The sequence below is a fragment of the Heptranchias perlo genome, chromosome 11, assembly GCF_035084215.1.
Source record: "Heptranchias perlo isolate sHepPer1 chromosome 11, sHepPer1.hap1, whole genome shotgun sequence".
In the NCBI taxonomy this organism is placed as follows: domain Eukaryota; kingdom Metazoa; phylum Chordata; class Chondrichthyes; order Hexanchiformes; family Hexanchidae; genus Heptranchias; species Heptranchias perlo.
In genome coordinates, this window is record NC_090335.1 from 48,600,722 (window position 1) to 49,177,437 (window position 576,716).

The following is a 576,716-nucleotide window of genomic DNA, read 5'->3' on the forward strand; positions in this document are numbered from 1 at the left end:
TGTAGTGCTGAAGACTTGTGCTCCAGAACTAGCCGCGCCTCTAGCCAAGCTTTTCCAGTACAGCTACAACACTGGCATCTACCCGACAAAGTGGAAAATTGCCCAGGTATGTCCTGTCCACAAAAAGCAGGACAAATCCAATCCAGCCAATTATTGCCCCATCAGCCTATTATCAATCATCAGCAAAATGATGGAAGGTGTTGTCGACAGTGCTATCAAGTGGCAAACTCACCAATAACCTGCTCACCAATGCTCAGTTTGGGTTACGCCAGGACCACTCAGCTGCAGATCTCATTACAGCCTTGGTCCAAACATGGACAAAAGAGCTGAATTCCAGAGGTGAGGTGAGAGTAACTGCCCTTGACATCAAGGCAGCATTTGACTGAGTGTGGCACCAAGGAGCCCTAGTAAAATTGAAGTCAATGGAATCAGGGGGAAAACTCTGCAGTGGCTGGAGTCATACCTAGCACAAAGGAAGATGGTAGTGGTTGTTGGAGGCCAATCATCTCAGCCCCAGGACATCACTGCAGGAGTTCCTCAGGGCAGTGTCCGAGGCCCAACCATCTTCAGCTGCTTCATCAATGAACTTCTCTCCATCATAAGGTCAGAAGTGGAGATATTCGCTGATGATTGCACGGTGTTCAGTTCCATTCGCAACCTCTCAGATAATGAAGCTGTCCGTGCCCGCATGCAGCAAGACCTGGACAACATCCAGGCTTGGGCTGATAAGTGGCAAGTAACAGTGGTGCCAGACAAGTGCCAGGCAATGACCATCTCCAACAAGACAGAGTCTAACCACCTCTCCTTGACATTCAACGGCATTACCATTGCTGAATCCCCCACCATCAACATCCTGGGGGTCACCATTGACCAGAAACTTAACTGGACCAGCCACATAAATACAGTGGCTACAAGAGCAGGTCAGAGGCTGGGTATTCTGTGGCGAGTGACTCACCTCCTGACTCCCCAAAGCCTTTCCACCATCTACAAGGCACAAATCAGGAGTGTGATGGAATACTCTCCACTTGCCTGAACGAGGGCAGCTCCAACACTCAAGAAGCTCGACACCATCCAGAATAAAGCAGCCGGCTTGATTGGCACCCCATCCACCACCTTAAACATTCACTCCCTCCACCGCCGGCGCACCGTGGCTGCAGTGTGCACCATCCACAGGATGCAATGCAGCAACTCACCAAGGCTTCTTCGACAGCACCCCCCAAACCCATGACCTCTACCACCTAGAGGGACAAGGGCAGCAGGCACATGGGAACACCACCATCTGCATGTTCCCCTCCAAGTCTCACACCATCCTGACTTGGAAATATATCGCTGTTCCTTCATCGTCGCTGGGTCAAAATCCTGGAACTCCCTACCTAACAGCACTGTGGGAGAATCTTCACCACACGGACTGCAGCAGTTCAAGAACACTGCTCACCACCACCTTCTCAAGTGCAATTAGGAATGGGCTATAAATGCTGGCATTGCCAGCAACGCGCACATCCCATGAATGAATAAAAAAAACAATGGAGCAAATGGGCTTCAGTAGCTAGAATACACCAAGCATCCAACAAACCTTATATAGATTACATCGAATGTACAGCACAGAAACAGGCCATTTGGCCCAACATGTCCATGCTGGTGTTTATGCTCCACATAATCCTCCTCCCACCTTTCTTCATCTAACCCCATCAACATATCCTTCTATTCCTTTCTACCTCACGTATTTATCTAGCTTCCCCTTAAATACATCTATACTAGTCACCTTAGTCAATCCTTGTGACAGCGAGTTGCACATTCTAACCACTCTCTGAATTCCCTATTGGATTTATTAGTGACTATCTTATATTTATGGCCCTTGGTTCTGGTCTCCCCCGCAAGTGGAAACATCTTCTCTACATCTACCCTATCAAACACTTTCATAATCTTAAAAGACCTATTAGGTCACCTCTCTGTCTTCTCTTTTCTAGAGAAGCCTGTTGAGCCACTCCTGATAAGTATGTAGGGGGCAAAATTGGGCCATGTAGCGTCTGTTATGTAGGTGCTATGCGGACACCTAAGCCCTGAAAATGGCATCCGAGATGCACACGCACACCTCCGGTGTGACATGCGCAGGACCCGTCTTGGTAAAGGGGTTTGCGCACGCGCACTTAATGACGCTGGCAGCATGTAGAGTAGGGAGATTATGACGCAAATCAGTGTGCAATACTGTTTTGAAGCAGCTGACAAAATTTTGGAACTCCAGCCAACGTCTTAACCTCGCACAGCTGAACAGGACTTAAAGGGTGTGAAGGACCTCCCCCACCAGCACTATTTAAAGGGATCATGAAGTACTTACAGGTTAGTTGCTGGATTCTTTATTCTGACTGCTGATGCAATTGTACGTGTTTTTGGAAGTTTCCTATACTTGAAGAAAGTGGCAATATTCTATAGAGAGTGGTCTGGCTGGTCTTGCAGTACTGTTAGTGGCTTTCAAGTAGTGTGCTGGAAAAAGTTATTTCCAGACATGGGTGGCCTGCTAGGTCTTCCTCTGGGAATTGAATATGACTGGGAGCATACAGAGAGGCCACGCAGAGCAGGACAAGTTGCTAGAAGAGGGAGGAGTTGGAGGAAGTGGATCAGGGCACTCAGCAGGAGGCCATATCCAAGGAGGGTCTTCAGGGACCAATTCTCTTACCTCAACTTCAGCGACGACCAGTGCATCAGAAGTCTGCGGTTCACGAAAGAGGTCAAAACTGAAATTTATCAACTGCTGCAGCCACAACTGCAGCCGCAGAGCAGGGCAAGGACAGCATTGCTTGTGGCTGTAAAGGTAACCATGGCGCTTAATTTTTATAGCTCTGGCTCCTTTTAGGCTGCTGCTGGAGATATAAGCAACATCTCACAGTTTGCAGTGCACTGCTGTATAAGCGAGGTCATTAGGGCTCTGTACACACTCTGAAACAGGTTCATCTCATTCCCTCTTGCCAGAGACAAGCAGCAGGAGTGAGCACGAGGGTTTGCTCGCTTTGCGGCCTTCCCCATGGTGCAGGGTACCATAGACTGCACGCATACTGTCATGCACGCTTCACATCTGAACTCGGCCATATTCATGAACAGAAAGGGATTCCACTCCCTCAATGTGCAACGACCACACACAGCGCATCATGCAGGTGAATGCCCGCTATCCTGGCAGCAGTCATGATTCCTTCATCCTGCGGCAGTCCTCTGTGCCACCTATATTTCAACCAGCATGGCAAGTCAAAGGCTAGCTACTGGGGGATAATGGTTATCCCCTCATAAAACGGCTCATGACTCCGATCAGGAACGCACACACACATGCACAGCAGGCCTACAACAAGAGCCATGCTGCCACACGGAACATCATAGAGCACACATAGCCAAGCAATGCTTCCGCTGCCTGGACTGCTCTGGAGGAGCCTTGTTGTACTCAGCTGAGCGGGTGTCAAGATTTGTCATTGTATGCATAAGGCTGCACAACCTCACCATTATGAGGGAACAGCCCCTGCCACTGCTTATCAGGCAAGAACCTGAGCAACGAGCAGAGGAAGGGGAGGAGGAGATGGAAGAGGAAGTGTAGGAGGAGGAGAGCGAAGTGCAGCAGGAAGTGGAGGTAGAGGCAGGAGGGCTACAAGGTAGACAGGCTCTGTCCACCAGGGCTCTGCTCGATCAGATTATTAATGAGCAACACCAGTAACCTCAACGACACCTCCCCATTCGCCAACAGTCCCACACTCCTTACCTTTCCTCTCTCATCAAATCGTCCTCCTTATGATTACACATTGCTTCCTCCCTCAGCTCATCGCAGAAATAAAAAACACCACCAAATGCCACCAATTTATAAATTAACACATGAAATTATGCAAACAAAATGATACTATTCACCCTTCTGCATTCCCTTAGTGCCTGTCGTTCGTGTGCCTTTACCTTTCCTAGTGCTCCTACGAGGTGCATCCCCAGTGGCTGGAGCATGGGTGGTCGAAGGCTACTGACCTTCAATTGAGGAGAGTGCAGATGGCCATGGAGGACAACCTCGGCCAACTCTAGGCCAGTAGGACCCGGCTTCAAACTGCACCATCCCGGCCTGGGCTGCAGCAGTCTAGCCTGGCTGACTGACAGGCAACAGCAAGGGCACTGGCAGAGTGGCAGGGATGGGAGCAGGAATGCTGTCATCCTGAGAGAGGACAGCAGGTTCGTCTTCCATGGCGTCACTGCCACTCTCCCGGGGCAGCTCCTCAGCAATCCTGGTGATCTGCTAGAGAACAGATTGCTGGACTGCTGTGACACCCCGGAAGCCCCTTTCAACAGTGGAACCCAGAACCACGATAGCAGCAGTCTGAGCTTCCAAGGCAGCAGTCAGACCCTGGATGGCTGATGTTTGTGCTGCAATGGAAGCTGTGAAATCGCTGCATCATGATGGGTTCCACAAGTGTGCTGATGGAGGAGACCACCTGTTCCATGCGGGAAAGTATGGGCTCCCAGCTCTGCGCAAAGCCCTGTGCCAAGTTGGAGCTGGACTCCTCCATGCCCCTCAACAGTGTGCGCAGGCTTTCTGGCAGAATTTCCAGTGCACTAAGCATTCGCCCATCAGCCTTCTTCTGTAACCTGGCCCATCAAAGTCATCATCTGACTCTTTGGCAGCAGAACTAGTGTGCGTCCTCACCCTCTGGCGAGCTGGCACCTGCAGTATCCGTTCCCCCCGCCCCAGCTCCTGCGCACTTGTGCCCGGTGTCTCACCATGGGCAAATCCCTCCTCTATCCTAGCCTCTAAACTACGTGCAGTGTCAGTCTCTGAGCTGGTGGCTGCGAGTGTAAGATCGAGTGATGGTGTGTCTTCATCATCACTGTTGTCTTCCTCTGTCTCTTGACTGGGCAGGTTCCAGTTCGTGGGTGCCTGAAATGACAAAGGGACGTGGGTTGAGTTGTGGTGCGGGAAGAGGAGAAAGTAAGATATGCTTGCTGACACCATCTGCAGCACGCGAGTCAGATCAGATTGTGGGATGAGGGAGAAGTGGGAAGCGCGAAGGAGGATTAGGTTTGCAGACACCCTCATCATCGAACCCCCCAGCATCGCCAGTGGCCAGGGCCTCAGCGATGGACTGCCCAACGATCACCAGCACTGTCTCCTCCATGGGGGTTAGGACGTGTAGGAAAACCTGTCCTCCTCCAGGTCTTTCTTGCTGCCCCCTGTTGTGCGCCACCTTCTCCTGCAAGAAAGAGGGAAATGTATCAGTGAGTGTCCTGCAAGATGTTTGGTTAGATGTGGCTGTCATGATTGACTCGCTGCCAGAGTGTGTGAGTGCATGGCTTGCAACAGTGGTAATGTGTGAGCGTGAGATGAAGCACCTGATTTGAAGAGTTGAGTACAGATTGAAAGAGATTGTTGGTAGGTGGGTGATGGGGGTGGGGTGTAGTACATGAAGCAGTGGATGAGGCTGTAAGGAATTCCTTATTTTGTGTAATTCTTGGATTCTGGATGAAAAGTCAAGCAAAGAAAGTCACCCTCACTCACAGCAGTTTCGTTAATCAAAAGTCATTATTTAATGATGTTATCATTCATACAAGCATTGATGAAGCAAAATCAAACCATACAAATGACCTTCCTTTATAAATTCCCACGATACACTTAATAATTTGCAACGTTATTATGTAATGACTTAATACACACATCAGGCAAATCATTAATACATGTACAACCTTTAAAACAAGGGCCTGAAGGTTGATCAGCTCGTCAGAAGTCCAGGTCCCCTTCTTCTTGCATGATGTTCAACTGCAGTGTGCATTCCTTATGATTGCCGAGTAGTGAAGTGAAGAGAAGAGAGCCCTGTTCTTCTCTCAAAGTCTTTTTATATTGTTTTTTTACCATCAGGATGTAGGATTGGGGAGGGTCATTCTCTTTGTCCAATCGCTCCCTGTTGCTATGCCTCAATCATTATCATACTTCAATGATTGACAGTTTAGGCTTTGATCATGTGACTGGAGACTCTTTGATGTAGAAAAGACCATGTGCTCGAATGATGGGTTGTAAAAGGCTCCTTTACTATCCCTGTTTATGGCCTTTCATGTAAAGATAGCTCCTTTCATTTCTATGCACAGACATTCTTAATGTCCTTGTGTCTCCAATTTTGATTGCTTCAAATCTATTCCTTATACCATTTGACCATATGCTGGGTACAATACTATTTGGTGTTTTACAAATCCCAGTTCTTTTGAACAGATTACCAGATAGGAATGAGAGGCCCCTGCTTTAACACTTATCATTGTCTTCCTGATCTGAAGCCTTTGATGTACGTCCTTGTTGCCTTTTCTTACATTACCCCTGCTGTGTTGAAAAGCTTGTGCTTCCAAACACCTATATGTTTTGAAAACCTGACAATGCTTTAAGCTCAGTATTTTCCATCTAGTTTATTTATTTAATATTCTAGATATCTATTCTCAGTACAATGTCTTCGATCCCAAAACTCATACTTTTCCAATGCCATCAGCGTCAGTGAGGGAAAACAGGATTTGCAAGAACACACATTACTGTGTTTGCAGGTTTTCAAATGTCTTTGTTTAAAAAGGGGTAGAGTTAACCCTTTCCTTCAAATATCTTTTGGAGAAGGGGTTTTGAGCCCCACATTCCATCCTCAAATAGGTCTGTTGAATCTTTTGACTGATCCACTACATACCCTGAGCATTTTCCTTGGTTATTAGGTTTTTAATCACTGATTCCCATTTAGGACGGATTTGCAAAAAGAATATTTCTTTTCCATGTTTTCTGATTAAATATTGCATTACACATAAGCAAATTAACATAATAAACACTAGTATACATTGCATACATATCAAAATCATACGAATCATTCTAACCCATGGGTGTTATCCCACATTATACAATGTTTCCCACAGGAATGTGGGATAACACCCATGGGTGTTCAATAAGCACATTGGCTTGTTTAATTTCAACCAGATGGTGAAGTGAGATCACATTGTGTGGTCGTATTGGCGCGAGAGTATTCCTCAACCAGAGTAATTTCCGTGAGGGTGAGAAAGAAAGGAGAATAATTGATAGGATAGATGGTAGCGCCGTGCCTGAATGTAACGTCACTGGTGGTTATACAATACTGACCTCGGGTTTGATAGGCCATATGGGTACCACCCACCTATTGATAACTTTCACCAGGCATTCAGGGTCCTCATTCATGCCTTGTAAAATACCCTTCAGTTGGTTCCGCATCGATCTATTATGTTCCCACATAGATTCAATATCTAATCTATTCGATGCTGAAGTACCTGCAGTAGCCCCGATACCTATCCACTCAGCTACACACCTTTTGTATTTTATGGCCTGGTTTGTGAGGTTGTGGGGGCCATGCTTATCTAAAGACAAACAATATTAAACACAAGACAAACAATATTAAACACAAGACAAACAATATTAAACACAAGACAAACAATATTAAACACAAGACAAACAGATAATGTTATCAATATAGCACGTGCTTAAATTACATCATCTTTCATTTGTCTTTCTCCAGGCGCCTTTCAAAAAAAACTATAACATTGAATTTCACTAAAGGAAAAGTTTGTTTTCATATTTAAACAAAAATTTTGTAACATTTCTTTGTCTTGAAAAAGAAAGAGGAGCCACAGCCAATGGCTTCAAACATTCACACAAGCTTTTAAGAGGGCCAGTGCAGCCACACAGGCGTTTAAAAGAGACAGGAAAAGCCACACAAGCTTTTTAAAGACACAGTGCACTGAAAACAAAAGAACACATTCTGTAGCTTATAAAACACTAGTGAGGGGACAGGATCTTCCTCTTTCTCCTTCTCCTTCTCTATTTCATCAGACTAATTTAACCTTGATACAGTTTCTCATGTCTGCCAAACTGGGATAGAGCCTGGCTAGTTCCTCCCCTCCCCCAATTCCTGCCTCATTGTGGGGGTGTTCCACAGTCTCTGGCAAAATGTCCCATGTTACCACAGTTGTTACATTTATCAGCATAGATGTTTATTCTGGGTCCCTCTTTTTCCCATGCTGGAGCTTGTATGGTGCATACTCACAGGGCTTTTCCCAATTCAGCTATGCTACATTTACAATGGGAATGAGATATTTCTGGCCCTCTACAGTTTTTTGTTGGCGCTCATCTGTACTCGCATGGCTGCCATTAGGTCATCCCTCTCTAACACTTCCAGTACACTTTGTTCCAATACCTCACAGCTTTGACTTCTTTCTTTCAAGGCCTCTGCACAGATAACATTATTTGCCCGAGCCAATGTAAGACGCTCTAACAATTGCCCTTCTCCTCCTGTTTCTTCTTGGAAACATCTTTCAACCTCTTACAATCTTTCTGTAGGTTAGCTACTTCTGCTTCTAACCCTTGCTTTTCCTTCTCATCACTTTTGGTTTTTTTGCTGATGGTTTGTAGCCATATTTCAGTCTGTTTTGTTATTTCCTTGGTAACTCCATTGCTATGCATTTTTGAATTGCCACTTCCATTGTTAGATTTTACCTGTCTCTACCCATTTCTGATTCTCAAACATTGTCCTTTAACATTCCCATTATACCTTCCACCCATCCCTGCCCAGAAAACTATGTTTCTGTCTAAACGTTAGCTCCAGTATTGTTTTAACTCGTTCTGTTATACCTTCCACCCGTACGGTAGCTCCAGTATAAGCCTTTCTGCTAGGACACAATATTTTCACTTTCTTTGTCTGACTATATCAGACTGACTATCCCATCTGGGGTGCGAGTAATTGTAGGAAATTCCTTATTTTGTGTGATTCTTGGACACTGAACGAATAGTCAAGCAAAGAAAGTCACCCTCACTCACGATAGTTTTGTTAATCAAAAGTAATTATTTAATGATGTTATCATTCATATGAGCATTCATGAAGCAAAATCAAACCATACATATGACTTTCCTTTATAAATTCCCACTATACACTTAATAATTTGCAACATTATTATGTAATGACTTAACAATTCATACACACATCAGGCAAATCATTAATCATATACAACCTTTAAACCAAGGATTTTGCTCATCGGGCCTGAAGGTTGATCAGCTCTTCAGAACTCGATGTCCTCTTCTTCTTGCGTGATGTTCAACTGCAGTGTGTGTGTTCCTTGTGACTGCCGGGTGGTGAAGAGAAGAGAGTCCTGTTCTTTGCTCAAAGTCTTCTTTTTATATTGTTTTTTACCAATAGGATGTAGGATTGGGGAGGGTCATTCTTTTTGTCCAATCACTCACTGTTGCTTCAATGATTGACAGTTTAGGCTTTGATCATGTGACTGGAGACCCTTTGATGTAGAAAAGACCATCTGCTCGAATGATGGGTTGTAAAAGGGTTGCTTTGCTATCTCTGTTTATGGCCTTTCATGTAGAGATAGCCCCTTTCATTTCTATGCACAGACATTCTTAATATCCTTACGTCTCCAATTTTGAATGCTTCGGTGGCTTCAAATCTATTCCTTATACCATTTGACCATATGCTGGTTATAATACTATTTGATGTTTTACAAATCCCAGTTCTTTTGAACAGATTACCAGCTAGGAATGAGAGGCCTATGTTTTTTTTCATACCTATCATTGTCTTCCTAATTCAAAGCCTTTGATGTATGTCCTTGTTGCCTTTTCTTACATTACTCCCTACTGTGGTGAAAAGCTTGTGTTTCAAAAACCCTATGTGTTTTGAAAACCTAACAATGCTTTCAGCTCAGTATTGTCCATCTAGCTTATTTATTTAATAATCTAGATATCTACGTTCAATCCCGAATCTCATACTTCTCCAATGCCATCAGTGTCAGTGAGGGAAAACAGGATTTGCGAGAACACAGCTTACCACATTACTGTGTTTGCAGGTTAACAAATATCTTTGTTTAAAAGGGGTACAGTTAACCCTTTCCTTCAAATATCTTTTGTCAAAGGGGTTTTGAACCCCACAAGGCTAGTGGTGCAGCTGGTAGGATACACCACTTTCCAGTTGAACTCACTCACCTTGACCACTCAAATCATTGAACTTCTTCCTGCACTGCATCCAAGTTCCTGGTGCTATGCTCCTGGCATTGACCTCGTCCGCGACTTCCTCCCACTGCCACTTGAGCATATGTCTGAAGGGCCTCTTGCCCCCCTGTGGATATAGAATGCCCCTCCTTCTGTCCACCTTTTCTACCAAGGCCTCTAGTGCATCATCCAAGAACTTTGGTGCACGCTCTCTCACCGGGGCAGCCATCCTTCACTATATTGCAGCACAGATTCACTTCACAATTGACTTCCACCACTTCCTGCAGCCACAGTGCAACTCCCCTTTAAGAGGTGCAGGCTGCCTTTAAGTAGTGCCAGCCACTTCCTATATCGGGGCTCCCTGCTGAGGCAATGAATGTTACGTGCTGCCTGTATCACAACGTACGGGCATGGGTTAATTGCGCACCATAATCCCAGCGCCCGGTTTTGGGGGTTATTCAGTACAACCCCATCCTCTCAGTTCCGGTATCATCCATGTGAATCTTTTTTGCACCGTCTCCAATGACTCTGTATCTATTTTATAATATGGAGACCAGAACTGTTCACAGTACTCGAAGTGTGGTCCAATCAAGGTTCTATACAAGTTTAACATACTTCCCTGCTTTTCAATTCAATCCCTCTAGAAATGAACCCCAGTGATTTGTTTGCTTTTTCTATGACCTTAATAACCTGCATCGCTAATTTTAGTGATTTGTGTATCTGTACCCCCAGATTCCTCTGCTCCTCTACCCCATTTAGATTCTTAGATTCTAAGGAGTATGTGGTCCCCTTATTCATCCTACCAAAATGCACCACCTCACACTTATCTATATTAAAATTCATTAACCAATTACATGCCCATTCTGCAAGTTTATTAATGTCTTCCTGTATTTTGTCACAGTCCTCCTCAGTATTAACTATACCTCCCAATTTGGTGTCGTCTGCAAATTTTGAAATTGTACTTCCGATTCTCGAGTCCAAATCCTTTATGTACCTGGAGAACAACAGTGGTCCCAGCAATGATCCTTGTGGAACACCACTTCCCACCTTTTGCCGGTCTGAGTCACTACCTTTAACCCCTACTTTCTGTTTTCTGTTTTGTGGCCAGCTTGCTATCCGTTCTGCAACTTGGCCCCTGACTCCACATGCTCTGACCTTAGTCATGAGTCTACTATGTGGTACCTTATCGAAGGCCTTTTGAAAATCCAAATATATTACATCTACTACATTACCCTTGTCTACCCTTTCTGTTACTTCTTCAAAGAACTCAATAAGGTTGGTCAAGCATGACCTTCCCTTTTGAAATCTGTGCTTGATATTCTTTATTATATTTTCAGTTTTGAGATTTTTTCTATTACATCTTTGAGTAAGGATTCCATTATCTTTTCTATCACTGACGTTAAGCTAATTGGTCTATAGTTCCTTGGACTTGTTCTATCTCCCTTTTTAAATATAGGAATTACACTAGCTGTCTGCCAGTCATCTGGCACTATTCCCTTATCTAATGAATTTTTATATATATGTAATAGTGCCTCTGCTATCTCTTCCCTAACTCTTTTAAAATGCATGGATGTAATCCATCCGGACCAGAGGTTTTATCCTCTCTAAGTTTGATTAGTTTATTAATTATCTCCCCCCTTTCTATCTTAAATGTTTTTATATCTTTTTTTATCTCTTCTTCTAATGTCCTGCCCACCATGTTAGTCTCCCTGGTAAATACTGAGGCAAAGTAATTATTTAATATTTCTACCATTTCTGCTGTCACTACCTGTGAGTTGATCATGTGTATCCCTTAATGGTCCTGATTGTCCTTTTGTTATTACTTTGGTTTTTGTCTTACTTATGTCCTCCTCAATGTTTATCTTAAACCTTATTATGTTGTGATCATTTTTGCCTAGATGTTCCCCTACACTTGCTTCTCTTATATGTTCTGGTTCATTTCCCATTACTAGATCCAGCAATGCTTTCTCTCTTGTTGGGCTTTTTACATACTGGGTAACAAAGGAGTCCTGCACACATTGTAAAAACTCTATTCCCTGTACCACTTTATCCACCTCTTCTTGTCAGTTTATTTGGAGTAGTTAAAATCTCCCATGATTATTATTCTATGTCCTTTACTCATTTCACACATTTGCTTACATATTTCTTCCTCCACCTCCTTTCCACTATTCGGTGGTCTGTAGTATACCCCTATTAGTGTGATCGATCCCTTTTCTTTTATTTCAATCCATATGGATTCTATTTCTATCTTTCTGTTAGTTATGTCCCTTTTTTCTACTGCCATTATGTTATCTCTAATTAGTACAGTTACTCCACCCCCTTCTTCCTTCCCTCTCCATTCTGATTATGTTATAAACTGCAATATTTAATTGCCAGTCCTGTTCTTTATGTTCCTCGCTATGGATTATTGCCTCCAGTTCCCCTGTTTTATTTTGGATGCTGTGTACATTGCTGTACAGGCAGTTTAATTCATCTTTAATAGTTGTTCCTTTTACTTTATTTTTAACAGTCCTTTTATACTTCTGCTTTATAACTCTATTTGTTCCTTGACCGTTTACGTTATCTTTATTCCTTACCCTAGTCTGACCTTTATGCCCATCTCCTGTTTCTTTTATCTTTAGGCTTTTGTTATTGCTACCAAATCTCTCCCCTCATCTTGCTTGTTTAAAACCTTATCCACTGCCCTATTTATCCTTTCCACTAGGACGCTGGTTCCATTCTGGCTCAGGTGGAGTCCGTCTCAGTGGTACGCTACTTACTGTCCCAATAATGGTGCCAGTGCCCCATGAAATGGAACCCCTCCTTTCCACACCACTCTTTCAGCCACGCAATCATCTTTATGATCTGCCTATCCCTATGCCAATTAGCACATGGCTCAGGTAATAATCTTGAGATTACCATCTAAGAAGTCCTGCTTTTTAACTTGGTTCCTAGCTTCTGCTATTCCCTTAGCAGGTCCTCCTCCTTGTTTTTCCTTATGTCATTGATGCCAACATGGACCACGACAACTGGATCCTCCCCCTCCCTTTCCAAGTTCCTCTCCAGTTGCTCCGAGATGTCCTTTACCCTTGCACCAGGTAGGCAACACACTGTCCTGCACTCTCGGTCTCGACTGCAGAGAAAGCTATCTATCCCTCTGATTATAGAATCCTCTATGACTACAACCATTCTATTGTGATGCTTCCCCCGCCTTGGACTGCCTCATGCTCCATGTTACCATGGTTAGCGTTCTGGGCATCCTCCCTGCAGCCTTCATCCTTATCCTCACAGGTATCAAGTACCTGTTTTAAATAATGGTTTTATTTCCCTGGAATATGTCCAGTGTGAACTTAAGAATAACCAACAGCTCCTATAGCGTGAGTCAGACTACTGACCTGCATCTGTTGCCAAAACTGTACAACAAATATATTATAAGTCACATGCTTAAAAAAGTAAAATATGATTCCAATTATGGTATATGTCACAGTATATTTACTTGCAACAAAATATGTTTTCAATATGAAACAATATGCTTTCTAGAAGACAAATTCAGAACTCATCACACAAAAAGACTTTGATCACATCAAGTTCTTACTTAAGCCCAATAGAAAATAACAATTATCTAATAACGCCAAGCCATTTCACATTCCATCCTTTCCCACCATGTTACATCAGTGCCCTTTATCCCTGAAATGAGCAAACAAGGCTCAGTTTGAATGATCAGCTTAAACCCAACTGAACAGAATTAACTCACTGAAACTGGTACTAAGGGGTCAATTTTCGGATGGCCAAGCGGGTGCGGTCGTGGCTTGAGAGCTCCGAAAATTGGGGATTGCCGGAACGGGTCCAGAGCCCGGCTCCAACCCGCCCATTTCCGAGTTCCCCAATGACCCGAATTGGTGCGCGCGCAGCCCCCGCATACGGGACTCCCACCGGCAATCAAAGCCGGCGGGATCCCACTTAAGATCATTATCTGGGTACTTGAGGTCGTTTACAGACCTCATTAGTTGGAGATTTTAGGAGGATTCGGATTTTGGACTACCCAGAGTGTGTTTCCCATGTTGGGGGAAACACTCCCTGTTTAAACAGACGTGTTGCGGCGAGCAGCCAATGGCAGCTGCAAAGGTCCATTTAACAGGTGCGGGGTAAACTCTCATTCATTGCAGCAGGGCACTCTGTCACCTCAGACAAAGTTTTGCCTGCCACACCATTGTCTCCACACTCCAAATTATTAAATCATACCCTAAACTCTGCTGTCCAAACATATTTACCTACTTTGTGGACCCCCTCACACTCACACCGTTAGGAATGGGGGGGGTCCATTGCTGCATTCATCACTCCATTGGAGGATGAGCAACATCACCAGCCTTGCCAGGCATGCCGTCCACCTCCGCCACGTGGAGCTCCACAACACAGTGCTGCGCAACAGGCACCTGCACAGAGTAGTCGTGCAACTACACATACACCCACTGTAGGGTGACCCAATGGGTGGCATCAAGGGTGTTCATGGAGAACCTCATGAAAGGGCCTTATTGCACAAGCCAGTCAAGAATGGCCAAGACGTGGCAGTAGAGGTGACAATATAATATCTAATGTGAGTTGATCAGAAATCAAATATAAGTAAAAACCATGACAAACCCTCAAACACCCTTGTGCATCCCCTTCAAGCTCACGACATGTTTGCCTTACACTTCCTACTACACATATGTGATGCATGCCCTGTGGCTGCAGCACAGGTAGTGGCAGGTTGGGAGAGGCTGACCGTGAAAGAGATGCATGAGAGCGTGAGTATGAGACAGAGCCATGCGATTGTATGAGGGTTGGGTTGAGTGGTTGTGGTGGGATGAGTACTGGGGAGGTGAGGAGGTGCAGGTAAGATGAGGATGAGGGTTCAGTGGGTGTGAGGAGTGATGTGATAGAGTGGTGTTGGCATTGCAGAAGGAGATGTGGGGTGGGGGCGGTGATGTGGCAGACAGAGTGTACGGGAATGAGTAAGAGTACTCACTTCGGCTTACCTGGTTAGGTCATTGAAGCGCCTCCTGCACTGTATGCAGGTGCGTGATAAGTTGGTGGTGCTGGTGACCTCCTCTGCCACCTCGAGCCAGGCCTTCATGGTGGCAGAGGCAGGCCACTTCCTCCCGTCCGCCAGGTGGAAGATCTCCCTCCTCCTCCTCCTCACCCCATCCAGTAAGACCTGGAGTGAGGCATCATTAAACCTGGGAGCAGCCTTCCCCCTGGGCTGCTCCATGCTGTAATTTTTCCTATTTCTTGCAGCATCAGTCAGTGGAGGACTGCCCCTTTAAATAGGGCTCCTCCAGCTGACAGCCTATGATGCGGGTGCACAGTCCGCCCACTGCGCAGCTTTCCAGCAAAACCCGGAAGCCAAGGTAAGTGGCTTCAATTTACTTACGATCGCGTGGGGAACCCACCGATTTTACTGGGCGGGTTACCCACGCACCCAGTCGACCCCCCGCTGGCAACCCGCCTCCCTCCTAATATTGGGCCCTAAATCTTAGAAATATTGGTGTATTAAAAAAGAATTCAACAGTTTGCTCACTCAATGGCCTGCTGGTAAAAGCACTATGCAATATAGACCAGGAAGTCTCAGGTTTAGCTCTTGGTTTCTACTGAATTAGTTGATCTCATTTAGGCTCACAGTTGGAGTGCTAAAATTGGCTTTAACATCCTTGGGCTAGGGAGGAGACCTTAGGCCACCAGCTAACGTTTCCCACAGAGATTTCCTGATCAGCCACCCATTGCATGCAAGACCCTTTTGGTGATACAGAAATTATGATTTTAACTCTACTTAGCCAGCAGAAACCAAGCAGGCCAGCAATTAAAATCAGCTGGGTGATTTACCCACTGACGTCCTGCATGGATCCCTCGTCTTCAATTTTAACCTGCTCTTCTAAGCAGGCGACATGGACACCCGCTTGAAGCCGGCTGCGTCCTTCCTTAATTATGCAGATCTGGGTAGGATGATGTCATCAGGCCCTGACTACAATTTTAATTCTGGACTGAGCAAGGAAGATTTTATTTAAAGTTTGGAAAACTCCACTACACCTTTCACTGCTCTTGTGACATATTCAAAATTCCTGGCAAAAAGGAAAATAGTGAGAATTTATGCTCATGTGCCACTCACATCTTTCAACCCTCATACATATAACATAAGAGAAAAAGGACCAGAAAAGACCACCTGGTCCATCAATACTGCCATATCCAGACATGGTACTGCCACATATAACATTGGCCCACCCCTTGTACTGGGGCGTCAACTTTTCACCATATATAAGAATGACTTCTTCGACAGCACCTCCCAAACCCGTGACCCCGACCACCTAGAAGGACAAGGGCAGCAGGCACATGGGAACAACACCACCTGCACGTTCCCCTCCAAGTCACACACCATCTCCACTTGGAAATATATCGTCGTTCCTTCATCGTCGCTGGGTCAAAATCCTGGACCTCCCTACCTAACAGCATTGTGGGAGAACCTTCACCACACGGACTGCAGCGGCTCAAGAAGGCGGCTCACCATCACCTTCTCAAGGGCAATTAGGGATGGGCAATAAAAGCTGGCCTTGCCAGCGATGCCCACATCCCATGAACGAATTTTTAAAAAAGGAATAGAGAGTTGTATATCCAAGTTTGCAAATGACGCTAAATTAGGAGGCACAGTAAGTTGTGTGTGGGAACAGGAAGTTAAAAAAGGACATAGGTAGACTAAGTGAGTGGGCAAAACTATGGCACATTGAGCTCAATGTAAAGAAGTGCGAGGTGATCCACTTTGGATCTGAGAATGACAAATCACAATATTTTCTTAGTGGTAAGAGATTAGGAGCTGTGAAGGAGCAAATGGATTTAGGTACTTGTACATGAATTACTAAAAGCTAGTGCACAGTTATAAAAAAAAATCAAAAAGGCTAATGGAATATTGGCCTTTATCTCAAGAGGGCTGGCATACAAAGGGGAGGAAGTTATGCTTCAGTTGTATAGAGTCTTGGTCAGGCCCAATCTGGAGTACTGCATTCAATTTAGGTCACCAAACCTCAGGAAAGTTATATTGGCCTTGGAAGGGGTACAGTGCAGATTCACCAGAATGATACAGGGGCTTAAAGGTTTAAATTATGAGGACAGGTTTCATAAACTTGGCTTGTATTCCCTTGAGTTTAGAAGGTTGAGGGGTGAGCTAATCGAGGTATTTAAAATGATTAAGGGATTTGATAGGGTAGATACAGAGGGCTCGATTTTAGGGTCGGGTTACCTGCGGGTTTCCAGCGGGGGGGCCCCGAAAATCCCGATCTCTGATCACGTGACCGGATTCGGACGAAATCCCGGCCACTTCCGGGTACCTCGCTGACGTGCGGGGCTGCGCGCGAAAGCCCCGCTGGTGGGAATCCCGCAGGCAGTTAAAGCCAGCGGGGTTCCACTTGAGAGTACTTAACTTGCTCGTTGTGGTCAGTTAATGAGCTGAAGCAGCTGTCAAAAGAGGAAGTGTGGGATTTTAGGTTCAACGCAGTCAGTTGCCCACACTGGGGGAAACAGAACCCTTCAAACCAGGCGTGTTGCAGCCAGCAGCCTGTGGCAGGTGCCAAGGTGCGCTCCACGGGGGAGAGCCCTCACCCACGCAGGAGGCCACCGCGTCACATAGGGCAACCCCTGCCCTCCACCAACCCCCGCCAAGCCAGAGGACAGACCGACACGAAACCGCAGCCCCAGTCCGAGGACCCACCCACCTACCCTGCACAACCCCTCACACCAACACCTGCCAGATGGGTGGTGCGTTGACATCGTCGGAGGACGAACAGGATGCCCAACCTCAGCAGCCTCGCAGTCCACGCCATCGGCCTCGGAGAGGTGGGGCCCCCCAACACGGTGCTGCGGCACACCCACCTGCACAGCAGGAGGGAGGGCAACCGCAGAGAGAGATGCGTCGCAGGAGGCACTACCCTCCGCACAGGGTGTACAGAGCGAGGCTCAGCTTCATGGACCTCTCCGAGGAGCAGTGCATACGGAGGCTCAGAGTCAATCGCCAGGTAGTCGCCGACATCTGCAGCCTCCTTAACGACGAGCTGCTCCCTGATGGACCAAGCAGCATCTTCTTACCTGTCGCCGTCAAAGTCACCACTGCCCTCAACTTCTTCACATCCGGTTCCTTCCAGGGTGCCACCGGGGACATCACCGGGGTCTGTCAGTCCTCTGCACACAAGTGCATAAGGCAGGTCACCGATGGGTTGTTCCGCAGGGCCTCCCACTACATCAACTTCGCCATGGACGAGCGCAGCCAGATGGAGAGGGCGGTTGGATTCCATGCCATGGCCGGCTTCCCACGGGTGCAGGGTGTAATCGACTGCACCCACATCGCAATACGGGCACCTCCGCATGAGCCAGGGCTGTTCATCAACAGGAAGGGGTATCACTCCATGAACGCCCAGCTCATCTGTGACCACCGCCAGAGATTCCTACACGTGTGCGCCAGATACCCCGGCAGCTGCCACGATGCCTTCGTCCTCAGGGAGTCCGCCGTCCCGCCCATCCTGCAGGCACCCAACGCCGGCAACGGCTGGCTCCTCGGCGACAAGGGGTATCCCCTCCACACGTGGCTCATGACACCTCTGAGGAACCCCATCACCGAGCCGGAGCGTCGGTACAATGACAGCCACACTGCTACCAGGTCTACAATTGAGCAGACCATAGGGCTTCTCAAGATGCGCTTCAGGTGCGTTGATCGTTCTGGGGGAGCGCTCCAATACACACCATTCAGAGTGGGACGAATCATAGTTGTCTGCTGTGCCCTGCACAACATGGCCCAACAGAGAGGGGTGCCGCTGGAGGAGGCCCCATCCACACCCGCCACCCACATTGAGGAAGGCGAGGGCGAGGAGGAGGAGGAGGAGGAGGAGGAGGAGGCGGCGGAGGAGGAGGACACGCCAGAGGATGTTGGACGACCCATGCGCCGAGCCGCGACTCACCGGGATGGTCGCCGGGCCAGGGACGCACTCATACGTCAACGGTTCTCCTAGAGTCACACACTGCGAGGCGCTCGCATCTCCTCACCTGCACAGGCGAGCGGCCATACCAGCCCCCTCCACTGAAGAGTGCTGCCAGTAATCCTGCACCCACAGCAGTGTGCCCAATGGGTGGCAGCAGGTGTTCGCCGTCATGATGGCCTCCACGGAACGCAACTATTGCACAAGCCGCGGAAGAATGGACGAGAGGTGGCAGGAGTGGTGAGAATAGACTATTTAATATCTGGAATGTGACATCATATAAGAAACAAAGTACAAAATAATAAACACCCTGGTGTATTCCCTTTGTGATTATAAGGCCTTTGCAATTCTTTTCCGGGCACCCCTACGTGGTGCTACCCCTGTGGCTCCAGCAGAGGTAGTGGCAGGTTGCTCGTCTTCTTGCCTTGACCGGGTAGATGCTTTTGGCGGACGGCCCCTGGGTTTCGGTGCCCGTGAGGGCACCTCCACAGACTGCTCCTCCTGCACCGGGGCAGGGGCAGACTCGGCCACCTGGAGAGGAGGCACCATTGCGGGTACTGGTTGAGAGGTGGGCGACGGGTGGGACGTGGGGACGCCTTGAGAGGCGTCCCCGCTTCCATGTCCCCGGTCACCATCATCCCTCTCTTGGCCTCGGCCCACATCACCCCTTCCACCCTGCTGGACGGCAGTTTGGATGGCATGTGTGAGGCCTTGCAAGGCCACCCCTAGTGTATCCCTCAGCCTGTTGGTGGCATCGGAATGTTGCTCACCCTGAATCCGTACAGACGTTGTGAGGGCCTGCAAGGACTCGAAGTGGAGCTGTGCATGACGCTCGAGGGAGGCCAGCCTGTCCTCCACCGCAGACAGTCCCGCACCTACCCGCGACACTGTGTCGCCGGTACCCTCCTGTGCCTGCGCCACCAATGCCCACATGCAGGAGGTGGACTCCTCCATCGCCTGCGCTATTGTGGACAATGCGCGCGGCACCTCTGCCAGCACCTCAGCAATTAGCTGGTGGCCCTCGACGACTCTCCTTTTCTCTGGTGGCCCCCTGGGTTCAGCATCTGGGTCCGGCTGAGCAGAGCCTGGAGATGAGTGCTCCCTCCGTCGCGGACCCTCCGCGGCTGCCCCTGCCACCAGGGTCTGCTCATGCTCACTCGTGCGCAGTGACTCACCAAGTGCTACCCCAACTAGTTGGCGAGGGGGACCCACCGAGGTGCGTGTCTCTGCGCTGGTGGATGGTTGGCTCTGATGTGACGATGCACCCTCAGAGACCGCCATGTCCTCTGAGGAATCGCCCTCCACGCTCGCTTGACCCGAAGACGGACCTGCAAGAGAACAGAGGGCACTTTGAGGCATGTGGACCAACTTGACAGTGCGCCTGATGGCAGGTGATGATACGGTCACTCGCGATCATGGGTGTTGAGTGTCAGCTTTCCCTTACCGGCCGTTTCGGCAGCGACACACTCGCCATCGGCCACCGACAGGCAATGTCGCGTGCGGGCGAGGTCGAGCGCCTCCACCTCTGCGTCGGTGAGCTCCACCACTTGCGGCGGCCCACCTCCGGTGCGTGCCCTTTCCCTATTGTTCTTGCTTCTCTTCTCCTGTGAAGGCAAAACACAGATGTGTGAGTGGGTGCGTATTGCATCGTGAGACGCATCGAGCATCGGTGTGGTTGGGTTGAGCGTGGCGCGGAACGGATGGGAGGAAGCGTGGGCCACGTGCCCATCCCATTGCATGGGGATTGGGGTGTGTGGTAGTGTTCGGGTGGGGTCAGGGACGGTGGGTACTTGCGTGCACGGCGAGGATGGTGAATGAGTGGCTGTGAGGATTGCTGATGGAGCGCAGTGGTGGCTGTGCAGGAGGGGGTTGTGATCTGCTTGGCGTGATGGTGGGGACGGGATGTGGGAGGGTGCGTTGGTGTACTCACCTTGCCAGACCTAGTCAGGTCATTGAAGCGCTTGCGGCACTGCTCCCAAGTCCTTGGGGTGTTGCCCCTGCTGCTCACCTCCGCCGCCACCTCTGCCCATGCCTTCCTGGTTGCGGCGGCAGGGAACTTGCGCCCATCTTCTGGGAAGAGTGTTTCCCTCCTCCTCCTCACGCCCTCCAGCATCAGCTGCAGTGCCAGATCTGAAAAACGGGGCGCAGCCTTTCCCCTTTGTTGAGCCATTCTCCCAGACCTCTTGCTTGCAGCAGGAGGGGCTTTGGGAGACTGCCCCTTTAACTGGAGCTCCTACATCGCGTCGACGGTACTGCGCATGCGCAGCCGGCCGGCACGCAGCTGGGGAGCGCAGAACCCGGAAGCAGGGCTTAATGGGTCCAATTATCCCGCGATCGCGTGGGGGACGCACACAATTAGCCGTCCGCGTTTTCCACGCTCCCAGAGGACCACCCGCTGGGAACCCGCAGGCCTGCTAAATTCGAGCCCAGAGAAACAATTTCCTCTGGTGAGGAAATCCAGAAGAAGAGAATATTAACTCCAAATAGGCTGTGGATGCTGGGTCAATTGAAATTTTTAAGACTGAGATCGATAGATTTTTGTTAGGTAAGATGTGAATCAAAGAATGGTAGATGGAGTTGAGGTACAGATCAGTCATGATCTAATTGAATGGCAGAACAGGCTTAAGGGGATGAATGGCCTACTCCTATTCCTATGTTCCCCTCCCTTTCCCAGTCATGGAATTTTCTGGGAAAAGCAAAAAAAACCAGAAAAAAATCTGTTGCCAATTTAGGTAAAACTCTGGGAAATTCCTCTCTAACCCGTCCCCCCCCGCACAATGCCAATCAAGGACACTGCAGTAACTCACAAGTCCCATTATTCACAGCTACCCTGCAACTTACCCTTTATAGCTTGCAATGTCCTCCTTTCTCAGGAACTTGTCCAGCCTCTTTTTAAAGGACTGCAGTGAATCCATACTCACCACATGATTCGATAATCTATTCCAGAGGGCAATAGGTCTCTATGAAAAGAAATACTTCCTAGCATCTATTGCAACTCTTTACTTACATATTTTATACTCATGCCCTCTAATTCTCCCATTCCAATCCACCTCAAATAACATATTTAACTTGACAAAATCTAATCCCTTCATCATTTTACAAACCTCAATCATATTTCCTCTTTCCTCCTACATTTCTATAATCAGAATAGGCCCAGATCCTGAAGCCTATCCTAATTATTAGGAGCCATAATGCTAAGTATCATTTTGATCGCCTTGTGTGGGGACCAAAACTGAGCAAAATACTCTAACATGCAGCCATACCAAGGCCTTGTTGGGCTTGAGTGCCGTATTCTTAGTTTTATATTAAACCATCCTAGCAATACAACCTAAAGTCTTACTTTCCCAATGGCCTCGTTCTGCTGTCTGTGGACCTTTAGTGATTTATCATCTCTGATGCTCAGGTCCCTCTCCTGCTGCATAAACCTTACACACTATCATCTTGTAGAATATTTTCAAGGAGGGAACTGTAAAAGCTGGAAGTACACCCTGGGCAAGATTTTCCACTGGAGTTCTTCCATTTTCCCATTGTAAGTCCAGCAATCCGAGGCAGGAAATTGTTTCACTATTCCCACTGTCCCCCACCACTTTCATCTCCTAAAATAGCTGCCCAATTTTGTTGCACTGCTACATTTCACAAAGTTCTTGTGGGGGGGGGGGGGGTGGTCACTGATGGTATCCATGTGGCCATCTGACAGCACATTGTGTAACAAAATATGCATCATATGGCTATGGTGTGCTAACAGAATTTTCTCCCTGAAGCACCATTAAGATTGCAGAGTGACAACAGTTCCAAATGTAACTTGCATCTGTATCTGTGCCATGCCGTACAGTCATGCATGCTATGAATTCAAAGGACTGTAAAGTTGCATGACAACTTTGGAGAGGTGAGCAGTAAAAGAGTAACAGGTTCTGAGAAAACACTTTGTGGCAAGTATACTTGCTGTGGGATCTATTGGGTAGCATTACCTTGGCACCTTGCCTCAGATCTGACATCTTCTGCCACATTTTCAGCCAAGTTCTCTAGAGAGAGCAATTACTCTATCAGCTATTTCCTACCAGGTACTTCAGATGATTTTTATTTGAGGAGGTGCCAACAAACGCATCCCTTACTGTATGATTCAGTACCTCAACAGCGTCATTCCCAAATATGTCGGTCCATTTTCAGGATCTGTACATTGGTAAGAAATAGTGTAAATCTTTAAACCTCTTCCCTTCAGCCCGTACAAAATCGGAGTTTCATTCAGAGAATTAATTGATTTGAATTTCAATTTTTTTTTCATTTCTTTAATCAATATATTTACTTATAGGTCCTGAGGGAAACTATTAAGACTTTTTCTGCAGCTTGATCACCACTGCCTCTGCCTTTTAAGGAAATAACACCATTTTATACATTTGAGAGCTAAACAGAGTCTGCTTTTAAAAGCAAAATGCAAAAAAGTATTGCAAAGTAATTGAAAGGTGATGAACATTTAACATTATTACAATGCAAAACACTTTGTTCACTGTGTTCGCAACCTTTTGATTTGTCAGTCTTTAATGCAGGTAAAACTATGCATTCCTTTTCCTTGTTCACACATTCTTAATGCAGCTATTTATGGTTTGCTATTTTGTTTGTTTTTCATGGCTATGGTTTTATCTGTCATTGTATGAGAGAAAATGCATTGTATACTTCATTGTTCCAGTTCTTTAAATCGCTGCAGCATTACTCCAAAATTGCACCTTTGGGCACGTAAGCTCCCAGGGGCAACCTGTCTGTGCTAGTGGGATCTCAACATACATAACTAATTAGGGACCTAATTGGGAAATTTGGTGGCAACGACAGAGTGCAATACGCAAGAGGATGTCCCACTGCGCACCATTCCTGCCTGATTTGTACCTATTCCAGAATTTCTAAGCTGTCTTTAAAGAATGTACCACGGATGTGCTTCTGCGCACAGAGTTCCCTCTCACAGCTGTGATGTAGAATTAAATGGTTGAAGCATGGGTATTGCAGAATAGAAAAAAAAACAGCCACACTTATACTAGCCAAGCAAACTTTGAACACCCAAGATCAAAGCAGTCATTTGACATTAGATGTGTTTCTTTGATGAATACCCTGTTTCTTTCTCAAAGGGTAGGCAATTAGAATATTAATTATTTCTATCACTCAGGTGGATGAAATAGAAACAGAAACCCCTTCACTGTCTGGACTGCTGTTTACTAATCCAAACCTGAAAACAAAATCTATTAAATCTATTGGAATTTTCGTCTGGTACAGCACTCCTTAATGGTTTTGACACTCACAGACAGTTATGCCTACTTCCAAAATAACTTGCATGCATTATCATTTCAACAACCTGAGATTTGGCGAAATAAACTTGATCCAGTTAGGAGCTGATTACAAGCATTCTCTTAACAAAGATGGGCTGTGTCTCCTTGAAACTAATAGCTATCTCCAGAGAATATTTGTGTATTTGTCCCACTTCCCCCACATAAAGACAAAACAAATATTTTCCAAAAGCAGATAATTCATCATATGTTACCCTACATAAAATGTCATGCCAGAAATATAATATATAGAAATGTTATAACATGAAGCAGTATTGAGTTGTGCTTCCATTACAGCACCCTCTGTTCCTGTGCCAGTGCTTTCAGCCACCCTGCACCCTAGAATCCTCTTCCTGAACTTCTTTGGTTCATTACCACTCTTCAAACGCCTCTGAAAGCTTGCCTTTTTGCTCATTCCTTTGGCCATTTCCCCTAACTTCTCTCCTACTTCTTGCTCGGTGTCCATCATTCCTCCTGTAAAGTTTTTGTAATATTCCTATTGCTTTTCTTGTTATCAAGCTGTAAATTTCTCTTTCAAAATTGAGACTGTTATCCAAGCTGCATGAACAAACATATCCCATATGACTGAAGTGCAATTCATGTGAGGTTGAAACCTCACATACTGTCCTTATTATACATATGGTCTTTACTATACCATTTTGCTTTGGCAGTAATCATGTTTCCACCAGGACAACATGCAATCTGCTTTTTCAGAAAATACAAATCGCAAATTAAATATAAACTCAACCCACACTGAGATCATTATTGGTTGGATGAGACCTGCTCTGGTCTGGCCAAATTTGGGTGGATTCAGTACTGTGTTCATCCTTAATTAACATTTTGCTATTTGATTTTGTATAATAGAAGAATCAAATAGTGAATACTGAGTGTAAGAGTCCAAAGAGCAAAACCAAACATTTCCATCATCCAATCAACCTGTAGCCAATGAACAGAATTGAGAAATTCTTGCTTTCAGAAACTGTTATTAGTCTACAAGGACTTAGCCTCACTATAAAATATGAGACGTTCCTGTCTCTGAGTAAATCCCAGTGTAGAGATGGGGCCAGTTATGATACTTTAGCACCCTATTTGTGCCTGAATTCATCCAAATCCAGTGAGATTGTTTCATCTCAGTCAATATTTACTACACTAGGTGGCAGTCTGTTCCATAAGTTGAAAACTTTTATTCTTTAAACTAAGTTTAATTTATTGCTTCTTCAAGTTATAGCCACATCTTCTGGTTTCTTAGCCTGGTTTTCCATAAACTGCATCTGTAATTGAAAAAAAAAGGAAGATTTGCATTTATATAGTGCCTGTCACAATCTCAGGACATCCCAAAACACTTAATGATTGCCAAACAACTAAAAATTAACTTAAAAAAATGTGGAGTCTCATTACTCCTTATTCTAATAGTTTTTGGTCATTAAAAACAATTTTTTTTAAAATTAACATTTTTTTTCTTTTTCCTTCTGCCTCTTTTATTTAATTCAATTATTTTTTACCCTCTTATTTTCACTGTCTATAACAGTTTTTACAATGATTTTAATGTTTTACCTTTCACTTCCTGATTTTCATTTTTGACAAGTGAACGCAACTTGTCAAAAATGCTGCAATCTGGTTGGTCGAGGGGGGAGCTCGATCCTCTTGCTTCTCCCAGGGTCCTTACTTCTCCTGAACTGACGCTGGGCTCTTCTCCGCTTCCAATTAGAGGAAGTACCTGAAGTAAAGACTGTGGTAAGTTAGTGGGTTAGTATAAATCTATGGAGTGGCAAGCACTGTTGGTTCACTGTTCCAAGCAATTTCTGCCCCGATATTTAAGGGATATGATTGGAGTTTTTAAAATAATGAAGGGGGCTTAATAACAGCTATCTGGTGTTATCCTTGACCCAGCATGGCTGAGCACTTTCACCTCTGAGTCAGTGGTAGCACTATCGCCTCTGAGTCAGAAGATTGAGGGTTCAAGTCCCACTCCAGAGACTTGAGCACATAACCTAGGCTGACTGAGGGGATGCTGCACTGTTAGATGTGCCGTCTTTCAGATGTGACGTTAAACTTGCCGTCTCCGGTGGATGTAGAAGATCCCATGGTACTATTTCACAAAGACTGTTAAAACTTAGTTTGGATCTGCCATATTTTAGCGTATCTGTTTTATGGCGATATTAGTTACTTTCCGGCTGGGCAGATGAGCAAGTTGACCCTGGTTCAATGATTTCCCTGATTGTAAAGGGCAATATACCTTTAATTCGAAGCCGTCATATCGCCAGGGAACCAGTAGGAGCAAGTTCCAGATTTCACTGTTTCACTGCACATATGCGAACGCCAAAACTTGCTCCTCCATTTCACCACTAACAATGGTGAGCACTGTTGATCTCACCGTTATTTTGCAAGCAATTTCTGTCCCATCATTTTTCCAATAAGAATAGCTTACTTTGACTCTTTCATAGATCAGTAATCATCTTCCTTGCCCAACTTAGAATCCTTTCTATTATATCTTATATCTTCCCATACGTACAGCTGGGCATAGTATGTAACTTGTGATCTCAACTCTTTATAGACTGTCAGTATCAGTTCTATAGACTTATAAAATTGATCTAATTACACATCTCACCATTGTGTTTCTGCTGTAACTGCTCCCAACACTATAACAACTCTTTCAATCTGATTTTTATGCCCAAATAGCAAGTCTCTATAGATTTCAGTTTTATCCCTTTCCTTCGAACATTCTGGGACCTAACAGTCTTGTGTTCACTAACCTTAGTGAAAATGTAGACATGAGTAAAGAGTGGTGGAATGTAAGAATGGTCCAACAGATGATTATTCTGAGCCTGGCATTGTTCTGAACATTCCTAAAAAAGCTAACAAAAAGAGAGAAGGAAAGGACAACTTGACGAGGTATGGCCTAGTTAAAAGTCATTAATGATGAACTCATGTGAGATTACATACCACAAAGTATTTTACTCTAGGTCAGATCTGGTGTTACTCAGCTTAGCAAAGAGGAAGATTTCAAAGTATTGTCACAACAGTGAGAAAAGTGAAAAGCAATAGAGTTTCCAGCCTCAGAGCATGATTCTGAGCAGCTATTTGCAGGAATGCGATAGTGGAACAGTTGGAGAAGAAAGATGTAACAAAATGAATTACTTTTGACTAGTTTTGGTTTGGTTTGGTAGCTGTTCCATAAGCAGTTTAAAAACACTGCAGTTCAGATTCCTGAGCCAAGTCTATTTCAATATAATGTTGTAAGTTTCAGCAATTACAAACTGTAGAAAGGAATGATTCTGACTTAAGTAATGCTGTGTGATTGGACCAGTCTGTATATGACTGACAATTTTAAAAGGAACTAAGTGGTGGGATATTCAAAATCCAGGAAGCTCCAATAACTCTTGTAGGATAAAGAAGACCAATTCTGTCTAAATCAGGCGGCTGGGGCTCAGTTTGTAACCCTCAGAGAAGGAACCAGTCAGTATGCAGCTCCCAAAAGAGAGAGAAAAAATTCCAAGGAACAAGTTAGTTCGGCTTTTGCAATGGTAAGAAATTCAAGGAAAAGAAACACCGTATTATTTAAAAGATCTGATGTGATTCTCTACCACTTCTACATTACAACAGTTAATACCCTTCAAAAATTACTTCATTGGCTGTAAAGCACTTTGGGACATCCTGAGTTTGTGAAAGGTGCTATATAAATGCAAGTCTTTCTTTTTTACTTCTGAAGACTGGAATAAAATCTTATGGAAGCACAGGATAAGCCCAGTAGCTAAAAGCAATTATCGGAGAAGGTTTACGGTTCATTTCACATGCATGATATTGAAAGTTGACTTAGATCTTAATGTAAGGATAGACATTTTCGAAGGTGAAGGGAGTTGGAACCTACCCATTAGCGACCTAAAATACCAGAGCTGAATAATCTAGATTAAGAAGGTTAGAAAAGACCCAAAAACATAACAGAGAAAATCAGTTTGAGATACACAACTCTGATTATTATTTGATCATGCAGCATGTGTAGGACAAGTCATGGCTTTCTTCAAAATCACAGAGCATGATAACCCACTTAGATTGCTTTCCTCGATTTTCTTAAGACTTCTGATTTAGTGCCCTATGCAGCCCTCATGAAGGAGCAGGAAACTCTGGGAGAATACAGCCAAATTTTGCATTTTACCCAGGATGTGTATGCCTGCCGCAAGGTCCATGTAAGGGTAGATGAACCTATCTCTCTCGAAAGAGGAATGAAGCAGTTATTCACTGATCACCCATCCTGTTCAATGTTTTCATCAACAATATGTTGAATGGCATCATGAGGAATGGATTTATATTTCTAAAAGTATTGTGGCCTTCATTTTCATTGATGATATGGGGATAGATTTTAACTTTCACCGCCAAGTGGAAAATTGGCAGTAGGTGATCAGCTGCTCATTATACACCCAGCCCGATTTTTCTTTCCAATGACTTCAGTGGAGGATGTATAACAGCACCCAATCTGCTACTGCCAGTTTTCCACCCAGTGGTGAAAGTTAAAATCTACCCCACGGTGTTCTTGTTGGTGACTCACCTGGGGATCTAGTGCATTCTAAGTACCATCCTGAAGAATAGGCTAACCAATGGGATGTGGTGGTTGATGCCCCAAAAAGTGGTGCTATGCTTTGCATGGCCCAATAGGGGCCTCAAAGGTATTGACTAGAATTCTAATTATTAAATCAAACCAGTACCTGTGGTTCTGTTGGATGTTCACATCTCTAAACTGCTGTGGGTAGGTCGTGCCCCAATGCTGAAGGCAGATGTCCGTTGTATAACAGTTGAGGAAACTCTGAGACTTGTGACAACAGCTGCTGGAAGGAATTACCTGGAGGTCAGATATGAGAACACACACTCATATATACCCAGGGCTTGGTGCCTACTGTGATTGTAGAGAGGCAATTAGCCCCTGCTGGTGGAACCATCATTCCATGGGGTACGGTGTGTGCCCATGCTGTGTCCAGGAGGATGGTGACAATGCTTCCACACATTTTATGGTATGTTGCGCTGCTCACCAGTTCACTTGTGAGGATCTCCTGGTACTTGCTCTCCACCTAGTGAGATTTGAAACAACTAATATCCATTGTCCTGGGGGAAGAGGGAGAGGAAGTGAGAATCTCTTTGGGGTTGATTACACATCTACAGATGGAAGTTTGGAACGTAATGAACCTTCTGTGGCAGATTTGATATCTAAGCCAGACAGGTCCACAATATTCCAATTTGATGATTGACCCGGTGATCCGGCTAACTAATGTTATCTAGAGTAGTAGACCAATCACAGGGGTTGGCATTCTTCCCACTCGGCTACAGGTAACCCTGCAAACCTGACAGGTAGAGTGATCCTAGCTGTACAACCAATGCCCTCTACTAGTGAGCTGCATGGATTTAGCTAGTTAAATTTCAGTAATACCCCTGTGTTTACTTATAGGTCCTTAATACTTGGCTCTATCCACCTGTGCCGAAGCAAGTGGTCTGTGTCATATAGGGAAAGAGTGGGTAGATTTTCTGATCGGGCCTTTGATCAGGCATTAATTAAGCGGTGCATTACGAGCACCCACTCAAACGTTAATGTGCTGATCTTGCCTAATCTTGCTGCATCTACATTTGGGGGATTAGGCCTGGCATCGGGGGTGACTGGGGGAAGGGGAAAATTAAAGGGAGCTGCTTGCAAGGACTGGTGGGTACATTTAAAGGAGTGAGAAAGGGTAGTGGTTGCATATGAAGATAAAAATGTTGCTAACCTTTACAAAGGCTGCTAAGACTTTCCATCCATACTTTCCATCCTTTGTAAAGGCTGTTTGGGCAAAACCTAGTGGCTCATACAAGAAATGTGGAGGAAGGGAACCAAGTCTGTGGACAAGTGATGGAAGGCTGCAACATTCCAACCCCTTGTTTGAGGGCTGGCAAAGTGCAGGTGGCACAGAATGAAGTGGTAATCATAGAGAGGTTCGTTCCCTCCTCATAAGATACAGGAAGACTTGAGACCATAGCTGACTGTGACTGCCCCTGGAAGTGCCAGTTCTATGGTGCCTGTTAGCTGTGAGTGTTCTCACAGCAAATGATAGAGCTCTGCGTCTGACTGTCTGCTGACTTGGAACCTTTGCAGCCAGATCCATATGCTTATCACCAAATAGCTGTGCCTCTGCCTATAAATATGAATGGAAGGCTACTGGCAGGTATGTAGTCTGCTAACTTGTCTTGCATCCCTCCATTGTTTCTTATCTTCTTCCTCCAAAAAAACATAATAGCGGGAGATTCCCATTAGGAAACCCATTGTCCTAATATGTGGATATTACAGAAAAATTATAATACCAGAACACTTGGCACAAAGTCTCCTAACTAACTAACTGGAAACAGAAAAGAAGCAAACAGAAAGAACATCAGTAACAGTCCAAAAATACTCCTATAAATCTGATTATCGCGTTCTTTAAATCTACTTCTGTAATTAGCTCACCGTAACAGCCGGATACCCAACCAGTCAATCAAACCTAGCTCTGCCACTGGCTCTACCTACATTCATCGTTATTTTCTTAAGTTCGCTTAATTACATTCCATTTGGTCCTATCGCCTTATGAACGATGAAGTAGTCCACTATGTGACAATTAATGCTATTTTGTTGGTAATAAGACATCCAATGAATTGTCTGTTGCAATAATTATTTTAAACAGTTTAACAAATAAGATAATAGGCATTAGATGCCTATAAATTAGTGTATTATAACAGCACTGATATAATTTTATGCAAAATCGGCAACCAAAGTCACAAAATAAAGAAGTCATATTGCACAAAGGTTGGGATTTGAGTGAACAGTAGAAGAAGTGCTGCCTCGGAGGAAGTGAGTGCATGGTTAACCGTGATCCCTTGCAACAAGCACATGTGTGAAGACTTTTATTTTTCAATTTTCTCCAGCTACTCTCCTCCTCTGAAAGCAGCGACTCTTGCTGAGGTATGGTTCCACAAGCCCCAGCAATCCTCTGAACCTCATCCAAATGGCCATTCCTCAAATGTGAAGCTATACAGCAAGTTATTTGATTGTGTGAGACATCTGAGCCAAAATCAAGCCTGTCCCCACCCAAAATCCACACACACATTTTCTTCCCAGTGGATTCATGGGATATCAATCAGGAGTGAGGCCACTGGCTGCACAGGCGGACAGACCCTGTAAAATACCAACAATCCATGTTAAACGTGGATGATTATGGTGTATGTTCAGCGCAACCTGGAACCTTCTTCGTCTGTATGGGCCAGTACCCTACCACACAGTGCACTGAATCAATGGCAAACATTTTAATGACTTGAAAAAAAATCACTTTGAGAACTTTTAACCAAAAGGCTCATCGAGAACTGCCCCATCTTATAGAATTCCTTTTCTACTGCAATAATGAAAGCCATTATATAGATACACATTTGCATGATACAGTCAATGCAGCAAGTCTCCTTGGAGAACTGTACAAAGGAAAATTGGAGTACTGTGCACAGTTCTGGTCTCCATATTACCGAAAGGATATAGAGGCAGTGAAGATTGTGCAAAAAAGATTAACAAGGATGATACCAGAACTGAGAGGATATACTTATCAGGAAAGGCTGAACAGGCGGGAGCTCTTTTCTCTAGAAAAGAGAAGGCTGCGGGGTGACCTGATAGAGGTCTTTAAAATAATTAAAGGGCTTGATAGGGTAGACGTAGAGAAAATGTTTCCAGTTGTGGGAGAGTCCAAAACTAGTGGTCTTAAATACAAAATAGTCGCTAATAAATCCAATAGGGAATTCAGGAGAAATTTCTTTACTCCAAGAGTGGTAAGAATGAGGAAAGCACTACCACAAGGAGTAGTTGAGGCAAATAGCATAGATGCATTTAAGGGGAAGCTAGATAAGTACATGAGGGAGGAAGGAATAGAAGGCTATGCTGATAGGGTTAGATGAAGTCGGGATGGAGGAGGCTCGTGTGGAGCATAAATGCTAGCATAGGCCAGTTGGGCTGAATGTCCTGTTTCTGTGCTACAGTTTTGAATTAACTTGATGTAATTCGATATAAAATTGTTGTTGAAATCTAACTGCTTTTGCTCTCCTTTTGAAAAGGTGCAAATTAATATGCATTCTTTATCAGTGCTTCAGGAACTTTCTGTATGCAATTGTACATGGTTGACTGACAGATTCGCACATAGTCACCACTAAGAGCCTAGATAGAGCCAATGACAACGAAGGTGATGAAAAGAGCGACCTCCACAGCTACAGGTAAAGCAATGATAATTAAAAGGGGTGATTGTAAATGTGGCTGCAGCTAATGACATGGCTGTGTGAGGACTGCTACTCAAACGGAACATGACTGGACAACCTAAATTCAGAAGAACATGAATTCATAAGAACATAAGTACATTGGCAGTGCAATTGGTGTTGGGCAGTCATGCAAAAAGGGCATTAGTGAATCACCAGCCTGCTTTACACCCCGCTCAATTTTCTCTTCCAATCGAGCGTGGTGTAAATCTGGCTGCCTATTCGCTATTGCCCGTTTAGCAGTACTGCCCAAGACCAATTTCACCCCAATAACCTGAGAACATAAATTCCGACTGGAGAACCCAAGAATGTAAAGTATGGAACAAAATAAGGCCATTGGGCCCATTAAGCCCACTTCATCTACATGTCATATACAGTCTAGCCCAGGGATATCAAACGTACAGCCCACGGGCCGGATTGGGCCAGTGGATCAGTTTTATGTGATCCTCAGTGTGCTGTGTTGCATGGGTCATCTGTGCATGTGATGATCCTGACATTACGGTTACGAACTGGAACATGGCAGCTCAGGCGAGACAAGCAAATGTGGAGCTAAGCATCTCTTATCGCTTCACACTGCAGGTGAGTAAGGGATAGGGCCGGGGCCAAGGCTCACGGGCTAGTGGGTGGGTGCTCAGGGGTCAGCTCCTGTCTGTTGCTTGTGGCTGTGCGCAGCGAGCCACACATTCTGATTTTACATTGTGAGCTCCAACAGTCTGGGAAAGGAGGGGAGCGGTGACTCCCATGATTTCTCTCTCAGTGCAATAAACTCCACAAACAGCCCCTGCCCTATTGCCCCCATCTCACCTGCTGGCTCGTCGCTCTGGATCTCGCAGAGTTTGCAGCCGGAGCCCGAGCCAGTGTTGAGGCCTAAAATGGTAAAGAAATAAAGCCTAATGGGAGGGAGCAATAACCACTCTCCCCACCCCTAAAGAGGAGTATCAGAGGTCCTTCTACCATTGCTCCTGGGATTATTACCACCTTTCTACTGGAGATCCTTGGAAGCAGCAGAAACAGCAGCAAAAGGCAGAGAAATGGGGCAGCTTGCGAGGCCACGGTTTGGGGTGGGATAGTGAAGGAAATTCCAAACCATTGTTTTCCCTGCAGCATTTGTAAAAATACTGCTTTTCTGTTAAATCCAAATAATTTTCCATTTGCCAGTATGTTCCTTGGACATAATTCCTCATTGTTGTAAGGCAGCAGCTGCCAAAACAAAGATTCCACCAATAGGCAGTACAGCCGTACAAACTAATTAGGATGCGGTGTTTGTGCAAGTGCCATTAAATTAACTTTAGTTGGGCTTTAATTGCACTTGTGTATATTGGTAGTACTTTAGGCGCAAAATGAAACTCAAAATATTTTGGTCTCTTTAACGATAAGAGTAATTGTTGATTTGCTGTTTCTGCATTAGTGAATAACGGGGCAGAATTTCGTCAGGGCCTGGCGCTGCATCCGAACCAAGAGGCCCGAGTCCGGCCTGAAATTGGACCTTGGGCCTCATTAGCACTGACGCCCCTCCACAGGCAGCTCTTGCATTGTGGCCTCAAGATAAATCTCGGTGGGAGGGTTGGAGCAAGGCTATGGTGGGTGGGGGGGGTGCGGGCGGGGGCTGGTCACGCTGAATGTGGAGTCAGGGAGCACTCCTGCTCCTTCTGGCTCCACAGGAAGGCTTTTTAAAACCTACCTTCAGTTAGCGGCTGCTGAAGAATCCTGAACTCCTAGCACTCAAACTATTGAATTTGCAGGCTCTAGTTTTCTATTATTATTACCTATTTATTTATGCTTTTGGAACCATTTTGAGAAACTGGGAACCTTTGCAATCTATTCTACCCTGTCCTACATTAGAAATCAATTTCCATAAGTTACCATCTTTCTAAAGGCTATGGGAAAAAGACAATGTTTTAGTTATTATTTTTACTAACTATATTACGGTAGTAAGCAAATAAATGATCTCACCTAGTAAAAATTAGTATGTTTCAGATTAATCTATGATCTTAATTGAAGATTCCTATTTCTAAAATCTTCTCACCACTTCCTTCTGTACTCTGGAGCTGTAAACTTCTATGCTAGGTCTGATTCAGTACTTTGATTGAACATTTTTCCTGGTTTTCTCAAATGGTCTGTTTTCCCAATTTCCTTTAGGTGCCTTGTCAACACAGAATGTGTTTGCTGAAGAAAGAAAGAGATAAATAGATAGAGACAGAGAGAGATGTGTCTTGTCGGGCTTGATTTTCAAAGGTGGGTGGGACGGCAGCGGTGGGGTCAATGGGCTCGCGGGTAACCCGACCAATTACATCTTACCATTTTCCACGGGATCACATGTTAATTGGTGGCCCTGAACGTGACTTCTGGGTTTACTGCGGGCGGACTGCGCACCTGCATCACAGGCTGTCAGCTGGAGCGGCTCTATTTAAAGGGCCATTGCTCCAAAGGCTTTTGCTGCAGCAAACACCAAAAAAGGCACAATGGAGCAGCACAGGGGCAAGGCTGCTCCAAGATTTAATGATGCCTCACTGCAGCAGCTACTGGCCGGGATGAGGAGGAGGAGGAGGGAAGTATTTTACGGACGGAAGGAAGTAACACTGCCTCTGCCACTAAGAAGGCCTGGTTCGAGCTGGTAGAGGAGGTCACCAGCAGCGGCAAAATCTCCCCACCTGGGTCAAGTGCAGGAAGCGCTTCAGTGACCTAACTAGGTCAGCAAAAGTGAGTACACTTATTGATTCTCCTACATTCCGTGTTCCACATCACCGCCCCCCACCCCAACTCATTTTGCACTGCCAAGACTACTCCATCACATCACTCCTCACAACCACTTAAGGTTCATCCTCAACTTACTTGCACTTCCTCAGCACTTCCTTACCTTCCCATTAGTCACCCCATCACTACCACTCACCCCAGTCCTCATCCAATGTGATGTCTCTGTCTCATACTCACTCTCTGATGCATCTCTTTCGTGGTCAGCCTCACCCAAAGCAATGCATTCGTCGGCTGAACACTTCACCATTACTCACTTACACGTCTGTACTTTCTCCCCTTCTAGGAGAGAGCGCAAAATGCACACGAGAGGGCGAGGACTGGAGGGGGCCACAATAAATAGTGGTCCTCACAGACGGAGGAGGAGGCCCTGCAGATCAGCCACACCCTCGAGTCCCTGTCCATCGGGGACCCCGAGACTGGCACCCCACAAACGTCTGGTGAAACAGCTTTAACATTCATCACACACAACATGAATTGATGTTAACAATGACTGGCATGTTCAACACCTCAGTATGCTCATTGCAACATGACATATCTGTGATGATGCTTAATATTGCCTTCTGTTCTTTTACAAGCCCTTCAACGATCGCAGTAACGGCAGAGAGCGATTCCTCAGAGGAGCTCCCGGCCTTTGAGGGCCCACCATCACATCATAGTGAGCCATCCACCAGCGCAGATACTCACACCTCAGTGGGTCCTAGTCCTCAGTTAATTGGGTTGGCACCTGGTGAGTCATCGCACACAAGTGAGCGCGAGCAGACACTGGTGGCAGGGGCAGCTGTGGAGACTCCGCGTCGGTGGGCGCACTCCTCTCCAGACTCTGCTCAGCTGGACGCAGATGCTGAACCCTGGGGGCCATCCTATAAAAGGAGAATGAATGAGGGACAGCAGCACATTTGTGAGGTACTGGAACAGGTGCCAGGTGCACTCTCCTCAATAGTGCATTAGTGGAATGGCGGCACAGGTAAGTACTGGAATATCTGCGATGGAGAGAAGGCTAGCCTCCGTTGAGCTTCAAGCACGGCTCACAAATGAGTCCATTCAGGCCCTGACAACAGCCGTTCGGACTCAGGGTGAACAACATTCTTCCGCCTTAAACAGGTAGACAGATACACGAGCACTGACCTTACAAGACATCACACATGTCCTCCAAACTGTTCTCCAGCAGGGTGGTAGGAGTGATGTGGGCCTTTTTCCAGGAGAGGGATGATGGTGAAAGGGGACATGGAAGTGGGGACGCCACTCAAAGCGCTCCCACATCTCACCCGTTGCCCATCTCTCAACCAGCTACCGCAACGCTGCCTCTTCTCCAGGAGGCCAAGTCTGCCCCTGCACAGGTGCAGGTGGAGCAGGCTTTGGAGGGGTACTCACAAGCTCCAAAACCCAGAGGTCGTGGGCCAAAAGCATCTAAACAGTCCGGGCATGAACATGAGCAATCTGCCACTACCTCTGCTGCAGCCACAGAGGATGCTCCACGTAGAAGCGGTAGGAAGAGAAAGGCGAAGGATTTGTGATCACGAAGGGTCTGCACAAGGGTGTCTGACAGACTGTCATGTTTTTCGTTTATGTTTGGTTTTTTGTTATATTCACATTAAATGTTATCATTCTGACCACTACTGCCACGTTTTGCACATTCTTGACTGGCTTTTGTGATAGGGCCCTTTCATGGGCTTCACCATGATCGGCGACACTTGATGCCACCCATTGGGTCACTTTACAGTGGGTAAATGTATAGTTGCAGGACTGTTTTGTGCGGTGTTGGCACTGGTCTTTCCAGGTGGTCTAAGGACTGGACTCTTCACACTGTCTGATGTTAGGAAAACCGTTCACATATCAGTGACTCCCTGGCCTCACGAGCAGCCAGGTGAGCCACTGCTCTGGGCATGGGTTCATCCTCCTCCTCATTGTGGGTGGCAGATGTGGATCGGGCCTCCTCAAGCGGCACCCCTCTCTTGTGCCATGTTGTGCAGGACACAACACACTACTATAAAGCTTTGTCTGGTGCATATTGAAGCGCTCCCCCAGAACGATCAAGGAACCTAAATCATATCTTGAGCAGCCCTATAGCATGCTCAATTGTAGACCTGGTGGCGATGTGGCTGTCGTCGTATCGACGCTGTTGCTCGGTGATGCAGTTCCTCAGAGATGTCATGAACCACATGTGCAGGGGATATCCCTTATCCCCGAGGAGCCAGCTCTTAAAGGTGTTCGGTACATGGAAGAGCCCAGGGATGTTAGATTCCCTTGGAATGAAGGAATCGTGGCAGCTGCCAGGGAATCTGGCACACACGTGAAGGAATCTTTTGCAGTGGTCACAAATGAACTGAGTATTGATGGAGTGATACCCCTTTCTGTTGATGAACAGTCCTGGCTTGTGTGGAGGTGCTCGTATTGCTATATGGGTGCAATCAATTGCACCGTGCACTCATGGGAAGCCAGCCACAGCGTGGAATCCCACTGCCCTCTCTGTCTGGCTGAGGTCGTCCATGGGAAGTTGACATATTGCGAGGCCCTGCGAAACAAGGCATAAGTGACCTGTCTGATGCAGACAACTGAGAGACCTCGGCGATGACCCAGGTGGCAACCTGGAATGATCAGGAGGCGAAGAAGTTGAGGGCAGTGGTGACTTTGATAGTGACGGGTAATGAGATGCCGCTCGGCCCAGCCGGGAGCAACTCGGCACGAAGGAGGCTGCAGATGTCTGCGACCACCTGGCGACTCATTCTCATCCTCCATATGCACTGCTCCTCAGAGAGGTCCAGGAAGCTGAGCCTTGGCCTATTGACCCTTTGGCGAGTGTAGTGCCTCTTGCGACGTCTCTCTCTGTTGTTGCCCTCTGTACTCTTGTGTAGGTGCCTGTGGCGCAGCACTGTGCTGTGGAGCTCCAAGTGGCGGACGTGCACGCCGTGCCTGTCGAGGCTGGTGATTTTGCTCATCCTCGGATATAGTGGTGAATGCAGCCATGGCGCCCCCACATGCTGATGGTGTCAGTTTGAGGGGGTCCGAAAAGTTGGTAAATATGTGTGAACAGAAGAATTCTGAGTGGAAACTAAGAAGTTTCAGTGTAAACACAAAGATCTCCCAGCCAAAAGTTTTTCTGAAAGAACTGAGTGCCCTACTGCAATAGCTCACCTTTTATCCCAATCTGTCAAACCAGCATTTCAATGTCCAACTGGCTGCTGACTGAAACACATCTCCTAAAACATGGAGTGTTTCCCACAGCACGGGAAACATGCTGAGGCTGAATGAAAATCGGTCCCCTGCTTCAATCAGCATGAAGTTAACTAGTTCAAATATTTAAAGTATCTGAATAACTGTGTTAACTACCATCCCACCGGCTTTAATTGCTGGTGGGACTTCCGCATTCGTGAGACGCGCGCACACAGACATGTCTGTGGGGAGCCTGGAAGTCGGCGGGTTGGAGCCGGCTTCCTCGCCGGTTGGAATTTCCCCGATTTTCAGAGCCCCCAACGCACCCACACTTCAGCACTTCTGATCCAGAGCCATGGGGCTTTACTGCTGTAGATAGTGAGTACTTTCTACGACATTTGATAAAATTTGTAGTAGACTGCAGAGCTCGTGTTGTGGACAAGCAAAAGATATTACAAGAGTTAAGATATGCTTTATAATATGTAGGGCTACGGGGATAGGGCGGGGGAATGGGACTAGCTGGATTGCTCGTGCGTAGAGCTGGCGCGGACTCGATGGGCTGAATGGCCTCGTTCCGTGCTGTAACCTTTCTATGATTCTATGATTCTATATGTACAGGAGATAAGATTACCAGTACTTACACGATAGATCAAATTTCATTGGACTGCTAGCGGGTTTCATGAAGTTCATTCCTGTGCATTTCTATAATACTCTTTTCCTGGTAGTGTTGACCAGATTTAAATATGTAAAACATCTGTGTATATTTTTCACAATAGTTGCTGGAGAGTAGTCAGTGAAAACTATTCCAATAGGCTCCTGAATATCGTAGTTTGCTTTCAAAATTGACTTAAACTTGTGTGAGGAGGAACAAGTGTTAGTAAATACTATCAAATGATAAACCAGTGAGTCAGTGCATGGATCCTAAACAGATGGCCAAACTGAGCTACAAATGCTTGTCTTTCAAATTTATTTGTCTTAACTGGGTCTGAACATTACAAAAAAATAGTAATTAGTCTGTTCCTGTATATCACACTTTTTCATTTATTTTCTATTTCCTGGTAATTTTTCTGTTTATACAAAAGTGCATGTACACAAAGAAAAAATAAGGGAATGATAAAACTGCCACATGTTCATTGTTTCTTTCTCTCACTCATTGAGGCCCCATTGCCCAAACTCTGAAGTAAACAGTTCACATGCATTGCAACAACTTGGCTGCCAAGAGTCTGAAATTCTCTGAGAAAATAAAGTCAATGGAAAGTAAAATCGGATGGGGTACATAACGGGGGGCCGATCTGATACCGATACCACCCAGCAAAGTTGAAAGTTCCGCCCATGGAGTTGTGTACAGCCCTAATGTCGTCATACATTAAAGAAAGCCTGTAGATTGGCCATTGTCAGGAATTTGATCCATATATCCATTTTAGGCCTGGGATCCCATGAAATATAAAATGCTCATTAAGGGGAGTGGTGCAGAAGTAAGGAGAAAGGGAGAATGTAGAAGATCCATTGAAATCTGTCTCTTCCACTACTCCTGGGAAGGCAACACTCAGCCCTGGTTCTGGCTCCTGATCGTCGTTACCCAGTGATTGCTGCTGGGAAGTGTATGTGTGCTGATGTCACTACAAACAGGATTGGCTCAGCTGTTGATCCCTTTATTTCCAAACCACCCCGTGACAGTCAATATTTCGGCTCATATACAAAAAAATGGCCACTTGGACTTCCTGTAACCATGGAACTTTACTCCAGCACCTGTCTGCACCTTCATGGTAACAGGGGAGAAAATTGGCCTCAGCACCCCTGGGTTACTGAGCGGGAACTTGGCCATGGTTCCTATCTACAACTCTTGAACTATATCCATAATTCATGCTGTACAATTAATATTTTCATTCACTTTTTAAACTGAGAGTCTATAATGCTTTTGCACCAATTTAAAGTAATGAACCAGTGCAGAACCAGTATTTCCTTCAAAGTGTACCAATTCAAAGCCCTCCTTTTTGTGCAATTTTCATTACATCTTCAACAAACAGATGTATCCCTGGTGTGAGAAGTAAAGCATGTAATAGATTGGAATTTCCAGTCAGTGGTAGTGTTACCAGCCAAGTTTTCAATGGTTATCTCACTTCTAGTAATGACTTACTTTTTATGTGGGCAAAACATATTAATTACAGGGAGATATTTGCTCTCACTGTGCTTTTATTAAATAGGTGAGTATTTTCATGGTACTCTTCTCATGTTGTTTCTTGAATTCACTTACAGAAAGCACCTCTGAGAGATCACTGCTGTGCCATAGCAGGTAGGCCTAGGAGCACCTTCATGCAAAGCAAGTGTCTCTCCATACCACTAGTATTAGTGACATGAGAAGGTGGATCTGACTCTCTCTAACAACTGTTTTGTCACTGGACCAGGTTGGTCTTTTCCTCTTTAAGCCAGTGGTGTTCACCATTTCAGGCATTAACACTCAATATAGGTACTAAAAAATGTAATATTTAAATATTAAATATTAAAAGTAGATTCAATAATATCTTTCAAAAGGAAATTGGATGAACACTTGAAGTGGAAAAATTTGCAGGGCTATGGGGAAAGGGCAGGGGAGTGGGACTAATTGGATGGCTCTTTCAAAGAGCCGGCACGGGCTTGATGGGCCAAGTGGCCTCCTTCTGTGCTGCATCATTCTATGATTCTATGAATAGGACAAGTGATGAAATTGTTGTCCCCTGTAAACATAAAAATTGTTGCATATGCACACTGCCGACTGCCTGATGTGGCAGATATCTTCCAGGGGGGTTTGGAAGGAAGCAATCGCTTGAAAGCTTTGTGCTCTGGTAACCATCCCTGTGTGCTGATCATTGGACAACAGACAGCACTCTGTGGCAGTCCACCTTGTGAAGCAGAAGCAATGAAGATACTGTCTACGTGCAGGTCCTGGGGTAATGATTGGTGTGACCACAATGCCTCAGAAGTCGCTTTTTCTGCAGAAAGGAGGCACCTGCTGGACAAGATGCACAACTTTCATGAGTTGGCAGGATTCCCTCGAGTGCCAAGTGTCACGTATGCTATCCATGTGGGCATTTGTAGGCTCCTCACGAATTCCTCTTCCTCATCTCAATTATGCAGCATGTTTGGACCCTGTATAAGGAATACCCATCCTCACCTCTTTGTCAGGTCAAAGCTGGCAGTACACAAGAGTAATGAAGAAAAGTACTGGCATGGGAAGACCACTGAAATGCAAAAATGGAGGCCTTCTCAGTCAAAACTAACTAATGCATGATGCAAAAGGCAGCAAAGGGAAGATGAAACCATGAAAAGAAAATTTACCTTCTACTTGTATCCAAGCTGGCAGCCTAGGGGTTAACAAGGATAATGGAAAAAGTCCTCTAAACTCTCCCCACTGAAACTGTGCAAGGTGCCGGTGACCTTGAGATAGGAATTACCTCCAGACTCCATTACGTTTATCATCACTTTTTGTATGTTTAACAATGATACTGTAGAACTAAATATGACACTTTCCCAAATGTAATGAATGCACAATGGACGGACTTACATTACCTAATATAAACTGTTACTTATTATTGAACAATGTACATTTATGTTTGTCTGTGCAGATAGAAGGACTCTGAAGGTGAGGTGATATTCTCCTAAATTCATTGACCCTGAAATTGCGCAGGGGTTTCATTGATCTCCCGCTTTAACTCTGGTGAAAGACCAGGGGAACCCCCACAAAACTGACAGAAACCAGGTTGCACCAGTTCTCCGCCATTTACGGGAGTTCAAGGCTGCCTTGTAATGAACAGAACTTCCCCCCCGCCCCCCCCCCCCCCCCCGCTTTCAAGGCAAATGGTGGCCGGGAGCAGGACCAAGTAGGGACACACTGAGCCAGGAGCTCCCGCTCCTGATGCTCATTCAGGACCTGCCATTTCTGTGGCAACTGGTACAACTGAGTGAGTGGAGGCATACCAGCTTCCAAAAGGGCGTATGTGGGCCCACCAGTGGGGTCTAAGCCAAGAAAATAGCCTGGAACCCAATGAATTCAAAATTTTTCTCTAACAATTCACCCAGATGATTGCTGAGGCAATCCTCTGTCCCAAGGGCATACCAACACCTTGGTTCCTGTGGACATGCAGTAGAACAGCACTGCAGCAAACTTCCTCCCCACAACAGAGGCAGGCGCCCATCAGTACCATAAAAAGCAAAGGCACTGCCAGCAAAATGCAACTGACCCTGATCCCAGGATACAGGCCAGAGGTAGTTACATATCCATGGGGCAAACAAATTTCTTTTTTTATTATTTGTTCATGGGATGTGGGCGTCGCTGGCGAGGCCAGCATTTATTGCCGATCCCTAATTGCCCTTGAGAAGATGGTGGTGAGCTGCCTTCTTGAACCACTGCGGTCCATGTGGTGAAGGTTCTCCCACAGTGCTGTTAGGAAGGGAGTTCCAGGATTTTGACCCAGCGATGATGAAGGAACGGCGATATATTTTCAAGTCGGGATGGTGTGTGACTTGGAGGGGAAGGTGCAGGTGGTGTTGTTCCCATGTGCCTGCTGCCCTTGTCCTTCTAGGTGGTAGAGATCGCAGGTTTGGGAGGTGCTGTCGAAGAAGCCTTGGCGAGTTGCTGCAGTGCATCCTGTGGATAGTACACACTGCAGCCACAGTGCGCCGGTGGTGAAGGGGGTGAATGTTTAGAGTGGTGGATGGGGTGCCAATCAAGCTGGCTGCTTTGTCCTGGATGGTGTCGAGCTTCTTGAGTGTTGTTGGAGCTGCACTCATCCAGGCAAGTGGAGAGTATTCTATCACACTCCTGACTTGTACATGGTGGAAAGTCTTTGGGGAGTCAGGAGGTGAGTCACTCGCCACAGAATACCCAGCCTCTGACCTGCTCTTGTCGCCACAGTATTTATATGGCTGGTCCAGTTAAGTTTCTGGTCAATGGTGACTCCCAGGATGTTGATGGTGGGGGATTTGACGATGGTAATGCCATGGAATGTCAAGGGGAGGTGGTTAGACTCTCTCTTGTTGGAGATGGTCATTGCCTGGCACTTGTCTGGCGTGAATGTTACTTGCCACTTCTCAGCCCAAGCCTGGATGTTGTCCAGGTCTTGCTGCATGCGGGCTCGGACTGCTTCATTATCTGAGGGGTTGCGAATGGAACTGAACACTGTGCAATCATCTGCAAACATCCCCATTTCTGACCTTATGATGGAGGGAAGGTCATTGATGAAGCAGCTGAAGATGGTTGGGCCTAGGACACTGCCCTGAGGAACTCCTGCAGCAATGTCCTGGGGCTGAGATGATTGGCCTCCAACAACCACTACCATCTTCCTTTGTGCTAGGTATGATTCCAGCCACTGGAGAGTTTTCCCCCTGATTCCCATTGACTTCAATTTTACTAGGACTCCTTGGTGCCACACTCGGTCAAATGCTGCCTTGATGTCAAGGGCAGTCACTCTCACCTCACCTCTGGAATTCAGCTCTTTTGTCCATGTTTGGACCAAGGCTGTAATGAGGTCTGTAGCCGAGTGATCCTGGCGGAACCCAAACTGAGCATCGGTGAGCAGGTTATTGGTGAGTAAGTGCCACTTGATAGCACTGTCAACGACACCTTCCATCACTTTGCTGATGATTGAGAGTCGGCTGATGGGGCTGTAATTGGCCGGATTGGATTTGTCCTGCTTTTTGTGGACAGGACATACCTGGGCAATTTTCCACATTGTCGGGTAGATGCCAGTGTTGTAGCTGTACTGGAACCGTTTGGCTGGAGGTGCGGCTAGTTCTGGAGCACAAGTCTTCAGCACTACAGCCGGGATGTTGTCGGGGCCCATAGCCTTTGCTGTATCCAGTGCACTCAGCCGTTTTTTGATATCACATGGAGTGAATCGAATTGGCTGAAGACTGGCTTCTGTGATGATGGGGATATCGGGAGGAGGCCGCGATGGATCATCCACTCTGCACTTCTGGCTGAAGATGGTTGCAAACGCTTCAGCCTTGTCTTTTGCACTTATTCTGCCCAAAGCCTGCAGCAAAAGGCTTCCCCTGGAATTTCTGTATATGAACTGGCTTATTATGCACTCACAGTTGGCATTAACAGACAAAGGGCTAGAAATTCGGCTGTGTCCTACACTGCCTTCTGAAGTTCCAATATGGCATTCGGAATGCGCACGCACGCTTCTAGCGTGATGTGCGCCGGATGCCATCTTATTAAAGGCGTTCGCGCAGTCGCAGATAACAAACGCCGGCATCATGTAAAGTAGGGAGAATACGTGTTGGATCAGTGTGCAACACTGATTTAACGGGAAAGGTACCATTTTGGCACTCAATGCTCCAGCCAACGCATTGGCTTAACCATGACCAGCTGAACATGTCTTAAGTGGCCTGAGGACTCCTCCACCAACGCTCTTCAAAAGGACCATGCAGGATTTACAGGTTAGTTGATGGATTATTGCTTTTGGCTGCTGATGCATTTGTACCTGTTTTGGTGGTCTCCTATACTTGAATACTAGGATGAGGGAACGTAGTCTAATATTTAGAGCCAGGACTTGCAACAGTGAAGTTAGGAAACGCTTCTACATGTAAAGGGTGGTAGGAGTTTGGAACACTATTCTGCAAATGACAGTTGATGCTACCTTAATTGCTACTTTTAAATCTGAGAGTGATAGATTCTGTGAACCAAGGGTATTTAGGGATATGGGGCTAAGGTGGGTATATAGAGTTAGGTCACAGATCAACCGTGATCTCACTGAATGGCGGAACAGGCTTGAGGGGCTAAATGCCACTGCCACTTGCTGCCTCCTGATATGCGCCACTTTCTCCTTCAAGAAAGCGGGAAGTGAGTGAGTGTACTGCAGGATGTCTGGGTGGTGTGCGTGTCATGGTTGAATAGCTGCCAGTTTGTGTGACCCATGAGTTGTGGGTGTGCAGCTTGCAACAGTGGTATTGTGTAAGGGTGAGAGGTAGCATCTGATTGGAAGAGTTGAGTGCTGATTGGAGGAGTTGTTGGTATGTGGGTGATGGGGGGTGTAGTGTGTGGATCAGTGGATGCGGCTAGTGGTGCAGTTGGTAGGAGACGCCACTTGATGGTTGACCTCACTCACCTTGACCACTCGTGTCAAAACATTGAACTTCTTCCTGCACTGCATCCATGTTTGTGGTGCTATGCACCTGGCATTGAGTTCGTCCCCTACTGCTTCCCACTGCCTCTTGAGTCTGGAGGGCCTCCTGCCCCTCTCCAGATATAGGATGTCCCTCCTTCTGTCCACCTCTTGCACCAAGGTCTCTAGTACATCAGCAGAGAATCTTGGTGCACATTCTCTCGCAGGCCTGGTACAAACTCAGATCGGCATATTGATGAGGTCTGGCGTACAGAGTGGAGGATGTGGGATTTATAGTGTGGCACCTTTATTCAGTATTTTAACCTAACTCAATAGTTTGTAAACATAGGGATGGGACCTGCATCTGAGTTTTACGTGTGCGATGTCTGATCTCTATTCAGACACCGTTCCTTATTTTTTGCAAATAAGAGGTGCAGGCTGCCTTTAAGAGGTGCAGCCTGCCTTTAAGAGGTGCGAGCAAATCATGCAATATTTGCCTCCCCCACCCCGCTGGTGAGAAGTGAGAACCTGGTGAGAGCAGCTCAGGTAGGCCTGATTGCTGCATTTCTATCAAGTCAGTGACCAGGCAGCAGAAATGTCTCGTGCTGCCTGCATCGGAACCACCAGGCGCGGGTTAATTGTGCACCGCGATTCCCATGCCCAGATTCGGGGGTTAACCAATATAACCCCCATATGTTTCACCAAACACAGCCTGGCATTTGCCCCTATTTTGGCTGCCATCAAGATTTCTGAAAAATGAGAGGCTAGGTCACAAAGGAACAGGACTCAAGAGAGGACTACACCCTAAAAGTTTCTGTTGCCATATGAATGGACAATTGTTCACATCTACTATTTTAATGGAGATGGTATGTCATTTACTTTAAAAATAGTGGACAGAGGGACATTATACAAATATGTACCTGAGGGTAAGGGTCTGTAGGGCCAGGACATCATACATGAAACTAACAGAACAGCAGTCAATACCTAAGGAAGGCAATTATTGCAGTGTGTCAAATGGTAGCAGCTTATTTTAAGGTCTCTATGACTAGAGCTGCCCTGTTTGCAACTGTGAAGGTTTTGCTTCTGGACTATTCTAGTTATCCTATAGTGATTTAGTTACTGTTAGCCAAAGAGATAAGTCAACCTATATTCAAAAGGTGAGCAATGCACTGTTCAGAAGATGCACAATAGTATACACAGCTACAGCTCTATGCTATTGCTGGCTTCCCTAAGGTTTTGGGTATCACTGAACGTGTGCACATGGGGATAAGGGCACCTACATTCAATTCCATGGTCACTATCAACTGCAAATGTTTCCATTCAATCAATGTGCAGGTCATATGTGCTACACATTGATGGGTTTTGTATGTAAATTCATGATACGCAGGATCAACAGACAACTTCATTCTCACAATTACCTTTGACTGCAGCATTTGAATGTGACAATTGGCTACAGGGCTGGTTGTTAGTTTATTTATGTCTTGCCTTAAAACTTCTTTTGAGAGATGGATGACCACAGAGGTTGTTCTCCATTAGATATAAATAGTCTAGTGGGTGATGTGCTGATCGCCGTTTCCATTCCCAATAGGCATGAATGTCTGAGGACAGTTATTTGACAGTGTGGCAAGTGTTGTCTCCTGCTTTTTGCCTGCATCCTAAGCTTTGGTACTCATTTTATATCCCTCGGAAGGATGAAGCACTGATTTGAGCCAATGACCTTTTACCCCTGAATTTATCACTCAACTGGCTGAACTATCTTATGCTTCAACTTCCTTTAAATAAAATTGAAACTCTTGTTAAAGCAGGTTGAGGGTTCTTATCTGTTTTTTTTTCTCTCCATATTTGTCAGATTTCAGAAACCTTCAATTAGTTCCAAGCCAAGGTTACAACAGTTAAAGTTATTCAGCAGCCAGCTCTGATCTCCTGCTGCCAGTCAGTCAGCTGTACAGTTCCCACCTGAGTTATTCTGTGACAGATGAGTGTTGTGGATAACAACTCAGCTCTCTCCAATACCCCTCAAGCAACATATACAGAAAGGCTAAATAGAACTTCAGCCAGTACTTTTGAGCATCTGTTACTGTTTCTGAAAAATACAACCTTAAGCACATCAGTTACTCATATAGCTCATTGGCCTGAATTTACTTTTGGCAGTAAACTTATCGCTTATGTTTTTAGTGATTTTTCCGTGCCGCTAATGGCTACCATATGGTAAAACCATTTCCTCCCTGGCACTAATACTAACAAATTCTCATTGAAGGAGAAGACTAAGGTAATTAGGAGTTGTCAACAGCAGTACTGACTTTTATCTTGTCATTTTCCAGTTTTTAAGTGCTCGTGAAGATAAGGCCAATTGAAAGTTGGCTTTTAGCTCTGCAGTGTCAATTTTATTTTGAAATATGTCTCTGACAGGGCGGGGTCTGTGTCCTTAGTGGAACAACGCTCCTGCCATATGTTCATAGGTCTTTGAGGAAAGGGAGCTACAAGAGTGATACTTTACTTAATTTCAATCTGTCCCCACTTTGTCCTCAGGTGGACTTTCCATTGCTCCCATACCAGTTTCTGTGGCTGTGAAAGCACTGCTAGAACATTAAGAGTTAACATATGCATAGTATGGGTTACCACCAGAATTCAAAAATGTTCAAAATTGCAACTTAGAAAATATCACCTGAGGTCATACTAATTGAACCCAAATCTGGTTCATTTTCCAGGTCGCCAAGGAAAACAGACAAAAACAAAGAACATAAGAACATAAGAAATAGGAGCAGGAGTAGGCCAGTCAGCCCCTCGAGCCTGCTCCGCCATTCAATAAGATCATGGCTGATCTGATCCTAATCTCAAATCTAAATTCATGTCCAATTTCCTGCCCGCTCCCTGTAACCCCTAATTCCCTTTACTTCTAGGAAACTGTCTATTTCTGTTTTAAATTTATCTAATGATGTAGCTTCCACAGCTTCCTGGGGCAGCAAATTCCACAGACCTACTACCCTCTGAGTGAAGAAGTTTCTCCTCATCTCAGTTTTGAAAGAGCAGCCCCTTATTCTAAGATTATGCCCCCTAGTTCTAGTTTCACCCATCCTTGGGAACATCCTTACCGCATCCACCCGATCAAGCCCCTTCACAATCTTATATGTTTCAATAAGATCGCCTCTCATTCTTCTGAACTCCAATGAGTAGAGTCCCAATCTACTCAACCTCTCCTCATATGTCCGCCCCCTCATTCCCGGGACTAACCGAGTGAACCTTCTTTGTACTGCCTCGAGAGCAAGTATGTCTTTTCTTAAGTATGGAGAACAAAACTGTATGCAGTATTCCAGGTGCGGTCTCACCAATACCTTATATAACTGCAGCAATACCTCCCTGTTTTTATATTCTATTATATAAAGTTTTGTTTTAAATTTTAAAGGGACGTAGTCCAGGGAAGAATCGCATAAAAAATTATATTGGTCAGCCTGAGCCTGATACTTGGCACTTTCTAATGTTCTAAATGACAGATTAGATGTGAGATGAGCAAGCTGAGCTTCAGGTCAACCAGTACACCTAGGTTCCATACCTCTGCACTCAGTCTGAGGTGGCAGCTGGAGGAATGTTGGTGTTCACGGGAGTCAAATTGTATGAGTTTTATTTTTGCCAACAATAAGGTGGAGGAAATTATGGTGCATCCGGCTCTTATGTCAGATAGCCAGTTTGAGGAAGTAGTAATAGCTTTGGGGAGGTTAATAGAGGAGGTGGAAAAGTAGAGCTGAGTGCATCAGCCCACATTGGTAACCGATCCCTTGCTTCTGGATATTTACCGAAGGGCAGCATGTAAATGATGGAGGAGAGGACCAACGATGGAGCCATGTGGTACCACATAGGGTTACTATGTGGGCAAGGAAGAGAAGCCATTTCAGGTGATGTAGTGTCAACAATGCAAAATGTAAAACCAGCAGAGAGCAGTGCCACAGGGATGGACTGGTGGGTCAAGTGGAGCAAGTTTCAGCGGGGGACCATTTAGAGAACAGTGATCATAGTATCATAAGGTTTAGCTTAGTTATGGAAAAGGACAAGGAGCAATCCAGAGTAAAAAATACTTAATTGGAGGAGGGCCAATTTCAGTGGGTTGAGAACTGGGTAAATTGGAATCAAAGACTGGCCGGCAAAACTATAATCGAACAATGAGCGGCCTTTAAAGAGGAGATGGTTTGGATACAGTCTAGGTACATTCCACGACGGGGAAAGGTAGGGCAACCAAAGTCAGAGCTCCCTGGATGACCAAAGTGATAGAGAGTAAGATGAGGCAGAAAAAGGGGGCGTATGTCAGATGTCAGGTTGATAATACAAGTGAGAACCAGGCTGAATATAGAAAGTACTGAGGAGAAGTGCAAAAGGAAATAAGAGGGGCAAAGAGAAAGTATGAGAATAGACAGGTGGCTAACATAAAAGGGAATCCAAAAGTCTTCCATAGTCATATAAATAGTAAACGGGTAGAATGGGGAGGGATGCAGCTGATTAGGGACCAAAAAGGAGATCTACGCAGGAGGCAGAGGGCATTGCTGAGGTACTAAATGATTACTTTGCATCTGTCTTTAACATGGAAGAAGATGTTGCCAAAGTCACAGTAAAAAGGAGGTAACTGAGATACTGGATGGGCTATTAAGAGGAGGATCTAGAAAGGCTGGCAGTACTTAACGTAGATAAGTCACGCCATCCGGATGGGATACATCCTAGGTTGCTGAGGGATGTAAGGGTGGAAATTGCAGAAGTGCTGGCTATAATCTTCCAATCCTCCTTAGATACGGGAATGGTGCCAGAGGACTGGAGAATTGCAAAATGTTACACCCTTGTTCAAAAAAGAGTGTAAGGATAAACCCGGCAACTACAGGCCAGTCAGTTTAACCTCGGTGGTGAGGAAGCTTTCAGAAACGATAATCTGGGACAAAATTAAAAGTCATTTGGACAAGTGTGGATTCATAAAGGAAAGCCAGCAAGGATTTGTTAAAGGCAAATCATGTTTAACTAACTTGTTTGAGCTTTTTGTTATGAGGTAGCAGAGAGGGTTGATGAAGGCAATGCGGTTGATGTTGTGTATATGGACTTTCAAAAGGCGTTTGTAAAGTGCCATATTAAAGGCTTGTCAGCAAAATTGAAGATCACGGAATAAATGGGGCAGTGGCAGCATGGATATGAAATTGGCTACGTGACAGGAAACAGAGAATAGTGCTGAAGGGTTGTTTTTCGGACTGGAGGAAGGTATACAGTGGTGTTCCCCAGGGGTCGATACTAGGACCACAGCTTTTTTTGATATTATTAATGACTTGGACTTGGGTGTACAAGGCACAATTTCAAAATTTGCAGATAGTAAACAGTGACGAGGATAGTAATAGACTTCAAGAGAAGATAGAAAGGCTGGTGGAATGGGCAGACACATTGCAGATGAAATTTAAGTGTGAAGTGATACATTTTGGCAGGAAGAATGAGGAGAAGCAATATAAACTAAATGGTACAATTCTAAAGGGATGCAGAAACAGAGAAACCTGGCGGTATATGTGCACAAATCTTTGAATGTGGCAGGATAGGTTGAGGAAGCGGTTTAAAAAAGCATATGGGATCCTGGGCTTTATAAATAGAGGCATAGAGTACAAAAACAAGGAAGTTATGATGAACATTTATAAAACACTGGTTCAGCCACAACTGGAGTATTGTGTCCAACTCTGGGCACTGCACTTTATGTGAAGGCCATGGAGAGGTTGCAGAAGAGATTTACTAAAATGGTTCCAGGGATAAGGGACTTCAGTTACATGGATAAACTGGAGAAGCTGGGGTTGTTCTCCTTACAGCAGAGAAGGTTGAGAGGAGATTTGATAGAGGTGTTCAAAATCATGAAGGGTTTAGATAAAGTAAATAAAGGGAAACTGTTCCCATTGATGGAAGGGTCGAGAACCAGACGGCACAGATTTATGCTGGTTGGCAAAAGAACCAAAGGTAACATGAGGAAAAACTTTTTTACACAGCGATTAATTATGATCTGGAATGCGCTGCCTGAAAGGGTGGTGGAAGTAGATTCAATCATGGTTTTCAAAAAGTAATTGGATAAATACTTGAAGTGAAAAAATTTGCGGGGCTACGGAGAAAGAGCAGGGGAATGGGACTAACTGGATTGCTCTCACAAAGAGATGGTACGGGCTCAATGGGCCGAATGGCCTCCTTCTGTGCTGTAATCATTCAATGATTCTATGACTATGGAGAGATTTTTTAAAAATTTGTTCAAAGGATGTGGGCATCGTTGGCGAGGCCAGCATTTATTGCCCATCCCTAATTGCCCTTGAGAAGGTGGTGGTGAGCCGCCTTCTTGAACCGCTTCAGTCCGTTTGGTGAAGGTTCTCCCACAGTGCTGTTAGGTAGGGAGTTCCAGGATTTTGACCCAGCGACGATGAAGGAACGGCGATATATTTCCAAGTCGGGATGGTGTGTGACTTGGAGGGGAACGTGCAGGTGATGTTGTTCCCATGTACCTGCTGCCCTTGTCCTTCTAGGTGGTAGAGATCGCAGGTTTGGGAGGTGCTGTCGAAGAAGCCTTGGCAGTGCATCCTGTGGATGGTACACACTGCAGCCACAGTGCGCCGGTGTTGAAGGGAGTGAATGTTTAGGGTGGTGGATGGGGTGCCAATCAAGCGGGCTGCTTTGTCCTGGATGGTGTCGAGCTTCTTGAGTGTTGTTGGAGCTGCACTCATCCGGGCAAGTGGAGAGTATTCCATCACAATCTTGACTTGTGCCTTGTAGTTGGTGGAAAGGCTTTGGGGAGTCAGGAGGTGAGTCACTCGCCACAGAATACCCAGCCTCTGACCTGCTCTTGTAGCCACAGTATTTATGTGGCTGGTCCAGTTAAATTTCTGGTCAAAGGTGACTCCCAGGATGTTGATGGTGGGGGATTTGACGATGGTAATGCCGTGGAATGTCTAGGGGAGGTGGTTAGACTTTCTCTTTTTGGAGATGGCCATTGCCTGGCACTTGTCTGGCGTGAATGTTACTTGCCACTTATCATCCCAAGCCTGGATGTTGTCCAGGTCTTGCTGCATGTGGGCACGGACTGCTTCATTATCTGAGGGGTTGCGAATGGAACTGAACACCGTGCAATCATCAGCGAACGTCTCCATTTCTGACCTTATGATGAAGGGAAGGTCATTGATGAAGCAGCTGAAGATGGTTGGGCCTAGGACACTGCCCTGAGGAACTCCTGCAGCAATGTCCTGGGGCTGAGATGATTGGCCTCCAACACCCACTACCATCTTCCTTTGTGCTAGGTATGACTCCAGCCACTGGAGAGTTTTCCCCCTGATTCCCGTTGACTTCAATTTTACTCGGGCTCCTTGGTGCCACACTCAGTCAAATGCTGCCTTGATGTCAAGGGCAGTCACTCTCACCTCACCTCTGGAATTCAGCTCTTTTGTCCATGTTTGGACCAAGGCTGTAATGAGGCGTGGAGCCGAGTGGTCCTGGCAGAACCCAAACTGAGTATCGGTGAGCAGGTTATCGGTGAGTAAGTGCCGCTTGATAGCACTGTCGGTGACTCCTTCATGTTTGAGGAGGATTGATTGTTCGGTCATTTTGAAGGCAGCAGCTAGGCCAAAGAGGATGAGAACGAGTAGTGAGCAGTGGTTGCAGTCACATAGGGTCTCACTGGTGACTTTGACCAGCACGGTTTTAGTGCAATGGGGAGAGAAGGAAGCCTGATTGGAGGGCTTCAAACAGGAAGTGGTGGCAACAATGTGTTCCATGACCTTAGTTTGGAGATGAAGATGGTGGAGGGGTTGAGAGTAGGTTTCTTGAGGAGAGGGACATATTGACCAAATGGATGATGGCGGCAGGATAATGATGAAGGCGATCATAGGACTAAGAAAAGGAAATTGGGAATCAAGACTGTGGATGGGAAAGTGTTGAGGGAGCACCTGGTGGGCTTTATGGATCAGATAAATTAACTAATGTCAGATGGACAGATCAGAATGAAACTATGGAATAAGGAGTGGTAGGTATTGGATAGGAATTTGAGAGTGGAGAGGGCTGAGAGAAAGAGGGGCAGAGGTAATAGACCAGAGACCCATAATTATGGACAGAAATAAATCTATGAGCTTCTCATATTGGGTGCCTGACATGAGGATGGATGGTATTGTGGGAGGTCGTTGGAGGAAACGGTTTGGTGTGGAGAAGAGGAGTTTGTAGTTATTCCTTAGGAAAAGATTTAGCTATGGAAAGGGAGCCAACACTACAGTTTAAGATGGTTCAACCATATTTAGCAATGGATAGCCAAGCTGGATGCTCACTTAGTACATTTGCGCTTGCAGGCTATGGATTTCAAGTCGCTGAGGTGCCTGCACTACCAGGGCAAGCAGTGAGAATAGGATACTGTTTGTTTGGAATCTGGTGAAGAGAAGGGCTTCAAAGGAAGAGACTTAGGCAATTATAGTGGAGATCATTGTTATCCTGGGTGGTGTGGCAGAGTTGGGGGAGATTGGAGTGTCTGAGTGTATGTGTGAAAGAGTTACGAGGTAGGTCTTTCCAGGAGTGAAAAGTGATAGTGGGGATTTTTGGGGACTGGCAGGGTATGCGTAGGAGAAAGAAAATGATGAAGTGATGGGAGGGAGCTCTGTAATAGAGACCTCAGAAGTCTCAAGACTCACATGTGATGGCAAGGTCAACAGGTGGCGATGTGTAGGTGGGGGAATTAATGTGCATGGTTGGAATTAGGGAGGTGAGACGGGCAAGGAAATCAACCATGGTGGAGATGGCATGTTCAGTTGGCAGTTGAAATCACCAAGGAAACGGAGTCTTTCAGTGCAGAGACTGAGTGAAGAAAGGAGGGAGGAGAATTTAGTGAAGAAGATAGAAGAAGAAGAAAATATTAAAGGAGAGGTGAGATAAGTCGAAAAATATGAGGTGCATCAATGTGGATGCGGGAGGAATAGGGTGGGAGACACTGATGTGATTGAGATGAGTGCTATGCCGCCAAGGCATCTTCTATTAAATGTGTCCTGGTCATATGTAGCCAAATTACTGCAATACTTAAGTCATTGTATAGTCATTAGAATGGAAACATTTCTAAACAATTTCAATTCACTACAAAGAGTGGGAAAACAAACACTGTCACACTCCCAAAGATTCTTTTTGTATTATGTGCTCTGTCTGGTGAGTGATGTTAATGAGTTAGGTTTCTATCCAAAACAAACAAATCAAGGACCTGCTAGCAATTTAGTGCCTTATAGAGGGGAACCATTTGGCCCTGGGATACCAACTCTTATACAAATTTATTTCATGACATTATAAATAATTTTAACTACTCTGATAAAATGTCAATAAACATTGATAACAAACTTTGCTCAGTCTGTTCAACTGTACATATTGTTCTAATTTCTAAAAGTGTCAACACTTTATTTTAACTTTTGCCATTTACTTTTTTTTAAAATTCCATACATCTGTGCCAAATAATGTTTACCACTGGAGCACTGAGGACAATCTCCACCTGAGAGCCACCTATATGCCTGAGCTGAACATGTTATAGATGCAGTGTACATGGGGGGTTTTATGTAACTTCTAATGTTTGTGTTACAGTAGCTGTCTGGTTGGATCTCTCATTTGAAATCACTAAAGCTAATTTAAAAGTTGCAACTTTTAAAACTATTTTTTTGTCTGAATAAATTGGTTTCACCAATGTAATATTATTTTTGTCTGAAATAATTGTGTTGTCCAAAAAAGGAAAGTTTTGAATTCCAATTCCAATTTACTTTGTTTTTGAACTGTTAATGATGAATGTTTGCCAAAATGAATTTGACATGATGCCATTTTACTTGTTAGCTGCTCTTGGTTAAACTTGTCAATCACAAAGCATTTAGAGTTCATGACGGGGATTGGGGACATTGATTTTAAGAGGGCAATTTAATGATCTCTGTGGCAGACTAAGGGAAAAGTCTAAATTTCAGGGTATCGCCACAATTTTTCAAGGGTTGCAACCACACTATGTAATCTTCAGAGAAATAAGCAGAATAGAACTTGCACCAACCTTGGATTTAGTTTCTTTTCCTTCTCATTCCTCTCCTGAAAGCACAGACTTACATTGTGCTATGGTTCCATAGGCATCCAAGGATGAAGAAACTCTTAGCTTGAGAGACCCATCTCCCCAGCCACGCTCCCTCTGATGTGGTGACCTCGTTTGGGGCGGTCGGTGGTTCCACCCCAAACAAGGCCCTGTGGAAAATGGCCGGGGAGGCTGGGACACTGCATGTCTGGATCCCGGCCTAAGTTATGCTCTTTCCACCCCACATGTGCCGGACTTATGGCAAGAGGGCATCAGAAGGGCCATAGGTTTTTAGCCCCACGGTCAAGATAGTGACTGTGCAGGTTAACTTAATACTTTCTTTCTTATGTTATATCTGGCAACTTTTATAAAGTGGATTGAGAATTCTGAGGATTCAGGGTTCTGTATAGAAACCAATATCCACAAAATATCCTTGTATTAGGGTTACTAAAGACCTCAACTTTCCAACTGAGACTTCAGTTAAGTCATTATTCAAGCTGGTGAGCCTTCTTATTTGTTCTAATAGAGTCCTTTATAAAATAGAGTAAGCCCAATATAATTGCATTGCCTTAAATTATACTCCTTATGACTGGAGTAGCTTGCCATTCATGGCCAGACATAGATATTCAGAACCTGTGTAGCAATTAACCTTCAGGAACAAGAATATTAATCCGTTACTCAATAACACTGAAAAAGAACTATAAAGATGAAGTAAATAAAAAGATACTGCAGAAGCTGGAAATCTGAAACAAAAACAGAAAGCGCCATAAAAACTCAGCAGGTCAGACAGCATCTATGGAGAGAACAAAAGTTGACGTTTCGGTTTAGACCCTCCCAGAACTGGAAGATATTACAAATGACCAGCAGATGGAGTTCTACCTTTGGGGAAAAATTGAGGCATTTAAAATGAACTTTCTTCTAAACTGGAATCTTAGCCTCATTATGATTACTAATACTTTCAAAAAAAATTAAATGGAAAGGGGGATAGTTGAGACCTTCGCTGTGTGTATGTGTGGGTGTGTGTTTTGTGGGGGGGGGGGGGGGTGGGGGGGTTGTGTTTGTGTGGGGTGGATGGAGCAAATGAACTGATACATGAGACACATTGGCCCTAATGTTCCACGGGCTGTGATTGCGGTGATGGTGTTGTAATCATATCCACTGGTGCCCTCCAACTCTGACCCGCCAGAGTTTGCATGGTCGGTGGAAGGGCATCCCTCAGTTGCATGGGGCAGGCGGGTGCAAGCACCACATTGAGTGAATCTTTACCCCATTAGCCTACCTGGAAACTTGGATGGTCGCCCGCCTGCGGAAATTACCGAGGCGATTCTCTTCCCCAACAATGCTGCTACGGCTCCAATCTATGCTGAGCATGGGGCCAATCCCGTAATTTAAAAAAAACTTTCCTGTTTTGGATTTGAGGCCTCTTGGCAGGCTTGGGCCCCACTAATCAGGCCCACATGCACCCATGTGCATCCTGGTGCACCTCATTTCACTGGGCGTACTGGCTGCCACAACGACACCAGGTCACATCCATATCCAGGACCAGGAACTTCCAGCTTATGGAATCCCCACCCCTATCACCATCATCAGCCTGTCATTTACCTTATAAGGGCAGACAGAAGTTCCATCCCTTACAAGTCAATATAGAAACTTACAGAATCAGTAAAGACCTGAGATAACCAGATCTCCGCCGTTTCCTTGGGGCTTCTGCCAAAGTTATGATGGAAAACTGGTAGAACCCTCATGGAGCCTCAGGGCCCTGGAAATGGGCATCAGGTTTCCAGATCCCAGAAACAGTACTGGTTTCATCCCATCGCACTCCCTTTTCAATGACTATACATGCTCAGGATAAAGAAATCCATGGATTATGGTGCATAGTAATGGATCTAGCATTCCTATTGAATTCCATTTACATCAAAAACATATTTTTAAAATCAGATGGAAGACCTTTGCAAATTGGGGAGTTGAGATAAACCAATCAATGTTCATAAATGAAGAGGGTACACCTGCCCCTGGTTAATATTAGAATCTATTTCTGCATTATTCTTCCAATCTACTTAACCTACTATGGTTGTTCTTAGGTTGTGTTGGATATATGGGAACAAAAAGGGCATTAACAGGTATATTGTGGAGTGTCCACATATTAATATTTTTGAAGAGTTGCAATAACTTTATGAGAAAAAGTCATAAGGATATAAATCCCCGTGAACCCAATGCTTTTCGTGCTAGGGACCTAGTCCTGCCACTGGGTCAGGAATGCAAAATAAGAATTATTTGATGGGTTTTCCGTTGTTACAGAAGGGCCTTACAAGGTTATATACAAAGGCTGGAGTCCTACCAATTTCAGACTTTGTGAAATAAATTTTCAAGACAGGAAGGAACAGAAATAAAAATGAGAAAGGACATAATCTAACAAATCCCTCAAAAATAGTGGGTTTGGATACAATGGGGATGAAATTGGTCAATGGAAAAGCAAAGCGAGCGGGATGTAAAACGGGCGACCAATTCGCTATTGTCCGTTTTGCGCTGCCGCCGAAGACCAGTTTCACCCCCAATATTTGGTTCTGGGTTACATAAGAGCGTTTTATAATAAAAGTGGATAAGGAATGTAACACAAAAACATTTGCAAATTGCCTCCAGATGTTGGAAGGGAAATTCAACTGAAATTTAGAACATAAGCTAATATTTGTCTGTAATAGGCAGGAGTACATTGTCCTTCTGATGTATTGTAAAAGCTGAATATATCATTTCTATTTTTCAATAAAATTTTCTTTTAAGATAACGGATGGACTTTTCCAGTGAGCAGAGATTGGGGCCCGGAACAGTTAGGAAGCTGGCCAACAGAAAGTCGGGTTCCCTCATGGCCGGCATTCGGTGTGGGGAAGTGGGTTGCAGCAGGGTCTCGTGGGAGGGAAGAATGGGAGTCCGGGTTAGGGGAGGCCTAAACTAACCTTGGGGGCCCAAAGGAACACTCCTGCTCCTCCTACATTCACAGAGCAAAGTAAAAAAACTTACGTTTCAGGGCCTCTTATCATCCCAATCTTCTTTTGACCAGCTTCAGTCTGGCAGAAAACTCGCTCAGGCCCAAGTTAAAATTGCAGTCGGGGCCCAGTGATGTAATTGGACCTCGATCTGCATTTTAAAGAAGGACTCTGCCAGTTTCAGGAGGGTTCCTTTGCCGCCTGCTCAGAAGAGCAGGTTAAAATCAGGATTGGCACAAAGGCTGGAAATCCGGGGTTAAGTCACCCAGGAAAATTTCAGTGCCCAGCTGCCCAGTTTCTGCTGGGTGGGTTGAGTTAAAATCACCCACACAGTCTTTTCCAGCTTCAACTCACTTGTAACGCAGTTGCAAATAACCCTAGGGAAGGAAACCTGCCATCCTTACCCGGTCTGGCCTATATGTGACTCCAGATCACAGCAATGTGGTTGATTCTTAATTGCCCTCTGAAATGGCCCAGCAAGCCACTCAGTTGTAAAATCTCACCAAAAAAAGTCACAATAAGAATAAAACTGGATGGACCACCCGGCATCGGACCACGAGGCACCGGACACGACAAAGGCAAACCAAGCCCAGTCGACCCTGCAAAGTCCTCCTCACTAACATCTGGGGACTTGTGCCAAAATTGGGAGAGCTGTCCCACAGACTAGTCAAGCAACAGCCTGACATAGCCATACTCACAGAATCATACCTTTCTGCCAATGACCCAGTCTCTTCCATCACCATCCCTGGGTATGTCCTGCCCCATCGGCAGGACAGACCGACCAGAGGTGGCGGTACAGTGATATACAGTCAGGAGGGAGTGGCACTGGGAATCGTCAACATTGACTCTGGACCCCATGAAATCTCATGGCATCAGGTCAAACATGGGCAAGGAAACCTCCTGCTGATTACCACCTATCGCCCTCCCTCAGCTGATGAAACAGTCCTCCTCCATGTTGAACACCATTTGGAGGAAGCACTGAGGGTAGCAAGGGCACAGAATTTGCTCTGGACGGGAGAATTCAATGTCCATCACCAAGAGTGGCTCGGTAGCACCACTACTGACCGAGCTGACCGAGTCCTGAAGGACATAGCTGCCAGACTGGGCCTGTAGCAGGTGGTGAGCGAACCAACACGAGGGAAAATCTGACTTGACCTCGTCCTCACCAATCTACTTGTTGCAAATGCATCTGTCCACGACAGTATTGGTAGGAGTGACCACCGCACAGTCCTTGTGGAGACAAAGTCTCGTCTTCACACTGAGGATGCCATCCAATGTGTTGTGTGGCACTACCACCGTGATAAATGGAATAGATTCAGAACAGATCTAGCAGCTCAAAACTGGGCATCCATGAGGCGCTGTGGGCCATCAGCAGCAACAGAATTGTATTCCAGCACAATCTGTAACCTCATGGCCCGGCATATTCCTCACTCTACAATTACCAACAAGCCAGGGGATCAACCCTGGTTCAATGAGGAGTGTAGAAGAGCATGCCAGGAACAGCAACAGGCGTACCTATAAATGAGGTGCCAACCTGGTGAAGCTACAACTCAGGACTATATGCATTCTAAACAGCGGAAGCAACATGCGATAGACAGAGCTAAGCAATCCCACAACCAACGGATCAGATCAAAGCTCTGCAGTCCTGCCACATCCAGTCGTGAATGGTGGTGGACAATTAAACAACTAACAGGAGGAGGAGACTTTGTAAACATCCCCATCCTCAATGATGGCGGAGTCCAGCACGTAAGTGCAAAAGACAAGGCTGATGCGTTTGCAACCATCTTCAGCCAGAAATGGCGAGTGGATGATCCATCTCGGCCTCCTCCTGAAATCCCCACCATCACAGAAGCCGGTCTTCAGCCAATTCGATTCGCTCCACGTGATATCAAGAAATGGCTGAGTGCACTGGATACAGCAAAGGCAATGGCCTCGACAACATCCCAGCTGTCGTGCTGAAGACTTGCGCTCCAGAACTAGCCGCGCCTCTAGCCAAACTGTTCCAGTACAGCTACAGCACTGGCATCTACCCGACAATGTGGAAAATTGCCCAGGTATGTCCTGTCCACAAAAAGCAGGACAAATCCAATCCGGCCAATTACCGCCCCATCAGCCGACTCTCAATCATCAGCGAAGTGATGGAAGGTGTCGTCGACAGTGCTATCAAGCGGCACTTACTCACCAATAACCTGCTCACCGATGCTCAGTTTGGGTTCCGCCAGGACCACTCGGCTCCACACCTCATTACAGCCTTGGTCCAAACATGGACAAAAGAGCTGAATTCCAGAGGTGAGGTGAGAGTGACTGCCCTTGACATCAAGGCAGCATTTGACCGAGTGTGGCACAAAGGAGCCCTAGTAAAATTGAAGTCAATGGGAATCAGGGGGAAAGCTCTCCAGTGGCTGGAGTCATAACTAGCAAAAAGTAAGATGGTAGTGGTTGTTGGAGGCCAATCATCTCAGCCCCAGGACATTGCTGCAGGAGTTCCTCAGGGCAGTGTCCTTGGCCCAACCATCTTCAGCTGCTTCATCAATGAACTTCTCTCCATCATAAGGTCAGAAATGGGGATGTTCGCTGATGATTGCACAGTGTTCAGTTCCATTCGCAACCCCTCAGATAATGAAGCAATCCAAGCCCTCATGCAGCAAGACCTGGACAACATCCAGGCTTGTGCTGATATGTGGCAAGTAACATTCACGCCAGACAAGTGCCAGGCAATGACCATCTCCAACAAGAGAAAGTCTAACCGCCTCCCTTTGAGATTCAACGGCTTTACCATCACCGAATCCCCCACCATCAACATCCTGGGGGTCACCATTGACCAGAAACTTCACTGGACCAGCCATATAAATACAGTGGCTACAAGAGTAGGTCAGAGGCTGGGTATTCTGTGGCGAGTGACTCACCTCCTGACTCCCCAAAGCCTTTCCACCATCTACAAGGCACAAGTCAGGAGTGTGATGGAATACTCTCCACTTGCCTGGATGAGTGCAGCTCCAACAACATTCAAGAAGCTCGACACCATCCAGGACAAAGCAGCCCGCTTGATTGGCACCCCACCCACCACCCTAAACATTCACTCCCTTCACCACCGGCGCACAGTGGCTGCAGTGTGTTCCATCCACAGGATGCACTGCAGCAACTCGCCAAGGCTTCTTCGATAGCACCTCCCAAACCCGCGACCTCTACTGCCTAGAAGGACAAGGGCAGCAGGCAAATGGGAACAACACCACCTGCACCTTCCCCTCCAAGTCACACACCATCCCGACTTGGAAATATATCGCCGTTCCTTCATCGTCGCTGGGTCAAAATCCTGGAACCCTCTTCCTAACAGCACTGTGGGAGAACCTTCACCACACGGACTGCAGCGGTTCAAGAAGGTGGCTCACCATCACCTTCTCAAGGGCAATTAGGGATGGGCAATAAATGCTGGCCTGGCCAGCGACGCCCACATCCCATGAACGAATAAAAAAAAAGAATTTACATCGATGCGGACTCTCTACACTCAAAACTATAGAGTGGTCATGTTTAGGAAGTAACCCCCCCAGCAGGGTTATGCACGTAACAGGCAAGGAACAGGCAGTCAGTTCTCATGTGGACACCAAATGCCTCTGCACAAGTAACAGTAGGGATGTTAGAAAGCATGCAGCACCTGGCAGTTGAAACATCAGTGGATATGGCTGATCACAAAGCAGGCCTCTCTAGGCCCACAGTATGTGGAGGTTTTGTACCATTGAAAACCCAACAGCCTTGCTTGGATATCTTGCAACCAGTCAACACACCCATTTGTTACAATAACGAACCACCTAGGAGTAGTAGGCTAGGTGTACCATGCCCAAGGGGAAAGCACCAAAATGGCTTTAGGAATATTTCTAGCACTTACATAATTCAATGCACAAACCTTAAGAATGCAGTGATGAATAAGTTAATATTATCATTTATTCTGGGACTTTATGAGGTAGAAAGTCCTTTGCGTCCCACTACATTTTAAAGTGCCAATTCAGATGTCGGACATCCCGTGAAAGAAATGCACACAAAAGGTGGCTGCCATCATATTGGTAAAGGCGGACATTCGGCATTCCTGGCAGTCACCTGAAATGAACGCTGGTCTCTTTAAAGTATATTAATCGGGGTCCTGCGCTTGAATTAGGAAGCGGGTTTTCTGGAACAGGATGTCGTACCTCAACATGTTGGAGGAGCAATGTATGAGGAGGCTCCACCTCAGCAGGCAGGCAGACATTGACCTGTATTGCATGTTGCAGCAGGAATTGGAGCCAAACACCGGAGCACAGGTGATGGTAACGGTGGCTCTCAACTTCTATGCCACAGGCTTATTCCAGGCTACAACAGGTAACATTAGCAACATCAGTCAGTTTGTTGTACAAATCGCCATCAAGCAAGTAACCGATGCCCTCTTTGCAAGAAGACAGCAATACATTGCCTTCCCACTGCAGGCTACTGTTTAGGTGGCGAGATCTCTTGAATTTGCCTGCATCGCTGGATTTCCCCAGGTGCAAGGTCTCATTGACTGCACACACGTTGCCCTGCGTTCTCTTCATCATGAACCAGCCATATTTCATAACAGGAAGGGGTTCCACTCCTTGAATGCTCAACTGGTGTGTGACCGGAGGCAGTGAATAATGCAGGTCTGTGTCCGGTATCCTGGTAGTAGTCATGACTCCTTCATACTGCAGTAATCCTTAATCTCCCCTGTCTTCGACCTAGACCAGTAGGTGTCACACTGGCACCTTGGAGACAGGGGGTATCCCCTCTGCACTTGGCTCATGACACTTGTCAGGAGCCCGGGCACAGACATGGCGCATCAATACAATGAGAGCCACACAAGAACACAAGCCCCCCCCACCCAAGAGTTTTCATTGAGCAAACCATAGGCATCTTCAAACAAGGGTTCTGGTGCCTGAACTGATCCAGTGGAGTCCTGCAGTATAACCCCGAGCGAGTCTCCAGGTTTGCCGTGGTTTGCTGCATGCTGCACAACTATGTCATTTGGAGGCGCTAAGCCTTGCAGCCACCATGGCAGGAAAAAGTGTAGGAAGAAGATGAAGAAGGGAATGAGGAAAAAGATGATGATGAGGAAGAATAAGGCTGAGCAGTGCTGCTAGCTGCCAGAGCTGGGAGGCAACAAATTATTGAGGAGAGATTCTCCTAAGCAAACCCTCCCCAGCACATCAACAGTCCCACCATTTGACCCACTCCTTCCACATTCTGAATGCCCTCCAACACCACTACCTCATTGATTTTCCTCCTATATAACTACGAATACGAAGACCAACAGTAAAGTCAAGCAAATAAAACTGTTCACTTCACATTGTGCACATTGTGCATTTTACAACTTTTCCCTCCTTTTCATATTGAAACTAAATCACCCTAGTGCAATCCATTTGTACCTGACCTCTGTGCTCATTGACTTGGTCTAGTGCTCTTAGGGCCCTTGAAGCATCTGCTTCTCCTGCCATCTCCTGAGTTGCCTTCAGATTGCCTGCAACCAAAGTGCACCTCCCCTTTAAGAGGTGCAGCTGCCTTTAAATAGCTACAGGAACGCCATAAATTGAAGGCCTTGATTAGGTGAGCTGCCAATCATCAACGGGACTAATGCTGGCAGCCTGCCAATTTAATTATAATGAGGGCCCCCGACCGAATTACCAGGCTTGTCCCGCCCACTTGATTAGGCTCTGCTGCCGATGTCACGTTGATTCTCGGCCCGAAAATGGGCCTTCATAAATTTCTGCCACTACGTTTCCAATTTTGAGGAGAAGTTGAAATGTCAATGCAGTTTCCTTGCAAAGTATCAGGATTAGTAGCCTGTTCAAAATGAGTCATATTTATTCTTGGTGACGTTAAAGTAATCCCCAAACCCCCACATTTACCTTAGTCAAGTACACTGCAACTAACACACATGTTTTCAAGTCATTGCAAAGGACATTTTGCAAAGGAAACCTAGCAGAGTAAAAGTCATGCAAGTATTACTAAATTTCCTCAACCATCTAACTGTTAAATCATTAAAGGTTCACTAAATCTGTTTCCTTTAGTTGCTGATAATTATATATGTTTTTTCAGTACACAGTCAAAACAAAATTTAAGTCATAATTGAAAATTTGTCTATGTAGGTACTGGTGGAAATATTTCATGCACTGCCTGCTTACAAATGATTCTCTATAGTCTGCTAGTCTTTCTTAAATTGGCAGTGTGTTTTCTTGAGTGAGCTGCATTTCCACACTGAATAAGTGACTTCCTACAACCGAGTAGCGCACATACACATTTGACTGATCCAGTGTGACATAGCGGCAGAGTGAAAGGTTAGCCCATTGACATTTAGGAATGATTTTATTGCAGAAGTACTACTGACATTGACTCTGACCTCATTTTTTTTCAATTATAAGGCTACTGGACCATAGCCTGACTGATTCATGTTACATTTTAGACTACATTCTGGAGTGCACACCTTACAGCACATCAAGTGCATGATTTTCCTCAGGGTACACAAAAATAGATGGGGTAAGGTCAGCTAGGTTGATACAAGCACTGTTACTGCTCAAAAATCATACATTAGTATCCCATGCAAAAGTGCAAATGGTAATGTTAAAATGTCCATCAAGCAGACTCCACATGCTACAGCAGCCACTTTTCCCCAACTACTGTTGGTAGTGTAGTAGTTAGTCTGGCTTCCTGCATGAAGTGTACAGTTAATTTATACAGGATCGAAATGCATTCCAACCCCATTATCACACAGTGCTGAAAAAATATTTTAGAGAGTTGAAAAAACATTTTATAATCTTCTACTATGTACAGCTAGTGCTTTGCTCAGCAAGGATAGAAATGCAGGCAGTGAAAATATATATAGGTTTCCCAGAACTGAACTTACCTGCTAACCAAATGAAAATAAACAAGTTGAGAGAAGAGGATGATTTCAGAATTTAAAACTATGAAGTGCACACAAAATAGGTTCAGATTGAGAAGGCCTTTGGCTCATTTGATTTTACCTTTTCAGAATGTCAATGCGACCATATTCCTATTACAGAATTTAGCTATTACTTAAATGAGTCCAGTGTTCTTGTCTCAACCATCCTTCCTGGCAGCCCATTCCAACTGTTGATCACTCTCTGTGCAAAGAAGTGCTTCTTGATGTCTGTCCTAAATTTGCCCTTTACAACCTTGAACCCGTGCCTTCCTGTCCGACTGCCCTGTTGCATCCAAAAGGACTAGTCAAACGTTGCTTTCTCCATGAGGTCCTGTTCGAGATGTTGCCTTATGAGGCTAAAGAGCCCCGTTTATCTAGTTATTTCTCATAGCCGGGACCGTTGCTTTGTAGTGAAGTTTTGCTTTTATTACATGGGTTTGCAGGATTTTCACTGGTGTTTTAGGAGAAAACAGAAATTCAGTGACCATGCTCAGCCCTCCCAACAGCAGGGATCAATGCATTGTGTTTTTCTCCACCACTTCTAGGGCCTGAATATCCTTTTCAGAACTGGTTGAAGATTGTAAGGATAAGGATGGCATACATGTATACAATATGACTGTGACAATGTAGTTTTGCTCAACATCCGCAACTCAAAATCAGATATTTCACGTTGTGGCTGTTTTTCGGGTCAAAACTATCCATGGCTGCAGCACAAATAACATTTGCAGCTACCAGGAAAAATGGGCCATAAACACCTTATCGCTGACTTGCACTCATTTCCTACATCATTGCCAAAAAGAATCAAAAAAGCTTAGCAACCTTATTATGAATCAAGAGCAAATGTTGGCAACAGACCGGCTTCTTCAATATTTATGTCCAACATTAAGACAAAGACAATATTATAGCTACATACACATATATCACTGTCCTCATGTTGAATAAAGACTATTCAGTCAGCAGGAGGGAATTTGGGGAGACAAAGAGAAGCTGTTTTTAGTTTCCCATGCTGTATTTTATTGTCTTTTTTTATCTAGAATAAAACCAGAGTGATACTACATTACCAGGTAGTAACACATTCTAGGGATCCTGATTTTATAAACCCCAAAACCAAAATTTAATAAAATAAGTAACTGAGGAGCTTTATCAGGACCCCAAGAGTTTATTACAGCATTAACGCTGTTTCAGTCATGTTTTGCTTTATATGTGTTGCAGTTCACATTCTTGCATCATATCTAGAACTGTTCTGCATACCATATAAGCACATTACCATTACTAACTGAACCACGTAACAGGAAGAAAGGATTTTACTGTGGTCTATGCATTATGAAACTACTCACACCAGTTATTTATATGCTGTATAAGAATCATTTCTTTAAACTGACATATATAGGTGTCATTTTAAAAAGATTTTAATTTCTATTCACTATATAATATTCATTTGTCTCATTTAAAGGGAATTTACTGTGTTGCAGCATTTTTTTTAGTTTTAACATAAATGGTGTGTCATAATTAAATGAAACAAGTCGATATCAGATTTAGTTAGATAAAGCTGCTGAAGTCTCCTGGGGCTGTTCAGGGAGTGTTTGGTGACTAATATGTTTTCCTTCAGGGTTGTAGTGCTTGCTGCTCTGCTGACGATATGTGAAAATCAGTGTGTCTGTTGGTTTTATTGGAAAATTCAACCTCAATGTTAATAACTCTCACTAAAGCTTTACTTGCACAATTGTAAATTCACATTTCTCATGCGTTTGTAACAAATTTCAAAGTGTAAACAGTTGCTTATTTACTTCCGTTCTATTTGAGGCTAAAACTCTCTCCTCTCTGAAAGAAAGAAAGACTTGCATTTATATTATGCTTTTCATGACCTCAGGACATCCCAAAGCATTTTACAGCCAATGAAGTACTTCTGAAGTGTAGTCACTGTTGTAATGTAGGAAACACGGCAGTCAATTTTGCGCACAGCAAGGACCCACAAACAGCAATTTGATAATGACCAGATAATCTGTTTTTTTTTGGTGATGTTGGTTGAGAGATAAATATTGGCCAGGCCACCGGAGAGAACTCACCTGCTCTTCTTCGAAATAGTGCCGTGGGATCTTTTACGTCCACGTGAGAGGGCAGACGGGGCCTTGGTTTAACGTCTCACCTGAAAGACGGCACCTCCAACAATGCAGCACTCCCTCAGTACTGCACTGGAGTATCAGCCTAGATTTTGTGCTCAAGTCTCTGGAATGGGACTTGAAACATATTTGAGGCGTACTGCAATGTACTAGATTAATATAAACGGATCACATTCTTCAGAAGAAAGTTAATATTCAATATATATGTTGGGCTTGTAATTTACCGTGGAGGTAGCTGCAAGTACTAGGAGATGATACTCACTCCAAGTCCTTCTAATAATTTCAATCCAAACTGAATTCAGGATCAATCTCACTTCCTTCTGAACTCCAAAGGCCACTGTAGGTTTGGTAAATTCCATACTGTAATTTTCTGAATCAGCCCGTTTCCAGTAAATGTTTCTCTGTGGTAGCATTTCTGATGTGACTAATTCAGAAACGTAACAATGCAAATGTTCACTGCATAGCTCATTAGTCCTGTGGCCATATCCCACAGGTAAAATCCTCCCACTTACCCGTTGCTTATGCCAGCCTTAAAACAGCATGTCATATATGGTTTATGTTCCACAAAACAAAAAAGGTCCCTTGGTTGTGCATATATACTCATTGCTGTTCCTAATGTTAATCTGAAGTCAATGTTAAAAGAAAAGATCGTGAAAAGAATGTGGCAAATTAGATTGCAACATGCCTGCCCTACAATTTTGAAGATGTAAAAGCAGTTATCGTCACCTGTTTTTGTCTGGTTTGAACTTGACAAACAAGTCTTAATTTTTTTTGTGGCACATGGCTAACTGGGGTAGATTTCCACTGAGCAGACTTCAGACAGGCGGCCGGCCAGTAGGGCATTCCAGCCAGTCACCCAATAGTCCCAGCGGGGCGTGCCAGCTGGTCGCCCGATAGTCCTGGTGGGTCATGCCAGATGATTGCTCAATAGTCCCGATAGTCCCAGCGGGGCGTGCCAGCTGGTCGCCCGATAGTCCCGGTGGATCATACCAGCTGATTGCCCGATAGTCCTGGTGGGTCATGCCAGCTGGTCGCCCGATAGTCCTGGTGGGTCATGCCAGCTGGTCGCCCGATAGTCCTGGCGGGTCATGCCAGCTGGTCGCCCGATAGTCCTGGTGGGTCATGCCAGCTGGTCGCCCATTAGTCCTGGTGGGTCATGCCAGCTGATCGCCCGATAGTCCTGGTGGGTCATGCCAGCTGGTCGCCCGATAGTCCTGGTGGGTCATGCCAGCTGGTCGTCCGATAGTCCTGGCGGGTCATGCCAGCTGGTCGCCCGTTAGTCCTGGTGGGTCATGCCAGCTGGTCGCCCGATAGTCCTGGTGGGTCATGCCAGCTGATCGCCCGATAGTCCTGGTGGGTCATACCAGCTGATCACCCGATAGTCCTGGTGGGTCATGCCAGCTGGTTGCCCGATAGTCCTGGCAGGTCATGCCAGCTGGTTGCCCGATAGTCCTGGCGGGGTGTGCACCATTCATTTTGAGGTCCGGGTCTTATTAGCATTTGGCTGGCAGGCTGCAAAGGGGATAAAAGCACCCCAGGGCAACCCAATGGTTCTGGACCACTGCAATATCAGGCCTCTGGGTCGGAAGAAGGTAAGTTGTTGGGGGGGGGGGGGCGGGGGGTAGTGGGGGTGGGGGGTGCAATCTCAGAATGGGGGAGACCCAGAGTGGCAGCAGCCCAGGCTGGTTTTGTGGAGCCTAGCGGAACACTTATGTTCCTCCCGGCCTCACAAAAATAAACACAAACTTACCTCTCGACTCCTCTTCAGTTGGACGCTCTGCCCAGTGCTCTCTTAAAATGGCAAGCGCAGTCCTATGTACCTCAAAAGACCCCAATTAGCATTTTAAATCGACCTACCACTTGACTCAGGTGGGCACTCTGGCTGCCCATCAGTAGGCCTGGGAAAAGATTGCAGCCATCAGAGCGACAGCAGGAACAGGGCAGTAAGTCATTCCCCACCATTTTCGAAGCGCTACTGCCCCATTTCTACCAGGCGGGAGGCCTCAAAATCTATCTCTCTGTGACAGGATTGTACAGTTTTGTTGCTGATCTGTGTACATTAGTTGATGGTATGTACATAAGAGTTATCAGAGAGTGGTATGCAGCAAAGACCAGGGCACCAAATAAAATGTGGCCCTTTTTGTTGCATGAACAATGAAATAGGCGTATAAGATGGAAGCCCTCTGGCTGCTGTTTAACCTAAGTGAATTGGACCTCGGCTAATGACCTGAACTGCAAATAAACGTGGGTTCAGATCAGGTCAGGCAGAGCACACTTCAGGTACACTCCACCTGACTGGCATCCAGGAGCGGGAGCAGAGGACAAGGAAAGGAAGATCAACCCTATTCAGTTTGTAACACTCACACGTAGGAGATGAAGCTGAGAAATGCAGAAGTCAAATGGTAACCAAGTTCATGAAATTCTCATACTGAGCAATTTGCTTGTAGCTGAAGCAGGCAACAAATAGCAAGAATCCTCCCGTGATGTGATCTCCCAAAGGAGTGCTGAAATGCTGAAAAAGAGCAATAAACAGCAGAAAAAAAAATACATTCATTATCGTGCACAAAGTTCAAGTTGGCAAGTCAAAAAACAACAGTTAATTGGGAGTCTCTAAAATGTAATGACTTACCTTTAATTGGTGGAGCTCTGAAGTTGAGTAGTACCATGGAATGACCAAAGGGAACCAATTATTGATAGGAACATGGAAAATCTGTACAGGGAAGATGGAATGCTGAAGGAAATGACTAAGTTACTGTGCCAGGTCCTCTGGAAACCAATATATACAATAACAATTCACAAAGGCATCTCAGTCAGGGCTTGGACAGTAAGTGAAACTAGCAAGTTGATGCCAATTCCCTTTAAAATGCAATATTCCAAACAGGCTGTACTGCTCCCTGATGTTCTCGATGAGGTTATACACCACCACCTGTTCTTCTACTTACAGGACAGGATGTCATTTAATTGCTGAAAAAGGATGTGCACTGGCTGTGCTTGTAGGGAGCACAAATATGTCATTCTCTTCAAGGACACTACAGGGGACCATAATGGAAATAGAGGAGAGCAGAGCTGGAGAATGAACCCAAGCTCATGGTTAGTACCATACTGTTCATATTTCCAAAGCATTGTTTTACATGAGGCATATGCACAACCTATGTAACTCCAAAGAGGCCAGACAATGATTGTGCTACTGTACTCTGATTCATTGAGACTATGCACTGAAAACGTTCTTTCTTTCAGAAATGAAAGCATCCAATATCCCCCAAAAAGGCCACAGAGCACAACAATTTGCCGTACTTACACTGGTGGACTGGTCCCCCAGGAATTTCAAGGCCTGTCATTTTCTAAGCCAATAGAAGTAACTACACACAGCTGACTGTGGCGTATGAATCTTCTCCTGCCATTTATATAAGTTAAAATGGGGGCAAAACGGAGTAAAAATTGCTAATTTAAATAATGATAAAGTGCAAATGTAGGCCAGTGATAGGAATAACAACACAATGTTTTGCTACTTGGCAAAAATGTAAACTGCATTGTGTGTGCATTGAGTGCAATACATAAAGGAATATTTTGCCGTTTTTTTATTTGTTCATGGGATGTGGGTGTCGCTGGCGAGGCTGGCATTTATTGCCCATTCCTAATTGCCCTTGAGAAGGTGGTGGTGAGCCGTCATCTTGAACCGCTGCAATCCGTGTGGTGAAGGTTCTCCCACAGTGCTGTTAGGAAGGGGGTTCCAGGATTTTGACCCAGCGATGATGAAGGAACAGCGATATAATTCCAAGTCGGGATGGTGTGTGACTTGGAGGGGAACGTGCAGGTGGTGTTGTTCCCATGTGCCTGCTGCTCTTGTCCTTCAAGGTGGTAGAGGTCGCGGGCTTGGGAGATGCTGTCGAAGAAGCCTTGGCGAGTTGCTGCAGTGCATCCTGTGGATGGTACACACTGCAGCCACAGTGCGCCGGTGGTGAAGGGAGCGAATGTTTAGGGAGGTGGATGGGGTGCCAATCAAGCGGCCTGCTTTGTCCTTGATGGTGTCGAGCTTCTTGAGTGTTGTTGGAGCTGCACTCATCCAGGCAAGTGGAGAGTATTCCATCACACTCCTGACTTGTGCCTTGTAGATGGTGGAAAGGCTTTGGGGAGTCAGGAGGTGAGTCACTTGCCGCAGAATACCCCGCCTCTGACCTGCTCTTGTAGACACAGTATTTATATGGCTGGTCCAGTCAATGTTTCTGGTCAATGGTGACCCCCAGGATGTTGATGGTGGGGGATTCGGTGATGATAATGCCGTTGAATGTCAAGGGGAGGTGGTTAGACTCTCTCTTGTTAGAGATGGTCATTGCCTGGCACTTGTCTGGCGCGAATGTTACTTGCCTCTTATGAGCCCAAGCCTGGATGTTGTCCAGGTCTTGCTGCATGAGGGCTCGGACTGCTTCATTATCTGAGGGGTTGCGAATTGAACTGAACACTGTGCAATCATCAGCGAATATCCCCATTTCTGACCTTATGATGGAGGGAAGATCATTGATGAAGCAGCTGAAGATGGTTGGGCCTAGGACATTGCCCTGAGGAACTCCTGCAGCAATGTCCTGGGGCTGAGATGATTGGCCTCCAACAACCACTACCATCTTCCTTTGTGCGAGTTATGACTCCAGCCACTGGAGAGTTTTCCCCCGATTGCGATTGATTTCAATTTTACTAGAGCTCCTTGGTACCACACTCGGTCAAATGCTGCCTTGATGTCAAGGGCAGTCACTCTCACCTCACCTCTGGAATTCAGCTCTTTTGTCCATGATTGGACCAAGGCTGTAATGAGGTCTGGAGCCGAGCGGTCCTGGCAGAACCCAAACTGAGCATCGGTGAGCAGGTTATTGGTGAGTAAGTGCCGCTTGATAGCACTGTTGACAACACCTTCCATCACTTTGCTGATGATTGAGAGTAGAGTGATGGGGTGGTAATTGGCTGGATTGGATTTGTCCTGCTTTTTGTGGACAGGACATACCTGGGCAATTTTCCATATTGTCGGGTGGATGCCAGTGTTGTAGCTGTACTGGAACAACTTGGCTAGAGGCGCAGCTCGTTCTGGACCACAAGTCTTCAGTAGTACAGCCTGGATGTTATCGGGGCCCATAGCCTTTGCTGTATCGAGTGCACTCAGCCGTTCCTTGATATCACGTGGAGTGAATCGAATTGGCTGAAGACTGGCTGCTGTGATGGTGGAGATATCGGGAGGAGGCCGGAATGGATCATCGACTCGGCACTTCTCGCTGAAGATGGTTGCAAACGCTTCAGCCTTGTCTTTTGCACTCACGTGCTGGACTTCGCCATCATTGAGGATGGGCATGTTTACAGAGCCTCCTCCTCCCATTAGTTGTTTAATTGTTCACCACCATTCACGACTGGATGTGGCAGGACTGCAGAGCTTTGATCTGATCCGTTGGTTGTGGAATCGCTTATCTCTGGCTACAGCATGTTGCTTCTGCTGTTTAGCATGCATGTAGTCCTGAGTTGTAGCTTCACCAGGATGGCACCTCATTTTTAGGTACGCCTGGTGCTGCTCCTGGCATGCTCTTCTACACTCCTCATTGAATCAGGGTTGATCCCCTGGCTTGTTGGTAATGGTAGAGTGAGGAATATGCCGGGCCATGAGGTAACAGATTGTGCTGGAATACAATTCTGCTGCTGCTGATGGCCCACAGCGCCTCATGGATGCCCAGTTTTGAGCTGTTAGATCTGTTCTGAATCTATCCCATTTAGCACGGTGGTAGTGCCAGACAACACGTTGGATGGTGTCCTCAGTGCGAAGACGGGACTTCATCTCCAAGAGGACTGTGCTGTGGTCACTCCTACCAATACTGTCATGGACAGATGCATTTGTGACAGGTAGATTGGTGAGGACGAGGTCAAGTAAGTTTTTCCCTTGTGTTGGTTCGCTCATCACCTGTCGCAGGCCCAGTCTAGCAGCTATGTCCTTCAGGACTCGGCCAGCTCGGTCAGTAGTGGTGCTACCGAGCCACTCTTGGTGATGGACATTGAAGTCCCCCACCCAGAGTACATTCTGTGCCCTTGCTACCCTCAGTGCTTCCTCCAAGTGGTGTTCAACATGAAGGAGGACTGATTCATCAGCTGAGGGAGGGCGGTAGGTGGTAATCAGCAGAAGGTTTCCTTGCCCTGATGCCATGAGATTTCATGGGGTCCAGAGTCAATGTTGAGGATTCCCAGTGCCACTCCCTCCTGACTGTATATCACTGTACTGCCACCTCTGGTCGGTCAGTCCTGCCGGTGGGACAGGACATACCCAGGGATGGTGATGGAAGAGTCTGGGAGGTATGATTCTGTGAGTACGGCTATGTCAGGCTTTTGCTTGACTAGTCTGTGGGACAGCTCTCCCAATTTTGGCACAAGTCCTCAGATGTTAGTGAGGAGGACTTTGCAGCGTCTACTGGGCTTGGTTTGCCGTTGTCGTGTCAGGTGCCTAGTGGTCCGTTCGGTTTTATTCTTATTATGACTTTTTTTAGTGAGATTTTACAACTGAGTGGCTTTCTAGGCCATTTCAGAGGGCAATTAAGAATCAACCACATTGCTGTGGGTCTGAAGTTACATATAGGCCAGACCGGGTAAGGACGGCGGGTTTCCTTCCACTAAAGGACATTAGTGAACCAGATGGGTTTTTACGACAATCCGGTAGTTTCATAGCCACCATTACTGATGCTAATATTTTAATTCCAGATTTTATTTAATTAATTGAATTTAAATTCCCCAGCTGCCGTGGTAGGATTTGAACTCATGACTCTGGATTATTAGTCCAGGCCTCTGGATTAGTGGTCCAGTGACATAACCACTATGCTTCTGTACCCACCTGTTGCAGATTGAACTTGAAGACAGCATTGAAGCCTTTTGTGACAAAATCTCAGAGGTAAAGGCACTACCATTGAGCCAAGGCTGACAGCAATGCTGCATGTTTTCTCTCTGTCAGTGATGTCAATGGTCACCTCCTCCTTTGATGTCAGAGCTCATCTTGTTCTTGAAGTCTCCCTTTAGTTGTACGCCACCATCTCCTGCAAGCAGAGTGGCAGTGGGTAACTGTGTGCCATTTTGAAGGGTTTTGAAGATGTGTGAAGCAACTTAACATAGTGTACATACTGAGAGGAAGAAGCAGCAAGTGTGGCCAAGAGGAGGAAGTAGTTGTGACGACATGTTGAGTGTGTGAGTCCAAGCAGAACGAGGTGTGTTAAAGTGTCCCAGTGTAAATGCAGAAGCTTGGGAAGTGGAGAAGAGAAGTATTTATAGTGCTGGTGTTATAGGAGCATGTTGCAGTGCTATGTAGAAAGAGAGTAATACCTTGGCAGTCCTGGTGAGGTCATTAAATTTCTCCTTGGAATAATGCTGCTGGCATTGATCTGCTCAACCACCTCTCTCCATTGCAGCTGTCTAATTTGACAGGGCATCCATGGGAGGGAAAAAGAACCTCAACCCTGTTCATAGCTGGCTCCATGAGCACCTCCATGGCTGCATCAGCAAACCGGACAGCCCTGGATGGCATCATGCTGCCTGCTGCTTTGCTACCTTGCTCTCCAATGACTGGGCCCGATAATAACACAGAGGCAGGTTCTGAGCGGGGTGGTGGGGAGGCTATAGTGGGTGCGAAACCCGGAAAATATTTAGATGTGTAGGAATGTCCGATTTCAACATGGATACTTCATTATCATTTTACTTCCGGGTTCCGCGTCTCCGATGCGATCTCAACTCGACTATTTAACAGGCCAATGCAAAGATGGAATTTGGAGGAGTTACATAGATGTTACATAGAATTTACAGCACAGAAACAAGGCCATTTGGCTCAACTGGTCTATGCTGGTGTTTACGCTCACATGAGCTTCCACCCTCCCGACTTCATCTCACCCCATCAGCATATCTTCCTATTCCTTTCCCCCTCATGTACTTATCTAGCTTCCCCCTAAATGCATCTATGCTATTCACCTCAACCACTCCTTGTGATAGCAAGTTCCAAATTCTAACCACTCTCTGGGTAACAATGTTTCTCCTGAATTCCCTAATGGATTTATTAGAGACGATCTTATATTTATGGCCCCTAGTTTTGGACTCCTCCAGAATTGGGAACATCTTCTCTATATCTACCCTATCGAACCCCTTCATAATTTTAAAGACCTCTATCAGGTCACCCTCAGTCTTCTCTTTTCTCGAGAAAAGAGCCCTAGCCTGTTTAATCGTTACTGATAGTTATAACCTCTCAGTTCTGGTATCATCCTTGTAAATCTTTGTTTCACCTTCTCCAGTGCCTCTACATCCTTTTTATAATATGGAGTTGGGAGCTTTTGTACAGGGACAGAAAAATTGGAACATGGAACCAGGACGGTCAAAGGCTGTGCGCCACTTCAGTGACACATCACTTGATGTACTGCTGGGTGTACTGCTAAGGGGCAGGAAGGAGGTAATATTCCCAAGCAATGGAAGAGGAAACCTGCTGCTGTCATTCAAGAAGGCATGGAAAGAGGTGGCTGAGGAGGTCAGCAGCAGGAGCATTGTGCTCTGTACCTGGATCCAATGCAGGAAGCAGTTTAATGACCTAACCAGATCAGGAAAGGTGAGCACAATTACAGATGCACCTACATCCTGTAATGCACCCCCCACACCCAACTCTGTCCTGTCAAGCATACTCCATGACATCACTCTTCACATTCACTTAAGTTTCAAGAGCAACCATCGTTCACTTTCTATGCACTTCCTCACATCTCTATTTATCTAACCACCACTGCCACTCACCCCAATCCTTGTGCATTGTAATACTACCTCAGTCTGATCACCCGATTGTAAACACATGTCCTCAACTGCATGCCAGTGGCACTTGTGATGCATCTGCCTGATAATCACCCTCACCGAGTACACTGCATCCATTGGGTGAATTTGAAAGGTCTGTCGTTCCCCCTTGCAGGAGAAGAGAGCACAAATTACAAGGGAGAGGGAGAGGACCAGAGGTGGCCTGCCACAGATTGTGCAGCTCTGATTGTGCAGAGGAAGGGGCCATGGAGATCAGTGGCACATCTGCGTTCCTGATCATTGGAGGTGGAGAGACAGGTACTTCACTGCTGCCAGGTGACAGAATTAAATATCTCTGACCCACATCTCATACAAGACTAAGTCAAGTTGACTTGATTTCAGCCCCGAGTGAAATATGATCTCCTTAATAATGCTAAATAGCAACTTTTTTACATTCCCATTACTAATTCATATCCGTCTCCTCTCCTCCAGGGCCATCACACGAAAAACAGCAGTCCGTGGCCCTTCCACTCAACGATTCCTCAGAGGAGCTGATTTCTTCTGAGCGAGCACCGTTACAGGACACATGCTTACCAGGCACCAGCGCAGATACGAGTACTTCAGTGGGTTCTCACTTGGTGAGTCACGGTTCACAAGTGAACACGAGCAGAGAGTGGTGGCAGGAACAACTATGGAGAGTCCGCATCAGAGGACGCACTCCTCCCCAAGTTCTGCTCAGCTGGACACAGACGCTGAACCCTGGGGACCATCAATAAAAAGGATAATCATAGAGGGTCAGCAGCAAATTTGAAAGGTACTGGCAGACGTGCCATGCACATTGTCCACAATAGCAGAGAGGATGGAGGAGTCCAGCTCAAGCATTTGTGGATTGATGTCTCAGGCCATTGCGAAGATGTCTTCCATGGATAGAGTGGCCTCCTTCGTGGAACTTCAATCGCGGCACTCCAATCAGTCCCTGCAGGCTTTGGCCATGGCCGTGCAGATTATGGATGCCAACATGTCTACCGCCTTAAACAGGATGACTGCTACCTTATCCGTGGCCATACAATGCGTCACTGATCTGCACCAAGCTGCTCTCCAGCAGAGTGATGGGAGTGATGCGCCCCTGGCCCAGGAGAGAGATGATGGCGAAAGGGGACATGGAAGTGGGAACTCCACTCAAAGCGCTCCCACATCTCACCCGTTGCCCAACCTTCAACCAGTACCTGACATGCTGCCTCCTTTCCCAATTGTCGAGTCTGCCCCTGCACAGGTGCAGGTGGAGCAGTCTTTGGCAGGGCCCTCATGGGCTCCAACACCCAGAGGTCGTCAGCCAACATCATCTCAAAAGTCAGAGCGGGGATCACAGCGGCCTGCCTCTACCTCAGCTGATGCCAGAGGGGTTGCACCACGTAGAAACGATAGGGAAAGGAAGAGAGAAACATTGTAATTCACCAAGGGTATGCACATGGGTGTTTATGAAAATTTTATGTTATTAAGTTTCATTTATTAATTAACTCAAATAAAATTTATTAATTTGCACCACATTCCCATGTTGACCATTTTTATGTGCCGAGTGGCGACTCGCCTTTTCAGTTGATTGGTGATGAGTGTGAAGACATGAATTTACGGGGACCAATTGGTGCATGTGCAATGGGTGGATGGTAGCTTACAGGACTGCTTTGTGTCAGTGGAGGTGGGGGAGGGAGCAGGGAATGTGGTATTTGCTTTGGTCCAGTGTGAGTGACTAACTGAGCCTTAAAGCTATTAGGGCTTCCCTGGCATCCTAAGCAGCAATGTGAGCAGCTGGTCTGGCGTTGGGGGCTCCATTTTCATCTTCCTGCCCTTCCTCCTCCTCCTCCTCGTCCTCCTCCCCTTCTCCATTGGAATCCTCATCAGATTAAGACTGATGAGCAGTTTGTTCCTCCTCCACCTCTAGTCCTCGCTACAACACTGGCATCTAGCCAACAATGTGGAAAATTGCCCAGGTATAATCCTGTCCACAAAAATCAGGACAAATCCAACCCAGCCAATTACCATCCTATCAGCCTACTCTCAATCATCAGCTAAGTAATGGAAGGAGTCTTCAACAATGCTATCAAGCAGCATTACTCACCAATTGTGAGTAATTACAGTAAACGATAGTATTTGGCTGCATGTCCTGTGGAATACTCTCATCATGGAGCATATTACTTTCTCCTTAAAAATGAAGCTGTTTGAAAGAACTGGTGATCATCAGGATGAATCAGGCAAACTTCAGACGCCAATGAGGTGCCCCACGTAGCTCGCCTGTCAGGGCCTTACGAATTTCAGCCTGCATCAAGGCCAAGCGATAAATCCAGGAAGGGAGGAAGGCAATTGGGAGTGAGGCAAGGGTGGAATCGTAGCCGCCATAGTTGTTTTGTACAGTCAAGAAGAATACTCCTGCTTCTTTTGCCTCCACAAAATACCACAAAAAAATCAAGTTTTTGGGCCTATTTGAATGGTCCCTTTAAGGGCCACTGGTTAGGCCGCTCAAGGCCGGAAATGCCAGTCAAAGCATATGTGCACAAGCTCCGACTAGGGCAGACAAATTTAGGAATCCAGGTTTGAAATGAGCGCAGGAAGCTCAGTTCAACATTGAAATGCCTAAAAAAAAAGGTGCCAACCAATTTAGCAGGGGCCCGAACCCATGCAGATTGGGGATGGGCCTTTGCTTTGCTAAAATGGCTATTGTTGCGCTTGTTTTAGACCCCTGTGTGTGGAAGTTAGAACAAGGGTTCCTGAGGAGTCTGTTAATATTTCCAGGAGATTCCTGACACAGAAAAATTGAAAACCACTGTTCTAGAAGATAGCTGTGCTGTCCATTGTCCTATGACTGCATTGTAGCCACCATAAGTGTGAATCTTACAAAAAAATGTTGTACTAAAGTATAATCGTTCCTGTGTTTTTATCGTGTTTCAGTGTTTGCTGAATTCTATGCAAAATTATGTAAACTATGTATTATATACATATATTTATGCTTTAACAGGGTACGGATTTAGTAAGTGTATATTTCACTGCAGTATTGGCAGTTAAAAATGCATGAAAAATTTCCTATTATTATTTGTATTGAAGGCTGCAAAGATTATTTAACACCTTAAGGGTTAAGCATCCAGTTCTTGGTGCAAGATATTTGCATAAGTCTAAATGCATTGTTGAAACTGATACTGCTTTTGTTTAAATTGGGATGCCGGACAGCCCTGAGCACCAGCCCACAGGACAGCTGTTACTTTCAACCTTTACTTATCAGCTACTTAAGGCCTTGAGTTTCTATATTCAGCACCTTCTAAAGACATTTCACAGCTAATTTGATTGTATTTGTTTTTCCATATGTATGTTTGTATCGAACTGTATATATGCATCTGCAGTGACGCTGCTTGCATCATTTACGATTAATTAGTGAAATATTGTCACAGATATTCTAACACTCCAATTTAGCTGACAAAATGTTATTATAGCCCAGAAATTACTGTTGGCAATATTAATGGACCAGTGCTTAAAACATAGATATGGCATTCCTTTGTCTGCTAATTTAGCAGAAGAGTTAACCCATTTAAAATATAGATTAATACCTGTATTAAAATAGCAGACAAAAGGAATATCATACATAGTTGTTGAGTATTTGTTCACTAACACCGCTAACAGTAATTTCTATCGCTTATCCATAAATCAGACAAAAATGCTGCCACCTCACTGCATCAAATCGTAGGTTTAGCACTAAAAGATTACCCAATCTAAGACACTGAAGGAGCTCGGCCAGGCCTGTAATTAATGGTAACGAACTGAAGTCTAAACTCAGAATCACAGCTTCAAACCCCAGCCTTGGCTAAAATTCAGATACTTAGCCAATTCCCGACTGAGCCATGAGGCAAAACATTGTGATCAATTGTATTTGGGTGGGATAAAAGAATTAACACGTTTCAGTCAATTACATCTTGTCCATAGTACATCTGTAATATGAAGGGTTATACCAGGAATGTTAACTTTATTGATGCTAACCGACCTGCTGAGTATTTTTAGCCTTCTCAATTTTAGATTCAGATTTTTTAAATTTGCTGTATGTTCTTTTTATAACTGAAATATGGTCTGAACTGTCTGCTGTTTGGATGAACAACATAAAATTTAACACTGCTATGTGTGTAATATGGGTACCACCCAGACAGCATATACATTCTAGGTCCACTGTACAATAGATGGCATCATTTGAACAAAAGACAAGTATCATTTATACCTGCCAGTCTTTGAACATGAACCCTGAGGTTTGTGTCCGCAATTTCCTATACCTGCCTTTAAGTTAAGCTTGCTGGAACTTTCAACTTCACCGGGGGCATAAAACGGGGGATATCGGATTAGCTACCAGTGATACGCCCTGCTCGATTTTCCTTTCCAATAGAAAGGGCGGCTGCTCCGATATTACCCATAGTCGAAAGTTAAAATTACCCCGACTGTTTGATATTAGCGTCCGAAGGCTTAATGCATTTGTAGGAAATTTCTTTGTCTGCTGCTTTAACAGAAGCATTACCCATTTAAATTGAATAGCAAACAAAAGAATTTTCCAGTGAACATTTGGACATGAATATCATACATCATAATTTCAAGGTCACAATGTGATTGCTTATCTTGGCTATGTCGTGAAAGATAGGAACTGAGCAGGGCATTTCGCCACAGGCAACGAGCAGATTAGGAGACAATGACCTCCTCCCTTGACAGCACTTCTTCACCTCTTACTGACCATATCATGAATACCATTAGTGGTCTAAGTCTAGGTCATTAGTTGATTCAGTGGGAGAATTGTGTGTGGTATTGGGAACAAAAAATCAAAGGCCTTAAAAATGGAGGAGACAATAAAATAGATTCAGTTTAATACTGCATTTATATTACACTATTTTGGGCCTCGATATTGACAGAGAAAGGCCTGACTGTGACTATGGCACTATAATATAAATGTGGCTCCAGCAGTACAAAGAGCCATTTGAAGAGATAATTTCTCCCTGTGCAACTGGAGGCAAAGTGCCACCACTGGAATACATAAATAGCTGGTGGAAGTCATAGGGGTGATTCTGAGATCTGGCACTTCCAACGTGGAGTGACACTCACAGGGAGCACATCTCGGGACATCACTGGCACACAGCCCATGATTTTCTATCCATTAAAATGAATGACATAAAATAGTGGGTAGTGTGACCATCATTCACTGAGTTGCCCTCTCTGCAAGTACTGTTTCCCCACTGAGAACGCCGGAGCACAGAATCATCTCTCATATGCTGCCATTTTGTTCTGGCAAAAATCTTCTCAAAATCCATTTTTTCAACCAAGCTCTCCTAACTCTCACACCATGAGTTGGCATCTGTCCCTTTATTCCTTTTACTTACTTCTTTTTCTTCTTCCTCCCCCGCCCCATGTAAAGCTCCTTGGGATGCTTTATATGGCACTATATAAATGCAAGTTGTTGCTAATGCTGTTGAAGATTTCTAATAAGAACATGAGAAGTAGGAACAGGAGTAGGCCATACGACCCCTCGAGCCTGCTCTGCCATTCAATAAGATCATTGCTGATCTTCGACCTCAACTCCACTTTCCCGCCAGATCCCCATATCCCTTGATTCCTCCTGGAGTCCAAAAATCTATCGATCTGAGTCTTGAATATACTCAACGACTGAGCATCCACAGCCCCCTGGGGTAGAGAATTCCATAGATTCACAACCCTCTAAGTGAAGAAATTTTTCCTCATCTCGGTCCTAAATGGCCGACCCCTTATCTACGACCCCGAGTTCTAAATTCTCCAGCCAGGGGAATCAGCCTCTCAGCAACTACCCTATCAAGCCCTTTCGATGAGATCACCTCCTAAACTCCAGAGAATATAGGCCATTCTACTCAATCTCTCCTCATAGGACAAACCTACCATCCCAAGAATCAATCTAGTGAACCTCCTCTAAGGCAAGTATATCCTTCCTTAGGTAAGGAGACCAAAACTGTACAGAGTACTCTGGGTTTGGTCTCACCAGAGCCCTATATAATGGCAGCAAGACCTCCTTACTCTTATACTCCAACCCCCTTGCAATAAAGGCTAACATACCATTTGCCTTCCTAATTGCTTGCTGTACCCGCTGTAATAGTGCAGGGTTCAGCATGCCTGAGAAAATACTACCTATATCAAGAACCTACCTTCTGGCATTAAAAGGATTAGTTCTTGGGACTCCCCTATGCCTACATTTTATGACAAATCTTGTCTGAACTCATAAAATTTGGCATGGAGTCCCATTTTTTTCATTTAATATTTATACTGCGTGCCCACATGGTACCCTTGTGCAGCCTTAGTAATGTGCCCATAAGTGCCCGCTGGAAAATCGGGCATACTGTGAATTGGGCACTACTTTGCATGCCCAGTTTTATGAACAACTTCTACTGCATGCAAGACCCAACCAGCGGCAATGAACCTTTGCCAAGTCAGGGCCTGACATTTAAACTGCTACATGTAAATGACAGCGTCCCAGGCAGCAACACAATCGGCAGAGAGTTGCCTAGGCAAGTGTATGAAAACTATGGAATTTCATGCAGATTGTTTTTTGGACCGATACAGAATATCGAGGGGCAGCTGCAACAGCTCTTTTGTTCCTGACATAAACTCAAGCTCTTATAGTGCTGGTCCAGCCATAATCGTGTACATCATTGACTACTATGTTGTGGTGGGGATAGGCTCTGGCGTGCAATGGGCCATAGTCTTCCAAGTGCTGATCTGGTTCTGGAATATACTGAATCCAAGAGGAACAGATGGGGATTCTCTGAGCTTTGCCAAACAGCAGTAATCTATCACTGGCTGGTGATAAGCAGGACCACTGGAAAACTGTGGCAAAATTCATAGAGATTTTCCCTCATTTCTTGCAGAGAAATTCTGGTCTATTGTGACTAGGTAATGGTATTGTCTGATCCTAAATCTGATTGTTACACTGATTTATTGAAGATGAAATTGTTTTAAAATTGTTTATTAATCTCTCCCTCCCTTACCGTTCACAAATCCACTCTTATTTCACCCCTTCCCCAGGTTCACACTGATACTCTTATCCATCTCCCCTCCTCTCACCCTTTAGTTCAGGGAGTCAGTCTTGGCCGATTTGCTCCCCATCAGTACTTCCAGCTCCTACTTCATGTTGTTATTGCTGCACGGTCTAAGCAGGAAGCCATAATCTAGCAAAACTGTCACATGACAAGGAATTCCTATCTGTAACATGTGACAATGTTCAATCATCCAGTGAAGGCATAGTAATAGCATCAGGTAGGAACTGGGAGTCACAGTGGAGGATCAATTTGGGGTGAGCACAATTTTTGTGGATTCCACAAGGGAAGCTTGGCTATGATTATCTACTGGTTATAAGCTTTGTATAATACTGGAATTGCCAATAGCAACAAGTAATCAATCCATCACTAGCTCGTTATATGCAGCGACATTGAAAAACTGTGATAGAAGTTGCAGGGATTTTCCCTCATGGAGAAATTGTGGAGAAAACTTTTTTGAGGACTCCAACTCTTCCACCTGTTCTTCTAGTCACGATGTAGAGAGTGTTGAAGATGGGCAACAGTAATTTTAAGTAACAGAAATTTAAGTTACACGAAAAGATGAAGGAAGATGGTTTAGGTTCTTTGGAAAGGGGGAGACTTCGAGATGGTCTAATTGAAGTTTTCAAGGTTATGAAGGCAGTTGGCAAAACTGATCCAGGCAAATTGTGCTCTATGGTAAAAGATTCAAATACTGTGGCACAAATTAAAAGTTAGCATTTCACGAATAAAAAGGGAGTCAGATGGAATATTTTTGATGAGTGGGTATAGGGTTGTGGTATTACCAGAGGAGGCCACTTAAGAGGACATATTAATTAGGTTCAAGAAACAATTGTTTCTGGAGAGAGAAGATATTGATGGGATATGGTGGGAAGACAGGTAGATGGGATTAATCTATGGAAAAGGGATGAGCTTGTTCAGACCTAAAAATTGCCCCTGTTCCTAAGAATGTTTTATCTTCTTAACTTCCCCATTTTTTTGTCCTACATAGTTTGAATGTGATTACCAAGCTAAGGAGTTAAATGGCTGCAACCAAAAATATCTCAGTCTCCTTATAGCGTAAACAAGTAACATCATGCTCAATCTTTCTTGATAGAATTATTGACCTGGCCTTGTCAGAGTTCTGTAGATTTACTGATGTGCATTCTGTAATCCTGTATATATTCAAGTATGAATCCATTTTGAGAATAAACAGCAATACTATGAGATAGGGAGATAGATTTATCAACACCAGGAAGCCAAATGTGAGGAATCTTTACAAATTGACACATGCGTCAAGATTAATTTAAGAAAAGAAATTGATTGCAGGTGGTGGAAAGAAAAAAAATATTTTCTTCTCAGCCTCTGTCAGCTACACTCACCATGTATATATATATATATATATATATAAATTCAAACTAACGTCTATTTAGCATGAAAGTACAGAAAAGTATGCCAGAAAGGCTGTTTGTCAATTTCATTACAGTATTTGGGGTCTGAAGTAATTAGGTTTAATCATAAACAGAACTGACTTTGCTCTCAAGGTTTACACATGAATACGTGCTACCATTAACTATAGTAATAGTTTGTACTTAATATGGTGAAAGATGATAAATTTTTATTATTAAGGTACCACAGTGAAGGGCCAAGTCTCATAGTACAGAATACCACCAAAATTGAAAAAAGAGAAAACAAGTTAAATCAAGATGTACTGATTAGATGACACCATGCTTGGGTTTTAAAAGCCTGGAAACTGTAGGAGAAAGCTTGGATTAAGGGAATAAGAAGCTCCACAGATTTGAAGCCCTGTGAAAGAATGGGGGTAATCACCTGCCCATTATAGAAAGCACCTGATTTTCATCTCATTGATTTTAACAGGACAAAAATTGTGTGGGTTCTACAATGGGCAGGTGCTCCGGTCCGCTGGATTACTACCCAGGCAGTTAAGGTGACAATTTACTCCAATGAGTTAAAGTAAGAGACAGTGGGGTCTATTTTGACCTATGGGTGGCCAACTAGTGATTTTGAGGCCCTGGTCTCATTTACATTGCAGGGCGTAAAACAGGCACCCTGACGCAGCTCGCCAGATTCGGTAATGGAAAACAGGCCAGAGCTGCTGCCAAGAAGGTAAGTCACTGATGAGGGTCCCAGGGAAATTATGTTTGTGGGCCTCGGTGATGCACTCCTGCTCCTTTGAGGCCCACAAAAATAATTCAAGATTTATTTTTGAGTTGCTGGACCTCATCTCTTCCATCGCCCGTGGAACTGTGCAGGTTCCAACTGGTTCCTACCTAAAATGGTAATCGGGCACCTATTTACATCCGAGGACCCATATTTCCAAATTAAAAGGGGTCTATCACCTGAAACAGGTGGGTGCTTTGGACACCCAGAGGTAGACCCTTTTAAAATGGTCCTGGCTGCATCACTGGTGTTAACGAGGCAATAAGGCTACCGACCCCATTTTGAGACCAATATACATATGAACAGAGGATAAATTTGTCAACAGATTTTCTTCACCATTTTCTCCCAATTGAAGACAGTGGGACCAAAATTCCTCAGCTGTTCTGGAGAATTCCTGTTGTAACTTTGCTGGGAGTCTGCAGGAAGGATCACACACTCAACCAGGACCTGGATGTACTAGTCCTGATGGTGTGGTGAAGTTTCTAGGATGGCCTGGGCTCCTGCAAAGTCGCTTTTACCAATATGACAGTGCTCATAACGCAGGCGCACATCGGATGCCAGAAATTACGCCGCAAAAGCGATCCTTTTTACCTCCATTTTCTGCAGGAATCTTTATCATTCCTCGTCTAACTGTGTATTTTTTATATGTCTTTTGTATCAAACATTTTTGCTATGAAATTTGTTGCTAGTGATAGATAAAACATTTGTTATACTCCAAATCACAAAAGGCTGTGATGGAGTTTACTGCCTTTGGAGTTCATTGATTCATCATGTTCCTCATTCCGTCCTTGCCTTGGTTTAATCCTGCAAAGTCTGCATTCTGTACTGCTGTGGAGCATGGCTGGAAGCTAAGTATAGCATTGCTGTGGTAAAGAAAATGCAACTTCAGTTGATTTAAAATTGACCGTCCTGGCACCAGCTCTAGCTTTTCTGTCACTCTGTGCCACATTCACTGAAGCCAGATCCTTTATGCAAATCTTTCATCTTTAAAACTGAAACATTAGGTTGGCCACATGAGGTCACTTTTTTTATACTAAGTGGCATAACAACAGAATCCAACTGGAAACAATAATGTCTCACAAATTGGACCCAGATACTTTGTGGGAGTTGGAGAAATTGTACTGGGATACCAATTAACCTCGGGATCCCATGTGTCTGTACAGTTTACACGTGTCAGACAAACTACTCATCAGTGATTGTGTAATGAAGCCTGAGCAAAAACACAAGGAAGAGTATTTAAAGTATAGAATATAAGCCCATTCACTGAAGAACACATCTGATTCTTTTTTCTCACACTAAATCCTTATTAAGAGAATATTAAGTGCATTTTAGCTGCACTGTGACCCAATAGACGAAGATTTTTCCACCTTAAAGTTTATGTTTCAAAGGTGTAGTTTCTTTCGTCCAGTAAGTTTGCTTTGGTCCCCAAAGTTTACTGTGCTACTCTGTGCTCTTCTTCTTTGTGTATATGTATTGGTGAAATAACAAGAGTACAGCTAGTGGCAACTGTAACAAGGTCAGATGACTCAAAACATTTGGCCCCTTTGGTTGTTGGGAGCACAGAATCTGAAACAGTACTGAGGCACCAAAAGGAAGTCTGAAATTTGCCTACTGCATGCTCCAGCAATTTTAGTTCAGTTAATGGTGATTAAATCTGTACTCAAATCTGCAGGCAAGGGACAAAGCGCTGAGCAACAATAGTGGCAGAGAGTACATAAGCAGGAGAAACTGTGTGTCAAGCTCTGTTGCTGCTACTTGGTGTGGACTTTTTGGATTAATACAGAATAGTACGGTGCAACTGCTGTAACTTTCTGTTCCAAGCAGGTTATTCTTTTTAAAAGAAAATGCACAAAGTTTGAATCAAAGTGAGGGTGACAATTCATGTTAAGAACAAGTTGTTTGTTGGGAAATTTGACCCTTGGGGCCCGATATTAGGAGGGAGGGGGGGTCGACTGGGCGCATGGGTAATGCGCCCAGTGAAATCGGTGGGTTCCCCACGCGATCGTAAGTAAATTGAAGCCACGTACCTTGGCTTCTGGGTTTCGCGCTGGAAACCTGCGCAGCGGGCGGACTGTGCACCCACATCATAGGCTGTCAGCTGGAGGAGCCCTATTTAAAGGGGCAGTCCTCCACTGACTGATGCTGCAGAAAAGAGGCAAAATTACAGCATGGAGCAGCCCAGGGGGAAGGCTGCTCCCAGGTTTAATGATGCCTCACTCCAGGTCTTACTGGATGGGGTGAGGAGGAGGAGGAGGAGGAGGAGGAGGGAGATCTTCCACCTGGCGGATGGGAGGAAGTGGCCTGCCTCTGCCACCAAGAAGGCCTGGCTCGAGGTGGCAGAGGAGGTCACCTGCACCACCAACATATCGCCCACCTGCATACAGTGCAGGAGGCGCTTCAATGACATAAGTAGGTCAGCCGAAGTGAGTACTCTTACTCATTCCCCTACACTCCGTCTGCCACATCACCGCCCCCGCCCCACATCTCCTTCTGCACAGCCAACACTACTCTATCACATCACTCCTCACACCCACTGAACCCTTATCCTCATCTTACCTGCACTTCCTCACCTCCCCAGTACTCATCTCACCACTACCACTCAAACCAATCCTCATACAATCTCATGGCTCTGTCTCATACTCACCCTCTTATGCATCTCTTTAACGATCAGCTTCACCCAACCTGCCACTACCTGTGCTGCAGCCACAGGGCATGCATCACATATGTGCAGTAGGAAGCGTAAGGCAAACGTGTCGTGAGCATGAAGGGGATGCACAAGGGTGTTTGAGGGTTTGTCATGGTTTTTACTTATATTTGATTTCTGATCAACTCACATTACATATTATATCATCACCACTACTGCCACGTCTTGGCCATTCTTGACTGGCTTGTGCAATAATGCCCTTTCATGAGGTTCTCCATGAACACCCTTGATGCCACTCATTGGGTCACCCTACAGTGGGTGTATGTGTAGTTGCACGACTACTTTGTGCAGGTGCCTGTTACGCAGCACTGTGTTGTGTAGCTCCACGTGGCGGAGGTGGACAGCGTGTCTGGCGAGGCTGGTGATGTTGCTTGTCCTCCAATGAAGTGATGAACACAGCTATGGAACCCCCCCCCCCCCCACCTCCATCCTGATGGTGTGAGTGTGAGGGGGTCCACAAAGTAGGTAAATGTGTTTGGACAGCAGAGTTTAGGGTATGATTTAATAATTTTGAGTGTGGAGACAACGGTGTGGCAGGCAAAACTTTTTCTGAGGTGACAGAGTGCCCTGCTGCAACGAATGAGGTATTCCCCCCAACTGTCAAGGAATCCTCTGCATCTCCCATTGGCTGCTGACTGAAACACATCTGCAACAACAGGGAGTGTTTCCCACAGCATGGGAAACACACTGAGGAGAGTCCAAAATCATATCCCTGCTAAAATCTCTTCCTAATGAGGTCTGTCAACAACCTCAAGTACCTCTCTAACTATCTAAACTGTCATCCCGCCGGCTTTAATTGCCGGTGGGAGTCCTGCATGTGGGGGCTGCGCGCACACTGATTTGCGTCATTGGGGAACCCGGGTTGGAGCCGGGCTCCGGACCCGCTCCGGGATTCCCCAATTTTAGGAACCCCCCCGCCATGAACTCACCTGCTCGGCCATCATAAAATTGACCCTTGGTGTCACCTTGGCTCAATAGGGAGCACTCTTGTCTCTGAATGAGAAGGTTGTAGGTTTAAGCTCCACTCCAGGAGTTGAGCAGATGGGAGTGAATTTCCGTAGGGCTTCTCGCACTTGTCTGCTGTAACTTAGGCCAAAGTAGGAGAATCTCAGCAGAAATGCACTCCTTTAATCTAGGCTGATAGTGTATAACCTGAAACCTTAAGCAACTAGCAAACCCAAGGAACCTTATACCCTGTTCAGAGAAATTAAATGTTTATACAGACTAGCAGAATTGATCTGTACCTAAATCCTATTTAACTGCTTGTAGAACCAGCCTTACCATGATGTAGGTCATTGTACCATGCATGGGCTTTCAAAATATGAGGCTTCTATCTGGATGACTCAGTTGTGCTCTATTTTCCCCTCTAAGGACCTCAACTGCAAGATATTTTTCAACAATGCTACAAATCCTCACTTGCTCAGTAGTAGCACTCTTGCATCTAAACCAGAAAGTTTTGGGGTCAAACCTCATTCCAGGACTTAAGACATAATATAGACTGACACTTTAGTGCAGTACTGAGTGAGTGCTGCATTATCAGAGGTGCCTTCTTTCTGATGTAATGTTAAACTAATCTGCCTGTTCAAGTGGATGTAAGGAGAACAGGAAAGTATTCTGCCTCATTCCTCGTTCATCCAGCACTAGCAAAACCAGATAACTGGGCATTTATCTCATTTGCTGTTCGTGAGACCTTGATGTGTGCAAATTGGCTGCTGTGCTTACCGACAAAACAAGGGTGACTGCAATTCCAATGTGAGATGTCCTGGGAACATGAAATGAGACACATAAATGCAAGTTCTTTCTAGAGTTCACAAAAGAAATTATTGTGTTCTGTAAACAGCATGGTGAAGAATTCAGAGACATGCATGGAGGCACAGACAGACTCCTGCCATTAGAAGCACAGGACACTGGAATATAGCATCGGACTTAAATTGAATGATAAGTCATCTCAGATTGTGTTTTAATTATTCAGTCCACCTTGTCCAGTTTTATCAGGAAATAAAACATATTAAAAGATTTTAAACTAATAATGCTGCATAATGGACTTAGCCTAGAGATTCCTCCTTACAACCACAACTTTGCTAAACATTGTTTTTGAGAAATAACAATTAGAGTCACCATTTTGGATTGATATTTAAATTACATCAGCAAAGCAAGTTTTGATGATCTCCTGAATAGGGAATTTAATCTGGTTACGTTCGTTTTACAAGTTATTTAGTGGCTGTTTAATGTGTAAAAGTGTAACTGTCAGTATCGGTGTGTATCATTGTACGTAGTTAGAATCTGCAAGCTTTGCTCATGCAGGCAAGACGCAGGGTCAAAAAATTCCTGGGCCGAAGGTTGGGGAGGGGGCACAGCAGCAGCATTGGGGTGGGCAGGTCAGAATTTGAGGTGGGACCCAGTTCCACTCCCCCCTCCCCCTTTCATCAAAGTCATCGCATTCTGCCAGATGTGGGATGGTGACACCAGATGCTTCCACCCGTCTTCATACAGATGTTATCAGAAGAGGCAGGACTGGTGGGATGACGTCAGCTGTCCAAAATCTTGCCAGTTTCACCTTCGGTGGTTCTAAAAGAGGTGGCTGCAGTGATAGTGATCGTCTGTGATTGGTCGTGATCGTCCAAAATTCCCTAGATTCTAGAACAGTCCTAATGGATTGAAAGATAGCAAATGTAACCCAGTTAGTCAAGAAAGGAGGAAGAGAGAAAACAGGGAACTACAGCCCAGTTAGCCTGACATCAGTCGTCAGGAAAATACGGAAATCTATTATTAAGAAAGTGGTAACAGGGAACTTAGAAAATCATAATATGATTAGGCAGAGTCAACATGATTTTATGAAAGGGAAATCGTGTTTGACAAATTTATTAGAGTTTTTTTGAGGATGTAGCTAGCAGGGTAGATAAAGGGGAATGAGTAGATGTGATATATTTGGATTTTCAAAAGGCATTCAATAAGGTGCCACATGAAAGGTTGTTATGCAAGATAAGGGCTCATGGGTTGGGGGTAATATATTAGCATTGGTTAACAGACAGAAAACAGAGTAGGGATAAACAGGTCATTTTCATGGTGACAGGCTGTAATTAGTGGGGTGCCGCAAGGATCAGTGCTTGGTCCTCAGTTATTTACAATCTATATTAATGACTTAGATGAAGGGACCGAGTGTAATGTATCCAAGTTTGCTGACGATACGAAGCTAGGTGGGAAAGTAAGCTGTGAGGATACAAAGAGTCTGCAAAGGGATATAGACAGGTTAAGCGAGTGGGCAAGAAACATAGAAAATAGGAGCAGGAGTAGGCCATTCGGCCCTTCGAGCCTGCTCCGCCATTCAATATGATCATGGCTGATCCTCTATCTCAATACCATATTCCCGCTCTCTCCCCATGCCCCTAGATGCCTTTTGTGTCTAGGAATCTATCTAGCTCCTTCTTAAATATATTCAGTGACTTGATCTCCACAGCCTTCTGTGGTTGGGAATTCCATAGGTTCACCACCCTCTGAGTGAAGAAATTTCTCGTCATCTCAATCCTAAATGTCCTACCCCGTATCCTGAGACTGTGACCCCTCGTTCTGGACCCCCCCAGCCAGAGGAAACATCCTCCCTGCATCCTGTCTGTCTAGCCCTGTCAGAATTTTATATGTTTCAATGAGATTCCTTCTCATTCTTCTTAACGCGAGTGAATAAAGGCTGAGTCGACCCAATCTCTCCTCACATTTCCCCACATTATACTCCATCTGCCACCTCATGGGGAAATGTGAGGTTATTCACTTTGGTAGGGAGAATAGAAAAACAGAATATTTTTTAAATGGTGAGCAACTATTAAATGTTGGTGTTCAGAAAGATCTGGGTGTCCTCATACAAGAAACACAAAAAGTTAGCATATAGGTACAGCAAGCAATTAGGAAGACAAATGCCATGTTGGCCTTTATTGCAAGGGGTTTGGAGTACAAGAGTAAGGAAGTCTTACTACAATTGTACAGGGCTTTGGTGAGACCAACCTGGAGAATTGTGTGCAATTTTGGTCTCCTTAGAGGCGGTGCAACGAAGGCTCATTAGATTAATTCCTGGGATGAGAGGGTTGTCCTATGAGGAGAGATTGAGTAGAATGGGCCTATACTCTCTGGAGTTTAGAAGAATAAGAGGTGATCTCATTGAAACATATAAGATTCTATGGGGGCTTGACAGGGTAGATGCTGAGAGGTTGCATCCCCTGGCTGGTAAGTGTAAAACTAGGGGGCATAGTCTCAGGATAAGGGGTTGGCCATTTAAGACTGAGATGTGGAGGAATTTTTTCACTCGGGGGGGGTTGTGAATCTTTGGAATTCTCTACCCCGGAGGGCTGTGGATGCTCAGTCATTGAGTATATTCAAGGCTGAGATAGATAGATTTTTGGACTCTAGGGGAATCAAGGGATATGGGGATCGGGTGGGAAAGTAGAGTTGAGGACAAAGATCAGTCATGATCTTATTGAATGACGGAGCAGGCTGGAGGGACCGTATGGCCTACTCCTGCTCCTATTTATTATGTTCAGTGCCTCAGCTGTGCAATCAACAGCCATTAGGAAAGCAGCAACTTTGAATGACTGTGTTTTAAAAAATATTTCCTAGCATCTTCAGTTGGAATTGCAGCAAGGTACTGCTTGGAAGTGTCTACCCCTCCCTCAGAATTTGGAATGGGGTCAGGGTCTAGCAGACTAGCAGCCAGACATCCCAGCCCGTTGTACTTTGCATTTTGTCAAGATCAGGGGCAAAAAAAAAATCTTGTTTGTACCACGTATCCAGGCTGGAGTCTTTTAACTATTTATTTTGCTAAGAGTTTTTGATGCAACTCACTAGGGGCAGAGGTACCAGGACTACTGCTCCATGGGCACTGCACGGGCTTGTACCACAGTGAACCGACCTTAAGCTATAATAAACTATCGGGTTCCTGGCACACAGCATACGGCTCTGGAAATATGCAGAGGTCATTGGTGGAATATCCAGCACCAGAAGCTTTTAAAGGGCGATTGGCGCCAAATTTACAAACGAGATAAAGCAGTACTATTTTAAGATGTCCCTTTAGAGGTGCTTCCTTGACACAAAATGCACTTTCATGCAATTTGTGTCATCACATCACACCGTTTAGAAAGCACAGAGAAAAGATTTGTCAAATGCATAAGGTGACTGTGCCCCTTTAAGGAACTATGTTTCTAGCAACAAGGAGTAAAGGATTTTATAATTAACCAGAGGCCAATAGGCTAACTGTTTAATTCGAAGTTAATAATAAAGGTTTACTGATTATCAAGTGATAGTAACCTTGAAAACATTTATGGAAATCTACTCAAGTGCACACTAGGCAATTGAAGGTGATCAAAAGCATTCACTTCTCCCCATGAAAGCTGATTAATGTGAGCCATTTATTTCGGTTGCTGAAGTGAGCCCTTTCGTAGATTGGATATTTATCACTCAGAGCAAACTGCTCCCCTGGATTCTCTGCTGTGCTTGGTGTGATTAATAATTTGGTCGTAAAGCGTTGGTTGAGGGATAAATGTTGGCCAGGACACTGGGAGAACTCCCCTGCTCTTTTCAAACTAGTGCCATGGGATCTATTACACCCACCTGAGAGGGAAGACGGGGCCTCGGTTTAACATCTCATCCAAAAGGCAACACCTCTAATGGTGCAGCACTCCCTCAGTACTGCACTGAAGCATCAGCCTAGACTATGTGCTCATGTTTTTGGAATGAAGCTTGAACCCACAAACTTCTGACTCAGAGGCTAGTGTACTACCACTGAACCAAGTGACACCTAATATCCATGAACATTTCATTCATCCAAATAGAGGCAGACAAATTTGTAATGAAATGGACATGACACAATACACCATATGACATATTTCCCATTATTTGTGGCACCAGGGACACTGGTTGCAGCAGTGGAGGGTTTAGATTTTAAACAGCCATCTTGCACTACACTAAAAGTTTTCTTCTTCTGCCCAGGCCACCGGCACAGCTATGGTGCTGTAGGTGCCGTAAACATTAAGCATTCCCCCCCCCCACCTCCACCACCGGCTGCGGCAAGAAACCTGATAGTAGCTGAAACATCACCGAGAACCCAGCAGAATTATGATAATAACCCCGATCCATGGAAACCAGCCGGGGTCAGGTGTGCAGGCATGGGGCGGGCAGAAGTCTGGTCCTTTCAAAGTTGTGCCACTAGAGGGACCAAGCAAAAAAAGCTGCCCGGAGATTACATTTTTTTTACACAATTTTTGGTGCAATGACAATTTTCTAAATCCACTTTACCGAATGTCTTATATCAAAAGCTAGAGCCGGCACTGAATAAGAGAGATGGATGGACAGATAATCTGAAGTTTCTCTTGATTGCCTTTGTGATTAGAAAGACATTTTGCACAATTCTCTCACAGGGGATAAATTGGGTGTGGTAGAGTCTGCGATAGGATAGATTTTACAGAGTTTGTGGAAGGAGCAGACTAATTAGGCCAAATAGTCCTTCCTTGTTTATGGGCGAAGTTAGGGGTGTGCAACCTGTGCAATTGCACAGGGGCCCGAGCCAGCCAGGGGCCCTGAGTGGAACCAGTGAAAGGACACCTACGCTCCATGGGACACACTGACATGCAATATTGCACCGAGCATAATCAGTAGGGTTATTTCATTTGTCTTCTGGTTCTTTGTCATTTTATATTAAATAGGCAGCCCGCCTTTCTTTTGTTTAAAAAAAACATTTGCCTCGGATAAAGGAAACGGAATCACAAGCACTCGTTCCCAGTGGCAGAAGTTAGCAGGAGTCTGTCCCCAGCGGGAGCCCCAGTCTTTCAGTCCTGGTCAAATATTAGGCACTGATTCTGGAAACAGATGTTCACTAGGGCTGCTATACAATGTTGCTAGTGAGTGTAGGGGTCTGACTCTGGGGTCCTATAAAATGAAAGGGCAAAGAGGGAGTGGAATTAAGTCAGTAAAAGAAATCAGAATAGAGAGAGAGAGAGAGAAAATGAAAAGGAGTACAATCTCCTCGCACCTTGAGGTCAGGGTGCAATCCTCTGTCACCCTGGGATCAGGGTACAGTTCCCTCTCCCCTTGGGTAAAGGGGGTGTGGTCCTGAGAGAATGAGAGACAGACGGTGAGAGTAAGTGCAAGAGAATGAGTGACCTTGAGAGTGAGTGAGAGCGAATGAGGAAATGAGTGAGTGTGAGAATAAGTGAGAGTGAATGAGAGTGTGAGTAAGTGAATATTAAGATAAATTGTATCTCAGAAAATTCCCACCTTTCACGTTACTGAGTGAGTGTGTAAGAGAGTGAGTATGAGATTGAGTGAGTGAGGAAAATTTTGATTGAGTGAGAAATTGAGTGAAAGACTGAGTGAGGGAGTGAGAGATTGAGAGTGTGAGAGAGTAAGACTGAATGAGGGAATATGTGTATGTGAGCGTAAAAGGATATGTGAGAGAATGAGCTACTGAGTGAGAGTGAGTGAATGTAAGAATGGAATATAAGAGTGACTATGAGTGAGAGAGTTTGAATGAATGAATGAGTGAGAGTGTGAGTGAGTGTGCTCCAGAACTAGCCATGTCTCAAGCCAAGCTGTTCCAGTACAGCTACAACACTGGCATCGACCCAACTAAGTGGAAAATTGCCCTGGTAAGTCTTGTCCACAAAAAGCAGGACAAATCCAATCCAGCCAATTACCACCCCATCAGTCTACTTTCAATCATCAGCAAAATGATGGAAGGTGTCATCAACAGTGCTATCAAGCAGCACTTACTCACCAATAACCTACTCACTAATGCTTAGTTTGGGTTCCGCCAGGACCACTCGGCTCCAGACCTCATTACATCCTTGGTCCAAACATGGACAAAAGAGCTGAGGTGAAGTGAGAATGACTGCCCTCAAGGGCAATTAGGGATGGGCAATAAATGCTGGCCTTGCCAGCAACGCCCACATCCCATGAACGAATAAAAAAAAGATATCAAGGCAGCATTTGACCGAGTGTGACATCAAGGACCCCAAGTCAAATTGAAATCAATGGGAATCAGGGGGAAAACGCTCCAGTGACTGGAGTAATACCGAGCAGAAAGGAAGGTGATAATGGTTGTTGGAGGCCCGTCATCTCAACCCCAGGACATCGCTGCAGGAGTTCCTCAGGGCAGTGTCCTCGGCCCAACCATCTTCAGCTGCTTCATCAATGACTTTCCCTCCATCATAAGATCAGAAGTGGGGATGTTTGCTGATGATTGCACAGTGTTCAGTTCCATTCGCAAACCCTCAGATAATGAAGCATTTTGTGCCCCCATGCAGCAAGACCTGGACAACATCCAGGCTTAGGCTGATAAGTGGCAAGTAACATTTGCTCCACACAAGTGCCAGGCAATGACCATCTCCAACAAGAGAGAGTCTAACCACCTCCCCTTGACAGTCAACGGCATTACCATCACCGAATCCCCCAAAATCAACATCCTGGGGGTTACCATTGACCAGAAACTTAACTGGACCAGCCACATAAATAAAGAGCAGCATCAGAGGCTGGGTATTCTGCGGCGAGTGACTCATCCCCTGACTCCCCAAAGCCTTTCCACCATCTACAAGACACAAATCAGGAGTGTGATGGAATACTTTCCATTTGCCTGGATGAGTGCAGCTCCAACAACACTTAAGAAGCTTGACACCATCCAGGACAAAGCAGCCCGCTTGGCACCCCATCTTTGACCTTAAGCATTCACTCTCTCCACCACTGGTGCACAGTGGCTGCAGTGTGTACCATCTACAAAACACACTGCAGCAACTCGCCAAGGCTTCTTCGATAGCATCTCCCAAACCCACGACCTCTACCACCTAGAAGACAAGGGCAGCAGGTACATGGGAACACCACCACCTGCACGTTCCCCTCCAAGTCACACACAATCATGACTTGGAAATATATTGTCGTTCCTTCATCGACGCTGGGTCAAAATCCTGGAACTCCCTACCTAACAGCACTGTGGGAGAACCTTCATCACATGGACTGCAGCGTTTCAAGAAGGCAGCTCACCACCACCTTCTCAAGGGCAATTAGGGATGGGCAATAAATGTTGGCCTTTACAGCGAAGCCCACATCCCATGAATGAATAAAAAAGAAGAATCAGTGAAAGAGTGAGGGAGAGTCAGTGAGTGAACGCTAGAGAGTGTGTGTCAGTGAGTGAGTGATAATAAGAGTTGTGATTCAGGGGACAAGCACTTGCAGTGGACTCCGACCTCAGTGCTTGCCTTCTCACCTACCCCACTCATTCTCCCGCAGTCATGGCTAAGGTGGGAGGAGGAGCAGATGAAATTCAGTTCCTACAAATTGTAAGTATCACTCATCTACTCCGTTAGTATATAAAACTTCACTGCAGCTAAAGCACGAAAAGTTGGTTTGAGTTGTCATATGGTTCATATATTGAAATAAAATCAATGTTGCAAGACCTTTCATAGTCATTTGATGTCATTTACTGTTGTGTTATCTATTGTTTATCATTAAGTAAACTATTGTTATATTACCTATTGCAAACATGGCTTTCCATGATCATACATGTGCGGATTTGACACCAGATTAAGTAGGTAGTATTTAGCATCATTGTCTAAATAAATGTAGGGGCCCCAAACCGAGCCATTGAACCTCAAGGTAAATGCCACCCCTGTCCTTATTTTGTGTTTTCTTACATTCTTAAGTGGTATGGGACTGAACCATAAAGAAGAGGAAGTTCACAGATTAGATCCCCGGTCCATGCTGAGTTAGCTCACAGATTGGGGGAAAAAAAATTGAAACTTGAACAAGGTGGAAGACTTTTTAAAAATGTTCCTCTTCAGCCCAGGCCTCTAGCCCTGCTATGCTCCGGCAAACCATAACCATTTCACATCCACTTCCCCCCCATCCAAGGCAGGCAACCTGACAGTGGCCGATACATTGCAGAGAGCTCGCCAAAATGGCAATGACTCAGAGCCGAGGAGATCAGCTAGGGTCAGCAGTGCAGGTTTGTAAAATAAAATGTAGCTCAGAAAATTCCAACCTTCACGTCCTCTAATGAAGCTGCTGACTCCTTGCTGGAGTACAGTTCCACAGGCATATTTGCCATTCAGTATGTCGCACAAGTGGCTACTATTCACGTGTAGACCTTGACAGTGAATGTTAACAGATTAATTTAAAATGGGGTATCACAACTCAGCCCAATGCGGTCTTCATCAGACTTCCACAAACGTGTACTTCATTGGGCATCAATCAAGAACAGGAACCCTGCCCCATGTTCCTCTCCCAACTCAGAGTGCTGAGACCAGCTGGTGTGAGTTCAATTGTAGACTTAGTGGAGGCCCCCATATACAAAAGGTAAAAGGTACTTAACCCCATTGTTTATCTTTCTATAAATGTCCATATAATCCCTGTGGGAGGGGGAAGATAAATTTTAATATCTCTGAACCTTTGGGTCTTCCTGGGCCTCTCCCTTCCCCCTCGGAGTGATATGGCACTACTACAATTTTCCAGACTGCTGCCAGGGTGGGTGCCACTGATGCACCCATAAAGGCACGGGCCGCCTGTCCTGATGATGATAATAACACCATCTGTGCAATATGAGCTGTGGTCATTATCACTGGCCATGGGCGGATGGGAATTCCAGTCCAATGAGTGGGAGAGTGGGATGTACACACTTTAAAGCCTATGCAGTTTTCTTTTAGAAATTCATCTTAATATAAATATTGCGAATCACTTATTATTTTCCTTATACAAGGAGTTGGCTTAGTATAATGACTATTTTAAAATATATAATTACTGTTATATTTTCTTGCTGTTGTAATAAATATGTTTTTGCATTTAAACAAGGTCTGTTGTTAACATTACTCTGTCACTTTTGAAGATGTGGAGGATCCTGTGGAGACATTGGGAAACCACATTCTTTATCCTGGGCAAGCTATCAAAACTTACCTAGCAATCATGGCCAGTGAAGATATTCTCAAAGCTGTGGGGAACTAAGCCTCACCTATGAGAATAATCAAAAATAAGTAAGCCAAGAAACCTAGAATAATAAAAGGGCAGAAAAGACTCAAAAAACTAATAGCTACTTCCTGAATAACAGCCACTCACTTGCAGAATTAATTTCTGTCATCTGATACCACTTGAACTTTAACTGAGTGCAAATTCTTTCTGTTCATGGTGGCCATGGGGTAAATATGAAGATCCCTAATGTCTACATGAGAACCATGTGAGCCCTTTGCGCTCAAGGGAACCCTTCCATTTAGTGATAGCTCTCTGTTCTGTCCAGTTGATGCCCCCCTTCCACAGGAAAATTGATGAAAACTTTGCACTTTGAAAACACAAAGAGGCTGCCACTTGCTTGATACATGTATGCACTGCAGACTGCCTGCTGTGGAGGGAATCTCCTGGGGTGGCTTGGAAGGATCTAATAGCATGAAAGTTTTATGCTGTGGTAACCTTCACTTGTACAGCAGGAGTTGCCACTGATCCAGATGTTCTTTGCAGGTCATTGTACAGCAGAGAGCATAACTCTATGGCAAGTCTCCTCTGACATGAAGGGATCTATTAATGCAGGTCCTGGGGTAATAAAGTGTGTGGCCAAGATACCTCAGGGGTGATTGCACCTGCATTTGTTGACCTCTCATAAACTCCTCATCTTCATCTCAATTTTGCAATGAATTTGGAATTCCTGAAGAAATACCCATCATCAATTCTTTCTGTGGTGTGATTTAAATCCCAGGAGCAAAGAAGAATAATGAAGAAAAATAGTGACAGTGAAAAAAAATGCAAAAATAGAGGACTACCTAGCAAAACCAACCAAAGCTTGGAGAAAAATGAAGCAAGAGATAATTAAAAATGCATCCTCCAGCTGACCTTAAGAGGCCTACTTGAGCAGGTCATGTGTGGAGAAAACCCTTAACATGGGTGCAGCTCAAGCTGTGAGCAGGGCCTCACGCGAAGACATGAAATTCAGCAAGAGATCCTTTTTAGTAGGATTTAAATATTAAAGTGCATTCACACATGCTAGTAGAATGACTTCATTATTTACTGTTTTGCAAGTTTTTAAAATTGGCATTCATGATTGAAATCTAAACATTTTAAATTATTACAAAAAAAATAGTTTGTTTACTCTATCTTTTAGATGGATGACAAAATTACAAAACCCAAACTCCAGTATTTCAGTATCAGCTACTAAGAAAAATGTTTTGTCACACCCTTCTTCTCACCTCTTTCTAACTGACAGAACTGCATCAGATAACAACCCACGGAAACTAAAATGCATCATTGTAGCCATATCAAGCACAGCAGTGACCGAAATCGATGCTCACAAAGACTGTTCAAATCATATCCAGAACACACAGCATCACTTGACGTTAGCCAGGGGAATAGGGATTTCCCCACTCAGTGTAACAAATGGAAATTTATGATCAGTATGATATTTCAACTCATAGTCATAGCTCCATGTAATGTTCTACAACTCTCTAGGGGAAATTATGGCTTCTTCAAGTTTCCATTCTACACAGTCATAGAAGAAAAGTGTGTTCTTCAGTCATTGTGGATCTCCCACTCTCCTACATAGAGAGTGGGTTTGACATTTCCAAATACAGGTCTGAGACCTGGACAGGGAATGCAGTGGGAGGGGAAGATTAAAGGGGCGTAATAGCTTTTTTGGAGCAACTTCTGGCAGGTTTCTGGCACAGGCATCAACAATCAGTTGGCTATGAAGAAGAGATCACCATGGAAACCTTGTATTGTAACAGGAGCCCTATCATCTGCAGTGTAAGCTCTTTCAGTGTAGCCTTCATGAACTCATTAATGTAATTTTTCATTAATTCAAATCATTGGTAACACTAGATGTAATTATTGGCATAACACTGCACACCTGGACACATACACAGTATAGCGTTCTGCAAAACTTTGCCCACAGCAGCTCCACAATGGGGCCGAAGTAAAAAAATCTATTTTCTTCAGTCTTTGGCTCCAAAAGGAGCGATTCTGCCTCCAGGCAGGATAATCGACCCCTCTCAGGATCGATTACCTTAGTCTATTAAAGTTTAGGGACCTTCAGAAGGCCTCAAAGGTACTTACACTAGTTCTCAGCTGGCATGAGTTCTGTTGAGGCCTTTCAAGAGTGTAAAAGGTGGAATTTTCCAGAGAAGACATGAACACCGGCCAGCATGTCCCAAGGTAGGCCTCATTGCCCTATTTTCCAGCCATTTCCGTCGCAATCCCTTCAAGTGGAATTGCAAAGCAAAATCCCCCCGCCCCCTGCTGGAATGCATTGTGTTAATTGACTCCCGGCATTGTTTAGCCAGCATTATGAAAATTAGTTGACTCTGGGATTTCATATGGGGCTAGCCTTCTAGGGTTTTAATGGACAAAAGTCCTACCCTGCCTTGCTTATGTCAGTGCATCAGGGCCCCAGGAATTTTGAGGCCATGCTTTACCCACTCTCTCTGGTGACTGGCATAAGGAGATCTAATTAAAAAGATGGTGGAAACAAGTCCAGCAACAAAAAAAGTGTAAGCCAGCCCTTTTTCTCGTATGAAGAAGAACCCCTCCATCCCTCCCAGGCCAGACAGTCCAATACTTTTAAATCATCACCACTCCAATTTAAAACCATTGTAAAGCACATCCAAGGGTTCCTAGCCAACAGAACTTGCAGTCATTGATATTGTGCTTGCACGTTTTTGCTCACTGAGAATATCATTCAGAAGCAGGCCTCAGCAATTCACAGCCTGTTTCTGACACCAAAGCCAATTTATAATGAGTATCTTAGCAACATGATTTAGTTCTTTGTGACTTCAAAAGTTGCACAGTGGAACAACATCACATCAGATATTTAAAAATACTTTCAGCCCCAAAAAATACTTGTCTTTTGTGTCCAATTTGTAAGGAATTAACTGCTCTAAAAACCATCATTCATTACTGACAACACAGAATATAAACAAGCATGATAGACAGTAGAGGGCATCCTTCTCCCCATTCCCTCTACTCTGATATCTGCCCTTTGATGTGAAAAATACTAGACCATTTATCAAAAATCAACTCAGAAATTGACAACAGTATTAAACTTGATAAACTCTGCAATGAACATTGAATTGACAATTTCACTACTTTTTTTTCCACTGTTTTGTTTCACTGTACTGATTCCCAATCACAATGTGATCCCCCTCCCCCTCAGCTATACAATGCAATCTGCTTTTTGCTGCGTCTCACACTTTTATTGCGAGCCACATCATTCTTTCAGCAAATAACACTACAGTTCCAGAAACCTGTCATTGTCGACATCCATTTCAGACATGAATGGCTCGAGAATGTTCTTTCTGATACTGCTTTTTTTTATTTTTTAAAAATTTGTATAGAGTGCTATAGTGGGCCTTAAAGGGAACTGGTAATTTTTTGGGAGGATAATTCTGGTGCAATGCAACATATGAAATTGACAGGCCAGCTGGTCTATGAAGCCTGCCCAATATCATGATGGCCGGAGTGTCATGACTAAACCCTTCCTCCCTTCCTCCATCCCACCTCCCTCTTCCCCCTGCAACCCCCCCCACACCCCCCTGCAGCCATATAATTTCCTGGGAGAGGCAAAACAACAGAGAAGAAAAAGCCCAGGGCCAATAAGGGAAAAAATAACCTGGAAAATTCCTCTCAGACACCCTCAGGTGATCAAAACCAGTCTAGGAGATCACATGGACCAAGTGTTACCTATAAAGGCACTTACCTTCTATATGACACAATCTCTGCTCCAGTCAGGAACTGGTCCAGCTCCCTCCTGAAGGCATGGAGAGAGTCAGCACCCATCACACCAGCCAGCAATGTATACCAGAGGCTCACTATTCTCTGGTAATAGAAGAACTGACTAAAATTCTGTCCATTCCTATTTTCACCTAGTTGAAATTCATGTGCCCTGGTCCTCCCCAATCTGTTAAGTTGAATAATCTATCAATAAGGACACTATCCAGCCCTTTCATTATTTTATAGACCTCTATCAAGTCACCTTTACCTATACACTGCTTTAAAGTAAATAGACAAGGTCCTTGAGCCTATTTGAGTAGCTGAGGTTATGGGCCAGCTTCTCCTTTGGATGGAGAAAATAGAATGCTACAGACAAGGACACTTGCTCCATATGACCACATACATGCCATGATGATGAGAGATGGAGGTGATTTTTCTCTTTAAATGAAATTCCCTTGAACACTAGCAGTTGACATAGTGGTTGTTAGTTCAGATGGTGCTTGAGTGTTTTGAGAAGTTTCCCTTTGCATTAATGAGTGTCCCTGACACTCAGGTGCTGAGAGAGAAAGAGTGTGATAGGTAAGAGGCTGAGTGATGACAGTATGAGACAGTGAAGGATATGAATTGGCAAGAGTGTCTTGATTTATCTTCGCTACACTTGTGAGGTCATTGAACTTCTTCCAGCATTGTGTGGCAGATCTTGGTGTGGTGGAGGTAGCACTCACTGCTTTTTCCACCTCCCTCCAGGTAGCCCGCACCAACCTCAATTGGGGCTTCCTCAATGCCCAATAATCTTGCACTGTGGCCATCACTTCTGCCTAAAGGACTTCCATGGATGCTTCCCAAAATCTAAGCACTCTTCCAGCCGTTGATACCCACTAGGCTGCTCCTTCACACATTCTTGCAGAGAAAGGATGCTTCCATTTAACTGGTCAGTTGTGATGCCCCCTCAAGATTAAATAGCCTGATAACACTCCCTATTAAGGCTCACACACAAAAAACAGTCAATCAAATGCATCACCAGACGTCTACTGACACCTATGAACCGCACCCCAGCGTGCGTTAGTGCCTGCAGGAACAGAAGGGAGAAAATTGGAAACAGAAAAAAATACTGCCCCCAACTGCACTCCTGACATTTGGAAATTACTGTTATTGTATCTAAGATTTAAATTTGTAATATTTAGAAAAGTGAGGAAATTTAGCTGTAACTACACTTCAGGAACACGTTCGATATTGTATTTATCCAAAAGGGTTGAACATGACAAATAATGTATGAGTGACAAAGTATCCAAGCTATTTTCTGTTACAAACACGGGTGGATCTAGAAATGATTAACGATAAGTAAGATAAAGTTGTAAAATATTAAAACTGTAAGCGGACATACGGAGGATGTAGGAGGTACGATATGGATTGATGTCACAGAGTACACAGCACTGTTGGAATGCACTCACTAAATAATTTTAGCAGTACATGACTTGTGTTGCTTTTATCCATTGTGTAGATGTCACAGCTGCGACCATACAGAACACTTATTACATAATAAAGGCTGTAAAATACAAATTTTGCTCCTGGTCATGCAGGATCTTACACGTAAAAGGAAGTTTGGCCAGACATTTCTCTCTCAAAGGCAAGAAATTCCTGTTATAGAGCAAAGTAGGCAGACTATAAAAATGTAGGTCTGCTGAAACTTTACAATATGTATGCCTCTAACTGATTCAGTTTTGCTCCATTTACAATATGGGGCAGATTTCACACTATTGTTGACAACAGAGAAATAACTGCTAAGTCCTTATCTCAGCCCCTCCACCGCTGCAATCCTTGCACATGCCTTTGTTATCTCCAGGCCTGACACCTCTAAGCTCTCACTTGTCTGAAACTTTGCGGCATGTATACTGTCCCGCACTAAATCCACTTATTTATGACCCCAATCCTTGCTACATTAGCTCCCCATCCCCAATGCTGTTTACAGTGTTTCTTTGGGGGTTCTGCCGATATTCCGCCAAAGTTACGGCAGGAGATCAGGAGAACCCCTACAGAAATTCAGGGCCTTTGTTACCCTAGTGATGTTTCTGGCTGAGTAACATCAAAATGGTTGCTGGAAATGTGACTCTCTACAGTTTGTACAATAAATACTAATTTAGTTTCAGAACTGTAACTCCATGTGTGCAAAGGATAAACATCAAACATGCACCTGGAATTTCTGCAGGGGTTCTTCCGATCTTCTGCTGTATCTTCAGTGGAATGCACACCCCCAGAGAAATGGCGTAAATAGCTAAAAGTGGCCATTTACGATGTTTCTCTTGAGGTTTCGCCAATCTTCTGCCGAAGTGACAGTGGGAGATTGGAAGAACCATGTGTAAGTTCTCCCCATTGTGTCAACAGACGTCAGGGCACCTACTGAATACAGCATTTACCCAATGTGTAGACTTGATCAAAGGATGCACACATGACTGTGTTGGCACCTCTATGGCACCATTTATTCTCTGTCTTTGTGAAACTCTCTGAAAAGGCTTTTAAGATATTAATCCTGGTGAGACACATTTACAGGACCCTATGACTATTCTCAGCTCTTGGCATACTCCATAACAGTTTGAGGCATTCTAAGCTAATAGCGATATTGTGCTGCCACTGTGCCCTTCCTGTCGGATGTAACAGTGCCTTAAAAGAACTTCTCACACTTAAGTCTGGTGGAAGGATCACAAACTAGCCCAGGCCCAGATACACGGGGTCCCAACATAAAGTTGGAGTTTCCAAAGGCCTTGATTGGGGACAGAGCCTTCACCCACCCCAAACAAGCCCATTGACACAAAGGGGATGGGGCTGGGGCAGAGGTTCCCTATGTTGGGACTTCCTGCTTCCCGGTCTCTCAGAGGCCTAAGGGTTCTTTGGCAGCCAGTACACCAAGAAAAAAAGAGGCGTACTAGCCTCTTTAATGGTGGAATGAAAGGGCCTCACCTGGGTGTCTACACTCTGTGACTGAGGCCTAGATCTTTGAAGGGGAACAACATTTTTAAAAATTATTTTACAGTAGCCCCCTTTTCCAGTTGAAATTTTCAGGGGTGGGGGTTCCCAACACCCCACCCAGCTTAGGCACAAGCCTATGGGAACAAGTAAGTGCCTTAGATGTGCTCCTCGCGGCACAAGCCCCCGCCGCCTGTATACAGATGAAGTAACCTCCCACTGACCCCATATACGCCAGCTGGGTCAATGCTGAGGTCACTGGCAGGCGTGATCCCAGTGTAATTGTTAGGATGATGGCTCCATCAATTTCAGTTGATTTTACTATATGAACATCCTGTAACTTAAATTCTTCTCCTGTGATGTCAGTTTATCATCTAATTTAATGTAACCTAATCTACTGAACAATAAAGTGCAACAAGAGCATCGCAGAACATTCAAGTCACATAAAACAAATTCATTAATGATTGCCACCCACACTCACAAGAAGCAGTTGTGTTGAAAGTGATAGTTGGTCTATCGGAGATTTATTGCAAATGGCTATTGCTCTTTGAGTGAAATTGGTGAGGGAAGAAATTATTTTGCTTCATTTTTGTCTGTACTTAATGTCTGATTCTGAAATGAATATATAAAGCTGGCTTTAGCTTTCATGTTTTCATAGAGGGAAGTACTTACACTTTAAAGTATCCTTTGTAACTTCTATATTATTAGTTTCCAAACATCTGGCAAGGGTTCCCTCAGTGATTGGCTAACCTGAATCCACTGAGGAAACTAAGTCTTGTGAAAGAAGTAATGGAAATTCAATGTCACACGATGGGGTCAGCACTCAAAGTGTCCATCATGAGTATCTACTGATTACTCCCCCATGCTGACTGTGAGTTGCCTTCATATTTCAACCACTATCTGCAGTTTCACTACATCCTCAAATGTCAGAATTTAGGATGAACTAGATTACAGAGACTAACAGCTATTTTCAACTAGGTTGGTTATTTTTTTGCTTTCAGTCTTTACATTTGATCAACTGCATGAAAGAAAGAAAGTTCCTTCTAATTACATGAATTTAAATTGAATCCAGAATGACTCTTGGGTATTGTTCCACGTGAAAAATAATTTATTCTTAAGGGTCATTACAATACAGTCATTATTTTAAACCAAAGGAGTTGTATATCAATTGTAATAATTACATCGGGTTACATCGAGTTTACAGCACAGAAATAGGCCAATCGGCCCAACTGGTCTATGCCGGCATTTATGCTCCACACGAGACTCCTCCGTCCCTACTTCATCTAACCCTACCAGCATACCCTTCTATTCCTTTCTCCCTCGTGTGCTTATCTAGCTTCCCTTTGAATGCATCTATGCTATTTGCCTCAATTATTCCTTGTGATAGCATGTTCCACATTCTTACCACTCTTTGAATAAAGAAGTTTCTCCTGAATTCCCTATTGGATTTATTAGTGACTATTTTATATTTATAACTTCTAGTTTTGGACTCTCCCACAAATGGAAACATATTCTCTACATCTAACCTATCAAACACTTTCATTATTTTAAAGGCCTCTATCAGGTCACCCCTCAGTCTTCTCTTTTCTAGAGAAAAGAGCCGCAGCTTGTTCAGCCTTTCTTGATAAAGATATCCTCTCAGTTCTAGTATCATCCTTATGAATCTTTTTTGCACCTTCTCCAATGTCTCCATATCCTTTTTATAATATGGAGATCAGAACTGTGCACAGTACTCCAAGTGTGATCTAACCAAAGTTCTATACAAGTTTAACATAATTTCTCTGCTTTTCAATTCTATCCCTCTAGAAATGAACCCAAGTGCTTGGTTTGCCTTTTTTATGGCCTTATTAACCTGCGTCACTACTTTTAGTGATTTGTGTATCTGTACACTGAGATCCCTTTGCTCCTCTACCGTATTTAAACTCTTATTATCCAAGCAGTGTGCGGTCTCCTTATTCTTCCTACCAAAATGCACCACTTCACGCTTATCTATATTGAAATTCATTTGCCAATTAGATGCCCATTCTGCAAGTTTATTAATGTCCTCCTGACTCCACATGCTGTGATCTTAGTCATGAGTCTACAGTGCGGTACCTTATCAAAGGCCTTTTGAAAGTCAAAATATATTACATCTACTGCATTACCCTTGTCTCTTTCTATTGCCTTCCACCTTTGTATTAACTACCTCCCCCCCCCCCCCAAAATTTGGTGTCATCCGCAAATTTTGAAATTGTACTTCCGGTTCCCGAATCCAAATCGTTAATGTAAATTGTGAACAACAGTGGTCCTAGCACCCATCCATGTGAAACACCACTTCTCACCTTTTGCCCGTCAGAGTAGCTACCCTTAACTCCTACTCTCTGTTTTCCATTTCATAGCCAGCTTGCTATCCATTTTGCTACCTGTCCCCCTGACTCCGCATGCTGTGATCTTAGTCATGAGTCTACAGTGCGGTACCTTATCGAAGGCCTTTTGAAAATCAAAATATATTACATCTACTGCATTACCCTTGTTCTACTCTTTCTGTTAATTCTTCAAAGAGTTCAATAAAGTTGGTCAAGTCATGACTTTCCTTTCTGGAATCGATGCTGACTGCTCTTTATTATATTTTTGTTTTCTAGATGTTTTTCTATTATATCTTTGAGTAAAGATTCCATTATCTTTCCAATATCTTTCCCATGACTATCTCCCTTTTTAAATATAGGAATCACATTAGCTGTTCCCTTTTCTAGTGATTTTTTATATATATGTAATAGTGCCTCTGCTATCTCTTCCCTAACTCTTTTAATATGCATGGATGCAATCCATCCGGACCAGGGGATTTATCCTCTCTAAATTTGATTAGTTTATCAATTATCTCCCCCCTTTCTATCTTAAATGTCTTTATAATGTCTGTATTAAGTAACCTTTTGCTGTCATGTCCATGTGGTTTGGTATCATGGTTTGACCAGGTGGTTTTTATGACCCCTCATGTAGGCATAATTATTAAATGGTGTTAGTATTTTCTCCGCAATCTAGTTTCAGCGTTGGTCCAGGCTTGCTCCCTGATCTGACCTTCGTCTTTATTGTTTTTCTGGCCTTGTTTTTCATCTGATTTTATCTAATTTTATATCCTTCCTTCTAAATTGATCTTGATTTTTAGCTGTACCTTGTTTCCAATGTTATCTCAATTGTTCTGACTTTTCATAAGATCACATGATACTTATTGATGAGAAGGCCATTCGTCCCATTTTAATACTTCCATCCAGAACAATCCTACACTCCCACTATTACTGTATCTAATTGTTTCTGAAATGATTCCAGGATTTTATCTCCACCACGCTGCCTGGAAGTCCATTTGAAGTGTTGATCACTCTGCGTAATGAAGATATCAATCCTAAAGTTACCTTTCACTAGTTTGGACCTGTGTCCCTTTGCCCTATTCCTACTGTTCATTTTGAAATAGTATTCTGAATTAACCTTTACCATACAATTTACTATCTTTTATATTTCTATAAGGTCATCATAAAGATGCCTTCATTCCAGGCTGAAAAGCCCATTTGTCTCCAGTCTTTCTTCATAACTCAGATCCCTGACACTAAGGATCAGACACTGCCTCTACACTGCCTCTGGCACTCAAATGTCTCCCTTGTTTCTCAATGACCAGAACTGGGCACAATACTCAAGATGCAATCCGTCCAGAGCACTGTACAGTTTGATTGTGACTTCTTCTCACTTGAATTCTACTGTTTTGGCGATGTAGTTCAACATTCCATTGACTTTATTGATTGCTGCTCTGCAGTGTCTGCATCTGAAGATTCTGCCATCAATGGTGGGATGAGGGGATGGAGATGCTAGAATCAGAAGAACAGAGTACATAGAGGATACAGGGCTGGTGGTGAAGATTGCAGAAATAGGGTGAGACAAAGCCATGGAGGGACTTATAAGAAAGAAAAAATGAACTTGGATTTATATAGCGCCATTCCCATCCTTGGGATATCCAAAACTGCATTAGAACCAATTAATTACTTTTGAAATATAGTCAGTGTTGTTTTGTAGGTAAATGCAGCAACCAAATTGAGCATCGCAAGGTCTCACAAACAGCAGTATGATGAATAAATGACCAGTTAATCTGTTTTTGGTGGGGTGGATTGATGGATAAATCTTCCTTGTTCTTCTTCAAAAAGTACCATGTGATCTTTTACCCCAACTGAGCAGAATCACCGTTTAATGTCTCATCCAGCAGACAGCACCACTTCCTCAGTACTGCAAGTGTCAGGCTAGATTACATGTTCAAATCCTGGAGTAGGGCTTGAACCCACAACCTTCTGATGCCGAGACAGGAGCACTACACGCTGACGTAGATAAGGGTTAGGGTTTTAAATTTATTTGCAAGGTTGAGATGATTGGGCAAACAGTACTCGTTTCTGGTTGGTACTTTTTACCTACTCTCAATTGGTTCCCATTTAGTATTTGATATTAAATAGAAACAAAAATTGAAAGTAGTTAAAAACATTTGATTGGTAACTTATTGAATGAGTGATTGTTTGAGCCAATCATGATTTTTTTTCCCCAACGCATGGTATGTTGCTTTGGACTTGTAGCACCTAAGAGGCTCCACTTGCAGGTGTGGCATGGTAGTTTGGGACTAGATGCAATTCAATTATGACAAAAAACAGAGGCATTAAACATCTTCTATGAAGGATTATTCAACTAAATGAGCTGAATATAAAGTGTTTAACACATGCAATGTGTATAAGTTAACTTGGTATATACTTCAATTACAGGTTATGTTATTAGAATGTATGAAATTTATATTACTCTTACAATCTACATGCTTTTAAAGTTCAAACTTGGCATCACCTAATGATTATTTCTTGATTTATCTCATTTTCTCTCTGACTCATTGGTAGTACTCTTGCCTCTAAGTCAGAAGGTTGTGGGTTCAAGTTCCGCTCTAGAGACTTAGGCACATAATCTAGACTAACACTTCAGTGTAGTTCTAAGGGAGTGCTGCACTGTTGGATGAGACATTAAATCGAGGTCCTGTCTGCCCTCTCAGATGGATGTAAAAGATTCCATGGCACTATTCAAAGAAGAGCAGAGGAGTTAGCCTCATGTCCTGCTCAACATTTATCCCTCAACCAACATCACTAAAACAGATTATCTGGTCATTTATTTCATTGCTGTTTGTGGGAGTTTGCTGTTAGCAAATTGGCTAACATGTTCCCTACATTACAACAGTAACTAGACTTTAAAAGTACTTCATTGGCTGTAAAGTGCTTTGAGACGTCCTGATGTCATGAATGGTGCTATATAAATGCAAGTTCATTTGACTCTTTTCAACTTTGATGGTGTCCTGCACTATGAAACTTAGCCCTTCATCTTCATTTCTCAGTGAGAAAAAGCTTGTAAAATTTTCTTCACTGTGATTGTGGTACAATTTGGTACAAAACAAATGCCCTGTATCAATTATATATATATACACGGAAGCCATTTTATAGACTCCCCAGGTGGCGACCGATTGAATGTTAGTAGTTTTTCTTAACATAGAATTGATTACATATATGCACTGCACATATTCACAAAAAGAACTCTCCTCTGACTGCATGCTGAACTGTAGCTGAACTAATATATTTCCGTAATTTCATAATGCAAGTCTGATGTGAAACTGACTGCAAACCTCTACTAAATAACACAATCATTCTGAGAGTGTTTCCTGTAGCTGAACTGGAACTCATTTTCTTTTTAAAAGGCACAGTTAAGATATTCGGTCGGTACACAGACAGATTCAACATTACACGACTGGAGGAAATTCCATTTATCCCTGTGGTGCATTCCAGTGCTCTGGATAGCTAAATAAGGAAAGATTAGTGCTCCAGTTTTCACCTTAGAGCGCAGTAATTTAATTGCATTGAAAATTCATTTTTAATATTGCAAAAAAGAATTGTTGATAACCAAATTTAGCTACAGCAAAGTCTCACTATATTTTTAAACCTAGTATTCCCAAATTTCTGGGAGCCAGACAACAAGGTGTATCATCTCAGATTCAAAATCCCAGGAATCAGTAATGTTGTTTATCATTGGTTAGGACATAGCACATATGGATTTCTCTTCTGTTAAGATTTACCCATCAATGAAGAGGAAGCAGTCATGCACTCTTGATGCCATCTTGTGTAACTGGCCCATGACAGAAGAAATGATCAAAAAGCAGGTATATTGTTATTGCACTGTCTGGAGGAAATTTACAAAGTGAACTTCATTTGTTCAATTGATATTAACAATAAAAAAAAGTTACTGCTTATGATTAACAGCTAAAGTTGACCAATAAACCAAAATAGTTACATACTTAATGAAATGAGATATTGAAATTTATATTAATAGGCTGGGTTATTCTTTATAAAATGGTTCCAGAAAAAATGCAAGGATGTTCAAAAAATGAAGCAATCAAAATAAAAAATGTTAAAGATAATGGACTGTATGGGATAAACTAACTACTAATATAATTATCCAGCTAGTTTATTACTAATATATGGGAGAATGCAGTGATACATGTACCCAGATAAAGTGTTTATAAAAATAAGATTACTTTTGATGTGCCATGCCTATGATATTTGATGTGTAATGCCTCAGATATTTTACCCCCAATTCATACCCAGCCTATTACTACATTCTTTCCTCCTTACTCTATCATAGGCTTGAATCCCCTTTGAATAAGCCCATGGCAACCTTCTGTGCCTCTCAGCATTCTCTAATGGACCCATCCTGGTATCTGTCATTGCCTCCTTAAGAGTAGCAACTCCAACTGCCTCATCCTCCACTCTCACTGACTTTCCTACCTAACACCACTTTTAGGTGCAAACTTCATCAACCTCCTTCCCATCCCACTCACTGTCACTGGCCTCTGCTGGCAGATAAATAATCACCACTCCTCTCCGCTTTTCCCTCCAGAATGTTTGCTCACTCATGAACAAGCCCTTGCCATCCACAACCTTAATGTAGATGATCATATTAACATCCTAGCTTTGATTGAAACTTGGCTCATAGGTGGTGATGCTTTTCCCCTTACTGAAGCATCGGAACATAGGAACAGGAGTAGGCCAATCAGCTTCTCGAGCCTGTTATCATAGTATCATAGTATGGTACAACACAGAAGGAGGTCATTTGGCCTATTGTGCCTGTGTCGGCTCTTTGAAAGAGCTATCCAATTAGTCCCACTCTCCTGCTCCTTTCCCATAGCCCTGTAATCTTTTTCCCTTCAAGTATTTATCCAATTCCCTTTTGAAAGTTACTATTGAATCCACTTCCACCACCCTTTCAGGCAGTGCATTCCAGATCATAACAACTTGCTGTGTAAAAAAAATTTCCTCATGTCGCCTCTGGTTCTTTTGCCAATCACCTTAAATCTGTGTCCTCTGGTTATCAACCATTCTGCAACTGGAAACAGTTTCTCCTTATTTACTCTATCAAAATCCTTCATGATTTTGAACATCTCTATCAAATCTCCTCTTAATCTCCTCTGCTCTAAGGAGAACAACCCCAGCTTCTCTAGTCTTTCCACATAACTGAAGTCCCCGATCCCTGCTACCATTCTAGTAAATCTCTTCTGCACCCTCTCTAAAGCCTTGACATCCTTCCTAAAGTGTGGTGTCCAGAATTGAACACAATACTCCAGCTGTGACCCAACCAGTGTTTTATAAAGGATCAGCATAACTTCCTTGCTTTTATACTCTGTGCCTCTATTAATAAAGCCCAGGATCCCATATGCTTTTTTAAAAGCCTTCTCAACTTGTCCTGCCACCTTCAAAGATTCTGCCATTCAATTTGATCGTGGCTGATCTGTATCTTAACTCCATCTACCCGCCTTGGTTCTATAACCCTTAATACCTTGCCGAACAAAAATCTATCAATCTGAGTTCTGAAATTTTCAATTGACCATGCCTCTCCACCTGGCAATACTTGCCAAAATCTGCCTCGCCCAAACCGTTGGCATGGACCTTATCACCAAGTCACATCTTGACCTGTCTCCTACTCATAAGGCAACTTATCCTACTTCAACAACTTCAGCCTCTTCCACTCCTCTTGCCTCGCTTTTAAAAATCTCATCATTAGGAAAACCAGGTCTACATGCGGCCTAGCAGGCAATGCTTAAAGGGGTCGCTGCAGGCCGCAACCAACAAAGTAAGTGTTTAAAATAAAACTTACCTAAATGTGGAGCCAGGAGTGCAGCCTGATCTTCGAGTCCTCTTCTCTGGTGAGCTTTCTATGGATGGTTATTCGGTGTCTGCAGCTCACTGGCTCGATGATATTGAGGCCAAAGGCTCAATATTAGATAAGCCTTGGGCCTTTCCATTCGGGCGCAGTGATCACTCCCTGCACCCCCTGCATGCCCCTTTTTGGGCGCACTTGAATTTCTAGGCCGAGATCCAGTTCAGATCACAAATAAGTTTCAATGTTACACTCTCAGGTTCAACTATCATGTTAGCAGACACAGAGCAACCAGACCGGCTAAGGGAGTGACTGACACCATTGAACCCAAGTAGATATCTGCAGCAGACCCAAATTTGTAACACTCCCTAAACCCCACTTCCTACAGCATCCACCCCAGAAAAATTCTCCCCCCAGTCACTAATAACCACACTTTCAAACTCCCAACTGCCTAGTGTTTGATCCTCAATTCACCATGGTATTGCTGCAGCTCCTCCTCAAACACGTTCTTAAAATCCTCTCCCCTGCCCATTCCGTCTTCACCTCCAACAAGTGCAAAGAGCTCATATATTTCTTCTTCACCAACACAGCAACCATCCGTTCAGCTGCTTCTATTGCTTCCCCTTCCCTTTCTCCATGCCCACAAAGCTAACCACACCTCCCCCTGTGCTCCCACTGGAACTCTAGCTCGGTGCCTATCTTTAATTTCCTGGCTGGCATCCCAGCCTGCTTACTCCTAAATTCTAAATTGTTCAAAACTCTGATGCTTGTATCCTATCCCACATCAAGTCCAACTTGTCTATTACCCATCCTCACTGACCTATATTGACTCCCAGGCCCCAAATTTTCAAATTTAAAATTTGTGTCCTTGTCTTTAAACATGGTTTCACCCCTCCCTAGCTCTGTATGCTCTTCCAGCCCAATCTAGCCAGAACTCTCCATTCCTTTGACTCTGGTCTCTTGTTATTGTGGCACTTTTTGGCAGGCAAATGAAATTAGTGCCTGACACATTAGTCCTCATTATTGAATTGCTGGCACCACTGATAATTTCTAATTGTTATTTTAAACTTCTTACTCTGCCACAGCTTTGGCATTCTGCTCATTCACATGCATGGAGAGGCATGCTTTCTAGGGAAAATCATGGACCCCGTAGCAACAATTAATCTAGAAACCCAGGGGCTGGGGGAGGAAGGAGAATGAGTGAGAAAAGTTGCATCACAAGGCTGTCTTCAATCGGTAAAGATGAATGAAGCACTGCTACAAAAGACCACAGGCATGTTGATAATTCTGGTTCTACCACGCCCTTTATCATACCATTGCTCTGCTTCTGTCTGTGGTTGACACATGGCTGTTATGTGCCATTGGTGGTGACTAGTACCATTCTTCCACTCTTCATTCTCCTTCAACAAGGATGCCATAGATTAACTTAAAATAATGAAATTACGGGAGCTTTCTGGAAGGAGGCATTGACCTACATGATCCTATTCTGGTGGTCACATATCATGCCCATATTGAAATAAACTCCCTTTTGCTCATCATTGGTCCAAATCATACATACATAGCGTCAACCTTGGCTCAGTGGTAGGACTCTCATCTCTGAGTCAGAAGGTTGTGGGTTCAAGTCCCACACAATCTAGGCTGACACTTTAATGCAGTACCAAGAGAGCAATGCACTGTTGGAAGTGCCGTCTTTCAGGTGAGATGTTAAACCGGGGCCCCATTGGTCCTCAGGTGGATGTAAAACATCCCATAGCACTATTCAAAGAAGAGCAGGGGAGTTCTCTCCAGTGACCTGGCCAATATTTATCCCTCAACTAACTTCATTAAAACAGATTATCTGATCATTGTCTCATTGCCGTCTGTGCGACCTTGCGGTGTCCAAATTGGCTGCCATGTTTCCCCACATTACAACAGAGTCTACATTTCAAAAGTACTTCATTGGCTGTAAAGTGCATTGGGACGTCCTAGCATCATGGAAGGTGCTATAACAATGCAAATTCTTTCTTATACATACATAGAACTTACAACACAGAAACAGACTGTTCAGCCCAACCAGTCCATTTACCCTCTACATAAGCAAATAATCCTAATCATGTTTACTTGCCCTGTTCCCTAGTTCCTTTATCACCTTTTCTTTCATCCATCTAGCCAATCTAATCTTATTGACGCAGTTTCAGCCACAACCACGAACCCTGGAGGTGAATTCCACAGCATCATAACTCTAAAGAAGGTTCTCTTGTTCTCTGATCTAAATCTCTTACATTAAATCTTAAGAGCATAAGAACATACGAAATAGGAGCAGGAGTAGGCCATACATCCCCTCGAGCCTGCTCCGTCATTCAATAAGATCTTCTTACCTCAACTCTACTTTCCTGCCCTATCCCCATATGTCTTGATTCCCTTAGTGTCCAAAAATCTAGTGATCTCAGACTTGAATATACTCAACGACTGAGCATCCACAGCCCTCTGGGATAGAGAATTCCAAACTTCACAACCCTCTGAGTGAAAAAATTTTTCCTCATCTTGATCTTAAATGGTCGACCCCTTGTCTTGAGACTATGACCCCTAGTTCTAAACTCTCCAGCAATGGGAAACAGCCTCTCAGCATCTACTCTGTCAAGCCCTCTAAGAATTTTATACATTTCAATGAGATCGCCTCTCATTCTTCTAAACTCCAGAGAATATAAGCCCATTCTACTCAATCTCTCTTCTTAGGACAACCCTCTCATCCCAGGAATCAATCTAGTGAACCTTCGTTGCACCCACCTCTAAGGCAAGTATATGCTTCCTTAGGCAAGGAGACCAAAACTGTACACAATACTCCAGGTGTAGTCTCACCAGAGCCCTATATAATTGAGCAAGGCCTCCTTACTCTTATACTCCAACCCCCTTGCAATAAAGGATAACATACCATTTGCCTTCCTAATTGCTCGCTGTACCTGTATGTTAACTTTCTGTGAATCATGTACAAGGACACCCAAAATCCTCTGACTAGCAACATTTCTTAGTCTCTCAACTTTTAAAAAATATTCTGCTTTTCTATCCTTCCTACCAAAGTAGATAATTTCACGTTTCCACACATTATACTCCATCTGCCACTTTCTCGCCCACTCACTTAACCTGTCTATATCCCTTTACAGTCTCTTTGCGTCCTCCTCCACAGCTTACTTTCCCACTTAGCTTTGTATCATCAGCAAAGTTGGATACATTACACTCGGTCCCCTCATCTAAGCCATTGATATATATTGTAAAGGCACTGATCCTCATGGCATCCCACTAGTTACAACCTGCCAATCTGAAAATGACCTATTTATTCCTACTCTCTGTTTTCTGTCCGTTAATTAATCCATGCTAATATATTACCCCGAGTCCGATGAGCGAGTCGAATGCCTTTTGAAAATCCAAATATACTACATCCACTGGTTTCCCTTTATCTACCCTGCTAGTTACACCCTCAAAAAACTTGAATAGATTTGTCAAACACTATTTCCCTTTCATCAAACCGTGTTGACTCTGCCTAATCATATTATGATTTTCTAAGTGGCCTGTTACTTAATAATAGATTCTAGCATTTTCCCTACTGCTGATGTCAGGCTAACTGGCCTATAGTTCCATGTTTTCTCTCTCCCTTCTTTCTTGAATAGCGAGGTTACATTTGCTACCTTCCAATCCATGGGATCGTTCTGGAATCTAGGGAATTTTGTACCTACAGCCCCTCATTCTAGGCCCCTCAACTACTGGTGATAGTCTGCTTCTAACTACCCTATCCTATTCTTTCATAATTTAAAAAACTTACATATGAACATACGAACATATGAATTAAGAACAGGAGTAGGCCATTCGGCCCCTCGACCTTGCTCTGCCATTTGATAAGATCATGGCTAATCTGATAGCGACCTCAACCCTACTATAACCTTTGACTCCCTTGTGAATCAGGAATCTGTCTAACTCAGCTTTAAAAATATTCAATGACCCTGCCTCCACTGCCCTCTGGGGAAGTGAGTTCCACAGACTCACAACCCTCTGAGAGAAATAATTTCTCCTCATCTCCGTCTTAAATGGGAGACTCCTTATTTTTAAACTGTGGCCCCTAGTTCTAGTCTCTCCCACAAGGGGAAACATCCTCTCAGCATCTACCCCTTCAAGTCCCCTCAGGATCTTATATGTTTCAATAAGATCACCTCTCATTCTTCTAAACTCCAGTGCATACAGGCTCAACTTGTCCAACCTGTTCTCATCCCAGGAATCAGTCAAGTGAACCTTCTCTGAACTGCCTCCAAAGCAATTATGTCCTTTCTTAAATATCGAGACCAAAACTGCACACTGTATTCTAGATGTGCTCTCACCAATGCCCTGTACAACTGTAGCAAAACATCTCTACTTTTATATTCCATTCCCCTTGCAATAGATGACAACATTTTATTAGCCTTCCTAATCACTTGCTGTACCTGTATACTAACCTTTTGTGATTCATGCACTAGGACACCCAGATCTATCTGTACCTCAGAGTTCTGCAATTTCTCTCCATTTAAATAATATACTGCTTTTCTATTCCTCCTGCCAAAGTGGACAAGTTCACATATTCCCACATTATACTCCATCTGCCAAATTTTTGCCCATCCACTTAACCTATCTATATCTCCTTGCAGGATCCTTATGTCCTCTTCACAACTTACTTTCCTACCCACCTTTGTGTCATCAGCAAATTTAGCAACCATACATTCGGTCCCTTCATCCAAGTCATTGATATAGATTGTAAATAGTTGCGGTCCAAGCTCTGATCCCTGTGGCACTCCACTCGTTACATCTTGCCAACCTGAAATTGACTAATTTTTGCCTACTCTCTGTTTCCTGTTAGCCAACCAATCCTTTATCCATGCTAATATGTTACGCCCTACACCATGAGCTCTTACTTTGTGTAGTAGCCTTTGATGTGGCACCTTGTCAAAAGCCTTCTGGAAATCCAAGTACACCACATCCACAGGATCCCCTTTATCTACGTTGCTTGTTACTTCCTCAAAGAACTCTAATAAATTAATCAAACACGATTCCCCTTTCACAAAGCCATGTTGACTCTGCCTGATTGCATTGAGATTTTCTAAGTGCCCTGGTATAACATCCTTAATAATAGATTCTAGCATTTTCCCTATGACAGATGTTAAGCTAACTGGCCTGTAGTTTCCTGCTTTCTGGCTCCCTCCTTTCTTGAATAGAGGAGTTACATTCGCTATTTTCCAATCTGATGGGACTCCTCCAGAATCTAGGGAATTTTGGAAAATTAATACCAATGCATCTACTATCGCTGCAGCCATTCCTTTAAGACCCTAGGATGAAGACCGTCAGGACCTGGGGACTTGTCAGCTTTTAGTTCTAATATTTTTTTCAGAACCCTTTCCCTGGTGATTGTAAATGTTTTAAGTTCCTCCCTCCCTTTCACCTCTTGATTTACAATTATTTCTGGCATGTTATTTGTATCCTCTACAGTAAAGACGGACACAAAATATCTGTTCAATTCATCTGCCATTTCCTTATTCTCCATTATTAATTCCCCAAACTCACTCTCTAGAGGACCAATGCTCACTTTACTTACTCTTTTCCTTTTTAAATACCTGTAGAAACTCTTACTATCTGTTTTTATATTTACTTCTATCATATTGCCCCAAATTGCATATGGGTGCAGTCAATGACCTTCTGGAGTCTAGGAAAGCAAGCACTTTTAAAAATTGTATTGCCCTCACTTGTTGCTGCTGACAGTCAGTGACCAAGGGACGAATCTGTTGGCTGTGCCGAATAATGCATCCATTACCTCCTCAATACACCTGCAAACAACAAACTGCCCGTCACTATTGATACCCTCAGTGCTAATCTAGCAGGAACCCAACCTATGAAAATTGGCCATGGCTTTGACAGCCATTGACAATGACTTTTATTAAATTTCAAAATATACTTTATTTCATAGAATTTAAAGATACACACAGTTCAATGTAAATATCATAATTCCAAACCAGTACATTTCAAACCAAGAACACCACAGATCGTATACAAAGTTATCTCATTATTACAATTCAAACACAGTATTTCTTATGACTCATGATGTACAATACAAGGTAGGCTGGCCTTACACGGTGGCTGCTCCCCATAGAGCCTTTGCGAAGGCCACACCTCGCCTTAGTGCTTCCCGCAGCATGTACACCTGGACCTTGGAGTTTGCCAGTCGGCAACACTCGGTCATGGATAGCTTTCAGCTGGAACATCAGTATGTTTCGGGCAGACCAAAGGGCCTCCTTCACTGAGTTGATGGTCTTCCAGCCGCAGGTGATATCTGTCTCAGTGTGCGTCTCAGGGAGCAGCCCGTAGAGCACAGCGTCCTGTGTTGCCGAGCTGTTAGGGGTGAACTAGGACAGATAGGAACGCATCTCTCTCTATGCCCTCTACGCAAAGGGGTAGCCCATCAGGAGGTGAACGATGGTCTCCTCCTCACCACCCCCCACACCTCGAGGGCAGCTCGCGGTGCTGATGAGGTTCCATGTGCGTTGGACGGACCGCACTGGGAGGGCCTATCTCACCATCATCCAGGCTACATCCTGGTGCCTGTTGGTCAGTTCTGGCGATGAGATGTCCTGCCAAATGGCATCGACCGTCTGGTCGGGGGAGAAACCGATCGAGTCAACCCTCTCCTTTCCTTGCAGGACTCTTAGAATGTTTCGTGTTGACCACTATCTGACGGCCTTGTGGTCGAAGGGGTTCCTCCTCAGGAACTTCTTCATCTGGGACAGATGGGAGGGGCGGTCCAGCTGGACGGGACGTCCTGCACCTGCTCGGCCAGCGTGGCCAGACCCAGCCTTCTCAATGTGCTGGATAGGTAGAAACTCAGCACGTAATGACACTTGGTGTTTGCGTACTGGGGCTCTATACATATCCTGAGGCAACCACACACAAAGATGGCCATCAGGATCAGAGTGGCATTGGGGACGCTCTTCCCCACTTTGTCTGGAGGCTCGTACATGGGGCCCTGCAGTCGCGTTCTACCTTGGACCTCCAGACAAAATGGAAGATAGCTTGGGTGACTGTGACAGCAAAGCTGTGGGGAATGGGCCAGACCCTGGCCACGTAGAACAACACCACGAGTACCTCACACCTTATCACCAGGTTCCTGTCGGTTATGTAGAAGGATTGCCCCACCCACATACCAAGCTTCTGTTTGGCCTTGGCAATCCGCACCTCCCAGTTCTTTGTGCAGGCCAGGGGCCCCCCAAACAAGATCCCCAGCACCCTCAAGTAGTTGGATCTGACGGTGAAGGGGACAAGGGACCGGGTCCCCCACCTGCCAAAAAACATGGCCTTGCTTTTACTTCAGTTCACTCTGGCCCCCGAGGCCAGCTCAAAATGGTCGCAGATGCCCATCAGCATGTGGACCGACTGCTGATCGGAGCAAAAGACGTTGATGTCTTCCATGTACAGGGAATCCTTAACCTGAGAGCCTCTGCTGCCCGATACCTGCATCCTTCCTGATGGACGCGTCAAACGGCTCAATACAACATACGAACAAGACCGCACACAGCTGTCACACATCACGTGGAGCTTCTCATGCGGGAGATGGCACAGCTCTGTCACTGCTTCCCTGCTAAGCATAAGACTCCTTAGACTCATGTCATGGTCAGGTAGCTTTGCATAGTATGGAAAAAAACTTTGGCCTGGTTTTTCCAATATAGCGCTACGCTGGTGGAAGTGAGGTGGGCAGGTACTACCGCCCGCCTGCTGTTTGCGGCACTGGTCCTATCACAATTTGCAAAGTTAGCTTATTTAAATATTTTTGAGGCAGCTCCCACAGCTTTTATGCCCCCAATTGGTATTCACTGTAGGGAGAAGAGGGCAGCAAGAGCTATGCTGCTGGAAGATTTAAAGTCCTCCAGCAAGTTAAAGAGGCAGATTTCTGAAACCAAAAGGAAAGTTATGATGGCAGCCCATTCAGGGCAAAGATCAGCAAATTTCTTTTGAGGGTGAACTGGAGGTGCTTCTGCAAGAAAGAAGAGCTTTTTGGTTCTACAGGAAGACAGCTGTCCTGACTAACATCAGCATCCAGAGGCAGGTGGCTTTTGCTGTTACTGCTACCTCCTCCACCCTACCTATTGTAGTGGAATGTAGGAAAATGTATAATGATTGCACAAGACCAGGTACGAGGACTTATTTGAAGCTCTCTGGAAGCCTCTATGGTACCATGTTACCCTTAACTTCACTAGTAAGCATTAGGGTGCAGCACCCCTTGCTGCTTTTCACATATCCTTGCAACCTTAGCATAGTCTTACGTGATTCTGTGAACATCCCCTTACCAAGTTTGATGGCAGTGCTAAGCCTGTTAATATCCAGGCATCATTGCATATGCTACCACAACTATGCCTTTAACAAGAGTATTAATAGAGAATATGACAGATTTTTATTTAGGAAGTAACGCTGACAAAGATCAACTTTGTTATTTGAGTGAAGGGGGATGGTGAACAGGTCAGGTTAGGTTTGCAGGACTGATGGGTAGTGTTTAGGAGAAGATTTGCCTGAGGAGACTGCTCCTGATTTGTTTGGCCATACGAATGGTGTTTTCCTCTGCAGCCTCTTAGGCTTCATCCAGGTAGGTATAGCAGAGCAGGGAAGTGTGGGAAAGAGGAATGGAGAGAAGACAGTTGCAGTCATGAGAATAGTCAGCACTACAAATCCTTTTCAGCTGTTCAGTGAGTTCTTGAAGCTTTCTTAACAAAAAACTGGATTAAAAGTAATAAAACTAAATAAATTGCCAACACTTAGTTGCATCTGTTCGATACAGTTGAATTCTATGTTGGTTACAAAGAGTATAATGACAAAAATTGTGTGTATGATGTTACTGTCATCATGCCCTCATTTAAATGCTGAAGTCAGAAGTGAGTAGCTACTTCTTGCATCACACGTCAGTAAAGGCAGAAAATGAAATCCAGGCAAAAGTCATCAGGGTCACAGCAGACCACGTCACACCATTTTCTAACATCCCCACTCCACTATACCTGGCTGCCTCTGTTCTAGACAAGATGAAACAGCTGGTCATAGTCTAAATTATCTAGTCCCTTTAGAATCCTAAAAACAATTATATCACCACTGAACCATCTCTTTCCCAGTATGAACATGCCCAATTTACATAATCGCTCCTCGTAATCCAATTTCTCCATCCACTCAATCATTCTGGTTGTTCTCTTCTGTATCCCTTCAAAAGCTACAATATCATTTTTGAACTGTATACAGTATTCCAACTGCAGCTGTACCAATGATTTGTAAATTGGTAGGATTAGCTCACTTATATGCCTCAAGCTCCTCTCCTAAAAACTATGTTGCCCATAATGTTCAAAACCCAGGAATTCCCAGTAACTATTTCAGGATATTAAATCAAGGGTTGTCCTGTTTAAATTGAGAGTCTGTTTGAAAATCTCAAAAAGAAACAATCAATTTGAAACTCCTGAAAGGAAAAAAAGTTAGTTTCAGTTTCAATTTCCAAGTAACAGTTCTGGTTAATTAGGCTCCCACAGTGGCAAGAAATTCTAGAAAAAGAAAATATTTTAAAAAGACAGGTGATCTTATTTTGTTCCGTTAGGTGCAAGGTTGTAAATATATAACGACATTACTAGATCTCCAAGAGGTATTGCTCACGAGTGAGAAGATCCACTGTTTTATAGAATGATGTTTATGCCACATAGGGGTTGGCATCAGGTCCACTGAAGTTGATCTAGACCATATTTCAGTTCCTAGAGTCATTGGCTTACAGAGGTCACGCTCCTGGCCTCCAGTAGAAAGCTCTAGCAGCCTGGGGTGGGGGGTGGTGGAGGGTTACTGCACCAGGCTTCAGGGGTCTGCCGCAACAGGAGGAAGGCAGCAGCCATCAAATTACCCAACAAAAATTTGAATTTAAAATTTCTGGCACTGTTACTGGGACCTTGCACAGTGCCTACTGAGTATAGGTGCATTAGTATAGGTGTCTTGACTATTCTTTCTTCAGGGCTCCCTCTGCCAACTTTTGAATGCTGGACATCAGGGCCCCACTGCTACAACCTTTGCTATTAATTTTTAAGTAACTGTCTATAATTGCTATTCAAATTGCTAGATGACCCTATGACTATTTATGTGTGTTAAATTTAAAGAGTATGCAACTACTTGCATTTATATAGCACCTTTAATGTAGTAAAACATCCCAAGGCACATCACAGGGGGGTTAGCAAACAAAATTTAATATTGAGCCACATAAGGAGATATTAGCTTGGCCAAAGAGGTAGGTTTTAAGGAGCGTCTTACAGGAGGAGAGAGGGGTTTAGGTAAGGGAATTCCAGAGCTTAGGACCAAGACAGCTGATGGCACAGCTGCCAATGGTGGAGCGATTCAAAATCAGGGATGTGCAAGAGGCACAAATTGGAGGTGTGCATAGATTTTGAGGGTTGTCGGGCTGGAGAAAGTCACAGAGATAGGGAGGGCAAGGCCATGGAGGGATTTGAACACAAGGATGAGAATTTTAAAATTGAGGCGTTGCCAGACCAGGAGCCAATGTAGATCAGCGAGCACAGGGGTGATAGGTGAACAGGACTTTGTGCAAGTTAGGATATGGGCAGCAGAGTTTTAGATGAGCTCAAGTATATGGAGGGTGGAAGATGGGGGGCTGGCCAAGAGAGCATTGGAATAGTCGAGTCTAGAAGTAACAAAGGAACAGATGAGGGTTTCAGCAGTAGATGAGCTGAGGCAGGGGCAGAGACGGGCGATGTTACGGAAGTGGAAGTAGGCAGTCTTGGTGATGGAACGGATATGAGGTCGGAAGCTCATCTCAGGGTCAAATAGAACACCAAGGTAGCGAACAGTCTGGTTCAGCCTCAGACTGTAGCCAGGGAGAGGGATGGAGTGGGTGGCTAGGGAACAGAGTTTGTGGCGGGGACTGAAGGCAATGCCTTCAGTCTTCCCAATATTTAGTTTGAGGAAATTTCTGCTTATCCAGTACTGGATGTCAGAAAAGCAGTGAGACAATGGAGCTGTCATCAGTATACATGTGGAACCGGATGTTGTGTTTTCGGATGATGTCACCGAGGGGCAGCGTGTCGATGAGAAATAGGAGGCAGCCAAGGATAGATCCTTGGGGGTCTCTAGAGGCAACGGTGCAGGAACTAGAAAAGAAGCCATTGCGATTCTCTGGCTACGACTAGATAGACAAGAATGGAACCAGGCGAGCGCAGTCCCACCCAGCTGGATGATGGAGGAGAGATGTTGGAGGAGGATGGTGTGGTCAACCACGTCAAAGGCTGCAGACAGAACGAGAAGGATGAGGAGGGATAGTTTACCACGTCCGTGTCACGGTATAGCTGTCAGTTCCATTCAATTGAAAGCTGAGGTTGGCTATTCAAGTGCCTGTCAGGAGGTAGAAAGCAAACTCCTGACTGTTGAACAACGAAAGCAAATAGTTTGATCAAAGTCCACCTTTAAAGGGGTCGTGTTTATTCCATCATTTGTGACTTTGATAAGGGCCGTTTCAGTTCTGTGGTGGGGCGGAAACCTGTTTGAAGGGATTCAAACATTAAGGTGCAGGAAAGATGGGTACAGATTTGGGCAGTGACAACACATTCAAGGACTTGAAGAAAGGAAGGTTGGAGATGGGACAGTAGTTTGCAAGGATGGAGGGGTCAAGGGTGGTTTATTTTTTTGAGGAGGGGGTTGATGACAGCAGATTTGAACAGGAAGGAGATTGTAACTAAGGAGAGGGAACCGTTAACAATATTAGCTAACATGGGGGCCGGGAAGGGAAGTTGGGTGGTCAGAATAGGATCGTGGGAGCACGAGATGGGTCTCATGAGCTCGGAGGCCATGAGGGAAGATTGGAGAGAAACTAGAGAAAGATGCAAAGAATTGAGAAATAATTGTGGTTTACAGTCAATAAATAGTTGTCAGAAGTCATCAGACAACCAGTCATGCACTGTGATGATTTAGCAAGAAAATGGTCAATTCATTCAGTACCTTGGGGTTATCCTAACTGAGAGTTGGAGGTAAATTCAAATTCAATCCGAACTGGGTGAAGAACATTTAGTGAGCCAAACTTGGGCATCATGCACTATTAGACCTAAACTGGGCAGTAAACCTAGACTGCTCCTTAAGGAGGAGTTAAGGTGAAGGGGTTATGGATTCATCGGATTCCTTCGCCTATGTAGCAGGATACCAAACACCAGTGTTCTTACATTATACCAATTTCCACTCAGATTCTTATAGCCTCAGACTGAAATTTAAGGTGAAATTAGGGATAGCTTTGTGCTGCAGGCCTGCACACATAAACTCATTTTATGCATGATCCTTGCTGCCACAGTGTGGACTGTATTCAAACTAAAGTCTGAGGTTTATTGAAAGGACAATGTCTTATCCCACTGTGCCCCCCAACACAAGTTATAGTTGTAACACTAGGCCTATTATGCAATCACAGGAGGATCGCTTCAGTTTTTAACTTTTTAAAAATAAGAGTGCACAACATTAAAATTTTTGCCCTCCTGAACCAACATTTTAGAAAGGGAAAAATCTGGCTTAGAGCTTACTTTTCATATGTGACAGGTCAATCCAATGCGTTCCTTTAAAGGCAAACCTGACACCAGTACCACATTGCTGGAGATGGGTTAATGAATCTTATCAAGTTCAATAACCTTAAATTTACCTCTACATTGACCTATTCACAAAATGCTGCACTCTATAGAGTGAATGAACATTATATTGCATTCAATTAAAAAACTTAAAAGTATCAAGCTGTAAACAAAATCAATGGGAGTCCTTTTTTTAAGCCCACAAGGACTCATTGCTTCAAATCTCCTACCCATCCACGTATTAGACAACACATTAACAATTTGGGAATCGCAAGTACAATTTCAAAATTTGTGGACGACACCAAATTGGGGACGTAGTTAATACAAGGGAGAAATATGGCAAAATGCATGAGGACATTAATAAACTTGCAGAATGGACATATAATTGGCAAATTAATTTAAATATAGACGAGTGTGAGGTAGTGCATTTTGGTAGGAAGAATAAGGAGGCCACATACTGCTTGGATAATAAGAGTCTAAATGGGGTAGAGGAGCAAAGGGATCTCGGGGTACAGACATACAAATCACTAAAAGTAGTGATGCAAATGAATAAGGCCATAACAAAAAAAGGCAAACCAAGCATTAGGGTTCATTTCTAGAAGGATATAATTGAAAAGCAGAGAAGTTATGTTAAACTTGTATAGAACCTTGGTTAGACCACACTTGGAGTATTGTGCACAGATTTGGTCTCCATATTATAAAAAGAATATAGAGGCATTGGAGAAGGTGCAAAAAAGATTCACAAGGATTAACTCAGGATATACTTATCAGGAAAAGCTGAACAGGCTGGGGCTCTTTTCTCAAGAAAAAAAAGACTAAGAGGTCTTTAAGATAATGAAAGTGTTTGATCGGGTAGACGTAGAGAAAACGTTTCCATTTGTGGGGGAGACCAAAACAAGAAGTTTTCAATATAAGATAGTCACTAATAAATCCAATAGGGAATTCAGGAGAAACGTCTTTACCTAAAGAGTGGTAACAATGTGGAACGTGCTACCACAAGGAATAATTGAGGCAAATAGCATAGATACATTTAAGGGGAAGCTAGATAAGCACGAGGGGGAAAGGAAAGGTTATGTTGATAGGGTTAGATGAAGTAGGGAGGGAGGAGGCTCGTGTGGAGCATAAATGCCGACATAGACCAGTTGGGCCAATTGGCCTGTTTGTGCTGTAGTTTTGATGTAACTTATATAGCACCTTTAACATAGTAAAACGTCCCAAGATATTTCACAGGGATGGAATCAGGCAAAAATTGATCAAGTCAAAGAAGTAGACATTAGGATAGGTGACCAAACACTTGGTCAAAGAGGTACATGTTATGCAGTGTCTTGAAGGAGCAGAGACAGGTGGAGAGGCAAAGAGCTCTGGGAAGGGAATTTCAGAGCTTAGGGCCTAGATAACCGAAGGCAAATACTCATATATGGTTAAAAGTTCACAGTATCCTTCACACAAACTCATAATAAGCTGTGGGAACAAAGTAAAATTACTACTGAAGATACATTACTCAGTATGTAATATACAGAATTGTAAGCAGACTTGTGCAGCAATTCAGTTATCTTTTTCTACACATCATCCAGACCTTGTATGATCTGGCACATCCAGTTTGCTCCCTTGCTCCACAAGAACTGCAAACCACAAGACATCAGAAATTTCTCAAATATTTGTAGGACAGAAATAAAAGGACACCAATCAGCAAATGGTTTAAAAAAAACAAACAAATTCTGTTGAGTGGACCTTTCATTGGGTAGTCTTTATTGTCAAATAGGGACCAAAGGTCTACAAGTTCTCTGGTTTGTACAAAGCGTGTACAGCAGCACAACACATTCTGGAAACAATTTTTTTTAATATATAAACACACTGCCAGTAACAGCTCGTAGAGTAAATCTGGAAATAAAAATACATTTTTAATTCTCGCAGGAGTAAAAGTGTTTCAGTCCCGATCATCTTCATACTTTACCGTCCCACCCCAAAAACACAAAAAAAAAATGGGGCGAGATTAGTTGTTTTCCTTTTTCCTCCTGCCCTTAACAGGAAAATAACTGGTTTTATGGTACAAAAACTGAAAAAAAAATGTACACTGACCTATGAAGAGAATGCCAATGTATCATTCACACTCACACCCAGAATCTACACAATCCTGAACTAGACATTACTCAGAGTATCTGGTTTAGCTGCATGTTTTGCAATATTAATATGCAGGAGCAAGCACCCTCAATACTGAGCACACTTGTAGCTCCTGGAAAAGCAAAGGAACCATATAAAAATACCCTCTCTAGACTTCCCTGTTGATTCAGTGGGTAAATCCACCATGTGGGATAGCCACAAACCATACAGACCAGGAATGTCCCAGGTTTGATGGGCTATCTGTGCTGAGTTAGCACCTCATCAGCTGGCCTTAGTTTTTTTCCCCTGGCTGAGAAAGAAGTCAGCATTCCCATTTCAGGTCACTACCTGGTGACTCTCCCAGAAAGTGCATTTTTGGGTGTCTATGTGAGGACAGATCACATTCAGCTATGCTGCCCTATCCCATGGTTGAACAGTTCATCAACACCATCCAGACTATAAACAAACAATCTCACTGAATTGTGCAAGATATCAGAAGGCTGCCACTGCCTGTAGAATCACACTGCAACAGAGGTCAACACTATATATAGTTCCCAGTGCAATAGAAAGGGTCTAATGTACAACTTTTAAAACTTGCAGATTGCTCCATTTTCCTTGCATAAAACAGGTTCTAGACATACTGGGCAGCAGGTTCCCTTTCATGCACACAATTCTAATCAGGATTCACTGCTGAGCTCATCTGATGAATACTTCAGGTGACTGTGCTGCAATATGAAGATATGGTACAATGCACTTCAATTAATTTTACAATTTAACCTAGGGCTCTTAACTGAACTGCCCATGTTAGCTAGCATTTTTAAAAAATATAACCAAGTTTTACTCCTCACACCTTCCCCAGTATTCTTTTTGATGAAATTGTATTCATGTGTTCAACAAGTGCAGATAATAAATTTCATCAAAAATATATGCAAACCCTTTACATTTGCAAAGTTCTATTCTGCTATTTTCAGTTCCATGTATTCCAGAGCTGGTGTTTTGAAATTCAGCATACAATTTTTATTAAAAAGTTATAATTATCAATAACCTTTGTCCCCTGCACTTTAAAGTACAGCAATACTATGTTCACACTGAATCTGGAAAGTGTGCTGGACCAGTACTCATCCTGCACTGACTGCATTCATTAACGCATAAAAATGTAATGAAGTCTCAAAGGACAAGGCCTCACCAATAGTACACTGTGTTTTTTCCATTTTTTAGTAGTGTGGAAACACCGCATAATTGTATAGTTTTTCTGGTGTTACCATTCATTCTAACGTGTTGAGTGGAGACAATTCAGTTATTTGGTGAATTTAATTAATTCTAGTGAATATACTCATTTATGCCCTTTCTGCTTGCCTTCTCTCTCCTGCAGTATTTAAACCAAATGGGATATGAATGAGTCAGCTTACAAATATCAGGCTCAAGATCATTGGCTTCGAAGCCAGTTTGAGGGGCTTCAGGAGATGTTCTTCATTCTGATCCAATGGTTGAGAGGCTAACAATCCACAAGTTACATTCAAAAGCAAACAGAAAGAGAAGAACGCAAATCTGGTCCAGAGCAAAATGTGAACCAAATTTCATCAAGCTATGCCCTATAAGTGTACTTTAATATCTGAAGTCATCCAAATCTATCCCAAAAAAGACCATTTTGCTGCTCAGCAATTCACTAGATTTAGACAATAGCTTGGCATTACTGTAAAAATACGCTTACAAGAGTTTTTCTACACCTAGAACTCAGCAAAATCCACATTTCTTTTATACCTTGAGCCCGGTTTTTGACAGCCAGTATGCCACACACTGACCGACTTAGAATCCCAGAAAGTTCAAATTACATTTCTATCTATTCTTACTCCAGTATACTCTCTGATGGGGATAAAGGACGGAGATTAAGAATTGACACTTTTATAGAACTCATACCTTTTAAACCCAGTTTTACTAGGCTGGAGAAGAGTACAATGATTTCAGTATACTGAAACTTCTATTGGCTAGGAATGCAGTTCAGATTAAAAGGCTGGTGCAAGCAGCCAAAAGACAACTATTTATATTCCATCATTATAGTGCACAAGCAACAAAAGCATTAGCTTAATTTTCTGCATCAAAAGAATTCAACATTGTAGCTTATTCTAGAGGCGGCTGTACTGAATTAATTAACGTGAACTAAATTGGGAGAGAATATAACTAATCTTCAAGATCTCTCAGCTCAATTTTCTGATTTGGATTAGAGTTTGTAAAGAATAAAGGAAACGTGCCAGTTCTGAAATTTTTCCTTCTAAAATGTTTTTGCAACAAAGAACTTTCTTAACGTTTTATTTACCCTCAAACTTTTCACAAGTATTTCGGTCATTTATTCAGGAGGTAGAAATTTTCAGATTACTCATTCCTTAGAATACTGATGGCCTATCTTGGTTACATGTAAATAATGAGTCAACCGAAATATCACCTGTCTATCTATACAATTTGATTTGCAGTTGTGCACTGGAGCTTTGCAGCTTTATACCACAAGCACACCAATTCTCTTTCCTCTTCCCACCCTCCCCACGAGTCACTACAGGAACTACTTACCATCTTGACTGAAATGTGAGCTATAACTACAAATTTCTAGGTTTGTGGTCTAGCATTCAAAAAAAAACAAGTTACTGAGTAATCACTACTCACCATTGTGCATCCCCTACATTTAGTTTTGTAATTGTTACCATTACACCAGTATGTTTTTTCTTTAATGCTGAATTATTTTGTGAATTGCTTATTGGCATTTTTGCTCAAAAATATTAACAAATTAATTCCTAGTACACAGTGCAAGGAAGATAGATATCCCTTTTAGATTCCCTTTATAGAAACTGAAAGTTACATTTCCAAAACACTATGACACAGTGTACTATCAGGACTCTTGCTAGTGTTGAGTCTCCCTTCCCAAATTTGTGTTCCACCCAAGATAGTGCCATTTTTTTTTTTTTGGATCTTCCCTATAGCAAAAATTAATGTGTGCATATTATCCTTGTATTCTCATTGCAGTTTAATACATGCAACATGTACAACAGCCATAGGGTTTGCTCCCCTCTCATCTAATGTGAATGAAAGAAGCCATTAAGGTGAGCTGAGCTGTGTCAATCTGCACACAAGTCAACTGTGAACATAGCATTACTTATTAGTTGCAGGGAAGCCAGGTAGGGTACGATTGTTGGTATGAGGTGGCAGTGTGCGCTATATAGTAGTTGCTAAAGTTTGCATCACTGACATATGGAGCAGGCTGGTAATAGCAAGTGACATTAGTGACATTGGGGATGATGTTCTGCTCTGCCAGCACCCTGAGGGCCAAGAGGCTGATTAGGTTGAGAGTTTGGCGTCTTTCATGTCCCATCAGACAGACAGTGCTCTCATTCACAACATTCCGCAAGATCATCAGGTAATCGTATTTGCTTTTCTCCTCCCCTATGAAGTGGTTCTGGAGGTAGACTTCCAGTTTTCTCTGTTGTTCAGTAATGTCTGGGAAATCAATAAAGAAACGGGAACACATGTACCGCTGTAAGGATTTGATCTCTTCTTCATGGGCTGGCTTGAATTCTCTGACCAGAAGATTGCAGTATTTCAGCAGTCCTCCTCCTCGGATTTCCTCTGGAGTCTTGGTTGCAATTAGTGTATTCCTGAGGTGGCCTAATGCTTCCTCGAAGTCCCCATATACACTTTCCCCAATCACTGTTGGGTGAAAGTGCTCACTCATTGGGTTCTCAGAGTAATCATAATAAAATAGGAGAGAATCCAAGATGATCTGGAAGGAATCGACACTAAACTCAAACTGTCGACGGAGGGAGTCCACAAATTTCAACTCCACATTCTTCCCATTATTGTTGGAGAGGGAGATTAAGCTCCAACGGTCTGTATCTGTGCAAACTTTCACCATTTTTTGCACATAGACCTCTTTGAGTGTAAGTGGCGTGATTTTTTCCTTGTTGACTCCTTCTGGAAGAAACTCCAACAGACAACCTAACACCACATCTTTTACCAACTGGAATTCAGTTTCCCCTGGTAGATCAACCCCAAAAATTAAGTCCAAATCTTTGTAGTTTAAGCCATTATCCTTTACTAGGACATGGCTGGCTGCTGACCCATTAAGACGGATATCCCGTATTAGAATTCCACTTTCAAAGAGCCTGGTCCTTACAGTCTTAACCACATCTTTGAGTCTGACCTCTAACGTTGGAAAATTTCCACGGCCGTGAATAAGGACCACCTCAGTAAGGACTTCATTCAGACTGCTCACTTGATCCCAGCTCAGCACACTAGTGGCTTTACTTTCTGCCATATTGAGTCTTTGGACTTCAATCAGCTGGAAAGAAAAGAAACAAAATATTACACCATACCTACTTATACACATAAAATAGAACCTCTTTTGAAAGATGTCCAGAACAGCAATAAATACACCAAGGATAAAAGTCCCAAATATTCAACTCTTGAGTGAGAAAGGGCCATTTAAATTTCCAGGCAGTTTGATCTGCATCAAGTCTGAAATTACAGGTTAAAAATGGTTGGAAATTTTCATCCTATACTTAAAAGTTCACTTTTGTATTTACTACTGCCCATTTATAACAAACTACCTTTTTGTGTTACATTAAGTACAGACAGATGGAAACTTCAGTATTGTCATATCCCAGCAGTATAATAACCCATTATGACATTCTTTTTTAAAAAAAATCTTTTTCAGTAAATCCATTGTACCAAGATCAAATGAGTAGCAGCTACTTGAGCTTAGAGTTGCCTTAGATTTTGGGTATATATAGCAGGTGCCAACCCAGCTGATTCTCCTTTGTTTACAAAGTAAAGTTAATTTGTTACATAGTGCGGTATGAACACAAGTAACCAATCAGGTCATCCAAGTTCATGTCAGGGTACCTTGACAATAGTTCTTTTAGAGCCAGTGGCCAACTATTCCTCTAGGCTTCAAAAAAAATAAAATGGCATGTGTGAAAACATTAGTTTGTTGAACAGACTCCAAACTACCTCAGCACTGAGGATCTCAAAAAAGGTTTTACAGCAAGACAAAATATTCAGTAACTCGTGGGGTTACGCCGTGAATCAACTAGCAATTAGAAGGGCTGAATTTTCAAAACGATAAAAGACTTGCAACTTTCTCGGCCTCAAGACATCCCAAAGCACTTTACAGCCAATGAATTAGCGGTCACTGTTGTAACACTGTTGATGTTCAAGAAGGCGGCTCACCACCACCTTCTCAAGGGCAATTAGGGATGGGCAATAAATGCCGGCCTCGTCAGCGACGCCCACATCCCATGAACAAATAAAAAAAATTTAGGAAACACAGCAGCCAATTTAAATAAAGCAAGGTCCCACAAACAGCAATGAGATAAATGACCAGAGGTTTTGGTTGAGGGACCAGAGAGAACTCCCCTGCTCTCCTTCGAATTGTGTCATGGATTATTTTATGTTCACCTTTGGTGTAACGTCTCATCTGAAAGACAGCACCTCCAACAGTGCAGCACTCCCACAACGTCATCCTAGATTATGTGCTCAAGTCTCTGGAATGGGGACTGAACCTACAATCTTCTGACTCAGATGCAAGAGTGTCACCACTGAGCCACGACTGATACTTCAATTCCAAGGCTTCCAGTCACATTTCTTCCTCAGCCAATGGGAAAATTGGTCAAATTTTGTAAAGGGGTTAGGAGAAGACGGGAAATGCTGAATCAGTTAGGTTTGCCTGAAAAAGGTTAGCCTAGTTGCCCAGAGAAGGTGCTGTGGGCATTCTTGAACTACTAACAGTTCGCATGGTGAGGGCACTCTTTTAGTGGTTTGATACAACTTACTGGCTTATAAGACTACTTTAAAGGGCAGTTAAGAGTCAACCATGTTGGTGTGGGACTGGAGTTACATATAGGCCAGAGTAAAGACTGCAGGTTTCTGTCCCTAGAGGAAATTAGAGAACCAGTTAGGTTTTTACAGCAACTTCATGGTCACTTTTACTGATAACAGCTTTTTATTTCCAGATATATTTTTAAAACTGAGTTCAAATTCTCAAACTGCCATGGTGGGATTTCAAATCTCATATTCTGGATTATTAGTTCAGGCCTCTGGATCATGAGTCCAGTAACATAACCATTATACTACCATTCCTTTTTTCCTGCTCTCAACAAAAGCAACCCCAAATTAAACTTTAATGCAACTAAATCATGTTTAAAAATAAGTTTTTTTATTGGGTGCACTTTTCAATCCTCCAAATACAGTGCAGGCAACATTTGAGACTCATTTTTGTGGGTCTTGCATATAGTACGCTGTCAAATTAAGCATCTCCTGTTGTGGCCTGATTAATGTACAAAGCCGGTCCTGGATTTTAGCGAGATCACTGACAGAGGTAAGAGTACTTTAACTGAATGTAACTTGGAACTCCTGAATTATGCCAATTCAAGAGGCTAAACCTTTGTAGAAATCCATTTCCTGGACATTATAAACTTATATATTGAATTGAGTGGAGCAGTGCAGTTGGATTAGTTTTGGATTGCTCTAGCAAAGAACCAACACAGACACAATGAGTCAAGTGACCCCCTCGGTGCTGCTAGCACAAAGCTACTGCGCATATTTTGCATTTCTATTTATTGTAGGATCCCAGTGCTTTTTTGAATGAATAAAATATCCACTTTTAAACAAAACTTCACAGAATTTGGGAAGTTTTTTTTAAAAAAAAGAAACTGAACAGCCTGACAGAACTTTAGATGTTAATCTTTGTTACAGCATTCCAAGAATAATCACACTTCTGCCCTCTTCCTGTAGCACTATATCTTTCTCTGCTTCATATATTTATCCAGTGTTCCCTTAAAAGATGCAATGATCCTTGCATCAATGACTTCTGGCAAAATATTCAATGTTCCAACAACTCTTGAGTGTAGTCATTTTTCCTAACCACACACCACGAGGAATTTTAAACTAATGATCCCTCCTCAGGTGACTTCCCAACATCCTGACAAAACCCTACATAATTTTTTTTAAAATTCTAAGTCTCTTCTTCGCTTCCTTGAAGAAGAGTTCCTGTATCACAAGTCTCTCCTTGTAACTTTTAGTTTCCATCCCTGGCATCATCCTATACTGGTGAGCCTACATTGTACGCTCTTTTTACAATGGTATACTCAAAATGGTACAACTGTGGCCTAACCAAATCTTTGTACAAATTTATTTTGTTACTAGTACTCTTATGCCACTATTTACAAAACCCAAAATGCTGTTGCCTTTTTTTTTTAAAAAGTCCATTTACCTTGCAGTCACAATTTCAGGGAATTACGTATTTGAACCCCTGGATTACTCTGTTCATCTATATCATTCAGCATCTTTCCATTGACTGTATACTCCCATTCCTCATTTTCCTCCAAAAATGAATTACCTCACACCTATCCACATTAAATTGCATCTACCACCTCTCAGCCAAATAGTCAGAGTTGCCTTTGTCCTTTTGAAATCTTTTACAGCCTTTTTCCACTGTTTGCCAAACCCACTACTATTGTGAGGTCAGCAAATTGAGATTGTGCTCCTTATGCCCAAGTCATCTATATACACTGCTAGAACAAAAGTGGACCCATTATGGAACTCCAGAAAACACCAATTCCAATCCTTCTCCAATTTGAACACCCGTTAACTCTAACCCTTAGCTTCCTGTCTGTTATCCAATTTCTATTCAGGTAGCTTCATTTCCTCAACCCATACACCTGATTTTTTCTAAAAAGACATTATTGAACACCTTCTGAAAATCCATATACACAATATTCACTACACCACTTTACCTATCCAGTGACAGTCAAAAAAAACTCAGATCTGTCAAACATTACTTGCTTTTAACAATATGTTCTAGCTGACCTTGATTATCCCATGTATTTCTAAATACTTACTAATTTGATCTTGAATTATGGATTTTAAGAATTTGCCAACAGATATTGACTAATGAACCCCTTTCTTGAACAGAGGTTTGATGTTGGCTACCCTCCAGTCCCATGCCACAATTTGCATATCTGAAGGAGGATTAACAAGACACACAAAACTACATTTTACAAAACCCTACTGGATTGATTTAAAATTCTGTAATAACTATATTAATTAAGTAATTAAGTTTTGCAAAACCTTGGATGTGTGCATAATTACACTGGATGTGTGCATAATTACACTGGATGTGTGCATAATTACACTGGATGTGTGCATAATATCCTTCACATGCATATGCATGCTCTAAGATAATACAATTAAAATCAGAAAATGTCAATTTATAGATTTCTTACAATCTAAACAACACTTAAGTTTTTCACATTCTTACACTAGCTTAGACACAAGATTTAATGGCAATGATGAGCAAGTCTTTCTGAAACCATGTTATGATGGGGCACATCCAAGCAAGTCACAAATGGTTTACTTACATTTTCTTGATGATTAATATCAGACAGTTCCTCTCTAAAGGTTACTTCCAATGTTGAAGTCATTAAGAAAGGAATCTAAACTACTTTCAACACCAAAGTGATTTTGGAAGCCTCATAAATCCCATGAATTGTGATCCAATTCAAAAATTCTTGATTGCTAGTTTTATTCAGACTCAAAATTTACCCGAGCTATTTAGCCACACAGCCTACATTACTAAAACCACACATCCTCATATGGCCAGAAAGATGAAGTGCATAGTAACATACATTTGTAATGTGGTTTTATAAAACAGTATTAAAAAAGCACTTTTACAGGGCTCTTGTAACTGAAGTATAAGCACAACATCCTATTATTCATACATTTGAAAAATATTCACACTAAAGTGAAAATATTTCAATCTTTGATTTTTAAAAATTAAAGGATATCTGGTTTCCCTAGAAAATTAAAGTAAAAAACAGTAGCACATTACTGTTAGTGAAACTGCTAGTTATTTTCAGCTACAAATATATTTGAACGCACTGAAGTGTTGAAGTTCAAATATTTTAAAACCAATTAAATTTAAATGTTACTTTCCAGGGAACAAAACGGTGAAGTTCTTCGATTAGCTGAATCATTTTTGGAAAAACGGCGGGGTAATAAGAGCCCCCTTTTTACAACATTTAACGCTAAAGAATGCAAACACAAAGGGATTGAATTTGTAAAACAAACTAATAGCTTCAGTTTATTTAAAAGTTGAATAACTAGATTACCCTATTACGTAATTAGGCTGTAAAGTTAACACTTGTGAAATAACAGCAAGACGAAATAACTGAACACCTTTCCTGCAAAAACAGAACATTTTGGTGCACTGGAAAGTGAGAAACCAATCCATTTTCAGTTTCATCTTACAACACTTTACTTAACTGGAACTACAGAAAATCATTAGCGAAATATACAGCCACCCACATTGCCGCGTACACAAAACAAACTCCACAGTCCAGCGATTGTCCCACGGCAGCCCCGGCTGCAATTTATAGACTTCAGACCGCTTCACAGCGAACCATTACTGTACCTTTCCACCACACAAACACACCTGCAGGACATATCAGCAACAACGAAGACTCGTATTCAACAGGAAGTCGCTCTGCTTTTATTAAGTAGCATTTTGTTGTGTCCTGGAATGAACTCCCTTCACATGCCGGGTTCTTTGTTGGCACTATTTCGTTGCAAAGGATGAAGCTAATCGGGATTAAGCCAAGCAACCCCCCGATTGGCTGCCAGTTTCAGGTGTTGCTGGGAGACGCTTAAATAATAGAGGTGGGTTAGTAACTGAAAGCCTGTGACTTGGGGATATTATTGCACTGTTCTCTAAGGAAAGCGGAGTTTTTTTCAATTGTTATCCAGCTTCAACTCGTTATGGTGACTGCACAACAACAGTGATATTTAAAGAGGCACTATGTTCATCGTGAAACAGTGTTTGATAAATATTTTGTTTACCAATAAACTAGAAAATGCTATAAATTGCATTGAAATGCATCATCAAGTGATTTACAATTATGCCAATGCAACAAAAATATTACGAGGCTCATCTTCCTCATTAATTAAAAGTAGGTTTGCCAAAGTATATATTTTAAAATCATATTTCCCTTTTAAATAAAACATTCATTCTCTTCAATATATTTCTACAAAGTTTTTTCCCATTATATTTATTCTTTTTGTGCTAAACCATATATCATTGCCCCACTTGTAACATTTGCAGCCAGGTTGAGTCCGTATTTCATATTTTTGTTGAATGTTAGAGATTGCAGCCCCTGTTCTCAACATCTGGCTCCACATCAATCCAACGCTCCTGATCTCTGGCCACCTGTTGCGGAGGGGTGCGGGCAAGACAGAGGACCTTCTTGTGGGTCTGTTCCTGGGCTTGGCCAAGGTGGCCATCTACAGATCCAGGATGGATGCGGCCCAATGAGTGGGGGAGGTCACTCTGGCTGCTTGTCTCTCTTCCGCGGTCTTGTCCGCACCTGGGTGACCCTGAAGAGGGAGCATGTGGTGTCCACTGGTACAGTCGAGGTCTTCCGTGACCTGTGGGCACCGGAAGGACTAGAGTTTTTAGTGGACATTGGAAGCAACATTATCGTTTAGTTTTATAAGTTTCCTTTGTTCCTTTTTTTATGGTTAAGTTCTTTTATTAGTTGTGCCCCTTAAAAATAGGGGGCACATTTTTTAAAAAATGGTTTTCAGTTGATGGCACTAGAGCAACCAAGTGATTCCTTATCGGTCTTTAGAAGAAGGTATACTATTGCCTGCCCAAGAGGATGGAGCACCCACCTAATCACCGATAATCCCACTCTAACCAGCTAACACAGACTGAGGTGAGCAGCAACCCCTATTTGGCAAACAGCTCCCCCTTTTGGAGAAATGGTTGATCTCTGCTTGCAGGATCCTATTGATAATCCCAGTTGAGGTCACACCACCATCGTGAGTGTAAATTATTCACCATTCCATGGCACAGACATAGTGTTGCCTTTTAAGTTTGAACAAAAATATTTTAGCATCCTATTTTACCAATAAAATAGTGGAACTATTTCCCATTATCACTCATTATTTTTATGGTGTTATTGCAAAATGAGAATTAATTCCTACATTTTTATGACTACTATTTTTGATAGAACAGACTTTGGGGCCCTTTAATACTACTTTTCCCATGACAAACAAGAAACATGAATTTACCACAAAACATATGGAACTCGGCTGGAAAGTCATTCTTTATATGGGATAACACATGTCCTAACAGGTTACAGACACATATTTTCACGCTTATTCTCGGCTATGCAACTTGGGGGCCTGGCCCAAAGTTTCTCTATATTGTACGAGCATTACATGTGCTTTTTCTAGAAGACAGTAAGAGACAGAGAACCTAATTGTCCTTTTAAATGTCTTACAAATCTTTTTAATGTTTAAGAGAGGAGTTTCCCTGTTCCCATACGTAGCCACCACTTCAATTCTTGTCTCCTCTGCCTGATATCGACCCGATCCGTTGTAGTACTTGGACCGCACAAATTGCGTTCCACAAGATATACCCCTAAATGGATGTAATTCCAGGCCAGTATGAGATCAGAATGTGTAATTCAACAGGGTTTACGTTGCCAAGTGTGTACCAGAGTGTAGTCACTATGGGATTCCCTCTGGTACTAACTTGGCAGTATAAGCAGCATATCAGCGATTCAGTTTATGTATTTTGCACAGTGTCCAAACAGAGATTAAGTACTTTTACCAGTCACATCAATTTCCATTGATCTAGCAGGCACATTCCGCTACTCATTATAAAGGAAAGGACTTGCATTTATATAACGTCTTTCACGACCTCAGAATGTCACACAGCACTTTACAGCCAATGAAGATTTTTGAAGTGTAGTCACTGTTATAATGTAGGGAAACTCGGCAGCAAATTTGTGCACAGCAAGGCCCCACAAATAGCAGTGAGATACGTTACCACATAATGCTTTTTTTTCGTGATGTTGGTTGAGAGATAAATGTTGGCCAGGTCACCCAGAGAACTCCACAGCTCTTCTTTGAATAGTGCCATGGAATTTTTTACATCCACCTGAGAGGGCAGATGTGGCCTCGGTTTAACGTCCCATCCAAAAAACAGCACCTCTGACAATGCAGTACTCCCTCAGTACTGCACTAAAGTGTCAGCCTGAATTATGTGCTCAAGTCCTGGGGTGGGGCTTGAACTCACGACCTTTGATTCAGAGGCGAGAGTGCTATCATTAAGCTAAAGCTGATACTTATCAGGTGAGCAAAGGTAGATTATCTCTGAAGTTGAACTATAAATAGGTAATATCTTCAATATAAAAGAAATATTGTTTCAATTAATCAAATGATAAATTAATTAGGATACTGGCTTTATTTATTATTGCAAAAATGGAGTTTCACTTTATCTGAGACCACTGTAATATGAATTGGAGACAGATAGTAATAATTCAGCTTTACACGCTAGATAGTTACAGATTCAAGTCCTAGAGCTGCCTTGTACTGGAGTAATTCTAGACTCAAATGTCATGAGGTTCTGCAGATTTCAGCAGTAACAGCTCCATGTGATAGCCTAAACAGTGAAACATTCTAGTGCAAGAAAGATGCCTCCTTAATTGAATAGGAAAGGAAGAATTTGCATTTATATAGCGCTTCTTACACGCTCAGAATGTTCCAAAGTACTTCACAATCAATTTATTATTTAAAGTGTAGTCACTATCATAAAGGCAAATGCAACAGCGATTATGCACACAGCAATCTCCCACAAACAGCAATGAGATAAATGATCAATAAATCTATTTTTGGTGGATTGGTTGAAGGATAAATGTTGGACTGAACACTAAGAGAAGTCACCTGTCTTTTCTGTGGATAGTGACATGATCTTTTATATTCACCTGCATAGGCAGACAGTGATTGGTTTAACTTCTCATTTGAAAGGCAGCACCTCTGACAATCATGCACTTCCTCAATACTGTAGTGAAGTGTCATCCTAGATTTTGTGCTCAAGTACCTGGCGTGGGGCTTGAACACATGACTTTCTGATTCAGAAGTGGGAGTGCCACCACTGAGGCAAGCTAACACTTAACAAATCATGAAGGGAAGACCAAGTGCTGTACTCATGGCTGAAAAATATGGCATATTACCAAACTGTCCTGTTTTTTTATGGAGGGAGGATATTACAAATTGGATAGCCTGGTGGTGAAGAACAGAATACTAGAGCCTGGTCTTCATTTGCTTTCAAGCCCTTAGTCACAGAAATCAACACAGCCCACACCCTAGATAAGCTCTCATGTAAATGATACAAGAGAGAGTCCCCAATTGATATGCACCACCTGAATACAATTAACACTAATTAATATAAATCACATGGATATAATTAACAGATTCCCTTCTCTCTCTTTAAATAAAAAATAAACTTTATATATACAATATAAACAAAAATTTCAAAAATCAAAAACTTCCATAACCTGTACAACTTACACTATTTAAAACATTACATTGTGAGGTGACCCTTCTCCAGGACCCCTAATAATTCCTTCGTACACGTACCTCTTTTAGTAAAACAATCCGACAGTTGATGGCTTGAATCCACCCATTTTAGAGATTTTCTTTCTCTCCAGCATTTGTTTCAAGCCAGCAAGGTCAGTCCATAATCTTTTCGCACTCACATTTTTTGTAGAGTGTACATTATCCCACAATGAACGATTGTCTACATAACATTCAATGGGTATACTATCTTAGGTACTCCCATTGTACAGGATGTCACTCAAAATATTTGGCAAATAGAATCCCATATCCACTGCGTTGACAAGAGCCAGTGTTTCAGCAGTCAGAGTACTTTTAACGACCCATGCTTGGGCAGTTGACAATTTATAATCTGTTCAATCAGCCAAAATTGTATGCACCATGCTCTCAATCACAGCATGATTCCTTTCACAAAGACCATTGCTAAATGCTGTATTCATGACAATTATATTCATATTCTCACACGTAGCTCTAAACTCTGCATTAGCGAATTCACCTCCATTATCGGTCAAAAACTTTGTTGGTGTCCCAAGTCCAGTCCCTATCCATTTTTCCATAATTTTATCTATAATAATCTTCTTCTCCTTACTATATATTAGTGTAGAAATACTAAATCTCGTAGCCAGGTCAATAAAATGTAAGATGAAAACATTTCTATCTTTGTCCCATACCTTTAGATCTATGGCAACTACTTTGTTAAAGTCGTGTGCTCATGGAACACTTACAATTGGATGTGGGGGCATCCGTCTATACATCTGACAGAATTCACAGTTCTCACTAATCTCTTCCAGTAGCCTTGTATACTCCTCATCAACTACACCTGCATCTTTCAGCAGGATTTTTAAATGTTAACAAGTAGGGTGGGCAAATTGTCTATGTAAATTTAAGACAATTTGTTTTTTCTCTCATCCTTATCGCCTGATGCCATTAATACTTGTCTTACACGCTGATGAGAAACATCAGGTTTTATTAAGGGGATACAATAATCCCCTGTCTGGGTAAACTGCAAATCAATCGATTTCCCAAAAATGATTGCCTCATCATGTTCCATGTCAAGTTTCATTTTTTGCCTTTTTCATTGAAGGTTTACCCAAAAGCATAGGTATCTCACTAGAGACTACATCCCTACTTAGAAAATGGCTTACTCCAGCTGTCTTACATGGAATTACCATTCTCTTGACTGACCTCAAGGTGATGTCATCTCCAAACCTAAAACATGAAGAACTTTTATATTCCTTAACCTTGCGTCAATCCTCACTACTTAGTGAATCAAGATAACATTTTAACCAATCTACCCTGCATACAGTTGAAATACATGCACGATCTAACACCGCACAATTAAAGGAATCCACAACTAATACATTCATCACAGGATTAAAACTCCTTGTGACCAGTATAATCTGTTCATTATCTTCATCCTCTTCCCCAGACCTACTTTCTTCATGCATTATTTCAAAGACCCTGCATCTTCGCTCTGGACAATTCACCTCATAATGATACTTTGAGTCACGTCTAAAGCATCTACAGATTTTTCCTTGGCATTCCTGGAATTCATTTGCCTGTTATTACTGTCCCAATTTTATCTTCTGTTGGTATAACTGGATTTGCTGTACCTGCTTTCATCACCAATCTGTCTGTTTTTAATCTTTCCATCATATTGATACCTGTGACTGGTCACTTGAAAACTTTGAAACCTCGTCTGGCGCCTACGTTTAGTGTCTGGAACATTTTGAAAACTAGTAACCATCGAATCTTCTACTCTTTGTGTCACAGCGGAAGGCCGTATTTGTTCCATGAAGGCTGAAGGAATGACTGTTTCCTCAGGAATGTTTTTAAGGCAGAAGACATTTGGTGCAACAGAGTCTCCTTTTCTGAGACCTCTGCCAGTTAGGACCAGTTGCCTGTCCATATGAGACACCTTCGCACAATCTAGTAATTTAAAAACTAGTACTGATCCAGGGATTCCCAAATTGAACTTTGTCAACCTATTGTACAATTTGTTCAAGTCCATGATATACTCATCCATTGAATGACCGTCTGTTTTCGGAAATCTATCAAATGCGGACCAAGCCTCATAGGCCATCATCTTTCTTGTAGATTTGATCTAGAAATTCTATTAGAAAGGTATAACCTTCATCATTATCCAAAAGATCTGCATTAAAAAACTAGTATCAATAATGGTGGCCATGAAACTACCGGATTGTCGTAAAAACCCATCTGGTTCACTAATGTCCTTGAGGGAAGGAAACCTGACGTCCTTACCCGGTCTGGCCTATATCTGACTCCAGACTCACAGCAATGTGGTTGATTCTTAATTGCCCTCTGAAATGGCCTAGCAAGCCACTCAGTTGTACAATCTCGCTAAAAAAAATCATAATAAGAATAAAACCGGATGGATCACCCGGCATCAGACCACTAGGCACCGGACACGACAAAGGCAAACCAAACACAGTCGACCTGCAAAGTCCTCCTCACTAACATCTGGGGACTTGTGCCAAAATTGGGAGAGCTGTCCCACAGACCAGTCAAGCATCAGCCTGACATAGCCATACTCACAGAATCATACCTTTCAGCCAATGTCCCAGACTCTTCCATCACCATCCCTGGGTATGTCCTGTCCCACCGGCAGGACAGACCAACCAGACGTGGCGGTACAGTGATATACAGTCAGGAGGGAGTGGCCCTGGGAGTCGTCAACATTGACTCTGGACCCCATGAAATCTCATGACATCAGGTCAAACATGGGCAAAGAAACCTCCTGCTGATTACCACCTACCGCCCTCCCTCAGCTGATGAATCAGTCCTCCTCCAAGTTTAGCACCACTTGGAGGAAATACTGAGGGTAGCAAGGGCACAGAATGTACTCTGGGTGGGGGGCTTCAATGTCCATCACCAAGAGTGGCTCGGTAGCACCACTACTGACCAAGCTGGCCGAGTCCTGAAGGACATAGCTGCCAGACTGGGCCTGCGGCAGGTGGTAAGCGAACCAACACGAGGGAAAAACCTGCTTGACCTCGTCTTCACCAATCTACCTGCCGTAGATGCATCTGTCCATGACAGTATTGGTAGGAGTGACCACTGCACAGTCCTTGTGGAGACGAAGTCCTCTCTTCACACTGAGGACACCATCCAACGTGTTGTGTGGCACTATCACCGTGCTAAATGGGATAGATTCAGAACAGATCTAGCAGCTCAAAACTGGGCATCCATGAGGCGCTGTGGGCCATCAGCAGCAGCAGAATTGTATTCCAGAACAATCTGTAACCTCATGGCCCGGCATATTCCTCACTCTACCATTACCAACAAGCCAGGGGATCAACCCTGGTTCAATGAGGAGTGTAGAAGAGCATGCCAGGAGCAGCACCAGGTGTACCTAAAAATGAGGTGTCAACCTGGTGAAACTACAACTCAGGACTACATACATGCTAAACAGCGGAAGCAACATGCTATAGATAGAGCTAAGCGATTCCACAACCAACGGATCAGATCAAAGCTCTGCAGCCCTGTCACATCCAGTCGTGAATGGTGGTGGACAATTAAACAATTAACGGGAGGAGGAGGCTCTATAAACATCTCCATCCTCAATGATGGCGGAGTCCAGCAGGAGAGTGCAAAGGACAAGGCTGAAGCATTTGCAACTATCTTCAGCCAGAAGTGCCAAGTGGATGATCCATCTTGGCCTCCTCCCAATATCCCCACCCTCACAGAAGCCAGCCTTCAGTCAATTCGATTCACTCCATGTGATATCAAGAAATGGCTGAGTGCACTGGATACAGCAAAGGCTATGGACCCCAAAAACATTCCGGCTGTAGCGCTGAAGACTTGTGCTCCAGAACTAGCTGCGCCTCTAGCCAAACTGTTCCAGTACAGCTACAACACCCGACAATGTGGAAAATTGCCCAGGTATGTCCTGTCCACAAAAAGCAGGACAAATCCAATACGGCCAATTACCGCCGCATCAGTCTACTTTCAATCATCAGCAAAGTGATGGAAGGTTTTGTCGACAGTGCTATCAAGCGGCACTTACTCACCAATAACCCACTCACCAATGCTCAGTTGGGTTCCGCCAGGACCACTCGGCTCCCGACCTTATTACAGCCTTGGTCCAAACACGGACAAAAGGGCTGAATTCGAGAGGTGAGGTGAGAGTAACTGCCCTTGACATCAAGGCAGCATTTGACCGAATGTGGCACCATGGAGCCCTAGTAAAATTGAAGTCAATGGGAATCAGGGGGAAAACTCTCCAGTGGCTGGAGTCATACCTAGCACAAAGGAAGATGGTAGTGGTTGTTGGAGGCCAATCATCTCAGCCCCAGGACATTGCTGCAGGAGTTCCTCAGGGCAGTGTCCTCGGCCCAATCATCTTCAGCTGCTTCATCAATGACCTTCCCTCCATCATAAGGTCAGAAATGGGGATGTTCGTTGATGGTTGCACAGTGTTCAGTTCCATTTGCAACCCCTCAGATAATGAAGCAGTCCGTGCCCGCCTGCAACAAGACCTGGACAACATTCAGGCTTGGGCTGATAAGCGGCAAGTAACATTCGCGCCAGACAAGTGCCAGGCAATGACCATCTCCAACTAGAGAGAGTCTAACCACCTCCCCTTGACATTCAACGGCATTAGCATCGCCAAATCCCTCACCATCAACATCCTGGGGGTCACCGTTGACCAAAACCTTAACTGGACGAGCCACATAAATACTGTGGCTACAAAAGCAGGTCAGAGGCTGGGTATCTTGTGACGAGTGACTCACCTCCTGACTCCCCAAAGCCTTTCCACCATCTACAAGGCACAAGTCAGGAGTGTGATGGAATACTCTCCACTTGCCTGGATGAGTGCAGCTCCAATAACACTCAAGAAGCTCGACACCATCTAGGACAAAGCAGCCCACTTGATTGGCACCCCATCCACCACCCTAAACATTCACTCCCATCACTACCGGCGCACTGTGGCTGCAGTGTGTACCATCCACAGGATGCACTGCAGCAACTCGCCAAGGCTTCTTCGACAGCACCTCCCAAACCTGCGACCTCTACCACCTAGAAGGACAAGGGCAGCAGGCACATGGGAACAACACCACCTGCACGATCCCCTCCAAGTCACACACCATCCCGATTTGGAAATATATTGTCGTTCCTTCATCGTTGCTGGGTCAAAATCCTGGAACTCCCTACCTAACAGCACTGTGGGAGAACCTTCACCACATGGACTGCAGCGGTTCAAGAAGGAGGCTCACCACCACCTTCTCAAGGGCAACTAGGGATGGGCAATAAATGCTGGCCTTGCCAGTGACGCCCACATCCCATGACCGAATACAAAAAAATCTCAGAGAATACCTTACTTCTGATTTTACTTCATTCAGGAAGCAACAATGCCAAGGCCATGCCTTGTTTTCTCTTTGGTGGAGTATCTCCACATATCAACCTCTTTCTTCCACTGGTCATATGGTTCAAACTCCAAGAACATTGGAGGGAAATCATACCTCGATAATTTAAACTTGCTTTCTGCCATTTCCCACTATGGCCACTAGATTGTCAAGTTTTTTTGTCCAAAAAAAAGTAGTGTAGTTTCCAACCTCCACCTTTAGGCGACCATTTTCTGCTACCAAATTGGATAGCCAGGTGGTAAAGGATAGAATACTAGAGCCTGATCTTCAGTTGCTTCCAAGCCTTTATTCATAGAGATCAACACAACACCCACCCTAGATAAATTCTGAATAAATGGATAAATAGATAAATGGATATAAGACAGTCCCCATTTGATATGCACCACCTGAATACAATTAACACTAATTGATATAAATCACATGGATACAGTTAACAAGGAGGCCACATAAAATAGAAGCAAATTAAACTACAATAATTTTTTTGGTTGTTTTTCTTCTCCTCTCCTGAAGATGTTGACTCTTTGCCGGAGAGTGATTTCATAGTTGTTAGTCATTCTCCAGTACCTTGCCCAAGTAGGCTTTATTTATCTGTGAGCTTTGACAGTGTCAACAGGCTATTCTATTATGAGGGCATCATAGCCAAGCCCAATCGTGTTCTCAATCAACATTCATGTACACATATTTGCAGCAAGAGCACTTGGATAGTGATCAGGAACAGAAACCCAAGCAAGTTTTTTAATTGTAGCATTCCCTATTCTCGAACCTTGAAAAGAAGATCAGCCATCTTAATAAAGACTAGAAATTGAACCTTTGACCCCTTCTGTATGGCTAAGCTACTCCAGTCATAAACTCGCTGCATCATTAGGAAGAGTATCTCATCAACAATGTTATAAATTATTTTGATTATGCCCTTCAGAAAGATATATATAAAACGCCCCATAACAATACAACAAATTTATTTCCAAGAATGCTGTTCCATATCAATAACATGCTGTTCCATATTTATAATAATAGGATACTCTAATAGTATAGAAAAACATAATTTATACTGGCTAATCTCTGGTAATTACTGGGGAAAATAGATCTTAAACTGACCTGTTTCAATAAACGATTACATTACTGTTTGGAAAAGTGAGAATTGGGGCCAATGAGGCACTGCTTAACTCTCACACATCTTTAAAAGACGGGAACTCCATACCCTGGCCGATTAAAGTTACCCTGGTTATAGCACTCAGGAAGAAAGTTAACAGTAGGAATAAAAATATTTCCACAGCTATGACATCACAGTGACATCATAAACCAGTTTCAACTGATTTCATCAGCTACAAAAACACTGATTGTACTTTTTTCACTTTTCATAAGATGCTTGCAAGTGGTATAGATGGAATATGTCATAGACATTAGTGTAATATAAAATTATCGCCTCTTTTGAGGCTGACCATAATGCACTCATGACTTTGTGATGCGTGAGTCAGTCTCACTTGTGAAGCTACTTAATAAATCACATTGTCCATGAGATTATTTACTTATTCAGTACATTTTTGGATGATGTTAATCTCCAGTAACTATGCTCATTGAGATAAATAAAACAAGTTTGTGCCTCTCTTTCTGAATCTATCTCTTCAATTCTTCCTGTCTCCCTTGCTTAGCCAATCTGTTAGTCTATTCTTTCTGTCTGTCTCTTTCTCTCTATGGCTGTCATATGCTTTATTTCATTATGTTCTCTAACTCTCTCGTATAAATAGAATACGTCAGGAAACACTGACGTCTAAAACATAAATCATTCCTGTCACAGTCACCATAACTCACACATGTACGTAGCACCAATGAGCAATGCAATCAGTGCCACTCTTTGGTTTATTTCAGGTAAACCATTATTATCCAACGGGTCTCCTCTCTAGGGGCTGATTGGTTTCTCTGTATGAAAATTCTATGATTTCTATATTCAACTGAATAAGCTCCCACAGAAATAAATAGAAGGCATGTGTTCATATTTCTTTTAACACAGTTATTATATACATGTTAAGCATTGTAGGTTATAGTTAGCTATATTTAGACAGTAAAATCTGTTTTGACCCACATTTTCAATTCAGGTTTAACCCATTTTAAATTTCATATAGTCACCTCTATCTTTTTTCTATAAGCAGGTATGACATGGCATACACAAAGTACATGGATATGGTACTGTAGTGGTTATGGTAGTACCCTCAGAGGGCATGAATTCAAATCCCATCATAGTATGTGAAATTGAATTCAATATCTAAGGTCATTTGTAGGGTGACACCAGAAAAAATGACCATAAAAGCTGCTGCATTATTATCAAAAATCCAACAGGTTCACTAATGTCCTTCAGGGAATAGCAACCCTAACTGTGACTCTAATCCACACTACGTGGTTGATTCTTAATGCTCAGTGAAGTGGCCTAGCTAAGCTACTCAGTTGTACAAACAATCACTAGCAGAAAACCCAACATCTGCTCAGTGCAATAAATGTGGCCTTACCTTGCCAGCATTGCCCAAATCCTGAGAACAAATGTTTTAAAAGCCATGACAGCACTCATATATATATTCAAAAACTTAGTTTTCCTCTGGCATTATGATTTTTAGGAACACTAGATGTACATAACAGTCATCTTTTATTAAAAAGGTTTTTCTTGGTCTCTCCACGTCAAATATTTTTCTGATTGAAAGCTTAGGTGATTGATCTGCTCACAGGCCATTGCCAACAGTATTCTGAATCCAACTGGCCTATGAAACTAGGATAAAGTCGAGTCAAGGGTGACTCCTCTAATTTTCCATCTGGGAATTGATTGGCCTTACCTCACCACCCTCCACCACCCCCCTCCCCCCCACCCCATAACAACGCAATTAAGATTGCTATTTTATCCCTTTGGAGGATCAAAGGTACAAATCTGTTTCTGCCAACAACAATTCTGACCTCAGGATAACAGAGCTTGTTTTAGCTATGTAAATGCAAGGAGTCGGCACTTGGGCATTGGTCTCCAGGACCTGAACTACAGAAGCACCAAATGTAAAATGCCTATTTATGTCTAAACACACACAGAAAGAATGGCACCGAGTTGAGGGACCCCAGCAGGTGACAGTGCCTTCAGAAGGAGAACGGAGGGGAAAAACTTGGAAGAGAAAAAGACAAGAGAAGAGACAACAAAATGTGAATAATATGATTCAAACTGAATTCCAAATTGGAACAAACTGTCCTTTTCTTGCTTTTGTTTATGAAAGACAATAACACTGATATTTTGAGTGGATGGCCTGAATGTTAACACTTTGTTACGACTAAAGCTGTTTTTATATTGCTCTTAAGCCATTAATTCCAAATATGTAGGTCTGTTATAGCTGGGAGCAACCCCAACTTAAATCTAATGGATTTGTTAAGACTAACAGTCAAGAAGATCCATTTTTACTGGGTTGTCCTCACTGTTACCAATCCATCTGGCTCCAGTAGACATGCTGTTCCAGCTGTAGTGTAATTCCCTTGTAGTGGTGTCATAACGCAGCATTGTGACGTCAGTTTGTAAATATACATAGCGACTGACATAATAACTACAATCATTTGCGTGGCCAGTCACATGCACTACATACTGGGGTCCAGTTTCAACGGTTGTATGGAGACTGGTATACTTAAGTCACTCTTCTGAGACCTCACCAGCAATATAAAAGTAGATTTAGTGTATACACATGGCACTCCAATATAAGTGGTCACAACTGAAGAAAAAAAAAGAAAGGTTTGCATTTATATAGCACCTAAAGCACTTTAAAGCCAAGGAAGTACTTTTGGAGTGTAGTCACTGTTGTAATATGGTGGCCAATTTGCACACAGCAAGGTCCCACAAACAGCAATTAAATAAATGACCAGATCATCTGCTTTAGGTGTCGGTTAATTGATAAATGTTGGCCCGGACACTGAAAGAACTCCCCTGCTCGTCTTCGAATAATGCCTGGAATCTTTTACATCCACATGAGAGGGCAGATGGGGCTTCGGTTTAAATTCTCATCCAAAAGACGGGTGCTTACGTATACATTTGACCGATCACATACCTTTATGTGAGTGTGTGCTTATAACTTGTGGCTGTTCACACCTTTCTTCAATCTGGAATCAATCCTTCAAACTCCACTTTCTACAATCCACAAAAGAGAGCCTAAATGGATTAAGAGCAGAAATTTTAGGTTTGCTGATGACACATAACAGCCTCCGTTAACAATATTGCATTGAAATGAAATCTATAGAAGCTCAATAGGTAAGAAAGAAAGACCTTGTATTTATACGGTGCCTTGTCAAATCCTCAGGACATCCAAGTAATTACTTTTAAAGCACAGTCACTGTCATGTAGGCAAATACGGCAGCCCATTTATGCATAGTAAGGTCCCACAATCCTCAAATAAGATGATTGACCAGTAATTGTTTTTCTGGTGGAGTTGGTTGAGGGAAGAATGTTAACCCGGACACCGTGAGAACTCCCTGCTCTTCTTCAAATATTGCCATGGGATCTTTTACGTCCACCAGTACTTTTTTAATTTCCCATGCCGATCATCCATGTAGCCTATCTAAAGTGAAACTGCAAATTTATTACCAAATTATGTGTAATTTTATTGTGTGGTCAACACCCACCATAAAATGGATTGAGACTGCCCAAACTCGTTTCAATCCATTTTCAGGTGAGCAGTATTCCAGCTCAGTGAAAAACTGTGTGCCAACCCACTCCCACTGTATCACCTCATTGATGCTGATTAGCTACAGAAACAGAAAGGTAAATGCCAAAAGCAGTATTAGATCTACACATGTTTCCAAATATCCAAAGAGCAGTTGACTTTCCAATTAGACACCATAGAAAAGATCATAAGGATTCAAGTTAAGACTATCACTTTAATAAAAATAAACCTGGTGCAGTATTGATGTTCTGTTCTTAGATGTCAATAACACATTTATGCAACTCTGTTTAATAATAACCATATTTACAAATCAGATTAAATCTGTAGACAGTAGATTATTTCTATACCATCCTTTTTCTCCAATTTGATTCCTTGAATTAAGTGCTAGATACCTGAAATTGGATACAAATATCTGAATGTACTGCAAGTTTCTGAGTTCTAGATCAAATAGTAGTCAGATGCATTGTTCCAGTCCCAGGATTGCCACTGATTCCATTCCCTCCCCAGCTACTCTGTCAGGCTAAACCAGATCATTCACAACCTTGGTATCCTGTTTGACCCTGGGCTGAGCTTTAAATCCCACTTCCTATTCATCTCAAAGACCACTTATTTCCACCTCTGTAACATTGTCTACCTCCCCCCCTACCTCAGACCTGATGCTGCTGAAACCCTTATACATCCCTTTGTCACTATAGACCTAACTATTCTAATACTCTCCATACCAGCCTTTCATCTTTCACCCACCATAAATCCAACTTGTTCAAAATCTGCCACATGTCTCACACTAAGTCCCGTTCACCCATTCTATCATCACTGATACAATGGCTTTCTATCCCCCAGCAGATTCAATTTTAAATCCTTGTCCTTATCTGTAAATCCCTCCATGGCCTTGCCTCACCATATTTCTGCAATTTGCTCCAGTCTTATATCCCCTCCCAACACTCCACTTCTCCTCTCTGACCTGTGCATCCCTTCCTCCCTTTGCCCTACCATTTGGCAGAGCCTTCAGCCACCTTGCTGCTACTGGAACTCCCTTTCTAAATCTGTCCACCTTCTGCTCCACCTTTAAAAACATTCTCAAAACTCATTTCTTTGACCAAGCTTTTGGTCACCCCACCTAATCTATCCCTCTTGGCTCAGTATACATTTCCTTATGCTCATTTGTGAAGTGCCTTGGGACATTTTCTTGATGCTAAAGACACTACACTAAGGTTTTCTTGCTTTATTAAAATATAATAGATTTGTGATATTATATTTAGAATATTACATTCAGAATACCTCCAAAACACCATTGTTGTATTTGGAAGAGTAAAGCACTTCAAGACTTAATACGGGGTAAGATGAGGTAATTAGGATTAATGTATATATCAAAATGAAGACTGAAAGGTGATATGATTAAGACTCATAAAACAACAATAGGAATAATTAAAGTAACTAGAAGCTAGTGATTATTTCAGCTGAATAGGAAATATATAATAAAATGTACTTATATAGTTAAGAAGCAAATTGATAAATGAGGGTTTAAAAGTAAGTTCTCATTAAGTTGCTAACTTGTGGAAAGCAGATAAATCACTTTCTCCTAGGCCTCTGAACAATCCTTCTTGTAACCTATCAGCTTCTAGTTCTCTGCTTGTAGGGATTATCTGACCTCTGTTCAGTGCGTCTCGCTAATAGCATGATTACAATTGAGAACTCGCCTTTTGCAGAATCCATGGAGTCATCTTACTACTTTATGATACAGCGTGACTGAATGCCACTGCACACCCTATTTCTCTTCAGATTTTTACGTTGTTCACATTTCTACAAAAGTATGATAATATCTAAGTGTGAAACATGGTTTCACACCATAATATGACAGCATTCCCACCTCAACTCTGATACACTGGTGAATACTTGTTAGCAAAGGGTCTGAAGTGACAATACAACTTATAAGGTCATTTTAGTTTTGATGGTGTTCAGGAATGACTCCAATCATGTATGTGTGTGTGAGGTGGTAGGGTTGCCAACTCTGTTTGGATGTAGTCTGGGAAGTTTCATCACATGACCTCCTGCCTCCAATCATCCCACCACCCCCCCACCATGCTTTTGCCACTGGTCACTTGACAAGTCTGTCCTCATGGCGCTCTGCCTTCCCACACCACTTGGAAAGTGAGCAGACTCTTTGTTACCTAATTGGATGACTGTAAGGAATCAGCCTTTTTTCCAATCTCCAGTATTTTCATAACAAATGTAAGTGTTCAAAGAAAATGAAAATACACACAATTTTTTATAATGTCTCTATGATTTTTCTCCCGGGGTGCCTCCAGCAGTGTCCGGGAGAATAATCTTTAATTCCTGAAGACTCCAGGACAATCCTGGAGTGTTGGCAACCCTAGATATGGGAAAAGAGACAAAGGTCACCCTATAATGTTTTTATAATTTGTAATTATATAAATTATTTAAGTAAAAATCCCAATTACATGAGAATGTATTGATCACAAAGAATATTCTGTAATTATGCAAAACCATTTACATTATTTCTTCTGATGTGGAGATGCCGGTGATGGACTGGGGTTGACAATTGTAAACAATTTTACAACACCAAGTTATAGTCCAGCAATTTTATTTTAAATTCACAAGCTTTCGGAGGCTTCCTCCTTCCTCACCTGAGGAAGGAGGAAAAGTTAATTCAGAAAATCTCTTTACATTAAACTGTAGGAGTAGAACTAGGGGACACAGATTCAAATCAGTAAAATGTAATTTTGGTCTGATATCAGGAAATTATTCTACATACAAAAAGTGATCTATATGTGGACTGCATCACCAGAAAGAGTAATGGACGCAAAAACTCAAACCATTTAAGAAATAATTCATAGAATCATAGAAGTTTACAACATGGAAACAGGCCCTTCAGCCCAACATGTCCATGTGGCCCAGTTTATATCACTAAGCTAGTCCCAATTGCCTGCACTTGGCCCATATCCCTCTATACCCTTCTTACCCATGTAACTGTCCAAATGCTTTTTAAAAGACAAAATTGTACCCGCCTCTACTACTGCCTCTGGCAGCTCGTTCCAGACACTCACCACCCTTTGAGTGAAAAAATTGCCCCTCTGGACCCTTTTGTATCTCTCCCCTCTCACCTTAAATCTATGCCCCCTCGTTATAGACTCCCCTACCTTTGGGAAAAGATTTTGACTATCTACCTTATCTATGCCCCTCATTATTTTATAGACTTCTATAAGATCACCCCGAAACCTCCTACTCTCCAGGGAAAAAAGTCCCAGTCTATCCAACCTCTTCCTATAAGTCAAACCATCAAGTCCCGGTAGCATCCTAGTAAATCTTTTCTGCACTCTTTCTAGTTTAATAATATCCTTTCTATAATAGGGTGACCAGAACTGTACACATTGGAGGATATTAGAATCTCTTTAGATGAATTAAGATGGGCCAAATGACCTTCGTCATCGGTTATTATCTTGCGATCGTGTGAACTCCGAAAGGCATACAGAGCGGCTGCTTCCTCTGTTACAGTCGGCTACCTTCTCAAACAAACATTATATGTCTCGGGACATTTATGTCTTTACTGTTATAAAACAGCTCAGCTATTGTCAACGAGTTTTTTTCCCATGTCAGCTTTTAAATTACTGGTTAATGTAGATCCTCTGCTAGCTGAAGCATTAAGTAAAAAGTAAAGTTGAGCGCTATCGGTTGTCCACTGTTGCTGCTACATAATGAGAAAGTATTTCATATTTTATGTACTACTTTCTGTCCCCACCAGGCTGCGCTCAGCCTCTTAATTTTAAGAGATTGTTGTAGTCGTCCAAGTCCATCTGCTGTTACAAAATGTTCTTGTCTTGCTAATCAGATTTGTAAAGGATCTTGCTTTTTAAATGTTTTTTTTTACATTTAATACTGTACACACACATCCCACCAAAGTACACGCAGTCTTCGTTTGTTTCAAAGAATTACCAAGACTACAGTAGCGTTTTGATGTGATTGGAGATTTCAATTTTCCTGGTTTTCAATGTTTGACGTAAATGTACGTGGATTTCACGTATTCTTCGCATGAAAGTAGTTTTAAGGACCACGTGTGGAATGCAAACGATAATCAGTGAGTGACAGTTCCACGAACACATACATCATTCACAATGAGTTCTATATCAGGTCAAACAAGTTGCTATCCCCCTTTCGTGCTCTCCCTTCCGTATTGAGTTTTTGATTAATATTCAACTGTATACTCTTTGAAGAAAAATCTTTCGGTCCTTAAAAAGTCAACTAAGTGCCTCGTGCACACACAAGCCCAAGTTCCTTTATCAGCTTCTTACAAGAACCAACTCCAGGTTCCTTTGAAAGATTATTGTTACATTCCTATATCACCCACATCGGGCACTATTTAAAATTAGGACTCGTTTTGTTCGCAGTCCAAGATACTGCAACAGGAACAGACCCCAGACGTGTTCTTTATTTTTACTTTGTTGTTAACATTTTGTAGAACGATGTGTTCTTTTAAATAAATCTGTCACCAAATACCAAATCGCACATCATAAATCTTTAAAAGCGTTCAAGTGCTAATGAGCTGCATTCGCTCTTATGCCGATAATGTATGCATCCATACAATTAAAACACACAATAATTGTATGTATAATAATTACATTTTATAATCTATCATATAATTATATTATCTTATATAATTTGCGCAGAGCTTTTTTCAAGAGCATGCTAAACAAGTCTCAAAATACTATTTCAAACTATTTCGCACAGAAGCAAAGTTTTAGAACTTGTTATTCACTTTACACATTTCGGCTTAATAAACATATCTTGCAGGGGGGGGAAAAAAACTTTTCAGTTGGATTACAGTCCTTACCAGGCTCAGCGGATACTGGAGCGATAATCTTTACCATTCACAAAATATATTAGAATTGTACAGAAAGTGAAGTAGCAGGGGCTGCACAGTTCTACCTTATCTGCTCCTCATCCTCCGAGTGTCATGATCTGCACTTATAAGATAATTGTGTTTATCTATAGTTTAGGAGCAATTTCTATTAATTCTGTCAAGTTGAATTAGGTACTTTAAAACGATACACGGTGCTACATATGCTTTCCAAAGTGAATAAAGAATATAGCTCGCAGTTCTAATGGAATTTGCTAATTAACGTTACCTTATTTAAGCATACCCATTATATATAGCTGCCGTCTCTATATGTATAAATTAGGTGTTGGTATCTTTATCTGCCAGTGTATAAAAATAGTATTTGTTGATTCAGCGTATTAATGGTTGCCTGCAGTGAAATGTGACAGCTCACACACGGAGACACAACTAGCTTTGCGGTGTTACTCACCCCTGCAAATAGTGCAATGGAATTGCTGACCGGACTTTTTGGTTTTCAGAACGTCACAGACAAAGCTTCGTAAGTGAAATAAAACATGGTGTTTGTTTTAGAATAAAAAATGTCCTGGATTCCCAGTCCCACGTGAAGTCCTTGTTGAGTAACTGTGGGGATCTTTCTCAGTCTATGCGTTTCTCGTCCACCTATAAATGTGAGCTGTCTCTCCGAATCAGTCTGTATAAATGGGATCTCAGCTTCCAATCCTCTCTGTGATCCGTACGTAAACTTATCTCCATGGAGACAGTTTCGTCAGACCTGTGGGCTGAAAGCCAACTTGACCGTTCGAGGCTGGCAATAACACCCCCTCTGCTGGTAGTACAAGCAGACAGCAGCAGTTCCGCCAGCAGAGCAGCTCAGGGAGAGCCAGCACGAAATGTCACTCCAACAACATTGATTCGGTCCAGTCACTCGTTTAATATTCCCTCTAACGCCCTAGGCTTTCTCAAGCGCCCATCCCACCTCACTCCAGCACCAGTATTCCATCTGAATTATCATATCCAGTTGAAGTTACTTCAAACAGGCTTTTGGAAACTTCATGTTGAGTCTTAGTGGAACTGTAGGGGGAGGGGGGAGGGAGTGTAAATAAGAGACTATATCTATCAATCTTTTATTTTCCAAAATTGGTTTCCTCACTCTGCCCCTTTCTATTTTGGAGCCGATGTTTTCCTCCTTTTCCCATTGTCATATTGTAAAAGTTGCCCCGTTCGAGTTTATTTGTTCTGTCGCATTTTCTTCAGTTGGCTGTCATTTCCTTCCATTCTTCCCTCTTTAAACTCTGCACTTCTTTCAGTGTCAGTAAATCAACTTTGAAAGATTTGACCCGTTTGCAGAGTTTTGGGGACGGTGGGAGTTGTTAGAAATTGACGTATTTTCCCGAAAAGAAATGAATGTTTTGAAAGTGGGCTATCGCCGATGAAGATTAAAAACTGACTAAATGAAAAATATTTTCACAGAAACAACCTTGTACCAGAGATTGTGTAACACAAATAGGGTACAACACTCTCAAACACTGTGTAACACAGGGAAATTGAATTAATTAAATCTGGTGGTTTGTGGGCTGGCACCAGATAAAATAACCATGAAAGCTGCCGGATTGTCATAAAAACCCAACTGGTTCACTAATGTCCTTCAGGGAAAGGAACACGCTGCCCTTACCCGGTCTCGCTTACATGCAACTCCAGTCCCAGACTCCAGGCCAGAGGCTGGGTATTCTGCAGCGAGTGACTCACCTCCTGACTCCCCAAAGTCTTTCCACCATCTACAAGGCACAAGTCAGGAGTGTGATGGAATACTCTCCACTTGCCTGGATGAGTGCAGCTCCAACAACACTCAAGAAGCTCGACACCATCCAGGTCAAAGCAGCCCGCTTGATTGGCACCCCATCCACCACCCTAAACATTCACTCCCTTCACCACCGGTGCACTGTGGCTGCAGTGTGTACCATCCACAGGATGCACTGCAGCAACTCGCCAAGGCTTCTTCGACAGCACCTCCCAATCCCTCAACCTCTACCACCTAGAAGGACAAGAGCAGCAGGCACATGGGAACAACACCACCTGCACGTTCCCCTCCAAGTCACACACCATCCTGACTTGGAAATATATCGCCATTCCTTCATCGTCGCTGGGTCAAAATCCTGGAACTCCCTTCCTATCAGCACTGTGGGAGATCCTTCACCACACGGACTGCAGCGGTTCAAGAAGGCAGCTCACCACCACCTTCTCAAGGGCAATTAGGGATGGGCAATAAATGCTGGCCTCACCAGCGACACCCACATCCCATGAACGAATAAAAAAAAGTCCCACACTACAATGTTGACTTTTATTGCCCTCAGGGCAACTAGGGATGGGCAATAAATGCGGCCATGCCGGCACCACCCACATCCTGAGAACAAATATTAAAAAAAATAATCATCGCTACTCAAAAATACTAGTACTACTCCCCGATGCAAACAGTATCATTCAGATCACAGCCCTCTTTGCAAAATAATATGTTCTGCAAAACCAGGAACTGTGCATATTACACTAGATAATATTGCATCTGTTATAGAATGAAATTTCCCAGTGTCCAAGCTGACAGCTGCACATTTTCAGACAATGCCTTTTTAAATAGTTACTTCTATACTTGGCTAAGTTATTTCCAATTCATTATCTTGCTATAATATATAACAAACAATTCCTCAATATTCAGCTCAATATGTAAAACAAAGTCTATTTCTTGAAGAAATAGCCTCTATACCAATCGTACATTAGGGCACATTTACACTGCAATGTATGAAGCCATTTCTACTTTGTATTGACTCTAGCCATGTAACTCCAGAGTTGGGGCCCAACCTGACTCCACAGCGAAGCAGAGCAAGTCTGCTTGGGACACATGGGTAGTCTCATACTTCTTTGCAGTGTTGCCACCAGATAGAGTGCAATGGTGGTACAATATGTGGTTTGGAAAGTTCTCAAATCCTAGGCACTGTAAAACAAACTAACCTTCATTTAAAAAGTTGAGTGGGGATTCTGCCCTCCCTGTTTCTAAATAGTAACATTTCTAAGCTTATGGGAGACAGCTCTGCTAATGTGTATCTCCAAGCATATGCAGAGCTTTCTCTAAACAGGACAATTAAGAGTCCCTGGTCAGTAGAAGTCAAGCAATGTAAACAGGGCTCTGCCTAGCAGGAACTAGTCTCAGACTATGTCTACAGTATAAATGCATATGCAAATTGGACTAATATAAATACAGGGAATTGCACTAGCTTCCCATGTCTTAATCTGAAGCAGCACCTTTTACTACACTGCAGACAGATCTGGCAACTTGCAAATCCTCTTATAAATTCTTGGCCTGGAGCTTCCTCCTTAGGCACAACCTGAAAATTAGACCTGAATTTACTTGATTCCAATCTCTCATCACCATCTTGGCTTCAATTAAAACCCAAGGGTTTTACTAACCTCCTCCATTCTTCTGATAAGGATACTCACTGGGTGATCAAATGATTTCAAAGAGCTGGCACAGGCATGAAGGGCCTAATGGCGTCTTTCTGTGCTGTATGATTCTATGTCTGTTGGTTGCAAAAAATGATTCTATGCAATCATGGAATACAGACATATGTAGTACGAATGCGAGTTTATTAAAATGCTTGTAGAAAACTTTTATAAACCGATCAAACCCACGCTTGTTCAATGTCCAGTGATCACCCAGTGAGTACCCTCATCAGGAGAAGAGTGCTGGAGAAGGGCGGAGGTTAGCAAAACCTTTGGGATTAATTAGGCGCCAAGATGACTCATGCTGACGAGAGATTGGAATCAAGTAAATTGTTAAATTTAAATGGGTATTTTGACATTGCATCATCCAATTGAAAGACTAGATAGATTAATACTATCTGAAATAAAACTGAATTAGTGAGTAATAGATCATAGATTTATAGAGGAAAATTTTAGGAACAGGAAAAGGCCATTTAGCTGAGCAAGCCCACCACTGATGGATGTCAACACCAGCTTCTTGTTTTAGCACATCCCTTAATCCCATATTTCTCCAGAACCATCCAGCTGTCTCTTGAATCCATTTATATTTTTGCTTCAAATAGGTTTTCCCTGACAATTTATCCCATGTGTTTACTCTGGAAAAGTTCTACCTGAATTCCTCCTTTCCTCCCAATTCTCTTAAAATGATGCCTATTTTTAAAATTCTTTTTCAGTGGATAAATGTGTCAAGATCAACTTCATCAATCCCCTTCATAATTTTGAATACTTGCTTTAAGTCACTTCAGTCTTTTTCAAAAAGATAAATAGGACAACTTCCTTAGGTTTTCCTCATAACATTCAAGACCTGTACCAAGAACTAAATGCAGTCTAAAAACTTGAGTCCACCCAGACTGAAGAGACTTTTCATTCATCTTTCCATTGTTCTTTTAGAGCAGTAGATTGAAGGTTTAAGTGCAAATCTGGCCTGATTACAGACAGATCAGCAATGAAAAGGGTGGTAGGTAGGAGGATACGCATGTTCTTTCAAAAATGAGAGGCAGGGAAAAAGAAACAAAAAAACAGAGCAAGTTACACAGATGCGACTCACATCTTCTCCAAGACAGTTACACAGCACCAGTTCAGAGACCTGAATGCAGGTTGTCTGAATTCTATTTTGGTCAGAAAATAGCATGCAGGTTTTATACTGGTCCATAGGGCCTGTTGTTGGCCAGATATATAGGGCTTGTGTAAAAAAACAATCTGAATTCCTATTGATTTATCCAACATCCACAATGGATTCAGGTTAGCATTTTAGCTCTATGAAAAATCTGGATTCAGTTATCTAAATGCATTTTTAAAAATCTTTTATAAACATATAAAAAGTAAATGATAAAGGAATGGTGGTGCTGATTAGGGACAAAAAAGGAAATCTTCGTGTGGAGGCAGAGGGCATGACTGAGGTACTGAATGAATACTTTGCATCTGTCTTCACAAAAAAAGATGAAGTTAATGTCGCAGTAGAGAAGGGAGTAGAAATATTGGATAGGATCAAAATAGATAGAAGGGAGGTGCTAAATAGGTTGGCATCACTCAAAGTTAACAAATCACCTGGTCCAGATGGGATGCATCCTAGGTTGCTGAGGGAAGCAAGGGTGGAGATAGTAGAAGCTCTGACCACAATCTTTCAATCCTCCTTGGATATGGGAGTGGTGTCAGAGGACTGGAGGATTGCAAATGTTACACCCCTGTTCAAAAAAAAGGCGAGGGGTAAACCTGGTAACTACAGGCCAGTCAGACTAACGTCAGTGGTGGGAAAACTACAAGAGACCATTGCCAAGGACAAAATTAATTCTCACTTGGAGAAGCATGGTTTAATAAGGGACAGCCAGCACGGATTTGTTAAAGGCAAATCGTGTCTGATTAATCTGGTTAAGTTTTTTTGATGAATTAATGGAGAGGGTTGAAGGCAGTGCAGTAATTGTACATATGGATTTTCAAAAGACATTTGATAAAGTACAACTTAACAGGCTTATTCGGAAAATAGAAACACATCGGATTAAAGGGACAGTGGTAACTTGAGTACATAATTGGCTAAGGGATAGGATACAGAGTAGTGGTGAGCGGGTGTTTTTCTGACCGAACACAGAAATATGCAGTGGGATCCCCCAGAGGTTGGTATCTTGGACCATTGTTTTTCTTGTTATATATAAATGACCTGGACTTGGGTATAGGGAGTATACCCAAGTTTGTGGATGATACAAAACTTGGCAATGTAGTAAATACTGAGGAGGATAGAAGCAGACTTCAGGAGGACATAGACAGACTGGTGAAATGGGCAGACAGATGGCAGATGCAATTTAATGTGGATAAGTATGATGCACTTTGGGAAGAAAAACATGGAGGCACAGTATTATCTAAATGGTACTATTTCGAGGAGGGGGGAGGGGGGGGGAGGGTGCAAGAGCAGAGGGACCTCGGAGTACAGTGTCACAAATCTTTGATGGTGGCAGGGCAAGTTAATAAGGCAGTTCAGAAAGCACATGGGATATGTGGCTTTGTAAAGAGGCATTAAATACAAAAACAAAGAAGTTATGCAAAACCTTTACGAATCACTGGTTAGGCCTCAGCTGGAGTATTGTGTACAATTTTGTGCACCACACTTTAGCAAGGATGTCAAGGCCTTGGAGAGGGTACAGAGGAGGTTTATCAGGATGACACCAGGGATGAGGGATTTCAGTTATGTAGAGAGATTGGAGAAGCTGGGTTTGTTCTTCTTAGAGCAGAGAAGGTTAAAGGGAGACCTAATTATTCAAAATTATTAGGGGCTTTGATAGACCAAGTAGGGAGAAACTTTCCTCTGACAAGTGGGTCGGTCACCAGAGGTCATAGATTTAAAATAGTTGGCAAAAGAACGAGGGGAAATTAGGAGAATTTTTTTCACGGAGGGTGGGTTTTGATGAGGTAACAGAGAGGTTGATGAGGGAAATGTGGTTGATGTTGTGTGTATGGATTTTCAAAAGACGTTTGATAAAGTGCCACATAATAGGCTGGTCAGCAAAATTGATGCTCGTGGAATAAAAGGGGCAGTGGCAGCATGGATATGAAATTGGCTAAGTGCCAAGAAACAGAGTAGTGGTGAATAGTTGTTTCTCAGACTGGAGGAAGGTATACAGTGGAGTTCTCCAGGGGGCGGTATTAGGGCCACAGCTTTTTTTGATATATATTAATGACTTGGACTTGGGTGTACAGGGCACAATTTCAAAATTTGCAGATGACACAAAACTTGGAAGGGTAGTAAACAGTGAGGATAGTAATAGACTTCAAGGGGGCACAGGCAGGCTGGTGGAATGGGCAGACACATGGCAGACGAAATTTAACGCAGAGAAGTGCGAAGTGATACATTTTGACAGGAAGAACGAGATGGCGCAATATAAACTAAATGGTACAATTCTAAATGGGGTGGAGGAACAGAGACACCTGGGGGTAAAAGTGCACAAATCTTTGAAGATGGCAGGTCAGGTTTAGAAAGTGGTTCCAGGGATGAGGGACTTCAGTTATGTGGAAAGACTGGAGAAACTGGGGTTATTCTCCTTAGAGCAGAGAAGGTTGAGAGGAGATTTGATAGAAGTGTTCTAAATCATGAAGGGTTTAGATAAAGTAGATAGAGAAACTGTCCTCATTGGCAGAAGGGTCAAGAACCAGAGGACACAGATTTAAGGTGATTGGCAAAAGAACCAAAGGCGACATGAGGAGTAGTAATGAGCTGGAATGCGCTGCCTGCAGAGTGGTGGAGGCAGATTCAATCGTGGCTTTCAAAAAGGAATTGGATAATACTTGAAAGGAAAAGATTTGCAGGGCTACAGGGAAAGAGCGGGGGAATGGGACTAACTGGATTGCTCTTACAAAGAGCAAGGGCACGAGCTCGATTGGCTGAATGGCCTCCTTCTGTGCTGAAACTATTCTATGATTCTATGGTTGTTAAGATCTGGAACACTACGTGAAAGGGTGGTGGAAGCAGATTCCATAGGAACTTTCAAAAGGCAATGAACTTGAGAGGACTAATTTGTAAGGTTATGGAGAGGGTGCAGAGGAGATTCACCAGGATGCTACCAGGGCTGGAGCGCTTCAGCTATGAAGAGAGACTGGGAAGATTGGGTTTGTTTTCCTTGGAGCAGAGGAGGCTGAGGGGGGACATGATTGAGGTGTACAAAATTATGAGGGGCACAGATAGGATGGATACTAAGGAGCTTTTTCCCTTCGTTGAGGGTTCTATAACAAGGGGACATAGATTCAAGGTAAAAGGCGGGAGGTTTAGAGGGGATTTGAGAAAGAACTTTTTCACCCAGAGGGTGGTTGGAGTCTGGAACTCACTGCCTGAAAGGGTTGTGGAGGCAGGAACCCTCACAACATTCAAGAAGCATTTGGATGAGCACTTGAAATGCCATAGCATACAAGGCTACGGACCAAATGCTGGAATATGGGATTAGAGTAGACAGGGCTGATGGCCGGCGCGGACACGATGGGCCGAAGGGCCTCTATCCGTGCTGTATAACTCTATGACTATGAAAAGACTGGGTTGTGGGACTGAATTGGACAACACTTTCAAAGAGCAGGCACAGACATGATGGGCCGAATGGCCTCCTTCTGTGCTGTAAGAGTCTATGATTCTCAGGGTATTCAAACCCAATTTAGAGTAGCAACTGTGTAACCAAAAAGTTAAGCAATTGAGCGCACGTCTATACTAAAACCATGAAATAAAAAGTACTCAAGGGTTTTACTTGATTGGTAACTTTTTATTAACACAAAATAAAATTTCCCTGCCACAAATAGGGCAGTGCTTACACACAGATTTCAGAATAAACACATTGGTACTCACCAAATAAAAACTGTGCGCAAATAAAGTGAAATCAGTTTTAACACAAATGATAACAGAACCAACATATTGTGTGTATGAAGAAACGTGGGTAACCATGAGCTGGATTAGTGTGAGGATTAGCTACAAGTATGACATTTAAGTAAAAGATACAAGGGAGAATGTTGTGTGGTTTAAGAGGAATCACTCAGTACTGCAATTGACCTTTGCCTATATAAAATAAATGACCTGGCAGTAAAATTGTTAGCTGCATAATTCACATCATCGTGATTGCAGATTCAAAGTTGTTTGGCACAAAGAACTGACTGGGTGTAAGCAGTTGGATCAGCTCTTTTCTATATTGTTGTACATGACAGTGCCTACCCCCCACCCAAAAAAAAAGTTGGAGATGGAACCAAGATTTTTCCAAGTATAGTAGGAGGGAAAAGTGGAAACAGCACTGGTTTTGCTAAGAGTACTAAGAAAGAGAATACTTTTGCATTGTAAAGCAATAATCAAAATCAAAAGGGTCAAATTAAGTCAAGATCAGTGAAGGGAGGATTCAGATAAGAAACACAACAGATGAGTTTCAAATTCAAGCAGCACTTATTCTGCATAATTGGTATGGTAGTGAACATTCTTACAATTTTGCTGCTGCATTTCAGTTATGTTTTAAGATACTTGCAACTATATTTAACTTGTGACAGAAGACTGCAGTTTAAACTCACAATTCTCTGCCTTTTACACAAGATACATGTTACACTGCTGATGGCATGCCACTCAATCATTCACATAGCAATTAAAGTCTCAGTGAGTGAAGGGACACCAGTAATGTCAGTTTATGCCTTGAGCGATTGTAAAATTTGATATTTTTCCCCATGACCCCATTCCTAGTGGAGTTTATTTTCTTTCCCACTGTGCCCCCCCAAACACTTCTGCTATTCCATAGCAGCATTTTTTGATGTTGGAAGCTCTTAGGAACCCTGATTTCCAATTGGTTGAAATTATCGTAAAGTTTTGGTTCACATCATTTACTCTACTCGAGTATTACCCTCAGATATATTTCAACAGTGATGCATCCATGATTGATAGATGAGTGAAAAATAAGAACCAACATATTGTGAATATGAGCAAATGTAGCCAATGAACTATTAGTGTGAGGATTGGTGACAGACAAAGAACTAAAAGAGATGCAAGTGAGAATTGTGTTTATACACATTCATTTTGAGTTCAATATAGCTTTTTATTTTTAAGGTTGTGCATTGAGAGACTGGTAAATAAGCATAAAGAATTTGGACTTTCTCCACTGTTAGTGACTCACTCCTAATACAAGAAAAGTATGCACCTGAAAGCTTTTACTAGGGAAAGACCTGGTTCCTTTTAAAATTGGGGAAAAAAACAAATGCTTTTTGGAACCTCTAAGTCTCCTGAATTGCTAGGATTTAATTTTTGAAAAACACTTTACAGGAATCTCGCTCACAAAAGAAATCCACATACATCATTTGTACCTCACAAGCAGATGCAAGCTTTTAGCCAAATGCCACGATCCTTAGTATAGTTGTAGGGATGCTGGCGTCACAGCTCCGACAAATACAGATTCAAAAACTAAATGCTCTCCAACATCAAAGTCAACACATGATCCATTTCATTAGCTCTTGGCCAGAGAGACAAGGAAGCCCACTCAATGGAAAAGCTAACACTGGCTGACATGCAAAACCAGTATATATTCTATTGGCATGGTCTTTGAAATCTCAGCAACATTTATATTTCACTTGCTCTTAGGTGAAAGCAATCAGTCGTAAGCTCAAACAGTAAATACATAATTCATCACCAACCCAGGAGAACTAGCCACAATTATCTAAAAAGGGAGCAGGACCCTCAATTCCATTAAAACTGCTCAGCCCCACAATTGCCTATTTGAAGTTTTAAGCAAGTTCATAAAATTTACATGCTAAAAGTAAGAATGTAATGGAAATTATATTACAATAAATGTCAAAGTTAAAATATTCAACATATAAAACAAATCAGGTATAGTAAAATGCTCTTAATTGATTGTGGTGTAATGTCTGTATATATACACATTTGCAGCTGTAGTGTAAACAAAGAAAATTTTACAACATGCAGAGGATAAATTGAGCTGTCCTGAAGACAAAAATTCTTTACAAAGTGTTTTTTGTGCTCAACACAATAAGATATTTGAGTTTTGGAACACTTCTACCAAACCTTGCAAATGAAAATATGGCCCAGTCACAAACAATGTGCCTTAACCCCAATTTCATATAAGCCTCCTATTGTACCGTGACATTTGCACAAGAGCCATCTTTATTCTGAGTGAAGTAGGCAATTTAGTACCAATTCAAATGCCTAATTCATTTTTGTGGAGTATGTTCCTGCTAGTTAGTACCCTTAATATGTGACAGAGCGGGGAACTTTCATCCTACTAGCCAGGGCTCGATGCAAACCTGTCATAGAGCATCTATCAAGACACATGAAAATTACATTAAGGACTGGAATAATTGTCTAGCACGGTGGTATATTTTGATTACATATTAGGGGCATTCAACTTACTAAAGAAAAAATATTTGAAGACAGTCTAAATTTCCCCTTTCTAAGCCAAGTATGTTCTGTACCAAAGGTTTAAACGGTGGCATTATATGAACAAAAAATAATTTGCATTGTGTTTAAATGGAGACAGTAGTCCCTACTGTTCAATTGCTGCAACTGCAATTCAACCATCTTTAAAATCTAAGATTTCAAAGCCAGTCACTATTAAATGGAACCAATAAGTAGTAATTGTCTTGAAAGACTTTCAGCAAAGGCAGTCCAATAAAAACAATAATTACATGAGAGCTAACGATAATTTTGCTGCAAAGTAAAATCATTCAATACAATCTCAGTTAGGAATACAACCTGGGAAACATGATCCACAATAAGATGTAAAATCCCAGTGGCATTCACCCATGAAATAAAGACCATTGAACAACTGATTAATTATTTTGAGCAGGAATGACTGCATCAATATGAGGCTTTCCTACTAGTGAAGCAACTTTTATAACAGCATCAACAATGTGATTGCCTAAAGCTAATCCTCAAGTTGAGGATCTTTTGATTGAAGCCTTGTGTTGCGTTTAACCAATGCATTAATAAGTTTCTCACAGCTGAATGGAGTTTTAAGTGCCTTTGGAGTAAGCTTTTCAACAAAGGCAAAATAATTGCAATACTCCTGTGTGTCTAACTGTTTACCTGCAGCGTAAACAGGAATGCCCAGTGGGGAAGAGTGGCATAAAGAGGTTTGCATTACTGGATTGAAGTTGGAGTTCCAGACAACTGCTGACATCAATTTTGCAGCAAGTTCACTTCAACTTCAATTGCTTAGGTAGTAACTGAGCATACAAAAGTATTTACTGGTTACAGATCAGCCACTTCAATTTTGCCTGAGTATACCTTCATGCAGTCTGAAGTTGTCTAGTTTTTACAAAATCCCACAAATGACTTAACAGCAAACATATCAAGTATTGACATGTAATGGGTCATTACTAAAATCTAATTTTAAAAAAAGTTTTACATCCTGTCAAAATTATATTACACAACTTGTACTGAACAGATAAATGTTCAGTATCAAAGCTGAATCCCTTTATTATTTTTCAGTTTATGACATCAGGCACTGCAATAATTTTTGTAACTTAATATAAAGTGTAGATTCAGGATGTTACCTTTTGAACATAGTTAACCCTCTCCCATACCACTTCCAGGAATTTTCAATGAGAGTTGACGGTCAGGTTTTAGCCACTGGATTAATGATCAAGAACCCATTAATGAACAGAATTTAAAACACATGATCTTCAAAATCATTTTTAAATGAAAATAGGAATGCAGCAATGTTGAAAAACCTTTACATTCCAAAGATAAAGGTTTCTGTCCCCTTCACAAATGAAGGTATGGTCCTCTTTTGCTGCATTTTGTGACAGATACAATAATTTGATTGCTACTTTAAATCAACACTAAAAAAAAAAGAGGAAAAAAAGCCTCCTGAATATAAACATTTATTCATTCAGAACATCCAGTTTATGATATGCAGCTGGATATAGAAACCAACGGCATGCTGATTCTTCAGAGGTCAGGAGAGGAGGGGCATGAATACTGGTAAGGTCCATTAACCTGTGAACAAAATGTAGGGAGATGGTCATTGCAACTTCCTCCAATTTAGATTTTTTCTTCTTCCATCCCAATTCTTTCTTTAGAAAGACAGGACAGTGCTCAAAAGCTTTTTCCCCACAGTGTACCATCACAAGACACGTATATTGCTAGAATATTCCTACTTCTACTCTAATAATGAACCTGACTGCATGTAGTTCCTATTTATTCAGAAGGGTTATTGCTAAAGTCCCAGTCACACCATTTGATGAACCAATCATACAAGCTTTCCACAGTAATTGCCAGAGTTTTGTAGTAACGAGAGTTCCTGTTTCAAATTTTAAAAAGAGTACAAAAAGGCAGCATAGGACAATAAAATTACAGTAAGATAGGCTCTCTTCATTTGCAAAGATTTTTCTTTCCATTTTAATAGAGTGTCTAGGATTTTCACATCACCCAGAAAAGCCTCAAAGCATTTTTTCATCGAAAGTACACTTTATTTTAGACCAATATCTAAGCCAATAGCACCCATGCTGTTAATAATATTGTTTAATCATCAGTTCATATTCTGCACAAACAGCTCATTTTTGAGTCCACCATTCAGGCAAACTGCCAGATCAGGCAGTGGCTGCTCATCAACACACCAGCTCTAGGGATAGGTTTACTCAAAATAACTCAGTGAAACCTAGGTTTTCTAGGAACATCAAGCTATTAGGCTCAGATCAGGGTTTGGTAGCATTGTGGTTATGTTACTGGACTAATAATCGAGAGAACAGGAGTTCAAATTCTACCACGGCAGTTGAGAATTCGAATTCAGTTTAAAAGATCATAAAAATAAAAAGATATCAGTAAAAAGTGACCATGAAACTGTCGGATTGGCTTAAAAACCCAACCTTAATGATGTTTAGGGAAGGAAATGCACCGTCTTTACTAGTTTAGCCTGTATGTGATTCCAGTTCCACACCAATGTGGTTGACTCTTAACTGCCCTCTGATGTAGCTTAGCAAGCCATTCACTTGTATCAAACAGTTATTTCAGGGCAACTAGGGTTGTGCAATAAATGCCAACCTTGCCAACGACACCCACAACCCGAGAATGAATTAAAAAAAATAATCTTGACATCTATTAGATTCTACTTCTAGATAGGAGAAAGCCAGTCCATATTTGGAAAATTGCAAAGGTTGCCTAATGCTTAATTTCTTCCCTGGAAAACTGAGCAAAGATATGGAGTTTCCATGGAAAATATTGGACAGAATCGCAGACAGTTTCGTGGTCACTTTTTACTGACACCTTTTTATTTCTATGATTTTTAAACTGAATTCAAACTCTCAACTGCCGTGGTAGAATTTGAACTCCTGTTCTCTCGATTATTAGTCCAGTAACATAACCACAACGCTACCAAAATTGGTTAAAAACACAGAAAATACTGTTTGTTATCCCTTGTAATAAAATGGAATTGGACTAATCCAGTGACCATAAATGAGTGATCCTAATTCAAATGGTCAGAATGTAATCCCCAAAATAGTGGTAAAAGTCCCAAAATGCCATGGAATAAAAAAACTGAATGGCGTATTCGGTCACTGCAAACCAGCTGCCCTGATTACGTGCATTCAAAGCTAAATTCGGGCAATGGTTTAATTCTATTCTACAATTTTTAAAATTAGTTCTATTTAAAACTGGTAATTCAGAAGCAGCAATAGTGATGTTGATTATGATTTGTTTCATTGCGAGCTTATAGGTTAATACTGAATAGCAAATCTTGCTCAAACCTTATTAGTCTGGCCTGGAGTCATCAGCAGCAGCAGCTGCTTTGGAAGTTTTAGTAGTGGAGCAACAGGAGTCCCGCCAGAGAGATTTCAAGTTTGAGTCCCTGCCTCGACTGAAATTCAACTCGCCTGCTCTCCGATAAACTCAAGAAAGATATCATGGAAGCTGCCAGATTATTTATTCTCTTGGGAGGTGGGGTTATAACAGTCACAGTGCTGGACAGATGAGGGAACTAAAGTAGAGACAGCTATTAACTCAGGATGTTTTCTTTTTAATTGGTAATGCAAATTCAGCTCCCTCACACTGAAGTTCAGAAACGTCACCACACTAGTTTCTCAGATGCTCTCCCTTGATCACTTGCAGGTTTACTCCACTATAGAATGATGAGACACGAGTGCTTACGTACAGATCTCCATATGTCAAGCTTCTGGTACAGAGGTGCTAGGTGCAGACCAGGGAGGGAAATGAAGGAAGTGAAAAGGCCAAGGACACCTGCAGGTTGGCTCACAGAAGGACTGTCACAAATTCGGTAGCAGGGAAACTGCATTTCCTCTTGACTCAAGGAACTGTGAATCACTGCAAATGTAGATATGGTGCATCACCCCAATCAGGTTTTATTCTTATTGGAAATAAAACCTTTTATTCCCCACCAACTTTGACCAGTTCTTCTGACATGTCCTGTATAGCACAAAGAAGTCTCCTAGCTAAATTATCAAACTGCAGATCACAAGTGGAAACAAAAGTAAATGCTGAAGGGTCTGGAATTAGACAATTGATTTTCAAACCATGACAAAGAACTGAAAATCCACAAAGAAACAATTTTAATAATTGGCATTTTAGACTAAAATGCAATACTACTTTTTCCTAGAAAATTTTTTAAACAAAGTAATAGGACAGAGTAATCTGCTGATTTACCCTAGCATCGTACTCCAGTACAAAGGGCGGAATGTCAATCTGCTCCGGGGAAATGAGAGCAAACAACTGAGGGAGGGTCTCAACATGGTGAACTTTGTCCTTTAACCCCGAGACAGAAAAGGTTGTGAACATCCAGGTCATCACCTAGGTAAGCAGGAACAGAATAGAAAATGAGCTATGAGTTTGAAATCTGAAACTAAGTTTCTCCAAAATGTGTTTTTTTAAAAAAAAGATAGTTTAGTCAGATTAGCAGTTAGAATGAAAATAGATTGTAGTAGTATCATTTGGATGTTCATTTTATTCTACAATGTTCTACTGGAGCCTTAAAACATTTGAAAGTGGTACACAGTGCAGGCAATTAAGCAGTGGAAACAAGGTAAATGAGCAACAATTTTTCATTGAAAGATATTTCTCTATTAATTGTCTTGGCACAATTTTCTTCTAGGGGTTGTCAACTGCATTTGCTCACCGACAGCCTTTCCCATTTTGACATGTTTTTTATGCAGAGATTGACCTCATTTTAGCTGCCACATAAATTTCCAGTGTTTAGGCTTTCAAGAGGCTAAAAAGCTGGCTTCTGCAACTGTTTCAGCCATATTGAATTTTTGAAAGTTTCTATGGGAGCCAGGAACAAGAAAACAAGTTAAGCATTTTTTTTAAAAAAAGGAAAATGTATAACAAAGAAAGATCAGATTAAATTTTTAAAAAGTTAAAAATATAACTAGAACAGAGAGAATTGGGGAGGGAGGAAGAAGACAGGATAAGCAGGATTTAGCTATTTAAATTTAATTAGCAATTTAAAAATCCCAACTAAAATGGGACTTCCAGTAGCTTTATCAGTGTTTTGGTGTGTGGGCTGTAAACCTACAAAATCTGACAGCAATCAAAGGGTTAAGGTTCCATGTGTATAGATTATATTTGGATAAATTACACCCCTGTAGTTGAAAGAAATTACATTTTGATATACACTCCTTTCAGAACATGCAAATGACTTCTTTGGAATGGCATATTCATGGATGGCACAGTCTCATTCTTCTTCTGTAGCAACAGATTATTCACTTGTGCAGATAACTCACCAAGATGCAATGTAGTTTTTTGGAATGACAAATGGAAAAATTAGACAAACATTTGGGATAGTTTTTTTTTAAAAAGTCTTCCTTACTGGTCATTAGGGCTCCTAAATTTACCAACTTCTCATTTAGTTAGCTAAGTTTATTGATTTATTGGTAATTACCTATTTGGGAACTACACCAAATTAAAACTATTTAGCAGAAATATGTAAACCGAGGTAGAGAACATTCTGGTGATTAAATGTTCTTACTACAATTTGTAGATACTACAAGCTTAATTTGGTCCAACTGCAGAAGAGCTCAAAAATATGAATGTTCTGATCCCATGGTGCTAACATGTTTGAAATGTTTAAGAGTTAACAATGACTAAATAAGAATATAGCTTGAGATGATTGTCAACAGTGTGTATTTTAAAATTGATGTCTTGCTGAACAAATGCAGGTAAATAATATTATGCTACTGCTCATTTTGTAACTTCAGTTTTCCTAATTTTGAATTCCACCATAGGTGTCCTCTAATTTGTCACATCTCCAGTATGGCATCACTGGCAAATCCATTATACAAAAACCCATACCTTAGACCGAAATGTTGGATGCACAAAGTAAAATGCCTTCATGTTTTTCTTGTACCTGCAGGAAATAAAGGGAAATATTTTACATCAAGAAGCTTCCACCACCATCACTCGCTACATCTTTGCTCCATCTGCCTTATTTAGCATAGTATGAAACAGTCTATGATCTGGACTTCTCCATTAAAACCATCAATTTCACTCTGTACCAATAGCAGTAGTCACAGTTTTAGCATGCAGGACAACCTGGCCAGTTTCTTCTACAAGACAGGTCATCTGGTGCACTGGTCAAGAACTAATTAAACTCATCACGAATATGGCATTACAAAAGTCAGTCACCATTCTACCATGCGTCCCTCTCTCTCTCTATTGCACAAATCATAAACCAAAGTTAATGATGCATTTACAGATAGCTGGCTACATTTTATAAAAAATACTTAGGTGAATTTTTAGGAAAACATTGCTTAAAACGTTGAAGTCCACTCAAGAGAAATTGCTTTGGTGCTGTTTTGATTTCCTTAACCAGATGATTCAATGCTAGCAAAACTAGTTCTAATCGTTTAACTTATGTAGTTATCTATTTATTGACTCTCCATTGCAAAATCAGCAGAGAGCAAGAGGCCAGAGACAGAAGATCGTAACAAGGTTCGTTTTAACGTTCTGTGTTTGCACAGTAAGGTTTATTTGTTAATTGCCAGTGGTCTGTTACTGTGCAGTTGGTCAAGTGAGAAAAAGGAGAACAAATCAGGAAGTTTGGTATTGCCTGTGAAGGGAAATATTGAATGCAAAAAGACGACTATGAAAAAATACCAAGTTAGTGAGAAAAAAGAAAGGCAAGGGTGTTGCTATATCTATTGACTGGGCTGGAAGACTGGTGTTAACCACTGCACTGGGTACCCGTATAACAGGAAGACTGTCAGCACTGAATTTGAATCAAGATTATATTCGGGGGTAGCGGGGAGAAAGTGGGGCAAAAGTGGGGCAGATTCCCTAGCATGGGAGAAAATATTGCAGCATAATGGAAGAGATTCATTTTTCATTTCAATTCTAAAAATCCAGATGATTCTTTTAAATTGACTTTAATGTACAGCAAGGGATACATTTGATAGTACGATTGTTTGCAAATTTTAGTGTGGAAATTTCATGGATTGAATCTGATCCCGCAACTACCTGGATGTGTAGTCACTGCCCTTATTACTGGGCTACTGCTATAGACGCTAGGATACATTGTATTCCATTTTGAACTATTTTCTGTAAACTAAAAAAAATCTTCATTGCTAAATCACATTTGTTTATCATTTTCCTATAATGACTCCTTGCCTAAAAAGTAACAGATGTTAAAAGGAGAGCGCATAATTCTGTCAATAAAAATACATGAACAGTCACATCTTGAAAGTCAAAAATTACACAAATTGATCAACTATTTAATGAGAATTACTAAAGTTTCTGCATCTCCAATCAATAAAAACACCTACTATAAAAATGAATTACATTTAATTCAGCTGAAATATTAATGTCACATACAGCTTTAGCTTTATCCCAGACGTTTAATCTACTTCCCATCAACCTCCCTTTCCTCTGCTAAGTCCTTGAACGTGTTGTCACTGTCCAAATCCGTGCTCATCTATCCCGCAACTCCACATTTGAATCTCTCCAATCAGGTTTCCAGCACTGCCACAGCACTGAAAAGGCACTAATCAGAGTCATAAATTACATCCTGTGACTGTGACCGTGGTGCACTATAGCTCATCGATATCTCTGCAGCCTTTGACATGCTTGATCACACCATCCTCCTCTAATAACTCTCTTGTCTAGCTCAGTGGGACTGCCCTCACTTGGTTCCACTCTTACCTATTCGATCATAGCCAGAGTATCTCCAGCAATGGCTTCTCTTCCTGCCCCCACAACGTTACCTTCGGAGTCCCCAAGTATCTATTCCAGACCCCTCCTCTTCTTCCCTTGGGAGATCATCTGCAGACACGGAGTATGCTAATAACACCTGGCTCTACCTCTCCACCACCTCTCTCGACCCCTCCACTCGAATGTGTTGTCAGACTGTTTGTCCAACTTCTAGTCTTGGAAGAGCCACATTTTCCTCCAGCTGAACATTGGGAAGACAGAGGTCATCATCTTCAGCAGGTCACAAACTTTGTACCCGCATCACTGATTCCATCGCCCTCTTCAGCCACTGTCTCAGGCTCCGACTGTTTGTAATCTCAGTGTCATATCAAAATCCAGAGCTGAGCTTCCAACCCCATATCTTCCCTATCATAAAGATTACCTACATCCACCTCCATAACATCACTTCCCTCGCCCCATCTCAGCCCATTTGCTGCTGAAACCCTTATTGATATCTTCGTCACATCCAGACTTGATTATTCCAATGCTCTCCTGGCCAGACTCCCATCCTCTGTAAACTTCAACGCATCCAAAACTCTGCTGCCAGTATCCTATCCTGCATCAAGTTGTGCTCACCCATCACCCCTGTGCTCGCTGATCTACATTGGTTCCTACAATGCCTCAAATTTAACCTCACGTTAAAATCCCTTCATGGCCTTGCTCCTCCCCATCTCTAACCTCTTTCAGCCTTTCATTCCCCCCACAGAACTGTTCCTGTGTCTCTGGCCTCTTGTGCACCCCTCCCACTTTTCCCCACCATTGGTGGCCGTGCTTTCAGCTGTCTAGATCCTACGCTCTGGAATCCCTCCCAAAACCCTTCTCCACCTCTCTCATTTGTTTGAAGACCCTCCTTAAAACTCGCCTCCTCCTTCCTTCCAAAAAAGTAAGTATTTTGCACGTTACTGTGCTATGAGCACTTTTATACCGAATAAACAACTTCAAAGAAAGCTGTTCAACATCTTTTCACTTCATGTGTTATTAGAAATCAGAGAAATGGGATTAGAGTGTTCCAATTGAAAAAGCTAGCACTGGCATGATGGGACGAGTGTCTTCCTTCTGTGCAGTAACTTTGATTATATGAACTAGGTAAACATGCAAAATGGGCATGAACTTACTTCACATCAACTACGTCATACAACTTCTTGAGGAATTCTGAGTCAGGATGATTGTGGTCACTGGTCAAAGTATGAAAGTACACCATGACAAACTCTCTTGCAGCAATGTGGTCCATGATATGGATAAAATACAGGAGCGCCTAAAAACATCAAAAACAAATAATTACAACCTACAGTTTATTGTTGAACCCCATTTATTTTCATTGATCTTGGATTTTCAAAAGCTACACACAGCTTTATCTTTTTGTCTCTTTAAAGCAGCTGATTTGAAAACAAGTTTAAGTGGTGATGGATGAAAGGAAAGGGGAGAGAAAAGAGATAAGAAGAGGAAAGTGAATCACTGAAGCTGAGTAGCAATGAAGCAAGTACTTGAAGATCAATTTAGCAACATACTGAATAATTGGATGATAAAATGGAGCCGCACTCATGATTTCTCTAGTGAGTTATTAATCTCAGCTGGATCATCAAGAGGCATTGGCGAGTGCGGCAAGGTACTGTCCCAAATGCTATTCATGCATTTCCTAGCACGCAGGTTTTCAAACTAGGTTCTGAGGGGGATCCCTGGGGATGAGCGTGGTCATCCGATTTCTGTCTACCATGAGAACAGTGTCTTCAAATTCTGTATTCTGCACTTTTTCTGTATTTGTTAACATACCAATAGGTTAGTTCTGTTGCAATATACCAAGAAAATAAATCCTCTAATTGCAGCATTTTTGGAAGTGACATTTTCTTTTGAAAATTAGGTCAGTGGCTCCCTAGACATATCCGATGGATTCTACATTTTCTAAATGTAGCACTGCATTAACAAGAGGTTTGGAAGGTCAACTATTTAACCACTCCCCCCTCCAAGCCTGGGTATAGTGTGCAACAAACAAGGCAATTTTTTTCTTTGGAGAAAAGAAATGATTCAAATTCACTGATATGGTGTTGTGAAATAGCTAATGAGATAAGAGAAAGAGATTCCATATTTTGAGATGAGCCTGATGAAATTGTACTTACCCAGGTAGAACAATAAGTAGAATCTGCTGCAAAATAGATTTAAATTACCATGGTGGTAAGCCTGTGTTTATGGATACATATATAAATCTTCCAGTATACCCATTTATGGCTGGAATATTTAAGGAATCATTCTGAAGTTTAAATAAAACTAATGAAACTTTTAAGTTATTGAGCTGTTGAATCAGATGTTTGTAGAGGTATGGAACTAGCTATAGTTTCAGCAACCCCATATCTGTTGAGGAAGAGTGTTTTGCTAAAAATTACCTTTGCAGGAGGAAGGGAAAGAGGTGGCGTCGGAAAGTGTTCAACTATGGTGAAACTTAACATTGTGGTGATAGTGTAGCAAGACAAAGTTTTGTTCCTTTATTTTTAACAATGGTTCAGTAAATCTTACCTTATCCAAGTCTATTATTGTTACAGGAATATTCCTTCCCACTATCACCACCACTGTACGACCACTTTTATCATATCCTGCAACAAATACAAATCACCATTACACTATTTGGAATGCACATTATAAGCTTGTTACAGAGGTTTTTTGCTTTTAAACAAAGCAACAGAACTACACTTAAAAAGGAAATTAAATTGCAAATGCTGAAAATGTGAAACAACAGAAAGTGCTATAAAGCAACAGCAGGTTCATCAGTAACAGAAGAAAAAAAAGGTAGGTTAAAATTTAAGATGCAAAATCTCTCCTCAGTTAACCTGCCTTTTCTCTTTACAGATGACTGGCCTGCTATATATTTCCAGCATTTTTAGAAAAAGCAGAACTATAAGTGACATGAATGCTTTTAGCCCTTCCCAAATATGGATGGAAAATTATTAAAATTCACATTTTAATTTGTTTTAATAAAAGACATGCCATCCTTTTTCACTTACTAGAAAATCTAACATACAGGTTGCAACAGCATAAACTTCACACTCTCAACTATAGCAAATCACAAAAAATTGCATAAAGATGTAAACTACACAGTCAATCATAGTTTATAATGGGCAACTACAGTTTGGTGGCTGGGGGGGCGGAAAAGAGAGATGGAAGTTGGAGTTCTTGCTCTTGGAAACTGTCTAGTGAACCCTGCTGGAAAATGCACTTGGGTTATCAGGTTAGGATAGAATCAGAATTGGGCTGAGTTGCCCTAACCAAACCCCTGACACTCACTGTCCAGGTTCACAAAGGAAGAAGTACCAAAGACTCACAGGACTGGGGAAACCATACCCAGCTTGCATCACTAACTTCAGAAGAGGAGAGAAAGAAAAAGTTGGAGAAATAAAATACAAAAATACACAACCTGATTTTCCAGGAACTGACAAATTAGTCTCAATACATAAGCATGTTTTAGCTGTAGTTGGATTACTGCCATTAAGGTCATAAACAGTGTGAAATCAGCATGTCCACTTTGGAGAGGAAAACGCAGTAACCTTGGCTGCAATAACTACCCACACCACTGAAATAGCAAGGAAACAGGATCCGCAAAATGGTAAAACCCAGAATAACTTCATTTCCCTGTGGCAGAATTCAGTGGTGTATTAAATGGCCTCTGCAAAGATTTATTACGTCCCTCTTCCTCGTTCTTTGATTGCAACAGAGTACTGGGACCAGCGACATTACTGATCTCAGTCATGCCACTGTGGGAAGCAGCAAGAGGCGCTTTTCTACATCAAAAGCAAATCATCAAGCCACCATTCTGGGAAGAGCTGGAAGGAGGAAAAACAGAGCAAGCGCATGAGAGGAGGGGGAAGAGCAGGATACGAGAGCAAGAGCAAATTGAGCCCCTCTACGTTTTTGACTCATTCTCTTGCGTACTTTCTTGTAGTATAAATAACCCCCAAGACACAAAAGCATTGTTTTGAGGAGCATCTCTGACATTGATAGCACAAATTTCTCCATGTTAGTACAAACTATAGAAAATCTGTTGGGAATAACTGGCTTGGCACACAATATGGCTTTTTCTTCTTTAAGTTCTTAAATCACTCACTCACCAGTCTGGTATAACGCTTTTAATGCAGCAACATCGGACAGGTCATCTGCTCTAGCTCTGCACAGCCAACGGTTGTAGCTAAAAGGAAAAAGTAGAATTATTCTGTGAATAATATTTAGCAAACAAGACATATTGGTTACTAAACATGATTTCATAACATGGTTTCTGGGATTCTTAGAAGCTATAGTGAGTGCAGTGCAATCGCAAATAAAATAACTAAGTGTATACGTGGGGCAATTATAACAAATCAATAATGAGAAAACTAGCACTGATAAGAAAAATGGCTGTGGAAAACCTATGAAAATAAAGCCAGTGAGATGGCTCAGACAGATGCTGATTCATGCTCACAATTCCCCACATGAAACGCTAAACCTCAGTTGTGCTGCGTGAAAACTTGCTTTTTCTCCCCAGCAAAAAAGGATCCAAGCAGACAGAAAACAGAATTGAGCATAGGAAACACCAAAAATAACTTGATTGCTAAAAGCATGAATTCTGCATACATGTACATTATCTATGGCACATTTTCTGGCATGAAAATCTGAAAACAGCACAGAAGTGTATTTGGCAATGACTTTCAGAGGCAAGACTGTTTTGTGTGAGTGGTAGAGTTTCTTTTGCAGGGGTACTATGTTGTATATAGGTTTTACTTCATATCAGTCCAAACTAGGAAAAAATATGGAATATTCACTGTGCTTAATAGGCAGTACACAGAAAAGTATTTTTATTTTCATGTAACACACACACACAACTCACTTTCTCTGATGTGATTTTTGAACAGCTGCTTCAGACATTTGCCCTTGAAGAATCAGTCGCCTCTGTTTATCGATATCTCCTTCCATCTTAGCAAATGCATGTGTCCCAATGTACTCTAGCTCAAGGCGCTCCTCATCAGATTCATCTTCATCTACAATAATGATAATTGAAGAGTCATTTCTTAAGCCAGCAGCAGCCTTCAAAACTAACAAGCTTTGTTAGCTAGAGGTTTGTATTTTTGGCACTGCTTTACAAAATCTGATGAGTCACATTACTAGAACCAACATTTAACAGATCAAGTAATTAACTCCCTAAACACTTTTGCTCAAATATCCCAAATTTCCAGAGCAGCATGGTGGAGGAGCAATGATCAACACAGCAGAGTGTTAGGATGCAGATTTAATTGCCCCATGCTGCTGAATTCTCAATCTAAGCTGTACTGTTACAGGAAGGTGGGAGGGAGGAGAGAAGGGACAGAAGAGGAGAGAAAGGAATTAGAAGGAGTGACACTCCCTTGCTCAGTGGGCATCTTCAGATGGCCAAATCAGTATAATTGACAAGGCAGCCTATCAAACTTTAAAAAAGTCCTCCGAAGTTTTGAATGCAGCAAGTCAACTCATTGAAGACAGGCTGCAGAGATTAGGTATTTCTTTCAGGAACCAAGAGAACAGAAGCCAAACTCTCTAGCTTTTGTATCTGAACCACCCCAATTTAGGCCAACATTATCAACCCAGGACCATAAGTTGTTTGAGGAAAGATAGAAAAAGTCACCACCCTCAAAAAAGTCTTACAAACTTCATGTAACTTGTTGCATGATCACATGGGTGCTATGAAGCAAAGGTGTAAAACAGGCACGAGCTTATTTTTAAGCGACACCCAGACATAATCATTGTGACAGAAAGTTTCAAAACTAAATTTAAACTTGTGGTCTAACCCAGACCTCAAATATCTTGGACACAGCACTTAGGTCCTGGAACTAAACTAGCATTTTCAAAACCATCTCTTTTTGAAGGATTTAACAATTGCCAGCATCATAAAAAGTGTTTGGGATGCATGGAAAAGGAGTGGTACAAAATTCATATTATCGAGCATGGACGTGGTTCCCTGCTCCTTCCAATCAGAGTGTACCTGAGGTAGATGCTTATTTGAAATTTTGAATGGATTTCTCAGGCAGATCTGCAGTGGAAAAGAAAACTGCCATCAATAGAATCTGAAACTTTAGCCTATACGAGCTGCTTCCACCACAGATTGCAGCACAGAGGGCCTTCTGGGAAGGTGAGACATTCCTTAAGTAGGTCTTTTCTTACTATTGCAGCTTATTGCTTCACCCATGCCAATGCAGATGGCTTGGAAGGAACCGTAGCCTTATTTCTGAGGGAGGGGGCGTCAGACAAATCAGATGCAAAGCCTTCAATGCCTCGTTTGTCCAACTATGTTTAAAGACTGGGTTCCATACAACATTATATAAGGTATTGGTGAGGCCGCACCTGGAATACTGCATACAGTTTTGGTGTCCATACTTAAGAAAAGACATACTCGCTCTCGAGGCAGTACAAAGAAGGTTCACTCAGTTAATCCCAGGGATGAGGGGGTGGACATATGAGGAGAGGTTGAGTAGATTGGGACTCTACTCATTGGAGTTCAGAAGAATGAGAGGCGATCTTATTGAAACATATAAGATTGTGAAGGGGCTTGATCGGGTGGATGCGGTAAGGATGTTCCCAAGGATGGGTGAAACTAGAACTAGGGGGCATAATCTTAGAATAAGGGGCTGCTCTTTCAAAACTGAGATGAGGAGAAACTTCTTCACTCAGAGGGTAGTAGGTCTGTGGAATTTGCTGCCCCAGGAAGCTGTGGAAGCTACATCATTAAATAAATTTAAAACAGAAAGACAGTTTCCTAGAAGTAAAGGGAATTAGGGGTTACGGGGAGCGGGCAGGAAATTGGACATGAATTTAGATTTGAGGTTAGGATCAGATCAGCCATGATCTTATTGAATGGCGGAGCAGGCTCGAGGGGCCGATTGGCCTACTTCTGCTCCTATTTCTTACGTTCTTAACCCCTATATTGCTGGTTTTTGCAAACTGAGTTTGCCAATCTTGCTTGGACACTTTAGCAACACATGAATTTTAGCTGATTTAATTTCCCTTGAATTGCCGACCAAATCAAAGCAGATAAAAAAGAAATAAAGCCTTCTGCAACTGATGCAACATTTGAAGCCAAGAATCAAACAAGTTCCTTGGAAGGGCAAGGGAGAAAACAAAGCGCATACTTTATTTTTTTTTAAAATCGCATTTCTAGTTAATAATCACAATGCAATAGAGGATGCAAGATTACTTCATCAGGCAGAGCACAGCATGACTAACTTAGGGGGAGAAACCCTGTAGATTAGTGCGTGATATAATAGCTTTTCAGCCAGGCTAAAAGAGAAATTACCTTTTCTAATCATCCAGTTGTATAGACTACCTTACCCAAGCACCCAACCGTAAACAAGGATATCACTGTCTCAAAAATGTTTCTTCAAAAAGTGATTTAAAAATATTTATATAGCAACACTCACAACGTGGAATGCCTGGTTTGTCCAATATTCGGATCTGACGTTCTGCAATGACCGGCTCTCCTTCAGCATTCCCTACATCAGCAGGGAGAATTGGCAGACACCTCCTCTCTTCCTCCAAGGATCTCGGAAAATAAAGAGGCATCAACTTCGTATATATAGCCTGTGGGAAGTGGTATCAACCATTAAAGCTGTAGTTTTTTTCCCCCAAGGAAGAAGTTCAAGCTGTAACAGCTGGAAAAAGATACACAGGAATAGTCCAGAAAAGGCCAATGCCATCAAACTGGTCTTGAGCACCAAGTCCCACAGCCAAGCATCCAAATGCATTTTGAATAATCCTTAAAGTCTTTCTCTACAACCTTGCCTGGTAGAATATTCCAACTTTTTATCTCCTTGAATATTTCTTCCAATATCAGGTTGAAATTCAATTTTGCACTAATTTAAATCCTCTGACCCTACCAGTCTTACTTTTAGATAGCATTGAGCCTTCCAGCACACTAATTACATAACATTAGAACACAAACATGTACATTACTGATCACAACAAACATCTTATAAGCTTGCTTTGGTGGGAGAAAAAGATGATTGTTACTTACAATACCGTATATGAATATGGAATTGCAATGCAGAGTATTGCAGAGTTAATGGAGAAGTTGAACTATAAAAATACAACATTTTGTAGCCTTTATCTAAGTCCAGAGGTAATGTTCCCACTTTCTTCTTCAGTTTGTGAATTTTTGTGCTCAGAGGCAAGGTGTGACAGCATTGAGGAAAGGACACATATGCTGTCTGCGCAAAGCAGTCTATGGTCGGTATAGCATTGATCCATTCGTGAATAAAGCTCAATTTAGTCTGTAACAATAATAAATGTGCCTTGAACAAATACTCCAAGATAAACCCTCCCAATATCTTGATTAGAAAGAAAACAAATCTTACTATGTAGTAGCTGGCCTTATGATTGGGATCACCAAATTCTTGCTATTTGAGACTAGGTGCTAAAACACAGTTTATTCACCTGGGTGTGGGGAGCTAAGGCTCAGTTGAGGAAATGTCATGTTTTAGTGGTCCCGATAGAGTGGCCAGCTACCACATAGTAGGTTTTCTTTTTTAAAAAAAAGTTTGGAATCTTTAACTCATTGGGGTGGAGTTAATTTTAAAAAATGCTTTTTTGTTACAGAATCATTTTAACTCCAAACTCAACAATAGTTGCCTCCTATTGCAGAGATTTGCACTTTTTCATTTCCCTCACCTAAAACAGGTGAAAGTGTTGCTAGTTAAAGACTTAAAAGCGTTTTAATTGTATAACCAAGATGATGACAGCACGCACAATGACACAATTACAAGGTTTTAACATCTTCAGCGAATTAACGTTGCAAAACCCCTTTAGGGTGTAATCCTGCAATATGGCACAGTGCCCATGCTGTAGAAATTGCACAGACGTCTTAACTTGTTTAAAAACAATAAGTGTACTTTAAAGTCTGATTACTTTTTGGCAGGGACCACTATCTCACCTAGTGACTAGGGACTGTCCATAAAGGCCAGCTGAAATTAAACTGCTTCGCTGGCATGAACCACGGCCAAAAAAAAATAGCCATCATAAACTGCAAATGATTGCAGGAGGAAGTGGTGTCAGAGTTGTAGGCCAACACTGCCTCTGCCAGCACCAATATCACCTTGTTTCCTCCATTGCTTTGACAGCAATGGCAAATGTTCATCAGATTGTTTCTGTACAGATTAACCCAAGTAAATGACAGCTTTAAATAAACAGCCCCTCAAACACTGCCAAAATCCCAGAAAGAAGTGATGACTAAGGATATTCTAATTGCTTAAGCTTCACATTTAAGGTTTAAAACTTCAACTAAAATAATGGATTATTTACCTCTTCTAGATCTGTAACTGCAAAAACAACAGTCTCAATAGTGTCTCCATGTTTTTCCAAAAATCGTCTAACTGTTCCTGAGAATTAAAAGACACAGGAGAAAAATTATACAGATTATAAACTTTTATTGGATCCCGACCTTCCTCTGGAGAAAAAAAGTCAGAAGGCATTAATTTTGCCTCTGTCTAAATTTTATAGCTTTTCCATTAGCAGTGTGATCAAAGAACAGTCAGTGTCAGATAGATTTTGCTAGAGTAGACAAATATATAAACACGAGTTCAAACTTAAGATCAACATATTAAAATGATGTTTGATTGTATTTCTAACATGAGTCTTAACCTTTACTTAGAGTGAACTGAAATATCGCCTAATCTTAATGTGAAATATCTTTTTTTTAAGCACTAAATTCCCACTTTGCTGTTATTCATGTTGCTTAAAATGAATTATTGGATATTGGATAATAATACAGGTTCATAGCTCCTTGAAAGTGGAGTCACAGGTGGATAGGGTGGTGAAGAAAGCATTCGGCATGCTTGGTTTCATTGGTCAGAACATTGAATACAGGAGGTGGGATGTCTCCTTGGAATACTGTGTACAGTTCTGGTCACCCTATTATAGAAAGGATATTATTAAACTAGAAAGAGTGCAGAAAAGATTTACTAGGATGCTACCGGGACTTGATGGTTTGACTTATAGGGAGAGGTTAGATAGACTGGGACTTTTTTCCCTGGAGAGTAGGAGGTTAAGGGGTGATCTTATAGAAGTCTATAAAATAATGAGGGGCATAGATAAGGTAGATAGTCAAGATCTTTTCACAAAGGTAGGGGCGTCTATAACGAGGGGACATAGACTTAAGGTGAGAGGGGAGAGATACAAAAGGGTCCAGAGGGGCAATTTTTTCACTCAAAGGGTGTTGAGTGTCTGGAACGAGCTGCCAGAGGCAGTAGTAGAGGCGGGTACAATTTTGTCTTTTAAAAAGCATTTGGACAGTTACATGGGTAAGATGGGTATCGAGGGATATGGGCCAAGTGCAGGCAATTGGGACTAGCTTAGTGGTATAAACTGGGCGACATGGACATGTTGGGCCGAAGGGCCTGTTTCCATGTTGTAACTTCTATGATTCTATAATTTGAGTTTTAATGCAAAAAAATGGCAGTGATCAGGAATAGACTACTTAACAGTTTGAACAGGACACAGGAAAACTGACTAACCACATAAAAGGACAACATTTATCAATGGTTACGACAAACATCTTCATCAATGTTGCAATTTCAACTCTATGTTCAGTTAGCTTCCTCATACTACTTGGTTCAGCAATTCCTTTAAGCTTAATCCTCAAAACCATTACTACTAGTTAAACAAATTTACATTTTAAAAAAAAAGGGTTGGGGAAATGTCAGTTCTTCAATGTGATTGTAAAAGTAATGAAGGGCAGTTCCTTTACCAATGCAACAAATTTCAGAATCCTTTCTACATTTCCTCTAGTAAATTCCATGGTTCTGTGGTTTCTATGAAAAACAGTTGGGAATGGTGAGGGGGAGGGAGAAATTTTACACCATAACCTACTGAGTGGCATTGGAAAATGGGCAACCTGCAAGCATAAAAGTTAATTCATCTTTAAGGAAATCACAAATCAATTAAAGCAGATTTAGATCTAGTATCGTGACCAAAAGTGCTCTAATATTACAGTGGCGGCAATCCTTGCGACTCCTGGTTACCTGAAGTCATTGTGATCCCACTGAAGGTCTATAATTTGAAGGACTACCGCAGTATGCATAGTTGGCACACAGTCCACTTTCGAGAGGTTTGCCAATTTTGATTAAAACTTTCCTGCATTCATCTCCATGGCCATTTTTAATCGAGGTTGTATGACAGAAAATAAGCATTACTTTGAAAATGCAAAAGGATTGAAAGTTTTATCTCAATATCCTGTCTCTCTGCCCCTCCCCAAAGTTATCGGATAGCAACACATACTCAGAGCAATGTTGGTAGCATCCTCCAAAGGGTAGCCTCTTTTTGGCGTATTGATGACACACAATCCCACTGAGGACATTGAATGTTCCCTACAACAGGTCAAAAGAAACAAATCAGGATGGTTCAACACTTTCCCTTCTACCATTTGCAGAATGTGTAGGGTCAGTTTCACTTCTAACTTACACAGACATGGACAGACATCTAAAAAGACTACACACTACAACAAGAACTAAAAACTGCACAATACAATTAGAATTTCTTTTTTTTCTAAAAAAAAGGACAACACTGTTTTGGGACAGTGCACTATACTGCATCATACACCCAGTCTGACTCTTGGAATAATGGTCTCTCCGAATATTTAATCTGGTGCACTGTACCCAGATCAGGAGTGCATTTTTACTGTACATCCTTGTTCTTGCCTAGTTTACTATGACATCAAAGCAATGATTTTGTTTAATAGTCAGTCTTTGCATGTGAAGTATAGTACCTCCACACCCATTATCATTCGCCTGTCCTTTCTGGGATCAGTGAAAAGAAACTCGAGATAAAATGAAAACATTGAAATAGCATGTCAGCCTACTTCACCACTTGTACAGCACATGGAACTCATGGCAGCAGTTAAATTCTGGAATCGTGAGACAATTACTTTGAAATCAGGACCAAAATAATGAAGGCCCAAAGTACTGCTTTAGAAGTCTTACTGGATTTATTTTGGTATCTATTTTAGATAGAAGTTTCCTGCAAAATGGAAAAATCCTTTAGGTCTGGGTAGGTTTCCAAAAAACAAGGATGATAATTCAGCCCATGCTCATTTGCTGCCTATTAATAAAGAGAATTGAAACTAAAATCTTACTTGACAATTATGAGACTAAGTCTCCTTTTTCTCTGATTCTGTAGCTATGAAACAGAGTATCATTCAATGCTTTTTACCTGGCCAATAGAAGTACACTCCTGTAGCAGCTGTATAAGGAGCTCTCAGCGGCTGTTCTGTACTTAGCATTGTATCGCGGTCCGACTGTGTGGATAATAAACCTTGCAGCTAAGTTAAAGCCTTTGGTCATCTTTGCCTCCCCTGTCCGGCAACCTTAAAATAAAAGTTGTTCCATATTTCAGATTACAGAAACACAAGAGCTATTGTCTGTGATGCATAACATGGCCAGAAGGTGTCAGCAAACTGGATGTTTAACAACCTCTCATGCATTAGAGGACATAGGTGCTGACGTGTGTTCTCAGCTATAGATGAAAATTAGTTGCTTGTTTATTTATTTTTAAGACCCCCACCCCCCCAAGCAGGCACAAAAGAATGTCGGTAGGTGAGATGCAGGCAGTGAGATTCACAAAATCACAACAGCACAGAAGGAGACAATCATTCGGCCCATCGAGTCCGTGCCGGCTCTCTGCAAGAGCAAACCAGCTAGTCCCATCCCCCCCTGCCCTATCCCTGTAGCCCTGCAAATGTTTTCCCTTCAAGTACTTACCCAATTCCCTTTTGAAAGCCACGATTGAATCTGCCTCCACCATCCCCTCAGGCAATGCATTCCAGATCACAACCACTTGCTGTGTATAAAAGCTTTTTCTCATGTCGCCTTTGGTTCTTTTGCCAATCACCTTAAATCTATGTTCCCTGGTTCTTGGCCCCTCTGCCAATGGGAACAGTTTCTCTCTATCTACTCTGTCCAGACCCTTCATGATTTTGAATACCTCTATCAAAACTCCTCTCAACCTTCTCTGCTCTAAGGAGAACAACCCCAGCTTATCCAGTCTACCTATGTAACTAAAGTCCTTCATCCCCGGAATCAATCTAGTGAATCTCTTTTGCACTCTCTCCAAGGCGTTCACAGCCTTCCTAAAGTGCGGTGCCCAGAACTGGACACAATACTCCAGTTGTGGCTAAACCAGTGTTTTATAAAGGTTCATCATAACCACCTTGCTTTTGTACTCTATGCCTCTATTTATAAAGCCCAGGGTCCCGGATGCTTTCTGAACTGCTTTTACAACCTGCCCTGCCACCTTCAACGATTTGTGCACATATACCGCCAGACCTCTGTTCCTGCACCCCTTTTAGAATTGTACCCTTTAGTTTATATTGCCTCTCTTCATTCTTCCTACCGAAATGTATCACTTCACACTTTTCTGCACTGAATTTCATCTGCCACGTGTCCGCCCATTCCACCAGCCTGTCTATGTCCTCTTAAAGTCTATCACTATCCTCCTCACTGTTCACTATCCTTCCAAGTTTTGTGTCATCTGCAGATTTTGAAATTGTGCCCTGTACACCCAAGTCCAAGTCATTAATATATATCAAAAAAGCAATGGTCCTAGTACCGACCCCTGGGGAACACCACTGTATACCTTCCTCCAGTCTGAAAAACAACCATTCACCAATACACTCTGTTTCCTATTACTTAGCCAATTTCGTATCCCTGCTGCCATTGCCTCTTTTATTCCATGGGCTTCAACTTTGATGACAAGCCTATTATGAGGCATTTTATCAAACCCCTCTTAGAAGTCCATATACACCACATCAACCGCATTGCCCTCATCGACCCTCTCTGTTACCTCATCAAAAAAACTCTATCAAGTTGGTTAAACATGATTTGCCTTTAACAATTCCGTGCTGGCTTTTCTTTGTTAATCCACACTTGTCCAAGTGACTGTTAATATTGTCCCGAATTATCGTTTCTAAAAGTTTCCCCACTACCGAGGTTAAACTGACTGGCCTGTAGTTGCTGGGTTTATCCTTGCACCCTTTTTTAAACAAGAGTGTATTTGCAATTCTCCAGTCCTCTGGCAGCACCCCCATATTTAAGGATGTTTGGAAGATTATGGCTAGTACCTCCGCAATTTCCACCCTTGCTTCCCTCAGCAACCTAGGATGCATTCCATCTGGACGGGATGACTTATCTACTTTAAGTACAGCTAGCCTCTCTAGTACCTCCTCTATCAATTTTTAACCCATCCATTATCTCAACAATCTGTCACTTACTGTGATTTTGGCAGAATCTTCTTCCTTGCTAAAGACAGATACAAAGTACTCATTTAGAACCTCAGCCATGCCCTCTGCCTCCATGCGTAGATCTCCTTTTTGGTCGCTAATCGGTCCCACCCCTCCTCTTACTACCTGTTTACATGCCTATATAATGGATTCCTTTTTATGTTAGTCAGTCTATTCTCATACTTTCTCTTTGCCCCTCATATTTCCTTTCTTGCCTCCCCTCTGAACTTTCTATATTCGGAATTCAAGAATGTAGTCAGAGATGGCCTTGCAGTGATCATGACCACAGGAGTAGAGGTCCAAGGGATGGTAGGTGTGTTTATATAGGGAGAGAGTTTAGAGAGGACAGGAGAGCAGTAAATTCAGAGGAGAGGGGAAAGGGAAGCAGAGTTGGAGACTGCAATCCCAGAGGATGAGCAGCCACTCAGCAGAGGTTGAGGGAGGAAAGTAGGATGTCTCAGGGAATAAGTAAGAGTGGGGTCTGGGGATGGGGACAGTAGAAAATTAGGATTTTAAAGGAGAGGTGAAAGGGTTGGAGGAGATTGAGGTGCTCGAAGGAGAAGGTACCAGAGGAGTAGGAGGAAAGACCAAGGTGTGACTTGATAAGGACCACATTAATACCAGAGCAGTTTGGGTGGGGCAGGTGGCAGATGGGATACGCAAGTAGGGAGGCTTCAGTTATAGGTAAGGTGTCGCCACCTTGGGGCTAAGCTTCAGTCAAAGCCAGGATGTCAATGTAATCATCCATAATAAAATTGTGGATAACAAGGACCTCATTTTCAAGTGAATGGGCATTCTGGAAGGAAATGCAGAGAGAAGCAGTAATTATTGATCCACCAGAGCATAAGGGTGCAACGGTGAGTGAGAGAGAAAGGAGGTTGGTGAGAGTAGCCCCCAGTGGACATGTTGAGGGTGGGGAAGGTTGGCTAGAGGGGAAGATTGAGTAGCTGCTTATAAGGAAGTAGCGACGTATGCCTCAATAGGCCCATCGAAGGATGTTGAGATCTAGCCATGAGCTTATTCAAGGAGGATTCATTCCTGGGATAACAGAAGAGTAGAAAGGCAATGGAGTAGTGATGGGGTGGAATAGGAATGGTGGAGTGGAGGGAAACATAATACCTGAGAGGGGAGAAATGATAGGCTGCTCCAGTCACCCAGCTATGCCACCTTAGAAAGGCTAAGAGGAAGAAAATGTATGGGGCTCAGTGCTAGAGTAGCAGCCAAAATACACACAAAGGGACTTCAGGTCATGTAGGTTTGGCATAGATTAGGAGAGACATGTCACAGTTGTAAACAGAGAACAGGATGATGATATGAAACAGTCCAAAGTTAACATCTGAGGCGCCGTGACGGGATGAAGTTGACTTGTACATATCATGGTGTCAGAAGTGCTGGTGGAGTTTGTCAGAGGTCTGAGGAGGAGGTGTCGACCATGAATCAGTCAAAGGTGATCCTGGGGTCCAGCATAGGTACTTAGTGGCCTTAGGTGTTAGCCATGCACACCACCAAATCCAATGGATGAGTGGGAATGAAACCGAAGGGCCAAGAGCAGTGAAAACCAGGGAGCTAGGGGAGGGCGAAGGGTAAATTCATAGGACCAGTGCAGGAGAGCACTGGTCTGAGGAACAGCTGTAGGGCATGTAGTGTTTCAAGACTGGAAGCAGAAGGAGCACTGGGGAGTCAGTCCAACCCAATGCAGAGAAGGGTGATGGAGCAGTTCTGAAGGATGAGTTCAGCAGAGCAGAATCAGTAGCACAGGAAGCAAATATTTAGCAGCAAATAAGAGATCATTCAGCAGCATCCAGAGCAGGATGGGAAATCAACAGAAACAGATCAGAACTAGCCCAACATAGTGTGCAAGTCACGGAAGCAGAAACTAAGCCTGCAGGAGTAGGTCAGGATAGAGGAAGTACAGCAGAAAATAGTCTCAGTAGAAAGCAGATCATGTACAAGTGACACAATGACCTTTGACACTACTCATATCATTGCGCCTTGCACTTATAAACAAATGGTTTGCCAAACACTCATTAAGACACTGCTTCCTGAAGAACACAATGGTAAATAACCAGAACATTTAGAGTCCAGAAAACAAACAGCATGAAATTGCTGATGAGGAGTAGTATGAGGTCACCAGCAAGTAAACATGTTCTGTACTAATCTAATGTTTTGTACAGATCTCAAATTCCATTGTATAATACTCATCATTACAATTTAGCTGGATTTTAGACACTTTTTCAATCCAAATAAATCACCTTTTTCAAAAAGTTTTATTCTGCTCAAAATGAATTGGTTTTAATCAGTCAGGAAAGGTACATAAAAGTTTTTACAGCACTTAATCAACTCTACTGAAGCATCAAATCTATCTACGTAGAATTTTTTTTGAGGCTTTAGAAGCTTTTTTTAAAAAAAAACTGTTGGTCAATTTTTACTACTATTCTAGGTCAGCATGTGTGTAGCTGGTCCCGACTGCTGCTCATATCTGACTTTGCTGCTTCATTCCAGGGCCTATCACTGTGCTGCAAGTGCGAATTCCTGGTCAAGTAATAAATCAGAAATTCTTGTCTGCAGCAAATAGTCTGATCACAAAACGAAGCAGGACCAACAAGTAGGAGATGCAGCCAGTGGGGTATCAAGGAAGTTGAATGTGATTTAGTTTTGGGCAGAAGAGGGAGAGACCATTGAGATAAACTTTGGAGAACCAATGATCAAGTTGATCTGCTGAATATAGATAAACCCAATATCAACTTTAACTTTAAAAAAAAGAAAAAATGTAATTGTGAAATTTAAAAAGTGTTAGGTAAAGTTGACCAGACTGCATCATTTTTAATGTAAAACTTCAAATTCCAGGGGAGCATGCCCCCAGCACCTCTAGAAATATGTAAGCATGCAAAATTAATGTTTGAAAGAAATGTATACAATTTTAAATTTGCTGCCTACATCCCTGATTTGAGGACTCAATCATTTTAAGGAGTTGGGAGTAAAGGCAGAAAGTTAAAAGCAAAGAAGTGAAATTTGTTGATTCAGCCTTATCTGATTGTGGCCGTCTTACAATAAATTGATTGAGTGCAAGTCAGAGGATGTCATGCAAGAACATCTCAAGTACCACGCCCAGTTTTGACCATGGAGACAGAAGGGAAACATTCAAACCCTCCAGCTATTGCAGGAAGAGTCATGAAGCTGATCCCTAGTGTCAGAGGACTGAGTTGTGAAAGAAAGATCTGATTTATAAAGAAATTCTGAGAAACTTGGGCTTCCATGTTGAAAGGAAGAAATTGACGTGGGTCATTAATATCACTGTAGGACAAGAGAGATTTTATAGGTTCAACCTGGTGAAAGACAAATTTAGGATTGATGCCAAGAAATTTTTCTGCTGCAAAGAATGATCAACATTTGGAATGGATTCAGCATGAGGTTAGGATACTGAAGGCAAAATCCTGGGAATTATTTAGCTGTTGAATACTACAATGAAGTGGGGGAAAGCTCAAAGGTTTTCCCTGGATGGATTGGCCAAGATGGGTCAAAAGGCTTTCCACATCAATAAATATCTTGTGATTTTGTGGTTGAAAAATTACTCAATTTTGATGAAGAATCTAATAAGGCTTCAAAGTTCACTAATGTACTCTGACTTTAGGCTCATTACGCAATTAGAAAAATAAATTTCTTGATAAGTACGTTTCTAAGCAAAAATGCAATTACATACTAAGCTAGACAAGAAATAAAAGGAACTGTCCTGAAAGGAAGGGATACATTTATTGAGTAACTAAATCCATGTACCCCGGTTCAAGATTAATTCTGGGTCTTATTAATCCCTTTGCAGTTGCATCTTTAGTTTCCTGCTTGATACACTTTGGATTTGCAGAGTTTTTTTTTTAAGGCTCTTACCTTTTAATTTCTGTAATTCATCCCTGAGTTCTGCTCCTGCATGCAAGTGGATACTTTCACTGACAGCATTCTTGTCAGACAGTGTTTCATTACTTGTGTTCACAATGGCTGTGCAGCTTAGCAAGACCACATCCCCCTTCCTAAAAGAAGAACCACCCAATATTAACATTTGGACACTGATCTTATCACAAGTTATGAATATAATGCATTCAAATGCATGCACGTTGTGTATATCAACATACATAATGCGACAAACTTAAATGAGATCACATTACTTAGCATCAGAAATTTAAGAATTTTAGTAGACCATAAGATTGCGAACAACTTTCATTTATATAGCACCTTTAATGTAAAAAATATCTCAAGGCACTAGACAGATGGGCATAAGGAGAACAGCTGCTGAACCAGGAAGGGAGAGATTAAGAAGGGTGACCAAACGCTTGGTTGAAGAGATGGGATTTGAGAAGGCTTTCGAAGGATAACTCTTCTGAAGAGCTGGCACAGGCACGCTCGGCCAATGGCCTCCTCCTGTGCTGTACCTATTATATACGAAAGGTAGAAGGGCTTAGGCACAGAATTCCAGAGTAGGACTCAGGCAACTGAAGGTTCAGCCACCAATATGGTGCAAATGGGATTGGGATAATTTGGAGAGATACAATAACAACTTCCATATAGATAGCACCTTTAACAGAGAAAAACATACCAAGATACTTCACAGGTGTGTAATCAGATTTAAAAGAAGGCACCAAGCCAAAGGAGGAGCTATTAAACCTATTCTCTCTGATCTGTGCACATCTGCAACAGGTTTAAGTAGCAGAGCTCTCTAACAAAGAGAAGGCTAATACCAGGGAGCAGACTATAATTGGGCCAGGGAGGAAGAAATTGGCTTGAGAATCGATTACAATTTACCTCAAATCAGCTCCATTTAAATTAAAATCTGAATACAAAATGCCACAATCTCCCCTCAAAAGACAAGCGATGCTTGAAAGTAAAAGGTCACACCAACTGCGCTCAGCTCAGCAACAGCACACCAGTCTCACTATTGAATAACAAAACTCATTTAGGGCAACCAACAGTATGTGAATTTCTTCCCTAAAAATAATTTTAATTATTTGTACTGGGGGCACCTAGCTAAGGTATTCTAGGAGTCAAGTTTGGATCCAGTCATATTACTGAGTTTGGGTCCGGTAGACGTTAAATGCCTTAAGTCATTAAACCGGGATCACGTACTATGTTCATCTTAGACTGGTACATAAGAACATAAGAGATAGGAGCAGGAGTAGGCCATTCAGACCTTCGAGCCTGCTCTGCCATTCAATAAGATAATGGTTGATCTGATTCTGGCCTCAACTCTACTTTCCTGCCTGTTCCCCATATCCTTTGATTCCCTTGCTGATCAAAAATTTGTCTAACTCAGCCTTGAATATATTCAATGACTCAGCCTTCACCGCTCTTTGGGGCAAAGAATTCCAAAGGTTCACCACTCTCAAGAGAAGAAATTTCTCCTCATCTCCATCTTAAATGGGCGACCCCTTATTCTGAGACTATGCCCCCTAGTTCTAGATTCCCCTATGAGGGGAAACATCCCCTCAGCATCTACCCTGTCATGCCCTCTCAGAATCTTATACATTTCAATAAGATCTCCTTTCATTCTTCTAAACTCCAGTGAGTATTGGCCCAACCTGCTCAATCTTTCCTCATAAGAAAACCTTCCACATCTGGAACAACCTAGTGAACCTTCTCTGAACTGCCTCCAATGTAAGTAGATCCTTCCTTAAATAATGGGACCAAAACTATACGCAGTACTCTAGGCGTGGCCTCACCAGCACCCTGTACAGTTGTAGCAAGACTTCCCTGCTTTTATACTCCACCCCCCTTGAAATAAAGGCCAATACTCCATTTGCCTTCCCAATTACGTGCTGTACCTGTATGTTAACTTTTTGTGTTTCATGTGTGAGGACACCCAAATCCCTCTGTACCGCAGCATTCTGTAATCTTTCTCCATTTATATATTTGCTTTTTGATTGTTCCTACCAAAGTGGATGACTTCACATTTTCCCATATTATACACCATCTACATCTATACACTACATCTACTGGTGCCCCTTTATCCACCCTGCTCGTTACTTCCTCAAAGAACTCCAATAAATTTGTCAAACATGATTTCCCTTTCGTAAAACCATGTTGACTCTCCTCGATTTTAGTTTGAGTCTCTAAATGTCCTGCTACTTCCTTAATAAATTGATTCTAGCATTTTCTCATTGATAGATGTTAGGCTTATTGGCCTATAGTTACCTGCTTTCTGTCTCCCTCCTTTCTTGAATAGAGGGGTTACATTTGCCATTTTCCAATCCGCTGGGACCTTTCCCGAATCTGGTGAATTTTGGAAGATTATAACCAATGCATCCACTATCTCTGTGGATTGTAGACATTGGCAGTTTGAAACTATGCACATAAATCTATAAACTCGCATTTTACAACAGTATTACAAACTTGTTAGTTTACCAACTAATATTCACTTCTGCTCCTCCTTACCCTTGGCATCCCTCTCCAAATTGCAGCATTTGGTTGATGTACCTACCACTTTAGTAGAGAGTGGAACTCGCTTTTTGGAGCATTGCACGCATTAACCCACATCCTGCCACTCTGGTGTGTCACGTTATCAAAAACTCTATTCCAATTCACAGCTCTACACACAGGAAACGGAACACTGCCCTTAACTTGCTGTGTTCATACCGAGCTTGGGATACTACACACATCCATTCTATAGTACCGTGGGATGTTTTTCTACATTAAAGGCACTATATGAATGCAAGATCTTGTTGCAGTGTCCACAGATTATTATAAAAGAGAATTAGAAGCTGCTTAAAAAGAGGATTGAAGTGTTTGAGAAGTGAGCAAAAGAATGGGAGTCAACTAGGTAGCCTTTGTAGAGAAAATCACAGGCTCTAAACTTAATAGGCCGAGTGGCCTGTTTCTGTGCTGTAACTTCCTATAATTCTGTAAGTGATTAACAATCCTACTCACATGGGAATTTAAAACATTTTTTTTTTACTTGCACAAATCATTTCACCCCGCAATCAAAACATTGCTCACTATCTCAAGTAGTATACAGGTATGGATGTAGTTATATTTAGAAATCCACCTGTAATTATCTGTACACCATAATTTCTCACTTTAGTCAAACTCTCTTCAGTAACTTAAACTTTTGGTCACATGCATTGGTTTTACTTTTGCATGTAGGGGCAGATCACTGAACAGCAATTTGTTACACTCAAAGGTATCATCAGTGCAAACCTAACAGAGCAAAGGCAGCAGACATCATCATTGTATTTAAAGATTAATAAATCTGCAGAGATTTATTTGCTGTCACTTGTGGCTGGGTTTATTTAGATAATTTAGTAGGATTACATAGACCTGGGGGATTGAAATGACTGGAGAGTTGGTATAAATCTTTTGCTGATTTTAATCTTACTACAGAGAGTTTAATCAAAAGGAACTTTTATTTAATTGCTTTTATGATGAGCATGCAGACATCATGTTCAGATAAGACTGCAACTGCTAGAAACCTGAAATAAGAAGTGTTGGAAATGCACCGGTCGGTTAGCATCTGTAAAGAAAAAAAGACGTTAAATGAAATGAAAACTGAGATAAGCAAGCATTTTAGTAAGACTAAAAAAAGGAAATAGGGAGGGGAGGAGAAATAACAGATATTCCTGTCACAGAGGGGAAGTTAATAGGTTGAATGATCTGCAAACTGCTTAATATGAACAGTTAAGATGATGAATGACGCAATGGAAAGAAATTTAAATCTGCAAATAGTTGAGGGTGAAGAGAGATCCACGCAAATAAAACGGTAAAGAAATAAGATGAATTATGAAAAAAAATAGAAATAAGAGGTCTAAATTTATAACAGAAAAAGCCAGCAAAATGCAACAGGTCCAGTAATTCTGAAAAGAGAAAAAAGCCAACACAACGCAGACCTTCCCTACTCTTCCTGTATTTGGACAAAGGACCTACACTTGAACGTCAACAGACCCACCTAAATCACCATAATCCCTGTTGGTGATTGAACAGATGGCATCTGTTGCGCATGCACAAGAAAGGTAACTGGAAGTGGGGGTGGTGGAAAGGTGAAGAAGGGAAGGGAAACGTGATTGGTGATAGAATCATTGTAAGTGATGGAAATGGCAATTGTCAATTGTAGAAGCTGGTGAGGTGGAAGCGGAGGATGGGGGAACCCTGTTGTTGAGAAAATGGGGTGCAAACAGGAGCCTAAGACATGATCTAGGGTGACGGGTCCTGTTGATCAGTGTGGAAAAGAAACTCCAGCTGAGGCTCTGGTGTAGAAAGTGGAGTCATCAGAACAAATACAAAGGAGACAAGAGAAACTAGACGGGATAGAGAATCTGTCGAGAGGTATAATCCATGTAGTTGTGGGAGCCAGTGTGTTAGTAATAGGTGTCTGTGGGAAGATAGAGACCAAGATAAAGTCGTCCAGGAAGGAAAGGGAAGAGAAAAATTAAAGTTAGACCAGTAACAACGAGGGATGAGTGGAAATAGGAAATTCTCAAGATCAAATTCTTACTACCTTGCTGGGATTATGTTTGTAGCTAGTTCACACAGAAATTAAGTACATAGTTTAAGTGTAAGTGTAGGAGAGTGGCATACTTGAGTCACTCTACACAATCTGGGCTTTGAGGACCAGGTAAAGTAAAAGCAGCCTCAGATGGTTATAGGGAGATAGGAACAGGAGTAGGCCATTCAGTCCCTCAAGCCTGTTGTCATTCAATTAGATCATGGCTGATATGTATCTCAACTCCATCTACCCACTTTAGTTCTGTAAACTTTATCTAACAAAAATCTATCAATCTGTTTTGAAATTTTCAATTGACCTAGCCTCAACAGCTTTTTGGGGGGAGAGAGTTCCAGATTTCCACTACCCTTTGTGTGAAGAAGTACTTTCTGACATCACCCATGAATGGCCTAGCTCGAATTTGAAGGTTATACCCCCTTTGTTCTGGTCTCTCCCACCACAGGAAATGGTTTCTCTCTATCCACCCTATTAAATCCTTTAGTCATCTTAAACACTTCAATTAGATCACCTCAATCTTCTATAGTCAAGGGAATACAAGTCTAGTCTATGCAATCCTTAATTTAACCCTATTAGCCCCAGTATCATTCTGGTGAATCGGCTCTGCATCCTCTCCAAGGCCAATGTATCAGTCCTGAGGTGCAGTGCACAGAGCTGAATGCAGTACTCCAGATGGGGTCAAACCAGAGCTCTATACAGCTGTAACATAACTTCCACCCATTTGTATTCCAGCCCCCTTGAGATTCTAACATTCCATTAGCCTTTTAAATTATTTTTTGTACCTGTCCACTAGCTTTTTGTGATTTCTGTACTTGGACCCCCAAGTCTCTCTACTCATCCAGTTTCTAGCTTCTCGCCTTTTAGAAAATACTCAGATCTATCTTTCTTAGGTCCAAAGTGGATGACCTCACATTTTCCCCATGTTGAACTCCATCTGCCACAATTTTGCCCACTCACTTAATCTATCAATGTCCCTTTGCAACTTTCTGCTCCCATCTACACTATTTACTGTGCCACCTAACTTAGTGATGTCAGCAAATTTGGATATACAGCTTTCTTTTCTTTCATCCAAGTTATTTATATAGTGAAGAGCTGTGGCCCCAGTACATATCCCTGGGGGACACCGCTAGTCACATCCTGCCAATTTGAGTACATACCTATTATCCCTACTCTCTGTCTCCTACCTCCTAACCAATTCCTTATCCAAGCCAATAGGTTGCCTCCAATTCCACGTGCTCTCATTTTTGTTAACAGTCTCTTATGTGGAACCTTTTTGAATGCCATCTGTAAGTCCATATAAATAACATCCATAGACACTCCTTTATCTACCATGTTAGTTACCTCCTCAAAAAATTCAACTAGGTTCATTAGACATCACTTACCCTTTACAAATCTATGCTGGCTCTCTCTGATCAGCTCATTTTTGTCCAAATACTCAGTCACTCTGTCCCTGTTGTGTATATGGATTTTCAAAAGGCATTTGATAAAGAACCATATAATAGACTTGTTAGCAAAATTAAAGCCCATGGGATTAAATAGACAGCGGCAGCGTGGATACAAAATTGGCTAAGGGATAAAAAGCAGAGAGCATTGGCGAACGGTTGTTTTTCAGACTGGACGGAAGTATACAGTGGTGTTTCCCGGGGTCAGTATTAGGACCACTGGTTTTTTTGTTATATATCAATGACCTGGACTTAGGTATAGAGGGTATAATACCCTCTATACCCAAGTCCAGGTCATTGATATATAACACAAAACTTGGAAATGTAGTTAACAATGTGGAAGATAGTAACAGACTTCAGGAGAACATAGACAGACTGGTGAAATGGGCAGACACATGGCAGATGAAATTTAATGCAGAGAAGTGTGAAGTGATACATTTTAGTAGAAAGAACCGAAGGAGGCAATTTAAACTAAATGATACAATTTTAAAATGAGTGCAGGAACAGAGAGACCTGGGGGTATATACACAAATCTTTGAAGATGGCAGGGCAAGTTAAGAAGGCTGTTAAAAACATATGGGATCCTGGGCTTTATTATTAGAGAGGCATAGAGTACAAAAGCAAGGAAGTTATGCTAAACCTTTATAAAACACTTGTTAGGCCTCAGCTGGAGTACTGTGTTCAATTCTGGGCACCACACTTTAGGAAGGATGTCAAGGCCTTAGAGAGGGTGCGGAAGAGATTTACTAGAATGGTAGCAGGGATGAGGGACTTCAGTTATGTGGCGAGACTGGAGAAGCTGGGGTTGTTCTCCTTAAAACAGAGAAGGTTAAGGGGAGATTTGATAGAAGTGTTCAAAATCACAATCGGTTTTGATATATTAAATAAGGAGAAACTGCTTCTATTGGCAGAAGGGTCGGTAACCAGAGGACAGAGATTTAAGACGATCGGCAAAAGAGCCAGAGGTGACATGAGGAAACATTTTTTTAATGCAGTGAGTTGTAATGATCTGAAATACACTGCTTGAAAGGGTGGTGGAAGCAGATTCAATAGTAACTTTCAATGGGGAATTAAATAAATACTTGAAGGGAAAAAATTTACAGGGCAATGGGGAAAGAGCAGGGGAATGGGATCAATTGGATTACTCTTTCGAAGAACCAGCACAGGCACGATGGGCCAAATGGCCTCCCCCGTGCTGTAACTACTATGATACTATAATAATAACAGATTCTAGTAACTTCCACACAACTGCGTTAGGCCAATAGACCTATACATTCCTAGTTTATCTTACCCTTCTTAAACAGTGGAATGACCGTCATTATTTGTATACTGAACTATCACAGTGAACTACATATATGTATCAGACTTCTTGCATTTTAGCTATTTTTCGCATGGTAGTGTCAGGCTGAACTGCCCACACTATACAGGAGAGTCGTCAGTAATCGAGAACAATGGGCACATCAGATGGAAACTACAAGAAAAAATGCACCTAGACATCTGCTGCATCACTGTGCACTACGTGGATCTTTATACCATCTATGCACGCCGAACAGTGAATTTCAAAAATGGGCCGTGTTTAAGACTTCTAAATATTACAATATAAAAAACAGAATATTTTAAAGACCTGATTTTATACATCTTTTTTACTCCCATTGTCAATTTTATCTCTTCTGCTGGTGGCATTAACTTCTTGCCAAGGTAAAGCTTTATGGACACCAATAGTCTCTCTGCTGCTTCATTAAGTAGTCACTATTCATATGCCAGCCTTGACAATGATTGCCAGCAGTCTATTTGACTACAAGGGTCATCACAAAGGAACTTGATCCTGCCCTCATCCACTGTACTTCCAACAGTCTATTTATCCTTTCATAGACTCGCCCCTTTCTATCTCTAACCTCCAACAGCCCCCGCCCCCCACTGTTGGATACACCTCTACGGTTTTGGATGAGCCAAAGTTGTGGAGGGTGGATGAAGGAAGTCTGGCCATGAGAGCATTAGACTGGTCAAGTCTGGAGGTAACAAAAGACATATGAGGGTTTCAATGGCAGATAGAAGGGCCGAGGCGGACGATGTTACAGGGGTGAAAGTAGGCAGGCTGTGACGGAGAGACTATGGGATGCTCAGCTTGAGGTCGAATGGGACACCAAGGATGCAAACAGTTTTGTTTAGCCCAATACAGTGGCCCAAGAGGGGGTGGAGTTAACGGGAAGGATAGAGAGTTTGTGGCAGGCTGAAAACAATGGCTTCAGTCTTGGCTTCACAGTGGTTTAGCTGGATGTCAGACAAAAAAAGGCACCAGAGGGGTCAAGAAAGGTGGCAGAGAGGTACAGTTCAGTTTCTTCAACATACATGTGGAAGCTGACCCCAAGTCTGCAGTTTCTGTCACCAAAGGGCAGCATGTAGATAAGGAATAAGAGGGGGGTAGATAAGGAAAAGGAGCTGGCCATGGATGGATCCTTGGGGAAATCTGGAGGTATTGGTGCAGGAATGAAATGAGAAGCCATTGCTGTAGATGCTCTGGTAACAATTGGTCAGACAACAAGGAGAGTTCCACTAATCTGGGCAGTGGAGGATGGTGTCGTTGATAGTGTCAAAGGCTACAGAGTGGTCAAGGAGGATGGGGGGAGGGGGGGGAGGGAGGGGGGGTGGAATCATGCATCGTTCTCACAGAGAATGTCATTCATGACCTTGATGGTTAGTGCTGTGGGAAGGGTGGAAATCTGATTTTAAAGATTCAAATGGGGAGTTGCAGGACACGTGAACACCTATTTGGGAGGTAACAACACATTCAAGGATTTTGGTAATGGGAGTATGGAGAAGGGCTGGCAGTTTGCAAGGACAGAGAGTGTCAAGAGTGGATTTTTTGAGGAAAGTGTGATAATAGCTGTTTTGAAAAGGAGAGGGAAATCAATGCTTAAGAGGGAACCATTTAGGTCAGTTCAAATGAGGGTCCAGGAACAATATACTGAAAACCACCAGACTGAAGTTCAAATCCCATCCTCAAGTTAATGAAATTAAACAAGCCGTAACTTCCAATTTTTGACTGTACCACAAGATGGAGAAGTCCAAGGCAGTAAACTGCTATTTGGGAGGGGGGGTTGGGGGGCAGCAGAGAAGTGAGAAAGAGGAAGAGATAGAATAGAAAAATAAGCAGTTAGAATTGCATCATCTCTTATTGCTCCATGATCTGCAACATGAAATACAGCAGGAAAGGTCTGAAGTTCAGTTTCCACTCTCAATTGAAGAAACTTTCAGCAGTTCTGCAGAATCTGGAAAGGAAATCACGGCAGGGTGGCAGTTGGGGGGGGGGGGGGTGTGAAGAAGCAAGAGTTTCAAGTCAAAATAATGGCACCTTCTGTCACACAGAATTGAAATGAACCCCGAGACACTACTATTTCTTTACAGTACTACAAGATACCATAAACACTAATTCAAACAAATATATGCTTTTATAACACATTATAGAAGTATGCTTAATTAAGACAGCAGAGGAGGCGCAACTGTCCAGGGCTTCCAGACTAGGAAGCATGAAAAAGAAAGCTCTCAACCCTCAATGATATCTAGTGGGTGATTTTAAACCCCAAGAGCGGGTGGGTTGGAGACGGGTGGGAATTGAAAATAGTTTATAGGGTTGCGACCGCAACTCGGCTTTATTTCCGGGTTTAACGTTGGCGTGTAAAAGTACAGGTTTCCCACTGGGAATGCAAAGTCCGAAAATTTTGCATTTGCGGCCCAAAAATAAAACTATTTTCAACTCCCATCCGGCCGCAAACCACCTGTGTTCTTGGGGTTTAAAATCACCCCCCTAGTGTCCTGCGCTGGTGCGTTTGTGGCACAAGGTGGCTGAGGCCCCCAGATGTTCACTCCCAACTTTATGTGGACAGATGGATACTCTGCCAACACAAAGGGGAAAGCCCCCGAAAGCTTGTGGGATTAAAAATAAAATTGTTGGACTATAACTAGGTGTTGTAAAATTGTTTACAAAACACAAAGAATGGCCTCTTGCATCAGAGTTACCAGGGTCGATCAAATGTTAGTTCACCTTGAGTTAACACGTTCAGGAGAGGAGAAAATTGAAAGTACATGAAATCAGGTGTTGTAAATAAATATTTTTGCAACAATTTCTTCAAGGCTTCTGTGAAACAACATTAAACGGAATCCGTTAAGTGCCCTGCGATTCCGTTTGGGTTGTATATGTAGAACAGAACCCGCATTACGTACCAGAGAATAACTTTGTTGTTAATATCTTTCCTGCAAGGGAAAGGTGAGGGGATGGAACAGTCTGGAGGCACTTCATTGCTGATTCTACCCGAATCAGTCTCAACCTTATCTGAACTATTAGCCCAACAGGGTAGAGTCTGAATGTCCACAATGAGGGAGCGGGCTCCGAGGGGATCCATCATCGCAAAACCGAGCGACTCAGTCGTCAATTAAAGAACAGCGGAAAAGAACCAAAATCACTAAACACCGAGGAGAAAGCGCTGGAACTCTTCAGCGTGCAGCCGTTTCAGGTTGAAATGGTATTTTCCCTGCAGAATTCCGCGGTTAATTCGCCGATTTCCCTTTCAGGTAGAGTTTTACAGACCCCCGGGTCTAATAAAAGCAGCAAAGAGTCCACTTGAGGTAAGAACACAGGCCCTGCGGGAACCCCATTCACGGGCTGCAGCAGCCGCTCCACTCGCGGCAGGGGGGGGGGGGGGGGGGGAATGAAATCCCCTTCCCCTTCACACAGCGACTGCCCCGGGAGTGGGTCCGGCCTCGGCTGCGGACGGCTCTCTCCCTCTCCCCGCGCTCGGAGTTACAATCGCTCCGTCCCGATGGGGCCAAGACGTCCTCCCCGGGGCCTGGCAGACAGCCTGGGTGCTCCTTCAGGCGGGGGTCGCTGCCGCCGCCGCCGCCGCCGCTCCCAGCTCTGTTCGATCGTCGTCTTTTTAAGTCGTTTAATCCGATTAAACTGACTCCAGATCCCGGAGCCGAAACCAATCCGGATTAACCGGAATCCCGAGCGACTCCGGCTTCAACATCGGGCTCAGCAACCGCAACCGAAACCGGAAGCGACCGCCAGCCCCCGCCGCGTCACTTCCTCTCGGTGCCAGCATTACTTTTCAGACTCGATCAGATGAGTAAACGGCTCCTTGCAGATCGATCGGCCTATGATCGAGGATGAGGAGATGCCGGTGATGGACGGTAACCTGGTGTAAGATTCTTTACATTTATAATTGAGGAGACCGCGGGAGGCTGAGTGAAATCCCGCGATTATATTTATTGGATATTAAAGATGATGGAATATATTAGACTGACCTGCCATTCCTTGTTTTATTTTACTATCTTGGATGCCTCCAAGCCCCTTCCAGCGAAAATGGTTATTTTGGGCATAAAGAAATTTTAATAAAAGAGCAAAGTGTAATTTTCACCTCGATAACATTTGTAAGGTGTTTGTAATTTTGATTTAGCGGCAGGATGAAACTTTTGTGACACAAACGGCATCGTCATTGCATTTTTGCAAAGATGGAATGGAGGATTAACAACTTTATAAAGGTGATGGCCGTCGAATTAATTATTTAAACATTCCATCTGTTTTCTCTGTGCTGTCCTCCTTTCTTGAGGGATTGGGTAAACCTACGAGCACTGGTTTGGACAAACATTACGAAGATAATAATAGCCTTTGAAGAATTCAAAATTTAAAATCTGATGCTGCAGTGGATGCGTAATTTGTTTTGCCTTCATACGTGGAACTAAAGCATACATTGGAAATTCACACACTATCATCCATAAAATAACATTTTAAAACTTATTTAGATGTATGGAACTAAATATATCCGTGACATACATCAAAATAGGTAACATTTCTAAAAACAAAATTTATTCCCAGTGCATCGGCAATCATTGGATATCAATGTTGATATTTATATATGACGAGATTAAAGTATTGATAACTTCGCTGAGTATTGGTCACATGTGTATGAAATATTAGAGTGGAAGGTGCACGATGTGGTTGCGGAGTTTAAACCTGAACCGGAATAAACTGAAAAAAAACCCTTCTGATTGACTCTGTCATCGTGTGATCGAGCCTGTGGGGTGTGTTTCCGCGAAGCATCGGAGCAGGTCGGAATCACTGGAGTGAGGAGCGGCGTGAGGGGAGGGGAGGTGAGTGAGTGAGTGAGGGGAGTGAGTGAGGGGGGAGTGAGGGAGGGGAGGGGGGAGTGAGGGAGGGGAGGGGGGAGTAGGGGAGGGGGGAGTGAGGGAGGGGAGGGGGGAGTGAGTGAGGGGGGAGTGAGGGAGGGGAGGGGGGAGGGAGGGGGGAGGGAGGGGGGAGTGAGGGAGGGGAGGGGAGGGCAGCGTGAGGGGAGGTGAGTGAGGGAGGGGAGGGCAGCGTGAGGGGAGGTGAGTGAGGGAGGGGAGGGCAGCGTGAGGGGAGGTGAGTGAGTGAGGGGAGGGCAGCGTGAGGGGAGGGGAGGTGAGTGAGGGGAGGGCAGCGTGAGGGGAGGGGAGGTGAGTGAGGGGAAGGAGTGAGGGAGGGGAGGGGAGGGCAGCGTGAGGGGAGGTGAGTGAGGGAGGGGAGGGCAGCGTGAGGGGAGGTGAGTGAGTGAGGGGAGGGCAGCGTGAGGGGAGGTGAGTGAGTGAGGGGAGGGGAGGGGGTGAGTTGAGTGAGGGAGGGGGTGAGTTGAGTGAGGGAGGGGGTGAGTTGAGTGAGGGAGGGGGTGAGTTGAGTGAGGGAGGGGGTGAGTTGAGTGAGGGAGGGGGTGAGTTGAGTGAGGGAGGGGGTGAGTTGAGTGAGGGAGGGGGTGGGTGAGTTGAGTGAGTGAGGGGAGTGAGTGAGGGGGGAGTGAGTGAGGGGGGAGTGAGTGAGGGGGGAGTGAGGGAGGGGAGGGGGGAGTGAGGGGGGAGTGAGGGAGGGGAGGGGGGAGTGAGGGAGGGGAGGGGGGAGTGAGGGAGGGGAGGGGAGGGCAGCGTGAGGGGAGGTGAGTGAGGGAGGGGAGGGCAGCGTGAGGGGAGGTGAGTGAGTGAGGGGATGGCAGCGTGAGGGGAGGTGAGTGAGTGAGGGGAGGGCAGCGTGAGGGGAGGGGAGGTGAGTGAGGGGAAGGAGTGAGGGAGGGGAGGGGAGGGCAGCGTGAGGGGAGGTGAGTGAGGGAGGGGAGGGCAGCGTGAGGGGAGGTGAGTGAGTGAGGGGAGGGCAGCGTGAGGGGAGGTGAGTGAGTGAGGGGAGGGGAGGGGGTGAGTGAGGGAGGGGGTGAGTTGAGTGAGGGAGGGGGTGAGTTGAGTGAGGGAGGGGGTGAGTTGAGGGAGGGGGTGGGTGAGTTGAGTGAGGGAGGGGGTGAGTGAGGGAGGGGGTGAGTGAGGGAGGGGGTGAGTGAGGGAGGGGGTGAGTGAGGGAGGGGGTGAGTGAGGGAGGGGGTGAGTGAGGGAGGGGGTGAGTGAGGGAGGGGGTGAGTGAGGGAGGGGGTGAGTGAGGGAGGGGGTGAGTGAGGGAGGGGGTGAGTGAGGGAGGGGAGTGAGGGAGGGAGGGGAGTGAGGGAGGGAGGGGAGTGAGGGAGGGAGGGGAGTGAGGGAGGGAGGGAGGGGAGGGGGTGAGTGAGTGAGGGAGGGAGGGGAGGGGGTGAGTGAGGGAGGGAGGGGAGGGGGTGAGTGAGTGAGGGAGGGAGGGGAGGGGGTGAGTGAGGGAGGGAGGGAGGGGAGGGGGTGAGTGAGGGAGGGAGGGAGGGGAGGGGGTGAGTGAGGGAGGGAGGGGAGGGGGTGAGTGAGTGAGGGAGGGAGGGGAGGGGGTGAGTGAGTGAGGGAGGGAGGGGAGGGGGTGAGTGAGTGAGGGAGGGAGGGGAGGGGGTGAGTGAGTGAGGGAGGGAGGGGAGGGGGTGAGTGAGTGAGGGAGGGAGGGGAGGGGGTGAGTGAGTGAGGGAGGGAGGGGAGGGGGTGAGTGAGTGAGGGAGGGAGGGGAGGGGGTGAGTGAGTGAGGGAGGGAGGGGAGGGGGTGAGTGAGTGAGGGAGGGAGGGGAGGGGGTGAGTGAGTGAGGGAGGGAGGGGAGGGGGTGAGTGAGTGAGGGAGGGAGGGGAGGGGGTGAGTGAGTGAGGGAGGGAGGGAGGGGAGGGGGTGAGTGAGTGAGGGAGGGAGGGGAGGGGGTGAGTGAGTGAGGGAGGGAGGGGAGGGGGTGAGTGAGTGAGGGAGGGAGGGGAGGGGGTGAGTGAGTGAGGGAGGGAGGGGAGGGGGTGAGTGAGTGAGGGAGGGAGGGGAGGGGGTGAGTGAGTGAGGGAGGGAGGGGAGGGGGTGAGTGAGTGAGGGAGGGAGGGGAGGGGGTGAGTGAGGGAGGGAGGGGAGGGAGTAGGGGAGGGAGGGAGGGGAGGGGGTGAGTGAGTGAGGGAGGGAGGGAGGGGAGGGGGTGAGTGAGGGAGGGAGGGGAGGGGGTGAGTGAGTGAGGGAGGGAGGGGAGGGAGTGAGGGAGGGAGGGGAGGGGGGGTGAGTGAGTGAGGGGGGGTGAGTGAGTGAGGGGAGGTGAGTGAGTGAGGGGAGGTGAGTGAGTGAATGCCCGGGATAGGGAGGAAGGAAGGAAGGAGGGGAGCGAACGAGTGCCCGGGTAGGGGCGAGGGGAGCGAACGAGTGCCCGGGTAGGGGCGAGGGGAGCGAACGAGTGCCCGGGTAGTGGCGAGGGGAGCGAACGAGTGCCCGGGTAGGGGCGAGGGGAGCGAACGAGTGCCCGGGTAGGGGCGAGGGGAGCGAATGTGTGCCAGGATAGGGGTGAGAGAGTGACTGCGTGCCAGGTTAGGGGTGAGGGAGTGATTGAGGGTGTGACTGAGTGATTGAGTGCCTGGTGAGGGTGTGACTGAGTGATTGAGTGCCCGGGTTGGGGTGAGGGAGTGATTGAGTGCCCGGTGAGGGTGTGACTGAGTGATTGAGTGCCCGGTGAGGGTGTGACTGAGTGATTGAGTGCCCGGGTTGGGGTGAGGGAGTGATTGAGTGCCCGGTGAGGGTGTGACTGAGTGATTGAGTGCCCGGTGAGGGTGTGACTGAGTGATTGAGTGCCTGGTGAGGGTGTGACTGAGTGATTGAGTGCCTGGGTTGGGGTGAGGGAGTGATTGAGTGCCCGGTGAGGGTGTGACTGAGTGATTGAGTGCCCGGTGAGGGTGTGACTGAGTGATTGAGTGCCCGGTGAGGGTGTGACTGAGTGATTGAGTGCCTGGTGAGGGTGTGACTGAGTGATTGAGTGCCTGGTGAGGGTGTGACTGAGTGCCCAGTTAGGGGTAGGGGTCAGGAAGTGAATGCATGCCTGGGTCCCGGGGTGCTGCGGGATGAGTACTCCATTCCAGGACACCATGTGTCTCACAGTTCGCTCTCCCCCTGCGCTTGGGGGTCAAATGCTGTTGACGGGACAGGCGCCACGGGGGTCTAGGACCTACCTGTTTATAATCATTGAGAGTGAGGCTCTGTGGGGTGAGCAGGTCTCATCTCACTACGTGCGTGGTCTATACAGATTTTAGGAGACTAAAATATCATGCATTGAAATTTGTTCAAATGTATATGTTTTAATATCTAGGAAAGAAAGACTTGCATTTATATAACATAGATTGTACAGCACAGAAACAGGCCATTTGGCCCAACTGGTCTATGCCAGTGTTTATGCTCCAAATGTGCCTGCTCCCACCCTTCTTCATCTCACACTCTCAACAAATCCTTTTATTCCTTTCTCCCTCGTGTCTATTTAGCTTCCCCATAAATGGCTTATGGCGTCTCTCGGAAACTTTTAATGCATTTCACATACAACGAGTTACCGTGAAGTGCAATGACTTGTTATATAGGGAATGGAGTGATCATTTTGTGCAGAGTAATGAGATGAATGACACTTAATCTTTTGTACACTACCATGCAGCTCTTGTCACTATGGTTCAAATAGTGCAGTTGGACATAGTAGGTTACCTTCTGCCCCTGTGCAAATAATGGGACAAATAGCCCTGTAAATTATGGACACACTATTGTGCAATTACACAGAGTACATTACACGATCCATGTACACAGTAGGTTAGGCCCTCCCGTTGGATGATCACTCAAAGTATACCCCCAACTGTGTACATAGTAGATAATCCACTCCCAGGTCAGTAATATCACCACTGATTGAGCTGGTCAAGTTCTGAAGGACATAGGTACCAGACTGGGCTTGTGTCAGTGGTGAGGAAGCCAATACAAGGCAGTAACCTATATGACCTCATTCTCACCAACCTACCTGTGGCAGACACATATCCCTACGATAGAACGCTAGGTCGTAACCACTGCACAGAACTTGTGAAGACAAAGTCTCATCTTCACAGTGATCCTCCATCATGCAATGTTGTAATACCAACATGCTGAGACAAACTAAGGACTGATATAGCCCCCCAAAACTGGGCATTCCCATGAGACGCTGTGGGCCATCACCAACAGCAGAATTGTATACCACCACTGTCTGTAACCTCATGACCCAACATATCCCTCACTCATACCAATGCTATCGTAGACATACGTCTGTGAAATGTATGTTGGTGAGGTTGAGGTCAAGTACGTTACTCCAGAATCTGTAACTTCATCACCCAACTTATCCCTCACTTCTCCATTACCATCTAGCTGGAGGATTAACCCTGGTTCAACAAAGAATATAGAAGAACATTAGAATGAAGCCCCAACCTAGTAAACTACAATCTGCATACTAAACACAAAGAGCAGCAGGCTATAAAGAGAGCTAATTGGTCCCATAAACAATGGATCAAAGCAAAGCTCCTGTAGACCTGCCACATCTAGCATCGGTCTGTAGACCTGCCACATCCAGTTGAGAATGGTGATTTATCCAAGAGCATGTCCATTCTCAACCAGGGTGAAGTCCAGTATGTGATTGCAACAGACATGGTTAAAGTTTTTGCAAGCACCTTTGGCTAGAAGTGCCAAGTGGACGATCTTACTCGGCTTTCTACCGAGACACCCACCATTGTAGATGCTAGTGTCCAGCCAATTTGGTTCAATCCACATGAAATAAAGAAGTAGCTGAGTGCATGAGGACACAGGCTAGACTATGGGCTCTGACAACATAGCAAATGTAGTGCTGAAGATTTCAGCACCAGAATTAGTCGCCCCTTAGCCAAGCTATTCCAGTCCAGCTATGACACTGGCATCTACCTGACAGTTCTGAAGAATCGGTATTTCCTATCCACAAAAAGCAGGACAAATCTAATCCAACCAATTTCTGCCCTCTCATCCCCCTGCCAATCATCATCAAAGTGCTGGAAGACTATGAATAGTGCCATCAAGCATCACCTATTCACCAATAACCTGCTAGCACATGCTCAGTTTGGGTTCCACTGGAACTAGTTGGCTCCAGAACTCATCACAGTCTTGATCCAGACACAGATGCAAGAGTTGAATGCCAGTTGAGAAATGAGAGAAACTGCCCTCAATATGAGGGCAGCATTCAACCGACGAAATATATCACCCGGGAGCCTTGGAAAAACTGAGGCCAATGGAAATCAAGGGAAAAGTCCACCAGTGGCTGGAGTTATATTTGACACACAGGAAAATGGGGAGTGGTTGTTGGAGATCAAACATCACAGGCCCAGGACACTGTCCAAAGTCCCTCAAAGCAGTATACTCGACCCAGTCACCTTCAGCTTTTTCCTCAATGACCTTCCCTGCATCATATAGTTAGAAGTAGGCTTGTTTCCTGATGATTCTACAGTGTTCAGCTCCATTCACAACTCCTCTAATAATGGAGCAGGTGATGCTAACCTATAGAAGGATCTAGACAAAATTCAGGCTTGGGTTAACAAGTGGTAAGTAACCTTTGACTGGAGAACTTCATGGCTAATGGACGAATTGAGAGGGAGAGAGAAAGATGAAAGCCCAATGTTACATTAGTCACCCAATTAAATTTATTTTTCAGCTATAAAGTTATCAAAATTTTTCTTTCCTTGCTGGTAGTTGGAAAAATTGGGATGTTACAAAAGTATTGAGTTTCATTAATGTACTGCTTGTTTCTGTTTGATCAGATCTTTACATTGCTGTGCTGAGCTTAGCCCCTTGCCATGGGCCTGACAAAGCAGTATCTACGTTACACTGCTAGTGCAGTTTTTGGAGTAATTGGAAGCCAAAAGGCAAACATTGCTTTTGTACAGCTGCGAGGAGAAAAAGGTCGGTACGTGGCAGTTGCTGCCTGTGAGCACGTGTTCATTTGGGATATTCGAAAAGGAGAGAAGGTTAGTAATACCCTGTGGGTTTGTTTGTGTTTTTGTGTGTGTTATGTGATCAGAGTGATTACTTGTAGCGCCAAACTACTGTCCACTAAAAGGAAAAGGCTGTTAGTTTGGTCTTTGTCCAAATTCCATTAGCTTGAGTTTGCAAGAAGTTCCTTCAGAGAATGATTGAAGTGATATGTTTTGTTTTAACATCCTGTTGTGTGTTGTATCCACAGATATTGATTCTTCAGGGCATTAAACAAGAAGTAACCTACTTGTGCTCTGCCCCTGATGGCCATCACCTGGCAGTTGGATATGAAGATGGCTCAATACGCATATTCAATATAATGACTGGAGAGAGTAATGTCACCTTTAATGGGCACAAAGCAGCAGTGACAATTCTCAGCTATGATAGTTTTGGAGCACGACTGGTTTCGGGGTCAAAGGTAAGGTATACTCTTTTCAGGTTTTATTTTAGAGGGAAGGAATTGGTGTGCCTATTGAGTTGATAGGTGAACTATGTGAGATTTTGCACTGAGTGACGGTGTTAAACATGGTTGGATATGCTATACACTAGGTTGCAATGCTGTTTCCTCCAGTATCACCCTCGCCCCTCACTCCAAGAGGATGACTTAAAAAGTTTTGCTCCTGTGACAAAATGTGATGGTTCACTCAATTTAAGTTGTTACAATAGACCATCTTCGATAAAAGAGGATGATAATGAGGGGGCAGATTTTCCTCTTATTAAACTTAGGCATAAAGAACTGCCTGACTGCAGTACATAGAGGAAAGTTGGGTGGGCTCCACTGTGCATGTGTTGTCCTCTCCGCCTGATTTTCCTCCATGAGCTGTGCCCAGTCGATTCTTTATCTCCAATCAATGAGGAACAGCTGCTATGTGGCAATTAAATGCACCTTTTTATTTACTTTGTGGGACTTTAGTTTGGTATTTTCTGCAAACCACAGGTAGGTTGATGGGATTTTAAACCTTTGGTCCCCCAACATGTAGTTTCTGTTGTATGAATTGAAGCTGCTTTGGTGTTAATCATATCGTCACTAAAAGTGAATCGATTGAAGGGAAGTCTTTGCATTTCTTATCCCACAGGACACAGAAATCATCATCTGGGATGTTATCAATGAGAGCGGATTATACAGACTGAAAGGACACAAAGATGCTATTACACATGCCGTGTTTCTGAAAGGCAGGAATCTTCTGGTCTCAAGGTAATATAGGAGAGAAAGAGACATTGTTTTTTTTTGAAATTGAGAAACCATTTTGGTGGACGAAGGCCCTGCAGCATACCACCAAGGTTGGAAACAGTGAAAGAGAATAAATCAATAAGTAATGATTGACAAAACCAAGCTTGGGTTTTAAAAACCTGAAGGTTGTAGCAAGAAAGGATGAGAGTGCGGTATGGAATTTCATTGTTTTGAGGCCCAGGGAAAGACTGAGTTCAGAGCCCGTGTGATGAGTCTTAATTTAACAGTGAGGGTGCAAAGAGGAAGAAAGTTCACAAGAACACTAGCCATAGTAATAATGTCAATAAAATAGAGACTGGAGAAGTTGCAATGGAGGAGTGGTGTTCGAAATTTGATGCTACAGTATTTAACATAGGAATTGTTGGACGAGAAAAGATCAAGGTCCATCTAGTTTGCCTGCTACCATCCAGGTAATCGCATGATACAATGATAGTCAACGGAGTTGTTGACTACTCATAGCAGTCAATCTTTCTCAATTAGTTTACAACAGACTCAGAAATGACACGAGGTAAACCTCGTGGAGAGCTTTGGGAACCATGGGCTTCGTTTTAGCACCTGCTATCGGGTGCGTTCCTGGTGGGGGGGCTCCGAAAATCGGGGAATCCCGGAGCGGGTCGGGAGCCCGGCTCCAACCCGCCCACTTCCGGGGTCCCCACAGACGCGCCGACGTACGCGCGCAGCCCCCGCATGTGGGACTCCCGCAGACAATTAAAGCCAGCGGGGTGCTACTTAAGACTATTTATATTGCTATTTCAGGTCATTAACAGACCTGATTAAGGGAATATGTCAGGAGGGGTGGGATTTTAGAGACAACTGGGACTGTTTCCAATACTGGGGAAACAGTCCCAGTTGAAATGGACGTGTTGCAGCCATCAGCCTGTGGCAGCTGCAAAGGTCCATTTGACAGGTTGGGGGGGAGACCCTCACTCATTGCAGGAGGCCACTCTGTCATTTGGGACAAAGTTTGGCCTCCACCACCCTCCTCCTGACAATAAAATTCACCAACTTGCACACTTACCCCGGGGTCCAGAGATATGTACCTACCTTGCGGACCCCCTCAGATGTACATCTTCCAGATGGGGGCCGCCGTAGCTGCAGTCATGACCTCCTCGGAGGGCGAACAGCATCACCAGCCTCACCGGCCACGCCGCCCACCTCTGACACGTGGAGCTCCACAACAGAGTGCTGTGACACATCCACCTGCACAGCAGGAGGGAGGGCAACCGCAGAGAGAGATGCATCACAGAGGGCACTACCCTCGCCACAGGGTCCACACACCGAGGCTCAGCTTCCTGGACCTCTGAGCAGCAGTGCACACGGAGGCTCAGGGTCACTCGACATGTAGTCGTGGACATCTGCAGCCTCCTTCATGCCGAGCTGCTCCCGGTTGGCCCGAGCACCATTTTCTTACCTGTCGCTGTCAAAGTCACCACTGCCCTCAACAACTTCTCCTCTGCATCCTTCCAGGGTGCCACCGGGGACATCGCCGACGTCTCTCAGTCGTCTGCACAAAAGAGCCCTGCAAATACACCTACACCCACTCTGCAGTGACACAATGGGTGTCATCAATTGTGGGTCTTCATTGTGTTCCTCAGGAAAGGGCATTATTGCACAAACCAGACAAGATTCGCAAAGACGTGGCAGTAGTGGTGCCAATATTAAATGTAATGTGAGTTGGTCAGAAATTCAATATAAGTAAAAACCATGACAAACCCTCAAACACCCTTGTGCATCCCCTTCATGCTCACGACACGTTTGCCTTACGCTTCCTACTGCACATATGTGATGCATGCCCTGTGGCTGCAGCACAGGTAGTGGCAGGTTGAGTGAGGCTGACTGTGAAAGAGATGCATGAGGGGGTGAGTATGAGATAGAGCCATGAGATTGTATGAGGATTGGGTTGAGTGGTAGTAGCGGGATGAGTGCTGGCGAGGTGAGTAAGTGCAGGTAAGATGAGGATGAGGTTTGAGTGGGTATGAGGGGTGATGTGACAGAGTTGTGTTGGCAGTGCAGAAGGAGATGCGGGGTGGGGGCGGTGATGTGGCAGATGGAGTGTAGGGGAATGAGTAAGTGTACTCACTTTGGCTGACTTACTTAAGTCATTGCAGCGCCTCCTGCACTGTATGGAGGTGGGCGATATGTTGGTGGTGCAGGTGACCTCCTCGAGCCAGGCCTTCCTGGTGGCAGAGGCAGGCCGCTTCCTCCCGCCCTCCGGGGGGAAGATCTCTGTCCTCCCCCTCCTCCTCACCCCATCTAATGATACCTGGAGTGAGGCATCATTAAACTGGGAGCAGCCTTCCCCCTGGGCTGCTCCATGCTGTAATTTTTGCTATTTTTTGCAGCATCTGTCAGTGGGGGACTGCCCCTTTAAATAGAGCTCCTCCAGCTGACAGAGCTTACTGCGCATGCGCAGTCCGCCCGACGCGCAGATCAGCAGCGGGGAACCCGGAAGACCAGGTAAGTGAGTCCAATTAGGCTGCGATCGCGCGGGGGGGCAGACTGATTTCACCGGGCGCGTTACCCACGTGCCCAATAGCCCCCCCGCCGCAAACCCGCAGCCCTGGTAACATCGAGCCCCATAAGTCCAAAGTCACCTTTTTCCTGCCAAGCATGGTACACTTACCACATGTCGTCTCAAATTACTGTTATTTACTGTAACCCAAAATGTTATTTTCTGAAAGAAATATATCTAATTTGTATTTGAATGAATCAGTAGTAACTGCTTTCACCGTCTCTTCTCAGATTGACCACTCGGTCATTGAAATATTCTTTCTGCAATTTAAGAGCTCTCTATTGTGACAATTTGCTATATTGATTGATGGAAAGGGAAACTCCTCAAATAGATTGTAGTTTTCCTCTTGGTGTCTTTGTGCTTATTAATTTGAAGGTTATTATTGAGTAAAGTGTTACAATTCTTTATGCAGTGATATATAACATGAGAAAGATCTAAGAGATTAAGGCAGTCAAAGCAGATTCTTGTATCTGGATGGAAATAACAACAGCAAGATAGGAGGGTTGAATGGTCTTTTCCATTTTTATTTTACCTGGTTGTGGAATAAAGATTGAAATAAAGGAATGATAAATTGAGGAAATTCTGATGGCATAATGCTAATATAATGTACTGCTGTACTGTGGAACAGTAAGACTCGAATTTGGATTATAACAGTGACCGAATGAATTAGCACCAAGATTTCCAATTAATTATTCTACACCAGTGTAGCTCCATAGTATCTCATAAATGATTTATTTTAATTTTATGTTTATGACCATTAGCTGGATAAGTTCCAATTTTTCTTCAGTATTTCTTTCTGTTTTTCTTTTAGCTCCAAGGACACATTTGTTAAGTGGTGGGACTTAGATACACAGCATTGCTTCAAAACCATGGTCGGCCATCGCAGCGAGGTCAGTCACGTTGTTTTGATCACTTCTGTTTGTTTCTGGCGCCTTGGTATTGCCATGATTATGGGTTTTGCAAGTATGTGGATGTCTCAGCAGATTGTATTGCCTCACTTTGAGTTAATCCAAGTGTGATGGCCTTCAAAATGAGACTGTTTCAATCATGGTCTCATTGATTATTTTAATTCATGCTGGTGTAGCCCCCTTCTGTGTAAAAGTGAAAAATGTAATTTCTTTATTTCTTTGATGCAGTAGGAGTGTTTTAGACCTGTACCTGTCTTGTCTCTTTCCTCAGTTTTTTACACAGTAACAAGTTGGGATCGTGTTGTACAAATTCCAGCATGTTCAGATTATGTTTTTCATTAAATAAACATGGATGTTTGTTTTGTTATTAAACAAATATTGTAAATTATTTCCTTAAATTTGAATGCAGTCTGTACCACATGCAGATTATTTGAACCAGGACTGAATGATTTCATTTTCTGCTGAATAATCTATTAAATATAGTTATTCTGTTGCTTTCTATATTTGCCCTAGGTGTGGGGTTTAGTGTTATTTTCAGATGAAAAGCGAATAATGACTGGATCATCTGACAGCGAACTCAGGGTGTGGGACATCCGTTATCTGGATGAGGTAAAAACTTGATAAAATTCATGAACGAGGACAAAAATATCAATTGTAAATATTTTTCTGTTTGATTGTGATTTTTGTTTCATCTGTGAATTATATCTTGATTTAATTATAGCTTTATTATGCAGACCTGTTACAGAAGAATATCATAACATGTTACACTATATGTTCTGGATGGTTGGGATGACAAGGTAAATTTGTATGAGGACAGACATTCAGCCCATTTCAGTTCAACTTCTAGAAAGGCTCTACACTTTCCCTATTATCACATCCATGAGTCCTTGGCTTTTGCCTACACTGCTCTACCTAGAAGACCATTCCCTGGATTGATCACTCTTTGTATGAAGAAGAACTTTCTGTCATTAGTCCTCAATTCGCCTTTTATTAGTTTGCACCTAAGTCCCCTTGTCCTGCTCTCGGCAATTTGGTCTGAAGTAATATTTACCTTTTCTGTACAGTTTACTATCTATAGGTCACCTCTCCTTCTCCTTTCAAGGCTGAAATATCAAAGTTTCTCCAGTGTCTTCTCATGACTCAAACCTCTGATATTATGGATCAATTTTGCGGCTCTTCTCTGTACTGCCTCCAGTCCTTGAATATCTCTTATACTTCTCAGTGACCAGAAGTATACATAGTACTCAGATGTGGCCTGACCAGAACACTATACAGTTTGGGCATGACCTCCTTTGACTGGACAATTTTTTTTCTTGATTGCTGCCCTGTCTTCAATGGTTTGATGTGTTGAGTCTAATTAGACCTCTAGATCTCTTTTAATTGCAGCTTTAGCTGTTTTGGCACCATCCATGAAGTATGTTGCCCACTTTTTCTCCATATGTGCAGTAATTTACTTTTGTCTGTTAAATTTTATCTGCTAGTGTTTTGCCGACTTACATTTTTTGTCCAGAAGCAACTAGCCCTCCTAGTTTTGTATCATCTTCACATCTGACCATTGAGTTTCTGAATCCACGTCATTATTATAAATTAGGAACGGTAGTAGACCCAATACCAATTCTTGGGGCACCCATTCAGCACTCCTCCCCCCCCCCCGCACCCCTACATAACTGCTGTAACAAATATCCACTGTTTCTCCCCTTTCAATTTCTCATCCATTCCCAAGGTTTACACTGAACAGCCTTGAGCTTAATGAGTAGCCTATCATGTTAAACTCTGTTGAACACTTTTTGGAAGTGTTCAACAAAGTACACTGCATCCCAGGGTTTTTCACAGTGCCTTTGTAATGTCACCTCCTCAAAGGTCAAACAGGTTCCTCAAGTAGGATCTCTCCCTTCTGAATCCATGTTGATTGCTGTTTACTGTTATTATTGTACATGTAATCCTACGGTTTACTCTAGATGATCAATTCCATGTTATTTTACCAAGTATTGAAGTAAGAATAAAGAGTCTATAGTTATCTGCATCTGCTTTGTCGCCCTTTTTGAAAATGAGCACCATGATAGCCCATTTCCAATCTATTGGTACCGCCCTAGTGTTTTATTGAATCCCTCATAATTGTAGTCACTGCCTCACAAATGTCACCCCTTGTCTCTTTTATTACTCTGACATAAATCCATCTATCTACTATTGATTGCAGTGCAACAATTACACTGAAGATTGTTGCCACCACTGCCGAATAATATTGCCAAGAGCCTTAGGAGGCTACATAGAGCTTGATAGATGAGTGGGACTACATTATGTGGTAGTGATATCATTAAAAGGTTCAGATGATGTAAACTGAAGTATTGAAGTGTGTTTTTTGTTGGTTGTCTGAGCACTGAGATTAAATGGAACCCTCGTGGGCTTTAACTTCATCAGCCAAATGATGCAACCTGTGCTATAAATATCTGTTCCTCATGAACTGATGAGAAAATTGTATCAGTTGTTATTTACCATTTGGTAACTGAAACATGAATCTTTTGTGAAGGTAAGAACTTCAATTTCTGTTTTTATTTTGAAATGACAGGGATTTATTGTGGGTACATTATTACAGATTGCATTGTTTCAGTGCAAATATAGTCCCATTTTCACTGGAGTAAGAAAATCAGCAGAGTAGTTGATTTAATGTTCTTATACCAATAAAGAGGTTTAAATTTGCCATCGTCCTTAGAGACACATCGGGTGGTATTTGCATTTCCCTTTCAACAACATTTAAAAAGCTCCTTGGGGAAACATTCAGTGTATTACTTTTTTGATATGCATAAATTCTACTTCCAGCAAAGTCACAGCTGCATCTTGCAGTGACATCTGTGCATAATGGCTCCATTTAGGATGCACTTCAAGGTGTAAGCGAGTTGGTATAATAATGTTTGGCTAGTCTATTTGTTGATGGGACATATCTTTAGCTAGTTGCTATACATAGGCCGTTTCTTTATATCAGTGTTGTTTAAGCAAAGTTTCCACTCAATAACATACATTTCTGTAGCACTTCTCACATACAGAAAGATGTCTCCAAGTGCTTTACAGGATGGTTGAAAATACTGAGCAGGAATACCAAGACTTGAGTAGCAATTCTGACTGCTCTAATTGTTTTCCATTGGTTTAAGGAAGAATAAATAAACAGAATAGTGATGAAAGTTCAAGAAGTACAAACTATATTATTTTATGAATTGCTTAAATTTGTTTTCTTCATCCAAGAAGGGTTTTTATGAGGCTTTTGAAAGCAGGGAGGGTGGTAGAATGACAGAGAGATTTGCAGGAGGGAGTTGCAGAGGGCAGGGCCATAGTGGCTGAAAGAGTAGCCTCCAATGATAGAATGGAGTTAACAGAGAACAAGATATAATGAGGAATATCAGAGGTCTGGAAGGTGCATAAGGGCAACATGAGATCACTGAGGAATAGTGGAGCAAGGCCATGGAAGGACTCGAAAGTGAGGAGAAGAATCTTGAAGTCAGTTCACTCGGGTATGCAATTCAGTGAACTTAAGCAAAGGCAGACCATGCTCTTTCTAGCTTGGTGTTATTGACTGTGCAAAATTTAAAATTCTTTATTGTGTTTCTTCTGAGAGACACAATTGAGACCTAAGTGTGGTAGTTCTGAAGTGGCCAGTTAGATTAATCTTTGACAAGTTACCTGTGTTCAAAAACAGAAAGCAAGCTTTATTTATCGTGAACATATCCTGTGTTGTAATTTTTTTTTCAGGAGAAAGAAGCTGGACAACCAGATGTGAAAAAGATAAAGGGCCCCCTAGGAAACTTTGAAGAAACTGAAGAGGAGTTGAATGAAAATCGAGAGGAGGTGAATCTTACTTCTGTGACTATAGTCTTTTGTTCCTTAGTAATCTTAGATCAGTTTGAACAGAACAGAATCGCTTATATCCTTAAAATACTTTGCTTTGCAACCTTATGCAAATTAGAGTAGAACTTGTCAGGAATAACAAATAACCCACCCTTCATCTGAATTTAGAAGCAACTATGAAACAATACTATGAAGACCATGGAGCTGTATGTGATCCAGATATTGCTTTCTGAATATAAGGTCATGTGGAGCTGGGAGGCTCTTGTGGAGAGAAAAAAGGAAAAATTGTGGAGAAAATTAAAGCTGGTTAAAACAAGTATCAATTTGAAAGTGGCTTGTGAAAGGCCAATTACAGCTGCTTTTGGGGAGCTGTGTCAAGATCAATTTTGACTTTGGGTGGTTAGATGAGATATATTGGCCCCGATATTTACGGGGAGGCTGAGAGGAGGTATAACGGCCGGGAAACCCGGAAGTCCTGCCCAGTTTAATGGCGCAGTGGAGAGATCGAGTCGGGGGTCGGAGAGACCAGGGTGGGGGGGCCCATGTAGAGATCAGTCGGGGATCGGAGATTTCGGAATGTCTGATCGCGGTGGGGGGGGGATTCCAATCATGGGGAGGGAAACAGGTTTACTTGGTGGGCTGCAGGAAAGCACTCCTGGCCCACGAGCAGTGCTAGAAAGGCACTTACCTGTTGGATCCTGCCATTCTCGCCTCCCTTCAGCTGCTGGGTTTCCCGAGCCCTGGAAACCCAGCCTGCAGCCATTAAATTTGAAACAGAGGTAAAATTTGAGGCGCATAGCCTCATTAAAATATTTAAATTAGGGACCCGCCTCCAGAGAGCAGGTTAATCGCCGCCCCCCAACCCACCTCCGTTAAAACCGAAAGTGGCCCTTTTGGGGTTGAGTAGACCATTTTTGAATTTATAACCTCCTGGCATTCCTGGGGCAGTTAAAATTTCCCCCATTATATTAGTGTGGCTCCTGGTTGAATGCTACTATTAATTTTAATCCTTTTTCTATTGTCCTTACAGCGTATACTGACCTGTCGGAAGATTGGTTCTATGTTTAGGGAGGGCAGGGACCGTGTTGTTACCTTAGCAACAGATCTCAGTAACAAAATTATTGCCTGTCATGTAAGTATCATTCTGTTTATTAATGTGTTAATTGAATGCCCAACAAATAGGCTTGCATTTTGTAATATTCAGCCATTTAAAGTAATCTGTCAATTAATTTGGCATATTGTTCGACATTATCTTTTTATTTCTGAGGAGTGTCAGGCCAAACCTACATATAATAAATTCAGTAACCTAAGTGCTCAAATTCATCACAAATGAACAGGTAAAGGGGCATGATGCACTTAAACAGTTCTGAAGTAAGTGCTAGATTAACCGACATCACCATTCATTTCATTGTTGTTTGTACAAATTACTGTGCACAAATTGACTGCAGCCTTTGCCTACAAAAATAATAGTGACTATATTACAAAAAGTAATTAATTGGCTGTGAAGCGCTTTGAGACATCCCGAGGACGTGAAAGGTGCTATATAAATGCAAGTATTTCTTTCTTTCTAGATCAATAGTAAGGATAAAGAAAGATACTGGTTGAGAACCCCTTGCTATCTCCAGAGTTTAGTTATTAAACTGCTCATTGTTCAAATCAGCTCTGTGAAATCAAAAGACGCTCAAACGCCAACTGAAAATAAATGTAAAGTGCATCATGCCCCTTTACCTGTTCATCTTCTCCCAACCCCACCCTTTTCCGTCAACGTCTCACTCCCATTACTACCTCTCCTGCTTCCCGTTTAAACCACCCACTCAACTTCCGTATCGTTCTGCCCCCTCTCTCCAATGTCACATACCTCACCCGTATTCTGCTATCGACCCCACCCATCACTCCCACTCACTCTTCCCAAGGGCAGGTGGCAAAAGCCCGAAGGCCCTCTCACCTTAAACTTGTTTCCCTCCTCTCTCTCTTTCTCACACTCACTCACTCTGCAGAAACTGCTAGATTCTTAAGATAAATATTCCACCAGTACAGCTGATACTGATGCATTGTGGGAAATTAGGTACACTGCACTATTGAATTTTTGCTCACAGGATCACAGCACCAGGCACAAATATCCGCTCAAAGCCCAGGCTTATGGGAGAGATTGAAGCTTTCAAGTAAAAAATTTTAATGAAAGCATTAAAAGACACAATACAATTCAATTAAAAAATGTAATCATGTCCTTGTGTTTTATGTAATTAAAAATTTTTAAAATTTGTTCATACCCATATTTTGGACATTAGAATTCGGCAAATGATTTTTTTTTCAGAAAGCATTTTCAGTGATTTGTGAGGAAAGGGTTGATCAGAGTACCTTGTAGGCACAAGCACGGTATGACACACCTAACATTGAAAGTCTTATGGCAATACCACCTACCAGCATAACAAGTGTTGTGGACACTTTTATAATGGGATTTCCCATTAAGTATGTTGACATAGAAGTGCCTTGTATCTGAATTTAATATATTCTAGATGCATGGTTATTTGATTAGTAGACCTAAATAAAATAGAGTATACACATCCCAATAAATTAATTAGACAATCAGATGTTGTGTATGTACAATAATTGAAGTTTTCTTTGAGTTTAAATATTACCCACAGTTCTTGCACAGTACAAATGTGTTAACATACTACTCCTTATAGAATAATCAACATTTCCACAAAATAACCCTTCAAATTGCAATTACAAAGATTTGAAACATCTTATGAATCATGTTACTAGTCATTTCATAAGATTGCTGTCTTTATAGAGGAGAGAGTAGGCAGAGAATAAACTAGTTAAAATTCAAAATTACAAGATTTTCAGTTTTGAGACGAATGAGAATCTAGTGCTCTAAATCTTAAATGGAGCAAAACTGGCCTCGTAGGGCAAACCAGTCTTGTGACCAACACTTTAATCATGTGTTTTACAATTGCTCACAGGGAACAGATGGTGTTCTTGAGATTTTTAAGATCCTAAGTGAAGAGGAAGTGAATAAAAGGATTGAAAAGAAACAAAAGAAAGCCAAGAAAAAGGCAAAGTGAGTGAAAATGTAATTGAATTGACTCCATGAATAACGTGGCAGTTTGTCATTAAAGGGAGTCTCTTTTGTTGCTATTCCCCCCCCCACTGTAACAGATCTCTTGGTGAGTAAGGACTGTTTCACCATCTAAATACAAATGTCTCACAGGAAAGGTATTTCTTCAAAGTGTAAGAGCTGTTGTTTCATAGTTGGCACTTGCAGCAAACAGAATTGAAGTTATTGCTGTTCAGCTTCATCAACGTCTCGTTCTGATGCTCTCAGTTGTAGTGTTCGGAATAATTGGAATTCAGGCACCATAAACAACATTTAGGTTAGATCTACATGTATGTTGGCAAAGAGCTTGGTCCTACTGCACATTTGGTGCGCCACCTCGCTATCCACAATTGAAGAGTGTGTGATATCCCATATGACCAGCTCCTTGTTTTCAGTTGTACTATCTGGGGTAAGCTTTGTTGGAAAAGTTGAAATATTTTCAATTCTGTGGATAGCACAAATCACCACATTAACTTATTGTGTTAGTAAAGTCAATACTTTACATGTTCAGTTACTGCAACATAGCAAGTAGCGCCTTATGGCTACATAGATTGCAAGTGGAAGTCATGCTCAAATTGCAAGTTGCTCTGGTCAGATCACATCACGAGTACTTTGTCTAGTTTTGTCACAGGATCACAAGGGAAACATTGAAGCCCTTGAGGTGGAGCAGAAGAGAGAAAGCAGACTGAACCCTAGGGGTAAATTTTAACTTCTAGCCCGGAAGGTGGGGGGGTGGGTGTGTGGGATTTCCGGGTGCGAAACGTGGAAGGTAAGTGGGTGGATCGCGACCTTAATGTGGCCCATCAATAGCATTTCCAGTTTGCGCGCCCGGCAGACAGCCTGATTGACAGGCTGGCTGGCTGGCTGTCGACCCAGAGCAGGCGCAGCCAGGGATCATAGACCAGGGAGAAGATCGGGGGGTGGGGGGGAGAAGATCGGGGGGCTGAGAAGAAGATTGGAGTTTGCTGGAGGTCGGGTGAAGAGTCAGAGGTAGGTGGGCTCTACCATGGGCTGGGTGGGGGGGGGTCCACTATCTGGGAAGGGGGCATCATCGGTGGGGGGGGGACGTCGGCCGATCGCAGGGGTCCTGTCAGTCAGGTGAGCTTGCCGGGCCCACAAGCAATACAATAAAGGCACTCACCTCGTGGATCCGGCCCTTCATGCCTGCTTTCACCTAACATGAATGGGAAGTGATGGGAAACCCGAACAGGTATGGTTAAATTCATTTTATTATTCCAATACACAAAATATTAAGTACCTCCAGTATCTCAATGAGGTACATTGCCCTTTTAAGTATTGGCCCATTGACTTTAAGTGGGGGTGGGACTTCCTGGTGTCTGCTCTCCACATGCAGATAAATCTGCCTGAGTTAAACCCAAAAGTAGGCATGTTGGAGAAGGGTTGCCATCCCGCTCTGAAAATGGAGTATTTTTACTCCCCACCTGCCCCAATCCACCCATTCTTGGGGGTTAAAATTTATCCCCAAGTGTCAGAGGACTGAGTTATTATGAAAGGCTTGAAAAATTTGGGCTTGTCAGTCTAGTGAAGAGCTGCTTAGAGGGAACTTCATAGCAGTCTTTAAGATAGTAAAGCATACAGAAAAGGTACATTTGGAATATTACATCAAATTAAACCATGATAACAGGAAAAGAGAGTACAGGTTAAAAACTGGCAATGTTAGCACTTATGTCAGGAAGAGCTTCATCCAAAAGGTAATCGACATATGGAATGGAGTTCAGGGAAATGTAGAGGCAAAAACCCTGTAATCATTTAAGAAACTGTAATTGAGGGATTGTAGCTTCTTTCTGAATGGATGAGCTACGATCAGCCTAGTGGTCTTTCACATCCATATCTGTCTTGTGAGTTAGTGCAATGCATAATGCTGAGCTAGAGCTTTAACTGCACTAGACACTATCTTGTTGGTCTGTTCAATTTATAGATTTATTTGGCTTTGTGGGATGTTGTCGGCAAAATTTTGACTTACAAGAATTAGAAGAGAATTTTTTTCTCAGTGACCTCAATCACATTATTGACATATGAGGCTGGTGTTTGAAAATCTTTTTTAAAAAATGAAGTCCAGCGCTAGATCTTTTCCCTCCCCTCTACCATGGGCGGGGGGGCGGGTCCACTATCGGGGAACCAGTGCCTCGTGGCTAAGTACACTGTGGTGTGGTACTGAATCTAGAGGTTCCAGGCAGGATTCGTGGTTTGTGCTAAGTTAGCTAATTTCAGCCAGATTGCTGGTGAAGTAACTGCAGTTGATCACTGTGGCTCTGGGCTAGAGAGAGGTAAAATTGCCTGGGATGCCTACCCCTGATCACTATCAAACAACATCTCCTGAAAGTGTGCAAGGAAAGTTGACAAATACTGCCAGGTTTGACTGTGTTGGTGCTCATGGTTTGAAAAGCTTTCACTGTTTAGGCACACATTCAAGGCGCTAGAGAGCCACTACTGTCCATGGAAATGCACCACTTTGATTTGCTAATTTTGGGACAGGAAAGCAAGGGGAGAAAGAAAAGCTGATTTCCAGCACTGGAAAATAGAGGAAGCAGCAACACATATAAAACAAAATGGTGGCAGAATCCACATCAAGTGAACTGTAGTGTTTTAACGTGAAGCAGTAAGGAACATTCAGTTCTTGGCAGATTCTCACTTATGTTCTGCTACAACGCTGCACTTGGCAGGCTTCTAAATAGCTCTATATAGTTATTTAATGTTAGCTTTTGTACAACTTATTTGGCTGATTTACATTATAACTTTTGATTACTAAGAGTTTTTCAAGTCTTATTTTTGTTAGTGAGCATTGCTAGGAAAGTGGCATTAAAATTTAAAAATACTTTTGTTAACTATAGTACTTTCTCAGGCACTTCTAAAGCAGAAGAAAGTTATTGTTACTTAACCTAGTAATTGATATCGATATAGACACTGATGCTGGCAGAAAATGTGCAATAGTGGCCAGGACTATGGAGAGTTGACTGTAGTGCATGATTCCAGATGATTTCTGCCTGGCCCTAAATGACTGCTTAAGAGTTGAAGGTATTGTGTACTATTGCGCCTAAGCTGTGCATGAGCCTTGTTCTGCTTGTTTCCTGGGTAATTGCTGATTATGGGGGGAGCCCCCAGATTCAAGTCTGCAATGTGGTAGCTGGTCTAGATTCCTGCCCGCCTGGATCCTGTAAGGAACCTCTGTTTCACTGAGTTTCAATGGAAGATCATTACACTAGGGGTTCCTTTCATTGCTGCTCTTGCACTTGAGTTAGCAGAGAAATGGTGCCAGATGGCACCAAAGATGTACAGTTATGCTACTCGTTGTATCTACGGACCCAGACATATCTACCTGGCAGTGATTGAAGAGCACTGTCTCCAGAAGCTGAGGTTTAGTAGGGAGGCAGTTTCAGAGTTGTGTCATCTGCTTCAGAAACAACTGCAGACACCATGAGGGCGATTTTAATAGATCAGGGTCCGATGACATAATCGAGCCCCATCTGCAGTTTTAACTCTGGCCTGAGCAAGGAAGCTGTCATGGCTTTCCCATGGGGTAAAGAGAGTGGGAAGAGGATCCAAGACCAGAAGAGGCCGCTTAAGGCAAGTTTTCTTTTTCTTTCCTTGTGCTCCTCCTGGCCCCACAAGGAAAGTTTCGGCTTCTCCTGCTCCTGGCCTCTCCCCATTCCCTTCAAGGTTCAGATCATTTCAATAACTCTCACAAATAAACCATTTATCATGTGACAAGCATTTACCACCCCTCAGTTCCTTGTTTTTTTAGTATTGTACAGCCTGGTTTTCTTTTTAAAACGCACATTGCTTTGAAAGTCGTACCACAAAACAGTAATCAGAGTTTAACTACAATCATGTCAGCCAGATGTTTTATCACAACTTCTCAAATACAATAAATTACTTTTGTTAAATAGTTTAAAGAAAAAACTGCTGTGCTATACTGCCATCTATGTGCTTGTAATACATTGGTCAGATATTTTTATGAATTTTTAAAGCTTAATTTAAATTTAATGCACTTTATAATGGGTAGATATCAGAAATAAGTGTTCATAGAAAATATGTTCAGCTATTTTTAGAGTTGTTCATATTAATTTCTAAAAAGTCAACAAGTTAATTTAATATGAATAAATATAGGGGATCAGATAGAAAATTATGTTGGATCAGTTTCTGTTTGTGACTAAGATATTTGGGGGTAGAAAAATGGTTTCTGCACCTGCCAGCCCTCAATATTCCCTATATTAAAGGGAATGGTTGAAAAAAATGTTGGCTGGGGAGTGTAGAAGTTGGATTTCTACTCCTTGATATTCACTGATCAAAAGCTGCCTTAAAATTATAGCTAATTTGCAAACGAAGCATTGATATTACACGCGTTCCTAGTATTTATAGTAATGGTCAAACGGTAACAATCTAAATCTAGCAATGGAGAGCAGTTATAAGATGATTTGCAGATATCTGGGAAAAATAGGGTACTGCATCTATTTCTTCACAAATCAGTCTCAATCTTAATTGCATACTTTATACATGTTACTCCCATCTTTTTGGTATTATTAGTTTTTTCCACCCAAAGGCCCACTAGCTGACCTGTGAACCTGTGTTTGTTTCCTACCCAGTGCTTCCAGGACTGTACCTGGTACTTTCCTCCTTATGATCAGCCTAAAATCAAGGTGTAAATGTTTGGAGAAGTGATAGTGAAGGTGTGAAATTATGTACCACCATTCCATAGTGGAGCACATTGGCTCATAGAACCAGATTGTACTTTATATATCTAAAAACTCAATTTGCTTGTATAATGGGAAATGAGCTAGATGCTAATATTCAGGCAAGTAGAAGTATTAAAGGCAATCTATGGAAGTCATTGTAGTAATGGGAGGACAGAAGGAATTTGAACTCCATTGATCCTGAGTTGAAATTGTGGTTTGGAAAAAAAGGGATCTGAAACCGTATCTGGTCTCTCATTAATAATGACTACAGTAAATTGGAATGCTTTGCACATGGAATTAATTTATTTTATTCCTGTATTTGCTTAAATTGAATATGTTATCATTGTGGATTATTCAACAGGCAAAAGGCTGTGTCAGGGGAATCTGACATCGACTTGGAGCCTGCTGCGGAACGAACTCTAAAGGATGAGGTTCAGACAGTCACAAACATCAAAGCCTCAGGAAAAATCAGGTGAGATTCAGTTGTGTGGCCAACCAAAAAGAAATAATTAACCTGTGGTATAATTACTTCAAAACACTAAACAAAACTCCCTAGTCAGTGGAGAGAAAGCTCCCATTCACAGAGATCGGCTTGAATTTTTCAAAAATTAAGTAAAAATTCAAATAAATGGTTCTTCACATAAAGTTTGAATAGCAACACACTGAAATATTAGAGCAAGATTCCTTTGGCACTCTTTTAAAAACTGTCCTGATCTCTTTGGATAAAATTAAAATGAATGGGAGTTTACCTTCAAAACAAAAGCTTGGAACTCTGAAAATTCACAAGAAGTGTATCACTATTGGACTTTGTTGGATGTGTGTACACTGCATGTGTTGGTGTATCCGTGGGCCTAAAGATAGAATGATGGATTGCACTTCATTTCTGTTGTACAGTGCACCTGCAGGTTTATCCTGCTATTTAGTAATGACTTTACGCATACATAAGAAAGTATATTGTATCTAATTCAAGAGAAATATGTTTGTCCATTTCTCTTAACTTTAACTGTATTACCATTATGTAAAGGGAAGTGCTTAAGTTCCTTTAGCTGTCATTGGAGCAACTCCATTGTACTGAAACTAGAAATAAAATGGAGTTTAGATTTATTGCTTTGCTGAACAGTTCTTGTTGCCTCCAGCTTTAGAGGATGTCTTTAATCTTGAATTTATGCACATCACTCGACTAATGTGAATGAATTCCAGTTTAGTATGTTCAACCTTAGATTTTATAACTTACTGCCACTTTGACTTTTTGATGCTGATTCATTTTTTTGTAGATCATTCAATTTTCTTTTAGTGCCAAACGGGGAGCTAAAGGTTGTGATGCTGCTTCAGAACAACACCGTTGAGGCCTACAGTCTGAACCTGACAGTGAAAACACCAGAGTGCACAAAGATAGCCAGGATAACCATTGCAGGCCACAGGACAGATGCAAGAACACTCGCCTTCAGTTCTGACAACATTGCAGTCCTCTCTGCTTCAGCTGAGACGGTCAAAATATGGAACAGGTTTGAACATATTGTGTATATATCTATATATTAAAAATCTTACATCTGCCTGCACTTCTTGTCTGTGCCATTTGACTTCCCGTTGTCACTTTTTGGTCACATTTTTTGTGTCAACTTTTGCCCATTTTGAATTCTTATGTCCACATTTAATATGGATTTTGCCTATGTAAACTTGTCAGCAAAGAGGATGCTGGTGCAGTCATGGGTGACTGTGCAACAACTTTCTGAGCTGCCTGTGGCAGATTGGCTGTCACCTTGGTTATGTTTGCAGTGATTTTTTTTCTCGGGTATTATTAATCTTGATTTTCAACTTTTAAATTTAAGATTTGTTTTGTTTTTAATTAAAACTATTGATTTAATCTCTTAATAGTTTTAAACTTGCCACTTTCAGCAAGCTTCATGCTGTCCTTCTGCTCCTTACTACGGCCGGCTGTGAACATACGAACAATGACGGACAGGAAAAGATCCACTGGTCCCATCAGCCTGTCCCACTGCGATGCCTTGTGCATCACAATATATATACTCCCCACCCCATCCAAAAGTCATGGTAATCTCCTGGGAGAGGCGAAACACCAGATAAAAACCCAGGCCAATTAGGGGGGAAAAAGCTGGGAGATTCCTCAGGAATGCCTCAGGAGATCAACAGGAATATAAGGGAAAGGATAATTCAGTACTGAATTGAATATCAAATATCTACATAGGTAACCCTAATCATCACTAATGGGTGGGGAAGACACTTTCTGACTTCCTGCAGAGTTTCAGAATCTAGTTGCATAGCATTGTAGTAGTGTAGTTAAAACTTCTTATGTGCAATCAATCAGGATACATAGCACTATTGCTTATAACCAGAGTTGCATGTACGCCACTATCAACTATGTAATGACAAATTTATGACTTAGTAGCAACTTGCTTATATTAGGCATGCAGATACGTGGATTCACTGATATTAGACTTGCAAATAAGTAGATTCAATTCCTGTGGTTTGTTTGTAGTAGTCTAGACCATCTTTTTGAATGACAACATTGGGAAACCAATGAAGAACACTGTCTACGTTATAACACAATACTCAAGTGCATACTTAAAAGAAGTGCACTGTTTGTCGAGCAGACCCTGACACCCGTGTTTTGCTAATCCTCAGGTCCACTCTGCAGTGTATCAGGACTATGGCTTGTGAATACACACTCTGCTCTCTCTTTGTTCCTGGGGATAGACAAATTATCTTGGGAACTAAGGTAAGACAGACCTGCTTCTCTTTGCAAAGTTATAGAGCAGCTGTTGTGACAATGTTTCCAATTCAAAGATAGTTAATTTGAGCTGTCTCGACAAGGTAATTATAGCATTTCACAGCATCTAAAATCTACATAAATCATGTTATGTATTTTTCACTTATTGTGGTAAATTGAAGTAAATTGAAGACAAATGATCTTAGCTATAAGGAATAAGAACTTGAAATACTCAGCAAGTCAGGCAGCATCTGTGGAGAAAGAAACAAAGTTAATGTTTCAGGTCATGACCCTTCATTAGCTATAAGGAAGCCTTTTTAGAAAAAAAAATTCTCCTCTTCTGAAGGCATCAGCTCATACTGGGGTATTGTTCCAAGAGCACCATGATCTAGGTTTATATGGCTCTTTGAGTCACTGAGCAGTGCATTTACCAACTGGGTCATCTACGGAGCTGTTATGAGGAAGCCTTTTATCTGCCCACATGAGAGTGACATTGATATTTGCTACTTAAAACAAGCTTTTCTGTATCTGAGGTACCTAGTGGAAGCAAAAAGAAAATAATACATATAGTGAGTGTAAATCACAGTTCGTGTAATCGCTGATCTTGACAGTTCCAACTTCTGATCTTTTAAATAGGTCATCTTTCATTTTGAAAAAGAATCTGATAATTTTCTGTTAGTTCTTGACTTTGAATACAATTAAAGCAGGGGACACACTCATAATCTCATTTTCTTTGCATTTCAGTCAGATGCAAATGTAAGTAGTAATGTAATGAAAGCCTGCACAAAAACTAGTAGCAGTCACTTAGAAATGTTACATTATTTTGTTGTCATCGGTTGTTCTCTGAGGAAGAGACGATCATATTGAAGTGAAATTCTGTCATTGTCCCTCATGGACCAGTCAAGTTGAAAATGGTAACCAGAATCTGCTGTTCCACTGAACTTCAGATATTTCTGTTTGTGAAGGAAATCTCACTTCAATTGGTTCCAGATTGAATTTTGATTGTACTTCTGTAAATGCTTTCACTGACTGCTCTAGAAGCTCATCATCCCAAAGCACATTGTAATTATTGTTAAACTGGGGAATTCACATGTAGATATGTGAGGACCTGATCAACTTTCTGATTGTAAATAGTTGGTCAGTGAAAGAGAGCGAGAAAATTTAGGTGTTTAACTTAAACAAACTTACGACTCTTTTAAAATAAATGGTCTTCAATCATCAACAGATGTTTCTTTGCGATAAATGCCTTAGTCTATATGGGATACAGCTCTGAATATTAGCGCACAGCTGAATTAGATTATGTGTAAAATGTAGCCACATTTAGTGTCCCTGTTTTTTTCTCTGTAGTCTGGAAAGCTACAGCTCTTTGATTTAGCTTCAGGAAATTTGTTGGAGTCATTTGATGCCCATGACGGAGCAGTGTGGTCCATTTCACTGGCACCAGACCAGGTAATGCATTCTGCAAGATTTTAGCTGTATAGTTTATTTTTAAGTGCAATCTGAAAATTACCCTTGCATTACCCTTACTCAAATGTCCTTGTAATCCATTTAAGATGTAATCACTCACTCAGATAGACAGAATCTAGTAAATGTACCATTAAAAATTAGCCTGTTGAAAAGGAGGCCACTCTTTTGTTAGCAGGTTAAGGAAATGTGTAGAAATGGAGTCTGGTTTCTAAGTGCAGGAGTTATCTAAAACGTCTAAGGCGCTGTTAAGCCAGTATATATTTAACACATCGGTATATGGTATTCTGGGTGGGAAGGGAGCCCTAAAGCTTAGCTGCTACATGAATAAACTAATTACATCTGTGGCAGATAGCTTTGAGGGTCTCATCATCACAGCCGAGTGCCAAAACTGAATGATGTGCCAATGGCAGTAACAGCCTCAATCCAAGGCCAGAGTCAAGTAACATGATGGCCTTAACTGTTCTGCCAGTAGTAGAGAAAACAGTCTCCCCTGCCTCCTGCACTCTCACCTCCAAGTGTGAGGAGCTCATGGACTACTTTGTGACTAAGATTGAGACCATCCGCTCAGCAGCCTCTGCTGCTTCCCTCCCTTCCCCTAGCCCAACAAGCTAAACTTCCCCTAAGGTTCCCCCCTGCCCTAGCCCTGAACTCTCATCTTTTTCTAGTTTCTCTGCTATCTCCCCTCATGCCCTCTGTAAGCTCATCTTGACCATGAGACCCACCTCCTGCTCCCTCAACCCTATTCTCACCAAACTGCTGACCACCCAACTTCCTTTCTGGCCTGCATGTTAGCTGATACTGTTAATGGTTCCCTCTCCTCAGGTACTGTCCCCCTTCCCTTCAAATCTGCTGCTACCATCCCCCTCCTCAAAAAATCCAGCCTTGAACCCCTTGCAACCTACCGTCCCATCTCCAATCTCCCTTTCCTCTGCAAAGTCCTACAACGTGTTGCCGCTTCCCAAATCCGTGCCCTTCTTTCCCGCAACTCCATGTTGAATCCCTCTAATCAGATTTCTGCCCCTGCCACAGTACTGATACGGCCCTTATCAAAGTCACAAATGACATCCTATGTGACTGTGACCATGGTAAACTATCCCCCCTAATCCTTCTCGACCCGTCTGCAGCCGGTTGACTATACCATCCTCCTCCAACACCTCTCCTCCATTGTCCAGCTGGGTGGGGCTGCGCTCACCTGGTTCCATTCTTATCAATCCAGTCATAGCCAGAGAATCTCCTGCAATGGCTTCTCTTTCCACCCGTGCACCGTTACCTCTGGAGTCCCCCAAGGGACTATCCTTGGCCCCCTCCTATTTCTCATCTACATGCTGCTACTCGGTGACATCATCTGAAAACACATCATCAGGTTCCACGCGTATGCTGACGACACCCAGCTCTACCTCACCACCACCTCTCTCAACCCCTCCACTGTCTCTGATTTGTCACACTGCTTGTCTAACATCCAGTACTGGATGAGCAAAAATTTCCTCCAACTAAATATTGGGAAGAGTCCCCGCCACAAACTCTGCTTTCCCTTTGCCACCAAATCCATCCCTCTCCCTGGCTACTGGCTGAGGCTGAACTACACCGTGCGCAACCTTGGTGTCCTATTTGACCCTGAGATGAGCTTCCGACCACATATCCGCTCCATCACCAAGACCGCCTATTTCCACCTCCGTAACATCGCCCATCTCCGCCCTTGCCTAAGCTCATCTGCTGCTGAAGCCCTCATCCATGCCTTTGTTACCTCTAGACTGGACTATTCCAATGCACTCCTGGCCAGCCTCCCATCTTCCACCCTCCATAAACTTGAGCTCATCTAAAACTCTGCGGTTCGTATCCCAATTCACACCAAGTCCCATTCTCCCATCGCCCCTGTGCTCACTGATCTACATTAGCTCCCGTTCCAGGAATGCCTCGATTTTAAAATTCTCATCCCGGTTTTCAAATCCCTTCATGGCCTTGCCCCTCCCTATCTCTGTAACCTCCTCCAGCCTACAACCCTCAGAGATCTCCGCGGCTCTTCCAATTCTTGCCTCTTGCGCATCCCCGATTTTAATAGGCGGCCGTGCCTTCAGCTGCCTAGGCCCTAAGCTTTGGAATTCCCTCCCTCAATCTCTCCGCCTCTCGACCTCTCTCTCTCCTTCTTTAAGGTGCTCCTTAAAACCTACCTCTTTGACCAAGCTTTTGGTCACCGGTCCTAATATCTCTTTATGTAGCTCGGTGTCAAATTTTGTTTGATAATTGCTCCTGTGAAGAACCTTGGGACGTTTTACTATGTTAAAGGCGCTATGTAAATGCAAGTTGTTGTTGTAATTATTCTAAGAATAGAATTGTGGAATTTTATAGTACAGAAGGAGGCTATTTGTCCCATCATGCTCTCTGAAAGAGCTATCCACTTAGTCCCACTCCCTATAACCTTATAACTTTTTCTATTACAACCATGTATCCAACAATACAGCAGCATCGTGGCAGCTGATTTAAAAAAATGTTTCTTAGAAGCGTAAAGAAAATAAATTACGATGAAGTGAGGTATTGTTCCATTTTAAATCCAATAGTCACTCTTAATTCAGGTACAGTGCATTTTGAGGGCAATGTCTGTCTTTACGGTATCTGCAATTGAGATTAGCAGATTTTTGACGGCTCTATGAGATGTAAAGCCAGTTTTCTGCTCCAGACTAATGTCTGCTGCATAACGAACATTGCCGCTGATCAGTAAGCTGGGGGAGACATGGGTGAAGGATTTCCTGTGTCACAGTTTAACTGTAATAGGGTCATTAAATGTAATAGAGGCATTAAGAGTCAACCATGTAGTGTGGGGCTGGAATCACATGTAGGCCAGATCAGGTAAGGATGGCAGGTTCCCTTCCTTGAAGGATATTAGTGAACCAGTTTGGTTTTAACAACAATTCGTTAGCTTTCATGGTCATTTTCTTTCTGATTCCAGCCCACAAAATACCACATTCTTAGTTTATTTTCACAATTTGCCATGGTGAGATTTAACATACAACAGTTGGGTTGCTAGTCGAGTACCACAACCATTAGGCTACTGTTTACAAGTTTGTTGCAAAAATAGTGAGCAGAGGAAATCTAACCCCTATCCCCTCCCAGTAAATAAGAAATGTGCAATGGCACATTGATTTCAGCTCATCACCAGTTATATAAGTGTTGAAAAAAATTATAATTTATTGGAATTTTTTTATCGCATTGAAGTGCAATGCAAACTTTCCAGATGGAAAGTTTGTTAGCTATGGAAATGAAGTGTTCGAACATACTGATACTGGAAAACAGTGGTCTGGATTTTAGTGCAAACTTTTGGGATTAGACATAAATCCAGATTTGAAAGGGAAGTTTCCTAGCAAACTGTGCTGCTTAGTCTCCATAATCAGAATCCTTAATCCCCTTAGTAACAGCTGAATTTGAATCCTGGTGGCAAACGTTTAGCACCGTTACCCTATTGCCAAAGGAAAACATTTCCCCTTTAGAACCTGGATTTAAATCAGACAGAGGGTGAAAGACATTATTCCAGCTGCATTCAATCAGAAAGAGGAAACCTTCATCATCTCTGGGTTAGATTGTGATTGAAATCTCAGAGGTCTCAATGTTATACATTGAATAATCCAATCCCTTCAGAAATATTTTATGAATGTTCCTTCAAGACACCATTTTAAAATTTTATTCGTCATTCTCTTTTTTTTCTAGCGTGGTTTTGTTACTGGAAGTGCTGACAAGATGGTGAAATTTTGGGAATTTGAGTTGGTGAAGGATGAAAATTCTACCCAGACAAGGTGAGCAGTCAGGGAAAAAATAAATTAAGCTTAATTGAGCAGCAATTAAGAGTAAAAGCTGATTGGGCTCCCGCGATAGCTAAGCATGTTTATCCACTGAGTAGCCAAGCTAATTAGTCCCGGAAGATCTCAGATCTGACCATCACTCTGTGCTGAGTTAACTAATCTCAGCGCCCCTGGTTTAAAAAGAGGAGAATCAGTTAGGGTTTCCACTTGTAATCGCTACTGTGGTAATACTGGACTAGACTTCCACAAAGTAGCTTTATTGTTAGTTTATTTATGACCAAAAATGTGTGGCTGATAAAAATGACACATGGAAGTGCACGTGTGGATATTGGGTGAAGACAGGATCGGCTTAACTATGATGCCACTTGCAGTCAGAAACCTGTTGGCTTTTACTCATCCAATTAACAACAAAAACTTGCATTTATATAGTGCCTTTAACGTAGAGAAAACATCCCAAGGTGCTTCACAGAGGCATACGGAAAAATGGGTGCTGAGCCAAAGAAAGAACCATTAGAAGGGGTGACCTAAAGCTTTGTCAAAGAGGTGGGCTTTAAGGAAGGAAAGGGAAGTGGAGAGGGCGAGGGATTTTGGGGAGAAATTCCAGAGCATGACTGAAAGCACAACCTCCAGTGTTGAGGAAAAGGGAGAGGGTTCATCTATAAGAGTTTGGAGTCAGAGGAATGGAGAGTTTAAGGGGGGGAATTACAGAGGTGGAGGAGGTTCCTGGAGAATAGTGGTCTGGACTTTAGTGCAGACTTTTGGGATTAGACATAAATCCAGAATTGATAGAGAAGTTTCCTAGCAAACTGTGCAGCTTATTCCCCATAATCAGAATCCTTAATCCCCTTAGTAACAGCTGGATTTGAATCCTAGTATCAAACGTTTAGCACCGTTACCCCATTGCCAAATGAAAACTTTTCCCCTTTAGAATGTGGATTTAAATCAGACAGAGGGTGAAAGGCATTATTCCAGCTGCATTCAATCAAAAAGAGGACACCTTCATCATCTCTGGGTTAGATTATAATCAAAACCTCAGAGGTGAAAAGACAATGTTGTACATTGAATAATCCAATCCCTTCACAAATATTTTATGAATGTTCCTTCAGAGGATTCAGTGATAGGAAAGGCCTAGGCCATGGAGGAATTTAAACATAAGGATGAGAATTGTAAATTTGAGGCATTGCGAGACTGGAAGTTAATGTACTTCAGAGAGGACAGGGATAATGGATGAGCAGGACTTAGTGTGAAATAGGATACAGGCAGCAGTGTTTTGGATGAGCTGTAGTTTACGGAAGGTGGAGGATGAGAAGCCGGCCAGGAGAGCATTGGAGTAATCAAATCTGGAAACGACAAAGCATGACTGTAGGTTTCAGCAAATGGACTGATAGGAGTGGAGGAAATGGTCTTTGTGATGGAGGGGATATGGCATCAGAAACTCAGCTCAAGGTGAAGCCTAGTGGAGTTTGATGTGGTCTAGCCAGATCTGATGATGGACGGCTTTGCCAATTGTGCGCCGGGTGCATTCAAATTTGCACCCCTTGGACTTGAGAAAGCAACGATGGGGCCTGTAACAGGGGGAACAGCTAGAATGGGAGGCAGTGAAAGTTTTACTGGAGATTAGGGCATCGAAGATGGAGTTGAGGGATTGAAGGAACAAGTCTCCAGTTACAGAGGTATTATGGCAAATGGCTGGCCAAAGCTAGGCAGTTGGAAGTTAAAGAAGGCAATTATAAGTGGCTTGGGATAGAGTTTTTTGCAGGGGCGGATGCCGCAGTAACTGGGGTTGGAAGGGGCCAGGGCGATGTGGGTGGTGAGGAATACAAGTAAGTGGTCAGAGATGGCCCTGTAGGTGATCAAAACCATGGGAGTAGCGAGGCCACAGGGGAGGTTGAGGTTAAGGGGCTTGCTGTGAATATGGGTAGGAGAGTTTTAGGGAGGATAAGACAGCAGTGAATTTGGAGTGGTGAAGTCAAGGAGAGTTCATGTAGAGATTGAAATTACGAAGGATGAGGAATTACTCAGTGCATAGGCTGAGGGGGAGGAAGATATCTTGGGGTGAGGCTTGGGGGAGGTGGGGCGTTGGTGGCCGAAGGCAATGAGGATTTTAAAGGAGAGGCGAGTGGGTTGGAACAAGGTGAGGTGCTCGAAGCAGGAGAAGGTGTCAGAGGAGTAGGAGCAGAAACCAAGGTGTGACTTGATGATAAGGACCACGCTGCCATCGCAGCAATTTGGCAGGGCAGGTGGTGAAACATATAGCTAGGTGGGGAAGCTTTGGTAAATGTCTGTATTGACATCCTGAATTCATCCGTCATCCATAATAAGGTCATGGATGGCAAGAGCCTTTCTTGTGAGTGAGCAGCCATTCTGGACAGAAATGCAGAGAGAAGCGATGATTGTTGATCCTTTGACGGAGTCTGGGAAGGAGTGATGGGTGGGGTAAGTGGGACGGGAAGGAGGTTGGTGAGTTGAGCCCCCAGTCGGCACACTGAGTGGAACACCGGTGTGGAAAGAATGGGGCCAGGAGTTACTGCTCTCAAGGAGGTAATGGCAGATGCCTTGCTGGGCCCATCAGCGAATGCCAAGAGAGGCACAGAGGGTAGTAGTGTGTTCAAGGTTGGAGTGGGGCGGTGGGGACTCAAGCCTGGGACAGTGTCAGGAGATAACAAAAGCTGAAGATTAGTGATGGGTTGTGTTTGGAATTGGAAGGAGCAAAGAACCTGAGAGGGGAGGGATGAAAGGTAGCAGGGCCAAGTGAGGGGAAAGGGAGAAGAGGAAAGCCGAGAGGGGCTGAAAATATAAAACCAAAAAAAGGCAACAGTCCGCCCACATATCTAACTGTTTTTTCAATTATTCCAGGATTTTCAACTCCACTACCCTCCCTTGAAGTTTATTTCATGTGTTGGTCACAGTGTGTGAAAAGCGTCCTGGCACCATTTTCCTTTTGGCAGTTTGAACCTATGCTTTCTTGTTCTGCTGTCATGTGTTCCAAATCTACCTTCTCTATCCCATTTACTATTTCAAATACTTCTTTCTCAATCACCTCCTTTTGAGGCTGAACAGCCCAAGTTTTCTGTGTTTCCTCATATTATAATTCATATAAGGTAGTTACTTCTGGTGTGGCTGATCTTGACCTGTGCTCTGTTTTTCGTTAATTGTAGACTCTCTTTGAATCATATTCGCACTCTGCAGCTGGATGAAGACATCCTGTCTGTGTGCTACAGCCCTAATCAGAGACTGCTAGCAGTATCGCTACTCGATTGTACCATTAAAGTATTCTACACAGACACACTGAAGGTAAAAGCTATAAGGACTCACTAAAACCTTGTAAAATGCATTTGTAAAAGAAGTTCCCCTGGCTAAACAAAGTTTGTAACCTGTTCACCTGCTTCTCTAAACAGGCAAATATTTAAGATCGGGCAGCCATGATGAGGGAAGTATTTATTTTAAAAAGTACTTTCAAAACTTATAAGCAAAGTTTGTTACTCATGTGCATCCCTCCAAAGTAAAATTTGTTCAGTTCAGATCGCAGGGATTGCTGTCACTTAGACTTCACTTCAGCTCAAGGCTACTGTCACATTTCATGATTGTTTGACCATTTGTCCACAAAAGAATTACTTTAAATGTTTTTTAAAGCATATTATACTCTTGCAAATAAATAAAAAAGGGTGTGAGACAGTAAGTAGTTAAGATGCGAATGAACTAGCTTTGACATTGTTTACTTATAGACTGAAAATAAGCAACTGAATAGCCTGTCTCAGCAACACAAAATCACTCACTCCCATTGTATTGGGAAGCCTTTGATCCCTTTCTCTTGCTAAAAACGAGATAAAACACAGAAACAGCATGCTGCACAGACAGTTTTTGAAACAGGAAGGCTACTAAGGCAGTCAGGTTTGCTGAAGAGAAAGTGGTGAGATTTTTACTGATGCAAAGAGGTTAGAAAAGCTGGAGGAGAGAAACCATCTTGTTCAGTCAAATAAGATAGCCCACTGATGTGGGATAGCATGGCCTGTTCTTTATTTTGTATTATTACACAAAAGTAAGTGGGTATAGAAGCCTAGTGTTTATTGTACCAGATTAACAACCCAGAGGTTCAAATCCTGCCATGCCAAGTTGTGAAATTGAATTCAGTAAATCTGGTCATTTGTAAGCTAACATAAGAAAAATAAACATGAAAATTTCTGGATTGCCGTAAAAATCCAACAGCTTTACTAATGTCCTTCAGGAAAGGAAACCTGCCACTCTTACGCAGTATGACCTACAGAGTCACAGTCCAGCCTGGCGCTTGAATAAAGCAACGTGGGACTCCAGAGGAGGTAGTGTCACCCCACTTTGCTTCACAGTCAGTTCGGGCTTTGACACCTGATCCAGAAGTTTAGAGTCAGTGCGAAGCCAAAAACACTTTGCACCGACACTAAATTTGTAGCATAAATGCACCCTGAATCAACTTCTGCGTGAGTGACAAATTTGGAGTTATCTAATGCTTTTAAATCCTCCAAGAAATAGTATTCCATCCTATAGTTTGATCAAAATTATATTGTGAAAATACTAGATGCAGATCAGATCATAAATAGCAGCACAATGTGGGAAGATAAATCAAATGTGTTGATTTTATGGTTTAAGAAAAATGAAAAATTGAATTTATTACGTTGTTTTGGATATGATTCAGAGATGCCGCAGAAACCAGACAGTGTTGAAAAATGTTTATAAATGTTGCTGGTTGCTTGGTGCAGGAAATTTTAAACTTATATAAGTGACGTTTTTTTGATTATTGATCTTTTACATTAGTGGTTAAAAAAAATCGAAGTTTACGCACATAATGTGATCTAAAAATAGTGACCAGTTCCAATATATCTTTTTGTTTTATCTCTGCAGTTTTTCCTGTCTCTTTATGGACACAAGCTACCTGTGCTCTGTATGGATATCTCTTACGTAAGTTTGTTTACCATTGTGCAGCCTGTTCAATATTAGTGTATGTTGCAGGATAAAACAATAGCAAATTACTTCAAAACATTGGGGACAATTTTGGCATATTCTATCTTTTTTCACTTTGGAATATGGTTGCTTTTGACTCTATGAATATGAAGGATTTGGATTTTTAATAAAATCAAACCAAAGTAAATGTGGGCATCATTGAGCTAATGTTACATCTCCATTTATTTATCAAGCCTACTGGAGGTATTGGAGTAAATTCAGTGATTTTATGCTCCTAGCAGAGATTGATCTTGAAGGGAGTGTAGGTCAGGGATAGAGCTACAACACTGTAGCCTAACTATCCGATTTGCATTCTCTTTAAACAGGCTTCCTGCTGTGAACATGAAAAACGCTGAATTGACCCTAGTATTAACGATATACAGAGCTAAAATATAATCAATCTTTATACTTGCATGCTTCCTTTCTTACACAAGTTCTTTTGTTTTAAAACAAGTGTATCTAAAAAGAAAGTCTACCTAGGGATGGGGCTTTCTATACATAGTACACCCACTCCATTATTCACAATGCCAGACTCATGCAGCGAAATTTCCTGTACTGGGAAGAGTACGGTGAACGATGGGGCAGCTCTCCAGAATGCAGGAAATTTGAATCTCCTGCTGTTTGAAGATGGGCTGCTACTGTTTTTGAAAACCGTAAAAAAAAAATTACATTTGGCTTGAAAGCAGGATTGACATCTTGTACCTGGGTCACCTTATCTGTAACTATATATAGTAGTGAGCCTGACATTTATTTTTGGGAGTGATGTAATTGCCCAGTCACTCTGCATTTGTTTTTGTTAGGAGGGATCTTCTTAGTTCAGCACAATGAATTGTGAAAACTGCCAGGCCACCTCTTTATTGAAATGAATATTTCTATTTCTAGATTCTTCTTTCCATGATCTTTTCTGCTACTTTGTTTTTGCATCACTGTTCTTTCTATATTTGTAGGATAGCGCTCTGATAGCAACTGGTTCAGCTGACAGGAATGTGAAAATTTGGGGATTGGAATTCGGTGACTGTCACAAGTCTCTTTTTGCTCATGACGACAGGTATGTTTTAATTTTCCAACAGGCATAGGTGCACTGCTGCAATATCTCCTTCATGAGATCATAGAAGGAGCAGCTAAAGACCTCAAAACCAATTGTACCCTCATCCCAAAGACTGATTTTGGTAAACTATATAATTGTTGCTGCAGATTGTAGTGGGAAATTGTATGTGAAAGTCTCGTCTCAGTTCATTCATGTGATAATCAGAATAAAGATAACAATATCATAATTCATAACTTTAAATTAATTCCCAACACTAGACATGATTGCAGCAATGTCAGGCACAATGGGTGCATTGTACCTGCATTGGTCAGTGTTGTCATTAGAATGGATATTATTTGTATCCCATGTTGTGGACATTGTGAAATGTGGTGCACAGCTTATTTGTAATAGAGAACTTAAGAATTGTTTGATATTACTCTTTTCAGGCTGAGCTTAGATACACATTGGGCATCAGCTGGGGCTGGCCTATGTTAGTCTTGCTATTCTTTTATTTTTATTCGTTCATGGGATGTGGGCGTCACTGGCGAGGCCAGCATTTATTGCCCATCCCTAATTGCCCTTGTGAAGGTGGTGGTGAGCTGCCTTGAACCAATGCAGTCCGTGTGGTGAAGGTTCTCCCATGGTGCTGTTATAAAGGGAGTTCCAGGATTTTGATCCAGCAGCGATGAAGGAACGGTGATATATTTCCAAGTCGGGGTGGTGTGTGACTTGGAGGGGAATGTGCAGGTGGTGTTGTTCCCATGTGCCTGCTGCTCTTGTCCTTCTAGGTGGTAGAGGTCGCGGGATTGGGAGGTGCTGTTGAAGAAGTCTTGGCGAGTTGCTGCAGTGCATCCTGTGGATGGTACACACTGCAGCCACTGTGCGCCAATGGTGAAGGGAGTGAATGTTTAGGGTGGTGGATGGGGTGCCAATCAAGCAGGCTGCTTTGTCCTGGATGGTGTCGAGCTTCTTGAGTGTTGTTGGAGCAGCACTCATCCAGGCAAGTGGAGAGTATTCCATCACACTCCTGACTTGTGCCTTGTAGATGGTAGAAAGGCTTTGTGGAGTCAGGAAGTGAGTCACTCGCCGCAGAATACCCAGCCTCTGACCTGCTCTTGTAGCCACAGTATTTATATGGCTGATCCAGTTAAGTTTCTGGTCAATGGTGACCCCCAGGATGTTGATGGTGGGGGATTTGGCGATGGTAATGCCGTTGAATGTCAAGGGGAGGTGGTTAGACTCTCTCTTGTTGGAGATGGTCATTGCCTGGCACTTATCTGGCACGAATGTTACTTGCCACTTATGAGCCCAAGCCTGGATGTTGTCCAGGTCTTGCTGCATGCGAGCTCAGACTGCTTCATTATTTGAGGGGTTGCAAATGGAACTGAACACTGCAATCATCAGCGAACATCCCCATTTCTGACCTTATGATGGAGGGAAGGTCATTGATGAAGCAGCTGAAGATGGTTGGGCCAAGTACACTGCCCTGAGGAACTCCTGCAGCAATGTCCTGGGGCTGAGATGATTGGCCTCCAATAACCACCACCATCTTCCTTTGTGCAAGGTATGATTCCAGCCACTGGAGAGTTTTCCCCCTGATTCCCATTGACTTCAATTTTACTTGGGCTCCTTGATTCCACACTTGGTCAAATGCTACCTTGATGTCAAGGGCAGTCACTCTCGCCTCACCTCTGGAATTCAGCTCTTTTGTCCATGTTTGGACCAAGGCTGTAATGAGGTCTGGAGCCGAGTGGTCCTGGCGGAACCCAAACTGAGCAGGTTATTGGTGAGTAAGTGCCGCTTGATAGCACTGTCAACGACACCTTCCATCACTTTGCTGATGATTGAGAGTAGGCTGATGGGGCGGTAATTGGCCGGGTTGGATTTGTCCTGCTTTTTGTGGACAGAACATACTTGGGCAATTTTCCACATTGTCGGGTAGATGCCTGTGTTGTAGCTGTACTGGAACAGCTTGGCTAGAGACGCAGCTCGTTCTGGAGCCCAAGTCTTCAGCACTACGGCTGGGATGTTGTCGGGGCCCATAGCCTTTGCTGTATCCAGTGCACTCAGCCGTTTCTTGATATCACGTGGAGTGAATCGAATTGGCTGGAGACTGGCTTCTGTGATGGTGGGGATATCGGGAGGAGGCCGAGATGGATCATCCACTCTGCACTTCTGGCTGAAGATGGTTGCAAATGCTTCAGCCTTGTCTTTTGCACTCACGTGCTGGACTCTGCCATCATTGAGGATGGGGATGTTTACAGAGCCTCCTCCTCCCGTTAGTTGTTTAATTGTTCACCACCATTCACGACTGAATGTGGCAGGACTTCAGAGCTTTTGATCTGATCCGTTGGTTGTGGAATCGCTTAACTCTTTCTATAGCATGTTGCTTCCGCTGTTTAGCATGCATGTAGTACTGAGTTGTAGTTTCACCAGGTTGACACCTCATTTTTAGGTACGCCTGGTGCTGCTCCTGGCATGCTCTTCTACACTCCCCATTGAACTAGGGTTGATCCCCTGGCTTGTTGGTAATTCCTTTTCTGATGTGTGTTGTGGAGAAGTAAGTGGTGTTTGTTGAGGTGAAGAGGATGAAATGTTGGAATTGATATCTGGAAAAAGTGAATTGTAAGGTAAATATTCCAGTGGGATTTGATTGATAAAGCATGTGTAAAAAAGTTTTCAAAATATTTTGTAAAGGAATATCTTTAAAATTTATGAGTGCTGGCAAATGCTTGATATTAAAGGATAACTGAGGAATTGAAAGTGCTGAATACAAGGAAAGAACTGTTAGGAACATTTCAAATCATTACAATTAGTGTAACTGTGAAATTTTAGAGTTCTACTTGAAGTTGTTTGGACATTCAGTATGAACGGACACTTAAACGGTTTCAGTTGCTTGAACTTTTAAATGGTTACAACTTTAAATTTGTGTGTAAAGAACAACTGAAATAGTTACAAGTTCAACGTAGAAAGGAAGGAACAAAGAGTTATAGATGTAGTGGAGGTGATTCTGCAATGGAGTTTAGGGGGAAAAGGTAAAGGCAGAATAATCAGTCTATTGTGAACACATTGAATGATTATGTTACTTGAATTTTAAAATTTCAGTTTGAAGGTGTGTATTGAAATACAGCTGGAACATATTTAATTGTAAATTGATCTACATTTAATATGCAATGAACACATTGAATATACAACTGGGGCACATTTAATATATAATTGGAAAGCATTTAATATCTAGCTGGAATGTACTAAACATATAACCGGAAGCCATTTAATAATTGAATCACATTTAACATGCAAATGATGCACATTCATTTTACAAAAAGAATATACTTATGAAAAACTGGTACACATTTAATAACATGCGTTTAATATACAACTGGAACATGTTTTAATATACCACTTCCTTCAGAATGAAGGAACGTACTTAATATACAACTGGAAATTTCAGCATAGTATTTAATGCTGAAGCTGTTTTCTTCATGCACACTGGGGGATGGAGTGCGATCAGGTGGCAAAAAGGACACTGGGAGGCAGAGCAGGAACAGGTAGTGAGAAGGACACTAGGGCTAGGAGAAGAAGGAATGTGAGAAAAAAATAAAATTAATGCAAAGTAGGTTTAAAAAATGCAGCAAAATATGTGCAAAGCAGGGCAAAAAGAGTATTTTTAAAAAAGGACAGAAAATACCTGATCCAGAGCAGTAAGATGGTTTCCTTTTGCATTTTATGGAATTTATTCTCTGAAATTTGATTTGTCTGTGCCAAGCATGTGGTGGTATCCGTCGTGTAGTCAGCACAGATTAAGCACAGCACTCGCAGAACTCTGCAGTCATATGTTCAATTTTAGTATTACACGTACAAAAAATAAATAAGTATAGGTAAATTCTAGATAAATGCTGAAGAAAAGATAATTTCTTAGCAAAATCGGTGACCCAAATATTGATCATATTTTTTCTGCCTTGTTTCCCTGCAGTGTAATGTATTTGAAATTTGTAGCAAAAACTCACCTCTTCTTTACTGCTGGAAAAGACCGGAAGATTAAACAGTGGGATGCTGACAAGTTTGAGCACATTCAGACATTGGAAGTGAGTATGATTTCAGCTAAAAAACATCAGCCTTTGCAAATGATCAAGAGTGTGGTCTCAAGGTGGGAGTTATTAAGTTGTTTCTCTGCCTGAAGATGGTGGTGGTGCTCTTTGGAAACCCTTTTGTGTATATTGTTTGCTATAATAATTACAAAGAATAACATCACCATTTAAATAACTGTACAGCAAGAAAAGGAATTCTTGCTTTGAATTCACACTCTTGAAACTTGTTAGCAAGTAGCAAAAGGTTTAATAAGTTGGTGCTGCAGAGTAAAAGCTACAAAAGTCTACACATTTTTCTATAATCATTCATTTTCTATCATTGATCAAATTTCTGTTTTCTTGTTAAACTGGTTGCACCCATCAGATATGCAGTATTATTGTTCACTCTTTTGTTCAATGACATTGTGTCCTCGGAGTGTAAGAGATATATGTCACTAATGTAGTGGAAAGGCTGCAACAATGTCATCTGTTGCCACCTTTCAAAATTCTTGTAGTCCTTTAAACAAATATTCTATTTATACAGTAAGTATAACGTAAAATATTTGTAAACATTTTTAAAATTATCTTTTTGCTTTTAATGGGGTGCGGTTGGCACAACAGATCACCATTTCAGAGTGGGACGATACGGGTTTGTCAACAAGGATATTTGCCAATCTTGGCTTTATTGTCATGAACAGGTACTATGTGGAGGCCAGGCACTTCCCACAGGGATGGAGGGAAAATCAGAGGGACAACTACCTTGGGCCTCTTGCACTTCTAGCTGTTTGCAGATCAGCATCAGCACAGGCTTGGGAGATTGAAGAGAGGCAGATGGGAAAAGTTTTAAAATTTCAAAATTTGCAGGTCCAGTAAATGTAACCATTTGAAACATTCCTAAAAGTTCTTTCATCATATCCTGTTTAGCAAGTTCAATTCCTCATTCTTGTCATTGTAAATGTCAACCTTTTAATGGTTTAAACTTTGTTAATGAGCCATGCTTCATGCTTTTGAGAAGGTCTAAAACAGCACCATTATTGTAAATATAGATTGGTGTTTCCACATAACTTAATTTCTGTACTACAGCATACTGCCTGCCTCTTCAGATGTGTATACTGCTGATAATTGTATACAAATTGTGACTGCTTCCAGGTCCATTATAGATTTGTAAAGCCTGCCTGCACAGGTCTGGTTATTATGTGTTTGTTTGTTCTCCACACAGGGACATCATGGGGAGGTCTGGTGTCTGGCCATCAGCCCTAACGGAGATCACATAGTTTCTTCCTCTCATGATAAATCTCTACGGCTGTGGGAGCGAACAAGAGAGCCAATCATCCTGGAGGAAGAGCGAGAAATGGTAATGTGTCTTTAACAGTTGTTGGAGGGAGAAGCAAGCTATTGTAATTTAGTTAAAGTAGGCCTGTGAAGGAACAGAGTAATAGCAAAGCATGTTGGTGCATCATATTCTCAAGCTAGCAAATTCTTAAGGAAGATTGGGTGGTGTAGTGGAGAAACTATTGGCCATTCACCTCTGGAGCCTGGGTTTAAATACAGCCAAGCTGATGGGATGGAAGTATCCTCTGTCTGTTGGCTGTGGACCTGTGCTATTGAGGAACTGGATTGAGACTACTCAAATTCAGTTCACCCACGTTTCAATGCAGTTCCTCCTGGGAATGAGTTCATAGCATAAGTTCTGCCCCTAAGAGAGGGTACAGTGCTTATGGTGCTGGATTAGCAAACTAGAAATTGCAAGTTCAAATCCCACCACTGCAAGTTGTGAAATTGAATTCAATAAATCTGGTAATTTGTGGGCTGGCACCAAGAAACCATGAAAGCTGCCAGATTGTCGTAAAAACCCAACTGGTTCACTAATGTCCTTGAGGAAAGGGAAACTGCCACCCCTACCTGGTCTATGTGGTTGACTCAATGCCGTCAGGTGATGCCTAGTGATAGTACCTGCGGGGAGGACGAGCAGACTGACCACAGCACCGTGGTACAGGAAGCCGTTCAAGTGGGGGGAGTAAAAAGGAAGGTGGTTGTAGTAGGAGACAGTATAGTTAGGGGGATTGACACTGTTCTTTGCAGCCAGGATCATGAGTCCCGAAGGCTATGTTGCCTACCTGGTGCCAGGGTTAAGGACATCTCCTCCGGGCTGGAGAAGAACTTGGAGTGGGAGGGGGAGGATCCAGTTGTCGTGGTCCATGTAGGCACCAACAACATAGGTAGGACTAAGAAAAAGGTTTTGCTGAGAGAGTTTGAGCAGCTAGGGACTAAATTAAAAAGCAGAACCACAAAGGTAATAATCTCTGGATTATTACCTGAGCCACAAGCAAATTGGCATAGGGTCAATAGGATCAGGGAGATGAATGCCTGGCTCAATGATTGGTGTGGGAGAAGTGGGTTTTGATTCGTGGGACACTCGCACCAGTACTGGGGAAAGAGAGAGCTGTTCCATTGGGACGGACTACACCTGAACCATGCCGGGACTGGAGTTCCAGCGAATCAAATAACTAGGGTGGGCGATAGGGCTTTAAACTAAATAAGGTGGGGGGGTGGGGGGTCCCCGGTGGAGAGGGATCTAGAATGCTAAAGAGAAAAGACAAGGAAGCAGTGCAGGAAAGTGATTGGGGTAAGGATAACCAGATTGTGCCAGGAAGGGACAGAGCGTACAAACAAAAGACAACAAATAGGGTCCAGGTGAGAAAAAATGGTAACAAGACAAATAGGGTCATAGTACAAAAAAATGTTGAGGTGTCTAAAAATGTTAAAAAGGCAAATCTAAAGGCACTGTATCTGAATGCAGCATTCGTAATAAGTTAGATGAATTAGCAGCGCAAATAGATGTAAACGGATAGAACATAATAGCAATTACAGAGACATGGCTGCAGGGTGACCAAGGCCGGGAGCTGAATATCCAAGGGTATTCGATATTTAGGAAGGACAGGCAAAAAGGAAAAGGAGGTGGTGTGGCGTTGTTAGTAAAGGATGAAATCAGAGCAATATTGAGAAAGGATATTGGCTCAGAAAATCAAAATGTAGAATCAGTCTGGGTGGAGTTAAGAAGGACCAAGGGGCAGAAAACACTGGTGGGAGTTTTCTATAGGCCTCCAAACAGTAGTGGTAATGTAGGGGATGGGATCAAACTGGATATTAGAGATGCATGTAAGAAGGGTACTACAGTAATCATGGGTAACTTTAATCTGCATATAGACGGGCCAAACCAAATTAGCAATAATACTGTGGAGGATGAATTCCTGGAGTGTGTATGAGATGGTTTTTTAGACCAGTACGTTGAGGAGCCAAGCAGGGAACAGGCTATCCTAGATTGGGTATTGTGCAATGAGAAAGGATTAATTAATAATCTTGTTGTGCGGGGTCCTTTAGGGAAGAGTGACCATAACATGATAGAATTCTTCATTAAGATGGAAAGTGAAGCAGTCCAATCCAAAACTAGGGTCCTAAATCTAAACAAAGGAAACTACGGAGGTATGAGGAGTGAGTTGGCTATGATAGATTGGGAAGCTTCATTAAAAGGCATGACGATAGATAGGCAATGGCTAACATTTAAGGAACGAATGCAAGAATTGCAACAATTAGACATTCCTTTCTGGCGCAAAAACACAAAAGGAAAAGCGGCCCAACCATGGCTAACAAAAGAAATTAAGGATAGTATTAGATCCAAAGAGGAGTCATATAAAGTTGCCAGAAAAAGTAGCAAGCCTGAGGATTGGGAGCAGTTTAGAATTCAGCAAAAAAGGACCAAGCGATTGATTAAGAGGGGAAAAATAGAGTATGAGAGTAAACTTGCAAGGAACATAAAAGTGGACTGTAAAAGCTTTTACAAGTGTGTAAAAAGAAAAAGATTAGTGAAGACAAATGTTTGGTCCCTTACAGTCAGAAACAGGAGAATTTATAATAGGGAACAGGGAAATGGCAGAGCAATTAAACAAATACTTTGGTTCTTTCTTCACGGAAGAGGACACAAATAACTTCCCAGAAATGCTAGGGAATCAAGGGACTAGTAAGAAGGAGGAATTAAAGGAAATTAGTATTTGTAAAAAAATAGTGCTGGAGAAAATAATGGGACTGAAAGCCGATAAATCCCCAGGGCCTAATAATCTGCATCCCAGAGTACTAAAAGAGGTAGCCATGGAAATAGTGGATGCATTAGTTGTCCTCTTCCAAAATTCTGTAGATTATGGAACAGTTCCTGCAGATTGGAGGATGGCAAATGTAACCCCACTATTTAAAAAATGAAGGAGAGAAAACAGGGAACTACAGACCGGTTAGCCTAACATCAGTAGTAGGGAAAATGCTAGAGTTTATTATAAAGGATGTGATAACAGGACATTTAGAAAATATCAACGGGATTAGACAAAGTCAACATGGATTTATGAAGGGGAAATCATGTTTGACAAACCTATTGGAGTTTTTTGAGGATGTAACTGGTAGAATAGATGAGGGAGAAGCAGTAGATGTGGTTTATTTGGATTTTCAGAAGGCCTTTAATAAAGTCCCACATAAGAGGTTAATGTGCAAAATTAAAGCACATGGGATTGGGGGTAATATACTGGCATGGATTGAAAATTGGTTAACAGACAGGAAACAGAGATTAGGAATAAATGGGTCTTTTTCGGGGTGGCAGGCAGTGACTAGTGGGGTACCGCAGGGATCAGTGCTTAGGCCCCAGCTATTCACAATATATATCAATGATTTGGATGAGGGAACCAAATGTAATATTTCCAAGTTTGCTGACGACACAAAACTAGGTGAGATCGTGAGTTGTGAGGAGGATGCAAAGAGGCTTCAAGGCGATTTAGACAAGAGTGAGTGGGCAAATACATGGCAGATGCAGTATAATGTGGATAAATGTGAAGTTATCCACTTCGGAAGGAAAAACAGAAAGGCAGAGTATTATTTAAATGGTGATAGATTGGGGAATGTTGATGTACAAAGGGATCTGGGTGTCCTTGTACACCAGTCACTGAAAGCAAATATGCAGATGCAGCAAGCAGTTAGGAAGGCAAATGGTATGTTGGCCTTCATTGCAAGAGGATTTGAGTACAGGAGCAAGGATGTATTACTGCAGTTATACAGGGCCTTGGTGAGACCACACCTGGAGTATTGTGTGCAGTTTTGTTCTCCTTACCTAAGAAAGGATATACTTGCCATTAGAGGGAGTGCAGGGAAGGTTCACCAGACTGATTCCTGGGATGGCAGGACTGTCATATGAGGAGAGATTGGGTCGACTCGGCCTGTATTCACTCGAGTTTAGAAGAATGAGAGGGGATCTCATTGAAATATGTAAAATTCCGACAGGGCTAAACAAACTGGATGCAGGGAGGATGTTTCCCCTGTCTGGGGGGGTCCAGAACGAGGGGTCACAGTCTCAGGATACGGAGTAGGACATTTAGGACTGCAATGAGGAGAAATTTCTTCAGTCAGAGGGTGGTGAACCTGTGGAATTCTCTACCACAGAAGGCTGTGGAGGCCAAGTCACTGAATATATTTAAGATGGAGCTAGATAGATTTCTGGACACAAAATGCATGGGGAGAGAGCGGGAATATGGTATCGAGATAGAGGATCAGCCGTGATCATATTGAATGGTGGAGCAAGCCTGAAGGGCCGAATGGCCTACTCCTGCTCCTATTCTCTATGTTTCTATGTTTACCTGAGGTAATGGTAGAAAGACCCTGAAGTCTCCTGATGGAGGGAGCGGTCCCCCCCACCATCCCAGCTGAAGGCCTTGTTCATGAAAATTTCTGTACCTTTAAGTGGCTTTTGACCACTTGCCTAGGTCAAGGAGCAGGAAACTGAGCTGGAACGCTAGCAGGATTGGCGTATTGGCAGAAGTCCCACCTAGCCCTGCAGAAGTGGGAAGAGCAAAATCCGGCCCTAAGTGTACTGCGATAACTATTCTAAAATTTGAGGCAGGCCCTTCAAGATTTCCCTGTTAGCTATAGGAAGAATGGAGCTGCTAGTTATGTATTTAAGAACATGTCATTTGGTTTATAATTTTTGCATTGTGCGAATTAACTATTGATAAACTCTTTTCCCACAGCAAAGGGAAGCGGAATTCGAAGAGAGTGTGGCAAAAGGAGATGAACCAGTGGTGAGTGTCTCACTAATGGACCAGCCTTGTAATGTGCCTTTTATAATGTTCCATTGGAAATCACAGCCAGTTACATGGTCAGAATTGAGGACAGTCCCGTGAGCTTCTCTGATCTATAATATATTAAAAATCTTCTCTCTCTGTATCCTGGTTCAGTTATCCCCCACTCAAGTGAAGTTGGGTTACAGAAGATTACGTGCAACACCATGCGAGATTGACCAGTACTTCATAATTCTTTTGAGCAGTTTCTAAAAGTATGTCTTATTATGAAGTATCTGTTCTTTTGATATTCCTTTGGAAGTCTTGCTTACAACCTTGAACATAATGATATTAACACAGGTGGCCTTTGATGGATGTCCATGCTTCTTACTGGATTTGACCCTCGGAAGTGGCTGCCCTACAGTTTACAGAACTTCCTGACAGTTTCAGCTGTTGAATGCCAGTGGGAGATTTTTATATTACTCCCCTGTAACCCTATGTATAATAAGTAGGATTGCAGAATTAGATATAAGGGCGTCTATGAAAATAGTTTCTCTCGCTGGAGGATTCATGCCATTTCAGCATTTTTCCTGTCCGTTATCTATTTACCTGACTGTGACCCCTGGATAGTTATTATAGGGCCTGTCAGTCTACTGTTTATGAAGCAACAATACAACATTTCCTTTCACATTACAGGTTCCTGGAGAGAAAGAAGGGGAAGCAGGCTTAGCTGGGAAGAAGACTATAGAAACTGTTAAAGCTGTAAGTGTATAGAATCCAATAATATATTACAAAATTAACAGAATATTCTTGCACTTTTAAAAATGAGCACTGTGGGCCCCACCGTACTCACTTGTTGAATGTTCTTGGCAGGCTGAGCGTATCATGGAAGCAATTGAACTGTACAGGGAAGAGACCAAGAAACTGGAAGAACACAGAGAAGCTTGTAAACTTGCAGGCAAAGAGGTTGGGCCTTTTCATATTGTGATTACATAGTCACTTATTCATTTGTTCATATTTGTTGTATCGTCATCTCGAACAACCATTTGTCAAAGCAATGTAATGTGAATGCCAACTAGCACAGTGAATAGCAGTACTGGAATATACTTGTTTATCCAATCAATGTTTTCCCTAACAACTTGGCCTAACAGCTGACTTGTGAATATGTAATCAAGTGATTGGATATACAAATCTAAACTATCAAATCAACCAGTCAGAACCAATCTGTGATTGGATAGCTTAAGTCTAACCAGACGTTCCCCCTGTTGCTGGGTAAAGGTGTTATAGGGTTAAGCAGATCTTCCAACTCATCCTTAATTTTGAACAATAATTGGCATTTTTACACTTGTCTCATTACTTTAGTTTTGGGAAATGAAGTGGAACAAATAACTGAAGTGAGAGTAGGAGGACTGTTAGGAAATAGCGACCAGAACATTGTTACGTTCAATGTAAGAATTAGAAAAGGATAATGAAAAGTCAAAGATAAGAATACTGGACTGGAAAAAGGCAACATTCAATGAGATAAAAGGAGAGCTGGCCCACATTAACTGGGCAGAAACGTTAGCAAACAGATCGACAGTGGGAAATATGAGATGGTAGAGTACAAAATAAATATATTTTCTTAACTTTTGTGTGGATCTCTGCAATGTCTTTTCACTCTCTTAACAGTTTGTACATTTTTTGTTCTCTTAGTTTCTTTCCGTCAACTCACTGATGATCTTTTATATCATCTAACAGTTTTCTATCAAGGAGGTCATTCAGCCCATTAACTTCTTCTCTGTGATTGGTCTATCTGTTGTTTCTTCATCTCCCCCCTTTTCTCCCTCTTTTTGTTCCAACCTCACTGAAATACTTGTTTTTCTTACAGTTTTCAGTTCTGATGAAGGGTCCACACCCAAAATGTTTACTTGTTTTTTCCCTCTTTACAGATTTTGATTGACCTCCTGGTTTTACTTCCAGCATTTGCTGCTTTTATTTCAGATTGCCAGCATTTGTGTTTTTTTCCTCGTGATGGGCCGAATGGCCTCTTTCCGTGCTGCAACCTTTCTATGTGAATCATTGGATGTTTTTGTACATCTGGTGGTGTAAAAGTGATAGTGTCTTCATTTTCAAGAAATGGATTATATAGTTACAGGTTTTTCCTAGAGTAGCGTTGGGTGAAACTTGTTATTGGAAAAATAAATATAATTTACATACAAGACAAAATATATGATGACTTGCTCAAATCAGAGATAGGGAATAAAAGAAAACAAAGTACTGCAGATGCTGGAAATCTGAAACAAAAACAGAAACTGCTGGAAACACTCAGCAGGTCAGGCAGTATCTGCAAAGAAGGGAAAAAAGTTAACGTTTCAGGTATAACCCTTCGTCAGAACTTTGTCAGAGACGGGTAATGATCTCTTATTGCATTATGTTACTGAAAAATGTAATATCCGCAGCTCAGCAGCCTTACAGGTCTCACCCTGGCATAAGATCAGCTTGTTAGTGTTGGCTATGTTTGTGGTATGTGGAAGGTTACTTATACGATCTTTATTCTTCCCAGCTGCCACCACCTACTAACCCTATACTGGCCGCATATGGAAACATCTCTGTAAGTAGTTCTAATTCTTCCTGGTTGTTTAGCATTTTTGCTTCAGTTTGTAAAAGCTTTGCTATTTAACAGCCTGTATCATAGATTTGAGTTATTTTGTGGACTTAATGCTCATGTAAGATCACAATATAGTCAATAGAAGGCTTTCTGATTTTGAGACAGACAGCACCTCCGGCAGGGCAGGGTATCTCCTGACCCCAGTCGACTTTCTCTCCCAAAAACCTTTGCATACCGGAGACCTTATAAGCGAGGTTGTAGTATGTGTTGAGTTACCAATCTGGGCTTTTTGGCCCCTGACTTTCTGCCATATCTGGGACGAACAGGGATGGAAATGCGCTCAAGGATGCACTCCACCATGTCCCTGTCTGCTCCTTTTTCAGAAAGCAGGGGTATGCTGCAGTAGGAGGAAGAAGCAGTGCTGCCTGAAGACATTTTCCCCCCCAAATGTTTCCTGATACTGCTGGGGCCTGTGCATGGTTGTGCTCTGAGGCCCCTTGCTAATTATTCTCAGAGGCCCCCACTGTGACCATTGAATGTTGGATGCTGGGGTCTAACAGGCAGCCCCTATGTCCAGCATTCGAACTGGGCAAGTGACAGAAATGACAACCGAGGCTACGTTTCCTGCATTGGCAAGTCGTTTGCATGGCTATGTGTGGGCATGCACATTTTGTACCACTGGGCCCACCCTCTGGAAAAGTGGGGGGGAGATGGGGTCATAGTGGAGCACGCCCTGGAGCCCGTTACCAGCCCATTACCAGCCCGTCCCAGCCCAGATCTGTTGTAATCTGGCGGATGGGGCTGGAAAGCCTAGATTAATAACTCAACACTCCTGGCATCGACTGCGATCTCTGTTAACAGATATGTTGCTTGTGAATGCCTTACAGTTAGCATTTTGTTTTGTTACTTTTTAAAAAATATTTATTATTACATTTATTTTTTATGTCTTTGGAGGAGTATTACATCAAGGTACTGCTACAACTTGTTAAAGTGTACTCCATACATAGCTCCAGTTACCCTATCTGTTAGTAAAGGACACTTCCTTTTATTTGCATATTTGGAAGCAGTGATACTTTACTATAATAATTTGTTTCAAGATTGTCGTAGTTATTAAGGCCTGAAAGGATATTGATAGTTCCAAACTATTTTGTTGTTTATGTTGCCTCTGAGAATGGGAAAAGTAATTTTAAAGCAGATTTAACTATTCATGAAAGGAAAAGGACAATTGAATTACCAAATGCTTGAAGCAGGTAGAATTCAGCTGCTGTTATATTTAATAATTTTATGTGTTGGCTGGTTTTGGTATTTAAGTAATTTATGACTTTTTTTCTCAGCCATCCCGCTATGTCTTGGATGTTATTCGAAAAATCAAATCAAGGTGAGTAACAATTTAATCTAAATATTCACATCAAACTCGTAGCAAATTAAACCTACAAACTTCTGAATCAGATGCCCTCTTGCCAGAAGGTTGTGAGTTCATATCCCACTCCAGAGCCTTGAGCACATAATTTAGGCTGACACTTCAAGGCAGTACTGAGGGAGTGCTGCATTGTGAGAGGTGCTGTCTTTTGGATGAGATATTGCTCTGAAGGCATATTTGCCCTCTTGAGGAACATAAAAGATCCTATGGCACTTTTCGAAGAAGAGCAGGGGAGTTTTCCCAGTGTCCTGGCCAATATTTATCCTTCAACCAACATCACAAAAAACAGATTAACTGGTCATTTGTCTCATTGGCTGTGAAGTGCTTTGTTCATGAAAGGCCCTATATAATTGCAAGTTCATTCTTTAATTTGGCCCAATTACTGTACAGCCATTACTGTCACTGTTTCCATAACCCAAAACTGCAGGATACTTAATGTCCATTGAGTTATTTCTGCTTCTTGTCTCCAAATCCAGTACAGGTGTGGTTGTGTTCCAGTTTGTACCACAAAAGTAGATTTTATAGTTGATCCAGTTCTGTTGTCCTGTGAAAAGTTTGTACTGCATGCAATTGTTGCAATATACTTTCCTTTTTTCGATGGTGATAGGGGACAACAAATTAGCAGGTGTGCTGTCTTTGTTTTCCCTGTTCATGACCAGCCAAATCCAGAGCCCTTCTAGTCCCAAATGCAACAATGGCGGGAGACACCTCGACTCCACTCCCTATAGCCCCAGATGGTTCTGTGTCTCTGTTGGATTAGCAACAGAATTAAACTACTACCATAGAGTGAATTATTATAGACTGTTGCACTTGTAAAGCTGCTATTTGACTGGGAGATTTGTTGGTTTATTTTATTGAACATTTAGAGTTAACCCATATATGATAAATATAGTCCACTTTAGTCTTTTTCTTAATCCCAGAGAATTATTATACATTATTTACTTAATCATTCTGGTATCAATGCAATAAAGTTGTTTGTAAATATTAACCAGTGGTTTGAACTGGTGGAGGCTAGATAGTCATAAAATTAAGGGAAATATAGGAAATGAATTTTGAATTGTGCAGACGTGCAATTTGAAGAGTGTGCATTTTTTGATCATTTGTTTGTCTTGGATCTTTTCTAGTGAGATGGAGGAATCCCTGCTTGTCCTACCATTTTCCTACGCTCCTGACCTGCTCACTCTATTTGATGAGTACATCCAACTTTCTCTAGAGGTTGAACTCATTTGCCGCTGCCTTTTCTTCCTGCTCAGGTAAGTATTCAGACAAAAACATTTTGATCTCCTTTCTTCCTCCCCACCCCTCCGCCCCCACCCCCCACCCCCGCCGCTCCCCCACAAAAAAAATAACCACCTTACTCCTTTAGGTTCTTTTAGGAGGAAAAGGGGGAATGGATTGGCTTAAATAGCATTTCTTGTTGAATTGTCTTTCAGTGAGGAGTCATTGCTGGTGCAAGCAATTTTCTTCTCCCAGAGACAGAGTTTACAAACCGTTCTTTCCAATCCTTAATCTATGGTCTGGCCAACAGATGGAAAAACACATCCAGCATGGGCATACGAGTTCAAATAAAAGGTGGAGAACACTATCCTTTTATTTCTGGAACTAGATTTCAATTTAGCAGAGATGGCTGAGTTGAAAAGATCTCTGTTGTCTATAATGTTTGTAAATGAGATAAATATACATAGTCTCAACCGTAGCTCATAGTGAATGCGAATCCTGCCCATAACTTTTCAGTGATTGACAGTCTTGGTCAGAGAGAGCAGCAAAGATAGGAAATGTACACTGTCGAAAAATTGACACTAGCCAGTAGAGATACTTTTTTGAGGTTGGGTTTAAGGCACCGTTAGGCTAAAGTAACTTTATTCTTCTGCAATTGTGTCGACAGTTCCCCACAGGATATTCATAATCTCAGCCACGCCATCAAGGAGAAGTAGAGAGTGGAGGCTATCTACGTCCCTACCGCGAAGGAGGGAAACAAAATCAGAATGAATCACCCTGGGGCACTCCTATCATTGGCAGGTACCTGGAAGCAGGTTGGCTGTCCTTTTGGTGCAAAATTTTAAAACAGGGTGTAAAAATAAAACTGGACATGAACAGTACACAACTTAATGAACTGGTTGTATCATTCTACTATTTTGTTCACCAGGATTCATTTTGGACAGATCACAAGTAATCAGATGCTCCTTACAGTTATTGACAGTTTGAGGAAAAACACAATAGGAAAGATCAATGAAATGAAGGTATGGTTGCTGTTTTCCCATTGCTAACCAATAGCTAATGAGCATAAACAAAGCATATTCCAAGGTAAATGAGTAGCAACAAACCTGCTGAAAAGAAGCCCCTAAAAAAAGACTAACAAGTTTTACAATGAGCGTACTACTTTCATGCAGGAACAAAATTATAATGGGATGTTTACATATACCTTTTTTATCAGGCTGTCTTTGAGAGCCATGCGAAAAGCACATTATAAAGCAATCATTATTACGGAGGTGTTTTCAATAACATTTTCTATTCATGAGGAATTATAAACAATCTGTACCATGTTGGAGAATGTCATAAGGATGTTACATCGTGCTCCTGGAAGGATTTGTTTCACCTAGTGATTATGCTAAGTTTGAAAGTGTTACAAATAAATAATCTTAATAAATTTTTAACAAAATTGTTTAAATCTTTTAACCAAGTATTTATCAAAAAAAAAGTTGAGAAAAGCGTGGCAATGTTGTGAACAATGTTTTAAAAAATCCTGATTAAGTATTATTGTTACATTTTGGAATGGGAAAGGGGCATCTTAGAATCATAGAATGGTAACTGCACAGAAGGAGGCCAATCGCCCATCGAGCCCATGCCGGCTCTTTGTAAGAGCAGTCCAGTTAGTCCCATTCCTCCGCTTTTTCCCCGTAGCCCTCAATTTTTTTCCCTTCAAGTATTTTTCAAGTATTTATCCAATTCCTTTTTGAAAGCCACGATTGAATCTACTTCCACCACCCTTTCAGGCAGCGCATTCCAGATCAAAACTACTCGCTGCGTAAAAAATTTTTTCCTCACGTCACATTAGGTTCTTTTGCCAATCACCTTAAATTTGGGTCCTCTGGTTCTCAACCCTTCCACCAATTGGAATAGTTTCTCTTCATTTACTCTATCTAAACCCTTCATGATTTTGAACACTTCTATCAAATCTCCTCTCAACCTTCTCTGCTCTAAGGAGAACAACCCCAGCTTCTCCAGTCTATCCACATAACTCAAGGCCCTCATCCCTGGAACCATTCTAGTAAATCCTTTCTGCACCCCCTCCAAGGCCTTCACATCTTTCCAAAAGTGCGGTGCCCAGAATTACATAGAAAAATAGAAAATAGGAGCATGAGTAGGCCATTCAGCCCTTCGAGACTGCTCCGCCATTCAATATGATCATGGCTGATCCTCTACCTCAATACCATACTCCAGCTCTCTCCCCATACCCCTTGATGCCTTTTGTGTCTAGAAATCTATCTAGCTCCTTCTTAAATATATTCAGTGACTTGGCCTCCACATCTTCTGTGGAAGAGAATTCCACAGGTTCACCAGCCTCTGAGTGAAGAAATTTCTCCTCATCTCAGTCCTAAATGTCCTATCCCATATCCTGAGACTGTGACCCCTCGTTCTGGACCCCCCACAGCCAGGAGAAACATCCTCCCTGCATCCAGTCTGTCTAGCCCTGTCAGAATTTTATATGTCTCCATGCGATCCCCTCTCATTCTTCTAAACTCGAGTGAATACAGGCCGAGTCAACCCAATCTCTCCTCATATGACAGTCCTGCCATCCCAGGGATCAGTCTGGTGAACCTTCGCTGCACTGCCTCGATAGCAAGTATATCCTTTCTTAGGTAAGGAGACCAAAACTGCACACAATACTCCAGATGTGATCTCACCAAGGCACCATATAACAGCAGTAAGACATCCTTGCTTCTATACTCAAATCCTCTTGCAATGAAGACCAACATACCATTTGCCTTCCTAACTGCTTGCTGCACCTGCATGTTTGTTTTCAGTGACTGTTGTACAAGGACACTCGGGTCCCTTTGTACATCAACATTTCCCAATCTGTCACCTTTTAAATAATACTCTGCCTTTCTGTTTTTCCTTCCAAAGTGGATAACTTCACATTTATCCACATTATACTGCATTTGCCATATATTGGCCCACTCACTCAACATGTCTAAATCACCTTGAAGCCTCTTTGCATCCTCCTCACAACTCACGATCCCACCTAGTTTTCTGTCGTCAGCAAACTTGGAAATATTACATTTGATTCCCTCATCCAAATCATTGATATATATTGTGAATAGCTGGGGCTCAAGCACTGATCCCTGCGGTACCCCACTAGTCACTGCCTGCCACCCTGAAAAAGACCCATTTATTCCTAATCTCTGTTTCCTGTCTGTTAACCAATTTTCAATCCATGCCAGTATATTACCCCCAATCCCATGTGCTTTAATTTTGCACACTAACCTCTTATTTGCACACTAACCTTTATTAAAGGCCTTCTGAAAATCCAAATAAACCACATCCACTGCTTCTCCCTTATCTATTCTACCAGTTACGTCCTCAAAAAACTCCAGTAGGTTTGTCAAACATGATTTCCCTTTCATAAATCCATGTTGACTTTGTCTAATCCCATTGATATTTTCTAAATGTCCTGTTATCACATCCTTTATAATAGACTCTAGCATTTCCCTACTACTGATGTTAGGCTAACTGGTCTGTAGTTCCCTGTTTTCTCCCTCCTTTTTTAAATAGTGGGGTTACATTTGCCACCCTCCAATCTGCAGGAACTGTTCCATAATCTATAGAATTTTGGAAGATGACAGCTAATGCATCCACTATTTCCATGGCTACCTCTTTTAGTACTTTGGGATGCAGATTATCAGGCCCTGGGGATTTATCGGCTTTCAGCCCCATTAATTTCTCCAGCACTACTTTTTTTACTAATACTAATTTCCTTTAATTGCTCCTTCTCACTAGTCCCTTGATTCCGTAGCATTTCTGGGAAGTTATTTGTGTCCTCTTCCATGAAGACAGAACCAAAGTATTTGTTTAATTGCTCAGCCATTTCCCTGATCCCCATTTTAAATTCTCCCGTTTCTGACTGTAAGGGATCTACATTTGTCTTCACTAACCTTTTTCTTTTTACATACTTGTAGAAGCTTTTACAGTCCACTTTATGTTCCTTGCAAGTTTACTCTCGCACTCTATTTTTCCCCTCTTAATCAATCTCTTGGTACTTTTTTGCTGAATTCTAAACTGCCCCCAATCCTCAGGCTTGCTACTTTTTCTGGCAACTTTATATGACTCCTCTTTGGATCTAATACTATCCTTAATTTCTTTTGTTAGCTATGGTTGGGCTGCATTTCCTTTTGTGTTTTTGCGCCAGAAAGGAATGTATAATAATTGCAATTCATTCATTCGTTCCTTAAATGTTTGCTATTGCCTATCCACCGTCATGCCTTTTCAATGAAGCTTCCCAATCTATCATAGCCAACTCACTCCTCACACCTCTGTAGTTTCCTTTGTTTAGATTTAGGACCCTATTTTCGGATTGGACTACTTCACTTTTTCCATCTTAATGAAGAATTCTATCATGTTATGGTCACTCTTCCCTAAAGGACCCCGCACAACAAGATTATTAATTAATCCCCTTCTCATTGCACAATACCCATTCTAGGATAGCCTGCTCCCTGCTTGGCTCCTCAATGTACTGGCCTAAAAAAACCATCTCGTACACACTCCAGGAATTCATCCTCCACAGTATTATTGCTAATTTAGTTTGGCCAGTCTGTATGCAGATTAAAGTCACCCATGATTACTGTAATATCCTTGTTACATGCATCTCTAATTTCCTGTTTGATCCCATCCCCTACATTACCACTACTGTTTGGAGGCCTATAGAAAACTCCCACCAGTGTTTTCTGCCCCTTGGTGCTTCTTAACTCTACCTAGACTGATTCTACATCTTGATTTTCTGAGCCAATATCCTTTCTCAATATTGCACTGATTTCATCCTTTACTAACAACGCCACCCCACCTCCTTTTCCTTTTTGCCTGTCCTTCCTAAATATTGAATACCCTTGGATATTCAGCTCCCAGCCTTGGTCACCCTGCAGCCATGTCTCTGTAATTGCTATTATATTATATCCGTTTACATCTATTTGTGCTGTTAATTCATCTACCTTATTACGAATGCTTCGTGCATTCAGATACAGTGCCTTTAGATTTGTCTTTTTAACATTTTTAGACATCTTAACATGAATTGGACGTAATACTCCAACTGTGGCGGAAGCAGTATTTTATAAAGGTTCATCATAACCGCCTTGCTTTTATACTCTATGCCTCTATTTATAAAGCCCAGGATCCCGTATGCTTTTTTAACCACTTTCTCAGTCTGTCCTGCCGCCTTCAAAGATTTGTGCACATATACCCCAGGTGTTTCTGTTCCTGCACCCCATTTAGAATTGTACCATTTAGTTAATGTTGCTTCTCCTCATTCTTCCTGCCAGTTTATCACTTTGCACTTCATACTAGCCTAGTGTTTTGTGCACATTTTTATGAATCGTAACTTACTCAATATTGTTATAGTCAAGTTAGAGAGGAAACAAAAAGTTCATGTCAAGACTTTCTGAGGCATTTACTGCCGAAAGAGTTTGCTCAGTAGAGCATATGTTGGCAAAACCTAAGTATTATTTAAAATCGAGTAAGGCAACAAATAAGGAAGAGGAAGCAAAATGCAAAAAATAAATGTATTACAGGCAACAGATCAAGCAGCTGCAGGAAGATATCAGACACTCAGGTTAGACCACCCAGGACTGACCAATGGAGCAAGTTCCAGAAAACAGTGTGAATAATTGGGTCAATAATCAGTAAATTATGTATAGTTTCTAAAAAAAAAAAAATATTTGATTACAAAGCTATAGTTTTCTCTCCCTTTCATGTATGTACGTGCTTAGAAAAAAGTGACTCTACCTTTGTAGAGGGGTATTCTAAAACTAATCATTTACTTATGGCGTAAGGGTAATTAGTACACCTGCAGTTTGTTACATCGCACCATGTGGGTTACAGGTTCAATCACACATGTAATACTGCACTGAGCCTGTCGCATATATCGTGTGTTTAGAGCATACTGTTGGGCTGCAAAGCGTCATGGGCACTGAAAATTCATCACTAGTGCCACTTGTTAAGCAGATTGAAAATGACAGGGATATTTAATGAATATATTTGAAATATCCACTTCACTGTTTTTCGTTTCTATTTCTGTTCTGTGACAGGATGTGATTGGTTTCAATATGGCTGGACTACAGTTTTTACAACGGGAGATAGAAGCTAAAGAAGATGTGACTTTTTTTGCTGATGCAACTGAAAGATTCAAAGAGAAGAAAAGGAAAAGAAAGATGAGAGATAGAGCTGTTCTGATGGTTGTCTAGGCCATCAAATTTCATTTAATGTTGTACCATATAATGTCACAATAGGCCAATGAAAGCTGGCACAGCAAAATTAAGAGACATGCATATCTGATCCAAGCATATCAAGAGAAGGTGTCTTCCCATTCCACGCTATTCATTCAAGTTGATACCACACGTATTATAACTGTGAGCCTTCTTGGCAATTAATTATGCATTTATTTGGATTCTGTTATAGTACAAAACATCTGCTAAGCAGCTCATGTGCAAATTTGCTTTAATAAAATCTTAGTTTTTAAAAATGTGTGGCTTCTGTGAAATACAACAGTCTGTCACAAGTTATCTGTTTTGTATGTTCTACGTGAGGCATTTTTGAGGCAGTTACCAGGAATGACTGCTACTGGAAGAGGTTAGATATGACTCCGATCCCTTTTTGGCTGTATCAGTCCTTGATAAATTAAAGACCATGAGTTCATATCGCACCATGGTAGTTTAAGAATTTGAATTCAGTTTTTTTTTAAATCTGGAAATTAAAAAAAAACTGGCATCAGTAAAAGTGACCATGAAGCTATCAGATTGTCCTAAAAACCCAACTAGTTCATTAATGCCCTTTAGGGAAGAAACCCTGTCTTCCTTACTCGGTCTGGCCTATATGTGATTCCAGTCCCAGACCAACGTGGTTGACTCTTAACTGCCCTCTGAAATGGCCTAGCTAGTTGTAAATGCCCGCCTTGTCAGCAACACCTACACCCTAAGAAGGAATTAAGAGAAAAATACTATTTGCTTATTTAGTTTGGTCAACTTTCCAACAATTTATAACTACATATAAACCACCATTTTGGGTGGAAAGTGGCAACTGACCGGGGATGGCAGTGAAGATCGGGTGGACTGGAGGCAGCCTGCCAACACCATGAGAAGGCTGTCAGCAGCAAGGTAAGTCTGGGAGAAGGGGTGTTGCGAGGGTCTCGAGAATGGAGAGCCGGGGGAGCCTAGGCCAGCAGACGCCCGGACTCTCCTTATGGGGCCCAGAGGAGCACTCCTGCACCTTCTGATCCCACTGTTTTTGAACTTGCCATAGAGGGCTTTGGTGGCTTCTCGACAGCTTTACATGGCTTTGATTTGCATTTATTAACGAGGCTCCCGCCAGAGTCCAACGGGAGCCTCATCTGCCACCAAAACCAGTGACGATAAAATGGGGAGTCATGGAAATAGAGCAGGAAATGGAACCGCTCCATTTTAATTGCTCTCCTGGTTACCTGCCGATCGGGAAGAGAAAAAATTGCACCTCAAGTATCAGCAGGCTGTTTTATCATCATGGGCATCACTCCCAAGCCTCATCCTTTCCTCATGCTCACACTTCCCCGCAGAGGTCACTGGATCGTGATCAAGAACAGGAAAGGGTTGCTGTTTAATAGGCAATAATATATAATGTACCACTGAGGCTATTTATAAATAGCTCAGATTTTGTTTGATTTCAGGAGAAAATAGACCTCTGCTTTGTTAATATAAACAATGAGCATTGTGCTTGTATTTTTAATTGTTCAGTGGATTCCTTGTAAATTTTCTCTTTAACATGTACAGGAACACAGGGTCAATTTAGTGACATCGAAGGGCAGCTCCTGTGTATCATAGCACAAATATCTTCTACTGTACTGCACTTGACTGTAATGGGTCTGACACTAGAGGGTGCTCTTGTTTTAATGATGATGTTGAGGGATACTAGAGGTATCTTTACTCTGCATCTAGCAGTACAATACATAACCTGGGGACTGAATGATGGCCGGAAGAGATACAAGGCTGCAACTAGGATTTAGAAGGTGTGGCCACTTAAAAGTGTGTGGAATTTGAGGACAAAATTGAGCCTTTCTAAAGGCTGAGCATAGTTCTTAAATAGTTGTCAGGATGCCCAAAAGTTGTATGGAGGAGGAAACAGAAAGTAGCAGGCGAAACCCAAGTGTAGGCAAAGCAAACTTGGAAGCAGAAGCCTGAGCATTTGGCAGAGCGGTTTATGTGTCAGCCTTGGCTTAGTAATAGGACTCTCGCCTCTGAGTTAGAAGGTTGTTGATTCAAGTCCCACTCCAAAGACAAACACATAATCTAGGCTGGCAATTAAATGCAGTACTGAGGGAGTGCTGCACTGTCGAAGGTGCCATTTTTCAGATGAGACGTAAAACCAAGGCCCCATTTGCCCCCTCAGGTGGACATAAAAGATCCCATGGAACTATGCAAAGAAGAGCAGGCCAACATTTATCCCTTAACCAACACCTAAAACATTTATTTCATTGCTGTTTGTGGCACCTTGTGCGCAAATTGGCTACATTACAACAGTGACTACACTTCAAAAGTACTTCATGACAGAATGATTCGACTTGACTCCAGTTGGATATGGTGATAGTTTATTAACTTCACATGAGGATCAACACATGCAAGTGTCTAAACAGTAGTTAACAATACAGAACAAGAATTATATTACCAGTTCCGTTCTGGTTAGAAGGTGTGTCCGCTTCTTGCTCCTCTCGCTTCTGCTTTCTTTCTCCTCTACCCTGAGTCTGAGTAGGGGCTGGCGACTTAGAGCCAGACTTAACCCTTAACCCCCCTTCTCACTGCAGCAAATTTAAGCCACTTATAGATGGTTCCCTTATCAGCATTTTTAGGGGCCATCAATTGTTCTTCCTTGATTTTTGAATGTAGTTGCTTAGCGACATGTTCAGACGTACAGGCCCATCCTTTGTTGGCATGTTTGTGGGTTTTAACCACCAGTATTACTGCACTAAGGCTGGTTCCTGTTATTTTGAACCCGTAACCCTGTTAAGTCTAACCCTTTGAATTCCTCATACATTTGTGTGAAAACTATATTTCCTTACAGTCCCCGCCTTGAGGCCGAGAGATTCCAGCTCTCGAGTTCTCACACCAATCCTATTTTCCTCTGAGCAAAGCTGTGGTTTCTAAGGTCAGCTGTCTACAGTTGACTTTTATCTGGGTCTGCTCCACACATATTAGTAGTATGATTAAAATGATTATCATGATCCCCTGGACAAGCACAAAGCCATATGAGAGTAATTTTACCCATGGATTCTGCCTGTCATTATATGCTGTTTCCCATTATTCATGATTCGAAAGGGTAAATGTCCCCTTTTCACCGTCTACATTGCATTGTTTAATTTGAGTCTTTCAATCGTAATCTCCAACAGCCACATGGCCTTATCTAACGTTCTCATCTTGTCAGCATCACATACCTATCTGAACCATTTACTCTTCTGGTCTAAGTGGGCTGTGGACTTCTGACTGTCCCAAGAGCTCTAACTTTTGGGTGCAGAGTGCCCTATCTTTATACTATTTGGCTGTTGAGGTTGCACATATGTATCTGGTCATATCTCCTAGTCGTAAATTATCCCACTCACATGCTGGCTCTGTGTTAAACAACTTCAGATGAACCATACCACGTGGTGTGACTCATCCTTTATCTCCTGACTTACAAACTGCTTTTGTTCACAGACAGACAGCAACTTTGTCTCCCTCAGCACTGCCCTCTTGCTAAATACCTAGATGCTGTATGAGATGGGATACCTGACTACGCTCAGTTTAAAGCATATTCTTAAATCTCCCTCCCTTTGAACCTTTCATCTTACCCTGCGACTTTCTTCTCGGTCTTGTCTAAGATCACCTTGAATTGCATTTTGTTACATAAACACACATAGAAATATACATATTGCTTCTAAGTTTCATTTGGTTAATATTATACATCGTGATATAGACAAAGAAAATCATAAAACACTGTACTGAAAACTACAGTGTACCATATTATCAAGAAATCATGGACTTAAAAGATTCCCAAGCTTTTCTTTTACTAATATCCATCTTGCGGATATTTTTCCTCAGTTGTCCCTATTTCACTGTTAATTCAAAGGAACCTAACCCTGAATTTTGGAAGTCCAAGTTTCTACGTCCCTCTTTATTTTAATTTCAATCCCTCGATAGGTACCAGTGGTTAACTCTATCCTAATTGTTTCATTAATTAGTTGATTTCTCTAGGCACGTGTCAGTGCCTTGCTTAAAAGCTTTTCTCACTCTCCTGAGCCACATTAACCATTTCATGTCGTGCTGTTGTCAAGTAACTAAGCATGTCTGAGACCCGTTCTTCAGTGCATCTTCATCACCCATTTTTGCATACTAGTTGCCTCACACGCAACATATCATAGGCAACAAAATCCTAGAACTTCCTACCTAACGGCACTGTGGGAGACCCTTCACCACACGGACTGCAGCGGTTCAAGAGGGCGGCTCACCACCACCTTCTCAAGGGCGATTAGGGATGGGCAATAAATGCTGGCCTTGCCAACGATGCCATATCCCAAGAACGAATAAAAAAAAACTTTCTGCTGGCCAGTTTCTTTATCCTTGTGGTATTAGCGAAAGTGTTTTCCATGGCATACAAGGGTGCTTGGAGGTCTTTGCTTCTCTCCCCCTGCAGGGTCCCAATGTCTGGGTAGTGCCCATGCTGTCAAATGCAGTTTTCTCATTGTTCAGTAAAGGCAAGGATACAACATCTCCATGAGAAAGCTATCAATTACTATTCTCAAATACACTTTCCTGACTTTCACTAGTTTGTAAATTTATACCAAACTGATATCTTTAGTAAATCATGCCCAGGTGATTTATGTTACTCATGGATGATCTTTCCCTAGCCTCCTTGGTTTGGTTCCTGAAATTAACCCATAATCACCTACAACGATGACCTTAGAAAAATTCCAATTTGGTGGTGTAATTTCCCTGTCTCTATCTTATATCCTCAAGCACTACCTCTCATCCAATATTACACATCCCATTATATTACCATTTCATCTCATTCATGAGCCCTGGAGAAACTTTACCGTCCAGTGCAATATTTACTGTCTGGTCCAATATCTTTAAAAAAATTTTTGTTTATTTTACTTAAATCTTTTTGGACCACTTTTATTCCCAAAATATCTTAAGCCCATTTTATAACTTAAAAATTATTCCAATTCTAGAGAGCAGTATTATTGGACTGACAGGACTTGTCAATGTACAGTTTTATTTCCCCAAAATATTCCCCTCTGACACACTGCACTGGACAGGAATCACTTAGACTGGATTCTTTTTTATCTTAAAATATAATTTGATTATTCCCTGAAACTACAGGTTAATTTTCCCTTCTCGAGTGCTTGAACAGCAATGCATATCAATTTATCTTATCAGTTCCAATGTCAGAACAAATTATGTCCAGGCTTTCTGGTTTTGCAGTAGATGCAGAAGTGCTTGTAATTACTTTTGGCATAATTTTTTCAAAAGTGGAGAAGCAAATGGATCAAGGTTGATGATTGCTTTTCCTTCTCTATGTAATTTTGAATTTTCAAAATTCAAGTCTTAGTCCAAAACGTCACCACGCTGTGACATTTGATATCGGCCGATGTCTGCAGATAAGGTCTTAAATTCTTAACACTATTGGATCATTTGCTGCACCAACATTTTTGCGGTCCTGAAAACCATGGTTTCCTGTGTAAAAGAAAAGAATAACAGGAAATCCATTGTGACTCTTCTTGAGAGCCTAAGGGGTTAATTTGTCAATTCATGATTTCCTTCTGTCACCATGGGGAAATAGCCACTTAAATTAAGAAACTTAAAAATCTTATACACTTAACTAAAGCACTATGACAATAGCATTAAATGATCTATTTTAAAGAATAACCCCTTTAAACTGAAACAAATTTAGAAAAATGTCTCGAGGAACATGGGAGAGATTGACTAGCTTTTCTGTCTATCTCCCAAAGTTTCTCTCTCTCTCTCTCTCTTGGAACTCAGTAAGGGACAATAAAACTGCTTATAAATCAGCAGATTAACATGCTGGAAGCTCAGGGGTGGGGGAGGAGTCAAGCACAATAGCAATTTTTTTTAGCTGCGATGCCATTAAAACAAAAATGCTTTAACGAAGTTCAAATTGATCTTTTTCTAAGAAGTCTTTGTGCTGTTATGTGAAAACTTGCACAAAAATCCTAATACTCTAATCCTAATCCTAAAACTCTGGCTAATACATTTCAGCTTCTCTGATTTCCAATTTTCAAAACATGAGCCATGAAGGCATGACAGATTTATTAATTTTTATCCATCCTTAGTAATTAAAAATCTGTTAAAAACAGCTTAGTAAAACCCAGTAAATTACATCGTCTTTCGTTTTGTTCCTTCTTTAGGCACGTCTTTCCAAAAACTGTAAAAATACTGAATGTAACTGCTTTTACAGCTAAACAAAATCTTTGTTAAATTACACGAAGGAGGAAGTCACATAACAAGCATTAAAAAGGGCTAGCCCGCAACAGTGAAAAGAAAGCACTCACAATGAGGACAAACTTTTTTAAAGAGACAGTACACTGAAAACAAAAGAACACATTCTGTATCTTGTGATCCTCTCCCTTGCTCCTTCTCGATTCCATCATAGAACCCCATTCTGTACCAACTCAAAGTCTCAAGCTCACATTCTGTGTCCTCACCCAAGTCTGGTGTGGTGAAGGTCCCTCCATCTTTCTTTTTGTTCTTCTTTCTTCCTCATTTTTCAACCTACCCTTCCGAATTTCAGCTTCCTGTCTCAAGCTCACTAACTCCTGTGGTTGAAACAACAAGACGCCCACTTTCCAATCCTCTTTAATTTCCTTCTCCCTTACCAATTTCTTCATCTTAGTCTCACCTCACAGAAAGTCTGACAGATTTTAACTAATACAGTACAAGTTCCTATGTTCTCCTCGTCCTCCTGCACAATCTTACCCTCAGTTACTTGACTTTGAATCCATTTTGCCACCTTTTGATACAAGTCCCCTTAAGGACTAGTCAAAAACAACACTAAATCTGTCACACATTATTTCTCAAACTTCTTATCTCAGGCTCTCTCAACTTCAGTTGAGCTAGCCATCTGCTCACCCTGATGCGCAGAGATGTGCAACATAGACCAACAACAGTCTACCTTTCTCCATTTTAATCTTTTTCTTGTCCACTCATTTCTGGACATAATCCTCATCATTCCCTATCATAGACAGTAATTCCGCCACATCTAGATTCCCAAGTTGCTTTATTTATGCCTTCTCTACCTTTGTAGAGCTGGCCATCATGGAACACATTGAATACTGGTAGGTAATGCAGGTCGCCTGCACGCCCGTAAGGTTTCCTTCCCAAACTGACGCACTGATAAAATAGGTCAGCCCTGGGACCTCGTTTAAAGAAAACAAATATCACTATATGTCAAGTCCCACCAAAGTCGCCAGTTTGTCAGAATGCTTTGACTTGACTCCAATTGGATACAATGATACTTTATTAACTTCACACAGGAATCACACATGCAAGTGTCTAATCAGTAGTTAACAGTATAGGACAAGAATTATATTACTGTTCCATTCTGGGTATAAGGTGTGTCCGCTTCTCGCTACTCTCACTTCTACTTTCTTTCTCCTCTACCCTGAGTCTGAGTAGGGGCTGGCTACTTATACACTGAGTTAACCCTTGGCCCCCTTTCTCACTGCAGCAAATTTAAGATACTTATAGATGGTTCCCTTATCAGCACTTTTAAGGGCCCATCAATTGTTCTTCCTTGATTCTAGAATGTAGTTGCTTAGCGACATGCTCAGATATACAGCCCCATCCTTTGTTTCATTGTTTTGCCTCAGAAAGCATGTTTGTGTGTTTTTAACCACGAGCCAGTTTAGCTTTGGTGCCATCTGATATCCTTGGCATCCCTTCTTTGTTCTTCATCCTGCTCCATTAAATCCAGTGAGAAATTTGCACTGAAAGCGTAGCTTGCAGTTGTGTAGTAGGAAAAGAAAATGACCAAGTGCAGTTTTCAGAAGGCCCTTCCCGACAGGCGAATACTTAATTGTCCTTTTCTGTCCATTTGAAATGGGGGAGATTAGCGCGCTGCATTTATGGTTTGAAAATCACATGCTTCCCTATTAATGGCTCTTTTTCATCAGATTTAAGTGTAGAATAACACAGCTGTGACACATATTCCATTCCTCATCAATCCTACACATAATTGCACTGTTCTTCGTAGTGTACCCTAAACTATGTTGGCTGCCCAAGGGGCTGAAAAATAAGGATGTGTCATACATTGGGATCTCAGCTACCTGTCTTTACTATTCACTTGTAAAGATGTCATGCTGTATTGTTTTTACTTAAACTTCGGTTTCTATTCATGAGATGATGTGTCCAATGACACATTGATTAGTGCCAATCAGTTATGACTAACTATGTGAAAATCATATAATAAATCTGTCCACAGAAAATAATTTGGAATGTACCAACTGACACCACTGCTGCAGTGTCCAGTGAAGACATCTGGCAGATTTACACCGTATCCGCACGTCAGACAAGGCAACATATAAGCATCTTGTACAATTAATGTGAGATAATTCAGTTAATTGTTGAGTAAACATTTTTCACAATTTTTTGAGATTATTTCCTCTCTTAGCATATAAGGAGATTAAATTTTAAATTGAATTGAATTTCCTTATCAGTGAAAATGATTTCCCCCCAACACCCTTTGTTTTTCATAGCAAGTTCCTCATGTTTTAATCCAGTTTCTATTATTTTATTTAAAAATTAATATTTCATGATAGTCCATATCTGGATTTTATTTATTTAGAAATAACATTTCAGTTTCTTCTCTCTCCCTAATTATTAGTCCTCAGGGTAGTGCCTTGACTCCAATATGCAAAGAAAGGCATTCTGTCGCTCAAATTTTTTCTGCCGAAATCTGGTGCTACCTCAATAATAAAAATGACCATTGCTGCAACAAAGAGCCCATGGTCTACAGAGGATCCCAGGAGTATCAGTAGTGGCTGAATAATAGACAATGGCCTTGATGGGAATTGTAACTGGCGACCTTTAATTTATTGACAGACCTGGGCAGCGAGATGTGTTTTGGAAGTTCCTCTTAAGTGATTTCTCTCTATAACAGCTGCTGCCAATTGGATGCAGTGAAAAACATTAGCGGGACTGAGATTCAAGGTTACATGTTATCCTGTTTTGTCAATGCCTCTTGTATCTAGTGGGCTTCAATGACAGCATGACTAAGGTAAGGACATGATAGATTGGCATCAAATATGTCTGATGCTGACCTAGAGCTGAGGAGTTGTGAAAAAACCCTTGGGATCCATGGAAATATTATCTTTGGTGGTTGGGATGGGCCTACTTTGAGTGGCTCTGGAACAGTCGGACAATAAAAAGTTAATTTTATTTATTTATATATAATCTATTGAATTCTCCTATAATCCTAAATGTTATAAGATGAGATGTCAGCTCCCTCACATTACTGTGTTTTATGCTTAGGAACTGATGGTCCAGAGTCCTGGAAGCAGACAGTGTGTGTTGAAATCCCCTTTGCGTGACACCATGATGTTTCACTCCAGTGACATCATGAATGGGGAGGGCTCCCTTTTGGCAAAATCAATGCAATATCCCATCATAATCAAAGAATCTATGGGATTTTGGAGAAGTGCTTGCTAATTCTCATTAACAGAGTGCAGTCTTGATAAACAATGTAACATGACAAATGACTCATCAAAATGAATCACTGCATTCATAAAATAACGGTACAATGAAAACACAATGTGGCTACAATCCCTTCTCAGCAACCCCAAGATTGTGCATCTTTAACAGTAGAAGGTTAAATTTAGAGCAACTTCCAGCTGATATATTTTAGCACCTTAACTCATTATCTCTGGAACCAAGACACTACTCAGGAATTTCTGTCCCAAAAAATGTTCTCAAAAATATGGGTCTACCTATTAAACTAAGTTGTTGTTTACCTCCTGAAAATCCTTTTTTTTCACTGATCAATGGGCAGATCACTGGAAATGAGCATCTTTCTCTCCTTCCACTTTAACATCTCTGTGACAGTCTTGTCCTTGTATATATGGAAACAATGCATTGTCTGGCCTCATCTAAAACTCTGCACTTGTTCAGATCAATAGGGCTGATAGTCCTGGCATTTGATAAACTCTGACTAAAACAGCTGAATAAAAGTGCTCATTTTATTACTATTGAGTCCTATACTTTCCTCCTCCCCATTTAAAAAAAAGTCACAGAATTTATTGGTTCACATCAACTTTTTGAGACCTTGTTTTTTGAGGGAATCAATTGACAAAGTCGAGAGACTCGAACCTCCTCTTAAAGCTCACAAAGTATATGTGAATGGTGTTGGAATTCAATACCTCTCTGCTACAAGACTTCATGGCTATCAGTGATGAGACTGAGCCTGGATATTAGGATAAGAACCCTCATGGTTATTGGAATAACTTTTAGATTTTTGTAACCTGATGTTAGTCATTTGAGAGCTTGCTGCTTCAAGATATCCAGCAAACCTTTCAAAGCAACTGTCTCTTCAATAGCTTGAAATAGATTTTACAAATTTGTTAGCTGCAGATTTTCAGTACATGCTGTTATATTTTGGGCTTTTTCCCAATACCTTTATTTATGTAAATAGCTGGATGACAGTGTCTATAAGCAGACTGAATCTCCAGGGATTGAAATCTGTGTCATAAACTAGATCTAACAATCAACTCCACTCATGGCAAATTGCTTACTGGAGTATACATAGGAGGCCAATTACATTCTTCTATCACCTCAAGAAGCAGAAAATACCACACCACAAGTCCACTGTGTGCAGGTTAAAACTACTGAGCAGATTTATTTGCAAATAAAATAATACACAGAAGCAGAAAGACATAAACAAAATACCTAACAGCATAATACCTATAATGAGAACTGGAATAAGCTACAAAAGCTTAATATACACTTTTCAATAACCTGCCTTGCAGTCTTTTGGGATGTAACTGTTCTTTTGAATAAAACAGATGAGCTTTCTTTTACCTTGGTATACAGGCAGAAGTTTTTGTTATACATAGAGTATGTGAGTCACACATGTTCACAGAGCCTAAGTGTTTTCACCAGAACTAAACAGCACTGAAAACTATATGGGAGTGATTTTGATGTGGAGCATATGTCAGAGCGAGGTGGGTAGAGTGATCCCAAAGTTCACTGCAGCTTGCAAGAGGCCTGAACCATTTTCATGATTGGGCCTCATTTAAATGAAAATAGCAAACTGCCAGAGTTAAACAAACATTGGTAGGCAGCTGAGTGATCGGGGAGGGCCAAGAAATCCGACATCCCATCCGTGGAGCCAAGCCAGCAGAAGATCATTAAAGGGGAGGGCCAGGCCAATTGATGGAAGGGCTACGGAAAACAATGCAATGGTTGGGAGGATATTCGTGGAGGCACAGTAAGAGTAATCAGTTTCCTCCTGTTCCCAAAAAATCCTCCACAAAGCATTTGTTCCCCTTTTCCTGAGCCTCTACTGATCCCATTAAGGGATACTGGTTTGGCTGCTTGCCGCTCTGCGTCAGAGGGCAGGTCATGCGCAGTGCAAGCATCACACATTTTAGTTCATAATTGACACTGAGGTCCTATCTATGGCATTGAAGTCCTATCTATTTCATAGGACCCTGGTTGGCATATAGTGATAAGGCTCCTGCCGATTTCGGCTGGGAGCACTGGCCTTCTATTCCGAGGCCCGCTCAAAAATGGCAATAGGTGGGCTTTTTGGGCAGGAAGGTGGCAATACTAACTCAATTGCTAAATTTAAATCTGAGATAGATAGATTTTTGGCAACCAAAGGTATTAAGGGATATGGGCCAAAGGCAGGTATATGGAGTTAGATCACAGATCAGCCATGATCTTATCAAATGGCGGAGCAGGCACGAGGGGCTGAATGGCCTACTCCTGTTCCTATATTCCTATGTGAGTAATTTTTAGCCATTTTAGTCTTGTTACTGCCTCATTTCCATCAAAAGGTGGAGCAATAAAGAGACCAAAATCACCCCTTATATATTTTATACTTGTTTTCTTTTTGAAATTCAAGCAAATTCCTTGAAACTCAGTTTGATTACATTACTCATCTACCCAGTAATGGTGCTTTGCCTTATGACAATGATACCAACCCTAAATCACACTTTGCAATAAATCTCAAATTGCTTGGTAACTATAGTAACTACAGGGTTGTCTGCATTCAGTAGTTAATTTTCAGACATTAGGAGACCCATCCCTTGCTGACATTATTGGCAAACTAGATGAAAACGGCCGTGTTGTATGAAAAGCCAATCCTTAATTCTGGATCAAAACTTACTGAGGTCTGAAGCCGTCAAGTCGTCTCCAAGCAGTCATTACAGTTTTTCAATACAGCACTTAGGTTACATCCTAGTTTAAAATGATACATAAGGAAGACATACACAACATGCAGCACAAAATTCTATTTTTGTCACACATGTATCAACAAATTATTTTTTTGAACATAGTACTTTTAATTCTCTTTGACATTTCATCAACTAATTGGAACAGAGACCTGGGGCTAAGCAATTGTATATGGCAGATACACCAAAGCAGATGATGTCCATTCACCCAATTGTTTCTTCAGGCATTAACTACAATAGTACCGATTGTCTTCTAAAAGTAAACTACACACAATTAAATGTTATTCTTGGATTACAGTAAATATATTTTTAACAACATACTTGCACAAGTATTACAGCTTGGATTGACTGGCCATCATGATGTATAATTGGAATTGTGCTGCAAATGAAGGTAATAAGCTCACAAGTAAGCTCTGCATTAAAACACTACGCTGGTTCAGGTTGATTCTTCCTTTCTCTTGTAAATCTTTTTCCCCCCTTTCCTCTCATGAAGGTGATGATTTCCTTGCTGGTTTATGGTTCCACAGACACCTGTCATCTCACTAAATGAAGTTACTTCACACGTGTTTCTTCTCCTCCACACCCTCTCAAATTCTCTCACTGTCAAAGACTTCTTCCTATGTTCTTCTTAAGACAGAAGTCTACCATTCCCTGAAATTATCCAACTTCCAAGTTCTCCATTCCTCTGACTCTGGCCTTTTTTGCAGCCCCCCTCCCTTTGTCCCACCATTTCCAGCCGTGCCTTCAGCTGCCTAGGCTGCACACTCTGGAATCCCCTCCCTAAAGACCTCTGCCTCTCCACTTCCCTCCTTTGACCCTCCTTAAACCCACCTCTTTGACCAAACTTTTGAACGCCCCAACTAGTGTCTCCATCTTTGGCTCATGTACATTTTTCCTTATGCTTCTGTGAAGTGACTTGGGACATTTTTTCTATGTTAAAGGTGTTATATAAATACAAGTTGTTATTGTTGTACCAGATATATTTATTTTAATAAGCCTGTTACTAAAAGTACTGAGAGGATTGAAAATGCAGCAAAGTATCTTCCAAGCTTCCTCCTCCTTTTCCTTTTCCATCCCCAGGTTTCTTCTTGCCCATATTAACAATCAATGTTAGTGTCAAACTGTCATATTCATTCACAATAAGTCTATGGCTAATTGTTTTGATACGGTGTCAGTGCACCCTGTTCATCAATTGTTGTCTCTATTTTTTTGTGTTAGAAGTGTTCTCAGTCATTAATTTGTACATTTCCAAAACTGATATAGACTATGGTTAATTAGCATTTTCCTTTACAGGATCCAAATTGTGGAATAAAAGTAAATAATTTAAATTTTATGCCGAATCCACACTTTCTAATTACCTGAATGAAATATAGAAATATAATCATAGAGGGTGCTCCAGTAATGGTATATCTGTGCACAGATCTGCATATTCAAATGTGTCTAGATGTGCTTAACTGTATTTTTTTTTCATTCTGTGCACATGGAATTATTGCTATTTTATCTTATTGGTTTCTCCAGTTACTTTAAATACAAATTTGGCTAGATTGTCCTCCCAGTGTCAGGTTAGCGGTGATGCGAGACTACAACCCCTTAACGTGACTCTGCTGATAACCCGCCGAAATTTCCTCCTGGGGCCGTCATTTGATGTGCAGGATGAGTTTGTAAGGTCAGCTATAAGGTCCCAAATGAATTGAGTTTGGCCAGTCCCAGTCCCAGTCCCATTTCTAGCAAGCAGGGAAGTGGCATCTCATTCAGAGGCCACAAGGCTGATTGATGCAGACAGTACCTTTTTGAGTTTAAGTTAAATTTTGGAGGCAGTGTAGGAGGAGCTTTACGCTGCATCTAACACCTAGGGCGCGATATTAGGAGGGAGGCGGGTTGCCAGCGGTGGGGGGGGTCGACTGGGTGCGTGGGTAACCCGCCCAGTAAAATCGGTGGGTTCCCCACGCGATCATAAGTGAATTGAAGCCACTTAACTTGGCTTCCGGGATTCACGCTGGAAAGCTGCGCAGCGGGCGGACTGCGCACCTGCATCATAAGCTGTCAGCTGGAGGAGCCCTATTTAAAGGGGCAGTCCTCCACTAACTGATGCTGCAGAAAGGAGCCAAAATTACAGCATGGAGCAGCCCAGGGGGGAGGCTGCTCCCAGGTTTAATGATGCCTCATTCCAGGTCCTACTGGATGGGGTGAGGAGGAGAGGGAGGACAGAGATCGTCTCTCCGGCAGACGGGAGGAAGTGGCCTGCCTCTGCCACCATGAAGGCCTGGCTCGAGGTGGCAGAGGAGGTCACCTGCACCACCAACATATGGCGCACCTGCATACAGCGCAGGAGGCGCTTCAATAACATAAGTAGGTCAGCCGAAGTAAGCACTCTTACTCATTCCCCTACACTCCATCTGCCACATCACTGCCCCCACCCCACATCTCCTTCTGCACTGCTAACACTACTCTATCACATCACTCCTCACACCCACTCAAAGCTCATCCTCATCTCACCTGTACTTACTCACCTCGCCAGTACTCATCCCACCACTACCACTCAACCCAATCCTCATACAATCTCATAGCTCTGTCTCATACTCACCCTCTGATGCATCTCTTTCACGGTCAGCCTCACCCAAACTGCCATAACCTGTGCTGCAGCCACAGGGCATGCATGAAGGGGATGCACAAGGGTGTTTAAGGGTTTGTCATGGTTTTTACTTATATTTGATTTCTGATCAACTCACATTACATATTATATTGTCACCACTACTGCCACATCTTGGCCATTCTTGACTGGCTTGTGCAATAAGGCCCTTTCATGAGGTTCTCCATGAACACCCTTGATGCCACCCATTGGGTCACCCTACAGTGGGTGTATGTGTAGTTGCACGACTACTTTGTGCAGGTGCCTGTTGCGCAGCACTGTGTTGTGTAGCTCCACGTGGCGGAGGTGGACGGCATGCCTGGTGAGGCTGGTGATGTTGTTCGCCCTCCAATGGAGTGATGAATGCAGCAATAGACCCCCCCCCAATCCTAACGGTGTGAGTGTGAGGGGGCCCACAAAGTAGGTAAATATGTTTGGACAGCAGAGTTTAGGGTATGATTTGATAATTTGGAGTATGGAGACAACGGTGTGGCAGGCCAAACTTTGTCTGAGGTGATAGAGTGCCTTCTGCAATGAATGAGAGTTTACCCCGCACCTGTTAAATGGACCTTTGCAGCTGCCATTGGCTGCTGGCTGCAACACATCTGTTTAAACAGGGAGTGATTCCCCCAGCATGGGAAACACGCTCTGGGTAGTCCAAAATCTGAATCCTCCTAAAATCTCCAACTAATGAGGTCTGTAAACGACCTCAAGTACCCAGATAATGATCTTAAGTGGGATCCCGCCGGCTTTGATTGCCAGTGGGAGTCCCGTATGCGGGGGCTGCGCGCGCACCGATTCGTGTCATTGGGGAACCTGGAAGTGGGCGGGTTGGAGCCGGGCTCCGGACCCGCTCCGGGAATCCCCAATTTTAGGAGCCCCCCAGCCACGAAGGCACCCACTCGACCATCCGAAAATTGACCCCCTGATCTGGAAGAACGTGATGCTCACGCAAAAAATAAAAAATGGAAAAATATTCTCCCACGCTAATATTTCTTGCCTTCGTGGACACAAACATTCACCAAAAGGAAATGGGTAAGTAATTAATGAGCAATAAAGGAAAAAAGGTAGCAAATGCATTGACAGGATATTTTGTCCTGATATACAGGCATCTTAATATATTTGTTTTTAAAGGGAAGCAGAAATTAAACTAAATTGGGCCATTTTTAGGTATCCATGAATAAACTGAAATGGTCCATAGATCAATCACCTCTATCATTTGGGTTTTTGTATGTAGGGAACACGACTAATGGATTGCAAAGAAAATGAAAATTCAAGTTTTATTAATGCAGAATGCACCCAATATCATCAAATTAATTAAATTACCTTATAACAGGTTAACACAAAACTCTTGAAAAGTCAATCCAATAATATCAGGACCTACTTTTATTATTAAACATAACCATAATTATAGGAAACAAAGCTCACTCTACCCGTCAGACAGCTCATCAATATCAGACTTCTTTCTCGCATCCCATTTGGGTTGTTATGGATTCCAATCACTCCCCTTCAAAATGCTTAAATTAATCCAGACAGAAGAATGCTGAGGGGCAACAAGAGCTGCCGAGTGTGGAAGTGAGTAACTCCTGGTGTGATCTAGCTCAATGGAATGTCAGTACAAATTAACGCAGGGCAGTATTCTTTGCTCTATTTCATTAATGGTTTGAATGCTTACAAACAGTAGCCCAAGGCCATGCTTAGAGGGGCTTGTCTGAATGTCAGTGTTGAAAAATTGCTTTTTCCAGTTTGCATATTCAGGATTTATCACAGTGGCCTTGAAATTCGTCTGCAATTCCTCTCTTTGCTATTTTAACTGAGGTATTAGATCATTTATTTAAAATGGGTTAATGCCTCTATACAATAGCAGAGTGAGGAATTTCAGACCAACACGTGAAAATGTTATTCCTTAGTATCCCACAGTGTAACTTCAGGTCCTTTGTCTTTTCAACTCTGCGATCTTGGTTTAAAGTTCACCTGAACACTCTAGGTTGGAAGTGAATTCAGGATCCAAGGTAAAAGCACAGTGATATCTCCCTACATTACGACAGTGACTACACTTCAAAAGTATTTGATTGGGTGTAAAGCGCTTTGGGACGTCCTGAGGTCATGAAAGGCACACTAAAAAAATGCATGATGTGGAGATTTCGCAAAATTGATAGCCAAGTTCCGTACCCATGAGGACGGCCTCAACCGGGATCTTGGGTTCATGTCACGCTACACGTAACCCACCAGCAGGAAAAAAAAGTTATCTGTTTTTAATACAACTGGACATTCTCTCTCTCTCTCTCTGCCTTTCGGGTGTCTGTCTCTATCTGTCGGTGTAATCTGACCCTTGTGTATTCAGTATACTGGGATGTACTGTTTTCCATGGCTAACCTGTCTGAACACCAACAACACCTTTGATTGGTGTGATCGTGTCCCAGCCTAATATAAGATATGCGATTTGAGAACCTTTCACTCACTCACCTGACGAAGGAGATAATCTCCGAAAGCTTGTGATTTTCAAATAAAACTGTTGGACTATAACCTGGTGTTGTAAGATTCCTTAAAAAAATGCAAACACAAATTCAAAGATAGTGGAGCTGAAGTGTACAGTATTTCACAAAGTAATAACGGAAAGGAATCAAGCACTTGTAACCATAACCACATATTCTGCTGGTGGTATTATGGCTAACCCAAATAATCAGCCCTTTTTGTACTCTAATTATAGGATCATAGAAAGTTACAGCACAGAAGGAGGCCAATCGGCCCATAGTGTCCGTGCCAGCTGAGAAAGAACTATCCAGTTTAATCCCATTTTCCAACACTTGGTCTGTAGCCCTGTAGGTTACGGCACTTCAAGTGAACATCCAGGTACTTTTTAAATGAGTTGAGGGTTTCTGCCTCTACCACCCTTTCAGGCAGTGAGTTCCAGACCCCCACCACTCCTTGGGTGAAAAAAATTCTCCTCAGCTTCCGTCTAATCCTTCTACCAATTACTTTAAATCTATGCCCCCTGGTCACTGACCCCTCTGCTAAGGGAAATAGGTCCACCCGATCGACTCTATCTAGTCCCGTCATAATTTTATATACCTCAATTAAATCTCCCCTCAGCCTCCTTTGTTCCAAAGAAAAAGAAAACAACCCCAGCCTATCCAATCTTTTCTCATAGCTAAAATTCTCCAGCACTGGCAACATCCTCGTAAATCTCCTCTGCACCCTCTCTAGTGCAATCACATCTTTCTTGTAATATGGTGACCAGAACTGTACGCAGTACCTAAGCTGTGGCCTAACCAATGTTTTATACAGTTCTAGTATAACCTCCCTGCTCTTATGTTCTTTGCCTCGGCTAATAAAGGGAAATATCCCGTAAACCTTATCTACCTGTCCTGCTGCCTTCAGGGATCTGTGGACATGCACTCCAAGGTCCCTTTGTTCCTCAACACTTCTCAGTATCCTCCCATATATTGTGTACTCCCTTGCCTTGTTTGCCCTCCCCAAATGTATTACCTCACACTTCTCTGGATTGAATTCCATTTGCCACTTTTCTGCCCACCTGACCAGTCCTTTGATATCTTCCTGTAATCTACAGCATTCCTCCTCACTATCAACAACATGGCCAATTTTTGTATCATCTGCAAACTTCTTAATCAAGCCCCCCATATTCAAGTCCAAACCACAAAAAGCAAGGGACCTAGTATTGAGCCTTGCGGGGCCCACTGGAAACAGCCTTCCAGTCACAAAAACACCCGTCAACCATTACCCTTTGCTTCCTGCCGCTGAGCCAATTTTGGATCCAACTAGCCACTTTTCCTTGGATCCCATGAGCTTTTACTTTTTGACCGGTCTGCCATGTGGGACCTTGTCAAAAGTCTTGCTAAAATCCATGTACTCCATATAAAATGCACTACCCTCATCGACCCTCCTTGTTACCTACTCAAAAAATTCAATCAAGTTAGTCAGAAACGACCTTCACTTAACAAATCCATGCTGACTGTCCTTGATTAACCCGTGCCTTTCTAAATAATGATTTATGCTGTCCGTCAGAATCGATTCCAATAATTTGCCCACCACCGAGGTTAGACTGACTGGCCTATAATTACTCGGTCTATCTCTTTCTCTCTTTTTAAACAACAGTACAATGTTAGCAGTCCTCCAATCCTTCGGCATCACACCTGTAGCCAGGGAGGATTGGAAAATGATGGTCAGAACCTCCACTATTTCCTCCCATGCTTCTCTTAGCAGCCTGGGGTACATTTCATCTGGGCCTGGTGATTTATCTACTTTCAAAGATGCTAAACCCCTTAATACTTCTTCTCTCACTATGGTTATCCCATCCAATATTTCACACTCCTCCTCCCCCTCAACTACTACTAGATTTGGCCGTCCCATCCTTTTTCTTTCTGGGAACATGTTTACTCTGATCCCCTTGAATCTCCCTCTTGAATGCCTCCCACTGCTCTGACACTGATTTACTTTCAAGTAGCTGTTTCCAGTCCACTTTTGCTAAATCACTTCTCAGCTTAGTAAAATTGGCCTTTAGAACTTTTAGCCTTGTTCGATCTCTGTTCTTTTCCATAATTATGCTAAATCTAACTGAATTATGATCATTACCACCAAAATGCTCTCCCACTGATACTCCTTCCACCTGCCCAGCTTCATTCTCTAAAACTAAATCCAGGACTGCTCCCCCCCCACCACCTCTTGTTGGGCTTGTTACATACTGGATAAAAAAGTTCTCCTGAATGCAATTTAAGAATTCTGCGCCCTCTATACCTTTTGCACTGATTGTCTCCCAGTTAATATTAGGGTAGTTGAAATCCCCTACTATTACTGCCCTATTGTTTTTGCACTTTTCATAAATTTGCCTACATATTTGCTCTTCTATCTTCCTCTGATTGTTTGGGGGTCTATAGTACACTCCCAGCAGTGTGAATGCCCCTTTTTGTTCTTTAGCTCAACCCATATGGCCTCATTTGATGATCCTTCTAACATATCATCCCTCCTCACAGCCGTAATTGTTTCTTTAACCAATGTTGCCACCTCCTCCTTTTTTATCCCCCTCTCTATCTCGTCTGAAAACCCTGTAACCAAGAATGTTAAGCTGCCATTCCTGCCCCTGTTTAAGCCATGTTTCTGTAATAGTTAAAATATCGTACTTCCACATGTCTATCTGTGCCCTTAGCTCATCTGCCTTATTCACTAGACTCCTTGCATTGAGGTATATACCATTAAGCACTACCAAACTCCTTTGTTGTCTAGTTTCTAACCTTTGTTTCCTCTGCCTTCCAAATTACTAATTTTCTGCGGTCCATTTCCAGCTCTGCTTCTCTCCCTTCTGAATCTACATTCAGGCTCCCAACCCCCTGCTAAGCTAATTTAAACCCTCCCCAACAGCACTAGCAAACCTCCCGCGAGGATATTGGTCCCGGCCCTGTTTAGGTGCAACCCATCTGGCTTGTACAGGTCCCACCTCCCCCAGAACCGGTCCCAATGCTCCAGGAATCTAAAGCCCTCCCTCCTGCACCATCTCTCCATCCACGCATTCATCTTCTCTATCCTTCTATTTCTATACTCGCTGGCGTGTGGCACCGGGAGTAATCCAGAGATTACTACCTTTGAGGTCCCACTTATTAATCTCTTTCCTAACTCCTTAAAATTTGCCTGCAGGACCTCACCCCTCTGATCCTATGGGAAAATTAATGAATTGATTGATGGAAACAAAGAGTGGTTCCTAGTGCTCTGGATGGTCAATTAGGTGATGCCATTCGAACATATGAAATTACGAAATTGATGGGCAGGAAAAGACCAGGTGGTCCATCAAGCCTGCCCCACACAATGATGGCTGGACCATCACGGCTAAACACTTCTTCCCACGCCCCAACCTTCCACCCACCCACGCAGCCATGTAATCTCCTGGGAGAAGCAAAAAAACAGAGAAAAATCCCGGGGCCAATACATTGGAAATTTACTCCAATTTACACTGGAAAATTCCTCTCCGAACTCCCCAGGCGACTGAAACCAGTCCAGGAGATCACATGGACCAAGTGTTATCTATTAAGACATGTACCTTCTATATAATGCAATCTCTGCCCCAGTCAGGTCCAGCTCCCTCTTGAAAGCATGCAGAGAGTCAGCACTCACCACACCAGCTGGCAGTCACCACACCAGAAGCTCATTACTCTCTGGGAAAAGAAGAACCGCCTAACATCCAGTCTATTCCTACTCTTCCATAGTTTAAACTCATGTCCCCTGGTCCTCCCCAATCTGTTAAATTGGAATAGTAGGGATACTATCCAACCCTTTCATTATTTTATGGACCTCTATCAGGTCACCACTAAGTCTACACTGTTCTAAAGTAAATAGACCAAGGTCCTTGACCCAAATGAGCAGCTGAGGTTCTTTAACCTGTACAAGACATTAGTAAGGCCACACTTGGAATACTGTGTACAGTTCTGGTCACCCTATTATAGAAAGGATATTATTAAACTAGAAAGAGTGCAGAAAAGATTTACTAGGATGCTACCGGGACTTGATGGTTTGACTTATAGGGAGAGGTTAGATAGACTGGGACTTTTTTCCCTGGAGAGTAGGAGGTTAAGGGGTGACCTTATAGAAGTCTATAAAATAATGAGGGGCATAGATAAGGTAGATAGTCAAAATCTTTTCCCAAAGGTAGGGGAGTCTATAACGAGGGGACATAGATTTAAGGTGAGAGGGGAGAGATACTAAAGGGTCCAGAGGGTGGTGAGTGTCTGGAACGAGCTGCCAGAGGCAGTAGTAGAGGCGGGTAAAATTTTGTCTTTTAAAAAGCATTTGGACAGTTACATGGGTAAGATGGGTACAGAGGGATATGGGCCAAGTGCAGGCAATTGGGACTAGCTTAGTGGTATAAACTGGGCGACATGGACATGTTGGGCCGAAGGGCCTGTTTCCATGTTGTAAACTTCTATGATTCTATGATTCTAAGCTAGGAATCATTCTTGTAGCTCTCCTCTGGACCTTTGCCAAGGCCGCTATATCACCCGCCATGTGGGAGGTCCAAAACTGGGCACAGTACGCTGGATGCGGTCTGACCAGTGACCTGTATAGTGACAAAATGGTGTCCTTTGATTTATACTGAATGGTTCTATTAATATAACCAAATATCCTATTAGCTTTAGTTACAGTTTCTCTGCATTGGTCATGAACCTTTAGTGATCTGTGCACAATAACACCAAGATTTCTTTTTCTCTCAGCCTCTTTCAGTGTTGTTCCCTGCAAATGATATGTGTATTTTGTGTTGGACCTACCAACATGCATGACACTACATATATCTAAATTAAATGCCATTTGCCATTGTGTGGCCCACATCCCTAGCACATCTAAATCTTTTTGGATTTGATTGCACTCCTCTACCATCTTGCACAGATTTTGGTGTCATCTGCAAACTTACTTACCACACTCCCAACACTGTCCAGGTCATTAATAAAGAGTAGCGGTTCTAGGACCAATCCCTGGGGGACACCATTAGTAACATGTCTCCAAGCTGAACCATATCCATTAACTGCAACTTTCTGGCTGCAGGATTAGAGCCAATTCCTAATACAGCATTTTAAATTTCTACTGGTGCTACAAGAATCTATCTTGTGAAGTAACCTAGTGTGAGGTACCTTATCAAAGGCTTTCTGAAAGTCCAGGTAGACAATGTCTACCGGATTTCTATCATCCACTACCCTAGTGACCTCCTCAACAAAACTCTATCAAATTTGTTAGGCACAACCTATTTTTTTGGAAGCCGTGCTATGAATTTCAAATGGCCCCTTCCCTTTCCCAGTGATTATAAAGAGCATCTCTTACCATCCCTTCAAGCATCTTCCCAATAATGGATGTCAGGCTGACATTCCTGTAGTTCCTTGGCTTTGATTTGTCCCCTTTTTTGAGAATAAGAACAACATGAACTAGCTTCCAGTCTAAGGGAACTATCCTTGACTCTGCTGAACTATTGAAGATACGGGCAAAGGGCTCACAGAGCACCTGTCCCATCTCTTTAATCGCCCTTGGATGGATATTATCCGGACCTGGAGTCCTATCAATTTTGAGCTTTCCTAATCTATCCAAGATGACATTACTGTCTATTTTAATATTAATAATGCTATTCAATACTAAGCATCCCTGCTATCCCCTCTGAGGCATGCTATGACACATCTTGTAGAGAACCAATTCCAGAACAGGGGATGTTCGCCTTCTTTTGGTACTATGAAGTGACCCTCTTGGCTAGAACCAGCAGATTCAGTACCAGTTGGCCATTATAGGAACATAGGAACATAGGAACAGGCACCTCGTGCCTGCTCCGCCATTTGATAAGATCATGGCTGATCTGTGATCTAACTCCATATACCTGCCTTTGGCCCATATCCCTTAATACCTTTGGTTGCCAAAAATCTATCTATCTCAGATTTAAATTTAGCAATTGAGCTTGTATCAATTGCCGTTTGCGGAAGAGAGTTCCAAACTTCTACAACCCTTTGTGTGTAGAAATGTTTTCTAATCTCGCTCCTGAAAGGTCTGGCTCTAATTTTTAGACTGTGCCCCCTACTCCTAAAATCCCCATCCAGCGGAAATAGTTTCTCTCTATCCATCCTATCTGTTCCCCTTAATATCTTATAAGCTTCGATCAGATCACCCCTTAACCTTCGAAACTCCAGAGAATACAACCCCAATTTGAGTAATCTCTCCTCGTAACTTAACCCTTGAAGTCCGGGTATCATTCTAGTAAACCTACACTGCACTCCCTCCAAGGCCAACATGTCCTTCCGAAGGTGCGGTGCCCAGAACTGCTCACAGTACTCCAGGTGCGGTCTAACCAGGGTTTTGTATAGCTGCAGCATAGCTTCTGCCCCCTTGTACTCCAGTCCTCTAGATATAAAGGCCAACATTCCATTTGCCTTCTTGATTATTTTCTGCACCTGTTCATGACACTTCAATGATCTATGTACCTGAACCCCTAAGTCCCTTTGGACATCCACTGTTTTTAACTTTTTACCTTTTAGAAAGTACCCTGTTCTATCCTTTTTTGGTCCAAAGTGGATGACCTCACATTTGTCTACATTGAATTCCATTTGCCACAGTTTTGGCCATTCACCTAATCTATCAATATCGCTTTGTAATTTTATGTTTTCATCTACACTGCTTACAATGCCACCAATCTTTGTGTCATCTGCAAACTTAGACATGAGACTTTCTATGCCTTCATCTAGGTCGTTAATAAATATTGTGAATAATTGAGGCCCCAAGACAGATCTCTGCGGGACTCCACTAGTCACATCCTGCCAATGTGAGTACCTTCCCATTATCCCTACTCTCTGTCGCCTAAATTATATTTAGGATTGGTTCCTCTATCACTTATTCAAAATGATTTTGGCATTGTGCCCATTGCATTTCAAGCATATGACTTTACCAGGAAAGTGTAACATATTTTTCAAAGGCTAAAAATTCCATGTCCCTTTTAAACTGGCAGAAATGTGGTGTGGCTGGACTTCTACCTGCTGCTTTGGCCCGCTGTTGAACTCGCTCCCTCAACCAACAACCACCAAAGTAGATTAACTGGTCATTCAACTCGTTGCTGTTGGCAGGACTTTGCTTTACACAAATTGGCTGCAGCATTTGCCCAGAAAACAATAGTGACTACACTTCAAAAGTAGTTAATTAGTTATAAAATGCTTTGACTCATCCTGAGGATCTCAGAAGTGCTTTATGAATGCAAGTTCTTTCTTTCTTTTTGTTTCTTCTTAATGGAAATGAAAAAAACTGGCTATATTGTCATTATTAATAGTTTTTTATTTGGAACAAATTGGAAAAGTCGCTGGAAATTAAATGGTTTTGATGTTGATTCAACAAGGAGGCTGTGGGCTGAGACAATCCATCAAAGCCAAGATATTCTGGACTGACAGAAGCCATCAGCGTTCTGCTGCATTTTAAGAATGTCAACTGAAAGGTTCAGTGCCAATTTTGTTATAATCATGTGACAATATGATGGTTATGATATGGCCCCTTTCCCTTTGTTGTGACTTACTGATAATTGCACCGTTTAGTATTATGAAGCTATAATTTCAGGGAGCAGACTGTATAGAAGTTAATAAATGCAAACTGCATCTGTGTACTATGTAAAGTCATCCAGTCATTCAAATCAAGAGCAGGCACCAAAATGTTCCTTTAGAATTTTGATTGGAAAAACGCTCTTGGCCACAACGGCACAGGGCTAGAGAGTCCCTGCTGAGAAATTAGCTGCTTCCGTGGCTCATCTACTTTCTATATTGTTAGTGCTTCTCCAGGAGATGAGTGAGTAAGTACACTACATGATGCAGTACTAGGCCACTCAGACCAGAAAATCCTTTGTCTGTGCTGAGATAGTTGATCTCAGCCATGGAGGCAGTGGAGTGCTATAACTGGACTCATCATCCATATAGAAGTGAAAAATTAGTCTGGATTCCCACTATGTGACCCCTATGTACATCAGATGAGGACAGGATTGGAGTGGCTGTGAAGATCCCTGTGGCCAAATATTTGGCGAACATTCAATCATGTTTCATTTGGAGAATAGTCCCTTGGGCTGTTCCAGAGGGCTGTTATTCTCTAAGGCAACATGAGTTACCATTTTCAGAAGAGTATGTGTGAGGAAAAGAAAATTGGGAAAGGGAAAAAATACTTTTTAACTTTTCCACCTGAGTGGATAGCTGCAAACATTGATCCTGCCCACAAGACGGGATTGATGTCAGGCCTCAGTAACAAGAGGACAGTTTCCCTGCTACCATTAACATAATGAAAGAAAAGCGGCTGCAATATTTCAATGACAGCATCTTGCTATCTGGTTGCCAATTTGGCTCCAGAGCAAATCTATAACATGGTTAACTCTACATCAGAAACACAAGCAGTAACCAAATCATTTCAGGCATATATAGACAGAATTGGACAGTGGGCAGACAGATGGTGAGTTAACTTCAGTACTGAAAAGATCAAGTTAATAACTCTGTCAAGAAAGATTAACTACAGTTATCCATCTACCTCTCCCCTTTAAAGGTCCAAACTCTTTCAGGTTACAAACATTCAGTTGCTTGGCTTGGCAATCACATGCTGGACACATAGGTGGCAAAGGTGGCTGTCAAAATTGGGAGAAGAATGGGAATCCTAAGAAAGCCTGGGCCTACTTGTGATCATCAGTAACTTCAATGTTACACATAACTTCAATACATCTACTGATGGAATATTGTACTCCTGATTTGGAGACTGCAGGGAAAACTCTTGCTCCTGGACATTGTTTAAAAAGGGAGCGAAGGATAGACCGAGTAATTACAGGCCAGTCAGCCTAAACTCAGTGGTGGGCAAATTATTGGAATCAATTCATAGAGACAGGATAAACTGTCACTTAGAAAGGCACGGACTAATCAAGGACAGTCAGCATGGATTTGTTAAGGGGAGGTTGGTCTGACTAACTTGATTGAATTTTTCGAGGAGGTAACAAGGAGGATTGATGAGGGTAACGGAATTGATGTAGTCTACATGGATTTTAGCAAGGCTTTTGACGAGGTCCCACATGGCAGATTGGTCAAAAAAGTATAGGTCCATGGGATCCAAGCGAATGTGGCAAATTGGATCCAAAATTGGCTCAGTGGCAGGAAGCAAAGGGTAATGGTCGATGGGTGTTTTTGTGACGGGAAGGCTGTTTCCAGTGGGGTGCTGCAGGGCTTGGTACTAGGTCCTTTGCTTTTTGTGGTATACATTAACGATTTGGACTTAAACGTAGGGGGCTTGATTAAAAAAATTGCGGATGGCACAAAGATAGGCCGTCTGGTTGATAGTGAGGAGGAAAGCTGTAGACTGCAGGAAGATATCAATGGACTGGTCAGATGGGCAGAAAAGTGGCAAATGGAGTTCAATCCAGAGAAGTATAAGGCAATGCATTCGGGGAGAACAAACAAGGCAAGGGAATAGACAATAAATGGGAGGATACTGGGAGGTGTAGAGGAAGTGAGGGACCTTGGAATGCATGTCCACAGATCCCTGAAGGTAGCAGGACAGGTAGATAAGGTGGTTAAGAAGGCAAATGGAATGCTTTCCTTTATTAGCTGAGTTATAGAATATAAAAGCAGGGATGCTATGCTGGAACTGTATAAAATACTAGTGGCCACAGCTTGAGCACTGTGCACAGTTCCGGTCATCACATTACAGGAAGGATGTAATTGCGCTAGAGAGGGTGCAGTGGAGATTTACAAGGATGTTGTCAGGACTGGAGAATCTTAGCTATGATGACGGATTGGATAGGCTGGGGTTGTTTTCCTTGGAACAGAGAAGGCTGAGGAGTGATTTGATTGAGGTGTATCAAAATTATGAGGCCGAGATAGAGTGGCTAGGAAGGACCTATTTCCCTTAGCGGATGGGTCAATAACCAGGGGGCACAGATTTAAAGTGATTGGTAGAAGGATTAGAGTGGAAATGAGGAATAATGTTTTCACCCAGAGGGTGGTGGGGGTCTGGAACTCACTGCCTGAGAGGTGGTAGAGGCAGAAACCCTCAACTCATTAAAAAAATACCTGGATGAGCATCTGAAGAGCCGTGACCTGCAGGACCAAATGCGGGAAAGTGGGATTAGGCTCGTTTCTCAGCTGGCACGGATACGATGGGCCGAATGGTCTACTTCTGTGCTGTAAATTTTCTATGATTCTACGATTCCATGGACTCAGTACAGTCAAAACCTTCCACATGAAGCAGACTTGATAAGCGTGTCTGACTACAACCCAAGTCCGCCATCTACAATATTAGAGAAATACAGCCAGACCATCACTGTGCTACAGTGTTGTGATTGGAGCAGCACCAGAAAAGCTGTTAGCACTTGAGCCAGAGTTCCATGTTCATGTTACATCTCCAGATACCATATCAATCCAAAAGGACAGCACAGAATACTAGTGGCAAAGCTCCATACACCACCTTCATTATTGACCTTAATGGAGGGAACTTCTTGGTGTTATAGGAAACTGGATGATAATTGAGAGTCCCAAAATTTTGACCTTACATGTCTGACTCGCAATACCGTAGGCTTAGGAATTAAGACAAATATAAAACAAATACCATAAATGTAGTTTTGTTCAACAAGGAAAGAAGATGAAATAAAAAGAACAAAAGAAGATGCGCCCAGGTATGTCCTATCCACAAAAAGCAGGACAAATCCAATCCGGCCAATTACTGCCCCATCAGTCTACTCTCAATCATCAGCAAAGTGATGGAAGGTGTCGTCGACAGTGCTATCAAGCGGCACTTACTCACCAATAACCTGCTCACCGATGCTCAGTTTGGGTTCCGCCAGGACCACTCCAGACCTCATTACAGCCTTGGTCCAAACATGGACAAAAGAGCTGAATTCCAGTGGTGAGGTGAGAGTGACTGCCCTTGACATCAAGGCATCATTTGACCGAGTGTGGCACCAAGGAGCTCTAGTAAAATTGAAGTCAATGGGAATCAGGGGGAAAACTCTCCAGTGGCTGGAGTCATACCTAGCACAAAGGAAGATGGTAGTGATTGTTGGAGGCCAATCATCTCAGCCACAGGACATTGTTGCACGAGTTCCCCAGGGCAGTGTCCTGGGCCCAACCATCTTCAGCTGCTTCATCAATGATCTTCCCTCCATCATAAGGTCAGAAATGGGGATGTTTGCTGATGATTGCACAGTGTTCAGTTCCATTCGCAACCCCTCAGATAATGAAGCAGTCCGTGCCCACATGCAGCAAGACCTGGACAACATCCAGGCTTGGGCTGATAAGCGGCAAGTAACATTCCCGCCAGACAAGTGCCAGGCAATGACCACCTCCAACAAGAGAGAGTCTAACCACCTCCCTTTGACATTCAACGGAATTACCATCGCCGAATCCCAAACCATCAACATCCTGGGGGTCACCATTGACCAGAAACTTAACTGGACCAGCCATATAAATACTGTGGCTACAAGAGCAGGTCAGAGGCTGGGTATTCTGCAGCGAGTGACTCACCTCCTGACTCCCCAAAGCCTTTTCACCATCTACAAGGCACAAGTCAGGAGTGTGATGGAATACTCTCCACTTGTCTGGATGAGTGCAGCTCCAACAACACTCAAGAAGCTCAACACCATCTAGGACAAAGCAGCCTGCTTGATTGGCACCCCATCCACCACCCTAAACATTCACTCCCTTCACCACCGGCGCACTGTGGCTGCAGTGTGTACCATCCACAGGATGCACTGCAGCAACTCGCCAAGGCTTCTTCGACAGCACCTCCCAAACCCGCGACCTCTACCACCTAGAAGGACAAGAGCAGCAGGTACATGGGAACAACACCACCTGCACGTTCCCCTCCAAATCACACACCATCCCGACTTGGAAATATATCGCTGTTCCTTCATCATCGCTGGGTCAAAATGATGGAACTCCCTTCCTAACAGCACTGTGGGAGAACCTTCACCGCACGGACTGCAGCGATTCAAGAAGGCGGCTCACCACCACCTTCTCAAGGGCAATTAGGGATGGGCAATAAATGCCGGCATCGCCAGCCATGCCCACATCCCATGAATGAATTTTTTAAAAAGTCAGACGATGCCTCTCACAAGACTTTGTCCTAAAAAATCCTGGAACATAATCGGGATGACCAATAATGGAAATGCGGATAATGGAGGCTCCACTGAGGAACCAGGGTTGCTAATACATGTATGAGACTATGGGAAATCTGCCCATTGACATCCTAATCTGTCTGTGGCCCCAGCAACCACCAAGGTCAAATTTATCAAAGAATGAAAGTACTTGCAATTATATAGTGCCTTTTACTTCCTCAGGATGTCTCAAAGCGCTTCAGAGCTAATGAATTGCTTTTTTGTTGCAGTGTTAAGGTCAAGGCCCTAATCTTTCTGTCAGAGCCTAGATAAATGGTGCGTACTCATTAATGAAAGGTTATTTATTGAAGTGGAGAAAAAGCAACATCAAGTAATTCAGGGTTATCATCTGGGCATGTCTGTGTATATTTTATACACCAGGATGATTCAGATTATAGTACAAAACTTAATGCATTAGCTTTTAATTAGTACCAGTGTTAGTAAGAATCATACTTGAAAAATATACTCAATTTAATTATATTATATATATGCATGAATGATCAATATATAAATTACTACTAGCTATATAGTTCAAATAGTTAATAAATTACAATCAAATACCATATCTAGTAATTCAGTATTCATATAAAGTGATCAGAAATGAAAGAAAGCACACATTTTTTGTCTATGCAGATGGTTAAATCTGCAAATAAGTTGTCTATTAAGTATTTATGCTAAATGAAGAGAAACTAAAACAAAGCTACTATCTTCCTATTTTATGAAAGCCTATTAATGACAAAATGTACTCATTTTTGCTTCTGAATTAGTTATAAGGCACCCATATGGGTACAGTCATGTAGTAGTCATGGTACTGGACTACTGGACTAGCAGCCCAGAGATTATGCATTCAAATCCTATTCTCCCAAACATTCTACACAATCATATTCCACCAAAAAGAATGATGAGATAAATCTACCATGACAGTTCTGAACATACCCCATTATTTAACTGTAAAAGTAAAATTTATCACATAACACATATAAAAAATGATAAACTTGTCTCCCAACCACACCAACCCCTCCCAGAAACTGAATGACTCACCCTGCCAGATCTTTGAACATCCTAGACTTCAGGCACACCCTCCGCCCCCATACTTCACAATCCCAATGTGGCCAGCTGACTCTGATGTCCAAAGGCCTAATGCAATGGTCCCAATGTAAGGTAATTAAAAGGTCCATTTATCATTGAGTACAGATAAATTATAAACAGCTGGTTTGAAAGGTAAAAATGATCTGTTGAAAGAGATGCTAATTCATGGGTGAAATTAATAATTAATATACCTAGTATCTGAAAATGGTCAGCAGTCTTACTTTCCTAAATATGATGCTGTGCATACCTTAATAAAAGTGTCCCATTTTCCAAACTCTAAAGCAGAACCAAGGTTCACTAATGTTTAAAGCAGATGCTTGGTACAGATAACACACTGATGACCAGTTGCTAATCCAGCATCATTGGGGTCAATTTTTGGATGGCCGAGCGGGTGCGTTTGTGGCTCCTAAAATTGGGGATTCCTGGAGCGAGTCGGGAGCCCGACTCCAACCCGCCCACTTCCAGGTTCCCCAATGACGTGAATCAGTACGCGCGCAGCCCCCGCACGCGGGACTCCCACCGGCAATCAAAGCCGGCGGGATCCCACTTAAGATCATTATCTGGGTACTTGAGGTCGTTTACAGACCTCATTAGTTGGAGATTTGAGGAGGATTCAGATTTTGGACTACCCAGAGTGTGTTTCCCATGCTGGGGGAAACACTCCCTGTTTAAACAGATGTGTTGCAGCCAGCAGCTAGTGGCAGCTGCAAAGGTCCATTTAACAGGTGCGGGGTAAACTCTCATTCATTGCAGCAGGGCATTCTATCACCTCAGATAGAGTTTTGCCTGCCACACCGTTGTCTCCACACTCCAAATTATTAAATCATACCCTAAACTCTGCTGTCCAAACACATTTACGTACTTTGTGGACCCCCTCAAACTCCCACCATCAGGATTGGTGGGGGGGGGGGGTTTCCATAGCTGCATTCACCACTCCATTGGAGTATGACCAACATCATCAGCCTCACCAGGTACGCCATCCACCTCCGCCACGTGGAGCTACATGGAGAACCTCATGAAAGGGCATTATTGCATAAGCCAATCAAGAATGGCCAAGACGTGGCAGTAGTGGTGACAATATAATATGTAACGTGAGTCGATCAGAAATCAAATATAAGTAAAAACCATGAAAAACCCTCAAACACCCTTGTGCATCCCCTTCATGCTCACGACATGTTTGCCTTACACTTCCTACTGCACATATGTGATGCACGCCCTGGGGCTGCAGCACAGGTAGTGGCAGGTTGGGTGAGGCTGACTGTGAAAGAGATGCATGAGGGGGTGAGTATGAGATAGAGCCATGAGATTGTATGAGGATTGGGTTGAGTGGTAGTGGTGGGATGAGTACTGGTGAGGTGAGTAAGTGCAGGTAAGATGAGCATGAGCTTTGAGTGGGTGTGAGGAGTGATGTGACAGAGTAGTGTTGGCAGTGCAGAAGGAGATGTGGGTGGGGTGGTGATGTGGCAGACAGAGTGTAGGGGAATGAGTAAGAGTGCTTACTTCGGCTGACCTACTTATGATATTGAAGCACCTCCTGCACTGTATGCAGGTGCGCCATATGTTGGTGGTGCAGGTGACCTCCTCTGCCACCTTGAGCCAGGCCTTCATGGTGCTTTGCTCACCTGCTCCCGACCACAGGCATCACATCATTGACATCGGGTTCAGATGGGATTCAGGCCTAATTTATCTAAATGAGTTAAAACGACTCCAGCCTCATGTTGGCAAGTCGGGACGAGCCAGCCACTTCCTCCCGTCTGCCGGGGAGAAGATCTCAGTCCTCCCTCTCCTCCTCACCCCATCCAGTAGGACCTGGAGTGAGGCATCATTAAACCTGGGAGCAGCCTCACCCCTGGGCTGCCCCATGCTGTAATTTTGGCTCCTTTCTGCAGCATCAGTAAGTGGAGGACTGCCCCTTTAAATAGGGCTCGTCCATCTGACAGCCTATGATGCGGGTATGCAGTTCGCCCGTTGTGCAGCTTTCCAGTGCGAAACCTGGAAGCCAAGGTAAGTGGCTTCAATTTACTTACGATCGTGAGGGAACCCACCGATTTTACTGGGTGGGTTACCCACGTGCCCAGTCGACCCCCCGCTGGCAACCCACCTCCAGCCTAATATCAGGACCATTATGTTCTTTAATCTGTTCACATTTACACACTGTAGCCCCAATTTTAATTGGAGGTGAGCACGTGGCTGGCTCATCCCGACTTGCCAACATGAGGCTGGAGTCGTTTTAACTCATTTAGATGAATTAGGCCTGAATCCCATCTGAGTCCAATGTCAATGATGTGATGGCTGCGGGCGGGAGCAGGTGAGCGAAGCAGGAGGCCATCGCCAGGAACCAATTCCTACCCCAATAAATCTTAACTACCCTCCTGCATTCTCTTTCTGAGTCGGGCAAAAGCCTGCCCTGTTTCAAAAGCTGACTGACTGGCCACTAAATGTCTCTGTGTTTTTATCTCCATGTTCCCAACTTGAGAGGAGGGTCTGCCAACCAATCCCTGTGCCCAGGATCAAGTACTGCCAACACAATGGGTGTGAGGTCTTTATCGATTGCTGAGACAGGCTAATGAATTGCTTATTGTTTATAGTCTTTGCGGAAACAACATCAAAGCTGAGTTCATTGGCATTTTATCCACTTTTCATCTCGGTGCCTTTTTTAATTTGTGTGACTACACTTTGCTTTAAAACACAACCTTTAAATGTAACTTTTAATCCCAAATCTTTTCTACAGAAAAAAAATCAAAAAGTTCCGAAATGTGACGGCACTATTTGAAAAAGAGCCCGGAGTTTTCCCAGTGTCCTAATGAACTGGTCACTCATCTCATTTCATCTGCTGTTTGTGGGATCTTGTATGTGGAATTGGCGGCTGTAGTTGCCTACAAAGCAACGCTGACTACACTTTAAAAGTCACTTAGTGGCTGTAAACACCCTGAGGACACGAAAGGCACTATATAAATGCAAATTCTTTCTTTCTTATATCTGAATCAGCACTGGCATGAGATCTAATCCTGAAATGAGTCTCAGTTTCATAGTATTGACTCTGAACTTACGGTTTGAGGCAATCTTATTTGGTGTTCAAACAGGCTATAGATGCTAAACACATCTATAGTCCTCCTGTTTTTGATCGTATAGGTCAGGAGACTCATAACATTTGTTGGGGGTGGAATGTCGGAAGCAGTTCTAAGGGCAGAAGTGCTGCGTTTAAAGCCAGACTGCTCTTAAAGCAGAACCAGTATGCAAAAATCTGACAATATTATTTCAACAGGAGCCAGTATTAAGAGAGCTTCCAACTTCTCATCGAGTCATGTGAATAGTCTTGTGAGGGAAATTAGGCACAGGAGGGGTGAAATAGTGGGTGTAGGTGGTACGAGACCTGCCAACACATCAGCCAGGACCATGTGAAAGGAGGTGGCACAAGCAGTTAGTGGAAACTCTCCTCCCCCCAGGACTCCTCTCCAGTGCAGGATTAAGTTTAATGATCCACAAGGTCAGCAAAGATAAATGTCTGCTTCCTTTTCCTTTTTCTGAGATGGTTCCCCCAGTTGCCCTACTGTGCTGCTGGTTGTATGCCTTCTTTTTCTTTGGACAGAGAGAAGACAAGGTTACAGACCTAAGAGCGTTATGGAGATTTGCTCCATGTGAGGTCATGCAAGCCATGATGATGCGCGGTGAAGGTGCCTTGTCCCTTTAAAAGAGGTGTCCTTGAAAACTAGTTGTTGCTCGGCGCACTGAGTAGAGAGAGTGGTTTTGAGTAAAGAAAGTGCTTGAATGTTTGTCCTTTGCAGAAGTGAGTTTCTCTGACTCTCAGGTGCTGCCAGAGAAAGGGTATGATAGGTAAAAAGGTGAGTGAAGTTGTATGAGTGGTGGAGGATGTGTATTGGCACCGGAGCGTTCACTTAACTTGGCCACCCTTATGAGGTTGTTGAACCTTTTTCTGCACTGTGTTAGTTCTTAGGCTGGGGTAAACTGTCTCTGCCACCTCCCTCCAGACAGCCTGCACCACTTTCCTAAGGGACTTCCTACTCTCAGTGTCCATCAGACAGTGACCCACACTTCTGCCAGCAGCACTTCCACTGACTTATTGGAAAATCTGAGGGCCCTTCCAGCTGCTTACATCCCCAAGGCTGCTGCTTCTTCTGCCATAATGCTTTGAAGTGATTCTTCCCTTTAATGAGTTGCAGCCTGGAAGGAAATTGCAACGGGTTAGTGGCAGTTCCAATTTGGGGGGTGTTAGGACCCTACCTACAACAGGAGTAGAATTCAGACCACGATGCCATCCTGACATAAACCCATCATTTGCATGGCTGCACCTTATCTAGGACAGGCGCATCTTATACCCTCCCTCACTTCCAATGGAATTCAGGGCAAAACTTAAATGGGGAATAAAACCAGCAGATCTTGTCTAAGTCCCAAACTCTAACCCACCCCCAACAGATCTGTTCGGTTTATACCCTACCAAACGATCAGAATTTTGGGACCAAAGTAGTTAAAAATAATTATGGTTAAAATTCTTTTATTATCCATGTTGTGGGAAAATCACCACTCGGAGTCAGACTTAAAGATTCAACATGCAGTTTATTGGACAAAGTACTTTGGGAGAAGAACTGGACGCTCCGCAGCGTGCGCAACTACCTTCTCAACTTCAAAATGGTTGTCATGCTTTTTTATACCTTTGAAATACAGATTTTCAGCAGCTATTACATCATTAGTCTTTATTAGTTTACACATTAACCAATTAAGTCCGCACAGCAACCGCGGACCTCCAATCACATTAAAACAACTGTTATCACCTTAAGACAGTATGGTCTTTGTCTATTCAGTCTGGTTCTGTAGTTTTTATCAGCTCGTTGTGAAATGTCTTTTGTATTCCCAGACTGTAAGTCAGTTTTCGGAATATACAAACTCAGCACTTTAACTGTCTTTCCCACAGTCACAGAATCCATTTTGTTTAGTAGTGTCCATTTTGTTAGTAGTCAAGTGTTATGTTTAAGCTTTTAATTAAGGTTAGTCTGGTCTGCACAAAGCGCATTTCGGTGTGGTTTTAGGGTAATGACCGCTGCCATGCACACAATAGTCACTTCATCGTTGCCTTTAACCCAACAGCCCAAATTTTACGCTAACAGACCCCCCTGTTGGTCATGATTATGGCTTAATAATCATTGAGACCAATATCGATAAAGTCCATGCAACATTGGTCCGGCACTTAATACACAGCCTTTCGGGTATTTAACTTCCATGATGTTCTGTGCGTATGCCTAAGCCGTAACTCTCAGGTTACACATTACAGATTTTGGGTGCAAAGTGCCCTATCTTTATGCTATTCGGCTGTTGGGGCGGCACATACGCATTTCTGTTGTAAATTATCTCACCCTGTGCTTCTGGGCTGTGTCCAACACTATGTGGACATACAGTGACAGCATGTCTAGTAACACATCCCTTTAATTTTGTTCCAGCCAAATTCCCTTTAAAAAAAATTTTTCAGCATATGGTAACATATTGTGATGGGATATGTGCATTCCGTCCTTCATTACCCCAATATTCTTGTTACACCTCTCGTCCCTGGGTTTCGGGTGCCATCACCAGTATTACTAGTACCAACCCTAGGAGCCCTCCTCCGTCAGGTTTACGCTCCACTTGAGTGGGGTACACCCGCACCATTGCCCTGAATTGGCAAGGGGTGATGTTCTTGTTTGGTAACAGCCGCTTGGAGGTACCACCTCCATCATGCCCACATGTCAGGCTCACCCTCAGTTTGTTGATTCATTATCCATAAGGGTACTTCCCCTGCCTGTATCTGGGCTAGGTTCTCTCGTGTCTGTTCCACAATCCAGTTACCATATGTACTGCAGATGTCATTAGCAGCCGCCTGCTAAGATACGTTATATTCCTCTTTTATTAATTTATTAATGGTTTGGGCATGTGTTTCTAGCACTGTAGCTATCCTGTACAAATGTATGATCAGTATTTGATCCTTAGACAATTCCTTATCTGTATTTTCATTTATTTAAAAAAAAATATCTTTAATGCGAGACCCTAAATCTCTGACCTTTTGATCTAATGTTGCCAAATCAATGTTACTGTCCGATACAATATTTACAGTCAGCTCCAATATCCCAAAATTTATTTATTTTACGTAATTTCTTCTTGAACCGCTTTTCATTTCCCAAAATATCCCACTATATTGTGCCCGAGTCCCTTCTATCATTTCACAATTATCCCAACTTGAGAGCAGTATTGTTGGACTGACACGATTTGTCAATGTAAAATTTTTCTTCCCTCCCGAAAAGAATTCTTGATACACAGCATTCAATAGGAACCATTTAGACTGGACTTCTTTTATTTTAAAATATAATTTGATTATCCCCTTAAATTACAAGTAAATTTTCTCCCTCGAGTGCTTGAATAGCAACCCATATAAATTTTTCTTATCAATTCCAATTTCAGAAACAAATTATGTCCAGGCTTTATGGTTTTGTTATAGTAGAGATGAAGTGCTCATAATTAATTTTGGATGTAACTCCCATATCTTCCCACCTCGAGCACTCTGTCTCAGAAGACAATAAATGGGTTAAAACAAAACAAATCAAAATGTTTTCAAAAGAAGAGAATCAGGTTGATATCACCACGCTGTGACATTTGGTATCTGCTGATGTCTGCAGCTAAAGTCTTAAATCTTTAACATTTTTGGATCGTTTCCTGCACCAAATTTCTCCAGCAAAGGTTGCATCGTAACTTTGTAATTACTCTTGGTAACCAGGGTCACCTGTTTTAAAAGAAACAGAGAAAATCCATTGCGGCTCTTCTTGAGAGCCCAAGGGGTTAATTTGTCAAATCATCATTTATTATTTATTTATCCAAAGGAATAATCCTTTTACCCGAAACAAAATCCAGAAAATAAAACAGGAGAGAGAATTTGCCTAGTCTCTTTCTCTCTCTCTCTCTCTCTGGAGCACGCAGCCTGTCTGAAATAAACACTGTCTCTCCCACATACAGATGTACGTAGGACTGCAGATTGGAATTTCTAACTCCAAGTCCTAATCTCTGTGTTTTCAAGATGTACAAATCTATCTCTTTTACGATGTCCACCTCCATTCCATGTCTCGCTTTGTTTTAACACTTGAGTTAGGAGGTGTTGAGATAATTGTTGAATTTTCTTAGTATTCTCAATGCGAGTTATATAATTTGTCAGGGAAGGTCTCCCCTTGTTGGTCAGATTTATATTGTATCTATTATTCGTGAATAGCCCCCGAACTTGTCGAAGTTCCTTATCATACTGTGGTGGGATAAAACTGATAGGCGTTTAGTACTCTGTGTCAGTACATAGCTCAAGTAATGAACTTCCAATTGTCTAACCTATGCTTTCTTTTGATACGATTTGTTTTACATTCCTTTCTTATCAATTTTTTTTCACTGTAGCATTGTCTGGGTGCCTTTGGCATTTCCGAGTAATTGGGTCAACTTTAATAATATAACCTATACCAATTGTTACCTCATGTTCAACCTGTGTTCTGGTTAGCCTCAGACAGTTCTCAACCGACTGGGTCATTTCTATCTGTTTGAACTGCTTGGCATGACAGTCTGGCTTCTTGGGATGGAAGGGGTTAACATTAACTTCACACAGCTGTGACTGAATTTTTTTTTTCACTTCTATGGATTGCTTTTACACTATATATTTGCGCACTCTTTTTGAGATTTATTTTAATCATAGTGTTTAATCAATCACAATAGCACAAAATGCTTCGAAGATCAGTTTAATTTATAACTAGAGATCATCCTGCAACTGTAACTTGTAATTCTTTAAATCTGCACTTTATCTTTCTCATTTTGTCTTGGTGAATTGGAAACAGATATCGGTGTCCTTGGGAAGGTTAGACTTTTCTAAGCATACGTCAACGTAATTTTCACATAAATTCTATTTTTTAAAATTCATACCGGGAAACAACATCTCCCATCGTACATTTTAGTTTATGACTTAGTCTTCGTAAGTTTTATAATTTGCTCGTCATACACAACTATAGCTTTCCAATTCATTTTTTTTTTACATACTTTTAGTGGGTATGATTAAATAATTGTGACCAACTCTCCGAGCTGTTCCAGCTTTCCAACGTTTCCTTTCACGGTGATACCAGATAGCTTTTTCTTTAATATCTGTCCCGTTATTTTTTTTTAACCTTTTTTTTAACCAGAGCCAATCACAAGATAAAAATTCAAAATGCCAATTTTTAGAAGATCCCATGTCTGGAATTTGACATGCTCACATTTTATAAGAATCAGAATTTAATCGGTCACTTAACCTCAATAACTCCAATTTTAATTCAGCAGTCTCAGAATTAAACACAAGACAAAACACACACCAAAGAAGAAAACACGTAAGACGCAGTAAGAAGGGGGCGTGGCCCACAACACCGAAAAAAAACCACTCACAATCAGGACAGGCTTTTTAAAGAGACAGTACACCCTTTCTTTTCCGGGTCTCTGTCTTTTAAACATTTTAATTGATTTTTTTTTTCTAATTCCCTTATCCTAGTTTCTAATTCCCTAATTTACCCCGCGTTTTTAACTGCACTGTTGGCTTAGTCTGACTCCCACAGTTCAATAATCTCTACTCCAGTTCGCTGATCGAGGCCAACCGATCAGCTCACCAGTAGTGAGATCCTGCCGACTACGCCAATTTGTTGTGGGAAAATCACCACTCGGAGTCAGACTTAAAGATTCAACATGCAGTTTATTGGACAAAGTACTTTGGGAGAAGAACTGGATGCTCCGCAGCGTGCGCAACTACCTTCTCAACTTCAAAATGGTTGTCATGCTTTTTTATACCTTTGAAATACAGATTTTCAGCAGCTATTACATCATTAGTCTTTATTAGTTTACACATTAACCAATTAAGTCCGCACAGCAACCGCAGACCTCCAATCACATTAAAACAACTGTTATCACCTTAAGACAGTATGGTCTTTGTCTATTCAGTCTGGTTCTGTAGTTTTTATCAGCTCGTTGTGAAATGTCTTTTGTATTCCCAGACTGTAAGTCAGTTTTCGGAATATACAAACTCAGCACTTTAACTGTCTTTCCCACAGTCACAGAATCCATTTTGTTTAGTAGTGTCCATTTTGTTAGTAGTCAAGTGTTATGTTTAAGCTTTTAATTAAGGTTAGTCTGGTCTGCACAAAGCGCATTTCGGTGTGGTTTTAGGGTAATGACCGCCGCCATGCACACAATAGTCACTTCATCGTTGCCTTTAACCCAACAGCCCAAATTTTACGCTAACAATCCACATATTTTGTTGAATATTCTTGTTTAAACACAGAGCACTGTTGACATTGTTGGGGGGGGGTGGGTGGGGTGGCAATGGGACTTGCTGTGAGGAACACTGAACGTGGCATTGTGAGAGAGCTGAATTAATTAGCTCCATCTCCACATCTTAAGTTAGCTCCCTCCCACTGTCGACCTCCAACTCAACCCACTCACCTGTATCAGAAATTTGGGAGGTGACAGTGAGCTATTTAAAGTTTATTTTTTAAGTAAAATTAACAGGTTTGTACAATAAATAAATGAGTTTTATAACATATTGCCCTGGCATTGATGGCTTCTGGTAATATAGCTGAGGCATCTTTTAGCGTGACGTGTGCCGGACGCCATCTTGGTAAAGGGTTTAGCGCATGCGCAAATAACAAATGCTGGCATCGTGTAAAGTAGCGGGAATACGCGTTTGATCAGTGTGCAATGCTGATTTAAAGTGATAGACACCATTTTGGGACTTAACGCTCCACTCAACACACTGTCTTAACCACAACCATCTGAACGTGTCTTAGAGTGCCTGGAGGATCCCTCACCAGTGCTATTTAAAGGGACCGTGCAGGATTTACAGGTTAGTTGCTGGATTATTGCTTCTGGCTGCTGATGCATTTGCAACTGTTTTTGGAGGTCTCCTATACCTGAATACTAAGACAAGGGAACATAGCATATCACTTAGAGCCAGGACGTGCAGGAGTGTAGTTAGGAAACACTTCTACACGCAAAGGGTGGGAGACGTTTGGAACCTTCGTCTGCAGACGGCAGTTGATGCTAGCTCACTTGTGAATTTTAAATCTGAGATTGATAGATTTCTGTGAACCAAGGGTATTAAGGGATATGGGGCTAAGGCGGGTACATGGAGTTAGGTCACAGATCAACCATGATCTCAATGAGTGGCAGAACATGCTCGAGGGGCTAAAAGCCACTGCCTCCTATTATGCGCCACCTTCTCCTGCAAGAAAGTGTCTGGGTGATGTGCCTGTCATGGTTGAATAGCTGTCAGTATGTGTGGCCTGTGAGTTGTGGGTGTGCAGCTTGCAACAATGGTAATGTGTAAGGGTTAGAGGAAGCATCTGATTGGAAGAATTAAGGACTGATTTGAAAGAGTTTGTTGGTAGGTGAGTGATGGGGGTGTAGTGCGTGGAGCAGTTGGTAGGCGATGCCACATGACGGTTTATCTCACTCACCTTGACCACTCGTGTCAAAGCTTTGAACTTCTTCCTGCACTGCATCCATGTTCATGGTGCTATGTGCCTGGCATTGACTGCGTCCCCTACTGCCTCCCACTGCATTTTGAGCATAAGTCTGGAGGGCTTCTTGCAACCCCATCCCCACCCCACCTTACCCCCTGCCAGTATAGGATGCCCCTCCTTCTGTCCACCTCTTGCATCAAGGCCTCTCGTGCATCAGCAGAGAACCTTGGTGCACGCACTCTCGCAGGCCTGGTACCAACTCAGATCGGCAGATTGGTGAGGTCTGGCAAGCAGATTGGAGGATGTGGGATTTAGTGGTGCGCAATCTTTATTCAATGTTTTAAAATAACTCAACAGTTTGTAAACATAGGGACGGGACCTGCATCTGTGTTTTACTTGTGCGATGTCTGATCTCCGTTCAGACTCCGTGCAGACAGCAGACTGCTATTTTTAGCAAATTATAGGTACTGGCTCCCTTTAAGAGATTTTGGCAGACTGTCAGACAGACATCTTGCCTTTAAGAGATTGGGGCTCCCCCTGCTGGTGAAAAGCACAAATGTCCTTTAATCCTTGTGTCAATGCTGATTTGCATTGCTGCTTTCAGGTAAGTACTGAGGCCAGAGGAATGTCTCATCCTGCCTGCGAAGGAAGCACTGGGCATGGGTTAATCACGTATCGCGATACTAGTGCGCGGTTTCTGGCCCTATCCAATTTAATCCCTAAAGTATCATAGTAGCAGCACAGGTGGAGGCCATTCAGCCCATCGTGCCTGTGCCAGCTCTTTGAAAGAGCTATCCAATTAGTCCCACTCCCCTGCTCTTTCCCCATAGTCCTGTAAATGTTTTCCCTTCAAGTGTAATCCAATCCCCTTTTGAAAGTTATTATTGAATCTGCTTCCAACACCTTTTCAGGCAGGGTATTCCAGATCATAACTTGCTGCATAAAAAAATGTTTCCTCAAGTTGACTGGCCCTTTTGTCGATCACCTTAAATCTGTGCCCTCTGGTTATCGACCCTTCTGCCATTGGAAAGAGTTTCTCCTTATTTACTCTATCAAAACTGTTCATGATTTTGAACACCGCTATCAAATCTCCCCTTCTGTTCTAAGGAGAACAACCCCAGTTTCCCCATTCTCTCTGCATAACTGAAGTCCCTCATCCTTGGTACCATTCTGGTAAACCTCTGCTGCACCCTCTCTAAGGTCTTGACATCTTTCCTAAAGTATGGTGCCCAGAATTGAACACAATACTCCAGCTGAGGGCTAACCAGTGTTTTATAAAGGTTTAGCATAACTTCCTTGCGGAGCAGGCTCAAGGGGCCGAATGGCTTACTCCTGCTCCTATTTCTTATGTTCTTTTGTACTCTATGACTCAATTAATAAAGCCCAGGATCCCATCTGCTTTTCTGTCACTTTATGTTTTTATTTCATGGATTGAACACAGCGCACGGATTAACAGCCATCGCAAATGTTTGAGAAATAAAGGTTTTCATAGGGAATAGCATTTGAAATGTTATCTAGATCTTAAGATGTTCCAGTGATTTCTGATGCTGTGTTTCAATGCAGAAAGATCTTATTGTTTTTTGTGCAGGAACCAAATTGTGTGGGTGGCTCGGATACAGAGAAGCATCTCTTTTTTTTCAATGAAAATGAATGCAGACAAATTCTTTCTAAAATCAGTAATGGGAACCATCAAATCATCAACATGATAGGAGGCTAACACATGATAGGAGGCTAACAGATGCTTGTCTTTGCAGTTTAATTCCTTTTTAATGGTCAATAAACATTAAAATAACACAGAAACATTGCTAACCCTGATTGCACACAAGTTTAAAATAGGATTTGATTTTAATATTTTTGAACTAAATTGGACGGAAATGCAATTTTAGAAAGTGCATATTGTAATACTGTAATTCCTTTGTGCACAGATTTAGTAAAATGTACAATTACAAGATTGTAAGGAAGTCTTACTACAATTGTACAGGGCTTTGGTGAGACCACACCTAGAGTATTGTGTACAGTTTTGGACACCTTATCTAAGGAAGGATATACTTGCCTTAGAGGCGGTGCAACAAAGGTTCACTAGATTAATTCCTGGGATGAGAGGGTTGTTCTATGAGAAGAGGTTGAGTAGAATGGGCCTATACTCTCTGGAGTTTAGAAGAATGAGAGGTGATCTCATTGAAACATATAAGATTATTAGGGGGCTTGGCAGGGTGGATGCTGAGAGGTTGTTTCCCTTGGCTAGAGAGTCTAAACTAGGGGGCATAGTCTCAGGATAAGGGGTCGGCCATTTAAGATTGAGATGAGGAGGAATTTCTTCACTCAGAGGGTTGTGAATCTTTGGAATTCTCTACCCCAGAGGGCTGTGGATGATGAGTTGTTTAGTATATTCAAGGCTGAGATGGATAGATTTTTGGACTGTAGGGGAATCAAGGGATATGGGGATCGGGCAGAAAAGTGGAGTTGAGGTTGAAGATCAGCCATGATCTGATTGAATGGCAGAACAGACTTGAGGGGCCATATAACCTACTCCTGCTCCTATTTCTTATGTTATTATAAAATGTATGGTTCTGCTGTTGTCATTTACACCTTCTCTGGACCCATCTTTTGTTTCTTTACATGTTCCATTACCACCCTCCTTGCCTTGCACCATCATCCCTTTTGTAATTTAATCACTCCTGCCCTCCACCCTATCACAGACCTTCCCTTTTGTTCTTTTCTCCCCCTCTCCTCCCACCCCTTTCCCTGGCTCTGTTCTTGCTGGTAAACTGTTAAATCTCTCACTTCTTCCACTTCTGTTGAAAGGTCATTAACCCGAATCTTTAACTCTATTTCCCACTCCACAAATGCTGCCTGACCTGCTGAGCGTTTCCAGCATTTTCTGTTTTATTATATAATGCATACTTGGTTGTCAGGCGAAAAGAAACCTTTCATTTGATAAAATTCCACATATTACAGTTGTCAATGTCATGTGTATTTGGTAGCTATAGTTTAAATCTAACAAATGCAGTTTAACATAAATAACAGTATATAATTACATTATGCGGGCCACAGAATGAGAATTTGCTCTGGTGCAAGAACATAGCCAACATCATCACAGTAGTAACTGATGATCAGTTTGTGATATAACCTTAGACCCAGAAATGCGCCACAGCAAGTATGTATGTTTAACATTGTGCATGTGCACACATGAAATTCTGATAAATAGGATTCAATTTAAAAGTTCTGAAACCTGACTAGTTGGTAAAGAAAGCTGGGTCTATTCCTCCAATTCAGCTCAGTTGGTAAATCCACAAAGGCATATAAGCCAGGAGGATCCCATGTTAGATCCACAGTACCTGCTGAATTAGCTCATTGCAGCCAGGCGGTAAGAGGGGTGCTACAACTTGCCTCAGCATTTCTGGACTAGGGAAAGGAAAAACGAATCACATTCTCACTCCCTGGTGACTTCAGCTGGAAGGTGCATGCGTGTGGACAACAGGCAAGGACAGCATTGGGCTAGGCTCCGATGCCATCCATGGTCTAATAAGCTACCTAAACAAATTGGGGGCTAAATTGGGCCGCAGAGCACCCATTGTGTAGGTGCTACGCGGACTCCTAACCACCGAAAGTGGCGTCCGAGATCCGGTGTGACGTGCGCAGGACGCCATATTGGTAAAGGCATTTGCACACACGCACGCGCACTTAACAAATGACGGCAGCATGTAAAGTAGGGAGATTATGCAGTAGATCAGTGTGCAATGCTGATTTATAGGGACAGGTGCGATTTTGGAACTTTATGCTCCAGCCAACGCACAGTCTTAATCTCACACTGCTGAACAGGTCTTAAATGGCATGGAGGACCCCCCGCCCGCCCCACCAGCGGTATTTAAAGGGACCATGCAGGAGTTACAGGTTCATTGCTGATTTATTGCTTCTGGCTGCTGATGAATTTGTACCTGTTTTGGAGGTCTCCTATACTTGAATACTAGGACTAGAGGACATAGCCTAACATTTAGAGCCAGGACTTTCAGTAGTGAAGTTAGGAAACATTTCTACACACAAAGGGTGGTAGAAGTTTGGAACTCTCTTCCGCAAATGGCAGTTGATGCTAGCTCAATTGTTAATTTTAAATCTGAGACTGATAGGTTTTTGTTAACCAAAGGTATTAAGGGATATGGGGCTAAGGCAGGTATATGGAGTTAGGTCACAGATCAGCCATGATTTCATTGAATGGCGGAATAGGCTCGAGGGGCTAAATGGCTTACTCCTGTTCCTATCTTCCTATGTTCCTATAATAAAGTTTCAATACTCTATAGGGAGTGGGCTGGCTAGCTGACAGGCAATAGCAATGGTACTGGTGGAGTGGCAGGGGTGGGACAGGAATGCTGTCATTGGACAACAGGTTCATGTTCCATGGAGCCACTGCCACTTGCTGCCTCCTGTTATGCTCATTTCTGTTCTCTATACAAAGATAGCATTCCCCAAGAGTTTCTAGTCTGTGAACTCTTGGCTGTGTGTACCAGCAGGAGTTTATACAGAATAATTGACTCAACACTTTACTAACCAATACTTTTACCCCCAGTTTGATTCTTGAACACCCCTTCCAAATCCTTTAGTATCTGAGATAAAACCTTAATTATTTTCAATTTTTTTGCCATTATAAAGACAGCATCTAAGAAAAGTCTGCCTGGTACAGATTAGTCACAAGGGAAACGTTCAAGCTCTAGGGGTGGTACAGACAAGAGACGTGAGGATGATTCCAAGTGCCATGGGATTGAATTATTAGGAAAGACCAGAGAAAGTCGGGGTCTGAAAGAGGGCGACTGAGAGGTTTTAAGATGATATTATTATTTCATATCTTCACATCTTTGCCCTCAGAGAATAGTGCAAAGTAGTGGAAGGATTCACAGGTTGATTATCAGTCTGACAGGCTGCGATGTGAACACTCCTTCCATGGCTGTAACCATCGTTATACCAGCCGACAGGGTGGTTAGTCCTGTATGGCAGGAGGGTTTTATGGGCTCCCATGACCCATACAATGAGAGGGCAGGGGCACCCACATTCACCTGTGAGTATCCCTCTGGATATTAACCCAGAATTCAGCCTGAGCTCTGGTCTCCATTCGCCAGGACTGTCTGGAACTGAGCAATGCAGTAATAAATACATCAAGTATTAAACATAACAAATCCAATTTCCTGCATGAATAGGTGAAATTTGAGTTTGATTGTAAAATATTTTCTGGAATGACAGCAGGTCCTCCATTTGAAACAAGATCAGAATTTATGGAATAATCACAACTATTGACTGTTGTATCAAGAATCTCCATATTTTCATTACATCTATTCTGACAAGGTGCTGATTTATGTTTTAGAATGAATTTCTGGTTCATATCAATCTTAGTGTAGTGGCAGGGCCAATGCTCCCAAGTGTGGTTTTTCAGTGTAGGTAAACATTAATTGTGATGGAAAGAGCTGAAGAGGCTAAGTCTGCGCAAAATACAAAGTGAAACAAGCATTTCTTCAGAGGATGTTTTTAAAATAGTGATCTTTTTAACATAACAGACTTTCTGTTTGCAAAACAGATACTACAGACTGTCTTAACATGTTTGTCTGCAAATAATACTGATTCAACTGAAATATGTGACAACATGTGCAGTATTGTAAATTATTTATTAAAGGTGAAAGGGGGCTCAGACGAGAGGCAGATTAATCTTCCTAGCAATTGACTTCTCCTAAAAAAAATAGCAAAAGGGTTACTTCAAATAAAAAAGCTGAAAAAGTAATTAGAAATAAAATGAATAATGAATAATAATCTCTGGCACAGGTGTCCATAAAAGAACTTCTTATTCCATGGTTTGAGTGCAAAATATATATTTTAAAAACTGCAAAGTTTTCAGATACATTTAGGTATTTACCTTTGTCAGCTTCAGTATTGTGACCAGATTTTACTTGAAATCTGCTTTGATGAATATGGAACCCAACCAAATATCCTGACCCTGCAGCAGAGCAAAAGCTTTTCACCTGTCTAGCCAAGTAACTTTAAAAAAACTGCCGGCTAGCATTAGGGAATTCCAAATCAGTACACAAGATCAGAAGATAGATACAGATGAGGAAGGTTTCTTAGCTCACGTTAATTTATCCACCCAGAGAGATCCTCACATCACTCCATTTCAGCATCCAATTGTTTCTTAAAAGTTTCCAGAGGTTTTGCCTCCATTACTCTCTCTAGAAGTCTATTCCACACCTCGATTACTCTTTGTATAAAGAATGAAGAATTACCTAACATCAGTCCTAAATTTATCTTTTACTAGTTTGAATCTATGTCCCCTTGTCTTTCTCTCGCTATTTAATTTAAGATAATCTTCTGGGTTTACCTTTTCCATTCCCTTAACTTATCTTGTAAACCTGCATAAGATCATCTCTCACACACCTCCTTTCCAGACTGAAAAGCCCAAGTCTCTTCGGTCCATCCTCAGAACTCAGACCTACACTAGGGATCAGCCTCATGGCTCTTCACTGTACTGCCTCCAGCGTTTGAATGTCTCCCTTGTATCTCTGTGACCAGAACTGAACACCATACTCGAATTGAGATCTGGCCATAGAGCTGTACCTTTTGATCATGACTTCCTCTGACTTGTATTCAACTGTTGGGGTTAAATACAAGCCAGAGGAACGAGTCATAACTACTGCTATGTAGTTCAAGTTCTATTGGGTTTGTTGATTGTTGCTTTGCATTGGTTGGACGTGTTGAACCAACCCAGACATAATTCCTCTAATGAGTACTTGTTGTTTCCTACCCTTTAGCCAACTTCTTAGCCTCATATCCTTATCTTGTATTGGGGATGGAAAACTGAATACTGACAGTTGAAAAGTACTGAAGATCATAAAATTTCTGCATGCCATTTTTGTTCGAGAGGGAATGAGGTGGTTTCAGTCCCAGCCCTGTGCAGAAAGAACAGGTGACAGAGTCCAAAATTTGCTGACTGAACCTTATCCTGGTCAAATCAGGTCTTATACAAAAAAACAGAATACGTTCGGAAACATACACGAGGTTAATTAGCATTTGTGCAGAAAACATACTCTATTCTTCCCATTAATGCTGACTGACCCACTGTGTGTTTTCAGCATTTTCTAATTTTGTTCAGGTTTCCAGCATTTGCAGTTTTTATCTTATTTTATTTTTACACAGGATTTAAACACATTGGGTAAATTTTAACTTTGAACCAGGAAGGGAGTAGGAGGTGGGGAGGATAAATGTTCAGGTGCGAAACCCATAGGTAAGTGGGCGGGTCGCAATTGCTTAATGAGGCCAATCAATCTCACCTCCGGGTTTTGCGCCCAGCAGCCAGCCTAATCGACAGGCTGGCTGGCTGTCGGGCAGGAAGGCCTTCTACAGCAGGTCGCAGCCGGGGATCGGAGGGAGGGAGGGGTCATTGGCCGGGGAGGAGATTGGTGAGGAGAGGCCTGGGAGGAGTTCGGGGGGTCGGGAAGATGATCGGGAGGCTGGGGAAGAGATCGGGGGCAGCCGGGAAGAAGATTGAGAGGGCTGGGGAGGAGTTCTGGGAACTGGGGAAGAGATGGGGGGTTGGGAAGAAGATCAGGGGACTGGGAAGATCGGGGGACCGGGAAGAAGATCGGGGGACCGGGAAGAAGATCGGGGGGCCGGGGAAGATGATCGGAGGTCGCTGCAGGTCGGGTGAAGAGCCGGAGGTAGGTGGGGCTCCACCATGGGGGTGGGGGGGTGGCCGATTATGGGATTCCTGTCGGCCAGATGAGTTTGTTGGGCCTGAATGAAGCACTCCTTCTCCTCCAGGCCCACAAGCAGTGCAGTAAAGGCACTCACCTCATGGATCCGGCCCTTCCCGCCTGCTTTCACCTGATGTGATTCGGAAGCGATGGGAAACCCGAACAGGTAAGGGTAAATTCATTTTAATTGTCCAATACACAAAATATTAAGTACCTCAAGTATCTCAATGAACTGCATTGCCCTTTTAAGTATCAGCCCGCCGGATTTAAGTGGGGGCGGGACTTCCTGGTGTCTGCTGTCCACATGCGGACAAACCTGCCTGGGTTAAACCCAGAAGTGGGCAAGTTGGAGACGGGAGGCGATCCGACCTCCAAAAACCTGTTATTTTAACCTCCCATCCGCCCCCCAACCCACCCATTCTTGAGGTTTAAAATTTACCCCATTAACACTAACCAGACTTCCATTCACTGATAGCCTCATGTGTTGATGAGACAGTGAATATTTTGTTGAAAAGCAGTTGAGAAAAGAAAATATTCTGATAAAGCGAAAGATGTCAATCACTTATTGTTTAATAATTTTATTTTTACTTACTCTTTAAAATGTGATGACTTTGTTTTAAAAACACAATCATCAAATATGCTATACTGTCACAAAAAAGTCCTTGGATTACATCTTTAAAAATGTTCGAGGTACAATGGCCAGTACTCTTAGGTGGCCCATTTGATTTTATCGTTGCAGATAACTGGTTAGTCTTGATAGTTAATAGGAACCCATCTGAGGGAAGAGATGGCACTAATAGCAAATGTCTGTATGAACAGGTGGTTGAGAGTAGTTTCTATGTTAGTGAAGGAACAATAATTATGTCTGTCATTTAAATTGCTAGGTCGTACAGATATGACATGCAAAGACTGAACAGTGTTCAAAATTTTCATTTCCCCATTAAGTGAATGATGGAGGCTAGATTAAGGTGTGAACTTTTTTCATGAATTTGCAGTGTATGGTTATCTGTGAACCAATTTGATTAGCCCTAGAGTTCACATGGCATCAATACTTTTTCAAACAAGGGTGTTGTAGACTATTTGCCTGAAAAAAGTTTAAGCAGAGCTTGTTGAAAGGAAACAAGGAATAGACGGCACAGTAAGGAAAACTCCACAGTAGTCATTGGTTAAGATTCAAACCACTAAGTGTCATGTGGTGCCACAAGTGGAGATTCCCGAGATGGCGATTCCATTTCCTCCTCCGGTGTATGAACTGTCAGGGTACATGCCCGAATACCACCAAGCGATTCGGGGACGTCAAAGACTTTCTGCCACTCATTCTTTTCCGGGTCGTACTTCTGGACAATTTCTACCATGCAACGATTGTTCCATGAGTAGCCCCCAATGACGTAAATGTTGTTGTTAAAAACTGCTACACCAACATCGCTCTGTCCACGTAGCATTGGAGCAATGTCAGTCCACTGTTCTGAGATGGGGCAGTAGTACTCGCAACACAGTACGTCGTCATAGTCATTTGTCCCTCGGAAATGGTTCCCTCCAATAACATAAAGGCGATCTCCAATCGTGCACATACAATGAAGCCCACGGACGGTAGACATGTCTGTTTTCCGGGACCAGCTGTCACTTTCTGGATCATAGCACTGCAATTCTCTCTGAAATGTATCATGGGTAATTCCACCTAAAAGTATAAACAGAGGTCATAAGTGGTTATAATTGGGAAGGCAAAATGTTAGTGTGATGACATTGGGTATTATGTTTGCAGTCCCAATTTATTTTGTCATTCTTCCTGAAAATCTGATTCTTCCAGGTGACTAACCCATGCTTTTGTCGAACTGTTTGGATTACCATTGTCTTCCCGGCTTGATTATAACAATAGGAATGGTTACCATAGGGTTTATATTATTGCAATTTCAGGTACTTCTATCATGGACGAAGGAACCATCCGCAATACTTTACAAATAGAGGGGTATAAACTGGAAAAATACACCATTTATTCACTGAATGAAAATATCCAATAACCTTATGAGAATCATACAAATAGAATAAACTGAAGATTCCTCATTGTCTCTCTGGTTTACACAACAGCTAAAATGTAGATACAACTAGAATTAAAAGTGTTAAAGTAATGCTTCTAATTATGTGTAAATAGTGATATACACTTAGGGCAGTTAATCATCAGGGACTTTGACTTTATGACATTGGAGAACAATTATATCCTCATAAATAAAGTAATTTTACTGCAATTAAGTTGTTATGCTACCAAACATCACACAGTCCTCTTAGTTTTTATGTACCTGATATATACATGTATCCCCCGTGAACAGTCCCAGCATGTCCATAGTGAGGCTCATTCATTCGAGTGGCATAAGTCCATTCATTGGTTGCTGGATTGTAGCATTCAACTGTGGCTGTTAAAATACCAGAATAATAGAAGATATTTGGTTTAAAATTTGTGTTCATTAAGATCGATGTCTTAACTGCTAAACAAAAAAATATTAGTTTCATTTTATGTAAGAGTAACAGTATTAAGTAGTAATCATTCATAACCAAGCATAAAGCATTGGCAACAATATTCACAGTTACAGTCCCTTAGACTCATTCATAGCTGGGGCCAAGCACATACCAATTTTGCTTTCAGAATTAACTATGCAACCATTTCTGATCTAATTGAACAGACTCCTTCACTGGTTGTCCCTGTAGTTGTAGCTAAGAACTGGATTACTGTTTGCATGCTGGACACACTTGTTTACTGACCTGCTGGTCATTTGGTACCATCATTGCTAGTCTGACCCAAAAGAACATAAGCATGGATTGAGAAAAGGCCATTGAGCCTTCAAGCTTGCCCGCAGACCATGAATAATCTACCATATCATTAACTTCACCCTAAAACATCTGCATAAATACTCCCTGATGCTCTAAGGTAATCAAGCAAAACTCCAGTCTATCTGTCTCCAAATCTCCACCATTCAACCCTGGCCACCTGTCTTCCACAGATAAGAGCAGCATTTCCTGACCCAACAGTACAAGAACCATTGTATTCTGTGAAGTGTTTAATCATCTCAGTCTATATCTACCTCTTTAACCTTAATTCCTATTATTAATCAAATAATTCTCCAGCTTGTTTGCTTGAAAGAGTTAATCAACACACCAATAAATGCTTTGCTGGAAATCTGTTCCTCATATTCACAACTCTGTGGGAAAGAAATCTTCTAATTTCTATTTTTTGAGGGTTGGTTATTTTGAACCTGTGAATGCTAGTTTTGTGTTCACAAACCAAATTAAATAATTTGCTTATATCTGTGTCATCCATGCAACCGTTTATTTCAAAAACATTGATCATCCTTCAAACTTCTTTTCTCTAAATCAAATAAGATGGGCACAGGAGCTTCCTTCTCATAACATGGATGTCTAAATACAGAATCATTTCTGTCACTCTTTGCACCCCTCTGCAATTCACAAATGTCCTTTTGAAAATGAGTATTCAAAATTGTGCACAGTATTCCAAATATGGCCTCAGTGATTTTTGCTAGATTAGAATAATCTTTTTCAACACAATATGATTCTGGAGCAACAGTGGGGACTGTTGCTTTTTGCATGCTACTTGCTCTTGCAGCACTGTGAGCTGCCTTTGCGCTATAGTGTGAAGTCATCTCATTTACATAATATTGTGCCACTCCCTGTGCTCAATGCATGATGCGCTGAAAGCACACTGGGGTCAAGAGGTGGGTTATCCAGTACCGGCAGCTCTTGAAAGGCCGCTGGTTGTCTTGCTACAGCGGGGAAAAATGGCTGCAGCCAGGCCATGAAGCAGAAGGGTAGTCCATTTTTGGAGCTGAGGGACATCTTCCAAAGAAAATCAGCACCAGCGGAGTCTGAATGGAGGTGGCTGAATGAGCAATTGTTGTTTCAAATGTTCCATAAACCTGAGAGCAGGAAGGTTGCCAAGATAAGTGTGCCCACACTTTGCTTAATTTTAAAATGTTGCTTTAAACTGTATGCTGGGAAAAATACAGTGGCACAAACTTTCAAACAGCAATCACTGAGCCAGCACTGGACTCAAAATGGCTTCAAGGTCTGCTTGAATGACACTGCCCAGTTCTGTCATGGCCTCTCCAGTAAATTGTATTCTCTGATATGCAGGTCTAAATGCCTGCACCTGTGTACATGGGTGGTGGTGAATGGGCAGCTCCTTCTTGATTGCCTAAGACATAGAATCATAGAATCATAGAAGTTTACAACATGGAAACAGGCCCTTTGGCCCAACATGTCCATGTCGCCCAGTTTATACCACTAAGCTAGTCCCAATTGCCTGCACTTGGCCCATATCCCTCGATACCCATCTTACCCATGTAACTGTTCAAATGCTTTTTAAAAGACAAAATTGTACCCGCCTCTACTACTGCCTCTGGCAGCTCGTTCCAGACACTCACCACCCTTTGAGTGAAAAAATTGCCCCTCTGGGCCCTTTTGTATCTCTCCCCTCTCACCTTAAATCTATGCCCCCTCGTTATAGACTCCCCTACCTTTGGGAAAAGATTTTGACTATCTACTTTATCTATGCCCCTCATTATATTATAGACTTCTATAAGATCACCCCTAAACCTCCTACTCTCCAGGGAAAAAAGTCTCAGTCTGTCCAACCTCTCCCTATAAGTCAAACCATCAAGTCCCGGTAACATCCTAGTAAATCTTTTCTGCACTCTTTCTAGTTTAATAATATCCTTTCCATAATAGGGTGACCAGAACTGTACACAGTATTCCAAGTGTGGCCTTACTAATGTCTTGTACAACTTCAATAAGACATCCCAACTCCTGTATTCAATGTTCTGACCAATGAAACCAAGCATGCTGAATGCTGTCTTCACCACCCTATCCACCTGTGACTCCACTTTCAAGGAGCTATGAACCTGTACTCCTAGATCTCTTTGTTCTATAACTCTCCCCAACGCCCTACCATTAACGGAGTAGGTCCTGGCCCGATACGATCTACCAAAATGCATCACCTCACATTTATCTAAATTAAACTCCATCTGCCATTCATCGGCCCACTGGCCCAATTTATCAAGATCCCGTTGCAATCCTAGATAACCTTCTTCACTGTCCACAATGCCACCAATCTTGGTGTCATCTGCAAACTTACTAACCATGCCAGTAAGGGTCATCAGGGCACCTTTTTTTTTTATTCGTTCATGGGATGGGGGAGTCACTGGCGAGGCCGGCATTTATTGCCCATCCCTAATTGCCCTTGAGAAGGTGGTAGTGAACCGCCTTCTTGAACCGCTGCAGTCCGTGCGGTGAAGGTTCTCCCATGGTGCTGTTAGGAAGGGAGTTCCAGGATTTTGACCCTGCCTTTCATGCCTCCACCTCCAGAACCTGCAGATAGAGAGGGAAGCCTCATGGGATTCCTATATGTGCTTGATAGACTGTATAAATTGGCAAACACCCACAGATAGAAGGTGTGCAGCTTTAAGAAGGTGTTCATAGATTCAGCAGTGAAAGGAAAAAGAAACAGATCAATTGTTGGATCAAAATGCAGCTATTTGCTCGAACTGCAAAGCAGACTCCCTGTATAAAAATGGACCCGACTTGGCTGTCTTTCATCCGGCACGCATTTCTTATAAGCACTGAGCAGTGCTTTTTAAGCAGAGATCTCATTAATATAATTTTTGGGGGAGGGGGTCCTTACTGAGCTTAGTGCACACCTGGTGTTCAGGCCTTTCAATCGAGCGTAAAATTGGGCGGGGTGTTATACGACATCCGACCCGAACCGGCCCCGTTCCCGCCAGACAGGTTAGGTTAAAATTATCGCCTCAAAGTCAGTGGATAGTCCAGTTGGGACAAAACTAGGCTCTACTATTCTAGTCTATCTACCTGAACCAATTACATACCCTTTTATGGATACTGCAAACAATGCTCCAAGGACCTGTGAATATTTTATCTAGAAAGGTGGGGGGGCAGTGAATAGAAAAAGGAAAGAGCATTGGGAGAAAAAAACATTTAAACACACAAATGATCTTCACATGAGAACAGAGGAAACATTCAGATGATAAATGCATGAATTAATTTATAGAAAATGGGTAACGAGTAGTAGCCTAATTGAGGGTTACAAGTGACATCCTAGAGTGAAGCTCAAGTGGCTTATAATTAAGCCTGAGATCTGTTATAATCACCTCAGGGACTGGTTACTTTCATAATTGATTCAAATTTTATGAGTTGGGGATAGTTTATTCAGTGCTGGTTTCATTTCTATGGCAGCAATGGGTCTTTTTGTGTACAATGAACTCCAATGCACCCAATATTCCGAATGGAGGAGAATGTTAACACTGCAGGAATTATTAACTTTGTTAGGACTATGATAAGACAATTGCCTTGTGTATGTTGAGAATTTGCAGGGATTTGCAAAAACATTTTATTGCCAGTACATAGCCCAAACAGAGAGATCCTGATTTCCCCCTTTCCCCCTTTTTTACTCCTTTTCTCTTTACCCCTCCTAGCCCCCTCTCTCCTGTCGTCATGCCTCCTTTTATTTTCCCCCTCTCGAGTACTCTGCCCCCCCAAATCCCTTCCCCAACCCTTCAGCACTCCTCGGCCTTCCTTCTCTCCTGCCGCTGTCCCAGGCTTGACTCCCTTTTAGATAAGCCTACAGCTTCCCTCTGTGTCTCTCGTGGCATCCTCCAAAGAGCCCACTGAGGCATCCATCGCTGCCTCCTTAAGAGCAGCAACCCCAACTGCCCCGTCCTAATCTCTCACCGATCTTCCCATCCAGCCTGCCCACTGGGAGCTAATCTTCCCAATCTCCTTCCCATTCCATTCACCTCTCCCAGTGCTGACTCTGCCAACAAATCAGCTAGCACCAACCCTCTCCGCATCACCCTCCAGAATGTCTGTTCACCTGTTAACAAAGCCCTTGCCATCCATGACCTTATTATGGATGATTGTATCGACATCATGGCCTTGACGGAAACTTGGCTGACGGGTGATGACTCCTTCCCCCTTAATGACGCCTCCCCACCTGGCTATATCTTCCACCACTTGCCCCGCCCAGACCGCCGCAGTGGCGGTGTGACCCTTATCACTAAATCACATCTTGGTCTGTCCCCCTACTCCTCTGGCATCTTCTCCTCCTTTGAGCATCTCAGCTTGTTCCACCCCTCTCACCTCCCCTTTAAAATCTTCGTTCTCTACTGCCCACCCAAGTACCAAGCCAAGTTTCTCACCGAGATATCTTCACTGCTTTTCTCCCTCAGCCTCTGCAATGAGCAACTTCTCATCCTCGGTGATTTCAACCTCCATCTCAATTCATCATGCCCTCTCTCCTCTGAATTCACTGCCCTCCCATCCTCCCTTAATCTCTCCCACCATATAAACTCCCCTACCCATATTCACCTCCACCCCCTCGATCTTGCCATCTCACATGGCCTCTCTATTCCCTTTGTGTCAATCACAGATAAGGTCAACTCTGATCACTTCCTTGTATCCCTCCCCACCAACATCCCCTTCCCAATCCCCTTTCCTTCTGTGTCCCCCCCTTGGAAAAAACTCTCCCCCAAGTCACTTACAATGGCACTTTCACATTCCCAACTGTCTAGCCTTTGGCCCTCCATTCACCATGACATTTTTGCTGAATCATACCCTCACCTCCACCTTTGATGCCCTTGTCCCCATTAAAACCATTACTCTCTGTCACCCTGGTCGTTACCCCTGGAACGGCCCTCATCTCCACTCTCTTAAGTCCAAGGGACACAGACTTGAACTTTTATGGCAGACAAGTTGTTTAGGCATTCATCGCCAGATTTGATGGGACCACATAAAGCACTATCGGGCCCTGCTCTCCTCTGCCAAAACTGTTCAATATTCCAGGATCATCTCAGAATGCAAAGACAACCCTCGGCTTCTCTTCTCCAATACAAACCGTCTTCTTAAACTTCTCTCCCCTGCATCTTCCATCCTCACCTCGAACAACAATTGCAAGGAGCTCATTGACTTCTTTGTCACTAAGATTGAGACCATCCATTCAGCTGCCTCTGCCACTTTCTTCCCTTCCCCTAGCCCACCAAGCCAAACTCCCTCTAAGGATCCCCCCTGCCCTAGCCCTGAACTCACATTTTTCTCTAGTTTCTCTCCTATCTCCCCTCATGCCCTCTGTGAGATCATCTTGACTATGAGACCCACCTCCTGCCCCCTCGACCCCATTCCCACCAAGCTGCTGACCACCCAACTTCCCTTCCTGGTCCCCATGTTAGCTGATATTGTTAACGGTTCCTTCTCCTCAGGTACTGTCTCCCTCCCCTTCAAATCTGCCGTCGCCAACCCCCTCCTCAAAGAACCTATGCTTGACCCCTCTGTCCTTGCAAACTACCACCCCATCTCCAACCTCCCTTTCCTCTCCAAAGTCCTTGAATGTGTTGTCGCCTCCCAAATCCGTGCCCACCTTTCCAGCAACTCTATGTTTGAATCCCTCCAATCAGGTTTCCGCCCCTGCCACAGTACTGAAATGGCCCTTATCAAAGTCACAAATGACATTCATATCTGACTGTGACTGTGGTTAACTATCTCTCATCATCCTTCTCGACCTATCTGCAGCCTTTGACAAGTTGACCACATCACCCTTCTCCAACATCTCTCCTCCGTCGTTCAGCTGGGTGGGACTGCGCTCACCAGTTTCCATTCCTATCTTTCCAGTTGTAGCCAGAGAATCACCTACAATGGCTTCTCTTCCCACTCCCGCAAAGTTAGCTCTGGAGTCTCCCAAGGATCTATCCTTGCGCCCCTCCTATTTCTCATCTACATGCTGCCCCTCGGCGACATCATCTGAAAACAAGTCAGGTTCCACATGTACGCTGGCGACACCCAGTTCTACCTCACCACCACCTCTCTCGACCCCTCCACTGCCTCTGATTTGTCACACTGCTTGTCCGACATCCAGTACTGGATGAGCAGAAATTTCCTTCAACTAAATATTGGGAAGACCGAAGCCATTGTCTTCTGTCCCCGCCACGGACTCTGTTCATTAGCACTGACTCCATCCCTCTCCCTGGCCACTGTCTGAGGCTGAATCAAATCATTTGCAACCATGGCATCCTATTTGACCATGAGATGAGCTTCTGAGCCCTTATCCGCTCGATTACTGCCTACTTCAACCTCCGTAACATCGCTCGTCTCTACCCCTGTCTCTGCTGCTGAAACCCTTGTCCATGCCTTTGTTACCTCTAGACCTGACTATTCCAATGCCCTCCTGGCCAGCCTCCCACCTTCGACCCTCCATAAACTTGAGCTCATCTAAAACTCTGCTGCCCGTATCCTAACTCGCATCAAGTCCCGTTCTCCCATCACCCCTTTGCTTGCTGACCTACATTGGATCCCAGTCCGTCAATGCCTTAATTTTAAAATTCTCATCCTTGTTTTCAAATCCCTCCATGGCCTCGCCCCTCCCCATTTCTGTAACCTCCTCCAGCCCTACAACACTCCGAGATCTCTGCCCTCCTTCAATTCTGGCCTCTTGCACATCCCTGATTTTAATCACTCCAACATTGGCGGCCTTCAGCTGCCCAGGCCCTAAGCTCTGGAATTCTCTCCCTAAACCTCTCCGCCTCTCTACCTCTCTCTCCTTCTTTAAGAAGCTCCTTATAACCTACCTCTCTGACCAAGCTTTTGGTCACCTGTTCTAATATCTCCTTGTGTGGCTCGGTGTCAAATTTTGTTTGATAACGCTCCTGAGAAGCACCTTGGGATGTTTTACTACATTAAAGGCGCTATATAAATGCATGTTGTTGCTATTGTTAAAAATAAACACAAACGGATATGTGGCAGATATCATCAATACAAGAAATCAGGAAATAACCCTCACTGGAGCGCAATTACCAACATTATGATATGCAACAAAGGTTCACTAGATTGATTCCTGGGATGAGAGGGTTGTCCTCAGGAGAGATTGAGTAGAATGGGCCTCTACTTCCTGGAGTTTAGAAGAATGAGAGGTGATCTCATTGAAACATACAAGATTCTAAAGGGGCTTGACAGGGTAGATGCTGAGAAATTGTTTCCCCTGGCTGTAGAGTCTAGAGATAGGGGGCATAGTCTCAGGATAAGGGGTCGGCCATTTAGGACTGAGATGACGAGGAATTTCTTCACTCAGAGGGTTGTGAATCTTTGGAATTCTCTACCCCAGAGGGCTGTGGATGAGTCATTGAATATATTCAAGGCTGAGATAGATAGATTTTTGGACTCTAGGGGAATCAAGGGATATAGGGATCAGGTGGGAAAGTGGAGTTGAGGTCAAAGATCAGCCATGATCTGATTGAATGACAGAGCAGGCGTGAGGGGCCATTTGGCCTATCCCTTCTTCTATTTCTTATGTTCTTGTGTTCCAATTAGAGACTTCAGCCAACAGAGATGAAGCAACTAATGAACTGAAACTCTACTGCAGAATAGAGTCAAATATGTAAGGATCAGGATAGTGGGTGCTTAAAGCTACCAGTGGCTGAAATCAAAACAGTTAGTTCCAGCTGCTTTCATGGTACACTCCCCGCTGCTTATAGAGGGCGCATTCATCCGAAAGCAATTTGCCCGATATAGGAGGTTGTCCAGGATAAACGAGGACGGTGTAAGTGGTGGGGACTTTAATGAGCAGACTGAGCTGCTCGAAATTCTAGGTAGAAATGCTCAGGCAAGCTAGAGTTTATGAACGATGAGCACCTTTTATTTTTCCACTGAGAATGCATCATAGCCAAAAATACTACATGTACAAGTTTCACATTGCTTTCAGGAAAGACCAAGGTCTATTGGGAATACTTGTAAGACAGTCGGGATTTTCCTAGGTCCCAGCACACCCTGTGCTGGGTGAAGTCTGATATGCTTGATCATTTACATCCCAACCACGTCATAGAGTTATAAACGTCCTCAAACTATATTTAGGTTTGAAAAATAGGTTAACAGCTGAATTCTAACAGTAAGCAATGACTATCTGGCCCCCACATTAAAAATACCATCAAAAATATTACATTCGGTAGAGATTTTTTCCCTTAAGGGATTTTTCTGGGAAAAACACATTTTAGTCTCACACTGCCACACTTATGCCCCTGGATGTAAATTGGCCACCCAACACTATCCTACACTTTGAGATCTTTGTTAAAATAAGAATTTTAAAGAGCCAGCTGAATCGATATTTTTAAGCCTTTACAATTTATGTTTTTCAATATTAATTGACATATATGTAGCCAGATCTGCTGACATTTCATTTAGCAGTATGAACTGGTAAAACCTTCTGGATAAGATGTTATTCTTAAGGTGGACAGAAAATGTAAACTTCTAATGGCTATAACTCTCATTATATTAACCCTACTCATTGAAGCATATAAGACCCTGAGGGGACTAGGAGGGGTAGATGCTGAATGTTTCCCCTTGTGGGAGAGGCTAGAACTAGGGGCCACAGTTTAAAAATAAGGGGTCTCCCATTTAAGACGGAGAAGAGGAGAAATTTTTTCTCTCGGAGGGTGGTGAGTCTGTGGAACTCCCTTCCCCAGAGAGCGGTGGAGGCAGGGTCATTGAATATTTTTAAGGCTGAGTTAGATAGATTCCTGATTAACAAGGGTGTCAAAGGTTATAGTAGATAGATGGGAAAGTAGGGTTGAGGTCGCAATCAGATCAGCCATGATCTTATCAAATGGCAGAGCAGGCTCGAGGGGCCGAATGGCCTATTCCTGCTCTTAATTCGTATGTTTATATGTTCATATTTTTATCCAGGGTACCCAATTAAGTATCATAACACATTTACGTTGATATTTTAAAAGACAGGATAATGGATGAGTTTCCTGGGCTAATGGGCACTGGGGGGTTAACCCCTGAGCATTGTAACTGCTGTTCAACAGGAAAAACATTTTTTTTGTCAGCATCAGATTGAACAGAAATGCTGGAATCACTTGCAATTAGCAGATTCTACTTGAAAGCCCCATTGCACTTGTAACAATGCCCCTCACTTTGTAAAAGGGCAGTGTTTTCTATTTTCTGCGTTTTTAGCAAACAGGTTTTCTCAAAAGTACATAAGGTATTACTGGGATGTATTGCTGAATGCAGTGAACATAAATTAAAAACACTTAGAAGGTGTGTGAACGAAGATGTGACTGCTGCATTGAAAATAAACTGCTCTAATAAAGTGAAGCCATTATGATTGTCCTTTAAAAGAGAATGCAATTGCTTAGTTATCCTCACTGTGAGATGTGGCAATGTTGAGACGAAGAAGAAAGGATAATTTTAACAACATTTTTTTGCAGAGATTAGCGAAGATCAATCTAATCCATGGGAAGGTGATATTGCACAGTTCCAATTTGCAACCTACAATATTAAGATTTGTTAGGAATTGCAGTCCTGAGGTGGGATTTATATTCATAACCTGTTCCAAAAGTCAAAATTCTAGCAACTGAACCGACTGACCAATAAGTGGATGTAGATAGATCGCAATTTACCTAATTCTCCAGCGACATTCCGGCCTCCCACTGCATACAGATTTCCTTTAAGAGCACTTAAATGGAAGAAAGTTCTCTTTTCGTTTAGGGAACCCATCTGTTTCCACTTGTTGTAGCGGGGGTCGTATCTATACGTTGTATCAACAGCAGTTTTTCCTTTTGTATCATAGTTGCTCTGCCCACCAACTACAAAGAGGAAATTTCCAATCACAGCCACACCATGCTGGTAACGCGGCACATCCATGGCAGCCAAGGACTTCCACTTTTGGGCATTCTCATCAAACAAACGCAACTCCTTGCTCACCAGAAGCTGCTGGCGGAGCACACCACCCAGAGTGACCAGGTGTGATGAATTGGAACGTATCCTAGTCCTTTCTGACTGCATGACTGGTTGCATGTAGGGCAACATCTGGTAGTTGCTAGCTTCAAGCAGAAGGTTAACACAAATGGTATCAGTTCGCATGAACTCAACTTTCTGAACATGTTCCAGGAGCTCCTGTGGTGACATCAATGGGAAGCGAATGTTCTTCATCAGTTTTGCGGCAAACTGCATTCGACATTCCTCCTGCTTCAGCCACTGACAGGCAGCTTTAAACAGCTGAAGTTCAGAGCAGTTTTTCAGGCTATCATTGCCAAGCACAAAGGCAAGTTGGTCGTATGAAAACTTAATAAATTCCCCATTGTTTAACATAGTTGAGAAGTTCTTCAATATACAGCCTTTGATATAATCATCTACTTTGGTCAAGTGGTATGCGTTGGCAATACGTCCAATTTCTACACAGTTTTCAAGGGAAACCTGGTAAATGTAGAAAAGTTCAAGGAAGGTTACTTAATAAGGACAAACAACCATCGATAATTCAGGCCTGGCAGAACTCTACATTATCTCAGTGCCATGAGTCATGCAACATCTTATTTCAATGTGAGATCTTATTAGGATGGGGATTTCCTACATCAAAGTACTAAAGAATAGCTGTGGATCCCATGTTTCTACTGACTCAATGAGAGTCTTTATATTATACATATTACGTATTATAAAACCTGATGCCACTACCTCCCTGGCATAAACAACAATTGTGTTTAGGAGTGAGCAATGCTGAAAGAGTGAACAGATGAAAATGATTGCCAATTTTGGCATGGGACCAATTTAGAAAGGATTGACTGAAACTAAGAGGTTTAATAAGGCAGTCTGTCCAATGCCTCCAAAAATTGGAAAAATTTGCCACTTGACATTCTGTATGGGTTTACTTGCCTGATTAAGTGAGGCACAATCCCAGGGATCAAAGGTGCACAGGTACACTTTGTGAGTGTAGCTTTGGTGAATTTGCCTTTGTATTCCAAGACTTTTAGATCTAAGATATTTTGTAAATTTAAGAGCTACAAACAGGTCAACATTGAACTCCCTTGTAGTCTAAATCTCAGCCTCCAATGGTAAAATTCATCGATTCTTGATTGTATCAACACAACTCCTTAGAGTGATCAAGCTCGCTAAGGAAGAGATTGGCAAAAGGAACTATAACCAACATCTATCAACTGAAACTAATTAGGTATCAAATCATGGAAAATAATAGTATGAAGCTAAAGCAAAGCAAAAGCTGAAGGCAAAAAACTGAAGTATATTTCTAATCACTATCCCTACTGCCCCTCATCCTCCATCCTGCAAAAGTAAAACAATTATTTTATTTGTCATCAAAGAAGTAATGAGACAAACCTGAGAAATTAGAAGCTCTTTACAGAACTCAAGGATAGGCATTATCTGGAGGAAGCTGGCTGCTTCTAGTGTGTCCTGGAGGTTGTCCATATTGAGAGACAGCTTTGATGTATAGATGAACTCTATTATATTTTTCAGTCCTATTTTGCTCACTCCATGCAGTTTGATAGACATCAGCTCCTGTTCCTTCATACCACCTAAGACCAATTGAACTCGAGGTTAGATATGCAATGGTTCTAAATTGCTGGAGCATACACTTACTGCATTTGCTAAATTTCCACAAATTCTGTCTGTGAGCACTCATTAGGAATGGGATTGATCAGGTTACTTGAGTCCTTTAAGAGGCAGCAGAGAGATTTGTAATAGCTGAAATAAAACAGAAAATGTTGGAAATACATGGGTTAATGTTTTAGGATTAAGACCTATCCTCATAAATAAAAAAGGAAAATACTTGAACCTCTTTATAAAATAGTTTTAAATAAAGAGGATAGGAGAAAATAACAGGATAAAGGTTATGGCCTTGGAATTCTTCAGGTTGCAATCCCAGTGGTTACTTTGGGGATCGAGCTCCACAGTGCCCTTTAGTGCTGACCCTGCCGGAGTTTTCAGGATCAGCGGGAAGGCACATCATTTACATGGGACAAGAGGGCACAAAACCATTATGGGCACATTTACGGTGCCTACCTTCCCATATTGGCTGGAAACTCCGGTGCCTATCCATGGGGGAGGGATTGTCTGCACCCCGCCATGGAACCCAGCCATGACCTTTGATCTCTGAACAAGGGGGCTGATCTGCAAAAAACATTTTTAATAATAAAATTCTGGTCCCCGGCGCCCATGCCATTTGTTGAACCTGAACCCCACTGGTGGGGCCCACATCTGCCCTTTTCAGGCTGGTATGCCTCCATTCACACAGTGTACTGTTAGGCCATGTCCCACTAGTGCCTGAGAAGTAGAAATCCCAGAGTATAAGAACATATGAACATAAGAAAAAGGAGTAGGCCATACAGCCCCTCGAGCCTGCTCTGCCATTCATAAGATCATGGCTAATCTTCTACCTCAACTCCACTTTCCCGTCCTGTCCCCATATCCCGTGAATCTGTTCGTGTCCAAAAATCTAACGATCTAAGTCTTGAATATACTCAACGACTGAGCATCCACAGCCCTCTGGGGTAGAGAATGCTAAAGATTCACAACCCTCTGAGTGAAGAAATTTCTCTTCATCTCGGTCCTAAATGGCTGACCCCTTATCTTGAGAATATGACCCCAAGTTCTAGACTCTACAGCCAGGGGAAACAGCCTCTCAGCATTTACCCTGTCAAGCCCTCTAAGAATTTAATGAGATCACCTCTCAATCTTCTAAACTCCAGAGAATATAGGCCCATTCTATTCAATCTCTCCTCACAGGACAACCCTCTCATTCCAGGAATCAATGTAGTGAACCTTCGTTGCACCCCCTCTAAGGCAAATATATCCTTCCTTAGATAAGGAGACTAAAACTGTACAGAGTACTCCAGGTGTGGTCTCACCAGAGCCCTATATAATTGCAGCAAGACCTCCTTACTCTTAAACTCCAAACCCCTTGCAATAAAGGCTAACATATCATTTGCCTTCCTAATTCCTTGCTGTACCTGCACGTTAACTTTCTGTGATTCATGTACAAGGACACCCAAATCCCTCTGACTACCAACATTTCTTAGTCTCTCACCTTTTAAAAATAATCTGCTTTTCTATTCTTCCTACGAAAGTGGATAATTTCACATTTCCCCACAATATACTCCATCTGCTTCTCACCCACTCACTTAACCTGTCTATATCCCTTTGCAGCCCCTTTGCATCCTCCTCACAGCTTACATTCCCACCTACTTTTGTATCGTTGGCAAACTTGGATACATTACACTCGGTCCCCTCATCTATGTCATTAATATAGATTGTAAATAGCTGAGGCCCTAGCACTGATCCTTGCGGGACTCCACTAGTTACAATCTGCCAACCCGAAAATGATCCGTTTAGTCCTACTCTCTGTTTTCTTTCCGTTAACCAGTCCTCTATCCATGCTAATATATTACCCCCAACCCCATGAGCACTTATCTTGCGTAACAACCTTTTAAGTGGCACCTTATCGAATGCCTTTTGAAAATCCAAATATTCTACATCCGCTGGTTCCCCTTTATCTACCCTGCTAGTTACATCCTCAAAAAACTTGAATAGATTTGTCAAACACGATTTCCCTTTCATAAAACTGTGTTGACACTGCCTAATCATATTATGATTTTCTAAGCGTCTTGTTACTACATCCTTAATAATAGATTCTAGCATTTTCCCTACTACTGATATCAGGTTAACTGGCCTATAGTATCCTGTTTTCTTTCTCCCTCCTTTCTTGAATAGTCCCTGGCTCTGCCACTTGGTTGTCTCCTTATCTAAGGGGAACAGATAGGCGTTTCTGCAGTCGCAAACGTAACTCCAGGATGGTATGTTGCCTCCTTCGTGATGGGGTCAAGGATGTTGCGGAGCGGCTGCAGGGCATTCTGGAGGGGGAGGGCGAACAGCCAGTAGTCGTGGTCCATATTGGTACCAACGACATAGGTAAAAAAAAGGATGAGGTCCTGCAAGGTGAATTTAAGGAGTTAGGAGATAAATTAAAAAGCAGGACCTCAAAGGTAGTGATCTCAGGATTACTACTAGTGTCACGTGCTAGTGAATATAGGAACAGGAGAATAGACAGGATGAATGCGTGGCTGCAGGGATGGTGTAGGAGGGAGGGATTTAGATTCCTGGGACATTGGGACCGGTTCTGGGGAAGGTAGGACCTGTACAAGCGAGACGGGTTACACCCGAGCAGGACTGGGACCAATGTCCTCGCGGGGGTGTTTGCTAGTGCTGTTGGGGAAGGTTTAAACTAGAATGGCAGGGGGATGGGAACCTGAGCAGGGAGACTGAGGAGGGGGAAACAAGGTTAGAAACAAAAGACAGAAAGGGAAGAAGCAATATTGGAAGGTAGAGAATACAAGGGCAAAAAACAAATAGGGTCATAGTGCAAAATAAAACTAAGATGACTAGCAATCTTAGAAAGACAAGTCTAAAGGCATTGTGTCTTAATGTGCGGAGCATTCGCAATAAGCTAGATGAATTAACAGTGCAGATAGATATTAACGGTTATGATATAGTTACGATTACGGAGACATGGCTGCGGGGTGACCAAGGATGGGAACTGTACATCCAGGGGTATTCAATATTTAGGAAGGACAGACAAAAAGGGAAAGGAGGTGGGGTAGCATTGTTAGTAAAGGAGGAAATCGATGCAATAGTGAGGAAGGATATTGGCTCGGAAAATCACGATGTGGAATCTGTATGGGTGGAGCTAAGAAACACCAAGGGGCAGAAAATATTGGTGGGGTTTGTCTATATGCCCCCAAACAGTAGTGGAGATGTAGGGGAGGGCATTAAACAGGAAATTAGACAGAAGGGTACAACTATAATCATGGGTGACTTTAATTTAAATATAGATTGGTCAAACCAAATTAGCAATAATACCATGGGGGAGGAATTTCTGGAGTGTGTACGTGATTGTTTTCTAGACCAATACGTTGAGGAACCAACTAGAGAACAGGCGATCTTAGATTGGGTATTGTGCAATGAGAAAGGATTAATTAGCAATCTTGTTGTGCTGGGTCCCTTAGGGAAGAGCGACCATAACATGATAGAATTCCTCATTAAGATGGAGAGTGAAGTAGTTGAATCCGAAACTAGGGTCCTGAATCTAAATAAAGGAAATTACGTAAGTGTAAGGTACGAGTTGGCTATGATAGATTGGGGAACTTTACTAAAAGGGATGACGGTGGATAGGCAATGGCTGATATTTAAAGAACATTTGCAGGAATTACAACAATTATGCATTCCTGTCTGGCGCAAAATAAAACAGGAAAGGTGGCTCAACCGTGGCTTACAAAAGAAATTAGGGATAGTATTAGAGCCAAAGAGGAGACATATAAAATTGCCAGAAAAAGCGGCAAGCCTGAGGATTGGGAACAGTTTAGAATATGAGAGTAAACTAGCAGGGAACATAAAAACTGACTGTAAAAGCTTTTATAAATATGTCAAGAGAAAAAGATTACTGAAGACAAATGTAGGTCCCTTACAGTCAGAAATGGAGGAAATTATAATGGGGAACAAAGAAATGGCAGAACAATTAAACACATACTTTGGTTCTGTCTTCACAAAGGAGGACACAAATAACCTCCCAGAAATGTTAGGGAACCAAGGATCTAGTGAGAGGGAGGAATTGCAGGAAACCAGTATTAGTAAAAAAAATAGTGCTAGGGAAATTAATGGGGCTAAAGGCTGACAAATCCCTAGGGCCTGATAATCTACATCCCAGAGTACTAAAGGAAGTGGCCCTGGAAATAATGCATGCATTGGTGATCATCTTCCAAAATTCTATAGACTCTGGAACATATCCTACAGATTGGAGGGTGGCAAATGTAACCCAACTATTTAAAAAAGGAGGGAGAGAAAAAAGAGGGAATTACAGACCAGTTAGCCTAACATCAATAGTGGGGAAAATGCTGGAGTCTATTATAAAAGATGTGATAACAGAACACTTGGAAGGTATTAACAGGATTGGACAAAGTCAGCATGGGTTTATGAAAGGGAAATCATACTTAACAAATCTACTGGAGTTTTTTGAGGATGTAACTAGTAGAATAGATAGGGGAGAACCAGTGGATGTGGTGTTCTTGGATTTTAAGAAGGCTTTTGATAAGTTCCCACACAAGAGGTTAGTGTGCAAAATTAAAGCACATGGGATTGGGGGAAAAAACTGGCATGGATTGAGAATTGATTGACAGACAGGAAACAGAAAGTAGGAATAAACGGGTCTTTTTCCGGGTGGCAGGCAGTGACTAGTGGAGTACCGCAGGGATCAGTGCTTGGGCCCAGCTATTCACAATATATATCAATGATTTGGATGAGGGAACTAAAGTAACATTTCCAAGTTTGCAGACGACACAAAGCTGGGGTGGAACCTGAGCGGTGAGGAGGATGCAAAGAGGCTCCAATGTGATTTAGACAAGTTGGGTGAGTGGGCAAGGACATGGCAGATGCAGTATAACGTAGATAAATGTGAGGTTATCCACTTTGGTTGTAAAAACAGAAAGGCAGATTATTTTCTGAATGGTGATAGATTGGGAAAAGGGGAGGTGCAACGAGACCTGGGTGCCCTTGTACACCAGTCGCTGAAAGCGAGCATTCAGGTGCAGCAAGCAGTTAGAAGGCGAATGGTATGTTGGCCTTCATTGCAAGAGGATTTGAGTACAGGAGCAGGGATGTCTTACTGCAGTTATACAGGGCCGTGGTAAGACCACATCTGGAGTATTGTGTGCAGTTTTGGTCTCCTTATCTGAGGAAGGATGTCCTTGCCATGGAGGGAGTGCAACAAAGGTTTACCAGACTGATTCCTGGAATAGCAGGACTGACGTATGAGGAGAGATTGGGTCGACTAGGCCTATATTCACTAGAGTTTAGAAGAATGAGAGGTGATCTCATCAAAACATATAAAATTCTAACAGGACTAGACAAACTAGATACAGGGAGGATGTTCCCGATGGCTGGGGAGTCCAGAACCAGGGGTCACAGTCTCAGGATACGGGGTACGCCATTTAGAACCGAGATGAGGAGAAATTTCTTTACTCAGAGGGTGGTGAACCTGTGGAATTCTCTACCACAGAAGTCAGTGGAGGCCAAGTCATTAGATGTATTCAAGAAGGAGATAGATATATTTCTTAATGCTAAAGGGATCAAGGAATATGAGGAAAAAGCGGGAACAGGGTACTGAGTTAGACGATCAGCCATGATCATTTTGAATGGCGGAGCAGGCCCGAAGGGTCGAATGGCCTACCCTTGCTCCTATTTTCTATGTTTCTATGTTTCTATAATGTTCTTGAAGTGTGGCATTAGTATTACAAAACCTTTATTTCCCAAAAATACAGTGAAATTTGTATAATCATCAAAAGATTGGATTTTGGACAATGCTGTGACTCCAACCGCTCATGGGATACCAACATAAGGGATAAGTGAAGTTTTTCTACCATCAAAGCCTGAAGCCACAATCTATTGTTTCAAAGGTCAAAGTGCTTGCAACTAAACCAAATTACTGAGTCCCCATCAGAGAAAGGAAAACTCTGAACCCTTCTGACTATGGTATTTTTGAACACAGGCTGAACCTGCTACAACACCTAAAGCCATTCCTATTCCTCCTCTTATTTTTCTCTGCATTCGAAACGTTTTGAATCCGACGATAAAATGCTCAGGATCACGCTGGTAAATTATGTTTTTAATTGGCAAATCGTTACTATCTTGATTAACCAACCATTTCAAAATAGGACTGGAGTTTGCTAGGAAGATCTGTCTGGGTTGAATTTGAATTCATTTTCTGGATTTAAAAGTACAATGGGCCCAAATGTTTACCGATGGATGGGCATATTGGCTCGTGACTCCCACCATTGCAAGGTCAGGGGGATGTCCCCTGTTTTGCTTGGCAATGACAGGCACCTGCGCCACTAGGGGCATATCTAGGAACTTCTCATTGAAGTGACCAGAAAGTCTGTCTGAAGAGTAGTTGGCCAATGAGTTGGATTACTTTCTTATAACTTAGGCGTAGATTTTTTGCGAAGCTTCACTTAATCTCCTGAGATAACGTAGGTGGAAGATCAGCAGAAAGCCTGAAGAAATGGTGTAAATGAAGGTTCTGCTGAAGTTACAGCAGGCAGAACATCAGAGAAAACCTTGTGGACATTCTACGCCACTGTTTGTTGGAAGGTGTGGATCATTTGGTCATTTCATCGTTTATGTTCTTGTTGATCTTGTTTTATGGTAAAATAATGAAATCAGATGTTAGACTACCTAAATAATAATTGGTAAAAACCCTAATTACCTGTGAACATGGCCTTGAAATAGTCACTTGCAGATGCCATCATGGCTCTGTGCACAGGAAACCTTTCATCTCCGTCTTCTGGCACTAAAGTGACATCACAGAGTAAACCATCATTCCGCAGGTTGTTAAATCCCTGAAAAGGGGGTAAAAAAAGAGCACCAAGATTAGAATTTAATGAATGGAAAACTTCACTACAAGAATGAAACAATATCAGAAGTAAACACAAAGGGGCCAAAAATCTGTTTCTAAATATTAGCAAATTAATTAGCCACCAATTTTAACTCTCATCAAGAGTTATAGATTGTGAACATGATCGGATAGTCCTAATGATAGGAGAAACCTTACTGTTACTCTTGGAAAGAAATTTTAAAAACATGCCAAAATATTGATATTATAATACTTTCTCAATATAAGACAGGTGTACAAAGAGAGATGTTACAACGCTTTGGTGGAGAAAAGCTCAATTGCTCACATTAGCCTCGTCAGTAGCAAAGAAAATTTGGTAAGCAAGAGAAAATGAACTTCTCAAACTCTGCTGGGTATCACTTTACCTGAAAATGACTTATTTTACTCACAGGCACAAAGCAACTGCATGTACGACAATAACAAAAAGCTTTTTGAATTTACCTGCAGCACTGTCGAGCTGTGTGTCTCACTGCTGAAGGCTGGAGGGCTCCCAAGAGAAGCAGAAGACTGGCAATTTTTTGACACTCCCATCCTGCTACAGGCCAAAGACACTTTCAGAGGAAAAGTGTCCTCTTCTAGCAGTGAACTGAAAGGCAGGACAATATAGACAGATGTTCAGTTAGATAATAGGAGTTTGCCATTATGCTGTCATAGGCAGCATCTGTTTGTGGAACATTCTCTAGGAGGGAATATTAGGCCTGATGGTTTTTCACTAGAATATGTAATTGTACATGTATCCCTAGATATCATTATTATATCCCATGTCTCCAGTAATCAGGAATATTTATGCAATAGACCACTATCTCTACATCTACAATGCAATACTCCATTTATATCTTTATGCCAACTCTGTTGAATATGATGTCAGTTTGGAGCACTAAAAGTATAAAACTCTCATATTCCAGCAAACTCTTAATTGTACTGAATCAATCTTGGACCTGACTCTGAGAGCCAGACCAATTTCAAGCCCCACCCATCAAACCAAGAATTGTGGTTTTACGCAGAAGGTCTGTGCACTACTTCTCCAACTGCCCCTGCCTTCCTCGTAGTCAAGTTGCTCCATTGCATAATAGCTTTTCCTTTACTTGCATTGGTCTCTGTATGGGCATTGACTGAGGAAATATGATTTAGAGTTTAAAAATGGGGGAGGGGAAACATGTATAAGCGTCATGTGTGTGCATGTGTGTGGAGATTATGCTACGACACTGCAAAATTTAATAAATTAAATAACTCAGAAGTCTTCAAAAAGTAAATAAATCCCACAGCTATCTTTTCTTGACATGCTGCCCTTGTTTTAAATGGCCACACTTGAAGTTATCCACACACCTCATTTGTATATGTCGTTGTTATTGTTTCAATCACATTGATTCTTTAAACCAATTGGCATATGTCTGGGATCTCCATATGACCTTTAGGTCTGTCTGTAAGGAAAGACGCAACACCTCAGTAACTATAAAACACTTCACCAGTTTAACAAGTGACATATTGTCAATCACCTTCATCTGACAAGTGAAATATCGTCAATCACCTTCCTTCAGTAAAAAAATGGAATGACTACAGTGAAAACTAGAGGCAGGCTTCTGTACTCTCATCCAGCAATGTAACATGCTGTCTTCCAGCAAGCTTGCACTTCAATTAGTAAGAAAGCATAGGGGCATAAATTCAACATCGTTGCACCCGATTTACGGCCATAAAATGGGCTCAACGCTGACAAATTTAATAGTGCGACAGCCCGTGCCCAATCTGTGCGTGGATTCGGGGCACTGCTAAATGCATTCGGGTCCTTTTTAGGCAGCCGCTAAAGGAGCACGGGCCTCATTTCAATAGTGAAATGAGGGTCCTGCATCTATTTCAGGACCATTTGTTAAATTCGTGAAGACTAGTTGTAGCTTATGCCGCGCAAGCTCCGACTAGTTTTTGTGATTCTACAGCGGCCTAATCAGTGGTCCTTAAAGACACTTCTGGACGCTGCCTAAGACTCCATGCTCACCCCCTCCCATTTGTCTCCCCATTCCTCCCAGGAGTCATCTGAGGGCCGTAGCTGGTGTGTGAGCAGGGTGATTTTCCGACCCGTGAGCTGCATCTGTTTGCCCAATTGGCGCCTGCATCTCGCCGGTGTTTTGTGAATGAGGCCCAAGGGCCAATATTGGTTGGCCCTCGGGCCTGTGTCTTCTGGTGCACTCATCGATTGTTGTGGCCATTTCGCACCCATATTTGGGCACTAATGAATTTAGGTCCCATAGACTCTAGACTCTGAAAGTTTAACTCTTGGAGAACTGTCGTATGTTTCTTAGAATCATAATAAGGTTACAGCACGGAGGCCGTTTGGCTCATCGAGTCCGTGCTGGCTCTATGCAAGACCAATCCTGCTAGCCCCACTCCCCCGACCTATTTATTATCCCAAATTTGTCTTCTCTACTTTCAGGGCAGATGGACCTGCCAGAGTACAAATCAATAGGGTCTTGTAGCCCTCTGATACTTCTGAGTAGTCATTCTTCATGTGTGAGCCTGAATATGGAATGTCAATAGCTATTCGTTTGAGGGGAGTGTCACAGCCGAGTCTGATCCTGTCCTTACCTAAAGCCCACAGAACATTTTGCAGCACAGAAGATAATGATTATGAGCAGAAACGCTGACTGACTTCCCCCACCCTTCATACAAACACATGCGCACACTCATATACAAACACACGCGCACACATACATACACACACACAGGACACATTGTAATCTCTCCCCCAAACCTGAGATGGGTGCCTCAGTTGTACTGAGATGAATGTGAGTGGTAGTTTGCGTTTTCTTCATGTAACTATTATTGCAGTATTTACTATAGGAATGCAGTGGAGGGTGCGATAGGGTGTACTGAGTATACTGGCTTTTTATTTTTAGTGTTTAAGGTATCAATGAGGATTAAAAATCATGTGTTATACATAGTCTTCATCAACATATCTTCCACACACTAACCCCGAAAATGCTTATGAGGACTTCTGGGGTTGGATCTGGGGTGGGGCAGAGTTCCCTTTGCTTTATGGATACACCCCTAGGGTATGGGGCATTTGTACATTGCTGGCAGAGTCTGTGGCCATTTTAGTACAGCCGAGGCATTTGCCTCAGGTGCGGGTTGGGAGGGATTTCACAGCAGCACAGTGCAGCTCTTGTGTCCAATGTTGCTAAGGACACAGACAATGTAATTATATTGTATGGAATATTTCTCTAATTTGTATGCCATCATAATACACCTGCCCCCAAAATCGACAACATTTCTGACAGGAACAAAAATTCTGCCCAAATAAAATTGGGGTCGATTTTCATTTTCGGCATAGACGGTAAATAGACGGTTGCAGATCGGCCCTCCATTATACATCCTGCCTGCTTTTCAGCTCTATTGAAGTCAATGGTGCGGAAAATCAGGTGGGTGTAGAACGGGCAGCCGATCCGCAACCACCTATTGACCGCCTATGCCGAAAGCGAAAATGACTGCCAACGGCTTTGCACCCCTAGGGCTGTGGAATTTCAGGCCTATGTTTAACCTTCATTCACAATTGCTCCTTATTATCATTGTACACTACGTATAATCCACATTCCTTGTTACCATTACATGCTACACTTTATTCTCATTAAAAAGTATTCAATATTATCATGACATAAAATATCTTCCTCTCATAAACTTAATTATTAACACGAGCTAATCAGAAATCCAGCTTTTAAATGAATAATTTGGAATGGTTTGTGGCCCATACTTTGATTTATGCCCACCTATTGCTCAAACCTGACATCTCATTAGGTACATTCATTCTTGACCATATCAGCCCTCCTTGGAATGCAAGGCTCTTATTTCAATTTTTTCAGATGAAAATTTGCACTGGTCAGTGAGTTCATTTATCCACTTTAAATTTTGATCAAACCCACTTATAGCTTTCATACTAATGAAGGTGCAGAATAATTATGATATGGTGAAAGATAAATGAGAAATATAAATCGCTTACTACCCATATCAAACACAAGTCTGATGTTGTGAATGTGAATGGACGACCATCTGAAGTACATCAGATCCTTACACAATGCAGCAATGTTACAAGCTCAAAGCAATGCGGGAGGCCACCTTCTCGATGCATTTAAGGGGAAGTTGATACATTTAAGGGGAAGCTAGATAAACATATGAAAGAGAAAGGAATAGAAGGAAAGTGCCACATAATAGGCTTCTCAAAAAAATTGAAGCCCGTCGAATAAAGGGAGCAGTGGCAGCATAGATACTAAATTGGCTGTGACAGGAAACAGAAGAGTAGTGGTGAATGGTTGTTTTTCGGACTGGAGGAAGGTACACAGTGGTGTTCCCCAGGGGTCGGTACTAGGACCACTGATTTTGTTGATATGTATTAATGACTTGGACTTGGGTGTACAGGGCACAATTTCAAAAGACACAAAACTTGGAAGTGTAGTAAACAGTGAGAAGGATAGTGATCGACTTCAAGAGGACATAGACAAGCTGGTGGAATGGGCGGACACATGGCAGATGAAATTTAACGCAGAGAAGTGTGAAGTGATCCATTTTGGCAGGAAGAATGAGGAGAGGCAATATAAACTAAATGGTACAATTCTAAAGGTGTTGCAGGGACAGAGAGACCTGGGGGTATATGTGCACAAATTTTTGAAGGTGGCAGGACAGGTTGAGAAAGCAGTTAAACAAGCATATGGGATCCTGAGCTTTACAAATAGAGGCAGAGTACAAAAGCAAGAAAGTTATGTTGAACCTTTATGAAACACTGGTTTGGCCACAACTGGAGTATTGTGTCCAATTCTGGTCACGGCACTTCAGGGAGGATGTGAAGGCCTTAGAGAGAGTGCAGAAAAGATTTACTAGAATGGTTCCAGAGATGAGGGACTTCAGTTATGTGGATAGACTGGAGAAGCTGGGGTTGTTCTCCTTAGAGCAGAGAAGGTTGAGAGGAGATTTGATAGAAGTGTTAAAAATCATGAAGGGTTTAGATAAAATAAATAAAGAGAAACTATTCCCACTGGCAGAAGGGTTGAGAACCAGAGGACACAGATTTAAGGTGATCGGCAAAAGAACCAAGGATACCATGAGGAAAAGCTTTTTTTCACAGTGAGTAGTAATGATCTGGAATGTGCTGCCTGAAAGGGCGGTGGAAGCAGATTCAATCGTAGCTTTCAAAAAGGAATTGGATAAATACTTGAAAAGAAAAAAATTGCAGGGCTACAGGGAAAGAGCAGGGAATGGGACCAACTGGATTGCTCTTACAAAGAGCCGGCACAGGCTCAATGGGCCAAATGGCCTCCTTCTATGCTGTAACCATTCTATGATTCTATGATTCTATGTTAATGGGGTTAGATGAAGAAGGGCGGGAGGAGGCTCGTGTGGAGCATAAACACCGGCATGGACCTGTTGGGCTGAATGGCTTGTTTCTGTGCTAGTCATTCTATGTAATTCTATGTAAGTTCACAAGGCTCTGTGGTAGTTATATGATAATGATGACTTTTCTTATACTATACAATTATATTATCAGCTATTTATTTTGACACATTTATTTTGATGCCATTAGCAGATGAATGTAATCATATATAAGAACATAAGAACATAAGAAATTGGAGCAGGAGTAGGCCGATCGGCCCCTCGAGCCTGCTCCGCCATTCAATAAGATCATGGCTGATCTGATCCCAACCACAAATCTAAAGAACACAAGAAGTCGGAGCAGGACCCGGCCACATAGCCCCTGGGCCCTCTCCGCCACCCACAGGGCATTGACCGATCCGAACTCAGCTTCATGTCCAATTTCCTGCCCGCTCCCCATAACCCCTAATTCCCTTTACTTCTAGGAAACTGTCTATTTCTGTTTTAAATTTATCTAATGATGTAGCTTCCACAGCTTCCTGGGGCAGCAAATTCCACAGACCTACCACCCTCTGAGTGAAGAAGTTTCTCCTCATCTCAGTTTTGAAAGAGCAGCCCCTTATTCTAAGATTATGCCCCCTAGTTCTAGTTTCACCCATCTTTGGGAACATCCTTACTGCATCCACCCGATCAAGACCCTTCACAATCTTATATGTTTCAATAAGATCGCCTCTAATATGACATCCATTGCTTACTATTTTATAGAGGTGTTAACCTGTTTAAAATAATGGCCTAATTGCTGCCTTATATCATACAAACCTATTAAAAAGAAAGAAAGGCTTGCATTATATGGCGTCTTTCACAACCTCAGAATTTCCAAAAGCGCTTTACAGCTAATGAAGTACTTTTTTTGAAGTGTAGTCACTGTCGTAATGTAGGAAACGCAGCAGCCAATTTGCGCACAGCAAGGCCCCACAAACAGCAATGTGATAATAACCAGATAATCTGTTTTTTAGTGATGTTGGTTGAAGGATAAATATTGACCAGGACAATGGGAAGAACTCCCCTGCTCTACTTCGAATAGTACCATGGGATTGTTTACGTCCAGCTGAGACAACAGATGGGGTCCCGCTTTAACGTCTCATCCAAAAGGCGGTACCTCCGATAGTGTAGCACTCCTTCAGTACTGCTCCGAAGTGTCAGCCTGGGTTATGCACTCAAGTTTCTGGAGTGGGACTTGAACCCACAACCTAAGCATTCATCTATTAATATGGCCAATATTAACTTCTAGACTCAAAAGGGGGAATTCTAATTCCTGACAAGAAGCTGGCTGGTCTTGCTGGCAGGAAAAGGGAGAGCCCAAGGCAACATAGACCCAGATTTTCCTTGTGTGGCCCAAAAAAGCACTCCTGCTCCTCTTGGACCAACAAAGGAAAGGTTAACACTCACCTTACCTTACATGACCTCTTCTTCTTTCAGATCAGGTTTTACCGCGTGGGCTGGCCAGTAGTTAAAATGCCATCAAGTTCATATGAACATCATAAACATATGAGACTCCTGCCTGATTCAGGCAGGCATTGCAGCCACCCGAAAAAACAGCAACATTGAAATTGCTGTGGGCCGGGAATGGAGTGGGAAATTGACTTGCTCAATTTTAACTCCAGCTCCACTCAATTTCGGCAGGGCGGGGGAGTTAACACTCCCTCTAAAAAAAAAGTGACTTCCTGCTCCCATCTACACAACTTACTGAGTCTTCTAATTTAGCGTCATCTTCAAACTTGGAGCTGAGTTACGGATCCACCATGATCTCATTGAATGGCGGAACAGGTTCGAGAGGCTGAATGACCTACTCCTGTTCCTATCTTCCTAGGTTCCTATAAACTCCTTCTGCCCAACTGAATATTTTTTGTGCAATAAGACCTGGTTCATGCGAATCTGGGTTTTTACTAGATCAAACATTACCAATAGCCTGCTTAATAAAGGAAATATATTCTTCTACAAGGCTGTGTAATGCTGGTGAGTCCGACTTCTGAATTGTAATTTTTTTTGTTTGTTTTTTGGTACCTATGCCTAATCAAACAGCTTCTCAAGACTGGATCAATATTGAAATGAATCCGAATCTGTGCATTGTAAACTATAATTGCTCCTATCTGATTTAATAAATGTTATTTTTGCTAACATATTGCTGTTAAGGTTGGTGGTCGGGATCCTTGAAGGATTGTGTTTGTGTAGGTAATTCATGCAATTAACATTCTGATGCTAATTATGCCAGTGATTAAGAACTTAATTTCCAAGATGCAGGAATAAACTAAGTAAAAACTGATGTTTTTTTTGTGTGACTATTCAGGTTAAGAATATTACCTCGAGGCCCCCTTGTATACAATAGAAATGAGATAGTAGGCAAGATATTATGGAGCGTTGAGAGAGTACACTGTCAACTTGGAGAGACCTGCCTCTAACAAATGTTATAAAATCTTACTTTTATGTACAATTGAAGAGATTCAGCAAAGTTAGCTTTCTATGTGAGTCATTAATCCGCCATGGTCACCTTTCAGGTTTGTTACATTGACTATCCTTAAAAAGAATGAATTAGTGAATATAGGTAAGATGCTGAGATACAGCATCTTAAGGTTTCTAGGATCCATTTAAAGATCACTATTGGTCAGTCCAGCCTGGCTGAGGAAGTAATGATAAATTGCATTCTTTAATTCTGCTGGCACTGAAATAATGGAATAAATTTTAATTTTCACCACTGGGTGGAAAACTGGCAGGAGCAAATCAACTGCCCATTACATATCCTGCTGAGATTTCATTGGAAAAGAAAGTCAGGCAGATGTATATCGGGCGGCCAATCCTCTACCGCCAGTTTTCCGCCTGGCGGTGAAACTTAAAATCTACCCCAATGTCTGCAGCAAATAGATAACAGACTATGTTTAAAAACTAAACTGCATGTTTCTTATTTTGTAAATTATTTCCCCTTTCTCAGGGTTTAGATCCATCTGCTCCCACCTTCTCATCTTTACTGCTCATGACTTGACCACTGGAGAGATCAGGTTTATTTGTGCTCTGATCTTTTTAATCCACAATATCTGTCTGCTTATGGGAAGCATCTTTTTGCCCAGATGACCTGGCACAAAATTGGGAATCATTTATGAGGAAATTGTGGGAGTGAACTGTGATATCATCCTGTTGCAGTGCACACTGTAATACACAGATAGGCACTTTTATTCAAATAGCTGGTTTAAATAAAGCTTCACATTAGTTGATACCTGCACCTTAGAATGATAAATAGAGCTCTTGATTAGCTGAAGATGTTTGCAAGTACAAAACCAAGGATCCATATCATGTGGCTCTAAATGGCTTTGATCTTTAGAAGCTAATACAAATGGATTTATAAAGAAAAGTGTTCTTTATCGGCACTCATTGAGAAGATACAGCATTGAAAATATAGAATATAATTTCCCTATGAAGCCTTGGAAATCCAGGGATAGTTTAATGGGCGCAGATACCCAGTGAAATGGTTCTCTGTCCTCTTTTTTGTAATCCTTGCACATAGGGAATGGCCATTCCCTGAGGAAAGGATCAAAAAATTCAGCCATTTAAAATTTTGCATAAAGGCGACACTGCGCATTGATACCACAAAATGGTAAAATTTGAGTAAAGCCTTTAATTCTTTTGCATTGTTCATTCTAATCTGAGTCAGAAAGTTGTAGGTTCAAGCTTCACTCCAGAGACTTGAGTGCATAATCTAGGCTGATACTGCAGTGCAGTGAGGGAATGCTGTCAGAGATGCCACATTTCGGATGAGACGTTAAACCGAGGCCCCTTTGCCATGTCACATGAACATAAAAGAACCCATCGCTTTCTTCAAAGAAGAGCAGGAGATTTCTTCCAGTGTCCTGGCTTACATTCATCCCTCAACCAAAACACTAAAACAGATTCTCTGGCCATTAATCTCATTGCTGTGCAACCTTGTGCACAAATTGGCTGCCGTGTTTTCCTACATTACAACAGTCAGTACAGTTCAGAAGTATTTCATTGGCTGCGAAGCACTTTGGGGAGTCCTAAGGTTGTCAAAAGTGTTATATAAGTGCAAGTTCTTCCTTTCTTCTTTTAATCTCAGCTGCACAGCTATGGGAAAGTGCCAGGCAAAGATCCGATGCTTTCTCGCAGAGGGAGAAAACCTCAGAGGAAGAGATGTCATTGGGCTGGATCAGAATGAGTTGGCAGAGGCTCCCCATCCACCTGCCCCCTTGGCCACAGTTGATTCATACCTGGGATTACCAGGGAAAAGGAGGATGTAAAAAACTATTCAAAACAAAGGGCTTTGTGACCTTATAATAATAGAGTCAATAGTTGTGTTGGATTAACTCCAAATAGAAAATGCTTTGTTAGCAATATATTAATCTCTGGAGAGGGGAATTGTGTTGTGCACATGTTAAAGCCCTTTTGCCAATAATTACAATTGAGCCATAATAACAGTACTTTCCACATCTCTGAATTATATTTTAAACCGCTTAATCCAAACAAGCTATTACTTACTGATTTAACCAGCTCAACAAGTGATTGTGAAACTAGAGTCAACTAAAATTGAAGAAAAATTATACCTGTGCCACTATTTCCCTGTTTAGATCACTATTTTAGCAGTCACGTTCTAGCTTTAACTAAATGAACAGAGGCATTACCTCCAGAAATAGAATCCCTTTGATGGATGCACATGTAACCACAAAATATATTATGGGGCGAGAGCTTTCCTTTCCTCTTCTTTAAAAGTGGATTTACAATTTTGTAATGCACAGAGAAAATCAATGCCCTTAAACAGTGAACCAGTCATCTTTACACCATTTTTTGAAAGGGGGATGAAACTTTCTTTTTTTTTTCCAGGTAATTTTGCCCTTTCTTTAGGTCTCAACATCATCCCTGGCTAAGAGAGAGGACAAACAACCAATTTCCAGACCTCCGCCAAAACAGCTTTGAAATCAGCGATTTCAGAACTGTGCAAGAGCAGCTCAGTTAATTGTCCTTCTAATTTTCCCTGCCTCTGCTTCGAAAAGCATCTGGCCTCAACCTGTCACACAACAGCACAGCCGAGATTGCTGACTTGGCGTATAAATGTGCACCTTGCAGCTCCATACAGTGTGTGGCGGGGCTCTGATCTACTTTGGCACCACACCACCCGCTTTCAACCCTACTGGATTCTGTGATTACAGAATGCCAGAATATAACTGATCAGCAGTTTTTGAGTTCAAATTGAGATGACGAGATTAATAACATGCTCGCTAATATATTCTTATAAAATTCTTGTTACAAATTAACCCATTTCAAGCAAATAGGTTAATGCTTTCATTAAATTAGTAGATAAAGACATTTTGTACAAATATATAAGGTGATCGTTATTAATACTGCACAGGACAATGTCAACTCTTTAGAAATATCAGTAACAACCCTCTGGTATGGAATTTCTTGGAGACTTAGAATTGCTTTCTGAAATGTAAAAGAGTGACACAGGGTTAACATTTCAAACCCGCAGTAATTTGGTAGATAATTGAAGTAGCAAAAGCCATGCAACATATTACAAAGAACGTGACAAGCATGGCTTGCAGACTTAATAAAATGTGTAATCTGAGCAAAAATACATTTATTTAAATTGGAGTGAATACACTGGGTGTAGATAGAAAACGATCTATTAATTTCAGTTATCTGATCATCATTTACATGGAATGCAATTACAGGTATTTGCATACAGCAATTTACATTAGAATGTCAGTGCTGTTAATTCCAGTGGGTGAATGTACCTGGTATACAAATTAGGAATTGACTTGTCAGGAGAATTCAAATTAAGATATCAGAACCCAAGGTCTGACAATTGATCTCTACCCAAAATTTTAACCTATCCCTTATCTTCTCAGATGCTGTACATTTCCAGTATTTAGTATTTTTATTGAAGAGATATCAGTATGCTGTCCAGAGAGTAAACTGATGGCTAAAATATTTTAATCACTTAACACATTAAAATCATTATTGCTGTTAATTCCTGTTCAGGTGAACATTTTCGGAACTTTTTTTTAAAAAATCATCACTGTCCTCAAAGAGCATAATTGTATAAACAGTTCTTACATTCACTTAACAACAGCCTCAGCAGATACCTGTCCAACTAATTAAATAAAAAGCTTGGTCTGGTGCCAAACTAGCTGATATGTTTGTGGTGGCAATAATACAATTTATTGTTGCTAAAAATAATGTTCTACCTATGCGATTCCATGTTGCTGATCAAACATGGCCCGATTATATCCTAGCACTGAACTGGTTTATATATCTGGAACTGCCACAGATTCTGCTCACTATTGGCAGAGATCATTTTTTAATGATAGCTTTTTACAAAATGCATAGTGCTAGGGCCACAAAATTACACCTGGATATTGTGAAAGGAGAACATTAGATAATTCAGAATCGATTGGCAGTAATAAGCTAATTTACATATTTTTTCAAAATATTTTTTTAAAAGTTCATTCATGGGATGTGGGCGTCACTGGCAAGTCCAGCATTTATTGCCAATCTGTAATTGCCTTTGAGAAGGTGGTGGTGAGCTGCCTTCTTGATTCCATCACACTCCTGACTTGTGTCTTGTAGATGGTGGAAAGGCTTTGGGGAGTCAGGAGGTGAGTCACTCACCGCAGAATACCCAGCCTCTGACCTGCTCTTGTAGCCACAGTATTTATGTGGCTGGTCCAGTTAAGTTTCTGGTCAATGGTGACCCCCAGGATGTTGATGGTGGGGGATTCGGCGATGGTAATGCCGCTGAATGTCAAGGGGAGGTGGTTAGACGCTCTCTTGTTAGTAGCGTTTTGGGGCCTTGGTTAGTTCACAGGCAAACTGTGCTTTGCTTAACCCTTTGCCCGAAACCCACCCTCCATCACCACCTTCTGGAGTCGATGTGCTGAAGGTTCTCCCACAGTGCTGTTAGGAAGGGAGTTCCAGGATTTTGACCCAGCGACGATGAAGGAACGGCGATATATTTCCAAATCGGAATGGTGTGTGGCCTGGAGGGGAATGTGCAGGTGGTGTTGTTCCCATGTGCCTGCTGCCCTTGTCCTTCTAGGTGGGAGAGGTCGCAGGTTTGGGAAGTACTGTCGAAGAAGCCTTGGCGAGTTGCTGCAGTGCATCCTGTAGATAGTACACACTGCAGCCACGGTTTTACAAATCTATGGGGTCGTTATTAAATGTTCCTGCCTGGAAATGGGCAGCAGGGGTTCGGCCGCCTCTTTTACATTGAGGTCAATCGAGTGAGGCATAAAACGGGGGGGCTGACCCACTGCCAGATGTTTCCCGTGCGGCAGGAATGGTTAAAATCGACCCCGTAAACAGTAGATGAAGTATCACCAGTTAAATAGTCAAATATCCACTTTTAGACTTACTGGAATTTTGTGATAATACATGTTATACCACTGAAGGGTGGAAAATGTAATTTTCTCCTCTCTTCTTTTCAAGTTGCTGGGATATCAATCCATGAGCACCATGGTACCCCTTGCCCAAGTAGCCTAGATAGACTATGAGGGGTATCAGATCTAAGCCCAATTTGTCTTCCCCTCATATCCATACATGTGCAACTAGAGCAGGATTAATTGGATAGCGATCAGGAGTTGAGACCCTCAATGATCTCTTCCAATTTCTAACCCAGGAGCATTGTGGCAAATTGGTACAACTCCACTACCACCGCTAGCTGCGATCAGCGAACCTTGCAGAGGCTAGGTACTGAACCTGCAACCTTCTCAGCCTGTGTAGCTTAGCTCCACTCTAAGTAGTGCATTATTTGCTGAGCCAAATACTTGCGCTTGTCTGGCACATTGAGGGAAGCAGAGGAAGCAAAAGAGGAGAGAGAAAAAAAATAAAGGTCAAGTGATTCCAGGGATTTTCACAAAGTTCCTCGTGTCCGATAACATAGCACCATCGACAGACTCTATTGATCAGGTAATTGTACACAATGGATGGGGGAGCAAGGTAACGAAGATAAAAGGGGGAAACATAATTTGATACTGTCGCTCTATATAAAAAAAGCATACGTACAGAGCAAAGCATGATGCTGGAGGATTGGAGGACTGCTAACCGTTGTTTAAAAAGGGAGAAAAGGATAAACCTAGTAATTACAGGCCAGTCAGTCTAACCTCGGTGGTGGGCAAATTATTGGAATCAATTCTAAGAGACAGTATAAACCGTCATTTAGAAAGACACGGATAAATCAAGGACAGTCAGCATAGATATGTTAAGGGAAGGTCATGTCTGACTAACTTGACTGAATTTTTTGAGGAGGTAAGAAGGAGGGTCGATGAGGGTAGTGTGCTTCATGTAGTCTAGCAAGGCTTTTGACAAGGTCCCACATAGTAGGCTGGTCAAAAAATTAAAAGCCCATGGGGTTCAAGGGAAAGTGGCAAATTGAATCCAAAATTGACTCAGTGGCAGGAAGCGAAGGTAATGGTCGACGGGTGTTTTTGTGACTGGAAAGCTGTTTCCAGTGGGGTTCCGCAGGACTCAGCGCTAGGTCCCTTGCTTTTTGTGGTATATATTAATGATTTAGACTTAAATGTAGGGGGCATGATTAAGAAGTTTGCAGATGATACAAAAATTGGCTGCTTAGTTGATAGTGAGGAGGAAAGCTGTAGACTGCAGGAAGATATCAATGGACTGATCAGGTGGGCAGAAAAGTGGCAAATGGAATTCAATCCGGAGAAGTGTGAGATAATGCATTTGTGGAGGGCAAACAAGGCAAGGGAATACACAATAAATAGGAGGATACTGAAAGGTGTAGAGGAAGTGAGGGACCTTAGAGTGCATGTCCACAGATCTCTGAAGGTAGCAGGACAGGTAGATAAGGTGGCTAAGAAGGCATACAGGATACTTTCCTTTATTAGCTGAGGCATAGAATATAAGAGCAGGGGGGTTACGCTAGAATGGTATAAAACACTAGTTAGGCCACAGCTTGAGTACTGTGTACAATTCTGGTCTCCATATTACAGGAAAGGTGTGATTGCAGTAGAGAGGGTACAGTGAAGATTTACGAGGATGTTGCCAGGACTGGAGAATTTTAACTCTGAGGAAAGATTGGATAGGCTGGGGTTGTTTTCTTTGGAACAGAGGAGGCTGAGGGGTGATTTAATTGAGGTATATAAAATTATGAGGGGCCTAGATTGAATGGACAGGAAGGACTTATTTCCCTTAGCAGAAAAGTCAATAACCAGAGATCATAAATTTAAAGTAATTGGTAGAAGGATTAGAGGGGAGCTAAGGAAAAATTTTTTCACCTAGAGGGTGGTGGGGGTCTGGAACTCACTACCTGAAAGGGTGGTAGAGGCAGAAAGCCGCAACTCATTTAAAAAGTACTTTGATGTACACCTGAAGTGCCGTAACCTACAAGGCTATGGACCAAGTGCTGGAAAGTGGGATTAGGCTGGGTAGCTCTTTTTCGACAGGCACGGACACAATGGGCCGAATGGCCTCCTTCTGTGCCGTAAATTTTCTATGTTTTATGTACCTTACCCAACTTTTAATGGGAATCCTGTAAATGGCTATGTTTGTTAAAAAAAAGATTCTTCCTATATTTCACAGAGTTGGCTAAGTAAAAGCCACTGGATAAATGCAATATGTTTGCTCACCACTATAATGTTGCCATTTAAAGACATCCACTATATTTTTTCCAAAATAGAGAAGTTTGCAGTTGTGAACATACAAAAAGAGAGTCAGTACTCAAAGAGTTAAGGAACCCACTCAAAAATGATATGATTGACTCACATTTAAAAAACAATGAAATCTTAAAAACTACCTTCATAAATACAGTGGCTTAGTTTCATGAACAGGACAATTGCAGCCTCACCATGTCAAAGTAGCAGCATGAAATCTTCTGATCAACATTAATCATAATCCCGTCAGGTTCTTGGAATGGCATCTCTCGTTTGTACCACAATTTAGTAAGAAGTCAGTAAGAGTCTCGTTACCAAATTAATTCCGTACAATTTTTCCTTGCCCAAATATTCTCCATTATATTCTTATTTACATATTTTCTAAGATTGTTCATGCAAATTTCTGATCATTTTCTTGTTAATCCTACAATCGTGTTCTGATTATTGATCACAGAAGCATGCTGGCTGAAGAAAAATAAAATTCCACTTACATGTACGTTGGAGAGAGTGTAGCTGCCCTAGAAGCCTTGAGAACAGAAACCAAGAATCTTCTGTCACTGGGGCTATTGCAGAGTTTCCATTTCAACGGCATGGTGAGTTAGATAAGACAGCAAACACTGCCATGCATTTTTATTTACTACAGGATCTGTTCTCTCACTCCCTCAGATTAGTCCTTCTCCCCTCTAGATAACTTAATTCTGGAGGCATATTCTAAAAATAGCAGGGCATGATCCAGTTAACGCCGTCAGCTTCTAAACCTGGCAGATTGAGGAACTGCTAAAGTCAGAAGCTTTTCTCACTGGCTCCCCCTCTCTTCACTTCCCTATCTAGGTTATTGACAAACTGCATACTGTGGATTCTATCTGAGTGGACATCTGATAGTTGTTTCATCAAAACCACATCAGAGGAAATGGAACATTTCCCAAGTTTCCCCCTTGCAGGCTTCCTCAGGACAGAAAGAGGAGCCTTGAAGAATGCCAGCTGTTGCTAAGCAGTGTACATATGAAATACAGAGAATATTTGATAAACCTATAGGAATTTGGCTGTTAAATAATCATGGGGAATAAAACTTTGAACCATTTCTGTCAACACCCACTGTATTCATTCTCACTAAATGAACACCATTTCATCAGATTGGGCACTTGATACAGAAATATTTGTCACAAGTGAAAACGATTCAAACAAGAAATTAAGAATTACCACTAGTAATCATTAAGATAACAAATATGCTTCCTTAAGTGAAAAAACACACAAAGTACGATTAAGAGGTCAATGTGGGATTTCCTAAATGACAGATATTAAAACACTGAAGGAATCTTTATCGGTGTCGCCAAATTTTTCTTTAGAATTTCCTACATGCTGGAGGAAGCTGTGCGAGAGCACATGTCTGTCAACTGCTGTTGTATTAGTATCCGTCTAAACAAAATAGTTCAGAGTTTCTGTTAAAATTTGGGACAAATCTTTGACCCTCAGTCCTGATGTGCTGCTAACAAATACTTGCGCTCTTGAGTGTAAATTTGTTATTTTATACAGCACAGCATCAAAGATTTATATTCCAGTTGAAAATCTCTGTTGCCTCCAGTAGTTTTTAACCTCTGCTGTCATTGTTGGGGAGCAAAACTTACTATAGGCACAGGAAGTTCTAGGATCATTTGCCCAGAATTTGATAGTATGTTAAAAATTACCATAATTGGGCACCTTGGACACTGGTCCCATTGGGGGGGGGAATTTTAAATCCCAAGAACAAGTGGGTTGGGAGAGGTTAAAATAATTGATTTTTCGTGCGTGACCGCAACTCGGCTCCAACACGTCCACTTCTGGGTTTAATGGAGGAGCATTTGGAGGCGTGTGAGTAACCTACTTAGTTCAGGCGGGCAGATAGTTATCACAGCAATTAACGTTCTTATGAGATGTTAATTAGGTCTTTATATATTGAATTTTACTGACCTTTAAATTTAATGCCCCCAGCGCGGGTTTCCCGGAGCTCGTGATTCTCGCCAGTGATAAGGAGGGGAGAAGGGCCGGATCATGAGATAAGTGCCTTTATTGCACTGCTTGTGGGCCAGGAAGAGCAGGAGTGTTTCCGCCAGGCCCAACAAGCTTACCTGCCGCAATCAGAACCCCACAATCTGTTGACCCACTCCACCCCGATGTCCGAGACCCCCCCTCCGATGCCCGAGACCCCTCGATGTCTGAGACCCCCCCAATGTCCGAGACCATCCCAATATCCGAGGCCTGCTCCAATGTTCGACTTCTCACCTGCCCAACGATCTCCGACTGCTCGCCTGCCCAACGATGGCCGACTGCTCACCTCCCCACCTGTGAAGGGCCTCCCCATCTAACCCCCAAAGATCCCGATCTCTCCCCGACCTCCCCCTTCCAGCCCCCAAAGATCTTGATCCGTCCCTGACCTCCCCCATACAAACCCCAAAAACCCCGGCTACTTTCCCACCCCGACAGGCAGCCAGCCTATCAGTCTGGCTGGCTGCCGGGCACGAAGCTCGGAAGTTAAATTTTTATCCTTCAATTATGTTGCGATTGCAGATTCCAACCCCCCAACTTCGGTTCCAAGTTTCGCGTCGGATAAACATTCCCCCCCGCTCTCTTCCCGGCTCCATGTTAAAATCCAGGCCATTGTTTCTTCCTGGAGATTTCAGCATTCATGAAAAGAAACAATTTAGATGGCATGAGGCAGTGATTAAATCAACAAATCTGTGATACACAAAGAAAAATGACTAGTAACGTAATCATGAGGGAAAGAAGTTGAATTTAATTAGTTGCAAAGGCAGAAGCACCCACGATATACGTGTTAGGTGTCAGCTTGGTTTAATTAGTGGCACTCTCATTTCTGAGTCAGAAGTGTGTGTGTTTAAGCCCCACACAGGGCTTTAAGACAAAATCTAGGTGAACACTTTAGTGCAGTACTGAGGAGATGGTGCATAATGAAAGTTCCATCTTTTGGATGAGATTATGTCTGCCTGTTCTGGTGGTTCCGATGGACATCAAAGATTCCATTGCACTATTTGAAGAAGAGAAGGGTGTTCTTTTGGTCTCTTGGCCAATATTCTTCCTCAACCAACACCATCAAAAATAAATTAGTCAATCATTTCAGTGGTGTGTGTGGGATTTTGCTATGTTTGGCTGTTATGTTTGCCTACACAACTGCACTTCAAAGTGATTCACTGTATGTGAAATGATTTGGGATTTTTCTGATAGACATGATAAGGCACTATTTAAATGCGAGTTCTTTCTTAAATTGGCAATGCCATTCCCTTACCTTCCCTACGCATAAATATTCATACAATGGGGCAGTCAGAATTGGTTTCCATTGAAGATACTGATCTGAAACAAGTTTTTTTATAGCAGTTGACAACGTGGAGATTTTTTAAAAGTGCAAAAGTGGAAAGTCTGAAAAGATATGGTGGAAAGGCATAACTGGTTAATCTGAACGAAAACATAAGGTTCAATTTTGGGTGTGGGCCTTTTCAGAACTGTACCTCTACATGACACCTGGCATTGCACTCCAAAAGTAATTAATTGTTGTGAAGCACTTTCAAACTTTAGAACCTAATAGGATGCCAGAACAAGGGAGCATAATCTTAAAGTTTGAGCTAGACCAGGGGTGATGTCAGAAAGCACTTCTTCATGCAAAGGGTTGTGGACATCTAGAACTCTATCCCCAAAAAGCTGTTGAGGCTAGGTGAATTGAAAATTTCAAAACTGCGATTGATAGATTTTTGTTAGGCAAGAGTGTTAGGAGTTACAGATCCAAGGTGGGTAGATGGAGTTAAGATACTGATCAGCCATGATCTAATTGAATGGTGGAACAGGCTCGAGGGGTTGAATGCCCTGCTCCTGTTCCTATGTTCCATATAAATGCAAGTATTCTAAAACGTTACAGCCAAGACATTAACCTTTCTTTCTCTTTCCGTTCTTGCTGTGCATTTCCAGTATGTTTTGTTTTATTTCAGTTTATATTGTATTTATTTTTTGAATTGCAAATAAAGGGTCAGGAACCTCAGCATAGTAGCTCAACTGTTAAGAGTGCTTTTATCCTAAATAGCCCATGGGTTTCATTCCCAGAGTTGCATGCTACTCAGACATGTCTCCCGTGAAGAAGCCTTTGTCCTAGATGATTCCATCCTCCTGGCCAGGACACCGCTTAACAGCCTACGGCATTGTTGAAGAGATGAGAGGGGGAGGGGAAGAATAGATATGATAATAAGTCAGCAGAGATTCACCTCTAGAACAAGATGTTCGGTAAAAATTCTGCTTTGGCTCATTGGATTAAACAGACACTGACCAATCAATACATTTCCAATACAATTAAGGTTGTATGTGGATTAAGTAGCCATCTGGTGAGGTTCTATTAGTTACAGATTCAAAATGAACAAAAAAATTGCATCGTTGCCAACAAAGGGAAGTTCTGCTAGGATAAACAATTCCTTTAAATCAAACAATCACCATCTGGACTTAATATAACCATCATGGGTGAGGTTAAGGGACAAAATAAACATCTCAAGTATCTCCCCAGAATCCAATTGTCACCTGTGGTGAAGCTTATGGTTTAGTTCTGGAAGCAATCCAATTATGACTTTAACAAATTAGTAATTCAATTTTCAGAATAAGCTATTTATTAAACTTGAACAATTGTCACCATTCATTTCACAAAATTAAAGGCCATATTTGAAGTGTTCCCCTCCTTTATAATAAAATGGAGAAGGAGGAATCAGTAATCCTGCTTTCAAGTTTCAGATTTGTGTTCCGATCAAGACAACCAGAAATGGAAATTTATAGGGCGATTGGTTCATTAAGAAAATGTCCAGCAAACATTTTTTGTTTGTTTACAAAAAAGCGATATGATGAGATAAACTGCTTTTAAGCACTTCATCAGGTCACATGACTCTTTGCCTTCTCTCCCTACTGGAAAAAAAACAGAAGTAAAACAATGAAGACAGTGCCCCTTTAAGATAATTGCAATGTTGTTTGATACAATGAAGATAATTTCAGATAGCTTCAAATGTGCGTGTTTCATATCAAACCTTCCAACTGCGGATCGCTTCAAAAATGTGAAGTCTTATGGCAGGGGAGATTTTTTTTTGTTTGCCATTTGCAGTGGAAGTGTGAACATCACTATAAATATCTGTTTTACAAATTTCCCACAAATAGCGAACAGGGAGATCTTCATCATAAAATTTTTATTGTTAAAAACATGGCACCTTAGAATAAACACTAGGATGAGGGTCTGGTTAATGGACTATTCTAAGCTGTTACCAACATTGACTCACCCCTTACCCTTTCCGCTGTACAAATCATTGCCTTTAATTGTTGACAGTTCTGAATCTGCACTAATTGAGCACCTGCTGGCATGGGTGGCGCACTGTGAGCTCAGCGCACTGCTGCCATCTATCATTTAGTCACTAAGTGTAGTTGTCAGAACGGGTTTGATCATATTTCTTTTCCTCAGGGTCAGTGCCACAGTTCTCCTGGAGACTCACAATAATCACTGCTGATTTATGGGGCTCAATTTTAAAAGGGCAGTGGGATTGCAGCGGGGGGAGGGTCAATGGGCCGCGCGCGGCAAACCCGGATAATAAAAATGTACCTTTCCCCACGCGATCGTGACTTAATTGGTGGCCCTTAATGTGGCTTCCGGGTCTGCTGTCCGAAAGCTGCGCAGTGGGCGGACTGTGCACCCACATGACAGGCTGTTAGCTGGAGCGTCTGTATTTAAAGGGCCATTGCTCCAGTGGATTTTGCTGGAGCAAAGACCAAGAAGACCCAATGGAGCAGCACAGGGGCAAGGCTACTCCAAGATTCAGCGATGCCTCACTTGAGGTGCTACTGGCCGGGCCAGGAGGAGGAGGGAACTATTTTAACCGGCCGACAGGAGGTAGTGCCCTGCCTCTGCCACCCAGAAGGCCTGGCTCGAGATGGCAGAGGAGGTCACCAGCAGCAGCAACATCACCCGCACCTGGGTCCATTTCAATGACCTAACTAGGTCAGCAAAAGTGAGTACACTTACTGATTCTCCTGCATTCCGTGTCGCACATCACCTCCCCTCCCAACTCATTCTGCACTGCCAAGACTACTCCAACACATCACTCCTCACACCCACTCAAGGTTCATCCTCAACTTACCTTCACTTCCTGAGCACTTCCTCACCTCCCCATTTGTGACCCCACCACCACCACTCACCCCAATCCTGATCCAATGTGATGTCTCTGTCTCATACTCACCCTTTGATGCATGTCTTTCACGGTCAGCCTCACCCAATGCAATGTATTCATCGGGCTGACCACTTCACCCTCACTCACTCACACGACTGTACTTTCTCCCCTTCTAGGAGGAGAGTTCAGAATGCACGGGATAGGGCGAGGACTGGAGGGCGGCCACAACAAATAGTGGTCCTCACAGGTGCGGAGGAGGAGGCCCTGGAGATCAGCCACACCCTCGAGTGCCTGTCCGTCGGGGACGCAGTGACCGGCACCCCACAAACGTCTGGTGACACAACTTTAACATTCATCACACACAACATGAATTGATGTTAACAATGACTGGCAATTCGAACACCTCAGTATGCTCATCGCAACATTACACATCTGTGATGATGCTTAATATTGCCTTCTGTTCTCTTACAGGCCCTTCAACGATGGCAGTGAAGACAGAGGGCGATTCCTCAGAGGATCTCCCGGCCTCTGAGGGCGCATCGTCACATCTTAGTGAGCCATCCACCAGCGCAAATGCTCACACTTTGGTGGGTCCTAGTCCTCAGTTAGTTGGGTTGGCACCTGGTGAGTCATCACACACAAGTGAGCGCGAGCAGACACTGGTGGCAGGGGCAGCTGTGGAGAGTCTGCGTCGGTGGGCGCACTCCTCTCCTGGCTCTGCTCAGCTGGACACAGATGCTGAACCCCAGGTGCCATCCTTTAAAAGGAGAGTGATCGAGGGACAGCAGCACATTTGCGAGGTGCTGGAACAGGTGCCACGTGCACTCTCCTCAATAGTGCAGAGGCTGGAGGAGTCCAACTCCTGCATGAGTGGAATGGTGACACCGGTACGTGAGGTAATCTCTGAGATACTGTCACAGGGACGTGAGCAACTGTCTGAGATAGTGTCACACGTAACTGCTGAAATGTCTGAGATAGAGCCGCAGGTAAGTGCGGGAATGTCTGCGATGGAGAGAAGGCTAGCCTCCGTTGAGCTTCAAACACGGCTCACAAATGAATCTATTCAGGCCCTGACAATGGCCATTCAGACTCAGGATGAACAACATTCTGCCGCCTTAAACAGGCTGGCCTTACAAGGCATCACACGTATCCTCCAAACTGTTTCCAGCAGGGTGGTAGGAGTGATGTGGATCTGGCCCAGGAGAGGGCTGATGGCGAAAGGGGACATGGAAGTGGGGACGTCACTCAAAGCGCTCCCATATCTCACTCATTGCCCCCCTATCAACCACTACCCTCAGTGCTGCTCCTCTCCAGGTGGCCGAGTCAGCCCCTGCACAGGTACAGGTGGGGCAGTCTTTGGAGAGGCCGTTACAGACTCCAAACTCAGAGGGCATAGGCCAAAAGCATCTAAGCAGTCAGGGCATGAACATGAACAACCTGCCACTACCTCTGCTACAGCCACAGGGGATGCTCCACGTAGAAGCGGTAGGAAGAGAAAGGCGAAGGTTTAGTGATCACAAAGGGTTTGCACAAGGGTGTCTGACAGACTGTCATGTTTTTCATTTATATTTGTTTTTTGTTAAAGTCACATTAAATGTTATCATTCTCACCACGACTGCCATACCTTCCCATTCTTGATTTGCTTTTGTGATAGCGCCTTTTCATGAGCTTCACCATGAGTGGCGAGATTTGATGCCACCAGTGGGTCACTTTACAGTGGGTGTATGTGTAGTTGCAGGACTGTATTGTGTAGGGGTTGCTGGTGTTGTCGCTGGTCTTTCCAGGTGGTGTGAGGACTGGGCTCTTCTCACTTTCTGATCTTACGAGAACCAGTCTCATATGAGTGACTCCCTGGCCTCACGAGCAGCCATGTGTGCCGCTGCTCTGCCCATGGGTTCGTCCTCCTCCTCCTCCTCCTGCTTCTTCTCAATGTGGATGGCGGATGAGGGGATGGGGCCTCCTCAACCGGTACCCCTCTCAGTTGCACCATGTTGTGCAGGACACAACACACTACTATAATGCGACTCACTCTCGCTGGTGGGTATTGAAGTGCTTCCCCAGAATGATCAAGGCACTGAAATCCCATCTTCAGCAGTCCTAGCGCATGTTCAATTATAGACCTGGTAGCGATGTGGCTGTCGTATTGACGCTGTTGCTCACTGATGGGGTTCCTCAGAGGTGTCATGAGCCATGTGTGCAGAGGGTGTTCCTTGTCCCTGAGGAGCCAGCCCTCAAGGCTGTTCGGTGCATGGAAGAGGGGCGGGATGTTGGATTCCCTCAGAATGAACGAATCGTGGCAGCTGCCAGGGAATCTGGTGCACACGTGAAGAAATCTTTTGCGGTGGTCACAAACGAGCTGAACGTTGATGGAGTGATGAACAGCCCTGGCTCGTGTGGAGATGCTCGGATTGCTATATGGGTGCAATCGATTGCACCCTGTACGTGTGGGAAGCCAGCCATAGAGTGGAATCCCACTCCCCTCTCCGTCTGGCTGAGGTCGCCCATGGGGAAGTTGACATAGTACGAGGCCCTGCGAAACAAGCCCTCGGTGACCTGCCTTATGCACTTGTATGCAGACGACTGAGAGACAACGGCGATGTCACCGGTGGCACCGTGGAATGATCCAGAGGTGAAGAAGTTGAGGGCAGTGGTGACTTTAACAGCGACGGGTAATGAGATGCCGCCAGGCCCAGCCGGGAGTTGCTCGGCATGAAGGAGGTTGCAGATGCCTGCGACCACCTGGCGACTCACTCTCAGCCTCCGTGTGCACTGCTCCTCAGAGAGGTGTCAGTTTGAAGGGGTCCGAAAAGTTGGTAAATATGTGTAAACAGAATAATTCTGAGTGGAAACCAAGAATTTTCAGTCTAAACACAAAGATCTCCCAGCAAAAGGTTTATCTGAGAGAACTGAGTGCCCTGCTGCAATAACTCACCTTTTATCCCCATCTGTCAAACAGGGATTTAAATGTCCAAATGGCTGCCGGCTGAAACATGACTCGTTCCCCATGGCGTGTTTCACACAGCACGGGAAACACGCTGAGGCAGCGTTGATATCACTTGCTTTCATCGCTAATTGGATTTATGTACATTTCAAGTACTTTAAGTACTTGATTTAATGTTTTAAATACCTTCCCGCCGGCTGATAATTAAAGCCGGCGGGACTTCCGGGTTCGGGAATGGCGTGCGCACCCAGGTGACTCTGGGTCGTGCGCGTTCTTCAGCATGTTGGAGCCGAGATTCCTGCCCGCTCCAGACGATCCCGATTTTCTTTGCCCCCTCACCCCCAACGCACCGGGACTTTGGTTTTAAAATTGACTCCATGATCTTGGACTGACATGTTAGAAAGTGTATTGTTGTACACTGCAGTTTCAAAGAGTAGTTAAACACAATCATTTCTGCTTACAAACACCTCCATTCAGCCACACGCCAAGCAAAAGTAAAATGAAGTGTAAAATTGCTGAATTTATATAAACTGGATTTCATACCTTATGGCACCGACCAATAACTATACATCCCATAGAAAGCCTAAACTCCCTGTAGGTCACTTTTCGGTCTTTTAGGTTAGTTACTGGAACAGAGATTAGGATGTAGCATTTCTAGGCAGTCTATAAGAGGCCCCATCAATTTTTGTGAGTGGGCCTCATTTAAGTTTGAGTGGCGAGCTGTCAGTGTTAATCTCACCATTCGGGAGGGCAGGAAATCCGGCAAGCCTTCTGCTTCTTAAAGCCAGCCTGAGCCTCTTAATATGGAAGTGGTTTCCATGGTGGTGTGTGGAAGGCACGCTTCTGAAGTAACAGGCATAATGTTAATGGCCAGGGCACGCCAATTTTCAGATATTGTTGCGGGGGGGGGGGGCTGTTTTCAGGGGGAGGGGGGTGTGGACCCAGTGCGGTGGTTGCCCCAGTTGTTTTTGTGGAGCCTGAAGCAGCACTCCTGCTCTTCCCGGCCCCACAAAAATTAATGGAAACTTACCCCCCGAGCTCCTGTTCATCTGGATCGCCAGCTGAATCAGTTTGGGGCATGCATGGTGCACGCTCCACCTAGTTGTGTCCTAAAATGGCAATCGGGGTCCTAAGTATGCCATAGGACCCTAACTAGCATATCCAAAGGGCCTATCACCTAACTCCAGTAGGCCCTTGGGAATATAGCATCGGCCATGCTGTTGGTGACGGAGCGGTAAGTCATACCCCATCTTTGTCGGGGTGTTACCACCATTTTTCCGCCAGGTGGGAAAGCTCAGAACCTCCCGCTGTGATTGAAAAGGTGAGGAAAAGGCTAAAATTTATAACAAAAATTAACCTGCAGAGAAACCAAGATGGTGGACAAGAGTTCTGAGATTTTTCAGAGAGGGGCTGTGTGAATAATTTCACACTCTGGGTACAAAGCCACCCAGTGGTCAGGTTGTGTAGTTACAGCATGACAAGTTCACATTGGCAAAACCTAGAATAAATGTGGACATAGGAATTTATAATGAGAAAAAGTTGGCAAAAAAGTATGACAAAAATGTGACAACAGGAGGTCAAATGGTGCGGACAGGAAGTGGGTGCAGCTGCAAGATTTTTAATAAGATATAAATACATATAAGTAACGTATCACCCAGTTCTGCTCTTTAAAATAGAACCAAATGACTGTCTTATGTTCAGCTTGTCTTAGCCTATTTAAGGCACTAGATGAAGACTGATCTCCAAAGTTAAACTTTATTTATCTTCTGAGATGTCTCTCCATTATTGAGACCATAAACCTATTTTGAGCTTTTTTTTTCTTTGCCTCCAAATAAGGTTGACTGAACATTAATAACAGTTCACATGTAAACCAAACATTTTTAAAAAATCGGTGGGGTTTTATAAAGTTAGATTAAAAACAATAAATTTTCCAAAACAGTATCATTGTTGGTCACACATTTCCAGTAATACATGGGTACAAAAGGGTAGTGGTTATGTTATTGGACTAGTAAACGTGAGTTCAAATCAAATAGTTTCATAGATCACCAAATAAAGGATATAAAGAGCATTTTATGCACTTACACACCTGAAAAATAAAATAAGGGATGAGTAGGCTGCTAATTTCATCTACATTGCTGAATTTTATTTCTGAAACATGCGGGTCGATTTTAACGGACAGGAAAGAAGTGCACGAGCAGTTAAAATGGAACGACTCCATTTCCCGTTCCGTTCCTCCTGATCTGCAAACACCTCTGGTTTTGATGGTGGATGAAGCTCCCACTGGACTCCGGTGGGAGCCTCATTAATAAATGCAAATCAGGGTCCACGATGTACATGGGATTGCGATGGCATTTTAACCCACTTATTTTAAAATGTGACCCTTTTTGCTGTGTATCTCACTGTAATTATTTCAGGGGTTTTGCAACCAGTCATTGTTTTTTCTGAGAAACTCAGTTTGCAATGGCTTGACCTGGGACTAATCAAACTAAACCACTTTGTGTGTGCCAGTTACTGGAGTGCTGTTTCAATTATGAATATAATAAAGGTGCCAAAAATAAATATAAAATATGCAGAAATGTAAAATGCAAACATGAAAAGTAATAAACATTTATTGTTCACCATATTTGTTTAATAATGTCAGCTACACTGAGACAGTGATAAATGAGCTTCTGTAAAGGTTATCCTATATTCAGATACTGCTGTAAGGCACCTAACGATTCCAATTAACCTAACAAACTTTAGATATTAATGTCTCCACAATAAAATCAAATTAAATGAATTTTCCAGAATTAGCCAGGACCATATAAATTCTATATTTATTAAAGATTGATTTATAGGAGTATGTTGCTTTGAAACATGTGAGTTATTAATAAATAGAACAAAAAACTATATATATAAATAAATAAAACACTGCATATATTTCTTTAACTTGATTGCAGAAGTAAAAATAAGAGGCACATGTGGGATAGGACTTGCCGTGGGGGAAGTTGAAAGAGACCTCAGGGTGCTGGGTGATTCATCACTCACCCGAAGTAATTTTGACTTTGGGCGATAGTGTAAAACGAGTGATATTGATTCAGCCGTCCGTTATACACCTCTACCAATTTTCATTTTCATTGACTTCAAATAGTGTGAGGCGGCAATAAACAAAGCAGACAGGATAGTGGCTATTAGTCATGGATTTAGGACAGGCATCAGGAAGTGGCACTTTACGCAGAGAGTGATCAAATGTTAGAATGGGTTGTCTGGAAGGGTGGTTAAGGCCAGGACACTGAACTTGTTTAAAAAACTGTAAAACTACTACCCACTGGGAGAGCAATTTACTTATAATAAAAGTTTATTTGCGTCCAATACTTGATTCAATGCTAAAGATAGGAGGTGATCCATATCAATGGAAAAGAAAATCGGACGGAGTTTGAAACGAGCTGCCAATTCACTATTGCCTATTTTGCACTACTGCCAAAGATAAATTTCACCCTCACTGTATCCAGAGTTGACAAAAGTGTAGGTAGCAGAGGAGGCAGGTGACATTGTGGAGGTGTAAGAAAGCAGTCTTGTTGACTGATAGGATGTAGGGTTTGAAGCTCAGCTCTGGGTTGATCATGATGCCAAGATTTTGCACGGTCTGGTTCAACCAAACGAGTGGTCAGGGGTGGGTATGGAATCAGTAGCAGGGAAGCAGAGTATATGACGGAGTTCAAAAATGATGACTTAAAAATTGGATTGCGCCTCGATCCCGGTGCAGTGCAAGTTGCATGTGTCTACTGAGGCTGGTGGCAGGACCATGGCAAATTGGTCCACCACTCTCATTGGGAAAGTGAGCTGCATGTGCCATTCGTGGCCCCAGAGAGACCGGAGGTGAGGCAATCGGGAGGGGGTTGAGCGGGTGGTCGACAGCATCGGTTCTCATGGGCCTTATGCAGCAACCCCGAAGGAAACTTGCCAGGTTCACTAAATCTGGAAAGACCCGATAAAATGTGTAAAAATAGTTCTGTAACTTAAGGGTTAAATTGTCTGTGCCAGTGATGTCCTCCTACACAGTTCTATCCGCAATCATTATCATATGCATTTCTGCAGATAAGATCGAGGGGAACAGGCCATGTTCAAACCACCAGCCTACTTCTGTTTCCTGTGTTAACCTGCTGCAGCCATGTTTCTTCGTAATGTTTGTTCTTTTCACTGCCCTCGTTAGAAGGCTCTCAGAATAACGGCTTCAGTCATAAAGCCACTGCTCATTTGCTTCTTTTTTCATGCTCAGTTCTAGGTAATATCCCTTTAGTTACGGAACATTCACATGGGTGTACTCTTCATTATAATACACAAAAAGTTCGACTCCCAAAGAACAAGGCCCTGTAAATTATACTAAGGGATTTTAGACAGATTAAAATCCTCGCTAAAAGAGTGGAAAGAGGAATTTCAGATGGACACATGCGTTCATATTCTAGTATCCCATAGCGCAATTTCAGGGCTCATGTTAATAGGATGACATGAGGCATAAACGCTTCTATCAGCCTAAATACAGGAAATAAGTAACAGTATCTGAAAAGAGTTGCTGACAGACAACATTTCTCGAGCCTTTTCTATTTTTATATCGAATTTCTAACAATTGCATTTTTTCTTTACCTTTCACCAACCTATTGTTTTTCTGAAACATTGGATACATAACAGAGAACAGTGACTTTCAAAAGCAAATTATCCAGAGGCAAATTCTTCTCAACCCATGAAGATTGGGAAGGGTTCACTAATGGCTTAATGTCAGTGTCGGAAACTGGCGTGAAATTGGTGTTGGACCTTGAAACCGCGCCCGTAGACGCTGGCCCGAGACTCGCTGGAAATCGGGCCTCATCTCCATAAATGCGGTGAACTGCGGACGCCAATCTTTAGGCAGCTCGCCGTTCAGGAAATATGGCTGGCTCAGGTGCTGAGCCGGCTTGCAGGCAAGTCCTGAGAGGGGCAAAAGGGATGGGGCGGGGGTGCGAGCCCATGCCGCCAGAGGCTCACGGCCATTTCGTGGAACCAGAAGGAGCACTCCGCAGAAATGTAACTGGAAAAGAAATGTAATTCACCTTTTTGTCGGTGGCCTTCCGAGGTCACTTTAAGGATTATTGGTTAGGCCGCTGTTGACCTGGAAAAAATGAGGGTACCAGTTGATGATAAACTTGGAGTGGGATCCTAAAATGACATTAGGACCATGATTTGCATATGCAAGGTGCCTAATGCCTGTTTCATTCGGGTGCCCTGAACACTCGGAAGTCTTCGGCGGAGATCGGGCCTGAGAAATCACGACCTGAAATTGGTCCCAAAAAATGGGCTCAACGAGGAACAATTTCTCCCTCACTGTGCTAACATTCTCGAGGGTTTTATTTCTGCAGCAAACAATCAGGTGCGATAATCACCGAAATAAAATTCATGCAGAAATAACCAGTTTCATGGTATAACAATATCAGCGCAATTCAATCCTGGATCACTACAAGTCATGGAAACCATTTAAAGTCAGATTCAATCAAGAAATCAAATTGGTTCCATTCCTAATTAGATACAGTGGGAATTCTATGGTCAAGTAATTGGATAATTGCATGGAGGCACAAATAGAAAACAGTTACATAGGAACAGGAATAGGTCATTTAGCCCCTCGAGCCTGATCCTCCATTCAATCAGATCATGGCTGAACTCTACCTCAGCTGCATTTACCTGTCTTTGCTCTATATCTTTTGACACCCTTACCGAACAAAAATCCATCAATCTCAGTCTTGAAAATTTCAATTGACTCTGTTCAACTCTTTTGTACTGTATTTCCTTCAGATTTATTCACCACAACAAAATGATAGAAGACTTATTGTGAGAAGGTTCTGTGGTTTGCAGATACTAAGCGGTGGAAATTGGACCTCGTTGCGCTCATTTTACAGGATGTAAAAGGGGTGCAATGAGGCCCAATTTCGGACCTCAAGGATGCCTGAAAAATGTTTGACCTGAGATTGGGTCGGTCATTTTTCAATTTTAGGCTGTTACCTAAAACATGCATTAGGCCCATTACATATGTAAATTAGGAACCTAATGCCTGTTTTAAGTCCCCTCACAGAAATTGTGCAGGGATGAGCATTGGGCCTGTTCTGCTCAGGATCCTGGCGGAGACCGCCAACAAAAAGTAAATTCTTTTAATGCAAATTTTTACAAAACCTTCCTCTAGAGCCTGAAGGAGCAGGAGTACACCCCTGACTCAACAGTCGTCGCGATTGTTCCTCCCCCGTTGCCCACTCTAACACCCCTCCCAGGATTTACCTTCGGGGTATTGCTGGCGAGGCAAGTGGCTCAACATTCGTGTTATTCAAATGCGTGAGCTGTCTGTGGAGGTGCGACAAGTGCCGGCAGCTCATGCATAAAATGTTAATGAGACCAGAAGCCCAATATTAGGCCGGCCTCGGGCCTGCAGCATTGAGTTTGGGCCTGATTTCTTCATTGGCCATCAATGCACAGTTAAAATGGATAGCTTAATAGTGAATTCACTTTGGTCACTAACTGCATCTGGCAGTTGCATTTGAATCAGCAGTGACCCCTCACCTCAGAAGCATCCGGAAAGGCCACCGCTTTGAGCCCTCCCGCCATTGTATACCGAGGGGCTGGAATCAGGGAAAAACCCGCTCGAGCAGAATGTAAAATGATAAATGAAGGTAACGCAATGTACTGTATCTGTAGCCTGTAATGATTGTAATGAAATGAGGCACCCTAGGGTGCCATGAACTGTGAAATGTATGGTGCGTAACTGTTTTTGATTTTACCAGGACTGTTGAATTGCACTGTATGTACCATTGCAAATTGTATTGTTTGAAGTGTGACTTGAATTGTATTGTATGTACCTGTACAAATTTTATGAAAAAATTTAAAAACCTAAACAGGCAAGAACAAGTCTAACTAAATGCCCTGCCACAGCAAATTATGGCCTAATGCCTCTAACAATTTCCTTTAGTGCCTTTATTTTAAATCTGTTTTTTCTTTAATGGTGAAACTTGCCTTGAAGAACACATGTTTGATGTTTACCAGTGATTTGTATTCATCAGCCTATGTCTCTACTTATCCACGGTTGCAACTTTTCAAACTAAAAGGACAACTTTTTCTGATAAATTGCCCACTCCCAAATGTTCCCCTTTTTACATATTATTTTCAAATCACGTTTAGACGTTTTCAATGAATTTTTACTATTTTTTTTACCAGCTTTTGAATAATTTCAGTATGCAAGCCTTACTGTAGCCTCTCTCTAAATTCATGCAGGTAAGTAGCTTAATAGAGAGATACATCTTTATTCTCGAAAATAATAGGATATACCAGATTTAAGGTTAAAATTCAAATACAAAATTAAGTTATCTTTTTCCAAATATACAAAACTCAAATATAACATTAGCCCTAAACGCTTTTGTATCTTATTAATATAACATCAGAAATGAACAACCAACAACAGAAATCACAACGAATGTTTTTCAAGATTATATTTTAAGAGCCGATTAAAGGGTAAATTTTATCATTTGTGCTCCCTACACAGAAATCCACATGATGGGACTGTGCATCAGGGATGTGGCACAGAGTTCAGAGTGTTGATCTGTGGCCGGTACAATTTTCTGTCCATAAACTAATGCGTGCCGTGAGTCGGGAGCCCTGACCTCTGCATCAGAATTCTGATGTGCGCTCCTGTTGCACAGAGCTCTATCAGAGTGCAAACTTGTAAAATTTATCCTTGTATATTTTGGTGTGTTTGGAAGACAACAACATCTTACATATTCAACATACATTGTTGTTTGTCTGATAATTATACCAACACATGTAATTATATTGAAGTAAGACCTAAATAAAACCCATAATATTCATTACCATATTTATTGCACTAAATATATTTATAGGTATTAACTGTATATGTTTTGAGTAGTTTATATTACATAATGAAAGATTATATATAAAAAATACTAACTGTCCATATTGTAAAAATAAAATCCATGTCAGTGGTGATGGTTTACAGAAAATAAACTGTTTTTTTCATAATAACTGTTTATTGCCTCAACAGCATTTACATGACCAATGCAGCTCTGTGGTTTATTTTTTCTTACTCGGGCTGAACTTGACAGTACACAACCGCAGTGTCCTGTTTATCCCTGAACTGGCCTTCAAACCTCACATTCAGTCCATTAACTTTACTTAATGGAAAATCATGGGTGGCGTGCCTGTGAGTTCCCAAAATGCAATCCCTGGTGGGTGAGGTTTCATGCTGGGCACACACATTCAGAAAATGGGGCCTTTAATTTCCATCTCCAAGCATCTGTATCTACCTCACCCCACCACCACCAAGACCTGCACTGAAGCTTTTTTTTGCTTTCAGTCTTGACTTCTCCAATGATGTCCTTGAAAGTTTTCTGTGTTGCACAAATTCCAACATGTCAAATATCCTGTGCCACTTCCTGCACATTAGAGTTGCCAAGTCTGGTTGGACCGTATTCTGGGAGGTTTCATGACCTCCTGCCTCCAACCGCCACCCCCCCGCCGTCGCTCCACGCTTCCTCTATTGGTCACCCGACATGCTAATCAGTCAAAAATGATGGCTACAATACCCATAGTCCACTGTGGTCCAGAAACCGCTCTATCCATTGCATGGTTTTGCCGAAGTATGCACGCCATTGCGGTCCTATTGTTTGTTGTGAGTCTGGCTGGAACAAAACACGAGAAGAAAATGTTCCTATAATTTTTCTCCTGGATTGCTTGCAGGTAATTAATAGGAACATAGGAATTATCAGACAAAAAAAGACCAAGGCCCATCTAATTCGCCTTCTGCCATCCTGGTAGTTACACAATATAATGATAATGGAGTTATTAACTAATCATGGCACTCAATCTCTATCAATTCGTCTATAACAGACTCAGACATAAGGTGAGGAAAACCGCAAAGGTGGAGAGCTTTGCGAACCATAGGTCCAAAGTCATCTGTTACTTCCAAGCATGCTGCACTTTCCATGTGTCATGTCTCAAATTACTCATATACTGTATTCCAAAATACTATTTTCTGAAAGAAATCTATCTAATGTGCATTTGAATGAATCAATATTATCTGCTTCCTCCATCTCCCTTGGGAGCCTGTTCCACAGATTGACCACTCACTCACTGAAATAATGTTTCCGCAGATTAGTTTTGAATTTACCTTCCTTCAAGTGCAGGCTATGTTTTCTGGTTCTGCTGTTCTGGACAAGGTGAAACAACTTGTCATATTTAATTCTGGGAGACAGCAGTACAATCCGGAGGGTTAGCAAACTGTCATTCCTGTTCTTGCCAAGCTTCAGTGCACTTTCAAATTCCTTTGTGGTCTTGCTCTACCCTGTGTCTACACCTGTTCCTGCTCTGTATCCCAGATCACACTGTCTACTCTTTTGACTCTAATCTAATGTACACACACTGATTCTTGGCCCCACTCCTGGTGGACGAGCCTTCAGCCCACACTCTGAAATTGTCTTATTAAACCTCTCCTCCTTGCTACATCTCTATCTTCAAAAGGCTCTTCAACCTCACCTTCAGTCACCTTCACTGAGTCTCCTCCCATTTCCTGCCTGATATCTGATCTCCACTTAGAGTGTCTTGGGATGTTTCACTATCGCCGGAACGTTAGACCTCAACAGGGGTACAAAACGGGCAAAATTGGATCGGCCGCCTGTTGTACATCCTGCCCGATTTTCCTTTCCATGAAAGTTCCGACCTATGTTAAAGGTGCTCTCTAAGTGGAAGTTGTCAACGTTTCTAAGTCACCCTAACACATATTTTGTTTTTGCACTCATCCCAATTATTTCTTATTTGTGCATAAATATATTGTTGCCCAACACCTCGAGTGTCTTGCTGCTTTATCAAACCCTGGACTAAGTTCATTCTTACCACCTCGTCCTCGGTTCACCCTCACCTAAACAACATTCTAGACTGGTGTTAAGGTGTTACCTCAGTAGGAGCTACCAAAGCCCTGTAATGTGTTGCTGTCTGCCGGTTCCTGTGGCAAGATGGGGGATTTCCTGATAGCATTTTTATCTGACTTTAAATAGACAGAACAAATTTCTTCTACAAATTGGCTTAATCGCAGGTAAACGGGGTTTCCCCCGCACTTCTGACAAAGTAACGTCAACAGAGCGGGAGCAGGTCTGAGAAATTTCCTGGCCCTGGACTCATAACGAATAAGAGCTGAAGATGCAGGTTAATTATTTGGGCCTGGTTGTGAGTGAAATAGTTACCATAAGCTAAAGGAGAGTTTGCAGAGGTCTGTTGTAGGCTGTCAATGTACTGACAAGTATTAATGCACCATTCATTTCAACTTACTGAATTCTTTAATTTTTTGAAATTGTTTTTGCTTGGGTGCCTCTTTCTCTGAAGGGAAGCCACACCTGTCAGTGGTAAATGATGCAGACAGATGTAGGCTGTTGCTTCTGATCGTTGTTAAGCTTCGCGAACTCACAGGTCAGACAGATGCCATAGAAACAGAATGCAGCTAATTTGCAAGCATCTGTGTATTTAGTGCATGTTATTCAATGATTGTGGGTTGGATTTTGTAAGGTTTAAAATTTGGCATCCTGGCATAGCACTGGTGCCTTGAAGCAAATATTTTACAATTCTCTTTACGACTTTATTTCTCTCAACAATTCTCCTAGTGTTAATGTTAGTATAACAGCAATTTCCAGGGAGTAAAAGATTTCTATCTCCAGTTCTGATTGTCTTTAACTGAAAGCTCTGTGATAACCGTGACTCTACATTTGATGTCTAATTTCCTGCATTACTTCTCTCACTTCAAAAGAAAAAATACCAGTTCTCTCAAAGCCTTTATTGCCAATATGAAATGTTACTGATTGCATAAAAAAGAATGAAAAAAGCAGCTAAGAGCTGAATAACAAAACCTCACTATTATTACTTCTTCTGAAAAATCAGATACAAAGAGTTATGATTAAAAACCTCTGAGAACTCTGCGTTCCTTCATAGGAACACAGGAACAGGAGTAGGCTATTTAGCCCCTCGAGCCTGTTCCGCCAATCAATTAGATCATGGCTGATCTATATCTTAACTCCATCTACCCGTCTTGGTTCTGTAACCCTTAATACCCTTGCCTAACAAAAATCTATCAATCTCCAGTTTTTAAATTTTCAATTGACCTCGTCTCAACAGCTTTTTGGGGGAGAGAGTTTCAGATTTTCACTACCCTTTGTGTGAAGAAGTACTTTCTGACATCGCCCCTGAACGGCCTAGCGGTAATTTTAAGGTTATGCCGCCTTGTTCTGGACTCCCCCACCAGAGGAAATAGTTTCTCTCTATCTACCCTATCAAATCCTCTGACCATCTTAGATCGCCCCTTAATACACTGTATTCAAGGGAATACAAGCCTAGTCTTTTCAACCTGTCCTCATAATTTAATCCTTATAGCCCAGTATCATTCTGGTGAATTTGCGCTGCACCCCCTCCAAGGCTGATATATCCTTCCTGCGGTGCGGTGCTCAGAACTGAATGCAGTACTCCAGGTGGCTTCTAACCAGAGCTCTATACTGCTGTAATTTAACTCCCACCCCTTTGTATTCCAGCCCTCGTGAAATAAAGGCAAACATTCCATTAGCCTTTTTAATTATTTTTTGTACCTGTCCACTAGCTTTCAACTCTGGCCTTTTGTGCACCCCCCACTCCCATCGTCCCAACCATAGGGGGCCGTGCCTTCAGCCGTCTAGGCCCGACAGTCTGGAATTTATTCCCTCAACCCGTCCACCTCCCCAACTCTTTCTCCTGCTTTAAGACCCTTCTTAAAACCCACCTCTTTGCCCAAGCTTTTAGTCACCCCTCCTAATATTTCCTTCTTTCACTCAGCATCCATTTTTGCCTGAAAATGCTCCTACGAAGCACCTGGGTACATTTATTTACATTAAAGATGCTATATAAATGCAAGTTGCTGTTGATTGACATCTTTTTCCTATTCCTCTTTCTCTCTATACTTCTATTGATTTTTTTGGGATATCTTGTTAATAGAATGAGTGGTATTGTCGTTACAGGGTAAAGCTTTCTCAGAGGAATCGGTACGCCTGACTGTGTGGAAAACATGAATTGACATATACACAGCAGAAATAACATTGATTGCTGAAGTACCTCGGGCTATAGACTATATCTAGGCTAATGTTCAATCAGCTCATTACTCATGCATCCTCAGTGACTAGACAAATGGCCTAGAAATTCAGTGACACTGCGCCTATTTTACAGATGTAAAATGGGCGGCAAAGCATCAAATATGGCAGGCAGCGTGCGCACACGTACTCCGCGCCAGAGGTGCACCGTCCGCCATATTGGTATAGGCATCAAAAGAGGCGTCCAGTTTTTTTTTATTCGTTCACGGGATGTGGGCGTCGCTGGCGAGGCCAGCATTTATTGCCCATCCCTAATTGCCCTCGAGAAGGTGGTGGTGAGCCACCTTCTTGAACCGCTGCAGTCCGTGTGGTGACGGTTCTCCCACAGTGCTGTTAGGAAGGGAGTTCCAGGATTTTGACCCAGCGACAATGAAGGAACGGCGATATATTTCCAAGTCGGGATGGTGTGTGACTTGGAGGGGAACGTGCAGGTGGTGTTGTTCCCATGTGCCTGCTGCTCTTGTCCTTCTAGGTGGTAGAGGTCGCGGGTTTAGGAGGTGCTGTCGTAGAAGCCTTGGCGAGTTGCTGCAGTGCATCCTGTGGATGGTGCACACTGCAGCCACTGTGCGCCGGTGGTGAAAGGAGTGAATGTTTAGGGTGGTGGATGGGCTGCCAATCAAGCGGGCTGCTTTATCTTGGATGGTGTCGAGCTTCTTGAGTGTTGTTGGAGCTGCACTCATCCAGGCAAGTGGAGAGTATTCCATCACACTCCTGACTTGTGCCTTGTAGATGGTGGAAAGGCTTTGGGGAGTCAGGAGGTGAGTCACTCGCCGCAGAATACCCAGCCTCTGACCTGCTCTCGTAGCCGCAGTATTTATATGGCTGGTCCAGTTAAGTTTCTGGTCAATGGTGACCCCCAGGATGTTGATGGTGGGGGATTTGGCGATGGTAGTGCCGTTGAATGTCAAGGGGAGGTGGTTAGACTCTCTCTTGTTGGAGATGGTCATTGCCTGGCACTTATCTGGCGCGAATGTTACTTGCCACTTATGAGCCCAAGCCTGGATGTTGTCCAGGTCTTGCTGCATGCGGGCTCGGACTGCTTCATTATCTGAGGGGTTGCGAATGGAACTGAACACTGTGCAGTCATCAGCGAACATCCCTATTTCTGACCTTATGATGGAGGGAAGGTCATTGATGAAGTAGCTGAAGATGGTTGGGCCGAAGACACTGCCCTGAGGAACTCCTGCAGCAATGCCCTGGGGCTGAGATGATTGTCCTCCAACAACCACTACCATCTTCCTTTGTGCTAGGTATGACTCCAGCCACTGGAGAGTTTTCCCCCTGATTCCCATTGACTTCAATTTTACTCGGGCTCCTTGGTGCCACACTCGGTCAAATGCTGCCTTGATGTCAAGGGCAGTCACTCTCACCTCACCTCTGGAATTCAGCTCTTTTGTCCATGTTTGAACCAAGGCTGTAATGAGGTCTGGAGCCGAGTGGTCCTGGCGGAACCCAAACTGAGCATCGGTGAGCAGGTTATTGGTGAGTAAGTGCCGCTTGATAGCACTGTCGACGACACCTTCCATCACTTTGCTGATGATTGAGAGTAGACTGATGGGGCGGTAATTGGCCGGATTGGATTTGTCCTGCTTTTTGTGGACAGGACATACCTGGGCAATTTTCCACATTGTCGGGTAGATGCCAGTGTTGTAGCTGTACTGGAACAGCTTGGCTAGAGGCGCAGCTAGTTCTGGAGCACAAGTCTTCAGCACTACAGCTGGGATGTTGTCGGGGCCCATAGCCTTTGCTGTATCCAGTGCACTCAGTTGAAACGGGTGAGCCATTTTATGCCACATTTACCAAACTGGTTTGCCGGCTGCATTCAGGAAAACCAGGTCTACATGCGGCCTAACCAGCTGCAGGCCATCACCAAAATGGTAAGTTTAAAAAAAATACTTACCTGAATGTGGAGCCTGAAGATGCAGGAGTGCTCTTCCCAGCTCCACATTAAAACCACGGACTGCTGCCGGTCACCGCTCACCACCCCCCCCCCCTCCCAATCGCCCCCTCTCCTGGTCGTCCCTTTCTTCTCGCAACACCTCCCGGCAACGCAGCTGCCCCAAATTGAAATGTTCTTCGCTGGCCAGCTGCCCGGGAATGCCCAGCGGGTGTCTGCAGCTCACCAGCCTGATGTAAAGGAGGCCTGAGGCCCAATATCAGACCCGTTCCCTGCGCCCAGTTTGTGCCGACAAACCAATTTCTAGGCCGTGATGCCCGACTGTAGCGAAGGGATTTGAGTTTCCTGTAGGGGATAGTTTTACGCCACTTCTATTTGACATTGGATGGAATGTGGATCTGGTGCTATGTTAAACCAGGCGTAAAAGGTGCCAGAGAATCCCATAGGCCTTCTGTGCACTTCTTGTACCCAGTTGCAATTAGATCAAATATTTAAATGTGAACACTGTCACCCATACTATCTAAACATTTGAAACTGAACTCTTGGGAGACGAGTTCTGTCATGCATGTGAGCAACAAGAGCAGATCTGTCTCCTGGGTAGCAGCATGGAAGTTCTATTCAAGCAGCATATAAAGGGTGCTGCCTGGCAGATATCCAAACTCAGACTGGTTGCTTGCATTCTGTGGTCTTAGCTTAAGCAGGAAGATGGACAGTGCACTGAGCATAACTTGTTCTATCCGCAGTGCTGTGACTAATTTATTTCAATAAAGATCTTGACAGTGAAGTGGCATGTAGTGCAATCTATTTATCAAACATCTTTCCAGACCTCATTCATGTAGGAGATATATTATGATTATCAGCTATTTAAAGATATATAGGCCCTGATTTTAAAGGTGGGGGAGAGCAAGTACTGTGCGCATGAGCCCCGAAACGGGGAGTCCGGGTATGTGGAGGTCCGGCTGATTTTAACTGAAGGGCCACATTTGAATATTTGAAATTGGTGTCCTGCTCGAAACCAGCAGGAATGATGTCAAGCCCAGCAGGCAGGAGCGGGAATTAAGGTGGGAGCCGGTTACCGTAAGGGACCTAAGGGAATGGGCCCTAGCATAATGTAAGTGTTGGGGGGGGGCGTATGGTTCCCAAACAGATGCTGATGTGGGGGAGGGAGAGGGAGGGCCGGGGCAGGAGAGCCCCAAGGGTTTCTTCCTGCTCCTCCTTGCTCCCAAGGATTACAACCGGCCGCTCTAGCATCAGCTGTACTTAGATAAACCATGTCGAGTGCACCTTGGTCCTCACCATTCAGGCATCCTGCAACCCCGTGTGCCCAAAGATTGGTGGGCTCGAATCTTTAGGCTTTTCCTCTGCTGATCACACATTTTTCAAGTGAGAAACAAATGGCCAATAGTTGAAAATCCACCTCCCCCAACCCAATATCTGTCAATCACTTCTCTGCGGAAACTCATTAATTGCCAATAGAGCCCATTTATGCCGCTGGGTTCAATGACCATTCCTGATAAGTTATTCCACAAACCGATTATTCACTCAGAATCAACTGGGGTTATTTTATTTCACCTTGTGTAACATCACTAAAAGGTTATGGGGTAGAAATTGCCATCCATTTCACGGGGTCCTGCACCCAATCTGCGCGAGTGGCATGACCGCCGCCATATTGGTCCCCACTGTTTTTAGGCATCCCTGGCGGCCGCCTGAAAGCAACGATTTAAGTACGCAAAGAAGGGTCCTGAAACAAAAACTAGACAGAGCATGCAGCATGCAAGATCCGACTAGATTTTCTAGTTCTCCAGTGGCCTAGACACTGGTCTTTATAGGGACTGCTGGAGGCTGACAAAGAAATGGAAGGAAAAGTTGTTTTTACCTCCTCTGCTGTGGAGTCGGGAGGAGCAGGAGTGCTCCTTCCAGCTCCACAGCACTACTGTGGGCTGCTGCCGCCCTGCAATCACAGCCACCCCCACCCCGCCACCCCACAGACATTTTCCTCCACTCCCCCTCCCAGGACTTATGCGAGGGCCACTGTGGCAAGGCAGCAAGCCAAAATTTGTTCTCCGATGTCGGGCGAGCTGCCTTTGGAGGCACAAAGGTGGCGGCAGTTCACCTCTATTATTAAAATGAGGCCCAAGGCCCAATTTTGGGTGAGCTTCAGGCCTCTGGCTTCTGGCACACGCCCGCAGCGTGTGACCTATTTTGCGTCCAGAAACGGGCCTAAATGAATTTCCCTTCCGACATTTTTTGGTTGAGAAGCCTGATGTAAGTATTCCATGTATCAGTAGTGAGGCTTTACCAACAACACAATAGATGCAGTATCACTGTAATATCACTGCAAATAGTGTATCTGATCCCCAGATACTAATGTCATCAAATCCATCCAAAACTTTTGATTGTGTTAGTATCAGATTGTGCCTGTACGTGCTCAGTGGAAAATATGTCATAAGGGTTAGTTTCTCGAGCTGAACACTCTCTGGCTGCAGTAAGTGTGAAGAAACAAGAGGATGTGGTTCAGTGTGGTCACTACATTCTGAGCTCCTCACTAATAATCTTTTCCATCTTCACACGTTGCACATCTGCTACCGTAAATTCTACAGCAGCCAACGGCAGTTTAAAAATGCTTTCTATTTACTATTAATTAATTTAAAAAACACATTCTGTTTTTCAAATGAACATTGCACATGGTAATAGACAATAATACTCTGGGGTTTTTTAAGTAGCAGTAGTGCGGGTTCTTTAAAAGCTTGTGGCAATTTTTAGTCATTGTCATCTTGTGGCCTTTCTCATTTTTGTGATATGTGTTTATATTTTAATTAATTTAGCAATTATCCTTCCTTCCTGTCTTCTTTGAATGCTATCACATTACCAGCCTGCAATTTATTGCAATTACATGTTCTCCTCAGAGAGATGTGATGGGTAAACATGTCAGAATCTCCTACTGATATGAGGCTCTATTGACATAAAGGCAGGCTGACTGCATTGGGAAGAAATCATGCATCTTGTGAGCTAAGACAGATTAAGGTCTCCTGTTTCTAACTAGCCAAGCTTGCAACTGATACACAAATAGTTAGTGGCTTAGGACTCTAAAAACACAGGGCAACAATTTATTAACTGGGCTTTTTGTTTTTTTAGGGGCAAGGCTATTTATGCAAGTACAATTCAATCAGCAGTAGGTAGAGTTTACCCAGATCATTGGATAGTTATATAAATGCAATGGGCGAGGTCAAGAAAGAACTTTCATGTCCTAAAGGACTTTAAAGTTAAATAATTACTTTTGAAGTGTAGTCACTGTTGTTTTTTAGGCTAATGCTGCAACCATTTTACATACAGCAAGATCCTACAAACAGCAATGAGATAAATGACCAATTAATCTGATTCAGTGGTGTTGATTGAGGGATTAATGTTGGGCAAGACACCTTTGCTGCTTTTCCTTGAATAGTGCCACCCAAAAGACAGCACCTCCAACAATGCAGTATTCCCTCAGTACTGCAAAGAAGTGTCAGACCAAATCATATGCTTTCCCTCCCAGTGCAAAATCTCCCCCATTCCCGATGCTGTATAATCTTCCTTGCTTATACTGTGGGCTGATTCCAGAGCACAAGGAGTGCTGTGCATGTCTAGCCCTTGATCTAATTTCTGGCCATGTCTAAACTAAGTCTAACCAACCAGCAATGTGGTTGATTCTTAATCGCCCTCTGAAATGGCCTAGCAAGCCCCTCTGTTGCACAATCTCGCTACAGAAAGTCACAATAAGAATAAAACCAGACGGACCCCCTGGCATCGGACCACTAGGCAACGGACAGGACAAAGGCAAACCAAGCCCAGTTGACCCTGCAAAGTCCTCCTCACTAACATCTGGGGACTTGTGCCAAAATTGGGAGAGCTGTCCCACAGACTAGTCAAGCAACAGTCTGACATAGCCATACTCACAGAATCATACCTTTCAGTCAACGTCCCAGACTCTTCCATCACCATCCCTGGGTATGTCCTGTCCCACCAGCAGGACAGACCGACCAGAGGTGGCAGTACAGTGATAAACAGTCCGGAGGGAGTGACCCTGGGAGTCCTCAACATTGACTTCGGGACCCCATGAAATCTCATGGCATCAGGTCAAACACGGGCAAGGAAACCTCCTGCTGATTACCACCTACCGCCCTCCCTCAGCTAATGAATCAGTCCTCCTCCATGTTCAGCACCACTTGGAGGAAGCACTGAGGGTAGCAAGGGCACAGAATGTACTCTGGGTGGGGGACTTCAATGTCCATCACGAAGAGTGGCTCGGTAGCACCATTACTGACCGAACTGGCCGAGTCCTAAAGGACATAACTGCCAGACTGGGCCTGCGGCAGGTGGTGAGCGAACCATCACGAGGGAAAAATCTACTTGACCTCGTCCTCACCAATCTACCTGTCGCAGATGCATCTGTCCATGACAGTATTGGTTGGAGTGACCACCGCACAGTCCTCGTGGAGATGAAGTCCCGTCTTCGCACTGAGGACACCGTCCAACGTGTTGTGTGGCACTACCACCGTGATAAATGGGATAGATTCAGAACTGATATAGCAACTCAAAACTGGGCATGCCATGAGGCGCTGTGGGCCATCAGCAACAGTAGAATTATATTCCAGCACAATCTGTAACCTCATGGCCTAGCATATTCCTCACTCTACCATTACCAACAAGCCAGGGGATCAACCCTGTTTCAATGAGGAGTGTAGAAGAGCATGCCAGGAACAGCACCAGGTGTACCTAAAAATGAGGTGCCAACCTGGTGAAGCTATAATACAGGACTACATGCATGCTAAACAGCGGAAGCAGCATGTTATAGACAGAGCTAAGCAATTCCCCAACCAACGGATCAGATCAAAGCTCTGCAGTCCTGCCACATCCAGTCGTGAATGGTGGTGGACAATAAAACAACTAACGGGAGGAGGAGGCTCTGCAAACATCCCCATCCTCAATGATGGCAGAGTCCAGCATGTGGGTACAAAAGACAAGGCTGAAGCGTTTGCAACCATCTTCAGCCAGAAGTGCCGAGTGGATGATCCATCTCGGCCTCCTCCCGATATCCCCACCATCACAGAAGCCAGTCTTCAGCCAATTCGATTCACTCCAAGTGATATCAAGAAAAGAATGAGTGTACTGGTTACAGCAAAGGCTATGGGCCCAACAACATCCCAGCTGTAGTGCTGAAGACTTGTGCTCCAGAACTAGCTGCGCCTCTAGCCAAGCTGTTCCAGTACAGCTACAACATTGGCATCTACCCGACAATGTGGAAAATTGCCCAGGAATGTCCTGTCCACAAAAAGCAGGACAAATCCAATCCGGCCGATTACCGCCCCATCGGTCTACTCTCAATCATCAGCAAAGTGATGGAAGGTGTCGTTGACAGTGCTATCAAGCGGCACTTACTCACCAATAACCTGCTCACTGATGCTCAGTTTGGGTTCCGCCAGGACCACTCGGCTCCAGACCTCATTACAGCCTTGGTTCAAACATGGACAAAAGAACTGAATTCCAGAAGTGAGGTGAGCATGAGTGCCCTTGACATCAAGGCAGCATTTGACCGAGTGTGGCACCAAGGAGCTCGAGTAAAATTGAAGTCAATGGGAATCAGGGGGAAAACTCTCCAGTGGCTGGAGTCATACCTAGCACAAAGGAAGATGGTAGTGGTTGTTGGAGGCCAATCATCTCAGCCCCAGGACATTGTTGCAGGAGTTCCTCAGGGCAGTGTCCTAGGCCTAACCATCTTCAGCTGCTTATAGGAACATAGGAACAAGAGTAGGCCATTCAGCCCCTCTTGCTTGCTCCGCCATTTGATAAGATCATGGCTGATCTGTGATCTAGCTCCATATACCTGCCTTTGGCCCATATCCCTTAATACCTTTGGTTGCCAAAAAGCTATCCATCTCACATTGAAATTTAGCAATTGAGCTAATATCAATTGCCGATTGCAGAAGAGAGTTCCAAAATTTTACCACCCTTTGTGTGTAGAAATGTTTTCTAATCTCACTTCTGAAAGGTCTGGCTCTAATTTTTAGACTGTGCCCCCTACTCCTAGAATCCCCAACCAGTGGAAATAGTTTCTCCCTATCCACCCTATCTGTTCACCTTAATATCTTATAAACTTCGATCAGATCACCCCTTAACCTTCTAAACTCCAGAGAATACAACCCCACTTTGTGTAATCTTTCCTCATAACTTAATCCTTGAAGTCCGGGTATCATTCTAGTAAACGTACGCTGCACTCCCTCCAAGGACAATATGTCCTTCCAAAGGTGCGGTGCCCACAACTGCTCATGGTACTCCAGGTGCGGTCTGATGCTTCATCAATGACCTTACCTCGATCATAAAGTCAGAAATGGGGATGTTCGCTGATGATTGCACAGTGTTCAGTTCCATTCGCAACCCCTCAGATAATGAAGCAGTCCGTGCCCGCATGCAGCAAGACCTGGACAACATCCAGGCTTGGACTGATAAGTGGCAAGTAACATTTGCGCCAGACAAGTGCCAGGCAATGACTATCTCCAACAAGAGAGAGTCTGACCACCTCCCCTCGACATTCAACGGCATTACCATTGCCGAATCCCCCACCATCAACATCCTGGGGGTTACCATTGACCAGAAACTTAACCGGACTAGGCACATAAATACTGTGGCGACAAGAGCAGGTCAGAGGCTGGGTATTCTGTTGAGAGTGACTCACCTCCTGTTTCCCCAAAGCCTTTCCACCATCTACAAGGCACAAGTCAGGACTTGGAAATATATCGCCGTTCCTTCATCGTCACTGGGTCAAATTCCTGGAACTCCCTTCCTAACAGCACTGTGGGAGAACCTTCACCACACGGACTGCAATGGCTCAAGAAGGCGGCTCACCACCACCTTCTCAAGGGCAATTAGGGATGGACAATAAATGTTGGCCTCGCCAGCGATGCCCACATCCTATGAACGAATAAAAAAAAAGTATGATGGAATACTCTCCACTTGCCTGGATGAATGCAGCTCCAACAACACTGAAGAAGCTCGACACCATCCGGGAAAAAGCAGCCTGCTTGATTGGCACCCCATCCAACACCCGAAACATTCACTCCCTTCATCACTGGCGCACCGTGGCTGCACTGTGTACCATTTGCAGGATGCACTGCAGCAACTTGCCAAGGCCTCTTTGACAGCTAGTCCCAAACCCCCGACCTCTACCACCTAGAAGGACAAGAGCAGCAGGCCTATAGGAACACCACCACCTGCACGTTCCCCTCCAAAGCACACACCATCCCGACTTGGAAATATATCGCTGTTCCTTCATCGTTGCTGGGTCAAAATCCTGGAACTCCCTTCCTAACAGCACTGTGGGAGAACCTTCACCACACGGACTGCAGCGGTTCAAGAAGGTGGCTCACCACCACCTTCTCAAGGGCAATTAAGGATGGGCAATAAATGCTGGCCTTACCAGCGATGCCCACATCCCATGAATTAATAAATATAATGTAGGAACAGAATTGCATGTCAGATCTGTCAGCATTAGAAAATAGGAGTTAACACTTGGGGTTAAAGTCTAATTAACATTCTGAGAGGTCTGCAACAAAGGTGTTACCTGTCTTCAGATGCTGACTGAATTAATGAGTATTTTGCCCTCTCTCTTAATGCTCTGCTATACCTGCTGGGGGAAACACTTCAGCTGACTGGGTGCAGGGACTGCCTTTCCTCTCCTGAACAGACACAGGGTCTTCTAGATTTAAGTTATTTCTGATCCAGTGGTTTTCTGTTTTGTTGGCAACGCACAAGTGTAACAGCTGGGCTAAGATTGGGAGTCCTAGGGATATGGGGCACAAAAATACAGAGATTCCCAGAAGGTTCATTGTCTGTGGTAAAAATTGTCAACAAAATGGTAATTTTTACCCATATAACAGTGACTGTACTTCAAGAAAAGCAATTTATTGGACATGGAACATTTGACTGTGATGACCAGAGAGCAGTGATACGGCACAGATAAATGCATGTTCATTTTTCTAATTCCAGTTGACTAGTCTCTCTTTTACTGCTGCTTTGGCCAATAGCTTTACTACATAATGCACAGCTATCTGTACCCAAAACTCTGTTTTTAAAGGTCCTTTGATCTTCGAAGGAAAATAGAAACACAAAACAATCCCTTGTTAGTGCTGAGATACTGCTCCTAAGCTGAAACAGTACTAAGCTGAAACCTCATTAAATTCCTTCTACAGCTAGTTGAGGAAGATGAAAGTTTGTTGATATAACTTGGGAAAAACCCAATCTTAGAATGCAAAACAGATTTATCGGATGAAAGTACATTTCTCACTTTCTAAGGAATTTGCAACGTACAGTATCAGACAACCATGGGGAGATTTGAAATCGCATTGTTCGTTCCTTTCATTTGTGCATCCTGCTTATGGCTGATAAACAACAAATGAGAAATGTCAAAATCATCAATTTTATGGGGAAAGTGTATTAGGGAACATTAGGGACTTATTGTTTAAAATACATAAAATCGGAACATTCATGAATTGCTGAAAAAGATCAATACCAATGGCTTGATGACATGACTCCCCAAGCTGCCAGGGAATTAAACAAAATGCCCTCTACACACACTGACACATTGGTGCACATACACACACACATATATATATATATATATATATTTTGAGCAAATGCAGAAATATGTTCAGCTTTGTACTGACAGGGATCAGAATAACTCATCACTACACTATTGGGATGCAGACATCACCCGAGTCTAGTCAGCCTGCCAACACCTGCAGGGAAATGGAATGGCTATTCTATCACTAGATCAAAAAGGATCAAGTACCGTCCGTATGAGGGGGGTGAGGGGGCGGTAAAATTGGTTTTCGGTGATAGAGAATCGAAGGCCTGTTTAACACTCTGCCTGATTTTCTTTTCCATTGGCCACTGCTGAAGACCAATTTCACTCCCTTGGTATCTGGTAAAAAAAAATGAAGGCCAAAGAAATCCACCCACATTTGTTACTGTAGTTCCAGCTACAGAGAGCTTCTGTCATGACAACAAGAGACATTGGGCAAAAAGTCCTGTTGTGTATGTGCACAGAAATAGACAGAAGTGAAAAATTGTCTTGTTGATGCACAAATAGATATCTCCTCACTCTGTGAATGTTCTGTGCCATTCTTCAATTTGAATTGAAGTCAAATGTTTCTGCATAATTTCACATCAATTCAAATAACACCCCAGTGCTAGTACCAAGAATTTGAGTTTCATTGAATTTTGGCTTTGAACGTTCAATATTCAAAGGCTTCAAAGCTGACTGTTAAACCAATGTCCAAATGCTAAAACTACAGAACACAACTTAAAATGGGACAGTTGTCAGCTTTGTTGTTGAGCCTAGGTGAAACCTTCTGTAACTTTATGGGTATGTTTCATACTTGCTAAGAACTCCAAAGACTGGATGGAAATACAACAATCACTGGGTAAGACCCAGTTTGAATATTGGGCCGGAACTTGCTCTGACCGCGTGGCAAGGCTGTCCGCACATCCTGCGGACAGAGACTACGAAGAAACTTACCTCGTGGTCTCCGATGTCCACTTGCTCTATTTTAAATTTTTTCTCAGTTCAGCGCTGTGATTTCAGCGCACCTTCCTTCCTATCGATAGAGACTGCGGGAATGGAAACCATGCCCACAGAATCTGTCGCGAAGAGAAGTCACGCCCACAAGCAGGCAAGTACAACTCATTCATTTAAAGTGAACTTGTCTATGTTAATGTAAATAAAAAATTTAACACATCATTATAAAAAGCCAAGCAAATGATTTAATTTAATGAAACTTACAGAAGTTAAAAGTTAAAAAAAATAAAATTTTTAAGTTTAAATTTTTTTTAATGATCAAAAAATATTAAAATAAGAGTAATCTGATAGTCCACATTTTTAAAATTTAATTTTTTTGTTGTTTCACAGTCATTAACAGTCTTTTAAAAAGTAGTGCTGAGCTGGTATTTTCCAGTGTACCTTTTGGTCTGGTAAATATCTTCGTTCCAGCTGGGCAGATGGGTGAGTTTATGAATATTTCATGATTTTATTGATTGTAGCGTGGGTGGCACTTTAATTTGTACCGTCAAACCACTGCCGAAACAATGGGAGCAAGTTTGTGATTTCGGGGTTTAACTGCTCATGTGCAAATTCACAAACTTGCACCATCGATTTGCAGGCGGTTGGAGAGGACGCCATTCTGGAGCAGTGTCCTCAGGTGAGTAATTTCTGGCCCATTATGTTTAAAGGTTGGATTGATGTGCTGCTATCCCAAGATCTTCCCCACTGGACTGTCAGCAATAGGACTGATGCACCATGAAGTGGTTGCATGCCCTCACAATTTGACTAAAGCGATTGGACTGTTGTGTAAGAAATTAGATGTGCCATTGCCACAAATTCAAATATTGCATTCCATCTACAGGTGTATACACTGGTGTGAATTAGAAAGGGGTTCAGTTCACAGCAGATTACATTGAGTTATATCAAGTCTACAGCACAGAAACAGGCCATTTGGCCCAACTGGTCTATGCCGGCGTTTATGCTCCACATGACCCTCCTCCCTTCCAACTTCAACTAACCCTATCAGTATACCCTTCTATTCCTTTCTCCCTCATTCCCTCATGTGCTTATCTAGCTTTCCCTTAAATGCATCTATGCTATTTGCCTCAACTACTCCTTGTGGTAGTGCATTCCTCATTCTTACCACTCTTTGGGTAAAGAAGTTTCTCCTGAATTCCTTATTGGATTTATTAGTGACTATCTTATATTGATGACCTCTAGTTTTGGACTCCCCCATAAGTGGAAACATTTTCTCTACGTCTACCCTATCAACTCTTACGTTATCTTAGGGACCACTACCAGGTCACCCTTCAGCCTTCTCTTTTCCAGAGAAAAGAGTACCAACTGGTTTAGAGTTTCCTGATAAGTATATCTTCTCACTTCTGGTATCATCCTGGTGCATCTTTTTTGCACCTTCTCCAATGCCTCTATATCTTTTTATAATATGGAGACCAGAACTGTGCACAATACTCCAAGTGTGGTCTAACCAAGGTTCGATACAAGTTTAACATAACTTCTCTGTTTTTCAATTCTATCCCTCTAGAAATGAACCCCAGTGCTTGTTCTCCCTTTTTTATGGCCTTATTAATCTGCGTCGCTACTTTTAGTTATTTGTGTATCTGTACCCTCAGATCCCTTTGCTCCTCTACCGTATTTAGACTCTTATTATCCAAGCAATATGTGGCATCTTTATTCTTCCTACCAAAATGCACCACCTCACAATCATCTATATTGAAATTCACTTGCAAATTACACACACATTCTGCAAATGTATAGTGTCTTCTTCCATTTTAACACATTATTCCTTTGTATTAACCACAACCCCCAATTTGGAGTCGTCCTCAAATTTTTGAAATTGTACTTCGGATTCCTGAGTCCAAATCATTGATGTAAATTGTGAACAACAATGGTCCTAGCACCGATCCCTGTGGAATACCACTTCCCACCTTTTGCCAGTCTGAGTACCTACCCTTCACCCCTAATCTCTGTTTTCTGTTTTATAGCCAACTTGCTATCCATTTTGCTACCTGTCCCCTGAGTCCACATGCTGTGACCTTAGACCTGAGTCTACAATGAGGTACTTTATCAAAGGCCTTTTGAAAATCCAAATATATCACATCTATTACATTACCCTTGTCTACTCTTTCTGTTACTTCTTCAAAGAATTCAATAAAGAAGTCAAGCATGACTTTCCCTTCTGAAATCCGTGCTGACTATTTTTTATTATATTTTTGTTTTCTAGATGTTTTTCTGTATGTGGATGGTGTTCCACAGGGAACGGTGCTGAGACCACTGTTGTTCACAATTTATATCAATGATTTGGATTCGGGAATCGGAAGTACAAGGAAGCAGTGCAGGAAAGTGATTGGGGTAAGGATAACCAGATTGTGTCAGGAAGGGACAGAGCGTACAAACAAAAGAGTGCACTAACAAATAGAGTCCGGGTAAGAAAAAATGGTAATAAGACAAATAGGGCCATTGTACAAAAAAATGTTAAGATGTCTAAAAATGTTAAAAAGTCAGCTCTAAAGGCACTGTATGCGAATGCACGAAGCATTCGTGATAAGGTAGACAATTAACAGCGTAAATAGATGTAAATGGATATGATATAATAGCAATTACAGAGACATGGCTGCAGGTGACCAAGGCTGGGAGCTGAATATCCAAGGGTATTTGATATTTAGGAAGGACAGGCAAAAAGGAAAAGAAGGTGGATGGCATTGTTAGTAAAGGATGAAATCAGAGCAATAGCGAGAAAGGATATTGGCTCAGAAAATCAAGATGTAGAATCAGTCTGGGTGGAGTTAAGAAGCACCAAGGGGCAGAAAACACAGGTGGGAGTTGTCTAAAGGCCTCCAAACAGTAGTGGTAATGTAGGGGATGGGATCAAACAGGAAATTAGAGATGCATGTAACAAGGGTACTACAGTAATCATGGGTGACTTTAATCTACATATAGACTGGCCAAATAAAATTAGCAATAATACTGTGGAGGATGAATTCCTGGAGTGAGTATGAGATGGTTTTTTAGACCATTACATTGAGGAGCCAAGCAGGGAGCAGGCTATCCTAGATTGGGTATTGTGCAATGAGAAGGGATTAATTAATAATCTTGTTGTGCGGGGTCCTTTAGGAAAGAGTGACCATAACATGATAGGATTCTTCATTAAGATGGAAAGTGAAGTAGTCCAATCCAAAACTAGGGTCCTAAATCTAAACAAAGGAAACTATGAAGGTATGAGGAGTTGGCTATGATAGATTGGGAAGCTTCATTAAAAGGCATGATGGTGGATAGGCAATGGCTAACGTTTAAGGAACGAATACATGAATTGCAACAGTTATACATTCCTTTCTGGAACAAAAACACAAAAGGAAAAGTGGCCCAACCATGGCTAACAAAAAAAATAAGGACAGTATTAGATCCAAAGAGGAGTCATATAAAGTTGCCAGAAAAAGTAGCAAGCCTGAGGATTGGGAGCAGTTTAGAATTCAGCAAAAAAGTACCAAGAGATTGATTAAGAGGGGAAAAATAGAGTATGAGAGTAAACTTGCAAGGAACATAAAAGTGGACTGTAAAAGCTTCTACAAGTATGTAAAAAGAAAAAGATTAGTGAAGACAAATGTTTGGTCCCTTACAGTCAGAAATGGGAGAATTTATAATGGGGAACAGGGAAATGGCTGAGCAATTAAACAAATACTTTGGTTCTGTCTTCACGGAAGAGGACACAAATAACTTCCCAGAAATGCTAGGGAACCAAGGGTCTAGTGAGAAGGAGGAATTAAAGGAAATTAGTATTAGTAAAAAAAGTAGTGCTGGAGAAATTAATGGGACTGAAAGCCGATAAATCCCCAGGGCCTGATAATCTGCATCCCAGAGTACTAAAAGAGGTAGCCATGGAAATAGTGGATGCATTAGTTGTCATCTTCCAAAATTCTATAGATTATGTAACAGTTCCTGCAGATTGGAGGGGGCAAATGTAACCCCACTATTTAAAAAAGGAGAGAGAGTGAAAACAGAGAACTACAGACTGGTTAGCCTAACATCAGTAGTAGGGAAAATGCTAGAGTCCATTATAAAGGATGTGATAACAGGACATTTAGAAAATATCAATGGGATTAGACAAAGTCAACATGGATTTATGAAAGGGAAATCATGTTTGACAAACCTACTGGAGTTTTTTGAGGATGTAACTGGCAGAATAGATAAGGGAGAACCAGTGGATGTGGTTTATTCTCATTTTCAGAAGGCCTTTGATAAAGTCCCACATAAGTGATTAGTGTCCAAAATTAAAGCACATGGGATTGGGGATAATATACTGGCATGGATTGAAAATTGGTTAACAGAGAGTAGGGATAAATGGGTCTTTTTCAGGGTGGCAGGCAGTGATTAGTGGGGTACCGCGGGGATCAGTGCTTGGGCCCCAGCTGTTCACAATATATATCAATGATTTGGATGAGGGAACCAAATGTAATATTTCCAAGTTTGCTGATGACACAAAACTAGGTGGGATCGTGAGATGTGAGGAGGATGCAAAGAGGCTTCAACGCAATTTAGACAAGTTGAGTGAGTGGGCAAATACATGGCAGATGCAGTATAAGTGGATAAATGTGAAGTTATCCACTTCGGAAGGAAAAACAGAAAGGCAGAGTATTATTTAAATGGTGATAGACTGGGAAATGTTGATGTACAAAGGGACCTGGGTGCCCTTGTACACCAGTCACTGAAAGCAAACATGCAGGTGCAGCAAGTCGTTAGGAAGGCAAATGGTATGTTGGCCTTCATTGCAAGAGGATTTGAGTACAGGAGCAAAGATGTCTTACTGCAGTTATACAGGGCCTTGGTGAGACTACACCCAGAGTATTGTGTGCGGTTTTGATCTCCTTACCTAAGAAAGGATATACTTGCCATAGAGGGAGTGCAGCAAAGGTTTACCAGACTGATTCCTGGGATGGCAGGACTGTCATATGAGGAAAGATTGGGTCGACTCGGCCTGGACTCACTCGAGTTTAGAAGAATGAGAGGGGATCTCATTGAAATATATAAAATTCTGACAGGGCTAGACAGACTGGATGCAGGGAGGATGTTTCCCCTGGCTGGGGAGTCCAGAACGAGGGGTCACAGTCTCAGGATACAGGGTAGGACATTTAGGACTGAGCTGAGGAGAAAGTTCTTCACTCAGAGGGTGATGAACCTGTGGAATTCTCTACCACAGAAGGCTGTGGAGGCCAAGTCACTGAATATATTTAAGAAGGAGCTAGATAGATTTCTAGACACAAAAGGCATCAAGGGGTATGAGGAGAGAGCAGGAATATGGTATTGAGATAAAGGACCAGCCATGATCATATTGAATGGTGGAGCAGGCTCGAAGGGCCAAACGGCCTACTCTTGCTCCTATTTTCTATATTTCTATTACATCTTTGAGTAAGGATTCCATTAACTTTCCTACCATTGATGTTAGGCTAACTGGTCTGTAGTTCCCTGGACTATTTCTATCTCCCTCTTTAAATATAGGAATAACATTAGCTGTCCGTCACTCCTCTGGCACTATTCCTTTTTCAAATGAATTTTTATATATATGTAATAGTGCCTCTGCTATCTCTTCCCTAACTTCTTTTAATATGCGCGGATGCAATCCATCCGGACCAGGGGTCTTATCCTCTCTAAGTTTGATTGGTTTATCAATTATCTCCCCTCTTTCTATCTTAAATGTCTTTATGGCTTTTTTGAATTTCTCTTCTAATGTCATACCCACCTTGTTAGTCTCCCTGGTAAATACTGAGGCAAATTAACTAATCAATAATTCTGCCGTCTCGCTATCATTACCTGTGAGTTTATCTTATGCATCCCTTAGTGGCCCTATCCCTATCCTAGTTTTTCTTTTGTTAATTATGTGTCTGTAGAATGCTTTACTGTTTCTTTTTATATTCCTTGATAATGTAATTTCATTGTTCCTCTTTGCTTTCCTAATTGTTTTTTTGACATCCTTCCTAACCTCTTTGTATTCGCTTTTTGTCATCCTTTCCTTTATTGTCTGTGTACTTAGAGCATGCCTTTTTCTTTAGTTTCAATTTGATCCTTAACTCTATTCATCCATGGTGTTGTATTAATGGTTAGTTTGTTCTTGCTTTTTAGAGGAATATATTTTTCCTGAACTTTAATGATCACCGATTTAAATATTTCCCACTGCTGTTCTATCTCTGTGCCATTGTTTTCTCTAAGCTGCGTGCCTGCGCGGCTGCACAACAGTCTGCTGATTGCCGTGATCTTCCTCATTCCGTCTGCGCTGTCCCAGTGCCTGTGTGTTCCGTTATTGCTCTCAACACATCGTTTCTGACTTTTGCAGATGTTTTAAACCTCGGGACCTAACGCACGGTTTACCTGAAGCCACTGCAATCTCATTGAGCAGCTTTTCTTTTTACTTATTTTTTATTTACACAAAGTCCTCTACCGTTTGGAGGAGTGCGATATTGTTTTATTCAACGCGCAGTCCCGAGGAGTCCCAGTTGGAAGGAAGGGGGGAGGGGAGTGGGGGGTGGTGGTTGGTGTCAGGGGGGGCCGGGTTTAGTGGGGGGATCCGTACAATCTGAATTATATACAGGTTAAAACGGCGGCTGTAAACAGTGATGGCGTCCTGAAAAAAAGACTGAGTTGGAATCAATATGACTCCAGCAAAGGGTCCTCGGCGACCCAGGCCGGACTGGATACTTTTAGGTACAGTGTCTGCTAAGCAATGGGACAGCGGTATAGCCAGGAGGTCCAAGTCTGCACATAATGGAAAAATTCTATGTTTGATTTTTAAAAAAATCAAATAAAACATTAAGAAACAGCTGTTTGAGAGAGGCAGCGCTCTGTATTTCTGCAGGAAGAGCCACGAGCTCATTCGCGCTCCACTCCAGAACGATTGGTTCGGTTACCCAGTTCAAGCTCTGAAATCCCTTTTCCCCAACTCCTTCAGCTGCTGCAAAGCTGCTAATTAAAGGGGCAGTGCTCACAGGGCTGTGTATGTGCGACTCTCTGCAAACAAAAATGCCTCTCTTTAAAAGGCACAACATCCCCTTTTAATACTCCTTTTTGAAGCTGTCAAACAACTTGAGTGATTTCGCTATTTTCATTCAAAAAGCAAGTGTATTTTTAAGGATTCCCGTAATGTTATTTTTAAATAACGATAGGGATGTTACAATGTATTATTATCAGGACCACTGATTTACAGTAAGCCATATACTGTTTTATTACATAGGACTCATAAGAACATAAAAAATATGTTTTGCCTGCTCCGCCATTCAGTAAGATCATGGCTGATCTTCTACCTCTACTCCACTTTCCCGCCCTATCCCCATATCCCTTGATTCCCTTAGTATCCAAAAATCTATCAATCTCAGTCTTGCATATACTCAACTACTGAGCATCCACAGCCGTCTGGGGCAGAGAATTCCAAATATTCACAACCCTCTGGGTGAAGAAATTTCTTCTCACCTTGGTCCTAAATGGCCGACCCCTTATCCTGAGACTATGCCCCCTAGTTCTAGACTCTTCAGCCAGGGGAAGCAGCCTCTCAGCATCTACCCTGTCAAGCCCTCTAAGAATTTTATATGTTTCAATGAGATCGCCTCTCATTCTTCTAAACTCCAGAGAATATAGGTCCATTCTACTCAATCTTTCCTCATAGGACAACCCATTCATCCCAGGAATCAATCTAGTGAAGCTTTATTGCACCCCCTATACACAGTGCTCCAGATGTGGTCTCACCAGAGCCCTATATAATTGCAGCAAGACCTCCTTACTCTTATACTCCCACCCCCTTGCAATAAAGGCTAACATATCATTTGCCTTCCTAATTGCTTGTTGTACCTGCATGTTAACTTTCTGTGATTCATGTACAAGGAAACCTAAATCCCTCTGAATACCAACATTTCTTAGTCTTTCACCTTTTAAAAAATATCGTGCTTTTCTATTCTTCCTACTAAAGTAGATAATTTCACGTTTCAAGCTTCAAGTGCTGATTGTGAGCGTGGCTTCAGCCTTATGAATAATATAAAAATGAAATCACGAAACGGTTTGAAAGAAAATCACCTTGATATGTAAACCTGGACAAAATGTATAAACACTGGAAGAGAGGGAGAGACAGTAGAGAAAAACATTCAAACCAGAGACAGCCACCCTCTTCTCCATCATCTGGCCGTTCAGCTACAGACTCTGAGTCTCAATTAGGATGTCCCTGTTCCTCTGGTGGCAATGTTTACTTCTGAAATTTCTATAACCAGTTTTGTTTAATTAAAAATCCTTGACAGCTCACCTTGTTACAATTATCCATTATTTTGTACATTTGCTCTGTTTTTATATATCCTGAATAATGTTTCCTAAAAAGATGTTCTATTCAAACTTGTGATTTTTTTTACAGAGGTGCACACAGCCTTTATATTGGTGCACAAACCCAAATTCATTCTGCACATGGCTGAAAAAAATTGGAGGGAACATTGCTCTTTGCCATTTTTTTCCAGTTTACCTTCCCTAGTTCTATTCTCATCCCCTCAAAATTACCTTTTTTCCAATCTGCTACTTTGGTCTTTGTCTTACTAATGTTGTTCTCAATCATTATTTTAAACCTTATTAAGTTATGATCGCTATTGCCTAGATGTTCCCCTATGCTTACTTCTCTTATCTGCTCCGATTCATTTCCCATTACTAGATCCAGCAGTGATTCCTCTCTTGTTGGGCTTCTCACATACTGGGTAAGAAAGGAGTCATGTACATACTATAAAAACTCCATTCCCTTTCCCCCTTGCCCTACCTCTTCTTGCCAGTTTATTTGGGAGCAGTTGAAATCGCCCATGAATATTGTTCAATGTTTTTTACTCATTTCATAGATTTGCCTACATATTTCATCCTCCACTTCCCTTCCACTGTTAGGCGGTCTGTAGAATAAACCTATTAATGTGATCAATCCCTTCTTATCCTTTGTCTCAATCCAAATGGATTCTGTTTGTATCTTAATATTACTTAGATCCCTTTTCATTGGTTTAGCATTACCTCTTTGCTTTGAGTCTTGAAGAGAATGTAAAAGCTTCAATATTTGAAGGCCATGGAAGTATTTTTTCTATATTTCTTCAAGAATCTTTTGTGTTAAGACTTATTATATGACTGTACATTTCTTTAGTTTTAATTTACAGAAAAAAACAGGACAGATGTAAGATCAAGTAAATCTTGAAAATATTTAAAAAGCAGTAAGCAGCATTTAGCAAAAACATGGTTAATTACTTTAGATATACTTTCATTCATAACAATCAAATCCAGAGAACCACTTACCAGTGATGCCCTATAGGTGCTTTTGAAAATGAGAATTTTTATTTCCAGGACAAAAATCTTGTGAGCTAAAACCTTCAATTTCTTTTTTCTAGGTCGCTTTCATACCAAAATTGAAGCCATGCAACAAATGGGCTGAGAACTAACGGTGTATCTGCCAAATGCAGCAGTTATCAGCACAATCTGAGTTATATGATAAAGCTGTGGTTTCTGACGTCTGCAAAGAGCATGCTGTTATAGAGCTTGAAAAACCCACAAAATATCAGCAGATTCAGAATGGTAGAAATTGGACCTAGTTACACCCATTCTCTGGGCGCAACAGAGGTTCAGTTTATATTATCATATTCAGTACTTGAGATTAATTAGATGTTTATAATCTTTATCTATGGCCCAGCTGGTTCATCTTTTTATGCGCATTTGTGGATCGAGTTGCTGCAAAGTGATTGACAGTTTCAGTTGCTGTTGCTAGCAGTGGCTTGACTGACACTTTCCTTCGCTGGAGTGGACTTTGAAATGGAATATAAAAAATCAATAAAGCAGGGAACTAGCTGTAGGTAAATATTGCAAAATCATTTGGTCAGATAGAGCTGAGCTTCTATACTGCACATTGAGCAAATTTGGCAGAGTTCATCAAGAATCTCAGCTGGAGGAGTGGAAAGTGGATGAGCACCTTCCCAGCAGAGGTCGAGGAGATGGCAGCCCACGACATCGGAGTGGTAGGATCCAGAACTCATAGTAACTCACCTGAAATGGAGGATATTCATGGAACATTGTTCCCACGTGCTGGCTCTGAAGTCAGCCTCCGAGGACTATTTCTGGAAAAGAAAATCAGGCAAGGTGTAAAACGGGCTTCCGATTTGCTGTCACCCATTTTCCGCCCGGCGATAAGAGTTAAAATTACCTCCAATATTGTTATTCACTGTAACTATTTTAAGTGTAACTTGTTCACAGTTCTACTACAAAGTGAGACAGTGCCATTTACTGGAGGAACAGCAACAATACATCAACATTCATTTGTGGGCCTCAGTGTTGATTAAAAATACAAATATAACTTTAAAGAAAAGAGAAGAAAAACATCAGGAATTAAAAATTAAAGCACGAAACAAACTAAAAAGAAAAAAGTGACAAGAAAAATAACTGGAAATTACAAGGGTAACAAAAGTGCAAATGCCAAGGAATTTTAAAAAATGGATGTAGTGTGGGAAAAATCAATAGCAAGAGTTTAAAACAAAAGCAGAAATCTAACTTTAGAACAAATACCAATGGGTTTATGCATGGACCTTGAAGTTATACCATGGGATCACAAAATAAATCTTTTTATTTCTCCTTTGTATAGTCAATGTTTCTTGGATAGGACCGTGGAAAGGTAACAAGTGCTGGAGAGGGCTGAAAGATGGCAGTTGAGCTTGAGTGGAGGGTGTGTCCCACATGTCTTGGGGCAACCAAGTGTGGGAGTTATTTTGGAAAAAACAAAGCTGGTCACGGGCAGGAGGTGTCCATTACAAGTAGTTCTTGATTTTCCACACCTATCTCCCTGATTGTACATCATCTCAGTCATTGCTGCCCTGTTCTTGTTTCCTGTAGGCATGCCCTCCATGGACCTCCTCCTTATCTGGCTGCATGCTCACTCTTTTTTGGCCAAATTGTCCAGCATGCAGTAGATGATGATGATTTTGAAGATTTTGGCTGGAGTGGAGAGCAGCATTCTGCCTGGGCAGTCCAAACAATGGAATCGTTGCTGCATCATCCCTATCGTGATCAGACGATGGCTTGTATCTCACTGAATCTGTGCTCTGCTGTGTGGGGGGTTTTAATCGGGGTCATCAGCTGTGGCCTCACAATGGTAGTCTGTTTATTCTCTTGAGACTGTCAAATAATGCAGGCACCATCGACTGCTGTGAAATGTAGCCTTAGTCTCCCAAAGCCAAAATGAAAGCACATGGCCGCACATTGAATAATGACATTAATGTGCAGGATCACATTCCTAGGGCCTGAAACCACCTGAACATTTATGGAGTGGTACCTTTCGGAAATCTGTGGAATCATGATGGCTATGCGAGTTCCACCTATAATGCCCAGACTCTTAGAAAGTCTGCCAGGTAGTGAAGATTTTGTGCCTCTTCCAGTCAGTAATTCTTTTCCACTGGTAAAGTGATAAAGTCTTTTCCCCTGGCAAACATGGCAGATATTTTACGCAAGGATGGACTCATTTATACAGACTGATTTAACTGACAGATGGCCTCGAAGGATCCTGCTGCATAGAAGCTTAATGCCTCAGTGATCAGGGAAGAGCTGTCCCACTCCTTGAAGTTGTCAGTAAATCAGACTGCAGCAGGTGACATTGCTCAGTCACTGCTTCTACAGTGAAGCGGAGGTGCTGAAGTCAGCTTTCCCATCAAACACCCGGTTAAGAGTGGCATTGTTTGTAAACTCAGATCGTTAGGTATCAATGACAGCGAATGTACCCTATGAGTTACCCTCATCCAATTGATGCAACCAACCGAGCTTAATATAAGGCAAGTCTTGGCAGCAGAGCTCGAACCCGTGATATGCTCCTCCTGCACTATGTGGGAAGTCATGGACACTACCAGTGTCCCTGGTGACCATGTGTGCAGGAAGTGTGTCCAGCTGCAGCTACTGGCTAACCGCATTTCAGAGCTGGAGCTGCGGATGGATTCACTGTGGAACATCAGCAATGCTGAGATTATCGTGGATAGCACGTTCAGTGAGGTGGTCACAACGCAGGTAAAGGTTACGCAGGAAGAAAGGAAATGGTGACCGCCAGGCAGAGTAAAAGGACTAGGCAGGTAGAGCAGGAGTCCCCTGGGGCCATCTCCCTCTCAAACAGATATTCCGCTTTGGGGGAGATGGCTTATCAGGGGAATGCAGCAATAGCCAAGACCGTGGCCCCACGAGTGACTCAGCTGCACAGGAGGGGAGGAAAAAGAATGGGAGAGCAATAGTGATAGGGAGTTCCATCATAAGGGGAACAGATAGGCGTTTCTGCAGCTGCAGACGTGACTTCAGGATAGTATGTTGCCTCCCTGGTACTAGGGTCAAGGATGTCACGGAGCAGCTGCAGGACATTCTGAAGGGGGAGGGTGAACAGCCAGAGGTCGTGGTCCATATCGGTACCAACGACATCGGTAAAAAAAGGGATGAGGTCCTGTAAGCAGAACATAGGGAGTTAGGAAATAAATTAAAAAGCAGGACCTCCAAGGTAGTAATCTCAGGATTACTCCCAGTGCCATATGCTAGCAAGAGCAGAAATAGGAGAATAGACCAGATGAATGCGTGGCTTGAGAGATGGTGTAGGAGGGAGGGGTTTAAATTCCTGAGGCATTGGGACTGATTCTGGGAAAGGCGGGACCTGTACAAGCTGGACGGGTTTCAACCGAGCAGAACCAAGACCAATATCCTCGCAGGGGCATTTGCTAGTTCCGTTGGGGCGGGTTTAAACTCGTATGGTGGGGAATGGGAACCAAAGGGCAGGTACAGATAGACAAATTCAGACCAGGAAACGGGAAGTAGAAAAGCGGTTAGTGACGTAGTTAGCGACTCAGAAAGGCAAAAGAAGCAAAGGTTATATAGTGCTCAGCACAGGAATTTGACGGGGTTAAAGGGTATATACTTCAATGCAAGGAGTATTACAAACAAAGCAGATGAGCTAAGGGCACAGATAGACACATGGCAGCATGATATCATTGCTATAATGGAAACCTGGCTTAAAGAGGGGGATAATTGGCAGCTCAATATCTCTGGATATAGAGTTTTCAGGCAGGATAAAGTGGGTGATAAAAAAGGAGGGGGGTAACATTATTGGTTAAAGAATCAATTACAGTTGTGAGAAGGGATGATATGCTAAATGGATCATCAATCGAGGCCATATGGGTTGAGCTAAGAAATAAAAAAGGGGCAATCACATTACTAGGAGTGTACTATAGACTCCCGAATAGCAAAAGGGAGATAGAAGAACAAATATGTAGGAAAATTTCAGAGTGCAAAAATAAGAGGGCAATAATAGTAGGGGACTTCAACTAGCCTAACATCAACTGGGATTCAAACAGTGTGAGGGGCAGAGAGGGCGCAAAATTCTTGATCGGTGTCCAGGAGAACTTTTTTAGCCAGTACGTGACAAGCCAAACAAGAGGGGATGCAATTCTAGACTTAGTCCTGGGAAATGAAGATGGGCAAGTGGGTGAAGTGACAGTGGGTGACCATATTTGGGATAGTGACCACAATTCAATAAGTTTTAGCATTATTATGGAAAAGGACAGAGTTAAATCAGGAGTAAAGGTTTTAAATTGGGGGAAGGCAAATTCTACAGAACAAAGAGGTGATTTGGCAGAAGTGGACTGGACACAACCACTTGAGGAGAAATCAGTGGCAAGCCAGTGGGAGACACTAAAAAGTGAAATTCTACAGGTACAATGCAGACACGTCCCCTCAAAGAAAAAGGGTGGCACTGCCAAATTTAGAGCCCACTGCTTGTCTAGAAGTATACAGGGCAAGATAAAGCAGAAAAAGAAAGCTTATGACTGTCACAGAAAACTAAATACTGCAGAAAGCCTAGAGGAGTATAAAAAGTACAGGGATGACTAAAAAAGGAAATAAGGAAAGCAAAGAGAGGGCATGAAAAAATATTAGCAAGTAAGATTAAAGAAAATCCAAAGATGTTTTATCAGTACATTAAGAAAGAAAGGATAGCTAAGGAAAAGGTGGGACCTATCAGGAATGATAGGGTAACTTGTGTGTAGAAGCAGAGGATGTGGGTAGGGTTTTAAATGAATATTTTGTCTCCATATTCACAAAGGAAAGGGATGATCCAGATGTAGTAGTTAAAGAGGAGAGGTGCAAAGTCCTCCTCACTAACATCTGGGGACTTGTGCCAAAATTGGGAGAGCTGTCCCACAGACTAGTCAAGCAACAGCGTGACATAGCCATACTCACAGAATCATACCTTTCAGCCAATGTCCCAGACTCTTCCATCGCCATCCCTGGGTATGTCCTGTCCCACCGGCAGGACAGACCGACCAGAGGTGGCGGTAGAGTCAGGAGGGAGTGGCCCTGGGAGTCCTCAACGTTGACACTGGACCCCATGAAATCTCATGGCATCAGGACAAACATGGGCAAGGAAACCTCCTGCTGATTACCATCTACCGCCCTCCCTCAGCTGAAGAATCAGTCCTCCTCCATGTTGAACACCACTTGGAGGAAGCACTGAGGGTAGCAAGGGCACAGAATGTACTCTGGGTGGGGGACTTCAATGTCCATCACCAAGAGTGGCTCGGTAGCACCACTACTGACCGAGCTGGCCGAGTCCTGAAGGACATAGCTGCTAGATTGGGCCTGCGGCAGGTGGTGAGCGAACCAACATGAGGGAAAACCTTACTTGACCTCGTCCTCACCAATCTACCTGTCGCAAATGCATCTGTCCATGACAGTATTGGTAGGAGTGACCACTGCACAGTCCTCGTGGAGATGAAGTCCCGTCTTCGCACTGAGGACACCATCCAAACTGTTGTGTGGCACTACCACCATGATAAATGGGATAGATTCAGAACAGATCTAGCAGCTCAAAACTGAGCATCCATGAGGCGCTGTGGGCCATCAGCAGCAGCAGAATTGTATTCCAGCACAATCTGTAACCTCATGGCCCGGCATATTCCTCACTCTACTATTACCAAAAGCCAGGGGATCAACCCTGGTTCAATGAGGAGTGTAGAAGAGCATGCCAGGAGCAGCACCAGGCGTAGCTAAAAATGAGGTGCCAACCTGGAGAAGCTACAACTCAGGACTACACGCATGCTAAACAGCGGAAGCAACATGCTATAGGCAGAGCCAAGCGATTCCACAACCAATGGATCAGATCAAAGCTCTGCAGTCCTGCCACATCCAGTCGTGAGTGGTGGTGGACAATTAAACAACTAACGGGAGGAGGAGGCTCTGTAAACATCCCCATCCTCAACGATGGCGGAGTCTAGAACGTGAGTGCAAAAGACAAGGCTGAAGCGTTTCGCAACCATATTCAGCCAGAAGTGCCGCGTGGATGATCCATCTCGGCCTCCTCCTGATATCCCCACCGTCACAGAAGCCAGTCTTCAGCCAATTCGATTCACTCCACGTGATATTAAGAAACGGCTGAGTGCACTGGATACAGCAAAGTCTATGGGCCCTGACAACATCCCGGCTGTAGTGCTGAAGACTTGTGCTCCAGAACTAGCTGCGCCTCTAGCCAAGCTGTTCCAGTACAGCTACAACATTGGCATCTATCTGACAATGTGGAAAATTGCCCAGGAATGTCCTGTCCACAAAAAGCAGGACAAATCCAATCCGGCCGATTACCGCCCCATCGGTCTACTCTCAATCATCAGCAAAGTGATGGAAGGTGTCGTCGACAGTGCTATCAAGCGGCACTTACTCACCAATAACCTGCTCACCAATGCTCAGTTTGGGTTCCGCCAGGACCACTCGACTCCAGACCTCATTACAGCCTTGGTCCAAACATGGACAAAAGAGCTTAATTCAAGAGGTGAGGTGAGAGTGACTGCCCTTGACATCAAGGCAGCATTCGACCAAGTGTGGCACCAAGGAGCCCTCGTAAAATTGAAGTCAATGGGAATCAGGGGGAAACCTCTCCAGTGGCTGGAGTCATACCTAGCACAAAGGAAGATGGTAGTGGTTGTTGGGGGCCAATCATCTCAACCCCAGGACATTGCTGCAGGAGTTCCTCAAGGCAGTGTCCTAGGCGCAACCATCTTCGGCTGCTTCATCAATGACCTTCCCTCCATCATAAGGTCAGAAATGGGCATGTTCGCTGATGATTGCACGGTGTTCAGTTCCATTCGCAACCCCTCAGATAATGAAGCAGTCTGAGCCCGCATGTTGCAAGACCTGGACAACATCCAGGCTTGGGCTCATAAGTGCCAGGCAATGACTATCTCCAACAAGAGAGAGTCTAACCACCTCCCCATGACATTCAACGGCATTACCATCGCCGAATAGATTGGATAGGCTGGTCGGCTGAGGAGTGACTTGATTGAGGTCTACAAAATTATGAGGGGCCCAAATAGAGTAGACAGGAAGTACCTGTTTCTCCTAGCGGAGAGTTCAAGAACTAGAGGACATAGATTTAAGCTGATTGGCAGAAGGATTAGAGGGGACATAAGGAAAAACTTTTTTACCCAGGGGGTGGTCGGTGTATGGAATTCACTGCCCGAATTGGTGGTAGAGGCAGGGACCCTCAACTCTTTTAAAAAGTACCTGGACCTGCACCTAAAGTGCTGTCAGCTGCAGGGCTACGGACCGGGTGCTGGAAGGCGGGATTAGAACGGGCACCTGGTTGTTCTTCAAGCTGGCGCGGACACAATGGGCTGAATGGCCCCCTTCTGTGCTGTATCTTTTCTATGGTTCTATGGTTCTAAATGGACTCCCAGCAGCTGTAATTGTCAAAACTTCAGAAAGTTTGTCTTAGCAATCTGAAGGTTTCAGTAAAAAGAAAAAAATATAGATGGAAATAAAAGGGCGCAAAATGTTCAGTGCAAATGTAGAGAAATACTCACTGGCAAAAAAAGACTTCAACATTCAAATGAAACAACAGCAACCTTGCTTTAAGAAACATTCCAAGGCCCGTTTCCCTGTCCAGTGCCCATTTTATGTGGCCGAGCGTGGACTGGGGGCAGAGCTTTGACTTAACTCATGGAAGTCTGCATGGGATAGGATTTAAATGATATATTTGATGTGGGTTTTACTTGCCAGTAGCACTGACTCATTGTTCCACCAAAATTGTGTATCGGAAAATTGGACAGGCTGCAAATTGGACGTGAGGTCGGAGGCCCAACTTTCTGACTCGTGCTCAACAGCAGTAAAGCTCTGTGCTGTGCTGCCAGGGCAATCTCAGCAAATCTGGGCTTTGGTCATCAGCCTCAACAACAAACAATCCAAGATCAGTTAAAGCAGAGGTCATTCTACTCTGTCCCAACAATCTGGCATAACACAACAGTGAGAAGGGGACTCACAAGTACACCACTTTGAATGTCCCATTTTATATATTGGACCTAATTGTGGCCTCTTTAAGTGAAACTATATAGTTGCAATTTTTGCTGAATTATGCAGTTTGTGTTCCAGACTTGTACTCACAAGGGATTGGGTTGAAAGTCCCTAAATTTATTTCCCATATATCACACCGGATTTCCCTTTCCAGTAACATCATGTCGTGCGGGGTGTATAACAGGTGGCCTATCAACTATCATCAGTTTCCCGCCCCGGTCAGAGTTGAAAATTACCCCCAATATGTTAACACTGTGCCATCCAGTTCCATTACAATCAGTTTTATAATAATCACACAATATAAATTCCCATTGCAGTGCAACAAGTTGAACTGGCAGACTTAGGTTCAACTGAATGTCACTTCACCATTTCCTAGTTATTTAGTACTGAGAAATATGTTTGTAGCAAATCACTTTTACATGCCAAACATAAATGAGGAATACATTGGATACTCATGAAACATATTACAGATTATTAACTTCTGTTGTAAAAATAAAGTCATAAGACTGGTAAAAAATAACTGTCATTGAAAAAAATTGTAAAATTAATTCTTAAATTGTGATATTACAAGAATATTAATCCTGAAAATATTTATACAAATATATATAAAATAACTGATGCTAGATTGCTGTTAGCTAAGAGATTATCTTAGAGGGAGTGTAAAAACTCATGCTAATAGCTGCAAATTTACAATGTTAAAGTTTTGCAATCTTCCTATCTCTTACACAGACTCATACATATCTACTGCAATACATTTTATACAAAAATATTTACAAGCATCAGAGTAATTCAGTTTGGAGCAAAATGATTTTTCAAATAATACAATCAATACTTTCCCACTTTGTTTAAAAAATAGCTTTCAAGCGCAGATGAATGCAATAGGATGCTAACGATTCAAAATTCTGTTTAGGTCCGACTTGAAATATAACTCATTGATTGTATTGAGTCACTAATGAATCCCAAATCAGCAAGTCTGAATTCCAGGAGCTACAGGTTCGAAGCAGAATCCATTTCTTCTGTGGGAAATCCAAGCTTTAATTCAGTTTGTATCTGTAATAGAGGAAAATAATGATTTAACAACCTGTTTATACACCTGGACACCACTTGCCTCAAGTTCTGCAATGAGACGCAAAGGTGTCAATAGTTTTAACACTGGAGATGCAACATTTAATTTGAAAATTTTAACTATGTTTTAATGGAAGATTTAATTGTAGATTTACTGTCAGTGACAACCTTGAAGCAAATCATATTTTATTAAGTTTGGTGTTATTGGGTTTTTTTCACTTGTGGAAAGTATAAATAGCTGGTTGTTTATTTTGGTTCAGTCACAGAATGTTTGAGTTAATTATACCAAGATTACTGTTCGTCCAGTTAAACAATTAGCTGTTTTTTGACTGTAATTGTTTGTGACAGACATGCACACATAGGTTTTGAGAGCAACTTATGATGTTCTTGTGTTTATACCTATGAATGAATCTGAACACTTGAGTGGTTGGATGAACATAGTAATGTTCCCACAGCAACTATGACATGAAATGGGCCACCTCTTTGTTTGTTATGTAAACAGAAAACACTTTGTGAGAATGCAACTTCAGTTTTATTTTGTTATTTTACTTCACAGTGAGGAAAACTTTAATAACTGATGGGCAATCAAGTCTAAAGAGCACTAGGTAGGCCTTCTGGAGAAATGAGTGGTCGAGGTGAGTGCGTTCAACCATCACGTGGCATGTCCTACCAACTGAGCCACTAGCCTCATCTACTGCTCCATGCATGGCACCTCCAGTCACCCACCTACCAACAAACTCTTTCAATCAGTACGCAACCCTGTGAATCAGATGCTGCATTTCACCTTCACACATTACCATTCTTGCAAGCCGCACACCCACAACTCACAGATCACACACACTGACAGCTATTCAACCATGACAGTCACATCACCCAAACATCTTGCAGGACATCCACTAACACACTTCCCTCTTTCTTGCAGGTGCATAACACGAGGCAGCAGGAATGACCTGGGGGAGGACAAGCACGCCTACACGTCCTCACCCCCATGGAGCACACCGTGCTGGCGATCATTGGGTGGTGCGTCGCTGCAGCTGTGGCCACTGGTGGTGCTGGAGGGATCGATGATGAGGGTCTCTGCAAACCTAATCCTCCTGCTCCATCATCCCACAGTCTTTTCTGACTCACCACAACTCAACCCGTGTCCCTTTGTCATTTCAGATACCCAAGAACTGAAACCAATACAGTCAGAGGATGATGACAGTGATGATGCCGACACACCGTCACTCGATCTTACACTCGCAACCACCAGCACAGAGACTGACGCGGCATGTAGTTTAGAGGCTAGGACACAGGAGGGATCTGCAAGTGGTGAGACACCGGGCTCAAGTGCGTAGGAGCCGTGGTGGGGGGAAATGATACCGCAGGTGCCAGCTCACTAGATGGCAAGGTTTCTCACTAGTTCTGCTGCAGAGGAGTCAGACAATGACCTCAATGGGCCAGGCTACAGAAGAAGGTTGATGGGTGTACACAAATGATTGGTGTACAGGAAAGCCTGCCAGAAAGCTTGCGCACAATGACAAGGGGCATGGAGGAGTCCAGCTCCAACTTGGCACAGGGCTTTGCACAGAGCTTGGAGCCCATCCTTTCCCACATAGAACGGGTGGCCACCTCCATCAGCACACCTGTGGAACCCACCATGATGCAGCGTCTGATGACCGATATCTCAGCTTCCATTGCAGCACAAACAGCTGCCATCCAAGGTCTGACTGCTGCATGTGGAGCTCAGACTGCTGCTTTGGAAGCTCAAACTGCTGCATTACAGACTCAGACTGCTGCTATCGTGGCTCTGGGGACCACTGTGGAACGGGGCTTCCAGGGTATCACAGCACTATAGCAATCTGTTCTCCAGCTGATCATCAAGATTGCTGAGGTGCCACTCGGGAGAGTGGCAGTGGCTCCATGGAAGACGAACTTGCTGTCCTCTCTCAGGATGACAGCATTCCTGCTCCCACCCCTACCACTCCGCCAGTGCCCTTGCTGTTGCCTGTCAGCCAGTCAGGACAGACTGCTGCAGCCCAGGCCGAGATGGTGCAGTCTGCAGCCGGGCCCTCCAGGCCCAGAGCTGCTCGAAGTCATCCTCCACAGCCATCTGCACTCTCCTCCATTGAAGGTCAGCAGCCTTCCACCACCCATGCTCCAGCCACTGGGGATGTACCTCGTAGGAGCACTAGGAAAGGTAAAGGCACACGAACAACAGGCACTAAGGGAATGCACAAGGGTGAATAGTATCAGTTTGTTTGCTGTATTACAGATGTTAATTGATAAATTTGGATTTGGATTTGGTGTTAGTTTTCATTTCTGCGATGAGCTGAGGGAGGAAGCAATGTGTAATCATAAGGAGGATGATTTGATGGTCATGTGAGAGAGGAAAGGTAAGGAGTGTGGGACTGTTGGTGAAAGGGGAGGTGTCATTCAGGTTACTGGTATATCTCATTAGTAATCTGATCACACAGAGCCCTGGCAGACAGAGCCTGTCTACCTTGTTGCCACCCTGCCTCTTCCTCCACTTCCTGCTGCAGTTCCTCCTCCTCCTCCACTTCCTCCTCCGTCTCTTCCTTCTCCTCCCTCTCCTCTCTCTTCTGGTAGCTTGTCCTGCTCTGCGTGGCCTCTCTACATGCTCTCAGTCATGTTCAACTCCCAGAGGAAGCCCTAGCAGGCCAACCCATGTCTGGAAGCAACCTTGTTCAGCACAATATTTTAAATGCCACTAACAGTACTGCAAGACCAGCCAGACCACTCTCTATAGAATATTACAACTTTCTTCAAGGATAGGTAATTTCCACAAACAACTGTACCAGCAGCCAGAATAACTAATCCAGCAACTAACCTGTAACTCCTGCATGATCCCTTTAAATAGCTGTGGTGTGGGTCCTTCATGCCCTTTAACTCCCGTTCAGTTGTGCAAGATTAGGACAGTGCGTTGGCTGGAGCGGGGAGTTCAAAACTAATTAACGTCATTATCTCCCTACTCTACATGCTGCTGGCGTTCGTTAGGTCAACCAACTTTACCAAGGTGACGTCCTACGCATGCCATGCCAGAAGTGTGCAAATGCCCTTCGGATGCCATTTTCAGGGCTTAGGAGTCCACGTAGCGCCTACACAATGGGCACTACACGGCCCAAATTAACCCTCATGGAATTTAAATGAAAGATTCATATCAAAATTCGATTTACAACTAGTACAGAACAACAAGATCTAGAATCATAGAAAGATTACAACACGGATGGAGGCCACTCGGCCCATTGAATCCATGCTGAGCAATCCAGCTAGTCCCACTCCCCCGTCTTATCCCCGCAGCCCTGCACTTTTTTTACTTTCAAGTATTTATCCAGTTCCCTTTCGAAGGCCATGATTGAATCTGACTCCACCACCCCCTCGGGCAGTGCATTCCAGATCCTAACAAATGGCTGTGTAAAAAAGTTTTTCCTCATGTCACCTTTGGTTCTTTTGCCAATCACCTTAAATCTATATCCTCTGATTCTTGATCCTTCTGCCAATGGGAACAGTTTCTCTCTATTTACTTTTAGATTTGTCTCCTTTAGTTTATATTGCCTCTCATTGTTCTTCCTACTGAAATGTATCACTTTGCATTTTTCCGCGTTAAATTTCATCTGCCACGTGTCCGCCCATGCCACCAGCTTGTCTATATCCTCTTGAAGTCTATCACTATCCTCCTCATTGTTCACTACACTTCCAAGTTTTGTGTCATCTGCAAATTTTGAAATTGTACCCTGTACACCCAAGTCCAAGTCATTAATATATATCAAGAAAAGCAGTGGTCCCAGCACCGACCCCTGGGGAACAACCATTCACCACTACTCTGTTTCCTGTCACTTAGCCAATTCTGTATCTGTGTTGCTACTGCCCACTTTATTCCATGGCCCTCAATCTTGATGACAAGCCTACCATGTGGTACTTTATCAAATGCCTTTTGAAAGTCCATATACACCACATCAACTGCATTGCCCTCATCTATCCTCCCTGTTACCTCATCAAAAAACTCTTATCAGGTTAGTTAAACACGATTTGCCTTTAACAAATCCGTGCTGGCTTTCCCTAGTCAATCCACATTCGTCCAAGTGACTGTTAATTCTGTCCCGGATTATCGTTTCTAAAAGTTTCCCCACCACTGAAGTTAAACTGACTGGCCTATAGTTGCTGGGTCTATCCTTACACCCTTTTTTGAACAAGGATGTAACATTTGCAATTCTCCAGTCCTCTGGCACCACCACCTGGATGTTTGGAAGATTATGGCCAGTACCTCTGCAATTTCCACCCTTACTTCCCTCAGCAACCTAGGATGCATCCCATCCGGACCAGGTGACTTATCTACTTTAGGGCCTTGCTAACGTAAAATTTCTATGGTGAGGCCTATCATCTGCAGAGATTGAGGTAATCATTATGGATGCTATTATGAAGCATCACTACATGTTGTCTGGTTCTGCTTTGTGGGAGTGCAGAAATAGAAATAGAAATTAATTTCAATCACTGGAAAAACGGGATTACTGCAGCTTGAGTGTATTGTTCTCTGCGCCTGATTCATCGATCCATGGTCTTGTCAAGGAGAACTTTGAGCGATGAGTGAAGAGTCTGAAAATTTATCCCCTGTGCTCTTGAGTCCCAGTTACTGTATTATTTAGTGGTCATGGGTCAATATAACCCCTATTACCTGTCTTTTAGTTGTGTTTGTGATAGAATTATAGTCAGTAACCACAATTACAAAAGCTGTTCACTCAAGTTAGCTTTTGTTACTTGACTTACCTTTCTAGTCATTTCACTCAAAGGATCTGTGTTACAGAAAATGTCAAGGAATATTCTGCAGGTATTTTCACCTTTGTCAAGCATCATTCTCAGCAATTTCCGGTTCTTTTCTTGGGAAGTCCTTTGGCATGAAATGTCATTTACTTCCTCTTTGTTCAGACATTTCTCAAAAAGCTTATCTACCATAGGTTTGTGAACACCTTCCCCCGTTGTCTGTACAAATTCACTAAAGTTCTTGTGTATCCAATCTGATAAGAGAAACAAACATAAGTGCATGAGATATTTCAGCAATCAAGCATCCACCTCAACCAGAAAACATGAGGGTAAATGTGCAGAGTTTTCATTATGACTGCCTCAGACCTCCGTGCTCGATTCTTCAATCTGTGCTCCTGTTGAACAAGACTCTGCATTGGAAGCGCTTTTATAGTTTACCCTCATATCTATTAGGTTTTCAATAGAGTAAATATATCAACTAACGAGGGGTGTGCAAGGAAAAGTTAACGTTTATTTCTGGTGTATGTAACTGAAGAGAGAGTAACAGCTGTTCCCTTTTGTCGCTTGCTTGCTTCAGGATTATGCCTTTTTGGTAAGAAACTCAAGGAGGTATTTTCATTATTGTCAAACAAATCAAGTTTTCAGTTTCTTTTTCTGGTAGCCCTTGTAATTTTATTAGTGAGCTTGCTAGGCTTACTGCTGTTAGTTTTGTAGAATGAATGAATAGAAAATCTTCCAGCCTATCGCACAGATTCGGTCCAATTAAGCAGTGAGCGGTTTAAAGGGAAAGGGCGGTGTAAGGGGGTATATTTTTGTTCAAAATATTCCCCCTTTTTATTAATAAAAAAATACACTTGCCAGATATTTCTTCAATTTTCTTAAATGCATAATATTTATCTATATCTTATTAAACAATCTTAGCTCTGCCCAACCATCCTGTGAAGAAAACCTTACTTCCTGTTATTAGATTTTTGTCACACTTCTGTGTCAACTTATTACTATTATAAATAATATTATAAATATTATATCCCTGCAACCCTGGGCACCAGATGCCTGTTCATCCGTGGAGTACAGCACTGCTAGGGCCAGTAGCGTGTGATCTATTGCATAAGCTTAGGTGCTGTTTTTTAAATTAAAACAAAAAGAAAATCAACATAAACAGGTAGCACAGTGCTCGTTGGCCATGCTACACCAATGCAGAGTTTCAGGACCAGCTGCAACCAGTCTCCAGGCCATCCATCTAGGCAGGCACCCCAGAGCAGATGGGGTGCCCACCTGGAAAATGCGACTGACCGTCAGGCATGAAAATTGTCCAGAGTGAGCGGTGAATCCTTAAGCCAAGAATAAGTGCTGCCACGCTGCACTTCCGCTGGCATAACAGCCAAGTGGAAGATTTAGGCTCTTGTATCTTGTGACTGAGGTAAAGGGACCGCTACCAGGATAAAACCAGACAAAAATGTGTCACAGTGAAGTTATATTCCTAAGGAGGTTCAAAGACACAACACTCACAAAAATGTCTTCCTAAACAGTTCCTTCAGGAAAATATATTTATCCAAAGTCAAACTATCAAATGAAATTTACAGCAAGAGGTTGCTTCTTACCTCTGCAGAGATTGTTGTTGTGTGTTAAGTTTCTTGCCTGAGTTAATATATGTTGTTTATTTCTTAGTACACCAAGTTCCTTTTCACATTCCATGTACCGTAGATAGCTGTTAAAGTACAGATTACTAATGGTCTCCTCCAAGTTTTTCTCTTTTGCACCTTTCCCATCTGTGAAACAAAAACACATATTGCATGTGTAAATGAAGACTTCTCAAAAACGTTTTATATCGTTAGAAATGGCAGTGGTTTAAACAGAAGATTATGTAAAGTTGACGTAATATAGGAGGGAGTTACAGCTTGGGGTGTTAGGGTAATAACATTCCAGGGTGCCTGGTATTAACCCTTGGGGCACTGCAAGATAATAGTTCTCATTTGCTGTATATAGCCAAGGATTTGATGAGTTAATAGATCATTAAGCCCCGATTTTAACTCGGGGCAGGAATGGGACGGGCAAGACTGAAACCGATGGAAAAGCGTCCTGACATCAGCAGCGTAAGGCTCAGGAAATTTTAACTCCTGGGTGTTATCTGCATCTCCCCAGTCAGTCTCCTGCTGGAAACCAGTGGAAAGCTAGCCGGCGAGTGGGAGTACAATGTCAACACTCAAGTAAGTCACGGGGAGGGAGCTTTGGGAGGACCTTGCGATCAGGGGTGTGGGGCCCAAGGCAGGGAGGCTTAAACTTTCCCTGTGGGGCCTAGAGGAGCTCTGCTGCTTTTCCTGGATCCACAAGCAAAGAAATGTTAAAAAAGACTTACCTGTTTGGGCTCCTCTTCCTGCTAGATTGACATGGCAGAAAAGCCACAACCGCTTCCCTGCTCAGGTCCAAGGTTAAAATAGCAGTCGTGCCCCAATGACGTCATCGGTGCCTGATCCTATATTTAAAGAATGACCCCATTCGTTTCGCGATCTCAGCGCAAGTCTCCCAAAATTTGGCAGAAAGTGAGAAAGCCAAATACTTCACAGGACTTGGATCGACAACCACCATCCCCACCCCCGCAACACACATCCATTAATTATAGAATGAACCACCTTCCCATCTTCGGCAACTTTCAGGACAATCACCAACATGACTGAATGGAGACCCACCCCACACTGAGTAGAGATTGGTGAAACCCCACCCCCAATCAGAATAGAGATAGGGACTAGAGATTGGACAATCCCCTAACCTCCCTGAGCAGAGGTTGGGCCAACACCCCCTCCAATGTGTTTAGTTCTAGACCCACCCCCTCCCCCCCCGCCAACCAACAAGAAGAAGCCTGATTACATCACCCCCCCACCCCCGCACTGAGCAGCAAGTCTGCAACTGCCATACATCAGTGAACAGAAATATCACCAGAAACCCCCCCACGCCCCCACTGAATAGAGATCAGCTATTAACCACCCACCTCCCACTAAGGGCATACTCCACCTTGCCACACCCTACTGAGGCAAACAGGTGCTGCTAAACCCCACCCCCAGTGAAGGCAAACCTGGCATTCCACCCTGTCCCCGCTGCAGACAAAGACGACTTTGTCCCTCCCACTGAGGAAAAACAGCCTCTTTTCCTAATGAGGACAAGCTAGGCCTTCTCTCCCAAACTGGGCCTTCCCCCCAACCCCCACACACCCCGAAGCAGAACCATAGCCTCCTCTTTCCCCACTAAGAACAAATTCCCATCCCCCACTGAGCTGGTGCTTGCTTCTCCCCATCCCAACTTAGAACAAATTTGGGCCTTTTCTGGCCTCCCATGAGCAGCAACTTACCTTCCACCCAATGAGAAGCAAATCTCCCCCTTCCCCATATACATTAAAAAATAGCTCGCGTCTCTTCCAGCCCCTCACCCAGATGCAACTCAGCACCACCCTCCATCTCGAGCCAAAAATCCACTCTGTGATGTTTCCCTCCTCCCCACGAGAAGAAAAAGAAAAATGCTCTCCCCTCCCCCCATACAAATGGTATTGAGGCCTGCTCCAGTGCAGCTCCCCCTCCCACTGACAAGAAAATTGGCCCTGGCCTAATGCCAACTCTTCTCCATCCACCATCCCCTATCTCTTCCACTCCATCCCCCTCCTCTTCTACTTCTCCCCTCCCCTCTCCTTGTTCAATTACCCCCTCGGCTCTCTGTCCACCTTCCCCACCCACCTTTTCCACTCTTCCTGTCTCTGCTTCCCCCCCCATTGTGAAGAGATGGGTCTTGGCCCAGTGCTACGCACTGCACAGATGTCCTCTGTTGCTCCGTCTCCTCTATGCCCTCCTCCTGCTCTTCAACCCTCCTCTTCCCCACTATCCACCCCTTTCCCCATCTACCTCCTCATCTCTCCTGCTCTCTGTCCCATCCTCCCTTTCTCCTCTTCCCATCTGCTTCTCCTTAACCCCCTAGTCCCCTACTAGGTCTACATATCACATTGCCTTCTACCTGCTTGACCCGGTTACTGCACTTGGTCTTGATCCTTATTTGCAACTACATGGGTGATTGACTAAAGCACCAATACTACTTTTCAAGTGTCACCACTTTAGGGAGCATTTGGCCAGTTCCATATACCTTGCACTTCTAGCAGCTGATGAAGAGAAGCACATAAGAAAACACACAGATAGGAACAAGAAAAAGCATATTTAACCAATCAAGCTGGCTCCCCACATTATTTAGACCGTCTTCCAGCAGCTGCATAGAACGCTTTTATCTCCGTCCTGTCACCCAGCTGATAACATTATATTCCCTGTTAAATCATGTAATTATTAATATGAAGTTTGACTAATTGAAATTTCTTGTTATCAGCAACACATCAGAAAAAAACTCTGTGCGCGTGCTATTTCTTTTTCATTGTTTCATCAGAAATACATGCACACATGCACGCACACAAGGAGTGACAGGGACTAAGATAAAAAAGGAGAAAGCATCGAATTGCCTCAATTAAAATACCTACCCACACACTTGACAAAGACCAGTTTCACAATCCAGAACAGAAGGTGTATACTTGTCGTGAGTTTCTCTGTAAAATCCTCAGGCGTGATGGACTCATCTTGTATTGGTAAATCTTGAAGATGCAGGATGTCTCTTAGGGCGCTTTCTGGAATTCCAGGCTGAGCTTTTTCAAACATTTCATAAGTGTCCAGAGTTTGGATTTCATTGTAGTCTACAGGTTGATCAGATGTCTCCAACATGCACTGGATAACACAGCACTGAAGGGTTTCTCCTACATTATCAAGGACGGATTTCCTGCTCTCAATGGAATTGTTGTGTAATTTTCTGAGCAGTTCACACAGGTTGTTTACCAGCTTTCTTCCTCTAGGAAAGAAGTGAGCCACTATAATAGAACAAAGAAACTATAGTCAGATTGCAAGAAAACCTACACGATCGTGCAAATCTATTTTCAATGATGATTCATTATAACGATCAGATTTATGTTTTCAAGGGGATCATTTTACATAAAAAATGCTGGCTACGACATAATTGAACAAAATTTTGAATGCTTGACTTGTGCAATCCCAGATTATATATACTGAATGTGAAAGTAAGGAAAAGTACTGTATGAGTTTTAAGTCAGTTATATAAGGTTAATAAAGCATTTAATAAATGTTTTTTTATTCGTTCATGGGATGTGGGCGTCGCTGGCAAGGCCAGCATTTGTTGCCCATCCCTAATTACCCTTGAGAAGGTGGTGGTGAGCCGCCTTCTTGAACCGCTGCAGTCCGTGTAGTGAAGGTTCTCCCACAGTGCTGTTAGGAAGGGAGTTCCAGGATTTTGACCCAGAGACGGTGAAGGAACGGTGATATATTTCCAAGTCGGGATGGTGTGTGACTTGGAGGGGAACGTGCAGGTGGTGTTGTTCCCATGTGCCTGCTGCTCTTGTCCTTCTAGGTGGTAGAGGTCGCGGGTTTGGGAGGTGCTGTCGAAGAAGCCTTGGCGAGTTGCTGCAGTGCATCCTGTGGATGGTACACACTGCGGCCACAGTGTGCCGGTAGTGAAGGGAGTAAATGTTTAGGGTGGTGGATGGGGTGCCAATCAAGCAGGCTGTTTTGTTGGAGCTGCACTCATCCAGGCAAGTGGAGAGTATTTCATCACACTCCTGACTTGTGCCTTGTAGATGGTAGAAAGGCTTTGGGGAGTCAGGAGGTGAGTTACTTGCCACAGAATACCCAGCCTCTGACCTGCCCTTGTAGCCACAGTATTTATGTGGCTGGTCCAGTTAAGTTTCTGGTCAATGGTGACCCCCAGGATGTTGATGGTGGGGGATTCGGCGATGGTAATGCCGTTGAATGTCAAGGGGAGGTGGTTAGACTCTCTCTTTTTGGAGATGGTCATTGCCGGGCACTTGTCTGGCGTGAATGTTACTTGCCACTTATCAGCCCAAGGGTGTTGTCCAGGTCTTGCTGCATGCGGGCTTGGACTGCTTCATTATGTGAGTGGTTGCGAATGGAACTGAACACTGTGCAATCATCAGCGAACATCCCCATTTCTGACCTTATGATGGAGGGAAGGTCATTGATGAAGCAGCTGAAGATGGTTGGGCCTAGGACACTGCCCTGAGGAACCTCTGCAGCAATGTCCTGGGGCTGAGGTGATTGGCCTCCAACAACCACTACCATCTTCCTTTGTGCCAGGTATAAAGATGTAAAATAGATGTTTAAAATGTAATATTTTTACTACAGGTTTTAGATGAGGGTTTCTAACATTGGTTTCTTAAAGACAATTATAGTAAATGATCAAAGGGTCCAGATACTTCTTGATGAGGAAGGCCATCTGGCCCACTTTAATGCAGCTACCCGGCCTGTTTTAATACCTTCATCCAGAACACCCCTACACTCCCACTGTTCCTGCATCCAATTGTTTCTTAAATGCTTTCACCTCCACCACTCTGCCTGGAAGTCCATTCCAGTTTTCAATCGTTCTCTGCAGGATGAAGAACCACCTGGTGTCAGTCCTAAAGTTACCTTTTACTACCCGTGTCCCCTTGTCTTACCCCCACAGTTCAAAGTTGTATTCTGGATTAACCTCATTCCAATGGATTTACTATTTTATGTACCTCGATAAGATTCCCTCTCAGCTGCCACCTTTCCAGGCTAAAAAGCCGAGATGGCTGATTTTAACTTTCAGCGATGGAGGAATATGGGATTCAGTGGGAAGGAAAATCGGACAGGTTGTATATTTCAACATAGGCTGTTGAGGATTTGAACTTACTGACCATGGAATCATTCCAGTAAGAGGCTTAAACAACAAGTTTTGAATCCCTCCCCCCTCCCCTAGGGCAACTGGTGGTGCATTTTGGGAGGGGGGGGGGTGCAGAGGCATACTCCATCAAAAAGTTTAGAATTTTTACATTAAAATGGTGCATTCTGTTTAAACACTTTAATATTTCACAGTTGATAGAGGCACCCTGCCCCTATTGATCCAATTCAGAGAGACACTGTACTTTTTTCAATTCCTCATCCTGTTAACAGAGGTAGGCACTCTCCACCTCCAACTCTGCCTGTTCATGTCGGGACTCTTCTTCCCCTTCAATCCAATCTGGCACTCTTCTGCCCTCCAACCCTGTTCATGCTGGCATTCGTCTTCTCCCTCCTACATTCAACCTACCTCACCTTTCCCTCTCTGACTCTGTTCAATGTGGTGCTCTTCTTCTCCTCCACCTCAGTTTATGCTGGTACCCTTCTTTTCACCCCTTTGTTAATGCTGGCAGTCTCCAGGTTTCTATCTTCTTGTGACCAACGCCCCCCACCCCCCACACCCCCAAAGCATTCCAATGGATTCCCTCTCCCCACCAAATGTATCGCCCCTGGCATCTGCCCTCTTCTCTCCCTTCTAGGGCTGCTCAACTCTAGTCCTGCTGTTGCTGCAAGTGAATCCAACTGCTGCATATTGTAAATGGAATTTCCTGAGCACGTGAGAATTGCTTCCCCAGGTATGCAGCGGCCAAAATCATTTACAGCAGTAGGAAGGTTTGGGTGGGAAGGGCACTAGGAGGGGAGGGACCTGGCCCACATTGATTTTTGTCAACAAACGTGGACAAGAGGACTGGTTCTCCAAAACACTGACAGTCCACATCAAATGTGGGTGGTTGGTACACATGCAATGGGTAGAATTTTATTATTTTTGTATCATAACTAAAAAATTAATTTTAAAATCTATGTGAAAGTAAATAATTCTGAGTTGTGGTGTTGAAGATACATTTTTAGGTCAGCGTGTTTACATATTAATATTGGCATTGGAACAGAAACTAATTACAACAATCCTCTATATTCATCAGCTTCCTTCAGAACAGTGGACACAACTTCAGTCCTCTCACAGCACAGTAGCTGGATCACTACACTTTGATCTATTCCATGTCCTTTGATGGGGCAATAAAAAACTGGCTTCTTTCAGTTTTTTGGACACAGTTTCCTCATTGTCTTTATTAAGTCTAATCATCAGTTAGTACCTCTTACTTTTGATGGCATTACCCTGGTCTTTTTTCTCTACTGACACTTTTGGTCTCACTAACTCTTCCGGCCTGGGATGGAACTCTTCTATTGCTAGAGGTGTTTCTAAGAAGCTCAGTTTCCTATTTCATATTAAGCACCACCCTCCCAACACCTTCCCCACCCCAACACTTTTAACCCTCTATAAAGTCCAAGTTTGTCCAAGATTTTGTTCTGGAATCTGTGGACTCTTCTAACATCTCTCTCACACTCCTGGATGGAATGTAAGAAGAAGTTTGCCCTTTGACGCCAAACCCTTTCCCACCTCTTGCCGTTGACCTCTCTCTCTTACAACTTTACACAAAAATACTAGAAAAGTCATGGATGTAAAGAGCTCAATGGGCCACTGATGTATTGGTTAACACGTTCGTTGGGAACAGTTTTAACATATTCATTGCCTCTCACATTTCAAACCTAAACTATCTGCAAAATATTTACCTGGTAAAAGTTCGAGCTTTTGTCTGCATATCTCCTCTGCATTAGGCCCGTGGAATCGGTTGAGTTCTGCCAAAGCTTTTATCAGCATTCTTTCTTCAATCCTATCCACCATATTTTCTGGTGTTGTATCAAATCTGATGTCAATTGACTGGTCTCTGAAGAAAATATCTTTTTGTTTTTCTGGTTGATCTTCCATAAAGATCTTCACTGCATTCACCACTTCCATATTTTGTTTTATGCTGTGCCTGACCTGAAGAAAGAGCTCAATTGCTAAAAACAGAAATAAATAACCAGAAATGAATCATAAGATAAATATAATCATGCAGCATGCAATTTAATTTGTAGGTGATTCATTTTTTTTGTTTCTCTCACCCTGTCTCCTTTTGCAAAAGAAATTTGTAATTAAAATAGATAAAAAGAATAGGAATGTACATTCTACTTTACTTAATTCTTTCTTCAAATTTCTGTCCCTTTCTCTTGAAGAGCTTCAGTTTAGACACTGAGTATTAACAGGCTATTCAATCATGGGTGGAGTCACAGCTGAGACAATCCTGACATCGCCCAACATTCAGACACATAAGGGTATATCTTGACGTTGTGTGATAGTGTAAAATGGTTGATAGCGAGTCAGCAGCCCGTTTCCATTGAAGCCAGTGGAAATAATAATAGGGAGAGATGTAAAACAAGCTGCCAAGTCACTATCTCGCATTCTTCACTATTGCACATAAGAGAGGGTGAGATCATACTGCTATTGGGAACCTACAGTGACAAAAACTCTTAAAGGGGTAGTGTCCTGCAATGTCGCCAGTTGGATGATGGTCTAATTCAAATGTACGTGGGGGAATAAATGGAAGTAAAAAGATTGTTCCATTCTTCACTACTGACTTCCTTCACCTTGATATGTACAAAAAAGGCCCCTAATTAAAATGAAAAGCAAAGTGTAAAATAAACATTTGTATTTTTCTTGTTCGGATGATAAACTATGGTTTTGTGCTCACAAATTATGAAACGGTCCTTAGCATTCAAATACTAAGTACTTATTTCACAATTTGCCTGACATACTTCTTTATGGAAACAGATATATGTATTCATATATATATATATATATATATATATATACACACATACATATATATAATGCACAATATTATGAAAATCAGATTAAGTTATTGAATCTTTCTCACCTTTGTAGGGTCTGCCATCCACAAACAGGCAAAGTGTGGGGTACTGTTTTTGCATATACTCCACAATTGAACCGACTTTATACACAAAATCATCGTGTTCAAACTCATTTTTATTCACAAGGAGTACTTTGTCATGTCTTAGTTCCAGATGTATTTTGTAATCGGCATTCCTTTTCTTTTCAAGTAGAACAAATGTAGCATCCAGGGATTCAATGTATGGCCATTCCTTTTGAAACACTGGTATCAATTCGTTAAAAACATCTTTCCGGAAGGCAGTCATAACTTGGTTCTCATAAAAACACAGAAATATCTCTCTCTGTTTACGCTTGAACCAGAGATGGTAACACTTGGACTCTGGATTGGCTTGCACAACTAAATTTAGGCTTTTCAGAATGTCAAGTAACTCGTCCTTAAGCTTTAGTATTTCATTCGACCAAATATATTGCAACAGGTTTTCTGAAAATTTTCCAGTGTTGACGAGTTTCATCCACTCACGTTGGATTGGAAATGGTGCAGTTTGTATCTTTGGTGGTAGCATACAGTTGATTGGAATCAATGCAGCCATGAGATCAATAAGCCACTGAGGATCCAAGACCAAGATCGGGTCAGAGTAGTAAGCAAACTTCATGCAGTTTAAAACTTGCAACGCAGCCTGCACATGATGTTTCTTATCAGTACTGCTCACCTCCAAACCTTGGGGGTTGCCCATTTTCTCATACCATGGCAAGTACATATCTGAACACATCAGGTATTTCTCAGTACAATGTAGAATCTGATAGTACAAATTTGCATGATACAAAACAATACCGTCTTCAAATGCAACCTGTCTGGTAAGTTTGTCAATGGCTGAACGTAGCTCAGTGTATCCGGTTCCTTGGTCATGGTCAACAGAGTTGTCAACAGCGAATTTCTGAGCGTAAAGTACAGATGTTGGCAAATATTTTTGAAGGTAACTGTAAATGGTGTGCAATGCCTCTTCAGCCTTGGATCAAAATTAAAATGAGAAAATAAGAAAATGTAATCTACGTTAAATAAAATAAAACACAACACTGACGAACAGCGTAGTATTAATTGCAATCACATTCTGTCTGTTGAAAAAGGTCCGGATTTAACATACAATATCCAAACCAAACAAAGTTTTGCAACAAAATACTGTTTGAACAAAGAAACAAAGTAAAAAATCAATAACACTGCTATTTGCACTACTAGCTCTTCCACTACCAAAAAAGTATAGAACACAAAGATAAGTTAAAGTATTGAAAAGCACTGAATGCCACCAAAGTGTAAATGCACACATACCTTGGGAAGAATAATGCAATAGCAGTGGGCATTGTGCACCAAAATACAACACATTAGAGTGGAGGGAGACAGGTCTGAATCTCCTCTCTACTGAATTCTTGATTTCAGTGATGCTATGGGGTGAGGTACAGAGTTAGCCTTCCCAGAGAGGGGGGTGCAGAAGCAGACAAAATGGCTGCATTGGGATGTTATCTCACAGCTTCTGCTGCCAGCTAAAAGTGACACTTAAGGTGTACACAACACACACTCAAATGCCAAGGCATGTGTGACTGGGGTTTGGGGGAAACCGTGATGGGGGGAAAAATGAAATTAAGAAGGGGATGCATGCTATCATTGGATGGTAACATACTTCATAAAATAAATAAATACATTGATAGAGATGTTCACATGTGCTTTCAAATGCATACAGTAATTCAGCCTCAGAAATAGTGCAGGATCTAACAATCACTCAAAGTGGTATTAACGAAAAAGTTGCTGCTTGGCATTATAAAGAATAAAACTGCATAGGCTTTAACACTTAAGGTAAGAGCATGTGTGAAAAGAAAAAAGTCAGCACATTATCACATCTCAAAAATACCCCAAAATGCTTCAGGCAATATGAACTGCAGTAACACTTCATTTGGGCAAATTACATTATGACAATGGCAATAGTTATGGAACCCACTCATTAAATAAATTTTCCCTCAAACAGCAAAGGAGTAGATTTCATGCGTGGTGCACATCGGGTGTGCGGCAGGAGCAGCGATCGGGACATTCGCCCGATGGCACGAGTGAGAAGCCTGAACCATTTTCCTTATCGGGCCTCTCTTTAATGTTCACAGTGAGCTGCCCATGCATTTGGGGTCCTGACAGGCATCTCACCGATGTGGGACAGGGTCGGGGGGGGGAGAGAAATCGGCCACTCCTCCACAGAGCCGAGCCGGAATTTTTTGTTTGAGGGGGAGATGATTCCTGGGGTTGCTGCAAAGGGTTTGGCTCAGACGGCGCTCCTCTGGCCCCACAAGAATCACTGATAACCCTGCCTGCTCATTTTTGAAATGGCCTCTGGTTAGGCCGTTCTATGTCCTGTATAACTGGGATGGAGGGTGCGCAGCACATGCTCTGCCATTGGTAGTTGAAAACTGTATTTTTTAAAATTCATTCATGGGATGTGGGCGTCGCTGGTGAGGCCAGCATTTATTGCCCATCCCTAATTGCCCTTGAGAAGGTGGTAGTGAGCCGCCTTCTTGAACCGCTGCAGTCCGTGTGGTGACGGTTCTCCCACAGTGCTGTTAGGAAGGGAGTTCCAGGATTTTGACCCAGCAACGATGAAGGAACAGCGATATATTTCCAAGTCGGGATGGTGTGTGACTTGGAGGGGAATGTGCAGGTGGTGTTGTTCCCATGTGCCTGCTGCCCTTGTCCTTCTAGGTGGTAGAGGTCGCGGGTTTGGGAAATGCTGTCGAAGAAGCCTTGGTGAGTTGCTGCAGTGCATCCTGTGGATGGTACACACTGCAGCCACGATGCGCCGGTGGTGAAGGGAGTGAATGTTTAGGATGGTGGATAGGGTGCCAATCAAACGGGCTGTTTTGTCCTGGACGGTGTTGAGCTTCTTGAGTGTTGTTTGAGCTGCACTCATCCAGGCAAGTGGAGAGTATTCCATCACACTCCTGACCTGTGCTTTGTAGATGGTGGAAAGGCTTTGGGGAGTCAGGAGGTGAGTCACGCGCTGCAGAAAACCCAGCCTCTGACCTGCTCTTGTAGCCACAGTATTTATGTGGCTGGTCTAGTTAAGTTTCTGATCAATGTGACCCCCAGGATGTGTCATGAGCCACGTCTGCAGGCGGTATCCCTTGTCCTCGAGGAGCCAGCCTTTAAGGCTGTACGGTGCGTGGAAGAGGCCCAGGATGTTGGATTCCAGGGAATCTGGCGCACATGTGAAGAAATCTTTTGCGGTGGTCACAAACGAGCTGAGCTTTGATGGAGTGATACCCCTTTCTGTTGATGAATAGCCCTGGCTCGTGTGGAGGTGCTCGTATTGCTATATGTATGCAATCGATTGCACCTGAACATGTAGGAAGCTAGCCACAGAGTGGAATCCCAATGCCCTCTCCCTCTGGTTGAGGTCGTCCATGGGGAAGCTGACGTACTGCGAGGCCCTGTGAAACAAGCTGTCGGTGACCTGCCTTATGCACTTGTGTGCAGATGACTGAGAGACCCCGGCGATGTCACCGGTGGCACCCTGGAATGATCTGGAGGTGAAGAAGGTGAGGGCAGTCAGGCCAAGCCGGGAGCAGCTCGGCATGAAGGAGGCTGCAGATGTCTGTGACCATCTGGCGACTCGCTCTCAGCCTCCCTATGCACCACTCCTCAGAGAGGTCCAGGAAGTTGAGCCTCAGTCTGTAGACCCTGTGGTAAGGGTAGTGTCTCCTGCGACGTCACTCCCTCTGTTGTTGCCCTCTGTGCTCTTGTGCAGGTGCCTGTGGTGCAGCACTGTATTGTGGAGCTCCAAGTAGTGGAAGTGCACGCCATGCCTGGCGAGGATGGAGATGTTACTCATCCTCGGATATACTGGTGAATGCAGCCATTGCCCCCCCCACCCCATCCTGATGGTGTCAGTTTGAGGGTCTGAAAAGTTGGTAAATATGTGTAAACAGAATAATTCTGAGTGGAAACCAAGAATTTTCAGTCTAAACACAAAGATCTCCCAGCCAAAAGTTTATCTGAGAGAACTGAGTGCCCTGCTGCAATAACTCACCTTTTATCCCCATCTGTCAAACAAATGTCCAAATGGCTGCCGGCTGAAACATGACTCGTTCCCCATGGCGTGTTTCACACAGCACGGGAAACACGCTGAGGCAGCGTTGAAATCACTTGCCTTCATAGGTAATTGCATTTTTGGATGTTTAAACTAGGTTAAATACTTCAATTGCTGTTTTAAATATCGTCCCGCTGGCTGTAATTGCCGACTGGACTTACGAGTTCGGGAATTGCACATGCATCCAGATGACTCTGGGTCGCGCGTGTTCTTGGGCATGTTGGAACCAGGATTTCTGCCCGCTCATGGGAAACACAATTTTTTTTGCCCCTTCCCAGCCCCCAACACACCGGACTTTCATTTTAAAATCGAGCCCCATGTGTGAGTTGAAGGGTTGAGGAACTTTCAATTCAACAGTGAGGCATAAAAACCAATACTTACATTTCTGCAGTCATTGGCAAAAGTCCCAACCAGAATGACGCGATGCATAGTGTTACTATCTCTACAAAGGGAGGAAATGCACTTGATCCAGTAGTCGAGGTATTCTAAAAATAGATGTATTGTACACTTGAATTATTATTAAACCTTTATCAATGCATTAAGAAACCTCACCCACCCCTTCAAAATCATTTCAGTAGGAACCGTCCTTTAATTTCTGGTGATGATCGAGGTTAGTTCTTGAAGTCCAATAACATCTAATATTTCCAGTCTCAGAAATATCTTTAAATACATTTTATTCTGGTTGATTTTATTGTTATATAGATCAATTTTTGATTTAAATTATTGGGTTGAAATCACACACTGTGTTATATTAGTAATGAATGGATTAACCCACTGTTAATGAATTCCTTTATCTGCTAGTGTAATAAAAAAATAACCCTGCTTATTTTAAATGAGTTAACACCCCTGTAAAAATAGCAAAGGAATTTCATATGAATGTGGTAATGCATAGCCTTAAACTTAGAAAAGAGAGGGTGGATGGACTGCCAAGGGAGGCAATGGGCACTGTTGTATCAGCAAATTCAAGAGAGAGTTGGATAATTACCTGGAAAAATTTCCTCATGGCTTCTCCTGCTCCACCAATGTAATTTTGGTGAAAGTTTGGCGAAAACCCTGTTTACAGGTGTAAGTGGGGTTTCTGGCAAAGTTGCCCCTGTAGAACGGGAGCAGCCCCAAGAAAATTCTTGGCAACAGTAACCTTAGAAACAGTACATTAGAAACTTTTAATAAGCAGAAGAATCTATTTCTCTGGGGTATTTGCAGATTTTCTGCCTAAGTTATGGTGGATGATGAGGAGAGCCCACTCCACCCCTCCCCCCAGCGGAAATTCAACACCTAACATTTAAAGGCAAACAACAGATTACTCAAAAGTTAAGAAATTGTGAATTTTTGATTTTAATCAAGATAGTATTTTAAAAAACGTGGACTGTAAACAGTTGGAAATATTATTTATTACTGATAATGATTTAGTTTGCAACAATTCTGATCAGCGGTTTAAAAAAATTACAGGAAGCACGTCACTATAGCTTACCTTTCACAGTAAATCCACAGGCATCTATTACTTTTTGTCCTCTAAGTGGCCTTTCCTTTGCCGGTAATGTGTCATTTAATTCTAGGTTTAGGTTAACAACCAGCAGGTAGACGGCATTGTTAGGTAAAAAAGGCATGTGCATCTGCTGATATTCCACATGTCCTCCAAAGTCATAGTATCTAAATACTGAGAACTCTTCAGGGACTTTGCTTGTTTCTTTTACTTTCAACAGTATCTCATTGGTAAAAGGTTCATTCTTAACAGCACCTGCCACAAAGAAAAATAACAAATGTGATTATTCTGTACACTCTTCACTGCACAGTATTTCCTGGACAAAGTACTTAACGGGGAAACTAAAGCAAAATACCGCAGATGCTGGACATCTGAAATAAAAACAGAAAATGCTGGAAACATTAAGCAAGGTCAGGCAGCATCTGTGGACTTAACTGGTAAGTATGATTTTATTAAAGGTAATAGGATAGATTTTGTTTGAGTTAAAATTTAGGATTTATTTGGCTTTGTGGGACAAAATCCAGCTTTAGAATTTCCTTTCTGCATACGGTTGAAAACTCAATAGAATACTTGTGCTTGTTCACTGCCATTTGCCTGTTTCAGAGATTTAATTTTGAGCACAAAACTGCAACTCTGCAGATCTTCCAACTGAAGGAGGGTTTTATGAATGCGCTGACTCAATTAAATGTTAAAAGCACCAGGTGTTGCCAAATGACAAAATAAGATGCACAAATCAATAAGATGTAGTGCAGTGTAAGGTGGAAACTATTCTCAATTGGTATTACAGATGTTGCACGAATTTGAAGTCTGCAGTACTTGAACTGTAAATAAAACTTTGAAAAGTTTAAATGAAATGTGATCAGGCTCTTTTACACACTACTGAAGATATCGGATCTCCTGACTATCTAGCTGAGTACTGTCTATTATATATTAAAAATGTTGAGTGGGTCGCAACATTCCATCTCAAAACACATTGAAAGCTCCTATGTCAGGTTTTCTCAATGGAAAAATCCACCTTAAGTGACAGCATTTACCTGTAATTGTCTGTTATGTCTGTAGGTAGTGCTGTGGTAAGAGTTTTTAACGTTAAATGCGCTATAACCTCAGCTGATAAAACAATAGCTGTTGTATTATACTGAGAGTTAATGGTAAGAAAATGGTTGCGTCTGCATGCAGTTACAGGCACTGACCACTGAGAGTTGCTGTTGAGCAGTCTAATTCTCTGAGCCGCCATTATGTCAGCAATCGGCTATGTTGGTATAGTTAAATAAAGGAAACAAGTAGAATTGTTTGCATGTAAATTTTGTACTTTTTAAATATTGTGCCCACTTACACATTTCTCTCCCCCCCCCCTCTCCCTTCAAGCTAGAAGCCTTATGTTGTAGCTGCTGTTTGCCCCTTTTCTGCCCTCACAGCATTGCAGCTCCCAACTCCTAATAGATCCTCTAGGCCATAGCCTCTCTCATCACCTTCAGCCCAAATCCCCCTGCCCCTGCACAAATATATGAATTTCTGGACATGGGGGGAGGGAGGCCATACCTCACTGCTCCCCCCCACCCTTGTTGAAAGGATTTGCAGCCCCCCCCTCCACTCAGATGAAAGGGAAGGTATAGCTCACCAAGCCCTTCCCCCAACACAGAAAATTTTAGCCCCCCCCCTCACTCAGATGAAAATCCTGCCTGCCTCACCCTGCTGAGGCCCAAACTTTAATCGGAGAAGCACTCCTGCTTTGCCTGACTCAACAAAGATTGGTTTTGTACATACCTTTTGGGACTTCTGTTTCTGCTCTGGAAGGTTATACTGGTCAAAGCGCCCATGGCAGACACTCCAGCCGGTAGGCCGTTAAAATTGCCCGGAAGTCCTATCTGAGCAATAGGACCCCAATTTGCATATATTTATGAGGTGTTTGACTGAGTCAGGCAGACGTCTCAAACGCTTGCCGTTAAAACAGCTATGGGGCAGTAACTGAACGGCAAAAGTACTGCATGGTTCTAACTCCTGTTCCGCCCAGTTTCCGAAGGGTGAAGGGAGTTAGAATCCCCACAAATGCCTCCTATTTTAATATCATCTGCAAATCTGGATACCCCTTCTTCTAGCCCTATATCCAAATCATTGTTATAAACAGTAAACAGGTGCGGTCCCAGAACAGAACCCTGTGGAACACCCCTATCTACCTCCAATCACTGAGAAACTGCCTCTAACTCCTACTGTCTGTATCCTCCCTTTTAATCCAATTTGCAAACCTTCCCCTAATTTCCTTTGTTTTTGAATCCGTTTTTTTTTCTACAAAGACCAGCACTTGCTTCTGACTGCCGCTGGCAGGGTCAGCCCAGCAGAAGGTTTTCGAACCCTCCCCTCCCACCTGCCGTCAAGGTATCTCAGAGGCAGGTATGGCTTTCCCTATGACCGTATAACTCTATACCATTATCACAGAGGAGGACGAGGAGGAGCAGCACAGGATGTAGCAGAGTCAGATATCTCTCAAGGAGGATGCAACCACCAGGTATTACTTCACCTCTCCCCTACCTCCAAACAAAGAATATACAGGTGGTACAGGTCACATAAGGACCTCTCTGAGGAACTCTGCATAAGAAGCGTGTGTTTTACCAAAGATGCAATGGAGCATCTCTGTGACTTGCTGCAGGAAGACCTGAAGCCTCGCTCATCTGCCCGCACTGCTCGCAGTGACTATGAAGGTGACCACTGCCCTCAACTTCTACGGCACAGGGTCACTTTAGGCAGCCACAGAGATCTCTGCAACATCAGCCTGGGAGCAGTGCAGGGTGTATTCGTCAGGTCACTGATGCCCTTGACAGCACATCAGCCTAATTGATAAGCTTTGCCAGCAGAAAGATAGGGCCATAAAGTTTTATGGGGTTGCTGGCTTCACTAAGGTTCAGTCATTGCTTTGAGGGCCCATGGAACATCCGCTCAGCTACATTAAAAGGAAGGGATTCCACTCTTTCAATGTCCAGTTAACGTGTGACAACAATCTGTGGATCCTCCATGTCAACACCCAATATGCAGGAAGTTGGCACAATGCTTTCATCCTCCATTATTCGGCTCTCCCTGATCTCAGGGAAGAGAATCAGATCCATGAATGGCTTCATGGGTGACAAAGCATACCCCCTGCTCCCATGGCTGATGACTCCAATCAGTCCCAGTGTGACCTCCCTCTAGGAAACATGAGTCACATTGTTGGGTAGCTTGGTGGCATCTACACCCAGATGTGTGTGCCTCCTGCCTTTGATTTCCTCGAAGATGGCTTGGAGGCCTGAATCAGGGAGTTCTGTGTTCTTCTTCTCTCACTTGGCGCCATGCCCTGCTGCTCTTTGGGTCCAGATGTTGGCTGTATAGTCATACATCTGTACAAGTATAATAAAAATGTTGCTAAAATATGCAGTGAAGTTATTGGCAAGTGAAGTGAAACAGCCAAACACTGTTGCTTTCTTTCCTGTTTGTCCCCAGTCTATTGCTGAAGAGTGCAGGCTGAACTGTCTTATTAAAGGCTGCACTGATGTTCAGTTGCTTATGCCCATTTTACACAGGTTTTACACCAATGCCTGCACCAATGAGAATGCAAACGAGCAGACCCAGGAAACCTACGTGTATCCTCCTCTGAAGGCCACTGGCAGGTGCAATTTTTCTTAAATAGGGTCAACAGCAGTGTAAGTAATTTTGAGGAAATTTTAGCCCTTGATTTTTACAAAGCTTTCTAGGAGTATATGTCAGCTATTCCAACTGGAAGTCTGATATTTTGCTTTTGTGACTTAGGGAACCATACACAAGTCTTTTAGAAATAAGCCCACTCGCATACCTTCATTGATGCCTCTTTGTTCTTCTCCTGAACCAGTGTCACTTTGCTCTGTAAGTGTTCCTAGAAGTTAAGAAATAGTTTGTGACTCATGAGTACATTATACTTTTTTTGTTTTCATACCATCTGTCCCAAAGTCTATGATGGTTCTGTATGCTTGAGTGCATATGGACAAAAAAGCAGATCTCATTCAAACTTGTAGTCAGACTTTTTTCTTTGACAATGGGCCAATGTTTTCGTCTATGTGTCTGCCCATTTCACCAGTCTGTCTATGTTCTCCTGAATCTGTTATTATCCTCCTCACTGTTTACTACATTTCCGAGTTTTGTGTCATCTGCAAAGTTTGAAATTATACCCTCTATACCCACATCCAGGTCATTAATATATATCAAAAAGAGCAGTGGTCATAATACCAACCTTTGGGGGGCACCATTGTATACTTCCCTCCAGTTCACCACTGCTCTCTGCTTTACGTCTCCTAGACAATTTCGTATCCATGCTGCCACTGCTTCTTTAATCTCATTGGCTCCAATTTTGCTAAAAAGTCTATTTTGTGGAACTTTATCAAATGCCTTTTGAAAGTCCTTATTGTGACCAGATCCCCCGCTGTCTCCATCCTTACTTCCCTCAGCAACCTAGGATGCATCCCATCTGGAAAGGGTGACTTTTCTACGTTGATTCCTGCCAGCCTTTTAAGTACCTCCTCTTTATCTATTTTTATCCTTTCCAATTTCTCTATTACCTCTGCCTTTACTATGACATTAGCAGCATCCTCTTCTTTAGTGAAGACAGATGCAAAGTACTCATTTAGTATGTCAACCATGCCCTCTACCTCCATGAGAAGATCTCCTTTTTGGTCCCTAGTTAGCCCCATCCTTCCTTTGAATACTATTTATATGTTTATAAAAGACTTTTGGGTTCCCTTTTATGGTACCCGATAATCTATTCTTATACTCTTTTTGCCCCTCTTAGTTCCTCTTTCAGTTCTCTTCTGAACTTTCTGCATGGTAGGCCTCAAGCCTCTGGGTCCAATATTATAGGGATCCAGCACCTAATGTGCACCAGTGCAACAGGTACCAATCATCACATTCATCGTTTGCCAATTAAACTTCCTCAGTGATTATTAATGTTAAAGGCTGAAGCAATCTGTGCCATGTTTGGGGCAGTAAGGATTGAACAGTATTACAACTTCAGTTATATACTGAGAATGTTCTTTTGGGATATAGCAAGGTTTGGAACTTATCTTCAAATGGGTAACTGGGTTTCGTATTATTGTTATTAGCAGCTTCTGCTCAGTTTTATCATTACTTGGGTGTATGATGTGAGAGTGACCTGTACATTTGATAATGATACTGGGTGTCATTCAAAAAGAAATTCAAGTTTTAACTCCTATCCTAATAACTTCTTAAGCAACACTGGGTAAACTAGAGAGAGCTGGATGGTTTAAAACATACAGGAAATTGGTGAAGATCAGGATATGTAACAGTTGCAAACAACTTAGAATGTAATTCAGGTTTAATATGCTTCAAGAAAAATGTTTTAATGACATAATCAGTACCAGAATTTATTATTAAAAAATCTCTTCACACTTCATTATACTTAAATGAAAAATGATCAAGAGTACTTACTTACCTTCAAGTGGTTGTTCACCAGAATTTAAAACACAGGATGCAATTGCAGTCGTTAAATCATCACTTGGATTGTCTAGACATGAAAGAAGAAAGAGATGAGCTTTGAAAATAATTAATTACATATTTAGAAGATTATATTGCCAGATCACCTCAATTTTGAATTAGTGGTTGCTCATTCAAAAAATTCCCAAATTCAGACATTTGGTGCATTTACACCTGAACGAAGGAGCAGGAAACAAAATACTGCTTGAAATAGAACAAAATTACATGAAATTAGTAAATTTAAAGAAGGGAAAAGAGAAACACAGCAGGTCAGTCAGTATCTGTAAAGAGAAAGGATGGGTAAATGTTTCAAGTGTAAGGCCATCGGGAAGGGTCTACGCCCAAACATTAACTTCTCTGTTCTTTTTACAAATACTGACTGACCTGCTCTGTTTTGCAGCGTTTTTTGTTTTTACTTCAAGTTTGAAGATCTGTTGAAACAGTTGAGAAGAATTATATTTAATTTGACCAACATTTGCTCCCTATTTTTAAAATACTTGTATGTAAAGAGAAAGTGCCAATAACGTTATTTGGGGAATTGGTTTGGAGGCATTAATGGGATCAACAGTTGCAAGAGAGTTCAATTAACATGTGTAGATACAGTTAACAACTCTTTCAAACAATAATTCTCTCACTCTGTTGCACTAAGTAATTCAGGGGTCTGGTTTACTATTATAGTGTTTCCCTGACTCAGAAACTTTACCAGGGTCAACAGCACAACAGTCGGGTGGGAGGAAGTCATGTTCCATCACACTTATAATGGCACTGCTGCCAAAGAGAAAAATCTTGTCCATAAAGACACCACAAAAAAGGGGAGAGCAGTGCATGGTGTCACCACAAGAAAAGAGTATGCAACCATAAATAACTGTGAGAAATTTGTCTGTTATGACAATTATGAGCCCAATAACCATCCTCAACTGAGCATCTCATTAGACCCTGTATTACATGCTTTTATGCTGGCAAGCACTAGCTCAGATATATGTTCTTTAGGAGACAGGCATTTAGTGGATTGCAGGATGGATTTGGAGAAGAGGATCAGTTCAAAAGCTCCAACTGCTGCTGAGCCCAGGGGTTCAGAGTCCAAATGCTGCCTACAAATTTAGTTTGATGACTTCGAATCAGAGGACAGTTTGGGGGCGTCTATGGAAGATATGGGACTAGATTGTGTTCATGTGTTCCAATTATTTCAACTGGATGGGTCAGGGAGGATCAGGGGTCACACTTACAAGTTACATAAGGGCAGAACCAGGATGGATGTTAGGCAATACTTTTTTTTCCATAGAATGGTAGACCTGTGGAACAGGTTACCGCCAATTGTGGTGAATGCTTATTTGCTGTCTTCCTTCGAGAGAGCTGTAACCTGTTTCTAGCTGGGGTGCAGATCACCTTGTTCAAGAAGTAGATACCCTGTAATATGAATCAGGGTCAATGTGATCGCCTGGACTAGTTTCGAACTCCTAAAGGGGTCAGCGAGGAATTTTCCAGATTTTATTCCCTAACTGATGAGGGACTTCAGTTATGTGGAGAGACTGGAGAAGCTGGGATTGTTCTCCTTGGAGCAGAGAAGGTTAAGGGGAGATTTAATAGAGGCATTCAAAATTATGAGGGGTTTTGATAGAGTAAGTAAGGATTCTGACCTGAAATGTTAACTCTGTTTCTTTCTCCACAGATGCTGCCTGACTTGCTGAGCTTTTCCAGCATTTTCTGTTTTTATTTCAGATTTCCAGCATCTGCAGTATTTTGCTTTTAAATAAGGATAAACTGTTTCCACTGACAGGAGCGTCAGTAACCAGAGGACATAGATTTAAGATAATTGGCAAAAGAACCAGGAGAGATAAGGAAAATTTTTTTACACACAAGTTGTTATGATCTGGAATGCACTGCCTGTAAGGTTGGTAGAAGCAGATTCAATAGTAACTTTGAAAAGGGAATTGGATATATATTTGAAAGGGAAAAAATTATAGGGCCACGAGGAAAGAGCAGGGGAGTGGGACTAATTGTAAAGCTCTTTCGAAGAGCCAGCATGGGCACGATGGAATGAATGGCCACCTCCTAAGCTGCATGATTCTATGTTTCTTTGCCTGGGATTTTATCTGGTTTTTCACCTCTCCCAGGTTATTACATGGCTTTGGGTGGATGGGGAGTGTCTGTATCCTGGTGCATAGGGCATTCAAACTATATGGGACTGGCTAGATGGACCAATGGGTCTTTTCCTGTTTGCCATTTTCCTATGTTCACACGTGTCCACAATATGTACTGCTGCATGACTACCAGACTGAGCTCCACAGCACCAAGGAGACCATGGCCACCCCTTCTATAGGGAATAACACAAATTAAGAGTGGGAAAACATTTGGATCATATTTGTAGACTGGATTAATGTTTTGGTGTTTCCTTTTTGCTATTACATAATATGCCTAGTTGTGCTTCAGTTTCTTATATTACGTTCAATCTTTACACCATATCCCTTTAGTTAATCTATTGTAATGTTCTGACTGCCTGGCCTTTTCACATACAAACCTAAATACATCGGTTTCTGCCTCACTGCTTTGCTCCTCAGTATTATAACTATTGGATTATTTATCAAATGTTTGTATTGCAACATGCTGTCCACCAGCCTGGTTCAGTTTGATTAGTGTAAGAATTCAAATCTACCACAGACTCTAACTGAATATATATTTACCTATCTTTTTTTCCCAGTTTTTAATATCTATCTGTCCAATCCGTATTCCGTCTGTAATAGGCTCATCCTCCCGAAATGATTCATTCAGTAACTTCCGCAGTAAAGTTGTTTTCCCAGCACTCCTGTAGCCGCAAACAGACAATGTCCTGACATAAAATGGTACTTTTTCTTGCTGGAATACATTTTGAAGCTTTATTTTGATTTCATCCATCATTTCCTCGTTTTGAGTTTCTGCCAATAATAAATAATAACTTGCGTCAGACTGAGTAAACAACAAATAAGAGCCGTTGATGTCACTGAACACTCTGAAGAAGGAAATGCCATACATTGTGTCTGAAGAAGCAATAATTGGACGTGTGACACACATTGGGATATAATCGGGCTAAATTTTCAGATCTCTCACCCGGCTAAAATGGGCTGGTAGTGCATTAGTACATATGACCCTGATTGCCAATTTCCGACTGACCAGGTAGTGCACCGTGCACCCTCTGACCAGTATCAGCTGGCAGATCTGACTGAAGAGGTAAGACATAACTTTTTATTTTTATAGGGCCCGTAGGAGTAGGAGTGCTCCTCCAGGCTCCACAAAACCAGCCTGGGCCACTGCCACCCCGGCTTCCCCCCCCACCCCCACCCCCCAACTCCAGTGATCAAATCCCCCTTCATGGACCTAGCTTCTTCGAGCCTGGATGCCAGTCTGATATTGTCGGCAGGCTGATTCGGGGAGTTCAATCTTCGCCCGCAGCCCGCCGTCCTGATGCTAAAAGGGCCTGGCTCTCAAAATTGACCGGGCTTCTTGCCAAAACTATCCTGCTCCCTCCCTAACGTTGCCAGAGTACCATCTAGAATTAGGATTGCAGGTAGTCAGGCTGCAATGTTAATGCAATTTTTGCTATTGAGTGATGTAATCCTGGGGATTGGAACAGTTTTACGTAAGAACATAAGAAGTAGGAGTAGGCCATACAACCCCTCGAGCATGCTCCGCCATTCAATAAGATCATGACTGATCTTCCACCTCAACTCCACTTACTCACCATATCCCTTGACTCCATCAGTGTCCAAATATCCATCAATCTCAGTACTGAATATACTCAACCACTGAGCATCCACAGCCCTCTGGGATAGAGAATTCCAAAGATTCACAACCCTCTGTGTTTTCGTTTCAGATACCTAGGGTGGAATTTCCTCGGGGAGGGAGGATTCCCCGATCTCCTGCCAGAATTGCGGCGGGAATCCTGGAGAAATGGGGTAATCGGCCAACTACTCTGTTTCTTCGGGGTTTCCACCCATCCCCCGCCGAAATTGCAGCAGATCGGGAAAACCCCTGCAGATATTACTGGCAACAATGGCAGCATCAATTGCTTTCAGGTCAGAGTTACACAACAATGTGTCTCAGTTTCCTGGTAGTAACATCATATTATATCAAAAAAAAGGAGTTTGAAAAGCCAAAATATGTTGCTGGAATGTGCTGTGAGTTAGCACTCCAGTGGATACTCAGTTAAAAAAAACTTGGGCAACAATAATGCATAATTTATTTAATTAAGAAAAACAGTGTGATAACAACTAACAACTATTACTTCTTATAAAGATTTATTCCAGTTTATGAATTTACAATCTCTCCCTAAAGAAAAAGGATTCAAATCGTTCAACAAATATTGTTTCAAGTCAGTTATTATAATAGATGTGCCCATGTACTCTGACATATGGGAAACATAGGGGTTAAATTGGATAAGGCCCGATACCGGGCCTAGGGGTCGCGGTGCGCGATTAACCTGCGCCCAGAGTTACCGATGCAGGCAACACACGAAATTCGTGCTGCAGCCTTATTTCCATGATTTCCACATGCAGCCAATGCCGCCCGCACCGTTGAGCGGCTGCAGCGGAAAAGTTGCTTTAGGAGGCCTACGGTGTGCTCGACAACGTTTCGTGTGGCCGCATGGCTCTCGTTTTATCCATGACCTGCATGTGTGCGTGCGTGCCTGACCGGAATCACGATCCACCTCAAGAGGGGACTGCCCTTGTCACCCAGTGGCCAGCTCTGACTTGCCGAGCCAGTGCAAAGATATTTGGGACATTGGACTGCCGCATAATGAAGGCATCATGACTGCTGCCAGGGTAGCGGGCATTGACCTGCATGATGCGCTGCGTGTGGTCGCACACCAGCTGCACATTGAGGGAGCAGAACCCCTTTCTGTTCATAAAGATGGTCGAGTTGAGATGTGGAGCAGGCATAGCTATATGCATGCAGTCAACAGCACCCTGCACCATGGGGAAGCCTGCAATGCTAGCAAACCCCTGTGCTCACTTGTTTTGCTTCTCTCTGTCAAGAGGGAATGTGATGAACCTGTTGCGCAGCTCGTACACTGCCTCCGTGACCTCCCTTATACAGCAGTGAGATCTTAGGAGGCCACGTTGCGCCTGAAAAACGAGCGCTACATGACCCAATTTCTAGCCCATATTGTTTACACTTGTGAAACCTGCTGACAGCAGTAGTTTCAGAATGATTTCCTCGTTGTTCTATGAACATTCTGATCTAATTTCATTCCTCTTAGGAACTCCCATCTGCACAAGTGAAGAAACCGCAAATATTAACAGAGAAATGTTTAAATTCCAGGATTTCTCAGCACCTTCTATTAGTGTTGAATTTTAATTGATATGAATGCAATGGGGTGGGGGGGGGGTAGAGAATGATACTCACCGGCTGCTGTTTCTGATGAAGTAGCTTCACTTTGGCAGGTGTTTTCAGTGGCACTGTTTGGCATCTCATCATCACTAAACAGTTCATTCTCTCTCGTTTGCTCCACAATGTCTTTAACTAATTTTTCCAGCTTATGCTTTCCAATTATCTCCAGTTTTCTTCCTGTGGTTTTTCCTTGCAGCTCGGCAGCATCAGTTCCATGGTCACCGCTAGGTGACGCATCATTCACTAATAGTCCTGTTTGCTGCACATTGTTAATTAACATTTCCAGGTTTGCTTTTCCAATTTTCTCCAGTTTTTTTCCTGCAGCTTTAAGGACTCTATCCATTTTATTTAACTTGGTCACAGCACAAAACCAAGGCAATCGATTATCTGTTTTATGAAACAGATTGATAAACTAAAGGAAAAATAAATAGAATGATAAGTCAATCAGGTAAGGGAATAACGTATACAATATAAACAATGTTAGTAATAGTGTTTGATTTTCAATATAGTTAGCAATACCAACTAAATACTAAGTAGCTTAGGATGGCTAACTTAATTTACAAGAGGATAGTAATTGATACCTTTGGCTTTGGATATAACCTGTGCAAGTGATATATCTCTATTGTACAGTTAGAGAATCTAAACTGACTGGGGAAACAATAGAAAAAGCAAAAGGCTTTGGGCACATCATCTAGGTTGACATGCCAATGCGGTACTGAGTGATTGCTGCATTGTTGGAGATACCGTCCTTCGGATAAGATGTTTAACCAAACTCTTTCTACTTATTGTAGGGACCAGAGAATATTAATGATCCCATAGCACTATTCAAAGAGGAGCAGGAAGTTCTCCTGGTGTCCTGGCCAACACCTCTACTTCAACCAACATCGTTGAAAACAGGTTAACTGGTCATTCATTTCATTGCTGTTTTGTGGGAATCTGCTGTGCGCAAAGTGGCTGCTGTGTTTGCGCGTAGCAATACTCACAGCACTTCAAAGTAATTAAATATATGCAAATCAGTTTGAGATGCTTCTAATATATAAACCCAAGTTCTGTACAGTTAACGGATTCGGTATTTTTCCCTCTTTGTCATACAACAAAGATTTTTGAAGAAAGGGGTATTGCATTAGGGTGCTGTACACCATTACTGAGGATGGGACAGGACTCCCACTCCTAAATGCTATCCATTGAGTCTCTGCTAGAGGTGTGATGTCAGGTGAAGATAGGAGTGGACTTAGCTTGTTGAATAACAACCACACTGTCCATGTGTGCACATGAATAATAGCCACTAATTCATTTTATTCTTAGCTTTTACTCTGCCTATTGTAGTTGCAGAGATTGGAGCTTTTATTGCAATCAAGGAACCACTCAGCCTACGGGTTTCCCCAGTCCACAACAGCTCTACAAATGTCATCACCAATGATAAACAGAAAGAGGTGTGATCAACATTCATGGACATAACACAATCCAGTGGTATTGCAAACTAACATATATATCAGACCATTACACATCCTAAAGAGGACAGATACTGGGAAAAAGTACAGGCTGTTCCTAGGAGAATCCAGAACCTCCCTTAAAACAAAATTATGGGCCCGTAACTCCACTTCACAGGTACCATATTAAAAAACAACTTCCAGATGTATCTAACTCTGGAGCATCTTTAAAGTAATTTTCACAGTAGTATTTGCTTGTTTTGGTCAATTGTGATTGTAGCTATACAGTAGTCAATCAGTACAATTGCAGAAGTAATAGTCTGAAGAGGATTAGCAAAGCTACAAACTGTAGTACACAACAAAATGGATTGAAAGCTTATTTCAAATGGACCAGGTTTTGTTATTAAGATGCACAAAAACTGCAAGTTACCACTTGTGGATAAGGTAATACACATCATCATCTGAAACATAAAGTGGCAAACTCTAGGTTTGTACCCCATGCTACAATACTCCCCTCCTCCTTTAAGACCCTCCTTAAAACCTACTTCTTTGACCAAGCTTTTAGGGATGGGCAATAAATGCTGGCCTTGTCAGCGATGCCCACATCCCACGAATGAATAAAAAGAAGTCACAGAACCTAATATCTTCTTCTTTGGCTTGGCATCCATTTTTATCTGGTTACGCTTCTGTGAATTGCTTTGGGTCACCTTTTCTACCTTAAAAGCGCTATATAAATGTGGGTTCTTGTTGCTGGAGAAAACACTAAGTTTAATGTGCAGGGAAGAGGAAAATATCCCTTTATGTTGCTGAATTAAACAAAACTTTTAAAATTGTTCAGATAAAAACCAGAATTCTGCATAATCCAACTTTCAACACCTCATCTAAAAAAGGTCCAACATAAAAGACTAGTCTCTAATTAAGGTGTTAGTATAAAATAGTAGCAGATTGTTATAGGCAATAGGGAGTTTCCTGCTTAACAAAATCATCTGCGTCGGTGAATCAAAACATCCTGACCCAAAACAATTCCCTGTGCTGAACCAGAAATAAGTACGCAATAATATTACTCACTAACATTTTTAAGCAGAAAATACAAATTGTGAAATAAACAATATTCCAAATCCCAAGAATCAAAAATAGACCTGTTAGATATGTTAATTGACATGTCCACCAAATAGTGTACGGTTTCATTACAACACATTGGTTAACATATGCCATTAACATTTGTGCATTTCTCTACATCCCTTTCCCATTTTTATTTACCAGTCGACCTGGTCTCATGTATCGAGCACGTTAGGTTCTCCCCATGTCCACTTTGGACTTCCAGGGCACTTTATGAACTTAAGCCATGTTTTTGTTAAGTTGAGAGTGCAGGTGCTCCCAACTGCATTCTCAATACATTCAAATCTTCTGACGGGAACTAGGGTCCCTTCATGTATGTATGCATCTGAACACAGAGCTTCCTTCTAATCAGGGGGGGCAAATTCATAGCCACCCAGAATATATCAATATATATTGTAGCTACCAATCAGGTACAATATTCCCAACCACATAATGGTGCACAGGGGTGCAGAGAGTAAAATTGAAAGCATACATATTTCTTCCAAATGGTACCCAACACCATGCCCATTGGCGCACACAATTCTATGGGGGATTTGAGGGAATCCCTGAGTCCAATGGGCATTGGTTGAGGGTGTGCCTCTGTGTCTATGAGGGTTTTTTTTTAGGAACAGTAGGCCATTTAGCCCCTGCAGCCTATTCTGTCATTTAATTGGATAATTGCTGATCTGTACCTCAACTCCATTCCCCCCGCCTTTGTTCCATATCCCCCCATACCCTTGCCTAACAAAAATCTATGTTCTCAGTCCCGAAAATTTCAACTGAGCTAGCGTCTTTGCTCCTCTGACCACAATTTGAATGTGTTTCTGCATATTTCTGAGAATCATTTCCCCTTTCTCCCTGCGGGATTTTTAGTGATTGTTTTGCCTCTTTATGTCACTTTTAGTTTAGGTGAAGGACAGAGTCCTCAGTGAGTAACTGTCTGTCCGGTGAATGATCCAATTATTTATAGTAATGCTTCCTTGGATTAAATCCTCTTTATACTGTGGGTGTGTGTGTGTCGGGGGGCATCAACTCTAAGAAATAAATACCAGTTTATAAATCTTTAGCACCAAATTTTGCTCCCCTCTCCTAACGTTCACTCCATGGATCACCGTCTCTTCCTTTATTCCTTGTATCTGTGTTTTTTCCCGCTAAGTACAGCGTCTTGAGATATTTTCTACGTTAATAAATGCTGTTCTTATATGTAACTGTTCTTATCTGCCTAAATTGTAGTATATGCGGCTTATTTTTTAAGCAATACGAAACAATTGGCTGCAAACAGCCGACACTTGGAAGAAACAGCAACCGATAATAGTTAACATTTCGATTTAAAAACGATTATAAGCGATACTTACTGAGAGAGAAAAGTCCAACTGCGAAAGTGAAAAGAGAACTCGCAGAAGCCTCTGCGCTCCTCACCCACAGCCAAAGGGTTGCTGAGCTTTTCTAGTCAGGTACAGTTTCACTTTGAAGCAATTTCCCTTTTCTCCTGTCCCTGCCTTTCCGTTTCAGCCAATGGCGTTGGTGCCTTTTGGAAAATCCCCTATGAACTCACACACTGGCATACAGAATCCCAAACAATGTGCAATATCGCAAGTCCCAGCTGGTACTTCCATGGGACTAATCAAAATGCAAAGGTACTCAGAAATTTGCATTCCACATAAAGACTATCTGCCCCTCTTCTCTCTTCCCCGTCTACTGTCTCTCATCCCCTTCCTCTTACCTCTCCTTCCTCTTACCTCCCCTTTTCCTTCTCTTTGCCTTTCCCCTCTGTTCCTCTTGCTTGCTTCCTCCCTCCTTCCCTCCCACCATCTCCCCCCCCCCTCCACTCGACCTCCATTTCCTCCTTTCACCTCTCTCTTTCCCTCCCCTTCCCCTCCCATCTCCTCTCTCCTTCCCTTCCACTCTCTCCTCTTTCACTCCTTCAAATCTCCCCTTCCCCATCCCTTTCCCACAGGGCATACAGACCTGATGTGATACCTGGACTTACCACACATGCTCAAAATGCACAAGCACAACCATTAACAGACAATTTTCCAGTTGACTGATTCAAAAAAACTTCCTATTTCTAATTTTTTGCATCAGATCTAATTAATCCTTATGCCTTGCTTGCTCGTGAACCAAGCCTCTTACTTTTATGTAGTGCTCACAAAGCATTAGGAGGTTGTGAGGTGGATAATTGGGTCTTTTTAGTTGGAACCTTCAAGGTCTGAAATGACACTTGTCTCAGTGAAGCTGTTGTTCTTGAAGGACCTATTTCCAGCTGCATCTCACTTGCCACTTGCAAGGATGGTCTGGCTCTGTTCCAAAGCTCCTTCTTGTACTGGCATCACAGGGGACTGCACGAAGGGAACCACTGCGTCATTACACTGAGAATCAACAACATCTTCAGTTACCACATATGGAAGCCTACTGGTGTTGGTCTCAGTTAGGCTCATGGCCAACAAGAGAACAGACCAAATAGTCCTAATTAATTCTGCTTAGCCATGAACTATGATGCTGTAAAGGATGTCTTTAAGGGATGCAATAGAAGTAGTCATAGCTGCCATTCCAGAGGCCATTATTCTCCTTAAACCTTCCTCTTGGGACCGTGCAGCTGCTGATCTCTCCTGGACTGCCACATGCTCCAGGATCATCTACATTGCCTTGAAAACTTCATTGTGTTGCAGATCTGGGCCATGGATTCCTCCTTTTGGAGGGGGAGCACTGAGAATGAAGATTGACAATGGCTATAAGCTCTGAAAAAAGAGATCTTAGGGCAATTCGCTAATTTTCCTTCATGATCCTGTCCAAATTCAGGCAGGATTGTGTAAGAAATGGCGAGACGATGAGGCAGTGAAGTCTACGATCACCTTACCGCCCCAACCGAGATTTCCCTGATGGGACTGCTGCCCCGGTCTCCTCTTCCTTCATTCCGTTCCCAGTGACTTTCTGTTGCAGGCCCCAGTCTCCACTGAGGCCTTCAGTGAATCTTCGTTTTTGAACTTCAGAATGGCCCTACCCCTTTAAGGTCCATCACTGCATCTTCCTGTGCTGCCTCAGTGTCCTCATTGCGGCTTCACCGGGGTTCAACCTGTCGCCCTGACGGGCTCCCACTGGGTTTGGGCACAGAGAGGTGAGCAGAAGTTCCCCCCTCCCCCCTCACTGGAACTCCACCTTAAAGGGGAGAATACCCCTCGTATATTGTACTGCAGACCATTACTACCATTACAAATCTGATCCTGACAACTTGCCTCCCAATTCTTTATCTCCCACTGTCTCTCCTGTGTGTCGGCCAAGTAATTGCAGAGCTTCTTCCTTGTGAGCAGTCAGTGGTCTCGGTAATCATTCATCCCCCTGTGGCTGTTTGTTCCCGCTGATAGGGGGCAACTTTTTCCTTTGTAAGGAGAGAACAGAATGAAAAAAGCACCTTCCAGGCACTGCATTTAACTTCACCCAGGTGTATCCATTAATCCCCTGCAGATAATGTGTTCAGTGCAGGATAGCAGCAAGCATCTCTTATTTGAGTATTCCACTACCATCCTTGTTCTCAGGTACTAGGAGATTGCACAGTGACACGATAGGAAGTAAGTGTGTGTGTGTGTGCGTGTGTGTGTGCAGGATTTGAGGGGCTTTGTAATATTTCACTGTAACATTCATTGTGTTGTTTAGACAGTGAGGGCATGATGGGTATGGAGATGAGTTATGCATCTAACAGTGTTGCAAGGGAACACATGCCTTCACTTACCTTGGCCAACCTGGTGAGGTCATTAAATCTTTTCCTGCCCTCCATAAAGTCTGGATAATCTTCTTCTGTGGATTCCTTTCCTATATTCCTAGGAGCCTGCCTCTCTGTGTCCTTATCTCAGCCAAAAGGACTTCCACTGAGGCTTCTGAGAACCTATGGTCTCTTGTGATACAGAACCCCCAAATCTGTTCCCACTGCTGCGATTTCTGATCTGTCTCAATCTTCCAGAATTTCAAATATTTTGGGACCTTTAAACAGCTGCAACCTTTTATATGCTGCAGCTGCGCCACATTGCTTTGCCTCCTAGTGGCAGTGAGTCACACAGCAGGAACAGGACTCAAAACCTGCCGTGCACACACAATGAGCCTCCTTTGTATTCACTGGCCCAGAATTTGCTCTGCGCGGTGAACGAACGGCGCCCGCTGCTCATCAGATTTAAACTTACCCACAAACGATCCACGGGCTTTAGTGCGGGAACTTCCTCTAATGGTGAGCTGCAAAAAATGCAGCGTCCTCTCCCGGGAATCTGTGAGCTGTGCAAGCGGGGAAAGGATCGCTCTGTCCCCATAACCAATCAGATTGAAGCATCCTTGACAAGCCGCGCAGACACGGAACAAGGAAGTGAAAGATACAACAGTAAATTCAATGTAAAATCAGTTAGAGAAAGCAAAATAAAGAGAGGGTAAGAAATATTGAATTAAAAGACAGAAATAGAAGAAGCAGAAAGAAAAAGTAAAAAGATAAAATTTAATTTAAAAAAAAATATCCAACAACAATTAAAATTGAAAGGGATGAGACTCCACATTTTTAAAAGTTAATTTTCAGTCCTAGAGAGATTGTTTGGCAATCATTAAGATTTACCACTCCGTTAAACGTTAGTTTAGACCTAAAAAACTGAGCGGACCTTTTCCTGTGTAGATTAGTTTGTTTCCAGCTGGGCAGGAGAGCAACTTCATGCTGGTCCATTCATTCCAACCGTTGAGATCTCCTTCCCGCACAGCTTTCGGTGGAGCAGGGCATCTCGTAGCAACTTCTGGATTTCCGCATTTGACTGCGCATGTGCATCGCCAGAAGTCGCTCTTCCATTTGCCCTTAAACAATGATGAATGTTGTTTGGTTCTCCGTTATTTTTGGAGCAAATTCCGGGCCATTGCATTGAAATCTGCACCTAATTAGTTACTTATCAACACTTAACATGGTTAAGTAAAACTTTTTCCCCCAAAAATAATTTTCTTTAGAAATACAAGTTTTGGGAGTGCTAAAAAAAGGTCTTACATGTTCCACGTGTCAAGAACTACTCTCTTTTCATGGTGCCTTGTTGTACTACAAGGAAACCAATACTCACGGTGAGATATGGAGATAAAGACTATAAGGCTCCCATTTCTCAGAGGTAGTAAAGCCCTTTTACAGGAATATAGGAACAGAAGTAGTCCATTCAGCCCCTCAAGCTTGTTCCGCCATTTAATTTGATCGTGGTTGATCTGTATCTTAACTCCATTTGCCTGCTTTGGTTCTGTAACCCTAATACCCATGCCTAACAAAAATCTATCAATCCCAGTTTTGAAATTTGCAATTGACCACCCACAAGTGTGGATGTTACTACTCTATAAGAAGGTAAAGGTAAGGAAGCAGTGATTAAATTGGAGGCCTACGTATTCTATGCTGGACAGGAAGAAGGAATTGGCATTGAGGGAGCAAGTAAGTAGTTCAGATGATGTGTAGAGACAGTCTAAAAAAGCCAAATTAAAACTCGCTTGATATGGAGGTGGAAATTGACTTATAAGGTAAATTTAACACTCTCACTAGGGAGCTGTACTTGAAGGGAGTATGGCGAGGCATAGGACCATAAGACTGCAGTGTTGATTCTCTGACCTGCACTCTCTTTAACCGTTGGGAAATAGTTCATACACTGGGCATGTGATTTTAACAATAAATGGGGAAGAAGTTCAATGTCAGGAAGCAAAAAGCTCAATTAAATAAGGAACTGAGAACAACTGAAACTTGCTCAGAGTGTCATTCAGTTCAAATATCGGGCAGTGAGCAATCTGCTGATTGAAGATTGCTGAGTTCAATGTCAGGCGGTCTGGAAATGGTAGAAACTCTTAAAGGAAACTAAATTCAAATGTCAGGCATTGAGAAACATGGGAATTCAGGCATAGAGGGTATTTGAATTAATCTGTAAAGGCATGAGAAGCACAGTGTCTTCCTCGTAGAGTGCTGCTGAATTTGAACGACAGTGGAGGTTGGAACTTGGGAAATGGGGTTTAACAGTGTTACTGAACCTGCTCAATCTCTGTGTGTAAATCTGTTACACATTTGATGAATAATGAGTACAATTGTTTAAAAATAAAATCTCTAAATTTGTATGCAGAGCAAACGGATGCAGGTTTGTAACATTGAGAATTGAGCAATAATTACTCTACTGCTGCACATCCTGTTTTTCTTGTTTTTCTAGAGGAATTATTTTGCATGAAATATTTTATTACATGCAGATCAATCATTCATAGAAACTTTCTATGTTCAACATAGATTTAACAGTTTAAATGTTCCTTCATTTCTGTTTTTCAGTTGACACCCATCATCCAGGACTATATTGTAAATATTATTAGTGATATCAGCACTTAACACGTTCATCTTAACATTTCTCTGTCTGCTGTTTTAATGCAGGTTTTAACCTGTTATTTTAGGTGGCTTATTGCCTCTCCTAAAAAAGCAACAGAAAAATTCCATACAGGCATGTTAAGCATGCGTCTGCTGACATTGGCAGCAACAAGCTCTAGGCTATAATGAATCTGGGCAAAATGAACAAAACGTGTGACCTGGTGTACCTGGATAATAAAGAACACAAAAGTATACATAGTCATTGCTATGCAATCAATATTAACAAAACAGCTTTTGTAAATTATTGCTTCAACCTGCTTCACTCCACGAAGCACGTAGCAGGTAATGAATATTGAAAGCGAAGGGGTGCTGGAGAGCTCCCTCTGGTGGTCTGGCCTGTAACCTGCAGTATGCCTATTACTATCTGCAGTGGGGGGTTTTTCAGCAGTGTAAAGCAATTCTGTGTACATGAAATTGCCCTCTCTTTCAAATTTAGGGCTCAATTTTAAACTTAAATTGTGGTTGCGTTTGGGGCGGTGGGGGGGGGGGGGCTGTGAAAATTGCAAAAATGCAGAGTGGATTCGGAAGCTGGCTCCAACCTGCCGACTTCCGAGTTTCCCAATGACGCACCTGTGTGTCACACGTACCTTCACCACCACCGCCCCCCGCTGCCAACCCACCACCATTTCAAAATTGAGCCATAGTAGCTAAGATAAAGCCAAAGATACAACAATTAGTGGTAGTATTCAGTGTTTGTTGTTCTTATTTTGCATCAAATCTTAACAGTGTGGATAGAGGAGCAGATGTGTTTGAACTGTACTGATTATTTATTCCACTTATTAAGATATTGTAATTATTACAATTTTCTAGCATTGTGTCCAAACAGCAAGGGTGAAAACTTAGAATGTTCTTTGTTGTGTTTATGTTGATTGGTTGAGATACATTTACTTAAATAATAATGCATTAGATATGATATAATTGTTCTGATGTAAGAGATCTCAGGAATGCAGAGTCTCTAATTGCAGTGTATCAACTACTACGCCATCAGAAATAAGCTTGTAGGGCAGAGCCCTGATGGTATCGATTGTATATGGCCTATGGAAGGAGGAGACTTGTTAGCTTTGAGCTTAATAACCCAAAGATGTTTTATAAATATATTAAAAGCAAGAGGATAACGAAGGAAAGAGTAAGGCCTATTAGAGACCAAAAAGGTTACCTATGTATGGAGGTGGACGATGTGGGTATGGATCTTAATGAATACTTTGTGTCTGTCTTCACAAAAGAGGGGGATGATGCAGACATTGTAATTAAAGAAGTGTGAAATATTGGCTGGGATAAACATGGTGAGAGAGGAAATATCAAAAGGTTTAGCATCTTTGAAAGTACATCGATCACCAGGCCTGGATGAAATATATTCCAGGCTGTTAAAAGAAGCAAGGGAGGAAATAGCGGAGGCTCTTACCACCATTTTCCAATTCTCCCTGGTTACAGGCATGGTGCTGGAGGATTGAAGGACTGCTAACGTACCGTTGTTTAAAAAGGGAGACAGGGATAGACCAAGTAATTACAGGCCAGTCAGTCTAACCTCGGTGGTGGGCAAGTTATTGGAATCAATTCTGAGGGACAGGATAAACCGTCACTTAGAAAGGCACAGATTAATCAAGGACAGTCAGCATGGATTTGTTAAGGGAAGGTCGTGTCCGACTGACCTGATTTAATTTTTTGAGGTGGTAACAAAGAGGGTCGATGAGGGTAGTGCGTTTGATGTAGTCTACATGGATTTTAGCAGAGCTTTTGACAAGGTCCCACAAGGCAAACTGGCCAAAAAAATACAAGCCCATGGGATCTAAGGGAAAGTGGCAAGTTGGATCCAGAATTGGCTCAGAGGCAGGAAGCAAAGGGTAATGGTCGACGGGTGTTTTTGTGACCAGAAGGCTGTTTCCAGTGGGATTCCGCAGGGCTCAGTACTAGGTCCCTTGCTTTTTGTGGCATATATCGATGATTTGGACTTAAATGTAGGGGGCATGATTAAGAAGTTTGCAGATGACACAAAAATTGGCTGTGTGGTTGATAGTGAGGAGGAAAGCTGTAGACTGCAGGAAGATATCAATGGACTGGTCAGGTGGGCAGAAAAGTGGCAAATGGAATTCAATCCGGAGAAGTGTGAGGTAATGCATTTGGGAAGGTCAAACAAGGCAAGGGAGTACACAATAAATGGGAGGATATTGAGAGGTGTAGAAGAACAAGGGGACCTTGGAGTGCATGTCCACAGATCCCTGAAGATAGTGGGAAATGTAGATAAGGTGGCAAAGAAGGCATCACGGAATACTTTCCTTTATTAGTTGAGGCATAGAATATAAGAGCAGGGAGGTTATGCTTGAACTGTATAAAACACTGGTTAGGCCACAGCTTGAGTACTGCGTACAGTTCTGGTCACCACAATACAGGAAGAATGTAATTGCACTAGAGAGGGTACAGAGGAGATTTATGAGGACTGGAGATTGCCAGGACTGGAGAATTTTAGCTATGAGGAAAGATTGGATAGGCTGAGGTTGTTTTCTTTGGAACAGAGGAGGCTGAGGGGAGATTTAATTAAGGTGTATAAAATTATGAGGGGACTAGATAGAGTGGATAGGAAGGACCTATTTCCCTTAGCAGAGAGGTCAATAACCTGGAGGCATAGATTTGAAATGATTGGTAGAAGGATTACAGGGGAGTTAAAGAAAAATGATTTCACCCAAAGAGTGGTGGAGGCAGAAACCCTCATCACATTTAAAAAGTACCTGGATATGCAGTTGAAGTGCCATAACCTACAAGGCTACGGACCAAGTGCTTGAAAGTGGGATTAGGCTGGGTGGCTCATTTTGGGCCGTGTGGACACAATGGGCCGAATGGCCTCCTTCTGTGCCGTAAATTTTGTAAGATTCTATGAATATTGACCAGTCACATTTCATAAGTGGCTCGTCCATAGTCGCAGTAGTTCATGAAAATCTCTTCTCTACTGTGTATATGATCAGCAGGGTGTCTAGAACAGGTTATCTTGTTGAAGTGATTGAAATATTGGTTAGGGGAAAATGGGTAGATGCAAATACAGGATCACCAATGGGAGATGTATCAGTATCATTGGGTTAGAGCACTTTCCATTAGTTTAGAGGCCATGTGCTCAGCTTCCAAGTGGACCCTCACTACTGCAGAATTGACCTGCAAAATTGATAGAAATCTGTCTCCTCTTTTGGTGTATGGAAAGAGTATACAGTAGTAGTGTAGTCGTTATGGTGTTTAACTAGCAAACCAGAGGTTGTGAGTTCATAATACCGGTATGGCAAGCTGTAAAAATCAATTTAATAAATCCTGACAACCAACAAAACAAAAAAATGGTAACCCTCCCTCTTACATTGACATTTTTTTGGTTCCTTTTCATTTTGTATCTGGCTAGGTCTCTAATTTCCTACATATAAGAGGGGTAAATCTCTTACCTACCCTCTCCGGAGATGGTGCATGCAGGGGTTACGAGTGTAACCCCTGATGCCTCCTCTATTGATTTGTAATATATCATCAGATTATAATCTTCATACATGATATCCTCTGCCTCATCAAAACAACAACAAAAATCACAAGAACTGACATATTATAATTATAGTTACAATACTTAATATTCCAAAACATGTCTGCATTATTACAGGGAATGTTTGATCATGCAGTACTGTTTTTGGCCAGCATGTGGCACTGATGTTCTTTAGAAATATTTCTTGGCCCACAATACACTAAAATATCTGAAATATATCATTAAACTTTTTTTTATGATAGGCCAATTATAAGATATTTCTAAGCGAAAAGATAACGTTCCAGTGGCAAAGCAGATTCATCCCAAACAAGTCATTTCAATTGACCAGCAACCTGGTCTGTGTGATTGCAGTAAACATCATTTGGAGATATCCTCAAATGAATTTCAGATATATGTAGAAATGATTGAAATAAATCTATGGATAATTGTAATTCAACAGCAGCATAATTCTTTATCTGAAATGTGACATCTACAAGTTATAAAATATTTCATGTTATTTGTGACTTCTCCAAATGACAATTCATTTTGTCATACTAATTAACATGGGGCTTCCTCCACTTAGCTGGATTGAGAATGCTGCAGCCTGCATTCTTTCTTTACAAAATCCTGCACTCCCATCACCTCTGCCCTCCCCAAACTCCACTGGCTCCCTCTGCCCCAGTGAATTGACCCTCAAAATCCCCAGGTTTGCTTTCAAATCCCACCATGGCTTCACTCCACCCTACCCCAGTGATGTATCACCTCCAGCCCTCTGTCACTGCATGATGTGTTCCTCCATCACTACTCTACTCCTTGTTCCCCAGACCCTCCACTCTACTATCAGTGCCCACTGTTTCAGCCACAATGCTCCTACCCTTTGGAACTCCCTCCCTAAATCACTCCACCTTGTCACCTTTCCCCCTGGTTTCAAAAGCCTTCTCAAATTACCCACTCTTTGGCCGTGTTTCCCTGAACGCCCCCCCCCTCCCCCATCACCGCTGTCAATTTTCTATTTCCTTTATTATTTCCTGCTCAGTACTTACATTTCTTCTATTCTGTAAACTGCTCAGAGACGTTTTTCTTACATAAGGAGCACTATAGAAATGCAAGTTGTTCTTTAAGCTACTTTTCAGAATACTGCAGTCTGCCAGGTATGAAGGTGCACAGTATCTAACTCAACTCAAATTCTCAGCTAAACCTAATGTCAAATTTGATTTAAAACAACCCTCACTGATCTCATTGAAACATATAAGATTATCAGGGGGCTTGACAGGGTAGATGCTCAGAGATTGTTTCCCCTGGCTAGAGAGTCTCGAACTAGGGGGCATAGTTGCAGGATAAGGTGTCGGCCATTTAAGACAGAGATGAGGAGGAATTTCTTCACTCAGAGGGTTGTGAATCTTTGGAATTCTCTATCCCAGAGGGCTGTGGGTGCTCAGTCATTGAATATATTCAAGACTGAGATGGATAGATTTTTGGACTCTAGGGGAATCAAGGGATATGGGGATCAGGCGGGAAAGCAGAGTTGAGGTCGAAGATCAGCCATGATCTGATTGAAAGGCGGAGCAAGCTCGAGGGGCCGTATGGCCTACTCCTGCTCCTATTTCTTATGTTCTCACCATATCTCATAAACTTAACTAAAATTGCACAGTGAAATCCAATATACTCAAATCTAATAAATCCAAAACACAGTTCATCATAACATTCAAAAATTCTGATTACTCTCGACAAACTGTTTCCAGTCTTAGTTATTTAGTTTCTATGTACTCTGATTATGTAACTTCCAATAAATGGAAGGAATTATAACTATGGATTGCTGTCTGAAGAGTTTTAATTTCAAATAAGTGCCCCTATTATGGCTCTATAAGGAAGTATCAACAATGTTGGAGTAGATACAGGACTGTGAATATCCAGATACCCTTTTCAGTAAAACTGTTCCTTCTTATCTTGTGAAAAGACTACACTTTTCCTTTCTGTCATGCAATGTAAACCATTTGGTAATTGCAGAGCTCATAATGGTTGTGGTAGCTGGCAATGGTTACAAACTCAACTGACAAAGCTGAGCAACATGGTTATATATATGATTACAGTTTGGGAGTGCCTACAGGCTGTAATGCAATTTTAGGGAGACAATAAATGTATAAACTGCCCAACTTTTTCCCTCGAAGTTTATGGTTCTGTCAGCATCTCTTGCTTATGTTACAACTTAGTCTCAATTATCAGAAGAATTGTTTCATTGCTGACTCTCACAGAAGCACTTGGTCCGTAGCCTTGTAGGTTATGGCACTTCAAGTGCATAGCCAGGTATTTTTAAAATATGATGTATTTGTTCCAATGTTATGTCTTAAATCATGTCCTTTAGAAGTCTGAGGGAATCACATAAAAGCTGAATATTGGATTTCAGAGGTGAAATTATATTGTTCTGCCACTCATTCCTCCACAAGCAAAAGGAACTTTACATCTCATCTAGCTGGACTGGATTCAAACTTAAGTCATAGACATGAAAGAGTAATGATAATCAAGTCTCACTTGCACAACAAACCACCTGGTCCCATCATTAATTTGAGCTTTGAGCAAGATTTAGCTTGTGAAATGGATCTATGCTTCACACAATGGCTGTGTTCCAGCAAAAACAATAACTCGCATTTATATAGCACCTTTAACACAAAAAAAGTCTCAAAGCACCTTATAGAGGTATGAGGAAAATGGATGCTGAGCCAAAGAAGGGGAGGTTAGAGAGATGACCAAAAGCTTGGTTAAAGAGATGCATTTTAAGGAAAATCTTAAAAGGAAGAGAGGGAGATAGAGGGGCTTGCAGAGAGAAAGGCCACGTGGGCTTAACAGTGGTGTAAATGCTACAGTTAAAGGGTTCAGGTAAAGAACATTTATACATCTCAACAAAAAGCGAACTATTTCTCAAACAGGCATACTTCAACAGTTATTGTATTACAAAATAAAAATCATTCAATATATTCTGATTTGTTTATTTGCCTTGATTACAGTGTTTTTCAATTATGTCCAAATTTGTCCAAAATGATCTTTTCTTTCCAGATAAATTGATCTTCCAATGATGGTGCCCCATACTCAGATGTGCTACTTAATTTCATTTCAGGAATCATTCTAAAGCTTGGAGAACTGAACGAGGTTCCTGTTGATCTCGGAGACATTTCTGCAACCTACATTGGAGACAGGACATCGGTGATACTAGATAAAACCCAGTTGCATTAAATTGTTGACACCACACAGTATGCAATTATAAAGAAATAAGTTTACTTTCCGTAAGAGCCATGTGTCATCACACAGCCTCTGGATGAAGTAAGAGCAGAATTTTCTGAGTGAAAAAGGTTGCCACAAGTCACACCATTGCTGACTCACAACTGCTGTCAGGAAGTGCATTTTAAAAACGACAGTTGTCTAAAGCCATGTTTTTGCAAATCATTTCAAATTTTGTGCATTAAAGTTATATTATCATTGGTAATCTTGCAAGACATTTTACCAGGCTATACATGAAGGATTGCACATATGGGCATAATATACAAGAGGGTACACTGCATTAAGTATACTCACTTCTTCACTTTTGGGGACAACAGAATACCTTCATTTTTAGCAGCATGGAATCAAGGGTATACTTGTGTGTACCCATATTTTATTTTTTTCTGGCTAAGGTATGAGTGAAGATTAAACATTACATATCCTCCACGTACTTATACAAATTAGTTGGGTTTTCTGCTTTGTGCTTGCCAGCACGCAACTTTCCCCGCAGCCATTATAATGGACAGGAAAATTATGGGCTGGCAAGTGCAAAGCTGAAAACCCCAGCCACTATGCTTAATCCTTATTCATAGCTGATCCCCATTAATGCTATACTGCAGAGCCAATAATACGATGGAGACTTTGTGAAAGCAAATTTTCAGAATTCAGCAAATTTTCAGCAATACAGCGTCACCAAAAAACTGCTGGAAACAAGAAAATGTTGTGCATTAGTTTTTCCCTCATACCTTCCAAAATAGAACATTTCTACCATTGGAAAGTGGCTCTGTTGAAAACTGATACAACTCGCTCCCAGCAGTTATCAAAATGAAAATACAACGTTTAGGGCCAGAAATTGCTCCCGAAATAACAGAGGAGCTCAACAGCCCTCCCTGTTTTTAATGGTGAATTGAAGGAGGAAGTTTCCATGTTTGCACATGCACACTAAAACGTGGAAATCGGGAACTTGCTCCTATTGGTTTGCCAGCGATTTGATATTCGAATTAAAGGGCCATCGCACGCTGCAATCAGAGAAATCATTGAAAAATCGCAAACTTGCTCATCTGCCCAGCTGGAAAGTAACTAATTACGCCACCAAACAAGTACACTTAGAAATACCAGCTCTAAACTAAGTTTTAAAGGCGCAGTTAGTCTTAATGACTGCTAAACAATTAATAATTAAATTTTAAAAATGTGGAGTCTCATATTACTCCTTATTTTAATAGTTTTTAGTCATTAAAAAAAAAAATATATATCTTTTTCTTATTCCTCCCTTCTGTCTCTTTAATTTAATTCAATTATTTCTTTGGCTTTTTATTTTAAAAAATTACATTTTTTTATTTACAATGACATCCAGGATACTAACTTTAAATGAATGGGAGGAGGAGGCTCCGTGAACATCCCCATCCTTAATGATGGCAGAGTCCAGCAAGTGAGTGCAAAAGACAAGGCTGAAGCATTTGCAACCACCTTCAGCCAGAAGTGCTGAGTGGATGATCCGTCTCGGCCTCCTCCCAGTATCCCCACCATCACAGAAGCCAGTCTTCAGCCAATTCGATACATTCCACATGATATCAAGAAATGGCTGAGTGCACTGGATACAGCAAAGGCTATGGGCCCCGACAACATCCTGGCTGTAGTACTGAAGACTTGTGCTCCAGAACTAGTCGCGTCTCTTGCCAAACTGTTCCAGAACAGCTACAACACTGGCATCTACCCGACAAGGTAGAAAATTGCCCAGGTATGTCCAGTTAACAAAAAGCAGGACAAATCCAATCTGGCCAATTACTGCCCCATCAGACAACTCTCAATCATCAGTAAAGTGATGGAAGGTGTCATTGACAGTGCCATCAAACTGCACTTACTCACCAATAACCTGCTCACCGATGCTCAGTTTGGGTTCTGCCAGGGCCACTCAGCTCCAGACCTCATTACAGCCTTGGTCCAAACATAGGCAAAAGAGCTGAATTCCAGAAGTGAGGTGAGAGTGAGTGCCCTTGACGTCAAGGCAGCATTTGACTGAGTGTGGCACCAAGTCACACACCAACCCGACTTGGAAATATATCACCATTCCTTCATCATCGCTGGGTCAAAGTCCTGGAACTCCCTACCTAACAGCATGGGAGAACCTTCATCACATGGACTGCAGCAGTTCAAGATGGCGGTTCACCACCACCTTCTCAAGGGCAATTAGGGATGGGCAATAAATGCTGGCCTTGCCAGCGATGCCCACATCCCATAAACGAATAAAAAAAAATGAAGTCTGCTTGCCTGCTTGAGCAATGCAGCCTGATTCTGTGGGCATGACTTCTCTCCCTGACAGATTTTGTGGGGGTGTCTTCTAGTCTCACAGACTGTTCCATGCGCGTCAACTCACGCTGCTCAGAAGCTGGGTTGATATCGATCTTCAAAAAAATTGTGCGCTATCAAGCAATTCGATGTCACAGAGCCCGCGGTAAGCATTTTCGTTAATTTAATTCGCAGGAGCTGCGGTGAGCGCTGCCTCGACGTTCTGCGTGATTTCTGACCCTTAGAGTTACTAGGAGTTGCCATTAGCTAGAGATTAAGGGAAACCCTGGAGTTATTACAATCCAGTAATCTCTTTGGAGGAGTTCAGAAATAAAACTAAACTGACTAGCAAAAAAGACCAGCAAAAATCTTAAAAAGACAAGTCTAAATGCATTGTGTCTTAATGCGCGGAGCATTCGCAATAAGCTCGATGAATTAACAGCGCAGATAGATATTAACGGTTATGATATAGTTGCGATTATGGAGACATGGCTGCAGGGTGATCAAGGATGGGAACTGAACATCCAGGGGGTATTCAATATTTAAGAAGGACAGGCAAAAAGGGAAAGTAGGTGGGATAGCGTTGTTAGTAAAGGAGGAAATCAATGCATATTGAGGAAGGATATTGGCTTGGAAAATCACGATGTGGAATCTGTATGGGTGGAGCTAAGAAACACCAAGGGGCAGAAAACGTTGGTGGGGGTTGTCTATATGCCCCCAAACAGTAGTGGAGATGTAGGGGAGGGCATTAAACAGGAAATTAGAGATGCATGCAAAAGGGTATAACTATAATCATGGGTGACTTTATTCTACATATAGATTGGTTAAACCAAATTAGCAATAATACTGTGGGGGAGGAAGTCCTGGAGTGTGTACGTGATGGTTTTCTAGATCAATATGTTGAGGAACCAACTAGAGAACAGGCGATCCTAGACTGGGTATTGTGCAATGAGAAAGGATGAATTAACAATCTTGTGCGGGGTCCCTTAGGGAAGAGCGACCATAAGAACATAAGACCATAAGAGACCATAAGAGATAGGAGCAGGATTAGGCCATTCGGCCCCTTGAGCCTGCTCCGCCATTCAATGAGATCACGGCTGATCTGATTTTTACCTCAACTCCATTTTCCTGCCTTTTCCCCATATCCTTGGACTCCCTTGCTGATCAAAAATTTGTCTAACTCAGCCTTGAATGTTTTCAATGACTCAGCCTCCACAGCTTTTTGGGGTAAAGAGTTCCAAAGATTCACAACCCTCTGGGAGAAGAAATTCCTCCTCATTTCCATCTTACATGGGCGACCCCTTCTTCTGAGACTATGCCCCCTAGTTTTAGATTCCCCCATGAGGGGTAACATCCTCTCAGCATCTACCCTATCGAGTCCCCTCAGAATCTTGTATGTTTCAATAAGATCACCTCTCATTCTTCTAAACTCCAATGAGTATAGACCCAACCTGTTCAACATGATAGAATTCCTCATTAAGATGGAGAGTGAAGTAGTTGAATCCGAAACTAGGGTCCTGAATCTAAATAAAGGAAATTACGAAAGTATGAGGTGCGAGTTGGCTATGATAGATTGGGGAACTTTACTAAAAGGGATGACGGTGGATAGGCAATGGCTAATATTTAAAGAATGTTTGCAGGAATTACAACAATTATTCATTCCTGTCTGGCGCAAAAATAAAACAGGAAAGGTGGCTCAACCATGGCTTACAAAAGAAATTAAGGATAGTATTAGATCCAAAGAGAAGACATATAAAATTGCCAGTAAAAGCGGCAAGCCTGAGGATTGGGAGCAGTTTAGAATTCAGCAAAGGAGAACAAAGAGATTGATTATGAGGGAAAAATAGAATATGAGAGTAAACTAGCGGGGAACATAAAAACTGACTGTAAAAGCTTCTATAAATATGTCAAGAGAAAAAGATTAGCGAAGACAAATGTAGGTCCCTTACAGTCAGAAATGGGGGAAATTATAATGGGGAACAAAGCAATGGCAGAACAATACTTTGGTTCTGTCTTCACAAAGGAGGACACAAATAACCTCCCAGAAATGTTAGGGAACCAAGGGTCTAAAGAAGGAGGAACTGAAGGAAACCAGTATTAGTAAAAAAAAATAGTGCTAGGGAAATTAAAGGGGCTAAAGGCTAACAAATCCCCAGGGCCTGATAATCTACATCCCAGAGTACTAAAGGAAGTGGCCCTGGAAATAGTGGATGCATTGGTGATCATCTTCCAAAATTCTATAGACTCTGGAACAGTTCCTACAGATTGGAGGGTGGCAAATGTAACCCCACTATTTAAAAAAGGAGGGAGAGAAAAAACAGGGAATTACAGACCAGTTAGCCTAACATCAGTAGTGGGGAAAATGCTGGAGTCTATTATAAAAGATGTGATAACAGAACACTTGGAAGGCATTAACAGGATTGGACAAAGTTAGCATGGGTTTATGAAAGGGAAATCATGCTTAACAAATCTACTGGAGTTTTTTGAGGATGTAACTAGTAGAATAGATAGGGGAGAACCAGTGGATGTGATGTACTTGGATTTTCAGAAGGCTTTTGATAAGGTCCCACACAAGAGGTTAGTGTGAAAAATTAAAGCACATGGGATTGGGGGGAATATACTGGCATGGATTGTTAATTGGTTCACAGACAGGAAACAGAGAGTAGGAATAAACGGGTCTTTTTCTGGGTGGCAGGCAGTGACTAGTGGGGTACCGCAGGGATCAGTGCTTGGGCTCCAGCTATTCACAATATATATCAATGATTTGGATGAGGGAACTAAAGTAACATTTCCAAGTTTGCAGACAACACAAAGCTGGGGTGGAACCTGAGCTGTGAGGAGGATGCAAAGAGGCTCCAATGTGATTTAGACAAGTTGGGTGAGTGGGCAAGAACATGGCAGATGCAGTATAATGTGGATAAATGTGAGATTATCCACTTTGGTTGTAAAAACAGAAAGGCAAATTATTTTCTGAATGGTGTTAGATTGGGAAAAGGGGAGGTGCAATGAGACCTGGGTGTCCTTGTACACCAGTCGCTGAAAGCAAGCATTCAGGTGCAGCAAGCAGTTAGGAAGGCGAATGGTATGTTGGCCTTCATTGCAAGAGGATTTGAGTACAGGAGCAGGGATGTCTTACTGCAGTTATACAGGGTCTTGGTGAGACCACATCTGGAGTATTGTGTGCAGTTTTGGTCTCCTTATCTGAGGAAGGATATCCTTGCCATGGAGGGAGTGCAACAAAGGTTTACCAGACTGATTCCTGGGATGGCAGGACTGTCGTATGAGGAGAGATTGGGTTGACTAGGCCTATATTAACTAGAGTTTAAAAGAATGAGAGGTGATCTCATCGAAACATATAAAATTCTAACAGGACTAGACAGACTAGATGCAGGGAGGATGTTCCCGATGGCTGGGGAGCCCAGAACCAGGGGTCACAGTCTCAGGATATGGGGTATGCTATTTAGAACCGAGATGAGGAGAAATTTCTTCACTCAGAGGGTGGTGAACCTGTGGAATTCTCTACCACAGAAGGCAGTGGAGGCCAAGTCATTAGATGTATTCAAGAAGGAGATAGATATATTTCTTAATGCTAAAGGGATCAAGGGATATGGGGAAAAAGTGGGAACAGGGTACTGAGTTAAACGATCAGCCATGATCATTTTGAAAGGCAGAGCAGGCCCAAAGGGCCGAATGGCCTACTCTTGCTCCTATTTTCTATGTTCTATGTACTTGTACTGGAGCTGCCCAAAATGTAAATACATTTTTAAACACGCAGTGGTGCTACAGCTGTGCCACTTTCAAATACATTAACACTGTCTGTATGTAGTATGGCCTGAATATATATTTATATTATTAACAGATCAAATATTTGTTACAATTTCATTTATCCAACATCAGATAACAACACCCAGCAGATATTACAGCCTATAAACTTGGCCGCGCAGCGACCATTTTTCAGGCGCTAGCTGGCCTACTAAGTCCCCAATATGGCGGGCCGGAAGAGCGTGCACATTTCCGTCTGGAAGTGCGCCGCCCACCATATTGGATAAGATAGATGCGCTGGCGGCAGGAGCTCTCTTCGGGAATATTTAAAGTCCAGAATAATTTATTTAAATTAGGGTCCTGCGCATCTTGCAGGACCTGTTTTCGAATTTCAAATGCCCCAGCACTTCACTCGCCACGTGCTGAACTCGCAGGAGTGATCCTCCTAACACCACTTTAAAAGAAAGCGGGCCACTTCCCCCACCCCCCCCCGGCAACTGATCGCTCCCCCAAATACATTGAGGCCGAGATTAATTACATTGCCATGTACGTTACTGGATATACGAGCTCCTGTTGAAAATTCTGCAGAAAATGAACAGAATAACGCATTGTTACGGATAAGTGAGTTTATTGCGTTTGGCAGCAACTTTGCTGAAATGTAGTACTCCTGCCTAAAAGAAAGAAAGAATGACTTGCATTTCTATAATGCCTTTCACGACCTCAGGCTATCCCAAAGCATTTTACAGCTACTTTACTTTTTTTTAAGTGTAGTCACTGTTGTAATGTATGAAAACGGCAGCTAGTTTTGCTCCCACAAACAACAATGATATAAATGACTAGATAATCTACTTTAGATGTTGAGGGATAAGTGTTAGCCAGGACACTAGGAGTACTCCCCTGCTCATCTTCAAGTAATGCCATGGGGTCTTTTACATCCACCTGAGAGGGCAGATGGAGCCTCGGTTTAACGTCTCATCCAAAAGACAGCAGTGCAGCACTCTCAGTATTACACAGAAGTACCAGCCTAGATTTTGTACTCAATCTCTGGAGTTGGACTTGAACCCACAATCTTCTAACTCAGGGTGAAAGGACTACCACTGAGCTAAGCCTATAAGTTTAGAAGTGTGAGGAGTGACATAACAGGACTATTTATTAGTTTTTGTTCCAGTTCTGAATTTTTAAGACTTGTAGATTTATATACACTGAGGTTACGTGAACTAAAGACCTTTAACTGCCACTCGAGAGAGAAGGCTGTGTACTATTCAGCCTGAGCTGCATTTCAAGCCAGGTTCCAAAGGATAGCGTTTTAACCCATTCTGCCACACAGTCAGAAAAGACTGCCACACTTTTGAAAGTTCTTACCAGCCAAAGCCATTGATAAACGAAATTCATCATTCAAAATCTGCAAAATCTCTTTGACTCCCTCTTCTCCCTAAAGATAAAATACACATTGATTTGTGTCAATATTTAGTAATTTCAAAATTTTACATCCACCAGTTATGTAAAAACACAATTTTAGGCTTGAGGGTATACAAGGTTGTAATATATAAAAGCTATATCATTTGCCTGCATCAATTAGTTAAAGAAAGCCTGATATTGTACAGTACAATATCACTGAGTCTGTCGCATAATTTCTGAACTTTATGACACTATTGCTGGCCAAAATAAGCAAAAAGGAAAATGTTCAGTCGGAATGCAAGAATTCACAAGGTTGCCACATTGTAGAATAACACCCAACCTGCAGCCTGTTGAAATCTAGTAAATGGCTGTTTATGTCATTTCTCCATTTAATCAGTTAGTTAGTTAAAGTCTCCTGTGCCTAGTAGTACATAAGGCAACGCATTTCTTTCACTGCTGTCTGTCCAGTGCAGGATATTTGACTCTACCAGAGTATCATCTTGCCTTACATCCAATAGATTGTGGTTCACCACGGCTGATGTTTACATTTGTAAGTCTATAACAGACTCGTCTTGTGTCTGGATTATTTTCACATGGACCGGTTGTTAGCCTGGCTCACAACCCCCTACCAAGAGGACGAGGCCTTTAATTTGGCTACTAGCTTTCGACCTGTCTGGCTTGGGTGGCCCTATCAGGAGTTATAACACCGCCAGCTCAGCTCTCAGTGTCAGAAGAGCATGCAAGCCTTCCCAACACATCAAGGTGCAGTCCCCAGGGATGGCCATTTCTCCAGGGAGGGGGGTTCTGCCAATCTTCCATGGAAGATACAGAAATATGCTAGGAGAACCCCTGCAGAAATTCCAGGTCCTGGTATTTTCAGAGATCTTTATTATCTAGAAATTTCTCCATGCATTATATTTATCCCACATGCAAAATCATAGCTGTGTACATTACTTTATCCATGAGATAAATGGAGGAATTTCTAGCCATAAATAATCTATTTCACCGCAGATGAAGTATAAGAACATAAGAACATAAGAAATAGGAGCAGGAGTAGGCCAATCGGCCCCTCGAGCCTGCTCCGCCATTCAATAAGATCATGGCTGATCTGATCCTAACCTCAAATCTAAATTCATGTCCAATTTCCTGCCCGCTCCCCGTAACCTCTATTCCCCTTTACTTCTAGGAAACTGTCTATTTCTGTTTTAAATTTATTTAATGATGTAGCTTCCACAGCTTCCTGGGGCAGCAAATTCCACAGACCTACTACCCTCTGAGTGAAGAAGTTTCTCCTCATCTCAGTTTTGAAAGAGCAGCCCCTTATTCTAAGATTATGCCCCCTAGTTCTAGTTTCACCCATCCTTGGGACATCCTTACCGCATCCACCCGATCAAGCCCCTTCACAATCTTATATGTTTCAATAAGATCGCCTCTCATTCTTCTGAACTCCAATGAGTAGAGTCCCAATCTACTCAACCTCTCCTCATATGTCCGCCCCCTCATTCCCGGGATTAACCGAGTGAACCTTCTTTGTACTGCCTCGAGAGCAAGTATGTCTTTTCTTAAGTATGGAGACCAAAGCTGACTTTTCGAAAAGGTAGGCAAAAAGGAAAAGCGGGGGTGGGGTGGTAGCCTTGATAATAAAGGATGAGATAAAGACAGTAGTGAGAAAGGATCATAGCTCAGAAAATCAGGATGTACAATCAGTATGGGTGGAGCTAAGCAATAACAAGGGGCAGAAAACACTGGTGGGAGCCCCCTAACAGTAGTTATAGTGTTGGGACAGAGTATAAATCAAGAAATTAGAGGAGCATGTAACAAAGGTAATGCAATAATCGTGGAGGACTTTGATCTTCATATAGACTGAGCAAACCAAATTGGCAAAAGTAGCTTGAAGGACGAGTTCATGGAATACACTCAAGACGGTTTTCTAGAACAATTTGTTGAGGAACCAACTAGAGAACGGGCTATTTTAAATCTAATATTGTTTACTGAGACAGGGTTAATTAGTAATCTTATGGTTAAGGATCCTCTGGGGCAGAGTGATCAGAATATGATATAATTTCATATTGAGTTTGAGAGTGATGCAGTTAAATCCGAAACTAGAGTCTTAAATTTGAACAATTATGTAGGTATGAGGGGTGAGTTGGCTAAGGTAGATTGGGAAATTAGGTTAAAAGATATGATGGTAGATAAGCAATGGTGAACATTTAAAGAAATAATTCATAATTCTTAACAAATATACAGTCTCTTGAGGAATAAAAACTTCCACGGGAAAGTGATCCAATCGTGCCTAACTAGAGAAGTTAAGGATAGTAATAGATTAAAAGAAGAGGCTTACGATATTGCCAAAAAGAGTAATAAGCCTGGGGATTGGGAGAATTTTACAAATCAGCAAAGGATGACCAAGAAATTGATAAAGAGGGAGAAAATTGAATATGAGAGTAAACTAACAAGAAATATAAAAACAGATTGTAAGAGTTTCTACAAGTATGTAAAAAGGAAGAGATTAGCGAAAGTAAATGTGGGTCCCTGAGAGGCATAGACAGGAGAAATTATAATGGGGAATAAGGAAATAGCAGAGACATTAAACAAATATTTTGTATCTGTCTTCACAGTAGAAGACATGAAAAACATACCGGAAATAGTGGGGAACCAAGGGTTTAATGAGAGTCAGGAACTTCATGTAATTAAGATTAGTAAAGAAAAAGTACTGGAGAAATTAATGGAACTAAATGCTAACAAATCCCCTGGACCTGATCGTCTACATCTTAGGGTTTTAAAAGAGGTGGCTGCAGATAATGGATACAATGGTCTTGATTTTCCAGAATTCCCTAGATTCTAGGATGGTCCCAGTGGATTGGAAGGTAGCAAATGTAACCCCACTATTCAAGAAAGGAGGGAGAGAGAAAACAGGGAACTACAGGCCAGTTAGCCTGACATCAGGAGTTGGGAAAATGCTAGAATCTATTATTAAGGATATAGTAACAGGACACTTAGAAAATCATAATATGATTAGGCAGAATCAACATGGTTTTATGAAAGAGAAATCGTGTTTGACAAACTTATTAGAGTTTTTTGAGGATGTAATTAGCAGGTAGATAAAGGGGAACCAGTGGATGTAGTATATTTAGATTTTCAAAGGCATTCAATAAGGTACCATACAAGATTAGGGCTCATGGGATTGAGGGCAATATATTGACATGGATTGAGGATTGGATAACGGATGGAAAACAGAGAGTAGGAATAAATGGGTCATTTTCGGGTTGGCAGGTTGTAACTATTGGGGTGCCGCAAGAATCGGTGCTTGGGCCTCAGCTGTTTACAATATATATCAATGACTGAGATGAGGGGACTGAGTGTCATGTATCCAAGTTTGCTGATGATACAAAACTAGGTGGGAAAGTAAGCTGTGAGGAAGATGCAAAGAGGCTACAAAGGGAAATAGACAGGTTAAGTGAATGGGCGAGAAAGTGGCAGATGGAGTATAATGTAAGGAAATGTGAAATTATCCACTTTGGTAGGAAGAATAGAAAAGCAGAATTTTTTTTTTTGAAAGGAGAGAGACGAAGAAATGTTGATAATTAGAGGGATTTGGGTGTCCTTGTACACGAATCACAGAAAGTTAACATGCAGGTACAGCAAGCAATTGGGAAGGCAAATGGTATGTTAGCCTTTTTTGCAAGGGGGTTGGAGTATAAGAGTAAGGAAGTCTTGCTGCATTTATTTAGGGCTCTGGTGAGACCACACCTGAAGTACTGTGTACAGTTTTGGTCTCCTTACCTAAGAAAGGATATACCTGCCTTAGAGTGGGTGTAAGGATGGTTCACTAGATTGATTCCTGGGATAAGAAGGTTGTCCTATGAGTAAAGATTGAGTAGAATGGGCCTATATTCTGCGGAGTTTAGAAGAATGAAAGGTGACCTCGTTGAAACATATAAAATTCTTAGAGGGCTTGACAGGTCAGATGCTGAGAGACTGTTTCCCCTGACTAGAGAGTCTAGAACTAGGGGTCATGGTCTCAAGATAAGGGGTCGGCCATTTAGGAATGAGATGAGGAAATATTTCTTCACTTAGAGGGTTGTGAATCTTTGGAATTCTATATCCCAAAGGGCTGGGGATACTCGGTCATTGAAGACTGAGATCAATAGATTTTTGGACACTAAGGGAATCAAAGGATATGGGGATAGGGCAGAAAATTTCTTATGTTCTTATTGGGTACACAGAAGAAAGAATATATTCACTAAAAAAATCTATGCTGTTGGATTTTATAATCCTATAAATCCTTTTGTTTTTGAAACATAAGCCTCATGAAATATTTTGATGGGATATCATTGAAGGGGACAAGAAATCACTACTCCTCCCATCTTGTATGAAAATTTGCTCACCTCTTCTAAAATACACTTGACCTCCAACGTGCTACCTAAGGATCTCCAAAACTTTCCTAAGACAGAGGAGAACATGGAGAAGTTGAAGGTTGACAACGATCAGGAATATAAAGCAATTAATTAATTACCTTGTAAGCAAGGCCCCAAACCACGGGCCGACCAATGAAAACGCATTTGGCACCAAGAGCTAAAGCCTTGAGCACGTCACTTCCTGTACGGATTCCTCCATCCAAATAAACCTCAATTCTTCCTTGTACCGTTTCCACAATCTCTGATAGGGCATCTATCTGCAAAAGTTCAAACAAGTATTACTTACTGTCTTTCAATCCATCTTTCTGTTTATAATTAAGAGTATTGACACTATTTTCCTAATTTAGTGGAATCAATTAAGATGTGGTAAAACTTTAGTTATATTGAATAATTTCTATATCTCTTCAAGCTAATCCTAATAATAGCGAAATGTTATAGAATTATGGCCTTCTCCATTGTTCTCCATGGCCTTCGCCCGTGAGGAGTTAGTGAATATATCTCATTGACCCGTCGATTTTACCTTGGGTAATTCCCCGCAGTGAAGCCACTGTGACAGGCAGCTCAGTGTAGGGAATCACGTGAGCAAACCTACATCCTAATACTCACAAGATCTTTTTTTGTGTAAAGAACAACTTCCTCCATTTTACTTTTTCAGGCAAATACACACACCATATTTTGCTGCTGCATACACCAGATTTTCCAGTAATTATCCAATTCAGTTTTTCACTTAAATACACTTTTGGGTCTTTAATTATGAGTTGCTCTTCCAGGGCTGAGTTACATGATTATAGAGATTGGTAAAGACAGAGAGTGAACCTCTAACAGAGTAAAGTGCTAACAGAGTGAAGATTTTCAACTGGGAATTTGGTGAATGTGGGAATTAGGTGCAGGGGGAGGAAGGAGGTGCTAAGTGATTTAAACCAAGGAACTATAAACTAATCTATCAACTTTTAAAACTTAAAAACAAAAATACATCAAATTTAAAAGACGTCTAAGACTGAGCGGAGCAAAGAGGGAGCCACGTGAGGAATCAAAAATCAAGTGTCAAAAAGTGACGTCACAAGACAAGGAGGAGCACTGGGGGTAAGTCAATATTTCATTCATTGGTTAGTGTTTTTCGTGGTTATTGCTCTTAGTGGTTAGTGTCTTTAGTGGTAGGTTAGTGTTTTTTAGTGATTAGTGTTTTAGTGTCAGATAAACAGTAAATTGCCTTAAAGCCAAACAAACAGTTTAAATAACTGTAGCTAACATGGCAGGACAGCTGGGGCCCATCGCATGCACATCCTGTGCCATGTGGGAACTCCAGAACACTGTGCCGCCAACTGCTCAAGCTCGAGCTCACATTTTCTGAGCTTGGGGGCGACTGGTGTCACTACAGTGCATACAAGAAGCTGAGAGTATTGTGGCTAGCACATTTCAGGAGGTGGTCACCCCGCAGCTACAGAAAGCTCAGGCGGAGAGGGAGTGGGTGACCACCAGACAGATTAGGAGGAACAGGCAGGCAATACAGGAATCCCCTGGGTGTGTGGCACTCACAAACCGGTATTCAGTGTTGAATACCAGTGAGGGTGTTGACACCTCGGGAGAGTGCAGTCAGGACCAAATCCACGGCATTGTGGGAGACCTGGCTGCACAGGGGGGCAAAAGAAATGCAGTTGTTATAGGAGATTTGATAAGTGGGGGATAGACAGGCATTTCTGCAACCATCGTTGTGAGTCCCATACGGTGTGTTGCCTCCCTGGTGCCAGGGTACAGGACATCACAGAGGATGCAGAACATTTTGAGGGGGGAAGGGGAACAGCCAGAAGTCGTGGTCCATTTGGGAACCAATGATATAAGAAGGAAAAGGGCCGAGGTCCTGCAGTCAGAGGGTCAGGAGCTAGGGAGGAAGTAAAAAAGCAGGTCCTCAAAGGTAGTAATCTCTGGATTACTCCCAGTGCCACGTGCTAGTGAGTATAGGAATATTAGGATAAGGCAGGTTAATGCGTGGCTGGAAAAATGGTGCAGGAGGGACAGCTTAAGATTCCTGGGACATTGGGACCAGATCTGGGGCAGGAGGGCAAGATGGACGGGTTGCACCTCAACAGAGCTGGGACCAATGTCCACGCAGGGAGGTTAATTAATGCTGTGGGGGAGGAATTAAACTAATTTGGCAGGGGGATGGGCACCAGGACGAAACAGTAGAGAGGAGAAACAAGGTGCACAAAGCACTGGCAGGGACAAGTAGCACTAGAGTTAAGAATAGTTTGGAAATAGGAAGGATCAGACAGCAGGCAAATGCGAGGCAATCTAAGATGAGTTAAGAGTGTGTGTGCGTAAATACATGTAGTGTGGTAAATAAGATTAGTGAGCTGCAGGCTCAAGCTGCCACATGTGACTATGACATACTGACAATAACAGTAAGGCCACACTTGGAATACTGTGTACAGTTCTGGTCACCCTATTATAGAAAGGATATTATTAAACTAGAAAGAGTGCAGAAAAGATTTACTAGGATGCTACCGGGACTTGATGGTTTGACTTATAGGGAGAGGTTGGATAGACTGAGACTTTTTTCCCTGGAGAGTAGGAGGTTTAGGGGTGATCTTATAGAAGTCTATAAAATAATGAGGGGCATAGATAAGGTAGATAGTCAAAATCTTTTCCCAAAGGTAGGGGAGTCTATAACGAGGGGGCATAGATTTAAGGGGAGAGGGGAGAGATACAAAAGGGTCCAGAGGGGCAATTTTTTCACTCAAAGGGTGGTGAGTGTCTGGAACGAGCTGCCAGAGGCAGTAGTGGAAGCGGGTACAATTTTGTCTTTTAAAAAGCATTTGGACAGTTACATGGGAAAGATGGGTATAGAGGGATATGGGCCAAGTGCAACTGGGACTAGCTTAGTGGTATAAACTGGGCGACATGGACATGTTGGGCCAAAGGGCCTGTTTCCGTGTTGTAAACTTCTATGATTCTATAACAGAGACCTGACTTAAAGAAAGGGAGGATTGGGTACTTAATATTCCTGGCTACAAAGTATTCAGGAAGGTTAGGGAAGGAAAGGCGGTGGTGGGGGTGACAGTATTGATCAAATTGAAAGGGATGGTGTACTTGAGGGTTCAAAGACAGAATCTATTTGGTTAGAATTAAGGAACAATAGAGAAGCTATTATGCTACTAGGTGTATACTATAGGCCACCAAACAGTGGCAGGGATATGGAGGAACAAATTTCCAGGCAAATTACAGAAAGATGCAAGAACTATAGAGTAGTGATAATGGGAGACTTCAATTATCCCAATATAGACTGGGACACTAACAGTGTAAAGGGCAAAAAGGGGGAGGGATTCCTGAAATGTGTTCAAGAGAACATTTTGGAACAGTGTGTTTCCAGCACAACGAGGAAGGAAGCAGTGCTAGATCTAGCTCTGGGGAATGAAATGGGGCAGGTGGAGTGTGTTTCAGTGGGGGGAACATTTGGGGAACAGTGATCATAATATCATTAGGTTTAGAATAGTTAGGGAAAACAAGAAGGAACAATCAAATGTGAAAATGCTTAACTGGAGGAGGGCAAATTTTAGCGAATTAAAAAGGGATCTTGCCCAGGTGGATTGGAATCAAAAATTGGTAGGCAAAACAGTAATTGAACAATGGGACGCCCTCAAGGAGGAGTTGGTTTGGGTACAGAGTAGACACATCCCTACGAGGGGGAAAGGAAGGGAATTAAAAGCTAGAGTTCTCTGGATGACTAAAGATATAGAGATTAAAATGAAACAGAAAAAAGTGACTTATGGCGAATGTAAGTTTCATATTACAGTAGAGAACCAGGCGGAATACAAAAGTACAGGGGAGATCTAAAAAAATGGGAATAAGAGGGGCAAAGAAAAAGTATGAGAATAGATTAGCGGATAAATAAAAGGGAACCCAAAAAACATATAAATATATAAATAGTAAAAGTGTAGTCAAAGGATGGGTGGGACCAAGTAGGGTCAAAAAAGGAGATCTTCTTGTGGAGGCAGAGGGCAAGGTTGACGAACTAAATTAATACTTCACATCCATCTTCACTAGAGAAGAGGATGCTGCAGTAAAAGAGGAGGTAATAACGATATTGGATAGGATAAAATTAGATAAAGAGGACGTACTTAAAAGGTTGGCAGTACTTAAAGTAGCACAATCACCCAGTCCAGATGGGCTGCATCCTAGGTTACTGAGGGAAGTAAGGGTGGAAATTGCGGCAGTTCTGGCCACAATCTTCCAATCCTCCTTAGATATGGGGATGGTGCCGGAGGACTGGAGGATTGCAAATGTCACACCCCTATTCAAAAAGGGGAGAGGGATAAACCCCACAATTAACATCAGTGGCAGAGAAACTTTTAGAGACAATAATCCAAATTAAAATTAATTGGCACTTGGAAAATTATAGGCTAATAAATGAAAGTCAGCACAGATGTGTTAAAGGAAAATTGTGTTTGACTAACTTGATTTAGTTCCTTGATGGAGAAATGGAGAGGGTTGATAAGGGTAGTGCGGTTGATGTTGTGTATATGGACTTTCAAAAGACATTTGATAAAGTACCACATAATAGGCTTATTAGCAAAATTAAACCCCATGGGATTAAAGGGACAGTGGCAGTGTGGATACCAAATTGGCTAGGGGACAGAAAGCAGAGAGTAGTGGTTAACGGCTGTTTAGCAGACTTTTTTTTAATCATTCACAGGATGTGGGGGTCGCTGGCAAGGCCAGGATTTATTGCCCAACCCTAATTGCCCTTGAGAAGGTGGTGGTGAGCCGCCTTCTTGAACCGCTGCAGTCCGTGTGGTGAAGGTTCTCCCACAGTGCTGTTAAGTAGGGAGTTCCAAGATTTTGACCCAGCGACGATGAAGGAACGGCGATATATTTCTAGGTCGGGATGGTGTGTGACTTGGAGGGGAACGTGCAGGTGGTGTTGTTCCCATGTGCCTGCTGCCCTTGTCCTTCTAGATGGTAGAGATCGCGGGTTTGGGACGAGCTGTCAAAGAAGCTTTGGCGAGTTGCTGCAGTGCATCTTATGGATGGTACACACTGCAGCTACTGTGCGCCGGTGGTGAAGGGAACGAATGTTTAGGGTGGTGGATAGGGTGCCAATCAAGCAGGTTGCTTTGTCCTGGATGGTGTCGAGCTTCTTGAGTGTTGTTGGAGCTGCACTCATCCAGGCAAGTGGAGAGTATTCCATCATACTCCTGATTTGTGCCTTGTAGATGGTGGAAAGGCTTTGGGGAGTCAGGAGGTGAGTCACTCGCTGCAGAATACCCAGCCTCTGACGTGCTCTTGTAGCCACAGTATTTATGTGGCTGGTCCAGTTAAGTTTCTGGTCAATGGTGACCCCCAGGATGTTGATGATGGGGGATTCGGCGATGGTAATGCCATTGAATGTCAAGGGGAAGTAGTTAGACTCTCTCTTGTTGGAGATGGTCATTGCCTGGCACTTGTCTGGTGTGAATGTTACTTGCCACTTATGAGCCCAAGCCTGGATGTTGTCCAGACTGGAGGGAAGTATACAGTGGTGTTCCCCAGGGGTCAATAGTAGGACCACTGCTCTTTTTGATATATATTAAATGATCTGGATTTGGGTATAAAGGGTATAATTTCAAAGTTTGCAGATACACGAAATTCAGAAATGAAGTAAACAATTTGGGGGGTTGTAACAGATTTCAGGAGGACATTGAAAGACTGGTGAAATGGGCAGACACATGGCAGATGAAATTTAATGCAGAGAAGTGTGAAGTGATGCATTTTGGTAGGAAGAATGAGGAGAGGCAATATAAATTAAAGGGTACAATTTTAAAGGGAGTGCAGGAACAGGACATACTCAAATCTTTGAAGGTGGCAGGACAAGTTGAGATGACTGTTAAAAAAGCATATGGGATCCTATGCTTTATTAATAGATGTGGAGATGCCGGTGATGGACTGGGGTTGACAATTGTAAACAATTTTACAACACCAAGTTATAGTCCAGCAATTTTATTTTAAATTCACAAGCTTTCGGAGGCTTCCTCCTTCGTCAGGTAAATGTTCAGGAGCTCCTTGAAGCCTACGCATTTATACATCACAGAACAATACATGGTGTTTACAGACTGCCCCTGCAACTGCCCGTTGCCAAGGCAATCACCGTGTTCAGACAGAGAGGTGTCACCTGCAGAACCCCCGAATACACATTCAACAAAAAAACAAACAGGAAAAAAAAACAGAGAGAGGCAGAAACATCCGGAAGGCAGAGAAAGCCAGCAAATGACCCATTATATTAAAAACAGATAACATTTGTTCGCTGGTGGGGTAACGTGTAGCGTGACATGAACCCAAGATCCCGGTTGAGGCCGTCCTCATGGGTGCGGAACTTGGCTATCAATTTCTGCCAACGTTGTCTACCTCATACGTTGCAGGAAAGGATGCCCCAGAGCATGGTACATTGGCGAGACCATGCAGACGCTGCGACAACGGATGAACGGACACCGCGCAACAATCGCCAAACAGGAGGGTTCCCTCCCAGTCGGGGAACACTTCAGCAGTCATGGACATTCATCCACCGACCTTCGGGTAAGCGTACTCCAAGGCGGCCTTCGAGACACACGACAACGCAAAATCGTCGAGCAGAAATTGATAGCCAAGTTCCGCACCCATGAGGACGGCCTCAACCGGGATCTTGGGTTCATGTCACGCTACACGTTACCCCACCAGCGAACAAATGTTATCTGTTTTTAATATAATGGGTCATTTGCTGGCTTTCTCTGCCTTCCGGATGTTTCTGCCTCTTTCTGTTTTTTTTTCCTGTTTGTTTTTTTGTTGAATGTGTATTCGGGGGTTCTGCAGGTGACACCTCTCTGTCTGAACACGGTGATTGCCTTGGCAACGGGCAGTTGCAGGGGCAGTCTGTAAACATCATGTATTGTTCTGTGATGTATAAATGCGTAGGCTTCAAGGAGCTCCTGAACATTTACCTGACGAAGGAGGAAGCCTCCGAAAGCTTGTGAATTTAAAATAAAATTGCTGGACTATAACTTGGTGTTGTAAAATTGTTTACATTTATTAATAGAGGCATAGAGTACAAAAGCAAGAAAGTTATGCTAAACATTTATAAACACTGGTTAGGCTTCATCTGGAGTATTGTGTTCAATTCTGGGCACCACATTTTAGGAAGGATATCAAGGCCTTAGGGAGGGTTCAGAAGAGATTTACTAGAATGGTGCCAGGGATGAGGGACTTCAGTTATGAGGAAAGACCGGAGAAGCTGGAGTTGTTCTCCTTAGAATAGAGAAGGTTAAAGGGAGATTTGATGGAGGGGTTCAAAATCATGAACAGTTTTGATAGAGTAAATAAGGAAAAATTGGCAGAAGGGTCAGTAGCCAAAGGACGCAGATTTAAGGTGATCGGCAAAAGAGCCAGAGGTGACATGAGGAAACATTTTTTTACGCAGCGAGTTGTAATGATCTGGAATGTATTGCCTGAAAGGGTGGTGGAAGCAGATTCAGTAGTAACTTTCAAAAAGGAATTAGATAAATACTTGAAGGGAAAAAATTACAGGGCTATGGGAAAGAGCAGGGGAATGGCTCTTTCAAAGAGCCAGCACAGGCACAATGGGCCAAATGGTCTCCTCCTTTGCATACCTACTATATGATATGATACTATGATATGATATATATACTGAGCCGTGCAGAACAAGCAGGTCTCAGGTTCTTTATCTGGTCTGTGCTAAGTCTGAGTTAACTGGGAGTGGTGCAGGGAATTACAACTGGTCTCAGTGTCCACGGGCTAAGAAAAGAAAAACATTCTGTTTTTGATAATTATCCAGTGACTGCTTAAAGTGCACATTCATGGCTGTCAGTTGAGGGCAGGATCAGGCTCAGCTATGATGGCCCTGCTTTCAATAGCCTGCTGATTTCCACTATTAATGCTCACATATGGGGCACAATTTTAAAACAAATCTGCGGGTGCGCTGGGGGGGGGCAACGAAAATCATGTCTTTGAGGAGCGGGCAGAAATCATGTCTTCGAGGAGCGGGCAGAAATCATGTCTTTGAGGAGCGGGCAGAAATCATGTCTTCGAGGAGCGGGCAGAAATCCTGGCTCCAACACGCCTAAGAACGTGTACGACCCAGAGCTATCTGGGTGCAGGCGCCTTTCCCAAACCCGAAAGTCCCGCTGGCAATTAAAGCCGGTGGGACGCTATTTAAAGCATTAATTCACCTAGTTGAAGTAGTTTAAAAATGAATAAATGTAATTTACAATGAAGGCAAGCAATTTCAATTCTAACTCAGCGTGTTTCCCGTGCTGTGCGAAGCACGCTATGGTGAAGGTGTTGTGTTTCAGCCGGCAGCCAGTTGGACATTTACATGCCTGCTTGACAGATGGGGATAAAAGATGAGTTATTGCAGCAGGGCACTCAGTTCTCTCAGATAAACTTTTGGCTGGGAGATCTTTGTGTTTAGACTGAAAATTCTTGGTTTCCACTCAGAATTGTTCTGTTTACACATATTTACCAACTTTTCGGACCCCCTCAAACTGACACCATCGTGGGTTGGGGTGGGGGGGGGGGGCGATGGCTGAATTCACTACTACATCAGAGGACGGGCAGCAACACCATCCTCGCCAGGCAGGGCGTGCACCTCCGCCACTTGGAGCTCCACAACACAGTGCTGCGCCACAGGCACCTGCACAAGAGCACAGAGGGCAACAACAGAGAGAGTAACATCGCAGGAGGCACTACCCTTACCACAGGGTCTACAGACAGAGGCTCAGCTTCCTGAACCTCTCTGAGGAGCAGTGCACACGGAGCCTCAGAGTGAGTCGCCAGGTGGTTGCAGACATCTGCAGTCTCCTTCATGCCGAGCTGCTCCCGACTGGGCCTGACGGCATCTCATTGCCCATCACAGTTAAAGCAACCACTGCCCTCAACTTCTTTGCCTCCGGATCATTCCAGAATGCCACCGGGGACATCGCCAGGGTCTACATAAGAACATAAGAACATAAGAAATAGGAGCAGGAGTAGGCCAATCGGCCCCTCGAGCGTGCTCCGCCATTCAATAAGATCATGGCTGATCTGATCCTAACCTCAAATCTAAATTCATGTCCAATTTCCTGCCCGCTCCCCGTAACCCCTAATTCCCTTTACTTCTAGGAAACTGTCAGTCGTCTGCACACAAGTGCATAAGGCTGGTCACCGACGGCTTGTTTCAATGGACCTTGCAATATGTCAACTTCCCCATTGATAACCTCAGCCAGAGCCAGACGGAGAAGGCAGTGGGATTCCACTCTGTGGCTGGCTTACCACGGGTACAGGGTGCAATCGATTGCACCCATACAGCAATCTGAGCATCTCCACACGAGCCAGGACTGTTCATCAACAGAAAGGGGTATAACTCCATCAACACTCAGCTCATTTGTGACCACGGCAAAAGATTTCTTCACGTGTGCACCAGATTCCCTGGCAGCTGCCATGATTTGTTCATTCTGAGGGAATCCAACGTCCCCGGCCTCTTCCACACACCGAACACACATAAGGGCTGGCTCCTTGGGGACAAGCGATACCCCCTGCACACGTGGCTCATGACACCTCTAAGGAACCCCACCAGCGAGGCACAGAAACATTACAACGACAGCCACATCGCCACCAGTCCTATAATTCAACATGCGATAGGACTCCTGAGGATGCGATTTCGATGCCTCGATAATTCTAGGGGAGCTCTTCAATACGCACCAGCGAGAGTGGGTCGCATGATAGTAGTGTGTTGGGTCCTGCACAACATGGCACAACAGAGAGGGGTACCAGTTGAGGAGGCCCCATGCCCTCATCCACCATTCACATATGCCATCGGCATTGAGGAGGAGAAGGAGGACGACCCCATGAGCAGGGCAGCGGCTCACCTGGCTGCTCGTGACGCTAGGCAGTCACTCATGTGAATTGTTCTCATAAGATCAGAAAGTGAGAAGAGTCCAGTGCTCAGACCACCTGGAAAGACCAGCGCCAACACCAGCCCCCTCTCCCCCCACCCCCGCACAAAACAGTCCTGCAACTACACATACACCCACTTTAAAGTGACCCACAGGGTGGCATCAAGTGTTGCCGTTCATGGTGAAACACATGAAAAGGCGCTATTACAAAAGCCAGTCAAGAATGGGCAAGATGTGGCAGTCATGGTGAAAATGATAACATTTAATGTGACTTTAGCAAAAACCAAATATAAATGAAAAACATGACAGTCTGTCAGACACCCTTGTGCAAACCCTTCGTGATCACAAATCCTTAGCCTTTACCTTCCTACTGCTTCTACGTGGTGCATCCCCTGTGGCTGCAGCTGAGGTAGTGGCAGGTTGTTCATGTCCATGGCCTGACTGCTTAGCTGCTTTCGGCCTACGCCCTCTGGGTTTTGGAGCCCGTGAGGGTCCCGCCGAAGACTGCTCCACCTGCACCTGTGCAAGGGCTGACTCGGCCAACTGGAGAGGAGGCAGCATTGCTGGTACTTGTTGAGGGGGGGCAACAGGTGGGACATGGGAGCGCTTTGAGTGGCATCCCCACTTCCATGTCCCCTTTCGCCATTATCCCTCTCCTGGACCAGGCCCACATCACTCCTACCTCCCTGCTGAAGAACAGTTTGGAGGACATGTATGATGCCTTGGAAGCCCAGTTGTAAAGTTTCTGTCTGCCTGTTTAAGGCAGCAGAACGTTGTTCACCATGAGTCTGAACAGCCATTGTCAGGGCCTGAATGGACTCATTTGTGAGCCATGCGTGAAGCTCAATGGAGGCTAGCCTTCTCTCCATCGCAGACATTCCCGCACTTACGTGAGACATTATCTCAAACAGTTGCTCACGTGCGTGCGACACTATCTCAGAGATTCCCTCCCGTACCTGTGCCACCATTCCACTAATGCAGGAGTTGGACTCCTCTATCCCCTGCAGTATTGTGAAGACTGTGCGTGGCACCTGTTCCAGTACCTTGAAAATGTGCTGCTGTCCCTTGATCATTCTCCTTTTAAAGGATGACCCCTGGGGTTCAGCATCTGTATCCAGCTGAGCAGAGTCTGGAGAGGAGTGCGCCCGCCGATGCGGACTCTCCACAGCTGCCCCTGCCACCAGTGTCTGCTCGTGCTCACTAGTGTGTGATGACTCACCAGGTGCCAACCCAACTAACTCACTACTAGGATCCACTGAGGTATGAGTATGTGCGCTGGTGGATGGCTCGCTAAGATGTGACAGTGCGCCCTCAGAGGCCGGCAGGTCCCCTGTGGAATCGCCCTCTGCCATCACTGCGGTCGTTGAAGGGCCTGTAAGACAACAGAAGGCAATATTAAGCATCATCACAGATGTGTCATGTGCGATGAGCATACTGAGGTGTTCAACATGGCAAGCATTATTAACATAATTTCATGTTGTGTGTGTTGAAGGTTAAAGTTGTGTCATCAGATGTTTGTGGGATGTCAGTCTCGGCGTCCCTGATGGACAAGCACTTGAGGGTGCGGCTGATCTGCAGGGCCTCCTCCTCCAGTCTGTGAGGACTACTATTTGTTATGGCCCCCTCCAGTCCTCGCCCTCGCCCGTGCATTTTGCGCTTTCTTCCCCTAGAAGGGGAGAAAGTACAGACGTGTGAGTGGGTGATGGTGGTCAGCCCGATGAATGCATTGCTTTGGGTGAGGCTGACCGTGAAAGAGATGCATCAGAAAGTGAGTATGAGACAGAGACATCACATTGGATCAGGACTGGGGTGAGTGGTGGTGGTGGGGACACAAATGGGGAGGTGAGGAATTGCTCAGAAAGTGAAGGTAAGTTGAGGATGAACCTTAAGTGGGTGTGAGGAGTGATGTGATGGAGTAGTCTTGGCAGTGCAGAATGAGTTGGGAGGGGAGGTGATGTGGAACACGGAATGCAGGAGAATCAGTAAGTGTACTCACTTTTGCTGACCTAGTTAGGTCATTGAAAAGCTTCTTGTACTGGACCCAAGTGCGGGTGATGTTGCTGCTGCTGGTGACCTCCTCTGCTACCTCGAGCCAGGCCTTCTTGGTGGCAGAGGCAGGGCACTTCCTCCTATCAGCCGGGTAAAATAGTTCCCTCCTCCTCCTTACCCCGGCCAGTAGCACCTCAAGTGAGGCATCGCTGAATCTTGGAGTAGCCTTGCCCCTGTGCTGCTCCATTGGGTCTTCTTGGTCTTTGCTCCAGCAAAATCCACTGGAGCAAAGGTCCTTTAAATACAGACACTCCAGCTAACAGCCTGTCATGTGGGTGCACAGTCCGCCCACTGAACAGCTTTCCGATGGCAAACCCGGAAACAAGATTAATGGCCACCAATTAAGTCGTGATCGAGTGGGGAAAGGTAAGTTTTTATTATTTAAGTTTGCCACGCACCCATTGACCCCCCACCCCCACCCCGCTGCCATCCCACTGCCCTTTTAATATCGAACCCATGAAGAATGGTCACTTGGTATTGGAAAGCTTCTTGTGCCTGTGGGATCCGCACCCAAGTGGCACCCCAGCAACAAATGCTCCCTTCAGAAGAAAAAGAGTAAAAAGAGGAAATTAGAGGAGAAAGAAAAATATAAAAATGTTGCATTTAACTGGTCAAAGTAGATATGAGAGCTAATTCCACTGGAAACACAGGATTGCAGAATTAACCTTCTTAGAATCTGAAAAATCAGAATACCTTTCCCATTACTCTGATTAACTCTGTTGTACCTATTGCTGACATTGCTGACATCAGCTAACTCAAAACAGGTAAGGAATTAAGTGTGGGACCTTCCCAGTCGATATGGCCTAGTAGTACATCAGACTGTGCTTTAAACATTGTAAGCTTTCTTTGCATTTTAAGAGCTATTTAGTAAAGAGTAAGATAAATTGCTGACATGATATGACAGGATTAAAGTCATCTTAATGCTACAATGTCTGCATGGCTCAATTAGTACCACTCCTGCTTCTATGTTAGAATGTTGTGGGTTCAAACCCCACTGCAGGACTTGTGCATATAATCTGGACTGATACTTCAGTGTGGTACTAAGGAAGTGTTGGAGATGTCATTACTTGTTATCTTTTGGATGAAATGTTAAACTGAGGCACTGCTACTTGTACAGTTCGAGAAAGAGCAGTGAGATCTTCTGATGTTGAGCTGTTAGTTCTCCTGGTGTTCCGGCCAACATTCCTCCCTCGACCAACACCACTAAAAGCAGATTAATTGGTCATTCATCTCATTTGCTGTTTGTGGGAGCTTGATGTGTGCAAATTGGCTGTCATGCCTGCTTAAATAATAGTGACCACACTTCAAGGCGAACAGTAAGCCATGGATGAAAGAAAGAAAGGGAGAAAGGAAAGAAGGACGAAGTGTGAGAGAGAGAGAGATAGATAGATAAACTGACCGTAGCTGGGCCTCCATCAAGTTGCCTGCCTCCATGGTTTGACACAATGATACCTTGGACACCATGCTCCACTGCCAGCTCTGCATCTTCCTTGGTTAGAATACCCTTGATAATTATAGGCAGGCGAGTTAATGACTGAAGCCAGTAGATATCTTTCCAACTGATTGATGGATCCATAGAATTGGCTGGTGCTCCATACTCCTCTGCTCCGTTAAGCTCCTGTTCGGATAAACGAATAGTTACATTGTGGAAGTGTAGTATCAGTACAGTGGAAAGAGACTTTCATTATGCGGGAAACTCAACTTGAGGGTTGTAGGAGCTATCCATTTTTCCCAGGCACTTTAAATCTTTTTGTCTCAATTCTATCTCAATTGGGACTGATGATCTGGGAGTGTATCGATGGTTTCTAAACTTGATCTGCAGATAGCTTTTCAATATCAGTTATGTAACATAAAAAAGCAAACAGTTAGTTCATACACACACAAATATTTGAGCATAAGATGATTGGTTTTAAGCAATGACAAGGATTGCTTTTAACTGTAGACCTTTAAATCAGAATATAAATAATTGCTTACTGAATTTCGTGGCAATGTGTAAATATGCACTATAATAATGTTATATATCTAGGTACCAAACAGCAGACACAGTTGAAGTACGCTTGTAAGTTCACTAGGTGCATTGTGCCTATAAATATTAGAAATGTACATATAAATTTGGACCTAGAAATTGGATCGTGCCCGAATCGGATTGCGATCTGGATGAAGCAGCTGCCGCATACGCCACAAAAGGTTAGCAGAAGGACCACTGGAAATTGGTCTGCCGGCTCATTTGTATATTACCGGCGATCTGTGGGCACCAGTTGCAGCCCAGAGGCAGCTTCCCAGTTGCCTAGGGAAGTAAGATCGGTCAACTGAGACGCCGACCGAGGGTAGCAGATACGTCCAGGGGAAGAGGGGTTGAGGAAATCAGGAGGACAACGAACGCAGGCTGCCAACGGCCCTCGGTTTTAATGTGGAGAAACACCCCTGCTCCTCCTGGCTCCATATTCATCTGTAGACTGCAGGAAGCTATCAATGGACTGGTCGGGTGAGCAGAAATGTGGCAAATGGAATTCAATCCGGAGAAGTGTGAGGTAATGCATTTGGGGAGGGCAAACTTGGCAAGGGAGTACACAATAAATGGGAGGATACTGAGAGGTGTAGAGGAACAGAGGGACCTTGGAGTGCATGTTCATAGATCCCTGAAGGTAGCAGCACAGGTAGATAAGGTGGTTAAGAAGGCCTATGGAATACTTGCCTTCATTAGCCGAGGCATTGACTATAAGAGCAGGGAGGTTATGCTAGAGCTGGATAAAACACTAGTTAGGCCACAACTAGAGTACTACATACTGTTCTGATCACCACATTACAGGAAAGATGTGATTGCACTAGACAGGGTATAGAGGTGATTTACGGGGATGTTGCCAGGACTGGAGAATTTTAGCTATGAAGAAAGATTGGATAGGCTGAGTTTGTTTTCTTTAGAACAGAGGAGGCTGAGGGGAGATTTAATTAAGGTGTATAAAATTATGAGGGGACTAGATAGAGTGGATAGGAAGGACCTATTTCCCTTAGCAGAGAGGTCACTAACCAGAGGGCATAGATTTAAAGTAATTGGTAGAAGGATTAGAGGGGAGTTGAGGAGAAATGTTTTCACCCAGAGGGTGGTCGGGGTCTGGAACTCACTGCCTGAAAGGGTGGTAGAGGCAGAAACCCTCATCGCACTTAAAAAGTATTTAGATATGTACTTGAAGTGCCATAACCTACAAGGCTATGGACCAAGAGCGAGAAAATGGGATTAGGCTGGAGAGCTCTTTTTCGGCCAGCAGACACGATAGGCCGAATGGCCTCCTTCTGTGCCATAAATTTCTATGATTCTATGATTCAATGGGCCTAACATATGTTTCACGTGGGCTTTCTAGACAACTACAGATCGGCCTAACCAATATGGCGTGCAGCACACTTCTGGCGCAGACTAAGCGTGCACACAACGCATGCCATATTATACCCTTCGTCATCTGTTTCTCACCCAAAAAATGGGTACTGCGTAATCAAATTTTTAGGGCTTGATCTTCAAGTATCTCAATCTGTAGCTGAGGCAAAGAGGAGATGGTGTGAAAAAAATATCTCTCTTCTCCTCTCCTCTCCTCTCCTGCCCTCCTTTCCGTGTTAGCTCCTTTGTTAAGGTAAGGAGCATGACCATCAGGCCTTGCCAAGTACAAGCCCTAACAGTCAGTTCGATAAGAGAGGCCCCCTCAACCGACCCTGATCCTGTATTCACCAACATCTAGAAACCGAAAATATAATAAAGAATAGTCAGCACGGATTTCAAAAGGGAAGGTCAACCTTATGGAGTTCTTTGAAGAAGTAACAGAAAAGGTAGACAAGATGTAATATATTTGGATTTTCAAAATGCCTTCGATAGGGTACCACATAGTAGACTCATGACTAAGGTCAGAGCATATAGAGTCAGGGGACAATTAGCAGAATGGGTAGAATGCTGGCTACAAAACAGAAAACAGAGTAGGGATTAAAGGTAGTTACTCAGATTGGCAAAAGGTGGGAAGTGGTGTTCCACAAAGATCGGTGTTGGGACCACTGTTGTTCACCATTTACATAAACGACTTGGACTCGAGAATCAAAAGTACAGTTTCAAAATTTGTAGACAACACCAAATTGGGGGTAATAGTTAATACCGAGGAGGACTGCGACAAAATACAGGAAGGCATTAATAAACTTGCAATTGGCAAATGAATTTCAATAAAGATAAGTGTGTGAGGTATTACATTTTGGTAGGAAGAATAAGGAGGCCACATACTGCTTGAATAATAAAAGTCTAAATGGGGTAGAGGAGCAGAGGGATCTGGGGGTACAGATACACAAATCACTAAAAGTAGCGACGCAGGTTAATAAGGCCATAAAAAAGGCAAACCAAGCACTGGGGTTCAATTCTAGAGGGACAGAATTGAAAAGCAGAGAAGTTACGTTAATTTTGTATAGAACCTTGGTTAGGCCACACTTGGAGTATTGTGAACAGTTTTGGTCTCCATATTATAGAAAGGATATAGAGGCACTGGAGAAGGTGCAAAAAAGATTTACTAGGATGATACCAGAACTGAGAGGTTATACCTATCAGGAAATATTGAGCAGGCTGGGGCTCTTTTCTCTAGAAAAAAAGACAGAGGGATGGCCTGATAGAGGTCTTTAAGATAATGAAAGGGTTTGGTAGGGTAGATGTCGAGAAGATATTTCCACTTGCGGGGGAGACCAGAACTAGGGGCAATAAATATAAGATTGTCACTAATAAATCCAATAGGGAATTCAGGAGAAACTTTTTTACCCAGAGAGTGGTTAGAATGTGGAACTCACTACCACAAGGAGTAGGTGAGGCGACTAGCATAGATGTGTTTATGGGGAAGCTAGATAAACATGAGGGAGAAAGGAATAGAAGGGTATGCTGATAGGGTTAGAGGAAGTTGGGAGGGAGGAGGCTCGTGTGGAGCATAAACACCGGCATGGACCAGTTGGACCGAATGGCCTGTTTCTGTGCTGTACATTCTATGTAATTCTATGTAACATCCGCATGCAGATGCTTGAGCAGGATTTTCCGGAGAGCGATCAGGAATGGGCTGCCTGGTCAACTTTCTCCTCCAAAACCCAGTGGCGGTGAGGCCAATTGCCATGACCCTGCTGTCATCCTGGCTGGGATCACATAACTTCATGATATATCTTAAAAAGGCAAAATATCCATACCTCAAAAACACCATCAAAATTTTTTACTTTGAGATGAGGTGGTAGCTTAAAGTTGTTCCTAATATCATTTCTCCGCTTGCCGGTATAAGGGACATCCACAGTTAGGACGATGGCCCTGTATCCATGTGCTTCCACGCGGTGTACTAACTGCTCTGAGAGTTTACGGTTCCGGTAGACATAAAGTTGAAACCATCGAAATCCATTTGGTGCTGCTGCTGAAATCTCTTCCACAGAGCAGGTGGCATATGTGCTGGCAATGTAACAAGTATTCATGGCTTCAGCAGCTATAAAGCAACACGCAAACACTAATCAAAATCCACATTTTTTTTTGATTTACTTGTTGACCGTAAGATTTTGATGATCCTTGACTTCAAAACGATTGCATTAGAGTACTGTCATTTGAATTCTTCGACCTCGATTCAGTTCCAGCCCAAGTACAAAAGGTGAACTATTTCCCTCTCATGAATTTTTAAGCTATTTATCATTGGATATTAGTTTAGCCACTTTCAATCCATGTTCCGGTAGCTATAAATCCACAGGAAAGCATTGGGCCTGAATTTGCTGAATACTTGCGCTATTGTAATGGCTCATCTAGGCTGCACGCCATTAAGGTGAAGAAATTCCAGGAAATTATGGCGTGAATGACTCATACCATTCATTATGCTATGCCATAATTTGCTGGGACTTTTGCGCCGCTCCACCATTACCCCTCGCCGAAAACAGCTAGAAGGTAATTATAATAGCCCGCCCTATTACAATCAATGGCAAACATGAATTTCCTGCACTAAAGGCATTCTTTGCACGCTGCTACTTAGACTTAAAAATAATAGGCCTTCATAGTGGTGGCCATAAGTTCCTTTACATCATTTCCTCCTCTGGGAGTAAACTAGAGAATATTTTGATCTTTGGTTACTCATTAATGCTTGCAAGTGATGTAAAGGAACTGGTGTCCAAAACTCACAACAATTGTATTTCATCACATATTAATCCTCATGTAGCTGTGTTAACATATCTTTGTTCACACCACTGCAACCATATAAATACAGTTATCCTTTTAAACAAAAATGTCAGTGATGAAGTACCACGGGCTGTACTCATCTCGCCATCATGCCATGCCATGCAGTGGAAGGCAGTAGGTGCGATCCCTATGGGAAAACTGATCTCCATGCCCTGGATGGTTGTCCTTGTTTCTGTTATAGAGACATCTCTTAGCATTCGAGGACGCAGACGGATCCTGCAAAGTTAGCAAAAATTTCAAATTAGATTAAACTCTTTAACCCATAGCATCTCCCTTCATAAGCTAAACTGTCTTACTGGGTTGTATTTTAGTCTATACTACCTGGGTGCAAAGTATCGCCCGGGAAGAAGGCAGAAAGGAAAATTGGAGAGGAGGAAAGAACACCCATAGCAGAGCCAGCACAAATTTCGTACCATTTAAATGAAGGATGGAAAATTAGGCAGGCTCCATTACGGGTGTGCAATTTTCTCCACCTGATTTTTCACTGCCTTCTGCCCAGGCAACACTTTACATCTAAGCAGTAGAGATGAAAATCCACCCCAATATATATTTATCTTTTTTCCATCACAGCTTCTGGTATGACAGAATAACCAATCCAAAGAATATACCATAGGGCCGGTGCCATGGCATTAGCCATTGGAGTGCTAACCCTGAGCGCCATGAAGTGGGGGACAAATGGAAGTTTTATTCCTGTTCCATTTAATTCCCAGTGTGTGCATGTATGTTTGTGTGTGCGTGTGCGGATGGGACATTAGAGGGAAGAAGCACATGTATTGGTCAATAGTGTCTCCTTAGTTACTGTCTGCGAGCAAGCTAACTGTCTATTCTGGGCAGCGGTGGTGGCTACTTGAGGTAGACCAAAGATAATTTATAAAGAAAATAAATTACATAGAAATAGTAAACCATAGACTCTTCTCGATATAATACAATTCTCAACCCACCTCAGTATTGACATTGCTAATATGATGACAAGATTGTTTATCATTGGTAATGAAAGAGATATTACTTTTTCATTAATATTGGCTGTGTGATCAAAGTCACAGAAGAAATAGGAATGTACAGGACCAGAAATGAACGCTGCAGTTCATCTGGCTGATGCCAAAATTCAAAACATATCATAATACACTGTAGCCTAGAAATCACTGTCAATGATGCTACCATATGGACGCATAACACATTAATATCTAATTCCTTTCTCTGCCATTTTAACAGGAGTGTTATGTTAATTGTATGATTTATATCAATGCGTGTTAATTGTATTCAGGTGGTGGGTATCAATTGGGGACTATCTTGTATCCTTTTTATAGGGGAGCTTATCTAGGGTGTGATGTGTGTGTAAGGGGAATCTCTGTGAATAAAGGCTAGGAAACAACTAAAGACTAGGCTCTAGTATTCTGTCCTTCACCACATGTCTATCCAATTTGAACATGTTAAGCCAGGTAGTTCAAAATAATGAAGAAAGGAATTTGTTAAGAGCATGACAAACTGGGAAGAAAATTGTGGGAAATTATATGAGAACACAGGCAGGTTAGCAGAGTGGGCAGATAGTAATAGATGCAATCCAATGCAGAAAAATATTAAGTCATGTATTTTGAGGAAAAGGAATCATGAAAGGAAATAAGATCCTTAAGAGTGGAAGTACAGATCTAGTGGTGCAAGTACATAAATTTTAAGGGTAGGACTGCAAATAGGAAAAACCATTAAAAAAATCAGGAAATGGGATTCTGGATTTTACACATGGGACACTGACTATGAAAATAAACAAATTACATTGAATTTGTACAATACATTGGTTAGGCCACATAGAAGTATTATGTGCAATTCTGGGCACCCCATTGTGAGAAGCATTTTAGACCCATGGAACGAGCACATCAAAGCTTCACCAGAATTATATCACAACTCAGAGATTATAGTTCTAAAGACTCAAAAATTAGTGGTTTCTTTTACTGGAACAGAGAAGGTTAAGGGGAATCTAATAGAGGTTTTCAAAATTCTGTGCAAGCTGTGAAAAAATTGGCGCCCTGCCACTCTGATGGTAAATCAAAGGCCCAGACAGGGCTGAAAACAAAGGTGCAACATTTTTAAAATGGTCCTAATTAAGCTAATGAGCAAAGTAGAAAAGTAATCAATATCCCCTGGGATCGATTACCTTTGCCTTTAGAAACATTGGGGCCTTTATTAGGCTCTGAATGGAACTCTCACTTGCTCTCAGTTGGACCTAATGGGAGTGTAAGTGAAGGAGTTTGAGAGGTAGTCTGGAATCTTCCCCAGACATGCCCCCTTGAATTTCCTGCGCTTCTTCCATAGGGTGGAATTGCATCAGAACCAGCTTCTGTCCAAATTCCAGCCCCTCCACCCCCACGCAAATAGTGCCACTGCAGGATCTTCCCTGACTCTAGAAATTTCAGGCTCAAAGAATTCAGGCTCATTCAGAGCTACAGCATGTCCTACATGGAATTCTGCAGTTAACTGGTTTTTAGTGAATTAAAATCTTGAAACATCCATTCATTAATTCCATGTCATCATCTAACAGAGTGGAAAAGCTGCATTATTACAGCTGTATAACCAAACCCCATAAACTATTTGGAATTTCTTTCCCTATCATGTTTCAACAATATACTATTGTACAATTCAGATGATTTGGGTCTCATTAGTATTTGATAGAGCACAAACCTTTTATAAGCCATTAGATTGTCATCTCTAGTACAGCACTCATCTGCCCCAGCAGCGTAGTAATCCCAGGTGGTTTTGGGTAAGTGTTCTTTAGCATACACCTCAAAGTCAGACAGACATACCAAAGACATCTCCGGGTCACACAGAGAGGTTCTGAAACAATAATGATTGCAGGGAAATTTTAACACGCACCTCATTCTCTGGCATTTATTGCAGAAAGAAGAGACTACAAAAGATTCTATGTAATTCTGTGTAAAAGGATACACTAAAGAGGCCAAAACAGTGATCAGTGGGGAAAAGTTTAGTCGCAACTCACAAGTGACAAGAGTCCTGGTGGTTTATGAAGGTGGTGCTTTTTAGACAAAATCACTAACCAACTATTCCCATTATGTGTTCTGTTTATATCATGGGGAAAAATTCAGGCACACATTTTTGTACCAATTAAAAAGTTAATCTGTTCTAGAATGTTACAAAAAGTTATTGTCTTAAAAAACTGTCGTGATATTCCATTAGAATCTGTAAGTTCTTGATTATTAAGTTTTTTTTTGGATCGTCTGTTCACAGGTGTGTTTTAATTCATTATTACTTTGACAGCACCTCCCAACCCTGCAGCCTCGACTACTGAGAAGGTCAAGAACAGCAGCGTTATGGGAATATTATCACCTCCAAATCCCTCTCCATGTCACACATCATTCTGACATGGACATATATATCGCCATTCATTCATTGTTGCTAAGTCAAAACCTGGAATTTCCTACTTAAATCCATGACAAAAAGGCCTGAAGCAGTTCAAGAAGATGATCCACCACCACCACCTTCTCAGGGCAACTAGGAATGGGCAATAAATGTGGTCTTGCCAGCGTCACTGAATCTCACGGTCAAATAATTAAAAATCAAAGCCATGTAGATTTAATGCACTGGGGCGCTGTCCACAAATTTATGGATGATTCAAAGATTTGTGCGCATGTTAGAACTTTGGATGAGAAAAAACAACTACAATCAAATCTAGCTGCGACAGGGGAATTGGCACATGTCCAGCTGATGCCATTTAATGTAGATAAATGTAGGGTTGTGCACATGGGTAGTAAGGTTTGTTGAATGGGAAAGAGATCTAGGTGTTATAATACATGAGTCTCTAAAGGTTAAAGACCAGTGCTGCAAGAATATAGCAAAGGCAAATAGAGTATTAAGATGGCCTGCGAGGACGTTCCAATATAATACAAAAGTACCTTACCGTCCTTGTATAAGACCTTGTTTAGGCTCATTTTTTTTTATTATTCGTTCATGGAATGTGGGCATCGCTGGCAAGGCCAGGATTTATTGCCCATCCCTAATTGCCCTTGAGAAGGTGATGGTGAGCCGCCGCCTTGAACCGCTGCAGTCCGTGTGGTGAAAGTTCTCCCACTGTGCTGTTAGGTAGGGAGTTCCAGGATTTTGACCCAGCGACGATGAAGGAACGGCGATATATTTCCAAGTCGGGATGGTGTGTGATTGGAGGGGAATGTACAGGTGGTGTTGCTCCCATGTGCCTGCTGCCCTTGTCCTTCTAGGTGGTAGAGGTCGTGGGTTTGGAAGGTGCTGTCGAAGAAGCCTTGGCGAGTTGCTGCAGTGCATCCTGCGGATGGTACACGCTACAGCCACTGTGCACCAGTGGTGGAGGGAGTGAATGTTTAGGGTGGTGGATGGGGTGCCAATCAAGCAAGCTGCTTTGTCCTGGATGGTGTCGAGCTTCTTGAGTGTTGTTGGAGCTGCACTCATTCAGGCAAGTGGAGAGTATTCCATCACACTCCTGACTTGTGCCTTGTAGATGGCGGAAAGGCTTTGGGGAGTCAGGAGGTGAGTCACTCACCGCAGAATACCCAGACTCTGACCTGCTCTTGTAGCTACAGTTTTTATGTGGCTGGTCCAGTTAAGTTTCTGGTCAATGGTGACCCCCAGGATGTTGATGGTGGGGGATTCGGCGATGGTAATGCAGTTCAATGTCAAGGGGAGGTGGTTAGACTCTCTCTTTTGGAGATGGTCATTGCCTGGCACTTGTCTGGCGCGAATGTTACTTGCCACTTATCAGGCCAAGCCTGGATGTTGTCCAGGTCTCGCTGCATGCGGGCATGGACTGCTTCATTACCTGAGGGGTTGCGAATGGAACTGAACACTGTGCAATCATCAGCAAACATCCCCATTTCTGATTTTATGATGGAGGGAAGGTGATTGATGAAGCAGCTGAAGATGGTTGGGCCTAGCACACTGCCTTGAGGAACTGCAGCAATGTCTTCTGCTGAGATGATTGGCCTCCAACAACCAGTACCATCTTCCTTTGTGCTAGGTATGACTCCAGCCACTGGAGAGTTTTCCCCCTGATTCTCATCCAAATACTGTGTCTAGTTTTGAGCCCCTCACATGGTCGATGATATAGAGGTCTGGGAGAAAGTTTAGTGGAGGGCTACTAGATTGAAACCTAACACAAAAGCCTTTGGTTACCATGTTATGCATAGAGAGTTACTTTTTACTTTAGAAAAGTTGAAACTTCGGGGAGATTTGAAAAGGGAGATAATCATAGAATGGTTACAGCACAGGAGGCCATTTGGCCCATTGAGCCCGTGCTGGCTCTTTGTAAGAGCAATCCAGTTAGTCCCATTCCCCCGCTCTTTCCCTGTAGTCCTGCAATTTTTTTCCCTTCAAGTATTTATCCAATTCCGTGTTGAAAGCCACAATTGAATCTGCTTCCACCATCCTTTCAGGCAGCTCATTCCAGATCGTAACTACTCGCTGCGTCAAAAAGGTTTTCCTCACGTTGTCCTTTTGCCAATCACCTTAAACCTGTGTCCTCTGGTTTTCAACTCTTCCGCCAATGGAAACAGTTTCTCCTTATTTACTTTATCTAAACCCTTCATGATCTTGCACACTTCTATCAAATCTTCTCTTAACCTTCTCTGCTCTAAGGAGAACAACCCCAGTTTCTCCAGTCTTGCACATAACTGAAGTCCCTCATTCCCGGAACCTTTCTAGTAAATCTTTTCTGCACCGTCTCCAAGGCCTTCACATCCTTCCTAAAGTGCAGAATATTACAGTTGTGACCAAACCAGTGTTTTTTTAAATTTCAACATAACTTCCTTGCTTTTGTACTCTAAGCCTCTATTTATAAAGCTCAGGATCCCGTTTGCTTTTCTAATCGCTTTTTCAAACTGTCTTGCTACCTTCAAAGATTTGTGCATATATACCCCCAGGTCTCTCTGTTCCTGCACCCTCTTTAGTATTGTACCATTTCGTTTATATTGCGTCTCCTCGTTCTTCCTGCCAAAATGTATCACTTCACATTTCTCTGCGTTAAATTTCATCTGCCATGTGACTGCCCATTCTGACAGCCTGTTCATGTCCTCTTGAAGTCTATTACTATCCTCCTCACTGTTTATGACACTTCCAAGTTTAAAGTCGTCTGCAAATTTTGAAATTGTGCCCTGTACATCCAAGTCCAAGTCATTAATATATATCAAAAAAAGCAGTGGTCCTAGTACCGACCCCGGGGAACACCACTGTACACCTTCCTCCAGTCTGAAAAACAACAGTTCACCACTATTCTCGGGGATATAAATTGGGCCACGTAACGCTCATTTTCAATGCGCTACACAGCCTCCTAAGGATCCAAAATGGCGTCCAGAATGCTCGCACACGCTGGTAGCATGTAAAGTAAGGAGAATATGCTTTAGATCAGCGTGCAATGCTGATTTAAATGGACAGATATGATTTTGGAACTCAACGCACTGACTTAACCTCGCTGAACAGATCGTAAACAGCATGGAGGAACCCCACCAGCGTTATTGAAAGGGATCATGCAGGAGTTACAGGGTAGTTGCTGGATTATTGCTTCTGGCTGCTGATACATTTGTACCTGTTTTTGGAGGTCTCCTATACTTATATACTGGGACATGGGGACATAGCCTAAAAATTAGAGCCTTGTCTTGCAGGAGTGAAGTTAGGAGATGCTTCTACATGCAAAGGGTGGTAAAAGTTTGGAACTCTCTTCTGCAAACGGCAGTTGATACGAGCTCAATTGTTAATTTTAAATCTGAGATTGATAGATTTTTGATAAGCAAAGGTATTAAAGGTTATGGGAGTCAGGAGGGAGTGGCCCTGGGAGTCCTCAACATTGACTCTGGACCCCATGAATTCTCATGACATCAGGTCAAACACGGGAAAGGAAACCTCCTGCTGATTACCATCTACTGCCCTCCCTCAGCGGATGAATCAGTCCTCCTCCATGTTGAACACCACTTGGAGGAAGCACTGAGGGTAGCAAGGGCACAAAATGTACTCTGTGGGGGGGAACTTCAATGTCCATCACCAAGAATGGCTCGGTAGCACCACTACTGACCGAGCTGGCTGAGTCCCGAAGGACATAGCTGCCAGGCGGGGCCTGCGGCAGGTGGTGAGCGAACCAACACGAGGGGAAAACTTTCTTGACCTCGTCCTCACCAATCTACCTGTTGCAAATGCATCTGTCCATGACAGTATTGGTAGGAGTGACCACCGCACAGTCCTCGTGGAGAAGAAGTCCCGTCTTCGCACTGAGGATACCATCCAACATGTTGTGTGGCACTACCACCGTGCTCAATGGGATAGATTCAGAACAGATCTAGCAGCTCAAAACTGGGTATCCATGAGGCGCTGTGGGCCATCAGCAGCAGCAGAATTGTATTCCAGCACAATCTGTAACCTCATGGCCTGGCATATTCCTCACTCTACCATTACCAACAAGCCAGGGGATCAACACTGATTCATTGAGGAGTGTAGAAGAGCATGCCAGGAGCAGCACCAGGCGTACCTAAAAATGAGGTGCCAACCTGGTGAAGCTACAACTCAGGACTACATGCATGCTAAACAGCAGAAGCAAGATGCTATAGACAGAGCTAAGCGATTCCACAATCAATGGATCAGATCAAAGCTCTGCAGTCCTGCCACATCCAGTCGTGAATGGTGGTGGACAATTAAACAACTAACAGGAGGAGGAGGCTCTGTAAACATCCCCATCCTCAATGATGGCGGAGTCCAGCACGTGAGTGCAAAAGACAAGGCTGAAGCGTTGGCAACCATCTTCAGCCAGAAGTGCCGAGTGGATGATCCATCTCGGCCTCCTCCCGATATCCCCACCATCACAGAAGCCAGTCTTCAGCCAATTCGATTCACTCCACGTGATTTCAAGAAATGGCTGAGTGCACTGGGTACAGCAAAGACTATGGGCCCTGACAACATCCCGGCTCTAGTGCTGAAGACTTGTGCTCCAGAACTAGACGTGACTCTAGCCAAACTGTTCCAGTACAGCTACAACACTGGCATCTACCCGACAATGTGGAAAATTGCCCAGGTATGTCCTGTCCACAAAAAGCAGGACAAATCCAATCCGGCCAATTACTGCCCCATCAGTCTACTCTCAACCATCAGCAAAGTGATGGAAGGTGTCGTCGACAGTGCTATCAAGCAGCACTTACTCACCAATAACCTGCTCACCGATGCTCAGTTTGGGTTCCGCCAGGACCACTTGGCTCCAGAAATCATCACAGCCTTGGTCCAAACATGGACAAAAGAGCTGAATTCCAGAGGTGAGGTGAGAGTAACTGCCCTTGACATCAAGACAGCATTTGACCGTGTGTGGCACCAAGGAGCCTGAGTAAAATTGAAGTCAATGGGAATCAGGGGGAAAACTCTCCAATGGCTGGAGTCATACCTAGCATAAAGGAAGATGGTAGTGGTTGTTGGAGGCCAATCATCTCAGCCCCAGGGCATTGCTGCAGGAGTTCCTCAGGGCAGTGTACTTGGCTCAACCACCTTCAGCTGCTTCATCAATGACCTTCCCTCCATCATAAGGTCAGAAATGGGGATGTTTGCAGATGATTGCACAGTGTTCAGTTCCATTCGCAACCCCTCAAATAATGAAGCAGTCCGAGCCCGCTTGCAGCAAGACCTGGACAACATCCAGGCTTGGGCTGATAAGTGGCAAGTAACATTCGCACCAGACAAGTGCCAGGCAATGACCATCTCCAACAAAAGAGAGTCTAACCACCTCCCCTTGTCATTCAACGGCATTACCATCACCGAATCCCCCCCATCAACATCCTGGGGGTCACCATTGACCAGAAACTTAACTGGACCAGCCAGATAAATACTATGACTACAAGAGCAGGTCAGAGGCTGGGTATTCTGTGGCGAGTGACTCACTTCCTGACTCCCCAAAGCCTTTCCACCATCTACAAGGCACAAGTCAAGAGTATGATGGAATACTCTCCACTTGCCTGGATGGGTGCAGCTCCAACAACATTCAAGAAGCTTGACACCATCCAGGGCAAAGCAGCCTGCTTGATTGGCACCCCATCCACCACCTTAAATATTCACTCCCTTCACCACTGGCGCACAGTGGCTGCAGTGTGTACCATCCAGAGGATACACTGCAGCAACTCGCCAAGGCTTCTTCGACAGCACCTCCCAAACCCGCGACCTCTACCACCTAGAAGGACAAGAGCAGCAGGCACATGGGAACAACACCACCTACACATTCCCCTCTAAGTCACACACCATCCCGACTTGGAAATATATCGCCGTTTCTTCATCATCGCTGAGTCAAAATCCTGGAACTCCCTTCCTAACAGCACTGTGGGAGAACCTTCACCACACGGACTGCAGCGGTTCAAGAAGGCGGCTCTCCACCACTTTCTCACGGGCAATTAGGGATGGGCAATAAATGCCAGCCTCGCCAGCGATGCCCACATCCCATGAACAAAAAAAGAAGAGCAAGGCGTGTATATGGAGTTAGATCACAGGTCAACCATGATCTTCACTGAATGGAAGAACAGGATCTAGGGGCTAAATAGCCCACACCTGTTCCTAGCTTCCTATGTTCCTATAATAAAGTTTCAATACTCTACAGGAGTGGGCTGGCTAGCCAATAGGCAATGGCAAGGGCACTGGCAGAGTGGCAGCAGTGGCACAGTAATTATGTCATCCTGAGAGAGGACAGCAGGTTCATGTACCAGCCACTTACTGCCTCCTGTTATGCGCCAACTTCTCCTGCAAGAAAGTGGGACGTGTGTCGGTGCGTGTCCTGCAGGATGTTTGGGTGATGTGCCTGTCATCGTTGAATAGCTGCCAGTGTGTATGACCTGTGAGCTGTGGGTTTGAAATTTGTAACAGTGGTAATGTGTAAGGGTGCGAGGAAGCATCTAATTGAAAGAATTGAGTACTCAATGAAAGAGTTTGTTGGTATGTGGGTGAAGGGGGGGTATAGTGCATGGAGCATTGGATGCAGCTAGGGGTGCAGTTGGTAGAAGATGACACTTGACCCCACTCACCTTGACCACTCGTGTCAAAGCATTAAATTTCTTCCTGCACTGCATCCATGCTTGTGGTGCTATGCGCCTGGCATTGACTTTGTTCCCTACTGCCTCTTGAGCATATGTCTGGAGGGCTTCTTGCCGCCCCCCCGCAGATATAGGATGGCCTCCTTCTGTCCACCTATTGCACCAAGGCCTCTAGTGCATCATCAGAGAACCTTGGTGCACACACTCTCGCAGGTCTGATACAAACTCAGATCGGCAGATTGGTGAGGTCTGGCGTGCAGATTGCAGGATGTGGGATTTAGTAGTGCGCAACCTTTATTCAATGTTTTGACATAACTGAAGAGTTTGTGAACATAGGGACAGGACCTGCATCTGTGTTTTACATGTGTGATGTCTGATCTCCGTTCAGACTTTGTGTGGACTCGTGACTTATATTTTGCAAATAAGAGGTGCAGGCTGCCTTTATGTGGTGCTAGCCACTCACGCGATATTAGGGCTCCCTGCTGGTGAGCAGCCACTCAACAGTGTAGCTAGGCCTGGCTGCTCATAGATATCAGGTAAATGACTTGGCAGCACGAATCTCATGTGCTGCCTGCTTCTCAACAAACGTGTGCAGGTTAATCGAGGGCTGTGACCCTGAGCCCGAATTCGGGGGGGATTATCGAATTTAAACCCCTCTGTTTCCTGTCACTTAGCCAATTTCGTATCCATGCTGCCACTGCCCCTTTTATTCCACGGGCTTCAATTTTGCTGGCAAGCCTATTATGTGGCACTTTATCAAACACCATTTGAAAGTGCATATACACAACATCAACCACATTGCCCTCATCAACCTCTCTGTTACCTCATCAAAAAACTCAATCAGGTTAGTTAAACATGATTTGCCTTTAACAAATCCATGCTGTCTTTCCTTTATTAATCCAAGCTTGTCCAAGTGACTATTAATTTTGTCCTGGGTTATCATTTCTAAAAGCTTCCTCACCAGCAAGGTTAAACTGACTGGCCTATAGTTGCTGGGTTTATCCTTACACCCTTTTTTGAACAAGGGTGTAACATTTGCAATTCTCCAGTCCTCTGGCACCACATCCATATCTAAGGAGGATTGGAAGATTATGGCCAGCATCTCTGCTATTTCCACTCTTACTTCCCTCAGCAGCCTAGGATGCATCCCATCCAGGTGACTTATCTACTTAGCCTTTCAATACCACTTCTTTATCAATTTTAGCCCATCCAGTATCTCAACTACCTCTTCTTTTACTGTGACTTTGGCAGCATTTTCTTCCTTGGTGAAGACAGATGCAAAGTACTCATTTAGTATCTCAGCAATGCCCTCTGCCTCCATGTGTAAATCTCCTTTTTGGCCCCTAATCAGCCCCACCCCTCCTCTTACTACCTGTTTACTATTTATATGCCAATTGAAGACTTTGGATTCCCTTTTATGTTAGCCGCCAATCTATTCTCATACTCTCTCTGCCCCTCCTATTTCCTTTTTCACTTCTCCTCTGTACTTTCTATATTCAGCCTGGTTCTCAATTGTTTTATCAACCTAACATCTGTCATATGCCTCCTTTTCCTGCTTCATCTTACTCTATCTCTTTCGTCATCCAGGGAGCTATGGCTTTGGTTGTCCTACCTTTCCTCCTTGTGGGAACGTACATAGACTGTACCTGAACAATCTTTCCATTTAAAGACCGCCCATTGTTCGACTACAGTATTGCCTGCCAATCTTTCCAATTTACCCGGGCCAGAGCCATTCTCAACCCACTGAAATTGGCCCTCCTCCAATTAAGTATTTTTACTCTAGATTGCTCCTTGTCCTTTTCCATAACTATTCCAAACCTTATGATACTATGATCACTGTTCCCTAAATGTTCGCCCACTGATACTTGCTCCACTTGACCCACCTCATTCCACAGAACCAGATCTAGCAATACCTCCTTCCTTATTGGACTGGAAACATACTGATCAAGAAAGTTCTTCTGAACATACTTCAGAAATTCCTCCCCTTCTTTGCCCTTTACACTTACTATTCCAGTCTATATTAGGATAGTTGAAGTCTCCCATTATCACTACTCTACAGTTCTTGCACCTCTCTAATTTCCCTGCAAATTTGCTCCTCTATATCCTTCCCACTAGTTGGTGGCCTATAGAATACACTTAGTAGTGTAATGGCACCTCTATTATTTCTTAACTCCAACCAAATAGATTCTGTCCTTGGCCTCTCAAGGATATCCTCTCTCACCAGCTCTGCAATATTCTCCTTAATCAATACTGCCAACTGCACTGCTCCCCCCCTCCTTTTTTCTCCTTCCCTATCTTTCCTGAACACCTTGGGCTCAATTTTAAAAGGGTGGCGGGATGGCAGCGGGGAGGGGTGATTTGCGGGCGCCAAACCCAAAAGGGATGTAGGCGGGCCGCAACCTTAATGAGGCCAATTAAAGCCTCTTCCAGGTTTCACGCCCTGTTTGACAGGCTGGCTGGCGACAGGAGCTGCACATCCGAGGGGTTGGGGTGGGGGGGGGGAGAGAAAGAAAGAGAGAGAGACCTCATTGGCCTTTGCGAGAGAGAGAGTGGTGCGGGGGGGTGGGGGAGAAACAAAGATCGGAGTGGGGGGGAAGAGACACAAGAGATCGGAGCAAGGCGGTGCAGGTGACATCATTTGTAAGGTATGTTTACTTTTTTTACAATGGGAAATGTAATTTTATTTAATTTAGTTAGTTTATTTTTCATTGATCTGGCCCTTCCACCAGGCGTGAATCGGAAGCCATGGGAAAGCCACCCAGGTAAGGTCAAAATCTTTTTAAGTGGCCAATATGCCAAAAATAAACTACTTTAAGTATCACTGTGTAATATCCGGTGTGCGGATATTACACAGTGTGCTGAGAGTTCGGTAAGTGTGGGAGTTGAAGGGTTAATCTCTTTAAATCTAGTGCATATTGCTTCAACTGTAAGGTCAATTTAAAAGTTTAAATTTCTAAGTTTCTGTCAGGCTTCAGCAGAGAGCTGCTGTAGCAAGTTAATTGGTTAGCTAGATTCAATTGGTACCTGAAGGTGGGGCAGGCCTGACTCATCTGAGTCTCAACTGTAGAAATACAGGGGCATGTCAGTGCGGATATTACACAGTGTGCTGAGAGTTCGGTAAGTGTGGGAGTTTGGTGAAGTGGGGGTAGGAGGTGCTGCTTTGCCTTGCTTTTCCTGCAGAGCAGTAGTGGACCTGAGAGTAGAAGACTGAGATTGTGGAATAAAAGCAGCAGCAGACCTGCACCAAGAGACAACTACTGTGCGACATCACAGGGACTTAACTCCTGGACCTAAGATAAATAAGAAGCAAAAAGTAATCCAAGTGGGACGTCACCAAGGAAGAGGTAAGTGATTGGCTGGTGAGTATTTTCCTGCTGAATTTGTCTGAGGTTAGAGTTTGTGGATTCTCGGGTCTCTGTTGTGTAGTGGGGGACTGCTGTTCAGCAAGGGCCCTTGAGTATACCTTTTTAATTGAAGTGAAATTGGTGGGATTCATTTATTTTGAATTAATTAGTTAAAGGGTAAGTCATGTCAGGACAGCCCAGCCCCGTGTTATGCTCTTCCTGCTCTATGTGGGAAATCAGGGACCCTTCCGGTGTCCCTGACGACCATGTGTGCGGGAAATGTATCCAGCTGCAGCTACTGACAAACCGCATTGCGGCACTGGAGCTGCGGATGGATTCATTATGGAGCATTCGCGATGCTGAGAACGTCGTGGATAGCACGTTTAGTGAGATGGTCACACCGCAGGTAAAGGTTGTACAGGCAGGAAGTAATTGGGTGACCACCAGGCAGAGTAAGAGGAGCAGGCAGGCAGTGCAGGGGGCCCCTGTGGCCGTCCCCCTCTCAAACAAATATACCGCTTTGGATATTGTTGAGGGGGATGACTTATCAGGGGAAGGCAGCAGCAGCCAACTTCCTGGCACCAGGGGTAGCTCTGCTGCACAGGCTGGGAGGAAAAAGAGTGGAAGAGCTATAGTGGTAGGGGATTCTATCGTAAGGGGAACAGACAGGCGTTTCTGTGGCCGTAAACGTGACTCCAGGATGGTTTGTTGCCTCCCTGGTGCCAGGGTCATGGATGTCACTGAGCGGCTACAGGGCATTCTCAAGGGGGAGGGTGAGCAGGCAGAGGTCGTGGTCCACATTGGGACCAACGACATAGGTAGGAAGGGAGATGAGGTCCTGCATCAAGAATTTAGGGAGCTAGGTAGCAGATTAAAGAGCAGGACCTCAAAGGTTGTAATCTCTGGATTACTCCCAGTGCCACGGGCTAGAAAGTCCTACAAGAGAGGGGGCGGTACTGGACCTAATTCTAGGGAATGTGGCCGGCCAAGTGGAAGAAGTGCTAGTAGGTGAGCACTTTGGTGACAGTGACCATAATTCGGTGAGATTTAAGGTGGTCATGGAAATAGGAGGATAGAACAGATGAATGCGTGGCTAAAGAGTTGGTGCAGGAGGGAGGGTTTCAGTTTCCTGGATCACTGGGCCTGCTTCTGGGGAAGGTGGGACTTGTACAAGTCGGACGGGTTGCACCTGAACCAGAGCGGGACAAATATCCTTGCGGGGAGGTTTGCTAGCACTGTTGGGGGGGGTTTAAACTAACTTGGCAGGGGGATGGGATACAGAGTGGAGCTACAATAGGGGGTGATGTGCAGCCAAATATAGAGAAAAAAACAAGTCAGCTTGGAAGACAGGGCAAATATGTGAGGGCAAGGCTGGATGGCATCTATTTTAATGCAAGGAGTCTTGCGAATAAGGTGGATAAACACATGGGAGTATGATATTGTTGCTGTCACAGAGACATGGTTGAGGGAGGGGCAAGACTGGCAGCTCAATATTCCGGGGTACAGAATCTTCAGGCGAGACAGAGGGGGAGGTATAAGAGGAGGGTGGGGTCGCAATATTAATTAAAGAATCAATTACTGCCATAAGGAGGGATGATATATTAGCAGGTTCCTCTAATGAGGCCATATGGGTGGAGCTTAAAAACAAAAAGGAGGCAAGCACTTTGATGGGAGTGTACTATAGACCCCCAAACAGTCAGGGGGAGATAGAGGAACTGATATGTAGGCAAATCTCAGAAAATTGTGCAAATAATAGGGTAATAATAGTGGGGGATTTCAACTTCCCCAATATTAACTGGGATACTCAGAGTGTAAAAGGCTTAGAGGGTACAAAATTCTTAACGTGCATCCAGGAGAGCTTTTTGAGCCAGCATGTAGAAAGTCCTACAAGAGAGGGGGCGGTACTGGACCTAATTCTAGGGAATGTGGCCGGCCAAGTGGAAGAAGTGCTAGTAGGTGAGCACTTTGGTGACAGTGACCATAATTCGGTGAGATTTAAGGTGGTCATGGAAAAGGACAGGGAGGGGCCAGAAATAAAGGTTCTAAATTGGGGGAAGGCCGATTTTAATAGGATAAGGCAGGATCTGGCCAAAATGGACTGGGATCAGCAGCTTGTAGGAAAATCCGCATTGGAGCAATGGGAGTCTTTCAGAAGGGAGATTGAGACCATACAATGGCAACATGTTCCCGTAAAGGTCAAGGGTGGTTCCAAGAACTCCAGGGAACCTTGGATGTCAGGGGATATACGAGAATGGATTAGGAAAAAAAGGAGGGCTTTTGGCAGATACAAAAGGCTAAAGACGGAGGAAGCCCTAGAGGAGTACAAAAAGTGCAGGGGGATACTTAAAAAAGAAATTAGGAGATCAAGGAGGGGCCATGAAATAACACTGGCGAGCAAAATAAAGGAAAATCCTAAGATGTTTTATAAGTATATTAAGGGTAAGAGGATGACTATGGAAAAAATAGGGCCCATTAGGGACAAAAATGGCAATCTGTGTGTGGAGCTGGCAGATGTAGGAGGGGTTCTAAATGAATTTTTTGCATCTGTTTTCACTATGGAGAAGGACGATGTAGACATAGAAATACGGCAGGGGGACTGTGATATACTCGAACATATTAACATCGAGCGGGAGGAGGTATTGGCGGTTTTAGCAGGCCTAAAAATGGATAAATCCCCAGGCCCGGACGAAATGTATCCCAGGCTACTGTGTGAGGCAAAGGAGGAGATTGCTGGGGCTCTGACACATATATTCAGAACCTCTCTGGCCACAGGGGATGTGCCAGAGGACTGGAGAACCGCTAATGTAGTACCATTATTTAAGAAGGGGAGTAGGGAAAAACCGGGGAACTACAGGCCAGTGAGCCTAACATCAGTGGTAGGAAAATTATTGGAAAAAATTCTGAAGGACAAAATTAGTCTCCACTTGGAGAAGCAAGGATTAATCAGTGATAGTCAACATGGCTTTGTCAAGGGAAGATCATGTCTGACTAACTTGATTGAATTTTTTGAGGGGGTGACTAGGCGTGTGGATGAGGGTAACGCAGTGGATGTGGTATACACGGATTTCAGTAAGGCCTTCGATAAAGTCCCCCACAGGAGACTGGTCAAGAAGGTACGAGCCCATGGAATCCAGGGTGCCTTGGCACTTTGGATACAAAACTGGCTTAGTGGCAGAAGGCAGAGGGTGATGGTCGAAGGTTGTTTTTGTGACTGGAAGCCTGTGGCCAGTGGGGTACCACAGGGATCGGTGCTGGGTCCCTTGCTGTTTGTGGTCTACATTAACGACTTGGATATGAATGTAAAAGGTATGATCAGTAAGTTCGCTGATGATACAAAAATTGGTAGGGTGGTAAATAGCGAGGAGGATAGCCTCAGTCTGCAGGACGATATAGATGGGTTGGTCAGATGGGCGGAACAGTGGCAAATGGAATTTAACCCGGAAAAGTGTGAGGTGATGCACTTTGGAGGGACTAACAAGGCAAGGGAATACACAATGAATGGGAGGACCCTAGGCAAGACAGAGGGTCAGAGGGATCTTGGTGTGCAAGTTCACAGATCCCTGAAGGCGGCGGAACAGGTAGATAAGGTGGTAAAGAAGGCATATGGGATACTTGCCTTTATTAGCCGAGGCATAGAATATAAGAGCAAGGAGGTTATGATGGAGCTGTATAAAACACTGGTTAGGCCACAGCTGGAGTACTGTGTGCAGTTCTGGTCGCCACACTACAGGAAGGATGTGATCGCTTTGGAGATGGTGCAGAGGAGATTCACCAGGATGTTACCAGGGCTGGAGCGCTTCAGCTATGAAGAGAGACTGGGAAGATTGGGTTTGTTTTCCTTGGAGCAGAGGAGGCTGAGGGGGGACATGATTGAGGTGTACAAAATTATGAGGGGCACAGATAGGATGGATACTAAGGAGCTTTTTCCCTTCGTTGAGGGTTCTATAACAAGGGGACATAGATTCAAGGTAAAAGGCGGGAGGTTTAGAGGGAATTTGAGAAAGAACTTTTTCACCCAGAGGGTGGTTGGAGTCTGGAACTCACTGCCTGAAAGGGTTGTGGAGGCAGGAACCCTCACAACATTCAAGAAGCATTTGGATGAGCACTTGAAATGCCATAGCATACAAGGCTACGGACCAAATGCTGGAATATGGGATTAGAGTAGACAGGGCTGATGGCCGGCGCGGACACGATGGGCCGAAGGGCCTCTATCCTTGCTGTATAACTCTATGACTCTATGAGTTATATTTACTTGTTTAACGCCGGCGGGATTTCCGGGTTCGGGAACGGTGCACGCACCCAGATGACACTGGGTCTTGCGCGTTCTTCAGCAGGTTGGAGCCGAGAATCCTGCCTGCTCCGGGTTTCTCCGATTTATTTTGCACTCCCGCCCTCAGGCTTTGCTTTTAAAATTCAGCCCCTTGTATGCAGGAATATTTAGTCCCCAATCCTGCCCTTTTTTGAGCCAGGTCTCTCCGTTATCGCCACTTAATCATAATCCCATGTGGCTATTTGCATCTGCAGCTCACCAACCTCATTTACCACGCTTCGTGCATTTACACACATGCACTCTAAACCTCTTAGACTTTCTCTTTTTTTTTCTCTTAGTCTGATCCCACCTGATACTGTATTATTTCTTACTCTAGTGCTATCTATCTCTCCCAATCCTTTGTGCAACTTGTTTCTCCTTTCTAATGCTACTTTCTGGTGCCCATCCCCCGCCAAATTAGTTTAAACCCTCCCCACAGCACTGGTGAACCGCCCCGCGAGGACATTGGTCCCAGCTGTTTTGAACCCGACTGTCATGAACAGGTCCCTCCTGTCCCAGAACTGGTCCCAATGCCTCAAAAATCTGAAGCCCCCCACCCTCTTGCAACATGTCTCTAGCCACACATTGACCTGCCTTATCTTCCTATTTCTGTTAATGAAGTAACTTATTTTGGATAGAAAAAGTGGGAAAAAAGGAAGATAATTCTTGAGCAACTAACACACTTAGTTTTCACACTTTCAATTCCTGCGATAAATAATAATGAGAGTTGCTTGTTTTCATCAATTTAGCATATTTTTATCCACTTTGATCATATTTCAACTACACATTTCTCCAGATATAAGGTTCCAGCAGAGGACATTGAAAGTCTCTTGCAGCAACAAACATTCTACTGGAAAAGTTACTGATGGTTCCAAAGTCAAGAATGGCAGCATTTGCATTACTTATTAACTTACTTAATCAATCACTCAATGGATTCTGAGAGCCATCTCAGTAGCTTACCACTTCATTTTACTGGCCATTTGATGGACTGTGAGGGGTCAATTTTACAAGTTAGTGCACAAATCATGCAGGCTGCGAATAGTGCACGCTGATCTCGTTTAAATTCCTGATTTGCAATCCGGTCATACAAAGCTCTGTGCTGGGGTTGCTAACTTGTAAAATTTAACCCTATAGTTGAAACAGGCAAGTCGATTACTACTTATTATTCCCATTAGTCTATTTATTGGCTGTTTTACTGGCACAATAAAGTGTTATTATACATAACTACTAACCACTTGACTGACTCAAGTCTAGACTGGTGGTAAATAAGACTATCAAAAAGAGCTAATTACTCTGTTTTTGTTCAAATGTAATGGCCACTGATCAAAATAGTGGGTACTCAAGATTTTACATTGGCCAATTTGATCCGACATGAACTTGAAAACGGGAATGAGAGAAAAGCATCAATCACAATGTACTTGTAATAATGTCCATTTCACAATTTTCAAGTAACTCGATTGGCATGTGACCTGCCATTAATAAGGGAATGCAACCATACCCCATCTCAGGGCCATAACTCCTCAGCCCCAAAGGTGCTCCTGTGATGCATGTCAGGCTTGACATAGGTGGGATTTCTGGTGGGACCTGGGAACCCCGAGTCTTTGCTCCAGATCTCACCTGCTACTAACCTCTTTCCAGCCCAAACACAGCTCCTGACGTTGGAGGTGACAGGGTTCAAGGGGAGGGAATTCCTCGCCCTGGCCTCCCTATCATTGAGTGACCTGCAGGTCAGGATGAACCCGGCGTAAGGTTAGATCAGAAGTGTAAATGGGGCCTACCTAAGGGTCAAGGCCTGATTCGTGGCCTGGATTCTCATAGAAATTCTGACACTATGGTTCTTTTTGGCCCCCTTATAAAGGGGGTCAATTGGGCCTTTCTTAATAAAGTTTCCCGGCAGCTGGCGCTGGCTTGGTGCTATGCCCTGCTGCCCTCTGGGCATAGCTGGTACTTGAGTGGTCATAATTCTGTACAAGTATAATGAAAATATTGCTAAGACAAGCAGAGAAGTTGTTAGAGAGTGAAGTGAAAGAGCCACTTGTATGTATGCATCTGGCTACTTTACGACAAAATAGCTTTAAATGATAAAAAAAAACTAAACTGGTTGGCTTTTCAAACAGCCTAACAGCTGCTGCATTCTTTTCACCAATTAGTGTAATATTTTTTTTAAATGAGTGAGTGTCACTCCAAGTGAATGATACTTGTTAATATTATTGCAACTACATTTGAGGAAGAGAGAACAGGTATTAGACATGTATTAAATAAAATTAAAATGCCCCAACATTGTCTCGTTGAATTTATCAGTTTCCGTGCTGTCAATTTATGTTTATGAATAATCATGCATCATATATCATTGGTTGTTAATAAAGAAGTATCTGCACTTAATTTAGCATTTGTTCAGAAAATAATACTTTCTAAAAGTGCAATAAATTTTGCTTCAAACCAGCACTTTAGCCAAAATCTGACTTGATGGAGAAAGATCCAACCTCTGCTCCTCTGTTAATTAGGTGTCTACTGTACAGACACAGGCAGTGGAAGAATTCAGCAAGCTAAACACAGCCCTGTTATCATCTGAAAATCTTTCTGTAACACAGGAGGAAGAGAACATTCCCTGGGGTCCTAGTGCCTGACTAGTAACTGAAACTGCTACATGTCTGTTCATGGTTCTAAAACAACAAAAAGTAAAAACCCAACAGAAATGTTTTAAAGATGAAAAGAGCACATCCCACATCACTGATATGCAGTTAGAGATGTTTTAAAATTAATTGCCAGTGAAGGCAATTTTAGGTAGCACTAGGATCAGCAAACATAATTTGCATATTCTTTTCCAACTGATGCCTGACCACATCTCAAACTTAATGTAGTGCAGTGGCAAATCAATAGGCATATGAAACTGTTCCATTGCAATGTAGGTAACTCTTACAGGAAAAGGGAGAGGTAGCAGCATTAATCTGAGAGGTAAGTAGCTGTGGTGGGGGGAGGGGGCATCAGAAGCAGATGCATGAAGTGAGAAATAAACACTGTCACAAACAAGTGCTTTGAACACCTTTTAACAGTATTTGGTTGTCTGGGGTGCTCTCTATAGTCAAACTCTGGAAGGATGTATCGTAGCCAGCGGTGTGATATGATAGGTATCATGTACTTTGAGTGAGTGGCTTGATGTTGGATGAGCAATATTACAGCAAAGTGGTCATCATGTAGTCAAGGGTACTGCAGAGAGGCGGAGCTGGGTGTCATTGGCATACACGAGGAAGCTGACGCCATGCTCCTTGATAATGTAGCCGAGGGTCAACATACAAATGAAGTAAAGGAAAGGACAAATGATGGAACCTTGGGGTACTCCTGAGGTGATTATATGCAAGAGGGATGAAATGCCAGAAAAAGCTGGCTACATTGAAACAGGTAGGACTGGAACCAATCGAGGGCAGTCCCATGGGAATGGGCCATGGAGGAGAGGCAGTGGTGTAAGATGGAGTGGTCAACCATGTCACATGCTGTGGCTAGGTTGAGAATGAATAGCACACTATGATTCCAGTCACAGAGGAAGTCATTGGTGATTTTGAACAAGTTGATATTGGTGCTGTGGACAAGGTGGGAACTGGACTTAAAGGATTCGAACAGTGAGCATGGAGCTGGGCGGCATCCATGTGTTCAATAACATTAAAAAGGAAGTTAGGGTTAGAGCTGGATTGTAGTTGGAGGGAATGGAGGGGGTTAGGGCTTTTCAAGAGAGGGAGATGGTGGTAGTTTTGAAGGGAAATGGAACAGTGCAAAGGGAACTATTTATAATGTCAGTGAGCATTCAGGCAAATACTTAATTACATATAGTTTGTCTCTGGTTAGTTGAAACTTCCAGCTATGTGACTTACAAGTATCAAGGCTGGCATGGTCTTAGTGCTACCCCCAATATTACTGATTTTTAAGATCTCTCTAGCTACAGACATTGACCACTTTCTCAAGAAATAAGATATTTCCATTTATTTTGATTGTACAGTTAATACAGTAAAATCTTAAGACTTCCTATGACACTGTCTGGCATAGTGATCTTCTGAAGAAAATATTGAGAATCCTGCCATAGTGGGCCACCTGCTTGATTGAATTACTGTTATGGGGCTGACGTTTCAAAGTACACACGGCCGTTCACACCAGCTTTTGGAAGCACCAATCAATGGCCTCCCTCAGGGATCAGTTCTAACACCAATCCTATTTAATCTGTACATAAACGACCTGCCTGTGATTAAATCATGGAAATTCATCTATACTGAATACAGTGCCTTTGCTACTCAAGCTGGTGACTTTTCCATCCAGTATCTGAAGAATGGATGCAGATTAACTCAGATCTTTTCAGATCTTCTATCATATCATTTGTAATTAACAAAGGTACTTGAATCATACATCCATGATATTGACAAGCTCTTTAATTACGATCTGCTTGGCTGCCTCTGCCTCCTTTACTACCTCTCCTCTCCATCCTTTACTCCTCTCAACCTTCCTACTAACTCAGCTCCCACCCTTACTTCACTTTGCATCCTCTCCCCACAGTCCTCATCAAACTCATCTCCTGCATGAAATCCATGATAGACAGTCATGGGCTACACACCCATCATGTCAAAGATGGGCATGTTTCCCACTGAGCATGCCAGATCATGGAATCACTCTTTACAAAACTTCATCTGAGTATTTTACTTATTTCATTCATATCAAACTCACACTTACAACTTCATGTCTTTATGGGCTGAAATTCCTTAAGATGCGATCCTGCCACCCTCCAGCACTAGCCCCACTGAAGTTTGCAGCGTCATTTGAAGGACAACTAATTAACATGGGGCAGTAGAGTGCAAGTGCCACCACGGGTGCAGTCTCTGAGGAATTTTGGACCCTATATGTACATCCTTTCTATATTAATTGCCTTAGTTTGTTAATTTCATTATGTGAGTATTCTAACACTTTCATTCATATCTTTATACTTTTTCTACTGTTTGAATAAGTAAAGTTTTAAAAAAATATTTTGTTTGGGGTGGGTTAGAGTGGGAGAACAGTTGCAAATTGTGTTGTATAAATATTGATGGACATGGTAGTTCCTAGATGGTTTGACGATCCACGGCAAACACATTCACAGAAGGTGTCTCCAGCTGCATTCACCCAAGCTCAGAATTACTGAATTTGAGAAAAAGTGGGAGACACTCTGTCACAGTGCGAGATGGGAGGGTTTCTGGAACACATGGTCCAAGAGGTGGTCTCCCCACAGGCAGACAATGAGATAGCAGAAACGGATTGGAATCAGGTGATTATCAACTGGGAACAGGAGTAAGATTGAAGTGCATGGGTCCTCTTTAAGCACTGTCTTGGCAAATGAGACTTATGGCAAAGATAATACCATGTGGAACTATGGGGAATTATAGCCTCATGGATAGTGTGATGATTGGAGGGCAGAATGTAAACGATAGGGGTAAAAAAATGTTTCTCAGACTGCAAAGATGTGGTGAGGAATTGAAGGAACAATATAAAATTTGTTGGTGACACCAGATTGTGCTGCATGACAATTGGAACAAAGATTGTGAATGTCAGCAATGATGGGTGGCAGGTGAAGTTCAATGTAGAAAAATGTGAAGCAATACATTTTTCAAGTAAGAATGATAAAAGAAAATAAACCTTAAACAGTAAGTTTTTAATTGAAATAGAGAAGTAGAAGGACTTTGCATAAATACACACGTCATTAAAAGGTTATGATAGGTAGTGATAGATTGTTTCCACTAGTCAGCGAGACAGTAAAGAGAGGACTTAGATTTAAGATAATCAAGAGTAGGCCATTAAGTCCCTCGAGCCTGTTCTTCAAACAGTTAGATCATCGCTGATCTGTATCTCAGATCCATTTACCCACCTTTGCCCCATATCCCTCGATACCCTTACCTGACAAAAATCTATTGATCGCAGTCTTGAAAATTTCAATTGACCCAAATGTCACAGCCTTTTGTGGGGGGGAGGAGAAGAGTTCCAGATTTCTACTATCCTTTGCATCAAAAAGTGCTCCCTGATTTCACTCCTTAATGGCCTATCTAGATTTTTAAGATCATGCTTCCTCGTTTAGAGGAAATAGTTTATCTGTATAGAATCATAGAAGTTTACAACATGGAAACAGGCCCTTCGGCCCAACATGTCCATGTCGCCCATTTATACCACTAAGCTAGTCCCAATTGCCTGCACTTGGCCCATATCCCTCTATACCCATCAATGTAACTGTCCAAATGCTTTTTAAAAGACAAAATTGTACCCGCCTCTACTACTGCCTCTGGCAGCTCGTTCCAGACACTCACCACCCTTTGAGTGAAAAAATTGCCCCTCTGGACCCTTTTGTATCTCTCCCCTCTCACCTTAAATCTATGCCCCCTCGTTATAGACTCCCCTACCTTTGGGGAAAGATTTTGACTATCTACCTTATCTATGCCCCTCATTATTTTAAAGACTTCTATAAGATCACCCCTAAACCTCCTACTCTCCAGGGAAAAAAGTCTCAGTCTATCCAACCTCTCCCTATAAGTCAAACCATCAAGTCCCGGTAGCATCCTAGTAAATCTTTTCTGCACTCTTTCTAGTTTAATAATATCCTTTCTATAATAGGGTGACCAGAACTGTACACAGTATTCCAAGTGTGGCCTAACTAATGTCTTGTACAACTTCAACAAGACATCCCAACTCCTGTATTCAATGTTCTGACCAATGAAACCAAGCATGCTGAATGCCTTCTTCACCACCCTATCCACCTGTGACTCCACTTTGAAGGAGCTATGAACCTGTACTCCTAGACCTCTTTGTTCTATAACTCTCCCCAACGCCCTACCATTAACGGAGTAGTTCCTGGCCCAATTCGATCTACCAAAATGCATCACCTCACATTTATCTAAATTAAACTCCATCTGCCATTCATCGGCCCTCTGGCCCAATTTATCAAGATCCCGTTGCAATCCTAGATAACCTTCTTCACTGTCCACAATGCCACCAATCTTGGTGTCATCTGCAAACTTACTAACCATGCCTCCTAAATTCTCATCCAAATCATTAATATAAATAACAAATAACAGCGGACCCAGCACCGATCCCTGAGGCACACCGCTGGTCACAGGCCTCCAGTTTGAAACACAACCCTCTACAACCACCCTCTGTCTTCTGTCGTCAATCCAATTTTGTATCCAATTGGCTACCTCACCTTGGATCCCGTGAGATTTAACCTTATGTAACAACCTACCATGCGGTACCTTGTCAAAGGCTTTGCTAAAGTCCACGTAGACCACGTCTACTGCACAGCCCTCATCTATCTTCTTGGTTACCCCTTCAAAAAACTCAATCAAATTCGTGAGACATGATTTTCCTCTCACAAAACCATGCTGACTGTTCCTAATCAGTCCCTGCCTCTCCAAATGCCTGTAGATCCTGTCTCTCAGAATACCCTCTAACAACTTACCCACTACAGATGTCAGGCTCACCGGTCTGTAGTTCCCAGGCTTTTCCCTGCCGCCCTTCTTAAACAAAGGTACAACATTTGCTACCCTCCAATCTTCAGGCACCTCACCTGTAGCTGTCGATGATTCAAATATCTCTGCTAGGGGACCCGCAATTTCCTCCCTAACCTCCCATAACGTCCTGGGATACATTTCATCAGGTCCCGGAGATTTATCTACCTTGATGCGCGTTAAGACTTCCAGCACCTCCCTCTCTGTAATATGTACACTCCTCAAGACATCACTATTTATTTCCCCAAGTTCCCTAACATCCATGCCTTTCTCAACCGTAAATACCGATGTGAAATATTCATTTAGGATCTCACCCATCTCTTGTGGCTCCGCACATAGATGACCTTGTTGATCCTTAAGAGGCCCTACTCTCTCCCTAGTTACTCTTTTGCCCTTTATGTATTTGTAGAAGCTCTTTGGATTCTCCTTTGCCTTATCTGCCAAAGCAATCTCATGTCCCCTTTTTGCCCTCCTGATTTCTCTCTTAACTCTACTCCGGCAATCTCTATACTCTTCAAGGGATCCACTTGATCCCAGCTGTCTATGCATGTCATATGCCTCCTTCTTCTTTTTGACTAGGGCCTCAATCTCCCGAGTCATCCAAGGTTCCCTACTTCTACCAGCCTTGTCCTTCACTTTATAAGGAATGTGCTTACCCTGAACCCTGGTTATCACACTTTTGAAAGCCTCCCACTGACCAGACGTCCCTTTGCCTGCCAACAGACTCTCCCAATCAACTAACTGAACGAATCCCTTTATAATTTTAAAGACCCGAATACATCACCTCCCAACCTTCTAAGCCCAAGGGAGTACAAACCAAGTTTATGCAACCTGTCCTCATAATTTAATTAAAAGAAGGGGCATTATAAAAAGAATGAAAGGGGCATTGTAAAAAGAATCACACAGAGGATAGTTGGATTGTGGAATGCTCTGCCACAAACCTATTGTTGAAGCAGAGTATATTAACTCTTTTAAAAGGGTATTAGATAATTGCTTGAGTAAGAGGAATATTAAAGGGCTGAGGCCAGAGTTGAGTCTATGCTGCCAGTGGAACCTAGGTCAGGACCGAGGAGTCAGTGACCAGGGGGCATATATTTAAAGTACTTGGTAGAAGGATTAGAGGGGAGCTGAGGAGAATTTTTTTTATGGTGGGGGTAATGGGGGTCTGGAACTCACTGCCTGAAAGGGTGGTAGAGGCACAAACCCTCAACTCATTTAAAAAGTACATGGATGTGCACTTGAAGTGCCGTAACCTACAGGGCTTCGGACCAAGTGCTGGAAAGTGAGATTAAGCTGAATAGCCCTTTTCGATCGGCAGAGACACGATGGGCCAAATGGCCTGTAACTTTCTATGATTCTATGACTGCCACTGGCAACTCAGATTGATAGCCACTGAAAATAAGGTTGGGGCTGCCAGTGATAATTGGATTGTGATTAGCAGTAGCAGTAAATATTGGACTGGGTTAGGACTATCAACAGGAGCTGAGTCAGTGTTGCCAGCAGGAGTATGGTTGATGATGGGGGATGATGGTGCATCACCTTAAATCTGCTACTCCTGTGGATGCTTGTCAGACAGCCTCTATGGCCCAGAAAATTCAATCTGATATGACCTTTATAACCTGGTATGTAAAATGAACTTTGAAAGACCATGGCCAAGAATTTTAGATAAGCTTTGTTGACTCCGTACATGAATATTCACCATTTATGCTGATTTCACACCAATTTAAGTGCTTGAGAAGTGTGAGAATAGCATTATTACAGGTGGGACCCAGTTAGCTGGTCCTTTTTGTGGCAAGAAATAAAAAAAGACTTGCACTTATCTAGTGCCTTATATCACTTAGAAATGGCTCTAAGTGTTTCAAACAGAATGGAATGCAGCCTACATTATGAAAGTAAAAGTGTAGGTGTTACGCATAGCAATGAGTTAAATGATTCATTGGTTTTGGTTGAAAGAGAAATGTTGGTCAGAATGCCAACAGAACTCCTTGCTCTTCGAAACATGCCATGGATTCTTTAACATCCATCTGAACGAGAAGACATTTAGACTCCCTCAATATTGCACTGGAATATAAAGCTACTTATGTGCTCAAGTTCTGTGCATCTACAGTCGTCTTCCATATGTTGCCTGATATCAGAGGCATGATTTTTACATGGAGGCCGGAAGGGAGTGGTGGGGGTAGAAAAAAGATAATCGGACACGAAACCCAGAAGTAAAGTTGGCGGATTGCAATTGAGGGCAATAAATTTTACTTCTGGGCTTCATGCCCGGCTGCCAGCCTGGATTGACAGGCTAGCTGATGGGCAGGGAGAAAGGCTGGTGATCGGAGAAGAGGAAGGGAGGGCATCGTGGGTCGTGAAGGACATGGAGGGGGGACCTCTACCTTCCTATATAATAGTTCCATCCCGCAATCAATACATGGGGAGGAGGGCCACCATCGGGGGTGTTCGGCCGATCGCAGGGGTCCTTGATGCACCAGATGAGCTTGTTGGGCTTGGATGAAGCACGCCTGCTCCTCCGGGCCCGCAGCAGTGCAATAAAGCCACTCACCTCATGGATCCGACCCTTCTCGCCTGCTTTCACCTAACGAGAATCAGATTTGACGGGAAACCCAAACAGGTTAGGTAAAATTTGTTTGATATTTGTAATACATAAGAAATTAAGTGCCTCAACTATATCAATGAGGTACACTGCCCCTTTAAATATCAGCCAGTCGGCTTTATGTGGGGATGGGACTTCCGGCTTTCTGTTGCATGCACGCATCCAAAAGCAACTGGGTTAAACCCTGAAGTGGGCATGTTGAAGCCAGGATGTGGTCCCACTGCAAAAACAAACTTTTTATTGCCCATCTGCCCCCAACCCACCCATTCCTGGGGGTTAAAATTACCCCCCAGATGTCTGTATGGGTGAGGTAGATAATAGTTTTCAGAGAATTAGCTTCCATAATACTTCAACAAAATGACCAACAAGGATGTAATTGTACTGCAGATACCTTCTGAGACTATAGACCAGTTAGCTTAATGTCGGTGGTAGGAAATATAATGGAATCTTTACTCAAAGATGTAATAGAAAGACATCTACAGAACAAAAATATAATAAAGAATAGTCAGCACAGATTTCAGAAGGGAAAGTCATGCTTGACCAATCTTATTGAATTCTTTGAAGAAGTAACATAAAGAGTAGACAAGGGTAATGTAGTAGATGTGATATATATGGATTTTCAAAAGGCCTTCAATAATGTACTGCATTGTACTCATAGCTAAGGTCATGGGTACGGTAGCATAGTGGTTATGTTACTGGACTAGTAATCCCAGAAACCTGGACTAATAATCCAGAGTCATGAGTTCAAATCCTGCAACGACAGCTGGGGAATTTAAATTCAATTAATTAAATAAAAATCTGGAATTAAAAAAAAACTAGTATCAGTAATGGTGGTCATGAAACTAACGGATAGTCGGTAATAACCCATCGGGTTCGCTAATACCCTTTAGGGAAGGAAACCTTCTGTCCTTACCCGGTCTAGCCCATATGTGACTCCACACCCACAGCAACGTGGTTGATTCTTAATTGCCCTCTGAATTGGCCTAGCAAGCCACTCAGTTGTAAAATCTCGCTAAAAAAAGTCATAAAAAGAATAACACCGGAAGGACCACCCGGCATCGGACCACTAGGCACCGGACACGACAAAGGCAAACCAAGTCCTGCAAGGTCCCCCTCACCAACATCTGGGCACTTGTGCCAAAATTGGGAGAGCTGTCCCAAAGACTAGTCAAGCAACAGCCTGACACAGCCATACTCACAGAATCATACCTTTCAGCCAACGTTCCAAACTCTTCCACCACCATCACTGGGTATGTCCTGTCCCACCGGCAGACCGACCAGAGTTGGCGGTACAGTGATATACAGTTAGGAGGGAGTGGCCCTGGGAGTTCTCAACATTGACTCTGGATCCCATGGCATCAGGTCAAACATAGGCAAGGAAACCTCCTGCTGATTACCACCTACCGTCCTCCTCCATGTTGAGAACCACTTGGAGGAAGCACTGAGAGTAACAAGGGCACAGAATGTACTCTGGGTGGGGGACTTCAATGTCCATCACCAAGAGTGGCTCAGTAGCACCATTGCTGGTCGAGTCCTGAAGGACATAGCTGCCAGACTGGGCTCGCGGCAGGTGGTGAGCGAACCAACATGAGGGAAAAACCTACTTGACCTTGTCCTCACCAATCTACCTGTCGCAGATGCATCTGTCCATGAGAGTATTGGTAGGAGTGACCACCGCACAGTCCTTGTGGAGCCCATCTTCGCACTGAGAACAACATGCAACGTGTTGTGTGGCAATATCACCGTGCTAAATAATTCAGAACAGATCTAGCAGCTCAAAACTGGGCATCCATGAGGCGCTGTGGGCCATCAGCAGCAGCAGAATTGTATTTCAGCACAATCTGTAACCTCACGGCCCGATATATTCCTCATTCTACCATTACCAACAAGCCAGGAGATCAACCCTGATTCATTGAGGAGTGTAGAAGAGCATGCCAGAAGCAGCACCAGGCGTACCGAAAAATGAGGTGCCAACCTGGTGAAGCTACAACTCAGGACGACATACATGCTAAACAGCAGAAGCAACACGCTATAGACAGAGCTAAGCGATTCCACTACCAACGGATCAGATCAAAGCTCTGCAGTCCTGCCACATCCAGTCATGAATGGTGGTGGACAATTAAACAACTAACAGGAGGAGGAGGCTCTGTAAACATCCCCATCCTCAATGATGGCAGAGTCCAGCACGTGAGTGCAAAAGACAAGGCTGAAGCATTGGCAACCATCTTCAGCCAGAAGTGCTGAGTGGATGATCCATCTTGGCCTCCTCCCGATATCCCCAACATCACAGAAGCCAGTCTTCAGCCAATTCGATTCACTCCACGTGACACCAAGAAATGGCTGAGTGCACTGGATGCAGCAAAGGCTATGGGCCCCGACAACATCCCGGCTGTAGTGCTGAAGACTTGTGCTCTAGAATTAGCTGTGCCTCTAGCCAAACTGTTCCAGTACAGCTACAACACTGGCATCTACCCGACAATGTGGAAAATTGCCCAGGTATGTCCTGTCCACAAAAAGCAGGACAAATCCAATCCGGCCAATTACTGCCCCATCAGTCTACTCTCAATCATCAGCAAAGTGATGGAAGGTGTCGTCGACAGTGCTATCAAGCGGCACTTACTCACCAATAACCTGCTCACTGATGCTCAGTTTGGGTTCCACCAGGACCACCCGACTCCAGAACTCATTACAACCTTGGTCCAAACATGGACAAAAGAGCTGAATTCCAGAGGTGAGGTGAGAGTGACTGCCCTTGACATCAAGGCAGCATTTGACTGAGCGTGGCATCAAGGAGCCCTAGTATAATTGAAGTCAATGGGAATCAGGGGGAAAACTCTCCAGTGGCTGGAGTCATACCTAGCACAAAGGAAGATGGTAGTGGTTGTTGGAAGCCAATCATCTCAGCCCCAGGACATTGCTGCGGGAGCTCCTCAGGACAGTGTCCTAGGCCCAACCATCTTCAGCTGCTTCATCAATGACCGTCCCTCCATCATAAGGTCAGAAATGGAGATGTTTGCTGATGATCGCACAGTGTTCAGTTCCATTTGCAATCCCTCAGATAATGAAGCAGTCCGAGCCCGCTTGCAGCAAGACCTGGACAACATCCAGGCTTGGGCTGATAAGTGGCAAGTAACATTCGTGCCAGACAAGTGCCAGGCAATGATCATCTCCAACAAGAGAGAGTCTAACCACCTCCCCTTGACATTCAACGGCATTACCATCGCCGAATCGCCCATCATCAACATCCTGGGGGTCACCATTGACCAGAAACTTAACTGGACCAGCCACATAAATACTGTGGCTACAAGAGCAGGTCAGAGTCTGGGTATTCTGCGGCGAGTGACTCACCTCCTGACTCCCCAAAGCCTTTCCACCATCTACAAGGCACAAGTCAGGAGTGTGATGGAATACTCTCCACTTGCCTGGATGAGTGCAGCTCCAACAACTCTCAAGAAGCTCAACACCATCCAGGACAAAGCAGCCCGCTTGATTGGCACCCCATTCACCACCCTAAATATTCACTCCCTTCACCACCGGCACACAGTGGCTGCAGTGTGTACCATCCATAGGATCGACTGCAGTAACTCGCCAAGGCTTCTTCCACAGCACCTCCCAAACCCGCGACCTCTTCCACCTAGAAGGACAAGGGCAGCAGGCAAATGGGAACACCACCACCTGCACGTTCCCCTCCAAGTCACACACCATCCCGACTTGGAAATATATCGCCGCTCCTTCATCGTCGCTGGGTCAAAATGCTGGAAGTCCCTTCCTAACAGCACTGTGGGAGAACCTTCACCACACGGACTGCAGCAGTTCAAGAAGGCGGCTCACCACCACCTTCTCGAGGGCAATTAGGGATGGGCAATAAATACCGGCCTCGCCAGCGACGCCCACATCCCATGAACGAATAAAAAAAAGAACACGTGGAGTCAGGGGACAGGTAGAATCATAGAAAGATTACAGCACGGAAGGAGGCCATTAGGCCCATCGAATCCGTGCCGGCTCCATGCAAGATCAATCCAGCTAGTTCCACTCCCTTGCCCTATCCCCATAGCCCTGCAAATTTTTTCCTTTAAGTATTTATCCAGTTCCCTTTTGAAGGCCATGATTGAATCTGCCTGAACCACACCCTCTGGCAGTGCATTCCAGATCCTAACCACTCGCTGTGTAAAAAATTTTTCCTCATGTCACCTTTGGTTCTTTTGCCAATCATCTTAAATCTATATCTTCTGGTTCTTGACCCTTCCACCAATGGAAACAGTTTCTCTCTATCTACTCTGTCAAGACTCTTCATGATTTTGAATACCTCTATTAATCTCCTCTCAACTTTCTCTGTTCCAAGGAGAACAACACCAGCTTCTCCAGTCTATCCACATAACTAAAGTCCTTCATCCCTGGAATCATTCTAGTAAATCTCTTCTGCACCCTCTCTATGGCCTTCACAACCTTCCTAAAGTGCGGTGCCCAGAACTGGACACAATATTCTAGTTGTGTCCGAACCAGTGTTTTATAAAGGTTCATCATGACTTCCTTGCTTTTGTATTCTATGCCTCTATTTATAAAGCCCAGGATCCCGTATGCTTTTTTAACCACTTTCTCGCCCTGCCCTGCCACCTTCAATGATGGTGTACATATAACCCCAGGTCCCTCTGTTCCTGTACCCCTTTTAGAATTGTGCCCTCTAATTTATATTGCCGCTCCTGATTCTTCCGACCGAAATGTATCACCTCGCATTTTTCTGAGTTAAATTTCATCTGCCACGTGTCCGCCCATGCCACCAACCTGCCTATATCCTCTTGAAGTCTATCACTATCCTCTTCACTGTTCACTACACTTCCAAGTTTTGAGTCACCTGCAAATTTGGAAATTGTGCCCTGTACACCCAAGTCCAAGTCATTAATATATATCAAGAGAAGCAGTCGTCCCAGCACTGACCCCTGGGGAACACCATTGTACACCTCCCACCATTCCAAAAAACAACCTTTCATCACTACTCTCTGTTTCCTATTTCTTAGCCAATTCTGTATCCGTGCTGCTACTGCCCCTTTTATTCCATGGGCTTCAATCTTAATGACAAGCCTATTATGCGGCACTTTATCAAATGTCTTTTGAAAGTCCATATACACCACATCAACTGCATTGCCCTCATTCAAAAACTCTATCAAGTTGGTTAAACATGATTTGCCCTTAGGAAATCCGTGCTGGCTTTCCCTAATCATCAACCACACTTGTCCAAGTGACTGCTCATTCTGTCCCGGATTATCATATCTAAAAGTTTCCCCACCACTGAGGTTAAACTGACTGGCCTATAGTTGCTGGGTTTATCCTTACATCCTTTATTGAACAAGGCTGTAACGTTTGCAATTCTCTAGTCCTCTGGCACCACCCCCATATCTAAGGATGATTGGAAGATTATGGACAGTACCTCCGCAATTTCTACCCTTACTTCCCTCAGTAACCTAGGATGCATCCCATCCGGACTGGGTGACTTACCTACTTTAAGTACTTTTTTTCATTTCGAGGATTTCATTTTCACATCGTTCACCTGACGAAGGAGGAAGCCTCCGAAAGCTTGTGAATTTAAAATAAAATTGCTGGACTATAACTTGGTGTTGTAAAATTGTTTACTTTAAGTACAGCTAACCTTCCTAGTACCTCCTCTCTATCAATTTTTAGCTCATCCAATATCTCACTTACATCTTCCTTTACTGAGATTCTGGTAGCACCTTCTTCCTTGGTAAAGACAGATGCAAAATACTCATTTAGTACCTCGCCAATGCCCTCTGCCTCCATGAGTAGATCTCCTTTTTGGTCCCTAATCAGCCCCACCCCTCCTCTTGCTACCCGTTTATATGCCTATAGAAGACTTTTGGATTCTCTTTTATGTTGGCCACCAGTTTATTCTCATACTCTCTCTTTGCCTCTCTTATTTCCTTTTTCACTTCCCCTCTGAACTTTCTATATTCTGCCTGGTTCTCACTTGTATTATCAACCTGACATCTGTCATACGCCCCTTTTTTTGCTTCATCTTACTCTCTATCTCTTGTCATCCAGGGAGCTCTGGCTTTAGTTGCCCTATCTTTCTCCCTCATGGGAATGTATCTAGACTGTACCCGAACCAACTCCTCTTTAAAGGTCGCCCATGGTTAAATTACGGTTTTGCCTGCCAATCTTTGATTCCAATTTACCTGGGCCAGATCTGTTCTCATCCCACTGAAATTGGCCCTCTTCCAATTGAGTATTTTTATTTTAGAATGTCCATTTCCTTTTCCATAGCTATTCTAAACCTTATGATACTATGATCACTGTTCCTTAAATGTTCCCCCACTGACACTTGCTCCACTTGGCCCGCCTCATTCCACAGAACCAAATCCAGCAATGCCTCCTTCCTCGTTGGGCTGGAAACCTACTGGTCAAGAAAGTTCTCCTGAGCTCACTTCAAAAATTCCTCCCCCTCTTTCATTACTAACCCAATCTACATTAGGATAGTTGAAGTCCCCTACTATCACTACTCTATGGCTTTTGCACCTCTAATTTCCCTGAAAATTTGCTCCTCTATCTCCTTCCCACTAATTGGTGGCCTATAGAATACATCCAGTAGTGTAATGGCACCTCTATTGTTTCTTAACTCTAACCAAATAGATTCTGTCCTTGACCCCTCCAGGACATCCTTTCTCTCCAGCACAGCAATATTCTCCTTAATCAATACTGCCATCCCCCCACCCCTCCCCCATTTCTTTCCTTTCCTATCTTTCCTGACCGCCAGGTCTCCATTATCGCCACAACATCATATTCTCGTGTGGCTATTTGCGCCTGCAGTTCACCAACCTTGTTTACCATGCTTCATCCATTTACACACATGCACTGTAAACCAATCTTAGGCTTTCTTGTATTCTCTCAGTCTGATCCCACCTAATACCATACTATTTCTTATTGTAGTGCTATCTTTCCCAATCCTTTATGCACCTTGTTTCTCCTTTCCAATGCTACCTCCTGGTGCCCACCCACCTGCCAAATTAGTTTAACCCCCCCCCCCCCCCCCCCCACAAAGAATGGATAGCAAGTTGGCTACAAAATAGAAAATGGTGTAGGGGTTAATGATAGCTACACAGACTGGCTAAAGGTGGGAAGTGGTGTTCCACTGGGACCACTGTTGTTCACAATTTATGTTAATGTTTTGGATTCCGTAATCGGAAGTAAAATTTCAATATTTGCGAAAGACACCAAATTGGGGGGTGTAGTTAATACAAATGGAAGAATGCATCAAAATGCAAGAGGACATTAATAAACTTTCAGAATGGGTATATAATTGGCAAACATAGATAAGTGTAAGGTAGTGCATTTTGGTAGGAAGAATAAGGAGGCCACATACTGCTTGGATAATAAGAGTCTAAATGGGATAGAGGAGCAAAGGGATCTAGGGGTACAGATCCACAAATCACTAAAAGTAGCAACACAGGTTAATAAGGCCATAAAAATAGAAAACTAAGCACTGGGTTTCATTTCTAGAGAGACAGAATTGGAAAGCAAAGAAGTTATGTTAAATTTGTATAGAGCCATGGTTAGACCACACTTGGAGTACTGTGCACAGTTCTGATCTCCATATTGTAGAAAGGATATAAAGGCATTGGAGAGGGTGTAAAAAAGAGTCACAAGGATGATATCAGAACTGAGAGGATATACTTATCAGGAAAGGCTGAACAGGCTGGGGCTCTTTTCTCTAGAAAAAAGAAGGCTGAGGGGTGACCTGATAAAGGTCTTTAAGATAATGAAAGGGTTTGATAGGGTGGATGTAGAGAAAATGGTTCCACTTATGGGGGAGTCCAAAACTAGAGGTCATAAATATAAGCTAGTTGCTAATAAATCCATTAGGGAATTCAGGAGAAACTTCTTTACCCAAAGAGTGATAAGAATGTAGAACTCACTACCACAAGGAGTAGTTGAGGCGACTAGTATAGATACATTAAAGGGGAAGCTAGATATGCACATGAGGGAATGATGGAGAAAGTAATACAAGGGGATGCTGATAGGGTTAGATGAAGTAGGGAGGGAGGCGGCTTGTGTGGAGCAAAAGCATTGGCATAGACCAGTTGGGCCGAATGGCCTGTTTCTGTGCGGTAGTTTCAATGTAACTACTACTGGAAGAAATTAAAGTTACATTTCTAAGGGATGACATTAAAAAACAACTTTAACTTGTTTTCTTGTGCTATAAAAATTACAATTTACATCTATCTTTCTTTCCAGTTGAAAACCTGCAATGATTGTTATAGACTGTGTCATGGTCACTCAAGATGTCATGGGCGTGTTATCATGTCAGCCTCGCTGTGGAGATATCAATAATATGTGCTGGTTGGCTATGACAGTTCCTCTATTTCTCTCTCTACCATGGGCTGGTATGATTTAGATATTCTTACATTTGCTTACTTGTCAAACACAGCACTGTGCAAAATGTCCCAGTTTTGTTTAACAGTGTCATTCAAATATTTTAACCCTAGGGAAATTCCATTCTATTCAATCAACTATTAGAACAAAAAATATATTTTGTTCAGTGTTTTTAATCATGAAATAAATAATGCATTAATTTCGTTGCTAATTTCATGCAGTGACTCTATTCCCCAGAGATCGAAATTCTTGAATTCAGACATCTCAAAAACGAACAATTTTTGAAACTTCAAAACACACCAGAAATAAATAAATAAAAAGATCAGAACATTACTTGGTATCTGTTTGTGTGAGAAGCAATTGGTGCAGCATCGTGATCCAACCTTGGCCCTCAACATACAAGCCGTCCAAACCGAGACATGAAGCTGATGTGAAACTAAAAAAAGGGGGCGGAGGCACACCTATCAATTTAGTTGTGTGGTTTCTCATAGTAAGCTATGGAAGGACTCAAATCTAAATGGATGTAAAGCATTCCTACCTTCAATCTCCAAGAAGTCCCAATTTTCTGGTAATTTGCAAATGTTCTGTTTTCGTTTATTTCTTTGTTAACAATAGCATAAATCAGCAGCATCGTTCTATTCGACTGTGCTAAACACCCAAAATATAAAAGGATCCAAACACACAAGCTGTCACCTAAACAGACAGTTTAGGGTTCATTTAATACAAAAAGTACAAAAAGCTATCAGGGATTAACTCTCTGTGCAAAGCCAAACAGTGCTAACCTTTGTGTTGCAGAGGCATCGGCTGCCAGAATTGTGCTGAGCCTGTGTCATCAAGGGACGTAATCCCATCCTTTTGACATTCCAAAAAGAGCAATGTGATTACTGACTATTGTGAATCTTGTTGTACAGCTAACCACTGCTGTTCTGTCATGCTACTGTGTTGTGTGGAATGATTAGCACTATTATCTGTATTTCTTTCTTTGTTCCTTTCCTATGGATTTAAAAAAATCGTTCTTACCACCCACCTCCCTTCCCCCTCCTCCCCATCAGCCTACCACCCCTCAACATCCATGATATCTTTCTTGATCAGGAGGCGGAGATAATTCATAGACATAGCATGTACAGCACAGAAACAGGCCATTCGGCCCAACAGATCCATGCCGGTGTTTATGCTCCACATGAGCCTCCTCCTTACTTCATCTAAGCCTATCAGCATATCCTTCTATTCCTTTCTCCCTCATGTGTTTATCTAGCTGCCCCTTAAATGCATCTATGCTAATTGCCTCAACTACTCCTTGTGGTAGCAAGTTGCACATTCTAACCATTCCCTGAGTAAAGAAGTTTCTCCTGAATTTCCTACTGGATTTATTAGTGACTATCATATTTATGGCCCCTAGTTCTGGTCTCCCCCACAAGTGGAAACATCTTCTCTACATCTACCCTTTCAAACCTTTTCATAATCTTAAAGACCTCGATCCGGTCACCCCTCAGTCTTCTCTTCTAGAGAAAAGAGACTCAACCTGCTCAATCTTTCCTGATAGGTATAACCTCTCTATTGTGGAACACCACTTCCCACCATTTGCCAGTCTGAGTAACTACATTTAACCCCTACTCTTTGTTTTCTGTTTTGTAGCCAGCTTGCTATCCATTCTGCTACTTGTCCCCTGACTCCACATGCTGTGATCTTAGTCATGAGTCTACCTCTCAGTGCCTCTATATCCTTTTTATAATATGGAGACCTGAACTGTTCACTGTATCCAAGTGTGGTCTAACCAAGGTTCCATACAAGTTTGACATAACTTCTCTGCTTTTCAATTCTATCCCTTTAGAAATGAACCCCATTTAGACTCTTATTATCCAAGCAGTATGCGTCCCCTTATTCTTCCTAACAAAATATAATACCTCATACCTATATTGAAATTAATTTGCCAATTATACACCCATTCTGCAAGTTTATTAATGTCTTCCTGTATTTTGTCACAGTCCTTCTCAGTATTAATTACACCCCAATTTGGTGTTGTCCACAAATTTTGAAACTGTACTTCTGATTCTTGAGTCCAAATCGTTTATGTAAATGGTGAACAACAGTGGTCCCAGCATCGATGCTTGTGGAACACCACTTCCCACCTTTTGCCAGTCTGAGTAACTACCTTTAACCCCTACTCTCTGTTTTCTGTTTAGTAACCAGCTTGCTATCCATTCTGCTACTTGTCCCCTGACTCCACATGCTGTGATCTTAGTCATGAGTCTACAATGTGGCACCTTATCGAAGGCCTTTTGAAAGTCCAAATATATTACATCTACTGAATTACCCTTATCTTCCCTTTCTGTTACTTCTTCAAAGAATTCAGTGCTGACTATTCTTTATTATATTTTCAGTTTCTAGATATTTTTCTATTACATCTTTGAGTAAGGATTCCATTATCTTTCCTACCACCAACATTAAGCTAATTGGTCTATAGTTCCCTGGACTGTATTTATCTCCCTTTTTAAATACAGGAATCACATTAGCTGCCCACCAGTCCACTGGCATTCTTCCTTTTTCTAATGAATGTTTATATGTAATAGTGCCTCTGCTATCTCTTCTTTAACTTCTTTTAATGTGCGAGGATGCAATCCATTTGGACCAGGGGTTTTATCCTCTCTAAGTTTGATTACTTTATCAATTATCTCCCCTCTTTCTACCTAAAATGTCTTTTTTCTTTTTTGATCTCTTCTTCTGGTGTCATGCCCACCATGTAAGTCTCCCTGGTAAATACCAAGGCAAAATAACTATTTAATATCTTTGCCATTTCATGTCATTACCTGAGTTTATTGTGTGTATCCCTTAGTGGCCCTATCCCTGTCCTGATTTTTCTTTTGTTGTTTATGTGTCTGTAAAATGCTTCACTATTTCTTTTTATATTCCTTGATAATTTAATTTCATAATTCTCTTTGCTTTCCTAATTGTTTTTTTAAAAACTTCTTTCCTAACCTTTTCGTATTCTCTTTTGTCATCCCCTACATCACTTTGTGGATATCGCGAGAGAAGCAGTAAATGCTGTTTATTGATCCACAAACCAGGAAGCGCACTTTAGAAGAAGGGACCCCTTTCTTGACAGTTTTTTCTTCTTTTCTAGATTCCCATTCAGACAATGAACTTGTGTGTAACAAGGGGTCCCTTCTTCTAAAGTGCGCTTCCTGGTTCGTGGATCAATAAACAGCATTTACCGCTTCCCTAGCGATTATATATATCAGTCTAGAAGCAGAGTGTGCTCCCATTTTCTTTAGTAGGCTTCATGTGCCAATCACTCTGGTTGCAAATTTGAACAAGCGCATATTCATTAGGAGATAGCATGATTTCCTCCCCCTCATACACGCTACACTACCAGGATTTAGACAAAGAATCACCAAGTACGCGTGACTTTATTTATGTTTGAGACAATTATCTTTGTTGTTGGGGGGAATTTTAACCACCAGGAACAGATGGGTAGTTAAAATAATTGATTTTTCAAGCATGACCGCAACCCGCCCACTTCCAGGTTTAACGGATGGAGACCTTAATTAGGTCTTTTTAAATTGATTTTCACAGACTTTTAATTTTAACACCTCCAGCATGGGTTCCCCGGGGCTTGTGAATCTTGCCAGTGAAACGGAGGCAAGATTGTGCCGTAGTTCATGGGGTATTTAAAATTATGATTGCTGCATCTGAATAAAAGCTCAGTTATTACAAATGTTGTCTCCATTCCCTCTGGCAAACATTTGCCAGAGAATTTCTTGTGTTGATACAGCTTTTTCAATCTGACAAAAATCAGGACGATGGGGGGGGGTGGGTGGGTGGGGGACACATAATGGAAGTATTCGAGAAGACATCTGAGGAGGAGGAAGAAAATGACCATCCGTGAGAGCCACGTTGCGTGCTATAGACCAGTTAATTTAACGATAGTGGTAGGAAAGATAATGAAAACGGAGGCGAGTTGCAGGTGACTGTCTTTTGGACCTTTAAACCAGTGATTTATTCACGTGAATAAAAGGTGAGTTTTTGCAGCAGGGCAATCAGTTCTCTCAGACAAACCTTCGGCTGGGAGTTCTTTATGTTTAGACTGAGATTTCTTTGTTCACACTGAGAATTCTTGTATTCAGACATATTTACCTACATTTTGGGCCCCCTTAAACTGTCAACATCAGGATTGTAAACAATTTTACAACACCAAGTTATAGTCCAGCAATTTTATTTTAAATTCACAAGCTTTCGGAGATTTTCTCCTTCCTCAGGTAAATGTTTCAAGATCTCCTTGAAGATCTTGAAACATTTACCTGAGGAAGGAGAAAATCTCCGAAAGCTTGTGAATTTAAAATAAAATTGCTGGACTATAACTTGGTGTTGTAAAATTGTTTACAATTGTCAACCCCAGTCCATCACCGGCATCTCCACATCATGAACATCAGGATTGGTGGGGGTGGGGGTGGGGGTGGGGGGCGCAATGGATCTATTCCACAGGACATCTGAGGAGGAGGCACATCACCATCCATGGCAGGCACGGCGTGCAGTTCTGGGAGTTGCAGGTGCACAAGACAGAGGTACGCTATAAGGACGAGAAGAGCAGAGAGGGGACCAACGGAGGGGCCATGGTCGCAGGAGGCACTACCCATGAGAGAGGGGGTACAGGCAGAGACGGAGCTATCTGGACCTCTCTGAGGAGCAGTGCCTACACAGGCTCAGATTGAGTCGCCAGGTGGCCGCCAACATCTGCAGGCCCCTACATGCAGAGCTGCTCCTGGCTGGGCCTGGTGGCCACACATTGCCCGTCGCACTCCAGGTAACCACTGTCCTCAATTTCTTCACCTCCGGATCCTTCCAAGGCATCACCGATGCAATCACCAGAGTCTCAGTCATCTGCACGTAAGTATATACGACAGATGACGATGGCTTGTTTGCCGAGGCATCCGACTACGTCAATTTCCCCCTAGGCATCAGCTGGACAGAGGGCAGTAGGTTCCCACACTCTGGCTGGCTTCCCACAGATATAGGGTACAATTGATTGCACACATGTAGCAATCCGAGGACCTGCGATGAGCCAGGACTGTTCATCAACCAAAAGGGATATCACTTCATCAATGCGCAGCTGGTTTGCGACCACCGGAGGAGGTTTCTGTTGGTGTGTGCCAGATACCCTGGCATCTTTTACAAGAGTCCAACATCCCGGCCCTCTTCTACACACAAGACAGACTTAAGGGCTGGCTCCTTGGAGGCAAGGGATAGCCCCTACAGACATGGCTCATGATATCTGTGAGAAATCCCACCAAGGAACAGCAGCAGTACAACAACAGTCACATCAGCACCAGGTCTGTCATTGAACAAGCCACAGGAATGCTGAAGGTATGCTTCAGGTGCCTGGATCGATCTGGGGGAGCCCTTCAGTACTCACCAGAGAGGGTGTGCAGAATAATAGTCGTGTGTTGCGCCCTGCACAACAGAAAGAGTTGCAGGTGGAGGAGCTTGAATGCGCTATGAAGCATCCTCATCTGCCGGCAATATAGAAGATAACGACTCATCGGCAGAGCAGCAGCACACAAGGCTGCTCGTGATACCAGGGATTCACTCATATCTAACAAGTTCTCGTAATGAGATCTACAAACTGAAGATAGTGAAGTAGTCAGACCGCCTGGAACAACCACCACCACCACGAGCACCCCGCTCTGTTTGCACAAAACAGTCCTTCAACCACGCATACACCCACTGTACACGCGCCCAATACGTTCATGATGAAGCACATGAAAGGGCACTTTCACAAAAGGGACCCAAGAATGGGCATGACGTGGCAGTGGTGGTGAGAATTATAACATTTAATGTTCATTTAACAAAACAAATAAATGAAAAACACAGCATTCCATTAGACACCCTTGTGCATACCCTTGGTGATTACAAAACAGTAGCCTTCCACTTTCTAGTGCTTCTACATGGTGCATCCCCTGTGGCTGCAGCAGAGGTAGTGGCAGGTTGCTCAGATTCATGTCCTGACTGCCGAGATGCTTTCGGCCTACAACCTCTGGGTTTTGGAGCCTGTGAGGGCCCCGCCAAAGACTGTTCCATCTGCACCTGTGCAGGGGCAAACTTGGACATCAGGAGAGGAGGCAGCATTGCGGGTACTGGTTGAGGGGGGAGCAACGGGTGAGACATGGGAGCACTTTGAGTGGAGTCCCCACTTCCATGTCCCCTTTCCTGGGCTGGAGCAACATCACTCCCACCCATTGCTGGATAGCAGGCTAGTGAGGAGATGTGGAGTTTTCTATGGCCACGGATGAAGTTTCTGTCTGCCTATTTAAGGCGGCAGACTTGTTGGCATCCAGAGTCCGCACGGCTGTTGTCGTCACCTGCATAGACTCATTTGAGAGCTATGCTTCAAGCTCAATGGAGACTACCACTCTTTCCATTGAAAAAATTTCCACACTTACCTGCACCACCAATCCACTAGCGATGGAGTTGAACTCCTCCATCTTATCCGCTATTATGGAGAGTGTGCGTGACACCTTTTTCCATTACCTCACAAAGGCAGAGCTGTACCTCGGTCATTCTCAGTCTCAACGACATCCCCCGGGGGTCATCATCTGGGTCCAGCTCAGCAGAGCTTGGAGACGAGTGCATCTTCCGATGCAGACTCTCCACAGCTGGCCCTACCACCAGTGTCTTCTTGCACTCATTTGAGTGTTGAATCGCCAGGTGACAACCCAACTATCTGTCGAACAGGACCCACCAAAGTGCTAGTATCTGTGCTGGTGCATGGCTGGATATGATGTGATAGGAGCGCCATTCCTCTGAGAGCGCACTCTGGGGAATCGCCTTCTTCCATGGCGCCTGCCTCGTCATCAATCCGTGAAGGCCCTGGAAGAGAACGTAAAGCAATATTAAAAAGTCATCACAGAAGTTAGTTTGCAACGAGCATACGGAGGTGTGCAACAGGTCAATCATTGATAACATCAATTCAAGATGTGCGTGACGGATGTCAAAGTTCTGTTACCAGCCGTTTGCAGGTTGCCAGTCTCGCCATCTCCGACGGCCAGGCATTCAACCGTGCAGCTGATGGCCAACACTTCCTCCTCCGCTTCTGTAAGAGGTACTTCTTATGGCGGGCCCCCTCCTGTCCTACTCCTCTTCGTGCATTTTGCACTCTCTTCTCCTACAATGGGAGAAAGAACAGACGTGAGAGTGAGCAAAGGTGACGATGCATTGCTTTGGGTGAGGGTGACAATGAAGCAGATACATCAGAGGGTGAGTATCAGACAGATTGATCACATTGGATCAGGATTTGGGTGAGTGGGAATGGTGGGTTCACAAATAGGGAAGTGAGGAAGTGCACAGAAAGTGAAGGTAAGTTGATGAGACTTAAGTGGGTGTGAGAAATGATGTGATGGAGTAGGCTTTGCAGGGCAGAGTGTGAGGGGAGGTATTGTACACCACAGGATGTAGGTGAATCAGTAACTGTACTCACTTTTCCTGACCTGGTTAGGTCATTAAAGTGCTTCCTGCATTGCACCCATGACCTTCCCACCGTGCTCCTACTGCTAATTTCCTCTGCCAAGGCTTGTTAAAAAATTGGTCTTGAAATGGTGACAGACCCTATTTCTGAACTATTCTTTACTCTAGTGCTACTTGTCCCTCCCATACCTCTGTGCACTTTGTTCCTCCTCTCTAATATTTCATCCTGGTGCCCTTCCCCTGCCAAATTAGTTTAAATCCTCCCCCATGGCATTAGTTAACCTCCCCACAAGGACATTGGTCCCAGCTCTGTTGAGGTGCAACCCATCCCATCTTGAACAGATCCCTCCTGCCCTAGAACTGGTCCCAATGCCCCAGGAATCTGAAGCCCTCCCTCCTGTACCATTGCTCCAGCCACACATTAACCTATCTTATCCTATTATTCCTATACTCACTAGCACGTGGCACTGGGAGTAATCCAGAGATTACTATCTTTGAGGTTCTGCTTTGTAACTGCCTCCCTAGCTCTTGAAACTCCGACTGCTGGACCTCAGCCCTTTTCCTTCCTATGTCATTGGTTCCCACATGGATCACGACTTCTGGCTGTTCCCCTTCCCTGTCAAAATGTTCTCCACCCTTTCAATGATGTCCTTTACCCTGGTACCAGGGAGGCAACGCACCATGCGGGACTCATGTTGGCAGTTGCAGAAACACCTGTCTATGCCCCTGACTATCGAATCCCCTACAACACTGCATTCAACACTGAATACCAGTTTGTCAGTGCCACACTCCCAGGGGACTCCTGCACTGCCTGCTCCTCCTAATCTGTCTGGTGGTCACCCACTCCCTCTCCACCTGAAGTCTCTAGCTGCAGGATGACAACCTCCTGATTCATGTTATCCATGAAACACTTAGGGGTCGATTTTGGAAGGAAGTAGCGGGTGCATTGGGGGCGGGGGGCTCCGAAAATCGCAGAAATCCCGAGTGGGTTCGGATCCCGGCTCCAACCCGCAGACTTCCGGGTTCCCCATTGACACGTCTGGGTGCGCGCGCACCTCCTGAATGCGGAAGTCCCACCGGCAATTAAAGCCAGCGGGATGATACTTAATATACTTAATTTTGTCCACATTAAGACAGGGGTCCGATTTTGAAACATCCTCAGTGTGTTTCCAGTGCGGTGGGAAACAGTCCATGTTCTGCCAGACATGTTTCAGCCAGCAGCCAGTTGCACATTCAAATGGTGAGTTATTGCAGCATGGCACTCAGTTCTTTCACACAAACTTTTGGCTGCGAGATCTTTGCGTTTTCATTGGAAATTCTTACTTTCCACTCACAATTCTTCTGTTCACACATATTTAACAATTTTTCGAACCCCCTCAAACTCACACCATCAGGATGGGGGGGTGCCATGGCTGCATTCAGCACTACATCCGAGGATGAGCAACATCATCAGCCTCGACAGGCACGGCGTGCACTTCCGCCACTTGGAGCTCTACAGCACAGTGCTGCGCCACAGGCACCTACACAAGAGCACAGAGGGCAACAACAGAGAGAGCGGCGTCGCAGGAGGCACTACCCTCGCCACAGGGTCTACAGACCGAGGCTCAGCTTCCTGGACCTCTATGAGAAGCAGTGCCTACGGAGGCTCAGAGTGAGTCGCCAGGTAGTCGCAGACATCTGCAGCCTCCTTCATGCCGAGCTGCTCCTGGCTGGGCCGAGTGGCATCTCATTACCCACTGCTTTCAAAGTCACCACTGCCCTCAACTTCTTCACCTCCGGATCATTCCAGGGTGCCACTGGGGACATCGCCGGGGTCTCTCAGTCGTCTGCACACAAGTGCATAAGGCAGGTCACCGACAGCTTGTTTCACAGAGCCTCGCAGTACGTCAAATTCCCCATGGGCGACCTCAGCCAGACGGAGAGGGCAGTGGGATTCCACACTGTAGCTGGCTTCCCATGGGCGCAGGGTGTAATCGAATGCACGCATATAGCAATCTGAGCACCTCCACACGAGCCAGGACTGTTCAACAGAAAGGGATATCACTCCATCAACACTCAGCTCGTTTGTGACCACGGCAAAAGATTCCTTCACGTGTGCGCCAGATTCCCTGGCAGCTGCCACGATTCCTTCATCCTCCGGGAATCCTACATCACTGGGCTCTTCCATGCACCAAACACCCTTACGGGCTGGCTCCTCGGGGACAAGGGGTACCCCCTGCACACATGGTTCATGACAACTCTGAGGAACCCCATCACCGAGCAACAGCATCGATACGACGACAGTCACATCACCACCAGGTCTACAATTGAGCATGTTATAGGGCTGCTCAAGATGGGATTTGGGTGCCTTGATCGTTCTTCAGCACTTCAATACAGACCAGAAAGAGTGGGACCCATTATAGTAGTGTGTTGTGCCCTGCATAACATGGCACAACAGAGAAGGGTGTCACTTGAGGAGGCCCCATCCACATCTGCCACCCACATTGGAGGAGGAGGAAGAGGAAGAGGAGGAGGAACCCACGGGCAGAGCAGCAGCTCACCTGGCTGCTCGTGAGGCCAGGGAGTCACTAATATGTGAACAGTTCTCTCAACATCAGAAAGTGTGAAGAGCCCAGTCGTCACACCACCTGGAAAGAGCAGCACCCACCCCTCCCTGCACAAAACAGTCCTGCAACTGCACATACACCCAATGTAAAGTGACCCAATGGGTGGCATCAAGTGTCACCGTTCATGGTGAACCTCATGAAAGGGCCCTATCACAAAAGCCAGTCAAGAATGGCCAAGGCGTGGCAGTAGTGGTGACAAATATTTAATGTCACTTTAACAAAAAGCAAATATAAATGAAAAACATGACAGTCTGTCAAACACCCTTGTGCATGCCCTTCATGATCACAAAACCTTCACCTTTCTCTTCTGACTACTTCTATGTGATGCATCCCCTGTGGCTGCAGCAGAGATAGTGGCAGGTTGTACATGTTCATGCCCTGACTGGTTAGATGCTTTGGGCCTATGCCATCTGGGTTTTGGAGCCCGTGAGGGCCCCTCTAAAGACTGCTCCACCTGCACCTGTGCAAGGGCAGACTTGGCCACCTGAAGAGGCAGCATTGTGCGTACTGTTTGAGGGGGGGGCAATGGGTGAGATGGGGAGCGCTTTGAGTGGCGTCCCCATTGCCATCATTCCTCTCCTGGACCAGGCCCACATCACTCCTACCTCCCTGCTGGAGAACAGTTTGGAGGACATGTATGATGCCTTGGAAGCCCAGTTGTAAAGTTTCTGTCTGCCTGTTTAGGGCGGCAGAATGTTGTTCACGCTGAGTCTGAACGGCCATTGTCAGGGCCTGAATGGACTCATTTGTGAGCCATGCTTGAAGCTCAATGGAGGCTAGCCTTCTCTCCATTGCAGACATTCCCGCACTTACCTGTGTCACTATCTCAGAGATTCCCTCCCGCACCTGTGCCACCATTCCACTCATGCAGGAGTTGGACTCCTCCATCCTCTGCGCTATGGTGGAGAGTGCACGTGGCACCTGTTCCAGTACCTCGTAAATGTGCGCTGCTCCCGAATGCGGGACTTCCACCGGCAATTAAAGTCAGCGGAATGTTGCTTTAGATAGTTGAGGTACTTGACAGACCTCATTGAGTGGAGATTTTGGTAGAGGTGCAATTTTGAAATATCCTCAGCATGTTTCCCGTGCTGTGGGAAACATTCCCTGTTGGAGCAGATGTGTTTCAACCAGCAGCCAGTGGGAGATGCAAAGGATTATTTGACAGGTGGGGGGAAAATCTCATTTATAGCAGCAGGACACTCTGTCACTTCAGACAAAGTTTTGGCTACAACACCTTTGTCTTTCCACTCAAAATTCTTAATTTATACCCTAAACTGTGCTGTGCAAACACATTTACCTACTTTGCGGACCCCCTCAAACTCACACCGTCAGGATGAGGGGCGCCATAGCTGCATTCATCACTTCATCCGAGGACGAGCAACTTCACTAGTCTCTCCAGGCATGCCGTCCACCTCCGCCACATGGAGCTCCACAACACAGTGCTGCACCACAGGCACCTGCACAACAGCACGGAGGGCAACAACAGAAAGAGTGGCTTCGCAGGAGGCACTACGCTCGCAACAGGGTCTATAGAGGCTCAGCTTCCTGGACCTCTCTGAGGAACAGTGCACATGGAGGCTCATACTCAGTCGCCAGGTAGTCGCAGACATCTGCGGCCTCCTTCATGCTGAGCAGCCCTGGCTGGCCCAAGCAGCATCTTCTTACCTGTCACTGTCAAAGTCACCATTGCCCTCAACTTCTTTGCCTCCAGATCATTCCAGGTTGCCACCGGGGTCTGTCAGTCATCTGCACACAAGTGCATAAGGCAGGTCACCGACGGCTTGTTTCGCAGGGCCTCGCAATACGTCAACTTCCCCATGGATGACCTCAGCCAGACGGAGAGGGCAGTGGGATTCCACACCGTGGCTGGCTTCCCATGGGTGCAGGGTGTAATCGATTGCACCCAAATAGCAATACGAGCACCTCCACACGAGCCAGGACTGTTCATCAACAGGAAGGGCTATCACTCCATCAACACTCAGCTTGTTTGTGACCACTGCAAAAGATTCCTTCACGTGTGCGCCAGATATCCTGGCAGCTGCCACGATTCCTTCGTCCTCCGGGAATCCAGAATCCCACCCTTCTTGCACACACCGAATGCCCTTAAGGGCTGGCTCCTCAGGGACAAGGGATTCCTCCCTGCATACATGGCTCATGACACCTCTGAGGAACCCCACCACTGAGCAACAGCGTCGATATAACGATAGCCACATCGTTACTCTGTCTACAATTGAGCATGTGCAATACAATTGGGCTGCTCAAGATGCGCTTCAGGTGCCTTGATATTTCGGGGGAGCGCTTCAATACGCACCAGAGAGAGTGGGACGCATTATAGTCGTCTGTTGTGCCCTGCACAACAGAGAGGGGTGCCGCTGGAGGAGACTCCATCCACATCTGCCACCCATATTGAAGAGGACAAGGAGCAACCCATGGGCAGAACAATGGTTCACCTGGCTGCTCGTGAGGCCAGGGGGTCACTGATATGTGAACGGTTCTCCTAAGATCAGAGTGTGTGAAGAGTCCTGTCCTCACCACCTGGACAGTGCATCAGCCACACCAGCAGCCCCCCACCCCCGCCCCCTGCACAAAATAGTCGTGCAACTACACATTCACCCAATGTTGAGTGACCCAATGGGTGGCATCAAGTGTGGCTTTCCATGGTGAACCTCATGAAAGGGCCTTATTACACAAGCCAGTCAAGGATGGTGGCAGTAGTGGTGACAATAATAAGATTTAATGTGCCATTAACAAAAAATAAAAAACATGACAAACCGTCAAACAACCTTGTGCATCCCCTTTATGCTCACAAAACCTTCGCCTTTCGCTTCCAACTACTCCAATGTGGTGCCTCCCCTGTGGCTGCAGCAGAGGTAGTGACAGGTTGCTCTTGTTCGTGCCCTGACCGATTAGATGCTTTGCGCCTACGCCCTCTGGGTTTCGGTGCCTGTGAGGGCCCCTTCAAAGACTGCTCCACCTGCACCTGTGCAGGGACAGACTCGATCACCTGGAGTGGAGGCAGCATTGCGGGTACTGGTTGAGAGGGGGGGGGCAACGGGTGAGTGGTGGCGGCGCTTTGAGTGGCGTCCCCACTTCCATGTCCCCTCTCGCCATCATCCCTCTCCTGGGCCTGGGCCAGACCCACACCACTCCTACCACACTGCTGGACGACAGTTTGGAGGACATGTGTGAGGCCTTGTAAGGCCAATGCCAGAGTATCAGCCTGCTGTTTAAGGCGGCAGAAAGTTGCTCACCCTGAGTCTGAGGGGCCATTGTCAAGGCCTCAATGGACTCATTGGTGAGCCATGCTTGAAGCTCCATGGAGGCTAGCCTTCCCTCCATCGCAGACGTTCCCGCACTTACCCGTGACACTATCACAGAGATGCCCTCATGTCCCTGTGACAGTATCTCAGAGATTCCCTCCCATACTTGTGCCACCATTCCATGCATGCAGGAGTTGGACTCCTCCATCCTCTGCGCTATTGTGGAGAGTGCGCGTGGCACCTGTTCCATCACCTCGCAAATGCGCTGCTGCCCCTCGATCATTCTCCTTTTCATGGATGGCCCCCAGGGTTCAGCATCTGCGTCCAGCTGAGGAGAGCCTGGAAAAGAGTGCTCCCATCGACACAGACTCTCCACAGCTGCCCCTGCCACCAGTGTGCTCGTGCTCACGAGTGTGGTGACTCACCATGTGCGACCCCAACTAAGTGAGGGTGGGGACCCACTGAGATGCGCTAGTGGATGGCTCGCTCAGATGTGACGGTGTCCCCTCAGAGGCTGGCAGGCCCTCTGAGGAATCGCCCTCTGTGCCACGGCAGTCACTGAAAGCCCTGCAAGAGAACAGAAGGCAATATTAAGCATGATGACAGATGTTGAGGTGCTGAAGATGGCAAGGCATGTTAACATCAATTGCTATTGTGTGTGCTGAATGTTAAAGTTCTGTCACCAGCCGTTTGTCGGGTGGCAGTCTCAGCGTCCCCAACAGACAGGCACTCGAGGGTTCGGCTCAGTTCCAGAGCCTCCTGCTCCACATCTGTGAGGACGACCTGATGTTGTGGCCCCCCCTGGTCTTCGCCCTCTCCCGTGCATTCTCGGCTCTCTTCTCCTATAAGGGGAGAAAGTAGAGAGGCGTGAGTGAGGAATGGTGATGTGGCGAACCGCTGAATGCATTGGTTTGGTTGAGGCTGACCATGAAAGAGATGCATCAGAGCGTGCGTATGAGACAGAGCCATGACATTGTATGAGGATTGGGTTGAGTGGTAGTAGTGGGATGAGTACTGGGGAGGTGAGTAAGTGCAGATAAGTTGAGGATGAGGTTTGAGTGGATGCGAGGAGTGATGTGATAGGGTAGTGTTGGCAGTGCAGAATGAGTTGGGGGATGGGGGTGGTGACGTGGAAGACAGAGTGCAGAAGAATGAGTAAGTGTACTCACTTTGGCTGACCTAGTTAGGTCATTGAAGCGCTTCCTGCACTGGATCCAGGTGCGGGAGACTTTGTTGCCACTGGTGACCTCCTCTGTCACCTCGAGCCAGGCCTTCTTGGTGGCAGAGGCAGGCCACTTCCTCCTGTCCACCGGGTAGAACACATCCCTCCTCCTCCTCCTCCTCCTCACCCCATCCAGTAGCAGTTGGAGTGAGGCATCATTATACCTTGGAGCAGCCTTGCCTCTGTGCTGCTCCATTATGATCTGTGGGTGTTTGCTCCATCAAAAGCCTTTGGAGCAATGGCCCTTTAAATAGAGCTCCTCCAGCTGACAGCCTGTGATGCGGGTGTGCAGTCCGCCCGCTGCGCAGCTTTCCGACGGTAAACCCAGAAGCCACTTTAAGTGGCACCAATTGAATCACGATCGCGTGGGAAATTGACATTTTTTATTGGGCGGGTTACCCAATCACCCCCCGCGCTGCTATCTGCCTCCATTGAGGCGTTAGCTGCCCATATGCACTGTCGTCACACCAGCCACCCCTCAAGCTCAAGCAGTTGGCTGCACAAGTGGTTTTTCAGGACACAAGAAGTGCTCTGGAGTTCCCACATGACACACAATGTGCATGCATCAGGCCCCAGCTATCCTGGCATGTCACGTTAGCTAACAGTTATTTAAACTGCTTGTTTAGCTTTAAGGCAGTTTACTGTTTATCTGACACTAAAACACTAACCAGCCACTAAGAACAATAACCAATGAACTAAATATTTACTGACTCACCCTTGACACTCCTCCTTGTCTTGTGACATCATTGACTTTTTCTTGATTTTTAATTCCTCACGCAGCTTCCTTTATGCTCTCAGAGTTCCTTGGTTCCAATCACTTAGCACCTAATTCCCACACTCACCAAATTCCCAGTTGAAAACCCTCACTCTGTTAGCACTTCACTGCTACTCTCCATCTTTCACAAGTTCTGTGCTTTTGCAAAGGTCCTTGTACTAAATGCCTTTCTGACACACCCTAGTTACAATTGGTTGGTCAACTTCCAGCCACAAAAATTAACACCTAGTCAGGAGCCTATTAGCTAACTGCCACTGATTTGCAGCATTGACTTGCAGCTTTTGAAAGTTATTAAACTAAGTTAAATTTCAGATTAAAATAAAAGACCCTTACTACCCCACTGCATCACTTTAGGGTTTCAATTTTTATGGTTAACTGAACAGTTGATAGATTCTGTTATTAAACACACATAATGGATAATTGGTGAACCATTATGAACTTTTGTTACCAAATGTCAAAGTTCATTGCATCGTGAACATCAGATAAAAACAAAGTTGTTTTAGTTCTCAAAACAAAAGGTTTATAGAAACTATAGGGAAGCGTCTGTAGGGAGGTTGGTGCAGCATATAATCCTTTAGCATTTTTAGCAAGTCTACTTTTCTGTGAAATAATGTAAGCCTGGAAGTTACATTGTACAATATTAACCTTAACATCTTTGTATCACAATTTCAACAGACAAAACATTAAATCATGCTCAGTCTAAAAAGTATGCATTCTTAGCCAGTAATGTGATTTCCATGGAAGGCAGTTCAAGTGTTCCTTTCAGGCTGAATTGAAGTCGGCCCTTGTTGTTTGCAATAGTGCCACTCTAGGGCATTCCCTTTAACTGGCATCACTAGAATGACTTAGTAAGGAAGGAAATCCTATTTGAGGGTCTCCACATTTTTTATAAAAAACCTCAAAAACAAATATTGTGAGTTTACTTTTTTTTGTAAAAAAAGGGGGAGTATTTTGAACAAAAAGGAACCCCAGACTTTCCTTTCCTTTTAAACCAGTGCTATTTACTAACAATGGCCTTGATTTTTATGAGGGCGGGGGCGGGAAACGGTGCACATGAGTCCCAAAGTGGGCAGCGCACCCAGAGTTCAGAGTCTAATTTAAATACAAGTTCATGGAGTCCCACCCGACACCCGGCCACATTCACTACCTGGTCGGCGGGTGGAAGTTAGAATTTTCAAGTTTTAACCCCTCCCTCGCACCATTCTCTCTGGGCAAGGGGGGTTAAAACCCCGGCCACAATCCAAAGTCTTGAATGGAGGCTCAGAGGTACATACAACAGCAAGTCTGTTGATAACTAGAGGTGATGGGGGTGCAGGCTGCAAGTGGGCCAGTGTTAGTAATGCTCCACTTAACAGTGGTAGAATATGGGTCTATGTCGGTACTTCCACGCATGGTAAGCTCTGGATTTCAAACATATGATGAACGGTTGCTGTGTAGCAGCCGGGCACTTCCTAACAGAACGGATACAAAACTATGGCACCAATAGTTCCATGAAAATAAAATGCTCTAGGCATTTCAATCATGGCTTTCAAAAGGGAATTGGATAAGTACTTGAAAGGAAAATATTTGCAAGACTACAGGGAAAGAGCGGGGGAGTGGATTGCTCTTGCAGAGAGCCGGCATGGAGTCAACGGGCCAAATGGCCTTCTTCTGTGCTATAACCATTCTATAATTGTATGATTCTAACAGAGACCCTTTACTTGCTCCACAGATGCTGGGGTAGTGCTGCCTACTAATTGCATTTACTTGCCTTCTACTGGAAAACACCATTGTGACCAAAGCTCTGTCAACATCCGCTAGCCATGAATGGAGGATCTAAGGCACATAAAGCAGCAAATCTGCTGAAAACCAGAGGTGAAGGGGAGGCTGGCTGCAAATGATCCCAGGCCACATTAAGTATAGCATTGGTTTAAACAGTAAATACCAATGACTCCATTAGAGAAACTGGCTCAAATCAGGAATATGGTGAGATTTTTCCTGGATCTGTGCCTCCCAAGCTCAGTGGGTCACTTGGGTCCAGGGAATATCGGAAAATCAGGCAGGACGGAGTGCACGCCTGTACAGAAATCTGCCTTATTTTTCCGTCTATTAGTTTAAATGGAAGGAAAATCAGGCGGGTTCCTATAAAGGTGTGCACTCTGATCTGCCTGACTTTTTTAAATATTCGCTGTGCCTGGGCACGGACTCAGGAAAATCTCCCTATTGCATTTGACAGAGCTGCATTGACAGGTACAGATAAAACAATGCAGAAGCACCATTTTCTCCTACTGCCACTAAAATTCATACAAACTGACTCCTGGACGACCTGGAGTGGATCAAGAAATTCAATACCCTTATATGGTTAGTTTAATAATTCCTCCAAACTGTTCCACTGATGAAGTGATCAGCATTTATAGTTTAAAATGAAAACAAAATCAGCAGAAAAAATCAGCAGGAAAATCAAAAAGATCCCAAATCCCTTTTGCGGTTTGATTTTTGAAATAGCGATTCAATGGTAGTGAGACAGCAGTAACAGGTAATAGCCACATCCAAAAATAATAGAGCAGATCCTGCGTATGGGGGGAATTTTAACCCCGAAGCACAGGTGGGTTGGGAGTGGATGGGAAGTTAAAATAATAGAAGTTTGCAATGCGACCACAACCCAGCTCTAACACACCCACTTCCAGGTTTAATGGAGGCGCGTTAAGCTGAGTGCGAGTAACCTAATCGCCGGAGGCGGGTTGATAATTAGTGCAGACGGGCGGGTACTTATCGGAGCAATTTACCTGATTATGAGATGTTAATTAGGTGATTTTAAATTGAATTTAATAGATTTTCGAGTTTAATGCCTCCAGCACTGGTTTCCCGGGCTGTGGGAATCGCGGCAGGTAAAAGGAGGCAAGAGAGGCTGGATCCATGAGGTAAGTGCCTTTATTGCACTGTGTGTGGGCCAGGAGGGGTAGGGGTTCTTCCCCGCGGCTCACCAAGCAGACCTTTTAAACACCCTGTGATCGGCCAAACACCCCCCTCTCACCCACGATGTGCCCCAACCCAACCCCCCACGATGTCCAACTTCCCCCACCCCCTCCCCGCGATCGCCCACCCCCATCCAAACCTTGTGGACCCCGATCTCTCCCCAGCTGCTTTCCCGCCCGACAGGCAGCCCCAGCCTGTCAATCTGGCTGGCTGTCGAGCATGAAACTTGTTGAAAAATTTTTAAAGGCATCCTACTGTCAAAATCAGCACGACATGCAGGAAACCCTTATGTCCGGGTTTCTCATCCGAAAATCCACCCTCCCGCTCTTTTCCCGGCTCCGAGTTAATATCCAGGCCCTGATGTTTATAGGAGCCACGCCAAAAAGATGTTCTAATGAGAAGCATGTTATCCAGAGCATGTTTTATGTAGTTTCTCTATGAACAAGGGAGCTATAAACTATGCATATTTGAAGTGTAAGTACATCACAGCGTGTGACAGACTCATGGAAATTCAAACCATATTACAGAGTCAGTATCCTCTGTGCGCATTACAATTTGTCTGGGACTCTTAAAAACTATTGCTTCCACTTTCTCTTTTTGCTATTAAAATGAGTGCTAGGTTGATTCCTAGGCTCTCTGGAGAACATCGTATCACAGGATTTATACTTGTTTTTTAATGTGTTGGGTATTTGAGTTAATGTGACCACATGGACATTTGGTGCAATTGTACGACATTCCTCTGTCCACTATTAAAGGATTTAAGATAAATGTATTAAAACCTCTGTTAAAATAGAAGAGAGAGCAATGTCACAGAAATGTATTAAGCATTCGTATGCTGTCATTGCAAACAGTCATTTCAAGGCTATACATTTTTTTAATAAAACCAAAATAAAACAACAGGCAATGTTGTGTTTAACTTCACAACACTCTCATCAAATCAGATATAAGATATTAAGGGGAACAGATAGGGGGGATAGAGAGAAACTATTTCCGCTGGTTGGGGATTCTAGGAGTAGGGGGCACAGTCTAAAAAATTAGAGCCAGACCTTTCAGGAGCGAGATTAGAAAACATTTCTACATACAAAGGGTTGTAGAAGTTTGGAACTCTCTTCCCCAAACGGCAATTGATACTAGCTCAATTGCTAAATTTAAATCTGAGATAGATAGCTTTTTGGCAACGAAAGGTATTAAGGGATATGGGCCAAAGGCAGGTATATGGAGTTAGATCACAGATCAGCCATGGCGGATTATGCACGAGGGGCTGAATGGCCTACTCCTGTTCCTATGTTCCTAAATCAGACATTATGCAGGAAGGAATTCTCCATTTGTTTTAACAGCAGTGGAAACAATTTTGAAAATTCCAATTATACTTTGATTATGTTCACGTAACACTAAAAGAATTAATACATTTCAGTTAGGTGGAGAAAAATCTGGGAGCAACTATAAAATTATGACTGATCAGCAGTCATTAACATTTCCTGTTCACATCATCTATTTTTTTTTCCTAGTTTGTTCCCTTTTTCTCTCTCTCTCATTTGTACTGTAAGTTAGACCATTTTTAAAGAGCCTGGCATGTTATGGTTTGTTGTGGTGCCATTATACTTCAGTCACAAGTTGGAGATCATTACCTTCTTAGTGCGATTCAGAGCTGACAGATCCGAGTTACACATGTATGTCAACCAAGAAAGTTTCACTTGTATTCGAGGAAAGACAAGCATAAATACATGAAAGGCTTAAAGGGAAATCAAAATGTTACAAGCACAGAATTAGAAGCATATTTCTGAAGGGGGGTGGTGCAGGGGCATGCTACCCATAAAATTCAAATTATGGGGGAGAATGCCCTGTAACCATCCCCACCCTACCCCGTGTCCCAGAAATGCATTTTGGTTAATTTAAAGGACTTTTATACTTCACAATTAAGATATTTAATCTTAAACAAAGAAAAAAAAATGAGACTTGGATCTTCAACAGACCACTGCTTACCCAAAAGTTTCACATCCAACCCCATCTACCCCACTTCACAAAGGTACCCAACCCCCCATGTATCCAGTTCATAGAGACACTTTACCCCATCCACCGCCCCACCCTTTCACAGAGACACTTCTCCAATTCTCCCAAATCATACTAGCACTCTTCACCCTCTTGCAGTATGTTTTATTACTGTGTTTTAGGTATTTGCCTTCACAAAATGGTTCATTCTGAAAAGAGTGTGCTCTGACATGTAGACTGGTTTGGAAAAAGATAGGGGTTCATGGCCGTGTTGTTTCTTCCCATGGCAAGTACTTGATCTCAGATGCACACCCAGAGATAGGCAATAAGCAACGGTCAAGCACTTCCCCAAGAGAAAGGAAAATCTTTGAAGATGCCAACTTAGGCCACTATTAAACCCCTCCAACTAGCTCAAGAAGGCCAAAAATATGCAAAAACTATCAAATTAAGAGGATTATGTTTTCTCACTTCTGAGTCAGAAGGTCGTGGGTTCAAGTCCCATTCCAGAGATTTTAACACAGAATCCAGGCTGACACTTTAGTGCAGTACTGAGGGAGCACTGCACTGTAGGAGGTTTCATCTTTCGGATGAGACGTTGAACCAAGGTCCCATCTGCTCTCTCAGGTGGACGTAAAAGATCCCATAGCATTATTCGAAGATGAGTAGGGTAATTCTCCCTGGTGTCCTGGCCACCGTTAATCCCTCAACCAACAACTAAAAACCAGATAATCTGGTCATTATTTCATTGCTGTTTATTGGGCCTTGCTGTGTGCAAATTGGCTGCCGTGTTTCCTACATTACAACAGTGACTACATTTTTTTTAATAAGTACTTAATTGGTTGTAAAGTGCTTTGGGGCATTCTGAGGTTGTGAAAGGCTCGATATAAATGAAAGTCTGTCTGTCTGATTGTCTGTCTATCTATCTATAAAAAAGGGTGTAAGAATAATCCCAACAACTATAGGCCAGTCAGTTTAACCTCGGTGGTGGGGAAACTTTTAGATATGATAATCCAGGACAGAATTAACAGACACTTGGACAAGTGTGGATTGATTAGGGAAAGCCAGCACGGATTTGTTAAAGGCAAATCATGTTTAACTAACTTGATAGAGTTTTTTGATGAGGTCACAGAGAGGGTAGATGAGGGCAATGCAGTTCATGTGGTGTATACGGACTTTCAAAAGGTGTTTGATAAAGTACCGCATAATAGGCTTGTCATCAAGATTGAAGCACATGGAATAAAAGGGGCAGTAGCAGCATAGGTACAAAATTGGCTAGGTAACAGGAAGCAGGAAGTACTGGGTCAACGGTTGTTTATTGGACTGGAGGGAAGTGTACAGTGGTGTTCCCCAGGGGTCAGTACTAGGACTACTGCTTTTCTTGATATAAATTAATGACTTGGACTTGGGTGTACAGGGCACAATTTCCAAGTTTGCAGAAGACACAAAACTTGGAAGTGTAGTGAACAGTGAGGAGGATAGTGATAGACTTCAGGAGGATATAGGCAGGCTGGTGTCATAGGCGGACACGTGGCAGATGAAATTTAACGCAGAAAAATGCGAGGTGATACATTTCGGTCGGAAGAATGAGGAGAGGCAATATAAACTAAAGGGCACAATTCTAAAAGGGGTACAGGAACAGAGAGATCTGGGGGTATATTTACACAAATCGTTGAAGGTGGCAGGGCAGGTTGAGAAAGCGGTTTAAAAAGCATATGGGATCCTGGGCTTTATAAATAGAGGCATAGAGTATAAAAGCAAGGAAGTCATGATGAACCTTCATAAAACACTGGTTCGGCCACAGCTGAAGTATTGTGTCCCGTTTGGGCACCGCACTTTAGGAAGGATGTGAAGGCCTTAGAAAGGGTGCAGAAGAGATTTACTAGAATGATTCCAGGCATGAGGGACTTCAGTTACGTGGATAGACTGGAGAAGCTGGGATTGTTCTCCTTGGAACAGAGAAGATTGAGAGATTTGATCGAGGTATTCAAAATCATGAAAGGTCTAGACAGAGTAGATAGAGAGAAACTGTTCCCACTGATGAATGGATCAAGAACCAGAGGACATAGACTTAAGGTGATTGGCAAAAGAACCAAAGGTGACATGAGGAAAAACTTTTTTACACAGCGAGTGGTTAGGATCTGGAATGCACTGCCCGAGGGGGTGGTGGAGGCAGATTCAATCATGGCCTTCAAAAGGGAACTAGATAAGTACTTGAAAGGAAAAAAATTGCAGGGTTACGGGGATAGGGCGGGGGAGCGGGACTAGCTGGATTGCTCTTGCATAGTGCCAGCATGGACTCGATGGGCTGAATGGCCTCCTTCCATGGTGTAACCTTTCTATGATTCTATTCTGTGCCTCGATTGGACATCTGATTTAGAAAACAGAGACTCGGTCTTCTGCGCATGCAGAACCAGCTCTTCATTTTCCAAATCTGCCTGCAAATGGCCAATAGGTGAATGTAGGCACAGGACGGTATAAATAATTTCTCTATTAAAAGCATTCTAAATTCTTTTAATAAATGGATACAATTCTGCATGATGACACAAGCACACTGGCCCAGTATACTTAGGAGGCAAAGGTGGAATGTTAGAGTACCACTGGCAGATCAAGAGACCCATGAAAAATGCCATTGGCTGAATGGAGGCCATTAAGTTTAGACTGGCTACACTGTTGATTTTGTGAGACAAGCCTTTGGGAGCTGATAGTACTGTAGAAGTGTTGATGACATTAGTATGATGTTAAATGTATTCATTTGCTTGAGCATATCAAGAGGACAGAAACTATTAGGTGATCTGTGGTAATGCCACAAATTACTCACAAAAACTCATTTACATGAGTGTAAATTATAGGCAGGTTATTTTGTCGTGGTCTAAATTAGAGAACGTAGAAGTAGTTCCATGCAAACCATGGCCCAAAATCAATTAGAATCACAATTTGTCACAAAATTCACACAACTCTGATTTGCATATTACAAATGGCTTCCCGCCTAAAACAGGTGGGCATTCCAAAAGCCCATCTCAGGAAACTAGTCAAGATGCAGAGCCTGGACCGCCAGCGTAAACATCGAGCTACATCGAAACTACAGCACAGCAACAGGTTATTCGACACAACTGGTCAATGTCGGTGTTTATGATCTACAAGAGCCTCCTCCCTCCCTACTTCATCTAACCCAATCAGCATACCCTTCTATTCCTTTTTCCCTCATATGCTTTTCTAGCTTCCCCTTAAATGCATCTATGCTATTTGCTTCAACTACTCCTGTGGTAGCACGTTCCACATTCTTACCACTCTTTGGGTAAAGAAGTTTCTCCTGAATTCCCTATTGGATTTATTAGCGACTATTTTATATTCATGACCTCTAGTTTTGGACTTCTCCACAAATGGAAACATTTTCTCTACGCCTACCCTGTCAAACCCTTTCATTATCTTAAAGACCTCTATCACATCACCCCTAAAGAAAAGAGCCCCAGTCTATTCAGTCTTTACTGATAAGTATATCCTCTCAGTTCTGGTATCATCCTTGTGAATCTTTTCTGCACCCTCTCCAATGCCTCTATATCCTTTCTATAACATGGTGACCAAAACTGTGCATAGCACTCCAAGTGTGGCCTAACCAAGGTCCTACACAAGATTAACATAACTTCTCTGCTTTTCAAATCTATCCCGCTAGAAATTAACCCCAGTGCTTGGTTTGCCTTTTTTATGGCCTCATTAACCTGTGTCGTTACTTTTAGTGATTTGTGTATCCCATGATCCCTTTGCTCCTCTATCCTATTTAGACATTATCCAAGCAGTATATGACCTCCTTATTCTTCCAATCGAAATGCAACACCTCATGTGGAGGTAAGCGACCTGATGGCATTTTCAGGCCGCTACAGCCCCGTTTACATCAGGTGGAGGCTCTTAAAATCAGCCCCAAAGAATGATCAACATGTAGAATAAACTGCCGGATGAAACAGCACAAGGAAAATACCCTGGGGAATCATTTAAGAAACAATTAGATGTTGCGTTATTTGTTAAGGGATTTGTTAAGGGAAGGTCGTTTCTGACTAACTTGATTGAATTTTTTGAGGAGGTAACAAGGAGGGTCGATGAAGGTAGCACGTTTGATGTAGTCTACACGGATTTTAGCAAGGCTTTTGACAAGGTCCCACATGGCAGACTGGTCAAAAAAGTAAAAGCCCATGGGATCCAAGGGAAAGTGGCAAGTTGGATCCAAAATTGGCTCAGTGGCAGGAAGCAAAGAGTAACAGTCAATGGGTGCTTTTGTGACTGTTTCCAGTGGGGTTCCATAGGGCTCAGTACTAGGTCCCTTGGTTTTTGTGGTATATATCAATGATTTAGACTTAAATGTAGGGGGCATGCAGATGATACAAAATTGGCCATGTAGTTGATAGTGAGGAGGAAAGCTGCAGACTGCAGGAAGATATCAATGAACAGGTCAGGTGGGCAGAAAAGTGGCAAGACCATAAGACCATAAGAGACAGGAGCAGGAGTAGGCCATTCGGCCCCTCGAGCCTGCTCACCATTCATTGAGATCATGGCTGATCTGATTTTTACCTCAACTCCATTTTCCTACCTTTTCCCCATATCCTTTGACTCCCTTGCTGATCAAAAATTTGTCTAACTCAGCCTTGAATGTATTCAATGACTCAGCCTCCACAGCATTTTGGGGTAAAGAATTCCAAAGATTCACGACCTTCTGGGAGAAGAAATTCCTCCTCATTTCCGTCTTAAACGGGCGACCCCTTATTCTGAGACTATGCCCCCTAGTTTTAGATTCCCCCATGAGGGGTAACATCCTCTCAGCATCTACCCTATCGAGTCCCCTCGGAATCTTGTATGTTTCAATAAGGTCTCCTCTCATTCTTCTAAACTCCAATGAGTATAGACCCAACCTGTTCAATCTTTCCTCATAAGACAACTCTTCCATACCCGGAATCAACCTAGTGAACCTTCTCTGAACTGCCTCCAATGCAAGTATGTCCTTCCTTAAATAAGGGCACCAGAACTGTTCGCAGTACTCCTGTTGTGGTCTCACCAGCACCCTGTACAGTTGTAGCACGACTTCCCTGCTTTTATACTCCATCCCCCTAGAAATAAAGGCCAATATTCCGTTTGCCTTCCGGATTACCTGCTGAACCTGTATGTTGACTTTTTGTGTTTCATGTACGAGGACACCCAGATCCCTCTGTACCACAGCATTTTGTAGTATTTCTCCAATCATATCTTTTTAAATGTTTGCCACTGCTTATCCACCATCATACCATCTAATCTGTTTACCCAGTCCACTTTAGCCAATTCCACCGTCATTCCTTTATAATTTCCCTTATTTAAGTTTAATACAGTAGTTTCCGACCCAAGATCCTCGCTCTCAAACTGGATGTGAAATTCTATCATGTTATGATCACTGCTTCCCAAGGGATCCTTTACTTTGAGATCATTAATTAATCCTGTTTCGTTACCCATTACCAGATCCAAAATGGCCTGTTCCCTGGTTGGTTCCCCGACGTATTGGTCTAAGAAACTGTCTCTAATACAGTCTATGAAATTCAATCCGGAGAAGTGTGAGGTAATGCATTTGAGGAGGTCAAACAAGGCAAGGGAATACACAATAAATGGGAGTATACTGAGAGGTGTAGAGGAACAAAGGGACCTTGGAGTGCATGTCCACAGGTTCCTGAAGGTAGCAGGACAGGTAGATAAGGTGGTTAAAAAGGCATATAATTAGCCAAGGCATAGAGTATAAGAGCAGGACCGTTACGCTAGAACTGTATGAAACAATAGTTGGGCCCCAGCTTGTGTACAGTTCTGATCACCACATTACAGGAAAGATGTGATTGCACTAGAGAGGGTATAGAGGAGATTTACGAGGATGTTGCCAGGACTGGAGAACTTTAGCTATGAGGAAAGATTGGATAGGCTGAGTTTGTTTTTACTGGAACAGAGGAGGCTGAGGAGGGGAGATTTAATTGAGGTGTATAAAATGATGAGGGGCCTAGATAGAGTGGATAGGAAGGACCTATTTCCCTTAGCAGAGGGGTCAGTGTCCAGGGGACATAGATATAAGGTGATTGGTAGAAGGATTAGAGGGGAGCTGAGGAGAAATTTTTTCACCCAGAGAGTGGTGGGGGTCTGGAACTCACTGCCTGAAAGGGTGGTAGAGGCAGAAACCTCATTTAAAAAGTACTTGGATGTGCACTTGAAGTGCCATAACCTACATGGCTATGGACCATGTGCTGGAAAGTGGGATTAAGCTGGATAGCTCTTTTTCGGCCGGCACAGACACAAGGGGCTGAATGGCCTCCTTCTGTGCCATAACTTTCCATGATTCTATGATTCTGTGGTTATGACAGAGGGATCATTAGATTTCTGACAATTTATCATCAAATTTCTGTATTTCTGCCACATTATTGACTTGCTGACATACTATTTCTGTTGCTGCATATTAATAAAGTACTGATTACACTGTTTTCCTTTAGGTAGCAAACACCGTCTTTCATAAGTTAGGACAGGGGAGTGTGTCAATATTTGGAGGGAGTCTGGAATGTAGAGAAGAAATTGATTTAACTTCCTGTGTAAACGAAGGTACATGTGTGCTGTAAAAATTGTCCAATATTGGATTACAATAACTAAACACGGGGTGAGGTGATCACATTAAACAGGTTTTATATAAGAAACAACAACACTGCTTTTAAAATATTGTTATAACTGATGGGAACTACTAAGGGGGCAGTTATAGTACACATTGCACTGTGTAACCAGATCATCTTCAATAAGCAGTATTCACAGATCCAAATTATACTGCCGTTCATAAATTTGATTTTCTCTGAAATTAATAAGCCAGTTTCAAGTCCTTGTATGTGTATACACCTTAAGTCCTGGATTTTGGAATGACATGGCCATTGTATTTTTTTTATTTCAAAATATACTTTATTTCATAGAATTTAAAGGTGCACACAGTTCAATGTAAATATCACAATTCCAAACTAGTACAATTGAAACCATGAACACTACAGATCGTGCACAAAGCGATCTCATTATTACAATTCAAACACAATATTTCTTATGACTCATGATGTACAATACACGGTGGGGTGGCCTTACACAGTGGCCTTTCCCCATTGAGCCTTTGCGTAGGTCACACCTCGCCTCAGTTCGTCCCGCAGCACGTACTCCTGAACCTTGGAGCGTGCCAGTCGGCAACACTCGGTCATGGACAGCACTTCAGCTGGAAGATCAGCATGTTTCAGGCGGACCAAAGGGCCTCCTTCACCAAGTTGATGGTCTTCCAGCCACAGGTGATATCTGTCCCGGTGCGTGTCCCGGTGAACAGTCCGTACAGCACAGCGTCCTGTGTTACTGAACTGTTAGGGATGAATCAGGACAGATACTAACGCATCTCTCTCCACACCCTCTACGCAAAGGGGCAGCCCATCAGGAGGTGGAAAATGGTCTCCTCCCCACCACAGCCTCGAGGGCAGCTCGCGGTGGCGATGAGGTTCCATGCGTGTTGGAAGGACCGCACTGGGAGGGCCTTTCTCACCATCATCCAGGCTACATCCTGGTGCGTGTTGGTCAGTTCCGGCAAGGAGACGTTCTGCCAAATGGCATCGACCATCTGGTCGGAGAAGAAACCGATCGAGTCCACCCTCTCCATTCCTTGCAGGACTCTTAGAGCGTTTTGTGTCAACCTCGGCGATTGTAAATTTGAATTCTGATCTAAAGCCCCTGTTCCTCTGAACCGTGTTTTGCCCCTTGAGTAGAAGTGTGTTACAGACTCTAGACTGCCACCTTCACATTGCGGTGAAGCAGGAATCACTTGCAAAAACGCTAGTGGGGTAATGGAAAAATGATGATCCAAATATAAAACCATTTTTGCATACATTGAACTGTGTGCACCTTTAAATTCTATGAAATAAAGTATATTTTGAAATAAAAAAAATACAATGGCCATGTAATTCCAAAATCCAGGACTTAAGGTGTATACACATACAAGGACTTGAAACTGGCTTATTAATTTCAGAGAAAATCAAATTTATGAGCGGCAGTATAATTTGGGTCTGTGAATACTGCTTATTGAAGATGATCTGGTTACACAGTGCAATGTGTACTATAACTGCCCCCTTAGTAGATGCAAAGCTGGCACTATAACTACTCCTGAGTTGGTTGTTTAGATGAAAATCTGCTCTCTGGGAGCCTTGAAGAACTTAAGTTAAAATCATTTTGGACACAGTCTTAGTCAGTCCCTGGTATTAAGAAGTTTCAACTGGCAAGCCCATTTAAAGCACACTCATGACTTTCAATGCTCCTTTACGCTAGTGGGGTAATGGAAAAATGATGATCCAAATATAAAACCATTTTTGCCTGGCTACATGGATAAATTGGATCCATTCTGTTTAAACAATAACTCCATATTTTTCAAATCTTTTTTGTGTCAGTCATTATGTCAATCTGATGTGGGGGATGGGAAATTCCAGTAAACACAATGGCCAGGAAATTACTCTGAGCTGCTCCCCTCCACCGGCATTACTTTGCCAGAAGTACGGTGGAAACCGTGTTTATGTGTCTAAGCGGAGTTTGGCCGAATGGGAGCATTTCTGAGGAATTTCCAGGCCTATTCTCTTCCAGAGAGTGCACAGATCAGTTTATACTTTCACTGACCTTTTGGTCTCGATATGAACGCGCCCCCCCCCTTCAACGGGCGGGAGAGGGTCGGAGGGGATTAAAAAGTAAAATGCACGAAACGTGACTCTGAACCCGCCATGCACACGCCCACTGCCATTTTTAGGGTTGTGGATATCAGGGAATCTGAGTGTCCCACTGTGGAGAAGTGGGTCGCTTATTAACACATTTAAATTGGGCTCCTACAGTGCAATTGCAAGGCCGCTTTGAAATGAACTGCTTCTGCATGGGTTTCCCGGCAGTTGGGAAACTCGGCAGTGAAACGGAGGTGGGAGTTGCCAGCTCCCCAAGGTAAGTGTCTGTTCAGCACTCCTGTTGTTCAGGAGGAGCAGGAGTGCTCCCCCCAGGCTCCTCAAGGAAAGCTTCGGCCTCCAACAGCCCCGATCACCAGCCTCCCCCCAGCCCTCCCGCTAACCGATCTTTCCCCCCCTCCTGATTGCCAGGGTCTGCCCCCAAGGGTCTCCGGCTGTGGCTTCCTGCCGCTAGTATTCCCTCCCGACCGCTGCCTTGCCATTAAGATCAGCAGGACCTCCGCATCCCTGGCCTTGCCGGGTTCTTCAGCCATTTTCAGCCTCACCCGCACCCTCCTCGCCTCCCCATAAATATCAGGGCCATTGTTTCAGTAGAGAATAGGTAGTGAGGTATAATATAAAGCTAATTCCAGGATAGTAATTGATAAATTCCTATTAGGAGAGTATTTTTGATTCCCAAGTCTAGTTTTTGAGGTAGAGGTTATTATTTGAACAAGTACTGACTTTATAGAGAGGCTTAAATGGAACCAAGAGATATGTTGGAAATAGTCCCATCTTTTCTAAATGCGCAAAACATGTAGACAGCGACGCCCAAGCAGAGTTCCACATCACAGAACACACGGTGCTAAATCTCAATCTCTGCTTATTTGGATCATTCTGGCAGCTGGAAACAATAATAGGATCTGTTACTAATTCATTTTTACAGTTCCCTTGGGATTTCAGGAAAATCAATTACTACAGTGCCGTAAAAATCCGAAACACAAGAGGGTGTAGAGAGATGTTTATCACAACACTTTTTAGTTGTGTCTTTAATAGTAAATGTCATGTGACAAAAAACCTCTTTTGTTCATGTGCTTGAGACATGAAAATGCATTAGTATTACCAGGGGATCCAGAGGTTCATCTATTCTTTATATACAGAGGATTCAACATTTCTTTGAAAATTATCTTTAGAAACGGTGGGAGATTCTACCATTGTCCATCATTCCAATCAATTAAACTCCCCTAGTTGAACCAGTGTTCATGAAATCCAGTTCCTCAAAATCAGCGCGTTCTACAATTTATTCCCTATAAATGCTTCATTCTCTTTTTGGAAACACATAGTCGAGCTGAATGGAGTAAGGCCTGTGAAATACTAACTTATGTTCCCTCGAATCATTAGGTTTCTGTTCTGTCGATACTGCCTGGAGTTAGTTTTCAGCCTATGTTATGTCGGTAATGAAAAACTGTTCGATCCAAAACTATTAGGTGTGGCTCCAAACCTAAGCCCTGTGCTGCTGGATCTTATTAGACTTAAAAATTCTTTCAGAATGGAAAGAAAAAATACCTCAGATTGGGTTAAATACAGAACAATTAGAATCAAAGTGACTAACCATTTTAAACTCATCAAAAGAAATTTCGCACAACCAAATTTTCATTGAAAACACATGCCGTAAAAGGTTTTGGACAGCTTGTTCTCACATATGTTCTGATACATGTATGGTTTTAAAGATATACAGTTTTATATATATATATATATATATATATGTACTGTTATTCTATACAGGGAATTATAATGATGACCTGTCAGCTGAAGGTCTGCTAGTTATTGCTACCTAATTTCTTTCCTTATGATTTGCCCTAGTTGTGTTAATGCTATTGACTTGTCCATTTCTAATACCACCCCATCCTTGTCAGTGAGCAGGTGGCACATTCTCAAAAATTCCAACTTCAGTTCAGAAAATAATAGTTCACAAACACTCGCTAAAATACAGACTACATGACATCTCTAACAATATTACTCCATTGAATCTCCTACACAATCGTGTACTGTATGATTTGCAAAATTGTAAAAAGTTAGTTGGCAACAGGGTTAACACTCACCTTTCAGCTCCAGGGTTTGAATTCAGTGTAGACTGCTGGGATGAAAGTCTCCCTATTTTCAGCTGTAACAGTCGAATGTTGGATAAGATTATCCATTCTTAACCCAGTTCCTAGTGAGCATGATGCACAGCACAAATCACCACACAATTAGCACAAATTGGCATTAAATTGACAATATCACACATAAAAGGTCATAAGAATAATTGGTGTAAGAAGTTGAAAAATCACATTGTTGCAGTAGGGGATGCTCTTCAGAGTTTTGGTTTACACGTTGTCATGCAAGAGTAAAATGAGCTTTACTCCACATCTGTCTATTTTATCGATGACCTGGGAGTACTCAATGCTGATGCTGGGTGTCTGCACTGGAAACTGTTCTATTCTCTAACATGAAAATCCCACACTTCGATGAAGAAAAAAAATCATCATATAACACAAAATTAAAGAAAATAACATAGTTTATCATTACTTTTTCCTAAAACCTAAATACAATTGAAACTTTAGGTTACTTTCCATATGGTCTGCTTATTATTGTCATTATCTCATTGCTGTTTGTGGGACCATGCTGTGCGCAAATTGGCTGCTGTGTTTCTACATTATAACAACAACTTCGCTTTAAAAGTACTTCATTGGCTGTAAAGCGCCTAGGGACGTCCTGAGGTTGTGAAAGGCGCTATATAAATGCAAGTCTTTCTTTTTTTCTTTTAACAAACTGTGACATATAGAAAGAACTATCCAGCTCTGAATCCAGCCCTATGTCTGGCACAACATTTCCTATGTGAATTATATGTGTCTGCAAACGTTGGCATTCCTCCAATGTTCACAACCAGAAAAGGGATATTTTCGATGCAATTGACACTTAATGACTTCAGACAGTATTTCAGAAAGCAATTAATAGAAACTCTGTTTAAATTGGCCATACTAGACCTGGTTAAAATATCATTGTTATCAGATAGAAATATTTTCTGACACATCAAAGGACAGAACCTGCATCCATCACAGATAGGTTAACATTTTGGGTAGGTTCTGATGAACAATCTTGTCCAAAATGCTAACTCATCTTTTGCTTTTCCATACTAATTAATCTGCTATGTACCTTCAGCATTTTCTAGTTTCACAAATATAATGATTTGTAGGAACAGGAAAATGTCAATTAAGCCCACCAAGTCTGTCATTTTTGACAGATAAATCCCACCCATCTGCCTTCTCATCATGTACCTCAATCTCTCCTGTCTTAACCCTGAACTTTATTTTTTACTTTTTTTATTGTGTTTTGCTTTCTAAGAGACTTTTTAAAGTTGCGCATGATCGAGCATTAACATCAACGTGCCTGTCAAGTAGAAAGGAAAGCAGATAATTTTTGACATACTACTTAACATTCTATTGTAAAAACTAACTTAATTGCCTCTTGAACCCACTAGTGTTGTTTGCTTCAGTGGCTTTCCCTGATAGTTTATGCTCTTGTGTTATATATTATGACTATATTTTACTGAGCCCCTTCTCAAATTCAGCTGATAGGGAACTCCCAAATCTAGCTAATATTGTTTTCCTGAATCATGCCATTTAGCTTCCTCATTCATTTATAATAAGTTCATCCTGGATTATATACGACCAGGCACTACAGTCTACAATTTGGCAAATAGCAGGAAAATTAATGATCAGAATCGAAATAATTGACCACAAATGCAATATACACCATGTACTTTACTGATAACAGAGCTTTATCTTACTTGATACACAGAAAACAATAAAGTTGGAGATGTGGTCCAGATTTTCCTGGCACTTGCACCATTGTAATAGTACCTCTATGGTGTAGGGCCCCTTGAATGATGCAAAAGAGGAAATTATGGAGTAAGTGACTTACGCCATTAATTATGCCACTCCATAGTCTCCTGGGACTTTTGCGCTGTTCTGTCCTTACCCTTGCCAAAAACAGATGTTAATTATCACAGCTCCATTCCCATTAAAATCAATGCTGATTGCTATTTTCCTGCATTTAAGCCAGTTTTCACGCCACTGCCACTGCCACTTCAACTTAAAATAATGTCGAAGTGGCAGTGGCAATGATTTATGGACTTGTATTTGAAGAATCAAGTTGTTTTATTTACTAGGGTTTGGGAGAGTTTATGGAGCTCAGCACAGGCCGCACACCAACTCTTGTCTATTGACCCAGATTAGCAGGTATGAATATTATGGGGAAATGACCTAAGCAATCCATATCTTTCTCTTAATCAATACAAAGCTGTCGACTTTGGAATTAGCCTGATCCTCTCTGTGAGATATATTCACTACTCCTGACTCCATGAATCCAAGAAAAACCCTGATCATAGACAGTCACTTTTATACAAGCAGCCACTTAAAACCCTGCCTTTAAAGACACCGTAGTCATTTGCTACACGACTGTAGTCATTTGATACCTGAAATTAAAAATTCGCACAAATGGATCAATATTGTCATTATAGTTTTTAAAAATCTGATAAATAATTTTCATCTCGGTGGTGTGCATCAAATTTCAAGATAGCAACACATCAACATATATAGTATCTAAATGAATATAGATATACAACACCTTAGCAACAAAATTAGAATCATAGAATCATAGAATGATACAGCACAGGAGGAAATTCGGCCCATTGTGCCTGCACCGGCTCTTTGAAAGAGCTATCGAATTAGTCCCATTCCCCTGCTTTTTCCTCATAGCCCTGCAAATTTTTCCCCTTCAAATATTTATCCAATTCCCTTTTGCAAGTTATTATTGAATCTGCTTCCGCCACCCTTTCTGGCAGTGCATTCCAGATAATAACAATTCGCTGCATTTTTCCTCCTGTCACTTCTGGCTCTTTTGCCATTTATCTCTGGTTACCAACCCTTCTGCCACTGGAAACAGTTTTCCCTTATTGACTGTAAAACCCTTCATGATTTTGAATGCTTCTATCAAATCCCCCGTTAACCTCTGCTCTAAGGAGGACAATCCCAGCTTCTCTAATCAAATTGGATTATTAATCTCTTTAAAATGTTATCCATGGAACTAAATTTAAGCAGTACATTTCCAAACATTGTAATTGAAGATGTGAGGCTAAACGTAATTAGCAGTAATTACTAGTCTATTAAACTGATGATATTGGATCGGACGCCCGTTATACACCTCTCCTGATTTTCCTTAACGGGCGGTCGATATGATATAGCCGGTTTGACTCTAATGCCAAAAGTTAAAAGTAGCCTCATTGTACCATCTCTTCATGTTTTGTAACACCCAGCAAACATTTATTAAACAAAGGCAAAATCCTGAAATTTCCTACAGTGAAGGTGGAACAAAAAGGTTAAAAAATTTCTTAGGAAATGTCTGGAATTTTCTAGTGGCCTGTTTTCTTCAGCTGTTCAGCTGTTTCCTTGGCACACAGCAAACAGAATCTTCATTACTTTAATCATATTGTAAGGTGTTAGCCCTGGAACAAAAAGGTCAATTTACAATCCAAAATAGGCACAGAGTTATTTGCATCAAATAAAAATGTTAAAACATTTTTAATCAGCTAGGTTCAGCTGAAGAAGGCACATTTGACTCCAGCCTTCCAGTATTGAAATCCTACCTTCTTCCCTTTTTTTTCCCGTTTTACGATCTATTATACCAAATCACTTAGCCAGTTTTATTTTAGACAAAACTAAAAGCCAGGCCCTTCTTTCACCAGATGTTTTGCTCTTTACAGCTTTGGAAAAATAAAGTAATTGCCACATTGTCTGATTGGCTATCCAATTGAGAAGTTTAGCGTTACTGCTGCTCCCTAATACTCAATGCATATTGTTATATGTGTTGAGTGCATGAATGCCATCTGTTGGGTAATTGTGATATTGCAATGATCATGTCAGAGATTCTAGGGTTAATTTTAACTTGACCCACCTGGTGGAAATGGGGCAGTAGCGACCCTAAAATAACTGTGCCGCCCCATTCTCATTCAGATTCCGTCAACCGCCATATTTCCTGGAGCCTTCAGCTAGGCGGCCCAGGTCATGCCTGAATTGGGTGGGAATCTATTATAACGTACATAGGATCCCGATGCAGTTTCAAGGGACTCCTGAGTGGAGCGTACAGTGTGCGCGCACTGTTCAGTTGTAGCAGGTGGTGAAGCAGAAAAGGCCCCATAAGGTAATTACAGAAGCATTTTTGTGGGGCCAGGTGGGGCAGGAGTGCTCCTTTGGGCCACACAAGAATCCCGTGGGCTGCTGCCAGCCTGGGCTCACCCCTCTGCGTAGGGCTGGCGGGTGGGCCTGGGGGGAAGGGACCAATCGCAGCGGGGGGAGGGGAGCCCAGCACTGCAGCAGCCTGCAATATTGTTGTGGAGCCCGGGAGAGCACTCCTGGCCCCACAACACTGCTTCAGCACTTACCTTTTGAGGCTTCGCCTAGTTGTCCCTCGAAATTGCAATGTCTGCCATGTGACCCCATTTTGCAGACAGCAATGAGGCGTCCACCTGATTTAGGACCCAGCCAATATGATGGAGGAGCGGTAACAGTGCAGCAAGTAGTGCCTGGTGATTTTAACTCCGCTACCACCCCGTTTCCACCTGTGTCTTCACTACGTTCTGGCTTGAATTTCTGTTCACAAAAGTTTATTATGTAATTGCACCGCTATTAAGAAAGCAGCCAGCAGCCAACCGAGTGACATCCAAGTTAAAAGGTCTTAGGGGTCGATTTTGAATTTTGGCCGGCCGCCCGTTCTGACAGCGAAGAGTTCCCCGCCATTTTGTGGCCCTAGACTCATTTAAATTTGGCAGGTAAGATGTTGGACGCCAAACAGCCGTCCTGATGCAGCTCAAGGGATTGAACCCTCAAGATCGAGCCAAGGCAGCAAGCTAAGTTGCAAAAGTGGGGGGTTGGAGGGATTGCGAGCGCGGAAGGTGGGGGTCCTGAGCGGCAGCGACACTGATTATTTTTGTGGGCCCTGGCGGAGTACTTCTGACTCCTCCAGGGCCCACAGAAATAATTCAACACTTACCTTTGGCAACCTCTTCGGTTCCATCGCCCTTGGAACTGGTCAGAGTGTGCACATCTCAGGCTCTGACAACTTCCAACCTAAAATAGCAATCGGGGTCCTATTTACATCAGAGGACCACAATTTCCATATTAAAAGTGGCCTGTCACCTGGAATAGGCAGGCGCTTTGGACACAAAATGGAGCCAGCCGCATCACCGGTGTTAACGGGGCGTCAAGGCTACCAATCCATTTTGAGGCCATTACGTCAGGCGAAGGCAGTGAAAATGGACCCTTTGGATCTCTGGCTCACAAATACTTCCCAGAATGCTAGTTGATTTATAATAAAATATGTCACTAAGCTTTTGCTATTTCTACATAATAACATATAGGGGAGCCTTCGTGGCCTCAAAGGATTGTGCTACTTTCAAATATTAAGTCAATCTAATAAAAGGAATCATATATTGTGCCTGGAGCCTTTTCCTGTCGATCAACATGACAAACCATCTAGCTCAGTAAGTTATGAATTTCAAGATGTGCAATCGCGTCAAACCATATAAAACAGGCAACAGTCCACACTCCAGTGTGGCAAAACAAGAGTGGTCCTTCTCTACACTAGGATAGGCTAAAATATTGCCTGATCAGCTGGGAACACATGTGATGATTAGTGAAACTGAACTGTTTGTATCTGTTTAAGCCAGAATTTACATGGTTTCTATGTTCAAAAGATGTTTTATATTACACAGCCAGTTTTGATTATCCAGTTCAAAGGAGCCTGGCCTGGCAGAAACCACATTAACTGTCCCTGATTAGATGACATCTTTTTTCCACAGTTTACGAATGAAAATGTATACATATACACATAAAACTATAAGTGATCATATTTTAAACAGATTAGGAAAAATAAGCACTTTTTTTGGAAATTGGAAAAGTATTACTTGTTTTGTTGTTGAGAAACTTACTTTCCTTTATTACAGACAGAGGCAGCACATGCTTTTGCCAAACTCTGATCAGAGTGGCTATGCTGTGAGGAGGTATAAAGATGTGTTGACAGATTTATTAGGTAAAGCAGGATCTTTTTGACAGCTAATGCAGTTATCGGGGATGGGCATCAAGTTTACCTGCCTGTTTATAATTCAGTGTGGAATGGGGCTCAAGGCGAGCGATTATTAATTCCTCGATTCATCATTATTTGGAGAAAAATCTGCACTCAGCAAGAAAAGTGTGTAATTGGCATTTAAGATTTAACAAGCTGTCACGTGCAATCAAGAGCAGGGATCTGAGATGTGATGTGGCGCGCAGAGAATTTATTGGCAGGTTTTGGACAAAATTATTGGAGTCAGATTGCATTCCTGCTGAAAGAAGCAACAACATAAAAACATGTCCTTGGTTTTGCCGTGCAGTCAGTCATAAACATGTTTTGCACTCTGCAGGAAGGAATTTATTTGGTTATGGAATAATTTTTTTTTTTAAATGTCACCCGTAAACAAACTTCTCTGGGTTTTTTCCACTCTGCAATGTATCTTCCTTGAGCCAGAAGGTGAGGCAGTCTGGGCTTTGGATTTCTCCACATGCCTCTCAATGTTGTTACGTGACCAAGCCGTAAGGTTTAAATAGGTGAGGTAGACTCTGTAAAAAAGAGTAGATTTTACATGGTCTGTGGAGGGAACAGGCTTGATGAGCTAAATGGACCTGTTCTATTCATACTTCTGATTTATCTTCTTCTCTGGTGGGCAATTTGAGCAATGTCAATATATCTTACCTCAGTGATGGGACACCTGGCTTCTATACTTTGAGAGCTGAGAAGTAACAGAACTCCACCAGCCATAGGACATGAACTCATTTTCTAGTTAAAGGTCCAACACTCAATCACTTGAGCTGCTCATCCATCACCATTTTTTGTTCTCTTTGGTCTTTCAGATTTGAGCTTTTATATCTTCTTCCAATGTCTCTTCATTAACTCCTTCAATAGAGAGGGCATTTCACTTTTAAACAATCCAATCATTGAGACATTATTGATTCTACAAAGACCCGTTTCTTCCTTAATTGTTGGCCTGAACTGTTGTTTATGAAAACTGACTACATAGGCTCCATTTTAGCACCCGCTATCGGGTGCGTTCCTGGTGGGGGGGCTCCGAAAATCGGGGAATCCCGGAGCGGGTCGGGTGCCCGGCTCCAACCCGCCCACTTCCGGGTTCCTCACAGACGCGCCAACGTGCGCGCGCAGCCCCCGCATGTGGGACTCCCGCAGGCAATTAAAGCCGGCGGGGTGCCACTTAACAATATTCATCTAGCTATTTCAGGTCATTAACAGACCTGATTAAGGGAATATGTCAGGAGGGGTGGGATTTTAGAAACAACTGGGACTGTTTCCCATACTGGGGGAAACACTCCCGGTTGAAATGGACGTGTTGCAGCCATCAGCCTGTGGCAGCTGCAAAGGTCCATTTGACAGGTGGGGTGGCGGGGGAGACCCTCACTCATTGCAGGAGGCCACTCTGTCACTTGGGACAAAGTTTGGCCTCCACCACTCTCCTCCTGACACGAAAATTCACCAACTTGCACACTTACCCAGGGGTCCAGAGACATGTACCTACCTTGCGGACCCCCTCAGATGTACATCTTCCGGATGGGGGTCGCCGTAGCTGCAGTCGGAGGGCAAACAGCATCACCAGCCTCGCCGGCCAAGCCGTCCACCTCTGACACGTGGAGCTCCACAACACAGTGCTGTGACACATCCACCTGCACAGCAGGAGGGAGGGCAACAGCAGAGAGAGATGTGTCGCAGGGGGCACTACCCTCGCCACAGGGTCCACAGACCGAGGCTCAGCTTCCTGGACCTCTCTGAGCAGCAGTGCACACGGAGGCTCAGAGTCACTCAACATGTAGTCGTGGATATCTGCAGCCTCCTTGATGCCGAGCTGCTCCCAGCTGGCCCGAGCACCATCTTCTTACCTGTCGCTGTCAAAGTCACCACTGCCCTCAACAACTTCTCCTCCGCATCCTTCCAGGGTGCCACCGGGGACATCGCCGACGTCTCTCAGTCATCTGCACAAAAGAGCCCTGCAAATACACCTACACCCACTTTGCAGTGACACAATGGGTGGCATCAGGTGTGGGTCTTCATTGTGATCCTCAGGAAAGGGCATTATTGCACAAACCAGACAAGATTCGCAAAGACGTGGCAGTAGTGGTGCCAATATAATATGTGATGTGAGTTGGTTAGAAATCAATAGAAGTAAAAACCATGACAAACCCTGAAACACCCTTGTGCATCCCCTTCATGCTCATGACACGTTTGCCTTACGCTTCATACTGCACATGTGTGATGCATGCCCTGTGGCTGCAGCACAGGTAGTGGCAGGTTGAGTGTGGCTGACACATGAAAGAGATGCATGAGAGGGTGAGTATGAGATAGAGCCATCAGATTGTATGAGGATTGGGTTGAGTGGTAGTGGTGGGATGAATACTGGCGAGGTGAGTAAGTGCAGGTAAAATGAGGATGAGGTTTGAGTGGGTGTGAGGGGTGATGTGGCAGACGGAGTGTAGGGGAATGAGTAAGTGTACTCACTTTGGCTGACCTACTGAGGTCATTGGAGCGCCTCCTGCACTGTATGCAGGTGGGCGATATGTTGGTGGTGCAGGTGACCTCCTCTGCCACCTCGAGCCAGACCTTCTTGGTGGCAGAGGCAGGCCACTTCCTCCCGCCCGCCGGGGGGGGAAGATCTCTGTCCTCTCCCTCCTCCTCACCCCATCTAATGATACCTGGAGTGAGGCATCATTAAACTGGGAGCAGCCTTCCCCCTGGGCTGCTCCATGCTGTATTTTTTCCTATTTGTTGCAGCGTCAGTCAGTGGAGGACTGCCCCTTTAAATAGAGCTCCTCCAGCTGACAGAGCTTACTGCGCATGCACAGCCCGCCCGACGCGCAGCTCAGCATCGGGGAACCCGGAAGACCAGGTAAATGGATCCAATTAGCCTGCGATCGCGCGGGGGGCAGACTGATTTCACCGGGCGCGTTACCCACGCGCCCAATAGCCCGCCCGCCGTGAACCCACAGCCCTGGCAATATCGAGCCCTATGTGTGTGTCTTTGTTGCATAAACTGCCTGTTGAATAATATTAAAGGTGACGGCAGACCTCACCGTCTCTGTGATTTTTATACTAAGTGGGTCAGAGGGCTGATTTAAAGGTGCAGATTTGCACATGTAGTGAAACCTGTAAATTATGGAAACCTAAGGGACTTGCATCAGGTTCCCTTTTTTGCAGGTGTCCTTTTTTTCAAAATGGTCATTGTATGTACAGTAAACCAGATCAGCCAAATATCCCAGGATTGGCTGTATAGAATCATAGAAAATTTACAGCACAGATGGAAGCCATTCAGCCCATCGTGTCTGCGCCGGCCGAAAATGAGCCACCCTGCGTAATCCCACTTTCCAGCACTTGATCCGTAGCCTTGTAGGTCACAGCACCTCAGGTGCACATCCAGGCACTTTTTAAAGGAATTGAGGGTTTCTGCCTCTACCATCCTTTCAGGCAGTGAGTTCCAGATCCCTACCACCCTCTGGGTGAAAAAAATTTTCCTCAGCTTCCCTCTAATCCTTCTACCAATCACTTTAATTCTATGCCCTCTAGTTATTGACCTCTCTACTAAGAGAAATAGGTCCTTACTATCCACTCTATCTAGGCTCTTCATAATTTTATACACCTCAATTAAATCACCCCTCAACCTCCTCTGTTCCAAAGAGAACAACCCCAGCTTATCCAATCTTTCCTAATAGCTAAAATTCTCCAGTCCTGGCAACATCCTCGTAAATCTCCTCTGTACCCTCTCTAGTGCAATCACATCATTCCTGTAATGTGGTGACCAAAACTGTACACAGTACTCAAGCTGTGGCCTAACCAGTGTCTTATACAGTTCTAGCGTAACTTCCCTGCTCTTATATTCTATGCCTCGGCTAATAAAGGAAGGTATCGTGTATGCCTTCTTAACCACCTTATCGACCAGTCCTGCTACCTTCAGAGATCTGTGGAGGTCCCTCACTTCCTCTACACCTTTCAGTATCCTCCCATTTATTGTGTACTCCCTTGCCTTGTTTGCCCTCCCCAAATGCATTACCTCACACTTCTCCAGATTGAATTCCATTTGCCACTTTTCTGCCCACCAGAACTACAGACTTCCTGCTGTGTTCATTCTCTTACTCATCTGTACCTGGGATCGTGCCTAATTCTGGAGCCCTGCCAGTGGGATGTGATTTCAGTTCATTGGGTTTCCCAGTTCATTGTCATCCCGGGGCCCTTTTCCATTAAGGGAGGGGTGTCCTAATCCTGGGATCTGCTACGTTGGCAGCCTCCACAGGGCGAGGTGGCTACTGTAGGGCTGGAGTGCCTGGGAGATCCCAGCTAAATTGGGGGGGGGGATTAATGTTCTGCAGACACCTCCCTCAGTAAGTTGCAGCTACTAATGTTTGAAGTGCTGGGGGGTGGGTAGGGGTTTTTTTAGCAGCTCATCAGTATCTGACGTACTGGTGGAGTGAGATGAGATGTTGCCTGGTGCAGTTCCAGGCTTTTGTTCTTTACCTAGCATCCATAGCGGCAGAGAAACAGCTTTAACCCTGGGATACAGCAGTGCAAGCATTCAATCCCAGAGATAGAGCGATTTCTCTGCTGCTATGGATGCTGGGTAAAGAGCACCCCATTCCACAAAAGCTGTTTCTTTCACCCGCTGCTGCCTCGCGCTGACCTGCATGTCCCATGTTTTAAGTTGTAAATGGACTTGGTGCATTGAAGGCTGTCTGTAGTTCGTAATTTGTGAGTGTCCGTGGTTTCAAGGTGCAGCTTGTATCTGTTACAATGTAAGTTATTTGGGACTGTCAATAAGTGTCTGCTTATTGCAAGTGTCTGTTTTTTGGGTGTGTCTGTTTATGCAGGTTTCACTGTAAATATGTTTTAAGGAAAACCTGTTCTTGAGACTGTCTAAATCAATCTGTAACATAACAATTTCAATAGAATGATTGGATAACTGCTATCTCTGATTTTACTCAATTGGTTGCTTTCTCAACAATAGTGCCCACACATGGGGGCCGATTTTTGGATGGCCGAGTGGGTTCAGAGCCCAGCTCCAACCCGCTGACTTCCAGGTTCCCCAATGACGCGTTCGGGTGTGCGCGCACCTCCCACATGCGGGACTCCCACCGGCAATTAAAGCCGGCAGAATGCAACTTTACATTGTTATTTAGATAGTTAAGGTACTTGACAGACCTCATTGACTGGAGATTTTGGCAGGGATGCAAATTTGAAGAATCCTCAGCGTGTTTCCCGTGCTGTTGGAAACACTCCCTGTTGGAGCAGACGTGTTTCAGCCAGCAGCCAGTGGGAGATGCAAAGGATTATTTGACAGTTGGGGGGAATATCTCATCTATTGCAGCAGGGTACTCTGTCACTTCACACAAAGTTTTGGCTGCAACACCTTTGTCTTTCCACTCAAAATTATCAATCTATACCCTAAACTCTGCTGTGCAAACACATTTAGCTACTTTGCAGACCCCCTCAAACTCACACCGTCAGGATGGGGGGGGGCACCATAGCTGCATTCATAACACTTCATCCGAGGACGAGCAACATCACCAGCCTCGCCAGGCACGCCGTCCAGCTCCGCCACGTGGAGCTCCACAACACAGTGCTGCACCACAGGCACCTCCACAAAATAGTCATGCAACTACACATACACCCACTGTAGGGTGACCCAAAGGGTGGCATCAAGTGTGGGTGTTCATGGTGAACCTCATGAAAGGGACTTATTACACAAGCCAGCCAAGAATGGCCAAGACGTGGCAGTAGTGGTGACAATATGATATTTAATGTGCCATTAACAAAAATCAAATATAAATAAAAAACATGACAAACCATCAAACACCCTTGTGCATCCCCTTCATGCTAACAAAACATTTGCCTTATGCTTACGAGTACTCCTACGTGGTGCCTCCCCTGTGGCTGCAGCAGAGGTAGTGGCAGGTTGCTCTTGTTCATGCCCTGACTAATTAGATGCTTTGGGCCTACACCCCCTGGGTTTCGGAGCCCGTGACAGCCCCTCCAAAGACTGCTCCACCTGCGCCTGCGCAGGGGCAGACTCGACCACCTGGAGAGGTGGCAGCATTGCGGGTACTGGTTGAGAGGGGGGCAACGGGTGAGACATGGGAGCGCTTTGAGTGGCGTCCCCACTTCCATGTCCACTTTCACCATCATCCCTCTCCTGGGCCAGGCCCACATCACTCTTACCAGCCTGCTGGACGACGGTTTGGAGGACATGTGTGAAGCCATGTAAGGCCAGCGCTAGTGTATCTACCTGCCTGTTTAAGGCGGCAGAAAGTTGCTCACCCTGAGTCCGAAGGGCTGTTGTCAGGGCCTCACTGGACTCATTGCTGAGCCGTGCTTGAAGCTCGATGGAGGCTAGCCTTTCCTCCATCGCTGACATTCCCGCACTTACCCGCGACACTATCTCAGAGATGCCCTCACGTCCCTGTGTCAGTATCTCAGAGGTTCCCTCTTGTACCTGTGCCACCATTCCACTCATGCAGGAGCTGAACTCCTCCATCCTCTGCGCGACTGAGGAGAGTGCACGTGGCACCTGTTCCAGCACCTCGCAAATGTGCTGCTGCCCCTCGATCATTCTCCTTTTAAAGGATGGCCCCCAGGGTTCAGCATCTGTGTCCAGCTGAGCAGAGCCTGGAGAAGAGTGGTCCCATCGATGCAGACTCTCCACAGCTGCCCCTGCCACCAGTGTCTGCTCGTTTTTTTCTATTCCTTCATGGGATGTGGGCGTCGCTGGCGAGGCCGGCATTTATTGCCCATCCCTAATTGCCCTTGAGAAGGTGGTGGTGAGCCACCTTCTTGAACCGCTGCAGTCCGTGTGGTGAAGGTTCTCCCACAGTGCTGTTAGGAAGGGAGTTCCAGGATTTTGACTCAGCGACGTTGAAGGAACGGCGATATATTTCCAAGTCGGGATGGTGTGTGACTTGGAGGGGAGCGTGCAGGTGGTGTTGTTCCCATGTGCCTGCTGCTCTTGTCCTTTTAGGTGGTAGAGGTTGCGGGTTTGGGAGGTGCTGTCGAAGAAGCCTTGGCGAATTGCTGCAGTGCATCCTGTGGATGGTACACACTGCAGCCACTGTGCGCCGGTGGTGAAGGGAGTGAATGTTTAGGGTGGTGGATGGGGTGCCAATCAAGTGGGCTGCTTTGTCGAGCTTCTTGAGTGTTGTTGGAGCTGCACTCATCCAGGCAAGTGGAGAGTATTCCATCACACTCCTGACTTGTGCCTTGTAGATGGTGGAAAGGCTTTGGGGAGTCAGGAGGTGAGTCACTCGCCGCAGAATACCCAGCCTTTGACCTGCTCTTGGAGCCACAGTATTTATATGGCTGGTCCAGTGAAGTTTCTGGTCAATGGTGACCCCCCAGGATGTTGATGGTGGAGGATTCGGCGATGGTAATGCCGGTGAATGTCAAGGGGACGTGGCTAGACTCTCTCTTGTTGGAGATGGTCATTGCCTGGCACTTGTCTGGCGCGAATGTTACTTGCCACTTATCAGCGCAAGCCTGGATGTTGTCCAGGTCTTGCTGCATGCGGGCTCGGACTGCTTCATTATCTGAGGGATTGCGAATGGAAATGAACACTGTACAATCATCAGCGAACATCCCCATTTCTGACCTTATTATGGAAGGAAGGTCATTAATGAAGCAGCTGCAGATGGTTGGGCCTAGGACACTGCCTTGAGGAACTCCTGCAGCAATGTCGTGGGGCTCGTGCTCACATGTGTGTGGTGACTCACCATGTGCGACCCTAACTAACTGAGGACGGGGACCCACCGAGGTGTGTGTATCTGCGCTGGTGGATGGCTCGCTCAGATGTGACGGTGCCCCCTCAGAGGCCGGCAGGCCCTCTGAGGAATCGCCCTCCGCCGACACGGCGGTCGCTGAAGGCCCTGAAAGAGAACAGAAGGCAATATTAAGCATGGTGACAGATGTTGAGGTGCTGAAGATGGCAAGGCATGTTAACATCATTTGCTATTGTGAGGGCTGAATGTTAAAGTTCTGTCACCATCCGCTTGTCGAGTGGCAGTCTCGGCATGCCCGACAGACAGGCACTCGAGGGTGCGGCTCAGTTCAAAAGCCTCCTGCTCCACATCCGAGAGGATGACCTGATTTTGCGGCCCCCCTCTGGTCTTCGCCCTCTCCTGTGCATCCTGGGCTCTCTTCTCCTATAAGGGGAGAAAGTAGGGAGGCGTGAGTGAGGGATGGTGACGTGGCCAACCACTGAATGCATTGGTTTGGGTGAGGCTGACCATGAAAGAGATGCATCAGAGGGTGAGTATGAGACAGAGCCATGACATTGTATAAGGATTGGGATGAGTGGTCGTGGTGGGATGAGTAATGGGGAGGTGAGTAAGTGCAGGTAAGTTGAGGATGAGGTTTGAGTGGGTGTGAGGAGTGATGTGATAGTGTTGGCAGTGCAGAAGGAGTTGTGGGGTGGGGGCGCTGATGTGGAAGACGGAGTGTAGGAGAATGAGTAAGCGTTCTCACTTTGGCTGACCTAGTTAGGTCATTGAAGTGCTTCCTGCACTGGATCCATGTGTGGGATACATGGCTGCTGCTGGTGACCTCCTCTGCCACCTTGAGCCAAGCCTTCTTGGTGGCAGAGACAGGCCACTTCCTCCCGTCCGCCGGGTAGAAAATCTCCCTCCTCCTCCTCACCCCATCCAGTAGCAGTTGGAGTGAGGCACCATTAAATCTGGGAGCAGCCTTTCCCCTGATCTGCTCCATGCTGTACTTTTGGTTGTTTGCTGCAGGAGCAGCATTGGAGGACTGCCCCTTTAAATAGGGCTCCTCCAGCTGACAGACTGTGATGCGGGTGTGCAGTCCGCCCGCTGCGCAGGTTGACGACGGGAAACCCGGAAGCCACGGTAAGTGCGTTCAATTTACCCGCGATCGCATGGGGAACAGACCAATTTCACTGGGCGGGTTACCCACCCGCCCAGTCACCCCCCCCACCCCGCCCTGCTGCCATCCCGCCTCCCTGGTAACATCAGGGCCTTAGTAACACTTTATAACAAGAATTAAAGGCTTGACTTTTTGGTAACAAAGGGCATTAACCATTTGGCTGCTGAATTTATTGTAGAAAAAATATTTCCCTTGAATATTCTTTTAAAACATGCATCGTAAACACTGGTAATGTGAATCAATTAATTCCGAACTACTGCTGTGAGAAGGAGTGGTGATCCAGTCTTCCACTATACTGTGCCATGAATTGTCAGGAGGGAAATTTATTTCTGCAATACCCCCATGCAATGAGTTGTCAGTCTTGGCTGTACCATCACCCGACTTGACTGCTATGTTGGGTCATCTCCTAGTTGTGTGTGTAGGGAGTACAAAGAGGGAAGAAATATATATGTTTTCAGTTTAATGGAGATGGTCTCTATTATGAAAAGGGCTCAGGTCTGGTTGACTGCGAGACAAGACAAGCAACATTTTTGTTGTTGAGCATCATCGTGACACATATACAAGTGAGGAAAAGTCATACAATGATTCAAATTACATTACCGTATTGGATGTGATGTCATTGTGTGGCATGTTGACAAAAAAATGCTCTGTCAAACAATACCTTTTTAATAAACACACCTAACTCCAAACAATTTCAACACACTGGCAATCAGACAGTCTCATACAGCAGAGCAGTTTGTCAGAGACTGGCTGACTGAGTTGCTTTTCCATTAGTGTTACAGAACGATTAGGAAAGGTGAAGAAAATGTTGTCCATATGTGATTCTCAATGGTTATCACATCCTGTCATTGTGCCTCAATGCAGCAAATACTGTTCTATTAGTAACCGAGGGGTCAACACTTTAACTACCTGTTGTCATCCGAACATGTATAAATGTTCTTCAACTTCCCGAGTTCCTGACACGCTACCTCTTTCTAATGTTTCACCTTGTTTCTGCTTTCCAGATGAGAATTATAATGTGCCTCTTTTGCCATTAGTCTTTGTTCAATAGCTTCTCCAAATTAAGATTGCCTGGGTACGGTAGCATAGTGGTTATGTTACTGGACTACTAATCCAGAAATCCTGGACTAATAATCTGGAGTCATGAGTTCACAATCCTACCACAACAGCTGGGGAATTTAGATTCAATTTTTTAAATAAAATCTGGAATAAAAAATATTAGTATCAGTAATGGTGGCCATGAACCGGATTGTCGTAAAACCCCATCTGGTTCATTGATCCCCTTTAGGGAAGGAAACCTGCCATCCTTACCTATATGTGACTCCAAATACACAGCAACGTGGTTAATTCTTAATCGCCCTCTGAAGTAGCCCAGCAAGCCATTCAGTTGTACAATCTCGCTACAGAAAATCACAATAAGAATAAAACCGGAAGGACCACCCAGCATCGGACCACTAGGCACCGGACACGACAAAGGCAAACAAAGCCGAGTCGGCCCTGCAAAGTCCTCCTTATCAACATCTGGGGACTTGTGCCAAAATTGGGAGAGCTGTCCCACAGACTAGTCAAGCAACAGCCTGACACAGCCATACTCACAGAACCATACCTTTCAGCCAATGTCTCAGACTCTTCCATCACCATCCCTGGGTATGTCCTGTCCCACCGGCAGGTCAGACCCACCAGAGGTGGCGGCACAGTGGTATACAGTCAGGAGGGAGTGGCCCTGGGAGTCATCAACATTGACTCCGGACCCCATGAAATCTCATGGCATCAAGTCAAACATGGGCAAGGAAATCTTCTGCTGATTTACCACCTACTGCCCTCCCTCAGCTGATGAATCAGTATTCCTCCATGTTAAGCACCAGTTGGAGGAAACATTGAGGGTAGCAAGGGCACAGAATGTATTCTGGGTGGGGGAATTCAATGTTCATCACCAAGAGTGGCTTGATAGCACCACTACTGACCGAGTTGGCCCAATCCTGAAGGACATAGCTGCTAGACTGGGCCTGTGGCAGGTGGTGAGAGAACTAACATGAGGGAAAAACCTACTTGACCTCGTCCTCACCAATCTACCTATGACAGTATTGGTGGGAGTAACCACCGCACAGTCCTTGTGGAGACAAAGTCCTGTCTTCACACTGAGGACACCGTCCAACGTGTTGTGTGGCACTATCACCGTACTAAATGGGATAGATTCAAAACAGATGTAGCAGCTCAAAACTGGGCATCCATGAGGTGCTGTGGGCCATCAGCAGCAGCAGAAATGTATTCCACCACAATCTGTAACCTCATGGCCCGGCATATCCCTCACTTTACCATTACCAACAAGCCGGGGACCAACCCTGGTTCAATGAGGTTCGATGAGGAGTGTAGAAGAGCATCCAGGAGCAGCAGCAGGCATACTTAAAAATTAGGTGCCAACCTGGTGAAGCTACAACACAGGACTACATGCATGCTAAACAGCGGAAGCAACATACTATAGACAGAGCTAAGCGATTCCACAACCAATGGATCATATCAAAGCTCTGCAGTGCTGCTACATCCAGTCATGAATGGTGGTGGATAATTAAACAACTAACGGGAGGAAGAGGCTCCGTGAGCATCCCCATCCTCAATGATGGCAGAGTCCAGCATGTGAGTGCAAAAGACAAGGCCGAAGCATTTGCAACCATCCTCAGCTAGAAGTGCCAAGTATCTGCATCACCAAAGTATTAGTTGTGGCATTAAAATATCATTGTGTTAATAAAATGTTAATAAAATGCCATCACATGCTTCTGTGTAATGTAGTTAAAAGAAATGAATTTCATTTTCTATGCCAATTCAGATTCACTCCACAAAATGGTGGAAAGAATTGAGCACTAAGCAAAGACAGTGGGGATGATTTTGGGGCCCCAGTGGAAACAGGCGGAAGATGGGCAGACCGGGAGCAGTGACCGCCCAGAGGAGTCGGAGCGGGACACTTGCCAGTTTCTGAGTTGCCCCTCATTTGCAGGGTGGAGGCTAGTTGCCAGTGTGAGACATGCTACCCGTAGGTGGGAAATTAGTGTGTATATATATATATATATATACACATGTTGCAGGACTGTTGTATGAGGAGAGATTGAGTCGACTCAGCCAGTATTCACTCGAGTTTAAAAGAATGAGAGGGGATCTCATTGAAACATATAAAATTCTGACGGGGCTAGACAGACTGGATGCAGGGAGGATGTTTCCCTTGGCTGGGGGGTCCAGAATGAGGGGTCACAGTCTCAGGGATACAGGGTAGGACATTTAGGACTGAGATGAGGAGAAATTTCTTCACTCCGAGGGTGGTGAACCTGTGGAATTCTCTACCACAGAAGGCTGTGGAGGCCAAGTCACTGAATATATTTAAGAAGGAGCTGGATGGATTTCTAGACACAAAAGGTATCGAGGGGTATGGGGAGAGAGTGGGAATATGGTATTGAGATAGAGGATCAGCAATGATCATATTGAATGGCGGAGCAGGCTTGAAGGGCCTACTCCTGCTTCTATTTTCAATGTTTCTATGTATAATTCGCCAAGATTATTATCCCCTGCAAAAGCAGCTGTAAGTGGACGGGAAGAACAAGCATTTTATTTTCTGCCCACTATCACCCTGTGATGAAAATTGCCCCCAGTGTCCCGGGGAGAATTCCACTCTTTCATTCATTTATAATTAAAATGGCCCACTGTGCATTTTCCTTAACACTGTATAAATTTGCATTTTATATTGAAGGTTTTCACTGTGATTTTTACTCAGTTGGTTATATGTTAAGTGCCATCCAATTCGTGTTAATCTAATTTAGGAGTTGTTTGATGTGTATATTTTCTTTGACTAAAAATTGTTTTGATATCGGGTTGTCAAAGGGAATGGGGGGCAGGGCAGAAAAAGGTCTGTGATTAGGTGATAGGGCATCTCCATCCCACCTACACAAGAAAAGTTAGAAAAATGTACTGTTAAATTGATTGGTTAGAGAACACGAGGCCAGGTTTTCACGCTTTCCCCTTGCAACTTAGCTAACCTGCTTTGACAATTCACACATTCTTTGCATCTCATATGAGATGGTGAAAGGCGCTATATAAATGCAAGATCTTTCTTCACAGGCTTTCTATCTCCCTATTTTCTCACTCCAAACCCCTTATTGTCTTATGCCATTATCAGTTCTGAAAGTCAACTATCTCCTCATCATCCAACCAATTTATTTTCGTTTGTGTGTGGTCCCCTGTTTCGATCACTCTCCTTCCTTCGACCCTCACTATGTTCCTTCTTATAAGCTGTTTGTCTGTAATACCTACGTTAAGGGCCACGCCTAAAACAATGATATTCTCCTTTCCTTATAGATGCTGTCTGGTTTGCTGAGTGCTTTCAGCATTTTATGCACTTGTTTATTTGTAGGTAGCACTGGAGTTGTGATTTTCTCCCATGGCAATTCTCTCTTTGTTTGGCTCGGCTTCTTTAAAATCCGTCTCCGGTGTCTCTTTTTAAGCCGGGGCGGGTATTGACTGCGGGCCGCGGATCGCACATGCAAACAAATACAGGACTTTTCTCCCAGGCCACTCGCAGCAGCGACCCGGGAGATTAATCACCCGTCCCCGGGAGAGTCCCAGACAATCTGAGAGGGTTAGCAACCCTAAATTACTATAACGACGAAGAAAGATGAATCCGATTTATATCTATTAATATATTTTTTTGTTTAAAAGCTCAATATTCCTCCCCAGGTTAAAAGAGAATTGAAGTGAAACTGCGAAAGGCGGGTGATAGGTAGGTTATTTACCCCCTGCACTGGTTACATGCACTGCGCAAAGGTGTTTTTTTCCCCGATCCACCCGGCACTTGTGCCTCAGTTTCTTGCAATCCCCGCCGTGGTCCTACTCTCCGCAGCAGCTCCTCCACCCTCGTAACTTCACCGAAAGAGCGACAAGCCTCCGTTGACGTGGCAACCAGCAGGGGTTGTGATCTGAAATACACTGCCTGAGGGGGTGGTGGAGGCAAATTCAATCGTGGCTTTCAAAAGGGAATTGGATAAGGACTTGAAGGGAAAAAATTTGCAGGGCTACAGGGATAGACCGGGGGAGTGGGACTAGCTAGATTGCTTTCACAGAGAGCCGGCACGGACTCGATGGGCCGAATGGTCTCCGTCCGAGCTGTAACCATTCTATGATTCTATACTGTCCTCCTAGTGGAAGCGCTGCAAAGTAATCACTCTCAGGAGATTGTTCTTTCAGCCTGGCAAGTTTACATAGGCAGTATTCATTATAAATGTGGACATTGGAATTTATAATGGGAATATAAAAATAAGGACAAAATGTACGACTTTAAAATGAGGTCTGAATTACTTTTGAGTGCCCTAATCCAATTATCCTCCACCCTCTAACCCATTTCACTGAAGACTACACTTGGGCCCTGAAAATCTGCAGGACAATGCATCTCAGCTGAAGTGACAAAATCTCTGACCTCCTCCACTGATCCTGCCAAAGTTTACAGGGTCAAGGGGACGTCACCTGATTTCCATGGCTTTGGTAGACAGGGGGCACATCTGGGACATCGCTCTCCCCACTGAAGTGACCAGGAGTTCTATTAAAGAGTGCCAGACTGGGGCTGATTCCCCCCACCTCCAAAGAAAAAGCTAGATGCCCCCCCACAGACCCTGTACAAAGGGGACCACTTTAAAATGTTTTTAAAAATGTACTTATTTAATCTTGGCCTGGGCCGGTAGGTGTTGGCCACTAATGCCGGTTGGTCAGCTGTTATTCCTGGTGTGACCAGGCATACCAGTGCTGACCATGTACCAGGTTCTTAAGTAGCCCTAGGGCGCTTAAACTCCAACATTTGGAGTCCACACCTTCCTATGCTGCTGGCCTTGTAAGCAGTGGATGGAGGCTCCAGTTTGCAGTCTATTTTCTAGCTGCTGCAGTTGTCCCATAGAAACATAGAATATAGGAGCAAGAGTAGGCCATTCGGCCCTTCGGGCCTGCTCCGCCATTCAAAATGATCATGGCTGATCGTCTAACTCAGTACCCTGTTCCTGCTTTTTCCCCATATCCCTTGATCCCTTTAGCATTAAGAAATATATCTATCTCCTTCTTGAATACATCTAATGACTTGGCCTCCACTGCCTTCTGTGGTGGAGAATTCCACAGGTTCACCACCCTCTGAGTGAAGAAATTTCTCCTCATCTCGGTTCTAAATGGCATACCCCGTATCCTGAGACTGTGACCCCTGGTTCTGGACTCCCCAGCCATCGGGAACATCCTCCCAGCAACTAATCTGTCTAGTCCTGTTAGAATTTTATATGTTTCAATGAGATCACCTCTCATTCTTCTAAGCTCTAGTGAATATAGGCCTAGTCGACCCAATCTCTCCTCATACGACAGTCCTGCCATCCCAGGAATCAGTCTGGTAAACCTTTGTTGCACTCCCTCCATGGCAAGGATATCCTTCCTCAGATAAGGAGACCAAAACTGCACACAATACTCCAGATGTGGTCTCACCAAGGTCCTGTATAACTGCAGTAAGACATCCCTGCTCCTGTACTCAAATCCTCTTGCAATGAAGGCCAACATACCATTCGCCTTCCTAACTGCTTGCTGCACCTGAATGCTCGCTTTCAGCGACTGGTGTACAAGGACACCCAGGTCTCGTTGCACCTCCCCTTTTCCCAATCTATCACCATTCAGATAATAATTTGCCTTTCTGTTTTTACAACCAAAGTGGATAACCTCACATTTATCCACGTTATCCTGCATCTGCCATGTTGTTGCCCACTCACCCAACTTGTCTAAATCACATTGGAGCCTCTTTGCATCCTCCTCACAGCTTACATTCCACCCCAGCTTTGTGTTGTCTGCAAACTTGGAAATGTTACATTTAGTTCCCTCATCCAAATCATTGATATGTATTGTGAATAGCTGGGCCCAAGCACTGATCCCTGCGGTACTCCACTAGTCACTGCCTGCCACCTGGAAAAAGACCCGTTTATTCCTACTTTCTGTTTCCTGTCTGTGAACCAATTCTCAATCCATGCCAGTATATCCCCCCAATCCCATGTGCTTTAATTTTGCACACTAACCTCTTGTATGAAACCTTATCAAAAGCCTTCTGAAAATCCAAGTACACCACATCCACTGGTTCTCCCCTATCTATTCTACTAGTTACATAGGAAACATAGGAACATAGGAACAGGAGTAGGCCACTCAGCCCCTCGTGCCTGCTCTGCCATTTGATAAGATCATGGCTGATCTGTGATCTAACTCCATATACCCGCCTTTGGCCCATGTCCCTTAATACCTTTGGTTGCCAAAAAGCTATCTATCTCACATTTAAATTTACCAATTGAGCTAGTATCAATTGCTGTTTGCAGAAGAGAGTTCCAAACTTCTACCACCCTTTGTGTGTAGAAATGTTTTCTAATCTCACTCCTGAAAGGTCTGGCTCTAATTTTTAGACTGTGCCCCCTACTCCTAGAATCCCCAACCAGCAGAAATAGTTTCTCTCTATCCACCCTATCTATTCCCCTTAATATCTTATAAACTTCAATCAGATCACCCCTTAACCTTCGAAACTCGAGAGAATACAACCCCAATTTGTGTAATCTCTCCTCGTAACTTAACCCTTGAAGTCCGGGTATCATTCTAGTAAACCTACTCCCTCCAAGGCTAATAGGTCCTTCCGAAGGCGCGGTGCCCAGAACTGCTCACAGTACTCCAGGTGCGGTCTAACCAGGGTTTTGTATAGCTGCAGCATAACTTCTGCCCCCTTGTACTCTAGTCCTCTAAATATAAAGGCCAGCATTCCATTAGCCTTATTGATTATTTTCTGTACATCTTCAAAAAACTCCAGTAGATTTGTTAAGCATGATTTCCCTTTCATAAACCCATGGTGACTTTGTCCAATCCCGTTAGTCCCCTGTTATCGCGGGAGCCTGCCAGAACAGGGTGTGGTGCTCAGCCCCTTGGCTTTAACACCCCGTGTGCAGCACCATGGGAGATCAACTAGTATAAACTTCTTTACCCAGAGAGCAACTTCTTTCAGAGAATAGAATGTGGAACTCACTACCACAAGGAGTAGTTGAGGTGAGTAGCATAGATGTATTTAAGGGGAAGCTAGATAAACACATGAGGGAGAAAGGAATAGAAGGATATGCTGATAGGATTAGATGAAGAGGGGTAGGAGGAGGCTCGTGTGGAGCATAAGCACCAGCATGGACCAGTTGGGCCGAATGGCCTGTTTCTGTGCTGTACATTCTATGTAATTCTATGTATTAATTCTTTATATATTATCTGAATATGATTAACCCATCAGAATCTAACTGGAAGATGCACAAAACTGCTACTGGAATTTAATTTGTAGATCCATATTAAATCTTACCATGAAGCTCAGTGGACAAATAGAAAAGCTGTAATTGCCAATGTAAAAGCACAGCTACATTAAATCTGCCGAATCCTATCACTACTAATGTGATATTAGAGACTCTAAATATTTAAAATGCTGGAAGTGACTGCAATACTAAAACCTATTGAGAATCTTTAATTGAAAAGATTAAACAAATTATGATCCAGATTTTCCTCTCCTATGGGTTAGAGAATGCTCAGTCTCCAGGCACAAAAGAGAAGAAAAAGGGGTGTAGACCAACTACGAACCACCCACCTTTGCATTGCCTTGGGACTTCGGTGGCTTCCCCTGAGGGAAGGGCAGAACACCAGCACCTACAACAGGTGGAGGTGTTGTACTAATATATAGAAATGAAGCAACTGAAGCCTAATTGTACTTCCTGCCTTGTTTTCCTCTGGAAATGATAATTGGATGCTTATTGTGAGGGATACCCAGAAGAAGACTTGAGATTACTGACGCCTTTAAAGCCCTTACCCATGTGGTCCATGCAACTTTCCAGGGTGGAGCAGATGTTGGAGCCCAGAGTCCATAAGGAGTTTTCTTTTGAAGGCTGGACCCCTGAAGTCTGCATCTCCATTCGCAGCAGAGCTTGGAGTCGAGCTTGCCCTCCAGCGAGCTCTTTTCTGGACTGTACTTTTCACTACTCGCTGTTCCTGCTCACTTGTGCTGAGTGCTTCACCAAATGCAGACCCCTCTAACTCACTGTCTAACCCACCCAGAGTACTAATCTCTGTATGCAAAGAATCTATAGAAATACCATGTTTGTATTTCTTATTCATCCTATTTTAAACCATTGTTCCTAGTACACATGTGGTGCATGGACTATCACTTATTTGTATTCTTTCAGAAGGCAATTCCATTTCATGTAACCATTATGTTACCTTGTCACTAGAGCCCATGAGTATTTTTGCTTCTGCAGCACAGAAATATCTGCTATTGGTCAAATAAATGAATCTTGAATGGTTGCACTTAATAACATTTAAGAGCAGCTTACTTATCGTTTTGACACATTGGGGATTATATTGGCCCTAAAAACGGGCTCTGGGAGCGCAGTGCACGATTAATCCATGCCTGGTCGTAGCGATGCAGACAGCACGTAATATTCATGCTGCCCGATGATTTAAATGATTGCTGCATGCAGCCAGTGCTGCCTGCGCTGTTGATTGGCTGCACATACCAGCAGGAGGCCCCAATATCAGGAGTGGCTAGCACTACTTAAAGGCAGCCTGCACCTCTTAAAGGGGAGGTGGGCTGTGGCTGCAGGAAGTCCTTTGGGAAGTAACTCTGTGCTGGAAGATAGTGAAGAATGGCTGCACCAGCGATAGAGTTCACCAAGGTTCTCGGGCAGTGCAATAGAGGCCTTGGTGGAAGAGGTGGACAGAAGGAGGGGCATCCTCTATCCACAGGGGGGCAGGAGGCCCTCCAGACATATGCTCAAGAGGCAGTGGGAAGAAGTCGCACCCGAGGTGAATGCCAGGAGCATCGCACCACGCACATGGATGCAGTGGATGAAGAAGTTCAATGATTTGACACGAGTGGTCAAGGTGAATGAGTTCAACTGTCAAGTGATGTCTCCTACCAACTGTACCATTAGCCCCACCCACTGCTCCATGCACTATATCTACCGTCCCCCGCCTATCAACAAACTCTTTCAATCAGTACGCAACCCTTAAAATCAGGTGCTGCATCTCACCCTCACACACTACCACACTTTCAAGCCACACACCCATAACTTACAGGTCACACACACATACAGGCAGCTATTCAACCATGACAACCACATCGGCCAAATATTTTGCAGGACATTCACTGACACACTTCCCTCTTTCTTGCAGGAGAAGGTGGCGCACAACAGGCAGCAGGAAAGACCTGGGGGAGGACAGGCACGCATACACGTACTCACCCCCATGGAGGAGTGTGCTGTCCATCATTGGGCGGGCCGTTGCTGCGGCCATGGCCACTGGCGGTGCTGGAGGTATCGACGATGAGGGTCTCTGAATACCTAATCCTCCTTCTCGCTTCCAACTTCTCCCTCAGCCCACAATATTTTCAGACTCACATGCTGCAGATGGTGTAAGCACGTACGTCTTACTTTCTCCTCTCCCCATACCATAACTCAATCCGTGTCCCTTTGTCACTTCAGATACCCAAGAACTGGAACTGGTACAGTCATAGGAGGCAGAGGAAGATGACAGTGATGATGCAGACACACCATCACTCGATTTGACACTTGCAGTCACCAGCTCAGATACTGTGCGTACTTTAGAGGCTAGGATAGAAGAGGGATCTGCAAGTGCGCAGGAGCCATGGGCAGGGAACGGATACTGCAGGTGCCAGCTCGGCGGAGGGCAAGGTCACACACTAATTCTGCTGCAGAGGAGTCAGATGATGACTTTGATGGGCCAGTCTACAGAAGAAGGCTGATGGGCGTACACAACCAAATACTTGGCGCACTGGAAAGCCTGCCAGAAAGCCTGCGCACAATGTCAAGGGGCATGGAGGAGTCCAGCTGCAACTTGGCACAGGGCTTTGCGCAGAGCTTGGAGCCCATCTTCTCCCACATGGAACGGGTGGTCACCTCCATCAGCACACCTGTGGAACCCACCATGATGCAGCGTCTGATGACTAAAGTCACAGCTTCCATTGCAGCACTAACATCTGTCATCCAGAGTCTGACTGCTGCCTTGGAAGCTCAGACTGCTGTGTTACAGTCTCAGGCTGCTGCTATCGTGGCTCTGGGCTCCCAGGGTGTTACAGCAGTCCAGCAATCTGTTCTCCAGCAGATCACCAGGATTGTGCCGCCCCAGGAGAGTGGCAGTGTCTCCATGGAAGATGAACCTGTTGTCCTATTGCAGGATGACAGTATTCCTGCTCCCGCCCCTGCCACTCCGCCAGTGCCCTTGCTGTTGCCTGTCAGCCAGTCAGGACAGACTGCTGCAGTCCAGGCCGAGATGCAGTCTGAAGTCAGGCCCTCCCGGCCCAGAGCTGCTCGAGGTCGTCCTCCAAGGCCACCTGCAGTCTCCTCCATTGAAGGTCAGCAGCCTCCCACCACCCATACCCCAGCCACTGGGGATGCACCTCGTAGGAACACTAGGAAAGTTAAAGGCACACGAATGACAGGCACTAAGGGAACGCACAAGGGTGAATAGTATCAGTTTGTTTGAATCATTTCATGTGTAAATCTATAAATGTGATTATGAATTTGTATTTGGTGTTGGTTTTCATTTCTGCGATGAGATGAGGGAGGAAGCAATGTGTAATCATAAGGAGGACGATTTGATGGTCATGTGGGAGAAGAAAGGTAAGGAGTGTGGGACTGTTGGTGATTGAGGAGGTATCATTCAGGTTACTGGTGAGGCTCATTAATCATCTGATCATGCAGAGCCCTGGGAGACAGGGTCTGTCTACCTTGTTGCCTCCCTGCCTCTTCCTCCACTTCCACTTCCTCCTCCTCCCTCTTCTGGCAGCTTGTCCTGCTCTGCGTGGCCTCTCTACATGCTCCCAGTCATGTTCAATTCCCAGAGGAAGCCCTAGCAGGCCACCCATGTCTGAAAGCAACTTTGGTCACCAGACTATTTTAAATGCCACTTACAGTACTGCAAGGCCAGCCAGACCACTCTCTATAGAATATTACAACTTTCTCCAGGGGCAGGAAAATTCCACAAACACGGCCAGAATAACTAATCCAGCAACTAACCTGTAACTCCTGCATGATCCCTTTAAATAGCGCTGGTGGGGGGATCCTTCATGCCGTTTAAGTCCTGTTCAGCTGTGTGAGGTAAGACAGTGTGTTGGCTGGAGTGTGGAGTTCCAAAATGCTGCCGGCTACTTCAAGTCAGCGTTGCACACTGATTAACATCATAATCTCCCTACTCCACATGTTGCTGGTGTTTGTTAGGGCAACCACCGTTACCAAGATGGCGTTCTGTGAGCGCATCTCGGACGCCGTTTTCGGGGCTTAGGAGTCTCCGTTGCGCCTACAAAACGGGCGCAACACGGCCCAATTTCCCCCCCCCCCCATATGCTCGCTGACATTATATAATAAGTTTTGTTATTTGATCTCTTTTATTGTTTTGTTGCTGATGTAATCCATGCTTCTCCATCATTTATCCATAACGAATATCATATAGATCACAAATTTTTATCTGTATTGTGACAATAGTCTACTAGGGCAATGTTTTGATAAAATTAAAATCTGACTTTAAACACCTTAGAGTCAAAAATAGAAAAAAGGATTACATTACAGAGACTGAACTGATAAGCAGTACTGTAATGCAGCATTTTGGAACCCCAATGTAATGGTAAGACTTGAACTCACACCACAATCCCTACAAGCTGAGTTTCAAATCTTGCCACAGATGGGAGGCACCAAATGGAGGTCTGATCAAAGTAGCCTTACCTTCAGTTTTGAAAATGTTAGCCAGCTGAAAGCCAAATTAGGACCTTATGATCATCCTCAGAGACAACAGGCAAGCTGCAGTGGGATTTAACCAATTTAACATCAGGGCAATGAGGTTAACATCTTTATTACTTAGTTACAGGACAGTGTTGCAGGCTTCTGTTTACTACCTGTTGTAATGGACAAGATCAGTGCAAAATCAATATTTCAGACATTCTCTCGTAATTCCATTCTTGTTCTCTTCTTCTTCAAATTTTCCGCATCGTTCACCTGAGGAAGGAGGTAGCCTCCGAAAGCTTGTGAATTTAAAATAAAATTGCTGGACTATAACTTGGTGTTGTAAAATTGTTTACAATTGTCAACCCCAGTCCATCACCGGCATCTCCACATCTTCAAATTGGGAGAGGTATCAATCAGCTTAACTGCTGTCACTGTTCAATTTCATATTCAACATTTGGTTGCAATAAACAATCTGGGTTTTGACATTTGAATTTATTCTGTTGACATGATTGACAAATTCTTTCTGCTTCAATATAATAGGATTTGTTTTCTTGTTAATCTGAAATATTTCTTTATATTTTCAGTCTTTTTGCATTATGTAAAATAAAACAAAAGAACGTCATCCTTGTATGATACCATTACTGAAACCAACACAAAAAAACTAAGCTATGCAACACAAAATGGTTGTCTACATTTTTTGAATTTTGTAAGAATTGATGCCATCTGTACAAGGCAATAATGTGATTTGTCATGGGTACTATTGGCATGAATTTTCCATGGATAGGCATAGCAAACCAAGTCAGATGTGTGTCATCACATTCTGATACATATAGGCACATTGCTTAACAGCAATGTAGATGAGTATACGGAAGTAAGAAAATGTTAACGAACTTCTATAAGATGCATTAGCTAACAAATACTGCTAAAATAATAGAAAAATTGTGAGATTATTTGATGAAAAAATAGCAAGAATGGCGTGCAGAGAGGTGATGGTAATAGCAGAAAGGTTAGGGAGACAGGATAAGGGCAGCTATCAAGTGAAACAGTCAAAAAGAAGGACAAAGGAGTGCAGTAATGATACTCTAGTTGTATATATGTCATGCTTGTAATTATGATTTAATATACTAAGTGCTCTAGTAAAATCTAATGGCAGAATATCACTATTGCTTCAACCTTTTTATTGTTATTATTTACTTCAATGATTGCCTCCTTTCTGTACTTAACTAGATTGATCTATTGTACAGTGAAAAGGGTAAGAATTTGGAGGAAGAGTGAAGGGAATAGGGAAACTAGAATCATAGAATTATAGAAAGGTTACAGCACGGAGGGAGGCCATTTGGTCCATCGAGTCTGCGCCGGCTCTATGCACGAGCAATCCAGGTAGTCCCACTCCCCCACCTTTTCCCCGTAGCCCTGCAACTTTTTTCCTTTCAAGTACTTATCCAGTACCCTTTTGAAGGCCATGATTGAATCTGCTTCCACCACCCCCTCAGGCAGTGCATTCCAGATCCTAACCACTCGCTGTGTAAAAAAGTTTTTCCTCATGTCACCTTTGGTTCTTTTGCCAATCACCTTTAATCTATGCCCTCTGGTTCTTGACCCTTCCGCCAATGTGAACAGTTTCTCTCTATCTACTCTGTCTAGACCTTTCATGATTTTGAATACCTCTATCAAAACTCCTCTCAACTTTCTCTGTTCCAAGGAGAACAACCCCAGCTTCTCCAGTCTATCCACGTAACTAAAGTCCCCCATTTCTGGAATCATTCTAGTAAATCTCTTCTGCGCCCTCTCTAAGGCCTTCACATCTCCATCTATGGCTGAACCATTGTTTTATAAAGGTTCATCATGACTTCCTTACTTTTGTATTCTATGCCTCTATTTATAAAGTCCAGGATCCCATATGCTTTTGTAACCACTTTCTTGACCTGCCCTGCCACCTTCAATGATTTGTGTACATTTACCCCCAGATCTCTCTGTTCCTGTACCCCTTTTAGAATTGTGCCTTTTGGTTTATATTGCCTCTCCTCATTCTTCCTACCGAAATGCATCACCTCACATTTTTCTGAGTTAAATTTCATCTGCCACGTTTCCGCCCATGTCACCAGCCTGTCTATATTCTCTTGAAGTCTATCACTATCCTCCTCATTGTTCACTACCCTTCTAAGTTTTGTGTCATCTGCAAGATTTGAAATTGTGCCCTGTACACCCGAGTCCAAGTCTTTAATATGTATCAAGAAAAGCAGTCGTCCCAGCACCGACCCCTGGAGAGCACCACTGTACACCTCCCTCCAGTCCGAAAAACAACCTTTCACCACTACTCTCTGTTTCCTGTTACTTAGTCAATTCTGTATCCATGTTGCTACTGCCCCCTTTATTCCACAGGCCGGAATCTTGATGACAAGCCTACCATGCGGCACTTTATCAAACGCCTTTTGAAAGTCCATATACACCATACACCATATTGCCCTAATCTATCCTCATCTACCTAGAGGCAAAATAAAGAGAGCAGGAAAAGTGAAGGCAGAGAGGAGAAAAATTGAAGGGAGAGAGCAAGAAAATTATAGAGTGAACAAAGCATTAAAAGTTGTAGAAAAAGTTTAAAGAACAGGCAGGTTTTGAAGGTGGAGCAAAGAGAGCAGGGAATTGTGGAGGTTGATTAAAGACAGCAACATTGTGGGGAATGAGGAAGGCAACATTATGATGGAGGATGAAGATAACTATGGAAATATAAAGACAATTGGCATCAAATGTAATTTGAGGGGAGGTTGAGTTGAACATAGTACGAAGGGTGTCTGGAAGATTAGGTAAAGGGGAAGTGCATTCTTCATAATAATCTCACAGCCTTAAATACTACAGAGGGAAATTGGTTTCTCTCAGTCACTCCTGTGAATGTATTGTACGGTTGGAATCAAATTTCAGTGACATCATGAGTGAGGAATTCTGCCCACCTGTTCACCATAGGCACTTCATGATATGTCATCGAGTGGACTTATACACAAAGCAGATTAATTGTCTGAGCACGTGCAAGTGGCAGTAATCCCACCCACCAGCAGCTCAACTGGAAAATTGTGGGTGAGGTTCCTCACCATTGACTTCAAAATGTCCACTCTCTGGCTGCCTCTAAGCAGCATAAAACAAGGAGCAACTAATAATTACTGAGAACCTCCATTTATAATATTTACCATTATGCTACTATTTGGTAAAATACACTTCCCCTTTAAGGTAAGTAAGAAGTGTGAGCAACTAGAGTGAAGCTGTTAGGAAGGTAATATGAAGATTATGTGGAAAGGGCTGAGTGTAGAGCAGCAGTGTCTATATTAGATGGAACATGTGAAAGATATAACATCAGTTCAGTCATTCAATTATTTTGTAAGAAGTAGACTTAATCAATGCAAAAAAAATCAAAGATCCTGTAATTATTTATGACAGAGAAAAAAACAGGAAGAGAAGAACAACTTTCAAATGTTGAATCTCTTGAATTATCCTGAGAATAGCTTTAAATGCCAGAATGGTTTTAATGTTAAACCTTCCTGCTACTATGGCTCATTCCAGATTAGATTTATTTGTAGCTATATATCTTAAAATATTATAGTTATTGATTAATATCTGTGACTGACCAAATGATGTTTCTTACTAGAATTCAAATTAAACTATGTTGTTTCTGACCTGTGTGTGTTTATATTTTATGAACAATATAAATGGCTTTCATATATTTAGAAGCTTACACAGATTTTGGGAGATTTGAAGAACTGTATGTGTAGCCTTGATACATGGGAAGGGTGGCAACAATCCTGTTTACTCAATGTGGTGTGGGGGGAAGAGGGGCAGGGACAGGCCTCAACTCTTTGAAGGGTTTTATATATTTAGTTCCACACAGTGACATTAAGGTAACTGGAGGGGGCGTCAAATGCACAGTGAAGAAAGCATATTAAATGTTTGCAACTGCACAGGCAGGAAGATTTTGAATTCCTTTTTGTGCTCCTTTCTAGTTAGCACATGTAACTGGCTTAGTCCGACTTGCCTGTTGGTACCCCTGTACAATTCCATCAGACCATTTAGTGTTCCCACTAACCACCGAGGCCAAATTTGTGAGCTGTCTGCAGCTGCACCTTGTTATATCACCTAATATATACAGGGGAAAAAATCCAGAAACTGCGTGATATCTCAAGAAGTGGCATTGGCAGCCTTGAAGGCACCAGATTGAAAAGAAAGTGCTCAGTCTGTGCCTTATTAATAACTAAAAAGCCAGTAGTTAAAGCAAGACGGTAACCTGTTAGAAAATTTTAATAACCTTAAAATCCACCTGTTGGGGAATTTTAGTAATCTTAAAAATCTCAGATTTATGGAGACTTTAACATTGATTGTTAAAACTAAAACCATTACCATATAGTGCAATGCATGGTTATGTGTTGATTAACCCCTATCATACATGTATGTTTGTGGGTGAATTCAGCACAATATTACATAATTATTAATCATTAATCATTAAGGTATCCTGATCGGTGTTTAGGAAAACTTTAGCATGCACTGATGTGTCATTGTGATAAACGTGTGTGTATTCTTTGTTCCGTATTGAGAAGAGCCTGTCTTCAATTTAGCTAGACACATGTCCATTATTGCTTAATTAAATCTTAACCTTCTGCAGATGTGTTGATCATATTGGTACATTCAGTCTGAACAGATGTTTAACTTACTCATTATGATAACTAGTTTCATCCAGCAGTGGATTTTTGCACGCAGTCGACCGTTCATCTGACAGGCATCATCATAGGTCGTTCCTCCTGCAACCGGATGGCGATCAGCTCCTAATGAAATGAAACATGCCA

The 576,716-nt window shown here is 43.2% G+C and overlaps 6 protein-coding genes and 1 long non-coding RNA gene across 20 annotated transcripts; 2 read left to right on the plus strand and 5 right to left on the minus strand.

The window, feature by feature from the left end:
• Positions 1-28,999: 28,999 nt before the first annotated feature.
• On the minus strand, positions 29,000-157,906 carry tent5c (terminal nucleotidyltransferase 5C). Of its 4 annotated transcripts, none has more exons than XR_010964417.1 (3): positions 157,696-157,906; positions 151,763-151,863; positions 29,000-29,086 (listed from the first exon to the last, which is right to left on the minus strand). XR_010964417.1 is itself a non-coding variant. In XM_067992951.1 (3 exons), the coding sequence occupies exon 3, from the start codon at positions 133,172-133,174 to the stop codon at positions 132,020-132,022; it is 1,155 nt and encodes a 384-aa protein (XP_067849052.1). In that variant the 5' UTR covers positions 133,175-133,198; positions 151,763-151,863; positions 157,696-157,906; the 3' UTR covers positions 128,491-132,019. The 4 variants fall into 4 exon arrangements, 2 of the variants coding, with proteins under 2 accessions (XP_067849052.1, XP_067849053.1); XR_010964418.1 differs by lacking the exon at positions 29,000-29,086 and adding an exon at positions 90,342-90,951; XM_067992951.1 differs by lacking the exon at positions 29,000-29,086 and adding an exon at positions 128,491-133,198.
• Positions 157,907-165,466: 7,560 nt separating this feature from the next.
• gdap2 (ganglioside induced differentiation associated protein 2) lies at positions 165,467-205,140 on the minus strand. Its single transcript, XM_067992954.1, has 13 exons — positions 204,290-205,140; positions 194,033-194,172; positions 188,086-188,239; positions 187,156-187,244; positions 185,182-185,258; positions 183,306-183,465; positions 180,746-180,896; positions 179,994-180,070; positions 178,408-178,484; positions 177,015-177,154; positions 174,007-174,061; positions 172,363-172,506; positions 165,467-169,704 (listed from the first exon to the last, which is right to left on the minus strand). Exons 1-13 carry the CDS (start codon positions 204,469-204,471, stop codon positions 169,657-169,659), a joined length of 1,494 nt encoding a protein of 497 aa, XP_067849055.1. The 5' UTR covers positions 204,472-205,140; the 3' UTR covers positions 165,467-169,656.
• A 42-nt stretch (positions 205,141-205,182) lies between these two features.
• Positions 205,183-264,440, plus strand: wdr3 (WD repeat domain 3). Of its 3 annotated transcripts, XM_067992956.1 has the most exons (28): positions 205,206-205,265; positions 205,522-205,606; positions 212,066-212,272; positions 212,488-212,697; positions 213,356-213,474; positions 216,834-216,912; positions 217,444-217,539; positions 220,672-220,767; positions 221,798-221,899; positions 223,734-223,831; positions 228,923-229,033; positions 229,836-230,066; positions 231,205-231,298; positions 232,637-232,738; positions 236,456-236,541; positions 239,706-239,841; positions 241,423-241,479; positions 242,469-242,569; positions 246,522-246,633; positions 247,835-247,969; positions 252,675-252,725; positions 253,401-253,466; positions 253,578-253,670; positions 255,247-255,294; positions 256,626-256,669; positions 257,836-257,964; positions 258,858-258,951; positions 264,007-264,440. In XM_067992956.1, the coding sequence occupies exons 3-28, from the start codon at positions 212,102-212,104 to the stop codon at positions 264,160-264,162; spliced, it is 2,817 nt and encodes a 938-aa protein (XP_067849057.1). In that variant the 5' UTR covers positions 205,206-205,265; positions 205,522-205,606; positions 212,066-212,101; the 3' UTR covers positions 264,163-264,440. The 3 variants fall into 3 exon arrangements, with proteins under 3 accessions (XP_067849056.1, XP_067849057.1, XP_067849058.1); XM_067992955.1 differs by lacking the exon at positions 205,522-205,606 and having other exon boundaries at positions 205,183-205,265; XM_067992957.1 differs by lacking the exons at positions 205,206-205,265; positions 205,522-205,606 and adding an exon at positions 206,143-206,215.
• Positions 264,441-313,499: 49,059 nt separating this feature from the next.
• On the minus strand, positions 313,500-391,455 carry si:rp71-68n21.9 (kelch-like protein 13). 7 transcript variants are annotated; one of them, XM_067992961.1, is made up of 10 exons: positions 391,303-391,455; positions 379,138-379,373; positions 366,959-367,054; positions 335,563-335,657; positions 334,678-334,822; positions 334,051-334,183; positions 327,117-327,313; positions 325,409-326,204; positions 315,242-315,355; positions 313,500-314,625 (listed from the first exon to the last, which is right to left on the minus strand). In XM_067992961.1, exons 4-10 carry the CDS (start codon positions 335,565-335,567, stop codon positions 314,129-314,131), a joined length of 1,887 nt encoding a protein of 628 aa, XP_067849062.1. In that variant the 5' UTR covers positions 335,568-335,657; positions 366,959-367,054; positions 379,138-379,373; positions 391,303-391,455; the 3' UTR covers positions 313,500-314,128. The 7 variants fall into 7 exon arrangements, with proteins under 7 accessions (XP_067849062.1, XP_067849061.1, XP_067849065.1 ...); XM_067992960.1 differs by lacking the exon at positions 379,138-379,373; XM_067992964.1 differs by lacking the exons at positions 335,563-335,657; positions 379,138-379,373.
• An 8,158-nt stretch (positions 391,456-399,613) lies between these two features.
• On the minus strand, positions 399,614-435,225 carry LOC137327300 (uncharacterized). Its single transcript, XM_067992966.1, has 13 exons — positions 435,143-435,225; positions 431,275-431,671; positions 428,577-428,807; positions 425,855-425,926; positions 424,226-424,285; positions 420,397-420,663; positions 419,307-419,410; positions 414,830-415,811; positions 413,646-413,915; positions 409,676-410,056; positions 406,773-406,940; positions 405,178-405,425; positions 399,614-400,398 (listed from the first exon to the last, which is right to left on the minus strand). Exons 2-13 carry the CDS (start codon positions 431,600-431,602, stop codon positions 400,336-400,338), a joined length of 3,174 nt encoding a protein of 1,057 aa, XP_067849067.1. The 5' UTR covers positions 431,603-431,671; positions 435,143-435,225; the 3' UTR covers positions 399,614-400,335.
• On the plus strand, positions 429,880-448,012 carry LOC137327302 (uncharacterized). Its single transcript, XR_010964419.1, has 3 exons — positions 429,880-429,944; positions 432,051-432,156; positions 446,772-448,012. It is a non-coding gene; the product is annotated as an uncharacterized lncRNA (long non-coding RNA).
• hao2 (hydroxyacid oxidase 2 (long chain)) lies at positions 446,702-528,755 on the minus strand. Of its 3 annotated transcripts, none has more exons than XM_067992968.1 (8): positions 528,348-528,755; positions 479,602-479,754; positions 476,993-477,144; positions 475,911-476,194; positions 472,120-472,338; positions 458,874-459,032; positions 454,322-454,391; positions 446,702-446,835 (listed from the first exon to the last, which is right to left on the minus strand). In XM_067992968.1, exons 1-8 carry the CDS (start codon positions 528,377-528,379, stop codon positions 446,780-446,782), a joined length of 1,125 nt encoding a protein of 374 aa, XP_067849069.1. In that variant the 5' UTR covers positions 528,380-528,755; the 3' UTR covers positions 446,702-446,779. The 3 variants fall into 3 exon arrangements, with proteins under 3 accessions (XP_067849069.1, XP_067849070.1, XP_067849068.1); XM_067992969.1 differs by lacking the exon at positions 528,348-528,755 and adding an exon at positions 513,625-513,717; XM_067992967.1 differs by lacking the exon at positions 528,348-528,755 and adding an exon at positions 513,421-513,500.
• Between the last annotated feature and the right edge of the window lie 47,961 nt (positions 528,756-576,716).

Bases quoted from the DNA above. Each gene is read 5' to 3' on its own strand.
- hao2 (XM_067992967.1), bottom strand. From the start codon at position 513,458: ATGCTGCACCAATTGCTTCTCACACAAACAGATACCAA. The intron at 477,145-479,601 runs GTTTGTGCTCTA...CTAACTTTGCAG, and splicing joins AATCTAATGGCTTATAAAAG to GATCCGTCTGCGTCCTCGAA. The intron at 454,392-458,873 runs GTAATTAATTAA...TTTTATCTTTAG, and splicing joins TTTGGGGCCTTGCTTACAAG to GGAGAAGAGGGAGTCAAAGA.
- gdap2 (XM_067992954.1), bottom strand. From the start codon at position 204,471: ATGATGGATCCCCTCGGAGCCCGCTCCCTCATTGTGGACATTCAGACT. The intron at 180,071-180,745 runs GTGAGTTGTGTG...TTTTCCTTTTAG, and splicing joins CAAAAATCACATCAGAGAAA to CTACAACCGTTGGCTGTGCA. The intron at 177,155-178,407 runs GTAAGATTTACT...TGATGTTTTTAG, and splicing joins CAATAATAGACTTGGATAAG to GCGCTCCTGTATTTTATCCA.
- si:rp71-68n21.9 (XM_067992958.1), bottom strand. From the start codon at position 349,848: ATGCCGTTGAAATGGAAACTCTGCAATAGCCCCAGTGACAGAAGATTC. The intron at 334,823-349,747 runs GTAAGTGGAATT...CCTGCCTTTCAG, and splicing joins ACACTCTCTCCAACGTACAT to TTCACTGCTAGAAGAGGACA. The intron at 334,184-334,677 runs GTAAATTCAAAA...CCCCCTTTTCAG, and splicing joins ACAGCTCGACAGTGCTGCAG to GGATTTAACAACCTGCGGAA.
- LOC137327300 (XM_067992966.1), bottom strand. From the start codon at position 431,602: ATGGATAGAGTCCTTAAAGCTGCAGGAAAAAAACTGGAGAAAATTGGA. The intron at 410,057-413,645 runs GTAAATATTTTG...GTTCTATTATAG, and splicing joins AAAGCTCGAACTTTTACCAG to TGGCTCACTTCTTTCCTAGA. The intron at 406,941-409,675 runs GTAGGTATTTTA...TTTGTTTCACAG, and splicing joins GGTCTTTGTCAAGTGTGTGG to ATGGGAAAGGTGCAAAAGAG.
- tent5c (XM_067992951.1), bottom strand. From the start codon at position 133,174: ATGGCAGAAAGTAAAGCCACTAGTGTGCTGAGCTGGGATCAAGTGAGC.
- wdr3 (XM_067992955.1), top strand. From the start codon at position 212,102: ATGGGCCTGACAAAGCAGTATCTACGTTACACTGCTAGTGCAGTTTTT. The intron at 217,540-220,671 runs GTAAAAACTTGA...TTTTTTTTTCAG, and splicing joins ACATCCGTTATCTGGATGAG to GAGAAAGAAGCTGGACAACC. The intron at 242,570-246,521 runs GTATGTTTTAAT...GTTTCCCTGCAG, and splicing joins CTTTTTGCTCATGACGACAG to TGTAATGTATTTGAAATTTG.